This window comes from Pseudorca crassidens, chromosome X, assembly GCF_039906515.1.
Source record: "Pseudorca crassidens isolate mPseCra1 chromosome X, mPseCra1.hap1, whole genome shotgun sequence".
NCBI classification, from domain to species: Eukaryota; Metazoa; Chordata; class Mammalia; order Artiodactyla; family Delphinidae; genus Pseudorca; species Pseudorca crassidens.
Window position 1 is genome coordinate 96475676 of NC_090317.1, and position 576716 is coordinate 97052391.

General features: G+C 39.7%; 5 protein-coding genes, 1 long non-coding RNA gene, 1 other non-coding gene and 3 pseudogenes across 24 annotated transcripts in view; 3 read left to right on the forward strand and 7 right to left on the reverse strand.

Moving 5' to 3' along the window:
- Nucleotides 1-12157: 12157 nt before the first annotated feature.
- CASK (calcium/calmodulin dependent serine protein kinase) lies at nt 12158-400099 on the forward strand. 12 transcript variants are annotated; one of them, XM_067723825.1, is made up of 28 exons: nt 12158-12900; nt 86795-86907; nt 167329-167434; nt 210749-210826; nt 216587-216659; nt 262789-262891; nt 268731-268906; nt 273623-273745; nt 283341-283424; nt 294976-295075; nt 298513-298530; nt 307652-307773; nt 331206-331283; nt 334005-334085; nt 339757-339945; nt 348596-348674; nt 359011-359096; nt 360392-360460; nt 363304-363372; nt 364768-364803; nt 366450-366646; nt 374238-374353; nt 381316-381396; nt 381503-381583; nt 384203-384405; nt 394462-394545; nt 395065-395190; nt 398125-400099. In XM_067723825.1, the coding sequence occupies exons 1-28, from the start codon at nt 12842-12844 to the stop codon at nt 398299-398301; spliced, it is 2907 nt and encodes a 968-aa protein (XP_067579926.1). In that variant the 5' UTR covers nt 12158-12841; the 3' UTR covers nt 398302-400099. The 12 variants fall into 12 exon arrangements, with proteins under 12 accessions (XP_067579926.1, XP_067579927.1, XP_067579925.1 ...); XM_067723826.1 differs by lacking the exon at nt 395065-395190 and having other exon boundaries at nt 12159-12900; nt 86795-86925; XM_067723824.1 differs by lacking the exon at nt 298513-298530 and having other exon boundaries at nt 12159-12900; nt 86795-86925.
- Nucleotides 16330-16424, forward strand: LOC137217663 (U6 spliceosomal RNA; annotated as a pseudogene).
- Nucleotides 226383-231613, reverse strand: GPR82 (G protein-coupled receptor 82). Its single transcript, XM_067722997.1, has 2 exons — nt 231437-231613; nt 226383-228124 (listed from the first exon to the last, which is right to left on the reverse strand). Exon 2 carries the CDS (start codon nt 227883-227885, stop codon nt 226875-226877), a length of 1011 nt encoding a protein of 336 aa, XP_067579098.1. The 5' UTR covers nt 227886-228124; nt 231437-231613; the 3' UTR covers nt 226383-226874.
- On the reverse strand, nt 248823-255575 carry GPR34 (G protein-coupled receptor 34). Of its 2 annotated transcripts, XM_067722766.1 has the most exons (4): nt 255478-255575; nt 254743-254834; nt 251205-251310; nt 248823-250544 (listed from the first exon to the last, which is right to left on the reverse strand). In XM_067722766.1, the coding sequence occupies exon 4, from the start codon at nt 250463-250465 to the stop codon at nt 249329-249331; it is 1137 nt and encodes a 378-aa protein (XP_067578867.1). In that variant the 5' UTR covers nt 250466-250544; nt 251205-251310; nt 254743-254834; nt 255478-255575; the 3' UTR covers nt 248823-249328. The 2 variants fall into 2 exon arrangements, with proteins under 2 accessions (XP_067578867.1, XP_067578868.1); XM_067722767.1 differs by lacking the exon at nt 251205-251310.
- Nucleotides 387631-392783, reverse strand: LOC137217269 (adenosylhomocysteinase pseudogene; annotated as a pseudogene).
- Nucleotides 400100-486358: 86259 nt separating the features above from the next.
- Nucleotides 486359-494675, reverse strand: NYX (nyctalopin). The gene is made up of 3 exons (XM_067722741.1): nt 494643-494675; nt 489200-489247; nt 486359-487836 (listed from the first exon to the last, which is right to left on the reverse strand). The coding sequence occupies exons 1-3, from the start codon at nt 494673-494675 to the stop codon at nt 486424-486426; spliced, it is 1494 nt and encodes a 497-aa protein (XP_067578842.1). The 3' UTR covers nt 486359-486423.
- Nucleotides 494676-504302: 9627 nt separating this feature from the next.
- On the reverse strand, nt 504303-558737 carry LOC137217641 (uncharacterized). Its single transcript, XR_010940158.1, has 3 exons — nt 558421-558737; nt 510090-510556; nt 504303-504359 (listed from the first exon to the last, which is right to left on the reverse strand). It is a non-coding gene; the product is annotated as an uncharacterized lncRNA (long non-coding RNA).
- On the reverse strand, nt 526633-530400 carry LOC137216491 (BTB/POZ domain-containing protein KCTD2 pseudogene; annotated as a pseudogene).
- On the forward strand, nt 540819-540920 carry LOC137217737 (U6 spliceosomal RNA). Its single transcript, XR_010940237.1, has one exon. It is a non-coding gene; the product is annotated as a U6 spliceosomal RNA (small nuclear RNA).
- Nucleotides 558738-571452: 12715 nt separating the features above from the next.
- Nucleotides 571453-576716, reverse strand: part of DDX3X (DEAD-box helicase 3 X-linked) — a 15992-nt gene continuing 10728 nt past the window's right edge. For 4 of the 6 annotated variants that reach the window (XM_067723482.1, XM_067723478.1, XM_067723479.1 and 1 more), the window contains exons 10-17: nt 576449-576609; nt 575886-576030; nt 575660-575804; nt 575288-575469; nt 575078-575195; nt 574632-574785; nt 574232-574371; nt 571453-574028 (exon numbers count right to left, since the gene is read on the reverse strand). In XM_067723482.1, coding sequence (XP_067579583.1) covers nt 573949-574028; nt 574232-574371; nt 574632-574785; nt 575078-575195; nt 575288-575469; nt 575660-575804; nt 575886-576030; nt 576449-576609 — 1125 coding nt within the window. In that variant the 3' untranslated portion in view covers nt 571453-573948. The remainder of the gene's footprint in view (nt 574029-574231; nt 574372-574631; nt 574786-575077; nt 575196-575287; nt 575470-575659; nt 575805-575885; nt 576031-576448; nt 576610-576716) is intronic. The other 2 variants (XM_067723481.1, XM_067723477.1) reach the window with 1 other exon arrangement.

Consider the following 576716-nt stretch of genomic DNA (forward strand, 5'->3'; position numbering starts at 1 on the left):
CAAAGAGGAGAGAAAAAAATACCTAGAGTCAAATGACAACAAAAACACGATGATCCGAAATGTATGGGATGCAGCAAAAGCAGTTCTAAGAGGGAAGTTTGTAGCGTACAATCCTACCACAAGAAACAAGAAAAATCTCAAATAAACACTCTAACCTTACACCTAAAGGAACTAGAGAAAGAAGAACAAACAAAACCCAAAGTTAGTAGAAGGAAAGAAATCATAAACATCAGAGCAGAAATAAATGAGATAGAAACAAAGAAAACAATAGCAAAGATCAATAAAACTAAAAGCTGGTTCTTTGAGAAGATAAGCAAAACTGATCAGCCTTTAGCCAGACTCATCAAGAAAAACAGGGAGAGGACTCAAATCAATAAAATTAGAGATGAAAAAGGAGAAGTGACAACAGACACCACAGAAATACAGAGCATCCTAAGAGACTAGTACAAGCAACTCTATGCCAATAAAATGGACAACCTGGAAGAAATGGACAAATTCTTAGAAAGGTATAACCTTCCAAGACTGAATGAGGAAGAAATAGAAAATATGAACACACCAATCAGAAGTAATGAAATTGAAACTGTGATTAAAAATCTTCCAGCAAACAAAAGGCCAGGACCAGATGACTTCACAGGTGAATTCTATCAAACATTTAGAGACGAGCTAACACCATCCTTCTCAAACTCTTCCAAAAACTTGCAGAGGAATGAACACTCCCAACCTCATTCTATGAGGCCACCATCACCCTGATACCAAAACCAGGCAAAGATACTACAAAAAAAGAAAATTATAGACCAATATCACTGATGAATATAGATGCAGAAATCCTCAAGAAAATACTAGCAAACAGAATCCAACAGCACCTTAAAAGGATCATACACCACGATCAACTGGGATTTACCCCAGGGACGTAATGACTTTTTTTTTAAATAAATTTATTTATTTATTTATTTATTTATTTATGGCTGCATTGGGTCTTCATTGCTGTGCCCGGGCTTCTTATTGTGGTGGCTTCTCTTGTTGCGGAGCACAGGCTCTAGGTGCATGGGCTTCAGTAGCTGTGGCTCGAAGGCTCTAGAGTAGCTGCTCAGTAGTTGTGGCACCCGGGCTTATTTGCTCCGCAGCATGTGGGATCTTCCCGGACCAGGGCTCAGACCCATGTCTCCTGCATTGGCAGGCGGATTCTTAACCAGGGAAGCCTGTAATGACTTTTAATGGTGGGTTTCATGGCTTCAAACAACCCCAGGTTAAAAAAATGACCCCCTATGTCCTAGAATTCTCTGAATTCTAAGTGTACAACTTTAGTGGGTTTTCCCACAATCCCACTGATAATTTAGTTGCCTTAATTGAACTATTCGTAAGGGAATGGGAATCTCTCAGTGCAGCCTGAGAGCCTCAACTTACTATTCTAAGTGGCCTATGTGGTCTTTTATGGCATAAATTCACTCAAATGATATTCCTTGTCTCCATAAAACATTCATTCCAGACCATCCTGGACTCTAGTGTTCTTTTTAACATTTGTTATATTGCTCTCAGAGAAAGTAATTGTAAGGAAAGTAGCTCACAGGCTAAGGGGAGAGACAGTTTGCCCAGGTTTTTCTTCTTATTGAAAATCATCACGTTGGGTAGAAAAGCTGCATTATCAAAATGCCCAGAGTCCTTTTCCAGCCACTTTTATATTCTAAAGTTCATGGTCCAAAAGAATTTCTAGAGACTTTTAAACCTTTTGGGAATGAAGCTATTATTTGTTTGTGCAACTGTGAACTATGTCCACCCCCTCCACGTTATTTGGGAAATTTTGAACTTATGACAGGGCTACATTCCTTCACTTGACCAAAGTTCTGTCCCAGTTTGTTCCCACTTAAGCAGGTAGCACTCGGCCTACCCCCAAGTCCATTCTTGCTACCTGCTGACTGTATTTCTCCCTTGGCCTAGACCACAGTCTTCACAACGCTATCAGTGTTGGTCTGCTTAAGATATCAGCTGGAGCATTTTCTTTCATGTTACAGTAGCACCAATAGGCCGTAATCACCCCGAGCCTCGGCCCCCAGGATCATCCGGCCAGGGCATCTGTCACCCTTTTTTTTCCTTTCCCTTCAAAAAGTACTCTCTGGCTCACATCCACCAGTTACCTTCTTTAGGCTAAAGCAGTCTGTGATTTAACTGGTACTCGGGGATGTAACCAAGGGCTTTATCTTAGACACCCAGGCCCCATTCGCCATTCTGCCCTGCCAACAGGCTTTGAAGGCAGCTACTCCAGTAAAAATTTCTAGCCTCTATCTCCACTTGGGTTGTAGGTATTATCTTTGGTGTAGAAGGCAACACGTAGAAAGTTTATGGAATAGAAATATAGGAAACCAGACTGCTATCAAGATTCCACACTAGATGCAGTTCTCATTGGCTGCGAGGGGAGAGGGACTGGCATAATTATGAGAGACTAGCCTTCTTTCATCAGCACCCTTGATACCAACTGCTACCCACACTCCACTCTCTGTTGGGTGCTCTGGGATTTCTCCAACCTCAGTGACCAAACCCAGCGAGAGGTATTTGGTTGATTCATTTGAAGACCTGGCTAGCTTAGTCGGGTGACAGTTTAGAGCATGAACTTTAGGCTCAGGAAATGGGTTCAAATTCCATCTCTACCTATGACTAATTGTGTCTCCTTGGGCAAGTGACTTGGTGTCTCTTAAAACTGGGTTTGTTCTATAAAATGAGTACCACAGAAAGCTCTCTCATAGAGTTGTTAAAAAGATTTGAGATAAATATTTTAAATATACACTTGAATGATTTTTAAATTTGTAATTGTGATAAAATACATACAACACGAAATTTATCATCTTAATCATTTTTAAGTGTACAATGTTAAGCATATTCACATTGTTGTGCAATCCACCTCCAGAACTTTTTCATCTTGCAAAACTGGAACTTTATACCCATTAAACAATAGCTTCCCATTCCCTCTTCCCTACCAGCCCCTGGCAACCACCATTTTACTTTCTGTTTCTATGAGTTTAACTACACTTTATAACTCATATTTGTGAAATCATACAGTATTTGTCTTTTTTTTGGCCGCACTGTGAGGCATGCAGGATCCTAGTTCCCCGACCAGGGATCGAACCCGTGCCCCCTGCAGTGGAAGCTCAGAGTCCCAACCACTGGACTGCCAGGGAAGTCCCTATTTGTCTTTTTTGACTAGCTTATTTCACTTAGTATGACGTTCTCAGGGTTCACCCATGGTATAGCATGTAGCACAATCTCCTTCCTTTTTAAAGCTGAATAACATTTCATTGAATGGATAGACCACATTTTGTGTATCTGTTCATTCATGGATGGACATTTGGGTTGTTTCCACCTTTAGGCTATTGTGAATATTGCTGCTACAATCATGGGTGTATAAATCTCTCCGAGACCCTGGTTTCAATTTTTTTAGATGTATACCCAGAAGTGGAATTGCTGAATCATATGGTAGTTCTATTGATATTTTTAATATTTTGAGGAATTGCCATACTGTTTTCCACAGCAGCTACATAATTTTAAATTTGCACGAACAGTGCACAAGGGTTCTAATTTCTCCACTTCCTCAGTAACACTGATTATTTTCTGTGTCGTTTTTTTTTCCTATACTGTAGCAGCTATCCCAGTGAGTGTGAGATGCATCTCATTGTGGTTTTGATTTGTGTTTCCCTAGTGATTAATGAGATTGTGCACCTTTTCATATCCTTGTTGGTCATTTGTGTATCTTCTCTGGAGATAAGTCCATTCAAGTCCTTTGCCCATTTTTAAATTGGGTTATTTGGTTTTTTTATTGTTGAGTTGTAGGAGTTCTTCATATATTCTGGATATTAACCCCTTACCAGATATACGATTTGCAAATATTTTCTCCCATTCCATAGGGTGCTTTTGATTGTGTCCTTTGATGCACAAAATTTTTAAATTTTGATATTATTCAATTCATCTATTTTTACTTTTATTGCCTCTGCTTTTGGTGTCATACCCAAAAAAAGTATTGCCAAATCCAATGTCATGTAGCTTTTCCTCTATGTTTTCTTTTAAGAGTTTTATAGTTTTAGGTCTTACTCTTAGGTCTTTGATCCATTTTGAGTTAATTTTTTACATGGTATGTGGTAAGGTTCCAGCTTCATTCTTTTGCATGTGGATATCCAGTTTTCTCAGCACCACATGTTGAAAAGACTGTCCTTTCCCCAGTGAATAGTCTTGGCACCCTTGTGGAAATAATTATACATTTGTCTTTGTGGTTATTTGATTTATACCTATCTCTCTCACTAACTTATAAGCTCCAAGAGAACAAGAATCATGTTGATTTTGCTCACTATTATACACTCAGTGCCTACTATGTAATAAAGGGTCAGTAAAGTTTTATCGAATAAGGAAATAAATGCTTAAAAAACATTTAGCACATTGCCCGGCACTAAATAAAATTTCAGTAAGCAGGAATTATTATTACTATTGTTGTTTTTTATTCAACCCATTGTTCCCTTTGCCTGAGGCATACTTTGCTTAATCTGAAAAAAAAAGAAAATAAAACTTACTGCTTCAGAGAAACACAAGAAAGCCAATGTCAGGTGCACAATGATTCAGGTTTGGGGATCTGGCAGACTTGGTTCAAACATTGGTCCTTTTGCTTCTAGCTGTGTAATCCTTGGCACATTACTCAACCTCTCTCCAAGTCTCTCCAAGTCTCAGTTTCCTCATCTGTAAAATGAGGGCAAAAATATCTACCTCATGTGTATTAAATGAAATATGTGTAACGTCTTTGCATAGTATCTGGCATTTATAATAAGCCCTCAATGAATGGTCCTTCCATTATTTCTTTACAGACCATTAGAATCTCTATCTTTTCCCTTTAGTTTGATCTTGCTATTGTCTCCATTTACAAGACAATTTAAAATAGATAACAAAGGTAAATAAGCTTGAATGGGAAATATTTGATTAGAATACTTAAGGCAAAATGTCATTGAAGAGTTCCTATCAGATCTGGGAATTACCACAAACAGCCTGTGGAAAACCCAATAGTTATTTTTTTCTCTTGGCCAAAATGGAAAACATCTTATTAGTACAGATTCTGACATTATAGTTTATCTCTGTGAGAATAAAGATTTTTCAGGAAAAGGGTCTCCATTTTTTAAAAAAGTATCACTTATGAGAAGGTATGGGGAGAAGGAAGTATCTCCTTTAGAACTTTGCAGACTCATACTGCCAGAAAAGACCCCCAGAGGGGATCTGTTCCATCCGTGCCCAGGGAGGGTAAATGATTAAACCTACCAGTGTTTATAGGCTTGTATTTCATATTGGTGACCTATTAATCACTTGACCTTTTCCACAGTGCACTTAACATAGTAAATCATACTCCTTTCTGTTGAGGGTGACTTACTTGATTCTTTGCAAGTTAACCAGGGCTAGACTCAATATAAGTCACCCATTAGACACATTGCAGCTGATTGTGTACTTTTACCTTGTACAGTGGCAGTTTAGTGGCAGCCGGAAAGACAGTACCAGGAAGTACAGAAAAGGAAATTAAGGAGGAGATACCAGCTTAATTTCCCACTTTACCATTGAAATCTCTCATAGCTAAGAGAGAAGGAAAAATCCAAATGCTGTGTGAAGTTTTCATTTGTTTTCCTACACAAAAGATAGCTGCTAGACTTAGTGGAAGTAAATCCAATGACATTTTCTCTGTCCCTGCTCTCTTTGATACTTCTTCAGCTTTGATACTGTTGACTGTCCCCTCCTCTATGAAAATCTTCTGTTATACATTTTCTTCCCAAGAATCCAACCACTTTGTTTCTGTTGGCTCCTCAATCTCTTCCTAATTATGAGTGATTCTCTAACCCAATTCAAGAAACAAATAGCCATTTATTTAATAAACATATATGGAGTATTTACTATGTTCCAGACACTTTCTAGGTTCAAGGGTTGAAGGAGAAAGGCTATAAACAAAACAAATAAAAGAGAATTCCAGGAAGTGATAAGGGCTATGAGGCTATTCATTCATTCATTCATCATTCAACAAATACCTTTTGAATGCCTCCTGCACACCAGGCACTGTTATAGATGCTGAGAATTCTCTTTCATGGACCTGAATTGGGCCTCCCTGTGGTGAGCAGGATGGGACAAGCAGTTGGAATCAGGAGCCCAGTGAGTAAAGTGAAGCAACATTAAGTATGGGTTGATGGGGGAATGCATTGTGGTGAAGACTGAAGAAATGGAAGAGAAAGGGAGAAGCTAAAAGGAATTTTGAAAGAAAAATTGACAGGGTCCGGTGACTTGCTGAACATGGAGAAAGAAGTAGAGTGTTAAGACAAAGCCAGTTGCCAGTGTTTGGGTGACTAGAACAGGGAGCCTCCCGCCATTCGTTCTGCCCTTCTCCTACAAACAGTGTCCTGATGCTCCTTTGGGGCCCTTTCTTGTCCTTCCACTCTCGGCCAGGAAATTGATTCCACACTCAGCTCAAGGGTGAGCCCTGGTTGGTTAAATTATTCAGTGACTCTCATTCCCTGGCTACAGTGACTGGTTCAGGGATAGTCATGTGCCTTATACCAGGCCAATGAGGGAGTGAATCCTAGAACGGGGCAGGACCTACTGGATAAGATTCCTCCTCTCTTGTCCTGGATGCTGATATATACGGATGTAAAGTGTGAAACAGTGGCAGCTGTCTTGCCTCTTCAAGGGGAGAGCCTGGAGCTCTGGGGGCCACCTTGTGGACCCTAAGGATGAAGCCAGTACCACAGAATGCAAAAATGATATGACTGGGAGAAAGTGGATCTTCAGTGACAACATTTGAGTCCTGGATCATACCTCACGTGAAGCTACATACATCTTGACTTCTCAGTTATGTGAAGCAATAGATTCTCTGTATTGTTTAAGCTGGTTTGAGTGTTCTGTCACTTGCAACCAAAAGAATCCTGACTATTGCGATCCCCATTAGCATGTAGCACAGTGTTGTGTCCCCAGGAGGCCAGCGAGTACTTGTGATCTTAAGTGGCTCAATGGAGGGATATCTTTTGGTTAACTTTTGAGTTACAACATGTTCAGTGTATACCAACACTATGCTGTACCCAAAGGCAATCTTGTTTCCACTGAAAAACAAAAGGTTCCAGTTTCTCGTTCATTGATATTAAAGAAGGGTAAAATGAATCTTTAGACAGTGGTTTACAGAAGGAAACACATTTGTATTCAGATCCTCTTCTACTCCCTGAAGTGTTTTGCATTTCCTATGGTTTCTCCACCCTAGTGAAGAAGTCAGCCCTAGGTCCTTTTTTGTTTCCGTTTTTGTTTTTTCAGAGAGCATATTCAGCGGCCAGCATTAGGGCAATGGTTCTTAATTTTTAGATATTCAAGACTCACTTGGGGAATTTATAAAAATACCGATCCCTGTGACATGCTCCAGGAGACTGAGATTCAGGAGGCCTTGGGTAGGGCCCAGGAATCAAGATTTTTAACATTTTTCATAAGCTCCCAGATGATTCAGATGCAGTTGTCACTAGGAAAAACACTGTTGCTTTAGGTTGGGTTTTCCTCAAAGCAGATCCTGATAAGGGCATTTATGAGCAAATGATTTATTAAGAAAGTACTCCCAGGAGAAACCTGTTAGGGAATGAGAGGAGTAGGAAAGGGAAGGGGTGGGAAGCAGACAAAGTCCTGTGGACAGTAGCTGCAGCTTAACCCCACAGGGGAGCTCAGGCTATAAGTAACCCCTCAGAGTTGTCCCCCCACCCCCGACCCCTGTGAAGGTAGCTGGACTTTACATTCCTGAACTAACAGCCAGATGGGGGAGACCTAAACTCCCAGGCACTTCCATGGGGGAAGTCCTCTGAAGCCACAGGTGTGGGCTTTGGAAGCAAAAACATGCTGATGCTGGGGGAGGGGCACCCAGGAATGGTTAAAGCCATCAGTGAGGATTTGAGTGGTGCGCCTACAGTGTCGGCTCCGACAATTTAAGGAATTTTATATTTATACGGGGAGCATCTCCATTTTAAAAGTAACTAAGCAAGAGGACAGGGTGCAGCAAGTGGGAAAGGAAGAGTTACCTAAAAGTGCTACAGTTTTCTGTTCGTGCATAAGGCTTTGAGGGTCTTAGTTTACACATAAGACTCTAGTGCCACTGAAATATGCAGTCTTTTAATGGGTCAACTCTTAAAAATGGCATTCGATGCATTCTGCTCTCTGGTCGCTGCTTATTTCTCGAACCCCCCACCCCCACCCCGACCGCTTTCTTTCTACACTCTGTGATCCAGCCACGACCTACTTCTCCAAAAGATCATGTTCTTCTTCCAAAATAGCATATTCTTGCTCATTTCCAGGACTTCATAAATGCTGTCCTCTCTACCTAGAATCAACTGGCCCCCACTCCTTTCATCTGGTGAACTTCTATTCTTTCTTCAGTCTTCATTTAAACATTTCTTCAGTTGGGCCTTCAGTGACCCATAGGTCCCTTGGCTAGTTACTCCCCGTACTTCCCACACCCTAACGACCATCACTCTTAATTGTAATTACCTGTCTGTTACTTGTTTTCTTCTAGAACAAAACTTGGAGTGGGCAGAGACCATGTCTGCCTCATTTGTAGCTCTAGCCTCAGTGGTTACCACAGACATTCATTGAATGAATATAAAATAAATGATTTGCCACATGAATCGGAGTATAAGTTTAGTGTATGCAGCTTTTTCTGGAGAGACTGATGGTGGCTTTCATTTGAGCTTAGAGCATCATGCTTACACCACCAGGAAATAACTTTATTCCGGTTTAAGATCATGCCATTCTTAATTTTATTCATTAATTCAGTAATAATTTATATGCTTAAACAATCATAGCTACAGAATGAGGCTGCACCCTGAATTGTGTAAATTAACCCCGTGCCACGCCAACCTCTGTGTTGTACTCATGCTAATATTTCTGTAGAGCGTGTTTTCCCCTTGTCTATCGGTGTCATGTTGAAATTATGTGGGAGCCTAACAACCTGAGAATGTCTAATGCAACTGTGAAGTCCAATACCTCAAGGTCACTGAAGATTTTCACTGACATCTGAGAATCAAATTGGTTTAACAGCAACCCCATCCTTGTGGGTCTTTTAATGTTTCTGAATTTTTAAAAAGACTTACCAGTTATATACTCAGCGTATATCTACATCATAATGACGATAGAGAATTAATTCATTGATGATTTTCATAGTATGGGAAATACTGCTGATTGGCTGCCAGAGCCAATTCCCCACCTACTTCTCCCTTGCCCACCTTCAAAGAATAGGCAGGAAAAGTCAGATCCCCGCATCCCCAGCTTCTCTTGCAGGTGAAAGTTGCCATGTGACTGTTCTGGCCAGTGAGATGGGGAAAGGATATTTTCTTTCCCTAACAAGAGATGGGAGAGGGAGCAAAACGGCCTTGCCTACCCTTGCCGCCTTCCTGATTCCTGTCTTTGAACGCACTTTGATGTTGGAAATTGTGGCAGTCATCTTGTAATGATGAAGCAACATGCCTGAGAATGAGAAGCTAACATGTCAAGGATGGCAGAGTGGAAAGAAAGAACCTAGGTCACTGATGACACCGTAGAGTAACAATGTTAGTAACCACCCACCTCCAGACTCCTTGCTATAGGAGAAAGGTAAGTCCTCCCATTTGTTTATACCACTGTTATTGAGTATTCAATTATTAACATCTGAACACAATCTAACTGATGCGCCTAGTTAACACTTTCTTCATGGAAACTAAAATGGAACTAAATTATAGACACCTGATCATTTATACGTGTGCGTATTTGAAGAGTATTGGGTTTTTGGAAGAAACCCAGAGAAGAATTAACTTCATTTAAAAGCCTTGGTCATTTTAATTGTAGAAAACAGAGGGGCTACATCTAGCCACAAAGCATGGTACAAGTTCTGAGGGATTTCTATTACAGAGGACTTCACTATCACTAAATACCACACTGGAAGCTGGGAGATCTAGGTTCAGATTAGATGCTGAGCTAAGTACGTGACCATGGACATATATTTGTCTCTGAACTTTTTTTTTCATCTGTTGTACCATTAGTCAGATGCTTCCTTTGAAAGTAACAGAAAACCCAACTCAAAATGGCTTTAACAGTAAGGAAATTCATTGCCTTATAAGATGGGAAAGTGTAGAGAGTTGGCTAAACAAGAGATTGATAACGTCATTGAGGACATCTCCACCCTGCTGCCCCTCAGTTCCACCTTCATCTTAGGTCTGACTACCCTCATGGGCACAAGATGTCTGCTGGCAGCGAATGAGGGTGCATACTCTTTATTCAAGGCCAGCGTGATGGTTGGGGGATGGGGTGGAGAGAAACAGAGTGTTTCACATCCATAGTGAGGGGAAAGTCCTGAGCTTTGAGCTGACTGGAAGACCTTGCACCATTCAAGGCCAGAGACCAGGGAATGCCAAATTAGGCCAATCATGGTGGCATACCCCACATCTGTAAATGACAGAGTGGGACTGGCCGACCTCTAAGGCTCTTTCCAAATCGAAACCTGCTGTGATTCCATGAGCAGAATGCAAACCTATCTCTGTAGTCGTCTTTTTTATTCAACTTCACTTCTTTTGTTTTATTTTGTCATTGTCCTTTTCAACCTCTGAGCATAAGTTCCTGTGGAAGATAACAAACCCCAAAATGAAGTCGACAAGACTTGGCATAGCTCTGACTTAGACTGGGGAAAGGAAATGAAGCTGACAAGGTGAGGGTCGCTGTACACTTCAAGGCAGAATGGAGTAACACCTTATTCACTAGGTACCAGGTGGACATGCCAATTTGGAGTGAGTGACTTGGAGCTGTGGGACCCCTCAATGGAGGCAATGTTTCCCGGGCTCTAAAGCTCCCTTCTCTAGAGAATGCACAACCTCTTTGGAAAAGGAGGAAAACCTTCGCATACAATTACATTTTCCCTCTGATTTGCATTGTTTAAAAAAGGTCTAGTACTCAAATCTTTAACACTGGCAAATCTCTCAGCCTCTTAACGGAGTGGTCAAGGGTTTGCAGAAAACGTTTCTGAAGAGAAAATAGGCTGTCTCCACCCCCTCACACTCTTTGGTAAATACTATCTTTTTTCTTTCTTTCTTTCTCTTCTTCTTTTTGTTTTAACTACCGTACTGAGAATTTTACCAGATGATTTCTAGAAGCTGATTTATGAACTAATCGGGCACTTCTGCTGTGCAGAGGAACAAAGACTTTCTTTTTCTTTTTATTGGTCCTCAACTGAGGCATATACCTGTCTGATGGCGTTGGCTCATTCCGCACATGCTCAGTTGAACAGAAATCTTCATATTGAATACAACCTAACACAGCGGCAACACCCATAACCTCACTCCCTGGCTGACCCTGTACCATACACTCCCTCTAGTTGCATTTTTATCCTGACATGCCTAACATTCGTAGGGAGTAAAAGGAGCAGAGTAGGTAGTGGGAATTTGGGAGGGGGCAATATACAAAGGGGTTTAAAGTCTCTGTATGACCCTGCTTTCCTGACCTCTCTCTAGGCTGTCTCTAGTGGGTGTAGGCGCTGGATAGATATTTGAGTTTGGGGCAGAATGCGGGAGAAGCTGTCTCTGTAAATTGCCATTTGTTGTTGCACATCTTCCTGGACAGTTTTTGTTTGGTCCTTTTCTTGTAGGTGGACAACACTTCATCCACAGCCCTCGTTTTCATTAAAGAGTGACAGTGGCACTAAAAGCATCAGCCGCCTAGCGAGATCTGGAGTGACAACCTCGCCGCCTCTGTTCTTGCTTTCCCATTCATTAGGACCCTTTCCCAGCCTCCTCCCCAAGCAGAAACTGGGAAAGGCTTCTCTTGGTTACAAAAGGAGGGAGCGGCCGGGCTTCCGAGCCTCTCGCCTCAGAGAGCCAAGGAAGTGCGTTCGGTCGCAAGCCTTTTGTCCCCGACCCCTTCCGCTGCTTGGTCGCGGGGGTGACGACCCCGCCCCGCCCCCGCCTAAGCAGATGCCGCCCGCGTGCCTCAGCCCCCCGCCCCTTCTAGATTCCCGGCGCCCGCCGGTTTGCCGTGACGTGGCCCGCGGCGGGCGCATGCGCCGCTCTGCCCGGGCTCTTTCCCTGGGCCACCGCCTCCCGACGGGCTGGAGTGGGCGGGGCCTGTGGTTCTGGAAGCCGTGCGGCCGGAGTGGGAGGAGGGCTCGTGTGCGCGAGGAGGGTGCTCAGGGCTCGCGAGCTGGTCGGCGGCCGAGGCGGCGGAGGAGGAGCTGAAGGCGGCGGCCGCGGCTCCCGCCCGCACGGAGAGCCAGTCCCGCGAAGCCCCCTCCCACTCCCAGGCGGGCGGGCGGCGGCGGCAGAAGGAGGAGAAGGAGGAGGGAGCGTCTCTGCCGCCGCCTCCTGGTCCCCAGCGCCGATCTGCCGCCGCCACCTCCCTCCGCGGCGATCTTCCCTCCATGGTCCTGCCGCGGCCCCCCCTGTAGCCCGAGCTGCCCCGCGCCGCGCCGGAGCCTGCCTCGACCGAGGGAGCGGTCGCGGCCTCGCGGCCCGCGCGGGCTGACGAGAGGAGAGCGAGGCGCCGCGCGGTCCCCGAGGATCCGCACGCCGGGCAGCGCGGCCCGAGCAGCGCGAGGAGCAGCGGGCGGGCGGGCGGCGCCGGGCCCGGGCCGCCCTCGCTCCAGCGCCCCGGCCCTGCCGCCCGCGCCGGGGCGGTCGCCCGCAGAGGAAGGCGCCGCAGTCTCCGGGCCTCGCCGCCCCGCTCGAGTGTCCTCGGCACCGAGGGCTCGCGGGTCCTGAGGGGAGGAGGCGAGCCAGGGGCCGGGCACTGAGCTCTTTGGCGCCCCCACCCCCGTTTTCTGAGCCCTCCACGCTGCGGCCACTGTCCCCTCCGGACCATGGCCGACGACGACGTGCTGTTCGAGGATGTGTACGAGCTGTGCGAGGTGATCGGCAAGTAAGTCTCCACGCGAGGGAGCGGGAGTGTGGGAAAATGCATTTCAGTGATGCCTGGGTCCTCCCGCACCCGCACGCACCCGCCCGGGGCCTGCCCCCTGCCCTGCCCCCCTCCTCCCGCGTCCTCCTCACCCGGGAGTATTTATAGACGTGTACCTGGACCCCCCGCGGGGTGGTTGTCTGGGGGCTTCTCGGCGATCCGTGGAGGCCGACGAGCCGAAGTTGGCCACCCCATGAGGCGTGGGGCTGGCTGAAATCTCCTGTCGGCATTTTATCTGACGGTTGCACAGGGACGTGGCAGAGCCAATTTTATAGTTGCTTCCTGGGAACAGTTGGGCTTATTGTTACCTTGCGTGTACCACAGACCATTAACGAAAAGAGCAGCTTGCATTTCCTTTGCTTCCGTGGAGAGATAGAGAAAGAACGTCCAGGGTTTTAAATTGTGGGGTGTGTGTCTATTGTGCAGGGTATTAGATAGATGCCTTTGTGTTCACCCCATGCCCGGATTGGAGGGGGCCATTTAAGACGGGGTGCGTTCAGTTTCAGCAAATTTTTCACCTGGTGTAGACCAACGTGGAAAGAGTTGGGGGTTTCCGAATTTTTAATGCCTCGTTATGCAATGACTGTTAAATCAGTGTTCGAGGCTTCCCTCGACTGTTGTTGGGATGGTGCTTAGCGTGGTAGCGCCGTCTGCTTTGAGTCACCGGGCTGGTCCAGAATATAGAACTGACAGTCCAAATGCTCATCCTTTCATCTGTGTTGTATAATTACACTAGGGAAAAGCAGGGAATCAGATTAATCACAGTGCTGATTGAGAATTAAATCTGCAGTTCCTCATCTAATTGTCCATTCCTTAAATCTGTTTTGAATAGTTTCCTTTTCATTCTTGTCAAACAGTATTCCAAGTGCACAATCCTGCTAATTTGCTTGTGAGGGAAATGCTGGCGATCTGAAGTTGATTTCCTAGTTCAGCGTGTATTCTGTGGCTTTAGAAGTTGAGGAGATAAGATTTAAGAGAAATTTTTGCTTAGTTATTAAGGATTACTAGATAGCTACCGTTGAAATATTTTGCCTCTCTTTGGAAGCGGTGCTTTATCGTCTATTTTAAGGTCCGCAGTTGGGAAATGATAGCAAGACCTTAGAGCAGTTGGCTCTATCTCTTTTAAGTTGTCTGCAGTACTGGATTTCAATTTGTTTAAGTGCTGATAACTTATTATTTTCCTTTCATGCTGGGGTATTACAGTGTCTCCTCACATGGTGAAATTGTGGGTAGAGCTTGCTACACACTTTCCTCAGACCCAGTTGATACAAGGAGGTGTTACTCCTTGCCCCTATTGTTACATGACCAGCCTGTCTACTGGAAGAAGGATATCCAAATGCGCCCTGGTAAAGTGGTTGTGGAAGTGCTCTAAAGCAGAGTGGTCCAAAAAATATATAATGTGAGCCCCATATGTAATTTTATATATGTAAAATTTCTAATAGCCACATTAAAAAGATTAAAAGCAAGTGGGTGCAATTAATTTTAATAAAATATTTTCTTTTACCCAATAGATCCAGACTATTATCACTTCAACATGTAGTCAGTATAGAAATCATTAGTGAGCTATTTTACATCCTTTCTTTCATACTTACTCTTCAAAATCCAATGTGTATTTTACACTAACCACACATCTCAATTCTGACACTAAGCTAAATTGTCATCGTAAATACTTGTTCTGTATTTAAGTTTCATAAAATTTGCATTTGCAAAAGTAGATTCACATACCCAAGTTGTTCTAAACATACCTAAAAGTTTTCTAGTAACTGAATCAAGTATCTTTCTAAATTAAAATTAAAATTAAATAAAATGAAAAATTCAGTTCCTCATTTGGATTAGCCACATTTCAAGTGCTCAATAGCCATATGTGAATAGCACAGTTCTAGAGAGACAAATATGTCAAAAAAAATCTCCTTGGTTTCTTCATTCTTGGCACCCAGTGAAGGTAAATTAGATGTTTCCCCAAAGCCCCCAAATAATTATGTGTGTGTGTGTGTGCATGGGGGGAATGATGTTTGTTGTGTCTTAGTTATATTTGATTTAAATGAGCCAGCAGAGTCATAATCGGAAAATGTGAGATTAAAATGTTAATTCTGTTGTGATAACGGAAGATAGGCATCATTGAATCAATGTTAGTAACTAGTTCTGATTCCTTGAGGTCTGAAAGAGTGATGATGTGACTCTTTGGATATCGAAAAGAAGTGGTCAGCGTCACATTAGCTCAGTCAGTATTCTGCTGACTTATAATTGATAGAATATTTTCAGGAAACGCCTCTGGTAGGACTAGATTCATCTCCTCTGTTGCTTCAGAGCTGCATAAGGATGGGGAGCAAGCTAATTTTGGGGTGATAGTTCCTCTATGGCTATCTTAACTACTGCGAACGTGAACTCTCATTCGTATCCTACAAAATCTGACTTGGCCAGTGCCGCTTATAATATGTCATTCCGTGAAATAATGAATTCAAGGTAGCCTTTGTGGCAGAGAATGTAATGATAGTGTTCCTCACCCTGTGTAAAGGTTGAAGGTTTTCTCCGGTAAATTGTCTCAGCATATATTGATCTGGAAATTGAAATTCACTTGAGATTTTCTTACAGCGTCTCTGACAGCATGCATTTTAACTCAGAATTTGTTCAACTCTGGATTTAAACAGAAAGCCCTCACTTGTACTGAAAACCTGGTTGATTTCTATCCAGGTTCTCTGGAATTGTGATTTTTCTTTTATAACAAATTAGCATCACAAGTTGTTTTTGACCCCTAGGGCTTAACAGGTTTAAATTTTCACTGAAGTGCTTTAAAATGGATTTCACCTTTTTACCATCAGTTGACCACACACTCACCTGCCTCACTACTTATCTACTCACTCACTCATCCATTAACTTACAGGGAATCGGGTGCCTGATCCATTATGAATATTGGGAGGATGCCATATCTTTTTTAAAAAAATTTAAACTCTTTTCCCCTGTGCTTTTTATTTTTGAAAGTCTTACAAATGGTCCTTGAATGCCTATTGTTTCCATGACATTTTCCCATGTAACATCTTTCAAGAGACTGAGACAAATCTCCAATGCTGTCATTGTCCTAAAACTTCTTGTCTTAGCAAATGTAGCAATTACTGGAAAGGAAAGGTATTATGCAAATAGAGGTAATCAGCTAATTTTTATGGTCCTAAGCATTTACTGTATCTTTTGCAAATTGATGGTTTTATAGGCAAGTGCATAATCAGTAATATTACACGAAGGAAATTTTAGAATGATTCATCCAAATTAAACCACAGAAATGCCTACCTTCATGGTACAGCAGTTTCTGTGAGAGAGAGTAGCAAAATGCACACTTTTCGCCTTGTGTAGGCTGAATATTTGCCTCAGTATTTAGTAACCTGTAACTTCTGACTTTCCTGCTTTGGTAGGACATAAACTAAAATTGGAATGATGCAGCATGACCCCTGCTCAAGGATGACATGCAAGTTTGTGAGGCATGCTGTATTTGCTTACACCTCAAGAGCACTTATCATATTTAATTACAGTTACTTATTTATGGGTCTCTCTACCTAGCTAACAGGGAGCTTCTTGAGGGCAGGGAATATATCTTACACATCTTTCTCTTAACACAGTGCCTGCAATGTAACAGTTGCTCATTAGCTATGGAATGAATTGAGTAGTTTTAATAAAATCTCATTAAAAGGCAAAAAGCATGTTTATCAACCTCAGCAATTATTGTCCCAAAAGGCTGTATTAAAGTAGTGGTTCTCCACCTGGCTGCATATTAGAATCACCAGGGGAGCTTTTAAAAAGATCAATTCAAGGGCCTTGTGTCAGAGCAATGAAATCAGAATCTCTGGAAGTGGGTCCTGGTCATTGGTATTTTTTTTTTTTTAACGCTCTCGAAGTGATTCTCATGTGCAGCTATGATTGAGAGTCATTGGTTTAAAACTTAGGTTATGTATGTAATATTTTGGGACTGGCTTTTCAGAGGCTTACGGTTTTTAAAAACTAGAATAAATGTTTTGGGGGAAGTATTGAAGCCAAAAGACCAAGACGTGGATTTTTTTTTTTTCTCTACATTGTGTTCCTGAGTCTTATTGTATAAGAATTTTGTTTCAGCCTATGTTTGGCTTTGATTTTTTTGGGTCTTTTAAGATTCACATTGATTTATGACACTCATCTAATGCTAATATGGTGATTGTCTGATGACAATCAGAACAAGGATTGCTTCAATAACAGTTGATGATGGCTGTCTACTATAATGACTTAATTTAATATTAAGAAATCTATCAGTTTAGTATGGATTGTGGTTGGACATACACTCTATTAAAAGGGTATAGTTAAGTTGCTTATATACTTTAAATCTCATACTTGCAATTCCAGTAATGCTGTTTGCCAGAGAATTGAGTTAAATGCAGCCTTTATGTAAATACCAGATTAATAATATGTAAAATATATAATTTAGCATAGAGAAAAATTCAGCTTTGCTAATTTGTCCCAATTACTATGGCTTTCACATATATTGATTTGCCCAGTGATTTGGGTTTCTAGTACCACAGTGGGGAGTGTTACGTCATGTTGGAACACCTTCCCTGGGAATTTTAGCTAGACATGGTAGGTAAACGAGTTTTTTTTTTTTTTTGCGGTACGCGGGCCTCTCACTGCTGTGGCCGCTCCCGTTGCGGAGCACAGGCTCCGGATGCGCAGGCCCAGCGGCCATGGCTCATGGGCCCAGCCGCTCCGCGGCACGTGGGATCTTCCTGGACTGGGGCACGAACCCGTGTCCCCTGCATCGGCAGGCGGACTCTCAACCACTGCGCCACCAGGGAAAGCCCCAGGTAAACGAGTTTTTAATGTTAGGAAAAGGTCAAGTGTGAGCCTGAAGGAACCAAGATTTTTCCAGAAATGAGTATATGTTCCACGAAAGAAGTGCTTGATCAGAGTGACAGTCATGTAACAAGGGAAAAGAAACACAGTCACCAGCTAAAGTGCTGGTGCCCCAGGATGATCCAAGCTGTGGGGCAGGCCTTACTGGAAGGAGGTAAGCAGTGTTGATTCCTGATGATGGAGTTTGATTCCGGCACCACTTTGGAGGGAACTGAGCCACTCAGTTGCTTTTCTGCCCGTGCACAACCTTCTCAGCGTATCTTCACGTACGCTTTTTACAGATTGCGTTAGGACTTGGAGTTCCTGAAGTGTGGTTTGCACATTGTCTTCATAAATGCTTCCTGTGATTCCCTTACCTTCCATGACTGACGTGTTCTATGGCCTTGACACATGCAGTTCACCCCTTTCCATTTTCCCCTTGTATCTGCAACAGTTTCACCTGCCATACTACATCTCTCTAATGTCCCTTGTGTTTCTGGATATTTCCTTTAAATTGAAAATTCTTTCAGCCATCTCCAGTTACAGCTCTACTCAATAAATTAAAGAAGCAAGTGTACCTAACTTTTTGAGATTGTCGTTGAATTATTGCATTTTTGTAAATGTTTTCACATTTTAAATGTGGCAGAAGCAGTTTAAAGGAACTTTGACATAGATTGTCCACAAGTAAAAAAAAAAATCTTTTATAACTTAACATGCCTACTTCGTAAGGGGAGTTGCCATTTATGCCTTCTAATATGAGGCATTTTACATATGTTATCTCCTTTCATTGTTCCCATTTTACAGAAAACACTGAGATTCAGAGGGGGGTGAGTAACTTGCCCAAGATCACATGGGAATCCTACCAGTTCTAAGGTCCGTTCATTTCATGCTGCATTCTGCTGTTGATTCCAGTTGTGAAAATGCTGCAGTGAGTTTCCTTAAAATAAGGCATATGTCTTCATTTTCAGAGTTTATTTACTGCAAAAATTTTTTTCTTGGCCGTGCCACACGGCTTGTGGGATCTTAGTTCCCTGACCAGCAATTGAACTCGGGCACGCTGCAGTGGAAGCGTGGAGTGCTAACCACTGGACTGCCAGGGAATTCCCTATTTACTGCAAATTTTAATTGTTCAACTTTCTGGTTAAATTTCTTACCTCTTCAGTAGAGGTTCCATACTACGGTTCATTGTCTCATCTATTGTGTTCTTTTTGTCTTTCTCTCTAATGAAATACCAGTGTTTGCCACCAAACTTATAAGTTTATGCATGGAAACGTAGAATCTTGACCATCCATCCAAAATATAATTTGTTTTGGAACTTTCTCCACCCCTTTTACTCTCCAGATTTTTCCTTCCAATCTCCCTGCCCCAACAGACAGAATAGTTGATTGATTACTCCTAACTTGCCAAACCAGAAGTAATGAGGTTTCAGAGATAGGTGTTTGTTGGGAGTGGGGTGGAGTTGTTTCCACAGGGTAGTTATTCCTATATCCTGTGATAAAAATAGTGAAATTGTTTTCTCTGACTCTGAAAACTGTGTCCTGAACCACAGCTGCTGAGTGGTGAGCATCTCAGCTGCCTGCCAACACTGCACACCTAAGTAATCAAGTGACTGAGTTACTGCTGCAGAGCAGGTACCTAACTGCAGCCACAAGCTGATGGGGTGTACAGCTCTCACATTTTTGGTTTTATTTTTTAGTTGCATCTGAGAATGCAGATTCTAAACCATCATATATGGCATTGGATTTATACTGCAGGGTTCAAGGTGCTAAAGGACCTGCTCTCCTTTCTCTCTCAGAGTCACCCATTTATCTTGGTATCCCATCTTTCAACTGAGTAAAATGTAATTACCCTGATGGCCAGTCCCTTGGTATCTGTGAGGGGATTGGTTTTAGGATCCCTCTCCCCCACACACACTAATACCAAAATTCGTGGATGCTCAAGTCCCTTATATATAATGGCATAGTATTTGCATGTAACTAATGCACATCCTCTCTTATACTTTAAGTCATCTCTGGATTACTTATAATACCTAATACAATGTAAATTCTATGTAAGTAGATGCCGAGAGGCAAATTCAAGTTTTGCTTTTTGGAACTTTCTGGAATTTTTTTCGAATATTTTCAATCCACAGTTGGTTGAATATGCGAATACAGAACCCGGTGGAGGGCTGACTGTGTTACGCTATGATTGGTTATAGAGCCCAAGTCAGCATAGGAGAGCCTCTCTTTGACTTTCTATACTGGGGAGATTTCGCTTGTGAAGATAGTTTTGACTTAAAGTTCATATGTGTTTCCAATTTTGAGATTTAATAATATTTCATTACTTTTTTTTGCGGTACGCGGGCCTCTCACTGTTGTGGCCTTTCCCGTTGTGGAGCACAGGCTCCGGACGCGCAGGCTCAGCGGCCATGGCTCACGGGCCTAGCTGCTCCGCGGCATGTGGGATCTTCCCAGACCGGGGCACGAACCCGTGTCCCTTGCATCGGCAGGCGGACTCTCAACCACTGCGCCACCAGGGAAGCCCCCATTACTTTTTAAAATTAATTAACTAGTTTTTATAAAATTATAAAATGAATTTTAAAATATAGATGATGCAAAGGTAAATAGTGAATCTCTCTCCTTTCTCCCACCATCCATAGCTCTGTTCTCCAGAGGTAACCATTGTCCAGTTTTTGTACAACCTTTCTGGGAGTTTTTTGTTAAAAAAAACTGAAATATTCATTTTACATTGAAAATAGTGTATCTGATGGCCTTTCCATATCCATCTATATATCTGTCTAACTCTGTCTCCCCTTAGCCTGCTGCTCAGTATTCCATGATATGGATTGGTACTTTGTCTTTGAATTGAGTGCAGACCATTTCTAAGTGATCATTGCTGGAAATATACGGGTGGAGTTTGGGGGAGAGGTCTGGAATGATAGTGAATATTTGGGAATCAACTGTGTGGAAGTTAAACTATGAATGAATGAGTTCTTGGGGGTGATGGAGCTCGGTGGGGGGGAGGTGTTGTGGTTTGGAGTATAACTCACAGAGTTAGAAGAATCGGGATAGCTGGACATCACAGAAGTCTCGAGGTTGGGCAGATCAATAATGTAAAATGCCAGCACACTGACTGAGGACCAAGAAAAGGCTTATCTATAACAGAGGCAATTTAAAACATCTATCAAAATGAATATAATGTTTAATATTCCATCATGGTGTGACTAAAAAGTGAGATTCTCGCTTCATTTCTGTGGATGTTGGTAATATTATACTGTCTCTCCGTGATTCTATCTCAACACCAACATATTTAGGGTTAAAAAAAAAGGAGTACATTTTTTTTCACTAGAATTGTGTTTTGCAGATTCTGATGGCTGGCTTTTAGGGAAAACCATTTGGCTTTCCTAAAATTAGGTCTTTTTGATTCCCAAGCTTGGTGCATAACTTTCAATTAAATGGATACCTTTAATGAAATGACAGTAAATTTTAGATACTTTTAAGTTCTTGATATTTGTCAAACCATTGTTCTTTTATTAAATACCTCACCTATAGGGAACTGAATTCTTCCTTGCCTCAAGGTTTCTGGTCCCAGTTGGGACCAGAAATTGTAGAACTCTCCTGCCCTTTCACATCCCTCTTCCCTCCATCACCGCCCCCCACAGCTAAATTTGTTCATTGGCTTTTTTTAGTTGTCCACATCCACTCACAATAAGAAACAATTATTTTGTTGCACTTAAGCCAGTTTCTTTGTATCTAAGTGCATAGTATTTCATTTCAACTTCTTGTATTCTGTTACACATTCTCTTTTTTATTTCTTTTGATATAGGTTGTTTAACTTTGTTATCTTTGTTTTGAATATTTGAATCATTTACAGTTAAGAATGATGATTGTGTTCTCTCTCTCTCTCTCTGTAGTTTAATAATATCCAAAATATACTATGTTGAATCTGTATTCAGCTTGGTACCTACTTTCCCCCAAACATATGGATCCACAGTGCTTTGTAGCTTGTAAGGCAGCCCCCTAAGATCTGATCTGGTAACCTTTGGGTACATTGTCACCATTTTCTCCTTATTTATAGAAGGAATGAAGATGGCTGCTTCATGAGCCATTTGCATGGATTAGTGATTGTGAAGTGCAGCATAAGTATTTTTTATTTCTAGAATGTCTCTGAGATACTCAAATTACTTTTGGCAGCTATGTAGATAAGTTTCAACAATTTCCAAATGTGCACTTTCTCAGTGCTAAACACAGGCTCTATTACATAAATAATATGGTGAAATGAACATTCTTTTCTACCATGTGTGTAAAACTGTTAGTGGTGCTAATTAACATTCATTCATTTTTTTCATTTATGCATTCATTTCTAGCTGTGTGGGCCTGGGCAAGTTAGTTAACCTCTCTGAGCCTCAGTTTCTTTATATGTAAAATGGTTGTGATAGCATATACCTTGCAGGGGTGTTGTGCGGATTGAATAACATGGTATATGTAAAATGTCTAAAGGTTGTTATTTAAATTGCCATTATCATTATTATTCACCAAATACCCTAGTTCTCTGGCTTCAAGGACCTCTCGGTCCATGAGAGAATTTGACAAACAGTTAAAACCTAATCTAACTAGACTTAAGTCCTGTTAAGGTCAGGGTCGCATCTGACTTGTTCATCTAGTATCCTCAGCATAACTTGGCAACTGACACATAGTAAGTACTCAGTCAGGAGTTGAAGGAGAGTGTGTTAAGTGAGCAATCCAGAGACTGTGACCACCTAGTAGGAGAAGGAAATTGGGGAAATCTTTACAAAGGAGGTGGGGCTTGAATGATCTCAAGTTTCTTAGGTAACTTATTTAATCTTTTTAGGCCTGTCTCATTTAGAAAAGGGAGTAGAGGAATACAGGTAGGGAAAATAAAAGAAATCTTAAAGTTTTTGAAAATGTTCACCCTATTTTATTTTTTAAATTAATAATCCTTATTCTTTAGAGCAGTTTTAGGTTCACAGCTCCTATTTTAGTTTTGGTGACACAGGTAACATATAAAAAATTCAAACAATAAGTATAAAGCTAAAGTTTTCAGGGACAACTTTAGGAATTTGTTGTTGTTCTCAGATCCTGTGGTTTGAGTGCTCATTATGTGCTGGACATGGTGTTAAATTCTTTATATTTTTCTAATTTAACTTTGGCCACAGACCTTCCTTTTGAGGCAGTCGCCCCCCTCCCCATTTTACAGATGAGAAAACTGAGGAATAAAGAGATTAGTAACTTGCCCTGGGCAAAGTGGCAATAATAGGGGCAATGTGGGGATTTGCACCTGAGTATACGTGGTCTAAGTGCCTGCTCTTCAGTACTGTTACACTGCTTGTCATTTAGTATAAGCAGAGACTGGTTGTCTTTTAAGAGGTATTCCTACATATAACACTCTAATATTCTGATTTTAGATGTTTTAGCAGATTAATAGAACACCTTGTTTTGGGTAACACCTTTTTGAGATATAATTCACATACCATACAGTTCACCCGTTTAAAGTGTACAATTCAGTGGTTTTTAGTATAGTCACAGGGTTGTGCATGGTGACCATAGTAAATTTTTGAACATTCTCATCACCCCCCAAAAGAAACCCTGTATATTTTAACTCTTACTCCCCATCCTTCCCTACCCCAGGTAATGACTAATCTACTTTCTGTCTCCGCAGATGTACCTATTCTGGACATTTCATGCAAATGGAATCATACAACATGTCTTTTGTGACTGGCTTCTTTTTCTAAGCATAATATTTTCAAGGTTCATCCAGGTTGTAGATGTATCAGCACTTCATTCCTTTTTTAAGGCCCAATAATATCCTGTTGTGTGGCTAGACCACATTTGTTGATCCATTTGTCAATTGATGGGCCATTTGGGTGGTTTACATCTTTTGGCTATTATAATTAATCCTGCTATGGGCATTCACGTACAAGTTTTGTTTTTATTTCTCTTGGGTTTATACTTAGGAGTGGAACTGCTGGGTCAAATGGTAACTCTCTTTGACTTTTTGAGGAATGCCAAACTGTTTTCCAAAGTGTCTGTACCATTTTACATTCCCACCAGCAGTCTGTGAGGGTTAGAATGCTTTTTAAAAAAAATTAATTTATTTATTTGTTTTTATTTTTGGCTGTATTGGGTCTTCGTTGCTGCACGCGGGCTTTCTCCAGTTGTGGCAAGTGGGAGCTACTCTTTGTTGTGGTGCGCAGGCTTCCCATTGCGCTGGCTTGTCTTGTTGCGGAGCATGGGCTCTAGGTGCGAGGGCTTCAGTAGTTGTGGCTCGCGGGCCCTAGAGCGCAGGCTCAGCAGTTGTGGTGCACGGGCTAGCTGCTCTGCAGCACATGGGATCCTCCCGGACCAGGGCTCGAACCCGTGTCCCCTACATTGACAGGTGGATTCTTAACCACTGCACCACCAGGGAAGCCCAGTTAGATGCTTTTTAATCAGGGGAGTACTGTCACAGCTTGCCTACAGAGTCTGTTCTACACACTGTGACATAAAGCAAATTTTATGGGTTGTTGGTCAACCTTTTATCTCACGGACATATTTATACTGATTTTCAACAGTTTTAGATGTTGTAGAACAAGGGTTGGCAAACTATCTGTAAACTACCAGATAGTAAATATTTTAGGCTTGACGAGCCACAAGTCTGTCACAGCTACTCAACTCTGCCGTTGTAGTGTGAAGACAACCATGTGAAAACAAATGTGTGGCTGTGTTCCAATAAAACTTTATTTACAAAAATAAGTGGTGGGCTAGATTTGGCCCTTGGCCTGTAGTTTGCTGATCCTGTTGTAGATTAAAAATGAAACTGGAGCTGACTGTCCCGTTCCCATTCTTTTTTTTTTTTTTTTTTTTGGTGGTATGCGGGCCTCTCACTGTTGTGGCCTCTCCGGTTGCGGAGCACAGGCTCCGGACGCGCAGGCTCAGCGGCCATGGTTCACGGGACCAGCCGCTCCGCAGCATGTGGGATCTTCCTGGACCGGGGCACGAACCCGCGTCCCCTGCATCGGCAGGCGGACTCTCAACCACTGCGCCACCAGGGAAGCCCCAGTTCCCATTCTTGTTTACCCTCAAGGTTGGGTTGTTCTTTCAGTGGTCTCAGTAGCCCCATAGTAGGTAGATTGTTTCTACCAAAATATAAAGATATTAAGACTGGTCCACCGAACTGTTTTCACTGTTAAATGGGGAAGTACTGTACATTTAGGGTTTTTTGCTTGTTTTGTTTGTTTTTACTGCTTTTGGATTCTCTTTTTGATCCTTGGTTAAAGGGGAAGAAACCCATTAAAATTCTTCTAAGATTGTCTGACTGGAGGCAGTATAAATGTGGAGTGCCTGAAAATAACTGTTTCCTTCATTCTTGCTTATTGCCTGTAGAATGGATGAAAGCAGAGTTGAGAACATACTAGAAATTGTCAGAAATGGAAGATTTTTTTAAATATTAGCTTTAATAAAGTTAGGGGAAACATTAGCTAAATCTCCATCCCTAATTGGAAAGTTGTGATGTGCCATCTATGTATATTTTATGACTTCACCAAGAGCCCTTGCTAGAGTCATTATTTGGGATTAGGGTGTGTAGTGTAAATAAAACTTCAAATTCTATTTTGTATCTGAAATTCATTTCACTTGATACATTTTGTGGTAGTAAACATACACTATTTAGAGTGCTTTGTGGCTTAAAAAAACTGTCATTGCCTCTTATGTACATAGGAAAGATAGCATTCTTTGAGCTTATAGATTTACATAATTTGTTTGCAAGACTGTTCTAATTTTGCAGTGTTAAGAAAAGCTCCAAAGATTATGTTAAAAGAGGGAATTTTGTATCTGCTTTTGTCTTTGCATTTGGATATATGAAAGGTGAATTAACTGTTCATAATGTGAAATTTCAAAACTGAGACAAGGAGAATCCCAGAATATATATTTAGGAAACAGCCATATATAGGATTTATGGATATTATAGTGTTCTTTTATGTAACTTCTCAAAATTTTATTAAGGCAGCAGTGTCCACCTCTTAAACACAAGCAAAATGAGGTGGAAAGATTCTAAAGTTGTCGTCTCCGATACGATTGGGCACTGAATCTAAATTACCTACATTTACAGAACAGCATTTCATCTACTAGATCATGTTACATTGTCAAGTGGAAGAATGATCATGTTGGAATCTATTTAGACCGCTTACTTTGATGAAAATACTTCTTAGGTTGGCTTCAGAGGACAGTAAAAGGCATCTCTTCCTATGATAATCTGTGGACAGTATTACTTATATTACGTTATTTAGGTTAGAAGTTTTTGCTGAATTCCATCTGAGCCATTAGTTCAGAAGCAGAATGGTGAGTTTTTATTTATGTAGAATCTTTACTGGTCTTCTTAGGTTTAATATTGTCTTAACTGGATTTTTGTCCCAGCAGTAATATCTGGCATTGAATTTGAGATTATCTTTAATAATTTTTTCTTTAGTCACTTGTAAAATAGATACTTGTAAAACAAATAAGAAGGCGTTTTCACTAAGGACTTTCTTTAATTATATTTCATGTAAATTTAAAAAAATTGTTACGGGAGTATTCAGATCACAGGTTAAAGTGAGAATGTAATTATCTCACATTATAATCAACATATGTAATACTTTTAAAAGCATGCTAATAAGAATGGAAAAAACGTCTACTGACCATACGTATTGTAGATTATATTTATTTCCTTTTTTTTCTTTTTTAAAAACATTTCCCTCTTAAAATGGATGTAACATGATTTGTGTAAATATCTATTCAAATGAATACATTATCACTGTTGCAGAAAGAGCTTGGGAATCTGGAGAGGGAGATTCTAGGCTTGCTGCTCTACTTTTTGGATTATCTCCATTAATAGTATTTCTCCCATTGCTGAGTGTTTCTATTGTACTGCTGGGAAGGGATCACTACACTTCCATAATCTGTGACCCACTTGCACTAAAGGTAGAGCGTGCTTTAAATTGCCATCTGATTAAAGTTCAGGCTTCTTGGTTAGACTTGCCTGGATGGCTTCAGCATTAGCCCCATGAATGTGAATATGGACTTGAAGATCTTATTAGAATGATATTTTTCCCCATGAAGACACATTCATAGACATAGTCCTGGAAAGACATGTACAAGTTGGATTTGTTTAGTGCAGTTTAAAACTTACTAGGAAAAATAGTATTTTAAGGAAAAAATTTTAATTGTGACAAATCAGCATTTGGTTTGTTTTCCTCAGTTTCTTCATCTTGTAAAAGAAGGTTAGTAAAGGCTATATTATCTACCTCATTTGATCCTTATGAACATAAAATGACACAGTTCTTCAAAAATCTTAAACTACCTTACATGTATTATTTTGAAATGAGGCACTTCTAATTAGAAATGGGCTTTGTCAAATATTTTTTGATTTTGCAAGAGTCATTTACCGTTGTCTTTAAAACTGATTTTATTTTCTTGTTTGATTTCTAGAGCTTAATACTTCTCAAATCTTTATAGGACTTAGAACGTGTTGGGTGAAAAATGTTGAATAAAGAGATTTGAGGAAGAATTGTGTGTATTTTACCGATGGGGTAATGTTTACACTGAAGTCAAAGTGAAGAAAAAATCCTGACTAGTGTGTTTCCCCTTGCTTTTCTTTAAATTACTTAATTTTATTTGAGCTTTGAAGTTTGGAACTTACTACAAGTGACAAATTTTTGTGGCCAATCTGGTGTGAACTTCAGCAGCTACTTAAAATGTTGAACTCCCTGTTTAGTAGTGAGGTCTACAGCAGTGGTTCTCAAAGTGTGGTCCTCACCCTGACCAGCAAAAGCAGTATCACGTGGGAATTTGTTAGAAGTGCAGATTCTCGGGCCCCAGCCGTATAGATCAGAAGCTCTGGGGGTGGGGCCCAGCAATCTCCATTTTAACAGTTCTCCAAGGGATTCTGAGGCCCATTAAAGTTAGAGAACCATTGATTTAGAACTCTAGATCAGAGCTCAATAAACTATGGCCCGTGGGCCAAATCGGCCCACTGTCTGCTTTTGTAAATAAAGTTTTTCTGGAATACAGTCACACTCATTCATTTAAATAATGTCTGTGGCTGCTTTCACACTACAAGGGCAGAGTTGAGTAGTTGTAGCAGAGACCATATGGTCTGCAAAGCCTAAAATATTTACTTTCTGGCCTTTAACACAAAAAGTTTGCTGATCCCTGCCCAAGTTGAAGCCTTAGTCGTACTGTTTTCTTGCCCATAACACTGAACTACAAATATCTGAAATCAATAGGCAAACAGCTATTTTTTTTGCCTTTACACCTGACCCTATTATTTCTATAAACCCATTGCTCTCTGATATCAAATTATTACTCAGTGACTAGAGACTTGTGAATGAAAATAATATACTACTGTGCCCTTTCCTTCTATGTTTGGTATTAGTGGTAGCCTGTTTAACAATTCTGTGACATTTCCTCACTGATTTTGCACTGGTATGTCCTTGGTTTTGCTGTACTCTAGTGTAACCTAACCTAATTATCTACTATAGTCTTCATTTCTCCCAATTCTTGCTGCCTTTTTACTTCCCCAAGAGAAAACCCACTTTGTGAATGCTAAGTTTAGGTATTCATGGGAGCTGTTTGGTGTACTCTAAGCCACTGAAATAGCACCATCCCATCCGGAAAATTTTTATCCTTGGCCTGGAGTGCTTTAGTCACTTGTAACTCACAAGGATGTTTATGAGCACATAGATAATGAATATTGTGGGTAATCTTAGGATGTTTACTGGGTGAGTTTTCATTAGTCTTCCCATAACCAATGATGGCTATTTCTATCCTTAGTTGGACTATCATAATGCACCCTCAGTATTCTTTTGTACTTACTCTCAGGCTTTAAGGTAATTGGTGGTCAGTGTCATATAAAATACAAGAACTGAATTTCAGTGTTGTTCTTATTGATGCACTTGGAATCTTTCTCGCTACCCACACCACTGAAGGAAGTGAAAAAAAGGGGGAGGGGCTTTCTCCCAGTCTCCATTAGTTCTTTTAGTAAGAGCAGGCGAAAGTGTTGTTTTTGCAGCTGTGACTCCCTGGTTGTACGTGACTGATGTTTTAAGTCAGGAAACATGAGTTGGCTGAATGATTCTGAGCTATATTATTGGTGAGTTTCTTGGGTCCGTGATTTCTTTCAGTCAACTTGGGTTGACTACTTTGGTAGGGGATGCTGGGTAAGACATAGGAAATAGTGAGCTTGAGACTGGAAATGATTGAGTTAGACCTTTCATTTAGGCTTTCCCATTCAAGTTAATTCATACCTTTTGCCCTGCTTACTCATCGCAGAGGCAAGGTACAAGGAGGGAGGGTCAGGCAACGGCCAGCCCTCAGAGTGTGGCTACTTAGGTCTATTGTCAAAAGCAACCCATGTACAGGAGAACTTGAGCTTTACTGTTTTGTACAATGTAGTGTGGAAATGCAGTGTTTTAAAACCTAAATTGTTATTTATAGTGATGAATAAAATGTGAACTCTTTAAACGGGAGCAGTGTTCTGCAGCCTTATTGTCCCAGTCAGCACAATAGCCACCCACACGAATCATCTGAACAACCTCATCATTTCTGTTTTATCTACCTGAAATAGGGGTCGGGGTGGGTGGTGATGAAAGCTTGGGAAATCACACCACACTTTAGGCAAGAGAAGTGCTCTGGTGACTCTGGCTGTGTTGTTCTCCCTTGGTGTGCATAAGAGTCTCGGACAGCCCTGCGGAGCTGAAGGTAAGCTTTAATAATTCCTTTTGTTCCTTGGCAGCTGGCCGTGCTTGGGAGCTGGGTGCTACTTCCCTAGAAGCAACTGCCGTAGTTCTGCCAAATGTGTGGATTTTAAGGCATTTTAAAGGCTATAATGTTCAGACTCAGAATTTCTTAGTAGGCAGAGAGTGTCATTTAAGGGTACTTATGCTGCAGGGGTAAGGTTCATTATGAAATAGACACTGCAACAAGGCCTCCATGTGACATAAACTTATTGAAGCTTTTAAAACCATATATTTCTTTAATATATATTTCTTTAATATATCTTTTAAGCTTCATTAGGTCAGGATTCATGGCTGTCATAGCCAGTGCTGTATCTCTACACCTAGGACAGCGTCTGGCACATAGTCAATGTTCATTATATAGTTGTTGAACCAATTCAAAGAAGGGGAGGACGTAGCCGAACACATTAGAAAAGATAAAATCTGACCCATTAATGCACGAAATCAGGAGTTCAGATTTTCATTTAGTGCTAATATTTTGCTGCTTCAAAAACCATCTAATTCTCATAATGTCCCTTTGGGATAGGTTAGCAGATATAGAATTGTACAGTATATGCTGAACATAATGATGGAATCCTGAATAACACTTAGCTTCCCTATTGAGAGCTGTCAGATCGTTGTTATAATTAAACTAGATGAAGAAAAGACATTTCTAAGGTTGAAATGGAATGGAGAATTTTATGGTGAGTAAAATTACTAATGCTTGCTTACCTGATCTGTCTAAAACTGCTTCCTCATTTGTAAAATGGATACAGTAGAATCTACCTGATAGGATTGTTTTAACGACTAAATGAGACAGGGGGTATAAAGCACAGTTCCTGGCACCTTGCAAGTGCTCAATAAATATGAGTTGCTTTCATCATCAACAGTAAGTTTTGAGAGCCAGGCTCTGTGCCAAGTACGTCCTCCTTCCAGGTATTGCACCAATTTCCCTTTCCTCCCTCCTTGCTGCCTCACTCCTAGTTCCATCTGGGGCATCCAGATTGAGGTATGAAGCTGGGATTGACCTTCAGTCACCTAGGCAGTCCCACCTGACCTTGAGCAAAGGTAAGGGACCAGATGCTAAATTCTGCCATCTGCCTAATACTCTAGCCACTGGCCAGATGTGGCTATTTAAAGTTAAATAAAATTTAAAATTCATTGATTAGACATTTCTCCAAAGAAGATTTACAAATGGCCCATAAACATGAAAAGGTGCTCAACATCGTTAGTCATTAGGGAAGTGCAAATCAAAACCACAGTGAGACTTAATACAGTAAGACGACTTAATGAGACTTAACTTAAACCACAGTGAGACTAAACATGCACTAGGATGGCTAGAATCAGAAAAACAGACAATAACAAATGTTGGTGAGGATGTGGAGAAATTGGATCTCTCATACATTGCTGATGGAAATGTAAAATGGTGCAGCCACTGTGGAAAACACTCTTGCAGTTCCTCAGAAAGTTAAATATAGGTTCTACAACTCAGAATTCCACTCTTAGATATATACCAAGGAAAATTGAAAACATATATTCACACAAAAACTTGTACATCAATGTCCATAGCAGCATTATTCATAATAGCCAAAAGGTGGAAACAACCCAGATGTTCATTGACTGATGAATGGATAAATGTGGTAGTTGTACACAGTGGAATATTATTCAGCCATAAAAGAAATAAGAAATGAAGTGCTGATATGTGCTACCATAAGGCTGAACCTTGAAAACGTTATGCTAAGTGGAAGAAGCCAGACGGAAAAGACCACATATTGTATGATTTCATTTATATGAAATGTCCAGAATGGGCAAATCTGTGGAGACAGAAACTGGATTAGTGGTTGCCAGGGGCTGAGGGGGAGGGAGAGGATGGGGAGTGACTGCTAATGGGTGTGGAGTTTCTTTCTGAGATTATTAAAATGTTCTGTAATTAGATAGTGCTTACTGATCGAGACACATCTTTGTGAATATACTAAAAACTGAATTGTATGCTTTAAAAGGGTGAACTTTATGATATGTGAATTATATCTTCCTCATCTTGTCTGTTTTTTACTGAGTTTCTTTTCCCATTTCTTAGTCTTGGTATCTTTCATGTTAGAGGTATCCCTCAAGCTAGTAGAGGAGGTTGTTTCTGCTATGGAATAGTTGACTGGAAACTCAGTGTACATGAGTGGGGCTTGTTGACTGATGGCCTTCCCTGTGGTATGACTGGGGGAAACCTGGGTATTTATGAGGAACTAACTGTGAAGTTTTTTTTTTCCTTAAGCCAGTCAGTTTTTCTACTTAGGACTCCTTGAATCTCTTGTGGGAGGGGATTTGGGTGTAATAAGCTCGAATTTAGTATTCAGAAGCCCAGTCTGGAAAGGGCTGGATATTTCACCATTGGCTTGCAGATTTTTACTTCTTGTTTTCAGTAAAGCATCCCATTTCTGTTCTCAGTTATGGCCAGTGTTCCTGAGTTTGGGGCCTCTGGTTCATCCTCTCCAGAAAATCTTCTGTTGTGTGGAGAAAAGGCAGTTGCCTGATGCTCTGGTTGAGGTGAAAGAATCTGAGAATCTTACTGCTCTTTTAAAGGATTCCCCCCCTCCCTTTTTTAAAAAAATTAAATTCCTCTTTCCTTCAGATGTCCATGGAAGCGTCAATTCTTGAACTTTTACCTTCTGCTTTTCTAAGGCCCTCAGGAATGGACTAGCGTATTACTTGCTTCAGTTTAGATGGCCCCACTGGAGGTACTTGGTAGAAAGAAGAAAGATACAACCAAGTCAGTTACCTCTTTTTCAAAGGCTTTTCATCTTAAATTTTGTGGACCTCTCTCTTTTACTGTCAGATTCTCTCCCAATTTCTCGATCTTGTTGGTTTATATCTTTCCTAATTCTTCACTATCATGGCTTCTGAAGGGAGGTAGACAGATGCTTATATTCAGTTAGCCATGTTTAATCAAAAGCCCCTCCGTCCCTTGAAACCCTCTTTTTCTTAGATTTCTAATTACTTCTTGGACACCTGGTTCCATGATTAGAATATGAGCTTCTCAAAGGCAGGAACCAGAGACTTTATATCTCTAGCACTTATATAATGTCTGAAGTATAGTAGGGTTATTAGATGCATGGACTTTGAATGTGTGCCCCAGTCCACGCCTTCACAGTTCAGGCAGTGTACCAGTTTGCCTTGGCTTTTACTTTCTTCTTGTACAGAAATTCAAACTTAAACAGTGAAATCCTTCTGGTAGATAAGCTGGGAAGCTCTCCTCTTTCCTTGATCCTTGCTCATTCCTTGTCCACAGTGCATCTAATGCAAGGCCTCACATGCATCCAACCTTCCAGAACCCCAAGAATATGTCAGAGCTTTAAGCCCCATATGGTTGTCTCATTCTCCAGAACTCCGTTTTACGTATTTGGTTGAGGTCTCATTTGCCCCAACCAGTATTCTAGGCTTAGGCAGCTGTGATGTTTGTTTGCTAATGATCCCTATTGTTTTCGACAATGCTGCAGGCTTGGGGCTTTCTGTTGGAGCTCCAAATCAGGTCAGCTCCCTTTAATGGCAGTGTCAGTGTCCCCAGAGCTACAATGCCACAGGTTGTAGTGGGGGTAATGGAAGCAGCCCCAAGTTAAAACGCCACAGACCCCGCTTGTACCTAGGATTGCTAGTACCTGCCATCAGAAGTCCTGCTCCCCTTCTTAGATTTTCGATATATTTTTATACCCATTTATAATTTGATAGCTTTTCCTTTAGTATAAGTACTTCTTCATGTCCTTGATAATTCATTATAAATAATTTCTGATGGCTGTGTATCATCTCATCATTTGGATGTCTCGTAATTTACTTGATAATTCCCCTGTTGTTGGACTTGAGAGAATTACTTGTTTAATTTGTTTCCCTTTGCCAAAAGGCTCTAAACTCAAAGAGGGCTGGGACTGTTTTTTTTTTTTCCAGTTCATCTTTAGTGCCTGACACAGTAATTTTTGTTGAAAGGTTTTTTTCTCAAATTTTAAAATATTATAATAAATAACACTTTGAAGAGTATCTTATTGCCAAAGCTTTATTCAGATTTCAGATTATTTTCTAAGAATGGCATGTAGAAATATAATTGCCTGGTCAAAGGATAGAGACATTTTTTAAGCCTCTTGACATAGGTTGCCTGATTGATTTCTGGAAGGGTTCTACCAGAATGTCTTCTTTTAGCAGCAAATGGTATCCCTAACTGTTGCATTGTGCATTTGGCAACATTGAACATGCTAATTGCTTAAGTTTTATTGACCTGATGGGCAAAAATGTTAGCTCATTGAACTATTTTGTCTTTTTGATAACCAATGAAAGCATTCATTTTCCTCATGTTTAATTTTTTGTATTCCTTCTATAAATTGGCCATTTGGGTTTTTCCCCCATTTTCCTATTAGTTGCCCAGTGTTCTTCTTGCTAATTTATCTAAACTTTATATATCAAACATATTAACCTATATCATTTTCTTTCCTTTTTTTAACATCTTTATTGGAGTATAATTGCTTTACAATGGTGTGTTAGTTTCTGCTTTGTAACAAAGTGAATCAGCTATACATATACATATATCCCCATATCTCCTCCCTCTTGCATCTCCCTTCCACCCTCCCTATCCCACCCCTCTAGGTGGTCACAAAGCACCGAGCTGATCTCCCTGTGCTACGTGGCTGCTTCCCACTAGCTATCTGTTTTACATTTGATAGTGTATATATGTCCATTGTCTTTCAAATATTTTTCAAGTTTAGTTTTTCATTCTGCTTCTGATGAGTTTGGATGTGTGGAAACTGACGGTCATACACAAGAAGCCTCTTTATTTGGTGTGATTAGATCTCATAGCTGGTCTGCTTAATAGGAAGGGGTATCCTAAAAAAGTTTATGTGTCTTCAACATTAAAGCTTCAGAATATACATTAAGTAGCTAATTCTTTTATCTTGGGCTGCTTTTCTTTGGATATGAGTCTGATTAAAAATCTATATATTTCTTTTTTACATCTCATCCAAAATTCATCATCAGTGATTTCTAGTTTTAGATTCTTTAAAGTGGAGTGATGCCTTAATGAGCTGTAATCGATGCAGAATCCTTTCAGGTATTTTACAGATCCCCCCCACAGTCTTTTGCAGGTTTGTCACCCACATTTAATTCAGCATCACCTTTATCTGGTCTTTATAGCCGGTTCCTCTCTTTTTGCACTCACCTCCAATGGATGTGACATATAATTAAGAATTATAGTAACATGTACACAACTAGCATAAAGAGGAACACATAAATAACTCTTGGTAAGTAGGCAACTTAATTTGTAGAGCTCATAGGCAGGTGTGCCACACAGTAGCCTGTTAGCCTTGAGCAATCACCGTGCTGTGGGCATTCATTAGGTTTCTACACAGCGGCTGGGGAATGGGTCAGTCTGCGAAATTGGTTAAGTAGAGGTTGATTAGGAGAGCTTCTGCCATAGTCAAACTGTGTCAGTACTTTCCTTTGTTATTTCTGTAATTGTTTTGATGCTTAGAAAGTCCTTCTGTTCCTGGGAGTCATGTGGAAATTCACCTGCATCTGTCTCTTTGTTTTGATTCCTTATATTTAACTCTTTGATTTATCTGAAATTTATTTTGTTTTTTAGTATGAAGTTAAGATCTAAATAGATTTTTTTTAATCCTCAAATAATGTGCCAGTTTTTCTAGTATAACAAGTGTTTTCTTAAAAGTGACTGATCAGAAGTGCCATTTCTAGTTCTCAACAGTTAGTCTAATCTTGGGAGTGGAAGGTCAGTATCATTCTTGGGTTGGGGCAGGGCAGGTAGTGAATAGAGTGGGATGTTACATACACATACACACACACACACACATACACACACACACACACACACACACACACACAGAGAGAAAGAGAAAAAGAGAACTGGGAAATTGGTTAAGAACAGAGTTAGCAAGAAGTGGGTATTTGTCAAGAAACCCCTTTTAGAACCCTGGCCCTGCCCCAAATGGTGATTTGAAGGGGCAGCTGGTCTCTGTATTTGGATAATAGTGGGTTAAAGTAGTTTATTTATTTATTTATTTATTTAATTTTTGCGGTACGCAGGCCTCTCACTGTTGTGGCCTCTCCTGTTGCGGAGCACAGGCTCCGGACGCGCAGGCTCAGCGGCCATGGCTCACGGGCCCAGCCGCTCCGCGGCACGTGGGATCTTCCCAGACCAGGGCACGAACCCGTGTCCCCTGCATCGGCAGGCAGACTCTCAACCACTGCACCACCAGGGAAGCCGTAAAGTAGTTTATTAAGCAGCTTATAAACATAAACAGTTAATAACTAGTTTATTAATAAAAGGTATACCAACAAGGAAGGAATTAAGCAAAGTTCTACAGGTACTGTCAAACTTGAAAGTGTGATTTGCCCACATCTATTTTACCAGTTTCTGCTGGGAAATTCTTTCTGATAATTCCTCAGTCCTTTGAATTATGGTTGTTTCGTGTAAGCCTTTCTCTGGAATAAGTTGACCTCTCTTAGTGCAATTATTGTTTTTTCCTGGGCCATAGCATTAGGTCAGTTAGTGAAATACTGAGCCTAATACTGTTTGAGGCTGTGGAAGCACTAAGCTTCCAAGTATTATATGGAAAATATGGGATTAATATTAAACTGCTATGTAGCAAATGTTACTAATGGTAAGTTTTATTATACAGTGGTATTTATGCTGGTTTTACATTTTAAAATGTTTTCTCTTTAAAGGACCACTATATGAATTTTACTTTCGAAATATTATTGTTTGGTTTAATAGGCTCTGTTTAATCTTCCCAACATTTATTTGTATTATAAGTCACTTCAAAGTGACTCATCAGCATTGTATTAAAGCAAACAACCACCCAACAACCACCCAACAGGGGAGATTTGTTTCAGCTGGAGCCTTACTCTCTTAAAGCTGTTTTCTTCCCTTGCCCTGGGAAGTACCAACTGCAGGCTCTTTTCCCCTCTCCCAGTTTTAGCTTATTGGGAGTTTTCACTAGAAAGCATAGCAGAGCACATGCAGCAAGTGTCCCCAAGTTTTTCAGACCATCTGGAGTTACCTGTGGCTGCTGTGTAGTCTAAAACTTCAGATGGCTTTGTGATCTATTGGCAGATGGCTAAATTGGAATCCTTGTGTCAGAGTTTTATCATACTTTTCGTTCCAGGATAGAAGAGAAAAGTGAAATGGGAAATAAGACATTGAAGGTTGTGATGTTTTATGTGAATTTGAGAAGTATTGACATTTCTCAGATAGAAGAATATTACTAGAGATTGATGTTGTTACTGCTTTGGGTTTCTATCTTTTGAGTTACATTTCTTCACCTAGAATTAGCTGAGGAAAAGTGGTATTTGTAATGGATTGATGATTTCAGTAGATATGATTTTGTTTTTGATGCCTTCAGAGACATGGCTTAAACTAATTAGAAAGATATCACTGCTTTGTGAAAGTCTCAAAAAGACTTGTTAAGCTTTTAATTCAGTATTTGCTGAGCCTGCTGTGCCTGATGCATGAAAATAAATATCTTATGATTTACTGAAAAGGGTAAAATGACCCTGATCTCAACAACTCCCTTGTATCCACACACCCTGTGTTGCTTACTGCCCCCTTTTTTTATAGTGTTTATTTATTTTTACTTGTTGACAGTTTGCTTTATTTATTTATGGCTGTGTTGGGTCTTCGTTTCTGTGCGAGGGCTTTCTCTAGTTGTGGCAAGCGGGGGCCACTCTTCATCGCGGTGCGCGCGGGCCTCTCACTATCGTGGCCTCTCTTGTTGCGGAGCACAGGCTCCAGACGCGCAGGCTCAGTAATTGTGGCTCACGGGCCCAGTTGCTCCGTGGCATGTGGGATCTTCCCAGACCAGGGCTTGAACTCGTGTCCCGTGCATTGGCAGGCAGATTCTCAACCACTGCGCCACCAGGGAAGCCCCCTACTGCCCCTTTTGAATCCAAGGTGATTCCTCAACTTGGTACATTGTTTTGATATTTCGCTCTATGTCTGTTTAGGACATGTGTAGACTATTTAAATGCATTTATCTTGGAAATGTACAGATGTATCATACCCAGTTTTGTTTGCTTAGGTAGCACTAAGACTTCAGAAATATTAAATATTTGAGTATTTGGTTAGGAATTTGATATTTACACAAACACACACACACACACACACACACACACACACAAAACATGGACTCAGCTAGCCCAGAAGAAGATGAAGGCCTCCTGGGCAGAAGTTGGGGCCGGGTTGAGGGTGGGATTTATGGTATTTATTGGTATATACTTATGATGAAAAATTTGCCCTCTGCCATAGTCCGTTCAGGCTGCTATAACAAAAATACCATAAACTAGGTGGTTTAAGCAACAAACATTTATTTCTCATAGTTCTGGAGGCTGGGAAATCCAAGATCAAGGTGCTGGCAGATTCCGTGTCTGGCGAGGGCCTGCTTCCTGTGGCCATCTTCTCGCTATGTACTCACAAGACAGAAGGGGAGAGAGAGCTCTCTGAGGTTTCCTTTATAAGGGCACTAATTCCATTCATGAGGGTTCTACCCTCATGACCTAATCATCTCCCAAAAGCTCCACCTCCAAGTATCATCACATAGGGGATTAGGTTTCAACATATGAATTTTAGGGGAATGCAAACATTCAGTCTATAGCATTCTGATTTCCATGTAGCTGATCTTGAAGATCATGCAAAATTTCATTTTTATGTTGTGCTACAACTTTTATTTCTTCAACATTTTCCTCAGAAAATTATACTTCCACTTTGGAATAATCTAGTAGAGTGTATTAGGTAGCGGTACACAGATAACTTTGTATAACAGAATATTCAGTGTATTTTACATATTCTGTTTTTGCTTGTATGATTCTCTAAATCATCTCAGATGGTGCCCATTGTGTACAGTAATAGCAAGGGAGAAAGCTGTTAATATCACAGCTTCTAGCATACGTCTCCTGGTTGAGGGTGTATATGCCCAGTGTCAAAGGTATGCTATGGCTTACCCCTTGTGTAGAGTGGCTTTTAGAAAGTTACTGATGCTTTTCTATCCACATTAGCCAAGTAGGAGGATGGATTAGACAACAGGATATATCTAGTGCTTTTATCTTTGGCAGGTAGCTGTGTTTTTGAAAGAAGCTTTTATCTTCTCATCTAGCCAGAAGGTTTTGATTTATAACTTGAAATTTTCTAACTCTGCTTGCATATATTTTTTTTGTTCATTTTAAAACTAAGGTCCTTTAGCATTCAGACACATTAATTTATAGCACTTGTGGAACAATCACTTGTGCTATCCACGTATATACCCTTTATTTTCTGTAGTTAAGATCTGTGTTATATTTATACATTCAGTGTGTAAGATATTCCAAAGGTGACCTGAATAAACTTGACCTTAAAGATGTCTTTGTAACTTGTTCCACATTGTTACTGTTTCCTTTATAAAGTCTGCTCAGTTTCCAAGCTTCTATAAGTTACATTTCTAGACTTTCCATGTGGTTTTAAGTGGTTTCAAAACTTCAAAGGAAATAGATTTTGGAAAACTGTAATGAATTTCACCTGGGAATATGTAGCACCTGTTTTAAAGATCACTGATAGTGGGATGTTAATGAGTACATTTTTTATATTAGTAAAGCTTCTCTAAACATTGAAACTTCAATTACATTTATCCTGGGTACTAAGACTTGGATCTCAGGGGATACTTCACTGCTCTTATTGAGGTTGGGGTCGTAGGTTATTCACTGTGGTAATAGCGACAAGTCATTTTATTTGGTAGGCAATCAAATATTTGCTGATTTAATTAAACTTGCCTAGTTATTTTTACCTTATTATAAATTTTAGTCTATAGAGCTGAAGACATTTCTCTCCTTTGAGTTAAAAAAACAATACATATATGTGTGATAAACTTCCCCTCTCCCATAATGAAACTAGTTTTTCTTTTTTCTTCTAAGAAGGTTATCCAGTAGGGTAAAACTGAATTCTTCTGTGGATGCTAGTGTTATTTCTGCCTGGTGGAATTAAAGCTGTGAAAACGATTGGAATGTACTCTCAATCGTATGTGCTTCCCCCACCCTAGTCCATTATTTCTTTGGTGTAAAATCAGAAGAATGAACTCTTAGTTGAGTTCTCTGTACTGCTACACGAGACAATATAACCATGTTCTTGAAGTGAATTTAATTTTAGATGTTGAGTATTTTTAATAGGTAGCAAATTATGCTAGTTAAGAATAAATTGCGTATTATAGATTTATTACTAATTTATATGTTTATAGTAATTTAAAGTTCAAAATTTTTTCGTACTCATTTTGTATATGATTTTCATATCAACCCTATGAGGTTTAAGTAGGTTTTCCTATTTCTTCCATCTCACAAGTGAAGGAATAAGGTTTTTTTGGGGTTTTTTTTTTTTTTGAGAAAATGTGACTGGTCCAGAGTTGTAGAATTAGATTATATGATTTGATCTGAGTTACTTGATAGGTATATAAATCTTGATACATTTTCTCCATTGTAACATCTATGATTTTGTCTTAGAATTCTAGAACTGGGAGAAACTGAAGTTGCTACAAATGGAAAATAGGTTCTATATTGTGTGCCAGGCTGATGGATCAGTTGCAGCTCTTGAGACTTGGAGTTGAAACAGTTTTGTAGATGTACTTCCAACTTATTGGGATAAAGTGGCCCTGATTGATTAACTGTGCTTGAAATGGACATGGGAATAACTTATGGATGGCAAATATGCGGCCGTCAGGCTAAGTAAACCTAAGGTACTTGATATAGTTTTTTTTTTTTTTTCCCGGTACGCGGGCCTCTCGCTGTTGTGGCCTCTCCCGTTGCGGAGCACAGGCTCAGCGGCCATGGCTCACGGGCCCAGCCGCTCTGCGGCATGTGGTATCTTCCCGGACCGGGGCACGAACCCGTGTCCCCTGCATCGGCAGGTGGACTCTCAACCACTGCGCTGCCAGGGAAGCCCTTGATATAGTTTTTTACAGATTCTGTTTTGACATAAATTTAGAATAAATTTGGTTAATTCCTCAGTGATTTATAGGATTCTGTGTGTATCCGTTAAGGAGTTGAATTTCACTATGTAGAACAGAAAACCCCCCAAATAGTGGCCTAAACAAACCTGAGTTTATTTTTCACTCACTAAATGAGTGAAAGTTTAGCATTCCAGGGCTGGTAGGGTGTGTCCAAGATACCATTAGGGACTTAGGCACCGTCTACCCTTCTTCCCAGGCACCCTTATTGTATGCTTATGGTGACAAGGTAGCTTCCTGAGTCATCCCATCTGTGTTCTAGGCAGGGTGGAAGATGGGGAGGAATAAAATGGTGACTGCCAGGTAAGACCTCTTTAAAGAACTTTCTTGTAAACCATATCCAGTGAAGTCTGCTTTCATATCATTGGCCAAACTATATTACATGGCCACCTCATCCACCACAAAGCTGGGACATGTATTTTTACTTGAGCACATTGGAGCCCAGTAACTTTGAGCTTCTGATAGCAAGAAAGAAGGGAGAATGGATATTAGATAGATGATGAACAATCTTTGCTGCAGTATACTCCTTTAGCTATTCAATCCTCATTCAATCTTCTTTCCATACAAAGAGCATGCTCAGCTCCTCCTCAATGGAAATACCTCCAAAGTCTTATCTAGTTATTGTATCCAGTTTCTAAGTCCTCAGTTTCTTGGTGATGTGCAGTCCTCCCCAATAGGTCTAGGTACGGCTTCCTGTGGTCTGGTGTCCCACAAACTGCCTCCTTCCTTCATTGTTATATAGGTAGAAAAAGAATAGGATAACTCTAGTAAAAGTTCTCTCAGAAGGAGGAAGAATGGAAAAGATAGCAGTGATCAAATACTACTGGGAAGGAAGAACAAAAACTCCCTGCCCTGGCAGTGAAGTTCCTTTGATGGCCTATCTGGCAGCCCCTGGTTCTGCTTGCTAGGGGGATTTCCTTTGCCTGGGAAATAAATTTGTGAGGGGAGTCCTAAGATCCTTGAAGAGTTCTGTGATTGCTCTTCTCTATAGGTCAGAAATTGCAGTGAGAACTGCTGCCACTGAATTAGCAAACCTAAATACAGTGGAGGTAATTAGGATCCTTGGGTGGCAGAGGCGAAGTGGCACTCAAGTCACCAAAGGCAAGGTAGGTGTGGTTATCTAAATTGACAGCAGAATCAAAGCAGCAATTGAAATAGTCTGAATAATACACGGGGATTTCTGTTGCCCCAGAACAGGCCCCTGACTGATCTCTAGAGATTCTTTATTGTGCATTCTTCATGGCCCCATCTGAAGTACCCACTAGGGAATGTACTTTTCTTGGGGAATGCACAGCTTTCACAGCTAATGTTCTGTGGGTGAGGGTTGGGGGCCACAAATTACTTTAGAGATTTAATACTTGCTGGCTGCTGCAGAGCAGTCTTGGGGTTTCTATGATAATATTATTCCCTCGAAAACTTAAAAGAGTTTTGCTATTTTTGCTTTTAGTAAGCTTCATGGTGGGGGAAGCTACAACTAGACATAGTTTCTAAGCTTGAAAATTCTTCTGCTTACTGGCCTCTGTGCTCAGCCCTTTTCCTTTAGCTTTTTTTTTTCGGTACGCGGGCCTCTCACTGCTGTAGCCTCTCCCGTTGTGGAGCACAGGCTCTGGACGCACAGGCTCAGCGGCCATGGCTCACGGGCCTAGCCGCTCCACGGCATGTGGGATCTTCCTGGACCGGGGCACGAACCCGTGTCCCCTGCATCGGCAGGCGGACTCTCAACCACTGTGCCACCAGGGAAGCCCCTCCTTTAGCTTTTAAATTAATAGCCAGCTGCCTTGAGGTAGGCAGCATTCTTAATCTGATTTTTCCTGGCTGGTTTTCTTCCTTGTCCTGAAGAGAACTCTTAAAACAGCTTGGGGCTGTGGTCTTATCTCCTGCTAAGACAGCTAGTTCTCTGAGTTACTGCTTATAATCACTTCAATTTTTTTAAATAAACTTATTTATTTTTGGCTGCATTGTGTCTTCCTTGCTGCATGCAGGCTTTCTCTAGTTGTGGTGAGCAGGGGCTACTCTTTGTTACGGGGTGCGTGGGCTTCTCATTGAGGTGGCTTCTCATTGCAGAGCACAGGCTCTAGGTGTGCGGGCTTCAGTAGTTGTGGCACGCGGGCTCAGTAGATGTGGCTTGCAGCCTCAGTAGACGTGACTCACGGGCTCTAGAGCGCAGGCTTAGTAGTTGTGGTGCACGGGCTTAGTTGCTCCATGGCATATGGGATTTTCCCGGAGCAGGGCTTGAACCCGTGTCCCTTGCATTGGCAGGCGGATTCCCACCCACTTCGCCACCAGGGAAGCCCCCAGTCACCTCAGTTTGAGGTGCGGAGGCTGTTGATGTTTACAGCCCTGCGGAGCTTCAAATTATGTGACTCTCAGTCAATCTAGATTGAAGGCTGCAGGCAGAGAATGGCTAGCTCTAGTTTGATTGGGTCTCTTGTAGGACTGGGCTCAAAAGCTGTAAGAAAAAGCCATCATACACCCATATCCTGAAGTTTTCCTATATTTCCATGAACTATAGCCTCATTTGGCACATGGTGTTATCAAATATTTCACCACCACCTAACGAGTAACCAGCTTTAAGAGTCACTAACTTTGAGTTGGTTAGAGACTGATGACATTAGTTCTTATGACTAATTTTCTGTAAAGTCTTTCCTTTTCCTTGATATAGGTATATTCCAAGCATTGATGGCAGCTTGAGGTGCATTCACTTTTTAGACACACAAATTGGGAGAAATTAGATCTGGGGAGTGCTTTTTCCTAAGGACAGGAACATTTGGAAAAAGACAAGGAAAAAATTAGAGAAGAAATAAATGGACATAATTGCCAAGAAGGGAGTTAATCAGTGATGGGTAAATGGTCAGTGTGTTCTCTTTAATCTTATTAAAGCAAAACAGATGTTATGCCAGCCATTTTCTTATTTCAGCCACCAGATGATGCGATTTACCTAGGGTCTTGGTTCCTGTTCATAGCCGGAGAGAGGTGTATCATGGTTAAGTAGAAAGTGAACATATAACTAGTTGTTTATAAGTTCTCCAATGTTAGAACCTTTTGGGTGGGAGTCCCAGAAAGAGCAGAAAATGAGAAAGGGGCGGGAAACTTACTTAAAGAAAGAATGATAGAAAACTTCCCAAATCATAGGAAAGAAATGATCCATAATATTCCAAGTACTTCTAGTAGGCCAAACATCAAGAGGCCTTCACCAAGGCGTGTTATAATCAAATTGTCAAAAGTCAAAGACAGGATTTTGAAAGCAGCAGGAGAAAAGCCACTTGTGCTGCCACTGGCACCTCCCCCTCCTCCACCACTATTTCTCCCCGCCCCCCCCCCCACTCCCTTAGGCTATCAGCTTTCTTACCAGAAACTGTATAGGCCAGGAGAAAGTGGAATGATATATTCCAAGTGCTGAAAGGAAGAAAACTGCCAACCAAGAACACCATATCTAGCAAAGCTGTCCTTCAGAAATGAAGGAGGGATAGGCTTTCCCAGACAAACAAAAGCTGAGCAAGTTCATCACCTGTCTTACAAGAAATGTGAGAGGAACTTTTCAAGTTGAAATGAAAAGATACTAATTAGAAACAGGAAAACATGAAAGTATAAAACTTACTGGTAAAGGTAAATATATACTCTCATACTCTAATACTGTAACAGTGGTGCACAAACCACTTTTAATTCTAATATAAAAGTTAAAAGACAAAAGTATTAAAAATAACTAGCTATAATAATTTAATAGAGACACAATATAAAAAGATGTAAGTTGTGACACTAGTAACATAAAATGTGAGAGGGGAGTAAAAGTATAGAGTTTTTATATGTGTTCAGAGTTATCAACTTAAAGTAGACTGTTATAACTAAGATGTCTTATGTAAGCCTCATGGTAGTCACAAAGAACAAACTTGTAATAGGTGCACAGAAGATATAGAGAAAGGTATCAAAGAATACCACTACAAAAAATCATCAAATCACAAAGGAAGACAGCAAGAGAGGAAGAAAAGAAAAAAAACTACAAACACAGAAAACAATGAACAAAATGGCTTACTATTTTAAGTCTTTACCTATCAATAATAATTTAAATGTAATGAATTAAAAAGCAAAACCCCAACTGTATGCTGTCTATGAGAAACTCACTTTAGATTTAAGGACACACACAAGGTGAAAGTGAAGGAATGGGAAGATATATTCCATGCAAAATGATAAACTAAAGAGGCTAGGGGTGGCTCTACTTGTATCAAACAAAATAGACTTTAAGTCAAAAATTATCACAAAAGACAAAGGTAGACATTGTATTGGGTTGGCCAAAAAGTTTGTTTGGATTTTTCCATAACATCTTATGGAGAAACCCAAATGAACTTTTTGGCCAACCCAATATAATGATGGAAGGTTTAATCCACCAGGAAGATATAATAATTATAAATATATATACACTCAACATCAAAGCACCTAAATGTATAAAGAAATATAAAGCGAACATTTACAGAACTGAAGGGAGAAACAGCAACACAATAATGGCAGGATACTTCAGTACCCCACTTTCAATAACAGAAAATTCAGACAGAAGATCAATAATATAGGACTTGAATAACCCTGTAGACCAAATGGACCTAACAGACACATACAGAACATTCCATCCAACAGCAGTAAAATACATGTTCTTCTCAAGTACACATGGGACATTCTCCAGGGTAGATTTTATGCTAGGCTGCAAAACAAGTCTTAGCAAATTTAAGAAGTTTGAAATCATTATCTTTTCCAACCACAATGGTATAAAACTAGAAATCAGTAACGAGGAAATTTGGAAAATTCCCAAATGTGGACGTTTACACACTCCTAAACAATCAGTGGGTCAAAGAAGGAATCAAAAGTGAAATCAAAAAATGTCTTGAGGGGCTTCCCTGGTGGCGCAGTGGTTGAGAGTCCGCCTGCCGATGCAGGGGACACGGGTTCGTGCCCCGGTCCGGGAAGATCCCACATGCCGCGGAGCGGCTAGGCCCGTGAGCCATGGCTGCTGAGCCTGCGCGTCCGGAGCCTGTGCTCCGCAACGGGAGAGGCCACAGCGGTGAGAGGCCCGCGTACCACAAAAAAAAAAAAAAAAAAAATCTTGAGACAAATGAAAATGGAAACACAGCATACTAAAACTTATGGGATGCAGCAAAAGTGGCTCTAAGAGGGAAGTTCATAGCATCACTCAGCATAACTAATCATCAGGGAAATGCAAATCAAACCCACAATGAGATACCACCTAACACCTGTTAATATGGCTCTTATCAAGAATACCCCAAGTGTTGGCAAGGATGTGGAGAAAAGGGAATCCTGGTATATTTTTCGGGGGAATGTAAATTGGTACAGCCATTTTGGAAAACAGTATACAGGTTCCTCAAAAAATTAAAACTGGAGCTCCCATATAATCCAGCAATTCCACTTCTGGGTATATATCCAAAGGAAATGAAATCAATATTTTGAAGAGATATCTGTACTCCCATGTTCATTGCAACAATATTCACTATAGTCAAGATATGGAAACAATCTAAGTGGATGAGTGGATAAAGAAAATGTGGTGTGTGTGTGTACACACATATACATACACACAGTGTAATATTGTTCAGCCTTTAAAGAAAAAAGGACATTCTGCCACTTGTGACAATATAGATGAACCTGGAGGACATTATGCTATGTGAAGTAAGCCAGACACAGAAGGACAGATACTGAATGATCTCACTTAAATGTGGAATCTAAAATAGTCAAACCCATAGAAGCAGAGAGTATAATGGTAGTTGTCAGGGGATGGAGGGTGGGGGAAATGGAGTGATGTTGCTCAAAGGGTACAAAGTTTCAGTTGTGCAGAATGAGTAAGTTCTGGAGATCTAATGTACATCATGGTGACTATAGTTAATAACACTGTATTGTGTACTTGAAATTTGGTAAGAGAGTAGATCATAAATACTCTCACCATATAAAGAAAATGGTAACTGTGAGTTGATGGAAGTGTTAATTAACTTGGTAAGTCAGTAAGTCTTGTGACTTTCTAGTCATTCTTCTTTCTACTAGTATGCAACAGTCTTGTGATGTAAGGGGAGGGAGAGAGCTTAACTTGATCTGAGGGGAGTTAAAAACAATTCTTAGATACTTGAGGTAAGTCTTGAAGGATTGGTAGAGCGGGGTTAGACAAGGGGAAGGGTATTCTAAGCAGAGGAAACAGGTTGTACAAAGACATTGGGGGCAGATGAGAACCTAATCTTTTAAAGATAATTGTGGTTTGTATAGGTGGATGGTAGTGTGTGTCTAGATGGTGTTAGGAGATGAGATGGGAAAGATAAATAGATGTGAAATATTTACGTAACCAAATCTGGTTTCTGTAGAGTTGTTCTACTGACCTTTCCCTATCATTCTAGAGAATCTAAGAGATGTGGGGAATAGAGTAGGATTTTCTTTTCTCCCCCACATTTTAGTTGTTAGCAGTTTTAAGGAAAGTATAAAGATTGACTTAAACAGTTCAGATAATGAGATATATTATAGTTAAAAACATAATTGCACACAATGCAGTAATTATTTATAAGGGTTGCAGTCAGACTACCAAAGCATGGTTGTTGATTAATCAAGTGGATTTGGATCTCCTGGCCAGGATGAGGCTTGGGTGTTGTAGGAATATATATATTACTGCATGTGTGTAAGATTAAGTTGACATAAAGAGAAAGTTCTTTTTAAGCGTGGTGTTCCAGGCATATTCCAATGATGAGGCAGAATACTTTATTTGTTAATGTTCAAAGGAAAAATAAGAGATTGAGTGGAAGGAAATGATTAACATGGGCAGTTTGATGTAGAGCACTGAGGACTGCCTAGGAGTCACATGGCTTGCGTGTGAGCCAGCCTCTACCACTGACTGACGTTAGGTGAGTCACTGGATGTTTTGGAATCTCAATCTCCAGTTTTTTACTTTTTTGAGCTTTTTACTGAAGTATACCGTAACATACGTAGGAATATATAAATCATAAGTGTATGTAGCTTGATGAGCTGTTGCAAACTGAACACACCAGCACCCAAGTCAAGAAACTAGGACATTTCTGGAAGCCCTCTTTGTGCTTCCTGCACTTCCATTTTTATCTTTAAAATGGGGGTAATACTGTTTTCTTCATTTTTCAGGGGTGTTGGGAAATGACAAATTTAAAAAGTGCCTTGATCTCTCTCAGATAGTGTTGTGCAAGTGAAATGAGTTGGCTCTTGCATTATGAGTTAGACCCAAGGAAGTAGGACAGGTTTCCAAAGTTGTATAGTTCATAGAGCTTACTTATAGTATTATTAATAAAGCTATTAAATTGGGGGTGAATAAAGAAATAAGTCTGAAAACCACAAAGCAAAGGACAAAGCAGTTGTCTTAATTGTAAAGATGTGTACTTCTACGTGATGCCTTACAGTGTTAGTTCCTACAAGGTGTCATTCTTGGGATTCAGTAAAGCAACTTGCATATTTTTACGTGTTCAACAGATGTGAAACTACTCTCACTATTTGAGAATGTTCAAGGAGTGGTAAATAAACATTTATTTCCCTGCAATAAAAGCAAGTCGCATGTTGAAAATACCTACAAGTCTTGAATTCACCAAATATTTCTGTTTAGGTTTCCAAAGGTCTGATGTTGAATTTCTTTATATTAATCTGAGTGTTAATGAATGCTTTTAGGACAGAAAATCCTCCTTCGTGTTCTCAACATTCTTAACTGAGTAATTGATTTCTTGCTGAGTAATCGTAAATGAAATCACATATTCTTGTAGCACTGTCTGGAAAAAAATTTCAAATTTATTTAGTATGATAACAGACTGGTGCTTACCATTTCTAACAAATGACACTAGCCCTAGTCACAGTAATTCATGCATTTTTCTATTGCTTCCAAATTCTCCATCATCTCCCTGTACAGCATCTTATGGGATCTCCTTAAGGTCTGTTCTGAAATTTACCTATAAATGAAAGACAGTGAACTATGATTTTTAATTTCTGTAAGGTCAGGGCATTTTATTTGCATATTTTTCTTTCTGATATTTAAATATCTTTGCTGAGCTCAGAAGTTTAGTAATCTTTGAGTTATTTGGTGATTTACTTGGGAAGTCCTTAACATGGGCAGTATAGTTCTAAAGAATAAACAAATAGAGCAGCTATATTTATAATAAACATTTGAGTGTTGCCTAGGATTTCCAGATTTTATAATAGAATTTGAAAAAAAACCTGAAATTGGTAGAAAAATTAGACCCAAATATTATTTGAAACTTGAATTCTTCCCATTTGGCCCCTTGTAGTCAGCGATTTCAGTCTGTTCCATCTGGGATGGCCAGCTCTGGGTCTCAGGTTCAGTCTGAGACAGAGTGGAGGAAGGCCGAATTGGACAAGCACCTGTGATAATGCTGCCTGCAGTGCATACTTCAGGATACTGGTTTCCTTCATTTGTCATGTGACTCTCAGTTCCTTCAGAAAGCCTGCTGCTTCTACATCTTTGGGCAAAGTTTAATTAGCATCGATAGATGCTCTGGAAGAGGTATGTAGGTAGGTGTGTTTAAGAGTGAGAGTGTTGTGGGTTTTTTTTTTCATACCATGGAGAAAGTAAGAAGGTAGAATCTAGGTTTGTGATTACATTGGGTATCTTAAATGTGAATATAGCATAAGGTGATTTAAATTAAACCACATCCAGGAAAAGAAACTATCGTAATCCTTCTCAACTACTTAAATTTCTTGTACGTGTTTAGGCAGAATTAAAAGGCTACCAGCAATCACATGGCCCCTTGAGTAAAGGTAAACACCTCCTCATTGGAACAAGGACTTTCCCATATAGCATTAGAGCATGTCTTTCTCAGGCAACAGAGGCATATTATTAAGATAAATCTACTCAGTAGGATATGTAGGGTTTTAAAATTTTAATTGTTTCTGCCATCTAATGAACAACTGACAGAAGTTTGAAAACATTTGTAACTGACATCCCGTAGTTTGCCACTGTAGTTAGTACCAGTAGATAGAACATTTCAAATTACATAATGTGTATGTAATTACATTTTATATCATTCCCAAAATTCCATGCTTGGTAGAAGAGTTAACAAAATGCTCTCCTGATCGTTTACTGTAGGCTCACCAAACCCTGCAACCTTCAGTTTAGCAGAAAACCTATATAATCATTTCAGGTTGCCACCAAATTTATATAATCACTTCAACAGAAAGACTTCCCCAAAACTGTAGGGAGAATGTCAACCTAAAGAGTATTTGTTCTTTGGAGTAGGAGTAGCATGTGTCTAGTCTACCTATAGTATGACACAATCTTATTTGAAACTTCTTTGAGTCCAGGTAATGAACATGTTCCATATCAGAGCCTGTGTTTTGCCTTTTATATTTAAATGACCTTAAACTGTGTCAAATTTTGAATAAAAATAATTTTCAACGTATGGACACCAAGTGGGGAAAGTGGCGGGGGCGGGTGGTGGTGGTGGGATGGATTGGGATTGACATATACACACTAATGTATAAAATAGATAACTAAAAAGAACCTGCTGTATAAAAAATAAAACAAAATTCAGAAATTCAAAAAAAAATTTTCTGCAATTTACTCTTTTACTATGAAGGGTGTGTTATCTTTATATGTTATAATGCAGTTCACCCCCCACCCCCGACCCCCGGGAATTGAATGTAGCTGTGTTTTTTGTCAACATTTTACTTGATGTGTTCTTTTTTTTTTAAATGAAGCTGATGTTATTTTATTTATTTATTTTATTATTTATTTTTGGCTGTATCGGGTCTTACTTGCGGCATATGGGATCTTCTTGTGGTGCATGGGCTTCCTTCTAGTTGTGGCGTGCAGGTTTTCTCTTCTCTAGTTGTGGTGTGCGGGCTCCAGGGCGTTTGGGCTCAGTAATTTGCAGCACACAGGCTTTCTAGTTGAGGCGCACGAGCTCAGTAGCTGTGGCACGTGGGCTTAGTTGCCCCGCGGCATGTGGGATCTTAGTTCCCTGACCAGGGATTGAACCCGCGTCCCCTGCATTGTAAGGCAGATTCTTTACCACTGGACCACCAGGGAAGTCCCACTTGATGTGTTCTGAGTTGAAGTCAATTCCACAAATACATGAATACTCCAGGTCTTGAATGAGGCTATCAGATAGCATCTCCCAAAATATGCTTCAAAGAATATTGGTTCTTTTTTATTTTTATTTTTTAAGATTGTGTGCTCAGAAGTTTAGGAAAAGCTAGTTTTAACGAGATTTAACAATTTTCCATTAGACCTTTCAGGGCCTTAAGTTTGCTTATATTTGTTGATTTTTTTTAGGATACAGCTATTATAGAATGTTTCCTAAATTTACTTTACTCTTATGGAACTTTTGAGTAGTAGAGCATTTTGTAGGAATAGTGAGCCTCAGAACAGACCTTGGGAAATGTGATAAGGGATATAAAGATGATTAAAAACACGAGTAACCAAGGTTTCATATGAATTTTAAAATGTATTTGGCATTCTCCAGCCATTATGATTGTTTGGAAGGAAAAGAAATAGAGAACAATATGAAGTGAATGAAGACTGTTGTACTTTTAAGTTCCAAAATTCAGGTCCTAGCTCTGTCACCAGCACCTCTTGCATCCATGTGTTTTGAGATGTGTTGGAGATGGTGCTTGTCTCTTGCCTTTTGCAGACCTAGAGTCTTCATCTATAAAATGAGGGACTAGATCAAGTGACACCTGGAGTCATCTCTACATTTGACATTTTTAATTCTAGACGAGGCTTACTACCAAAACAATGTATAGAAACCAGAATTTTAGGTGATTTATTGGGCACTTGCTTTCTTTGCAAAAAAAATGTCCTTCACTGTAGAGAAATCACCTTTTTAAGCTGAGTGTTATCAGTTTTCCCCTCAAACTCATTTGTGTGTAGCTCACATGTAACTAAGTTTTCAGAAGTATAACATGTGTAAAGTTAAATCCACCTGTATCTGTAGGAATTTATTTTTTGATTCTTAGGTGTTTTTTTTGGCATTATGTGATTGATGTTGATTAGTGCTAGTAGTGAAAAAGTTGGTCCTTTAAAACTCAAGCATTATAACATACTTATTTCACTTAAAATACGTACTAGTTAATTTTTTAAAACATATACTCACGCCTCATGAAAATAAAATGTATTCTAGGATGTATTTTTTGTTCCTTCCCATTTAAAAATTTAAAAAAAAATTGTAAAATGTATATACATGGAATTTGCCACTTTCACGCTTTTTAAATGTACACTTTAGTGGCTTTAATTGCCTTCACAATGTTGTGCAACCATGTCTAAGATGTATTATAACCTTTTTGGTAAGTGAGGCTTTGTTGTGACTTAAGTTGGTGGTACAGTTGACTTTTGAACAGCTTGGGTCCACTGCACAGAGGGTCAGCACCCCCAGCCCCCATGTTGTTCAAGGGTCAGCTGTATTTTACAGCACTTTAAACCAGGATACCTTTCTGCTAAATTACAAAAATATCATTACCCTTCCTATTGTGGGAAGGGAGAGAAACTCGTGGTATAGAATGGTAAATGATTTCTTAAGACCCTGGTGTTCTAGATCTGGATTGACTAAATCCTTTGTTAGATGCTGTAGTTTGATCTGATTGGTGAGAATTGAAACTGGCAAGTACCTTACTGAATAGCTGCTTTTGTTAGGCAAAGGTATTCCACTGCCACAGCATCTTTCTAAGATAATGAGTATATCAAGCAAAAGAAGTGTGGAGATATGTCTAATGTTTATTGGCATACCCTCTTCCTCTGGGCTTTGGTCTTTGTGGTGGTCTCAGGTTACTACTATAGGTTTTGCCCTTGTACATAATATCTATTTGGCAGTGGGGCTGGACTCTGGTAACTTTGATGAGGAACAAACCTTTCCTCCACTCTGGAAATGCTGTGCCTCATGAGTATTCTCCTTCTTACTCCTGATTGTTAATCTTCAGTCTTTGGGAAAATAAAGTGACTTGTCCCTACCAAGAGAGATCGGGGACCAGTCTAATTCCCCTATTTGAGGGAAGCTACAAAGAGTTGGAACTAATAGTTAGTGATGAATTGCGAAGTAGAACACACATGTTCCAGTCTACAATCAGAGAAGATTGTCCTGTGGTAGTTGATGAAACAGAGAGGGGTGGGGTCAATAGAAAAACCTCTGAGGAAACCTCCAGTGCCTTATGTATTTTTCTGAAGTCAGAATTTAGAGCTTGGCAGAATGGAAGCATTTATCTGCCTCTAACACGCTCTATTAAGTGAGGAAGCAGTCACAGAGTGACCGTGACTCAAAAACCCATCACTTGCAAAGCCAGAACTGGATACCCATATTATCTTGACTCTTGATCCAGTGCCAGATATATGGTACTGTGACTCCATGTTTGCCTCTGGTAGTTTATTTGCCTACAAAATACTTGGTAGAATTGTCTCTGTCATGTATTTATAGAATTACTCCAGAAGAAATTTTTTTTTTTTTTTTTTTTGTGGTACACGGGCCTCTCACTGTTGTGGCCTCTCCCGTTGCGGAGCACAGGCTCCGGACGCGCAGGCCCAGCGGCCATGGCTCACGGGCCCAGCCGCTCCGCGGCATGTGGGATCTTCCCGGACTGGGGCACGAACCCGTGTCCCCTGCATCGGCAGGCGGACTCTCAACCACTGCGCCACCAGGGAAGCCCCCAGAAGAAATATTTTTGATATATTAATTCTGTAATACCTTCTAACCAACTAAGAACATGATGTTCTTAGTGACACTTAACAGTGTAATCATTCAGCAGAAAGGAAACTTAAGTCATTATACAGCATTAACTTCATTTTTGTAAGTTTGAAAATTGCTTTTAAACTAAACTTTGAATATGAGGAGGGATGCTTTCTATAAAATACAGTATTTTTCTCATATAAATGAATACTTACTATATAGTCGTTAAAAAGAAAATCCAAAGTACTATAGAACATAAATAAAGCACATAAGGCAACGGAAGTCTGCAAAATTTCCTGATAAATACAACAGATGGGGGCTTCCCTGGTGGCGCAGTGGTTGGGAGTCCGCCTGCCGATGCAGGGGACGCGGGTTCGTGCCCCGGTCCGGGAGGATCCCACGTGCCGCGGGGCGGCTGGGCCCGTGGGCCATGGCCACTGGGCCATGGCCACTGGGCCTGCGCCTCTGGAGCCTGTGCTCTGCGGCCGGAGAGGCCGCAGCGGTGAGAGGCCCGCGTACCGCAAAACAAACAAAAACAAAAACAACAGATGGGTTTTTGCTTCTGTAAAGGGGGTAAAGATTGAATAACTTCAGCAGGGGACCTTGGGCATAATTCTGATACAGGTGTGAGGAAGGGATAACATAGTGGTTAAAGTCATGGGCTCTGGATCTGGAATCTTCAGATATAAATTCTGATTGAACCAGTTAGTACTAGCACTGGGACTATGGCCAAGTTATTTAACTTCTCTGTACCTCAGTTTCCTCTTCTCTAAAATAGGGATAAAGACACTCTGTTTTATAGAGTAGTTACGAGGATTAAATGAGTTAATAATACCAGCACGTCTTAGAAAAGTGACTGGCATGTAGTGAATACTAAATACCCATGATACTAATAATATATCAATACTAATACTATTTCTAATATATACTAATAATACTAATACAATACCTGTTACTAATAATTTTGTCATTCTTATTGTTGCTCTCTTTGGAAAACTATGGTAAATGTGACATGTGAGTAGGTAATCCTTTTATGTGTCTTTGATAAGTGCAAAACTTTTGACCTGTGGAAGCTTTTGACTAGTTGGATGTAAATATAAATATTTTAATCAGAATTAAACCAATATTAATGAATTTTTTGTTGAGAAAGTATTTCTCAGCCCAGATGGTCCCACTAAGCCAACTTAATTCCTTGATCAGTTTTCTGTATCATAATACACTTAAACCATTTATAATTTTTTCTATTTTCATATTTATTTTCCTGAAAGTATTGTATTTTCATTGGGATTAATTTCTTTCTGTATAAATCCTAAAATCAGGCTTTTTAAAGTATCAAATGTTATCTATTATAGCTTCCACTATTGTAAGTTTTCTTTTGTACTGGAATCATACTACATTAATTTTTTAATCATTATACACTAATATACTAACCGATACAGTTTTTTTTTTTTTTTTTTTTTTTTTGCGGTACGCGGGCCTCTCACTGTTGTGGCCTCTCCCGTTGTGGAGCACAGGCTCCGGACGCACAGGCTCAGCGGCCACTGCTCACGGGCCCAGCCACTCCGCAGCATGTGGGATCTTCCCGGAGTGGGGCACGAACCCGTGTCCCCTGCATCGGTAGGCGGACTCCCAACCACTGCGCCACCAGGGAAGCCCGATATAGGTTTTTTTTAAGGAAGCATTATTATGCCTTCTTGATTATTATGCTTCATTTAACGTGCATTCTTGTTTCCTTGGCAGTCCTCCCACCAAGTTCCCCTCACCTTGATATTGTTGGTAATACTACTTTCTTCAAAATATCTCTATAACGCTAGAGTCAGAGGGCATAAGCAGAGGTTATTGTGGCTCATTAAGTGACTAGGAGTGAAGGTGTCCCCATAGTGATGTTTCTGATGGCTGTGGCTTGGAGAAAACCAAGATGTTGTGTATGAGGAGTTAAAGCTGGGGAAAGGAAGAAGCCTCTAAAATAGTTTTGCAAATGCTGTAAAGAATCTGAGTTCCTGAAGAGAGGGAATTTCAACAGGACAAGAAGGCCATAATGTTTAGTCAGGCCATAAAGAAGACTCATTGGAATCAAGGAAGAACCAAAAAGGATTATTATGATGGTTTTCAAATATTGTTTCTGATCAGTTCTACTCTAGGCAAATGTGTAAGCTGAGAATTTTACTTTTTAAAGAACATATTATTGAAACTGTTCTCTTGCTTAGCAGTGACTTCCTGGTTTTAGAGTAGGAATCTCTCCAAGATTTCAGATAAAGCACTAAAAACAGATTTGCTCTAATGGCTTTAGCATTATGTACTGTGGTTGATAGTTTAATTTATTTAATGTTTTATTAAGATTGAAAGGCATTAAGCATGGTATGTTTGAACAAGTACTAATCCAAACCAGTAGGCATCTGTTACTATTCATGCTTGTCTCTGTTCTGTGAAAAGCAGCATTATGGCAAAGCTGAGAGTGTCCTGAGCAGTGATTGAAATAGTAGCCTTTGATAATTCCACTGAACCACAACCATGTTTATTTTCTGATCACTATGATGTATTTTACCTACTAGAGTTAAGGTTTAAGATGAGTGATCTCTTTCAAAAAGAATTATTAGCCTTGATCAATAGTGTATTACCAGTAGATGAGATTTTCAGCCTAATATGGTTTCCTTAGCTGGTATTGAGATCCATTTTATCCAAGAAACAAAAGCAACAGATATGTAATACTTTGGATTGTTTGTGTTATGGATCAGCTAAGTGTTTGTGGTAAATCAGAGGCATAAAAAAGCTCAAAAATCCAGTCTGTTATATGGAAGTAACAGACTGCAGTCTCATTAAAGGACAGTAACTCTGCATTTGTGTACTATGGAAGTACCAGAATTTTTCCACAAATGGTATGGTAATGGCTTTTTTGGTGTGCTCCCTGGAAAGAATTTTGGCTCATCATTTTTTCAACTGATAATAAATTCTTTGTTATTCAGTACTTTCAGTATTATTTACTAATAGTGTTACAGCCAAAATAAAATAGTACTGTGCAGTGGAACTAATTTCTTCTCCTCTGTTATAATAAGCTGGATCTGTGAAAGATGTTTGAGGAAACCCTAATTGCCTACAGCCCTACGGTGAATTGCACACCAGGTGAACTGTTTTAAAGTCTTGGTTTGGTATGCATTTTTCACCTTTTACTTCAGTTTTTAGCCTTTTGTTTGAACCACTCGATGTTAAGTGGAATAAATGTGACTTTCTAGGCAACATAATTGGGTTCTCATTTTTTCCCAACCAAGAAAGCAAGGTCAGCATCAACTTTGCATTTTCTTCTTAGACTGTCTCTTAAGTGGGTCAGAGTTGGGTCAAGGTCAGAAATATTGATTTCTTTCTTCCTTTTGCTAAAATTTGTAGAATGACTAAATATTTGGGGTAAAAAGCTTTTATGAAAGTTTATATTTTAGATAATATTCAAATGGCATCATTGCAGTCTTTTTGTTTGTCATTACTTCTGACAGAAGCACTTTTCTGTAAGCTTTTCACTTATTTTATTCTTCAACCACAAAGTATTTGATCGTATGAGGATACAGGAAGAAATAAAAGAGTGAGCCCATGACCTCAGCAAATGTGTTAGATGTCTTATACAGGATTAGTTCTAGATGAGTTCCATGAAGTGGATTTGAACTTTCTCAGCTCTTGGGTAACATTTGTCATCATCAGCATATCTGCCCTCACCCTGAGTCCTATGAATTCTGATCTCCAGTCTGATTGGGCCCGTGAGTACCTGTCTTCTCTTGGCAGTGGGGAGGTAACTGTCCAGCAGAGCCCTCTATGCGCTTCTCCTAGAGCAGCTGCCACTAACAGCTTTCCTTCTGAAGTCTCTCTTTAAGGGACAGCCACCCTTGAAGGCTGCTTGTGTTGTCAGTGATAACTGGCAGCCAGCATAAGTCATTGGCCAGCACTAAGTGAAGAGAGGGGATCTGGAATGGGAAGAGAGTCAGTGCCAAATGCCACCTTTCTCCAGTGCCTCATTTCAGCCTAGGACCAGCTCAGGCTCTGGCTTGAAAAGGATTAGCAAAAGGCTCTTCCACTTACTAAGTTCACTTTGGTAATGATTGTGCTTTAGCAGCCAGGCCCATCAGTGACCTTGATGTCATTGTGTTCTGGCCTGATTATCATCACCCTGAGGAAGGGTGCCAACCAAGTCCAACATAACTCAACCAAGAAATCTTAGTTGTTTTCTTCACAGAATCTTATCTGAATTCATTATGCATTTCAGGGAGAGGGAAGGCTCTATTAGGTTATGAGATGGTTGATGGCTCATCTACTTGTACAAAATGGGATAAAAGTGGTAGGCAGGAAAAGTAGTCCAGAATCAGTCACATTTTGTTAGACTTTTCGCTTAAGGAATACTTACTTGTGGACATTTGGACTTATTTAATTTGGAAATTATAAGTTTTTTCCACACTATGACACGCCTTCAGAAACAATGAATCTTTGTAAGGATTGCCAGAGTACTGTGAATGAAAAAAAAGAGAGAGAGAGAGAGAGACTCTTCATAGTGTTAATTTAGTCCAAACATGTAAAGGCAGTTTGTGTGGCAGGTAGAAAATTTTAGCTATTAAATACTTATTTTTACTTTTACATGAATAGGGATTGAAGTGACTTTAATAACTAAGAAATGAACACTATATATGCATGAATGTAGTGACTTGCTTCCAAAGACTACAGTATGGAAAGGGAAAAGAAAAGAATAATTTTACAGTGGAGAAACCTGACAAACACTACCTCAACCAGGTGATCAAGGTCAACATCAACACTGATAAGTCATCTTGACAGTATGTACCTTTGATACGATATGATAAGAATGGCACATTACCTCTGTGGTCTTCCTTCCCAAAACATAACTCCAGTCTAATCATGAGGAAAATATCAGAAAAATCCCAGTCGAGGGAAATTCTACAAATTACCGGAATAGTACTCTTAAAACTGTCAAGGTCATCAAAAACAAGGTAAGTCTGAGAAATTGACACAGCCAAGAGGAGCCTAAGGAGATATGACTGAATGTCATGCAGTATCCTGGATGGATCCTGGAACAGAAAAAGGACATTTAGGGCTTCCTTGGTGGCACAGTGGTTGAGAGTCCGCCCGCCAATGCAGGGGACATGGGTTCGTGCCCTGGTCCGGGAAGATCCCACATGCCGCGGAGCAGCTGGGCCCGTGGGCCATGGCCGCTGGGCCTGCGCATCCGGAGCCTGTGCTCCGCAACGGGAGAGGCCACAACAGTGAGAGGCCCATGTACCGCAAAACAAAACAAAACAAAACAAAACAAAAAAAGTTCAAAAAATCCTAGGTTGCTATGTACATGTATGTGTATGGAAATGCATTTTATTTAAATCTTAGAGAAAAAGCATCCAAGATAACAGTGGTGATCTCTGGGAAAGGGCCTTGGATTGGAGGCCACCAAGAATAACAAAGGGGACTCTGGCTCTATCCATACAGCTTGAATAATTTACAATGGAAACGGACTCTTGTGTTAGTTAGGTAACTAAAAATAGAAAGAAAAAAAATGAGAAAGAGAGGGAAAGTGGGAGAGAAGGAAGAAAGAAAGATACAAAGGTTTCCAGTTGGTTTCCAGAGAACATTTAGGCTAAAGACTGAGGAAACCTGAATAAAGAATAGACTTTTGTTAATGCCGATGTATCAGTATTGGTTCATTAATTGTAACAAATGTACCATTCTAATGAAAAATGTTAAAAATGGGGAACTTGGTACAGGGTATATGGGAAGTCTATATATTATCTCTGTAATTTTTCTGAAAGTCCAAAACTATTCTAAAAATTAAAGTTTATTTTAAAAAAAAGAACGGTATCATAAGGTGTGATCTGACTCTATTTAGATGATCTCTTGTTGATGAGATGAATAAAATATTTAAGGAAGGCTAGGGAAGCATGGGTTGAGATGTTCCTTGAGATCTAGACACTGATTATGTAGTATCATAAACACTGTAGTATAACACTGGTTATGTAGTATCATTTCTTTGACAAGTACAATTACTTATTCTAAGTAGAACTGACACACCGATTTACCCATAAAAGAATTGAAGGGGTAAGAAACACAGTCATTTAGCATAAACTGAAACCTCCACACTGAACATGTCATGGGATTGAGATCAACACTTTTGGGGGACATCTATGTGAGGGTTGGGCAACCTATTTCTGTAAAGTGCCAGCAAGTAAATATTTTAGTTTTTGCAGGCCAGACAGTTTCTCTCACAACCACTCAACTTTGCTGTTGTAGCAAAAAAGCAGTCATAGACAGTAAGTAAAGAAGTGCACATGGCTATATTCCAGTAAGACTGTACTTACTGAGATAGGTGGCAGTCTGGATTTGGCCCATGGCCTGTAGTTTGCTGACCTGTAATCTAAGTGATCTTGTTGCCCATCTCTGTTAGGTGCACCATAATTTCTCCTTTAAGATTCATAAAGCAATACAGTCTGAGCAAGGTAGAATAATCTTGCTTTACATCTATTTTCAAGGAGAGTAGAAATGGCAGCAATGTAGGTATAGATGTCCATGGGTCATTGTGCCTTTGGAAGCTCCAAGGTATGTATATATATATTGGAATTCAGGGCATTTCATTAACCATGCTCTTTTTAGGTTTAGTCTGATTATGGTCTTTTTATTTGTTTTTAAACTTATTTTATTATGATACAGAATTCAAAATCCTTTAGGGAAACCCTATACCACTTTTCTTTCAGTCCAAATTTCTAACCAGGGCTTAAAATAATATTTCCTAAAGTGTGTGACAGGTACTGTGGTAGTCTGTATGATTTCAAATGCTTCCCCAATAAATCGTTAAGTAAACAGTAATAAACAGAAGGAATTCTCTATAGTCCTCTTTCAGTCTTTCTGATTACTCTAATACCTTTGAGAAAGTCCAGTGTTAATATAACATTAACAACCAACATAGCCTTTTTTTCCCCCAAGTGATAGTAGTCCTTAAGCTTACAGCATTTGGAAGAAAGGCAACAGTACCTACCTAGAATTTTTAGTGCTGTTGTTTTAGTTCTATTTATTTATTTATTTATTTTGCAGTACGCGGGCCTCTCACTGTTGTGGCCTCTCCCATGCGGAGCACAGGCTCCGGACGCGCAGGCTCAGCGGCCATGGCTCACGGGCCCAGCCGCTCCGCGGCCTGTGGGATCTTCCCGGACCGGGGCATGAACCCATGTCCCCTGCATCGGCAGTTGGACTCTCAACCACTGCGCCACCAGGGAAGCCCTGTTCTATTTATTTTTAAGGTCACCTTCTATTTATGGCAAGTGATAATTTTTTTTTTCTGTTAGTGGAAGTGGTATGGTTTCTAAAAAATAAATTTGAGTAAAGAGGATCGATTTAAAGGAGTTTTCCTAGAGAAAGACATGTGAAAGGGCTTTGATGGGAGAGACAGTCTCCATTGCTGGCTTGAAGATGGAAGGGACTGGCAAGGAATACAGGTGGGCTCTAGGAGCTCTGAGGCTGGCTAACAGCCAGCAAGGAAATGGACCTCTCTTTAGTCAGTTACAGCTGCAAAGAACTGAAGTCTGCCAACACCCTGAGTGAGCTTGGAAGTGGATTCTTCTCCAGAGCCTCTAGATAAGAGCACAGCCTGGCTGACACCTGGATTTGAGCCTGTGAGACCCTAAGCAGAGAACCTAGCTGAGCCGGCTGGACCCCTGACCTACAAAAACTGAGATCATGAAGGGGGCTGTTTTAAGCTGTTAAATGTCTGCTAACTTGTTATGCAACAATAAAAAACCCAATACAGCCTATAGGCTTCATTCTTACTTCTCTTCACACTATTAGAGAGAATGTCCCCCTTCCCCAACACCACTTCTCTACCTAAAACAAAAAGACTCATTTCATTAGTAGTCTGACTGTAGATTTTCAGGGTACTCCTGGTGACTGGGAGATCTCTTTTCTCTGAGTTTAGCATGGCTGGCTTGACAGAATGAGGCATTGCATAAGAATTTCTCAGAAAAGGGAGCCCTCCTACGTTGTTGGTGGGAATGTAAATTGGTTCAGCAACTATGGAAAACAGTTTGGTGGTTCCTTATAAAACTAAAAATAGAGTTGCCATATGATCCTGCAATCCCACTCCTGGGCATATATCTGGACAAAACTATAATTCTAAAAGATACATGCACCCCTAAATTCATAGCAGCACTATTACAATAACAAAGACATGGAAGCAGCCTAAATGCCCATTGACAGATGAATGGATAAAGAAAATGCGGTATGTGTACACATGCGCACGCGCGCGCACGCACACACACATACGCACGCACGCACTCACACACGCGCTCATGATGGAATAATACTCAGCCATAAAAAAGAATGAAATAATGCCATTTTCAGCAACATGGATGGACCTAAAGATTATCATACTAACTGAAGTGAGTCAGAGAAACACAAATATATGGTATCAGTTATATGTGCAATTTAAAATATGACACAAATGAACTTATTTACAAAACAGAAACAGACTCACAGACATAGAAAACAAACGTATGGTTACCAAAGGAGAAGGGGTGTGGGGGAGGATAAATTAAGAGCTCGGGATTAGCAGATAAAAGCTACTATACATAAAGTAGATAAACAACAAGGTTTACTGTACAGCACAGGGAACTATATTCAATATCCTGTAATAAACCATAATGGAAAAGGATATGAAAAAGAATGTGTATATAATTCTTATAACTGAATGCTGTACACTAACTAACACAACATGGTAACACAATGAAACTAACACAACATTGTAAATCACCTATACTTCAATTTAAAAAAAATTTCTCAAAAACACTATGCCTGAAGAAGTTCAACTTTCCTGTTTCTTAGACTTTAAATTTTTGTTGTTTGGGGAAAATCACCCAGCATAAAATACAAGAAGCAAAATCAAGACATTACAGCTTAGAGAAAGGAAATGAGTTTCGAAAACACAGAATATTGCCTACAGATTAAGAAAAACTAAGATTTCTTGGACATGCTCAGGCTGATAAGAAGAAAAGAACGATAACAAACCAAGGCAAGAGGAAGACCAGATAGGTGACAGGAGGAATAGCTGTTGAAAATGATTTAAACTGGCTTCCCATTCTGGCCTGTAAACCCAGTTCTCGGAGCATTTTTCTGTAGCTGATCCTTGACCATAAAACCTCCTCTGTGAATCCTCAGTCGAGTACTTGTTGAGTGTCTTCAATGTGTCTAATGGCACCTACTGACCATTTGTTGAGGCTTTATCCTTCTAAATGCACTTTTCGTTGTTCCTGGCAATAATGGGACAAGATACAGCATGGATAGCGGAAAGCCCTCAGACCTTATAGCCAGGCAGAATTTACATTAAAATCCTAGCTCTGCATTGTATTAACTGTGGGACCCTGGGTAAGATTTTAAAATTAATGTTCTTGGGCTTCCCTGGTGGCGCAGTGGTTGAGAATCCGGCTGCCATTGCAGGGGACACGGGTTCGAGCCCTGGTCCAGGAAGATCCCACATGCTGCGGAGCAACTAAGCCCATGCGCCACAACTACCGAGCCTGCGCTCTACTGCCCGTGAGCCACAACTACTGAGCCTGCGTGCCTAGAGCCCGTGCTCCGCAACAAGAGAAGCCACTGCAATGAGAAGCCCACACACCACAATGAAGAGTAGCTCCCGCTCGCCACAACTAGAGAAAGCCCGCGCGCAGCAACGAAGACCCAACGCAGCCAATAGATAAATTAAATTAAATTAATGTTCTTGTCTGTAAAATGGGAATAGTAGTGTGTTTCTTCTAGAGCTATTGAGAAAATTGCATGAGACCTTTTGCAAAGCACCTAGTAGAATGCTTGACAACTAATAGGTATTCAATAAATAGTAGCACTGCTGTTATTGTCATCATCAGGGCAAGTCCAGGAAGAAAGAACTCTTTCAGAAGCCCTTAGGGAAACAGAGGGATGACAAATGTGGGAGGAATACAATACATTGAAAATAATGGTCCCCTTAGTGGTAGCCCCAGCGCTGTGGCTGGAGTGGAGGTATGTGCCTTTAGGTTAGCTATGGAGAGGGAAGGAGTCTTTGCTCAGAGGCTACCTTCTTAACGAGGCCTACCTTGACTACTGTATTTAATACTGAAACCTGTCCTACACCTACTTTAGTTTATATATCCAGTTTCTCAACATTATTTTTTTCCTATAGACTTATCCCCTTTTAATATACTTTATAATTTATTATGTTTATTGTTTGTATATTTTTCCATACTCCCAGAACACACTAGTAATATGAGTGTAAATTTTTTGTTTTGTACTTTGCCTGTCCTGTCTGTTCTGTTTCATTTTTATTTTCTCTCTTACGTGATTGTTTTTTTATCACTCCATTCCCTATCCCTATTTAGTTTGGAACTTAGGCAATGTGCTTCAGTTATTTTAGGAGTTATCCTTAAAATAACAACATGTATTATGCACTTACAAGATGTAATATTGATAAGTCTTATTACCCTTATCTCAGCCATGCAAGGATCTTAGGACATTTTTACTTTACCCCTTCTTGATTTATATGTTAATATTTGTCAAATATTTTAATTCTCTGTAAACCCAGAAGATATTATTTGTTGTTGTTTTATACAGTCAGTATTTATTTATATTTACCCACATATTTATGTCTTATTTTGTTCTTCATTCTTTGCTGCATCTCTGACTTTGTATCTGGGGTAATTTTCCTCCTGCCTGAAAGTACCCTATAGAAACTCTTAGTGTGGGTCTGCTATGACATACTCTTTCAGTTTGTGTTTGTCTTTAGTTTGCTTTCATTATTGAAATCCCTGGGTATAGAGCTGTTTGGATGGCACTTCATTTCATATCATTGAATACATCATTTCATTGTCTTCTGGTTTCTGTTGTCAGCTGTCAAACTGTTACTTCTTTGAAGATAATCTTTTTAAAAACTTCTAGTTATTTTAAGATTTTTCTCTTTGTTTTCTGTGATTCGTCTTGGTATATAGATTTATTTTTATCTTGTGATTCACTGGGAATCTTGAATTTGTGGATAGACAAGTCTGATGAAAATTCTGTGAAATCATTCTATGAAAAATTCTCAGCCATTCCCTCAAATATTGCCTCTACCTCTTTCTCTCTTCTCTTCTGCTGGGGCCCCAATTAACGTACATTAAATCTCATCATTTCATCCAAGTCTCTTATCGTATCTTCTATGTTTTCTTTTTCTCTTTGATGTATTCTGGATAATTTCTTCTGACCTATATTCCTTTTAGCTAATTCTTTCTTCAGCTCTCAGCTGCTCTGAAATCTATCCATTGAGTTTAAAATTTGGGCTGTTATATCTTTCTGTTTTCGATATCTCATGCCTTGGTATTTTTCTTTTGTCTCTTATTCTGATTCTTGTTCACACTAAGATGACAGTGTCTTTCTCAAGAGAGGGTTTGCCTCTGTGCCAGGTTTTTAGGGGAGAGCTTATGACCAGGACTGCCTTAGTCCAGCTTTAAGATTTGAGACTACCAGATGAGAGGGAGCCAGGCTTCAAGTCCTTGCAAGGCTAGGTTTGTTTTTGGTTCACCTCCATCCTAGGTTTCTTTTCAGAAGAAACCAGAACAAAGTGGGGATTGGTCTGTCAGGTAGATGGCAAGTCTTCTCTTCACTCATCCATTCCTATGAGGCCCTTTGAGTCCTGGGAGGCAGCTGCTTCCTAAGGGTGGAGAATTGCCCTACAGGCAAAAGTAGTTGTATATGGCTGAGCTTACTGCTGTGGTTTCCCTTGTTCTCCTAGATCTTTAACTGGCAAAATTGAAGTACCTTATAAGATATTTATACTTTCAAGAAGATTGTGTGTGTGTGTGTGTGTGTGTCCAGGTTTTATTTTGTTTCTCTGTAGGAAGGTTAGTCCAGGTTACTTATTTCACTGTTACTGAAAACAGAATTCTCTGGTTCTTTGCTGATTCTTGGTTTTGATAGTGAAATTGTACCCTTGTAGTATGGGAGACATTTTATATTTTTTAGGGGAGAAGTAGTGAAGGAGGTACTTGTCTAATAACAGATCAACCCTGAAGAAGTCCCCTCTGTGCATATGTGCTAGGCACAGCCCTTTATACCTTCTGTTGTCTCTTCAGAACCCTTTGAAGTAGCTGTTATCTCCATTTCACAGTTTAAATAAAGTGGGCCCAGAGAGACTGAATAACTGCCCAAATGTCATCAGAGTGGGTAATGGGCAGATCCAGGATTCAGCCCCAAGTCTTTTGAACGCTCAAGCCCATGCTCTGTTTATGCTGTTTTGGCTTTGATTCAAAGAGGAAAAAGTTAGTCCATCAAGGGTTAAAGTGCCTTATCTTAAAGGGACTTTTTCATACTAAGCAATGTTAGCAGCTGGAGTGTTTGTACTTCCATGTTGCTTGGGCACACCAAAAGAAGTTGTAAGTTCATTATGAAATTTAAAAAAAAATTCATTTACTTATTTATTTATGGCTGTGTTGTGTCTTCGTTGCTGCGTGTGGGCTTTTCTCTAGTTGCGGCAAGTGGGGGCTACTCTTTGCTGCAGTGTGCGGACTTCTCATTGCAGTGGCTTCTCTTGTTGTGGAGCACGGGCTCTAGGCACACAGGCTTCAGTAGTTGTGGCACTCGGGCTCAGTAGTTGTGGTTCACGGGCTCTAGAGCACAGGCTCAGTAGTTGTGGCACACGGGCTTAGTTGCTCCACAGCATGTGGGATCTTCGCGGACCAGGGCTTGAACCCGTGTCCCCTGCATTGGCAAGTGGATTCTTAACCATTGTGCCACCAAGGAAGTCCCCATTATGAAATATTACTGTGCAAGGATTCTTGTATGGTAGAATAAACGTTTTTTCCTTTAAACATTTCAATGGTCACTCAGTGGAGCTGCCTAAAAAATTCATGGTTAAAAACATCTTGTTCTTTTATATGATCTCAACCCATCTGTTTTGTATCTATGCTAGATATTCTTCATGCTTTATTTCTTATTTTTTCATATTGGTTGCTATAAGATAAAGGATTTGATTAAAGTACAGGAAATAGTAATTGCATATGTATTGATTTTTAATGAATTAATAGTCATTGGTTAAAATGTTTCTGATTTTATGATCTCATGTCTATTTACTGATTTAAGCTTGTGCTTAAAATTGTCAGTCTTCAATTCACCATTAATTAAGAACCGTGAAGTTTCTTTGTCTTCTAAGTCTTAATTGAGTTTATTTGCTTGTAATTTCACCAAAAAAGGTAATCATGTGGCTAAAATAAGTAATTTATTTCCATTTAGTTATATCTTGTAGTGGTAAACTATTATAGTGATTGAGGCTTATATTTAATCTTGTCAGATTATACAAACTGAAATTTCTTTTAAGTAAACTGTTTAAAGAAACAAAAGATTGAATTAATTTTGAGCTAATCATTGTCACAGCTAATTTTGTAAACTTTTAGATTGAAAAGCTTTCTGAATTTTAGGAGCTATGTTTGGTTCTCTGCCATTACAGAATACTATTTTTGTAAAATGCCTCAAGTTTACAAGGCCTGTTTTAAAGCATTAAAACAAAGTATTTAAGAACAGATGTTAGTACATGTTAAAAGTAAAAAAGGCTGCTTTTTTGAGTTTTAACTATGATAATATTAGAAGGATTTTGAATTGGCAATCAACATCTCTAGTAAAAAAATCATTTTTGAAGAAGTATTTAAAAATTAACATGTTATATGATTTTACAGCTTTTACCTACCTTTTAGTAATTGACATTGACAAATAAAAATTTTTATTTCTACTAGATAAGTGAAAATCTCTCCCAAGAGATGAAAGAGGTATAAAAGCTATTAAAGAGCTGTAAGTTGAGGGCTTCCCTGGTGGCACAGTGGTTGAGAGTCCGCCTGCCGATGCAGGGGACACGGGTTCGTGCCCTGGTCCGGGAAGATCCCACATGCCGCGGAGCGGCTGGGCCCGTGAGCCATGGCCGCTGAGCCTGTGCATCCGGAGCCTGTGCTCCGCAACGGGAGAGGCCACAGCGGTGAGAGGCCCGCGTACCGCAAAAAAAAAAAAAAGCTGTAAGTTGAGGTTAACTGAAATATAATGCAAGTGTCTTAAAGATGACACCTATGTTTATGCATTCTAAAATGGCTTTATCTGTCTGTCTGTCTATCCAGAAAGCACTTACTGAGTCTTCACTATTCTACATGCTAGAGATACAGTGTCAGATAAGAGAAAATCCTTGCCCTCAAAGAACTAGCATAGTCAACCAGTAGGTCTTTTTTTAAAAGCTTACCTTCAGTTATGTATAACGTTATTTATGTAGATTATTATAACCCCTAACTTTCCTCACTTTCTATAATGTGTAAGACCAAATAATGAGATTGTTATTAAAAACACTATTTCCCAGCCAATGTGCCATGACTGAAATATGCTAAATAGACTTCGGTGTCTTAGCTCTCCTTTTAGACTCAGGAAGGCTGTGAGGCGGAGTGAGTGTGTGCATACATGTGCATGTGTGCATACGTGATGTGCGGAGACAACAGAAAGGCACCCCTATTCTTGTATACTTTGGCTGGTTTGATGTTTCTCAACCTTTTGGGATTTGAAGAATACCAACTATGTTACCAAATGCAAGTTTGTGTGCCCAAATGCATGGTGAGGTGAGACAACACCGAAACATAGGAGTTTGGAGCAGAGAAAGGTTTATTGTAGGACCAATCAAGGAGACGGGTGCCTCCTGCCCCCCAAACCCTGAACTCCCCGAATGGTTTCAGCAAAGCGTTTTTTTTTTTTTTTTTTTTTTGCGGTACGCGGGCCTCTCACTGTTGTGGCCTCTCCCGTTGCGGAGCACAGGCTCCGGACGCGCAGGCTCAGCGGCCATGGCTCACGGGCCCAGCCGCTCCGCGGCATGTGGGATCTTCCCGGACTGGGGCATGAACCCGTGCCCCCTGAGTCGGCAGGCGGACTCTTAATCGCTGTGTCACCAGGGAAGCCCTCAGCAAAGCAGTTTTAAAGGCCAGGTGAGGGAGGGGGGCCGTAGTGTATGTGATCAGCTCATTGGTTGATATTGAGGTAAAAGGGCGGTTAACTTTAATCAACCCCTAGGCGCCAGTAGGTCTGGGGCTATGTGCTCTTGATCATCAAGTAGTTAATTTCTTCCATTTGGTGGAGGTTTTTAGCATCTGAAAAAACTCAGGAAATATGCATGAGATACTATTTTCTGAGTACTTCAGAGAGGAGCTAAAGCAGAGGATATGGGGGAAGAGCATGACCCGGGAATGCCCCATAGGTTCCTGCTAAGTTACAGTTACTTATTTGAGACCCTAAAATTCTGAGCCGGGTGTCATGGAAAACTATATTATGGACCAGATGAGTTTAATGGCTACTATTTTTAACTGGATACATTGGACATAAAAGAACTGTCACTTCTCTCATAGTTTTGAATGGAACGGATTCTTAATGCTAGCCAATGAAAAAGGTTGAAAATGCACAGACTTCCATTTCTAGGACAGGGTGGTATAAGACTCACTTATTTTTTCTTAAGACTCACTTTTAACTATCCCTTCCCCCATTAAGTACAATGAAATGCCCTAGCAGTTATTCAACTGACAGCAGTAAAAGAACTCTGAAACTTGGAAAGAAGAAGGCAGACTAGCTAGGAACCTCAGCACTTGAGAAATGACAATATGGAGAGTTCACGAGGTTTTCTTTTTACCTTCCATTTACCCCTGGGCTGGCTCTTAGAGAGACCTACTACCCAGAACCACCAAAGGGCATAAAAAACAAAAACAAAAGCCTGCTTTCACTGACCAAAGGACTTGGAAAGGGGAAGCCCAACAGAGACCTAGTTGGGTCCACATCTGGGGCCTGGTGGGCAATCTGATCTGCCCATAGCCCCAGCAGGAGCAGCAAAGGCCCTAGCGATCCCAGCCCTTGCTCCATAGACAGGGCCTTGGCAGATAGTCTGATCTGCCAGCAGCAGCAGACATGGCCATTTCAGCCCCCATGCCACGATCCAGTCCTGTCATCTGGCCTGCTGACAACAGCAGCAAGAGCAAAGGCCAGGCTATACCAGCCTCTTCTCCCCAACTGGCACTAGTGGGCAGTCTGCCCAGGCCCGGTTGCTTCAGAACCCCTCTCCCTCAAGGTTGCCGTGGGGTAGCAACTGGCCCTGGAAAGCGCCTTTTTTTTCCTGCAGATGGCATCAGCAGGGATTGACTGGGAGCCCCCAACAGCACCAGAAGAATGAAGCAGATCAAAGTAGCATTGTAAGGGCTCAGAAAACTAAACTGTCATTGGAACTAAAGCCCACAAAATTAGTCTAGGACGTATACACTAAACCTAAACAGGGCAACTGCCTGTAAAAATAGATCTGTGATCAAGCATCTCCTAACAACAATGACCAGAATATCCAGGATACAGTTGAAAACCACTCGTCATACCTAAGTACCAGAAAAAACACAATTTGAATGAGAGAAGACATTCAACTGAGGCCAATAGTGAGTTGAATCAGATATTGGAATTATCTCATGATGGTTTTAATTCAGCTGTCATAAAATTGCTCTAGGAATTGGTTACACATTTTCTTGAAACAAATGGAAAGATAGAAGATCTCAGCAAAGTAGAACCAGGAGCATTTCCTAATGAATTGGATTTGGAATGTGAAAGAAATAAAGGGATCAAGATTGGCACCATAATTTTTGGCTAAGCAACTGGAAGGAAATATGGAGCTGGCCTTCAAATGTGATAGCAAGAGGGGAGATCAGGAGTTTAGTTTCAAACATGTTTCAGGATACGATGGCGCTTTCTCTTTTTATCCCCCATGCCCAGTATATTGTGTGCCTTATTGGTGAAAAGGAAGTCCTTTTATGAGCTCTGAAAGGTTGATCCATCCTTGGGAAACTGATTAACATTGAGCATTACTAACTTGCGTACTCTTTGTAACATGCAGGGACTTCGGTTCCTTACCTAACTTGAAAAATTCCTTAACTCTTTGGATATTTAATTTTACTGTCTTACACAAACAGTTATATCCACTTATTTTATACTCTTATTTCTTTCCCCCAAAGCAGTTGATTTCCAGGTCATCTACTTTACTTCTTTAGACCTAGAAACTGATTACTACAGTTACAATTCAAAACCTATTTTCTGCTGCCCTGCACTGAGCTGAGTAATTGGGTGTAAATGCTTATTCCCTTTGTATGCTTTGCCTTTTTGTTAACTTGTTTTTTGGTTAAAAGACCAGAGGTTGCATTATTGCCTGCTGAATATGCTTATATTAACATTTGTAAAAAGTAAATTACTTTTGGGGGTATTAATGAATAGACATTTAAATTGCATAGTTAAATGTTTTCCATCCTTTACTAAGCAAACAGTTGAATTACCCTCCTCTTTGTAAGAATTTAAACCACTTATATGCCATGTTTGAGGAAAAGAATATTTATTTCCGAAAAAAAAGTTGTTTAAAATCTGAGTGATTCATATTTACGTCATAATTTGTATTGTTTGTTATTATAAATATTAATATTTAGATCGTCATATCTAAAGTGTTGTTCAGGGAACACTAATGATTAATAGGTGCTACATGGATGATGTGGTTAGAGTATGGTAGAGGAGAGAGATGCTTGTTTCCTAACTGCAAGACTTGGCTGCTAATATGTAATGTGAATATGGGGTGGGGGTGGAGGGTAGGTATTGTATATGGTGTTTACCAAACTTACTTGACAGAGAAACTTATATTCTTTAAGGATTTCACAAGACTTCAATTTGGGAAACCCCAATTTAGAGTGTTAGTTACATTTTTGTTTCTATGCTACTATATAAATTTTGCATAATCCTGATGCAACTAAAATGAATAATAGAGAAAGGAGTATTGCCGGCTTTGCAATTTCTTTTACTAACTTTTTTTTTTTTTTTTGTGGTACGCGGGCCTCTCACTGTTGTGGCCTCTCCCGTTGCGGAGCACAGGCTCCAGACGTGCAGGCTCAGCGGCCATGGCTCACGGGCCCAGCCGCTCCGCGGCATGTGGGATCCTCCCGGACCGGGGCACGAACCCGTGTCCCCTGCATCGGCAGGCGGACTCTCAACCACTGCGCCACCAGGGAAGCCCCCTCTCATATACTTTAAATCATCTCTAGTTTACTTAAAATACCTAATACAATGTAAATGCTATGTAAATAGTTGCTGGTGTGCAGCAGATTTAAGTTTTGCTTTTTGGAACTTGCTGGAGGTTTTTTTTTTTCCACCAAATATTTTCGATCTGCAGTTGTTTGGATCTACAGATGCAGAACCTGTGGATAAAAATGACCACCTGTACGAATTATAAGTAATTAAGTTCATGAACGCTAGGAGAAAAGGTCAGGCGCATGTTTCCAAAAAGTTGTTTCTCTATTAAATATTTTCATTGGGCCATTTTTTGATATATAGTCCCACATTTAGAAAATAGCAAAATGTGAATGTATAGCTCTTAATTTAAAAGTGAAAATTACACTTTTCTTGTACCAGCCTTGAGAAGAATGGGAGAACTGTGTTCATGTCTGGGGCAGACCCTTCTAAGCATTTGGTCTTCATGGCTGTACTTCTGCAAGATAATATGTTCTAAGAACTTGCACTTCTTTTTTCTTTCTGGGCTTCTTGTAGTCTTTCTGTGGGGGTGTTTCCAGCAATTCCTTGGGGAGGAATTGGGGGATATGTCCATGTTTTCTGGGGTTCGGTCTTCTGTCCTTTTTGGTCTGTATTCTCATTTACATCCATGGCTCCTGTTCGCTCATGCTTCCTAGGGAGTATAGAGATGAGAACTTAGATTTTAGAGTTTGGTATGTCTAGGCTTCAGTCCTGACTTTACCATTCACTAACTGTTTGGCATAGACAACCTGGCTTAGCCTCAGTTTCCTAATCTATAAAATGGGGGCTAACAGTATATTCGCTATTATGATAAATAATGATAAATAAATTATAATAAGTGAGAGAATCTATATAAAGTTCTCAGCAGCATGCTTGGCACATGGTATGTTGCAAATGGTAGTTGATGTTACCTTCATCATCTACATGTTGACCCCTTCCTTGAACTTTATACTCCTATCTAATTGTGCTCTCTATATCTTTGCCTTGGTCCATGGAAATCACTATTTCTGAAATTGGTATTTTCAAAACACAGTCATGTGTCTCCTTTCTTTCTCAGCTTCTTTCTTCTTCTACCAGTTCTTTCTCTTATAGTAGTCACTTTCATTTGGTGGTATCATTATTTACCCTGTAACTTTTGCCAGAAATCTGTACGTCATTCTTTCAACCAACCCCCAACCATCCCCTAGCTAATCCTTCACTACGTTGTCTGGTCAATTTATTTTAAGTCTCTCTCAGTTGCCTCTACTGAGGCATTGGTTTAGGTCTTTATCTTGTTATGCTTAGGCTAATGTAATAACTTTCTGACTGGCCCACACTCACTCCTCAACCTATCTTCCATTCTTCTGTCACAGTGATCTCTGATGCCCTTCTCCTTTTCCAGCCACTTCTCACCCTCCAGTTTTTCATGCCAGCAATACCAAACAGCTTTTAGTATCCATCGCACGCCATGCTTTGACTTGGCTCCAGGCTGTTGCACATGCTACTACTTATTTCTAGAATTTTCCCTTTATCCTTGTTGGCCTGAAAAAAAGCTCTTTTTCACCTTTCTAAGCCCTCCTAAGTGTCCCTGTCTCAGAGGCCTTCTCTGACCACCTTCCTATCCACAGATAATAAATCTTTGTATTATACTGTTTCAATACTTTGTTCTGTAACATACTGAAATTATGCACATATACCCATAGCAATCTATTAGATTGGGAGTGTCTTGAGGGTAAGAATTGCTTTATTAATCTTTTTTTGTTTGTTCTTTGTATTTTTTGGGTCTTATTTCCATTAGGGAAAATGAGGTAAATTAATGAGATAAAATGTGCAAGTATCAATAGGAGTTTTTTAATGTTACTGCTTCAGTATCTATTTGTGAAAGTTCTTTACATATTGAGCTAAAAAGGCCGAAACATGTACAACCAAGTCAGAGTTCTTACTTTGGGATATGTTTATCTTACAGTCCTTTATGTGTTTTCTTTTTCATTTCCTTCTTCTTATGTCTATGTCCCTTTTCCCCTGTTTCTTATCTGTTACAAAAATATTTTTTTCTCCTCTCTCAGCAACTCTCCTTGATACATGCTCCATCATATACGAACTAACAAAGACCTAGAGTCCATATCCCTCTACCTTGGCTCTAACTAACCCCAGCCCTTCAAACACACCTACACACGCACATATACCAATCAGATTTCCCAGAACTTCTAGATCCGCAGAGACTGCTATGTATGCCCTGAAGTCCTTGCATAAAAGTAGTAAACGGTGAATGTAGCATACGTAGACTCAGACCAGAGGATGATGTGCTATATAAAATCTAAAGCAAGGCCTACTAAATTTGTCACTGAACTGTCAAGGTTTGACAGAAGTACTAATTATGCCAATATAGGTTCCAACTTAGTAAATGCTAGTCTTAACACTATGAATTACTCATCTTTGACAGTTGAGCCAAATTTGTTCTGTTAGCATTTTGGAGATCCATTGCCAACTTTTTCAAATAAGCCTGCCCTTTCTATTTTCAAGGAATGATCTGAACTGTACTGAGCTTAATTCCTTTGTCAGGTCTTTAATTGTTAACATTTAGGCAACAGTTCCTGAGACTTTGATTTTAATAATTTCCCACTCTATGTGTGTTTCTTTAGCAGTAGCTATGATTAGGCAGACTTTTTCCTTTGGTTTAGTCACTATACCTAAAGTAACTCAATTTGGTGTGTTTATGAAAGTGTATATGTTGGTGGTGAGAGTGGGTACCAGAAGTATTAAAGAGAAAAAAAGTTTCAGAACAACATTTCTGTTCCCCTTTCACTACCACAAAGAAACAGGAAGACAAGGAAAGGATTTATAGATGGAATGATAAGCTCTTCTTTAGTGGTAATGACTAAACCAACAGTGTTGAAATAAGAGGAAAAGGACCATAGTTATCTCTATTAGGTGTCATTCTTATATACATTTATGTGTCTATAGAGTGTCATTTTCAGTATTATGTTCTTACTGCTAATATTGTCATCATTACTATTATATTTTTGCTTTGTTTTCTTTTTGCCTACCCACCATCTACTTTCCTCAGTTTTTAACATCAGACTGTACAGACAGTAGTAGCAAGATGCAGATTTAGTAAATGAGTGGAAAAATACCTAGAAGTACCATGATTTCTCAAAATTGTATATGTTTATGTAAAATTCTGTGATATAAGTTTTTCAGTGGTTTGTTCATTCCTAGTTTGTTTTTGATATATCATTCACCAAATATTTCATGAGGGCCTAATATATACCGGACACTCATTGAGTTTATCTTCTAATATAAATATTGGGTTGGCCAAAAAGTTTGTTTGGGTTACGGAAAAACCTGAATGAACTTTTTGGCCAGCCAATGCATGTAACATAATATTGCATATATATTACATAAATGCACATACATATGTGTGTATTATGCACACACACAGTCGATGCTCATTATTTGTGGTAGTTATGTTCTAAAAAGTTGCCATGAACACTGAATGAGTAAATACTGAATCATTTCTCCTAGGTGAGATGCGGGGTTAGGTTCCTGTGAGCCTCTGGTCATGTTTTCTTCAACTAATCAATACATAACCTGTTTAAAGACACCTTATTTCATATGTATACTTGATTCATTAACATTGAACTCATGACCAATAGCCCTATAATTTATGCCTGAATGAAGCTTACCCAAAGTGTATTTTCTCCATAAGACATGCCACAGCCTTCTTGAACTTAGAAACACGAGAGTACTTCGGCAGTACACTTCGGGGCCATTATAAACAGTGAAATCACCAACAAAAAACACAAAATGCACTAATTAAATGGCAAAAAGGACACTTGCTTACAGTGAGAGCTGAAACAAGAAGGCAGAGCATCACCTTGTTCAACCTCAGCTGGTAACGTGTCAGGTGACTCGAAAGTTTCACTGCTATGCATGTGTCCGTGAATGACTGTGAAAGGGCTGTGAATATTGACTTTGGGTTACAAATAAATTTTAGTAAGTGACTTAACAAATACTTAATCTGCAAATAATGAGTATTTACTGTATGTCAACTATGTTGTATGTATGTATGTTTGTGTGTGTGTGTGTGTATGAATTTGTTTTTGGTCTTCATTTCCCCCACCCTTATCTTCCCTTTGGTTAATTGGTTGTTGTTCTTCACGGTGTCCTACATCTATTGTAGTACATTGTGCAATTCATTATAAATGTGATGAAGCTTCTAGGCCTGTGATATGGACAGGAAGTTCACCTCATTTATTGAAGGTTTCCTCATATACGATGTAAGTTTTTTTCTGTAAACCTCTCACAGGGTGAGAACTTTACATTATAGATGTCACTCCAAAATTTACATGTAACAACTTAATGTATATTAAATTTAGTTCAATTAGATGTAGAATTACAATGAACATAATCGATACTGACTTTATGTTTGAGAATGTAAACATAGTTTTTCTTCATTTATATATATCAAGTCACTTAAAATAATTTGTATTGTACAGATATTTTAAAAATTAAGACCTCTCTCTTCTTTTTTTTTTTTTTTTTTTTGGCGGTACGCGGGCCTCTCACTGTTGTGGCCTCTCCCGTTGCGGAGCACAGGCTCCGGACGCACAGGCTCAGCAGCCATGGCTCACGGGCCTAGCCGCTCCGCGGCATGTGGGATCTTCCAGGACCGGGGCACGAACCTGTGTCCCCTGCATCAGCAGGCGGATTCTCAACCACTGCACCACCAGGGAAGCCCAGGACCTCTTTTGATTAGCAAGATCTTAGGGATGTACCCTCAGCTGTTAAAAATGTTATTTTTACCTGGGAAATATATTTGTGGAGGAGTGCATAAAGTTTATGTGTGTGCACGCGAGTGTGTGTATTTTAAAGAATACTAATGAAGTGAATCCATCATCCAAGTTAAGAATAGAATATTACTAGTACTTTTAAAAGCCACTGTGTGCTCCTTCCCAGTCACAATCTCCTTCTCCCCATAACCACTATCCTGGCTTTTATACTAATGATTCCTTTTGGTTTTCTTTATAGCTTTACCATCTATGTATATATCCCTAAACAGTATATTGTTTATTCATTAAAAACTGAGTAGCAAGCACAAACTTAGCTGTGTAAGGAAAGGGCAATAATACCACTATTGTGTGAAGACTCAGATGAAGAGAAGCTGAACAGAACCTTTTGTTCACAGTCTGGCTTCAGATACCTGAGAGCATATAGGAGCCCTTGCTGGCAAGTCCGTTGGCAAAATCCCAAGTAAATCCCAGAACATGGAGCTCTTCACAGGCAGGACATCCGTGCTATAGTGCAGCGCTGGGTACTGAACATCCAGCAGGAGTGCGGTCAGGGGGCATGCACTGCTCTGCATTTCCTGCTTTTCAGCTCGCCGAGGCTGACTCCCGCTCAGTTATTCCTGAGAACACTGCTGTGGACTGAAATGAGAGTCCTCTGCTGATCGAGGCAGCAGAGAGGAGCAGGAATCTCATCAGCCCCTGGTCAGAAAAAGCAAAACAGAGGAACCTGGCCCCAGATTACGTGGTTCTTCTGTTTTCAAGTTAAAGAGCTGATCAGTGGCATTGGGAATCTTTGATGGCTCTCTAGTTAACCTCTGCTCAATGCTTAGCTGGCAGCCTGAGATCGCACTCTCTTGTATTCTTGCGTTGAATCTCCTGTTTGCTGTCCCTTGGCGTCCTTTTTTACTAGTATAGTCTCTTGTTCTAGCAAACACATCCTACAATAATTTCTTCAGGAAGTATGCATTGCAAGTAATGTATTGAGCTTTTTCATGTCTGAAAATGTTTTTTTATTATTGATTTTTCTGACTCAATGTAGACTTTAAAGGTTAGAAATATTTTTCCTTCATGATTCTGAAGGTGTCGCTCTAATGTCTCATTGCTTCTAGTGTTGCCATTGAGAGATCAGAAGCCATTGCAGTGCCTGATCCATTGTGTGTGAACTATATCATCCTCCCCTCCTTGAGCACCCTTACCCCTACTGCTGGAAATCTGAACGTTTTGTAGCCCATAGGGTTCTTAAATTTCACAGTGGCATGTGTGGACATGTGTCTTATCTATTTTGCTGAGTACTTCATGGGTGCTTTTCTTTAAAATTTTTATTTTATATTGGGGTATAGTTGATTAACAATGTTGTGTTAGTTTCAGGTGTACAGCAAAGTGATTCAGTTATAAATATACATGTATCTATTCTTTTTCAAATTCTTTTCCCATGTAGGTTGTTACAGAATATTGAGCAGAGTTCCCTATGCCATAGAGTAGGTCCTTGTTGGTTACCTATTATAAACACAGCACTGTTTACATGTAAATCCCAAACTCCCAGTCTGTCCCTACCCCCACTTCCCCCCGGTAACCATAAGTTCGTTCTCTATGTCTGTGAGTCCATTTCTGTTTTATAAATAAGTTCATTTGTATATATATTTTTAGATTCCGCATATAAGCAATATCATATGATATTTGTCTTTGTCTGACTTACTTCACTTAGTATGATAATCTCCAGGTCCATCCATGTTGCTGCAAATGGCATTATTTCATTCTTTTTTATGGCTGAGTAGTATTCCATCATATAAATATACCACATCTTCTTTATCCATTCATCTGTTGATGGATATTTAGGTTGCTTCCATGTCTTGGCTATTGTAAACAGTGCTGCAGTGAACACTGGGGTGCATGTATCCTTTCGAACCATGGTTTTCTCTGAGTATATGCCTGGGAGTGGGATTGCTGGATCATATGGTAGCTCTAATTTTAGTTTCTTAAGGAACCTCCATACTGTTCTCCATAGTGGCTGTACCAGTTTAGATTCCCACCAACAGTGCAAGAGGGTTCCCTTTTCTCCACACCCTCTCCAGAATTTATTGTTTGTAGATTTTTTAATGATGGCCATTTGGCCTGGTGTGAGGTGATACCTCATTGTAGTTTTGATTTGCATTTCTCTAATAATTAGCAATGTTCAGCATCTTTTCATGTGCCTCTTGGCCATCTGTATGTCTTCTTTGGAGAAATGCCTATTTAGGTCTTTTGCCCATGTTTTGATTGGGTTGTTTGTTTTTTTAATATTGAGCCGCAATAGCTGTTCGTAAATTTTGGAGACTAATCCTTTGTTGGTTGCATTGTTTGCAAATATTTTCTCCCATTCTGTGGGCTGTCTTTTCGTTTTGTTTATGGTTTCCTTTGCTGTGCAAAAGCTTTTGAGTTTAATTAGGTCCCATTTGTTTATTTTTGTTTTTATTTCCATTACTCTAGGACACTTCAGAAAAGATGTTGCTGTGATTTATGCCAGAGTGTTCTGCCTCTGTTTTCCTCGAAGAGTTTTATAGCATCTGGTCTTACATTTAGGCCTTTAATCCATTTTGAGTTTACTTTTGTGTATGGTGTTAAAGAATGATCTAATTTCATTTTTTTACATGTGGCTGTCCAGTTTTCCCAGCATCATTTATTGAAGAAACAGTCTTTCCTCCATTGTATAGTCTTGCTTCCTTTGTTGTAGATTAATTGACCATATGTACGTGGATTTATTTCTGGGCTTTCTATCCTGTTCCATTAATCTATATTTCTGTTTTTGTGCCAGTGCCATACTGTTTTGATGACTGTAGCTTTGTAGTATAGTCTGAAGTCAGGGAGCCTGATTCCTCCAGCTCTGCTTTTTGTCTGGTTTTCTTATCAATGCATTGATAGGAATTACATTGAATCTGTACATTGCCTTGGATAGTATAGTCATTTTGACAATATTGATTCTTCCAATCCACGAATGTGGTATATCTCTCCATCTGTTTGTGTCGTCTTTGATTTCTTTCATCACTGTCTTATAGTTCTCAGAGTACAGTTCTTTTTGTCTCCTTAGGTAGGTTTATTCCTAAGTATTTTATTCTTTTTGATGCGATGGTAAATGGGATTGTTTTCTTAATTTCTCTGTCTGATCTTTCATTGTTAGTGTATAGGAATGCAAGGGATTTCTGTGTATTAATTTTGTATCCTGCAAGTTTACCAGATTCGCTGATATGCTGTAGTAGTTTCCTGGTAGCGTCTTTAGGATTTTCTATGTATAGTGTCATGTCATCTGCAAACAGTGACAATTTTACTTCTTCTTTTCCAATTTGGATTCCTTTTATTTCATTGTCTTCTCTAGATTTCCGTAGCTAGGACTTCCAAAACTGTGTTGAATAGAAGTGGCAAGAGTGGACATCCTTGTCTTGTTCCTGGTCTTAGAGGAAATGCTTTCAGCTTTTTATCGTTGAGTATGATGTTAGCTGTAGGTTAGTCATACACAGTCTTTATTATGTTGAGGTATGTTCCCTCTATGCCCACTTTCTGGAGAGTTTTTATTGTAAATGGGTGCTGAATTTTGTCAAATGCTTTTTCTGCATCTGTTGAGATGATAATGTGGTTTTTATTCTTCAATTTGTTGATGTGGTGTATCCCATTGTTTGATTTGTGGATATTGAAAAATTCTTGTATCCCTCGGATAAATCCCACTTTATCATGGTGTATGATCCTTTTAACGTATTGTTGGATTTGGACTGCTAATATTTTGTTGAGGAATTTTGCATCTATGTTCATCAGTGATATTGGCCTGTAATTTTCTTTTTGTGTGTTATTTTTGTCTGGTTTTGGTATCAGGGTGATGGTGACCTCATAGAATGAGTTTGGGAGTATTCCTTCCTTTTTCAATTTTTTGGAATAGTTTCAGAGGGATAGGTGTTAACTCTATCCCTCTATCAAATGTTTGATAGAATTCACCTGTGAATTCATCTGGTCCCGGACTTTTGTTTGTTAGGAGTTTTTAAATCATGGTTTCAACTTCATTACTGGTGATTGGTCTGTTCATATTTTCTGTTTCTTCCTGGTTCAGTCTTGTGAGACTGTACCTTTCTAAGAATTTGTCCATTTCTTACAGGTTGTCCATTTTATTGGCATACAGTTGCTTGTAGTAGTCTCATGATCTTTTGTATTTCTGTGGTGTCAGTTGTAACTTCTCCTTTTTCATTTCTAATCTTATTGATTTGAGTCCTCTCCTTTTTTTTTTTTTGATGAGTCTGGCTAAAGGTTTATCAATTTTGTTTATCTTTTCAAAGAACCAACTTTTAGTTTCATTGACCTTTGCTGTTGTTTTCTTTGTCTCTATTTCATTTATTTCTGCTCTGATCTTTATGATTTCTTTCCTTCTACTAACTTTAGGTTTTACTTGTTCTTCTTTCTCTAGTTGCTTTAGGTGTAAGGTTAGGTTGTTTATTTGAGATTTTTCTTGTTTCCTGAGGTAAGATTGTATTGCTATAAAGTTCCCTCTTAGGACTGCTTTTGCTGCATCCCATAGGTTTTGGATCGTTGTGCTTTCATTTTCATTTGTCTCTAGGTATTTTTTGATTTCCTCTTTGATTTGTTCAGTGATCCATGGTTGTTTAGTAGCATATTGTTTAGCCTCCACTTGTTTGTGTTTTTTATAGTTTTGTTCTTATTGTTTATTTCTAATCTCATAGTGTTGTGATTGGAAAGGATGCTTCATATGGTTTCAGTTTTCTTAAATTTACTGGGGCTCGCCTTGTGGCCCAGCATGTGGTCAGTCCTGGGGAGTGTTCCCTGTGCACTTGAGAAGAATGTGTATTCTGCTGCTTTTGGATGGAATGCTCTATAAATATCAATTAAGTTCATCTGGTCTACTGTTTCATTTAAGGTCTGTGTTTCCTTGTTGATCTTCTGTCTGGATGATCTGTCCATTGATGAAAGTGGGGTGTTAAAGTCCCCCACTATTATTGTGTTACTGTCAATTTCTCCCTTTATGGCTGTTAGTATTTGCTTTGTATATTGGGGTGCTCCTCTGTTGGCTGCATATATATTTACAATTTTTATATCTTCTTCTTGGATTGATTCCTTGATCATTATGTAGTGTCCTTGTTTGTCTCTTGTAATAGTCTTTATTTTAAAGTCGATTTTGTCTGATATGAGTAGTGTTATTCCAGGTTTCTTGTGATTTCTATTTGTATGGAATACCTTTTTCCATCCCCTTACTTTCAGTCTGTATGTGTCCCTAGATCTGAAGTAGGTCTCTTGTAGACAGCATATATATGGGTTTTGTTTTTGTATCCATTCAGCCAGTCTGTGTCGTTTGGTTGGAGCATTTAATCCATTTACCTTTAAGGTACTTATTGATATGTATGTTCCTATTGCCATTTTCTTAATTGTTTTGGATTTGTTTTTGTAGGTCTTTTTTCTTCCCTTCCTCATTTGTTCTCTTGTCTTGTGATTTGATGACTAACATTAGTTTTGTGTTTGGATTCGTTTTTCTTTTTTCTGTGTGTCTATTGTAGATTTTTGGTTTGCAGTTACCATGAGTTTTGATATAGCAGTCTGTATATACACAAGATTGTTTTAAGTTGCTAGTCTTTTAATTTCAAATGCATTTCCAATATCCTGCATTTGTGTTCTCCTCTTCTTACAGTTGCTGGGTTTTATATCATATTTGTATGTAGATGATTTCCTACCTTTACTTTATGTTTGCCTTTACTGGGGAACTTTTCCATTTGTAATTTTCTTGTTTCTAGTAGTGGCCTTTTCTTTTCTGCTTGGAGAAGTTCCTTTAGCAATTTTTCCAAAGCTGGTTTGGTTGTGCTGAATTCTCTAAAGTTTTTGATGTATACATATAGCTGATTCACGTTGTTATACAGCAGAAACTAATACAACATTGTAAAGCAATTATACTCCAATAAAGATGTGAAAAAAAAATCTGAGAGATTTGCTGGGTGAAGTATTCTTGGTTGTAAGTTCTTCCCTTTTATCATTTTAAATATATGGTGTTGCTCCCTTCTGGCTTGCAGAGTTTATGCTGAGAAATCAGGTGATGACCTTACGGGAGTTCTCTTGTATGTTATTTTTTGCTTTTCCCCTTGGTGGCTCCTTTTAATTTGGACAATGTAGGATTTAAGGTCTGGGAAATGTTCTTGGATTGAGTTCCTCCCCTCCATTTTCTTTGTTCTTTTGGTTCTACTTTCTGGGAAATTTCCTCAACTTTATCTGCCAGGCCTTCTATTGAGTTTTAAATTTCTTCATATATTTAGTTTTCAAGAGCCCTCATTTTGTCTTCTGAAAGTTCTGGTTTTGTTTCATAGTTATAGTATCTTTCCAAGGACATTAATGGTAGTTGGAAGTTTTTTTCTTGTTTAGTATGTTTCCTCTAAGTTGCTCTTTCTGTTTCGATCTCTGTCTTCCAAATTAGACTCTTCTCCAGATGTTTTGGGAGGTTGGTTATCTACTTATGATTAGGAATAGAGCAGTGGTTCTTGAGGGACATTTGACAACGTTTAGAGACATTTTTGCTTGGCAAAACTGGCTGAGGGGGTGCTACTGTCATCTCCAGGTAGAGGCTGGAGACGCTGTTAGGCGCCCTACAATGCACAGGACTTCCTTGCACAGCAAAGAACTATTCAGCCCAAAATGCCAACAATGCCGAGCTTGGAAAGCTGATTGAAAACTCTGAACTTGTGGAAGAACTTGTTGACTTTGAATTTCAAGGAAGGTGATCTGGTTGAGTGGTTTGAACAATAAAACGTCATTATTTTTAGTCTTTCCTTCTGGGCTGGTCACATATTCAATAGAAAATCTTACCTTTCCTGCCTGAAGGGTAAAGATCTAGCTTCTAACATTCCCCTCTGTTAATGGGAAATGGGGATGGGCTGTCTACATTCAGTTTGTGTGTGATCACATAAACCCCTTGCTTTTCATGTAGTATCCACTTCTTCAACTGCCTTCTGTCCCCAGTTCTAAGACCCTGTGTTTTACCCTCTCCAGATAATGGACCTCTGTGAGGATGAGGCAGAGTAGTTACCTGGTGGCATGGAGTAGAGGAGGAGGATCTAAGACTCTTAACTGCTTCTCTAATAGATTTCACTCAAACCTTGTTAGTTTAGCCCCACCCTCTCTTTCTCAGAGTTATCTGGTGCTGCCAGTTCAGTTGCTTCCTGAGAATTTTGTAGTGTAAATGAGTTTGGTTCTGAACTTTTCTTATTTTCTCCTTGCAATTTGGCGTTTCTATGAATGCTAAGCCAGTTACCATTACTCCATCTGCTTTCTTGCTTTCAAAATTTGATTATTAATTACTATTGTATTCTCTCATTCTCCCAGTCCTTTAAGACATTTTCTTTAGCCCCTTTTCTCTCATTTTAATGGGTTCAGGGAGAAAAGTTAATTTAGATGCATTTGCTAAATCTATCCTATTATCCTGGAGACCAACATATTATACTGTATTCTAGCATAATTTTGTTCAATTCTAGTCACTTTTGACATGCAGTTGTCCCTCGGTATTTGCAGGGGATTGGTTATAGGATCCCCGCCAATACCAAAATCCATGGATGCTCAAGTTCCTTATATAAAATAGCATATTATTTGCATATAACCCACACATATGCCCCATATACTTCAAATCATCTCTAGATTACTTACAATACCTAATACATTGTAAATGCTTTGCAAATAGTTACCAGTGCAAATTCAAGTTTTGCTTTTTGGAACTTTCTAGAATTTTTTTATATATTTTCAATCCATGGTTGGCTGAATCAACAGATGTGGAACCTGCAGATACAGAGGGCCAACTGTATTTACTTTTGGTATCATAATGGTTCAATTCCTAGACATGACCTTTCTTCACATTAATGAAAGCTAGAGGAGATTATCGTGTGTCTGCATAGAGACACAGCTACATTCTTTTCAAAACCTTAGGGAAGTAATAGCAAATATTCAATTGTAACATATTCTAGTTTAATTGACCTTTTACTTTAAAACTTAGTATTCTGAAAGCAGCCAACTGCCTTGAGTAGAACCTTGTGCCACAATCCCAATCAATATTCAGTATTCTTAAAGAATTGGATAAAGAATATAGATTTTATCAAATCTGAAATGCCATCAATTATCTTATCATTCCAGTTTGATTAATACCCTGGCCAGAATTAGTGGAAATATGAGAAAGATAGTAGTTTATAATGATGGCTTACAACTACCTCTGTCAGTATTCCCCCCACCCCCCATAATTATTCAAGAATCGACTGTACTATAGACTAAAAATTTAAGGATGAAATTTTAAGATTCAAAAAGAGTTTAGGCCAGACTGAAACCTAGGCCTCCTGAATTTTTGCTGTTCCTTAAACTGTCATTCAAGTATAACTAATAAGTGTAATACAGAAGTTTTAACATACATTTTATTACACTCTCCTCCCCATTTTAAGATGGGAAAACAAGCCAGATTTTCTTATATCCTGTGTCTTTTTAGCGTTTTGATGAAATAAATATAATCAAGTCCTGCTAAAATTATAGACACTATATACTCATTCAAATTTTTTTCAGTTTCCACTGAGTTTCCAGTTGATGGATTAAATCCCAAAAAAAGTTAAAAGATTTTTCAGTGTCTTTTTAGTGTACTAAATGGTTCACCTTTTCTAACCCCCTGGATGTCACTGAGAGACAGATCTTTGAAACTCTTTACTCGTGACCTATCTTCATGTCATCAACAGTTCAGAGATAAACTCATTTTCTTTGCCTCACATTATAAAAGTAGCCTAAAGAACCAAGGATTTGGTTCCTTTTTTTCATTCACAGACTTAAACACGTTTTTGGTGTTTTTTTTTTTGTATCAGTATTCCCTTTTTTCTTGATTCTTCCTAGCTTTCTTCATTCTACTATTACTAAAAGGGTTGGGGGAGAAGCTATGTTTTCTTCCTCACCTTTGTTCAAACAGGAAGAACTAAAGAATTGACTCTTGACCAAAAATGATCCCACATACAGATCTTGGAAAGTATCCAAAAGGTGTAGTGAATTGAAGCATACTACACAAATGTATATATAAATAGAGTCCCAAGGGTTTAATGTGTGTACAAAAACCAATTACGCTAAACATTTCCTGAAATTACTTGCTATTGTCAGGATAAGTAATCACAAGTAAGACATCCAGATTGAGAATGAAAACATTTGTGGGAGTCCTGACTCACATTGTTATATGTCTTCTCACAGAGAAAAGTCTTTGAACAGTTTTGAGTGATTATCAAAAAGGTCCTTTTCCTATAGAGTTCTGAAAGGTACACTATTACCATTTCTTTTCCTTCCAGTTTAGCTTTGTTAGGTTGCTTGAAGAGAGAGACTTGAAACTGTAGTGTAACTGATGTCCTGATGATTGATAGTGGGATGAAATCAACTGATTCATATGATCTCAGAGAAATGTTTAAGTCTAGGTTAGATTATATTCGTTTGCCTGTCCTCTGAAAGAATAAAGACAAACTTACACTTTAAGGCAAAAGTATGATAAGTGTCCTACTGTAAATGAAGAACTTTTCTCTGTCTTCTGATTGACCACATGCATCCAGGTGTACTGTTTCTACCTGTAAAAACCAATGAGAGTGTTTTGATTCCTGAGGAGGGGGGAAATCCATACGTGTATACACGTACATGTGTGTGTATTTAATAACTTAAACCATACTAGCCTTCAAATAAAATACTACAGTATATTGCGATTGCATTCTACATTAATCAATAGTTGATTCAAGCATGTTGGATTATCTTTAGTTCAGATACTTATTTGATAACTATTAATCACAAGGAACAGAGTGTGTGTGTTTTTAATGCCTGGGACCAGGCATTGTTATTTTATCAGTCATTACAGTTGATTCAACTGTATGGTCAATATTGAGAGCCACCAATTTCAATTGAGGAGAGGACTGGGTAAGAAAGTGACTGGACCACTGGTTTTGCTAGTAGAAATTACTTCCTTTCCTATGGCAGTTGAGAGTAATGCTAATTTGAAGTTTGGGGAGGATGAAGGATTTCCCTGTGACTTCACGTGAGACTGTAGAGGTTGTTGGAAACTAAATCATGTAGGGCTTTCTCTTTGTGAAGTGTCTATTTAAGTCTTCTGCGCAGATTTCCTTGTAGTATATTTTCTTATTTAAGAATTAGTTATGTATTTTGGTTCTTGACTAAATACGTGTTGCAAATACCTTCTCTCTGGGATTTTAAGCAGAAACATAATATCAGATTTTCATCTTTAAAACATCACTTCAAGAATGAATGGGAGAAACAAGTTTTCAGTGGTCCTAGTAGAAACTGGTAGTGGTTTAGACTACGGAATGAGTCATGCAGAGAAGTGGACAGGATTAAGAGATATTTGAAATAAACTCAGTAGGACTTGTTAGTGAAGATTAGATAAGTGATGGCTAAGATGAGAGAATGATTTAAGTTTCTGGTTCAAAAGGTAAAAGTTGTATACACTACCACTGTGAACTATTATTTTGTTTAAGATGCTGATACTATGTAGAGAAAATTACAGAGATTATTTGCCTTGAATATAAGAACACTATCTCAGATTTTTAAAAGTGATTTTGAAAGTAAATTTGTTTCTTATTTTTCTGGGTTATCAACTTCAAATAAATAATTACCTCATGAATTATAGAAAAATGTGTTCAAAACTATATTAAATTCTATTTTGAAAGCTATGGCTATAGTAGACAATGAAATATGAATAAACTGTTGAAGAGAAATAGAAACTTAAAATCAACAAATTAAACTTGGATTTTTTTTTTTTAGGGGTCCCTTCAGTGTTGTACGACGATGCATCAACAGAGAAACTGGGCAACAATTTGCTGTAAAAATTGTTGATGTAGCCAAGTTCACATCAAGTCCAGGGTTAAGTACAGAAGGTAAGAGATGGATTTCAAGTAAGTTATTTGATGTCTGGCTTTATTTCATTTCCAATCCATCTATCAACTTAACCTTCATCTGGGGGTGGGGAAGCAGAGGGTGTAATGCAGTGGGAAGTGGGTGGAGACAGTTTAAATTCCATTCTAGTTTGTCAGATTTCTAGAACATAGTATTTGAAAGATAGCTAGATTTGATTTAACAGTGTTATGAAGTCATCTAGGATTGCTGTTGGCCTATGTTTTTTGAATAGAAAGGAAGTAAAATCTGAAAATATATTTTTTAGGATCTAACTTGTAGTCCTATAGTATAGAACATGGGATGGGAAGGGTGAGAAGGGAAATAATGGCACAAATATAATCATTGCAGATTCAAAAGAAACTAAGATGAGTTCCCTTCAAGTCCATAACTTACTACCCTTAGGATTGTGATCTAATAGAACTAAAAGACTAATATATCACATATTGCTTAAGTCACTTATGGTGTATATGTGTAAATGAAAGATCAGTACTGCTAGGACTTGCAGGACTCAAAATTTTGTTCCAAGACATTGATATGGCTAATCATATTTATGTATAAATATTTATAAACAGTACAGAAGCATTTTAAAAGTTTTTTTGTTTGTTTTTTGCTGTTTTAAGCCATAGTTCCATGTAGCCATGATTCACATATGGTCGCACTTCAGATGGCACAATTATTATTTTAACGTTTCTAATTAGCCTGTCTTCTGTCTTCAGACTTTTTCACAGTCCAGTAAAAGACATATCCTTCTTAAGTCCTTTCCTTCTTAATCCCAAGAGCAATGCAGTTAATAGTTTAAATTGGAAAAGCTAAGGCAGAGTAGCCTATTTATATTTTATCCAGTTATCTTACTTTAAGAAGTAGAAGCCCAGATACTGTGAGTTCCAAGTTAATCTATTCCTGCAGATCCTTTTTCAGGATCATTACTTTTAAATACTTTTTTGAAACCTTCTAAATTATTATTATCCATATACTGAATGTAGAAGATTCATAGAAGTTGTTACAAAGAATCAATAACTGATTTTTTTTTAGTGCTTTAATCTTTCAATTCTTAAGGTAAGATTTAGGGATTTTATATCTTACGGTTTCATATTTTGGAATTGGCTATTATTACTTTTGAATACAAATTATTTTATAAATTTAGCAGAATTTAAAATTCACTTCTAATCAGGTTTCACCACTATATTATGTTTGCTAAAACTTTTTAACTGCATTTAAGTTTAATATACTGTATTTGATTTTCTGTACCTCAGTTGTCAACTAATTTTAACAAAAAGCTTTCTGAGTACTTAGGTAATTTTGTATAAACCTAGTTCATTAAACATATAGATGTGTTGAATCTTTATTTCTCTTAAATGTTTTGATACTGTTGATGAATTTAGTAAGATTTCAGTTTAAAATCACAAGTCTAAATCAATTACTCAGTATACCTATATTATGTTGATTTTGTTTATCAGTATACCTAATTCTGAATCTACAGACTAAAGACATTTTTTATGGAGACAGTTAATTACTTTCTCAGTTATCTGAGGTTCTTTCTTTTTTTTTAAAAAAAGAAATTTATTTATTTATGGCTGAGTTGGGTCTTTGTTGCTGCGCGTGGACTTTCTCTAGTTGTGGCTACTAGAGTGGGGGCTACTCTTCGTTGCGGTGCGTGGACTTCTCATTGTGTTGGCTTCTCTTGTTGTGGAGCATGGGTTCTAGGCATGCGGGCTTCAGTAGTTGTGGCGCACAGGCATAGTTGCTCTGCGGCATGTGGGATCTTGCCGGACCAGGGCTCGAGCCCGTGTCCCCTGCATTGGCAGGAGGATTCTTAACCATTGCACCATCAGAGAAGCCCTTGGCTGAGGTTCTTTATTGACAGATTTCTTCAGCAAGGAATCTCTGTAGCTATAGACCCAGACTGCCAGGCTGGATCTCATTTATTGTCACGTAGCCAGGGAGTCAAACACCAAACTTAAAAAGATGGGGTTGGCGTACCATCCATGTCTCTGAGGTTAAGTCTTCTGAAGTTCACTCATTTGTCGCTTTGGCATTGCTTTGAGTATGTAAATGTCTTCAAGTCCTATTCTGAAGACAAGGCTAGGGCATTTCATTAATCTTATATGGTAGGGTCACAACCTATAGATATTAAATGATATCCAGTTGAATTCTGCATATTACTCATGACTTTATCTGGTTTTGATAAGGGTTTGATGTTATTCAAATGAAAATGTGCAATTGTTCCTTTATATTTATGGCACCAAAATGTAGTTTTCCCATCTTCTTTAGCACAATGATACTCGCAGTGGTTAAGAAACAGAATAAAAATTTCATCTCCACCCTACCACAACTATTTTTCCTTTTGAAGAAAAACTTGCAGTGGAGTTCCTATACACACTATTGCTTATTTTCACACTAGCTTACTTTAACTTGCACACATTTTATTATAAGATATATAATAAATAATGTTATTTTATATTATAAAACCTCTTTGAACAGTATCCTCCATCCCCAACTTCTTTCAACATTTTTCCAAAACATTTGCCCTTCCAGTGCATGTACAAATGGTTAGTGTCCAAAAATGACCTTATTCATGGCTAAGGGTAGGAGATGTCGTATTAAGAAGAAACATATTTTGAAGTGAAATTTGAAGTACAATAAAAAGGAATCTATAAGTTTAAACAGAAGTACCTAGAAATATCTATATTTACCATTATATTCTCTTCTTTTTTTAAAATTAATTTATTTGGTTGCGCTGGGTCTTAGTTGCGGCAGGTGGGCTCCTTAGTTGTGGCTTGAGGGCTCCTTAGTTGCAGCTCACTGTCTTCTTGGTTGCAGCACATGGGCTCCTTAGTTGCGGCACACGGGCTCCTTAGTTGTGGCTTGCCGGCTCCTTAGTTGCAGCATGGGGGCTCCTTTGTTGTGGCATGTGAACTCTTAGTTGCAGCATGCATGTGGGATCTAGTTCCCTGACCAGCAGTCGAACCTGGGCCCCCTGCATTGGGAGCACAGAGTTTTAATCACTGTACCACCAGGGAATTCCCTATATTCTCTTCTAATTAAGCCTGTCTCTCAAGCAACAGATAATTTAAAATCTATTTTATTCTTTATGTTTTCTTTTTTATTTTATTTTTGTCATTTTGATTTATTTAGTGTTTGTCATTGCGTCAGTATTTTTTCTTGTTAGTACATTTGTATTCAAATACATTATTGAATAAAATAGGTTTCGTGGAGTGTCATCTGGGAAACTAAAGTATGCTATTTATTTGGATAGGTCATTATGATACAAAGACAAGTAAAAAGAGCACCTATTTTTAAAAAATTTTTATTAGAGTATAGGTGATTTACACTGCTGCATTAGTTTCTGCAAAAAGCAAAGTGTATCAGTTATACCTATACATATTTTAGATTCTTTTCCCATATAGGTCATTACAGAGTATTGAGAAGAGTTCCCTGTGCTATACAGTAGGTCCTTATTAGTTATCTATTTTAAGAGCACCTATTCTTTTTTTTTTTTTTTTTTTTTTCGGTACGCGAGCCTCTCACTGCTGTGGCCTCTCCCGTCGCGGAGCACAGGCTCCGGATGCGCAGGCCCAGTGGCCGTGGCTCACGGGCCCAGCCGCTCCGCGGCATGTGGGATCCTCCCAGACCGGGGCGCGAACCCACGTCCCCTGCATCGGCAGGCGGACTCTCAACCACTGCGCCACCAGGGAAGCCCAAGAGCACCTATTCTTAAGAAACTTGCAGTTTAATAGTCCCAACCATTGTTTCTAATATTATTTTTATAAGAAAAAATATGTAATAAATTCTAAATATATAATTTAAAAATTAGCTTTTGAAATGAAAAATGTATAGTAGTTAAAGACCACTTATATATGTTTTAATATTTTACATTGTCATTGATTGCTCTATTGAAGGTCAGACGTTGTAATTATTTGAATATCTGTTCTCTGTTTTCTCATCAAAATCATATTTTTTTGTTCAATAGCGGTTCTTATAGGCTACAGAGTATCCAAGAAACCCTTAAATTGTGAGCAGAATTATGTATATATGTTCATTTTCCAGAAAAAGAGTCTACAGTTGTTATTAGATTCCTAAAAAGGCATATTATTCCTAAATGGTTAAGAATTTATCCTTTCACATATATGAAAAAGTGAAGTTGACTCTTATGAATGTGACGTGAATAAGAAGTTTCTATTAAATGAAAGCTAGGTGAATTTCTGTTAGGATTGGAGGATATTTTCATCCTTAAATACACAGCCTCCATTAATGAAATTCCTTGATTATTATCTTAAAACCTTTAATTAATGGACATTTTATCTCTTACTCTGCTGAGCCACTAATTTAAAGTTGACTTTTTCGTTTTAAAAATAAGTATCAAAATTAATTCAAGCAAATTGTTAATAGGGAAATTTAAGGAATGTAAGACGTACAGAATTGGAAACTGAATTGACAGGAGTTCTGATATCTTGAAAGGACTCAATTCTTTATGGCTTAATTTAAAAAGTTCAAAAATGGTGGTTTTTATTTTAGAATATTAAGTTGTCTTCTAGAAAGAATATAGATTGGGTTCCAGTTTGCATAGTCTCCAAGAATATCTCATTCAAAAAATCCCAGATAGCAGATGTTAGCAAAATTGGAGGAGTAAGGGCCTTTGATAATGCTCATCTCTATAAGAACAAAGGGGAAACTGGCAAACGTTGTCAAAATCAGCTTTTTCAAAACCCTGGAACAACACATACACAGAGCTTCTGAGCAAGGACTAAGCTAACCAAGCAGAGATAGTGGCCACATACAACAAAGGATACAGACTTTCCAGAATTAGTTCCGAAAAGTCAGTAAACAAATGAACGGGGAACAATGATAACAAGAATAAGAACAAGAACAAGAACAACAACAAAAACCCAGCAACGGTAACAACAAACCCTGGAGGAGGGGAGATTCTTATTTACAGAGTTGGCACATTACTTAAAACATCTAGTTTTCAACAAAAAATTATGAGTAATGCAAAGAAACGAAGTATGGCTCATTAACAGGTGAAAAAGCAAGCATATCAAGATATACATAACTGAAGTCTCAGAAAGAGAGAAGAGAAAGGGAAAGAAGGAATATCTGAAGAAATAATGGCCCCACATTTCCCGAATCTTATGAAAAACATAAACCAACACATCCAAGACGCTCAACAAATTCTAAGTACGATAAACTCAAAGATACATCATAATCTAACTGTCAAAAGCAACAGTGAGAGTATCTTGAAAAGAGCAAGAGAGAAGCAATTCATCATGTACAAGGTATCCTCAATAAGATTAACAGTGATTTCTCATCAGAAACCATCATGTCCAGGAAACATGAAATACCATATTCAAAATGATGAAAGAAAAAGATTGTCTACCAAGAATTCTATATCTGGCAAAACCATACCTCAAAAATGAAGGATACATTAAGACAGTTCCAGATAAACAAAACTGAGAAAATTCATCACTAGCAAACCTGCCCTACAAGAAATAGTAAATGTAGTTCTTAAGGCTAAAAAGAAAACACTAGATAGTAACTAAAACCGTGAGAAGTAAAAGAGCACAGTAAAGGTAACTACATATGTAAATATAAAAGGCAGTATAATTTTTTTTTTTTTCGGTACGTGGGCCTCTCACTGTTGTGGCCTCTCCCGTTGCGGAGCACAGGCTCTGGACGCACGGGCCCAGCTGCTCCGCGGCATGTGGGATCTTCCTGGACCCGGGCACGAACCCGTGTCCCCTGCATTGGCAGGTGGACTCTCAACCACTGCGCCACCAGGGAAGCCCTAAATATTTTTTGATTATAACTTTTTCCCTCCTGATTTAATCGAGAACTGCATGAAGTAATAATTATAAATCTATGTTGATGGACATAAATGAATAAAGGTGTAATTGGAATGAAAATAAGAGCACAAAGGAGGGAATGGAACTGTATAGGATGAAAGTGTCTGTATACTATTGAAATTAAGTTTATATTAATCTGAGCCATATTGTTACAAGTTAAGATCTTAATTTTTATACTCAAGTGAGGAAATAAGAAAATAACCCCCAAAATATAATTTAAAAGTTACAAAGGGATTAAAGGGGTACACTAGAAAATATCTATTTAATGCAAAAAAGTCAATAATGGAGAAACACAAAAACAAAAAAGACATATAGAAAACAAATAGCAAAATTATAAACATAAATTTTACAGTAAGTCCCATACATATGAACGAGTTCCATTCCGAGAGCATGTTCTTAAGTCCAATTTGTTCGTAAGTCCAACAAAGTTAGCCTAGGTACCCAACTAACACAGTAGACTATATAGTAGTGTACTAAGTTATGTGATTGGGCATGCGAACGTATGTTTGCATCTTTGAAAGCTCACAACTTTTTCTTTTTTTTTCCTTAGGATTTAAATTTCATTTTATTTATCTTTCTTACAAATTTATTGAGATAAAATTAATGTACAGCACTGTACACATTTAAGGTGCATAGCATGATTTGATTTACATACATCATGAAATGGTTATCACAGTAAGTTTAGTGAACATCCATCATCTAATATAGATACAAAATTACAGAAATAGAAAAAAATTATTTTTCAAGGTTTAAATTTTAAATAATGAGTTTAAATATAGAGAATGTGTACATGGTACAGTATTAGCTTTTCACACTTTAAATTTGGTGAAAATAAGATGAATATTTTTTGTGAATGCCTACCTTGTTAGTTATTTTGTTTATTTGTCAAATAAATCGATTACTTAATGTAAAATCTGAGTTCTTTTTTTCATTTTTTAAGCTTTTTATTTTATATTGGAGTATAGCCAATTAAAAATGTTGTCACAGTTTCAGGTGCACAGCAAAGTGACTCAGCCATAAATATACATGTATCCATTCTTCCCCAAACTCCCCTCCCATCCACGCTGCCACATAACATTAAGCAGAGTTTCCTGTGCTATACAGTAGGTTCTTGGTTATCCATTTTAAATATAGCAGTGTGTACATGTTGATCGCAAGCTCCCTAACTATCCCTTCCCCCCATCGTCCCCTGTGATACCCATAAGTTCGTTTTGTAAGTCTGTGAGTCTGTTTCTGGTTTGTTTTTTGTTTTTTTTGTTTTTTTTTTTTTGCGGTACACGGGCCTCTCACTGTTGTGGCCTCTCCCGTCGCGGAGCACAGGCTCTGGACGCGCAGGCCCAGCGGCCATGGCTCACGGGCCCAGGCCCTCCGTGGCATGTGGGATCCTCCCAGACCGGGGCACGGACCCGTGTCCCCTGCATCGGCAGGTGGACTCTCAATCACTGCGCCACCAGGGAAGCCCCTGTTTCTGTTTTGTAAATAAGTTCATTTGTATCATTTCTTTTTAGATTCCGCATAAAAGGGTTATCATATGATATTTATCTTTGTCTGACTTACTTCACTCAGTATGACAATCTCTAGGTCCATCCATGTTGCTGCAAATGGCATTATTTCATTCTTTTTAATGGCTGAGGATTATTACATTGTATATATGTACATCTTCTTTATCCATTCCTCTGTTGATGGACATTTAAGTTGCTTCCATGTCTTGGCTATTGTAAACAGTGCTGCAGTGAACATTGGGGTGCATGTATCTTTTCGAACCATGTTTTTTTTCTGGATATATGCTCAAGAGTGGGATTGCAGTGTCATATAGTAGCTCTGTTTTTAGTTTTTTAAGTCACCTCCATACTGTTCTCCATAATGGGTATACCACCTTACATTCCTACCAACAGTGTAGGAGGGTTCCCTTTTCTCCACACTCTCTCCAGCATTTATTGTTTATGGATTTTTTAATGGTAACAATTTTGACTGGTGTGAGGTGATATCTCATTATAGTTTTGATTGGCATTTCTCTAATGATTAGCGATGTTGAACATCTTTTCATGTATTTGTTGGTCATCAGTATGTGTTCTTTGGAGAAATGTCTATTTAGGTCTTCTGCCCATTCTTTGATTGGGTTGTTTGTTTTGATGATATTAAGCCTCATGAGCTGTTTGTAAATTTTGGAGACTAATCCCTTGTCAGTCACATCACTTGCAAATATTTTCTCCTAGTCTGTGGGTTGTCTTTTCTTTTTGTTTATGGTTTCTTTTGCTGTGCAAAAGCTTTTGAGTTTAATTAGGTCCCATTTGTTTATTTTTGTTTCTACTTCCGTTATTCTGGGAGACGGATCAAAAAAGATACTGCTGCAATTTATGTCAGAAAGTGTTCTGCCTATGTTTTCCTCTAGAAGTTTTATAAGGCCCAGTCTCACATTAGGTCTTTAATCCATTTTGAGCTTATTTTTGTGTATGGTGTTAAAGAATGATCTAATTTCATTTTTTTTTACATGTAGCTGTCCAGTTTTCCCAGCACCATTTGTTGAAGAGACTGTCTTTCCACCACTGTATCGTTTTGTCTCCTTTGTCTTAGGTTATTTGACCATAGGTGTGTGGATTTATTTCTGTGCTTTCTATCCTGCTCCATTGATCTGTATGTATATTTCTGTGCCAGTACCACACTGTTTCGATGACTATAGCTTTGTAGTATAGTCTGAAGTCAGGCAGCCTGATTCTTCCAGCTCCGTTTTTCTTTCTCAAGATTACTTTGGCAGTTCGGGGTCTTTTGTATCACCATACAAATTTTGAGATTTTTTGTTTTAGTTCTGAGAAAAATGCCATTGGTAATTTGATAGAAATTGCAGTGAATCTGTAGATTGCCTTGGACAGTATAGTCATTCTGACAATATTGATTATTTCAATCCACGAACATGATATATCTTTCCATCTGTTTGGGTCTTCTTCAATTTCATCAGCATCTTATAGTTTTTGGAGTACAAGTCTTTTGTCTCCTTAGGTAGGTTTAATCCTAGGTATTTTATTCTTTTTGATGCAATAGTAAATGGGATGTTTCTTGAATTTCTCTTTCTGATCTTCCGTTGCTAGTGTATAAGAATGCAACAGATTTCTGTGTATTAATTTTGTAACCTGCAAGTTTACTAAATTCATTGATGAATTCTAGTCGTTTTTTGGTAGCACCTTTAGGATTTTCTATGTATAGTATCATGTCATCTTTAAACAGTGACAGTTTTACTTCTTTCCCAATTTGGATTCCTTTTTATTTCTTTTTCTACTCTGATTGCCATAGCCAGGACTTCCAAAACTATGTTGCATACAAGTGGCAAGAGTGGACAACCTTGTCTTCTTCCTGGTCTTAGAGGAAATGCCTTCAGCTTTTCACCATTGAGTATGATGTTAGTGGTAGATTTGTCATATATGGTCTTTATTATGTTGAGGTATGTTCCTTCTTTGCCTACTTTCTGGAGAGTTTTTATTGTAAATGGGTGCTGAATTTTGTCAAAAGCTTTTGTTACATTTATTGAGATGATTATATGGGGTTTTCTTTTGTTTATTTTTTTAACATTTTTATTGGAAAATAATTGCTTTACAATTGTGTGTTGGTTTCTGCTTTATAACAAAGTGAATCAGTTATGCATATACATATGTCCCCATATCTCTTCCCTCTTGCATCTCCCTCCCTCCCACCCTCTCTATCCCACCCGTCTAGCTGGTCACAAAGCACCAAGCTGATCTCCCTGTGCTATGCAACTGCTTCCCACTAGCTATCTATTTTACATTTGGTAGTGTATATATGTCCATATATACACTACCACTCTCACACATTGTCCCAGCTTACCCTTCCCCTTCCCCTTGTCCTCAAGTCTATGATCTAGTAGGTCTGTGTCTTTATTCTCGTCTTGCCCCTAGGATCTTCATGACATGTTTTTTCCTTTTAGATTCCATATATATGTGTTAGCATACGGTATTTGTTTTTCTCTTTCTGGCTTACTTCACTCTGTATGACAGACTCTACATCCATCCACCTCACTACAAATAACTCAATTTCGTTTCTTTTTATGGCTGAGTAATATTTCATTGTATATATGTGCCACATCTTCTTATCCATTCATCTGTCGATGGACACTTAGGTTGCTTCCATGTCCTGGCTATTGTAGATAGAGCTGCACTGAACATTGTGGTACATGACTCGTTTTGAATTATGGTTTTCTCTGGGTATATGCCCAGTAGTGGGATTGCTGGATCATATGGTAATTCTATTTTTAGTTTTTTAAGGAACCTCCATACTGTTCTCCATAGTGGCTGTATCAATTTACATTCCCACCAACAGTGCAAGAGGGCTGCCTTTTCTCCACACCCTCTCCAACATTTGTTGTTTGTAGATTTTCTGATGATGCCCATTCTAACTGGTGTGAGGTGATATCTCATTGTAGTTTTGATTTGTATTTCTCTAATAATTAGTGATATTGAGCAGCTTTTCATGTGCTTCTTGGCCATCTGTGTGTCTTCTTTGGAGAAATGTCTGTTTAGGTCTTCTGCCCATTTTTGGATTATGTTGTTTGTTTTTTTAATATTGAGCTGCATGAGCTGTTTATATATTTTGAAGATTAATCCTTTGTCTGTTGATTCGTTTGCAAATATTCTCTCCCATTCTGAGGGTTGTCTTTTCTTCTTGTTTGTAGTTTCCTTTGCTTTGCAAAAGCTTTGAAGTTTCATTAAGTCCCATTTGTTTATTTTTGTTTTTATTTCCATTACATTAGGATGTGGATCAAAAAGATCTTGCTGTGATTTATGTCAAAGAGTGTTCTGCCTATGGTTTCCTGTAAGAGTTTGATAGTGTCCAGTCTTACATTTAGGTCTCTAATCCATTTTGAGTTTATTTTTGTGTACGGTGTTAGGGAGTGTTCTAATTTCATTCTTTTACATGTAGATGTCCACTTTTCCCAGCACCACTTATTGAAGAGGCTGTGTTTTCTACACTGTATATTCTTGCCTCCTTTATCAAAGATAAGGTGACCATATGTGCGTGGGTTTATTTCTGGGCTTTCTATCCTGTTCCATTGATGTATATTTCTGTTTTTGTGCCAGTACCATACTGTCTTGATTACTGTAGCTTTGTAGTATAGACTGAAGTCAGGGAGACCGATACCTCCAGCTCCGTTGTTCTTTCCTAAGATTGCTTTGGCTATTCGGGGTGTTTTGCGTTTCCATACAAATTGTGAAATTTTTTGTTCTAGTTCTGTGAAAAATGCCAGTGGTAGTTTGATAGGGATTGCATTGAATCTGTTGTTTGCTTTCGGTAGTATAGTCATTGTCACAGTGTTGATTCTTCCAGTCCAAGAACATGGTATATCTCTCCATCTATTATTTGTATCATCTTTAATTTCTTTCATCAGTGTCTTATAATTTTCTGCTTACGGGTCTTTTGTCTCCTTAGGTAGGTTTATTCCTAGATATTTTATTCTTTTTGTTGCAGTGGTAAATGGGAGTGTTTTCTTAATTTCACTTCCAGATTTTTCATCATTAGTGTATAGGAATGCCAGAGATTTCTGTACATTAATTTTGTATCCTGCTACTTTACCATGTTGATTGAGTATCTCTAGTAGTTCTCTGGTAGCATCTTTAGGATTCCCTATGTATAGTATCATGTTGTCTGCAAACAGTGACAGCTTTACTTCTTCTTTTCCGATTTGGATTCCTTTTATTTCTTTTTCTTCTCTGATTGCTGTGGCTAAAACTTCCAAAACTATGTTGAATAATAGTGGTGAGAGTGGGTAGTGTTGTCTTGTTACTGATCTTAGTGGAAATGGTTTCAGTTTGTCACCATTGAGGACGATGTTGGCTGTCGGTTTGTCATATATGGCCTTTATTGTGTTGTGGTAAGTTCCCTTTATGCCTACACTCTGGAGGGTTTTTTGTCATAAATTGGTGTTGAATTATGTCAAAAGCTTTCTCTGCATCTACTGAGATGATCATATGGTTTTTCTACTTCAGTTTGTTAATATGGTGTATCACATTGTTTGATTTGCATATATTGAAGAATCCTTGCATTCCTGGAGTAAACCCCACTTGATCATGGTGTATGATCCTTTTAATGTGCTGTTGGATTCTGTTTCAGAGTATTTTGTTGAGGATTTTTGCATCTACATTCATCAGTGATATTGACCTGTAATTTTCTTTCTTTGTGACATCCTTGTCTGGTTTTGGTATCAGGGTGATAGTGGCCTGGTAGAATGATTTTGGGAGTGTTCCTCCCTCTGCTATATTTTGGAAGAGTTTGAGAAGGATAGGTGTTAGCTCTTCTCTAAATGTTTGATAGAATGCGCCTGTGAAACCATCTGGTCCTGGGCTTTTGTTTGTTGGAAGGTTTTTAATCACAGTTTCAGTTTCAGTGCTTGTGATTGGTCTGTTCATATTTTTGATTTCTTCCTGGTTCAGTCTCGGAAGGTTGTGCATTTCTAAGAATTTGTCCATTTCTTCCAGGTTGTCCGTTTTAGTGGCCTAGAGTTGCTTGTAGTAGTCTCTCAAGATCCTTTGTATTTCAGCAGTGTCAGTTGTTACTTCTCCTTTTTCATTTCTAATTCTATTCATTTGCGTCTTCTCCCTTTTTTTCTTGATGCGTCTGGCTAATGGTTTATCAATTTTATCTTCTCAAAGAAAACAGCTTTTAGTTTTTTTTGATCTTTGCTCTCGTTTCCTTCATTTCGTTTTCTTTTATTTCTCATCTGATCTTTATGATTTCTTTACTTCTGCTAATTTTGGGTTTTTTTGTTCTTTCTCTAATTGCTTTAGGTGTATGGTTGGGTTATTTATTTGAGATGTTTCTTGTTTCTTAAGGTAGGATTTTATTGCTATAAATTTCCCTCTTAGAACTGCTTTTGCTGCATCCCATAGGTTTTGGGTCGTCATGTCTCCATTGTCATTTGTTTCTAGGTATTTTTTGATTTTCTCTTTGATTTTTTCAATGATCTCTTTGTTATTAAGTAGTGTATTGTTTAGCCTCCATTGTTTAGCCTCCATATTGTATTTTTTACAGATTTTTTCCTGCAATTGATATCTAGTCTCATAGCATTATGGTCAGAAAGGATACTTGATACGATTTCAATTTTCTTAAATTTACCAAGGCTTGATTTGTGACCCAAGATATGAGCTATCCTGGAGAATGTTCCATGAGCACTTGAGAAGAAAGCATATTCTGTTGTTTTTGGATGGAATGTCCTATAAATATCAATTAAGTCCATCTTGTTTATCATTTAAACCTTGTCTTTCCATATTTATTTTCATTTTGGATGATCTGTCCATTGGTGAAAGTGAGGTGTTAAAAGTCCCCTACTATGATCGTGTTACTGTCGGTTTCCCCTTTTATGGCTGTTAGTATCTGCCTTATGTATTGAGGTGCTCCTATGTTGGGTGCAGAAATATTTACAATTGCTATATCTTCTTCCTGGATTGATCTGTTGATCATTATGTAGTGTCTTTCTTTGTCTCTTGTAATAGTCTTTGTTTTAAAGTCTGTTTTGTCTGATATGAGAATTACTACTCCAGCTTTCTTTTGATTTCCATTTGCATGGAATATCTTTTTCCATCCCCTCAGTTTCAGTCTGTATGTGTCCCATGTCTGAAGTGTGTCTGTTGTAGACACCATGTATATGGGTCTTGTTTTTGTATCCATTCAGCAAGCCTGTGTCTTTTGGTTGTAGCATTTAGTCCTTTTACTTTTAAGGTAATTATCAATATGTATGTTCCTATTACCATTTTCTTAATTGTTTTGTGTTTGTTATTCTAGATCTTTTCCTTCTCTTGTGTTTCCTGTCTAGAGAAGTTCCTTTAGCATTTGTTGTAAAGCTGGTTTGGCTGTGCTGAATTCTCTTAGCTTTTGCTTGTCTGTAAAGTTGTTACTTTCTCTGTGAAATCTGAATGAGATCCTTGCTGGGTAGAGTAATCTTGGTTGTGGGTTTTTCCCTTTCATCACTTTAAATATGTCCTACCACTCCGTTCTGGCTTGCCGTATTTCTGCTGAAAGATCAGCTGCTAACCTTATGGGGATTCCCTTGTATTTTATTTGTTGTTCTTCTCTTGCTGCTTTTAAAATTTTTTCTTTGTATTTAATTTTTGATAGTTTCATTAATATGTGTCTCGGCATGTTTCTCCTTGGATTTATCCTGTATGGGACTTTCTTTGCTTCCTGGAGTTGATTAACTATTTCCTTTCCCATACTAGGGAAGTTTTCAACTATAATCTCTTCAAATATTTTCTCAGTCCCTTTGTTTTTCTCTTCTTCTTCTCGGACCCCTATAATTCGAATGCTGGCACGTTTAATATTGTCCCAGAGGTCTCTGAGACTGTCCTCAATTCTTTTCATTCTTTTTTCTTTATTCTGCTCTGCCATAGTTATTTCCACTCTTTTATCTTCCAGGTCGCTTATCTGTTCTCCTGCATCAGTTATTCTGCTATTGATCTCTTCTAGAGAATTTTTAATTTCATTTATTGTGTTGTTCATGATTTTTTCTTCTTTCTTTAGTTCTAAGTCCTTGTTAAACGTTCCTTGTATTTTCTCCATTCTATTTCCAAGATTTTGGATCATCTTTACTATCATTATTCTGAATTCTTTTTCAGGTAAACTGCCTATTTCCTCTTCATTTGTTAGGTCTGGTGGGTTTTTACCTTGCTCCTTCATCTCCTGTGTGTTTCTCTGTCTTCTCATTTTGCTTAACTTACTGTGTTTGGGGTCTCCTTTTCACAGGCTGCAGGTTTGTAGCTCCTGTTGTTTTTGGTGTGTGTCCCCAGTGGCTAAGGTTGGTTCAGTGGGTTGTGTAGGCTTCCTGGTGGAGGGGACTAGTGCCTGTGTTCTGGTGGATGAGGCTGGATCTTGTCTTTCTGGTGGGCAGGTCCACGTCTGGTGGTGTGTTTTGGGGTGTCTGTGACCTTATTATGATTTTATGCAGTCTGTCTGCTAATGGGTGGGGTTGTGTTCCTGTCTTGCTCGTTGTTTGGCATAGGGTGTCCAGCACTGTAGCTTGCTGGTCGTTGAGTGGAGCTGGGTCTTGGCGTTGAGATGGAGATCTCTGGGAGATTTTTGCCGTTTGATATTACGTGGAGCTGGGAGGTTTCTTGTGGACCAGTGTCCTGAACTTGGCTCTCCCACCTCAGAGGCACAGCCCTCACACCTGGCTGCAGCACCAATAGCCTGTCATCCACACGGCTCAGAATAAAAGGGAGAAAAAAGAGAAAAGGAAAAAAGAAAAAGGGAAAATAAAATAAAGTTAAATTAAATTAAAAAGTTATTAAAATAAAAAAATAATTAAAATTTTTTAAGTAATTAAAAAGAAAGAAAACAGCCAAACCAAAACAAAAATCCACCAGTGATAACAAGTGCTGAAAACTATACTAAAAAAACACATAAACAAACAAAAAAATGGACAGACAGAACTCTGGGACATATGGTGAAAGCAAAGCTATACAGACAAAACCACACACAGAAGCATATGCATATACACTCACAAAAAGAGAAAAAGGAAAAAAAAAATATATCCTTGCTCCCAAAGTCCACATCCTCAATTTGGGATGATTCGTTGTCTATTCAGGTATTCCACAGATGCAGGGTACATCAAGTTGACTGTGGAGATTTAATCCGGTGCTCCTGCGGCTTCTCGGAGAGATTTCCCTTTCTCTTCTTTGTTTGCACAGCTTCTTGGATTCACCTTTAGATTTGGCCCCACCTCTGCATGTAGGTTGCCTGAGGACGTCTGTTCTTCGGTAGGACAGGTCAGGGTAAAGGAGCCGCTGATTAGGGGGCTCTGGCTCACTCAGGCCGGGGGGTGGGGGGTGGGGAGGGGACGGAATGCAGGGCGAGCCTGCTGCGGCAGAGGCCGGTGTGACGTTGCACCAGCCTCAGTAGCGCTGTATGTTCTCCCGGGGAAGTTGTCCCTGGATCACGGGACCCTGGCAGTGGCGGGCTTCACAGGCTCCTGGGAGGGGAGGTGTTGTTAGTGACCTGTGCTTGCACACAGGCTTCTTGGTGGCTGCAGCAGCAGACTTAGCATTTCACATCCATCTCTGGTGCTCACCTTGTGGCCCAGCATGTGGTCAGTCCTGGGGAATGTTCCGTGTGCACTTGAGAAGAATGTGTATTCTGCTGCTTTTAATTTAATGCTCTCTAAATATCAATTAAGTCCACCTGTACTGTTTCATTTAAGATCTGTGTTTCCTTATTGATCTTCTGTCTGGATGATCTGTCCATTGATGAAAGTGGGGAGTTAAAGTCCCCCACCATTATTGTGTTACTGTCAATTTCTCCCTTTATGGCTGTTAGTATTTGCCTTGTATATTGGGGTGCTCCTATGTTGGGTGCATATATATTTACAAGTGTTATATTTTCTTCTTGGCTTGATCCCTTGATCATTATGTAGTGTTCTTCTTTGTCACTTATAACAGTCTTTATTTTATTTTATTTTATTTATTTATTCATTTACTTTTGGCCACACCTCGCGGCATTTGGGACCTTAATTCCCCGAATTCACACCCCCTGCACTGGAAGCACCGAGTCTTAACCACTGTACAGCCAGGAAGTCTCAACAGTCTTTATTTTAAAGTCTATTTTGTGTGATGTTAGTATTGCTACTCCACCTTTCTTTCGATTTCCATTTGCATGGAATATGTTCTTCCATCCCCTCACTTTCGGTTTGTATGTGTCCCTAGGCTGAGGTGGATCTCTTGTAGACAGCATATATATGGGTCTTGTTTTTTGTGTCCACTTAGCCAGTTTATGTCTTTTGGTTGGCGCATTTAAACCATTTGCCTTTAAGGTAATTTTTGATATGTGTATTCCTATTGCTGTTTTCTTAATTGTTTTGGGTTTGTTTTTGTAGGTCCTTTTTCTTCTTTTGTTCTCTTGTGGTTTGATAACCATTTTAGTGTTGTGTTTGGGTTGTTTTATCTTTTGTGTGTATATTGTAGCTTTTGGGTTTGCTTTTCCCATGAGGTTTTGATATGGCAGTCTGTATATGTACAAAGTTTTTTTTTTTTTTTAAGCTGCTAGTCTCTTTCCTTCCTAGAGGAGTTCCTTTAGCATTTTTTTGCAAAGCTGGTCTGGTGGTACTGAATTCTCTTTGCTTTTGTTTGTCTGTAAAGCTTTTGATTTCTCCATTAAATCTGAATGAGAGCCTTGCTGGGTGTTCTTGGTTATAGTTTCCTCCCTTTCATCACTTGAAATAAATCCTGCCACTCCCTTCTGACTTGCAGAGTTTCTGCTCAGATATCAGTTGATAACCTAATGGGAGTTCCCTTGTATTTTAATTTGTCATTTTCCCCTTGTTTCTTTTAATATTTTCTCTTTTTCTTTATTTTTTTCAATTTGATTACTATGTGTCTCAGCCTCCTACTTGGGACTCTCCACGCTTCCTGGACTTGGTTGACTGTTTCCTTTCCCATGTTAGGGAAGTTTCAACTCTTATCTCTTCAAATATTTTCTTGGGTCCTTTTTCTCTCTTTTCTCCTTTTGGGACCCCTATAATGCTAATGTTGCTGTGTTTCATGTTGTCCCAGAGTTCTCTTAGGCTGTCCTCATTTCTTTTCATTCTTTTTTCTTTATTCTGTTCTATGGCAGTGATTTCCATCATTTTGTCTTGCAGGTCACTTATCCGTTCTTCTGCCTCAGTTATCCTGATATTGATTCCTTCTAGTGTATTTTTCATTTCAGTTATTATATTGTTCATCTCTGTTCTTTAGTTCTTCTAGGAGTTTGTTAAACATTTCTTGCATCTTCTCAATCTTTGCCTCCCTTCTTTTTCCAAGATCCTGTATCATCTTCACTATCATTATTCTGAATTCTTTTTCGGAAGGTTGTCTGTCTCCACTTCATTTAGTTGTTTTTCTGGGGTTTTATTTTGTTCCTTCATCTGGGACATAATCCTTTGCCCTTTCATTTTTTCTAACTTTCTGTGGTTGTGGTTTTTGTTCTGTAGGCTGTAGCATTGTATTTCTTGCTTCTGCTGTCTGCTTTCTGGTAGATGAGGCTATCTAAGAGGCTTGGTAGAAGCTTCCTGATGGGAGGGACTGGTAGTGGGTAAAACTGGGTGTTGCTCTGGTTGGCAGGGCTCAGTAAGACTTCTGTCTGCTTGTCTGCTGATGGGTGGGTCTGTGTTCTCTTCCTGTTAGTTGTTTGGCCTGATGCGACCCAGCACTGGAGCCTACAGGCTGTACGGTAGGGGTAATGGCAGCGTATGGGAAGGCTTTGACTAGTGATTACTTCCCAGAACTGCTGCTGTCAGTGCCCTTGTCCCTGTGGTGATCCACAGCCACCCCCTGCCTCTGCAGGAGTCCCTCCAACACTAGGAGGTAGGTTTGGTTCAGTCTCCTCTGGGGTCACTGACCTTTTCCCCTGGGTACTGGTGCAAACAAGACTTTGTGTGTGCCCTCCACGAGTGGAGTCTCTCTTTCCCCCATTCTTGTGGAAGTCCTGCAATCAAATCCCTTTGGTCTTCAAAGTCAGATTCTCTGGGGATTCCTACTCCTGTTGCCAGACCTCCAGGCTGGGAAGTCTGTCGTGAAACTCAGAACTTTCACTCCAGTGGGAGAACTTCTGTGGTATAATTGTTCTCCAGTTTGTGGGTCACCCATCCTGGAGTCATGGGATTTGATTTTATTGTGATTGCCCCCCTCCTACTGTCTCATTGCAACTTGCCCTTTGTCTTTGGATGTGGGGTGTCTTCTGGTGCATTCCAGCATCTTCCTGTTGATGGTTGTTCAGCAGTTAGTTGTGATTTCAGTGCTCTCTCAAGAGGAGGTAAGTGCACGTCCTTCTACTCTGCCATCTTGAACTAGTCTGTAAGTTTGCAGCTTGAAGGTTCGTATGTAGTGGACTTACTTGTAGTGGATTTATGTGTACCTCATTAGTAATTAGTAATTACATTAAATGTAAATGAATTAGACACTCAGAAGGCAGAGATTAGCATAATTGGTGAAAAACATGACCCAACTATATGTGGTCTATAAGAGACAGTTTATTTTTTTAAATTTTATTGAAGTATAGTTGATTTACAATGTTGTGTTAATTTCTGCTGTACAGGAAAGTGATTCAGTTATACATGTATATATTGCTTTTCATATTCTTTTCCATTATGGTTTATCACAGTATTGTGAATATTATTCCGTGTTATACAGTAGGACCTTGTTGTTTATCCATCCTATATATAATAGTTTGTGCCTGCTAATCCCAAACTCCCAATCCTTCCCTCCTCCACACCCCCTCCCCCCTTGGCAATGACAAGTCTGTTCTGTATGTCTGTGAGGCTGTTTCTGTTTTGTAGATTTGTTCATTTGTGTCATAGTTTAGATTCCACATCTAAGTGATATCATATGGTATTTTTCTTTCTCTTTCTGACTTACTTCACTTAGTATGATAATCTCTCGGTCCATTCATGTTGCTGCAAATGGCATTATTTCATTCTTTTTATGGCTGAGTAATATTCCATTGTATATATTTACTATAGCTTCTTTATCCATTCATTTGTTGATGGACATTTAAGTGTCTTCCATGTTCTGGCTATTGTAGATAGTGCTGCTATGAACATAAGGGTGCATGTGTATTTTTGAATTATAGTTTTGTCTGTATATATGTCCAGGAGTGGGATTGCTGGATCATACGGTGACTCTTTCTTGAGGAACCTCCATGTTGTTTTCCATAGTGGCTACACCCCTTTACATTCTCACCAACAGTGTGAGAGTGTTCCCTTTTCTTCACACCCTCTCCAGAATTTATTATTTGTAGAATTTTCAATAATGGCCATTGTGGCTGGTGTGAGGTGGTACCTCATTGTAGTTTTGATTTGCATTTCTCTAATAATCAGCAACGATTTGCATCTTTTCATGTGTCTATTGGCCATCTGTTTGTCTTCTTTGGAGAAATGTCTATTTAGGTCTTCTGCCCATTTTTTGATTTGGTTGTTTATTTTTTTGTTATTGAATTGTATGAGCTGTTTTTATATTTTGGAAATTAAGCCCTTGTCTGTCGCAGTGTTTGCAGATATTTTCTCCTAGTCTGTAGGCTGTCTTTTCATTTTGTTTATGGTTTTCTTTGCTGTGCAAAAAGAGACGCACTTTACATACGAAGACACAAGTAGGTTGAGAGTAAATGGATAGAAAAAGATATATCATGCAAGTAGTAACCAAAAGAGAGCTGTTGTGGCTTTAGTAATAATCAAATAAAATAGACTTTAAATCAGAAATTGTTACTAGAGATAAAGGACATTTTATAATGATAAAATGATTCATTCAGCTAGAAGATACAATAATTATAAACACATATATGCCTAACAACAGAGATACGTGGAACAAAATGAGGCATAATTGAAGGGAGAAATAGACAATTCAAAAATAATATTTGTAGACTTCAGTGACTCACTTTCAATTATGGATACAACAACTAGGCAGAGGATCGAGAAAGAGAATACTTGAACAACAGTATAAATCAACTAGAGCTAATAGACACCTATAGAATACTCTATCCAACTACAGGAGAATATACATTCATCTTAAAGTACACATAGAAAATTATATAGCATAGGCTGTATGTTAATACATCAAATACATTTCAGTAAATTTTATAGGATTGAAATCATGCAAGGTATATTCCCTGACCACAAAGGAATGAAACTAGAAATCAGTAACAGAAAGAAATTTGGGGAAATCAAAAATATGTGGAAATTAAACCACACACTGCCAAATAGCCAATGAGTCAAAGAAGAAATTTTAAGGGAAATTAGAAAATACTTTGAGGTGAATGAAAACAGAAACACAACATACCAAAATTTGTGGGGAATTTTTATTGTGAATGCCTGTGTTGAAAAGATCAATAACCTAACCTTCCGCTTCAAGAAAGTAGAAGAGAAATCTAAACCCAAAGCAGCAAAAAGAAAGAAATAATAAAGATTTGCGGAGAAATAAATAAAAGAGAACAGAAAAATAATAGAGAAAAATCAATGCAACTAAAAGTTCTTCAAAATGTTTTCCCCAAATTGAGTAGCCTTTATCTAGACTGGCCAATAAAAAAGGAGAGATGATTCAAACTAATAAAATCAGTAATGACATTACAAAAGTAAGAAGCGTTATAAGAGACTGCTATGAACAAGTATATGCCAACAAATTAGATAACCTGGATGAAATGGACTAATTCCTAGAAAGAGGCAAGCTACCAAAACTGACTCAAGAGGAAATAGAGTATCTGAATGGCCCTTTAACAAGAAAAGAGATCGAAAATGTAATAGAATATTTCCCATATAAAGTTAGACCTAGGTGACTTTACTGGTGAACTTTACTACACACTAAAAGAATTAATACCATTCCTTCACAGACTCTTCTAAAAAGTTAGAGGAAAGAACACTTCTCAACTTATTCTGTGAGGCCTGCATTACCCCTGTAATAAAACTATACAAAGACACCACAAGAAAAGAAAACTGCAAAACAGTTATCACGCAAGAATATATATGCACAGCTATCCTCTAAAAAATACTAGCAGATAAGATCCAGCCGCACATAAATTGTTTTATAGTTCTTCAAAAAGGCAAAAACAGAGGTATCATACACCCCAGCAATTTCAGTCTTAGGCATATACCCAAAAGAAAACACATTTCCACATAAAACCTTGTATGAGAATATTAAAGCAGCCTTATTCATTATAGCAAAAAGGTGGAACCTAAATGTCTGTCAACTGATGAATGCTTAGACAAAATGTTGTATATACATCCAGTGGAATATTATTCAGCCATTAAAAGGAAAGACGTACTGATATAAGCTACAGTGTGGATGAACCTTGAATACATCATGCTATGTGAAAGAAGTTAATCACAAGAGATGACATGTTATATATTCTCTTGATATAAAATGTGTAGAAAAGGCAAACATATAGTGACAGAAGAAAGTAGATTACTGGCTGTCAGATCTGGAGAATGGTGGGAATAGAGAGTATCTTAATAGGTATGGGATTTGTTTCTGAGGTAATTAAATAATTAAAAATTGAATGTGGTGATTACATGACTGTGAATATGCTAAAATTTATTAAATTATACATTTTTTTGGTAAAATATGTCAATTACATCTCAATAAAGCTATATTTTAAAGCATTGTATACTATGAATAAGTGGGATTTATCCTAGAAATACAAGCTTGGTTGAGCATTTTAAATAATCAGTGTGCAATATACCTTATTAATATAATGGACAAAATCCACATGATCATCTCAATAGATATAGAAAAGCGCTTAACAAAATCCAACACCCTTTCATGATAAAAACACTCAACAAAGTAGGAGTAGAAAGGAACTTTTTCAACGTGATGAAAAGCTTCCAAGAAAAATAATGGTTAACTTCATATTTGATAATGTATGACTGAATGCTTTCCCGCAAGATTACGAATAAATCAAGAATGTCAGTGCTGGTTACTGTTAATTCAACATTGTACTGGAAATTTTAGTCAGAAAAATTATGCAGGATAAAGAAATAAAAGGCATCCAGGTTGGAAAGGAAGAAATAAAACTTCCTCTGTTTCCAGAGGACTTGATCATGTATGTAGCTCACTTTAAGGAATCCACCAAAAAAATGTATATTTGATATAATAAATGTGTTTAGGAAAGTTGAAGGATACAGGATCTATATACAGAAGTCTGTTGTATTTCTATATACTAGCAGTGAAGAATATGAAAATGAATTTAAGAAAAGAAATCTATTTAATATAGCACTGAAGAGAATAAAATAGCATATTTGTGTTTTAACATCTTTATTGGAGTATAGTTGCTTTATAATGTTGTGTTAGTTTCTGCTGTATAACAAAGTGAATGAGCTATATGTACAAATATATCCCCGTATCCCCTCCCTCTTTCATCTCTCTCCCACCCTCCCTATCCCACCCCTCTAGGTGGTCACAAAGCACAGAGCGGGTCTCCCTGTGCTATGTGACTGCTTCCCACTAGCTAGCTATTTTACATTTGGTAGTGTATATATGTCAATGCCATTCTCTCACTTCGCCCGAGTTTACCCTTCCCCTTCCCCATGTCCTCAAGTCTTAGGAGCATATTTAACCAAGGAAGTATAATACTTGTAAACTGAAAAGTATAAAATATTACTGAAAAAAATTGAGGGCATTCTAAGTAAGTGGAAAGACATCCCATGTTCATCATTCAAAAGACTTAATGTTATTAGATGAAAGTACTCCTAAATTGATCTACAGATTTGATGCAGTCCCTATCAAAATACGGGCCATGCTTTTTGTAGAAATTACAAAGCTGATTATAAAATTCACACAGAAAACCAAGGGACCCCCCAAGTAGCCATAATAATCTTGGGGGAAAAGGATGACATTGGAGGACTCACATTTCCCTACTTTAAAATTTTCTGCAAGGCTTCTTTAATACACATAGTGTGGTACTGCCATAAGGATTGACATATAGATTAATGGAAGTGAATTGGGAACCTAATAATAAACCATACATTTACAGTTAAATGATTTTCAACAATAGTGCCAATATGATTCAATGGAGAAAATAATCTCTCCAAAACAGTGGTACTAGGGCAGGTGGACAAAAGCATGAAGCTGGACCCCTACGACATACTATATACAAAAGTTAACTCAAAATAGATAAGAGACCTAAATGTAAGAGTTAGAATTATAAAACATTTAGGAGAAAACATGGGCATAAATTATAACCTTGAATTAAGTAATGGTTTTATAGATATGAAACCTGCAGCACAAGCAACGAAAAAAAATAGATAACTTGGACTTCAGTAAGATGAAAAACTTGTGCTTCAGAGGACACTATTAAAGTCAGAAGATGAGACACACAATGGGAGAAAATATTTGCAAATCATATATCTAATAAGGATATAATATCCCAAATATAAAAAGAATTCTGAAAAGTCAACAGGAAAGAGACAACTCAATTAAAATTAATAATGGTTTTGAACAGACATTTCTTCATAGAAGATGTACAGATTGTCAATAAACATGTCAAAACATGCTCAGCATCATTGGTCATTAGGGAAATGGAATTCCAAACCATAATGAGATTCTGCTTTACACCTACTAGTATGGCTATACTGAAAAACACTGTAACCTATGTTGGCAAGGATGTGGAAAAATTGGGACCCTCATACATTACTGGCAGATATATAAAATGGTGCAGCTACTGTGGAAAACATTTTGGCAGTTCCTCAAAAGTTAAACATAGAGTTATCCTATGACCTAGGAATTCCACTCCAAGGTATGTACCCGAGTATTGAAATTAATATGTTCATGCAAAAACTGGAACACAAATGTTTATAGCAGCAGTTTTCATTCACTGTAGCCTAAATGTGGAAATAAACCAGATCATCAACTGATGAGTGGGTAAACAAAATGGAACATTACTTGCAATGGAATAGTATTACAGTATAAAAAGAAATGAATGGTACACTAGGCTGGTTCATCATCCAAAAATCAATTACTGTAAGCCATCATGTCAACAGGCTGAAGAAGAAAATAGATGCAGAAAAAGTATTTGACAAAATCCAACACCTATTGATGAATAAAAACTTTTGGCAGCCTAGGAATAGAGGGGAACTTCTGCAACTTAATAAAGAAAATCTACCAAAAAACTCCCGTAGCTAACATCATACTTATTGGTAAGAAACTACATGCTTTCCCTCTAAAATTGGGAACAAAGCAAGGATGTCTCTGCTTTCCACTCCTATTCAACTTCCTATGTGGAAGTTCTAGCTAATGCAATAAGATAGGATAAGGAAATTAAATCTGTATAGATTGGGAAAGAAGAAATAAAACTTTGTTGTCAGATATGATTCTCTGTCCATGTAGAAAATCTCAAGGAATCAACAAGAAGAAACTCCTGAACTAATAAGTGATTATAGCAAGGTTTCAGGTCCCAAGGTTGATATACAAAAGTCAATTGTTTTCCTATATACCAGCAATGTGCAATTGGAATTTGAAATTTAAAATACAATACCATTATATTAACACTTAAAATATTGAAATAGTTATGTATAAATTTAATAAAACATACAATAAAACTCATGAAACAAATCAGAGAAGATGAAAAATAAATGAAAGATATTCATTTCCATGGATAGGAAGTCTCAAATTTTTTAAGAGTCCGTTCTTCCCAACTTCACCTACAGAGTCAACACAATCCCAATCGAAACAAGTTGCTTAATGGATATTGACATACTGATTCTAAAGTTCATATGGAAAGGCAAAAGACCCAGAATAACCAAGAACAAAGTTGGTGGACTGACACTACTCAATTCAGTGCTTACTTTAAAGCTACAATAATCAAGACAGTGTGGTATTTGTGAAAGAATCAGCAAATAGATCAATAGAAAAGAAAATAGAGCCCAGAAATAGATCCATATAGAGTCAGCTGATCTTTAACAAAGTAGCTAAGGCAATCCAATGGAGAAAGGATAGTCTTTTCAACAAATGGAGCTGGAACAGCTAGACATTCACATGCCAAGAAAAAGAATCTAGACATAGACCCTACATCTTTCAGAAAAATTTACTCAAAATGTTTTTCCCCTCAGAATGGGAACAAAGCAATGATGTCTACTCTGACCATTCTTATTCACCCTAGTGCTGGAAGCCATCTCAATTAGACAGGCAAAGGAAATATAAGCATATAGACTGGAAAGGAAGAAATGAAACTGCTCGTATTTGCAGGTGACGTGAAAGTCTATGTACAAAATCCCAAAGATCCACCAACAAACAAACAAACAAACCTCCCATAACTAATAAGTGAGTTCAACAATATGAGATGAACATAGCAAAATTATATTTCTGTATTCTATATACTAGCAAAGAACACCTGGAAACCACAGTTTAAAACAAAATACTATTTGCAGTTGCCCAAAGCAAAATGAAATTCTTAGGTATAAATCCCGCTAAACATGTAGAAGCCTTGTATATTAAAAACTACAGAACTCTGATGAAAGAAATCAAAGATCTAAATAAATGGAGAAATGTACTCTGTTCATGGATTGGAAGACTCAATATAGTAAAGATGTCATTTCTCCCCAAATTACTCTATAGATTTGCTCCAGTTCCAGTTAATTCCCCAGAAAGATTTGTTGTGGATGTAGAAAGCTTATCCTAAAATATATATGGAAAGGCAAAAGAATAAGAAATTTTGAAAAATGATTATAAAGTGGGAAGAATCATTCACCCCATTTTAAGACTTATATAGCTATAGGAATTAGTACAGTGTGGTACTGGCAGAGGGATAGCCACAGAGTTCAGTGCAACAGATTAGATTGTCCGGAAGTCCTCACACAAGTACAGCCAACTGATTTTTTTTATATTTTAAAATATATTTTACTTAAACTATATTGACATACATTTGCATCATGCCTGTTTTTTTCTACTCTCACATCCCTTTAACTTTTATTTTTTTAACATCTTTATTGGAGTATAATTGCTTTACAATGGTGTGTTAGCTTCTGCTTTATAACGAAGTGAATCAGCTATACATATACATATACCCCCATATCTCCTCCCTCTTGTGTCTCCCTCCCACCCCAGCCAACTGATTTTTGACAAAGGTTCAAACCCAACTCAATGAAGAAAGGATAGTGTTTTTTTTAACAAATGGTGGTAGAGCAATTAGATATCCATAGGCCAAAAATTGAAGCTCAACCTAAACCTCACATCTTATATAAAAATTAATTCAAACAATTATAGATTTACATGTAAAACATAAAACTACAGAACTTTTAAAAGAACACATACGAGAAAATCACTGGGACCTAGGAGACGGAAGTTTTAGACATGATACCAGATGCACAGTCTATAAATGGAAAAAAAAATCTCAACAGTAATAAAGGGAGAGAGATAAAGAGCCTGCCTAGGTGTGTGTGCCCAGGAGGGAGTGGGGGCCGAGGGAGAGAGGGAGAGAAATCATCCAATTAGGTGATGGGTAAAAGAAACATTTTCCCAAAAAGGATTGTACAGGTTCCTCCCAAGCACATGAAAATATGTTCAACATCATTATCTATTAGAGAAATACAAATTTAAACCACAGTGAGATATCACTACACAACTATTAGAACAGGTACCATTAAAAAAAAAAATGATAGTACCATATCTGGCAAGGGTATTGGGAAACTGGATCTTTCATATGTTGCTATTGGTAATTTTAAATGGTATAGTCACTATGGAAAAATAGTTTGCCGTACATCTAGCAATTGTACTCCATGGAAATGTACATCCTAGAGAAAGAAAAACCTATTTTCACACTAACACCTGTAATCAGGTTTTCATAGCAGTTCTATCTGAAGCAGGTAAAATTTAGAAAGAACTGAAATGTCCAACAGTGGGTTAATGATTAAACAAATTGTGGTACATCCATACCATGGAATACTACTCAGCAGAAAAAAAAAAGATGAAAAACCTATTGATGCATACCAGTACTTGGGAATTATTCTGTACTTTAAAAAAATATTTCTAAAGTTCATATACTGTATTATTTTCTTTATATAAGTTTCAAAGTGATAAAATTATAGAACTGGAAAACAGATTAGTGATTGACGGGTGCTGGGGACCACAAAGCTTGTGTGAACAGCATGAAATGGGGGTTAGGTGTGAATATAAAGGAAGGGATAGTATGTTAGGATCATTGTGGGGGATCTTTGTGGAATAATTCCATATTTCTGTTGTGGTGGCTGTGTGAATTTACACATGGTGATAAAATTGACTAGCTCTACCCATACACACCAGTGCATATAAAACTGGTGAAATCTGAATAAGGTCTGTTGTTTGTACCAATGTCAATTTTCCGGTTTTGATATTGTACTACAGTTAGTTACATAAGGAGAGACTTAGTTAAGCATACACAGAATCTTTCTGTACTATCTTTGTACTTTCTGTTAAGTACAATTATTTTAAAATAAATATTTTTTAAACTTTTCTCATAATCTATATGCTCACCCACAAAATGGATAATTAGCCCACAAAAATTTGAGCATATAAGGAAGGGGCCTATTTTAATAATAACTTTATGGATATATAATTCACACCCCATAAAATTCACCCCTTTAAATTGTACAATTCAGTTGCTTTTAGTATATTCACAGAGTTGTGTAATCATCACCACTGTCTATTTCCAGACCAGTTTCATCACCCCTGAAAGAAACCCCATATCCATTAGTAGGTGTGCACTATCTAACCCCTCGCTAACCTTTGGAAACCACTTATCTACTTTCTGTCTCTATGGATTTGCCTGTTCTGGACATTTAATTAAAATGGAATCGTACAATATGTGACCTTTGTGTCTGGCTTCTTTCACTTAACATGTCTTCAAGGTTCATCCATGTTGCAGCATATATCAGTGCTTCGTTCCTTTTTATGGCTGAATAACATTCCCTTGTGTGGATATACCACATTTTATATATTTATTTATTAGTTGATGACATTTGGGTTGTATCAACTTTTTAGTCATTATGTATAATGCTGCTATGAACATTCATGCATAGTCTATCTCCATTCACAGATTCTGTATTTGCAAACTTGCCTACTTTCTAAAATTTATTTGGAACCTCAAAACGAATATGTGTGGCACTTTCATAGTCATTCACAGACATGTGCAGAGCAGCAAAAAATTTGAATCACTCAATGCACACATTCCCAGCTGAGGTCAAACAAGCCACACTCTGCCTTCTTGTTCTGGTTCTCATGATATAAACAAGGGCTCTTTTTGCGATCTGTTTAGTGTTACGTTTTTTTATATTTCTGTGCTTTTTGCTTGTGAATTTGCTGCTTCAAGTCGTCCCCAAGAATAGTGCTGAAGTATTGTCTAGTGTTCCTAAGCACAAGAAGTTTGCATTGTGCCCTACAGAGAAAATACATGTGTTAGATAAGCTTATCCAGGCATGAGTTATAGCAGGGGTCTGCAGCCCCCCGGGGGCTGCGGACCTGTACCAGTCCGCGGCCTGTTGGGAACCGGGCCACACAGCAGGAGGTAAGCAGCAGGCAAGTGAGGGAAGCTTCATCTGCCATTCCCCATCACTCCCCATCGCTCCCATTACCTCCTGAACCATCCCCCTCATCGCTTGCATTACTGTCTGAACCATCCCCCTCCACCCCCCACCCCCACCCCCGCCATTCCCTGTCCATGGAAAAATTGTCTTCCACGAAACCGGTCCCTGGTGCCAAAAAGGTTGGGGACCGCTGAGTTACAGGACGCTCGGCCCTGAGTTCAATATTAACGAATCAACAATATATAGAGACATATCTTGTTTTATTTGCCCTTCGCTGTGAGCTTCGCAGATATTGCATATTTTACAAATTGAAGATTTGTGCCAACCCTGCATTGAGCAAGTCTATCAGCACCATTTTTCCAACAGCATTTGCCCACTTCATGTGTCTGTGTCACATTTTGGTAATTCTCCCAATATTTCAAACTTTTTCATTATTATATTTGTTATGGTGATATGTGATCAGGGCCTTCAAATCTAGGTCAGTCCTCATCAGTGGAGACTCTGGAATTGCTGGTTCCTATTATTAGGTTATCCTCTTTTTATTTATTTTTATTTACTTTATTTATTTATTTATTTTTCCGGTACGCAGGCCTCTCACTGTTGTAGCCTCTCCCGTTGCGGAGCACAGGCTCTGGACGTGCAGGCTCAGCGGCCATGGCTCACGGGCCCAGCCGCTCCACGGCATGTGGGATCTTCCCGGACCGGGGCACGAACCTGTGTCCCCTGCATCGGCAAGCGGACTCTCAACCACTGCGCCACTAGAGAAGCCCCAGGTTATCCTCTTTTTAGAAACCAGTTCCATCACTTACAAAACAACCCGGTAGAAATTATTTCTTAGGACAGTTTTTGGATCATACTGTACACTCAATTTGAGACCACATTTATTTTTGCTCTCATGTACAGAATGATAGGCACTTGGAGTTAGAAAGAGGATATACCCAAGGACTATATAAGCACAAAAATTTTTTTACAGTGGAACCTTTCGTTGACAAGCGTGGTATCAACTTCTGAGTCTTGAAAGATCTTGATAAGAAATAATTTGTTATTTGACTAAAGCCTAAATTTGATTTGCAGAAGATGAATGGCCAGGATCGGAGATTTACTTAGTTTGTTAGTAAATTTAGCCACTTGCTACTCATTGTGTGCCCCTAAGTTCTTGCCGAGTGGTAAAAAAAAGGTTTTTATTTGTTGTATGAACTGTTGCTTTGCAATATCTTAACTGTTCACCTCTCCAGTAGCATGAATAATTGACTATATAATTAAATGATTTTAGTAATAGTACATCAAAAAGAGCAGTATTTATAAACAGAAGCAGTTTTTTGTTTTTTTTGTTTTTTTTTTTTGCGGTACGCGGGCCTCTCACCGCTGTGGCCTCTCCCGTTGCGGAGCACAGGCTCCGGACGCTCAGGCTCAGCGGCCATGGCTCACGGGCGCAGCCGCTCCGCAGCATGTGGGATTCCTCCCAGACCGGGGCACGAACCTGTGTCCCCTGCATCGGCAGGCGGACTCTCAACTACTGCGCCACCAGGGAAGCCCCAGAAGCAGTTTTGTTTCTGTTTGAGGTGAAGATTTCATCTGTAACCAAATGAATAGGCATATTCCCCTTTTTCATTGCTGCCATTTGCCCATCATTCACTATTTAAAATCCCAGGCCTGTTTTTAGGTGTTGTTTATATATGTCATCTCATTTACTCTTCCAAGAAATCCTGCAGAATATATGTTACCTACATCTTGTGTTTGAGAATATTGAGGATTAGAGAAGTTAAAGAACTTTTCGATTGATAAACAGAAATGATAGAGCCAGTTGAACCCACGTTGATCTGTCTTTTGGACTCTAAAGCCCATATTTTCCACACATGTCGGACTGTTAGTCCTCAGGCTTTATATCCTAGAGCCCAACTACCCTTGGCTTCGTATGCCCCTCTGCCGCAAGCAAAATGGGGGGTGTGTGTGTGTAAATTGGAGGCAGAGATTATTTTTTTGTTTTCTTCACAGCTTTATGCTGAGCATCTAGAACTGTGTCTGACACAAAGTAGGTATTCAATAAATATTGAGTGAATGAAGGAATGTTACATAAGTTTTGTCTATTTATTGGGGATTCTAGGTATGATACCATAAAGGAACAGTGTGATAGTTGATGAACAAAAGAAAGTTTCTGCCTTTTTGCCAAGATTACACCTGTAAAAGGTAAATAGGCTGTGTTACACTTTGGTGGTTAGAACTCCAAAGTTGGAGTCCTAATTCTAATGCTGTGATTATCACATGATTCTAATGCTGTGTTTATCTATCCCTTCTTACCTGACTTAGCACTCTAGCATATCCAGACTACTTTGCTGTGTAAGCTTGCTTGGCAGCTTGCTATAATGAGGTCATATAATTAGTTATGGTAGTAGGTGGTGCCCATCTCCTATGAGAAATTCAAGTCTAGGTATCCTCAAACTAAATTCTGTAGAGAGCCCAGAGACAGATCAGGAAGTCTCAGGAATGGACAAAAGACTTGGAAGATATTTCAGAGAAGAAAATTTATCCAAATGATCAGTAAATGATACACAACTTCATTAGTCATCAGAGACATGCAAATTAAAACTACAGGCTGGTACCACTGTATTCCCAACAACATGACTAAAAAATGAAAATGACAGACAATTCTAAATGTTGATGAAGACATAAAACCACCAAAACTCTTTCTGCTAATAGGAGTGTAAATTAGTTCAACCACTCCGGTAAACTGTTTAGGGGTATATACCAAAGGTGACATGATACCTTATAACCTAGCATTTCCACTCCTAGGTATATACCCATCGGAAATTCCTTAACATATGTCCACCAAAAAACAGGTACAAGAATGCTTTTAGCAGAATTATAGTAGCCCTAAATTAGAAACAACTCAAATGTCCAACAGCAGTAGAATGTCATAAATAAATTGTAGTGTATTCATACAGTGGAGTACTACAAAGTAAAGAGGATGGATGTACCTTTGTTACACATAAAACATAGATGAATCTCATAAGCAAAATGATGAGTGAAGGAGGCCAGGTATGAAAGACTACCTACCCTGTGATTCCATTTATTTAAAGTACAAAAACAGCATAACTAATCTATGACATTTGAAATCAAAATAGTAGGTAATTCTTGGGGTGGTAGTGACTGGGAGGCAGCGTAATAGTGCCTTCTGACATGCTTGCTGGTCATGTTCTGTTTCTTGATTTGGGTGAGTTCACTGAAAATTCATCAAGCTGTACACTTAAAGTGGACTTATGTACAGGGAATAGGTATACATTGTCCTAAGGGAAAGAGAGTAGAGCCATTTTATTTTGTCAGCTTATGAGGTCAGAGATAAAGATCTGTCTACACTGTTTAGATATTTGCATTTTGCTTTGTGGGAGTCTTGTTTGTTAGTTCACAGAAGCATTCATCAGTCTTAGTGGGGGAAAGGCTCTTTAGATACCTATTCTATGCAGAATGCTAAGTCCCAGGGTAGGTATAGATAGGAATAAAACATGGACACCTTTAAATCTAGTAATCCAGACAGAAGATCCTCATCCTTGATAGTAAATAAGGAGGGAGAGCAGCTCAGGACACAGATGAATCTTGTTTTTTTTTCTTTACTGGATGCTTAGGAAGTAATGCCAAAAGGCATTTCGTTCAAAATGAACCTAAAGTTTCAACATAAGAAGTGCCATTTCTGAAATGCTTTGGAAAGAATTCCACTAGTCTGTTTGAATTGGCCTTGTATTGTCTATGGTATTTACCTTTATTTTGGCTTCCTTGTATTTCCTCCCCATTAACAGGGTAGAGCTTATCTATTTTGTTTACCCTTCAGAAATATCTGCCAGGGAATTTTGTTTTTAACATCTTTATTGCAGTATAATTGCTTTACAATGGTGTGTCAGTTTCTGCTTTATACCAAACTGAATCAGTTATACATATACATATGTCCCCATATCTCTTCCCTCTTGCATCTCCCTCCCTCCCACACTCCCTATCCCACCCCTCTAGGTGGTCACAAAGCACCGAGCTGATCTCCCTGTGCTATGCTCTGCCAGAGAATTTTCAGACTACTGTTTGGGAATGATTTCCAAATTACTCATTTTTTAGTGCAAGGTCAATAAGCAATACAGATTTTCTGAAAAGCTGTGCCAATTTGTCTCTATAATGTGTACTTTTTTTTTTAGCACTTCTAATATATGAATGAAAATGTTACCAAGTTTTTCTTGCATCCTGACCTTAATTATTTGTTTATCCAGTGTTTATTATTTTTTTTTTTTACTGACCTTTGGAAACTAACCTTTACCTTTTTAATTTTATCACCTGCCCTCATGTTATTTGAAAATGTCTTTGTTGGGGACTTCCCTGGTGATCCAGTGGCTAAGAATCTGCCTTCCTGTGCAGGGGACGCGGGTTCAATCCTTGGTCAGGGAACTAGGATCCCACATGCTGCAGGGCAACTAACCCTGTGCACCACAACTACTTAGGCCACACGCCACAACTAGAGAGCCCCTGTGCCACAACTACTGAGCCCGCGTGCTCTGGAGCCCACGCGCCACAATTAGAGAGAAGCCCGTGTGCCGTAACGAAGAGCCCGCATGCTGCAACTAAGACTGCAACGCAGCCAAAGCTAAATAATAAATATTTTAAAAAAAAGAAAACATCAGTGTCTTGCACAAGACTAAGAACAATACTACCCTGCTGAGTTCTTATTAGATCCAAGGAAAGTTTGAGGTTGTTAAATACTAAGTGGGTTATAGCTAACGGTTTTAAAGTTTTTCTTACAGATCCATTTTAGGAAAAGCATGGGAAGAGTTGGAGTCAGACATTCCAAATCTGTCCTGTGTGATGTGACCTTAAGTTCCATAAACCTCAGCTTTCTTAGGTGTCAAGTGAGGGTAGTAATACTGTCCTCAGAGAGCTGGTTCAAAGAGTAAGGATGGTGAAAACTGTGAAGCACCTCATCTCTTGCTTAGCACATAGTAGGTGGGCCATAATTTCTCTATCTTCCACTGCAATTCACCCTAGATTCATTCTGGAGTTATCTTCATCTTGCCCACCTCAGTCTTACTTATCTCTACCATTTCCATTTGTTTATTTTAATTATTTCATCTTTGTCTGTTTTTAAAAAATAAAGCTATAGTAAAGTTAGTTTTTCTAGGCTCTGACAAGACATGAAATTTTTTTTCTTTTAATACTGTTAGACAAAAACATTCCCCCAAATTTTTTAAAATAAAAAAAGTGAGTTTCCCTTTCCCATTTAGATTTTACATGGTGGCTACTTTCTGTTGGAGTTTTCTCTTAAGGTAATCAAAGCAAATGCATTACTAGTATCTTTTAAAACTTTTCTTTGCCTTAATATACTGTTAATGCTTCAGCAAAGAGGAATTAATAACAGTTTTTCGAATGTACATGAAAAAATTGGAAATTTATCAGGAGATCCTATTAAGTAATTAATAATTATTCAATTAAGCCAAGAATAATTAAAAGGATAAAATTACAGTAAAGTGATATTTATGTCTCTTTTAAATAGAATTTGACAACTATTAGGCTAGCCATGCACAAAATCTGATATTTTAAAACTAATATCAACCAAAGGCCAAAGTCGTGTGGTGACATGGACCTGGGTAATACATTAAGGAAAATGCTCCATCAGGCTCACAGGGAAACTGGCACAGTTTCATTTCCGCTGTATTTTACTGGTCAGAGAAGTTATGGAGCCCACCTAGAGACTAAAAGGGAGGGGACGTACATCCCACCTCTGAATCGGGGAGATGACGAAAAATTTCTGGCCATATTTAATCTGCCACACCGAGTAATTTTTTTTTTTTTTTTTTTTTGCGGTATGTGGGCCTCTCACTGTTGCGGCCTCTCCCGTTGGCGGAGCACAGGCTCTGGACGCACAGGCTCAGTGGCCATGGCTCACGGGCCCAGCCGCTCTGCGGCATGTGGGATCTTCCCGGACTGGGGCACGAACCCGTGTCTCCTGCATCGGCTGGCAGACTCCCAACCACTGCGCCACCAGGGAAGCCCCACACCAAGTAATTTTTAAACTTAGTTAATGTTTGAGTGAGGTTGTAGTAGCTGGTGCTGCTCCATTCTAAAGCAGTACTAAAATTCTACCATAGGATCAAATGTCCTCATCAAGTACCAATTCAGGATACATATGACAACAGTGAATAATTTGTCACTGTGAATAGGAGACCAAAATAAGGACATATTGTGTTATACAATTAGAAAGAGACTATTTAAAAATCTAGTCTGACACTGTTTATTAAAATTGAATTTTAATATTTTTGGTAATCAAAACATAGGGAAATTAGTTTAGGCAGGCTGTTTCTTATAATATGATTTTGGCAGTCTTCTCAGAAAAATATAAGGAAATAGGTAGTGATTACCTTTTAAACTGTAAATTTTAGTAAGAGTTTTAGGTCTGTAAAATAATTTGGAGGAACAGATCATCTGTCAACCAGTGGTGGAGTCCCCACCAGAAGGCTCAAGAGTCCTGAACACGTCATAAAATTCTCACGTAGGGACATCCTTAGAGGTGAGTGCAGAGCTAGTTTGATTTCATCAGAATAGGCAGGTATAGATTGATTAAGTAAAAAAAAAATCATGAAATGAAGCATACTTTCTGTTGTTGGTTTTATAATACATTTTTATAAATGTTCGATTCTAAAACAAAGAACATAAACCATGTTCTAAAACTAATGTCTCTCTTTCCTTTGATTCTGTATGTGACCAGTTTAATTTCTGTGATTCCAGACAATCATTTGTTCCAAACAATGAATTTTTTGGGTATCTACAGGGAATATTTTATCACTTTAGATAATCTGGTCATATCAAAGGCCTCTTAGAGCCCAGTGAGAATGTTGGGTTTTTTTTTCCTTCCTGGGTGGAGGTGGTGTATTGGTCAAGGTCCATTCAGGAGACAGAAACAAAACAGTAATTTGAACAGGCAAAGTTTAATTTGAAAAAATTAAACTGGAATAGTGGGAAATTGGCTAGTCAGAATTAGAGAACTCTGAAAAATACAGGAATAGCAGACAGGGAACAGCCACAAACCCAAGAGCTGAAATAGAACACTCCAAGATGGCTGGCCTCCCTCCCGGAATGGCTGAGATCCAAACCTTGTAGGAGAGGGCGTGGGCATGGCTCAACTGATACAAAGAAGTTCACTGAGACACCATGGTAGTGGGACTTCGAAATCTGCTCTCCAAAGTCCAGGGGAAGCCATCCTTAGTTGAGGATATGCCTCATCTTTGAACTTGCAGCAAGCTGACAGAGGGTGTGCTGGAGGAAGCTCTGCTGCAAAACTACCTGCTCATAGAAAGGTGCTGCATGCTTCTGGCCACTGGGCACTGCAGATAAACTACACACTGCAGGAGCCTGACCAGAATAACACACTGGAACCAGGAGGGCAAACCTCTTTCTCCTCCAGTGTCCCTCCAGTGCCCCTTACTGACAAAATTTAATTTTGTGCCGGCTTGAAAGATATTTAGAGTCCAGCTCCAGTAGTGCAGGGCAGGCAATGAAGGGTGGATTTGGAGCTGAGAGACAGTAGATTGATAACTGGCATGGGGATGGTGTGTATGACAGTGATGTGCTCTCATATCAAGCAACCCTATCTGTAATACTTGGCAGTGCTTTATTTTGCTTTTCTTTTTCTCCTATTCCTTATTCCCCTGAAATGATTAGTAACTAAAAATTATGAGTTATTTCAAAGTAGAATTTTTAGTATTGATTTTCATCACTTCAACAAAATTAAATTTTAAAAGACCTGTATGCAGAAAATTATAAGACACTGATGAAAAAAATTAAATATGATACAAATAGATGGAGAGATATACCATGTTCTTGGATTGGAAGAATCAACATTGTGAAAATGACTCTACTACCCAAAGCAATCTACAGATTCAATGCAATCCCTATCAAACTACCACTGGCATTTTTCACAGAACTAGAACAAAAAATTTTCACAATTTGTATGGACACATAAAAGACCCCGAATAGCCAAAGCAGTCTTGAGAACGAAAAACGGAGCTGGAGGGAACAGGCTCCCTGACTTCAGACTATACTACAAAGCTACAGTAATCAAGACAGTATGGTACTGGCACAAAAACAGAAATATAGGTCAATGGAACAGGATAGAAAGCCCAGAAATAAACCCACACACATATGGTCACCTTAACTTTGATAAAGGAGGCAGGAATGTACAGTGGAGAAAGGACAGCCTCTTCAATAAGTGGTGCTGGGAAAACTGGACAGGTACATGTAAAAGAATGAAATTAGAACACTCCCTAACACCATACACAAAAATAAGCTCAAAATCAATTAAAGACCTAAATGTAAGGCCAGACACTATCAAACTCTTAGAGAAAAACCTAGGCAGAACACTCTATGACATAAATCACAGCAAGATCCTTTTTGACCCACCTCCTAGAGAAATGGAAATAAAAATAAACAAATGGGACGTAATGAAACTTCAAAGCTTTTGCACAGCAAAGGTAACCATAAACAAGACCAAAAGACAACCCTCAGAATGGGAGAAAATATTTGCAAATGAAGCAACTGACAAAGGATTAATCTCCAGAATTTACAAGCAGCTCATGCAGCTGAATAACAAAAAAACAAACAACCCAATCCAAAAATGGGCAGAAGACCTAAATTGACATTTCTCCAGAGAAGATATACAGACTGCCAACAAACACATGAAAGAATGCTCAACATCATTAATCATGAGAGAAATGCAAATCAAACCTACAATGAGATATCATCTCACACCAGTCAGAATGGCCATCATCAAAAAATCTAGAAACAATAAATGCTGGAGAGGGTGTGGAGAAAAGGGAACACTCTTGCACTGCTGGTGGGAATGTGAATTGGTACAGCCACTATGGAGAACAGTATGGAGGTTCCTTAAAAAACTACAAATAGAACTACCATATGACCCAGCAATCCCACTACTGGGCATATACCCTGAGAAAACCATAATTCAAAACGAGTCATGTACCACAATGTTCACTGCAGCTCTATTTACAGTAGCCCAGAGATGGAAACAACCTAAATGTCCATCATCGGATGAATGGATAAAGAAGATGTGGCCCATATATACAATGGAATATTACTCAGCCGTAAAAAGAAACGAAATTGAGCTATTTGTAATGAGGTGGATGGACCTAGAGTCTGTCATACAGAGTGAAGTAAGTCAGAAAGAGAAAGACAAATACCGTATGCTAACACATATATATGGAATTTAAGAAAAAAAAATGTCATGAAGAACCTAGGGGTAAGACAGGAATAAAGTCACAGACCTACTAGAGAATGGACCTGAGTATATGGGGAGGGGGAAGGGTAAGCTGTGACAAAGCGAGAGAGTGGCATGGACATATATACACTACCAAACGTAAAATAGATAGCTAGTGGGAAGCAGCTGCATAGCACAGGGAGATCAGCTCGGTGCTTTGTGACCACCTAGGGGGGTGGGATAGGGAGGGTGGGAGGGAGGGAGACGCAAGAGGGAAGAGATATGGGAACATATGTATATGTATACCTGATTCACTTTGTTATAAAGCAGAAACTAACACACCATTGTAAGGCAATTATACTCCAATAAAGATGTAAAAAAAAATCAAATTGTACCTGAAAAATCTTCCATTTAAATATAATAGACCCATGGCTTGACTTAGAGTACTGCATTAGTCCATGTTGAGTATTTGTTCCTGTCATATTAGGGTTTCACGCATGTTACCTAAATAGATTCTGTAGAATAATATTGGATGCCCAAGTGGGTTTTGATGAAAGCGTTATTTCTCTGTATGTTAAAGTAAAAGCCAGAATGTTTCTCTAAAAATAAAGTTTAAAGTACAGTATGAGGAAGGAGGTGTGATCAGATGAATCTCTTCAGTACTGGGCATTATATAAATGCAAACAGGTATATTGTGGAGTAGTGACACCGATTGTCTCATTATTAAGGCTAATTTATCTTATCATTTTTAATAACATAAATCTTATACCTTTCTCTCTCTTTTCCATTCCTACTTACCAGTGCTTCAGTCAGGCCCTAATCTTCTCATTGCCCAACTACTGCAAGAATCTTCTTATTGGGTAGTCTCCAGTCCAACCCCATCTAATTTATTCTGCTAACTACTGCCATTTTTATCTTCCTTAATTACTACTTTCATCACTTTTCCAAATCTTGAGAACATATAATTATTAATGGTTCTCCCTGTTGTCCTATTGTTTTAGGACTGCATTAAAATTCTGATGTTTGGTATCTAGACCCACATTACCAGGCCAGTCTTATTTCAACCCGTACTTCCCAACATGAATCCTTTGATAGATTTATTTAACAGACCTTTATTAATTTCTTACTATATGTCAGATACTGAGAAGACAATAACAAACCTACCCTAAAGGAAGTCACAGTGCAGGCAGGGAGGCATGCATATAAAAATGATTATCGTTATGGTGTGTGGAAGGCAGACTAATGCTCCCCCATGGCCAAAAGATGTCCATATCTTAATCTAGAACTTGTGAATATGTTACCTTACATTCAGAAAGGGATCTTGTGGATGTGATTAAATTAAGGATTTTAGGATGAGGAGATTATCCTGGATTATACAGGTGGGCTCAATGTAATCCCAAGGGTGTTTATAAGAGGGAGGAAGACGGAAATTTGGCTATAGGAAAAGGCAGTGTGACAAAAGAACCAAGAGAATAGGGTGATGTGGCCACAAGCCAAGAAATGTCAGCAGCCTCTAGAAGCTGTCAGAGGCAAGGACCTGATTTTCCCCTTAAGCCTCCAGAAGGAACCAGCCCTGCTAACACCTTGACATTGGCCCTGTAAGACTCTTTGCAGACTTCTGACATCCAAAACTGTGAGAGAACAACTCTGTGTTGTTTTAAGCAACAAGGTTCAAAGTAATTTCTTAACACCCACAATAGGAAACTAATAACAGTGGAATAAATATTAAAATATAAGCATTCCCTGTTGTCGTACAGAGGGGAACTGACATTCTGTTGTGATAAGATGAGGAATTCACAAACGGACTTGGTGGGAGTAGGCCACTGAAAGTAAAGGAAAAGTATGTGCAAAGATGTGGAGCAGTGAATTATTAGCAAGGCATGTTTAGGAAGGTACAAGTAGTTTGGTTTTGTTGGAATTGAAGGGGAGGAGAGGGTGAGAGATACACCACTTAGGTTATGAATCCCTTGTGAGCAGTGCTGAGAAGTTTGAACTGTGTTCTCTAGACAGTGGGGTGCCACTGGTAGGTTTTAAGTAGGAGAGTCACACAGTCAGCTTTGTATTTTAGGAAGACCAGTAAAGTAGCATAGTGGAGGAGGCTGGATCAGTAGGAAGAACCTGCTAGGAAGTTGCAGTGGTCCACACAAAAGATAGGTGCCTGAATTAAGTTTGGCAGTAGTCCTGGCTGGAGAAGAGGGGCAAAATAAAAGAATATTAAGGAGATTCAATCAATAGAACTTGGTATTGGGTTTAAGTTCAAAGAAAATTCTAGGAAATACCCACATTTTTGGTTCATGTGACCAGTTGGATAGCAGTGCTATTTATTTTATAAAAACAGAGACACTATCAAGTGGCAGGTGGGTCAGGGAGAATGAATGAGTTTTGAATATGTTGAGTCTGAGGAACTTTTGAAATATAAATGTTGATGATCAGTAGGCAGTTAGATATTTTACTCTAAAACTTAGGACCAATGTCATAGCAAAAGAGAAAAAATTTGAGCATCATCATATAGGTAGCAGATGAAATCCTGGAAATACATATGATTGCTTAAAGACAAGATATTGAAGGACCACAGTGAAAATAAAACACAGTCAAGGTCAGGATCCTGAAGAACACTTACCTTTAAAGAAAGGATAGCTCAAGAAAGGGGAACCAGGGGCTTCCCTGGTGGCGCAGTGGTTGAGAGTCCGCCTCCCGATGCAGGGGACATGGGTTCCTGCCCCGGTCTGGGAGGATCCCACATGCCACGGAGCGGCTGGGCCCGTGAGCCATGGCCGCTGAGCCTGCGCGTCCGGAGCCTGTGCTCCATAACGGGAGAGGCCACAACAGTGAGAGGCCCGTGTACAGCAAAAAAAAAAAAAAGAAGAAAGGGGAACCAGGAAGGGGATAGAGAAGTAGGAAAATTATCATCTGTCACAGAAAATGAGGTCACAGAAGCTGAGAGAGATTTTCTGTGGTTTCAAATGCTGTAAAGAGACTAAATGAGAGAATTGCTGCAATGTCCATGGAATTTGGCAACACGGAAATCAGTGGGAACCTTGACCAAAGCAGTTTCAGTGTTGTGGTGGGGATAGAAGCCAGATTGTAGTAGGCTGAGGAAGGAATGGGTAGTGAGGATGTGGGGAAAGTAAATATAGAATAATTTTCAAGAGACTAGACTGGGAAGAAGAGAGAATGGTAGGTGGAGGGCCATGTGGAATAGGAGTAGAGTTTAAGAAGGGATTTCAGCATCTTTTTATGCTGGGGGAATGAGCTAATAGAAAGGAAAAGAATATACTGATGGAGTGAGGTCTTTGATAGGTAGCAGGTAGACAATGGGTCTAAAGCATAGATGGGAGTTGGGCACCTCTTCCACTGAGACAGAAAGAAGACTAGGCACAGACAGAGCTGGGTCTTTAGGCAGGAGGAAAAAGGAGAGGACGTTAAGTCACTCAGCTGATAACCTGTTTTTTTTTGGTGAAATAGGAAGCAGAGCCACCCGCTGAGAGTAGCAGTGGTAGTAGAGAGTAGAGAGATAAGAGAGTTTGTAACTGCACTTCAGAGGAATGGAAAGGAGATATGAGGAGAAATTGCTAGGCTGCCTCAGGGGCACAGCTGGGGCTGGATGCAAGGAGTTTGTAGCAGCACTTATCAACATACTGGTAGTCCCTCAGCAGCACTAATTAGCCTGCAGTTTAGGAGATGAGAACTGTGTGGGTGGATTGCACCAGAGTGGGAGGTATTACACACAACAAACATGATGGATGAAGGAACCAAGAGAGCTGAAAGTAATGGCAAGAAAAAAGACCATAGAGCTGGATGAGGAAGAAAGATTTTAGAGGTATAACAGAAATATTCTAGTGGGTCAGTCTGGTTACCAGTCACAATAGCTGTGGTGACTGCTGTAACAGGAACTATAGTGCCATGAAGAAGAACAAGGAAGACTTAGGTTCAAATTTGACCTTATGAAAGTTACTTGACTTTTAAGCAAGCTTGAATTTTTATACATAGTAAATGCTCAACAAATGTTTACAAATAAAGTGATACGTCAAGAAATGGAATGTACAGTATGACACATCATTAGTGATGCCATTCGAGCACAAAGAAACAAAATCAAGAATGCATTTTCATTTAGAACTAATAGTTCTGATCAGAACATTTTGCTTGACCTCAGTGGTGTTCTAGGTACTATGGCTGCATAACAAATTATCCCAAAATCTAGTGGGATAAAACACCATTTACTATGCTCACAGATTCTGAGGGTCATCAATTTGGACAGGGCACAGCAGGAATAGAGTTTTTATGTTCCACGGTGTCTGGGGCATGATCTTGGAAGATTCAAGGACTAGGGACTGGAGTCATCTGCAGGCTCACTCACTCGTATGTCTAGCCATTGATGCTGGCTGTTGACTTAGAGACCTTAGTTGGGACTCTTGGCCACACTTCACACGGCCTCTCCATGTTGAGAGGCTTTCTCACAGCATAGCAGCTGAGTTCCAAGGGTAAATGTTGAAAGCAACAGACATACAGAGAACTAAGTTGAAGTCCTTTCGTCTTTAAGGACCTAGACTCGGGAGAACGGGAAATACACCGTGTCTTGATGGGGAATGGCATGGTTCTAGAAGAGCATGTGCTATCAGAAATATTGCTGTTGGCTATTTTTAGAAAATACAATCTGTCAAACATTATTTCAAAATTAGATATGTACATTTTAAAATTAATTTCACTGAGGTGTAATTCAACATACAATATAATGCACCTATTTTAAGTTTACAGTTTAATGAGTTTTATCCAGTATATAATTCTGTGTAACAGCACTATAATTAAAGAACATTTTGATTATCCCAAAAAGTTCCATTGTGCTCCTTGGTGGTCATTCTACCCTATCCCTGCCCCAAACTGATCTATTGATACTTTCTGTTATACTCAATTAGTTTTGTGTTCTGGAAGTTCACATAAATGAAATTATATGTTTTGTATGACTTCTTTTGTTTAGCATAATGGTTTTGAGATTCATCCCCATGTCTGTTACACCAGTAGTTCTTTTTTCATTGCTGAGTAATATTCCATTACATGGATTATTGAGGAATATGTTTTGTTTTGTTGTTTTGGCCACACCGCATGGCTTGTTGGATCTTAGTTCCCCAACCAGGGATTGAACCCAGGCCCTCAGCAGTGAAAGTGCGGAGTCTTAACCATTGGACTGCCAGGGAATTCCCCTCCATTGCATGAATATACCACAGTTTTAAAAATCCATTTTCCTGTTGATAGAAATACAGATTATTTCCAGTTTGGGGCTTTGAATGGTTGTGTACAAATCTTTGAGTGGACATATATTTTCATTTTTCTTGCATAAATGCCTAGGAGTGCAGTTGCTGGGTTATTTAGAACTGCCAAGCTATTTTTCACAGTGATTTTCTATTTTACATTAATACCAATAATGTATGAGAATTCTAGTTGATCTGCATCCTCACCAATATTTGGTATTGTCATCTTTTTAAATTTGAGCCATTCCAGTAAGTATGTCATGGTATTTCTTATGGCTTTAATTTGCATTTATCTGATAACTAAAGATGTACTTATTGGCCATCATATATCTGATCACTAAAGATGTACTTATTGGCCATCATATATCTTCTTTGTTGAAATATCTTTTCAAATCTTTGTGTGTGTGTGTTTGTGTGTTTATTGAAGAGTGTATCTTCTTTTTATTGGCTGTAGGAGTTCTTTATATATTCTGGATAGACTTTCTTCATCAAATATATGTACTGCAAATATTTTCTCCCAATTTGTGACTTTCCATTTTATATACTTAACTGGAATCTTTTAAAGAGCAGAAGGTTTTAATTTTGATGACATCCAATTTACCGTTTTTTTTCTTTAATAGTTCATAGTTTTTGTGTCTTGAAATTTCACCTACATCAAATTTGTGAAGATTTTCCTCTGTATATTCTTCTAGTTTTAGCTATTACTCTAGACTTATGATCCATTTTGACATAAGAGTTACATATCATGTGAGGTAAGGGCTGAGATTCATGGATAGCCAGTTATGCCAGCACCACTTGTTGAAAAAACTACCCTTTCCCTTCCCTATTGGCACCTTTATCAAAAATAATGTGTTGGTTATCTCTGTACTTTCTATTCTAATCTATATGTTTATCTTTATATCAGACCCACACTGTCTAGATTAGTCTTCATTAAGTCTTAAAATCCAGTGGCCTAAATCCCACAATTATTTTCAAAAGTGTTGAGGCTATTCTAGGTCTTTTACATTTCCATAAAAAATGAATATGTCAATTTTTGCAGGAAAAAAAGCATGGAATTTGGATTGGCATTACTTTGAATCTATATATTAATTTGGGGAGAATGGAAATCTTAACAGTATTAAGTCTCCTAATCCATGAACATAGTATGTTTTACCATTTATATAGGTCTTATTTACTTTCAGCAATATTTTTGTAGTTTTAAGAATGGAGATCTTATGTATATTTCATTACATTTATTTTTAAGACCTCATGTATTTGATGCTATAGTAAATGGTATTATTTAAAAATTTTTTAGTTAGAATTGTTGATAGCGTATAGAAATACAATTGATTCTTGTACATTGACCTCATATTCAGTGTCTTGCTAAATTTACTTATTAGTTCTAGTAGCTTTTTTTTTTTTTTTTTTGGTGGTATGCGGGCCTCTCGCTGTTGTGGTCTCTGCCGTTGTGGAGCACAGGCTCTGGACGCGCAGGCTCAGTGGCCATGGCTCACGGGCCCAGCCGCTCCGCGGCATGTGGGATCTTCCCAGACTGGGGCACGAACCCGTGTCCCCTGCATCGGCAGGCAGACTCTCAACCACTGGGCCACCAGGGAAACCCTCTAGTAGCTTTTTAAAGATTCCTTAGGATTTTCTATTTGCATAGTGTGTCATCTGCAAATAAAGACACTTTTTATTCCTTTTCATTCTGTATGCCTTTTGTTTCTTTTTCTTAGCTTAATGCCCTGGCTAGAACATCCAGTTATATGATCTTGGGAGGAAAGCATTCAGTCTTTCATCATTAAGTATGATATTAGCTGTAGGATTTTCATAAATGCCCTTTATTAGGTTCAGGAATTTTTCTCTTCATAATTTGTAGAAATTTTTATCATGGACAAGCATTGAATTTCTTAAAATGCTTTATTTGTATATTGAGGTTTTTATATGGTCCTTCTTTATTCTGTTAGTTACATTGATTTTTGAATATTAAAACAATCTTTTATCCCTAGGATAAACCCCATTTGGTCATGGTGTATTAGACTTTTTATATATAGATAGAGTCAATATACTTATATTTTTAAAGGATTTTTGTATCAATGCTTATGAAGGATGTTGCTTTCCAGTTTTCTCTTTAAAGTTTTTACTGGCTTTGTTATCAGTAGAATCAAGTTATACTGGTCTCATATAGTGAGCTCCTTTCTCTGTTTTCTTGAACAGTTTGTGTTGAATTGGTTTTACTTTTTCTTAATGTATGGTGGAATTTACCAGTGAAGCCATCTGAGCCTGGGATTTTCTTTTATGGGGAGATTTTAACTTATATATTCAATTTCTGTAATAGAGACAACGCTATTCAGATTTTTCTATTTCTTGTGTCAATTTTGGTAATTTGAGTATTTTCAGGAATTTGTCAATTTCATTTTATTGGATTTATTGATATATCTTGATTATATCATTTCTTATAATTTTCTGTCTTACATCTCTGTAGTGATGGCTCCTCTTTCCTTCTCAGTGTTGATAATTTGTGTTTTCTCTCTTTTTCCTTGGTCAGTATAGCTAGGGGCTTATTATTTTTATTGATCTTTACAAAGAACAAGATTTTATATTGTTGACTTTATTTTTTGTTCATTTTCCAGGTCACTAACTGCTTTTTTCCCCCTATTTACTTTGTATTTAATTTTCTGTTTTTCTGTCTTCTTAGAATGAAAATTGATTTCAGGCTTTTAAATCTATTGTCATGTAAACATTTAAAGGTATAAGCTTCTGTTTTAAAAATTGTTTTAATTGCATCTCACAACTTTTTTTTATATTAAGATCAAAATACCTTCTAATTTCCCTTGTAATACCTTCTTTGTCCTGTGGGTTATTTTACAGTGTTTTTGAATTTCCAAATAATTGTTGCTCTTCTAGATATCTTTTTATTATTACTGTCTATTTCAGTTCCACTGTGGTCAGAAATTGTACTGTGTATAATTTCAGTCTTTCTAAATTTATTGAGAAAGAAATTATCTTTTAATTGAAGTATTTAGACCACTTAACATATTTTCCATAGCATAAGATGTTACGGACAAACCCAAACGAACTTTTTGGCCAAACCAATATAATGTAGTCATTGGTGTGTCTGGGTTTGATTGTGTCATGATTTTATTTATTTTCTATTCCTCCCATCTGTTTTTTCTTCTTTTTCCTCTTGTTTCCTGCCATCTTTAAATTTGTTGAGTATTTTTTAATGTGTGAGTTTATTTTCACTCTTTGCTTCTTAGCTGTACCCCTTTTTTTTTTAATGTGGTTGCTCTAGGGTTGAAAATGTACATGTTTAATTTATTGTGGTTTGCATTCAAATAACATTTTACCACTGCACATACAATATAAGCTCCTTACAACACTCTGTCTCCATATGGCCTCCCCCCATCCTTTACACTGTTCTTTTTGTATCTTTTGCTTCTTCATATGTTATCAGCCCTAGGTATATTGTTATTATTTTTACCTTAAAGAGTCAGTTGTCTTTCTTTGACAGTTTTATTTCAATATTATTGATATCCAAAAATCTGCACACATTTGAAGTGTACAATTTGATAAGCTTTAACATATGTATAAACCTGTTAAACCATCACTGCAATTAAGATAATGAAAATATTTGTTAGGACCAAAAGTTTCATCATGGCCATTTGTAATCCCATCTTCCTGCCTTTCCCTGCATCCCCTCCAACCCCAACCATTTTCCAGGCAACCACTGATTTGCTTTCTGTCACTGTAAATTAGTTTACATTTCCTGTAGAGTTTTATATAAATAGAATCGTATACTTTGGTTAGGCTGCTGTAGTGTGTATCAATAGTTCTTGTTTATTGCTGAGTAATATTTCATTGTATGAATATACCAGTTTGTTTATTCATTGAGCTCTTGGTAGACATATGGGTTGTTTTTAATTTGGGGCTACTGCAACTAAACTTGCTCTGAAATTCAATTATTTGTATATCCTTTTATTTCCCTTGGGTAAATAACTAAGAGTGTAATGGCTGAATCATATGATAGATGTATGTCTAACTTTTTAAGAAACTGTCTTAACTGTTTTCCAAAGTGACTGTATCATTTTATATTTCCACCAGCACTGTATGAGAGTTCTAGTTCCTCTACATCCTTGACACTTGGTATGATCAGTCTTTTTAATTTTAGCCAATCTACTAAGTATGTACTGGTATCCCCTTTGTTACTAATTCGTATTTCCCTGATGACTAATAATGTTGAACATTGTTTCATGGGCCAATTTGACATCCATATATCTTCTTTGTTGAGTTGTCTGTTCAAACATATTGCCCTTTTTATGTTGAGTAGTTTTCCTGTTGTTGAGTTGTGAGAATTCTTTACATATTCTGGATGTAAGTCCTTTATAAGATTTATGATTTGCAAATATTTTTAGCCAGGCAGCAACTTTTCTTTTTCTTAACAGTATCTTTTGAGGATGAAAAGTCATTAATTATGATGAAGTCCAGTTTGTCAATTTATTCTTTAACGGAGCATACTTTTGGTGCTGTTTCTAAGAAATCTTTGCCTAAACCAACGTCAGTCCAGAAAGGTTTTCCCCTGTTTTTGTTTTTTCTTTTTTTTTGTAGAAGTTAATAATTTTGGGTTTTACATTTAGGTCTGTGATCCATTTTGAGTAAATACTTGTATCTGATACCAAGTATAGATACAAGTTCTTTTTCTTTTTGCATACTGATATACAATTGTTGCAGCACTATTTATTGGAAAGACTGTCCTTTCTCCATTGAATTCCCCTTGTAACTTTGTTAAAAGTTGGTTGTACATGTAAGTGAGGGTCTATTTCAAAACTCTTTATTCTGTTCCATGGGCAATACCACACCGTCTTGAATACTGTAGTTTTATAAGTTTTGAGATCAGTATCAGTACTCCAACTTTGTTCTACTTTATCAAAACTGTTTATGCTTTTCTAGGTTCTTTGTATTTCCATATGAATTTTAAAATTAGTTTGTTAATTTCTACCAAAAAAAGTCTCCTTGGGTTTTGATTGGGATTATGTTGAATATAGGTGGTCCTTACCTTTGCATGGTACAGTGTTAACTGAAACATGTGCATATTGGAACCAAGGCCTCACCTTGCTTGGTTCTAATATGCACATTTTTCAGTTAACACAGTACTGTGCAAAGTAAGTACAGGCTGCGTATAGAATAATTTGGGGAGAACTGACTGCTATGGTCCAAATGTTTATGTTTCCCCCTCCAAATTCATATGTTAAAATCCTAATGCCCCATGTGATGGTATTAGGAGGTGAGACCTTTGGGAGGTGATTAGGTCATGAGGTTGGAGCCCTCATGAATGGGATCAATGTTCTTATAAAAGAGACAACATATTGCTTCCTAGCCTCCTTCCACCATGTGAGGACACAGCTAGAAGGCACTGGCTGTGAACAAGGTAACGGACTCTCACCAGAGTGTGACTATGCTGTTTCCATGATACTGAATGTCTTAGCCTCCAAAACTGTGAGAAATAAATTTCTGTTGTTTATAAACTACCCAGTATGTGGTATTTTGTTACAGCAGCCTGAACAGACTAAGACACTGACATATTAACAATATTGAGTCTTCCAACCCATAACCTAATATCTCTATTTTATTTGCGTTTTAAAAAATATCTCTCAGCAGCATTATGTAGGGTTTTTTGTTTGTTTGTTTTGTTTTTGTTTGTTTTTGGCTGCCTCGTGGCTTGGGGGATCTTAGTTCCTCTACCAGGTATTGAACCCAGGCCCTCCACAGTGAAAGCACTGAGTCCTAACCACTGGACTGCCAGGGAATTCCCACATTTTGTGGTTTTTAATGTAAATGTTTTCCACGTATTTTGTGAGATTTATCTCTATGTATTTCGTACATATGATGTTATTATAAATGGTATATTTTTAGTTTTAATTTCTTTTTTTCTCTCTTAGGATGTATATATACAATTGATTTTTATATATCAGTCTTGTATTCTACAATCTTGCTGAACTCTGTAGTTCTAGGGTTTTTTGTAGTTCCATCTTTTTCTATATGAACTGTTATGTCAATTATGTCATCTTTAATACAATCAGCATTTTTTCTTCCTTTCCAATCTAGATTCCTCTTGTTTGGTTTTCTTGCCTTTTTGCACTGGCTAGACCCTCCAGTATAATGTTGAATACAGATTGTAAGAGCAGATACTGTCTTATTCCTGATCTTGGAAAACATTTGATCTTTTACTGTTAAGTGTGATGTCAGAGATAACGTTTTTGTGGATGACCTTTTTCAGGTTGAAGAAGTTCGCCTCTATTCTGAGTTTGCCAAGAGTTTTTGTCAAGAATGGATGTTGGGTTTTGTCAAATTCTTTTGGTGCATTTATTGAGATGATCGTGTATTTTTTATTTTCAGTTTATTAACATGGTGAATTATATTTACAGATTGATTTTATAGTGCTACTCCAACCTTTATTCCTGGAAATTGGATGTTTATCTATAGTTTTCTTTTCTCGTAGTGTCTTTATCTGGTTTTAGTATTGAGGGAATGCTGACCTCATGGAATGAGTTGGGAAGTGTGCTTTCCTTTTCAGTTTTTGAGAGTGGTTTGTGTAGAATTGATACTATTTCTTGATTATTTGTTTGGTAGAATTCATCAGTGAAGCCATTTGGATCGAAGTTTTCTTTGAGGGATGGTTTTTAACTAAAAATTCTATTTTTAATATAGGACTATTCCTTTTATGTCTTCTTAAGCCAGATTTTTTTAAAGCAAGTTTGATAGTTTATATCTTTCCTAGAAATTGTCCATTTAATCTAATTTGGTGAAATTTATTGATGAAGTTGTTTATAACATTTATTATCCTTGTTGTATCTAAAATCTTCAGTGATATCATCTCTCTTTGTACTTAGTATTAACTCATCTCTTTTCTCTCTCTCTCTTTTATCTTGATCAGTCTGACCAGAGGTTTATCACTTTCATTGACCTATTTCAAGAACCAATGTTTATTTTCTTCCTGTTGTTTTTCTTGTGTTTTTTCCATTTCATTTATTTTCCCTTTGGGCTCTATTTTTTCCTTTCATGGTCTTATTTTGGTTTAATTTGCTCATCTTTTTTCTAGTTTCTGAAGTTGGAAGCTAACATCATTGAATGGAGACCTTTCTTTTCTTCTAATGTATGTGTTTATTGCTATAAATGTCCCCCTTAGTGCTGCTGTAGTGACATTCCATGTTTTTATTAGTTCGGAAAATTTTCTCTTTTCCCTTTTTGGTTGCCCATGGGTTATTTAGAAGTGTTTTATTTAATTTCCTAATATTTAAACTCAAATATTGAGTTCTAAATTAATTATGATCAGAGAACATACTTTGTATGCCATGAATCCTTTTAAATTTGAGACTTTTCTTTTAATGGCCCAGAATATGGCCTATTTTGGCAAATGTTCCATGTACAGTTAAGTAGAAGGCATAATCTGCCCTTGTGTGTAGTGTTCTATGAATATTAATTATTTCAAGCTAGCTAATAGTATTGCTCAACTCTTCTGTATTTTCATTGATTTTCTGCTTTCTTATCAATTATAATTGTGGATTTGTCTATTACCTCATGCATTTCTATCATTTTCGTCATTCACATATTTTTTAAATAAAATATTGGTTATATTCCCTGTGCTGTATAATATATCCTTGTAGCTTATTTATTTTATAGATAGTAGGTTGTGCCTCTTAATCCCCTATCCCTATCTTGCCCCTCCCCCTCTTTCATGTATTTTGAAGTTCTGTTATTAGGTCATATACATTTAGGATTGTTATGCCTTCTTGATGAATTGACCATATTATTATTATGAACTGATGTTTTATCTTTGTTTTTCCTTTATGCAGTGGTTTTCCTCTGACTGCTTTTAAAATTTTGTTTTTATCACTGATTTTACACAGTTTGTTTATAGTGTGCTTTGGTGACTTTCTTTTTTTGCATTTTAATCTCCTTGAGACTCTTTGAGCTTCTTTTATCTGTGGGTTTATAGTTTATATAACATTGGGGGAAATTTTGGACATTATTTCTTCAGGATTCTTTTCTGTCTCCACCTCTCCCATCTCTCCTTTGGGGGCTCCAATTACATGCACGTTAGACCCCTTAATATTGCCCTGCATGTCACTGAGCTTCAATATTTTAATTTAAGTCTTTTTCATCTCTTGAGAAATGTGCTTTACATTTGGGAAATTCCTGTTTCTGTGTCTTCAAGTTCATTGATTTTTTTACATACATTGTCTCATCTTCTGTTTAGTTCATCCAGTGAGCTTCTCATTTAAGATAATGTATTTTTTCAACTCTAGAAGCTCCTTTTTGTTCTTATTTCTTCTCTTTCTTACCTCATATGTTCAATCTTTCTTTTAAATCCTTGAATCCTTTAAATTCCTAAAAATTTTTGGATTTCCTGCCTTGCAATGCCTTCATAGCTGTCATTTATAGGTCTGTTTGTATTGATTAGCTTTCCTTTTCATTTTTACAATTTGCCTCTTCCTTTATTAGTCCAGACCTAAAGTAGCCTTTATTCTAGGGCTTAATTTAGCTCCATTACTTAGATGTAACCTTTCTGAGGTCTCTACTGATTGTCTTTAGTGTTCAGCAAGGTCTCTCTGCGGTGACTGGTTAGAACTCCAATGTCTCCCTGATCTCTTTGCCTAGCCTTATGGAGTTTCAACCTATACATGCACAAATTATTATTAAGATAAAGACCTATGGAGTTCTTTGTACAGATTTTTGGAGCTCTTTCTATACCTTAGCTCCCTTCTCTCTGATACTCTGCCCTGAACATTCTGTCTCCCTCATCCTCCCTGAACTGTGTTCTCTGTGTCCTCAACTCAGTGACACTGCCACGCTCAACTTTGTTTTCCTCCTTGTTCTGAGAAGTAGAAAATGATAGCCAGGCCTGTCATTAGGCATGCACTCCCTTCATTTCCCTTTTCATAGGAATCATAGTCCTTTACTGTCTGTTGTCCCAATGACTGAAAATCTTTGTTCAGTTTTCTAATTGAGTGGGAAAAGAGTTCTGTTCCAATTAAATTTTCATGGTTAGAAGCAGAAGTCATCATCATGGTTTTTAACATAACTGTAAAGAATCTTAGTTCTAATGAGTTTGCTTTCAGAAAGAGACAATATTATAGAATTTTGTCAAATATAATGGGTAGAACTTAGCTTGTTTCCACTGATGCTCTAGTTGGAAGACTATTGCTGTATTTCCAATATGGTTAAGAATAGAAGTTTGTGAGTTTGAAATAGAATAGAGTTGTACAATGACAAAAATTAATTACACAATAATACGCCAACAGTGGCTAACATTTATGTAGCATTTTAGTAGTGCAAGGTGCCTTGTGAAGAAATGTCTCAATAGTTCCTCATTACAATGTGATACACGTACTGTATTATGCCCATTTTACAGATGAAGGAATTGAAGCTTAAATGAGGTTAAGTGACTTGTTTAAATTCACATATCAATCAAGTAAATGGCGGAGCTCACATTCAAACTCAGTTCTGTCAAACTCCCAAGGCTCTGTTGTTCATCATCACCATTCCATGTTGCCTTCAAAACAAGTGGATGGCAGCTGTGACTCTTATGGGGTCAGCTTCAGAACTGGGAGTCTGGGATGCAATACTTTTGGGGCCCATTTCCAGGTTTTGTATAACAGTCTTTCTTGGGTCACACTTTCACTGCTTTTTGTTTCAAAAGGTCAAGTCAGGCATCTTTGAAGCAACACTTCTGGACAGGTCTGATGGCATCTTCCTTTTGTCTGAACATGACTGGAAATCTAAGGAGAGGCTGGGTGGTTGGAAACCTCATCATTGGCCATCATTTTTATTGTAATTGCATTAAAACCATTTTTTAAGAATGATAAAGCACCATGAGAGCAGAGATGACTGGAAAAATGGTGGCTAGGTTTATAGAAGCAAAACATTCAGTAATTTTCTATCTGAAATTATTTCAAAATGAAATGATTTAAAAATTTTCAAATTACTTAAAATCTTCTTTGTGGTTTAGCTTACCAACTTGCTATATTAATGGGTTATTTGTATCATTTTGAGTTTTATTTCTAGGTACTTTTTAAAATTTCATTTTGTTTTATAATTATGCAAAACAATCTACATGGTTCCAAAGACAAACTATAATAAAAAAAAAGAAGTGTATTTTCAATCCCTGTTACCTCCCTCCTCTATAAGTAATCATTTTCATTTGCTTTGGTTTATTTTTGATTGTCTTTTCTTAAAAATTATAAATGTGTGTTTGTAAACACATACACATGTGCATGTTTGTATACTTCCCTCTTTCTTACATATAAGGTGGCATATTCTACACCCTATTCTGCATCTTTTTTTTTTTTTTACTAAAGTATATTCTGGAGTTCACTCCATAACGATATACAGATTGTCCTTGTGGTTTTTTTGGGTTTTTTTTGTGTGTGTGTGGTACGCGGGCCTCTCACCGTTGTGGCCTCTCCCGTTGCAGAGCACAGGCTCCGGATGCGCAGGCTCAGCGGCCATGGCTCACGGGCCCAGCCGCTCTGCGGCATGTGGGATCTTCCCGGACCGGGGCACGAACCCGTGTCCTCTGCATTGGCAGGTGGACTCTCAACCACTGCGCCACCAGGGAAGCCCCATTTTTTAATATATATATTCCATTGGGTTCACATTCTTTCAAAATCTTATTTTGTAAATATTTATTGTCTGCTATATATATCATCTACCAAGGGTAGTGCATGACATTTTGCAATAAACAGAAGTATGCAATATATAGTCTTCACTCTCAAGAAACATCGAATTTTAAAATACTTTAAAAAAATATATACCTCACCCTGATATACAGTAGCTGATCCAGTAATACTTTTAATTTTTACCTATCTACTTTTTAGAAAACACTGAGTAGAAAGTTTTTTGGCATCTGCTGTTTCTTCATTTAATGTTATTTCAGTAGTGTTTGTTAGCATCCTAGTGAATGCATCCCAACATTTAAAATACTTAGATATCTGATCATAAGGTGTGTGGCAGAGGAGTATGCATCTCTGAATGCATGCTATTTCTAAATATTCCCCATTAATTTCAGTGCCTGTAAAGTCACAATGTACCATATAGTCTGGATTACTGTAACTATACTGTCCTTTTAAAAGCCCAACATCCCCCTTTTATTCTATAGTACTCTAACCGTTGTTTTTTTTTTTTTTTTTTTTTTGGGGTACGTGGGCCTCTCACTGTTGTGGCCTCTCCCATTGCGGAGCACAGGCTCCAGACGCGCAGGCTCAGCAGCCATGGCTCACGGGCCCAGCCACTCCGCGGCACGTGGGATCTTCCCGGACCGGGGCAGGAACCCGCGTCCCCTGCATCGGCAGGCGGACTCTCAACCACTGCACCACCAGGGAAGCTCTAACCATTTTTTAAATACCAGGTTCCTATTCTACACCTCACTTCTCTGCACTCTTCTCCAATATTCCTTTAATAGCCCCATGTCGTAATGATTTCTTTTGAAGACTTACGCAGTGCCGTGTGGGTACTCACCTGTGGTAGTTTGTCACAGCGGTGGCCGTATCTGTGTTAGGCTGTACCATTTTTACCTCTGTGTTGGCTCTTAGGGGAACTGACTTTATCTCAGGATCCTTAGTTGGACTTTGTGTCTTTGAATCTGGTGTCTTTCCTCAGAGTAATCTTGGTTACACCTTGGGTTTCCCCTCCTTGCCCCACCCATACTTTTTTTTTCTTTTTTCTTTTTTGCCTATTCTCCAGTAGTGGCCCCATGGTATCATAGTATTGTTTGGCACCTTCTGTCCTTGACCTAGTGGCTCCTAAACTCAGCATATGATGCTCTTTCCCCCTTCTCCCTCCCCTTTCCTCACCTGCCCTCTCTGTTTCCTAATCTCTTTTCACTCACTAGATATTGCTTCACTCAAGAGTAACCTTTGTCCCGAAATCCACAAATATGAAGCTAGGAAATGTCTGTGTAGTGTTCCTGGGGAAAGAAGCTTCTTAAAGTCCTTTTATGCTTCCTAGTGAGTTTGAGATTGCAGCAAGGTTAAATAGCTGAGAACAGTGAAGGGACGTGTTCCAAGAAATTTCATATGATTTCATTACATAAATGTGGATTTGGTAATCTGGCACCTATCACATTAATTAAAGCATTTCCTACAGTGAAAGCTTCTGAGAAAATAAATACTATGCAAGAAGTACCCTCACAAAAACCTTTTTAATTCAGAAAGTTGGTTCCATGCTCACAAAATCAGCATTTTCTCTCAGAAGGCATCACAACTAATGACATTAGTAAGACCCATGCCATATTTTTTTTTAAAGAGAGAATAAAAATGGACAAAACAGAGAATTTTAAAAGGAAGTTATTTCTAGTGGTCTGTTAGAACCTTGTAGTTAACCAAGAAATAAAACAGGGAAAAAAAAACAATTTTAACTGTGGTTTTTAGTACTCCATTACCAGTGGATCGAATGACATATAAGTTGGGAGAGTATAAAATGAATGCTTATGTTAAAGTGAGAGAGCCATCAGTCTACAGACAAAAAAAGCCTTATATTTAGTTCACAGTATCCAAGACCTGAATGAGTCTTACCACGGTTTAGGTAATGCTCTTTAAAATTTCTATTGTTTTACCAAAAGATTTTTTTCTTTTAATATTATAGTGGAGAACAAACACTAAATTGCCTAATAAATGAAGTTTAAACAAAAGACAAAACAGCTTGAAATTGTTTCCTTTTGTTGTTGGTGGTATGCTTTTGCAGCTTCAGCATATCACATCAGCTTTGTTATCCTGTACAAGGAACTTTATAAGTTGTAAATATAAAATAACAATTCCCTGAAAAAGAGGAGAGCCTTGACTGGTGTTCAGCTTCTTACAAAGCAAGCTTATTAGAGATCCCTGGTATCACCTTAGTAGTTTCATTTAGAAAAATGGACTTTCTAAGGACCCTAGTTCACAGTTGTACTCTCTCTCTTTTCTGTCTTGTATGTCTTAAGTATTTTGTTCTGTTGTACTTTATTTTATTTTAATTTTAAAAATTTATTTTTATTTATTTTTGGCCGTGTTGGGTCTTCGTTGCTGCATGGGGGCTTTCTCTAGTTGCGGTGAGCGGGGGCTGCTCTTCATTGCGGTGCACGGGCTTCTCATTGCAGTGGCTTCTCTTGTTGTGGAGCATGGGCTCTAGGCGCATGAGCTTCAGTAGTTGTGGCATGCAAGCTCAGTAGCTATGGCTCACAGGCTTAGTTGCTCTGCGGCATGTGGGATCTTCCTGGACCAGGGCTCGAACCCGTGTCCCTTGCATTGGCAGGCAGATTCTTAACCACTGTGCCACCAAGGAAGTCCCTGTTGTGTTGTATTTTAAATGTGTGGATATCTGTGTGTGTATATATAGATAAATATTCAGTGAATGGTGGATTGACAACTGTGTAAGAAAATGTTTGCACCCAGCCCCAACAGTTCTAAAGTTCAGTATGTCATAGGGAATTGGTGGGAGAATGCAACCAATTGAATATTTTTTTCCCAAATCACTTGAAACTCATTGTTACACTTTTTTCTTGAGATATGGATAATATATGCCCTATAAATTGAAATGCACCTTGAAGACCAAGAAGTGGGTTAGGCAACAATGAAAAAAGTACACTATATTATTTATTTTTAACTTCTTATGTTATATTGGAGTATAGCCGATTAACAATGTTGTGATAGTTTCAGGTGTACAGCAAAGGGACTCAGCCGTACATATACATGTATCCATTCTCCCCCAAAACTCCCCTCCCATCCAGTCTGCCACATAACATTGAGCAAGTTCCCTGTACTATTCAGTAGGTCCTTGTTGGTATATACTTTATAAATGAAAATTCTAAAAATGGATAACTATATATTTATTCCCCATCTTTAACAGATTTGTATATTTTTTCCTAGTGACTGTTATAGCAAACAGCACTTACTTTTTCCTTGTACTAGTTTTTGTTTTGTTTAGTTTTTTAATTTGTAAATATTCAAAATCTCACTGATCTTATCTCTACTTAATGTCTCCTCTTTCTTCAATAATCATAAACGTATGAGTTTTGATGGATTAAATATAAAGGTCTATTCTGGTTCTTTATATATTTGAGTTTTACTTTTATCTAAGTAATATAAGCATATAGGTTTTAGAAGTTAAATCATACTACTTTTAATAACAGCAAAAGGCAGTTTCTGTCTTAATTCATTCCAACACCACCAGTGTATTATCTAAGGCAACCACTGTAAGCAATTTTTGCTATTTCTTTAGTAACACTATATGCTTATATTTCTTTTTCTTGATTTTATAGTTTTTGGTATTATCAGTATTGACTTACTGTTATGAAAGATGTAGCTCTCTTATGCTGTTACCTTCTGTCCCTCCTCACTTGCCTTTCCCCATTTTTAAAACATTATTCATATTTGAGGCATTAATGTGATGTGATTATATTTCTTGTACAATTTGTTATACCTGAGGTAAACAGTTAACTTATTTCTTTCATTGCTTCATTACTATGTATTATAGCTAATTCATCCCCAGAGTACCCCACTGAACTATATATAACTTCTCTCAGTACATTTAACCCCATCAGATAATTTATCACATTTTTTTTCTTGGCAACAAAGAGCTCCCTCCCTGAGCCCTTCATCTGTTTCATTCTAAATTGGTTGCAGTCTTGGCCTTTTGGACTATCATCATGGCAGTTATCTTTGCCCTTTATCTGTTCTGGATTCCTTGTTTCCTATATTCTTTTTCAGCTTTCATCTTCATTTTGGTAGAGTATGTCCTTCAATAATTTCTGGAGGAAAGGTATATTTTTTGAGATATCTGAAAATGTCTTTATGCTACTCAACAGTCTGATAGTTTGGCTGGGTGTAGAATTCTAGATTGGAAGTAGCTTGCTCTTAGAATTTTGAGGAAGTATATCATATGGATAAAAGCTTATACTATACAATCAGATAGCTTGGGTTCATGTCTTACTTACCAGCTGTGTGGCTTGGGAATGTCACATAACCTCTCTGTGCCTGTTTCCTCATCTAAAAATGGGCATAATAATCTTACCTACCTCTAGAGTTATTGAGAAGAATAATTAACAAAAACAAAGCACTTAGAACAGTGCCTGGCCCTTTTTCTCTTTCTCTGAAACCTTTACTGATATTCTGTTTACTCTAGTATACCAAAATTTCACAATGCTGTGCTTTAGTGTGGGCCTTTTTAAAAGTCGTGCTAGGTTCTCGGAAATCTTTTTGAATCTGGAAGGTTGTTCTTCGGAGAAATTTTTTTGTATTATTTCTTAGACAAGTTCCTTCTCTCCAGTTTCTCTGTTCTTCCTTTCTGGAGTTACTGTTATTCAAATTAATATCAGGGTCAGGACTCACAGGATTGATCTTTATCTCTAACTTTTTCTTCTCTATTTCCATCTCTTTGTGTTTTTGTTCTACTTTGAGATATTTATGCAACCTGATCTTCTAACCCTTCTATTTGAGTCTCCTGTTTTGTTTCTCATTTTCTATATTTAAGGGCTTATTTTGTACCCCTGAATGTTTCTCTTTTAAATTATTAGTATTATATAGTTTCCTATTCTTGTTTCATAGGTTTCATATCATTCTTACCTATCTCAAAATAGTATAGTTTTTGAAATTTTATTTGCTTTGCTTATACTGGAAATGGTTTCCTCGGAAATGTTTTTTTCCTATTTGTTTGTTTTAGTCTCTTTCCTTTTAGAGGCTTTCCTCAAATGTCTGATGATCCTTGGCTGTTCTTTTATATTTAAGAAGGAAGTCTTAAACAGTTGCCTGGAAACTCTGTACATGAGTAATTTAATTACAGGTGATCTAACAAGGACTGGACCAGTTTTCAAGAGCCCCATGGATGTCAGTATCTGTAGGTGTTTTGTTCTTAAGCAGATCAGTTTGACAGAGAACAATCTTTCAATCTTATACCTTGGGCTAGGGGTGTGTGTATGGGGGGGAGGGGGGCGGGTATTCATGTCTAAGCCTGATTGCAATAGCTCCAGGAGCCAAGTCGGGGAAGGAGGTAAGGGTCTTTATTTTAACATGCTTACTTATTTAACACATGAACTTTACAGTTAATCCTCCTGTTTAAGTACAGCACTTCATTTTGATGTGAGCTATGAGTCTGGTGTCTAAAGTCTCCAAAGAGTAAGAGAGGGATAATTTGCTTGGTCAAGGATATCCAGGGTCAAACTGCTCCTGTAAAGGTTCAGCCAATCCTCCTGTTGTCTGCTCCACTGTATACCCCTGGTTTCGAAGATACATGTTGCTTTCATTTCCTGAACCTTTTTGGGAGCATTTTGGTAGACTTATCAGCTTGCTTCTTACTGCCTTGCCTTGTGCAAGCTTGGTGTGTTAGTTCAGGTTCTACAAAAATTATATGCCAGGAAAAGATTGGATATGCAAGAAATTTACTGGGAAACTACCTGTAAGCAAAAATGAAAGGAGAGGGAGCCAAAGGAGGCTGGGAGAGCCATCACAGGTTATGCAGGTCTAACTCCTTTGGAGGAGAAAGGGTAGGAAAAATCTTAGATTAAGGTGCTCTTCCAAGAAAGATTTGGTGAGGCCTATTGGGAGTCCTTGAGCCAATATGGGCCTTCAGAGTCCCATATCTCATAAAAATGAGATTGCCTTAGTAGTCCTGCTGCTTTTAGTCATGGCTGAGGGTAGCCTGTGGGAAGCATGGTATTGATGGAAACACAGTGATGGATTCATAGTCTGGGATTGTCAGTCAGTCGCAATCCCTGGAATAAGAGATTGAGGGTCACATCTTAATAGCTGTCACATTTGGATTTCAGCTTTCTCTGATCTGCTAACTTTGTCCATTTACTTTCTACCATCTGAGATTTTGTTTACTTACCTAGTGTGCTGTTGCCTCCTCTCTCATTCTTTTTTTAAAATTTATTCATTTATTTATTTTTGGCTGCATTGAGTGTTCGTTGCTGTGCGCCAGCTTTCTCTTTAAGACTTTATGAATATGTTTTTCTGTGTTCATCCCAATTGCCACTTGGAAGTCAGTTGCGGCGAGGGGGGGCTACTCTTCGTTGCAGTGCACGGGCTTCTCATTGTGGTGGCTTCTCTTGTTGTGGAGCATGGGCTCTAGGCACGCCGCCTTTAGAGCACAGGTTCAGTAGTTGTGGCACACAGGCTTAGTTGCTCCGCGGCATGTGGGATCTTCACGGACCAGGGTTTGAACCCGTGTCCCCTGCATTGGCAGGTGGATTCTTAACCACTGTGCCACCAGGGAAGTCCTCTCATTCTTTTTATCTTTGTGTGTCCATGTCTTTTTAATACATTTATTGAAATATTAGTTTGGCTTCAAGAGGTAGAAGAGAAATGCATGCACTTAGACCACCGTGTTTAAATGGAATTAATGGTTTATTTATTCACACAGTTGAATTATGATTCCCTAAATCATTATAAGCATTTATTTATTATAGTGTATGAATCTCTGGTTATCCTCTCCTACAATATAGCCCACTGTGGTCACATCATGATCACCATTTGAAACTTTATGGGAGCAACAAGAGCTAAGGATAAAGACATAAGCAGGGGCCTGTTCATTGTGGTTCTCATTCTTTATTGTACAGAAGAATTGTGGGGGAGGAGAGTGAGGGTGGTGCTTGTTAAAAGCACTACTTGGTCTTTGGCCTCTTTCCTCAGTGGGTCCAATCTAGTAGGTATGGGGTATGGGCCAGGGATCTCTTCTTAAAAATAAGTACTGTAGTGATTCTGAAAAGCTCCAAATGGACCAATAAGCCACATCTAAGGGGAATAGAGTTTGAGTGTAGGGTAGGAGACCTATAGTCAGATATGACTGAATTTTAGTTTTAGAAGAAACTTTGACCATAATATAAGGATGAGATTTGAGGGCTTTTGCAATAACCTGGACAAGATAAATGATGGCCTCAATTGACTTCCAAGTGGCAATTGGGATGAACATAGAGAAACATATTCATGAAGTCTTAAATAATAGAATCAGATAACCTGGTTAATATTTGAATATCTTCTACATGGGAGGTTTGTCTGTTTTCCCCAATTAATTTACTTATTTATTCAATCTTTTTATCGTTATATTTTTTCAGCTTTTTTTTCTCTCTCCTCTCCTTATGGTATTCCCATTATACATATGTTAGTGTGTTAATGGTGTCTCATATTTTCTCTGAGGCTCTGTTCATTTTTTCTTCATTCTTTTTTATTCTGTATTCTTCAGATTGTATAATCTCTATCAATCTATCTTCAAATTTGCTGATTCTTCTTCCAGCTCAAAATCTACTTTTGAGTGCCTCTAGTAAATATTTCATTTTGGTTATTGTACTTTTAACTGTAGAATATAAATTTTGTCCTTTTTTATAATTTCTCTTTATTGATATTCTCTATTTAATAAGACATTGTCATACCATCTTTCTTTAATTCTTTATCATTTACTTCTATGAATATATTTATAATAGCTCCTTTGAACTTTTTTGATAAGTCTAACATCTGGGCCCCCTCAAAGGCAGTTTCTGTTTTCTGCTGTGTTTTTTTTTTTAAACATGTACAAGGGTCACACTTTCCTGTCTTTTGTACATCTCAACTTTTTGTTACAGCAGCTCTGGATACTAACACCCCTCCCACACTCCAGGGCTTGTTGTTCTTGTTTGGTTGTTTATTTGTTTAGTGACTTGCCAGTTCAGTGCAACCTCTGATGTCTCTCTTCAGAGGGAGCAGCCTTGAGAATGTGCACAACCTTCCTGACCATTAGGAATGACTATGGCTTTAATTGGGCTCTCTTTGACACTCTCTTCCCCTAATCTCCCATTAAGATGGTCTACCTCTATTGGTATCACACTGTACTAATCGCTAGTGATTGCTCTATTGTTTTTGACAATGCCTTGTGGTATAACTTGCTCCATATTCCGATCCGATCCGTTAAAGTTGAGCCCCTTGTCAGGGGAAGGGTTTACTAGTCTGTGAGGCTTGCCATACACTCCCCTGAGCAGAATCTCTGCTATGGAGCAAGAGCTGGGTGGAAAGGGGAACTCCTCCTCACTGTCTGCTCTACCCAGATCCTCCCTATGGAGCAAGGCTGTACAGGATTTTTTTTTTTTTTTGGAGGAGGGGGGGTGAACTGGTGCTCCCTCCTGGCTGCTACTACCACTCAGTATGGATCTTCCACATCAAAGCCATTGTTCACCAGATGCTAAGTGTACTTGGACTAGTTCTTCAGCCTAGGAAGTTGAAGGAGATGGGAGTTACCACTGGGCTGCCGAGTCCACCTCTATGGCTCTCCTGCCTCACAGAGCAGTGCAGGAAAGGGGGACTGACTATACTCTTTACCAGCTGCCCCACCTGGATAATCTGTATTTAGCTGGAGTTGGGAGTGGGAAATAGGTGCTGCCATCCAGCTTCTACCACCCACTCAATATAGGCCTTACACAGCATGGAACTATGGAAAATGGGATTTGCCAATGTTTACCAGTTGTGAAATCCACCCCAAATAGCTCTTCTATCTCAAGGAGCTGATCTATACATAGCTGCTGAGCAGCTTGGAACAGTTCCTCCTCAGGCAGAGCTATGGGGCCACAGGTGCAGTCCCTATCCTGAATGCCACAGCCTCCCATTGTTCTTATGGAGTTTCTGTAGATTTTATTGAATAAGTGCTTCTCAATTTGTTGTAAGCCTTTTGATCAATCTCCAGAGACTTTAAATGATTGTTAGTTTTGACCAGCTTAATATATGTCTCTCCACGGGGGAGGTTTCCCTGCGCTCACACAGCTGTTCTGGAAGCCCTGCCTAGTCATTGTATTTTTAATGATTCTGCACCTTACAGCAAACTAGTTTTTCAAAGATGTAATCAGGTGACTTGAATTGAAAGGACTAAACTGAGAATTTTTTGAAAGGTATTAGGATTTTATTACTGAAATTTGCTCTGATTGAACTTTAAATTTCAGCGTTTAGAAATAATACAAATAGCTTATCTATAAATTTCATCTTCGGAATTGAGTACTTGTAGACCTAAGAAGCAGTACAGCAGAGTGTTTAGAGCATAGGTACTGGGACCAGACTGCCTGGGTTCAAATCCTTGCTTTGCAGTTCTTTAGTTCTGTGAATGAGTTACTTAACTGCTCTCTGCCTCAGATTCCCACATGTGTAAAATGAGTATCATCTACCTCTTAGGGTTGTTTTAGGGTTAAATGAGTCCACACATCTAAAATACATAGAGTCTGACTCAGAAAATGTTAGGTGATGGTTATTGCTGTTGTTAGACATGTCAAAGGCAAATAATCTTCTCATCTGTGTATTATATTATGAAGACTAATGATATTATTTTCTATAGCCAGAGATCTTGATGATATTATTTGTCTAACTAGCTATAATATGATCTTTAGTGTCCTCTAGTGGAAGAAAATCAGATGTGCTCTTTTCATAAACCTACTTCTTTTGGAATTATGTGATCATTTAACCTAGTAAAATTACTCCTAAATAAATAACCAAAGGCAAGATCCATGTATATAAATGGCCTTAAGAAATTGTTAAAATTTACATGGAACTTTAAATCTTAAGTATTCTTTCAAGAGAAGACTTTTTTGGCCATGTAATTTATAATATTAAATAATATAGTACATATACTCTACAGTGACATAGAAATGTTAGACATACATTACTTTTGTTTTGTTTTTTTTAAACATCTTTATTGGGGTATAATTGCTTTACAATGGTGTGTTAGTTTCTGCTTTATAACAAAGTGAATCAGCTATACATATACATATGTTCCCATATCTCTTCCCTCTTGCGTCTCCCTCCCTCCCACCCTCCCTATCCCACCCCTCCATGCGGTCACAAAGCACCGAGCTGATATCCCTGTGCCATGTGGCTACTTCCCACTAGCCATCTACCTTACGTTTGTTAGTGTGTATATGTCCATGAGTCTCTCTCGCCCTGTCACAGCTCACCCTTCCCCCTGCCCGTATCCTCAAGTTCGTTCTCCAGTAGGTCTGTGTCTTTATTCCTGTCTTACCCCTAAGTTCTTCATTACATTTTTTTCCTTAAATTCCATATATATGTGTTAGCATGCGGTATTTGTCTTTTTCTTTCTGACTTACTTCACTCTGTATGACAGACTCTAGGTCTATCCACCTCATTACAAATAGCCCAGTTTCGTTTCTTTTTATGGCTGAGTAATATTCCATTGTATATATGTGCCACATCTTCTTTATCCATTCATCCGATGATGGGCACTTAGGTTGTTTCCATCTCCGGGCAGTGTACTCAGTAGTGGGAGTACCTTGAAGTTTTTCATTTTAAGTTGTGGTAATACAATACACAGAATAACATTAGCACCCAGTTATCTGCACATAGATGACATTTTTTGGTCATCCTCTGAAAATGCTTTAGTCAGTGTGTATATGCTACCTGGAGTAGAGTGTCTCAAATTTTGCAGAGGAGCATGGGACGGCTCCTTTACTGTCCCATTTCTTAACACTCTCTGATTCAGTGATGTATATGTGTGTGTGTGCGTGTGTGTGTGTGTGTGTGTGTGTGTATATATATATATATATATATGAGACAGAAGATGTAATAGACGTTGGCTGAGTGAGTTCTGTGTGTTTGGTGCTACCTTCCATCAGGGTTGGCAAGAATATAAATCACTGACAGTAGTACAGTTTGGGAAATGCTGAAATACTGAGTTATGTATAGGGACTGTTGTAAGATCACAGCAGGATATGCCTACCTCAGCTGGGGAGACTGTTGAGGAGGACTTTGAGGCAAAGTGTGAGTAGAATTTTGATGAATGAGTTGGTGTTTTTCAGCAGAGAAGGAAGCATACAGAGTATCAAACATTGGGAGCAGCATTTTCAAGAGCACAGAGAGCATGGGGGAGGGGGAGGGTGGAGTGGGTGTTGTGGTAGCTGCAGGTAGTTCAGGATGGGGGTCAGGGAGGATTATGGGAGAAGTTAGAAAGGAATGTAATATGTGTGACAGCCTCCCCCCAAAAAAGAAAAAAGAAAACCTAAATTACTTGACTAAGAAGCAGGAGAACTAGGTTCCTTTCTCAATTATGTTGCTAAATAGCTCTGTGGACCCCAGTTAGGTTGTTTGACTTAAAATCATTTTTAGAAAGCTTTCCAAGCGGAGCTGAGGGATTATAACGTCTTGGTATATAGAATGGAGAGCAATGAAGTTTTTGGAGTAATATGGTAATACCTGTTTTATTTTATTTTTTAATAAATTTATTTTTAAAATTTATTTATTATTTTTGGCTGTGTTGGGTCTTTGTTGCTGCATGCAGGCTTTCTCTAGTTGTGGTGAGCGGGGACTAACTACTCTTCGTTGTGATGAGCAGGCTTCTCATTGCAGTGGCTTCTCTTGTTGCTGAGCAGGGACTCTAGGCACACGGGCTTCAGTAGTTATGGCACGCAGGCTCAGTAGTTGTGGCTCACGGGCTCTAGAGCTCAGGCTCAGTAGTTGTGGCACATGGGCTTAGTTGCTCCACAGCATGTGGGATCTTCCCGGACCAGGGCTCGAACCCGTGTCCCCTGCATTGGCAGGCAGATTCTTAACCACTGTGCCACTAGGAAGTCTGATAATGACTGTTTTAGAATAAAACTATGATGACAGTAGTGAGTAGAATGAAAAGAAAGAACTGGAGGTAAAGAAACCCATTAGAAGATCTTTGCTGTGATCCAGACAAGAATCCATGAGGGCTGAAGCTAGGCTAAGTGCAGGAAGGGGCAAATTGTTTTGACAGGTGTTGCAGAAATAGAACGGGCAGGTTTGGGCAGCTGCATATGGGAAGTGGGGGAGAAGTAGTAGCTGGTGTGAGGATGACTCCAGGAGTTGTCCAGAAGAATGATGATGCTGGTAGTCAGTAGGTCACACTCATGCAGCTATGTGGATTCTGTTTTACTTTTTATTTTAACCAGTGTCATTATTAGACACTTCAACTATACCTGCTTTTTACCTTTTTCCCCCCAAATAATTCTTTGGTCAACTTCAGATTCAGTTCCTTATGAGCTATATTACATGGTTTCCAAAAAAATTGTAGATGAAAAATTTCAAAGTAAAAGTAGGTTTAGAACTGTGCAGTAGTGTGGTTTAGTAATTGAATGTTCACGTTGCCAACTTCTTGCCATCAAACTTGGTTTGATTGGCATTTGGTAAAGGTAGGAAAGAATTATTTCCACCAAAAATGGTCAAAGGGAAAGGAAACAAAACTTACTGTGCACATGCTCTGTGTCATGCACCATGGCAAGCACTTTCACATACTTTATTAATCATCCAGGGCTAACTACAACCAGTATGGTAGCTATTCTCTTACTTTTTCCATTTTATAGATCAGGAAACTGATGTAGAGTTATAACAGCTACTAAGTGATGGAGATAAGGTTTAAAGACAGGCCTTTTGACTACAGATCTGTTGCTCTATTACATCAGAACTGCCTCTGGACAGAAGAGTGTTAGCATTTGAAAGGATAAGTGCTAGATCTGTGGAAATAGGTGACCAACCATCCCGGTTTGCCTGGGACTGAGGGCAGGTTCTTGGGACACAGAACTTTCAGTGCTACAACTGGAAAGTCCTGGACAAACTAGGATGTGTTGGTACTCTTTCTGGAAAAGTCACTTACATGAAATAAACCATTATCTAGAATGACCTGAATAAGGAATTGTTTGTATTTGTTTCCCAAAATATTGAGACATGAATTAGGCCTTTTGTTACTAAGTGACAAATGATTAAGTGACGAGGGATTAAGGCCCTACCTGACTTCCTTCTCTTGTTTTCACCGGCTCTGCCTTGCTGGGATTGCACTAAACTGTATGTGGATCAGATGCTAGAGGCCTCTGTTTCTATCTCATTTTTTAAGGAAACGTATGTTTTACCCATTCCAAGTCTGATGAAATGGCAAAAGAGCTTTTGCGAAAAACGTCAAGAAAAAGGTAGATTGATTGTAAATGTACATTCTTCTTCTTCTTCTTCTTTTTTTTTTTTGCGGTACGCGGGCCTCTCACTGTTGTGGCCTCTCCCGTTGCGGAGCACAGGCTCCAGACGCGCAGGCTCAGCGGCCATGGCTTACGGCCCCAACCGCTCCGCGGCACGTGGGACCCTCCCGGACTGGGGCACGAACCCATGTCCCTTGCATCGGCAGGCGGACGCTCAACCACTGCGCCACCAGGGAAGCCCCTCAGTCGTTCTTTTATTTATATATTAAACACTATAAATTGCTTTCTGGAGAGAATTTTGGTCCTGCTGGCAATATTTCCTCGGCAGGCCCCATTCTGCAGGAAGGAAGTGTGGGAGGAAGTGGGTAGTAAGGAAGCCTGTCCTACCACATATCCTTGTTGAACTCCTCAGCTGGAACTAAATAAAAATAGAAGGTAAATAAAGGTATCCCCTGCTTTGTTGAAAGTTCACATCACACCACTTTACTTTTACAAAAGACCTACATTAGTACCTGTTCTCACTAACTGAAAAAAATCTGAAGAGAATTTTTGCTTTTATGAAAAAAGGTAATTACTTCTTCACTTCATGTCATTTTGGCATATAGAAGGGTTCATAGAAGCTTTCTACTTTCGGATAGTGGGGGAAACCTGTGTAAATAACATATTTGGGAAAGTGTAAAATACAAGATATGTGAATAACATTGTTTTAGTTAGACATATTAGTTGAATTCCTATCTTACTGCAATAACTTTTTTCTTTTTTAAACTTTATTGAATAAAAATTTATTTAAGTGTACAGTCCAAAGACTTTTAATATATATACAATGAGGTTTTTTAATTAAAAAAATTTTTTTTATACAGCAGGTTCTTATTAGTTATACATTTTATACATATTAGTGTATATATGTCAATCCCAATCTCCCAATTCATCCCACCACCACCCCCACTACCCCGCCACTTACCCCCCTTGGTGTCCATACGTTTGTTCTCTACATCTGTGTCTCAGTTTCTGCCCTGCAAACCGGTTCATCTGTACCATTTTTCTAGGTGCTACATATATGCATTAATATGCAATATTTGCTTTTCTGACTTACTTGGCAGTCTCTAGATCCATCCATGTCTCAACAAATGACCCAATTTAGTTCCTTTTTATGGCTGAGTAATATTCCATTGTATATATACCACATCTTCTTTATCCATTCGTCTGTCGATGGGCATTTAGGTTGCTTCCATGACCTGGCTGTTGTAAAGAGTGCTGCACTGAACATTGGGGTGCATGTGTCTTTTGAATTATGGTTTTCTCTGGGTAAATGCCCAGTAGTGGGATTGCTGGGTCATATGGTAATTCTATTTTTAGTTTTTTAAGGAACCTCCATACTGTTCTCCATAGTGGCTGTATCCATTTACATTCCCACCAACAGTGCAAGAGGGTTCCCTTTTCTCCACACTTGTTGTTTGTAGATTTTCTGATGATGCCCATTCTAACTGGTGTGAGGTGATATCTCATTGTAGTTTTGATGTGCATTTCTCTAATAATTAGTGATGTTGAGCAGCTTTTCATGTGCTTCATGGCCACCTGTATGTCTTCTTTGGAGAAATGTCTGTTTAGGTCATCTGCCCATTTTTTGATTGTGTTGTTTGTTTTTTCAATATTGAGCTGCATGAGCTGTTTATATATTTTGAAGATTAATCCTTTGTCCGTTGATTCGTTTGCAAATATTCTGTCCCATTCTGAGGGTTTTCTTTTCGTCTTGTTTGTAGTTTCCTTTGCTTTGCAAAAGCTTTTAAGTTTCATTAGGTCCCATTTGTTTATTTTTGTTTTTATTTCCATTACTCTAGGAGGTGGATCAAAAAAGATCTTGCTGTGGTTTATGTCAAAGAGTGTTCTTCCTATGTTTTCCTCTAAGAGTTTGATAGTGTCCAGTCTTACATTTAGGTCTCTAATCCATTTTGAGTTTGTTTTTGTGTATGGTGTTAGGGAGTGTTCTAATTTCATTCTTTTATATGTAGCTGTCCAGGTTTCCCAGCACCACTTATTGAAGAGGCTGTCTTTTCTCCATTGTATATCCTTGCCTCCTTTGTCATAGATTAGTTGACCATAGGTGCGTGGGTTTATCTCTGGGCTTTCTATCCGGTTCCATTGATCTATATTTCTGTTTTTGTGCCAGTACCATACTGTCTTGATTACTGTAGCTTTGTAGTATAGTCTGAAGTCAGGAAGACTGATTCCTCCAGCTCCTTTTTTTTCCCTCAAGACTGCTTTGGCTATTCGGGGTCTTTTGTGTTTCCATACAAATTTTAAGATTTTTTGTTCTAGTTCCGTAAAAAATGCCATTGATAATTTGATAGGGATTGCATTGAATCTGTAGATTGCTTTGGGTAGTATAGTCATTTTCACGATGTTGATTCTTCCAATCCAAGAACACGGTATATCTCTTCATCTGTTTGGGTCATCTTTGATTTCTTTCATCCGTGTCTTATAGTTTTCTGCATACAGGTCTTTTGTCTCCCTAGGTAGGTTTATTCCTAGGTATTTTATTCTATTTGTTGCAATGGTAGATGGCAGTGTTTCCTTAACCTCTCTTTCAGATTTTTCATCCTTAGTGTATAGGAATGCAAGAGATTTCTGTGCATTAATTTTGTATCCTGCAACTTTACCAAATTCATTGATTAGCTTTAGTAGTTTTCTGGTGGCATCTTTAGGATTCTCTATATATAGTATCATGTCATCTGCAAACAGTGACAGTTTTACTTCTTCTTTTCCAATTTGTATTCCTTTTATTTCTTTTTCTTCTCTGATTGCCGTGGCTAGGACTTCCAAAACTATGTTGAATAATAGTGGTGAGAGTGGACATCCTTGTCTTGTTCCTGATCTTAGGGGAAATGCTTTCAGTTTTTCACCATTGAGAATGATGTTTGCTGTGGGTTTGCCGTATATGGTCTTTATTATGTTGAAGTAGGTTCCCTCTATGCCCACTTTCTGGAATGTTTCTATCATAACTGGGTGTTGAATTTTGTCAAAAGCTTTTTCTGCATCTATTGAGATGATCATTTGGTTTTTATTCTTCAATTTGTTAATATGGTGTATCACATTCATTGATTTGCGTATAGTGAAGAATCCTTGCATCCCTGGGATAAATCCCACTTGATCATGGTTTATGATCCTTTTAATGTGTTGTTGGATTCTGTTTGCTAGTATTTTGTTGAGGATTTTTGCATCTATATTCATCAGTGATATTGGTCTGTAATTTTCTCTTTTTGTAGTATTTTTGTCTGGTTTGGGTATCAGGGTGATGGTGGCCTCATAGAATGAGTTTGGGAGTATTCCTTCCTCTGCCATTTTTTGGAAGAGTTTGAGAATGATGGGTGTTAGCTCTTCTCTAAGTGTTTGGTAGAATTCACCTGTGAAGCCATCTGGTCCTGGTCTTTTGTTTGTTGGAAGATTTCAAATCACAGTTTCAATTTCATTACTTGTGATTGGTCTGTTCATATTTTCTATTTCTTCCTGGTTCAGTCTTGGAAGGTTATACCTTTCTAAGACTTTGTCCATTTCTTCCAGTTTGTCCATTTTATTGGCATAGAGTTGCTTGTAGTAGTCTCCTAGGATGCTTTGTATTTCTGTGTTGTGTGTTGTAACTTCTCCTTTTTCATTTCAATTTTACTGATTTGAGTCCTCTCACTCATTTTCTAGATGAGTCTGGCTAAAGGTTTATCAATTTTGTTTATCTTCTCAAAGAACCAGCTTTTAGTTTTATTAATCTTTGCTCTTGTTTTCTTTGTTTCTATTTCATTTATTTCTGTTCTGATCTTTATGATTTCTCTCCTTCTCCTCACATTGGGTTTTGTTTGTTCTTCTTTCTCTAGTTCCTTTAGGTGTAAGGTTAGATTGTTTGAGATTGTTCTTGTTTCCTGAGTTAGGCCTGTATGGCTATAAACTTCCCTCTTAGAACTGCTTTTGCTGTATCCCATATGTTTAGGATTGTCATGTTTTCATTGTCATTTGTCTCTAGGTATTTTTTGATATCCCCTTTGACTTCTTCAGTGATCTCTTGGTTATTTCGTAATGTATTGTGTAGCCTCCATGTGTTTCTCTTTTTTTTGGTTTTTTCCCTGTAATTCATTTCTAATCTCATACTGTTGTGGTCAGAAAAGATGCTTGATATGATTTCAGTTTTCTTAAATTTACTGAGGCTTGATTTGTGACCCAAGATGTGACCTATCCTGGAGAATATTCCCTGTGCACCTGAGAAGAAAGTGTAATCTGCTGTTTTTGGATGGAATGTCCTATAAGTATCAATTAAATCTCTCTGGTCTACTGTGTCATTTAAAGCTTGTGTTTCCTTTTAAATTTTCTGTTTGGATGATCTGTCCATTGGTGTACGTGAGGTGTTAAAGTCCCCCACTATTATTGTGTTACTGTCGTTTTCATCTTTTATAGCTGGTAGCAGTTGCCTTATGTATTGTGGTGCTCCTATGTTGGGTGCATATATATTTATAATTGTTATATCTTCTTCTTGGATTGATCCCTTGCTTATTACGTAGTGTCCTTCCTTGTCTCTTGTAACATTGTTTATTTTTAAGTCTATTTTATCTGATATGAGTGTTGCTACTCCAGCTTTCTTTTGATTTCCATTTGCATGGAATATCTTTTTCCATCCCCTCACTTTCAGTCTGTATGTGTCCCTGGGTCTGAAGTGGGTCTCCTGTAGACAGCATATATATGGGTCTTGTTTTTGTATCCATTCAGTGAGCCTGTTTCTTTTGGTTGGAGCATTTAATCCATTCACGTTTAAGGTAATTATCGATATGTACGTTCCTGTGACCATTTTCTTTATTGTAATGGGTTTGTTTTTATAGGTCCTTCTCTTCTCTTGTGTTTCCCACTTAGAGAGTTCCTTTAGCATTTGTTGTAGAGCTGGCTTGGTGGTGCTGAATTCTCTTAGCTTTTGCTTGTCTGTAAAGCTTTTGATTTCTCCATTGAATCTGAATGAGATCCTTGCCGGGTAGAGTAATCTTGGTTGTAGGTTCTTCCCTTTTATCACTTTAAATATGTCATGCCACTCCCTTCTGGCTTGTAGAGTTTCTGCTGAGAAATCAGCTGTTAACCTTATGGGAGTTCCCTTGTATGTTACTTGTCATTTTTCCCTTGCTGCTTTTAATAGTTTTTCTTTGTCTTTAATTTTTGTCCATTTGATTACTATGTGTCTCGGCATGTTTTTCCTTGGGTTTACCCTGCCTGGGATTCTCTGCGCTTCCTGGACTTGGGTGGCTGTTTCCTTTCCCATGTTAGGGAAGTTTTTCACCATAATCTCTTGAAGTATTTTCTCAGGTCCTTTCTCTCTCTCTTCTCCTTCTGGGACCCCTATAATGTGAATGTTGTTGTGTTTAATGTTGTCCCAGATGCCTCTTAGGCTGTCTTCATTTCTTTTCACTCTTTTTTCTTTATTCTGTTCCTCAGCAGTGAATTCCACCATTCTGTCTTCCAGGTCACTTATCCGTTCTTCTGACTCAGTTATTCTGCTACTGATTCCTTCTAGTGTCGTTTTCATTTCAGTTATTGTATTGTTCATCTCTGTTTGTTTGTTCTTTAATTCTTCTAGGTCTTTGTTAAACATTTCTTGCATCTTCTCTATCTTTGCCTCCATTCTTTTTCCGAGGTCCTGGATCATCTTCACTATCATTATTCTGAATTCTTTTTCTGGAAGGTTGCCTATCTCCACTTCATTTAGTTGTTTTTTGGGGGGGGTTATCTTGTTCCTTCATCTGATACATAGCCCTCTACCTTTTCATCTTGTCTTTCTTTCTGTGAATGTGTCACAATGAGTTTAAATATATACACTCTATCATCCCACAGAGTTCCTTCAGCTCCTAACATATACTTTTTTTTTATGACTTTTAATATTGAAAAGTAATTGAGGTATAAACTGATATATCTCCAATTTTCTTTTGTAAAGTTAGGCGTACCATTTTGAAATAGGTGTCTGGGTTTCATAAGAGTAAAATGCCCCCATCTTTCTCCCTTTTTGTAAAACTGTTTTGGTTTACATTTCTCAAAATGAACAGCAACCCAGGAATTGTACATTCTAGAGGTGTTTAGAACATTGTATTTCTACTTTTATCATGTGCAGAATATGATCTTAATAATGGTCCGTCATATATTTGAGAAAAACTCTAATGCTGGAACTTTATGTGGTTTGGATTTCAGTCATTTCTGCCTTTTTCCTTTATCCACGTAATTAACATCTTTCTATTTTTATTAGTTGAGTTCAGAACAGATTCTCACCAAATTCATGGTTGAGTAACTCCTTGAATTGATGACTCAGAGTTATATCTTGTAAGAGACAGATAATTTGGTTTCATTTTAACCTATTGTTGGCTCTTATGTAAGATAGTTTTGAAGCACATGTTCTTCTTTTAGGACATTTTAACACCTCAGAAGATAAATATTATAAAGATCATTGAATTGGTCACCTGTAATCTTTATTAATATCTAATTAATAAGCTAAATGAATTATAGTACTTCAATATTGATTAAGAATGACCTGGAGTTGTTTTAAATGTAAGTCCCTAGGAAATTAATGACACTTTAATTATTTACCAAACTCATCCTAATGAAGAGTGAGAAGGAAGACAAGTAGTTCTTACAGCAGTTGGCTTTATTATAATTTCCTGCTGATAGTTGTTGACAATACATCAAATATAGTGTTGAATTTAGTTTAAATTTGGTATTCAACTGGGCAGGCTGCCTTAATAAATTTATTACACTTATGAGAACTGTAAATTCTTTGGGAAATATATTACCAAAACCCCATTAATTTGTAAATGCTTAATGTAGTCAAGATTGATTTTTAACTAATATATTTGGCTATTTAAGAACAATTTACATCAGTCAAACATCCTCAGTTAATGGTATGCTCCTTATTTTCTTTATCCACCTGACAGATGAGATTTTAGGCCATAAGATTGTATTAAATTGGCAAGAATTCAAAGAAATTAGAAGCTGCTTGGATTTCTGTTTGTATGTGAAAAAAAGATAATAAAAATGTGCTAGTAAAATGTGTAAAAGATCAAGGAAATAATGACTTTCCCATTAACCCAGGTTGGTGTGGTGCCCTGTCTGGGCCTCTGGTCATCCACTAGTTGAGAAGGTCGACTTTCTTGATTTATAGGAAGATGGCCTCATTAAAGCCAACCTGACCTGTATTATTGCCAAAGGCAGCTGGTATCTTTAGTCTTCAAATTGGTTATTAGTTAAAGGTTGAGCCCAGCAGCAGAATTTGACTTGGCTGCTATAATCCTTCCAAGGTTCTGCTTAGATCCCTTTCTTAAAATATCCCATGGTTATTAATTTCAGCACACCAAGGAAAAAATGTTGAATCAATAATGACTTTCATTTAGCTGTTTTGTTATTAATGTTGATTCAGATGAACACATTAATACTTGTCCTAATTATTTTATGACTAGATTGGAACATTCTTTATGTGCATTTGGAGCCTGGGCCAGCTCTTAGTGCATTTTAACTATTGAGTTTCTAACAGAAACTGGAAATTCTTTGGAAACAAATTAGAATACTTATATATTTATTAGTAAAAATATCAGTGTCTAATTTCTGATTATCACTGGTGACAGTGCAGCTGAAATATGCTGGTTCTGTAGCAGTCTTGGTAGCTTCTCACCCAAGTCAGTGTTACCACATTAACACTGTTATATGATTGGATCTTAAGGGCACATATAAAAACTACATAGCCCCAGGAGCCATTGTGGTATCATGTAGAGAGCACTGGACCTCAGTTATTAGCTGTGCTTCCTCTACTTACTACTTGTGTGATCTCAACCGCTTATGTATCTCACTAAACCTGGGGCCTCAGTTTCCTCCTTTGTAAAGTGAAACTAGATGTACCTACAGGGTTATTATAATTATTAAATGAGGACTTACAGAGGGACACTTAAAATCCCAGATATTATGCTGCATAGTCTAAGGTCATTCAATAAATTTTGAAGGGTCCAAAGGGCTGCTATACAGTGGATGTTGACTACCCTTTTTGTGTTTGGTAGATTAAGCAAGATAAAACGATTAAAAACTACCAAACAAGTAAAGGATTTAGATTAACAATAGTGAAGAAATTCCAGATTTAGTTATTAAGTGATGGATTTGGGTTGTTAAAAGCTGTAGAGTTTACTTCTATGGAAGTGCTTTTTAATAACACATCTGTTTGGACATAGACTTACAGACATAGAAAACAAACTTATGGTTACCAGAGGGGGGGGGTAACAGGGGGTATGGGGGGAAGAGATAAATTAGGAGTTTGGGATTAACATGTACACACTACTATATATAAAATAGATAAATAACAAGGACCTACTGTTTAGCACAGGGAACTATATTCAGTATCTTCTAATAACCTATAATGGAAAAGAATCTGAAAGAGAGTATATATATGTATATATTTATAACTGAATCACTTTGCTGTACACTTGAGACTAACACAACACTGTAAATTAACTATACTTCACTTTTTAAAAAAATGGTTAAAAAAATCTGTTTAGATTCTTTTTGGAATGACTGAATGACTTTACAGATAGTTGTGTAAGAAACGCAGAAGAACTCACAATTAAGAGGATAATAATTAAAGCAAGTCAATTTATCCAGAGCTGCACCATTCTAATTTGGTAGCCAGTAGCTACATGTGGCTATTGAGCACTTGAATTACAACTGCTCCCAACTGAGATGTGCTATAAGTATAAAACACACTGGATCTCAAAGACTTAGTACAAAAAGAGAATGTAACATATTTCATTAATACTTTTTAATGTGACTATATGTTGAAATAATAATACTTTGGATATATTGGATTGCATAAAATATGTTAAAATAAATTTCACCTGTTTCTTTTTACTTTTTAATGTGGCTGCTGAAAACATTTTAATTGTATATGTGGTTTGCATTATATTTCTGTTGGATGATGCTGAACTAAATCCTTATTGAATGATTCTGTGAAAGCTGACTCTTAAATTTAACCTTTAAATCTCAGATATTAAGGATGAGATTGTTGCTCCAATGCTAAGAATGTCAGAAAGCATTCCTTTCCTTAGTCACATTTGTAAATACCCAACTTATTTTTGACCCCATGGTCAAATTAGCTTGCTACAGAGTCGTGGCACTCTGAAAGTGGCATCTGACTTTTAAAAGGTAGCATGAAAAATTCTCCTATTCCAAGAACAACTAATAGTAAAATGAATAATAAATACTTTTCAGGAAAATTCTTTTTAAAACAGACCGTCTGAAACGGCTTTCCTAACTCTCCCTCATTTGAGGGGCAGACTGGAAAGGTAGACCCTGGAGGACATAGTTGTTCTACTGTTGTTGGACAGCTCGAACTTCTTAGGAAACTGGTAGGAGTAGTAGTTCTCATGCCATATAGTGGGCTGATTCAATTGAAGTGTGTTTCTCAAATTTTGATCAGAAGATCTAATATTACTTTCCATATTACTAGTGCCCCTTTTAAAAGAAAATAAATTGATGAAATATAGGCACATAGTTAAATATAGGGGCACTAAACATAGAAGTAGATTATTTTTTAAATCTTTAAAAACTTCCCTGCAAAATTACAAAATGAAAAAGTACAAGGAAGAGTGGAGGAGTTACCACTCTTCCTTGTCACTATAGATAAAGTAGAACTTCAAAACAGCCATGGTAACTGTGGGTCAGGTGACTCAAAGGAATGTTCTGAGCTAGTATCTATAAGCATCCAGATAATCACAATTTCAAATCATATTATTATATTATCACCTACTTTCGAATTCCTTCCTGGTCTGCTTCATGAGCTGATTTGTAGGAAAATACTATTTTTAGTTTGCTATATCAGCAAGGAGTTAATAGCAGTTAATACATACATCTTTAATTCACATTCACACCTAAAACAAACATTTTGAGCTTAACATTCTTGGAATCTATAGTTTGAATGCATATATGGTGCATTCATGTTTTGTAAACTGTGATTTTCTATTTGGGCTGTTTAATACACCCATATAATTGATACTTGAATTATGGAAAATGGTGCCGCAGCTATCCTAGATGTAGGCCATCTTTTGCATCATTGCCCTTATAAATTCAAATACATTTTTATGTTGTTAGTTTTGTGCTATTCAGTCAGTGTTCGGATTTTAGTCCCTGAAATGTCAGATCTGGTGATATTTAAATTGTTTTAATCTTTGGACGCAGGATCCCCAGCAATCCTTCCTTCATTTTGAGGATGGGTAAAGTGATAAGAGACTAGACCAGGAGCATGTTCAGTTATATACCAAGCAGACATGTGCGTGTCAAAGAGAAGGGTCTTTAGAGCGTCCGTTTCTACTTATGATTTTTCAGTATAACAAATGTGGCACATGACAAATGGTGAATATGGGGATTGAAACACTGTAGTTACATGAAAGGGGCAAAATTTAAAATAAACTGAAAACAGGAGAAAAGACCAGTGTTCGTTGTGGCAAACACTAAATCTCTCTTTACTTCTTGACTCCAGTGTCAGAGCACTGAATTAAAATCAGACATTTAGCAGAATAGGAAGAAATGGAAAGAGAGAAACTAAGGTGAAAACAGAAGATATGAAAAGGGTGACTTCCAGTAAAACGAGAAGCTGGAGATAAACATTAAAATGAGTACTAAAACTCCTAAGCTTTTGATAGAATCAGAAGGCAGAACAATCTTAAAGGGAGAGAAAAAACTGCAGGCATCTGATTTATGTCGTCTGGCTTTTCAGCCTGGTCCTCCAGCGCACTTGTCAAAAGCCTTCCCCATAGTTATGACTTCCCAGTGCAAAAGCCACACCTATTCACACCTCTCGTCCCCTGGAGGTGGAGACCATGTTTCACGTGTCTCTCATTTCTTCCTTCACAATGAACACTGAAGCACCTTAACCCCCTCAGCCCCACAGTGCTGCACTCCACACAGTCCTTTCACATCCATTCTCTCATTTGAATCTTGCTGCTGCCCTCTGAAGTTGTAGACTGTGTAGGTCGTGCATGACCTATCACGTCCCCCATTTCATTTGCCATAAGGAAGGCATTTTGTAGAGGTTAGCAGTCAGCCGGCAAGTAGTAGTGACAGGGGCTGGACTGGCACCAAGTTTTCCGACTCCAGATCCTATGGGATTTTCATCACTGCCATTTACAAACACACAGTGTTCTCTTTAAAACAACTGCAAAAACAAACAAATCAAACCTTCTTTGACCCTGCTATTCCTTTCTTATTACCGGGATCATGTCTAAACACACCATGGCATTGTGGAAGGACTGACTTTGGAGTTAGACAGGCCAAGGCTCAAAACCTACCCCTTGTAATAGCTATGTGATCTTGAACAAGTTTCAAAGTCTCAGTTTCCTCATCTGTAAAATACCTACCTCACAGGCTTGTTGGGACATTAAGAGACAATGACCAGGGATTCCCTGGTGGCGCAGTGGTTGAGAGTCCGGCTGCCGATGCAGGGGACACGGGTTCGTGCCCCGGTCTGGAAAGATCCCACATGCCGCGGAGTGGCTGGACCCGTGAGCCATGGCCGCTGAGCCTGCGCATCCGGAGCCTGTGCTCCGCAACGGGAGAGGCCACAGCAGTGAGAGGCCCGCATACTGCAAAAAAAAAAAAAAAAAAAAAAAAAAAAGACAATGACCATATTAAGTACTTAGACCAGTGAGAGATAGGATAAATCTAAATTTATTATATAATTGTCTGCATCCTGACTTTGAACCTGACCTCTCCACAGAATTTGATCTTAGAACATTTATGGTCTTTTCTGGTTGAATCTTACAGCCTTTTCTCAGCCTTCTCCAACTACCTATGCCTTAATTCCCCTTATTTCCTTGACTTTCTTAATATTGTATTATTGATTCTTCCTTTTCTGGTGGCTTCTCTTTTGTCATATTTACTGACTTCTTTTCCTCACCTATACCTTGTGTAAATTTTCTAAGGTTCCTTCTGCAGCCATTGCTCTTGTTGACAAGACTAACTTGAATTAGCAAATCAGAGAGGAGATAATGTTATCTCTTCTGCTTTGTGCAGTATATCCTTAACCTTCGTTCTTTACCTGTCTCCCTTCTATTTCCAAATATAAAAAATGTCACATTGGATTTTATTCATTGGCAAGCAGGTAAAACTCCAGCACTGTTAACACAGGAAGGCTTTAATTATCTCGTTCCATGTAGACATGGCAAGTGATACTTATGCCTAAACTATTTTTGTGTGATGGTGATGATGATGATGATAATGATGATGAGCATGACAATGAGAATATTAACACTTTTATTTTCCAAATAGTATTGTGTAACTTACACAGTAGTCTTACCTACATTATCTGAATTTGTTCTTGAAAATAACACTGTGGGTAGTGTCCTGAATTATCCAACACATTTTATAGATGATGTAAAAAAAATTCTGACTTTGACGTTGGGAGTAGTGCCTTTTCTGTTTAACCATACTATTTTTTTGCCCCCTATTCCATGTAACTTCCCTGATGTGTGTCTATAAATGCTAGATTTTAGGCTAAAGAATAAACATCATATTCTTAGACAATTTAGGGAAAACTAAGAAAAAGAAGTAAAATTCAAGACAGCAAATTGAGTTACTTATTAGCTGATCAAGAAAGAGTTATAGGGCTTCCCTGGTGGCACAGTGGTTGAGAGTCTGCCTGCCGATGCAGGGGACGTGGGTTTGTGCCGCGGTCCGGGAGGATCCCACATGCCGCGGAGCGGCTGGGCCCGTGAGCCATGGCCGCTGAGCCTGCGCGTCCGGAGCCTGTGCTCCGCAACGGGAGAGGCCACAACAGTGAGAGGGCCGCGTACCGCAAAAAAAAAAAAAAAAGAAAGAAAAAAAAAGAAAAAAAAAGAAAGAGTTATAAATTTTGAAACCTGTTTACAAGAGTTTGAGGAAAGTATTTGTGCTATTTAGATTTCTTATTAATAAGAGCTGACTCTAATGTATATAGATTTAAGCTGGCAAGAAATATGAGCAAGTTATATTGTCAAAGATTTTAAAGGGCAAAAAGTTAAGCTTAGTTTGAATGGGGGATTTCATCTCTATAGTTAGAGGAGTCTTCATGTTACCATAGATCACATCCATTCATTCATCATTCACTCTGATTGTCTTTTGATCCTGCCTAACAAAATGTTATGTGTTTGTTTTGCAGATCTAAAGCGGGAAGCCAGTATCTGTCATATGCTGAAACATCCCCACATTGTAGAGTTATTGGAGACATATAGCTCAGATGGAATGCTTTACATGGTTTTTGAATTGTGAGTGTACATTCTCTTTTCCGAAGGGGCTGAAGTGGTTTTTTTTTGTTTGTTTTAGGGTTAAAGTTTTAAGCAATGTTGATCTTAGATAATGCTGACGCTTTTCTCTTAAAATTTAAAAATACTTGTGAACTCATCTGTTTAGAAAGACCTAAAGTAATAAGAATAAAAGGAATATCTCATCGTAAGGTTCACAATGGCTAAGGAAGCAAAAGTTGGGCATATTCAGTTACCCTCACAGTTTTAGCCTACTTCAGAGAAGAAGAAATAGAGTTCAGAGGAATAGGAGGTCCCAAAATATAAAGTTCTGAGTACAAGAGTCTTAGTGAAAAGGATCGGTATGGAAGTCGAGGCCTCCATGTAGCCAGCCTCTCTAGCAACTAAAAGCAAGTAATAACAGACATAACTTCCTCTTGATATAATCACCATATTGGCATATGAAGGAAATTCTGTAGACAACCATATATCTTGATTTTAGTAAGCCACTCGACATGTTTCTCACAAAATTTTTGTCAATAAGATGGAGGAATGTGAGCTAAGGATAGTATAATTGGGTAGTTTCATAGCTGGTTGGATGATTGTGTCCAAAGAGATTGTATAAAGCCTTATGGGATGGCATACTATTCTGTTCAAAATTGTAATCGGTGACTTTGATTAGGGTCTCTCACAAGGTGGTAATCAAGGCGTTGGCCAGGGCTGAAGTCATTTTAAGGCTCTGCTGGGGATGGATCTGCTTCCAAGCTCACTCACATGGTTGTTGGAAGCACACTCTCAGACTGAGGGCCTTAGTTCCTCATGTGCTGTTGGCCCAAGACCTCCCTAGGTTCCTTGTCACTGGGCTTCTCTGTAGAGCAGTTCCATGGCAGCTGGCTTCATCAGGGCCAGCAAGCAAGAGCACAAGAGTAGGAACAAGACAGACGGCAGTCTTGTAACCTAATCTCTGAAATCACACACCATCACTTCTGCCATATTCTATTAGTTAGAAATAAGTCACTAGATCCAGTCCACACACAAGGGGAAGGGATTACACAAGGATGTGAAGACCTGGAGGTGGTGATTACTGGGAGCCTTGTTAGAAGCTGCCCCCTACAGAGGGCTAGCTTAATACATTGAATATCTGACCAAATTTTAAAATATTTTACAAGTTTGTAGCAAAGGAGCTAAAACAAGGTGAAATTTAAGACCAGTTAATGTAAACTCATTCATTCACATATATAAGTGCAAGATCACTATGAACTTAATTGTAACTGCTTATATGAAAAAGATGTAAGCAATTTAGTTAGTTGTTGCAACAGCTTTAAAAGCCTTGAATGGAACCTGCAGATACCTTAATTAGAAGTGTATAGTATTCAGAACCAAGCCATAGGCCCAGTGTGCTGTGTATTGCTCATTCTCCCTGGAGTGTTCCTGGTAAGCAGGACACTGGCATGCTTCCAGAAGGGGATAGCCAGAGTGGGAAAGAGCCTAGAAATTCTGTCATAGAGTCACAGCCTTCAAAATCTTTGTCAGCAATCCTGCTAAAAGATGTTTGAAAACTGTGTACCTCCACACATATCTTTCAGTTGATATATACAAACTTTTATTATAAGGATGTAAGTTTTAGTGTTTTGTATATTTTTTAAAATATTTTTTCTTCAAAAATCTCGAGCTGTACCTTTATCTCATTCAATTTATGGAAAATGTCTGCTATGTGACCTAAATTGCAAAGCTAGTCATCATTGTCAAACTAGTCAGCCAAATCAGACTTGCTTTCTGTCAGAAAAAAATCTGACTTCATTTTTCAAATAAAATTAAAGTGTTAATAGACATCACTGTGACAGTCATCTTACTATTGATTTATAATTCTAAACTAGATAAGGTTTTGCCGTGAATATATTGTCTGCATGAAGTAAGGTGGCTCTTCCCTTCCTTTCCAAAGCTGTTTTGCTCTCACAGATGGCTCCCTCCCTCGGTAGCTTTGCATTCCCCCATTGTCTTTTTGAAATTAGGCAGGCTTTTCAGGATGGGTGAGCGGTTTGTCTTTTGAGATGGGTTCCTTTGAGTGGAGATACAGAAGAGAATTCAGCAGACCACAGACTTGTTTTCAGACAGACCAAATTATGGCAAATATAGATATGGCTTAAATGCCTTAAAAATATCCTAATACATGTATCCCCTGGAAGGGCTTTGAGTACTCCCAGAGATACCCAAGTCCCACTTTGAAGACCACTTGTCATGGAAGAGCTGTTGAAAAGGTGGGGAGACTTTAGTTACCCAAGAATCTATTGATTTTCTTTTACCTCTATAAGAGTCCCCAGATGAGAAGCCCATGGCAGGTCATGATGGATGTCTTTAGTTCTTTGAAATATCGTCAAATGTAAGAGGATTATGTATTTATTCAGTGTAGGGTGAGGAGCTGTAACTATAATCAACAGGTGGCAGGTATGAATGAAGTGGCTGTCCACGAATGTAGCGGCTGTCTTACAGAGTCTGCCGTTCCTCACTAGAAATGCTCAAGCTAAAGCTGGATCCATCCAAAGGTCCTGAAGAAAAGGTTTTAATTTTGGACTAGAGAGAGCCTCTAACGTCCCTTCCAATTTTAAGATAGTATAATTATTTTCATTTTATTCTTTATTCAAGAAATCTGTTTCTGTCCTTTTTTTTTTTTTTTTGCGGTACACGGGCCTCTCACTGTTGTGGCCTCTCCTGTTGCGGAGCACAGGCTCCGGACGCGCAGGCTCAGCGGCCATGGCTCATGGGCCCAGCCGCTCCGTGGCATGTGGGATCTTCCCGTACCGGGGCACGAACCCGTGTCCCCTGCATCGGCAGGCAGACTCTCAACCACTGCACCACCAGGGAAGCCCTGTCCATATTTTTATTCACTGAGAAAACTAAAAACCAGATTTTGCCATATACTATGAAGTAATGAGCACAGAAAGCCAAATTTTAAAATTTACCTAAATTTCACATTTGCTGTCTGTTTCAAAGGGGTCTAAGTGACAGTATAGTAGAGAGAAGATGATCCTTGGTGTCATAAAACTTGGATTAGTGTCCCACCTCTGTCACTTTTACTAATTATGTGACTTTGGCCATAATCTCTTAACTTTAAAATCTTCATAAGATGAAAACTAGATGAGATAACTGTGTGAATTCACCTTATAAAGTGGTGACTTGTTCTACAGTGATAAGGTATTGTTTCCAGTGGATTTAACAGCTTAGTTTTAGTTTCTTAATGTTGAATTATATGGGATTTTTTTATATAGCTAATTTTGTATGATTCAGTTGTGTTTGGAATAATTCATTGATGGCTATATATTGAGAATAAGACCTCATTAAAGTTGCATATTTACCGGCCCCCTAATCTCACTGTTAACCCAAATCAGTAGAACATGGCTTCCTAGTTTTTAACCTTTTATTTTGGAAATTTTCAAATAAAAGAAAATAGTATAATGAACTTCAGTGTACCTATCACTGAGCTTCAGTAGTTATCAATACTTTGCCATTCTTGTTCTATCTATCCTTTACTGTTGTCTTTTTTTCTTGGCAATTTCTAAAGCAATATCATTTCACCTATAAATACTCCAGTTTGTATTTATAAGGACTTGTGTGTGTGTGTGTGTGTGTGTGTGTGTGTGTGTGTGTATGTGTGTATAAAATACTGTTGTCGTATCTAGCAAAATCAACAATAACTCCTTAGTATCATGTCATAGTCAGTTAATGTTGCTTTCCCTGATTGAACATGAATTTTTAAAGGACCCATTTCTCAATTTAGAATTGTTATATTAGCTCTAGGAATCTGGAAGTAGATTATAAATTCACAGTTAAAATCGCTATTTCTCAAAAGGGCTAGAAACAATATAGAAATATAAAATTGTTCTTTTGTATTATCCTTTTTTGTAAATTTACCTTGACAGTTGTCCTTGCCCTGTTTTTTGCATTCCCTTTGATTTCCTCAGTTTAAAACAAATGAACAAACCCAAACCATACATTACTGTAAGATTTAAAGTCCTGTAGATCAAAGAGCAAAGCAGTAAGTTTGTGCATGTCTCCACCTACTGGCTAGGTAAGAGATTGCTTACATAGCTGCAATGTAGACAAGGCTACACCAGAATTTTTCTGGCAATAGATCTAATGACCCCTGGTATTCAGGGTCTCATTGCTCAGGTTATGGGTTATCTGGATCCTTTCCACAGTTTTCTGACATGACACCAATACAGAGTAGACAGGAAATGGAAAGCAAATGAGATAAGGTCAGTTGACTTCGCTGTTTGTTGGCTGCTTGGAAATAGCTCTGATAATTTTGATGGAGAAAAGGCTAGACCAAACAATATATTTGGGTTATCAGTGAGTTTCTTATTATGGTATCCATATCTTTCTTTGCCACAGACTATCTATAACCAACTCTCCCTTTTCTTCCCTAAACTGAAGTCATGAAATTATATGGCTCAATGTTGTTGCGTATCATGTTAGCAAATCCTTAGAACTAGTTGATATAAATGATTTATAAGTTTAAAGCATACTGAAATACAGAGACAGAACCAAAATTTTAGCACTGGATGAGATTAGAGCAGTAGATTTCAAAAGTTAGCATTGGAAAATCCTGAGTAGAGCTCGTTAAACCAGCATGTACCCAGGCCCCAACCCCTAGAGATTCAGTTTCAACAAATGTGGGTCCAGAAGTGAGAGGTCAAGAGATGATTGACCTTTAAAGTAGGGGTAATACTATTTCGAGACTATGTTGTCATTTTTCCCAACACACTCAGTAGTTTGTTACGAATCTGCATGTGTTTATACTATATCTATCGCTTTGGGATTATACTTAAATTAGGACTTGTCTGTAGCGGTTTGCTGTTATTTTTAAAAATAAACATTTAAAACGTAGGTTCAATTTTAAAGACAGGGCTGTGTCATGTCACACACACACACACACACACACACACACACCCTGCACCCCACCAAAAATTAAATGTTTATTTCTAAGTCACACATCAAAGCTTATGTTTAGTAATGTCTGATACTTGAAGTTAAGCTGCAAATCCTAAATTGGCTGGCCAAGAAATTTTAATTACCTTATTATAGAATGATTACATATACCACAGGGAGACCGTACAGTAATTAAATATGGTCTTAAAACATTTCTGACATGAAAACAATAGTTTGTATCTTTTAAAATAATATTAACAGTTTGTATTTTTGAAGCTCACAAAGGAGATAGACTGAAAGCTCTTTATTTATTTAAATTTTATTTTTAAAATTTTATTTTTAGTCTGGTGTTTATGCTCAGGGAAGGCAATGTTTGTGGAATTCATTTATACTGATAGAGTAGAACTGATTACTACTTACCAGCAAATTTGCCACTTAAGAGAAAATATATTTGTTTCATATCAAGCAAGAAAAATCTGGACTATAGCATTTTAATTTATATGAACATTTGTACATATTTTTATAGCTAATTTTATCTATTTTGATTTTTTGTTTTTATGGGTAATGATAGAAATTGCTATTCATTCATTCAGCACATATTTATTGAATGCCTACTTAAGTGCTGGGTAATAGGAAATGGTTGGGAAATACTGCTTGGTCCTAGTAAACATTAGAAACTTGATATGGTAATTCAGTAAGCTAAGATACAAGAAAGGACCTAGCTGAGTGACTGTGTAGGCCTTTGATAAATGCTAGTTGAAAGAAAACAACTTCTGTGTCATTAACTTTTTAAAATTAAACATTTCTTTTGACTTAGGTTTACCACTATACTAAATGTTTAGTTGCATTTTAGTTTTAAGAACTATGTGTCAGGGATACCCAAGACCATTCCCAGGTCTGATGATTCGTTACGAGGACTCACAGGACTCAGCATATAGGCATATTCACAGCTATGATTTATTAATAGCTAAAGGGTATAAAGCAAAATCAGCAAAAGGAGAAAGTGCATGAATTGAAGTCCAGGGGTAACAAGGCACAAGCTTCCAAGGGTCTTCTGCCAGCAAACATTTGTGACTACACATGTGAGATGTTGTCTATCAGGGAAGCTCATTAGAGACTCAGAGTGCAGGGTTTTTGTCGGGGGCTTGTCATGTAAGCACCCTCTGCCTGGTGCATACCAAATTCCAGACTCCCAGAAAGAAAGCGGGTGTTCAGGATAAATCATATTGTTTGCACAAGCAGTTTAGACACAGTGAGCCACTCTTTTCAGTTAGGAGGGGAGGAACCCCTCCAAGTTCCCAGATGCCAATCAAGAGCCAACCTTGTAGGCAGGCCTTGCAAGCCTTTTGAGAGATAATAGTTAGGCCTGGTTAAATACTTAAATAGTTAACTCTTTTCTGCACAAACTAAAGTAGAGATCAGCAGGAGAAGGGTTTGAGTTAATAAACTCCTGGATCTGCAAACAAAATATACTTACCTATAAAGATAATTGCAGAGTTTGGGGTTTTAAAAAAACTTTTAACTGTAATTACTGTATCATTTTGATATCTATTGGGAAAAAAATGTAGGTGTCCCAATTTTTGTATAAAACAAATCCTAGATTGAGATGTTACAGTGTAGAATAGATATTAAGCTTTGAATACTTTAGGAAGCAAACTGCATCCTGACTCCTACTATCTTAGAAATGTATTTGAAGTTGTCAGTCTCGTAATTTTTTTATATATGAAAGCTCATCTTCAACCACTAAAATAATTTTGAATAAACTTATGTACATATAAAATAGGAAGAAAAGTCAGTTAACTTTCTGTTATTTAAAAGAAGTAGTTCATTTAAAATGAAAATTATAAGTTATTTTTAGAGTAATATACATTCTTTGTACAAATTTAGAAATTATGGAAAATTATAATGACAAAAATAATACCATTTGCAAAAGGTAATCACAGCGAGCATTTCAGAACATTTCCTTCTATGTATAGTCATGATCACAGTTGCACTAAATAGAGATCATTTTATATATGCAATTTTGTATCCTGATTCGTTTAGCTTAATAATTTTAAGCATTTTATTATACCATTAAATACTTTTTAGATACAACATTTTAATGGCTGCATTAAGATGTCTGAACTATATGCATGTGCCATATTTAATATTTTCCCTAAAGTTGGACATTTACACTGTTTTCTGTTTTCTGTATTAGAAATAATGTTATGATTAATAATATTCTTGTACATAGTTACTTGTGCTCACCCCCTGATTGCCTATTTTCTCAAGATAAGTTTTTAGGAGTAGAATTACTGGATATTAGAATTAGTGTATGAATGCATACAAACATCTACATCACACATAGATTTAACCTTTTTTAATAGAATGTATTACATTTAGAAAAATGCATACACAGAACTATACAAACATAAAGAATTATTGTAAACAGCCACGTACAACCCAAGTCAAGAAATTTTAAAACTGCCAGCACCTCAACAGCCCTCGAATTCCCCTTTCTGATCATAACCCCCTGCCTCTCTCAGAATTAACTTTACTCTAGACTTCACTTCCATGTTTTTATATCTATACCATCTAAATAGGTATCCCTGAATAGTGTAATTCAGTGTTTTCTATCTTTTTAATCTTTACTTACATGCAGTCATAGAGTATACACGTTTTTTGGTCTGTGAGAATATCCAGGTTAGTTTGATCTCCTTCACTTTGTTGCTATATAGTGTTAGTGAACAAACATTCACAAGTTATTTATTCATGTAAATGTTAATATGTATTTGGGTTGTTTCCAGATTTGGCCATTTGAACATTACTGTTGTAAACAGTCTTGTACCTGTATCCTGGTGCACCTAAGTAAACGTTCATATAGGGTGTAGACCTAGGAGTGGAATTAATAGGTTTCAGAGTATGTACAGCTTCAGTTTTCCTAGATAATACCAAGTTATTTTCTAAAGTAGATGTATAAACTGACCCTTTACCAATGGTATATGCCTCTCTAAGGTGATCCAAGTCCTAGTTTTCCTGTCACTGCCCCTGTTTAAAATATTGTTGTTTGTCCTTATTCACAGTGCCTTCCTTTAATTCTCATGATTAATTACTACCTATGCTACACACCCTTGCTAACACTTGGCATTGTTGGAATTTTTGCCAGTTGGTGTGTAGTAGAATCTCCTTGTAGTTTTTCCCGATTATTCTTCCCTAATTGCCATTTAGTGACCTATCTCTTCATTCTTGTAATGGTATATTTTGATTAACAGAAGTTTGTGATTTTAATATAGTCTAATTTATCATTTTTTAATTTTATGGCCAGTGTTTTTGTATCTTGTTTAAGAAATACTTACTCCCCTGAGATTATGAAGATATTCTCCTATGTTTTATTATCCATCTGGAATTGATTTGGGGTATACTGTGAGGTAGCAGTCTAGTTTCATTTCTTCCCATATGGATATTCGATAGTCTCAGCACAATTACTGAAAACACTGCTCTGCAGTACCACTTTTGCCGTAAATCAGGCATCTGTATAGGTGTGATTGTTCTGGGCTCTATTCTGGTCCCTTGGCCTATTTGCCCGGCATTGTGCTGTTGTCTTATTTACTATGGCTTTACAGTAAGTCCTGGTAACTGATAGAGCAGGGCCTTCCACTTTGTTCTTCTTCAGACATGTCTTGAGAGCTGTACTTGTCTTTGCATTTTCCATATACATTTTAGAATCAAGTTGTCAATTTATACACACACACACATACACTTAAAAAACTGTTGGGATTTTGCCTTGAATTATTAAATCTTTATAAGCAACTTGAGAATAATTGACAGACTTATTATTGAGTCTTCCACTTTAGGAACATGGTGTCTGTCTTCCCATTTATTTAGGTCTTTGATGTCTTTCAATAAAGTTTTATACTTTTCTCCATAAAAGTTGTGTACATTTTTTGTTAGATTCTTAGGTATTTGCTTTTAAAAGTAGATCAGTCTGGGGCTTCCCTGGCCGTCCAGTGATTAAGACTCCACGCTTCCAATGCAGGGGGCACGGGTTTGATCCCTGGTCGGGAAACTTAAGATCCCATATGCTGCATGGCACAGCCAAAAAAAAAAGGTAGCTCAGTCTCTCTCTTTCTCTCTTTCCCTCCTTCCTTGTATTGACATATACTCCTATTCATCAAGCTTCATCAATTCCAATAATTTTTCTGTAGAACTGTTTGGATTTTCTGCATACCTGATCATATCATCTGTGTATGAAGAGGATTTTGTTTATTCCTTTCTAATTCTTTTACATTTTATTTCTTTCTCTAGACTTTACTGCAGTGGATAAAATATCCAGAGTAATGGTGATAGCAAATCTTTGTTTATTTCTGATCTTAGAGTTTGCTAAGCATAAATGGATGGTGAATTTTATCAAATGCTTTTTTTCTGTGTATATTGAAATGATCATATGATTTTCTTCTTTACTCTGTTAATGCAATGAATTTCATTGATTCTTTGGTTAACCACACTTGGTCATGACGTATAATCCTTATAATCCTTTTTATATATTGCTAGATTTGGTTTGCTTATATTTTGTTTAGACTTTTTACATCCATATTTGTGGGAAGATTACACTATAATTTTCTTGTACTATCTATATCACGTTTTTATGTCTAGATTATGCTAGACTCATAAAATGAATTGAGGAGTATTCTCTGTTTGTTGTTTTTCTTATGTGATTGGTAGAACTCACTTATAAACCCATCCAGGCCAGACTTCCTTATAAGAAGGGTTTTCATTTCCGATTCAGTTTCTTAAATATTTATAGGAATATTCAGGTTTTCCAGTTATTACTCTGTCACTTTTGGTGAATTGTATTTTTCTAGGAATGAGTGCATTTTATCTAAACTTTAAACAATTTTGTCATAAAGGGGTTCATACTATCTCTACAGGATCTTCTTCATTCTTGATACTAGCAATTTATGCCTTTTTTTTTCTGTCTCAGCCTTGCCAGATATTTACCAGTTTTATCAGTCTTTTAAACAGTGACTTTTAGCTTTGTAAATCCTTTTTATTGTGTATTTATTTTCTATTTCAGTAATTTCTGTTTGTTGTTATTTCCATCCTTCTACTTTGGGTTTAATTTTCCAGGATTTATTTCCTTTTTAAATTTCAATTTTCTTGTATCCTTGGGTTTTAGATGCGTCTCTTGTTAAAGGCATACAGTTGTTTTTTTATTCTAGACTCTCAATCTTTGTCTTTTAATTGAAGCATTTATTCCATTTACATTTAATTTTAGTATATTTTGATTGACATTGTGGTCTTATGTGCTTTCTGTTTATACCACCTATTACATGTTTCTTCACCTTCCCTGATTTATTTGGATCAGTTGAATATTTTTTAATCATTTCATTTTTGTTCTATTAATTTGGAAGTTTTAGCACCCTTTGCTGAGTGTGTACCCCAGAAATTACAGTATGCCTCCCTAATTCATCAAATCCTAATATTGATACCATTACTGTCTTCCTGAACAGTACAAGCACTGTAGAACACATTAATTCCATATAATGCAACCTTGACTTATAGGCTGTTGTTTTCATGTATTTAAATTATATTTGTGTGTATAAATGCATGTTACATGTATTTACATCACTCCAAGTTATTATTTTTATTCATTTAGATTTACCTACACATATCCTTTCTCTGTTATTTATTCTTTCAGCATCTCTAAGGTTTTATCTGGATTCATTTTCCTTGTGTCAGTCTGCTGGGTGTGAACTCCATTTGTTTCAGAATTTCCTTAGATTCCCTTTAGTGTTGAGGGATATTCACTGAGTAGAGAATTCTAGGCTGGCATTTTCTTTACATTAGATATCATTCTACTGTCTTCTGGCTTCCATTGATATTAACAATTCAGCTAGCAGTCTGTCACTTTTCTCTGAGGGTAGTCTATCTTTATTTTTCAGGTTATTGAAAAAATGTTTTATTCATCTTTTGTTTTCTGTAGTTTTCTCTGTGATGTGGGGTGTGTATGTGTGTGTGTGTTTTAATCCTGCCTTAGGTTTTTAGGTCTCTTGAATCAGTGTATTGATATTATTTTTGGTTAGGGAATATTCTCAGCCATTATCTCTTCAGATATTGCCGCTGCCTTTTTCTTTCTCTCATCACCTTTGTGACCCAATTAAGTATAGATATAGGCATACCTTATGGTATTCTCTATATTTTCTACCTTCTTTTCTGAATTTTGTGTTTTTCCTTTTTAAAATCTATATTTTTTCTCTTTTTTTGCAAAAAAAATTCAAGTTCAGCTTTTATGTTCTGGGACACAGTAAACTTCATTATTTAATAATCTATGTTGGATAATCTCAGTATATGAAATCCCTGTTTGTCTTTATTGTCTGTCATTTTTGCTGGTTCTTGGTCAAAATATCTTACCCTTTTATGTACTGATTCATTTTGACCGTGTGCTAGAAATTATTTTGACAATTATTGGCGTTGAACGATGCTTTCTTCCTCTAGAGAGAACTCTAATTTGCTTTTACTAGGCACCTTTAAGCAGTAGCAGTCTGGGACTATCTTAATCAAAGTTCAAGGCTTAGATTTTCAGGGCCATTCAGAGAGAAAGCCAGATTGCAAGTATGTGAAGGGGCTGATCACTTCCGGTTCACCGCTAGCCCTTTAGGGTCCTAGGTCAACATTGGAGAGTAGTTTATGATATTACCCTGAATTCTGACTTTTTTCCCCTTAGAGATCTGCTGTATAAGCAAATGTCCCCAGGACAAGAAGGACTCTGATCCTTGGCTTTACCTCTCTGAGTTCCCATTCTTTAGCCAATATTCCTGACAATTTGGTTAGTACGTTGATGCTTTAAGGAAGTTTTTTTATCCAACCTTTCTGTTGTCTTCACTGAGACACATCACCTATCAGAAGTCTAGCCAATAGAGTTAAAACTCCTTTTACATAGTGTCATGTTATTCTTCATAAAGATTGTACCAATTTATATTCAAACCAGTGGTAGATGAGAGCATTCATGTTTACGTTTTGATAGGTCAGAATGACATTTTGGTTTAATTTGCATTTATTTTGTTGCTAGTGTGGTCAAATATTTTAAATGTATGTTTACCCATTTCTTTTTCATCTGTTCACTTTCTTCAGTTTTTTGTCATTTTGTAAGAATTCTTTATTTACTAAGGATATTTACCTTTTTCATGTATTTGCAAATATTTTGCTGAAATTTGCCTTTTTAATTTTGTTTACATTATTGGACTTTTTTGTATATTGACTTTTTTAAATATGCAGAAGTTTAAAATTCTGTCAGAGAAAGAAGTTACAACTAAGCAAGAATGAAGGCTAGAATGAACCCTGTGGTGCTGGATTAGAGTTGGAGGTGGTGGAATGACAACATACTTAGTTTAATATGTGTACACGCACACATATGTATCGATATGTGTTTGCATGTATATATACATATGTACTTATATATACATATGTACATACAGGTAGATAGATACAGAAATAAATATAGATACATGTGAATGGGTTAGTACACATACATACGTTTCTGCCACTGAGAGGGCCTTAGAAGCAACTACACTGCAGTAGTAATGAGCAAGCCCACACCCACATATTCATTTATAAATACATTCTCTAATAGAAGGAACTGAGGCTCTTTAGAGAAATTATTATTCTAGGACTGGGGCAGAGAAAATACAAGTAAGCCTGGAGCATTTTACAGTGCCTGGAAGTTAGGAAGTGGTCAAAAAACAAAAAGATGGGGACATGTGAAAAGGTCACAGGAACCAACCTGAAAGAGCTCCCAGTGACCAAAACTGGAACAATTTGGGCAACAAAATAAATAGCATAGTACTAGACTATAACCCAAGGTATAAATTAAGTATATATGAGCCCATACCAATATAAAGAAATTATTGAACAAATAAATAAATGGGAAAGAAGAGACAAACCTTCCTTACAGAAGAATTCCAAATAATATATGTAGATAATCCCCTCCCACCTTAAGGGTAGACTGGACTTAGTGACCCCGCTTTTGAAGAACAGAGCGTAGAAAGGGGAACATAGTAAGTTTACAGTGCAGAAACCTGGCTAACCCCTCTTAACCAAAGAATCAAGTTAACATCACTGATGATAAGTCATGTGGATATCACGTGCCCCCTGAGGTGGTGTTCTGAGAAGGGCACTTCACCTCTGTGGTAGCCTTCCCCCAAAACCCACAACCGTCATCTAAAAATGAAAAAAACTTCAGAACAAAGAAAGTACATTAGTCAACAAACCGTGAAGTCCAAATACAATCTGGAGTTGAGTTAATAGTAATGTACCAGTATTACTCTCTTAGTTTTGACATGTTTACTGTAGTTGCCTAAGATGTTAACATTAGGGGAAGTTGAGTGAGGGGTATACAGGAACTCTCTGTACCATCTTTGCAATTTTTATGTAAATCTAAAGTTATTAGAAACTAAAAAGCTTTCTTCGATCATAATTAAACAAGCAAACAAACATGAAACTATGAGTTTACACCATTATTTCCAGTTTAAAGTAACAATTACGGATTTTTATTTAGTGAAACATTTATTAGATAATAAGGAATTGTTAAAGTCTTTAGTGTATGACTTTATAATTTTAGTTATTTTACAAAAATTTCTACATTTTGGAGGTAAGTACTGAAATATTTATGCATAAAGCCTGGGATTTGCTTCAGAATCAGGTGAGGGGTGAGCAGTGGGTACTGGGTTGAAGTATAGGTAAAATAGGATTAGCCCATGAGTTGTTAATTGTTGGAGCAGGGTAATGGATATATGAGCCTTCATTACTCTACACTTTCTACTTTTGAAATTTTCCATAATATAAAGTTTTTCAAAAGCAAGAAAGAAATTATACAGTTTTTACTTAGTTTTTTTAATTTTTAAATTATTTTTTAAATTGAGGTATAGTTGATATAAAATAATATGTATGTTACAGGTATACAGTATAGCGATTCAGAACTTTTAAAGGTTGTACTCCATTTCTAATTATTATAAAACATTGCCTGTATTCCCTGTGTTGTATGATATATCCTTGTAGCTTATTTATTTTATAACATAATAGTTTGTACCTCTTAATCCCCTACCCCTTGCCCCCACCCCTCCCCACTGGTAACCACAAGTTTGTTTCTCTATTTATATCTGTGAGTCTGTTTCTTTTTTGTTATATTCACTCCTTTGCTTTATTTTTTAGATTCCACATATAAGTCACATCATGTCTTTCTCTGACTTATTTCACTTAACATAATACCATAATATTTAGCATAATTTAGTAAAATTTTACTTAATTTTTAAAATTTTATATTTGTACATCTTTTCACTGAAAATCGGGGTTTCTTGCCACATTAACATACTTGTTTCCTCCTACTAGTTTAAATATATAATAAAAGTAAGACTACTGAATACAGATTAGGATTTCTTAGCCCTTCTTTTCATCCTTGAGTGTATCCCAGTAGGGATGCACAATCAAAACACTGGATTTTAAAGTCACTTAAATAACTGTTCTCTTTGTGGTTATGCCACAAGCTTGACATAGAGTTAGGTTTAGAGATCCTTGTATTGAATAGATGTTGCCCAGTTTCTCCCAGCATTAACATTTTGCAAAACTAGTATGATATCACAACCAGGGTATTGCACTGATATACTCTCCTGATCTTACTCAGATATCTGCATCAATTTAATTTTAGGGATTGCCTCTTATTTCTTCTTGACTTAATTTTGTTTTTAGATTATGAAAAACATATACCTGATTGGAAAGTCAAACTTATGAATAGGGTTCATTCAGAAAGGTCTGGCTTGCATCCCTGTCCCCATTCACTTCCCACCTTAGAGGAAATTATTTTGTAAAATTAATTTTAATTTTATTTTTCACTATTTCTGTTTGAAAATACAAGAAAATATGTATATATTTATGTTTTTATACCACCTCCTTCTTACACAGTCTTATATACTCTCTTCTAAACTTTGATAATTTTTAATTTAACAATATGAAAATACCAGCTATCTCTCCATAGCAATGTGTAGACATCTCCTTCATTGCTATTTATATCTGCTTAGTACTCCATTATGGATATAGAATTGTTTATTAAGCCAGTTCCCTATTGATGGACATTTGGATCATTTCCAGTCTTCTTCTTTTACATTAATAACCTTATGCATACATCATTTCATACTGTTGTTAATGCCAGATTCCTTCCATAAATGTTGTACCACTTTGCATTCCTACCAGCATTGTATGAGAATTGTAGACTTTAAATTGTAATCTAAAGAACTGAACTAATCTCTCAGTCATATTAATTAGTAAATATCTCATTTCATTCTAAAACTGACCTTACATGTATAAATCTAGACAGAGTTGTAGATAAATTCTGTTTTATTTTTATGGCCTTAGTCCATATCTGTGGACTTGACCAGAATGCTGTTAAGTAGAGTGGATTTCATATCATTGTGAGGTTACTGGCCCCAAGAGAAGTTTTTGGCACTTCTTGGTTCCATCCTTCACTAAACTCCCTTATTCCTCAATCAATATCCAGTGCTCATGCTATGCGTGAGCTCAGTTCTGAGATATGCTCCCTATATGCTCTCTTGGTATCTCTTTGCTCCCATTTGGTATCCCTGTCTGGTAGCTCATTTCCTTAGTGAGAGAGAGAGAGAGTGAAATATTAGAAGACTCAAAGTAGAGATAAGGTCATTTGTCCCTTTACTGGTTGTTGTCTTGAGTCAATAGCAGTGTCTTTGAATATTAGTATGGGGGTATGAAAAATATATTCTGTCTTTTTGCCAGACTCTAGAAAGTATTGTTTGTCTTAAAGATACTCTTCATAATTCTCATGCACACCATAGAGGGCTCAAGAGGTTCACAAGGAATAGGGGCAAAATCTTGATGAGCTTTTTAAGACATGGCAAGGATTTTGGATTTTATCTTAAAGATGCGGATGCCATCATAAGCAAAAATTATATGATCAGACTTCCATTTTTAAAGCATTCTTTGGCTACAGTATTGCTATAGGGTTGGATTTGGATGTGGGGAGAATTAGGAGGCCATTACAGTGATTTAGTATGCATGTTGACAGCTAGGATAGATCAGTGTCAGTGAGATGAAAGGAAGTGAGTAGAACCTGAAGATATTTAGGAATTAGAATGGACAGGATTTGATGATTGGATGAAGGAAGTAAGGAAGCAGGAGTCAAAAGTTGACTCTCTGGTCTGTGGCTCGAGCACCTAATAAGATGATGGTACCTGGAAATAGATGGTGAAATATGTTTTGGACATGTTGAGTTTGAAGTTTCTGTGAGACATCTGAGTGAAGTTGCTAAAGATGAAGCTGAATATGTAGATTAGGAGCACAGAGAGAGATCTTTGATAGATACAGAGATTTTGGGATGGTTGCTATTTAGATGGTTTAGAAGCGTGTATAGAGGGAGAGGAGAAGGCTTGAGGACTGAGGGTCTTCCAAATTTGAAAGGGTTGGGTGTAGAACAGGAGGAATAGCTAGCAAATGAGATAGCAAAGGAATAGCTCAAGAGCTGGAAAGAAAATCATGACAACAGGATGTCACAGAAGCCAGGTAAAGAGAGTATATCGAGAACAGTATTGCGGGGAAATGAAGCTTTTCGGCACTTCTTGGTTCCATCCTTCACTAAACTCCCTTAATCCTCAACCAATATCCATGTGATGCATGAGCTCAGTTCTGAGATATGCTCCCTATATGCTCTCTTGGTATCTCTTTGCTCCCATTTGGTATCCCTATCTGGTAGCTCATTTCCTTAGTGAGAGAGAGAGAGAGAGTGAAATATTAGAGGACAAATGGAGAGGCCTGTACTATTGTCCTAACTCTGTCACCAACTTTATCCATTTAGTAATTTTTGTTTCTTAATGCCTTCTAAGAGATATAGCTAGAAGCTCAGGACAGAGATGGATGGACATGGAAACAATTATAATGAGAAGGACGAAGAGAGGAAAGAAGAGAAAGACCCCTTATAGAGGAGACAATACTGAGGTTTGAAGGATGACCAGGAGTTTGCCAAGTGGTAATGGCAGGGACAGAACTAGAGAAAAGTTGTAAAGATATAGGAATCTCATGAAGTGTAAAGAAAGGAAACAGAATGAAGTCAGGCCTCATAAGAATGAGAAAGAAAAACCTCAGGAAACGGGTCACTACTCCCTTCATCCCTTGGGGTTTTGCATCTACTTTGCTCTGGAAAGACCAGCTTGCCCTGTTTACTGAAGGACTTGCACATAGCCCCAAACAGGCGCCCCAGTCCCCAAGTCTGCATGACCTGAAAGGCCAAGTATTTCCTTCTGCTTCTCTTACTTGACATTCCAGACAGAATAAGAGCATATGAATGAATGAGTGAATGAATTTATCTGATTATCTCAGCTTCCTCCTTCTCTTCTAAAACCCTGAGTATCCTAAGGTATTGACCTGACCCCCTATGGATAACCTCCTTTTGAATCTGGGATCTGTTCCATGTCCAGCCAGGGCAAATAAAAGCCCACTTCTGTTTCCATGCTTGGGCTAGGGTTCTCAGTGGAAGAGTTTAATAGTGTATGGGAGGCAAATTGACTGTATGAGTGGGAAAGGAGGTAAGCATTATAGGCAAGGCAAAGAGCATGTGGAATGGCCAGAAATCTGACTCAGCTTATATGGTTGGGGAACTATTAATAATAGTGGGCTGTTACTTTGGAACAAGGTACAAGATGAGAGAATGACTGGAGATGAGCTTGGACATGTAATAATAAAAACCTCTGGTGATGTGTGTGACTGCACTGCTACACTTTATACTTGTTTATTGTCTGTTAATTCCTCTCAACAACCCACTAAGGTTAATTACTAAACCCATTTTACAGATGAGAAAACTGCAGCTTAGGAGGTTGTGGCTTGCTCAAGGTCACAAAGTTGGTGTGCTGCAGCCAGGATTCCAACCTAGGCAGTTTGACTCTAGAGCCCTCACTCTTAATTGCTCTGATATGTCTAGGGCTTTTGCTGCCATGTTAAGGATTTAATACATCCATTCACAAGTGTTTATTGAATGCCTACAATGTTCCAGGCACTGTTCTAGGTGCTGAGGATTTAACAGTGAGTAATTCAAAGTCTATGCCGACATGAAACTTATATTCTAGTGGAAGAGACAAACTAACAGTAAATGTGTGGTATTAATAGCCAGTAATGATAAGTGCTATGAAGAACAGGGGCCACGTAAGAGATAGAGAGTGATGAGGATGCTACTTCAGATAGGGTGTTCACAGAAGCCCTTTCTGAGGAGGTGACATTTGATCAGACTTTAAAGTTTATTCTGTAGGTGGTAGAGCACATAGAAATAATTTTACCAAAGTAATAATATAATCGGATTTGTACACTATAGAGAGACCCCTAGACTCCATATGAAAAATGTAGTAGAGGGTCGAAATTAAAGTCAGTAAAGAATTCCAGTCAAGATGGGATTTTGGAGTTCAACTTCTTCATTGTAACAGAGACTGAGAGCCCCTAAAGGGAAGGGAACTGGAGTCTAGCTCACCACATGAAATTCAGGGATGAGACAGAGACGCTCAACCTTAAACAGTGGCTAAGAAAAGCTCTAGCCATCATATATAAAGAGATAGCTCAGGGGGACCGAAAAAGAAAAACAAAAACAAGAAATCCCCACTTAAGATTAGTGTTCAAATGAAATTTTCAAAGCACACAAGGAAAAAATAACATCCTGAAACAAACTCAACATAGGAAATTTGGTCTAAAGGAAATGGAAATAATAGGAAAATCTGAAAGGGACTTCAAAGTCCTCAAAAAGATAAAGAGAACAGGTAGCATTCATAGAACAAGAGGCTGTTCTATTTGGTAAATGTTGAAAAATCCTTCAGAGAGCGTGTGTATGTGTGTGTGTGCACTGTATGTCTGTGTTTGGAATCAATACGGCCAAGTCAAAAGACGGTATTGAAGAACCAACATAGAACAAATCACAGTTAAACAGAGACAGTAAGTATGAAAGAGAAGCTAAGAGTCATGGAAGCCACATTGAGAAGATCCAACATATACAAATTCATACAGAATTCCAGAAGTAGAATGTAGAGGGAATGATGGAAGAGGGGAGACCTTACTCAAAAAGATAATAGTCCAAAACTTTCCCAAATTGAAGAAAGACTATCCCCTTTAGAGAGAAATAAGGTTTGGGGAAGAAAATTACTAATTTACTTTTGGATCATCCGAGTCTGTGGTGACTGTGGGACACCTACCTGGTGATGTATGGTACACAGCTGCCCATATGAATCTGGCCCCCAGGAGAAGAATCTGGGCTTGAGGTGAAGTTGAGGAGTCATAACCATTAGAACGGGGCCCATTTCACCTCTTGGCACCTCAGTTTCTACCCTACCAACTTGTGAGAATGAAATGAAATGTGGGAGTATTCTGATAATCAAAACACTAGATAGTCTTACCATGACCTTCATTGTCATTGTCATTGTCATTGTCATAAATTCTGTTTATTACAGAGCCTCAGGATTAGAGGTTAAGAGCCAGGATTCTGGAGCCAGATTGCTTAGGTTCAAATCCCGACTCTGCTACTTTCTAACCGTGCGACCTTGGACAAGCTATATAATAACATTTGTCTTAAGCCTCAGTTTCCTCATCTGTACCTGTCTCTTTGTGTTGTTATGAGGGTTAAGTAAGTTATTACATGTAAAGCTCTTAAAATGGTACTTGGCGTGTAGTTAAATGCTCAGTAAATCTTTGTTGTTAGCTATTAACATATCTGCATTTAACAGGAACCTTCAGTATCTTATTCCAGAGGAGTGACTGATGTGAAAATCATAGTTTATGAGGATAATAAATTTAGATATCTGTGTCTTCCTGTAATACTCAAAGGATCTTTCTAGTTAACTGCTGACTTTTATTTGTCTACATACAGAGTTTTGTTGCTGTTTGCAAATTGGCCGTGATGTTATTTGAACAGTCAAAAATTCCATTTTCTTTCTTTGTCATGTTTGAAACTTGGAAATAATTCATGGGCATATGGAATCTTCTCGTGAGGGCATAGTAATTGTTCCATTTTTCTTGCTAAATTAGAACAGTTTAATCTTGGGCAGACACCTATGCCTCTGTTTTTGTTTATATCTCTAGTTTTATAAGTACCAACATTAACATTTTCATGTTAGCTAGGAACTTGCCTAGAAGTAAGAATTATACCAGCCAGTTTGATTTCAGAGTACAAATGGTGGTAAAATGAAAACAAAATCAATAATTAACTGTGTGATTTTTTAATCCCTGATGTGTTTGCTCAAGATGGGATCGTTTTCCAAATTAGCCCACCTTCCTCATCTGCAAAACCACATCAGAGTGTGGCATGATTATTTACAGTTCTTTAGATGTTCTGTGAGGCAGGTAAACAGAGGACATGCCAGAAGTAGAACTGTCAAAGAATGACCCCGAATCCTTGCATTCCACAAATGGCTAGAAGGAACATGTTGCGGTTTTCATATCTACGTCGTTTGAAGGTGTGCTCCCTCCTATAGGCCAGGAGCTTTACTGCTATTGGTTGCAGGGACTGCATTGAGGAACCTGCCTCCAAATGAAGAGAAGGCTTTAAGGAGCAAGAGGGAGAACTGTATTTCTAGAGAGAAGAGGTGGAAAGAAGAGCTAGAGAGACTTACAAAGAATCATAAATATATTCCCCCATACCAGAGTTATAGGAACTTATGCAGGATAGAAAGTCAACTGATGCAATGATTATGATTGATTTGGTTTTGAATGGCAGAGGTTCTATCTTGACTCTCACCTGTGAAAGTAAGTAGGACTAGATCAGAGGTCTAATTTTTTTTTTTTAGAATTAATGAAGTTAAAAGATCTGGGGAGGGCTTCCCTGGTGGCGCAGTGGTTGGGAATCCGCCTGCCAAGGCAGGGGACGCAGGTTCGAGCCCTGGTCTGGGAAGATCCCACATGCCGTGGAGCAACTGAGCCTCTGCGCCACAGCTACTGAGCCTCTGTTCTAGAGCCTGCACACCACAATGAAGAGTGGCCCCTGCTCGCTGTAACTAAAGAAAGCCCGCACGCAACAACGAAGACCCAATGCAGCCAAAAATAAATAAATTTTTAAAAAGATCTGGGGAGAGTAGGCAGGATAGAAAAGAGAGAAGTTCGAGTACCTGGGTCTTTGGATACTTTGCCCTGTGCAGACATAACGGGGGCCATATAGTAACCAGTGTCTTAGATGAACTCTGTAGACCTCATGCTGGGAGCAGAAACAAGGGTACTTTGGAAACTTAGTTCCTCCCTAGCACCATGAAACCCTGTCTGTCTCCTGGTCATACGGGAAAGAAAGCACAGATGAGATTCTCTTCACTTGTGAGGATTTGCAGTAATTTTTTAAAAGCCTCTTAAAGAAGTAGAATATCACAATCCTTTCAACAAACCACAAAAGTCTATGTTTAGAGCAAGGGAAAAGTATAACCTCCTCCTTCAAAAAGGTGAGCAGGAAGAATGGGGCTATACAGGGGGCTGAGAGTCAAGAAGCTGAGGTTCTAGTCCCAATTGCCATGAATTAGCTACTGACCTAAGGCAAGTCTTTCAATTAAACTTCCAGCTGTAAAATTCTGTGATATGACTCATCATGATTTCTGGCTGGAGGCCCTCCCCTTCTTTTGGTTTTTCCTTCAGAGCTTTAACTGAAAGAGGAAGAGAGTGTGTGTGTATGTGAATGTTGGAGGTTGGGGAGGTAGGTATTTAGTAGTGAGGATTAGTGAAAACACTGAGGGCTAACAGTAAAGTTCTTACCTAGTAAACAGAACAGAGTTTGTTGCTCACAACTGCCTTCCTTTCTTTTCTGGGAATTTCAGAAAACCACACAGAGGGGCATGCTGCTCCTGTCTTAGGATCATTTGCTATCACTTGTAGCTGGAGTTTCCTCATCCACTAGGAGGCACCATTGTCAAACAGCATTGATAAGGGGTCAAGAAAATGGTGACAAATCAACCTTTGATAGCTAGACAAGGCATTAGAACAATACTCAGTTTTTAAAACTTGATCAACAATATCTTATACTACATTTCAGTTTTAGAAGTGGCAAATTTTTTCAAGCCAGTCCTTTTTCAAAGAATCAGAATTCCGTGGGGGTATTAAGAGACTTCAGAAATTACTAAATTAAATCCCATCATTTTACTGAGGACTCATTGTCAACCCAGAACGGTTAAGTTGCATGAGCTAGGTCCCACAGGCAGTTAAAGGTGGACTTGAGAACATAACCCATATGTAGGGGTCATTTCTCATTGGTTTTGGCTGTCCAGTGTCTGAAACCTCTTCTGGTATTTGAAGAATCTCCCATCTTAAGAGTCTTGAGGGAGGACAAAGCCCACCTTCTACTACAGAAGCTAAAAATGCCAGGTATTTGCTCTCCTTGGCAGTTAGGATATGGGAATATGACATGGGTTTCATGAGTCAGACACATCCACTCATGATGTAATAGCTAGTGACAAAAAACAAAGACCATGTGGAACTCTCAGGTGATAGCAGGTACAATTACTGGGATAGTTGTAGTAGCACTCTGGAGGTTTCCAACGTCTAACATTAACAGAGACAGTGGTGGAAGCTTCTGCAGCTGTTGTAGAACAGCTGCAGTGGTACCCTTGTCAGATCAGTTCATGGTTTTATTTCTGACTGCATAGCACCAGTCTTGGTATTATAGGCCTCCCTACCACTCTGTGAGCAATCCAGTGTCCTATTAATAAACTCCTTGTCTGCTTAAATCAGCCAGAGTTGATTTCTGTTTCTTGTAACTAAGAGCCTTAATTGACCCGGCATTAAAGAATAAAAATGAGTAGAGGAGGGGGTGGCAGAAGACACCATTCTAAGAAGGGAAGTCAGTGGTCTTGTTACATAGTTGTAAAATCTGTGGTTGGACCGGCACCTCTTGTACCTTGGGATATCAGTCATGGCATAGGAAGGCTGTAAGATTAGGCATGGAGCTGGGGGGGGGGGGGGGGCGGGCCAAGGGCCAGATATCCCAAGATACCATGTTCTGATAAGGAAATCTGAGGAACCCAAGAATTCTTAATAGAACCTAACCTTCTAGGTCCTTATGAATCAAAGATTAGAACATATTTAGCAATTTGTAATTTTGATATATAACTTTTAAATATTTAGACATATGGTACCATGGGCTTCCATTGGTACACTTATCTCAGGCCCTACAAATGCTCCAGGTGGACCTAAACTAAGGGAGGTCACTGGTAGCATGTGAGCCAAAACAACTTTGAATCTGTACCCTGCTGGTCCCAGGCAGAGTTGTGATGTGCTCTGTCTTCCCTCTTGATGACCATGACCTTTCCCTTCCTTTGGTGCTCTGTCTCCTTGTGTCTTCTCATCCTCAGTTGAAGACCTTCTTGGTGCATTCATTCCTTCAAGCATCTGTGAGAAATTCCCTTCAGATGTTACCTAATCTGCAGCACCCACCAGTGGTAGTCTTCTTTTTAGACACTACTAAACATTCAGACCCACAAAATACCACAGGACACCCTTGGAATCCGATTCACTTAGAAGGATACAGGACAAGAAATACTGCTTGCCAGCCAGGCAGTGCCAGGCATTCCTCTTCAAAGGAGTCCTTTCAGCAGGGCATACGATCAAGTACAGTATATTTAATAGGGAAAAGAAGGATTTTTAAGTAGTGTTGAGAAAACTAATTAGCAATTCAGAAGTCAATTTAGATCTAACCAGTCCCCCCAAAACAGAAAACCACAGACAGAATAGAATTTATGTAAGCAAGTCAAATCATAGGAAAGCTAGCAAAAAAATAAAATTATTTAACAGATCTTTGGAGAGCTTTTATAACTTCAAAGGACTGAGATTCACAAAGGAAGACATCAATAGATTTAACTAAAATTGAAAAAACTAGAAAATTAATTTGCTTCAATATTGACATATAAAAGGGTTACATTTTATATGGGTTACTGAACACTGATAAAGAGAGTTCACACCAATGGAAGGGAAGGTATTAAGCTTCATATACAAATGGGCAAGGACAAGAATATACAGTTCCCACCAAAAGAAATACAACTGGTACATAGGCATACGGGGATATTCTCAGTCATTTTAATGTATTTGACAATAAATCAAAATTGCTTTATTAAGCAATTCCCGTTGCAGTGCACATCCCCCTTCTCCATTGAAAAGGTGACGGTTTCTGTCTACTTCCATATTACAGTTAACAAGGCTGTGTAAATACCTTCTCTGGTCCCTTTCTGTTCATACTGAAAGAATATGACTGTACCTCATTTTCAAAATAGGTGGGAGAGGAGAGCTTAGCTGAAATTATGACCCCTTGAATATTTCCACAGTTTACCCCAAACCCACCTAACATGTTGACTCATTTCCTAGTGCTCCAGGCCTTATTGTTTGCTTGTCAGAAGAAACGCCTTGAGATGCTGCTCTCCTCTAAACTACCTTGTAGTCTCCATCACGCCCCTGTTCTCTCGCTTTCTCTTATTCTCATGGCTCCTCTTCTCCCTTTCCCCTCTACTTTTCTTCAGGACCCATCTCAGAGGCTGCTTACTCCATGAAGACTGTCTGAATCCCTCCAAGATATGCCCTTTCCTTCCATCGGAACTCTTAATATACACTGTTCTAACTCCTCCGCAAAATGGCATAGTTTAGATGGGGGAAGGGTTAAAAAAAAAAAAAGTCGTGTGTCCATGACTTCTCTCTCTCTCTTTCAGAAATGAATTCACCACCAAGTATATTTAAATATTCATCAATATGTGGGATATTATGCTGAGATAAAAGGCCTGTTTATGCCCTCACGTTATTTATAGTCAAATTGTACAGACCAGTCAGGTCTGTACCTGACTGTATCCGTGATACAGGTCTGTATCCATGAAATAAATAATAATAACTGGTAGTATAGGTTTAAATGACCATAGAGAGGCACAGATTCTTAGGGCCCTAAGAGATCAGTGGAGGAAACATTTGGGAGCTGGAACAGGCAGGCTGGCTTGTATAAAGTTGATGAAGAGCATTAAAGTAAGTGTAGGAGAGAGGTGAAAAAGTGGAGAGAGAACATTCCTAGCAGGGCCATAAAGAGAGTAAAAGTATTGGCAAAAGATGATGGGACATTTGTGAAGCATGAAGACAGTACCACAAGCAAAGCCCTGAATTAGAAGAAAATAAAGCAGAATTAAAGTTGTGTTTTTTTCTAATCAATAGAGATTGATTTGTATATGCAAGGATTAAAGTATTTATCAGCAAACTTATTAAGTATAGAGAATTCATTTAAACCATATCAACAGTACAGTATTTACGTGTATCATCTGGGAAGATGGGGATGGAGGTGCTGCATTTCGAAGATTCCCCCTAGGTGGTTATGGAGCATGGGGCCCCCATAACACCATGAAAATGCATTTGTTATACAGAGCCCTCCCTTATCCTATGATTTTACCTTCTTAGCTGTAATCTCTTAGCTTGCATTAAGTGACTCAGAGCCTTGAACAGAAGTTAGAAGTTTCCCTCTTTGTGAACTGAACATTTGGTGCCGGGGGCGGGGGCAATGATTCATAGACTCTAAAGTCAGACTGCCTGAGTTTGAATCCTGGCTTTGCCATTTACTAGCTATGTGATGTCTTGAGCAAGTTACTTAACGTTTGCTGTTTCTCAGTTTTCTCATAAGTAAAATAGGGGTGGTAACAATAACTACCTCATAGACTTCTTATAACTATTAAATGAATTGAAGCATGTAAAGCACTTAGAAAATACCTCTCACATAGTAAGCACTCAATAAATGCTAGCTTTATTTATTGCAAAGTAAGATTATTTCTGTTTTTGAACTATATATAAATCATAGTATGTTGTGCTGTGTCTGCTTCTTTTACTCAGTATTTTATCTTTAGGATTTAGCCAAATTCCTTTGTGTACGCATAGTTAATTTCTTTTCATTGCTGTTTAGTAGTCTATTTTGTGAATGTACCAGTATTTTATCTATTCTACTACCAATGGACATTTGGGTTGTTGACACCTAGTGATTATTGTGAACAATGCTGCTGTGAACATTGAGGTACACATCTCCTGGTCCACATAAGCACACATTTATTTGAAGAGACTGTCTTTGCCCAGTACTCTGCAGTTACCTTTTTGTCATAAGTCAAGCATCCATATTTATATATGGATCTGTTTCTAGGCTTGCTGTTATGTTCTACTGTCCTGTTTGTCTGTCCTAGTGTCAATAGCATACAGCTTTAATTACTAAGCTTTATATTACAAAATTTTGAAGACAAGTAGAGCAAATCTTCCCACCTTATTATTCTCCCAAAATATCTTAGATCTTCTTTTCCTTTTGCAATTCCATATACAATTTAGATTCTGCTCAGCAGTTTCTATAGTATCTGTTGGGATTTTGATTGGAATTCCATTGAATTTATGCTTTAATTTGGGAAAGATGGGCCATTTACAATACTGAGTCTTCCAGTCTGTGAACAGGATAATTTTCTCTCCATTTATTTTATGTTTAATTTCTCCTAAAAAATATCATACTTTCCTCTCTAGAGGTCCTGTACATCTTTTTATTAGATTTGTTTCTACGCTCTTTAAAAAAAATTCTTTAAAATTTTCATTTGGTTTATGATAATGATTTTGCTAAATTCTGATTAATTTTAATTTTACCTTAGATTATTTTGAATGTTCTGTATATAGTTATACCATATGTAAATAATGACAGTTTGTTTCTTCCTTTTCAATTGTTATACATTTCATTTCTTTATGTTGCCCTTACTGCACTGCCTAGAGCCTCCACAATATTGTTGAATATAAATTGTTGGAGTGGACATTTTGTCTTCTTCTTTAAGAATTTCTTAAGCTTTAAATACAGTTTTATTAAATGTTTTTGGCATTCTTGAGATGATCATAATTTTTTCTTCTTTAATCTGTCTCAATGTTCAGAATCCTATTAATTGAATTCCAAATGTTAAAACAGTTTTGCATCCCTTTGGTAAACCCAGCTTGGTCCTGATGTAATTTTTATTTTTTTTATTATTTCTTAGAAAATATTTATTTATTTAATTTTTGGCTGTGTTGGGTCTTTGTTGCTGCACGTGGGCTTTCTTTAGTTGGGGCAAGCGGGGTCTATGTTGCGGCACGTGGGCTTCTCATTGTGGTGGCTTCTCTTGTTGCGGAGCACGGGCTCTAGGTGAGCAGGCTTCAGTAGTTGTGGCATGCAGGCTCAGTAGCTGTGGCTCGTGGGCTCTAGAGCGCAGGCTCAGTAGTTGTGGCACATGGGCTTGGTTGCTCTGCAGCATGTGGGATCTTCCCAGACCAGGGCTCGAACCTGTGTCCCCTGCCTTGGCAGGTGGATTCTTAACCACTGCGCCACCAGGGAAGCCCCTGATGTAATTCTTAAATATTGCTCGGTATGGTTTTATTTGGCTTATTTACATCTATGTTCATTAGTGAGATTGCCCTTTAATTTTCTCATGCTGTCCTTAACAGGTTTTAGTATCTAAGTTAAGCTAGCTTCATAAAATGAATTGGAAACTCTTCCTGCTTTTTATTCATTTTATTTCTCCTCAGTAGAACTTCTCTTCAGTAGAACTTGTCAGAAATGCCATCTAGGCCTAGAGTTTTCTATGCCAGAAGGTTTTAAATTACTGATTCAATTCCTTTAATCAGTAAAGAATTATTCAGGTTTTCTAATTCTTTTTGTGTTTTGATGAGTTTTATTTTTCTGGGAATTTATCCATTTTTATAAATTTTCAAATTTGTGGCATAAAGTTTTGATATCATCTTTTTAATATCTGCAGGATATGAAATGATATCTTTTTCATTCTTAATATTGGCTGCTGTATATGTTTTCTCTTTTTCTTTAAATCAACCTTGCCAAAAATTTATCATTTCGCAGGGAACAACTTTTAGCTTTGTTAATCCCTCCAATATCTTTTTGTTTTCCATTTCATTAATTTCTGTCCTTATTTACTTCTAATTTGTTTGAGTTTAATTTGATGATTTTATATAACTTATGGAGATGATTGCTTATCATAAATTTTGAGCCTTCTTTTCTAATATATGCATTTACAGCAGTAAATTTCCCTCTAAGTACTACTTTACCTACATTTTACAAGTTTTGATGTGTTTATTTTTGTTATTATTCAGTTTTAAATATTTCCTTATTTTCTAATGAGATCTGTGTAATAAAACTATATTGTTCAATTCTCAAATGTTGGGAATTTTCTAGTTCAGTTTTATTAATCTTTTTGAAGAACCTATTTTTTTGCTTTGCTTTTTGCTCTATTTGTTTATTTGTTTTTTCTTCATTAATTTCTGCTCATTATCATTTCCTTCTACCTTCATTGGGTTTAATTTGCTGTTCCTTAAAAAACTTCTCCTGATGGAACGTCACTGACTTCATCTTTTCTTATTTTCTAATATTTTACATCAGTATTTGTAATATTTATGTTAAATTTAAATAATTTTTAAAGTATTAAAACTGCCTTATAGATACTATTTTAGCTGCATTCTGAAGGAGTATTTTTGCATTTTATTTTTTTAACATTTAGAACTGTTTTTCATATGACAGAAATGGCAGTACCTGTTCGTTTTTTAAAAGTAAAAAGAAAACAAAAAATCTAAACACAGTCCTACCCACTTACTCTTCAACACCCTGTTGTAATATCCAAAAATTTCTCAGTGCATAGATATGCATATATATGTTTATATATTTTAATATACTGTGAACATCTTTCTATATCAATAAATATACTTCTATAGCATCATTTTAATGGCAGCATAATATTCTACTCTGTGGATTTACTACAATTTATTTGACCATTCTTCTATTGTTGGGCATTTAGGTTGTTTCCAACTTTTCCCTATTATAAATAGCCATGATAAACCCTTGCCATTAAAACTTGGCAAATATCTCTGATTATTTCCCTTAGAATGAAATTATTGGGTCAAAGGACATGCACATTTTTAAGACCTTTGTCAAGCATTATAAAATTGTCCATTGGAAAGGTTGTATTGATGTATTCTTTTCATCAACAGTGGATTACCTGATGCAAGAAAATTTCTCCAACACTGAGGAGTGTGTGTTGGGGGCGGGAGCTAGCTAGCTTCTCCTACTGAAAGGTTGGACCTATGCCCCAACTGCTTCTTTCAGCCATTTCTGTATTTCTGGGTCTAATAATGGCAACACCCAAATCTTGAAATGTAATGCCTCAGTCCTGCACAACTTTTGATATGTACTGTTTTTATTATCATTGTTAGAAATACTTTCTAATTTTCAATGCGATTTCTCCTCTGATTCATAGGTTATTTAGCATGTATTTCTCAATCTCCAGGTATTTGGGGATTTTCTAGTTATTTTGTTTATTTCTAACTTTACTGTGATTAAGAAAGATACTCTGAGTGCTTACAGTTCTTTAAATTTTGTTGGGTCTCAGAAATCCACTTGTGCAATATCTTGAGTTTAAGCTGAAATAGTATTTTGCATGAGTGTGTGTGTAACATCATTTTTACTTGAAAGAATGACTAATAGACGGACTAAACAGACTAACAGACTAAACCACAGTTACTCAAACTTGATTTTGCAGCAGATGTTCAATAAAAAATGAATGAAGTGAGCCTGCTGCTTCCAGGGAAATAACTCACAGTAGTTGTCACCAGTGAATGAAATTCAAATTTTCAAGTGAAACTTAGAATTTTGGAGAACTTGTATCTGCCACCATGAGCTTAACAGCTTCCCAGGATTTAAAGAATGTTTCTAATGTAATCAGCAGTGATATTAATAAATGTGATTTTTGATATCATGTAATCAAAATGTGTCAGTATTTCGAAACTGCGTAACTCAGTGGACCAGTGTTTTTCAAATGACTAATGTGGAACGTTACAAAGTCATGCACAGGTAAAAGGTCTATTCAAAGAACAAGAGAGAACAATGGATTATATTATAATAGAGTACAAATAGTTCATTGATACGGTTTCAGATTCTACATTGCAATTTGCCTTTAAGAAACTACCCATTCTTGAGTCTTGGTGTAGTATCAAAGAAGAGTATTCAAAAGTATCTACAAGGGCTAATAAAGCATACCTTTTTCTTCCAATTATGTATCTGTGTAAGGCCCTATCTTCTTCATTTACTTCAACCAAATAACACTGTAACAGATTGAATGTATAGAAGCAGATGTGAGAATCTAGCTGTCTTCTATTAAACCAGAAATGAAAGAGATTTGCAAAATGTAAAACAATACCACTCTTCTCACTAAATTTATTTTGTTTTAGAATACATAGTTATTTTTCATGAAAAATATTATTTTGGTTAACATGTAACGGGTTAATTATTATTATTTTAAAATAAATGTTTTTTTACATTACTGGATTTTATTTTTTTAATTAATTAATTTATTTTTGGCTGCATTGGGTCTTCATTGCTGCACACGGGCTTTCTCTAGTTGTGGCAAGCGGGGGTTACTCTTTGTTGCAGTGCGAGGGCATCTCATTGTGGTGGCTCCTCTTGTTGTGGAGCACAGGCTCTAGGTGCACGGGCTTCAGAAGTTGTGGCTCGCAGGCTCTAGAGTGCAGGCTCAGTAGTTGTGGCACACGGGCTGAGTAGTTGTGGCTTGCGGACTCTAGAGTGCAGGCTCAGGAGTTGTGGTGAACAGGCTTAGTTGCTCCACAGCATGTGGGATATTCCCGAACTAGGGCTTGAACCCATGTCCCCTGCATTGGCAGGTGGATTCTTAACCACTGTGCCACCAGGGAAGCCCACATTTCTGAATTTTAATTTTTAATATAGCAAATACTGATAGATAAAATCCCAAGAAATACAATCCCTTTGGGGTTCTCAATAATCCTTAGGAGTAGAAAATGGCCCTGACATCAAAAAGTTAGATAACTTAGTGGTTGCCCTAGAAATTACAGTATGCCTCCCAACTTAGAAGTTATTGTTGTCAAGTATTTGTATTTAAAATCAATCAATCCCCTCCTGTTCCCCCCACAAACCCCTTCCCCTCCCATCCCATACCTACCTCTCTCTCTGTCTCTGAATAGTAACTGTTTTATATGGTCTCTTTCTCCAGAGTGAGACTGAGAAAATAGTTGTTTTATATAATGATTGTTCATTTAGATTCACCTACATATTTACTACATTTTATGGAAACAAGCGTTGCTGAATCTCTGAATTTTCATTTGGCTTCATTTTTCTTCTACCTGAAGAATATTCTTTTGTATTTCCTTCAGGGATAGGTATGCTGGTAGCTGGTGTTTTGCTTATCTGAAAGAATTTTTTTTTCACCTTCATTCTCTACATTTATTTAGTGACAAGAGAAGTTTATTTTATTTGGTTTTTATACAGCAGGTACTTATTAGTCATCAATTTTATACACATCAGTGTATACATGTCAATCCCAATCGCCCAATTCATCACACCACCATCCCCAATCCCCGGTGGCTTTCCCCTCTTGGTGTCCATACGTTTGTTCTCTACATCTGTGTCTCAACTTCTGCCCTGCAAACTGGTTCGTCTGTACCATTTTTCTAGGTTCCACATACGTGCATTAATATACAATATTTGTTTTTCTCTTTCTGACTTACTTCACTCTGTATGACAGTCTCTAGATCCATCCACGTCTCAACAAATGACCCAATTTTGTTCCTTTTTATGGCTGAGTAATATTCCATTTTATATATGTACCATATCTTCTTGATGCATTCGTCTGTCGATGGGCATTTAGGTTGTTTCCATGACCTGGCTATTGTAAATAGTGCTGCAGTGAACATTGGGGTGCATGTGTCTTTTTGAATTATGGTTTTCTCTGGGTATATGCCCAGTAGTGGGATTGCTGGATCATATGGTAATTCTACTTTTAGTTTTTTAAGGAACCTCCATACTGTTCTCCATAGTGGCTGTATCCATTTACATTCCCACCGACAGTGCAAGAGGGTTGCCTTTTCTCCACATGCTCTCCAGCATTTGTTGTATGTAGATTTTCTGAAGATGCCCATTCTAAATGGTGTGAGGTGATACCTCATTGTAGTTTTGATTTGCATTTCTCTAATAATTAGTGACGTTGAGCAGCTTTTCATGTGCTTCTTGGCCATCTGTATGTCTTCTTTGGAGAAATGTCTATTTAGGTCTTCTGCCCTTTTTTTTTTTTTTTTTTTTTTTTGTGGTACATGGGCCTCTCACTGTTGTGGCCTCTCCTGTTGCGGAGCAGCAGGCTCCGGACGCGCAGGCTCAGCGGCCATGGCTCATGGGTGCAGCCGCTCCGCGGCATGTGGGATCTTCCCGGACTGGGGCACGAACCCATGTCCCCTGCATCGGCAGGCAGACTCTCAACCACTGCGCCACCAGGGAAGCCCCTGCCTATTTTTTGATTGGGTTGTTTGTTTCTATAATACTGAGCTGCATGAGCTGTTTATATATTTTGAAGGTTAAACCTTTGTCCTTTGATTCGTTTGCAAATATTTTCTCCCATTCTGAGGGTTGTCTTTTCGTCTTGTTTATGGTTTCCTTTGCTGTGCAAAAGCTTTTAAGTTTCATTAGGTCCCATTTGTTTCTTTTTGTTTTTATTTCCATTACTCTAGGAGGTGGATCAAAAAAGATCTTGCTGTGATTTATGTCAAAGAGTGTTATTCCTATGTTTTCCTCTAAGAGTTTTATAGTGTCCGGTCTTACATTTAGGTCTCTAATCAATTTTGAGTTTATTTTTGTGTATGGTGTTAGGGAGTGTTCTAATTTCATTCTTTTACATGTAGCTGTCCAGTTTTCCCAGCACCACTTATTGAAGAGAATGTCTTTTCTCCATTGTATATCCTTGCCTCCTTTGTCATAGATTAGTTGACCATAGGTGTGTGGGTTTATCTCTGGGCTTTCTATCTTTTTCCATTGATCTATGTTTCTGTTTTTTGTGCCAGTACCATATTGTCTTGATTACTGTAGCTTTGTAATATAGTCTGAAGTCAGGGAGTCCGATCCTCCCGCGCCGTTTTTTTGCCTCAAGACTGTTTTGGCTATTTGCGGTCTTTTGTGTCTCCATACAAATTTTAAGATTTTTTGTTCTAGTTCCATAAAAAATGCCATTGGTAATTTGATAGGGATTGCATTGAATCTATAATTTCTTTGGGTAGTATAGTTATTTTCACAATATCAATTCTTCAAATCCAAGAACATGGTATATCTCTCCCTCTGTTGGTATCATCTTTAATTTCTTTCATCCATGTCTTATAGTTTTCTGCATACAGGTCTTTTGTCTCCGTAGGTAGGTTTATTCCTAGGTATTTTATTCTTTTTGTTGCAGTGGTAAATGGGAGTGTTTCCTTAATTTCTCTTTCAGATTTTTCATCATTAGTGTATAGGAATGCAAGAGATTTCTGTGCATTAATTTTGTATCCTGCAACTTTACCAAATTCATTGATTAGCTCTAGTAGTTTTCTGGTGGCATTTTTAGGATTCTCTATGTGTAGTATCATATCATCTGCAAACAGTGACAGTTTTTCTTCTTCTTTTCCAATTTCTGTTCCTTTTTCTTCTCTGATTTCCATGGCTAGGACTTCCAAAACCATGTTGAATAGTAGTGGTGATCCTTGTCTTGTTCCTTATCTTAGAGGAAATGCTTTCAGTTTTTCACCATTGAGAATGATGTTTGCTGTGGGTTTGTTATATATGGCCTTTATTATGTTGAAGTAGGTTCCCTCTTTGCCCACTTTCCGGAGAGTTTTTATCATAAACGGGTGTTGAATTTTGTCAAAAGCTTTTTCTGCATCTATTGAGATGATCATTTGGTTTTTATTCTTCAGTTTGTTAACATGGTGTATCACATTGATTGATTTGCATATATTGAAGAATCCTTGCATCCCTGGGATAAATCCCACTTGATCATGGTGTATGATCCTTTTCATGTGTTGTTGGATTCTGTTTGCTAGTATTTTGTTGAGGATTTTTGCATCTATATTCATCAGTGATATTGGTCTGTAATTTTCTTTTTTTGTAGTATCTTTGTCTGGTTTGGGTATGAGGTTGATGGTGGACTCATAGAATGAGTTTGGGAGTGTTCCTTCCTCCGCAGTTTTTTGGAAGAGTTTGAGAAGGATGGGTGTTAGCTCTTCTCTAAATGATTGACAGAATTCCCCTGTGAAGCCATCTGGTCCTGGGCTTTTGTTTGTTGCAAGATTTTAAATCACAGTTTCAATTTCATTGCTTGTGATTGGCCTGTTCATGTTTTCTGTCTCTTCCTCGTTCAGTTTGTAAGGCTATACCTTTCTAAGACTTTGTCCATTTCTTCCAGGTTGTCCATTTTATTGGCATAGAGTTGCTTGTAGTAGTCTCTTAAGATGCTTCGTATTTCTGCAGTATCTGTTGTAACTTCTCCTTTTTCATTTCTAATTTTTTTGATTTGAGTCCTCTCACTCTTTTTCATGATGTGTCTGGCTAATGGTTTATCTATTTTGTTTATCTTCTCAAAGAACCACCTTTTAGTTTTATTGATCTTTGCTCTTGTTTTCTTTGTTTCTATTTCATTTATTTCTGCTCTGATCTTTATGATTTCTTTCCTTTTGCTCACATTGCATTTTGTTTGTTCTTCTTTCTCTAGTTCCTTTAGGTGTAAGGTTAGATTGTTTATTTGAGATTTTTCTTGTTTCTTGAGATAGGCTTGTATAGCTATAAACTTCCCTCTTAGAACTGCTTTTGCTGCATCCCATAGGTTTTGGATCATTGTGTTTTCATTGTCATTTGTCTCTAGGTATTTTTTGATTTCCTCTTTGATTTCTTCAGTGATCTCATGGTTGTTTAGTAACGTATTGTTTAGCCTCCATGTGTTTGTGTTTTTTACGTTTTTTTCCCCTGTAATTCATTTCTATTCTCATAGCGTTGTGGTCAGAAAAGATGTTTGATATGATGTCACTTTTCCTAAATTTACTGAGGCTTGATTTGTGACCCAAGATGTGGTCTATCCTGGAGAATGTTCCATGCGCACTTGGGAAGAAATTGTATTCTGCTGTTTTTGGATGGAATGTCCTATAAATATCAATTAAATCTGTCTGGTCTATTGTGTCATTTAAAGCTTGTGTTTCCTTATTAATTTTCTGTTTGGATGATCTGTCCATTGGTGTACGTGAGGTGTTAAAGTCTCCCACTGTTATTGTGTTACTGTCTATTTCCTCTTTTATAGCTGTTAGCAGTTGCCTTATATATTGAGGTGCTCCTATGTTGGGTGCATATATATTTTTAATTGTTATATCTTCTTCTTGGATTGATCCCTTGATCATTATGTAGTGTCCTTCCTTGTCTCTTGTAACATTCTTTATTTTAAAGTCTATTTTATCAGATATGAGTATTGCTACTCCAGCTTTCTTTTGATTTTCATTTGCACATACAGACTGAAAGTGTTGGAAAAAGATATTCATTGCATGGAATATCTTTTTCCATCCCCTCACTTTCAGTCTGTATGTGTCCCTAGGTTTGAAGTGGGTCTCTTGTAGACGGCATATAGTTGGGTCTTGTTTTTGTATCCATTCAGCAAGCCTGTGTCTTTTGGTTGGAGCGTTTAATCCATTCATGTTTAAGGTAATTATCGATATGTACGTTCCTGTGACCATTTTCTTAATTGTTTTGGGTTTGTTTTTGTAGGTCCTTTACTTCTCTTGTGTTTCCCACTTAGAGAAGTTCCTTTAGCATTTGTTGTAGAGCTGGTTTGGTGGTGCTGAATTCTGTTAGCTTTTGCTTGTCTGTAAAGCTTTTGATTTCTCCATCGAATCTGAATGAGATCCTTGCTGGGGAGAGTAATCTTGGTTGTAGGTTCTTCCCTTTCGTCACTTTATCATGCCACTCCCTTCTGGCTTGTAGAGTTTTTCCTGCGAAATCAGCTGTTAACCTTATGGGAGTTCCCTTGTATGTTATTTGTCATTTTTCCCTTGCTGCTTTCAGTAATTTTTCTTTATCTTTAATTTTTGCCAATTTGATTACTAGGTGTCTTGGCATGTTTCTCCTTAGCTTTTTCCTGTATGGGACTTGCTGTGCTTCCTGGACTTGGGTGACTAGTTCCTTTCCCATGTTAGGGAAGTTTTTGACTATAATCTCTTCAGATATTTTCTCTGGTCCTTTTTCTCTCTCGTCTCCTTCTGGGACCCCTATAATGCGAACGTTGTTGTGTTTAATGTTGTCCCAGAGGTTTCTTAGGCTGTCTTCATTTCTTTTCATTCTTTCTTCTTTATTCTGTTCTGCAGCAGTGAATTCCACCATTCTGTCTTCCAGGTCACTTATCCGTTCTTATGCCTCAGTTATTCTGCTATTGATTCTTTCTACTGTAGTTTTCATTTCAGTTATTGTATTGTTCATCTCTGTTTGTTTGTTCTTTAATTCTTCTAGGTCTTTGTTAAACATTTCTTGCATCTTCTTGATCTTTGCCTCCATTGTTTTTCTTCACTATCATTATTCTGAATTCTTTTTCTGGAAGGTTGCCTCTCTCCACTTCATTTAGTTGTTTTTCTGGGGTTTTATCTTGTTCCTTCATCTGGTACATAGTCCTCTGCCTTTTCATCTTGTCTGTCTTTCTGTGAATTTGGTTTTCGTTCCACAGGCTGCAGGATTGTAGTTATTCTTGCTTCTGCTGTCTTTTCTCTGGTGGATGAGGCTATCTAAGAGTCTTGTGCAAGTTTCCTGATGGGAGGGACTCGTGGTGGGTAGAGCTGACTGTTGCTCTCGTGGGCAGAGCTCAGTAAAACTTCAGTCCGCTTGACTGCTGATGGGTGGGGCTAGGTTCCCTCCCTGTTGATTGTTTGGCCTGAGGCAACCCAACAGTGGAGCCTACCTGGGCTCTTTGGTGGGGCTAATGACAGACTCTGGGAGGGCTCACGCCAAGGAGTACTTCCCAGAACTTCTGCTTCCAGTGTCCTTGTCCCCAAGGTGAGCCACAGCCACCCCTCACCTCTGCAGGAGACCCTCCAACACTAGCAGGTAGGTCTGGTTCAGTCTCCCCTGGGGTCAGTGCTCCTTCCCCTGGGTCCCGATGTGCACACTACTTTGTATGTACCCTCCAAGAGTAGAGTCTCTGTTTCCCTGAGTCCTGTCGAAATCCTGCGATCAAATCCCACTAGGCTTCAAAGTCTGATTCTCTAGGAATTCTTCCTCCCTTTGCTGGACCCCCAGGTTGGGAAGCCTGACATGGGGCTGAGAACCTTCACTCCAGTGGGTGGACTTCTGTGGTATAAGTGTTCTCCAGTCTGTGAGTCACCCACCCAGCAGTTATGGGATTTGAGTTTATTGTGATTGCGCCCCTCCTACCGTCTCATTGTGGCTTCTCCTTTGTCTTTGGATGTGGGGTATCTTTTTTGGTGAGTTCCAGTGTCTTCCTGTCAATGATTGTCCAGCAGCTAGTTGTGATTCTTGTGTTCTCACAAGAGGGAGTGAGAGCACATCCTTCTACTCTGCCATCTTGATTCCTCCAGCAGAAGAGAAGTTTAGATTGGCAGTTATTTCGATTTAAGATACCTTTCCACTGTATTCTGGCTTCCAGTGTTGCTACTAAAAATTGGCTATCAGTCTAAGAGTCCATTGTTTTCACTGTTTGTGAGATTTTCTATTTTCCTTTGGTTTCCTGCAGTTTTCATTGATATGTATCTAACTATAGATATCTTGCTTGATGTTTAGTGGGCTTTTCAAATCAGTGGATTGGTATCTTTAATCATTTCTGGGTAATTATCAGCCGTTGTATTTTCAGTATTGCTTCTGCTTCATTTTCTTTTCACTTTTTAAATTAAACGTAAATAAAATACATGGTGACTTTCTCACTGTAATCTTTTATGTTTCTTATCCTCACTTTTATATTTTCCATGTTTTATCTCTCCTTGCTTCAATCTGATTATCTTCTGGTTCACTAATTTTCTCTTTGACTATCTAATCTGCTCAAATTCTTAATTTTGATTTTATGTTTTTCCATTCTGAAATTTCTTCTTGCTACTTTTTCAAATCTGTAGTGTCACTTTTGATGATTTCTTGTTTCTTACTGAAGTTTTTAAATTCAGCTTTTATCTCCATGGTAAGCATTGGGGTTTTCCTATGATACCAGTAAGACATACCAGAATATATTCTATACCCCACTTTTCAAAACACAGCTCTTTATGATTCCAGCCTGGGGTATAAGGTATTTTATCAGAGCCTTAGCCTTTGATGGGCTCTTCTGAGGTGTGCCAAAGGAATAGCTCTGTCTCTTCTCTTGGATCACTCTGCTGCAAAAGAAGTTGGACCCTGTAAATCTCCATCTGACTGCCCCCTTCCACTTCTCTCGAGCTCCCCAAAAGTGAAGCCTCCTGCCTCCACAGCTGCCTTCTTTCCAGAGCCCCTCCCTATCCCCAGGGCAGAAGCAGCTCTTGCTCACTTCTTTGAGCTCTAATCCTTTCTCTGTTCTCACTAGGTAGTTTTTCACTCTTTATGCTGGTGATTCTTTAATGCTTAAAATTTTTTTTTTTATTTCATGCAGTCTTTGTAGTTGTTTCTGTCACCTTCAGGGGAAATGCTGGTCAGAGAAATCCAGATTTGATCTGTCCTTTACAGTGTTTCTCAAAGAATAGTTTGCAGACACATTCCAATCTACCAGCCATTTACCCCTCTATAATGAGATAAGAACAGAAATTGAGACTAAACGTCTAGAAACTGTTAGAGTAATTTGACATTGCTGTGAAATCGTAGCACATGATTTTGTATGTTGTAAAAAGTATTAGTTGTTAAAATACCTGAGGGGGGAAAAAGCTAGTCCTTCACCACAGTTAATTTGAGAAACACTTCTTCGTACAATCAGGTACAAGTCTCCTACAAACCTCCTCTTTCTCTGCTTTTGCAGAATACATTGTAGAGGAGGGAAAAAAACCTTTCCTCTATACTTTTTGGTTATATGACTGAGGCCTGCAAATTAAACTGGCAAATGACAGATAAGCAGGAGAAAAGATTTTCATTCGCACATGGGGGGTGGGGGACATGCTCACAGAAAAAAGTGAAAGCCACAGAGACCCAGAGGCTTATATACCATTTTAACAGTGAAAGTAAAGAGACTAGACAAGGGAAGGGGGGAGTTTGGGCATCTGGGGTTGGGGGTAAATTGTGGGAAGGTGATCGGAAAATATATGGTAAATAAGAGTTATTTAGTAAGGTTTATTACACAGGTAAGAGTAGTTTTCTTCTTCCTGGTACATGAGAGGGGAACACCTTTACAAAAGGAAATTTCTGTCACCTTTACAAAGGGAAATTTATGTCCTGTTTTTAGGCAGAATGGAGGAGAGTACAGCATTCTTCCTGTATCTGCTGATTTTCGATTGCCTTCAGTTCAAAATAATCCTGTACTAAAGTGGCATATTTTGGGTGGTATATTCTGATTCCCTTCAACATACAGCCAGCCATACCTTGTGCCTCTAGACCTGTGATCTGTTTTGTTTGTTTGGAGCATTTGTTTATGAAAAGTTTTTAAAAATTTTATAAGTAATGCATGTTTATTACAAAATTTTTAAAATTCAGATAGATGAAGTGGGGGAGGTAAGATCATTCATAATCCCATCACTTTTCACAATTCAGAGTAAACCTCCCATAGTTTTTCTCTGTGTATAGTATAGAAGCATTCCCCATACTCTTCCTTAGCAGGGTTTCTTCTCTGTCTCATTTACTCCCTCAGAATGGAACCAACTGGGGAAATTCAGAACATGCTTCTTGAAGCTTCTTGGCAGATCCAGAAACACACTAAGATGGGAAGCCAAAGCGAAAAACAATAGAAGAAGCCTTATAATTGGTTTTTTAAAGTTTGTTTATTTATTCATTATTTATTTTGGCTGTGTTGAGTCTTCATTGCTGTGTGCGGGCTTTCTCTAGTTGCAGTGAGTGAGGGCTGCTCTTCGTTGTGGTGCGCAGTCTTCTCATTGTGGTGGCTTCTCTTGCTGTGGAGCACGGGCTCTAGGCATGCAGGCTTCAGTAGTTGTGGCACGCGGGCTCAGTAGCTGTGGCGCACAGGCTTAGTTGCTCCATGGCATGTGGGATCTTCCCGGACCAGGGCTTGAACCCCTGTCCCCTGCATTGGCAGACGGATTCTTAACCACTGTGCCACCAGGGAAGTCCCATAATTGTTTTTAAAATCATATTATCAGATAAAGTTTATCAAAGAATTAAGACATTGAACTTTTTGTTCAAGGTTATTATATTAGGATTGTATGCATTATGAATATGTATATTTTAAGTTTCTGTGATGAATAAAATTTGCATGAATAGCAGTATTTTTAGTTATTTCTGTATCTCATAAAATTTAAAATTAATGGATTGCCGTTTTTACTTTAATATCAATTAGTGTTGCAATTAGCTAATCAACTAGCTTTAATAATAGAAAATTACTTTCACAGTAATGACTTACTTTCAGACTAAACCCTCATAGAGCATGCCGGCATGTTTCAGAAGTTCCATAGGTTTTTTTTTTTTTTTTGGTACCCCTGGTTATGAACCATTGTATTAAAAAAGTGTATAATAGCCAAAAGATCCCATTTATAATAGCAACTAAAAATATAAAATGCCTTGGGGGGGAACCCAATAATCAATATTTGGAACTAATGTGAAGAAAACCTTAAAACTATAACTTAGAGACATGAAAGGAAATGGCGAGGCGTATCATGTTCAAGGATGAGAATATTAAGAAAATGTTAATTTCTGCTGGTTAATCTATAAATATAATATTATTTCAGCCAAAATATAAAAAATGTTTAGCGTTTGAGAAACTGATTTTAAAGTTCAGCTGGGAGAAAAAACTCATAAGAAAATGTTTACAAAGAATAATAATGAAATGAGACTTATTTTGCCAAATATTAAAATATACTATTGCAGAATTAAAAATGGTATGGGACTAGATACAAAAATAGTGGAAAAGAGTAGAAACCTAAAAATACCTTGGTGTGTGTATATGTAAATGTAGAAATTGTCACTTCAAGTACTAGTGTTTCAGATATGTCCATGAAAAATGAGTCGATTCATGCTGGTGATTGTAGAACAGGGCAGTAAGCAATTTCCAGTTATTTCCCACTGACTGGTTCCCTCCTTAAGTGTTGTCCTCTCACCACCTTAGTACTTTCTCCTACCCTTAAGATTTTTTTCCCCCTTCCAGATCCCTCCAAAAAAGCCTTCCCTCTAGCTCTAAGGATTCTTATTGCTTTATGATGCAATCAATTTAGCTCTCTCCTTTGCCTAACTCTTCTCTCTTCTAAGTTGAATAGTGCTTATCCTCACATTTCGCAATTAAAAAGGAAAATGCCTAAACAAAACTGTAATTCCCTCACTGTGTGTTTTTAGTCTTCACAGATCAACCAACCAGCTTAAACTGCAGCCAGCTTTAAAAATAGTGCTTTTTTTCTCCCCACAACACAAAGAAATGAGAAATATTCAGCCTCTTTAGTAGGCAAGGAAATGTAAATGAAAGCAATCATGAGTGACTTTTTTTCCTCCTATCTGATTGGCAAAGATTAAAAAGAATAGTCATCCTAATAGAGGCAAGGTAGAGGAAAGAACACTTTCACACCCAGTAGTGGCAGTATAAATTGTTAAAATATTTCCAGTAGTGTATGTATCAAAAGTATTATTGTCTGTGCCCCTTGACCTAGCAACTCTGCTGGTAGGACTTATACTGCAGCAAATGATCAGGGTTGTTCACAAAGATACATGATCGTGTTCATCCGGGCTTTATTTCTGATTGTGCAAAATGGGTACTGCCATACTTCAGAGTAGACTGAGCCATCATAAAAATTATTTTGGAGAAAAATCCTATTTGACGTTGGAAAAAGTTCGTTGGCTGTGAAATGAAAACTAGGTAAAATTTGTAAAGCCTTGTAAAAATGTGAAAGTATTTTCATTTACGTAAAACCACACCAAGATTTAAATAAACTATTCATTAAATATTTACTGTGTGCATAGTATTCTGCCAGGTTTTGGGTGGGAGTATGTTGAAAATATAAAATATACTTGTTCTTTAGGACTTCACCCTATTTTTGAACTGTTGAGCTTGAATGTGTACATTTGTTCCTTGCACACCTAGTAGGTGTAGCTGTAGATAATGGAAAGAACATTAAATATAGATAGGGATTTGAATTCTGTCCCTGTAACATACTTGTCTACTCACTTAGACAACTTGTTTGAGAACGAGAAGGATGCTGACCTCATGGGATGATGGTAAGAAGGAAGGGAGATATAACAAGGAATGCTTTCCATGATACTTGATGAATAGTAATATTAGTTAGTAATGTTTATTAATTATTATTAATGGATTAGTTATTAATTATAGGTAATAGTAATGAATAGTTAGTTCCTTTGCTTTCCCTTCTGGAAGTCTATTTCCTCAGTATAAAACCTGCAACAGGTATTTTGGTTCCTGAGCTACTAAATAAACGAATGAATGAGATACTGGATTTGAAAACACTTTATAAGACTTAAAGCATTATGAAAATGTTAGCTAACTATTCATTGATATATGTAATAATCTGGCAAAAGTTTCATGTATACACATAAATATGTTTCTGTGTAAGTGCTAAATGTTATAATATGGGCTATATAGAGTTGTTATAGAATTTAAGCAAAAGAAGGCCTTAATGTGACTGGTAATCGTTGAGAGGCCTTCCTGGAGAAGGTGAGATTGGAATGGAACCTTGAATTAAGGTAGGTTTTGAGTGTGAGAAACAATATATACAGAAATGTGGCAGAAAAAGAAACAAAATGGTATATTCAGGGAGTAGTGTAAGACTAATCTGCGTAGAGAGTGAGTTATTCTTGAAAAGTCATTAGACAGGGTAGGTAGAAGAAGCAAGGTATGGCTGAGACAACAAGAAACCTTACTGATCTGGTGAGAAATAGAGAACCATTTTAAGTTTGGAGGCAAGATAGTAGCCCTGCGTCACCAGCACATCAGTGTGTTAGAGTATGTTTGTAGCAGTTAACTTTGGTAATGGAAGTATAAACAAAAATTAATTATGGATTAGCTAATTATTTTTTTCCTTTCACAGTATATAGCTTGAATTCCCTTTTAGTGGCGATAACTATAGCTAAATGTTTTAGAATCGTTGTTGTATTCTTAAAATATTACATGATGTGACTAGATACAATTTTGGAATTTGATTCAAAAATATGCCACAACCCCCAACATTGCCCTTTTCTGAGACTTTTTGTTGTGATAACCTAAAGAAAATTTATAGGCAGTTTCCCACACTTTATGTTATTTGATGCTACCATTTGCTTGTTCTTCCTGTTTTTTCCCCCTGTAGATTTTCAGTGTTAAGATGGTTATAATGTCCTTTATAATTTGTCTATTTTTCATCAAAAGGAGATTTAAATAATTTATTATAATCTTTAGCTGTAAGTCAACTAAAAACTTAGTTACAATGTATTCACTTTCAATGTTTACTTCCTGAAATTTTCTCTTTCCTTATATTCTTTTTCACATTTCTCTACAGTATGGATGGAGCGGATCTGTGTTTTGAAATCGTAAAACGAGCTGATGCTGGTTTTGTATACAGTGAAGCCGTGGCCAGGTACGTAATTTGTATGAACTCCCCAGAAGTAAAGGTAGAAGTAAAAGAAAGAAATGACAAGGAAATCACATGAAGTGGCCTGCTCTTTGAACTGATGACGAGCATACTGCCACTCTTTCTTACAAGGAGCATCTCTCTTTTAATGTGCATTAGTGGAACCAAACAGTGACTGGAAATGCAAAATATTGAACAATGAATTGATCTATTTATATGGATTTACAGTTTAACTTCACTACTGCTATCTTTTCCATTTCTGATGACTTTTATACAAGGAGGAATTTGATAGCTCAGGAACCGTGTAGAACTAAACTTGGGTCTTTTTGTGTGTTTGATTTTTGCTTTTTAGCAGATGTGTCTCATTAGTTCTTCAGTTTGCCTTTTAGTGATAGCAAATTGTTAGGTGACCAGTTAATCTGAGAAAAAGCATAGAACAGTAGAAGGAACAGAAATAAAAGCACAGTTTTTCTGCTGAATATATTTGCTTCAGGCCAGTGTTTGATCTCCCAATCAAGTAGCCACCATTGTTCCAAGTGTAGGAGTTCTTGTAAAGAACTAATGAATCAAAATAAGGATTTAATATGAAAAATCACAAGAGCCATGCACTGGGCCACTTGCTTGTAGATTTGAAGCAGTACAACTTTCTGTTTTGGTGACAACCATATCATAAATACCCACTCCAATAAATTGCCTTTTTAATACCTGGGGTACAGCATCCCTCCTCAGTCACTAACCATAGTATGTTGAAGGGTTCAAACCCACAAACCCATTAGGATTTATTAAAACTTTCTACCATTTGAGAAATAGTTACCATTAAATGATTATAACTTTCTCCCTCCTATCATTCTTTTTATAATTATGGCACAATGGACAGATATGACTGAAAATAGCTTAGAGACTACTTCATGCGACTTTAAGCTTAGAATGGCTTGACTTTCTTCAAATTCTTTGCCCTGCCTTCTCCTCACTGAGAAGCAAGGTCTCCAGTCTCAGGAGATGGAGCAGCCATAGCTATAACACAAGATAAAGAATATACTCAATTGTAGGTAGCTGCTGTTTTGTACTCCTGGAGCTAGGGAGAACAAGCAAATGAAAGTTTATATATACTAACTTTAATTCCTTCTTTTAACTCCTGATGTATTCATGGTAGAACTGAGGCTAAATATCCTTTTTCTTTTGTGCCATGTTCACTGAAGCATATTCTAGGGTTTTCTTTTTTTTTTAATCCCATTTTACTCTTGTTTTGAATTCTTATCACAGTTTAAAATTTTTATTTTGTATTGTGTTTCAGAATTAAAAAGCGTTCTTTAATACCAAAAGTAGTCAATGCTGTCTTGATTTTTCTTATGACACAGTGGTAAACCACTTTCTTCTACTAAATGAAACTCTCAGACTTTTGCATATCATTGTTCATATTTATTTCTTTAAGAATTTGAGTTTGGGGCTTCCCTGGTGGCGCAGTGGTTGGGAGTCCGCCTGCCGATGCGGGGGTCGTGGGTTCATGCCCCGGTCCGGGAGGATCCCGCGTGCCGCGGAGCAGCTGGGCCTGTGAGCCGTGGCCGCTGGGCCTGCGCGTCTGGAGCCTGTGCTCCCCTTCAGGAGAGGCCACGGCAGTGAGAGGCCCGCGTACCGCAAAAAAAAAAAAAAGAATTTGAGTTTTGTATTTTCCCATATTGATATCTTTCAACAGCAGCATCAAATAGGAAAAACTAAAAATGCTAGATGTTGATTTTATAAAATAGTGAAGCTTGATGGAGGAAGATGACGTTTTCCTTTTGGAACCACAAAAACACTGGGGTACCTGGCATATAGGCTGTCAGAGTTGATGTTAAACCAGTAACACTTTTACTCTGTTCCCTACTCATCCCTATCACTTTTCCTTAACTTTGAGCCTGTCTCTGCCACTGGACTAGATGTCAGGATAGGGAGAATAGTAGTGTTGTAGAGGTGATGTCATACAGTGAAATGACTTGAGTTCTCTCCCAATCTTGAGATTTATAGAAAAGTTAGATGTTTATATATATCAAGATGATTGTATATCAATCAAGCCTGTTGATTTTAAGATCTACCTATATTGCTGTTAAAATGGTGATTTTATGAAAGGAACTTTCCAGAATGGACCAGAAAAGAGTAGTATTGGGATCAGTAAGTGACACTGCATAGAGAGTGGTTTGGCACAATTGATTAAAAACCCTTCCTAAAAATGACAAAAGGGAGTGGCCTCAAAAAGTATGATTATGTATGTCCCCTACTGCAGAGTACCAATGACCATGTAACAAGGGCACGTAAATCCTTCCTTTGGTTTAGAGCGTTCAACCAGGTGACTTCTACCTTCCTTCTCTCTGATTCTGTGATTTTTTGTTGGAAAATTCAGCTTGCATTAGTTATTCTAGTGAGACCAATTGCAAGAAGACTCTGAGACACCAAGTAATCATATTGATAATGTTGTTTTTCTCCAACTGGCTGAGCGTCAAGAGGAGCAGCAAAGCATGACATGAAAGAAAACTGCGTTCAGTCCTTACAACCCAATTAGTGATTACCTCTGTTCTTTCAGAGGTGGTGAGTTGTGGAGCAGGCTAACATATAGGATCAGATTATCAAATCAAACTCTCACAAATCAGAGAGATATTCTTCCCTAGCACCAGGCTTTACTAAACAGTTATAAGGATACGAGCAATCAAAAGGCTCAGCTGAAGCAAACAGAGCTCTGGGCCTTTTAAGGGCAGCTCCTCACTTCATTCCTTCCTGCATCAGAAATGCACCTCTGGCCCAGAATAGATGAGGTCTCTACGTGAGGTTTGTGAGATTCCACACACAGAGGGGAGCATTTAAATTATGAAACATCTCCATTGTGTATCCTGGAGAGTTGTATAGCTTACATGACATCTTCCAGGAAGCCATTCATGCCTCAGAGATCCTGGGTTCTGTTTATCATAGGTAGTCCTTAGCCAGGAACATTCTGTAAAGGGAATTCCAGAGATAAGCTTTCTTCAGCTTAGCAAAGAGCTTTTTTAAGTGTAGTCTTTTTTTGCCCAGAGTTGCCAAAGAGAGTAGGCTGAGTCACCTCCCTTCTTTTCTTCCACCTCCAAAATACCTCCTTCCAAAGGAAGTGAGGATTGCTGGCCAGCTCTTTTCTTTCCACAGAGTTATCATCATTCCTGATCCTTAGGGATGGAGACAAACATAGATATTGATGAGTTTCTCTGAAAGTATAGGCCACCATGATGCTTCATGAAATGAAGCTTTTTGATTAAAGTTTAGTCAGCAACTCTCTAGAATGTATATGGGTGGATTTTGGTTCTGTAGTCTGCTTGCACACTATTCACATGCACAGCCTCCCAAGGGTCATGACTGGGAGGGTGGAGAAAGATCAGTTTAAATATGTTATATTTGGGGGAAAAAAATTCTACCCTGCCCCCACAGAAATTCTAATATGTATGTATATTTGGGTTAAATAATTGAGTATTCGGATTTAAAAATGCTCATTCATTGAGGTTTTTTCTTTTTGAGATAAGAATTTTTTTTTTAGAATTTTCTTCAGGCTAAGGATAGAAGTGGCTGTCCTAGTGCTAAGTATCCAGAGTAGTCGTGCTGTTAGGTATAAGCTAGGTCCATATTACCTAACTTAAACTTACCTACTATTCCAGTGTTCACACCTAGATGCACAAATAGGCTGTTCCTAAATCTTGACTAAATTTGATAATAATAGACTTAACCTTTGTAGCATGCTTTAGAGTTTTTAGAAACTAGAGTTTTTCACACTTGTTATCTCTGCCATTTCGGGGGGTCACAGATCCTCCAAAGCATGATTTGAACCAGGAAAGGGCCACAACACCAAGTTAAGAACCCCTAACTTAAACAGAAAGTTAATTTCAACTGCACTGGCCCAGGCAAAGAGTATGTGACCGTGACCCGCCATGTGTACATTTGCAAAGTAAGAAAAATTGGACATCACAACTGCAGGAGCCTGGCTCCTTCTGCTTAGAGCCCAGTTGTGAGGAGACAATGATAAGTACAGGAACAAAGCCTGGGGTTTTTTTTCCCCTGCCTTTCATTTTTAAACTAGAACCTTCTGATCAATTCTAATACATGAAATAATGCATATGCTAATTAGAGGGACATTGATGTGAGTTTGGCTAGATAGTAGTATACCAAAGAGGGAACTCAATGGAAATGTCTTAATTTTAAAGCAGGAGTGGAGAAAATTTTTTTTGGTCTTGAGTCACAAGCACACACACAAGGTCATTTGTAAGTACCATTAAATTATTTAGTTTTTATTTTAAAGTGTGGGGAATAAAAGATCTGGATAGAAAAAAACAAAATGCAATAAATACTAAGCAATAATTAATGTTAAGTATATTGCATTTCTGTGTCATGGCTAGTTGGGAAGGAAAAGGGGAAAGTGAGAAAGGAAGAGGGATAGTAGGGAGAAAATGACAGATATGAAGGGAATAAAATTCAGAGGAAGAGAAGATGAAAAAGACCCTCAAAGAAGAAACAGTGGGATTACAGAAGAATTTCAGAATGGAGGGAAGGAAATCGAAGTAAGTTCTGAAGTAATGCTGAATGAACTGCTCTTGTCACACCCTGTGGCTAGTTGACTCTGTTACCTTTTTTTTTTTTTTTTTTTTTTGGCGGTACGCGGGCCTCTCACTGTTGTGGCCTCTCCCGTTGCGGAGCACAGGCTCTGGACGCGCAGGCTCAGCGGCCATGGCTCACAGGCCCAGCCGCTCCACGGCATGGGGGATTCTGCCGGACCGGGGCACGAACCCGCGTCCCCTGCATCGGCAGGCGAACTCTCAGCCACTGCACCACCAGGGAAGCCCATTTTTAAGGACTGTTCTTTAAAATGCTCGCTCCTCCTCTGTTCTTCTCCCGGACCGGGGCACGAACCCGTGTCCCCTGCATCGGCAGGCGAACTCTCAGCCACTGCGCCACCAGGGAAGCCCATTTTTAAGGACTGTTCTTTAAAATGCTCGCTCCTCCTCTGTTCTTCTCCCGGACCGGGGCACGAACCCGTGTCCCCTGCATCGGCAGGCGAACTCTCAGCCACTGCGCCACCAGGGAAGCCCATTTTTAAGGACTGTTCTTTAAAATGCTCGCTCCTCCTCTGTTCTTCACCTGGACCCAGTGCGGAGCCTCTGTGGACCCTGCTGACCTGGTGAGGAGTTTGACTTCCTAGGACTTAGGCCCAGAAGGAACTCTGCTTTGTTCAAGGATGCCCCAACTAAAACTTGATTATGTTGCAAAAAGAAATTGTAGAGGCATAAGAGGGTTCTTCTTTCTTGTTTGTCCTTAAAGCTAAATGGAAATAAGACAGAGAGCCAGCCTCTGCTGGCAGATAAAAGGTTCCCACCCCTTTAGTCAGAATCCTTGGTGTACCTCTGAGCACTGGTCACTTAATAGCAATCCAGTGTAACTAAGTAGAATTAACTGAGTGTCAGAAAACTTTTTCATGTTTTAAGCTTGAATTTTTAGTTTGCAGAGCTATTTTAGTTATGAACTGTGTGAAATTCCTTTGACTTAGATATCTCAGAAAATACAGAACGCATTAATTCTTTATAAAGCTCATAAACTTATGCATCTGCCAACTTTTTCATTACTAAGGTGCACATTCCACCAATCTTGTCTACTCAAATGAAAAGTGTCTGTGGGCAGTGAGTATGAAGGTGGGAGTTATAAACTAGGGACACTGTACATTAAGTTTTAAAAATATAAGGGTTTTTTTTTTTACAGTTTTAGATTTCTTTTGTTTTTCTACAGTCATTACATGAGACAGATACTGGAAGCTCTACGCTATTGTCATGATAACAACATAATTCACAGGGATGTGAAGGTAAGTCATTTTTATCACTAACTTTAATATTTGTGAATAGAAACTAACTTATAGCAATGATAAGAATTAGAAATTTTTCTTTAGTGTTCTTATAAAGAGTATCTTAAAGTTAATTTTACTTACAAATAAAAATTTGTTTAACTGGTTTATATGTGGAGAGTTGTACTAGTTCTTAATAGGAACACTTTTTTATCATTTCAATTTCCTTATTTTTATTAAAATGTACACACATTCTAAAATTCTGTTATTCCTCCTTCGCCATTATGTGTGTAAGAGAGAAGTGTGAAAATCCAACAAATAGGAAGAACCAAACAATATCCTATACTAAGTTAATTGGGGGGAAATTAGAATTTGGTTTATATAGTAAAAGTTCATCACACACTTATATTTTCTTAATGTTGCAATGTAGAATAGTCAGCATTTTATTTTCTTTGCAGAGTTTTTAAAAATAGTCTGAAATAGTAATTATAAATGCAATATAGTTTGTACCCTTAGGAATATGAATATTACCATTATTCAATCTTTATGCCTGTTTAATCCCAGTATCAAGTTTATGAGAACTGTCAGTCCCTGGCTTATAAGGTGTCAGGTAGGACATGGAGGCATGCAAGAAAGGAAGCCATGGGCCTTCCTCCTGATGCCTACCCCCTTTCAAGGCCTCGAGTCACTAAGAGCCCCTGTGGTCTCTCTGGCCCTGTTGTCTACTTTCACGTGCTCCTGTTTTGTCACTGGCCTCTCTCTAACCCGCAACATCCACAGATATGGCGCTCTCCTTCCCTCAAGATGTATTATCAAAGGCCTGGCTCCTTTAATGTATTTTAATGGTTAAGAAAATTAAGTAGAATTTAGTTAAATTTTCTATAACGTTTGGGAAATTTTAACTGAAATTCTTGTGGTTAAAAGCTGAGGGAAAGCATGAGCAATTCCAGATCAATCTGGTAGAATGTTATAATAGCAATGAAAAATAATTGGAGAAATGCACAGAATACACATTAGTGTAAATTAGTTGTAAAATGTCTTATTCTTTTCAAATGTGGTGATAGGAAAATGATATTATTATTGCCACTCAACATTAACAGCCCAATGGATACATAGCACTTTTATAAGGAAATATTCTTCAGTTATGCAAACAAAGAGAATAAGAAGTGTAGAAAGATAAAGGGGGGAGGGAATGGTCAATGATAGCAACGTGCTGTGTCATTCTTTTGCGCTTAATTAATGTAAGAAAATGCATGTATACAGAGTGAAGTATATCTCCTTATATATAATGACAAAAATGACAATTTGAGGGACTTCCCTCGTGGTCCAGTGTTTGAGACTCCGTGCTTCCACTGCAGAGGGCGTGGGTTTGATCCCTGGTTGGGAAACTGGGATCCCACATGTCATCCGGCATGGCCAAAAAAAAAAAAGACAATTTGAAAACTTAAAATGTGTAAAACAGATTCTTAGTTCATAGAGTAGCATTGTGTTAAAAACACTTCTGCTCAAGAGGCAAATTTTTAAAATTGAGATATAATTAACGTTTAACATTATATTAGTTTCAGGTATACAGCATAATGACTTGATATATGTGTACACTGTGAAATGATCACCACAGTAAGTCTAGTTACTCTCTGTCACCATACAAAGTTACAAAATGTGCAATATAATATTATTGACTAGTCACCAGGCTGTACATTACATCCCCCTGACTTGTTTATTTTATGGCTGGAAGTTTGTACCTCTTACCTGCTTCACCCATTTTGTCCACCCAACCCCCTTCACCTCTGGCAGCCACCATTCTGGTTTCTCTGTCTCTGAGTTTTGTTTTGTTTGTTCATTTGTTCTGATTTTTAGATTCGGCGTGTAAGTGAAATCATAGGGTATTTATCTGTATCTGACTAATTCACTTAACATAATACCCTCAAGGTCCATCCACATTGTCATAAGGGCAAGAGTTTGTTCTTTTTTATGACTGAGTAGTATTCCACTGTGTATGTATGTGTATATGTGTGTGTGTGTGTGTGTGTGTGTGTGTGTGTGTGTACACACTACATCTTCTTTGTTCATTCATCCATCAATGGACACTTAGGTTGTTTCCATATCTTGGCTATTGTAAATAATGCTGCAGTGATGTGGGAGGTACACATAGTGTTTTTTCTTTTAGCGTTTTCAAATTAGTGTTTTTGTTTTCTTCAGATAAATACTCAGAAGTAGAACTGCTCGATCATATGGTAGTTCTGCTTTTAGTTTTTTTGAGGAAACTCCATACTGTTTTCCAGAGTGGCCACACCAATTTACATTTCCACCAATGGTATATGAGGGTTCCCTTTTTTCCTACATCCTCACCAACACTTATTATTTCTTATCTTTTTGATGATAGCCATTCTAACAGGTGTGAGGTGACATCTCATTGTGGTTTTGATTTGAATTTCCCTGATGATTAGTAATGTTGAACATCTTTTCATGTACATGTACTATCTGTCTGTCTTTGGAAAAATGTCTATTCAGATCCTCTGCCCATTTTTTAATCAGATTGGGTTTTTGTTATTAAGTTGTAAGAAGCAATTTTATTTTGAATTCTGTTCTTGAAAGGTAATTATATCAATATCATATGATAAATGATTGACAGCGTACTCTACTGTAATACTTTCAATAATATAGTCAGCTTTTTGATTAGCCATGGTATTTGATATAATGACAATCCAAAACCAAATAAAATCCCAAAGTAGTTATGTTTGAATGCTGTGCTTCACCTTCTAACTTACCTTCGATTGATTTATTCAACAAATATCCGAGTGCCTACTTCATGCAGTATACTGTGCTTAGAGCCCTAAAGGCATTATTATGGTCTCAGTAGAGAGATGAGATAGTGTATCTGTTACCAGCAACTACGGAATAACACACAGTGACTTGCAACAACAAGCGCCATTTATTTGCTCTCAGTTCTGCAGTTGAGCAGAGCTTGATGGGGACTGCCTGATTCTGTTTCACAGGCTGTTGGCTAAGGCGGCATGGTTAGTATCCACAAAGGCTTCACTCACTTTTCTGGCATCTCAGCAGAAGTGAACAGAACAGCTGGAAGCTGGCTAGGCCCTCTTCATAGTCTCTCATTCAGAACATTTCTCTCTTTGTCTTTCTCCCCCCTTCATGGCCCATTTTTCTAGCAGGACAGTGTCTCATGGCACCAAAGGAGCAAAAATGGAAGTTACCAGGCCTCTTGAAGCCTCGACCTGGAATTGGCACTGTGTCCTGTCCTCTGCATTCTGTTAGTCAAAATGTCACAAGAGTAGCCTGGATTCAAGAGGAGGAAAAATAAGTTGCACCTTTTAGTTGGAGGAGCAACCTATGTGCACAAGAATAGGAGAACTTGTTTGTGGCCATCTTCACAGATAGACAAAACAAATAATTATCGTCCAAGGTACGGGATGGTAAATATAATTAAAAGACAGAGTCAGAGAAACGTCATGGAGGAAGTTACATTTGAGCCTAGTCTTGAGTCATGGCGGAGTTACACTGGGATGAGAGGATGTTTCAAGCAACAGGATAGTGTGTGCAAAGGCTCAAAGTTAGTTTTGTATTGGATTTTAATAAATTTGTTTATTGTGTCTAAAGCACATGCCAGATAATTTTGAGGAAGCATCCAGAAACATTCTAAGGAAGGGAAGAGAGAAGTGATTCTGAAACTGCAAGTTAATAAGAAGAAACCACCAGAAAAGGCACCATTGTTGAGTTGGGAAGCAGACTTTCAACACAGAGCACACATTATTGTTGATATTCTTTATATTTCAGTACCTGAAATCTATACATTTCGCATGGGTAAATGTAATACTCACATTTAGCTAATTGGTAAATTTGAACTCGGGTGTATTTTTCTTAAGACGTGCATCCAAAAATTTGTATCGAGTGCCTACTATGTGTCAGGCACTATTCTAGGAACCGGAGCTACATCAATGAACAAAACAGACAAAATCACTGCCCCAGTGGAGCTGACTTTCTAGTTCAGGAAGACAGACACTGATCACTGAGCATAAGGAAGTCAACTGTGTAGTAGGTTAGAAGGTGAAAAGAACTACAGAAAAAAAGAGAGCAGCCAAAGGGGTAGGTAGGGACTGCTGGAGAAGGGGTTGCAATTCTAAATAGGGTGATCAAGCAGACCACATTGAGAACCTGACCTCTGGCAAGGACTCGAAGGAGAGAGAGAGAGTGCACTAACTGACATCGAAGGAGGAGGGTTCTGGGTAAAAGAACAGCCAGTGTAAAGGCACTAAGGCAGGAGCATAAGTGCCCTTTTGAGCAAGAGCAAGGAGGCCAGTATGGCTGAGGCGCAGTGAGCAAAGGGGAGAGTGGATAGTAGATGAGGTTAGAGAGGAAAGGAGAGGAGGGACTTTGACTTATACTCTGACAGAAATGAGGATTCACCAGAGAGTTCTGAACAAAGATGGACTATGATCTGACTTTCCACGGTAACAGGACTACGTTGCTTTGTTGGTAATACATTGAATAGGGGCTCAAGGGTGGAACTTGGGAAACAGGAGATGCTCCTGCCTGGCAGGACCAGAGTGGTAGCAAGGAGGTGGTAAAAAAAGTAGATTTCCAGATATATTTGAAGGTTGTGTCAACAGGATTTACTAATATAATTTCAGTAATTTAGGTAACCCAAAGTAGTTTCATTCAGGGCCTTATTATAGGGGTTTTCCAATGTAGTGATCTTTAATAACAATACATTTCACATGGCTAATAATTTAAAATTTCACTTGATGTGTTGTTACTGTTTTTGCTAAAACAACTAATTTTGCAGCCTAGTAGCTTTTCTTCACATTCAGATATTGTATATTCAGTGACTTGTCTGAATAGATTTCTTCTGTATGTAGATTTTGGTTTCTGTAGTTTTTGTCAAAATTTTCTTCCCTTATACTTAGTAAAGAAAATAGAAGACCATTGGAGCGTTCCATTCCTTTGAGAAATATTTAGATTATTTAATCATCTGTTTCAGCTAGCCAAGAATATTCTCATTTTCTCCCTGGTTCTGGTTCTCTCTCTCTCTCCTTCCCTCCCTCCTTCACCTCCCCCCCACCCCAAGTTCTTGATATTGATCCAAAAGCATTGGGTTTCCCAAAGGTCCTAACATTATATTAATAATACTTTTTTCTTTACTTGGTATGCATTTCTTTTTGAAATCATAATACCTGAGTCTAAAAATGTTTGGTTATATCAGGTTAGATTTGAGTATATGGTGCCATGTGACCTGTAGTGGAAACTGCTCGCTTTCGAGAAGCAGTTTCACATGAAATTGTGTAAAAAATAACTATATAATCCTTTGACATTTGAGAAGGTGTGTCATCATAGTACAGCATCTCCCAACAACCATGCACATTTGGGGCCAGGCACTTTGTTGTGGGAGGCTGTCCTGTGTTGTTGTTGCCTCTACCCAGCCTCTACCCACTACATGCCAGTAGCATTTCCCCCCAATTGTGACACTCAAAAATGCCTCCAGACATTGTCAAATGTCCCCTGGGGCACAAAAATCACCCCCAGTTGAGACCCACTGTCATAATGGCATATTTCTCATGTTTTGACTCCCTACAGGCATTAATTAAGGCATGTATTTTATTCCTTTTTTTCTTATGAAAGGATGTGGTAACTTTCATTATGTTTCAGTGTTTTCTTCCTCTCACCCCTAAATTAGAAGTACTTTAGAAAGAAATAGAACAGTTTTCAAGGTAAATGCAACTCCTGGCTCCTTGCCTGCCTTCACTTGCTCTGTTAAGCAGTGAAAGTTGAAATTTTCTTGTCTCTCCTGACTCCCAGAGACAGCCTCACAAAGCATCACCTGGGCGTGGAGAGACAAGCAAGCCGTAGACCTTTCTGTGGCTCTGACCTACTGATGTACTGTTTTAATAAACGAAGTTGAAGTTAAGCAGCTTCTTTGAGAGCAAACTGCTGTACACACAGTCACTTTCTATTCTGAATAGGGCCTGTGCCCAGGAGGTTTGGGGGCTCCGTTTTTAGTTCTCAGAACTGCAAAACCCCAGTCTCACAGCCGCTCAGCCAGGAGCCTCCGCCCAAGCATTTCTGTGTGTGCTTCCTTTAAATGGTTTTCCTTGCTAACCCGTGAACACGCCTGGCTGCTCTCTGGTCCCCTTATGGTATCAGTTCTCCTTTCACCAGCTTAGGGCCAGACTTCATTATAAATGGGTGTTCATCAGATCACGCTAGCTGCCATAGCATTGTGGATTTCTTACGGTATTTCTTCCTCTATTGCTCTTGACATTTCTTTTACATCTCTTACCACAACTCCCAAGAGTCCCTCATGTTTATATAAAATATTGAAATTCTCCTTAAAATGAAAACTTACTTATTCTGTTCTTTATTATAATAAGCACACAGGCTTACCTTCTGCGTTACTTTCGTAAGGTTGTTGTGAGCATAATGTACATGTTCAGCTTGAAAGTGGGGTTTTAATGCTTAGAAATACAAGATAAATTTAAGATGATTTTGCTTCTCTTTTTCCACCCACCCCCGTTCAAAAAAAATCAACTCCTTGATTTGAAAAGAAAAGAATGACTGTTTCTTTTGCTTAACAGATGTGAATCCTTTCACTGCTCCTTTCCTTTTTAGCCAACGGTAGCAAGCATGTATGATACAGCCAGAGCATTTGTGCTGTCAGGTATAAAACCTTTCTAGCTGTAGTAACTCTTGACACTGATATCAACTCACTTTGAATTTGGGGGCAGTCAGAGAAGGTTCATGGCATTGGGCTGCAGGATTGAAATGCTTAGCAAATTACCAGTGTCCCTCTGTGCTCCCTTTGTGGTTTGCCAAGCAAGATTTCCTTTCAACCTGTCTTCACACATTTGTTCATAACAACTTTCCACCCTGCAGACTGCAAAGCCAGGGGTGGGCTGCAGTCATCCTTACCAAATCAGAACAGGGTTGACATTGTAGGGGAACAAAACTGGCCACCCCCAAAATGTATCTCTTTGGCTTGAAGACTATTTGGCGCTGGTTGTTTTTAAGAAACGAAAGATTCAGGAAATTTTTCTTTTTACCTCCTCCTTAAGCGCCTGAAGGAATTTAAAGGGCCTGGTCTAGGAAGAGTACTGTCACCAGAGATGTCTGCAAAGAATATGAGCTGGTATGGTGGGGGAGCTGAGCAGGCTGGGGACACCAAAGTCCTCTCTGTGTTCCATTGTCTTTGCATGGAGTAGCAAGCACTTGTTTACCAAACATTTGTTTTTCTATCTCCATGTGAGTTGCCTTCCTCCCCTTTGAAGTCCCAAACCCCTACCTCCTTCTCCTCTCTCAGATGGCATATAAGTTCCAATTGCCCAGATTGTCCTTGGGCCTCATATTCCTATGGAACCCCCATAGGTACATAATTTAATTTGTTTTTTCTCCTGTTAATCTGTCTCATGTCAATTTAACTCTTAGACCAGCCAGGAGAACCTACAGGGGTAGAGGAAAATTTTTTCCTTCTTCAACATCTTCCTCTTCTACTCACAGAATAGAAACTCACTTTCAGGTTGAGTAGTACATCCTTAATTTTGCTGGTCTAGTCTTAATGGTACATATTCCTGATTAATAGTTTGCAAGTTGCCTTGATGGGAGTGTATATATGAAAGGATAAAGGGGGAAAGAAACATTTATCATGCCTGTTAAGATATAATCTTGTTGATCTTTAAGTCAAAATTTGAGGTTTCTGAAATTGTGTTTGACTATAACTCACGGACACATTAAAAACATTGTTTTTCTGAAACTCACACTTTAAAGTTAGGGTAAATTTAGAAAGGGATACCTTATGTAAAGTATTTGCCATGACATTAAATAGGCAGTACTTCAATTACACAAAAAAATTCAACATAATTTACAATCACCTATTCACGAAAGCATCTATGGTATAAAGATAAACGTGGTGATTAATACGCTCAGTACAGAGAATTAAAACAGAAGTTGTCTATCAGAATGAGTAACTTGAGAAATTGCATATCTTTTTTCCTGCCTTTTTTAAATGTAGGAAGCTCTACTTTGGTGTAATATCTTTTATCTTTTATTTAAATAGTGGTGATATAAAGTGGTTTTTTTAGTAATGCTTTTTACAAGTTACATATATCTTTAGAACTCCCAAGTACAGTGAGATTTAATACAGTACTGCTTATGTTAAATGAAAACTATTGATCATCTTCTCAATTCCTCTTAGTCTAATGAGTTCTGGTTTTAAAATTTATGTAAGAATAAAAGTATTGCTCTAACTGTGGAGAAAGCTGGATGTCTTGGGAAGTCTCCTGGTCGACGTTGAGTTATTATGTGATTCTCATGTCTATGAAATTACTAGATTGGACACCCCTGTTTACAGCCAGCACTTAGGGAGTCACCTGGAGTTCCCAGGTCTTCGTTCATCTCTGCAAATTAAAAATAATAGGACAGAAATAAGATTGCTACTATAAAAGAATAGTTGTATACTGTAAATATTTGAAGCCAGCATGTGTTTTTTCTGATGTTTCTCTGAACATTTTCTTCTCTCAGTTAAACATTGAAGTAAAAAAGGAGAAAAAATATTTACTGTTTTCTATTCTTTTTTAATGAAAATTGCACAGATTTGTTGGGAAAACCTCTAGTGATTTTGAGCACATGGCTCTTGGGGAATCTGTATAGTGAATTGTTTCTATATTTTAAATTCTAGAACGAAACATGCTATGAGGTTAAAGGCTTAGAAGTGCCATGTGAACTTGAAACTTTTTGAGCACTGAAGAAATTACCATGTAGAGAATAAATGAGTCTTTAAGCAGTCTCTAACGAAGTAGCAGGTTACAGTTAAGGTTTATTCAACTTCAGTTTTATTCAGCTGTTTATGTTTGGTTCTTATCTGAGCAGAGAGAATGCAAGTACCATAGGAGTAGAAATAGAAAAGAGACTAAAGCTCCAAAGGTGCTTATGATCTCTTTAGGAAGATAAAGCACACATTCTTTTTTATTTTAAATTATAATATATATAATACAGAATATACCCATCATCATTTGTCTTACTGTGACAAGATTGCATGGAAGAAAGAAATGACCATTCAGAAAGGCTTACCCTTTAAATATTTACTTAGATATTGGAGAAAATTTGGGTGACTTATTTAACTATGCACTTCAGTTTTTTCATCAGTAAATTGGCATACATTAGGGTTGTGATGATTCAAATAATACATGTAAGCAGAGTGCCTGGAACAATAGCAAGTACTTAGTAAAGGATAGCTACTCATAATAGTAAAATCATCTGGTTTAATCATAGTACTTATGAATTACATAGTATTTTTTCATTCTACAAATGAAGAACTTAACACTTAAAGTGGGTGATTTGCCTAAGATTGTCCAGCTAAATAAGAGGTGGAACTAGTATTGAATCTAGGGACTCTAACTCCAGAGACCAGTCTTGCAGCGACGATACTATTATACTGCCTATCATTCATTCATTTATTTCACAGAAATTAATTAAACATATTTACATGCTAGGTACTGTTTGTCATTAATAACATTATTTATATTGAAAACAGAGGAAAATATACAAAACGTGATGAAGATCAGCATGTAATGACATTATATTCATTTTTATTTTGACAAAGTCTAATCCAAATATTTAAGCATATTTATAAATAACATCTACTTAATAAATACTGGAATCAATGAATGTTGCTTCTCCCAGGATCATGAACCAGATAACACCAAATAAATAATGTGTTCATGAAATAAAACCTTGGATTTTTGTAGTACATTATTCATACATTCAGATAGGACTTAAATGAGGAAATTCCTTATTCACTTTTTTCTTTTACTCATTTTTAAAGCTACCAACAAGACATTACCCATAGATGGACCCTTGTATTCTAACTCCCAAAAAGTAGAAAAGTCATAAACCATTTGCTTCTTTATCCTATAGTTGTGACGTATTGTGTTTTGAATAGAAGCATCCATGGTTGAGTTTAAACAGAAAATGGTCTGTTGGTTTTATATGCAGTGGGATCCTTTCAATATGTTTGACTTTTGCCTCTTAACTCTCTGCCATCTCAACTTTCACTATAAGTAGAACCGTAAAGTGAGTTTTATATTTGCTTGTTTGTTTATTTTTAAAAACCAAAGAGATTTTCTTGGTGCCTATTATCAACCAAGCTATGACCTGTTAATCATGTAATTTAGGGTCCCTAATAGACTCATATGAACACTTTTCTGTTTGGTGGTGTTTTCCATTCAGAAATCAACCAGAGGATTGTATATGTGGTGACTCAGATTTTGTAAAGAGATCATATAGTGTCTTCTTGAATGTTTTATCTAAAAAAAGAAATATAATGGGGTCTGTGCTACTTCTGGCTGATGCAAGACAGGTGAGGATGTTTTTTATCTCAATTAAATAATTCAATTGCTGACAGTCCGCTCCTTGGTGTAGAACAAAAAAAATGGGTTTAAAAATGCTATATGGAAGGAAGCAAACTATTAGTAGAATCTGGATGACCAAAAGGTGCCTTTTCACAGAGCTATAAGTCAAATCTTTCTCTGTAATGGATGTACAGGTCCTTATTTTTCTCAGATGATTGACAAAAGAGTAATATGATGTTAGTACGACTAAAAATGAAAATCCAATAAATGTGGTTCCAATGAGGCCTGCAGTCTGAGAGATCATGGCTCCTAGTTCCATCTGCGGATTGTAGCACAGCGTCTCTTCTCCTTCTGTGGCCTCCACAACTGAGTAGTATATGATAATTGGAATAATTATGCCTAGAGCAACTACCCATATGTAAACACATAGTTTTCTAGCAAAGTTGGGCTGGCGAAATTTTTTCAGTAACTGGCCATAAAATATTTTCTCGTACCACGAAGTGGTCTCTTGTGTGGAATCCTTTTTCATTAAGGTAGCATAGCGGCTTATGGCAATCCAACTTAAAATTAAGAGGCTGACAAACATACTTACATGCATGGATAGAGTTCCCAAAAAATTGACCACCCTGCATTTCGCAGATTGATATTCCCATTGAAAACCTTTCAGGAAATAGACACCCATGAAAGGCATGGCACTGCACACAAGCAAGTTTGCAGTCACAAGATGTGCTAGGTAGATGTGCGTTGGTGTTTTCTTAGCTATTTTTGTTAAAAATACCCACTGAGAGAGAGAATTTCCAAAGAGACCAATGATACAAAGGAAGGTATAAATGATCGGTAAAGCCATGGAAGAGATCATGGATGGTTGAATACATGTTGAGTTGTTACTCATTTATATCAGATTTCCTTGAATTTTGCCACAGGAACTAGAACAGAATTGCAGATATTTAGTATTAAAATTATAGATGGTATTTCAGCTAAATAGTTTTTTTTATAAAGCATTGGATAAATAAAATAGTAACATAAATATATTGGATGAAAAGGGAAAGTATAGATGCCGTCTCACCTTTTCTAATCACGATTGTCCAATTGAAATAAAAGAAAGTTGATTATTGTGGATGGTGCCTTTGTCTAAAAAACAAAATTTGATAGAAATAGTTAAGTGCCTGAGATTTATTATTTTATACTAGAGAAATTTATAATTCTTATATTAGATTTTAAGGCAATTTGTAAATGACAACTTATTTTTAGCCTAGAAAGGTAATTTAAACAATTTTAAGGCACATACTAGCCAAAGGAAAGTGTTGCAAAAGTATTTTGTGGCCATGTTAATAGAAGACCGATTTTTAATTACCACGTTAATTGTACATAAATACTTTTCAAAATGGTGTCTTTTCACGGCTAAAGAACTTCTCTATAATCTAATACTATTAGAAAAGTCACTTTTCATATTTCAGAAGTAAACTTAATTCTACATAAACACTCAGGCAAGATCCTGAATTGAACAGAAGGAAAGTGTAGTGACCAAGGATGGACACCAGAATCCCAGGGTCTTTACCAAATGGCATCAGTAATTTCTTGTTTCAAATATTTAATGATAATCTATCATACTTCAATAAAAATCTAGTTTAAGATTCTGTGTCAGAACTGTAGTTGCTACTGCTTGTTGGTTAGAGCACCCTCATGTGTCTTTGTGTGTAATTTAGTATCTTGGTTTTTCAGAGAAGTTTTTTTTAGAAGATATTTTAATCACAGTATAAATGCAGGTGTGATTTTGCTTTTTTAATGTCTTATTTTTAAATATTTCTTGCTTCAAAAGGTACAAATATAGACTCCTTTTCATTCTTATTTTTCTCATGCCTTTACTTCTTTCAGGTGGAAGTAAGAAAACTTTTTTGATTCTGGTCAAATAAAAATCATGAGCTCTATTCAGAATGTGCTTCATTTCTCTGTATTTTTCACCATACCTTTCTAAGTACCACATTCTCCACTCTTTTATAATCTAGAATAGGGATTCTCAATCTTTTTCTTCTCATTCTCTCTTTTGATAAACACAAAACTTTTTACTACCCACCGCCTTCTGAGATTCTTATATGCCCCCAGCCCCTCAGGAATATTTTACTCTCTACCCCTCTTCAGAATCATGATTATATTTTCTGCATCTTAGATTATAGAAATAGGGATTTTCCCCAAAATATACCATTATAATTTTGAAATAACTTTTTAAACCAATCTTCACCCAAAGGCTTGAAAGCTTGAGTATCCCTAGGTTCAAGTACTAAGACCCTTAATGTCTACCAGTGTCTTTATCATTTTATTCTGTTGCTTTGCAATTTTTATTTAGAAAACGGTCCATATGCTTCAGAGTGAGTTTGTATCTGAATCCAGTACAACCTGGCAAATTGGAATTGATTTAAAAATCAGTCAGATTAAAAAAAATGGTTCTGAAGAACCTAGGGGCAGGACAGGAATAAAGACGCAGAGGTAGAGAATGGACTTGAGGACACGGGGAGGGGGAGGGTTAAGCTGGGACGAAGTGAGGGAGTAGCATTGACATATATATACTACCAAATGTAAAAATAGATAGCTAGTGGGAAGTAGCTGCATCGCATGGGGAGATCAGCTCCGTGCTTTGTGACCACCTAGAGGGGTGGGATAGGGAGGGTGGGAGGGAGACGCAAGAGGGAGGGGATATGGGGATATATGTATACATATAGCTGATTCATTTTGTTATACAGAAGAAACTAACACAACATTATAAAGCAATTATACTCCAATAAAGATGTTAAAAAAAAAGATTGAGGCTGAAATGAAATATTTACAGATAAACACCACCTGAGGGAACTTATCAACAAGAGACTATCACTAAAGGAACTTTAAAGGATGTAGTTTAGGAAGAAAGAAAAATGCTCCCCAAAGGATGGTCTGCAATGCAAAAAGGAATGATGAGCAAATAAAATCGTAAACATTTATGTAAATCCAAACCAAAATAGTCATGTATTTTAAGAGTAATTTCAAATTTGTGGATTTAAAACAGGACAGAACGAAAGTGCTGGACAAGAATAATACGCAAGTCAAGAGTGGGATCTAACTTGATGTTCCAGTGCCTTTGTATTCTTTGGGAGTGGGATTAACATACTGTTTCACTTTAGTATATGTCGAGTTAAACATGCATGACAAAATTTCAAGGTAACCACCTAAAAATTAGAAATAGAGTGCTGAAATTCTAATTTACTGGGGGGTGGGGGGATGGAACAAAAATGAAGAAAAAAATCAATTAAAATATGGAATAAATATTTTTAAAAAGCAAGATTATAGAAATCATCAAAATAAATATTAATGGACTAACCTTGCCCATGAAAAGAGCAATCAGGGATGCAGTGAGAGAGTGGCATGGACATATATACACTACCAAATGTAAAATAGATAGCTAGTGGGAAGCAGCCGAATAGCACAGGGAGATCAGCTCAGTGCTTTGTGTCCACCTAGTGGGGGGGATAGGGAGGATGGGAGGGAGATGCAAGAGGGAGGAGGTATGGGGATATATGTGTACATATAGCTGATTCACTTTGTTATACAGCAGAAACTAACACAGCAATGTAAAGCAATTATACTCCAATAAAGATGTTTAAAAAAAATCAGTCAGAGAGTGAAATTAGCCAGTTTATTTCTTAAGAAAAAATTATATGATCAAAGTAAATTTTTATATTACATAAGGAATGGAGCTTCCTTTTATGATGATGTTAAAAACACTAGCCGCTGCCTTGTGTAGATAATGCATTATGTACTAAAATCTATAAAGGTGGTGCTTCTGTATTAATGGATAGTATTCCTTTTTTTTTTTTAAAACTAGACCACCACATAGAGCATCTGTTATCTCATATTATTCATTACCATTGCCTTGCTTTTCTACTAGCAAATGCTTCAGAACAGAAGAGGGGTAAAAAGACTTTCACAGAGGCTAGCTTTATCAGACAGATGACATCGAAACTCTATAGGAACCTTCACTATAACAAATGACAACTAGTTGACCATCTTTAGCTTCCCAAACATCAAATTTGTATCTACTGTGTACCTCTCCTTTAAAAGTAAAGTTTGATTATAAAACTGCTAGATAATTATTTTCTAAAATTTAGAAAATACTCTAAAGCTTAAAAGCTCAAATAACAATCACATTATATATACAGGATTGCTCTCTAGAAAATGTGTACAAGACTGCATTCCTCTCAGCAGATTGTCTTGTCTTGAATCACTCCTGTAACACATTGTGCCTCTGCTAATTTGACAAATGAAAGAAGTCTACAATTCTAACTTCAATTACTAACGATTATCTACATAATTAATATGCTGACCTTTCTTAATGATCAGCTTTCAAAACTTAAAGTTTAGTCCTGTTAGAGTTTTTATAGAGTTAACTTTTAAATTAAAAGTGATCAGTCTTACCTGTATGAGTAGTTTATGCCAACCAAGGCTCTGTTGTTCAGGGTGGTGATGCTAAATTTCAGATTTTAAATTCTCTGATCATCACTCTTCCATTATCTTTCAGTTTTAGTCAGCGTGAATAGATTCTTGCATGACACGAACTGCAGTGGGAAGAAAAGGAAATTAAACAGAGTATTGAAGAAATTCAGTAGTTAACGGTAAATGTAGCAACTACCTTCTCAAAAAAAAAACCAAACTCATTTCTCTATTTCTATAGTGGGAGGAAATTAGTGGACAGTATATATACTGTGCTTCCTTTTGATTATTTCATGAACCGGTACACCTCATTTAACTTCATTAGCATGCTTGGCAGAAGTTAAGTTCAAAGGTTTAATCCCCACGACTAGTTAGTTTTGTACAATACAGTGGTAGAGGGAACCACTCCATAGTAACCCAGTAAAATATTGGTACAAACCTGTCTGTAAAATCGTTGTGGATGGCTTATTTGCAATTCAACTTTATCACAAATAAAGAGAAACTAAATGCAAAGTTTTCTTACTTTAGCAGGTTACTGGAATCAAATATCATAGAGCTGGGGGATAAAGAAGTGAGGCCCAGAGCAGTGCATTCAGGGGTTTGGGTCTCATCTTGGTTAACTAATGAACTAACTTATTCTACTTCAAATTGTCCTGTGCTGCCTCGATTCAGATTCAAAGTAGTACATTGTTTGGAGTATTTCATAATGAATTTGGGGAATCCTGGAAAGCGCCAGAATCCGAAGACCAAATATGCCTCAAATAAAATCAATAGTTACATTACAATATAAAGAATTGTGAAACCAATTTTATGTATAGTATTGTTTAATCAGTCTATGAACTATTAACTAAATGAAAGCTAAGTGTGTACAGCTGAGGAGCCAGACCTGCATCACACATTACCCTTCCTTGGGTAGTTAAACCAGTGGGAGTCTGAGAGTGGGAACAGAAATCTAATTTCATCAAGCTCAAGCACTTTAGTTATCAGTACATCTTCATTTAAAATTAAGAAACGTACCTTGCCAATTCTCATAACCCCTGATGCTTATCTTATTTCTTGTTGATTGCATATATCCTTCCTAATGTTTGCTAATACTTCTCTGTAAAACAAAAGTGAGGACTACCTGAGTGTCTGGATTTTGTTCTGCTGTTATTCATCTTTGCATTTGCAGTGCTTGCCATCATTTAATTAAGAACAGTGGTTCATCCAGGGGTACATGGCCATTGACTGCAGAGTAATTTGACCTCTGGAATTCCTATCATTTTTACTTCAACAATTTTTCATGTTCCAGGAAGGAATTATTTAGAACAAAAAAACACTTCAAAATAATTTAGAGAAGGAAGAATGGAAAAGGAATCCTGTTTATAAGTGATTGAAAGATAATTTTAGTATTACCTGTTTGAGGCTTAATAAGTACCTTGGGTCCAAGAAAAAAGAATGTCCTTACTCTCCACAACTTATCTTCTATTGTCCCCGAAGTCAGTAGATGACACCATCACTTCTTCAGTTATTCAAGCCAAAAACCTAGGAATCATCCTTGATTCCTCTCTTTCCTTCACATCTCACAGCCAATCAGTTGCTGCTACTGCAGTTTCTACCACCACCACTCCACCACCACACCAGTATTAGCCACATTTAATGAAAGCCTATTATGTGCCAGGCATCCTGTTACGTGCTTTATATGCATGTCTTATTCAGTCTTCACAATACCCTGTTAAATACTATGAAATAAATATCTTCATTTTAAAGGTGAGGAAAAGTGAACCTCAGAAAAGTTGCATAAGTTGCCCAAGGTCATGCAGCCATCTGTCCTCACAGAGCAAGTAATTAAAGAGAACAAGGCCATAGTTGCAATGCCTGTTTTTGATCTAGCCTCTAAAGTCAACACTGTCACTTCTGCAGTATTCTGTTGGTCACCCAAAGCCATCAGTGATTCAGTGTGGGAGGGATAAATATCAGGAGGTGATGGTCTTTGGGAGCCATCTTGGAAGCTGGCTACCACAGATGTCACTCAACCATTGAACCAAAGAAGAGTCAGAAGTACTGCTTAAAACGATGGTCAGATGACTGATAATTTATCGGGCAAGAATGCCTGGATAGGTGTAATGTTCGCCATTTCTTCCTCTATTTTGATTTGTTTTTAGTGCTCTGTAGTTTTCTTTTCTTTTTTTTTTTTTTTTTTGTGGTACACGGGCCTCTCACTATTGTGGCCTCTCCCGTTGCGGAGCACAGGCTCCGGACGCGCAGGCTTGGTGGCCATGGCTCACGGGCCCAGCTGCTGTGCAGCATGTGGGATCTTCCCAGACCGGGGCACGAACCCGTGTCCCCTGCATCGGCAGGCGGACTCTCAACCACTGCGCCACCAGGGAAGCCCTGTATTTTTCTTAAACAGTGCAATTCACAAATATTTATTGGAGTTCCTACTGTGTTTCTAGTGGCATGTGGAAGTCACAGAAGGATATCAACCACAAGCTAATTTAGGGTCTCTGGAAATTCAAGAGTGGTTCCAGAAGCAAGCCAAGATTCAGATTAATATGTGATGTGTGGTACAGACTTTAAGTGCTCTATGAGTTAGAAAGGGAGAAAACTAAATCAGAGTGGATCTTAGAGTCCAAAGGAACCGAAAGGAAAGAGAAGAGAATGCATGGTGAGCAACAATCCTGTGCCAGTACCAGGCAGAACATTTTACATATAATAAGAGCCCTAGCGATGGGTGGTGGTAGCCCCGTTTTACACATGAGGAAATTGAGTCTCAAAGATGTTAAATAGCATGCCCAAGGTGACACAACTAGTAAATTAACTTCAAGGCACATGTTTGGTTTTTTTTCAACCTCACCCTCTACCTTAGCAGAAATTACTGGTTTTTCTCTAGAGTCGATAAGGGTACCTTATGGTAAGTAAACTGGAATCAAGTTTTGAATACTTTTAATTTCAGACAGGGTTTCTAGACTCTAAGTAGCAGAATTGACTGGAAGAAATCAAGCCCAATTTTTTTCTTTCTTTGAAAACTTTGGATTTCAGTAAGCTAATTTTTATCCCATCAATATCAGTATAAATTCTTTATGATTTAAGTGATTTTGAGTTCCCTAATTGAAATATAAGGAAATTTTTATTTATATTTTCCTAACATACTGGGAAGTATTATTGCAATTGGTAAAAGGTGTAAATGTCAGAGAATACAAAATTAACAGAAATACAACTTGTCAGGCAGAAATTTCAAGAATTGCAAGTTCTGTGTAAAAGTGGCCCCTTGGACATTTCTCATTTAGGTCACCTACAGTTTTCTTTGGTTCTCATTCATCTTTCCCATGCTTCTCCTCTTCAAAGTTCTGCTTCTGTTTCCGGGTCTAAATGCTCTTGCCTAACCATTCTAATTACTTCCTATATCATTGCCAAATACTGGCTTCCTAAGTGTTCTGCTCAGACCCTTATGATTTACTCCTTGAGGTGTTAGAGTAGTTCCCCAGAGTGTAAGTCCTGCCTTGTACGAAGTTTCCTGCTTTTGAGATGTTTGAGGTTCAAAGGGTGGGCATGCTATAATTTACTTTGACAATCCATGGTGAGCTGTATTCAGCAGGGGTGCATGAGAGCTTTCCTGACGGATTACTGGGGTTAGGATAGGGTCCCTTTTCAACTTGCCTCAGAGCCAGAACCCAGAAGACACAGGACAGCTCAGTCATACCTGAATCATTGTGCTTCAACTAGACAGTTATTTGGGGCTACCCAAGCTAGTGTCTTCTAAAATGGAGACAGTTGGCCTTTTAAGCACTCTATCTGACCCATCAGAAGTTCAGAGCGTTGGGAGGCTGGTGTGCAGGAAGAGAAGACGTGCCTTATGTAGTTCACATTAGAACTTCACATTCAAAAGATAATTATTTCTTCAAGGGGGAGTTGGGGTTGGGGTGCAGTGGAAGCCTTTATCCAGTTCATTACCCACCTGAGCCAGTAGTTACCTTTAGGAGGAGTGAAGCAGAGACCTGTTACTCAAAGCTGTGGTTTGTTCAAGGTTCTCTGAGCACCCCCGCTCTCTTCAGGATGTGGTGTCTGGCCACAGCCCTGTCTCTGTCTCCAGTTGCACTGTGCTCAGGCCCTCGCAGTCTACCACGAGCAGCTATAATCATGGCTGTCCCACCCTTAATCAGGGTGTGAAGATCCTCTACTTGCTGCTACGAGCTGGTTTCTCAGCAAACCATGGGAGTATTTTCCTCAAGAACTATTAAAAAACAGCAGAAATTAAAGTCCAAAGTTTGTAAATTTATAATAGCACAGAAAAGTGATTAGCTTTGTAAGAAAGCTCTAATGACTAAATGGACCTGCCAATCAGAGTTTCACTATACTTCACCTTTGGCTTTTGTCTTTCCCTATCGGCTTGAATGCACTGGATAGACATTTTCTTCTAGAAATGCACACCATAGAAACATGGTGACAGTCATTAGAACTGGAATGACCTCAGAAGTGGCAATTGGAAAACAGATGGGAAATTAGTAGGTTTAGGGAAAGGGAAACTTTAGCATTGGATTAGATGAGGCAAAGATATTTTTGAGGACAGTCAGATTTTGAATTTCAGCATCTTTGAGTCAGTCAAGTTTGGTTCATATCATGCTTCAGAACCTACCTTTTTTTTTTTCAGGTTCTTTGAAAAGCCAAAAGTAGATTAAAATTTCTGAAAATGAAGCATTTGATTATAGAATTCTAAAAATAATTTAGGCCATTGTATTGCCACAGGTACAAAACACATACATGCACCTTGGATTATGACTTGCAATGAGATTTAAGGAGTTAAAAAGACGACATATATCAGTGCCCAGAAACCTCACCACTGCCCCTTTCTTCTCAAGACCATTTCCTGGACATTTTATTACCAATCACTTCTTTGGGATTTCTAGATAAAATTGTCTTGAGGTTAAATCTCCTGCTCCATGTCACTATCTTTATTCAAGGGGAAAAAAAGAGATGTCAAAGGAAGATGAGGAAGAGTTGGGTATCTGAGGTCTTACATCCTGTACCTATTAGTGTCTATATTTACTTTCTTTTATTAAGAACCCCAAGTATTGAAGTAACAAGCTTTCCTGAGAACCACTTTTAGAAAATTTATAATAATAATAAATGACAACCACTGAAGTGCTTTTATATATATTCACTTAATTGTTAAGATATTTAGTTAAGATATCTCTCAGATGGATACCATTATTACTATCATTTTCTAGATGAGAAGGTTTAGGTCCATAGAGGATAAATGACTTGTTGATGGTAATGTAACTGGTGTATTGTAGGGCCTATATTTGAACCCAGGTAGTGTGACTTCAGATCCCATATTCTTAGCTACTACCAGAATCTGGATTATTGTTTTAGATAAAGGTGACCAGTGTCCCTGGTGACCAAAAATGTATCACTTTTCAATCTGGAAATTTATTAATTGCTGCCAACTCTCCATTGTACTAGTACTTTTCCCCTCTGTAATTGATAAGTAATCTGATGGTCATATTTTGAGACTCTCTGAATATATTTTTTCCCCTTTCAACCCAGTGGATTTTAGCATTCATTGATGGTCCTTGCCTGAATCATTGCTTATATTGGTGGTTGCGTCTTTATAATGTTTTGACAGAGATATATTAGACTTGAAGTAGTCATTTTAAGGTATCACTCTAAACAAGTGTTGGTGTCTTATTAGATAGTTCTCAAATTGTATATATGGTATAGTTTCTAATATTACCATGTGCTCTCTTCTTCCTCCTCCATCAAAAAGCCAGCCTAAAGTGTATTGTTTTAATAAACTTACAAATTAAATATTGAAGCCAGGAAATATAAGTTCTCTGGAGTTCCATATCGCCAGAAGTATCTGGTAGAGAAAATTGGAAAGAAGAAACCACAGTACATTTTAACACAGAAAATGTCTGTAGAGAATCATTTCTTTGGCGACGCTTTGACCAGCAGAGGGCAATCTATTACCAGCCCTAGTTAAACCTCTTTTGCTGTTAAAGGCTGAAGCATAAGCTGCCCGCCTTGCACTATTTTCCAGCTAGAAACTTAGAACAATTTAAAAGTTTAGTTTTTTTAAGCTCTAACAAAGTGATTCTTTGTCTTAGTAGCTGAAAAAAACTTTAAACTTGATAGAATAAAAATAATTGTATGGACAATGGATTTCTGTCCTTAAGCTGAAAACCCATTGACACTCATCTGCCTTTAATAGGCTATGTCCTTTGGAGATTTCGTTTTGTTTTGTACTAGTGATTATCACAAGAGTCACCTTTGTAAAATCATTCACAATTACAGTTATCCTAGTGGTAAAAAGAAAGTCTGACATTTTAGTATGCGAAAGTTTTTCTCATATCTTTAGTTTTTCTTAACTTTTTTTTTAATCATAGCAATTCATGGACATAGTTTTTAATAGTCAAATAATACTAAAAGGCTTGTAATGAAAACGACATGTCATGTCTATCAACAAGTGTAATTTAAAGTGTATTTTACCTAATGAAGAAAGCATAGGAGAAGTCACCTTTATCCTCCACTGTAGTAACTTCTTTCTGTCAACTTAAACTACACAGATCCCCTCCTGTTAAGATACCACCTAACCAGTTGCCTCATCATGCAGCATATGCTTGTTATCTCTGACAACTCATGGTTCGTTACTAAATCTTCAATAACCCTGCCACTCTCCACTCTGCAGTGGTTTGGAAAATAAATCTCTCTCCCTCTCTCTTTCACACCCAGATACACACATACACACACACACACACACACACACACACACACACACACACACACACACAGAGCTTTAAGCAAAACATAGGCATTGTCTTTTTTGTTAATGAAATTACTTACTATATTTGTTGTCACCTTTTTAGAAATGAATGGTATGCATATTTTTAATTCAATCTTATATGCATCATTTATCTATTGCTGTATGCCAAACCACCGCCAGACTTGGTGGCTTATGACAACTGTTTGTTCGTTCTCAATCCTGCAGTTTGTTCTGGGCTCAGCCAGGCAGTTCTACTGTCAGTCTCTCCTGGGGTCATTCATTCATGCAGCTTCTTAGTTATCTGGCAGCTCATCTGAGGCTGGATGGTCCATGATGGTCTCTCTCATGTCTGGAGCCTCAGCTGAGATGGTTGTGCGGGCTGAGTATCTCCATGTGATTTTTCATCCTGGGTTTATTTACACCGTGATGGTCTTGGGGTGCCAGGAGCACAAAACTGGAAGCTGCAAGGCCTCTTAAGGCCTTGCTTAGATGCCATATAGTGTTCACCACGATTTATTGGTCAAAGCAAGTCACAATACCTACTCAGATTCAAGAGGTGGGCAAAGACTCCACTTCTGGATGGGAAGAGCTGCAGAGAATTTTTTTTTTTAATTAATTTATTTATTTTATTTATTTATTTTTGGCTGAGTTGGGTCTTCTTTGCTGTGCATGGGCTTTCTCTAGTTGCAGCGAGCGGGGGCTACTCTTCGTTGTGGTGCGCAGGCTTCCCGTCGCGGTGGCGTCTCATTGCTCTCTTGTTGCGGAGCACGGTCTTTAGGTGCACGGGCTCTAGAGCGCAGGCTCAGTAGTTGTGGCGCAGGGGCTTAGTTGCTCTGCAGCATGTGGGATCTTCCTGGATCAGGGCTCGAACCCGTGTCCCCTGCATTGGCAGGTGGATTCTTAACCACTGCACCATCAGGGAAGTCCCGCTGCAGAGAATTTTAATCTACCACATTTTCTTTACTGTGCTTGCAATAGCAGTGTTCTAACTAGATTTTTATATTTTTTTCCTCAAAGTACAGTACATTGGCTCTTCCTTTGGGATTAATATAGTATGTGTACCTCAGAGTCCATTGCTTCTTGGACAACATCCAAAAAGAAAAGTTAACTTTGCAAAGGGATACCCACTGTGCCTCAGTTCAGTCTTGGAGCTGTATTTTCTTTTGATTATTTCTTGTATTAAAAGATGTACTGAAAGTATCAGGAATCCATGCTGTTTCCTTTGTACTTTCTATCCTCTGTTAATAGCCCTTTTCTATTTTCAGAACTAATCTAGCTTTTCAGTAAAACTAGAAGAAAAGTCTGTTTCTGCTTATCTGATCCTAAGAACGGGATAATTAATTGAGATCTCCAATACTAGAGCCTAAAAGGATACAGAGGGATGCTTAGTCTAGCTTGCCCCTTTAGTAGTTTTTTCTCCCACCATGCTAGGTTGTACTTATTACTGGAGGTTTAGTTATTTGCAGGATCACAAATGCCAACTATCAGAGCATGAGACCCTCAGTTACTTACTTAGCTGACACCTCTCACTACTTGCCACATATATTTGGAACTCTATAATCAGTCCGCACAAGAGCTGACCCTGTGTGTTCCAGTGTTTTTCAAGTCTCACTGGCCACAAAGGGGAACTGAATATGAACATGCATGCAAACCTCATCAGTTCCCTTTGCAACCAGCTGAAAGTTGTTTTTAATATAGCGGAAACTCTTTTTCTTTTGAGTACAAACGAAATTTCCACCCAAATAATGAAGCATTTCTGCTTCTGACAAATCAGGGAACACATAAGAGGACACTAAATTGTGAGAAAGGCAATTAAAAGAGAAAGTCAGAAAATAAAACTGAACTGGGGAAGAGATAGAGGTGCTGCTGAGTACAGGAAAGGAAAAAAAATAGAGGGGGAAGTATTGGGGGTACTAGAAGATCTTGGTAGGTGATAGAACATGAGAAGAGGCAGGAAACATAGAAAGGAAATGTGTATAACAGGAAAGGGCCTGTAACAGTATTGCCAGCAGTGTTAAAGGAAGGCATTAATATTTTTTAGTCTAGAGGTTTGCCATTGGATAAAATTTAAAAATATCACACATCAGAGGGAGTACCATTCCCACCTGAGTTTATACTATTGAGCCAGTTTTACAGTGAAGGTACCTTGACCCCGCTTCAGGATGCAGTGCAATAACCTGTTTGACCACTCTGATTATGCATAACAAAGCGAAGTATCAGTAAGAAAGCAAAGAAATGAGCACCTAACATAACAAATGTCACAAAACTCCCAGAATCCATCAACTTATTTTAGATAGAGTTTAAACAGTCTCTCTAGCAGTAAATATATATATATATATATATTTTTTTTTTTTTTTTTTTTTTTTTTTTTTTTTTTTTTGCGGTACGCGGGCCTCTCACCGTTGTGGCCTCTCCCGTTGCGGAGCATAGGCTCCGGACGCGCAGGCTCAGCGGCCATGGCTTACGGGCCCAGCCGCCCCGCGGCACGTGGGATCTTCCTGGACCGGGGCACAAACCCACGTCCGCTTCATCGGCAGGCAGACTCTTAACCACTGCGCCACCAGGGAAGCCCTCTAGCAGTAAATATTAATGAACGCCTGTGATGTGCTGAGCAAGGGACATGGGACAAATCTGCTACAAAAGAAGATTCTGGGGAACTGCTTGGGGACCATTGACCATACAGCAAGCAGCCTCCTTCCTCTGCCCCCCAGCCACACACATCTGAATAGCCCTGAGGGCATGACTGTATGGGCACAACATGATGGAGCAACAAGATCACAGGTGGCCCCTGGTTGCCACTCATTATTAAGGTATTGAATGTTCTGTAAAACCCAAAACTTCTGTTAAAGGGATCTAAGGAACATCTAATCCAAACTTTATTAAATGCTTGAAATGCTTTGCTGCCTTCCCAGCTTGCTGAGGATCCATACTATATTGAAATAGTTCTACTAGCAAATAACTCACTGGCTTTCTATTGCATTTGAGATCTACAATTGTTAGAAAAGCCTCTTCTACAGTCTGGTGAAACATGCTGCTTGCAACTCCCATCCTTCACTGGTCTTCTTTCTGCTTGCTCTCTGAGGCTACACACACACACACACACACACACACACACATGCATATTTTTGCTCTAATGCCTTTCTTTTAGTCTTCTGCTTTAAGGCTAAGTAATCCCATTCTTTGAAACTGTCCCTCTCCTGGCATCCTCTCCTCTTCTACTTGCTCGAGTTTCAGAGTGTGGTTCTGACAGCATGGGTCTGCTGCAGCTCCTGTCCTGGACGTTGCTGTTATTAGTGAAAGCTAAAGTTAAATTACCCTTTATGAGTGCTTTCCCCACCTCATTTGGTCCAGGTCAGCTTCCCCTGTGTATCTTCCTAGTTCTGATGTGTATCTTCAGCTTCTGACCATTCCATTTTATATATTTCCCCTGTCTTTCCTTTGGCATTTGAGTATTTCAGTAAGTAACATATATTGAATATTTCCTAATGGCCAAGAACATTTATTCACTCGTTTAGTCTCCATAACACTAGAAGTTAGGTGTTCCTGTTATTTTTGTTTTCTCAGTAGAGGAAAGAGAGCTTGTACAAGGTTACACAGTAAGTGGTGGAGCCAGAAATTGAACTCAGGCAGTCGTTGCAGCAGCTGCCCTATTAACCTGTCCATTATGCTGCCTCTCAGTTCATTATTTAATGTTTAATGTCAGTAGGCTAAGAAGACCTATTGGATGCAGCGCCACCATAATCCTCCCCATGGCTTTACCAGTGGGATGGTAATACTCTTGGTCCATTGGTTAAGACTATTCCCCTGGACTCTGTCTGGGTGGGCAATACCAACATCTTCCTAGTCTCCACCCCCCTTTTTCTTCCAAGTTTCCCTCACTTACCTGCTGGTGAATGGCCAATTCTTTCTTTAAATATATTGATACACTTAACAGGTCAGCTCCTGGTCTAGGAGACTTTCTATCCCTTTAAAATCATTTGCATATCTGTAATACTGAGATGTTTGAATTTTGTAGATTAAGTCTCAAAACATTTTTGTTTTCAGGGGGCACCTCGTTTGCACTCCTATGTACTATACTATTTCTGACTGAAATGCCAAGCTGTCTAATTGTAAGATAATTTCATCTGCAAATTCTTTAGCTTGGTCCTTGAGGGGTGTATATATTTCAGAAGGCCAGGGTTCATCTAGATTCATTGATTAGAAAACGTCTTCCTTTCCTTATGGTGTCTGGCAAAAGAAACCATAAGCAAAGTAAAAGACAAGTCCACACTGGTAGAAGTTATTTGCAACCCATATAAAGAACAAAAGATTAGTATACATAATATATAAAGAATTATTTCAACAATTTGAAAGAAAAAAAGGAATAAAAGCAACTCATTAAAGGGAAAAGGGGAAATGGTGTAGATATGAATAGATGATTCACCCAAGAAGAAACATGAATGGGCAAAAAAGAAACATGAGGTGATGCTGCTCCACTTCACCGGCAGTCAGGGAGGCACAAATTAAAACCACAGGGAGATGCCATTTCACACCTCCCAGATTGGCAAAAGTTAGTAAATCTGATAAAACCAAGTATTGGTGAGGATGTGGGTAGAGAAACTCTTATCTTACTAGTGGTGGGATAGGTGTATAAATTGGTAAAATCACTTTGGAGAGCAATTTGTCACAACTGAAATAAACTGAAGATGTTTATACCCTTTACAACCAAGCATTTCTACTTCTAGGTGTCAGCCATAGAAAAATTCCACACATGCACACAGAAGACTTCGCTTGAGCGTGGTTTCTAATAGTGAAAAAGTGGAAACCACCTAAAGGCCCATTGTTAGGAGAAATGGAGAATTGAACTGTTGTTTATTCTCACAGTAAAACACTATGCATCTGTTAAAACGAATGAATCTATCAACACAAACATAATTTGAGTGAAAAAAGTTACAAAAGGATGTATTAGTGAGATACTATTTGTTAAATTTTAAAAACAAAAACTAATGCACATTGTTATTCATGCCACTTACGAATGTTATAATAGTATAAACATGTACATCAAAATGATATACACTAACTTTAGGCAAGAGGCTACCTCCGGATGAGCTTTAGTATATCTTCTTGGATTATGTATAGGTACAAGAGAACAGTTAAGCAAATAGGGCCAAAACATTAACATCTGCACAATTTGGGTGATGGGTGCTTAGCTACCTGTTATGTTGTATTTTTACTTTTTTGTATGTTTGAAATATTTTATACCTAAAAAATTATTATATGTGGAATTACCAAACCAGAGTATAACTGTAACAGTTAACTGTTGCTCCTGGAATAACTTGCATGGCTTACTAACACAAAAAGAGATTCTATGCATCATCAATACCTGTATCCAAACCAGAATTAGAAACCGTTTCCAAAGCTCATCTTATGATGGTTCTTTATGCATTTCCTGGGCTAGAAGCAAAATTAATAAGGGTGAGATGCTCTAATTTGATTTCTTTTTTTTTCTCTGTCTATTCAACCTGTATGCTTTTGTACTGCTTTATTGTCCATGTTTCAGGCAGAGCTTTCACAGAGTGTACAAATGTGTGATAGCTAGAAAACTAGTTCTTTAAGATTTTGGTCTTTTGACATCACACAGTTTTGATGAGTAATAAGCAGAATTTTTTGCCCTAAATACATATTAATACCCATTTATGTTTTTTTAAAAAAACAAAAGACATCTCAGTAATTATCATTGTGCTTGGGCAGAATGAAATGAAAACGAAAAGCAGTGTCTTAGCAGAGACAATGCCTGTGGAATAAAAGTCTACCAACTTGCATCCCCTCATATGTAAAATACAGAAAATACTTCAATCACGATGCAATGAGGAGTAAATGATAATAATGCATTGCGAGCACCCAGCACAGTAAAAGGTACATAAATATATATTTACTTTGCTTCCAGTTCCGTTGCATGTAAACTTGAAGGGGGGAAATAAGAGGCAAAATAGAAGTTTACGACAAACCTAGCACTTCCATTTTAGCTCTGAGTCTATTGTTACCACCACGCAAGCAGTCCTCCACGCCTTAATTTGAAAACCAGACTGAACTGAGGCACTATAGCAGCCACTTATAGGAATGTGTTCTCAATTGGGCCATGTAGCTACGAAAAAGGACACTGCATCGTCCATTTTGAGAGTTTCTATCTCATTCGAGTTGTCATAGTTCAGATTATATTCTGAGATTCAAATGCTTTCTTCTGATCAAAAATACAAGTTTCTTTGGAAGTTTATGGTGTCCGTTGGTGCCTGACATTAAAAACTCTCCAGTAAATGTCATATCTGTTGTGAATATTTTTCTCACTTTATGCTTTTGCTTTTATTTTTGTTTATGGTTTTTGACAAAAAAATAGTCTACTTTTAAAAGTCAAATCTATGCATCTTTTCCTGTGGTTATTTCTATTTTATTAATAGGAAGTCTTTTCCCTTCCACAGATGAGTTAGTCACATATTTTTAAGTCTTTTAATGCATTCATTATTTACATTTAACTCTTTGATCCAGTTATAATTTTTTTGGTGTGATATGAGGCAAGGCTATAAATTGGCTTTTATTTTAAATAAGCACAGCACTATTTATTAATTCATTTCTTTCTTCCCCTATGCTCTTTGTGATGTCTCCTTTATTTGCAGTAATTCTCTTTGAAGGAGGAAAGTGTATCAGAGTCACTCAAACTTTTTAAAAATTCATTTAACAGCAGAAACTAACACACCATTGTAAAGCAATTATACTCCAATAAAGATGTTAAAAAAAAATTCACTGAACCCCACTTTGCAAGCTTCTAGCACATCTTGACTAACAGACTCCTAGGTTGCCCTCTGATTTGTTCCTGCTCCTACCCTGTTGAGAGTGATTAATTTGTCATATAATTTTCTCATGTATCACTGAGGGTCTGCGTAGAGCTGTGCATTCTGTTCCATTGATAAGTTTATCCTTGCATGTGCTCCACGGTGTTATCCTTAATGAAGGATAAGAATATATTTTAATATCTGGTAAAAATAAGTTTCCATTCATACTTCAAAAGGCTAAAAAATAATTAGCCTGTTAACATGTTTCTGCACAATCCAGGCTGCCTGTTGAGAGAACTCTATTTCATGCTGTTTTTCTCTTATGGATAACTTTTCAGTAAGGCTTTGCTTCACAGAGCTGTAATTATATTAGTTCTACTTTCATATCAGCAGGACTGAAGAATCCATTTTAAAAAGAAGTTGAAAACAAAACCTTCTGTACTAGAACAGAATTTTCTTTTTCTATTGACCTGATCTTAGAAATTCAACTGCTATCAAACCCAGCTCTGCACAGAATACTTTTCCAAAACTAACAGCAAAACTCAGCATTTAGGTCTTACTCTCGCAACCAGGCAGTTAATTATGCCCTTGTTTGGTTTTGCATATGTGAGATGTTATTTAGAAACTTGTTCTCAAGATCTTTTGCAAGGTGAGAATATGTATATACTTCTGAATTTCCCTTTTCTGTATGCTTCTAGAACTAAATCTTGGCTTGGGGGAGGTAGGGACAGTGTTTCCTACTTGTGTACACCAATGCTTAATAAGAAATAAAAGATTATATGTAATAAATAGCCTTAAATTTGTTTAGTTTAGCAAATTTTTCTAAAAATTTAGTAACATTCTCAGGAGTCAGGTTACTCTAAGGTATGTTATTAGTGAAACTTCTGTCGGTAAAGAAAATCTGTTAGGAGCTTATAGATAGGTTGACTTTCAATAAAATTTATTTTATCACAAATATTATAGCAAGAATTGACTCAGTGTACTTTTTTAAGAATGCCATTGTGCAGGGCTTTATAGGGATCATCTCATTTAATATAAATAATGAGAAAGCTTCTAGAATTATGAGTGTATATGTGTTTCTTTTAATGTTCCATAAAACTACTACTAGTAATAATAATAGATAATGTAATTTAACCATTCAAACTGTATGTTTACAATAGACACATGTAGGGATATAAAATGTTTACCAATAATGTAAAAAAGATTTTAATTTTGAAAACATGAGAGAAAATCAGTATTGTCATATTTTTAAATTATACAAACAGAAATACTGAATTTCAGTTTGGCATTTGTTAACGATTGTCAGAGCACAGTAATTAATATAAAATTTATTACTTTTTTCTGAGCCTCTGATTTTTCTGCAAATTTTTTTTTTTTTTTTTTTTTTTTGCGGTATGTGGGCCTCTCACTGTTGTGGCCTCTCCCATTGCGGAGCACAGGCTCCGGACGCACAGGCTCGGCAGCCATGGCTCACGGGCCCAGCCGCTCCGCGGCATGTGGGATCTTCCCGGACCGGGGCACGAACCCGTGTCCCCTGCATCAGCAGGCAGACTCTCAACCACTGCGCCACCAGTGAAGCCCCAAATTTCTATTTTTATTCTCAAATGTTTCTTGTTTTTTAAATATAATTCTGCTTTGACCTATTGTTTGTTCAACCATTTGTGTACACTTACTGAAATACAACTAACTGAACACTAACTGTATACAATCCAAATCTCATTAAAATAAATTCAGCCCTAACGAAATTCTTCATACTCTTTAATACTGATTTCCCAGTCAGTGGCCTACCTGAAGTTTGAAGAAGTATTCTGAGTATAAAAAAAAAAATTCTCATACTCTGTGACAGAAACTTATGAATGGATCCTTGCAGTTTGTCATAACAGGCTTTTACATATTAAGTCAACAGCATTCTGATTCTGTGTGTAATCAAAAAACTGTTATAAAGCAAAAACTAACACACCATTGTAAAGCAATAATACTCCAATAAAGATGTTAAAAAAAAAAGAACAATGCTGGCCAAACTTGAGAATGGTTGCCTTAATGACATCTCCTGATTACAATTGTATGACGTTTTCTGCAGCTATATCTAGATACGTTGACTAGGAAAATAACCTACTTTTTCAGCTCTGTTAAGCACCCCTTCCCTCCCTCCTTCCCTTCTTGTTCATCCATCCATTCACTCACTTGTTCATTCAGTTATTCAACAAATATGTATTGATCTTCTTTGTGCTAGGCAATGCAACTATGCTCTGGTAGTCAGTGATGAATGAGGGCCCTTTTGAAACCCTCTTACACTGTTGGTGGGAATGTAAATTGCGGCAGCCACTATGGAAAACAGTATGGAGATTCCTCAAAAAACTAAAAATAGAGTTGCCATATGATCCAGCAATGCCACTCCTGGGCATATATCCAGAGAAAACTATAATTCAAAAAGATACATGCACCCCTATGTTCATAGCACAGTAGCCAAGACATGGAAACAACCTAAATGTCCATCGACAGATGAATGGATAAAGAAGATGTGGTATACACACACACACACACACACACACACACACACACAATGGAATACTACTCAGCCATAAAAAAAGAATAAAATAATGCCATTTGCAGCAACATGGATGGACCTATAGATTATCATACTAAAGGAAGTAAGTCAGAAACGGAAAGACAGATGCCATATAATATCACTTGCATGTGGAATCTAAAATATGACACAAATGAATTTACCTACAATACAGAAACAGACTGACAGATATAGAGAACAGACTTGTGGTTGCCAAGGGGGTTGCCCTTGGGATGAGAGAGGGCTGGATTGGGGGTTTGGGATTAGCAGATACAAAGTAGTATATATAGAATAGATAAACAACAAGGTCCTACTGTATAGCACAGGGAACTACATTCAATATCCTGTGATAAACCATAATGGAAAAGAATATGAAAAAGAATGTATATATATATATATGTGTATAACTGAATCACTTTGCTGTACAGCAGAAATTAACACAACATTGTAAATCAACTATACTTCAATAAGATAAATTTTTTTAAAAAATACAAAGGGCCCTTTCTCTTAGAGCTTACTCTCTAGTTATTTTTGAACATACATGAAAATTTCAGAATTTGCTCCTTTTAATTCTAACCTACAGGTTTTCTTTATTGTTATGAAATATTTCAAACACTCAGATATATACCAAAAATTACATAACAAATACCCATGTATTACCACACAGGTTTAACAGACATTATTAATATTTTGCCATGTTTGCTTCAAATCTCTCCAGATGTAACCATTAACCTTAAGTTGGTATATATGCTTGTGTATATTATGACGTATGTTTTATATTTTTATTGCATATGTATAGATCTGTAAAGAATACGGTATTGTTTTATGTGGTTTTGTATTTTACATAAGTGATTTCATAGGGTACATACCCCTTTGCAGTTTTTGGGTTTTATTCAACATTATTTTTGCCAATTCTCCACGTTGATGCATGCAGATGAAGTTTTTTTCTCCATTCCTTTGCTGATGCATACTCAGGGTGTTTACATTTGTTTAGTATTGTGAGCAGTAGGTCACTGAGCATCTTTACACGTTTTCTTGTATACATGTTTGAGTGGTTCTGTAAGATGTATACCTCGTAGTGGACTTGCTGGATCACAGGGTGTACACATCTTCAATTTCGCTTTATCAAAGTGTATGGTCCAAGATGGCCGAATTGTTTATAAATCTGTTTTAAGTAAGGTGCAGTCTTAAGTACTGTCGCTAGGCTATTGAATTTTAGCTCACCTATTGTACTAAGCAGTGATAGATAGTGGGTGATTTCATTTTTTATTAGAATTTTATTATTTCATCTGTTAATAGAGGTTTAGACATAAATGAATACAGTGGCAAATTATACAAGCTTTTTAAATGACAATGAACATATTTTCTGACATTTTAAGTCGGTCCTCAAATCGGTTAACTTTTAAGCACACTTTAAATTAGTATTAGGTACTTAATTTTGAATAGCTACTTTAGTGACTTGAGAAACTATAACATTTTCTTTAATTATTCTGTGGTTAAAACCATAAATTTCATTTAATTTTATAATCTATGTTAACAGTGTTAGCCTAAAAGATTTTATATACAGATTTAAAATCTAGTGGTGAGTGTAAGCTTGCACTTAAAATATTTTGTAATTAAGCAAATGAAATATCACAAATAAGCAAAGAACTTTGGGAGGATCTAAGCTTTGTAAATGCTAGAGCTTTGTTTCATAATTTTTTGTTCTTCAAGGAATTAGGCTGTATTTTATCATTCTTTTTAATATGTTTACCGTAAGTGCTTTAAGAAGTAGACTGAATTTTAGCTGTAGCGAATGTATCATGCAGGGAGTATCCTGGTTTAAATTCTGAAGTGCTTTCACTCCTGCTTGCTTCCCCTTGAAACCGTCTAGAAAGAAGTTGGCACATTATTTTGCGAATGTTACTGGACATCAGGAAATACATGACTGGATCTAAACAGCTATTAAAAGATGAGAAAACCAGCATGATCTCATTGGTTTTGTGAACGATTTCCTTCCAATAGCAAGACGACATATTTAGCTGTGAAGAAATATAGACAAATCGGAAGCCATGATAGGGAACAAAACATACAGTAAAAATGATAAGCACAATAAAGGAATTCCGGGCTGTAGTGGCATATTTACCAGAATTAGGAAATTTTGATCTCCTTTTAGAAATCCTCAATAGATTCTTGCCAATCTTAATATAGGAAAGGATTATTAGTAGGAAAATTAGCCAGAACATTACCACAAGAATGTAGTTAAAAATTGCTTCTCCTTTTGCATTATGCTTATCTCTATAATGGAAACACATTGTGGAATTATGACCTCCTTTCTTAAGGGTTAAAATAATCATAGTTAAAAATCCAGCAAGGGCAATTATCCATACTATACAGCAAACATAAATACTCTGTTTGGTTGTTATCGCCTTCCGTTGTTGTATAGACCGATTAATTTTTATGTAGCGATCCAAACTGATGAATCCAAGCAAAATAATGCTAATGTACATGTTCATATAAAATAGTGTTCCCACAACCTTGCAAAGAATCACACCTAGTGTCCACTTGTTTTGGTTAATGTGATACATTATTCGGAAAGGGAGGCAGAAGATAAGTAAGAGGTCTGCAATGGCTACATTGAGTAGGTAAATCTGAATGGAATTCCTTTTGCGGTGGATACCCAGAAATACATAGAGGGCAATTATGTTTCCAATGAGGCCCACGATGAAAATAACAGAGTAGAATGTTGTTAACACATTAGAGAGTAATTTTTCATCCATGGAACAGGCAGTAAAATTTGAGGCTCCTGAGAAGTTGTGTGGCCATTGGACGCTGTGATTAGTTACAAAGTGCACTCCCTGGGAGGAGCAAGGCCAGCTGCTGACTGAAGTTGTCGTCATTGTTACCATCTGACTTCTCATTGTCTTCTGTAGGGATCAAAAAGTGAAGGTGCTAAATGACATGTTCCTTGACTGTAGCTTTTATGTCTTCAGATTTCTCCTACAACAGAATGCCAAACATTGAGTCACTTGTTATTTTAATAACAATTACTTCAGCTCAAAGCACAAATAGTAAATGATTTATTTTCAGACATTGTGAGAAGCTTTCCTTTTATCCTACTTTGGACCATTTGGATATCTACACAATATATGTAGCAGCATTATGGTATCACAAAACAAGCAGCACATATAGTAGAATCTTGTGGAATGTCCTGCTCTGACCTTTTCTATGCTATGATAAATGTTCAAGGTTTGTTTCATTTATTATATTAAAGTAAATATATGAACTATGGAATCATCTTTTAGGGAAGTTTTTATGGGAATAGAGATGGAGGTGAAATGACAGCTCATATTTTTCGAAGATGAGTGTCAGTTTCCCTAAAGGTAGTTACAGACATGAGTGAGCTGGGCCCACTGCTGGCCCTTGTCCAGCTTCCTGCCTTGACTCTTTCCCTCATAGCTGGCATTCATTCATTTTGACACGTGTTGCCACATGGTATGTGACAGATAAACTGTGGCAGTCTCTCATTCCATGGTGGGAATAGGGGAAATAGTCCTAAATTTCTTCCTTTTCAACCTAACACCAAGTTGAGGGTATTAAAATCACTTGCCTACGGGGGCATGCAATTACCGTAACAGACCAATAGAGCACAGCACTTGCCTCATTAGGCAGGCTCGTAACACTGCACAGGAGAGCAAAGTAGCCAAACAAAACCAAGTCAGGTGGTGACAGCCGCCAGTTAGGCACCTTGGAGAGTCTCCTTGACCTAGAAGCATAGAACATAGAGTGATAATGTAGATGGGAAAGAGGATGTGTAAACCAAGATTTTGGAAGGAAGTAACTGCAGCTGAAATATTCCGTGGGCTAGGTCATGTGAGACTGTTTGTAAAATAGTGTGTGAATTACACTTGTGTGTGGCAGCAGAGAATGTTAGCAGTGCTATTTGTTACTGGCTCTTTGCTGGGCATTGGCTGCTGTGAAGAGTTCAGTCTGAGAGGCCATCATAAAGAGGAGATGTGAGGAGAGGATTCCAGAGGGTCTTGTCACATTCCTTTCTTAGAGTGACTTCCCAAATTCTTTACAGAAGCTTCTTAGGAGGTGTCATAAAGACATTCAGGGCAAGGTTATCAAAATCAGACCTAACTAACTCTGTGACCTTCAGCCAACAACTTAATCTTTTCTAAGCCTTAGTTTTTTTGTTTGTAGAAATGGAAAAATGCATTCTACAAACAACAAAACTGTAACATAACAAGTGTTATGTTTACCCTGGAACATAATAAGTGTTCAGTGACAGTTAGCTTTAAAAAAAAACACCTTTTGATTAATTTTGTTTTAGTGAATATCTCACACTTGGCTAAGTACTGCTTGGAAAACGAAGGTGAAAATGACAGAGACCCTGCTCTCGGTAAATATTTTTTCAGGAGTGTGCATTTAAACTTTGAATGCTGTACAGTGGATTTGAATTACCATAATTAATTTCCTGATTTGACCTTATACACAGAGAAAAGCATTTGGAAGAAGTTAGCCTTTCTTAAAACTACCTATAATTTGATCAAGAAGAAACCATTTTATTAGAGTGTGAAATTCCTGTTTAAAATTTTGTCAAGGGGGGAAATCGAATCCTTGGTAGAGGAACTGACTGGTGAAGAGGAAGTTATGTAATCCCTGGTAAGAGCCTGTCGCCAGAGCCGAGGACAACGGAGGGAGGGAGGCAAGAGGACTGAGCCTGGTCTGTCGTGTGTCTCAACTGCACGGAGACAGATTTCACAAAGCTTATAGAAACTTACACGCGTGTTTCTGGTGATCTGAAATTCTAAACAGGAAAGGGCAATCCGGGAAGAATGGCAGGCTGCCACAAATGGAGCTGATAATGCAATGTAGATTACCAGGAAGAGGAGAAGGGCCCCTGTAGGGGATCTGTGTTGTGTGGTCACATAGGGAATTGGCTGAGGCTCAGGTAGAAACATCTCATAGCCACTGATGAAAGTGAGCTGAGGCATGACAGGTGACACGATTTTGAGAGCTCAGACAGCTGAAATGACTTTAAAGGTTATAGAGTTTTTGTTTTGTTTTTTTTTTCTTCTCCATTGCTATATTTTAAAACTCCATTAGGGTTAGGAAACAAGTCTGTTTTGTTTGCCTCTGTGTACCAAGTGTTTAGCACAATAAATGCTGTTGAATGAAAAAGGGAATTTAGTAGAAAAGTATGTAAAGTCCTACATGTGGATATTAAAATAAACTATTCAAGTACAGGAAGGCCTTTAGCTACATGAACAAAAACACAATTGCAATTGAGTGCAGTTGCTGTGTCCGCAGTGTGACGTGGCTGCAGCAAAAACTAACCTGTCTTTGGTTGACTTCATACCTATGGAGTGTCTTAAAGGAAGATTGTCACTACTAATCGGTACTGTCCTAAGCTGGTAGGGTTCCACCTGGAATACAGTGTTTCATCCTCAGCAGCACACTTAAAAAAGGCCACAGAGCCAATGCGGGGGGAAGAGCCCAAATCATGTCAGAGGAGCAAGTGGAAGGAAACAGGCACCTGGAGATGTGAACACTTTCAAGGCCATGGAGAAAAGCATTTCACCTCCTAATGTATGTCTTCAGAAAGCAGAAGAAGGACCAGTGAGTAAAAATGCAGAGACAGATGTTGCCTGCTTTTAAGGAAATGCTTTTTTAGAATGAAACAATCTATTTGGGGAGGCAATAAGGTTTTACCACGGAAGATTTTTTGAGACTGCCACAGTTGGATACTTTGTAGAAGAGACTCTCAGTGGCTCTCAATCCCGGCTGCATATTAGAATCCTCTTGAGGGCTTTTTAAAGATACCAATGCCTGGCTCCATCCCCAGATCTTCTGATTTAATTGGTCTGGAATGGGCTCCAGGCAATGGTTTCCTTTAAAAGCTCCTCAGGGGATTCTAATGTGAAGTCAGAATTGAACCCTTGAGCTAGATGACTAAACCAGTAACTAATATTTATTTAGCATATGCTGTGTACCAGACAGTGTGTTAAGCACATTTATATTATTTCATTTACATAATCCTTATAATAACTTTGTGAGGTAGGTATTAATGAAAGATAAAGATGTTTTGATCGTTACCCATGACCACAGAGCTCTTAAATGTCTGTACCCAAGTTGAGACTCAGATCCGTCTAGCTTTTAGAGCCCATGATCCTTTTCACCAAACCTCACTCCTCCTAATCACATATGATCAGCCTTTTCTTTATTAATGATGAGTTCTGTCAGCGGCATTTTGACATGATTCCTTTAGCATTATCCACATTAGCGATTTTAAGAAAAGATTGTCATCTAGCTTTTACCTCTTTGGAAAAGGTACTAACCTTTTTATTTGCTATGTCCATTATAGTAAGTAAGTAAGTCCAGAGTTTACAGAATCACAAATCATTCATCAGAATGTTCAGCATATTCCCCAGAGCATATCTTTTCAAACTTATTTCTAGGCCTGATTGTCATTATCAAGATGTTTCTAGAAAGCCATTAGCGCAAAGCACGTAGCCTGAAACCATTTGCCTCAGCTCTAATCTGCAAATGAAATAAATAAATAATAGTTGTACAAGATCACCAATAAACCTTTCTGGTTTTGCTTTATTTTCAAGCTTAAAGAGAAGAATGTATTTGTTTAAATAGTAGTAGTAGCTGTCATTTAGAACCCTGTATTGAATGGCTAGTGTTCAGTCATTTATTAACAAATTAACAGATTAGATTCTGTTTGGAACTTAATGGCTGATTTCTGCCTCCTTTACAATGTGTCAATCACTCGCTGTTCCTAAGGCCATTTACTGATGTTTTAAAAACTACTTACTTGATTTGTTAAGAATGGCCAGTGAAGATAGGAAACAAACCACTGCATTCACATAGGAACCAGTTTCCTAGTGGACATTAGTTGTGACTGGTGTGAAGTGGTCACAGTGGTTTTCTGATAGTAGATGGTTAATGGTTTTTAATGTTGTGACTTGACAAATCCTGAAGTTCGCAACCCTGTATTAGTGCTGCATTGTACCCACCAGCACCACCCTCCCCTTGCCTGTAATTTTTCAGCTGGCTCCTACAGGAGCTTCTGTATTAGAGGGCAGGACCCGACAGATTCCACTGTGGCCTCCAATGAGCAAAAGCTTTTTAAATGCAGTTTGGGTATGTTTGTGAAAACATCACATTGCTATGTTAAAATACATACCTAGTTGGCAGTGGTAGCAGCCGTTTACGTTTGTAGTTTGACTTGATAATCACTGAATCATTCAGGCCATGCTTTAAAAATTGCACTAATTTCTGCATACAAAGTGAAAATTGAAAGCATGTTACTTTAGAAAGAATATTAGTAGTACATTAGCTTTTGTTATCAATTTAACTGTAGCTAAAACATTTTTTAATTTTAGGTGAATTCACTAAAGGGTATTTTGCTTTTTCTTTTCTCTAATATTCACTATATTAACTTCTGAAACACGAAACTTAAAATTTAATTGGTCTGGTAAATTACCATAAAATAGAAATCATATAATAAAGAAAATACTATTATTGAAAATAGGGAGTCAGCATAACTTAATAAAGTTAATAAGTTACAGATCACTTATAATACACTGGAAATAAAATTTGTTGCATATGAAAATAACTTTTAATTGATTCAAGTAGATCTGCAAGTCTTTGTGGCAGTACACAAAATACAGTATAAACAATGTGACAGTATTGATAGTATGAGCGTAAATATCTCATGTCCTAAAGTACTTCAAGTAACTAAGAAGACAGCCTCATTTTAAGTCAAGTCACGGCAGAGGTATCATTCAGTTTACTCAGGTTTCTAGAAACAAAGTGTTGCTAGTCACCATAAAGCAGGTTTCATTTATATTACTCAGATAATCAGAATGTAACTTAAAAAAAATGGATCATTATGCAGTTGAAATCAAGGCATACTCACAGTTCAGGCTCTCTTGCAGTAAAAGGAGCTGAACCCCAAGATTCCCTAGACACAGAGACTCGTCTTGGTGTGTCAGCTGGGTTCCTCCATCCGGTTGTGGTGCAATTGGTTGGGGTTGTCTTTTTATTTTTTATATTTGCATGTGGTGGTAGGTGTGTTTTTTCTCTTTTCTTTCTTTTTTCAATATGACAACCCTTAGACTCCTTGTGAAAATATTAAAAAAAAAAACCCTACCACTATGCAACAACTTTATCTTTAAGCTTAATCGACACTTAACTTTGAGAAATTATTTATATCTTTTCTATGAATACCTTCCACTTGGACAATTGTGAAAAGTTTTCCCTCCTTCCCCCCTCATAAAGGTTATAAATTCTAAGCAGAAATATGCATTTTTCTGTTTCTCCTAACTAATGATACATAATATGCTACATGTACTTTTAAAGCACAAGCATTTAATTTCTCTTTCTTTCTGGATTCATTTTAGAAACTAACAATCACATAAAGTGGCATTCCTGTGTCAACAAAAAATTGGCATTTTCCATTGGCACTTGCCATCTACCTCTACAAGGATTAAATCATGTGCTGCTGCAGCTGCTGACTTTCAACACGCCCTGAAAGGAGTTCAGGGTGGAGAGCTGAAATGAGGCCCTCTGTGCTCTGGGAAAAACTGGCAGAACAGGGCTTCAGATAGTTAGATATTTTCAGGAGACAATTGTATGAGCCCAATTCTTGTATCTCATATCTAGAGAAACACTAAAATCCTTCATGGTGACGTCTGCTCCTCGTGACTAGCAGTAACCTGCACGAGACTAGCAGAAACCTTTTGTAAAAAATATGTGCTTGATTGTATGTATTCCCCCTTCACCAAAATCACTGACCTTCCCCCCTGTCTCTTTGGAGCAGTTTCTCAGAGCTATCTGGGATGCTGTCTCCCAGGCTGCAGTCCTCATTTTGCCCCCAATAAAACGTAACTCGCAACTCTCACGTTGTGCTTTTTTTTTTTTTTTTTTTTTTTTCCCCCCCCGGTACGCGGGCCTCTCACTGCTGTGGCCTCTCCTGTTGCAGAGCACAGGCTCCGGACGCGCAGGCTCAGCGGCCATGGCTCATGGGCCCAGCCGCTCCGCAGCATGTGGGATCTTCCCGGACCGGGGCACGAACCCGTGTCCCCTGCATCGGCAGGCGGACTCTCAACCACTGCGCCACCAGGGAAGCCCGTGCTTTTTTTTTAAGTCGACACCTGTATTGCATTATAGTAACATGAGTAATGAATTATTTTATTATTTTTTAAAAGGTTTATTTGATCTGTGTGTTATTTTAGTATATTTTCATGTATTCCCTTAAGGCCTTGGATTTATTTTCTAAAACAATCTTATAATTTTAGGGTTAGATGAAATTTGTGATAGTATTCTCTCCTTTTTAGCACCATGATGAACTCTCCCAAGTAAATTAAAATATCTCCTATATTTTAAAGAAAATAATGAAGTAATTCTGCAGGGGTTTTTTGTGGTCCTAGTCCAATATTTAACCACTATCTGTCCCTCTATGTAACTGTTGGCCCTGCAGTTTAACGTCATTTCTTCTTTTTTGTTGTCATCTGAAATGAAGAAGTTAGTTAATATCCTCCTCATAATTGTTACCCTGTAGCTTTGTTTACTTTACACTAAATATTTAACTCATTGGGCTTTATCTAACATTCTAATTATTTCTGTGTACATACACTCTTCTAAACATCATATTCTCCAGAGCTTTTAGTTTGTTATAAATATGACACATGGGACAGAATATTTTTAAATTGCCAGAATAAAAATATTTTGTAGCTCTTACTTCACTCTAGAACTTCTGAGAAGGAAGATGATTACTGTATTGGTCTAGGAGGAATTTGTGTGTGTGTGTGTGTGTGTGTGTGTGTGTGTGTGTGTTGTTAAAAAAATATAACATTAAATTAACTATCTTAACTATTTTAAAAAGTACAGTTCAGTAGTGTTAAGTATATTTATACTGTGCAAAAGTATACTTATATTGTTATACTTTATAAGGTATATTTGTTCAGTAGTGTTAAATATACTTATTGTTGTGTTTATATATAGAAATTTTTCATCTTGCCAAACTGAAAGTCTGTGTCCACTAAACATTAGCCCCCTCTCCCTCTTCCCCTACCCTTGGCAACTACCTTTCTACTTTCTATGATTTTTGACTACTCTAGGTAATTCATTTGAGTCAGATCGTACAGTATTTGTCCTTTTATGACGGGCTTATTTCGTTTAGCATAATATCCTTGAGGTTCACCCATGTTGTACCATGTGACAGGATTTCCTGCTTTTTCAAGCTACGTAATATTCCATTGTATGTACATACCATATTTTCTTTATCCATTCATCTGTCAGTGGACATTTGGGTTGCTTCCACCTCTTGACTATTGTGAATAATGCTGCAATAAACATAGGTGTACAAATATCTTTTTGGGATCCTGGCAGGATTTATTTAAATGACTAAATAGTGTTTATCTATTATATGTTCTATTTCATAAAATCTAATATAAAATTTTTATCATGCTAGCTATTTTTCCACACCTAAGCCATCCTTTTTCAAAACACTAATTCTGTTTTAATCTTCAGTTCCCTGATGACCCTACTGTGACCAGGTTTGAATGTAAGCTTTTCTTAGTTCTTCCTTTATATGAGCTTTTTCCTGTTCATTCTGAACTTTCTGCTTTTTGTTTTGGTGTTCTCAGCTTATTCCCATACATGCTCTTCTGCTCACCCTTCCTCTTCCTTGAACTCTGTTGATATCTTAGCTTTTTATTTATACAAAAGATAGAAGTAGAAAAGAAGAAATAAATGGATATGCTTGTTTGGTGCCATCCATTTATGATATTACCGGCCTTTCTTATCTAGATCCCAACCCTTGTTAAATTCAGCTCACCACCCACTCCAGGCCTGAACCTCACCAGCTAACATGAGGACTGCTGGGTACAAACACAGAAGAGTGCTGATTGGTCTTGTTTCAAACTCATGACCACAAACCTCGAGTGGGCCCCTATGCTGCCAACAGTCCTGCTATATTTCCTTAGTCTGGTGGTTCTCAAAAAGTATGGCTCCTAGACCAGTAGCATCAACATCACTCAGGACAAGACAAACAAACAAAAAAACCATCACTCAGGACCTTATTAGAGATGCACATCCTTAAGCTCATCCCAGACCTTATGAGTCAGAGACTCTGGGGATGTAGGCCAGCAGATCTGTGTGATGATGATACTAAAGTTTACCAACCACTGTCTTAGTTCATTTTCATGTTCTTTGAAAACCCTTTTCACACCTTCACTCTTCTGCCAACAACCCCCTCTCCTTCCTCACTTCTACCTGCTGATCACTTTTTATTTCAAGTAAATGGAAAATAGAAGTGCTCAGAAGAGAACTTCCTCATCTTCTTACATCCACATCTGCCTGCATCTACAGGTGCCCCTGTATCCTGCCTTCTTCGCTGTCACTAGGGCCAACCCCCTTCCCACTTGCATGTTATATCCCATCCCCTTTCTCTTCTGGGGTTGTTTTTTCCTTTCTACAGGATCTTTCCCATCAGCGCGCAAATGTTTCTCTTTAAAAAAACAAAACAAAAAAACAAACCTCCCTGAAGATGTCTAGGTAATGCTATGGAGTCATCTAATGCACGTGTTGTTATGTGAAAATTTTGAGTATTTGTATGTATTGTCTCATTTTCAAAACAAAACCAAACAATGGAAGGATAAACCAAAAACTAATGCCAATGAGGTGAGAGAAATGAGGAGAGGGGACAAAAGCTAGGCCTCTCTGAAAGGTATTTGTTTATGGTTTTGCCTTTGGAACTTTGTGTACATGTTTTATATAATTAAAACACCAAATTAAGTCAAAATCTAATTAAAACAAATTGGCCTCACTATGTAACAAATTGAAAGTATAACCACAAGGAGAATTCTTTTAAGTGACTTTAAAATAGGGTGGGTTGTTTTGTTTTGTTTTCATTTTACATAATTTTAGATTTACAGAAAAGTTATTGTACAAGAAAAGTACAAGGAATTTCAGACACCTTTCGCTCAGATTCCCCATATGTTAACATTTTACCTTTTGTAGTTAGTAAGTATCCTGTGGGGAGCTACTGTGAGATTATACAAACATCCTGTCACTCTTCAAGCTTTCACCCACTAGTTAGAACCCTTTGCTGGTTCTTATCTGACTCAGTTATTACGATGATAACTGGCCAATGGTGATTTTCTAATGCCAGAATTTATTCTACATTTATGAATTGATTTTCTACTTAAAGGAAAGCTTTTCCTTCTCCCCATTCATTTACTTATTTACATCAGCATAGACTCATGAATTCTTACTTTGTTGAATAGTAAAACAGTATTTTGATACATCTGACAAAAAGAATCACGAAGAAATCCTAAACAGCATACAGTGGTTTTGTTGTTACTGGTAATGGAAATGTTGTTATTTTGAAACTTTTATACACACACATTAAAGGAAAAAGCAAATGAATGATTATGTTAATGTCATTAGGTACCAACATTGTCTGACAAAATCGAAGAAGTAAAATTAAAAACTATAATTGAGTAGGAAGAAGCATCGGTATGAATTGGTGATTTATGTTTTTCCTTCTAAAAAATAAGTAATTTTTAGCTATGTCCGCTTGAAGAGTCGAAGCGGCGATAACCTAATAGCAGTACTATACCTAATATCCATATTGTGGATTTAAGTACCTTTACCCACTAAACAGAAATGGGACTGTTTGGAGAAATGGCCAGCTCCAATTCTGGGGCAAGAAATGAACAAGACAAGCCTTGAACACCTTGTGCCTGAAAGCAAGGAAGTTATCAGACTCCTAGAGTCTTACAAAAGGACATAAAAGCTGACTTAAGTAGGGGCTCTCACTGGCCAAAAACAGGACAATTCGAGCATGAAAATGAATAATGACTGCAATTGATTAAAACACATCAAAAATATTAAAAATCTATAAATCATTATAGACAACCGCAGAAGCCTCCTACCTGGTCTCCTTTCTTCCACACTTGTGCCCTTGCAATCTCTTCTCCACGCAGCAGCTCAAGTGATCCTTTCAAAACCTAAAACTCATCTTAATGCTCTCCTGCTCAAAACTTTCCAGTGGTTTTCTATCTTGCTCAGCCTAAAACCCAGAGTTCTGGCCTTGACTTCAAAACCCTAGACCACAGGGTCTTTGATCATCTGAATCGCATTTTCCACCACTCTTCCCTTTGTTCATTCCTTTCCCAACACACTGGCTTCTTTACTCTTCTCCAAACTTACCAACCCCCTTCGTGCCTCTGGGCCTTTGTACTTATTATCCTCCACACCAAGATCTTGCTTCCATGTGGTTTGCTCTGCGACTTCATTCTGGTCTGTGTTCACATATTACCCTATTAGAGAGGCCTTCTCTGACACCCCTTCTCTTATTAAATAGCAGCTCCCTAGTCTTCAAACCTGTCACACCTACTTCCCTACCAGCCTAATTTTACTTCATAGCACTTAACACTACCTAGTCTTGTATTCATTTACGTATGTTGGTTTCTTTGTTTATTCTCTATCTTAAATTCCAATTTTATGACTTATCTCACTTAAGCGTTTGTTGAGAGTGACTGAATCCATGCGCTGCTGGATACATAGATCTCAGTGTAACATTAACTTAAGCATAAATATAGTCAACAAACTATATAAAGTATATACTCTGGGATTCTGATTTAAGCTTCTACTACTCCTTCCTAAGAAGGTGTTGAAGACACTGGCCAGGAAACCCTGTCTGGGTCTAGTTTGTATTTTCTTCTTCTGCATCATGGCCACCCTTTTCTAGGCTGGTTCATTTGCTGTGCCCCACACTACAATCATGCCAGGGCTATTGCTTTTTTCTTCAGGTCTGTTGTCATTGATCTCTATTTGAACCAGCTGAAAGTTCTCATTGAGGGAGAGCACTCTTTATCAATTGGTTTCTATAGAGGTTTGCTTGTTCTTCCATAGACCCTTCTGGCTACTTTGTGTCTTCCTGCAGTTTGCTCACCATTCCAGTACACTTGCTTTTTCTCTCCTCTCTTTCTCTAACTCATACACAGTCATACATACATTTATGTTCAAGGGCTCATCTTTCTTTGTGCTAGACTCTATAGTAAAGGTCTTTAAACAGCCTTGGACAAAAAGTAACTTCCAAAGTGGAACCCTGATGCTTTCATTGGGCAGAGTAAGGATCCCTCCCACTTTTGCGTATCCATCATCAAACATCTCTCCGGGTGTACCAGCTCAGAGTTTTATTGCACAGGTCTCTTCATGCCCATTCTCATGTAGGCTAAACCTGAACTAAAACTGTGTCATTTTATGTATGAGCAAGTATAGGACAGAATAAAAAATACTTTTATCTTCCAAGCCTGAAGAGGCTTACCTTTTTCACTAACTGGTATTTTAAGAACAGGTCATAGCATATGTAATGTTAGTCATGTTGGGGAGCATAGTATTTGAGCAGAGACCAAAGTTCCCTACAATTAAATGCTTTCCTGACACCAGCCCCAACAAGGTCCCAGAAAGAGGCAGATGCAGAGGACAAGCTCCTCCAAAGAAACTCTCATTGTGACCACAAAGCATATGATTCTTAGCCCTGGTCAAGCAGCTACTCCTCAGGGAGTTTGTCTTTACCCTGGACTAGAGGCCAGCCAAGTAGTCTCCTTTCCCCCTTCTCCTTTCTCACCTCCCATTCCCACAGAGAGGAAGGGCAGGTCCAGAGAAAAGACCCCAGGAAGAGCATTGAATTCCCCAGGAGCCAGTCTCAGTTAAAGTCATTAAATCTGACTCTTCTTACTTGGGGGTGGAATGAATAAAGAAAAGAAATAGGATGGTGGGAGAGTGGACAAAGAAAGGGCCGTCAACATCCCCTAAGGGCCAAGATACAGTGGCTCTGTAGGTCAAGTCAGAGGTTACAAGAAACACAGGTATAAAATATATTTTTCTTTAAATGTAGAGTGTCACTCAAAGGAAGAAAATATTGCATGAAAAGGCAGAAAACATGTCTGTCTTGAACATCCATGCTTCCTAAGTAATTCCTAGCACCACACCCTAGTCTTGGAAACAAATAATTCCTGAAAAATATTGGATAAAACAGGTAAGTCTTTGGAGAAATCAGCCAGAAGTGAGAATAGAGAAATAATTCAAGCATCCAAAGTAATTCCAGTTTTTAAAGTATTACAATATGGTCATGTTATTCGGTTTTGTGTAAATTGAATTGTTCGTCTTCAGTTAATCCTTAACTTTGGTTTGTTTGTTTGTTTTTTCTTTTCAGCCCCACTGTGTTCTCCTTGCCTCAAAGGAAAACTCGGCACCTGTTAAACTTGGGGGCTTTGGGGTAGCTATTCAATTAGGGGAGTCTGGACTTGTAGCTGGAGGTAAGAACACTATTTTTAAAATTTCCTTCAAAACCTCGTCACTTTCAGGCTGGTGTAAAACTTTCAGACTAAATATTAGTCCATCCTCAGTGTTTCATACCGCATTCTACCTCACCCTAACCCACCCACAAAAGTGCCATAATGTAGTTCTGAATTTAATAATTCTGTAGTCATAATTAGAATTTTAGTCCCTTAAGATAATAGACTCTGTCTTTTTACTCTTTGTATCCCTAACACTTAACAGGGAAGAGACCCAACATACAAAGATTAAAACAGTATTGGAAGAAGATGATATTTGAGGCAAAGTGACTTTTAAAGTTGAACTGGCCAAACGAAGTCAAATCTAAAATGTGTGGATTAACTACTTTCAGGTTACATCTATGGCTAATTTTTAATTTCACACTGTTTTCCTCTTTCCACTTGTGAAAGAGTCCCACTCAAGCCATCAATCTGTGTATTTGGGAAGAGCAAGCAGATGTGAGTACAGACTGATTTTATTATTAGCCAAAACAAACATAATTAGAAAATTCCCATGCCAGAAACAAAAGAAGAAAAGTTCAAATGGAAACTTTCTTCACCAGTGTACAGAGGTGGATGCTAATTACAGATTCAAGTATTTGGTTTTATTTATTCCTTGCAGTAGATTCCAGCTCAGAATGCTGCCCTGTTTTTAGTTTTGTTCTTTAGTTTTGCAAATTACTTAATTCTCCCTTCTGCAGACTACCAATCTTCTAGTCATTGCTTTATATTTTCCATCTCGAAGTACTGCCAGCCTTCACAAAGAGGAACAATATCAACAGTATTAAATTCAAATACCTAACAAATGATAAATATCAAAATAATAATCTTTTACACAGGATATTTCATTTAATTCACTGTTACTAAAACATTGAAGCAGTATTAACATAGACCATTTTCTGAAAAATGAGCCATGAGTCATAGTTGTATTCTTTAAATCATTATTTTACCACATTGCCCTCTAAAATTAAATTGTGTTCAGATTTTCTTCTTTTTTTTTTTTTTTTTTTTTTTTTGTGGTACGCGGGCCTCTCACTGTTGTGGCCCCTCCTGTTGCAGAGCACAGGCTCTGGACGCGCAGGCTCAGCGACCATGGCTCACGGGCCCAGCCGCTCCGCGGCATGTGGGATCCTCCCGGACCGGGGCACGAACCCGTGTCCCCTGCATCGGCAGGTGGACTCTCAACCACTCCACCACCAGGGAAGCCCTCTAGTTTTGCATTTTCTTCTAATCATTTCCAAGAATCTGAGAAACTGCAAGTTGAGTATAGTTTTGAAAACTGATTTTTTTCCTTCTAATTCTAATGAACTAGTAAATTCAAAACTAATGAAAAGTTTTGAAATTTTTCATCTGTGATTAGAGGACTGACCATAAGGTCAGGTAACAAAGAACAGTTTAATCACAGAATCATTGAATCTCAGAATTCGAAGGGGCCTTAACTTCTCCAGTCTTGTAACTAATGATTGAATTCTCTCATAAAATTCCCAGCAAAGGGCTGAGCTCTAGTTTAATTCCTCACGTGGCAAAGAATTCACTGTGTCCCAGGACAGTTCATTCCATTTTTGGAAAGCTCCTAAGTATTGAAACGTTCATCCTTGCGTTGAATGGAAGTCTGTCGTCCTGTAACTTCCACCCGGTGGTCCTAATTCTGACTTTTGGAGCCACAGTAAACAATTTTAATTCTTCCATATGATAGTCATTCAGATGCTTGAAAACAGCTATAATGTTCCCCTAAGTCCTATCCAAGTTAATTTGCCTAGGTTAATTTAGCCATTCCTCACATAAAGTGGTTAAGAGTCTCCTGACTGTGCACCAAGTACAGAGCCAAAACTGAGCACAAATACAGGTACTTCCAAGCGCACAGAAGCTTGAGGTTATCACTTCTTTTGCCGTGGATCTACATTTCTGTCAGGCTGCCCAAATTGCATGAGCTTTTTGGACAACGCTGTAACACTGCTGGCTCATATTAATCGTGCAATCAACTACAAATCTTAAATTGTTGTTTTTAAACAAACGTTGCTGTTGAACTAACTCTCTCAAATCCGGTATTTGTACAACTCACCCCCATGTTAAGACTACACAATTAAATAACACATGATTTCTGACGATTACATCCTCACGGTTGATGGGATGATATGAAATAAAACGAATTCCTTTTATATGCTATATACTATATGCTATATAATATATGCTATATTCCTTTTATATGCTATATATATTATAGTGTCTTTGTTTCTCTTGGTCTGGATCTTCATCCTGTTAGTATTTAAAATGGTATGAGCTTCATATTTTACTGTGCATCTCAACTGAAGGGGAAAAACGGATTCATTTGATTTACCCAGACATTTTTTACATGTTAATCTATTTTCCTAAAGTCCATGAATCTTTCCCCTAAATTGTATATTTTTAAAGCTGATTTTTAACCCACAGTGTGTCAGTTATGCAAAATTTATTTTTCTCAATTCTTCTAGAATTAAAATGCTTTGTGATGGTCAAAATATTGTCGTTTCTTAAACATACCTTTCCTTGCAGTCTTGAAATAACTACTTCAAGCATTGCAATGTCTTTTAAAATACAGTCTACAGATGTAGATAAGGGATAAATGATTTCTCTTATAAAAAGCTTTCATGTTGTTTAAGGTATCAATACTTTTAAAAATTTTACTATTTATCAGCTCATTTGCTAATATTTAACAGAAAGCTATTTTCCTGTCAGATTAGAATCTTTGATCACTCAGTTCTCCAAATAGAAAAGAATTCTCTCCTTTATATGTTCCATATAGTAAAAACCATTTACGTATATTTACACTTCCCCTATCTGAAACTCAGCTGTTTGGAAAACTCACTTATCCAGAATATATCTAGGAACCTAGGAAATAATTATAATAGCAGCAAGGCATTTCCTGCCCTTAATACCTGTTCATGGTTCTCTCAAGTGAGCATCTAAAGACACACTCTGAGGCTGACGTGCTTCCATTTTTCAGAAACTTTTGTGGATTCGTGTTCCTTCATACCTTGCACCTGCTCTTCCCTCTGGTTAGAACGCCTTTTGTCATTTTATGTATCTAGTTAACTAAGTATTCTTGAAGGCTGAGCTAACAATCATCTCTTAAAAGCAGGCTGATCTTCACCATCCCAAGTGAGGTAACCCTATTCCTTCTCTCCCATATTACCATAGCTATCTGGGCTACATACCTCCATGTAGCATTTGATGCAGGGAATTGTAATTATATCAAAGACTGAGGTTTGTGAGGGCAAGTGGGGGGACCATGGCTTATCTCTTGTATGCCCACAGTGGTCCTAGATTGTGTCTGGGACCTAGCAGGCACTTAGGAAATTTTTACTAAATGAAAGAATCTGGTTTCTAATGAGATTACAGTTTATAGCAGATTTTATGCAAAAATTAGGAGAAGACAAGGCTAGAGTAAGCATAGTGAAAGAAAAGAAATGAAAGCCTGACAGAAAGAAATACATTGAGCAGACACCAAAAGTTGGAAAGCACAGCAGCCTTTTGGTACTGAAGAAATGAACCCTTGCATACCTCTGAAGTTCCCAAGGGCAATTTTGGTTCCATACCAGAGTTCTTTCATTGGTATCCACAATGATAGTTCTGAGTCATCAGGAAGAGGTTAAATTATGTACAGCATCTTGTGTAAGAGAAGTCAGGAAATTGTACAAAGAGAGCCATCCCAAATTATTAAAGTAAAAAGGTTTCGGTGCGTAAAGATCCAGGTCCTAAAGTATTGAATGCGTACCTATTCAGAACAGCTCTCCCCACCCTGAGGTTCTAGGTAATAAGCTTTTATTATATTATCAAAAAAGGTAACATTTAAATGTACATCGGAAGTGTCTCATATACAGTGACATTTAATTTGGCTTGGTAATTGGCCTCCCATTCTTAGAATTCTGTGGTCAAAGTCATAAAAATCAAGTGACCACAAAGAAGGAAAAGTCAAGTGATCACAGACCAGGAAATTGAGGAGGTTGGTGTATGTTAAAGGTTGACTCCAGTCCTTTCACACCTCCCGATCTTCATGCAATAAAAAAAATCATTCCTGTGTATTCTTTCTACCATGGTCTTTTCCCCTTTCATCTATGAGCAGATTCTTGAACCAAAAGACATGTATATTCCTCAAGGATGAACCCTAATTCTCCAGAACCAGGGTAGTCTTCAATATGGATAAATGGAAAGAACCTCCCCTGGATGTCTGGGGCTGGCTGTGGTGGCTCTGACTAGTCCCAGATTGAGGCCTACATTTTGAGATGCTTGGTCCTGCCTTGTAAGGGAAATAGTAGGAGTCAAGTTGAGTTTCAAAGCAGTATCCCAACTGTCAGCAGGTACCTGGCTGGTGCCCTGGTACCAGTACTCTGATCTCTTACCCTGCTTTTCCCTACTCTTACCAGCTCCTGTCCATCAGACCAAGGCAAATTCTCCAAGGGCACTGCCCTATCCAGGCTATTAATGAAGTAGAAGGCTTAGTTCTCATCATTTGAACTTCTTTTTGTTACTTGAGGAAACCAAATGGGGCAATATGGAAATAAAAATCTTTCCTTCTAACCAGTAGAGTTTTCACTGATCTACTATACATTTTAAATAAAAATATTTTCACTCCCTGAACCCTGAACTTAATCTCTTCTATTATGGGGGAAGGAGAGGAACCATTATGATCTGCAGCAAAGGAATATTCCCAGGACACAAGCTAAGAGCTGCTTTATCCTTCTCATCCCAACCAGGTTTGACAATCACCAACAAGACTTTTATGATATATTCTCTCTAGCTGGATTAGAAGATCTCTGAGGTCTGTGTTTAAACTCTGATCACAGTTCTGAGCTCTACATAAAGTTTTGTGCAAGCTTCAAAATAAAAATTATCTTGGACTCGTGATGATGAGGGTGGGGCTGTAGAGGGAAAGGGAGGAGAGGAGGAGCCTGCATAGAGCTAGAAGAGCTGCCAAGTCTGGTGGGCAGTTCCCCTCCCACAGTAATTTCCCTACAGGGTACAAGCCTTTCGTTCTCCAGTAGAAGAAAAGACTTCTTTTGGGATGGTGAGTTAAAGATGGTTACTAGTGTAGAAACAACTGCTTTCAGATTCCTTCCTGAAACCTAACTTTGATAGGAAAAAAAGAAAAAAGCATTTCAAAGAAGATAGAAGTCAAAGAAGATTGAATGGGAGGAGCTTCATGATTTTACTTTGGTTTATGTCATATATTTGCTCTCATTCTGTTCAAATGTTAACATTTGGAGGAAGCTAAAAAATCTTATTATAACAAAATCTTACTAACCATTGGTAATTGCTGCAATTAATTCCTAAAATCAACCGAACAGGATTTCAGATTCATATTCCAAATAAAAGTTCTAAGCATTAGGTTTAATTTGAGAATTTCTATTTGACAGTCAAAAGTAATCTTTTCCTCTACAGATATTTTCTCACTTGCCCCCCCCGCCGCCCCTGCCTCTGCTCTGTATTTTTAGTAATTTTCAAACTTGTGAAAATTAGAAAATTTAAACAACTTCTTCATGAAGCAACAAATAGGTAAATACTTACCATGCATCCTATGGAATTCAGTAGGAAGTAACAGTGTTAGAAGACAAAGTACCTCTCCTGGGCTCAATACTTTCAAGACGTGATTAGATAAAAATTTTTTTCTTTCTGCCTTTTTTCCTTGATTTTATAGAGGAGGGGAGAGGTGGTAAGAGAATATTTGCATTGTTAACCTTGTCATTCACACTGTTATTGTTCTCGTATTTTCAGTTTTCAAATGGGAAACAAAAAGCCCATTTTATGTAAACATTTTTCCTTGATGTTGTCATTTTAAATGTAGGACGAGTTGGAACACCTCATTTTATGGCCCCAGAAGTTGTCAAAAGAGAGCCTTACGGAAAACCTGTAGATGTCTGGGGTTGTGGCGTGATCCTTTTTATCCTGCTAAGCGGTTGTTTGCCTTTTTATGGAACCAAGGAAAGATTGTTTGAAGGCATTATTAAAGGAAAATATAAGGTAACATATTGTGAACGTTTTATTTTTCCATTGAGATTAAATTATTCTGAAAAATGTGTTTTGAAGTTGCTGTCTGTCTTTGGATTACTTTCTGGTTGTCACATAGTCACCCAGTCAGAGATGCTTGCATCATTGATCCACCAGCCTTGTTAGGCAACAAAGGCCTCAAATAAATTTGACCCTATGGGCCGAACTGTCATCCAGGTGACTGGCTTTAAAACAACTATTGCCTCACCCCTCCCTTCTCATTCCCTCTGTGCTGCCTCTAAAGTCTATCCCATGTATTTGGATTCCAACTCTGTGTTCAGTCCAGAAAACAGGGTCCCCACTCGTCTTTGATACAGTGTAAGAACCAGAGATCAGATGGATGTTCCCCTTTTCCTCCATGTGCTAAATCAACAGTGTAAGAGTCCTGGGCTCTCAGAGTCATAAAGCCACACTAAAATCAAATTTTTTTACCACAAGTACATTCTAGCAAAACTGCCTCTTTAGCTAAGTCAAAGAAATTGGTTAGTGCCCTACTTATTTCAAATAAAATTCTAGCTCAGGGAAAGAATTTGGACTGCTCCTTGGAATTTATTGTGAGCAAATTTGACCTTTTATTTTACCCTGGGTAAGGTGTTTGTGACAAACCTGTGCCCAGATTTTATAGTTTCCATTAGCTGTCTGGTGACCGAACCCACTTATTCAGGCTAAGCTGGAAAATAAACTTCTTTGGCCCTTCTTTGTGTAATTTGAGAAAAGGGCTTTATTTTTATTACTTTTTGCTTGATTTGTAAAGTTAAAATGGAAATTTCATCCAGGTAATTAGTCACTCTTTATCTTAATTTTAGATTTAGTGTCTATTAGCCTTTATTTGATTTTGCTTTATCATACATGTTATTTTATTGCATTTTATGTAGTCAGCCAGCACAGCTGAAAAATTTGCCATTTACCTTCCAGGATAAACTGAAATGCCAATATCACAATGGCATTTCATAATATAATTTAGAGCCATTTTGGTGTGATTTAAATATTTATATTCATCTTTGGCTACTGTGAATTGGAAACTGCATGTACTATTCACAGACTCCTGATTAGTACATTATTACTTTCATTACCAAGTAATTTAAGACGTCATTACTGACATTATGAGTGGCTATACCAAAAAGACCTAGGGGGTTCTTAGAAATACGCTTAAGGTTGGTTTCACTACCCGAGCTCTTATACTTTACTGCCCTGTACTACCTTGTATGGCTGACAGAATAGGATGCTCTGTATGGGAAGCACAGAGGAGTATGTGTCTGGATATCAAATCAGGGCAGCTTATTTTGAGGAAGTTCTTTTTCCTCCCGTTATTATTAACACATGTACTTTCTGTTCAACAGAATCACTGTTTCATTTTCAGCCATGCCTGGCAACATAAAACGATACACACAGGTTTATATAACACTACACTCCAAAACTGTGAGGCCCCTAAAGTTTTTTTTTTTTCCAATTCCTCAGTTATGTTAGAATTTTACATGGGACTTGAAACAAATAAAGAAAAAGAAAAAAAAAGAAATGAAAGGTAAAGTAGTTTCAGAGTTGTAGCCTTATCCTTTAAGCCATAACTGAAGCTTGTGGAAGTGAGAAGGTGAGAATGGTCTGTACTTTTTTTCCCTTGGGCTTTATGTACCATCAACTTATAAAGGCATACAGGTTTGTCTTTTATTTTATTTGGATTATGATATATGCCAAAACTCTGTTAACAGAGAAAGATGTTTTAAGTATAGGTTTTTCTGCTTCTCTTAGAGTCAGTTGACCACTGGGGAATAAAATCAATCCTTTCAAGGTAACTAAAAGTCTCAGGAAACTGCTTGTAAGTAATCATCCCCCTCCAATCCCTTGAAATTGTAAGTGGCTATCAGGAATGCACGGTTATGGCTTTCTGGTTGAAGTTTGCCAAGTGAAATCACAGATACTAGCATATGAAAATAAACACAATAATGCATCAGCATAATAATAATACTAGCAATAATGATAGCTAACTCATACATAGCACTTACTATGTTCCAGGAACTATTCTAAGCACTTTACTTATATTAACTCTTTTCATCCTCACAGCGGCTTATGACGTAGGTACCATATATTAAAATCTCCCACCTGCCTTTTTGAGTTATAAGCATTCGCTAATAATAGAATTCTTCTTTTGTGTTTGTTCTGTTGCTAACTTCCTGGTTTCCAAGGCAATGTGCTTCATTCCAACAGCTTCTGGTATTTGATTTTGTCTATTTTTAAAGCATTGAATAGTTATCTTTGTTTCTTTGTTTAAAAAAAAAACTTGGACTGTTCACATATGTCCAAAAATTTGTTTGAAAATTTCCTATTCTTAGCATTATAGTATAATATAGTCAGATGGATGGTGGCAGCTATACCATAATTTCTGTACCTGGGGGTTTGAAGCTTTGAGGTTAATTCGTATTTACTATTACTTGGCTAACCTCACCTCTCACTTATATTCATGGCTTTCCTTACAAAAGCCTCAGGTTTTCAGCATCTTAGTTTGAAGTATAGATCCATCTCTACCATCAGTGATGAACCTATTGGGCCTTTAAAAAAAATACTGTGCTGTGATTGTGTCTGCATTTATTTTTACATTTTTTATTACTGAAAATTTCTAACAAACAAAATAGTAGAGATAATAGTATAATGAACCCCCAGCTTTAACACTTATCAACGTACAGCCAGCCTTGTTTTATCTATATTCCACATGCTACTAGATTATTTTGAAGCAGATCTCAAAAATATCATTTTATCACCCTGGTCGCCCTTAACAAAATAAATATTAAAATCCTTGATCTCTATGAGTATTTTCAAGAAAATTTTGATGACATATTTTAAATGTAGTACATTTAAATTGTCATAGTTTATAAACTACTACTGGTCTTAAATGATTTTAATTTAACTTTTTATTCTTGTTTACTAGCTTACTTGATCTTTTAAGGTCAATATGGGAGAATACTATTTAGCTAAAATATATGCTAACATTTAATTTCAATTAATTTTTTTATAAAGGACAGAAATATATTTCACAAAGTCTCTAAAAGATACAGTGTCATCTTATATCACTTATTTCTGGATAGCCAGTTGGTATCTACACAGCAGGAGTCCTTAGCTGCCTGGCTTTAGTATTCAAATAAGTGAGACTGTTTTATAGCCCTGTTTTGTTCCCCCTTATGTACTCAACCTCCCAAATTAATTTCAACTAGTCTTCTCTGCCAAAGGAAGAGAAAACCCTGGATTGGGCTTCCTCATAAAAAGGACTGCGGAGTATACTTCTCAACCTCTATTCACTTCAGAAGTCTTACCACCACTTTCAGATGATTTCTCAACCCCTTTCCTGAGGACAGATCATTCAGACTTTAAAGACTACATCAGCTCCAAGATGGGGAAGAGGAAACAAGGCTATCTAAGCCCCATCTAATCACATACTTCCTTATTTCAAACTCGTCAACTGATCACAATTTCAGTAGGATGACAATATTTCAACAGTCTCATGGTATTCATTTAATTAAGGAATCTGACAAGAGAAGTGACTATCGTTTGGAATTCTGCCTGTTAGAAAAAGAAAATGGAACATTTTCCACTCCACGTCTACTAGAACAAAGCCTTACGTTAGCCAGAGCGAAATGTCTAATACTAACCCTTGGCGAGATCATAATGATTCATGTGTACTGTGATGCAAGTTGTGATTTCATTTGCCTTTAACCTGTTGTGGACTTTATTCTGCATCTTTCTCCCTTAGGAGGTGACAAAGGTCTCTGCCACTTAAAGCCATGGCATTGCGTAAAGCTCCTGGCACCAGGCAGCTCCCATGAGCTCACCCAATCAGTCAGTTTCCTCATATTAAATAGGGAGTGAGACCCTACTCCATCTCTACCCTCCTGTCCCCACTTACCTTCCCAACTCCAAGCCCTAAGCATTGCTTTCCATTTTTTTCCTGGTTCCTGGTCTCAGACATACCTCTTTTCCCAGGAGCCTTCCAACTCTTTTCCTCATAGATCCACAGCCTTCCTCACAAGCTGTGTGTCTTAGGAACAACTCATAATTTTTTTGTTTGACTTTAGTTAATTTACCTTGTGGCTTAGTTGTCTCATCTCTAAAAGAGAAAGAAAAGTAACTTCTTTAAGAACAGTATACAAGTGAATTGGGTTTTTTGTAAGGCCTTTAGTAATGGTATATTTTTTCCTAAATACTGAAAATGACATACAGTGACCAAAGTCTCCTATTAATAAAAGCTACTTTGCATAGCTTCACAATTACTGCCAATTCCAAGTTTTAAAAGCAAAATATTTAAAATATTTCTTCAAATTTTTAAATTTTATTTTAGTCCTTTCTGGATCAAAGTATTCTAACCTTTTTAGAGTCTACATTCTAGACTCTTTATTTTAGCTGAGGTAGAACCTGGAATCATGAATGTTCTATTCTTCAATTATTAAAAATATTATTACATATATAGCAAGAAGAACATGTATAACAAATAGTTACTCCTGCAAATTCTCATGTATTGGACAACAACAGAAAAAGAATTGCATCTGTCCTCTTCTTCCTTAGAAAGCAAGCCTTTAGAATCAGATTTCTCCACCCTGCTCCAAGAATTTTATTCATGTTGAAACAGCATAGGAATATTAAATAACAGAGAATGTTAACTTCTCACTGGACATAACTGTAATTTTCCTTTTTCCTCCTCTTCAGATGAATCCAAGGCAGTGGAGCCATATCTCTGAAAGTGCCAAAGACCTAGTACGCCGCATGCTGATGCTGGATCCTGCTGAAAGGATCACTGTTTATGAAGCGCTGAATCACCCATGGCTTAAGGTACATGAGCTCATAGGTGGCCATCTACACTTTGTTTAAACAGTTCCAGTGACAGGAATGCATTGCTCTGTAAGGTGCCCCTTTCCACCCTTTTTTTTTTCCTGAGCATTTTTTCGTTACAGTTTTGTTCGTCTTATTTGCTGTTTCTGTACATCCTCTGTAAACATCTAAGAAGATGTACCATTCGAGTGACATTCAGCTCTCATCACAAGAGGGTACAAAAGCGGATTAAGGCAGAATCCATCAGGGAGGAAGGCCTATTTGTTCTCTACCAACACATGTTCCAAAGATGTGCAACATGAACAACGGAAATAGCACTCAACTGTGTGATAATTAAAAAGTGATTATCATTATTTTGGGTGTGAATGTGTACTTCATAGCATTATTTTTATTTCAGTAGATACTAGATATGGGTTTATCATCTTAGGAAAAAGGCAGATTTTAAAAGTTCTTTTTATATCCCATCCTGCTGATGAAGTATTAAAGGTATAACTTGGGACTTCAATGAGACAGTACTATTTGATGAAGACATTACACTGCTCAACAGTTCCAGGAAATTCTCACTTTACATGTGAGAAAACTAAGCCTCAGAGAGGTTAAGAATCTTGCCCCAAGTCACAGAAGTTGTCAGTGGTGGAGCCAGGATTTTAATTCAGCCTGCCACACCCCCTTCCTTTGTACTCAAGATCCTATCCAGTTCACTTACTCAAGGTCACTGCTCTCACATGTGTCCGCTTACTGGCATCATCAACTTCCTACCTCTGTTGGATCTAACAAGCTACAGTTTATTTTTATTACACACACACACATCTTCTCCTGACCTTACCACCCCCTCCAGCTTCTACCCCTATTCTCTGCTCTCCTTGACAGCAAAACTCCTAGAAAGATTTATCTCTACTCACTTTCTCCAGTTTCTCCCATCTCTTTGTCTTGAACCCACCCTAGCCAGGTTTGCAATCCTACCAACTCCACTAAAATAGCTCTTGTCAAGTCACTGCTGACCTTCACATTGCTGAGTCTAGTGGCGAAATATCAGGTTTCTCCCTCTTGGCATATCAGCAACATTTGACATCCATCCTTCCAAAACACTGTCCTCCCTTGGCTTCAGGACACCTTGCTCTCCTGGTTTCCCTTCTACCTCTCTGGCTGCTCCTTTTCAGATGGTGCTGATTCTTTCTCATCTCCCCCAGCCAGGTCTTCACAGTGGGGTGCCACAGCCCCTCCTCCTTCTGTCTACACTCAGACCCTTGGAAACCTCATCTAGTTTTAATGGCTTTAAATGCTATCTGTACACCCTGAATTTATACCTTTAGGCTAGGCCCTGTCCCCTGAGGTATTCTTAATTTAGTTTACAGTTTTGCTCCCCAATACCTGTCTCATTTCACCCCTTACTACTCTCCTCTTCTCACTTTGTTCCCTCACGTTGGCCTCCTTGCTGTTCCTCAGCAGGCCCATACTTGCCTCATTGCCTCTGTGTTAGTCGTGCCCTTTCCCTAGAATACTCTTCCCCAAGGTATCCTCATGACTTATTCCCTCACCATCTTCAGGTCTTTGCTTATACATCAGCTTCTTAGTAAGATCTTCCCTGACCACCCAATTTAAAATTTGAGAGAAGGAATGTTCCCTGCCACCAGTATTCCCTATCCCCCTTCCCTGCCTTAGTTTTTTCCATAGTGTTGGTCACCATGAGACATACTTATATTTTACTTATTTGTTTATCTGTCTACTCCCATAAAATATAAGCTGCATAAGAGTGGGAATTTTTCGCAGTTGGTTCACTTCTGTATAGAACCTTTGAAAGTGTCTGACATGTAGTAGGTGCTCATAAATATTAGTTAATGATTTAATGAGTGAATGAATAAATGTTCATACTACTATACCATGCTACCTCCCCAGAAATTATGCAAAATAATAATGTATATTTAAACATAGATTAATAATGTATCTTAACAGTGATGACAAGGAATAATAATATTATCAAACAATGTTGAGATTCCAGTGGATCTTGATTCTCCTTAAGAATATTACTTCTCACATCTGCATTCAACCCTCTGATACTTGGTTCTAGTTATTCCTGACTTGAATTTCCCCAGTTGTAGCTATTCCTGAAAAGAGTAAACAGTTCTGAGATACTTTCTTGTACTTATTTTCTCCCAGAAATAAACCATTTGGGGGGACTCCTATTTTTCCTTTGCCTCAGTTTCTCATAATGGGGATCTTTTGTTTGTTTGAAGCTAGTTTAAATGCCAAATAACAGTGAAAATGGCAGCCATATTAGTCATTTTTAAGATCCTTTGGAAAATTTGGCTTTCATTATCTTGCATATCTTGACTAATAACATTTATTTTTGGAAACCCTTATCCCTGCAATGATTATAGTTCTTTTTCCAAATAATCTGAGCTTAATACACAATAGATTTCTGGCACCAGAAAGACAAAAGACAAAAAGTGTCCGTAACTTAAATGAAAAAATTCCAGGAGGCTGTTTGAGCTTAGTGTCACGTGCCATGTCTGAACTACAGTTTACCTTCGCTGCAGTGTGTAATCTGAAGATGGAAGAATTCAATGAGAATATTATCTAGCTGATGAGAACAGGCTTATATTTCAGTACTTTTCCATGTATACTTTTAAATCATTTCTGTGCATATAAGTGGTGGTAATTTTGCAATGGCTAAAATTTAAGCTATGGGGCTTCCGTGGTGGCGCAGTGGTTGAGAGTCCACCTGCCGATGCAGGGGACACGGGTTCGTGCCGCGGTCTGGGAGGATCCCACATGCCGCGGAGCGGCTGGACCCGTGAGCCATGGCCGCTGAGCCTGCGCGTCCGGAGCCTGTGCTCCGCAACAGGAGAGGCCACAACAGTGAGAGGCCCGCGTAGCGCAAAAAAAAAAAAAAAAAAATTAAGCTATGGTTTAAATATGAAAAACTCCTGAATAATTGCAATGTAGAGAAATAAAATGATGAAAATCCTTGTAATGAAGAGTACCCAAAGTCATGATACCGTTGTTTTATGTCCAAAACAATTATTATTTCTTTGGCAAACCACAAAAAAAAGTCCTGTTCAATCATACCATCTCAAAAGGGAATTTGAGTAAATAGACCAATTAATATGTGAGTGTCTTGTGGTTGTTAAATTATATGTATTTAACACTTTTATCTAAATTAGTGCTGTTTGCTGTAAATATTCATTCCAACAAAAGTAAGGCCAAATAAGATTGTAATTTTCTTATAAACGACTGAGCTCTTTTCACACCCTTTGTAGCCTTAATATATATAGACTCCAAGTATATTGACTATAATAAAGACAAAAAGGGTATTTATATTAGGCTAATCAATTTGAATTTTGGAAAAATCAATCAACACACCAATTAAATGTATATTCAGCATCTAGTGTGCACAAGGGACGGTGAATCAAGTACTTCATTAAAGTGTAAGACACGTTGCTATAGACATTTTTCTGAATTCATATTACATTACTTTTAGTTTCAGGTAGGACTGTTTAATACAGAAAAATATTATTTTTTTTCTTTTGTCTCATTTTTATAATGCTTTGAGGTTGTTATTATTTACTTGTTTTCTGGTATGAGGTACCTTAACAGACTTTTTTTCAATCTTGTGATTTCATCTGCTTATGCTTAGAAAATATCAGGAATCATAATTTAAGCAGAATTTTATTAAAAAAATTTTTTTGGCTATGTCCGTATCTCTCTCTCCACTTCACCTTAGTGAATGGTGAGCAGAAGAGGTGTTCACTAGAAATAGAGTTCACAGTCTGCTATGCATTAAACTTCCCAACCTATTAGAGAGAAAGGCATAGTCAGCCCGTGAAATGAATTTTCAAATGCTGTTAATATAACATAAAGAAACAGAAGGATAACTTCAAAGAAGTCACACGTGAGAAGCACCTCACAAGAATACAGAAGTATGAGCCCAGGAAGACTAATGCGGGGCATGAGAGGTCACTGTAGGCCAGCGCTCCAGAGAGGGCTGCACGTAACATGTTAGTAGGACTGAAGGGGGCCCATGTGGGAGGTACAGAGGAGCACAGGCAAAACATTATAAGTGTTCAGGGCATTCAGGGATGGGGTCAGGGTACACTGGCATAATACAAAAGTCAGCTATTTGAAGGGTTGCAGTAGTAGTAGCCTGAAAATTTGGTTTGAGGGAAGAATATATCTAGAATGCCAAACTAGGTACTTTAGATATTAGGGTATAGAGAGTTAAAAGCTACTGCAAGCTTTTGAGCAATGATACAGGGCAAGCAGTATGCTCATATAATTCCTGTGGACACTGTGCACAGGTGGGTTGCCTGTCGGGATGCAAGCAGTAGAAGCAAAGAGATCCTATAGAAGCTGGGCTGTCCAGTTACGAAGCGACAGGGGCCTGGAGCAGGGAGTAAAAGTGGGAGTGGGAAAGAAATACCCAGACCAAGAGCGATTAAGGAAGGAAAATTGATGAAGCTCAGTTGAGTGATTCAAGATATTCAGAATTAGGAAGCCTGTAGAAGGGTTAAACATGTAGAGTGGAAGTGATGTATTTTAAACTTTCAAAATTTAAATTTAATTTAGTTGAGATTTTCTTGGTTCTTAGTATGAAGAGTACTTCTGGATACTCTGCTGCACATTTTTAGTATTATTATGTTATGAGACTATGATTCTTATTTAAATCTTCTATTTTGGTAGGCAGTTAACCCAATTAGGTTCAGAACACATGTCCTAGTCCACTTCTATGGGCTGTGATTCAAATGCCAATTTCATTTTCAATGCCTTTGCAATACTCATCTAGTCTGTCCCACTTGTATGCTACCCAGAGGCTCATTTGGAACCTGGGAGGTACTTCATAAACCATAGTTTAGTCTCAAAGTTCTTGCTCTGTTGGTTGTCATTGGTTTTACACATGGGTATACTAGGGATGTGCCAAAGCCCCTCCTTCCCCAGCTGCCTCTTCTTTGTAATCCTGCCCCTGTTCTCTAGGGGTGGGGTGCCACCTCTTTGCTCTTCTTTGCTTCAGGCAGGGCTGGTTTGGTAGAAAGTGTTCTGAGGGGGAGGAACTTGGCTTCTTTCATGGTGATCCCCTGGAATGGAGTGGGTGAAGTCAAAAGGCTTCTGTCCTGCAGAGCCAACCTCTTCTCAGTCCTTTGGCTAAAGAGAGGAGGCTTTTCTTGGGGGTCATTTTGTCTGCGCTCCCCTGGGAGTTTCCAGGTTGTGGGCTGCTCTCACACCCAGGTGAGGATATGTTAGCAGGCCAAAAAAACACCCAGATATATCACCACAGGATCACACCTCTGAGTCCTAGGGTCCCTCCGCTGTCGGACTTCTTTTCTCTAGCTTTCAATCTTCTGTTAGCTGCTTTCACTTTTGAGTCATTAATTTCCTTGTTATCAAGAACTCTTAACTAAAAAAAGTAGACTTTGGAAAAAGAAGAGTTTATTCTGTGGATTGGGGAGTGCTTTAAAAATCAGCTGCAATGCCTGTTTCTGGCTCTAGAATCCAGACATGACATGTATCTTTCAAGCCGCTTTCCCCAGGCCCTCTCTCTCTCTCTCTGTCTCTCTCTCTCTGTCTCTCTCTTCTCTTTCTCTCTCTCTCTCTCTCTCTCTCTCTCTCACTCACACACACACACTAGGCGTCAGCCAGAGACTTGATCACAGTTGTACTATCTGCAAAGACTACAAAGGGCTTGAGAAAGGGAATGAAACCCCCCTTTTTCTTAAAAAGCAGTGGAAATTTTTTCTGTTACATATGCCTAAAATGTTGAACAATTTCATTTTAAGTGAAATTTAGTTAGATTTTAGCCTCAGTTCAGTAGTAGTAATAAGGAAAGACCCCCTACTAGCTCTGTCCAATAAGAATTTTCTGCCGTGAGGGCAGTGTTTATATCTGCACTGTCCAATGTGATAGACACTAGCCACATGTTGGCTGTTTAGTGCTTGAAATGTGGCTAGTACAACTGAATATTTAATTATATTTAAGTATTTATCATATTATTATATCTAAAATATGTAAATATATCTTACCTAGTGGCTACTATACTGGACATAGCAGCCTTAGACTCTATTCAAAAACATACTGTAACTAGGTTCACCTTTTTTGGAAATGAATAAAGTGAGTAAGTTTTAAAAATTAAAAATGTGTTACAGATTTGTTCCTCTGTAATTCTCACTGTTCTATTTTTACCTTTTTTCTTATGTAATAGGAACATGTTTTCAGTTAGAAAATAGCCAAGATTATTTAGTAAACTATTTGTTCTCACACACACACTTTTAAAAGCTCCTAAACTTTTTTATGTCGGAGATTTCCATGTCTTGACTAATAAAAGTGATTATTAAAACTCAGGGAAACCAAACATGTACCTATACAGCATCTCATTTAATCTTCATAACAATCCTATAAGATTAGTTTGCAAAAAGGCACAACTGATACTGAGAGAATGTAAGGTCATACAGCTAGACCTAAATGACCCAGAATTTGAACAAAAGTCTTTCAACTCCAGGACCGTTGTCTTCCTACTATACCATGCGGTACCTTTTTGTTTGTTTGTTTTCTTCTTGTTGTTTATAAAACCTTCCCTGGGGTTTTTTTTCCCCTGTATTCTATCACGATACAAAATAATTTTTATTCAAAAAATAATGTAAAACCCATTTTGATGTTTGTTCTTCAGTGTACGTTAATTAAATATCACCAGACCTAACATAATTAAAATTTGTAATCTACAAGCAATAACAAATCCATGAAAAGATTCCATTGCTTGTTCTAAAATAGTAATTTTATCCTTCTCTCTGCTAGTTAATTATTTGATAAATTCTTATGTCTTCTGTATTGGTGAACCTATTTTGGCTCAGTGCAGGAAAAGGATGTTAAGCCCCTAAAGATAATGAAATTATTTCTAAGATGTTTAGCACATGGAAACTAGCAGAAATAAAACTTGGAGTCATTTTGACATTTGAGTGTTGTATGTGTACTCAAGATTATCATTTTGCTCTCCAGGGAACTCTTGTTACTCTTAGTCATTAATACAGAAAATAAATTTTCAAGTGTTTGTATTCATTCCTTAGGAATTTTCACTGGTAATAAGGTGAAGCGTTGACAGGACTGACTGTAAAATCCTACTTAAATTCAAAAGTAAATTTGTAAGTACATGATACCAAAAACATTTGATTTTAGAAGTAGTTCACATACAAAGAGAACTTTTAGTTACAAAATAATAATAATGTGATCTTGGACTTAATTTGAAAATATTATATGGTATCCAGGTGGCAAATAAACACATGCAAAGATGGTCAACATCATTAGTCATTAGAGAAATACAAATTAACACCACAACGAAATACCTATACACACATATATCAGAATGGCTAAAATCAAAAAGACTAAACACACCAAGTGTAGGTGCAGATGTTGAACAACTGGAACTTATACAATCCTATGGGAATGTAAAATGGTACAACCACTTTGGGAAACTATTGGCAGTTTCTTAAAAAGTTAAACATACTCTTATAAAATGACCCAGCCATTCTACTCCTAAGTATTTACCTAAGAGAAATGAAACATATATCCATACAGAGACTTGTACATTAATGTCCACAGCATCCTTATACATAATAGGCAAAAATTGGAAACAACCCAGGGTCCATCAACAGGTGACTGAATAAACAAGTTTATGGTACATCTATACAATGGAATACCCCTCAGCAATAAAAAGGAATGAACTATTGGTACATGCAACAACATGGGTGAAGTTAAAATATTTAGGCTGAGTGAATGAAGTTGGACAATAATTAACATGTACTGTATTATTCCATCTATATAAAATTATAGAAAATGCAAACTAATCTCAGGTAACGGGAGAGTAGATCAGTGATTGCCTGGGGATGGGGAAGGGGATGACAGAGACACAAGGAAGCTTTTGAGAGTGATGGATATGTTCATTATGATTGTGGTGATGGTTTTATGTTTATATACATATGTCAAAACTTATCCCATCGTACATGTGCAGTTAATTGTATGCTAATTATACCTCAGTAAAACTTTTTCGGGAAAACAAAACAAATTACATTCAGAGTCTATCTCCCTTTCACCCTTTTTATTGTTTCCATCTGGTTTCATCTACCATCATCTCTCCCCTGGATTACTACAATAACCTCCTAACTGGTCTCCCTGCCTTTTTTTTTAAACCCTCGCCCCCTTCCAATCTATTCTCAACACAACAACCAGAGTGTTCCTCTAAACTTGTCAGATCACGTCACTCCAGCTCAAAAACCCCCCAGTTGCTCCATCTCCCACTCAGAATAAAAGCCAAAGGCCCTTTATGCCCTCCACCAGCCTTGCCACTTCTCTAATCTGACCTACTATTTACTCCACACACGGGTCTCCTTGCTATTTATTGAAAATTTCGGATACCTCTCTCCTTTGAAAGGCCTTTGCATTAGTTGTTCTATCTGCCTAGACCCACTCTCTCACCTCTTTTGGATATCACTTTCTCAGTTGAGCCTACTTTGACCATCCTATTTTAAATTGCAATGTACCTTTATCCTGCCTTACTTTTTGCTTTATTCCATAGCACTCTTAACATACTCTATAATTTACCTTTTTTTTTGTATTTTCTTATCTTCTCCCACTGAAATATGAGCTACATGAGGGCCAGAATCTTTGCTGGGTTTGTTTACTTGTTAATCCCAAGATTATAGAACAATGCCTGGCATATAGTAGGCACTCAAGAAATATTTCTAAAATAAATACTTGTAGCATAAAATCTTCCAGATACACTGACAAATTAGACTAGAATCAAAGAGGGAGACAAGGAGAATGAAATGCAGATTGAAATATACACGAGAAGTTGGGGCAACTGGAGATGTTATCACAGAGAGGAATAGATTTAGTGGAAGCATGATCCCCCTCTTAACTACTAAAGGGGTGTTATATGGAAGAGGTAGTATGTTTGCTCTATGATCCCCAAGAAGAAGAGCTAGTCCATACAAGCCAGATGTGGGACTAGGCTGAGTAAGAATTTTTTCACTTTCTTAAAATTGTAGTGGGCTGCCATAAAGTAATCTGTTGTATGAGGTCAAACAGAATGATCATCCATCAGGGATTGCAGGGGATCCCACATTGGGAAGCGGTTGAATTAGATGGCCTTGAAAAGTTTGTCCTAGTTTGAAGATACTGTGACTTTGCAGCATGTGGGATCTTCCCGGACCCGGGGCACGAACCCGTGTCCCCTACATCGGCAGGCGGACTCTCAACCACTGCACCACCAGGGAAGCCCACTGTGACTTTTTTTTAAATCCAGTTATTCCTGACAACTCAGAATGCTGAGTTAGTTGTGGAGTTAATTTTTTAAAGGCTCATTTTACCTGACAAGATTGTATCAAAGGTAACTTCATACCTTCCTAGTAATTATGATTGTTTTAGCCACATAGCCATATATCTGAAAATTACATGGACCATTATTTTAGCCCTTTGTTATTGCTGAAAATGAAATAATATTTTACTATCAGTTTTGACCTTCATATCCAGTTTGGGCTTACTGTTTATTTAGATTAAGCTCCTTCACTCTTTTAAACAGTTACGTGTGTTCATTATCTTTCATCTTTTATAGGAGCGGGATCGTTATGCCTACAAGATTCATCTTCCAGAAACAGTAGAACAACTGAGGAAATTTAATGCAAGGAGGAAACTAAAGGTAAATTAAAGAAATCATCAAAAAGCCAGATAGAGGCAGTTGATGATAATGTTTTTATTCTGTTTCAGTGCCCATAAATATTATCCTGGTATTGGCTGTTGCTTTCTTACAGCTAAATTCTTACTTCCAAAAGTTACCATTATTTCAATAAGATTTTGGTTTTTTAAGTCATTTAAGGTAATATCTAAGTACAAATCCAAACAATGAGTTATAATAAATGGAAGATTAATCACATTTTAGATTTATGTTATCTCTAAAATTCATAGCAGAGATATAATTACTTTAAAAATAGTAATTTGCTATTATTATCCATTATTGTTGAATTTTAATCTAGGCCATGCTTTCTCAAACTTAAATATTTTGTCAGAAAATGTGAGTTTAGTTCAATGGGAATAATAGCAAATTAGAATTGGAACTAGGGTTGAACAGCCATCACAAAGCAGTCAAAATCCCCACTACCGTGGTCTACCAGAAAATATTTTCAAATCACTTTTCTCACTTTTTCTTTATTCTTCCTAGAGTACCTTTCTCCCATTTACCATGCTCCCTATCCTCCACCCCACCAAAAACAAACAAGCAAACAAACAAAACACAGTATTTACTTCATATGGAGGGCCCATTTGACTTTAAAAGGTTTTTGAGGTTTTTGAAAAAGACCCAGAATAAAATAATGGAATCTTTCAGCACTGGGCAAAAATCTTATGGGACAGCATTTCCCTCCTCCCCCCAACAGAGGAAACTATTATATTATGGTCTTAAAATTAACTTATATTTGACTTACTTTAATTACTATTAAAAAACTTAGCTCTGTCCTCTAAGTGGTTGATTAGATGAATCCTCCTTAGCCATGTGACTCCTGCCAACTATAAAACTTCTCTTCATAAGTATTTTCAGATATGTCATAAGTTGCAATAATATTATTAATTCATTGTTATTTGACTTCTGAAATATGTGAATGATTGTATTCAACTCTAGATTTATAAGAACATTTATATGAATTTTCAGGAAACTATGTAGGCTACAGTATTATCATATGGAGCTGAACTGGCCAACATATTAGCCACTAGCCACATGCAGCGTTTTAAATCTAAATTAACTAAAATTAAAAGGTCAGTTCCGGGACTTCCCTGGTGGTGCAGTGGTTGAGAATCTGCCTGCCAACACAGGGGACACGGGTTTGAGCCCTGGTCCGGGAAGATCCCACATGCTACAGAGCAGCTAAGCCTGTGTCACCACAACTACTGAACCTGCGCTCTAGGGCCCACGAGCCACAACTGCTGAGCCCACGAGCCACAGCTTCTGAGCCTGCAAGCCACAACTGCTTAGCCTGCAAGCCACAACTGCTTAGCCTGCATGCCACAACTACTGAAGCCCACGTGCCTAGAGCCCATGCTCCACAACGAGAAGCCACCGCAAGCAGAAGCCTGTGCACCGCAACGAAGAGTAGCCCCTGCTCACCGCAACTGGAGAAAGCCCCCACACAGCAACAAAGACCCAACATAGCCAAAATTAATTAATTAATTAATTAATTAATTATTTTTAAAAAGGTCAGTTCCTCAGTCACATTAGCACATTCCAAGTGTTCAGCAACCATATGTGGCTAGTGGCTGCCATATTGGACAGAGCAGATATAGGACATTTCCATCATTGCAAAAAGTTCTATTGGAGAGTGCAACTGTAGAGTAAGGGAAATTCTAACATGTCACTGTTGGTGATGATTATTCCCAGTTAAGCCTTTTTCCTAGTTGTTTTTGCAGTCAGGGGTACAAACTGGCTCTTCTCTATTTAAAAATCCTCGGCAAAACAATAATTATTAATGACATGCCATTATTGAGAAGGTGCCCAAAGAAGTTTCCCAAGACTTTTGGTTTTTTGCTTTGCTATACACCTGAACCAGTATGGCCTACAAAAGAAAAAAAAATCTTATCCAAAGTGAATGGTTAGCCGTTTTTGAAGTTAATTTCTTTCCCAAAGAAGCTATTAATTATACTTCTTTCTCAATTCTTCCCTAAAGTCTTTTTAACTCTATTGTTGCTTTGGCCAGTGTGACATGACCCTGTCTGGGATTGAACCCTTCATTGCCCAAATAAAAGCCATTTACTCTAGGGCTCAGGCTTGCCCCCTCACAAGAAACACATGCTGTATTTCTCCCAGAGCCACTGAATCAGACTTGGGCCTAAAATAGCCAAAGTGGTGACTAAGATTCATTCGGACAGGAGCAAGCTGTCACAGCAGAGAGGGGTCATGTGAATTTACCACATCCCTTTGCAAGCCTCTTTAAAATTTAAGACCCGCCAAACAACCTAGAATTAGGAGCATCAGCAGGGTCATCATTGTTTTTTTTCAGCTTCTGGTAAGGCTGTATTCCTTTGTGTATTCAGCCACCCTGGTTAAAGCTTGTTATACCTACTCTCCTCAAGAAACTAATTCTCATTCTGCCATTTCTGTGAGCTTCTAGAACAGAGATTGCAACTTCCCTGACTTTCAGAGCCCACCACACAATTTATTTTCACAGATGAACAGCTAGGTACCCATCCTTCTACCTAGACACTGTTTTTAATTCCATCAAATGGTGGGAAACACCCTAATTATTATGATTCCCTTTGAAGTTCACACAGAGCAGTAGAAAATTGATTTTATTACTAAGTCAGAGGTAGGAAATTTTTATTGTCAGTGGCAAGAAGAAAGTGAATGAGTATAGTGTTATGGGAAAGAATGACCTCTAGAGCTACATCGCCTTAGATGAATTCTGACTCTGGCTGTGTAACCTTGAATGAGTTATTTAAATTTTGTGTGCCTCAATTTCCTTGTCTATAAAATGGGGATAATAATAATAGCTAAGTCATAGGGTTGTAAGGATTTAATGAATTAATATAGCAGTTAGAATAGTACCTAGCAGTCATACGTGCTCCATAGATATTATTTTCTATTAACATTTTATTGTTATTGTTTTATTGTTATTTTAATATTTAATACCTTTAATTTGGTCTCTATTTATTAACAACTGTAATTCCTAAATGTACGCTCCATACCATTTTAGCTTTTCCCCAGTAACATCATTTACATTTTTGAGATTTTTAAAGACTTTCAAAAAATTACAGAACACCAAAAATGTCACTGAATAATCTCTATTTATGTGTTTCTTCCAAAGTAATGATGCTTAGACTTTTCTGACCATTTTGATCATCATTTTCCTTCACAGTATCGAGAAAGAAAGGATCTTATACCTGTGATATATTGTAATAGTCACTCCCCTTCTAGTGACTCTAGTATCTTTCCTCTAGTGTCATATCCATCCTGTGATATACATTCTTTAGAGCAGTGGCTCTCAAGTGTGATCCCCAGACCATCAGCATCACCTGGGAACTTATTAAAAATACAGATTCTGAGGCTCTAGTAGTCAGGCCAAAAAAAATTTTAAAAAGGCATCCAGATTGGAAAGAAAGTAAAGTTGTCTTTGTTTACAGATGACATGATCTTGTATATAGAAAATCCTTAGGAATCTGCAGATATCTATTAGAAATAATAAGTTCAGCAAGGTTGCAAGATACAAGATCAGTATATAAAATTGAGTTGTATTTCTATATATGAGCAATGAACAATCTTAAAATGAAATTAAACAGTTCCATTCACAATAGCATCAAAAAGAATGAAACACTTAAGAATAAATTTAACAAAAGAATTTTAAGACTTGTAAACTAATATTGCTGAGAGAAATTAAAGAAGATCTAAATAAATGGAGAGAGATTTAATATTCGTGGATTGGAAGACTCAATATTGTTAAGATGGCAATTCTTCCCAAATTGGTCTGTAGGTTGAACACAATCCCTATCAAAGTTTTAGCAGAAATTGACAAACTGATCCTAAATTTACATGGAAATGCAGAGAACCAAGAATAGTCAAAACAATCTGTTGAAAAAGAACAAAGTTGGAGGACTTATATTTTCCAACACTTACTATAAAGCTATAGTATCTGTGGTACTGGTATGGTATAGGATTAGACGTGTAGATTGGTGAAGAGAATCAAGAGTTCAGGAATAAACTCTTATATTTATGGTCAGTTGATTTTCAACCAAAACGCCAAAGCAATTCTATGGGGAAGGAATAGTGTTTTCAACAAATGGTGCTGGGACAATTGGATATTGACATGCAGTAAAAGACATAAACGGCCACATATTGGATGGTTCCATTTATTTGCGATATCTCGAATAGGTATTTATGTGTGTAAGTCCATAGAGACATAAAGCAAACTGGTGATTGCCAGGCACTGGGTAGTGACTGCTTAATGGGTATAGGGACTTTTTGGGTTGTGATGAGGATGTTTTGGATCTAGACAGAAGTGGTGGCCGCATAACATTGTGAATGTACTAATTAGCACTGAATTGTACACTTTAAAATGGTTAGTTTTGGGCTTCCCTGGTGGTGCAGTGGTTGAGAGTCCTCCTGCCGATGCAGGGGACGCGGGTTCGTGCCCCGGTCCGGGAAGATCCCACGTGCCGCGCAGCGGCTGGGCCCATGAGCCATGGCCGCTGGGCCTGCGCGTCCGGAGCCTGTACTCCACAACGGGAGAGGCCGCAGCAGTGAGAGGCCCGCGTACCGCAAAACAAAAAAAAACAAAAAAAAAGGTTAGTTTTATGTTATGTGAATTCCACATAACCTACTTTTTTAATATACCATATGACAAAAGAGTCTTCTTAAATACTGGCTTTCACTTTGGCACACTTGAAGGGCATAACACATTCCCATAGTAACAGTAGCTCACCACACCAGTCAGCTCAGCCAGGACACTACCCATCCCTCCCCGCCTCAGCCCCAGGCATGCAGGAGGTTGGAGGGGCATGCGTTTATTGAAAAAGCCCCATGGGTGATTCTGATAAGTTTACCTTATTGAGAGTCATTACTCTAAAGGACAAACTTGTAATTGGTCTACAAAATTCCATCATAATGTACATATCATAATTTAATTAACCAGCTGTTGGACTTGGACATTGCTTCCAGTTTTCCACAACCATAAATACTATTGCATTGACTCTATTTTCACTAATCTTTGTACACCTCTGATTGTATCCTTAGGGTAAGTTCTTTGCTACTGGAATTGTTGGCATCAGAGTGTATACATGTATTTAAGATTTTTGATCTCTATGAGTAACTTACCTTCCAAAAGGCTTATACCTGTTTATAAATTTTAATGTATTTTTGGTAGTGAGCTTATTATTTTTGCAGTTGAACCTTTTTCTCATTCTGAAAGTTTTGTGAAACTATTTTATGCCAGAACATAAAACATTATTCATTTTACTCTACTGAAATTTCAAGACTGTTACTCATTATTGGTTATAATACTGTCAGTACTCAGCAATCAGAAATTGTTCCTTTCCATATTCATGCATTCATTTTGGCATTTAACCTATTCAGCAAGCTACAGGACACAACAAATCCCTAATGAGAAAATTATTTGGACAAGTATAAAGCATTGACATCATTTTTCAGACTATCTTTCGAACTGTAGGTTTTAAAAGTTTATAGAACCCTACATGTGATTTGAATTATCACACATTTCTTTTTATTTTCCTTTCTTTCTTTCATTATTTTATTTTACACGTGTGAATGATGATGGAAAATTTCTTTTCACCATTTTGGTTATCAGATATTTCATATGTTGAATTTTTCCCCTCCTTTTATTTCATACCGAGCTCTAGAATTTTAATACTTCAGTTTGTTTACATCCTCTAGAAATAATACTTCTTATATAAACTACATAGTCCTGAGTACAGGACTAGATATGAGGATTGTATTTTCTCAGACTGAATATTAGGATGCATGGGACAGACTGTGTGATCCAGACTGTCTGGAAAATCTGTGCTCTGTGGGTATGTGTCTCTTAAGGAGGCATACCTGTACTCTAACTCTGGGTGCCATTTATATGAAGGAGTTACTGTGCAAGGGGGCGAGGTGTGGAAAGGGGCTGTGGGTGTCTGAGCTTGTCTATCTAGGGAAGAGGCTCAGCAGGAAATCTGTTCTAGAAATCATTCCCTTTGCTTCATGAATTAGAAAGCAAATTTCCCTATAGTGAAGTATGTCAAAGATATTCTGTACAAATAGAAGCAATATTCTGTATTTGGGTAAGTTTATTGCAATCACTTCAGGAAAGGGTGAGTTGAATCTGTGTAATTCGATTTAGAGGATAAAACTATTTATTCCTTGTATATACAGAAAGTGAGGGAGATTTCTGATAACTTCTATAATTTTCCTTTATTGATTTTGCAAATTGCAAAAATATAGCCTGCATTACTTCTCTGACTTACCAGTCGGTCTCTTGGGTTCCTACAGTTTGTAGAACTAGAAAAAATTTGTTTAGGAATTCCATTTTCCAGTACTCTATCCAATACAATAGCCAGTAGGCATATGTGGCTACTTAATTTTTAATTTTAATTAATATTAAATAAAATTTTAAATTTGATTTCTCGGTTGCACTAGCCACATTTCAAGTGCTCAGTACCACATGTGGCCGGTGGCTACAGTATTGGGCAGTACAGGTATAGAACATTGCTGTCATCACGGAAAGTTCTGTTGTACGGCACTGCTATCTGCAAGAGTGAGGCTACACCTAAGCAGCACCTTTTGAGAGGTCAACCAGGAAGCTTTAATTAGCTGCCTTTTGTCAGTCTTCCCCCTTCTATCAATTCATCAAGAGCTACCTTAAAGATTTATCGAGGACCTTTGTGCCCTAATGAAAACCAGCACTTACGCAGAGTCCTCTAATTACAGGAGAGAACAGTAAATTAGCAGAGAGGTTGCAGGCTCCAGCTCCTCAGAGCAGTAAATCTGGTATCCAAAAGGCACCTTTGATTCTAAACCTGAAAACGGTTATTCTGGTATGAACAGTTACATAAATAATAATTGACGTGAGTTTGACCTTATATTTTATAAAGCAATTCTATTAGTTGCTGATTCTGAAATATAGAGTTTATTACTCCCAAAGTTAGACAGTGTAGCTTTTGAAAGTTATTATATACATTAAAAGACCATCTTTATGAAATACTTTTACACAGACCGAAAAGGATTCCTAAGATATCTGTTCCATGCAATTGCTCTGAAATATAGCCATATCTACTACACTAACAAGTCTCATTTTTAATCTTCTTCAGAGAAGATAGCACAGCCTCCTTTAATCATATGCCCTGACTTAATTTTGAAACTCTAGCTTTTCGACTTTTGTTTAGATTATGCTTAAGTATCAAATACACATAGGCTATGCTGACTAAACTGAATGATAACTTTGGTTGTGACTATATGGAGAGAGATGGGAAGTTCTGATTTAATTAATGGTCTTACCTCATTATCATCTAGGACCTAATTCTTACATGTAGTCAACCTAAATCCTTTAACATTTCTGCCTCGAAATGATTTTCTAGCCTTTTGGTCAGCCTCAACCACTCCAAATTCTCCACCCTTTTTACGGTTTTGAGTTGTGTTCTGAATCTTAGTAAGATGATCCTCTCTCAAATTCTTAAGTCACACTTGAATTTGTATGTCCCTGTGATGCGTTTTGCCCCCTCAGTATATCACAAAATGATTGTGTGACCTTGCCACTTGGGTGCAAAGCCAGTTTTCTATATCTCATACTTGTGTGTTTTGTATTTAGACTTTTAAAAATATACCTCCCTGCCCTTGGGCCTATCAGATTTCATGGTACTTGTTTCTGAGCTCAGTTAGGGGGCACCAGAAAGGGGGTATTGGCTTTTGACTCTGTCTTCAAGTCAGTAATTCATCTGTGTTCAACTCTCCTGTTCCTTACTTAATAACTTTGTTGCTTCCCTAAGTGCATGAACAGTAGCTTAACTTAGCAGAAGTCTGAGCTGACCATTTTCTTTGTTTGTTTTCCACTTCCTTAAATGAGACACAGAATCATCTAGTGGGGAGTGTTCCATTTTGATGTTTGACGTATTAGCTACAATTATGATTGAGCTTAATTACTTGTAGTTCGCTTTTTCTTTGAATTTAAAATCTGCCTTCTCCTTTCTAGGTTAATTTGCTTAGTAGAAAATTGTATCATTGGGCTTCCCTGGTGGCGCAGTGGTTGAGAGTCCACCTGCCGATGCAGGGGACACGGGTTCGTGCCCCAGTCCGGGAAGATCCCACATGCCACGGAGCGGCTGGGCCCGTGAGCCATGGCCAGTGAGCCTGCGCGTCCAGAGCCTGTGCTCTGCAACGGGAGAGGCCACAACAGTGAGAGGCCCACGTACCGCAAAAAAAAAAAAAAAAAAAAATTGCATCATTAATATTAGTAATCAGATTGTGAATTACTGTCTTTTTTTTTTTAATATATTTATTTATTTGTTTGTTTTTATCTTTGGCTGTGTTGGTTCTTCGGTGCTGCACATGGGCTTTCTCTAGTTGAGGCAAGCAGGGGCTACTCTTCGTTGCGATGCGCAGGCTTCTCATTGTCATGGCTTCTCTTGTTGCAGAGCACGGGCTCTAGAGTGCAGGCTCAGTAGTTGTGGCGCACGGGCTTAGCTGCCCCGTGGCAAGTGGGATCTTTCCAGGCCAGGGGACCAAACCTGTGTCCCCTCCATTGGCAGGCGGATTCTTAACCACTGTGCCACCAGGGAAGCCCGTGAATGGTCTTCTTAACTCAAAATTGTTATGTTTTACTCTCAAAACTTACTGAAGTATAAGTAAGATATACTGAAGTATATCTTCTAAACTAAAGTAGATAGAAAACTTCTTTACGAAGGATTTAATAAACTGGAAAGTTTGAAGAACTACTTGTATAAGATCTGGTTTTATGTTGTTATATCCACAGGCTCTTCAATAGCAACAGTGTAGTAGAGGGGTTGACAAACTACAATCTGGGGACCAAGCACTCACATAAGAGCTTTACGATTTCACAAATTAATACATCTATATTTCTATTTATATATATAAAGTTTTATTGGAATACAGTGATGGAAATTCATGTACATATAGTCTATAGCTGCTTTCATGCTAAATGGCGGAGTTGAATAGTTACAACAGAGACTATATGCCCTGCAAGCCTAAAATATTCACTGTCTGGCCTTTTACAGGAAAATATTTTTGACCCCAGTATAGTAAAAACCCTTGAACTGGGGAGAGTAGTCAGAAGACCTCCATTCTGTCTACTCTCGATTCTGTCTCTAAGTTGGCAGCAACCTTAATAGGTTACTAAGCCTCTCTAGACCTCAGTTTCTTCATCTGCAAAATGAGTCTCCTAGAATGAATCATCTTGAAGGTTGACTCTCCAACTCCAATAAAATTCTATAAATCCATAAACTGTTCTGGAACCATTTTGCTGTTTTACATAATAGCTTTGCATTGAATTTTTGAACCACATGCAGTCACTGAGTTTAGAGAGCTAAATAAACAAAACTGCTAACCATAAGACAGATAAATTAGGAACTTGCTACTATTGTTTCAAAAGAATTTACCTCTCAGGGCTCTTTTAAATAGTGCTTTCCCAGTATAAGTATTTCTAGATCTTTGACTATAGTGGTAACTAGAACAGGCCTTGAAACATAAAACTAACATATTAAGAAACTCAGCTGAACTTCATTTGGAAATAAAAATAAAGCATCTCTAAAATTTTAGTTTCAGTGTATGGGAAACATGTACTTTGATCTATAAAAATTCCATTTTCACCCAGCTTTTAGGGAACATGTGTAATATGTAAAGTGAAATAAGCTTCTACTACAGAAAGAAGAACTCAACATTCAGTACTATTTTTTTCATCATGGTAGCTGACCATAAAATTCTGCGTAAGAACCTCTCATGCATTAACCCTGGACTATTGGAAATCTAAAAAAGTTGCCTGGAATGGTATCATCAAGATCACTTCTCTACTTTTTGCTCTTCCCTTTCTGTTTATATTTGCTCTTTTTCAGTTTATATTTGTAGAAAGAAACCCTAACATAACCACCCCCCCAAAAAATGAACCTTGTAGAAATGTGTTTCCATTAATAATGTTATTAGAATTATTAGTAATTATTAACTTTATTATTATTGTGATTATTAATGATATTTAATAAATACCTATATACACAAAAGTTTGATCTTTCTTTTCAGAAAAATCCAAGAGTTCAATATTTAAAATTTAGACTTAAGCTGCTTTACACTTAGACTACTAGGGTGATATGATACTTAGACTACCTAAGTGAGCAATTCTCCCTAAAGCAGCAAAGGCTCTACTCAGGTTCTAGCTACATATTAGTAGGGTTAGGAATAATTTGCACTTACAAAATGCTTTATGATTTGCAAAGCACTTTCATAAACATTACGACTTTTGACAATCACGTAAGGTAAGCTATGTCAGTTTTAATATCCTCAGTTTACAAATGAGAAAACCTCAAGAGGTTAAATGATTAAATCAAGTAAGGTCATGCAGATGGAAAGTGGCAGAGCCCAGGAACACACCTGGATATTCTGACCTACACCTAACACTCACGTGATTCAACACATACAAAATAACTTTTATTGTTCTTATTGTTACTGAAACAATAATTCCCAACATTTTTCTACCCAATAGTCTTAAGGGATATCATGGACTCAATATGACAGTGGTTCTCAACTAGGAATCAAGGGAGGCTATGCATGAAGTTTAGAAGAGTCAACATGTAGTTGATTCTGCTGGGTGGCCTGAGTGAGAATACTGTACAAGAGTAACACATAGTCATTATTAATATCAAAAAGAAAGGAAAAAAAGATTTAAAAAAAGAAAAATGACTCACATTCCTACTACCCAGGGATAATTAATACTATTAACATTTTGGTATATATTCGGTCTTTTATATCTTTATTAACTTTTTTTTCAAAAATAAGATCACACTACTACAGATTTTTTAAAACCTTTTTTTGTGTAATTCATCACAAACACCTTATCATTTCAGTAAACACTCTTCTGCAGCATCATTTTATAGTGACTGCAGAATATTTCATTGTCTAGTATATGTTTAAGTTCAAGATGTAAATGGTTTCATATACTTTTACAATCCTCAACAGTGTTAGTCTGGTATGTGCGTGTGTGATTTATCTAAAGGAATCCAAAATTATTTAAAACCACCTCTTTTCTAGCTATCATCTCCTATATATTTGACCTTCTGAATAATTCTTAAATAAATATTTGGTAATTAACTTTTTTGTATTTATGTATTTCTTTTTATCAATATTTTTTATTGAAGTATAGGTGATTTACAATGTGTTAATTTCTACTGTACAGCAAAGTGATTCAGTTATACATATATACATTCTCTTTTTTTATATTCTTTTCCATTATGGTTTATCTTAGGATATTGAATATAGTTCCCTGTGCTATACAGTAGGACCTTGTTGTTTATTGTATTTCTTTTAATAATATCAATATATATTTTTCAGGACTTCCCTGGCGGTCCATTGGTTAGGACTCCACACTTTTCACTGCCAAGGGCCTGGGTTCAATACCTGGTCAGGGAACTAAGATCCCACAAGCCACGCAGCATGGCCAAAAACAAAAACAAAATTTTAAAATATATATATATATTTTTTCATCTCTTTGCTTTAGGGTGCAGTACTAGCAGCTGTTTCAAGTCACAAATTCAACTCATTCTATGGGGATCCCCCTGAAGAGTTGCCAGACTTCTCCGAAGACCCTACCTCCTCAGGTAATTGAATCATTCATTCATTCACCAGCGTGAATCATTTAGTGTCTACATACTTTCTCTTCCATTATGAATAAACTTTTTCTGTGAATCTAGTCAGATCCTCCATGGGATTCTAAGGAAGTTTGTCAGCAGCCAAATTCCATCCACATGTGTCTGATTCCTTTTCATTTTAATACCGAAATTGCTTTCCCCTACTGCTCCAAACTGACATTTCACTTTTTTTAATCTCGGAAATACTTCTTCCCCTTTCTCCCCTCCAGACCCAACACTGTACTTCATCCAATCCAACATTTGTAGTCAGTCTTTTTGAATCTTTGTGATTACCTTCTACCTCAACAAAAATTTCCGATGTAAGATTTCCCCATGTCAACTGTAGCAGATCAGACTTTGGAACAGCACTGCTTTTAATTGAATCTTTCAATGTAAAGCTGTCTTGTGAATTATCTCTAGAAACAATTTACAGGTTCATCTCTTTTTATAAAGTCTATAGCAAGTCTACACAAGCATTCAAGGGAGAGGAGCATAGAAGAAGAATTGCCTATTTTGATGAAATGTATATAGATACTCCTGAAAAAACCCACTAATGTTCACAAAATTATTTTATAAAATGCTTAGATTTCCATCTTACCAGTGAGGTATTCTCAAGGATTATTTACTAAAAATACATAGGACTCATTTATATGTATATGTAAATGCATGTATATGTGTTACAGTTTTTAATTTTTATTTGTGTATTTATTTACTTAACTCCTATATCATATGTCCTCTGGCCTCAACTTTTCTTTCTTTCATTAGAATTACTCGGTATTTGTCATGTGGTTGACTTTGCGCTAGTGATTTGATTTTTGTACTCTCGGACTGGCTCATTCAATATTCGTGCATCAGCATTGGAATCAAGGCCCAGGGCCCTTCCTAAAGCATGAGTTGTTTGTCCTTCACTGGTAGCCATATAGGAAGAATGGATCTGCTAAGCTTCTTACATGTTGGAACCATGAGCAATTTGTCAGTATTTATGCTTCTTCCTTCCTCTGTTATACACGTATGTGCACATACCTGCTCACATACGCATATACACACAGAGAGTTTCTTACCAATTGGTATGTGCTTATACCTTGTGCAAAATAACAGGATCAAATTTCCCATTCCAGCAGCTATATAGTTCCTTATTTTGACCTTTACCAGTTGGGATGTGAATCTTCCTCTTTTGAGTGAAGGTGATTTCCAAAAGCATTCATAAATGGGAATCTTCGAGAAGAGACTCTGAGGAGGACTTGCTCTTTTCCTCTTGTGCTGACTTGGTAATTATCCAGAGTCCTTCCCACAGGAAAGGCAAGGCATAGTTGTGTTATAGGTATATTCCCCACCACTCCCTATTGTTTCACATCTGTCTTTTTTTCTTCCAGTCCATTTTGTAGCTTTCTGTTGTTGTTAGCTCAGACCTCTTTCTTCCTTCCTCAAACTCAGATTACAGTTAACCCTTTCTAGGGGGAGTGAATCTAGTAACAGTTTTATGTTGTACTGTGGCTACATGATATAGTCACATACTTGGAATATATTTAGAGATTTTGGGTCAAGATCTCTAATACCATTTTCATCTTTAGAAATGGGAAGAGAGCAGGATGGGCCTTGCAACAGCTTCAAAGACCTAATCTTTAATGTTGCCCCTTAATATTTACCTCTGCTTAGCAAGACTTTAATGAGCTCTTAAGTATTCCTTTCTGTGAAGAGCTGGATTTTTCTTTTAGGAAAAGGAATTGTCTATAGTTATGCTTATTTTCTATTAAATACATTTTTATTGCCCAATTTTTTTCTGTTTTTTTTTAGTACAATCTCTAAACGATATGGTTGAAATAGTTTCTGATTACAGTATTTAATTTTTTTTTTACAGTATTTACTTTTTAAAAAAGGAAATTTCTCACACTGTCTTGTGGGTAGCCTGCAAGCCCTCAAATTAGTTGTTCACAATTTTGCATATATTGCTTCCCTTTCCTGTAGTCTCACCCTATGCCTTTTTTTTTTTTTAAGTTTCTGGAGCTTAACGATCTTGCAAGCAGTCTGTATCTTCATTCGATGTGCTAAATGTCTCTAAAATATTTTTGAGGGCACTGTCCAGCTGCTATCAATAAAAGATAAAATTGTTATGCAGTGTAAGTGTCTGATTACCTACCCTAAATGAAGAGGAAATTTTTATATAGTCAGATGTCAAAGACAAAGGAAATTTTTGAAGAAAATTTTAATGTTTTCCTAAATTTCACATGGCTATCAGGAATTATCATATGTTCCTAAAATTAACTTTTAATACTAGGCCATTTAAAGGAAGGCATTATCTATTATTGTCAGCATTATTTATCAAATATCTGTCTTTGCAAATTTCCTTTACTGCAACTAACAGCAATGGTTGTATGGTTAGTTGCAGAAAGCCTATGATGTTTTATCTAGACTCATATAAAGGCTTTATACTTACATAAGTTAACACATCAGTATTTTCATTTTTCAATGCATTTTTATTTTTAATATTTTCATTAATTTTAAGCCTAAATTCTTCTCTGTTTAATCCTAGCCCTTTAATTCTCCATCATTTATTTTAAGTTCCCAATGTTATCCTTTCCACTGCCTTTCTGTTCAAATTTGCATGGGTTTGTTTTACAGTACAAAACATAAAGCACTTTTCATCTTTAGCTGAATGTTCTTCCAGAAAGCCCATGTCAAAAAGAAAAAAGTGATCATAAAGCATGTGCTTGTAGGGCAGGGGTGAGGGGGTGGGGAAGGAGGAGTTAGAGAGAGAACAGTATAAGGTCGCCAACTGTCCTTTCTTGAGATGGACTGTTTTTCATCTTTAGATAATGCCTTTTCTATTCTTTCTGTGAAATGATAGTAAATGGTAGTTTGTTAAATTTTTTTTCTTAATGACCTTGCTTGACAAAATTAAAAGCTGGCAATCCTATTTTCCTCCCCGCAAATTCTATTCAAAATCATAATTTTAATTTTTAAAAAATAATTTAACAGAGCCTTTCATTAACAGTGGAAAAAATAATTTAAAATGAATCAGTTTGCCATCTAAAGAAGAGTTTAACATGTTTAGGTATGCTGTTTACATTGTAAAATAATGTTTATGTAATATATTTTTTCCTATTTTGATTATTGAAATTAGTCCATTATACATTCTCTAGAATTTGTTAGGTTTAATCTTAAGATAAACAGTGTATTGTTGCTTTGTTACTTAACAAAGTGGAAATATTCTGTTCTTGTCTTTCAAACCAAAGAAGTCAGAATCAGAACCCAGGGGATGTTCTCATGGAACACAAGGGCTCACTTTGGGCTCAGCTAAGAGACCATGCTTCTTGTGGCTCATCTACTGGGCCCAACTGTGGCTTGATAACCCGCTTGCTCTAAAATCATACTGTTTGTTGTTTGTCCATATGCTGCCTTCCTCCTAGGACTTCTAGCAGCAGAAAGTAGGTATCCCTTTGCTTTCCTCTAAGGTTTATCTTTTATGCAAAAGTGTTTGGCTTTGCATGGTTCATAATCAGCTTGACTTTTTCCTTGGCTGTTTCTGCTTAGATGTTTATTTATGAATTTTAACACTGCTTGACCATACAATGAAAACTTGGATATATTGATTTCCTGAAGCATTGTTATACAAATAATACTAACTTCTTACTTCTTTCATAAGAGGAAAAAGAGGCAGTGTTAAAATTTTAAGTGCACTTAATATTATTTCACATCTGAATTTCAAGCACAAATACATTAATTCCAGGGAAAGGCTAACAATTTATTTTATAGTTTGCTTTCAAGAAAACTTTCAGGGTAAGTGAACGTTCCTTTAATCTATAAGCAGTTTTTTTTTTAATCTGTTACTGACTCTATTTTTAGCTTATTGACATGGAGCTGTGAAATAAACTCCTGGATTCATGTCTCTTAACTTCTACCATCAGAAAGAACATTTATAAAGAATAATGTAATAGCTAGATTTTCATTACAAAGGGATATAATTTGAGTATGTGAGAATAGTAAAGTAAAAAGTATGTAAGAAATTACATACACACAAATGAGTATTAGTAAAACTAAGGCAATCTAAATGAGATGGGTGGATTGTATCAATGTCAGTATTCTGGTTGTGATATTACACTATGTTTTGTAAAAAGTTACCAGTGAGGAAAATAATACAGGGATCTCTGTATTATTTCTTACAACTGCATATAAATCTCCAATTATCTCAATAATAATTTCAGTTAAAATAATAGAATAAATCTTTACCTCAACATTGTGCTTACTGGGGGGAAAGTATATAAGAGACAAAGATAAATAGAAAATCTGGGTGCTACTAGTTAAATTCATTGCCACACTTTCTTGCATTAATTACTTGTAGCTCAAATTGCAGCCAATTTAATATAAAAATCTCACAGTATGTTACTTATCTGTTGCTCTCTAATGAGTAAGCTCAAAACAGCATTTATCATCTAGCAGTTTCTATTGGTCAGGAATCTGAGCATGGCTTAGCTGAGTACCTCTGGCTCAAGATCTCTCATGACATTGCAGTCAAGATGTCATCCAGAGCTGTGATCTCATTTGAAGGCCCAACTGTAGGGGGAATCCTCTTCCATGCTCACTCACATGGGGGTTGACAGGCTTCAGTTCCTCACGGACTGTTGGGCCTCTCCATAGGGCTGCTCACAGCCTAGAAGCTTGCTTACCCTGGCACAGATGATCAAAGAGAGAGGGCAAAAGTAAGAGAGAGCACCCAAGACAGAAGCCACAGTCCTTATAACCTGATCTCAGAAGTGACATCCTATCACTTCTGCCCTCTTGTGCTTGTTACAAGTGAGTTAATAAGTCCAGCCTACACTCCAGGGAAAGAATTGATTATATAAGGGTGTGAATACCAGGAGTCAGGGATCTTGGGGGCCATCTCAGAGGCTGCCCACTATGTACAAGTTAATAACCATTGGAATGTAAGACACTTCCCATTTGTAACTGTTTTTGTTTCTCCAGATTTAGTACCCCTCTCCTTTTTTTTTTTTTTTTTTTTTTCAATCAGCAGACCTATTGTGTCATTTGGGAATGAAAACATCTTGGAGGTATCAAGTAGTGCTTTTCCTTAGTTGTAAGGCCTTATTATGAATGGGCACTTAACAACCAGCAGAATGTTATTTAAAGTACTTTGACAAATTTGTGCCCAGTGATGTTGCTATTTGGAAATACAGATTGTTTTAACAAGTAAAATGGCATTAGAATTATGGTATCTGTACTCTGACAGAATACATTTGCAGAGTTTTTACTTCTTTTAACTAATAAATTTTAAGGCATCTGCACTAGAATCTATACATAAAGAATCTAAAGCATTTATCACCATGTGTAAGTTTTCATAACTTGAATTGGATATAGCACAGATGCTTAAGTCCAAAATACAATTTTCATTACAGGATTCACTATTACTTATAACTTGACTGATAACCAGGATTTGCTTTGTACAGTGGGAATAAAACCTGTTGTCCAGGGGTAGGGGTGGGGGGAGAGATTGACTGCAAAGGGACAAAAAGGAACTTTTGTGGAGTGATGAAAATGTACACCTAAATTGATGAATTTTAACTTAATTCTACCTTAGTAAGCAGATTTTTTTTAATGCTACTGTGCTTGCAAGGAAGGGCTTTAATTGAGTGAGTGATATGAATGTATGTGTACTGATTCAGTGTTATATAAATAGGACTGCTAATGTAATAGGAAATAGAGGTTATTGATAACTCTTCAGGAGAAGCTAGACTAGATTGAGATGCTGAATTTGCTCAGTGATATTAAGTTTTATAGCTATACATATAATTTTTAAAATATACACATACAAATCTTTGTTGCTGAAATAACTGCATACATGGGTATATATGCGGTTTATCAGATGTATGCAGTGTATACATTTATCAAAACTCATTGAATGGTACACTTAAGATTTGTGTATTTCACTCTATGTAAATTTTACCTGAGAGAGAGAAGTATTAAAATCTATACTGATGTACTTAGAGGTGAAGTGTACTGATGTTGACCATCTGCCACTTATTTTGAGATGAATGAAAAATAAGATGAATTGATGTGTGGATAGATATGTGATAAAGCAAATATCGCAAAAATTAAATTGTAGAATCTAGGTGGTGAGTACAGTTCTTTCAACTTTCCATACGTTTGAAACTTTTTATAGTAAAGCTAGGGGGAAATAGTTTTAAGACAGACTCAACCTACTTTGACACTGAGAACGTTTTTAACATTCAACTATTTATTTTTCTGTCCTCCTTTCAGGTTATTTTTACTCAGTCAACTTTTTTATGAGACTTTTCCACTCTTGTAATGAAACTGTTCTAGACTCAAAGTTTTATTGACCTTTAAAGCATATTTCTCTAAAGAAATAGACTCAGAAAACATTTTTAAAACAGGTGATGTATTTATGCTTCTTTTGATTATTACTTCATAACAGTAGTAGAAAACTTTTTAGAAAGTATCAGTGAGATTCTTGGAAAAAGTAGAAATGTTCAAAGTTAAAATGTATAATTATCAACCTAATTTTTAGATACAAACTTGATTACCAAATGAATTATGCAAAAGTTAAAGCAAAATACTATTCTGAAGACAGGGCTTGATTACTTTCTAATAAATTTATCATTGTGAAAGTTTGGACCAAAGCGTAAGAAAATAAACCTTATATGGTAAACAAAATTCAGGTCAAAAAGAAAATAGAAATTGGATATCATCTCATTACCAAATGCAGATTATTCAGGTGTGTTGCTGAGGGTAAAACATGGTTTCAGGAGGGACCAGTCTGTAGTGGAAGGACTAGGTGTTAGAGACCTGGGTTCTAAGACTCACTCTCGTACTCACTGATGTGGCTCCACAGTCATTTAACCCCAATGAGCGTCCGATTTTTCAAATATAAATACACTTGTCTACAGGACAGGGTTATTATGGAATCACATAAGATAATAAGTGTGAAAAGCACTTTGGAAATTATAAACTGTTACACAAATAGAAGTATTAAAATAATTTTCATTGTGACTTTGAGGAAACTGCTATAAAATAAACTGTTTTCAGTGGTTACATATTTCTCATTATAATATTTTATTTGCAATTCTTTAGAATTTGCTCAGAAAACAATCATTTTAATCGAACCTATTTTATTGTGTCTCTTTGTACAAAGCACACTGCAAAATGCAGCCTGGAATACAAAAGTGAATAGAATACCTACAGTCCTGCCATTAGATAAATTGCCCTCTGAGGTGAACTTATGTACTATTGTTTGTTTCTTAAGATAGTTACAAGTTTATTCAGCGGTTTTATAGAGAAAAACATCCTTTTCAGTTTTTGAGGAAAGTCAATAGCTCTTTCAGATATGACAGTATTGATCAGCAAAATAAATACTAGTAACAGCTTAAGAGCTTGTGTGTGTTGTGTTGTTGTGTTGTGTTGTATTAATTATTACTACTGCCTCTGTGTTTAAAACAATAGCAATGGAAAAGCCCCAGAAATGTCTTTGTGTACATTTATATTTTATAATGAACTGAAAAATTATGAGATTTTTACATGGGCTGGGTGTTGAACTGCGGATATCAATCGTACGCATCTGTGAGATATATGGTTCTGCTGGTCATACTCAAAGAAATAACGAAACTTAGAAGAGGTGTCAGTAGGAAGTGTTAAAATGATCAAGGGTAAAGAAAGATTTTGAGGTTAGACCAAATATATATGTTTATTCAATATGAAAAGACAAAGGAGAAATTGAATAAAAACTATAATTTTCCTAGCTAATTCCAGAAACTTTAAATTAGGGGCACTTTTCAGAGCCTGAAATAGGCAACTTGAGTACACCTGTGCAAATGCTTCCTTTCACGATTGAAAACCTACAAAGTTAATCACATTTGGGTACAAGGTAAGACTATAAATCAGTTCAAAAAAGGTGACAGATCCAAGGAAATTAAATAGACCTGTTGACCTGGTGGGTCTTGCCTACTAGAGACACAGGCAATAGATGCCTTCGTGCTTTCCAGCAAAGCATCCACTGGGTCTGCCAGAGCACATTGGAAACCTAGGTGGAGGTGTTGAGTTCCTGCTCATCCACCTCTTCTCTGAGACTGTCCCAGCTCCTCCCTGGGCAGCCCTATTTCTGTACCACTTTATTTTTTATCTCTTCTCTATGGTTTGCTTCAGGGTATAGTATGCCTACTTCCCACACCAGCCTGAGAGCCCCTTCCTTGAGACCAGGGATCATACCTGTTTTCCCTGAACCCCCTGCCTCACACCTGGCAAAAAGCAGGAACATTTGGTGAAAGTTTTTTGGATATTGTCTGACCCAGTAGGGTTCAGGTTCTTTTCTAACCTCCATATCCATGCATAAACCACACGTCACTTCTTGTTGAAGGCTCCCCCTATGTTTCCTAGTACGGCCAGTTACTGTAGTTAAGTCAAGAAGAGCATACACTTTGGATCCAGACACACTGGGGTTGAGTCCTGGCTGTACCACTTCTAGCTGTGACCTTCCTTGACCTCTCTGAACCTCAGTTCCCCATCTGGAAAGGTCAGGTACTATATTTACCTTACTGTGTTGTCCTGGGGATGTGCCTGACACATAACAAACACTTACTAATTGGGAGCTGCTATTATTGTTTCTTTGGTACTTAATTAATTCAAGGCATAGTTTGTGGATGTAATAAAATGGATCAAATATACACCTGCCTTAAGGACCTCACAGCACAGAAACAAAGAGTGAGCAAACGCAAATGTAGGGTAGTGCTGGTAGGACAGGAATTGCACAGAGCTTTGGGAGTTCACAGACCAACAAATGATACGTCCCTGATCGGGTACAGCCAAAATTCCTTCCCAGTGGTTAGACTTTCCATCTTAGTATTCGCTAGATACAAGGTTGTTTTATTTTAATCTTATAGTATTAATAAACTACTACCTAGATTATATATCAGCATAAGCAGTGCTGGATAGAGACAATAAAAACTAGATAAGATTACTGAGTGAAAATGATCATTAGCTTTCTGTGCTATCTGTTGAATTTTTTTAATATACAAAAAACCACCATATTTCATTAGTATTTTTGTTGTTGCAGTTAATCCAGAAACTTAGAACTAGCTTTACTAACTTTATAAACCTGGCATCATTTAATTCTCCTGTTGATAATGTACTGGGGTCAGGGGCTCAGTGGGATATTTGGGACTAATATCTTTACATCATCTCTTGCTTTCCAAGGCTTTCAATAAGGGACGAGAGAGCTGACTTTTAACTAATTTCCAGATTTTTTTTTTCCTATTCAGAACAAAGTAAAAGTCCTGAGAAGAGCAGGTAGAAGGAAGTGGATTAGGTTAATACATTTTCAGGAATAGCAGGGGAGATGAGGACTGGTTTCTGCCTTGTACCTTTTTTATTCTGCTTAGTATCCACTTAATATTTTCAATGAAAGAATACCAATAGCCTGGTATGTGTAATTATTCAAAATTTAAAAGTATCCACAGTCCCATCAACAGATGAATGATCAAATTGTGGTACATCCCCACAGTGTTCATTGCAGCTCTATTTACAATAGCCAGGACATGGAAGCAACCTAAGTGTCCATCAACAGATGAATGGATAAAGAAGATGTGGCACATATATACAATGGAATATTACTCAGCCATAAAAAGAAATGAAATTGAGTTACTTGTAGTGAGGTGGATGGACCTAGAGACTGTCATACAGAGTGAAGTAAGTCAGAGAAAAACAAATACTGTATGCTAACACATATATATGGAATCAGAAAAAAAAAAGGTTCTGAAGAACCTAGGGGCAGGACAGAAATAAAGACGCAAACGTAGAGAATGGACTTGAGGACACCGGGAGGGGGAAGGGTAAGCTGGGATGAAGTGAGAGAGTGGCATGGACATATATACACTATCGAATGTAAAATAGATAGCTAGTGGGAAGCAGCCACATAGCGCAGGGAGATCAGCTCAGTGCTTTGTGACCACCTAGAGGGGTGGGTTGGGGAGGGTGGGAGGGAGACGCAAGAGGGAGGGGATATGGGGATATATGTATACGTATAGCTGATTCACTTTGTTATACAGCAGAAACTAACACACCATTGTAAAGCAATTATACTCCAATAAAGATCTTAAAAAAATAAATAAAATAAAATACCCTTTTCCAAAGGGTGGGTGACTATGGGGGGGGAAAGTTGTGGTACCTCCCTGCCATGGAATACTACCCAAGAATACAAAGGATTAAACTATTGATACATGCAACAACCTGGATGAATCTCCAGAGAATTAATGCTGAGTCAAAAAAGCCAGTCCCCAAAGGTTACATACTGTATCGTTTCATTTATATAGCATCCTTGAAATGACAAATTTATAGAAATGGAGAACAGGTTAGTAGTTGCCAGGGGTTAGGAGGGGGAAGGGCAGGGGGGAAATTACTGCAGTTATAAAAGGGCAACATGAAGGATCCTTGTGGTGATGGAAATACTCTGTAGCTTGACTATATCAATGTCAATATCCTGGTTATGATATATGACAGTTTTACAAGATGTTACCATTGGGGGGAAGTGGGTGAGGGGTACATGAGCTCTTTCTGTACTATTTCTTACAACTGCATGTTAATCTACAATTATCTCAAAATAAAAGTCAAATTTTTAAAAAATTAGCTACAGTAATTTCCATGTGGATAACCACTTGATGTGGTTAACCACTTAACCACTTAATGTGGTTAAGCCCCAGATTTTTAACATAATTAAATACTGCAAAAAGCAGTTGCTTATATAGCAGCTTTTTTTTTCCATTGTAGAAACCTTGGAACATATGGACAAAAACAGAATGAAGTATAAATAGGAAAATAAACATAACTACTATTACCTTTTTGGTATTTTTCATTCTGTTGGGGTTTTTTTCTGAATTTGTAAATATATTTTTTCACTTATAATTGGGGATATATAGTTTATGAGGTTTTGCAGTCTGCTTTCTTGAATTTTCCATCATGCAGATTTCTCTGTCTTTAAAATTCTTCAAAAACAATTTTCATGTGGCTATATATTCCCTTATATGGATGTTCTATAATTTATGTAATCATTCCCTAATTATTAGATATTTGTCCATTTTATATGATCGATATCCTTACACATAAAGCTTTTTCTACATTTCCTATTTTTTCCTTAATGTAGGTTTTTGTAAATGGAATTACTGAATCAAAGTGCATGAGCATTTTTAAGGCTCTTTGATTTAAATTACCAGATTGCTTTCTGGAAAAGTGGTACTAATTTACATGGTCACCAGTAAGTGCATGTGAATGGATGAGGTCCAAGACCAAAAGTAGCTAGAAACAGCATAGAGTTCCAGAACAGAAAGATTCAAGATTTTTATCTTTATGTAAAGCAAAGTTTCTCTACTTCAGCACCACTGACATTTTGGGCTACATAATTCATTCTTGTTGGGGAGCCATCTTGGGCATTGGAGGATGTTTAATAGCATCCCAGGCCTCTACCCACTAGATGACAGTAGCACAACCTATCTCCTCACTCCAACCACCACCACAGTTGTGACAACCAAAAGTGTCTCCAGACATTGCCAAATGTCCCCCTGAGGGGCAATATTGCTTCTGGTTGAAAACTATGAATCTAAGAGTTACATGTGCAGTGAGGCACTTATCGTTAGAATGTCTCTGACACTGTGTACACTAACGTTCTGAAGCGTAGCCTCTCAGGGTGCTTTTCTTTCTCTGAAGTGTGTATGTGCATGTTGTCTGCAAAGTAAAATTGGCTAATCACTTCTTTAAGGCTAAGTGACTTTGTTACTGCTCGGTGTGTATTTCTCCCTGCTGCTACCTCTCTGGATTCCTGGTTATTAGAGGAAATTTAAAGAAAGTGACCACACTGCCCTGCAAAAATGATTTCCCCTAGTACCTAATATGGTATTTGAAAGTGTCAGTCAGTATACCTACCCTTTGTCTTTGTCCTTTGAATAAAAAGGGCCCCAGTAGACTAAGAACAACTTGGTTCCCTTGACTTTGTATGTAAAGGAAGGAGAAAGAGTGGAGTGGGATTTTTGCTAACTTAAGTTTGAGCCTTAAAAATCATAAGAAGCCTATTTTACACAGCAGGAGCTCCTAGTTGAAGGTTTGTCCCTCAGATCTACAGCCGACCTTACCTTCCATTCTTGCTGGAATGCACCTGTGTGAAATGGCCACCTATGTTACTTCTGTAATATTTCAAAACATCATGGGGTCATTGGAACCCACACTCTGTTTCTGATGTATTGATATAACGTTCTGCACCCAGATCTTCTAGTAGCTCAGTTATAGTTGATGAATTTCCTTAATTCAAGTAAGACAAGATTCAATTTACTTTGAAAAATGAGGAACACACAAACACGTCGTTAAGAAAATAAACTCACTGCAAATATTCTATCCTTAAGTGATATGAAATGCATTTAAGTCTGTTTTTCAGTAAAGACCTGAACCTTTGAAGTTCTGTCTGTTAGCCCGCAGTTCTGAGGTGTGACATTTAGCTTATGAAGGTTAGTTTGACATTGACTTTCTCTACTGGCTGTTTCTGTTTGTTTCCCTTAGGAGCAGTCTCACAGGTGCTGGACAGCCTGGAAGAAATTCATGCACTTACAGACTGCAGTGAAAAGGACTTAGATTTCCTACACAGTGTTTTCCAGGATCAGCATCTTCACACACTACTAGATGTAAGTTTTTCTTTTTATTAATTTTTTTGGGTAAATTGAACATTTACCATACCGTTTTACTTTACATGAATATCCAAATGTCCATCATAACAGTCCTTTTTCAGTTGCCTTCAGTCTGTGAGAAATGTGGGAAGTCATCCATCATAGATTCATAACTGAAATATAGTATCTTATATATGGTACAAATGCAGTATAGCCTAACAAGTCACAGTGGAAAAAGTTATATATTTTATATATGTGTTTCTATTAGAAGAATCCATTGATCTTAGCTGTGATTACCTTTTATTGCTTTTAAACATTGTTTTCAAACATTGCACCTCAAACATGAATATAGGAGAGAGAAAAGTAAGATATTGTGCAATGGACTGTATTCACATACACATTTCATACTTAACGTTGCTGGTTTTCATAAACTCAGTGTCTTCTCCTTAAAACGTAAGAATATATTCCATCATTAAATATGACAGGCTCCACTGACAGGTAAAAGGAAAAGTCAGAAGCTGACAGTTCACATCTGCCTTCATTTCAGTCACATTTTAAGTAAAATACCTTTCTTATAGAACTTGGTTAACTTCAGCAGTGAAAACTTTCTTAGTGTACATATTAGTCTACTAGTACATATAAGTCTTTTTACAAGAAAAATCTTCCCTTAATAAGAGAATTATTTTGCTTTGGGATGTCTAGAACTTTTTGGTGCTCACTCTGATTAATCAACCATGTGACATGGATTAAACTAAAGCAAAATTTCCCAGAATGTGTTCTACAGAGCATTGCTCTGGGAGATAGTGGTGGGTCTTGCCATTCGAGAGGGGGGAGTAGATCTTAAATTTATTGGTTAAATTATTTATTGACTATATAAGTTTGGAAAATGCTGCATTCTTTATTCCCTTTATACGGATTCACAATGGGTGTTAGTATATAGCAGCTCTAAGATGTCCTATAGCAAAGAAACCTTATTAACTCTAATAGCATTTCTCAAACTAATTTGGGCAGAGAACTTTTATTCACAATCCTGTCGAATTGGTAAGGACCAGTTTGGGAAAAGCTAAGCTAAGAGTGTCATAGTATGTTTCAACTTCACACTAAGTGCAGTCATAGGTATCTCACAGTTGCTTCTATCCATAGATTTGGTCAAATCAAATTAATTATTATTTTTTGATTAGTTAGGCTTTTTAAATAGTATATGTATTAATTCAGGACTAACTGCTACAGCATGCAATCCTAAAATTTGAGTGGCTTACCGGAATAGAAGTTTATTTCTTGCTCACATCACAGTCCAATGCAGGTAGATGAGGAGGGGAGGAGCAGGAAGAGTCTCTTCCACAGAGGCATTCAGGGATCCAGGCTTCTTCCACTTTGTGATTCTGCCATCTCTCAAGGTTTTGGAATCTTCCACTGCATCCTTTGCATCCAGCCAGCAGATGAGAGAAAATGGAGAATTTTGCAGGGTCAAGGTTGGAAGTGGCCTGTATCACAGTTGTCCATATTCCATTGACAAGTACTAGTTACATGCTTACCTAGATGCAAGAGAACTGGGAAATAGTTTTTAAATGTACTAAATGAAATAAGCCAGATAGAGAAAGACAAATACTGCATGGTATCAATTATGTGTGTAATCTTAAAAAAAAGTCAAACTCATAGAAACAAAGTGGAATGATGGTTGCCCAGGCTGGGAGGTGGGGGAAATGGGGAGAAGTTGGTATTTATCTTATTTATAAGATAAATAAGGTCAGAGGATCTAATGTATAGCGTGGTGACTATAGTTAACACTGCATTTTATAATTGAAATTTGCTAAGAGAATAGAACTTAAGTATTCTCATCAAAAAAAAGATAAATACGTGAAGTGATGGATGTGTTAATTAACTTGATTGTGAGAATCCTTTCACAATGTATACATTTATCAAATCATCATGTTGTACACTTTAAATATATTACAATTGTACTTGTCAATTATACTTCAGTAAAGATAAAAAATGTGCTCAGGAAGATAAGGAAATGGGTTTTCTCTTTAGTGTAATTTATCCTAAGTAATTTGAGGACATTTCAGATTAAGTTTATTTCAAGTAACTTGTTACTTTCCTTGGACACGAAAAAGCCCTTGAAATTCGTTCTGGTTTGTGGATAGCTCCTAACATTCCATTTTCTCCTCCTTCGTTGTCATCATTGTTATTGTTAATGTGCTATTTGAATTAGAGTTTGACCTCTTTTCATTGGCTATTTAAATATCTATTCTTCTTTATCATTGTTTCATATGATGCAGAAAGGTTTTTTTTGTTTTTGTTTGGTTTTTTGGCCGTGCCACAACACGGCATGCGGGAGTTCCCCAACCAGGGTTCGAACCCGCGCCCTCTGCAGTGGAAGTGCGGCGTCTTAACCACTGGACTACCAGGGAAGTCCCAGATGCAGAAAGTTTTGACAATTGTGAATTTTCTGCAGAAGTCACAGCCTTTACTAGAACTAGTAAGTGGGATATTTGAAAGAAGCTGCAGCAGAGCATGGAGATTTGGTTTATTTCAGTGCAGTCAGTGGTTGTCACTGCTAAGATTTACTGGCCTTTAGATCAAGGACTTTTTGTCATTTAAAGGCTAAGAGTAGCCCAAATTAGTTTTCAAAGTTGGGTTTTTCTTACTGAATGTAACAAGGTATCTGAGCATACCAAGCTTGAGACTACAGGGGAAATGCAAGAACATTGCTAGTTTCTACAGGGAGGGGCAGATATTCAGACACAGACTGGACTTTGGAACTGAGCCAGGCTGCCAGACCTCACTGAAAATAATTATTTTGAATAACTGCTGCATTCTTGGGTAGACATTGTTACAACTTCAGAAGAGATTCATAGATTTTAGTGAGGAAAAACATGTTTAAAGTTCCTTTGGATTTTTATTAATTATATTTATATTCCTTTGTAATTTTTATTAATTACACTTAAAGAAGTGTCTGTAGTATCAGTATGTGCCCTGTCAATGCATCTCGTTTTGAAAAGGAGTTGGTGGGCTGAAAATGAGTTGTGCCCAATAAAAAGACACCGTGTCTACAGAATTTTGCAGACAAGCACTACATGTGAAGCCCAGAACTCTCCTGAAATGACTGACTATGAGGCCGACCCTGGGCAGTGTTGGGATGCATTTGGTTCTGAAGATCCAAACTGAGCCATCCTTCAATGAAAGCTTAATTGTCATGAATGAAATAATGCCCTCATGATCTACAGCCCTTAAATATGTCTCATTAAGCTCTTGTTTCAGAGTTAACAGGCTACATTTCAATAATGTGATCAGTGAAGTGTTCAAATGGCTGCCATGTAGAGAAATCTAACTATTAAAAAATGTTTCAATACTTCAGTACTTATGGTATGCATAAAAAAAAGGATCATGGTATGACCAACACTTGAGGAGAAACTTTTCAAACTTTGGCCATTCATTCTTCTTTCTTCTAGTGTTCCACATCCCATGCTTGGATTTGGATTGTATTGTTTTGCAGAATCATTGTTATCCTTTTCAAGAATTCCAAGTAGTGACACCTAGTGGCCTAGTTTTGTGGACCATGGCTTGACTGTTACTTAATCCCACTGAGCCATTTCATGAAATATCTTTATTATATTTAAATAATTCCTATTAATTCAATAACACTAAAAATCGTTAAGTTTGCAGCCGTCATTTTTCAGCTGACAAAAAGAAACAAGATTAAGTTCCTGAGGAAGATAAAAGATTATGTAGTGGGCTTCCCTGGTGGCGCAGTGGTTGAGGGTCTGCCTGCTGGTGCGGGGGGCACGGGTTCGTGCCCCGGTCTGGGAGGATCTCACATGCCGCGGAGCAGCTGGGCCCGTGAGCCATGGCCACTGAGCCTGCGCGTCCGGAGCCTGTGCTCTGCAGCGGGAGAGGCCACGGCAGTGAGGGGCCCGCGTACCGCAAAAAAAAAAAAAAAAAAAAAAGATTATGTAGTACTTTATTTTTTCTAGTCATGCCTTTAAAATAGTAAGAAGCTCAAAATTCAAAGAAACGTTATTAGAATTGGTTTGGAGGAAACAAAACATCTGTCATATTTAAAGAATTTACATTAAAACAAAAGAAATACTGTGGTTCCACTGAGGGAGGAAATGCTTTCTGATTTGAATTCTAGTAAAACGCATCTAGTATAATCTGTAGTTAGAAATAGTTCTAGAACGTCTAAATATTTGCTATTCAACCAGTTCTACCTGGCACACATATGCTGCTTCTCATTTTGTGGGGAGAAATAAAGAGGCTTGAGGAAGAAGTGTGCTTGGTCCAGCTTGTTCCAATATGTCTACTTTCAAAAATTAAAAGCAGTGGTACGGTGATGGTCTGTGTCTGAAATATATAGATCAATTTTAATAAAATACAATTTGGAGTGTGTTTACTGAAGCTGCCAGAAACGGGTTGGCTTAAGATAAGAAATTATTCTCTTACAGTTCTGGAGGCTAGAAGTCTTAAATCAGGTGTCAGCAGAGCCATGCTCCCTCCAAGTCTCCAGGGAAGAATCCTTCCTTGCCTCTTCCAGCTCTGGTAGTTGCCTGCAGTCCTTGGTGTTCTTTGGCCTCATTACTCCAGTTTCTGACTCCATCTTCACATGGCATTCTCCTCTGTATGTGTGTGATTCTATTCAGTATGTCTTCACATGGCCTTCTTATAAGGACATTAGTCATTGGATTTAGGACCCGCTCTAATCCAGTATGACCTCATCTTAATTAATTACATCTGCAAAGACCTGATTTCCAAATAAGGTCACATTCTGAGATTCCGGATCAACATGAATTTTGAGGGGACAATATTCAGCCCAGTACAGCATGGAAAACTAATTTTGCCCAGAATTGATTTTTCAAGTATTAGTGCAGATTACAAAAATCAAATCTAAAATAATGAAATGTTACTCTGTCGTTCATTAATTAGGCTTTCTTGGGAATTGGTGTTAAAGTGTAATTATGTCTTTTACTAATATTTTGAATTAGTTTTGGAACTTCCGTGTGATAACGTTGGATGGTGAGATGATAGAGGTGTTTTTGATGGGCTGAAAAATCAAGAGTTTTTTTCCAGATAAAAAGTATTTTGCAAATGTTATTTGGTGGTGATTCTCAGTCTTATTAAGTTTTTGTAGAAATTTTCCTATTACAGAATTAATGTTTATTTTGTAAGTCAACAATGTTACAAAACATTGTTAAATTACACGTGTTTCTCTCTGCCAAACTTTGACAGCTAAGTTTTAAACATTCACCCACCATCTGTCATACCTCTGAGCAGCTGTTAGCATTTGTTACAGACTGCTGTTTCCATGGTAGATGTGATGCCCCACTTAATTAAGATCATTTTTCTGAGAAGTCCTAAAAAATAATCGGTGATTAGATTAATAAAGCAAAAACTAACTGCAGTAGCAACTTAATTTAGCAGTTTTATATTAATTTATAAGCAATTTTATAATAGAATATTTTAAAATATTCCATTAGAAATAATTGATGTCCTTAATCCTCAATATTTTATATTATTGACATCTTTATTATGACTTTTCTGCTTTTTAGGGTGAATTAGAGAGTTTTTCTATCTGACCTGGAGTTAACACTGGAAAACTACAACTCTTGATTTACTATTTTGCTTTTTTTAAGATGATATTAAATTAGTAGTCATATTTGGGAATAGCTTATTTTTAGAACTCAGAAGCTTCCTAAAAGGGAAAAAAATGAAACTTCTGCAATAATTTGATGTTTTTGAGCAATTTGGGGTCTGAGAAGTAAGCTGATACAGTGTTAAGTTTGGATGTTTAAATAGGTTACCAGTCAGGAAATGCCAAAGCTAAGTTATCCATGAATTTGTAGTCTGGTCGATTTGCACTTATATGTCTGGAATAATAAGGCCTATTTGAGGACCTTCAGAGGCTGAGCTACTCGTACCTTCTCAGGGTCCCATGTAGTCTTTTTTTTTGTGAAGCTGGAAAAGATAGGAGTATTTTAATAGCCTTTTCCATTAATAGTGGGTATTCTTTTTTGTCACTATACCAAACCTTGTAGCATGGTAGTTTCTTAAAGGTTATTTCCAATGTGGATTCTGAAACCATATCAATAAGCCTTTTGTACTCTGGTACATTAACATCCAGTATCTTGAATGGTGTATAACATTGTATTTATGTTTTCCAAATATTTGACAATGAGCATATATTACTTTTATGGGGGATGGTGCTGATTACATTTTTAAATTTATATACAGTACAGTTCACTCTCTGGTGTAGAGTTCTATGAGTGTTTACAAATGCATAAGAGTCATGTTACTGTTACCCCAATCAAGATACAAAACACATCTATCACAAACACCCTCTTTCCACAGTTCCCTTGTGCTGCTTCTTTCAGTTGCACTTTTTAAAACAATATTTATTTATTTGTTTATGGCTGCATTGGGTCTTCATTGCTGTGTGCAGGCTTCCTCTAGTTACGGTGAGCAGGGGCTACTCTTTCTTGCAGTGCGCGGGATTCTCACTGCGGTGGCTTCTCTTGCCGTGGAGCAAAGGCTCTAGGCACGCAGGCTCAGTAGTTGTGGAGTGCAGGCTTAGTTGCTCCACGACATGTGGAATCTTCTCAGACCAGGGCTTGAACCCGTGTCCCCTGCATTGGCAGGCGGATTCTTAACCACTGGGCCACCAGGGAAGTCCTCAGTTGCACTTTTAAAATAAGTTCATTCAAAAGGCTAACCTCACATCATATGCTGACTCCTACCAGTTTTGCTTATGAAGTGTCATGTGTTCCATCCATGGCATTATCTTCCATCTGGGACCCACCCCTCACCTCCTTATGGAATATGCTGCCATTCTCAGAGATGTGCAGAATGAAACTTTGTAATATATGTGTTTCATTGCTTAGCTAGGAGTGGGTAGGTACTTGATCTGTGAATATAAAATTAAATTCTAAGAACAACTCCCCCACAAACAACTCTGAAGAAAAATTCTAACATATCCGTTGGTACTTCATCAGAAGAGAAATTTTAGATCTGAGGATTTGAGAAAGAAAATTAAGTCGTATCTTCAACTCAGTTACTTTTTATTTTGACATCTTTATTGGAGTATAATTGCTTTACAATGGTGTGTTAGTTTCTGCTTTATAACAAAGTGAATCAGTTATACATATACATATGTTCCCATATCTCTTCCCTCTTGCATCTCGCTCCCTCCCACCCTCCCTATCCCACCCCTCTAGGTGGTCACAAAGCACCGAGCTGATCTCCCTGTGCTATGCGGCTGCTTCCCACTAGCTATCTGTTTTACGTTTGATAGTGTGTATATGTCCATGCCACTCTCTCACTTTGTCACAGCTTACCCTTCCCCCTCCCCATATCCTCAAGTCCATTCTCTAGTAGGTCTGTGTCTTTATTCCCATCTTGCCCCTAGGTTCTTCATGACCATTTTTTCCCCTTAGATTCCATATATATGTGTTAGCATACGGTATTTGTTTTTCTTTTTCTGACTTACTTCACTCTGTATGACAGACTCTAGGTCCATCCACCTCACTACAAATAACTCAATTTTGTTTCTTTTTATGGCTGAGTAATATTCCATTGTATATATGTGCCACATCTTCTTTATCCATTCATCTGTCGATGGACACCTAGGTTGCTTCCATGTCCTGGCTATTGTAAATAGACCTGCAATGAACATTTTGCTAAATGACTCTTTTTGAATTATGGTTTTCTCAGGGTATATGCCCAGTAGTGGGATTTCTGGGTCGTATGGTAGCTCTATTTTTAGTTTTTTAAGGAACGTCCATACTGTTCTCCATAGTGGCTGTATCAATTTACATTACCACCAACAGTGCAAGCGGGTTCCCTTTTCTCCACACTCTCTCCAGCATTTATTGTTTGTAGATTTTTTTATCATGGCCATTCTGACCTGTGTGAGATGATATCTCATTGTAGTTTTGATTTGCATTTCTCTAATGATTAATGTTGAGCCTCCTTTCATGTGCCTCTTGGCCATCTGTATGTCTTCTTTGGTGAGATGTCTATTTAGGTCTTCTGCCCATTTTGGGATTGAGTTGTTTGTTTTTTTGATGTTGAGCTGCATGAGCTGCCTGTAAATTTTGGAGATTAATCCTTTGTCAGTTGCTTCATTTGCAAATATTTTCTCCCATTCTGAGGGTTGTCTTTTGGTCTTGTTTCCTTTGCTGTGCAAAAGCTTTGAAGTTTCATTAGGTCCCATTTGTTTATTTTTGTTTTTATTTCCATTTCTCTAGGAGGTGGGTCAAAAAGGATCTTGCTGTGATTTATGTCATAGAGTGTTCTGCCTATGTTTTCCTCCAAGAGTTTGATAGTGTTTGGCCTTACGTTTAGGTCTTTAATCCATTTTGAGCTTATTTTTGTGTATGGTGTTAGGGAGTGTTCTAATTTCATTCTTTTACATGTAGATGTCCAGTTTTCCCAGCACCACTTATTGAAGAGGCTGTCTTTTCTCCACTGTATATTCTTGCCTCCTTTATCAAAGATAAGGTGACCATAGGTGCGTGGGTTTATCTCTGGGCTTTCTATCCTGTTCCATTGACCTATATTTCTATTTTTGTGCCAGTACCATACTGTCTTGATTACTGTAGCCTTGTAGTATAGTCTGAAGTCAGGGAGCCTGGTTCCTCCAGCTCCATTTTTCATTCTCAAGATTGTTTTGGCTATTCGGGGTGTTTTGTGTTTCCATAGAAATTGTGAAATTTTTTGTTCTAGTTCTGTGAAAAATGCCAGTGGTAGTTTGATAGGGATTGCATTGAATCTGTAGATTGCTTTGGGTAGTAGAGTCATTTTCACAATGTTGATTCTTCCAATCCAAGAACATGGCATATCTCTCCATCTTTTTTTTTTTTTTTTTTTTTTTTTTGCGGTACGCGAGCCTCTCACTGTTGTGGCCTCTCCCATTGCAGAGCACAGGCTCCGAACGTGCAGGTTCAGCGGCCATGGCTCATGGGCCCAGCCGCTCTGCAGCATGTGGGATCTTCCCGGACCGGGGCACGAACCCGTGTCCCCTGCATCGGCAGGCGGACTCTCAACCACTGCGCCACCAGGGAAGCCCTTTCCATCTATTTTTATCATCTTTAATTTCTTTCATCAGTGTCTTATAATTTTCTCCATACAGGTCTTTTGTCTCCTTAGATAGGTTTATTCCTAGATATTTTATTCTTTTTGTTGCAATGGTAAATGAGAGTGTTTTCTTAATTTCACTTTCAGATGTTTCATCATTAGTGTATAGGAATGCAAGAGATTTCCGTACATTAATTTTGTATCCTGCTACTTTACCGAATTCATTGATTAGCTCTAGTAGTTTTCTGGTAGCATCTTTAGGATTCTCTATGTATAGGATCATGTCATCTGCAAACAGTGACAGCTTTACTTCTTTTCCGGTTTGGATTCCTTTTATTTCTTTTTCTTCTCTGATTGCTGTGGCCAAAACTTCCACAACTATGTTGAATAAGAGTGGTGAGAGTGGGCAACCTTGTCTTGTTCCTGATCTTAGTGGAAATGGTTTCAGTTTTTCACCATTGAGGATGATGTTGGCTGTGGGTTTGTCATATATGGCCTTTATTATATTGAGGAAAGTTCCCTCTATGCCTACTTTCTGGAGGGTTTTTATCATAAATGGGTGTTGAATTTTGTCGTAAGCTTTCTCTGCATCTATTGACCATGTAGTCTTAAAGAGTGAACTTCAGCAAATATGAAACCATCTGGGTAGTAGGGCAGTGGTGGTCGCCCTTGTGCTACCTGCCTCCTGGGGCTGGAGATTGAAGTACCCTGAAGCTTGCTGTGGATATGGGGGTCTCTCATTCCACTGTTTCTAATTGGATGGGCAAAAACTCCCATGTCTGTTTCCATCAGAGTATCGAAATATTAGTGTCAATAGGAAAGTATCACATGAAACAAAATTCCTGAAATAAAGAGAGCTAGAAATATTATATGTCCTAAATATCTTCAAAGTAGTTTTTCTTCATTCTTAATGTAATTATCAATAAACTTAAAGGAAAAAAATAAGCTACTAAGAATATGGTCATTTGTTACACAGCAATAGAAAAGTAATATAACTAGAAACAAAGCAAGGATTGTCCACTATTACCACTTCTATTCAACATTGTTATGGAGGTTCTGGCCAGTGCAGTAAAGCAAGAAAAAGAAATTCAAGGCATGCAGATTGGAAAAGAAGAAGTAAAACCATATTCTCACAGAGATATAGTCTTGCATGTAAAAAATCCTAAGGACACTACAAAAAAATCTACTAGAACTAATAGGCAAGTTTAGCAAGATTGCAGGATACCAGATCAACATACAAAAATTAACTGTACTTTTATATATAAGCAATGAATAATGTGAAAATAAAATTTTTAAAATATTCACAATACCATTGAAACAGGATAAAATACTTAGTTAATTAAACAAAAGAAGTATAGGACTCATACATTGAAAACTACAACTGTTGCTGAAAGAAAGTAAGGAAGATCTAAATAAATGGAGAGAGATAAAATGTTGGATTGGAGGATTCAATATTGTTAAGATGGAAGTTTTCTTCATATTGAGCTATAGATTCAATGCAGTCCTTATCAGCATCCCAGCAGAATTTTTTTAGTAGAAGTTGACAGTCTGATCCTACAATTTATATGGAAATGCCATAAACAATTTTGTAAAAAGAACAAAACTAGAGAACTGACTTCAAAGCTTGTTATAAAGCTACATTAATGAAAATAGTATGGTATTGGTGTAAGGATAGACATAAGGACCATAGCATTCAGAAATAAACCCTCATTCATGGCCAGCTGATTTTCAACAAAGGTGCCAGGGCAATTCAATGGGGAGGGGATAGTGCTTTTTTTAAACGTGGTGCAGGAACAATTGGTTATCCATATGCAAAGAAATAAACTTAGACCCTTACTTCACACCATTACACAAAGATTTCCACAAGATGGAAATTGTAAGCTTAAAACTATAAAATTTTTAGAAGAAAATATAAGGAGTAAATCTTCATTACCTTGGGTTAAGCAAAGCGTTCTAAGATACAACACAAGAGAAGGCTTGAGGATGAAGAAGATATTCTAAAACTGGATTGAGGAGATGGTTGTACAGCTGTTATGAATTTACTGAAAGTCATCAAATTGTACACTTACAATGTGCAGACTGTACAGTTTATAAATGATACTCAGTAAAGCTTTTAAAAGTTAAAAAATGAGGGCTTCCCTGGTGGCACAGTGGTTGAGAGTCTGCCTGCCGATGCAGGGGACATGGGTTCGTGCCCCGGTCCGGGAAGATCCCACATGCCGCGGAGCAGCTAGGCCCATGAGCCATGGCCGCTGAGCCTGCGCGTCCGGAGCCTGTGCTCTGCAATGGGAGAGGCCACAAGAGTGAGAGGCCCGCGTATCGGGGGGAAAAAAAAAAAAAAAAGTTAAAAAATGAGAAGTAATGTATTTTTATTTTAAAAAATTTATTTTACCCTTTTTGCATTATTTTAAGGTAAAGCACTGTTGGAAGTTCCTTCCATGTGCTATGGGTTATAGTATACTGTGGATCATCCCAAAATATCATTTGTATGACACTATGACAGCAGTTTCCAGTGTCTCCTGGCATTGTCCCCGTGTCCTAACACCAATCTGGCAAAGCCAAGCTGCCTACTCTCTGCAGTGCCCAAAGCCCACTGAAGGGATCATCCCAGTAGATTTCACAGCATCATTACACTGATTTCCCCATCTCAACATTTAGCTTTATTGCTAAGAATTTACCTTTAAAATATAGCATTTTAAAGTTCATTGACTTTAAAATGCTAAATTTGTTTTTCTCTCCCAAGAACTGTTTTATTAACCAATGTGTGGTTGTGACTTGTGAAAGAAGTCCAAATTGTCTTTTTTTTTAAAAAAACATTATGAATTACATAATTGTACGTATTTTTCAGTAAGGGAGGGGGCATCTTCTCAAAGCAACATGTTTTAGTTTATTCTTTTAGTTCATTTCTTCTATATTCAAATGCATAGTCACTTCCCCAAATTCACACCTTCGTGGCAGATTTTATGTGACATAATTTCCACTTTTTTGGTCTCTTTACTGTGGTAAAATATACATAACATAAAATATACCACTTTAAGCATTTTTAAGTGTACCATTTGGTGGAATTAAGTACATTCACGTTGTTGTGCTACCATCACCACTATCCATCTCCAGAACTTTTTTCAGCTTCCCCAACTGAAACTGCACCCACTAAACAGCAACTCACCATTTCCTCCTCTCCTTAGCCCCTGGCAGCCACCATTCTACTTTCTGTCTCAAGGAATTTGACAACTGTAGGTTCCTCGTATAAGTGGGATCATACCTTATTTGTTCTTTTGTGACTAGCTTATTTCACCTAACGTAATGTCCTCAGAGGTTCATCCATGTTGTAGTATGTATCAGGATTTCCTTCCTTTTAAAGACTGAAAAATAATCCATCTTATTTATGTACCACATTTTGTTTATCCATTCATCCAATATCAGTGTTTTATGGTAGACAGTTATATACTAGGAAAAGCCAAATTCTCCAAATAAAACTATCCAGTAGTAGGGAATTCAGCCTTAGTTTCATCCCCAGGCAGTTGCTCTATCTGGTCTCCTATGATATACATCTTTGTGAAAGGAATGTGTGATTTTCACTGAAACTATTATTAACTACAGCAGTCCCTCTCATTCCCTTATTTGTTCAGGTGAATTACTTCTTAAAACAGTGATTGGAGTTTCCTCTAAAATACCAAGAATCAGCTTGTTCCCAGTACCAGTGTTTCCCACTGAGTGCCCTTCTCTTTTTATAGCACCATAGTCAACTTTACCGGAAGGCAGAGGAATGTTCGAAAAGCCTTCCAAGTGCAGCAAGCTCTGATTCTTCTTCATGCTATTCTCAAGGAAAGGGGGGGTTCCCCCCAGAAAGGAATGTGATATGCTCAGTTGAAGAGTGTTCGATGGGGTTGGCTTGCAGCATTCACATCCAAGAACATAGTTGCTTTCTTCTCTTTGTGGTCCTTCAAACATTATTTCATAAAACCACTTCTGCCAAACTGTCTTTTGTTCTCTTTTAACTTTCCACAACAGAAATTCATTTTTGCTACTTGTACAGATGCTTGTAGCTTTGCTACAGCTACTTGTACAAATGCTTGCTGTTTGTTTATACAAAATAATTCATACCCTAAGTCAAAACTTATTGAATTGCCTCAGTAACTGCATATCATATGACACACCTAATGTAAATGTTTTCTTTTAAAGTGGCAAATTAATAATAGGATATTCATTTACTGTAAATATTATTTAACTATTAATGTAGATGCTTCAGAAGATCACCTTAGGAAATGAGGTTTTAACACTTTAAAATTTTTAGTGGTTTTTTTTAAATGGAAAAGAAATTTATATCACAATGAAATTTCTCACACTTGGGAAAACTCTTAGATCTAGTATTCAAATGTGCCCTATTTCATAAGATTTAATTTAAAGCAAAATAAAGCCTGCCTGTATCATCTAACTGGTTGTTTTTCCTCATGCTTTCTTTTGCTTGCTCAAGAATAGGCATTATGATTTGTTTCTTACAAGGCTTCATTTTAGAGTTATTTGCCAACTGAAAAAGGCCTAGAGAACAGTCAAGCCAGGTCATCTGAGGCCAGTGTTTAAGTTTCTCAGAAAGAGCTGCCAACTGACCAGAAATCCAGCACAGTGGCCTATGTTGTTAGGCCACCGACAGTCTTCTTAGATTGAACTGGGAGGTCAAGCAGGTCTTAATTTCTTGGATTCAAAAATAAATCCCTGTAAGAGCTATGTTCTAATGGGATTGAAACAAAAGCAGCTCTGTACACAGAGAAGTAAAACCTAAACCAAACAAGGGCCTCCTTAGGGTTACTTTTGCTGTCAAGATCCAACATATTTTGCAACCCTTTCAGGAAATCTTAAAATGGCCCAGATATACTGATTTTTAATTTCCTATTCCGTCAGAAGAAAACTTTTGTAATGGATTTAGGTAGAGTAGTATATTACTAGGCCAGCTGAGCCCCTTCTTAAGACTTGAAAGGATATATACCCCATCATGATTTTCTAAAACTTGATCTAAGCTAGCATTTCACTGCTATACTCTTAGGTTAATGCTTTCCTGGGACGTCTAACCGAACGGCTTCCAGAAACATTCTTATTGGCCACTAAGTACAGTATACAGTCCATCGGATATCCATTTCTAACTCGCGTTACCCAGTATGAACTGGGCCATAGTATTGGTAGCAGCCCTGAACCTTTCTCTAGGAAAAATCTAAATTCCAAGTTGAGACTCCTGCTACTTTATTATCATCACTAGATTTGTGAATTTGATATACTTCTTTTTTAGGTGAGAAACAAATTTAGTTTAAGATTTATAAAATTTAGCTATTTCCATGTTTTCTGAACTTTTAGAGGGAAAGTTAGCACATAGTACAAATTGTAAAGGATAATGTACAAATAATGAAAGTACACTCTTCAAATGAATGGAGTACATTATCTCCATTCAGATGGAGAGTCATCTGCGTGACTAATGTTTGAGTGCTTTCTTCAATTATTTTAATTGAATTGATTTTTAGAAATTTTACAGAATATAAATTTTTAGGCAAAACAATTTTTAGCGCTGATAGAATAGGCATTTTTTATCCTGTAAGAGAATGATGCCCTAGGTGATTTAATTTCTTTTTCTAAATCATAATATCCCAGTGGTGCATAATAGTTCTTAGATTTGTAAGATTGGACAGGTTATATAAGTTCTTCTCAAAGTTTAATTATAGTTCCTTAAATATTTAAAAATGCCATTTTAAATTTTGTAGTGTGTTTTTTTCACACTTAATGTTTCCCATCACACAGTCTTTAAACCACTGTTAAATATACTGCTCTTTTCCAAGTTTGGAGTATGTCATTTTTTTTAATTGAAGTATAGTTGCCATATAATATTATATGTTATAGGTATACAATTAGTGATTCACAATTCTTAAAGGTTATACTCCATAGTTATTATAAAGTACTGCCTATATTCCCTGTGTTGTACAATATGTCCTTATAGCTTATTTGTACCTCTTAATCATCTTCCCCTATATTGCCCCTCTCCCCCTTCCCTCTCCCCACTGGTAATCACCAGTTTCTCCTCTATCTCTGTGTGTCTATTTCTTTTTTGTTATATTCACTAGTTTGTTTTACTTTTTATTTTATTTTTATTTATTTATTTATTTATTTATTTATGTTTGGCTGCGTCGGGTCTTTGTTGCTGCCTGCGGGCTTTCTCTAGTTGCGGCGAGTGGGGTCTACTTTTCATTGCGGTGCGTGGACTTCTCACTGCTGTGGCTTCTCTCGTTGCGGAGCACGGGCTCTAGAGCGCAGGCTCAGTAGTTGTGGCACACGGGCTTAGTTGCTCCGCATCATGTGGGATCTTCCCAGACCAGGGCTTGAACCCGTGTCCCCTGCATTTGCAGGTGGATTCATAACCACTGCGCCACCTGGGAAGCCCCTGTTTTATTTTTTAGATTCCACCTATAAGTGATATCATACAGTATTTGTCTTTCTCTGACTTATTTCACTTAGCATAATGCCCTCCATTTCCATCCATGTTGCTGCTATGAATATTGGGGTGCATGTAGCTTTTCCAATGAGTGTTTTTGTTTCTTTTAGATATATACCCAGGAATGGAATTGTTGGGTCATGTCATATGGTAGTTGTTATTTTTAGTTTTTTGAGAAACCTCCATACTGTTTTCCACAGTGGCTGCACCAATTTACATCCCCACCAACGGTATATGAGGGTTCCCTTTTCTCCACATCCTCGCCAACACTTGTTATTTCTTATCTTTTTGATGACAGCCATTCTGACAGGTGTGAGGTGATACCTCATTGTGGTTCTTATTTGCATTTCCCTGATGATTAGTGATTCTGAGTATCTTTTCGTGTGCCGTTGGTCGTCTGCATTCCCTCTTTGGAAAAATGAAATGTCTATTCAGTTCTTCTGCCCATTTTTTAATTGAGTTGTGTTTTTGTTTGTTTGTTTGCTTGCTTTTGCTGTTGAATTGTGTGAGCTATTTATAAATGTTGGATATTAGCCCCTTATCAGTCATATCATTTGCAAATATTTTATCCCATTCAGTAGGTTGTCTTTTCATTTTGTGACTATGTCATGTTTAATGACACTAAAGATTGTTGAAAGGGCATTTCTATATTTTTACCCTAAAGACAGTAAGTTTATATATAAGCTTGAGCAGGAAAGATAGATTTTTAGATCTCAAAAGATTTTCTCTGATCTGTGGCTTCAGAAAACTGGCTCCAGTGCAGTAGTTGAATATCAGTTCCTTATATTTTAGTATTAAATCACCTTTCCCTAACATTTTTCCAGATTTCAAATGTATTTTTTAAAATACTGTTGGACATCAATAGCTGATCTGCTGGGTTCACTGAAAAGATGTGATACTGGAACTTTGTTCCTAATCACCCAGCTTCTTCACAGCAACTGTAAGGAAATTCTTAATACGATAGTCTGTGTTTACAGAGCAAGTCATTTCAATTCCCATTATTGTTGTGCAATATAAACTTGTGAACACTGTTATTATCTTTTACTAGGATCACAGACACATTTCATTACATACTTTGCAGCTAAATTTTTATGTAATGAGCACCTAACATTACAAATGTCACAAAACTCCCAGAATCCATCAACTTATTTTAGATAGAGTTTAAGCAGTCTCTCTAGCAGTAAATATATATATATTTTTTTTTTTTTTGCGGTACGTGGGCCTCTCACCGTTGTGGTCTCTCCCATTGCGGAGCACAGGCTCCGGACGCGCAGGCCCAGCGGCCATGGCTCACGGGCCCAGCCGCCCCGCGGCACGTGGGATCTTCCTGGACCGGGGCACGAACCCGCGTCCCCTGCATCGGCAGGCGGACTCTGCGCCACCAATGGAAGCCCGCAGCTAAATATTTGACTCTTGAAAACTTTAATTCTTTTCCAGCAGGGAGCTTCTTTGGTATCTTTGATTTAGGTGGTAAGATGATGGTTGTTAATATACTTCTGTGTTCCCAGCAACTGTACAAACCCATTCATTATTTGGCTCATGTCTGTAGCCTAGTTGCAAAAGTTATAATCTTTCTCAACTAAGTACATTCTGGTCCTTAGATTTGGTTTTCTCTGTGCTAGGAAGTTAGTGGGACACATAACCCAGTGATAGTAATTTTATAGGTTCTCCACCAACTACTCCGTTTTAAATGTTGATATTGCTAAGTGCTGCATATAAACTATGAGCAAAACAAAGATTTCTATTTGAGGATAAAAATCAGAAGAAAGTGAGGTACGATGGAGTATGGTAAAAAAAAAAAAAGAAACTTGATTTAGTGTTTTGAATGTAAATAAAAAATGACATTAACTTGTTAACTTATGTTTAAAAGTACAATCTCAGGAGAGTTCAGTTTAATATTACCACCAACTTTATTCTGCTTTATTTAAAACAACCCATCCCAAATATAGAATGTGGCCTTTTAACAGAACTGTGCTTTTCTACTCCTTAAGACAGAAAGATTAAGCATGTCCATGTAGCCGTGTGGAGTCATATCTGACCCAGCGCCAGAGACTGGCAGTGAGCAGGCCTGTCTGTGAGTGAGACAGCGTGAAAGAGTCTGTTCCCCTTGCAGCTGTTCACATTTCCTCGTTTTGCCTTGGGCTCGTGTGTGTGTGTGTGTGTGTGTGTGTGTGTGTGTGTGTGTGTGTGTTTTAATAAAAAGTGCTGAACTTGGGTAACTATAATTTCATTAGAAAGAGAAAACAAACAGTAATACAGTCATTCTTGTTTTCTCTCCAGGAATGATTTATTAACAGTCTTCCCTCCCTCTACCTCACCCTCTACACCTCAGCTTTACAAATACACTTGAAATCTTCAGATGGCAGGAAAGCAAACAACAAGCGGAAATATATTTTGTCATTTCAGTTCGCCTTGAATTTGAGCTTCTAGAGCAAGTGTTGGCAACTACAGCTGTCAGGTCAAATCCAGCCAGCTACTTGCTTTTGTAAATAAAGTTTTATTGGAACCCAGCCATGCCCATTCATTTATGGACTATTAATGGCTGCCTTCACATACATAGCAAGGTTGAGTGGCTGTGACAGAGTCCATATGGCCCACAAAGCCTGAAATGTTTATCATCTAGCCAGGCAAGGATTAGGATTCTAACATTCTTTAATAGGGCAAGGCTTGTAGTTGATTGCCTAATGTCTTTCAAATCACATTTAAGGACTTCCCTGGTGGCACAGTGGTTTAGAATCTGCCTGCCAATGCAGGGGACACGGGTTCGAGCCCTGGTCCGGGAAGATCCCACATGCCACGGAGCAACTAAGCCCACGTGCCACAACTACTGAGCCTGCACTCTAGAGCCCACGAGCCACAATCACTGAGCCCACGAGCCACAGCTACTGCAGCCCGCGTGCCTAGAGCCCATGCTCCGCAACCAGAGAAGCCACTGCAGTGAGAAGCCCGCACACCGCAACGGAGTAGCCCCTGCTTGCCACAACTAGAGAAAAGCCCATGCACAGCAATGGAGGCCCAACGCAGCCAAAAATAAATAAATTCATTTATTTTTTTTTTAAATCACATTTAGTTAGTTTTTTTCCCTACAGCCTATAAATGGCATTTTCTACAGTTCTTTTCCCGAATATTTGCTGAAGGTGTATCCCTGGCATGAGACCATGTTACTGAATTCTAATACAAGCCAAGGTACTCTGGTATGAGAGAAAGGACAGCACGTATCAGGAAGCCAGTCTAGTCCCTCCTACTCTGGCTGCAGGACCCCGAGTGCATCCCTTCATGTCACTGGTCATCAGCTCTCTCCTTCTTAAAGTGGAGGAATTGAATCATGTTGATATCTAAGATCTCTTTTACCTTGAAAATTTTTTGAAGTCAGACTTGAAACATAGGGGAAAAAAGAATTAAATGTGGTCAAACTGTATTTATTAATTTTGAGGGAAAGTTTTTAACTGTGCAAGCAGGACAGAAGATACTGTGAAACCTGGTTCCTAAAGAAACAAGGTAAAATAAGTATTCCTACTCTGTTTATTTTTATATTACTCTGATTTTTAAAAAATATATCTATTTACAGTTCCTGTGCACCATTTAAATACTCATTTTTTTTAAGAAACATTTATTAAACATCTACTATGTACTCAGCCTCATGCTACGTGCCGTTACTGAATGTCAAAGGACTCAAGAGTCTGATCATGGAAAAGAGAAAGAACCACTTAAACAGCATGTTCTGTACTCGTGTCCCTCAGGCAGCCAGTGCCCAGTGCTGTTAATGCCCGGGGTGTGGCAGGTATCCAGATGTTGTCTCTGTCCTGGGTTGCTCCTGCATCATCATGTACTCTGCAGCTGGCCTCAGCAGCACTCTCAGCTCCTGCCTTCAGCTGTGACCCCACGGCCACTCCTGGGTCCCCTTGCTCTGTGCAGACAACCCTCTTGGTCAGGGTTCCGCCAAGATGGCTCCAGCCAGCTTACATTCTGAGGCAGCTCCTTGACTCATGGAAAACACACAGTCTTGCCATAAAATACACTCCAAGTGTGGGCTGCCCTGCTGTTGGCCTCCCACCCTGCCATCAACCAGGAAAGAGGCTCTTTTCACTTGAGACCCCAAATGCCACATGTCAAGCCACTCCGAAGACTCTCACACAGCGCTCTTCTGGGTGCACCAAGATGGACCTTGTAAATTGCTGCAACTCAGCAAGCATCCCTGCAGAGCATGAGACAGTGAGCTCTCCTTGCTGGCACCTCTGCTTTGTGTACATGGGTCTTTTGGAGCATCTACCATCCTTCACTTTGCATGAGGGAAGAAGCAACTCCCTTTCCTTTCCTCCCCAACAGGAAGGAGAAGGGAAAATCAAATGCTTCCTTGCCTCAGTCCTTTAGCTTCTACAGATTCCAAGCATCTGTCACTATAGGCAGAATGGGGTGCTAGGGTGAGCATGGAAGGACCATTTTAGCTACCTTTCAGCAAGCCCTGGAAGGATGGTCTGGCAGCTTCCTAGCAGACCACTTACTTCCTATTGGCCTTAGCTCTGGGCTTTAGCTGAAAGTCCAAGACAGCAGGCCAAGTCCCAAAGTCACATCATTCTAATAATTCTTTGTATATGATAGAAGGGGGACGGGCAATAAACGGTGGTAAAGGAGGAGAAACTGCAGCCTTCCTTTGTTCTCAAAACTCAACCACCTCTCACTTGCCTCCAGACCTTGGGAAAACTCCACCTGAATTTGAACTTTGAGTCCTGAATAGCATCTCCTAGGCAGCATAGAATATGAAGATGACCCATAAGAATGAGAAGTTGAAAAGCTGCATACTCCTGACGACTGTTTTAAAACAATTAAACGTTACATTGCATTCAAAATTTCCTCTGTTGATGACTTTTTATTTACATACTTTGCCATATCTCTCAAACAGTTTGTATTTGTTATGGGTATCCCTAAAATATTTTGAATCCCTAAGGCAAAGATAGAGTCACAGAAATAGGGGGCAGGGGAATGAAGGTTGGCATGTCATGCATACACATCCAGATAGTCCCCAACTTGGGACTGCTCACTGAGATATTTCCTAGTTGATATTGCTGGGGACCAAAGTACTCTCAGGTCCTCAGGGGGATCAAGCTGGCATATGTTCCTGGGCCTTTGGTTATACATGTCTTTGGAATTTGTGACTTCTTTGAGCATAGCAACTATCATCTTTTTCCTCTCCATAACCCCAGTGAATAGAACCCACTGCCTAGTACATGGTAGGACCTCAGTAAATATTAGATGGATATATGGGTCAACAAGGGGTCACTTCTTCCCACTGATGGTGAAAGTAAGCCCCTTCCCTGTCCCTTCCTGCCTCAGTTCTTAATTACTCTTTTGGTTAATGAGCAGGCAGTTGAAATTCACCATCTATTCTTAACCACATGGACACCATCCACTCCATCCAATGCCTGCCTTGACCGCTCCAGTCCTGCACTTTCCTAGGAGTTGGAGGGGCAGAGCCCAGTGTCCCCACCTCAAGTAGAAGGTCCCTTCATTTAATTCCTTCCTACTGTATCTGCCTTTCATATTAAGCATCTCACCTCCCCCTCATCCCACCACTAGTTCCACTGAACTTTGGGTGAATGTGTGATTAGTTGGATCGGGGCAAAACCAAAGGAGCAGAGGGAAATTTGGTCTGAGCACTTGCCTTGGATCAGGGCCTTATCTGCATGCCACCTGTGAAGTTGTTGTAAAGCTAGAACGTTAGTTCTCACTTTGCTACTCCCTGCCTTAGTTTCCTCATCTGTAAAGTGGGAGTAGTAGGGATATCAACATTACAAGGTTGTCTGAGGTTAAATGAGGGAATATATATTAAGAACTCTGACTAGTAACTAGCATCCACTAAGTGCTCAATAAAAGTAACAATTATCATTGTTGTTAGTATTTGTACTACTACAACTATTCTCAAAAGTTGGTACTGGGCATAAGATTTACAAATATCTAAGGAGTTTATTAAAGCACAGATTTCTGGATCCCCATTTCAAATTCTGATTCAGTAGATCTGCAGTGGGGCCCAGAAATCTGTACATTTAAGTAACTACTCCAGCTGATTCTGCTACAAGTCCTCAAGAAACCACACTGATATAAGACCTAGGGAACCGTACTTGGCATCATAAGACCAAGCCAAAAATAAAAGGTCTCTAGTAATAGAGTGAGAGCAATTCTGGGAGCTTGGAATTTTTGTTGCTTTGTGAGTTAAAACTAATGTGCATTTATTAAATGTTTAAATAGAAGCTAATCCTAATCATGGTTGAAAATTTTGAAAGTAGCATTAGTAATAGTCCTTGTTCAAGAAAAAGGCAAAACTTTTTGTGGTGAAATTAGGCATTATAAAGACATTATAAATGATAGTGCCGTCAACTTGTAAAGCCTCAAATTAAATTTGCTTTCTTTTTCCCAAACAGCATTTCAGAGTTTTAAAAATCTTTTTAATTATCCATGTAGGTTTTTTATTTTGTTTGATTATTAATATTATGACATGTCAGGTGATGGCTATATCTATTTTTTAAGTGTTAGGTATTTTAATTGTGTTTTTTTAACTTATGATTCCTTACTTTTGGGGGGTTGGGTTTTTCCCCCTCCTACTTTTTATTGCATGTGTACAGTATTTCATTTATCTCTATAGACTAGTCTGGGAACCTACACTGCATATACCATTATTTCTATGGAAAAATATATTCGGTGGTTCCAAATGTCAAAATTTACAATCTTTAGAGATGGAAGTCATTCAGAGGATGGAGACTGCCCATGTGTATTCTACAGGGATTCGAGCAAACTTTTATAAACAAGCCACATATCACTAGTTCCCTAAGTGTTAATATAATATTTTAAATAGAGCGAATTTTACTAGCCTACTTATACTATTTATTTAACCTCTAATTTAGTAGTACTTTCTTAATGCTGCCATTTTAAAATGGTCACTGCTCTATCTTCACATTGCTATCATTAGGCTTTATTTATTTATTTGTCTGCCTATTAATCACTAGGAATTTTTATGTATGGTGTGGCCCAAACATTTACAAGTCGTAAAGCTTTATTCTGCATCAGTATAAACAAGTGTAACTGTAATCTGAAGGATATTATGGTATGTGACCTCTCCACTAGCACTGCTGTGCATAGTAGGGAAGGAAAAAAGAACAGAACCAAAACCAACCCCCAAAACCCCCCACCTATTTTAGAGAAGTTAGGAAATAGAAGTGGCTGGCTAGCCAAGACCATTTTAAACTTTTCACTTTTCAAAGCAGACTGCTGAATGAGATGTTTTGTCTGAAGTAGAAATTAATACTTTAATTGCACTTCTACACTACAGAGATTTTTCTCTAAAGAATTTTCTTCAGAAAGTTAAATTTTGGATCATTTAGATTTGTGGAGTTTTTAAAGTATAGACTCTTTTCAGCTTCTCGTACTCTGTGAATTTACAAATTAAAAAGGAAAAAGGTTTATGTCCTTGATTTCTTGCTGAAGGATGCCAGCACTGATACTATTAATGAACAGCCCTAGTAAAACAAGTATAAACCTTTCGTGAGAGCATTCCTTCCTAGAAGGAATTGGGTTTACCCTCTCCCAAGATTTAGATTGCTGTGAAAATTCCTTCAGATGTGTCTTGGCCAGAAAGCATTCTTTCATTTTACTCTGTATTCATCTTATTAAATGTTGCTTCTATCAGAGGGAAAAAATTCTGTGATTACTGAAATATTGATGATTTTTAAAAAGATACGCATAGCACTCATCCCAACAAGTTTCATTTGAATGAATAAGACATTAACAAGAAGATCCCACTAAAATCATCAGCCTGCCTCTTTAAGGGGAAAATATTGTTTAGTGAAATAATAAATATGAAGCTCTGAATTTATCAAAGAATTATGAATGTTGATTGGATTTTCTCCTTTGCATTTAGCTATATGACAAAATTAACACAAAATCTTCACCGCAAATCAGGAATCCTCCGAGTGATGCAGTACAGAGAGCCAAAGAGGTAAGCGATATATATTTTGTCAATGTATTTGGGTGTCATATTTGGTATGAAAACGTTTCTGCTGCACAGTAAGAGGCAGCTTCCCTGAAGTCACAGTTAGACCATTATACTCAGATTTAGTATTTCTAAGTTTATCACTGAGCATTTACATACAGAAAAGAAAAAAAAATCTCGGCAGCAACATTGCCTAGATTTCTAGTTCTGGTATGTAAACTTGAACAATTTTACTTCTCTTTTTTAAAAAAAAGAAAAAGTTATTTTACCACTCTTGGTGGAAATCGACATGCTATGAAAGTTTGAGTTGCTTTTTTAAGGTGGTAATTTTTGAAAGTTAATTGAATGTTTATAACAACTAAGTTCAGAGAGAAGTCATTTTTATAAATTACTGGTTAGTGTACATCTTTCACAAAATTTTAACTTTTTTATTATAGAAACATCACACTGCAGAAAGTTTGGAAAGTAAAAAGTCATCTATAATCCCATCACCCTAACACAGTAATTTTCATTTTTGCATATCCTTTTCTAATCACTATCCATTTACATATAAATTTTTATGTGTTACAATCAAAATACATCTTTCTTTTAACCTAACCTAATATAATAAGCATTTTTCCATGTTTCTGCTAGGTCTTCGTAAATAAGTTCTCATGATGGCATAATTTTTCTCTGCTGTTACTAAATTATAATGAATTATAAATGCCTCCACTGTTAGATACCTAGTGGGTTTTTTTTATCACTTTTTGATATCATAAAAGTCTTTATACAAATAAATATTTTCCTTTGAAAAGATATTTTATTTTTATTTATTTATTTATTTATTCATTTATTTATTTTTGGCTGTGTTGGGTCTTCGTTGCTGTGCGGGCTTTCTCTAGTTGCGGTGAGCGGGGGCTACTCTTCGTTGCAGTGCGCGGGCTTCTCATTGCAGTGGCTTCTCTTGTTGCGGAGCATGGGCTGTAGGCAGATGAGCTTCAGTAGTTGTGGCTTGTGGGCTTCAGTAGTTGTGGCTCGCAGGCTTCAGTAGTTGTGGCTCGCAGGCTCTAGAGTGCAGGCTCAGTAGTTGTAGCGCACGAGCTTAGTTGCTTCACGGCATGTGGTGTCTTCCTGGCCCAGGGCTCGAACCTGTGTTCCCTGCATTGGCAGATGGATTCTTAACCACTGAGCCACCAGCGAAGCCCAGAAAAATATTTTATAAAGTAAAATTACTAAGTGAAAGAATATGAAAGACATAATTCCTTCCCTATCAGATTTTAAACACAAGACCTGTACTGGAAAATATATATTCACTGGGAACCAAGTCCAAGGTTGTGGAAGCCGCTAGGCCTGCCCACCTGGTCAGGGCAGCAGTCAGGAGAGGTTCTGTCTGCATTAGAGACCACACCTCAGTGTTTAAAATCATAGGCTGTGAGAGTAGCAGGGGACCAGAGAGAGTATATTGTTTCATCTTTTGTTTCACTGGTTTAGAAACTCAAAGCAGAAAATACACCAAAGGAGAATTGGCTTATCATCATTAAACAATATGAATTAACAGCATAACCAGCACTTGTTAAGAGTACATTTTTCTAATTGGGGTATAGTTATTTTACAGGAGTACATTTAGATAAGAAGGAAACCTTATAGTTTTTGTTTGTTTGTTTGTTCTTCTCTGAGGAGGTGGTTGAGTAGCACTGGCTGAGATCTAAGCCTTAGGCTAAGTGACCTCAAAACATTCCTTCCTGGCCAGAATTAAGATTCTCAAAGGCAAGTCAAGAGATTCCTACTCGGTACATGACTTGCGTACCCCTGACATCCAATCCTGCTGAAGCAATCCTCGATTGGCTCAATTTTTAGGATTGAGAGCAATGTGTATAACCACTCTGAGTCCAACTATGTACACTTGGAACTGTAGTAGTATGTTTACTCTGAAAAGGAACAGAAGCCTTCCCCTGGGCTCATGTCACATAATCAAATTTTAAATGGGTAAACTCCATCCTAGTGGTAAGGGATAACTTTTGAAGAACAATTTCATTTGAAAACAACCGTTTAAACCTATATAGAGAAAATGTTAACAACTAATTCGTGAAGAAAATGTGAGTGAAAAGAGAAAAGTTTTTGATTGTGTGTCTTATTTTTAAATTATTCTCTTGGGTTCCCTGGCAATTAATTCTAGGAACCATTGCCGAGATGTGGTGAATGTGAGGAGATGAGTGTGGAGAATCACATTGATTCTCTCAGGCTACAAGGAAAAGTACTCAAGTGTTTTCTCTTCTTTAAATTGTTTTTATTTGAGCCTTTGTCATTTTAATCTTTCTGAAAGGAATTGACAGTCTTGTTAATATGAAAGAAAGCTGTTACCAACTTTTATTACAGATTCATCTTGATGGTGAGTTTGGAAAAAGATTTGCAGAGATTATTTTCCCATTAAGTTTAATTAAGTTACTTATACCTGTAATAAATATGTACTACAGACTTGTCATTTTGTTTTGTATTTTTCAATAATCTTTTGAGTTATAGTTGGGTAATGAAGGCAGAGACTATTACAGCAATTTGTTTTATTTTTTATTACCACAAATGTAGCTGTTTTATATATTAATAACCTTTGAATAAAATGATGAATTTTTTCCCAAAATAATTATTTTGCCTGCCATACAAATCCATTCATAATTTTTAATTTAAAAGAATTCTATATTTTCTAAATCTAGCATCCTCATTATACTATTGAATATCTTGCTTATTTTTTAGGTATTGGAAGAAATTTCATGTTACCCTGAGAATAACGATGCAAAGGAACTAAAGCGTATTTTAACACAACCTCATTTCATGGTAAGTAACAATTAAACTTCCATAGAAATAAAACCTCACTTTCAAAAGAAGTTTTTACTAATCCTTATGAAATACAGCTATCTTCATCAAATGTGCTTTTAGCCGTATAATATCAGATGGTTAAGATTACAATGCCAGATAATACCAGATGCACTAAAACTTTTTGTTGTTGTTTACTTTGTGTCATAGTTGTAAAGATGCTGTTTGCCAGCCTCATGGAGTTGGAATAAGAATTAAGTAGATGATAGGGAGGGTGGAAGGGAGGGAGACGCAAGAGGGAAGACATATGGGAACATATGTATATGTATAACTGATTCACTTTGTTATAAAGCAGAAACTAACACACCATTGTAAAGCAATTATACCCCAATAAAGATGTTAAAAAAAAAAAGAATTAAGTAGATGATACATCTGCTGTGCTTAGCACAGTGCCTGATATATGCTTGATGCCTAATAAATGTTAGCTAATGAATATTATTAGTTACTCCATAGTATCTGTCATGTGTAGGGCACATAGTAAGTTCTCAGTAAAACACTGAGTAGATTAGGAACTTGCCCGTTTGCAGGTAGGTTAGCCCCACCTCAACTGACTGTTCTGTGCAGTGTGTTTTCCGTAGATAGAAGCCTGTATGTTTTGGACAGACATGTCTGTCTATAAACTGATAAGTAACCTCAGCTCAATTCTGAGAATGATGTAGGACCATTTGATACCAATAGATCTTTCAGATTTGAAGTAAGCTAAATAAATTAATATACACCCAAATAAAATCCTTTTTTTAAGGTTAAGGTTTTTTTCAAAACCATTAAAGCTCAGACAGCCCCATCTCTCACAACTTACCTACCTTCAAAGCCTTGGTTTATTTTGCTTTTCTGACATCAGAGAGAAATTAATATGTGCACTGCTATTAGTAAACATTTTCAGAAATAATAAATAGTTCTTGTAATTTCTGAACACCCAGCTAGGTACTTAAAAGACATTTTCATTTACTCATCAAATATGTAAATGCCTACTATATGCCAGGCACTGTGCTGGGCACTAAGGATAGTGGTGAATAGGACAAACGAACTTCCATTCTAGGTGGGACGTGGATAGGTGAGCTAGAGACAGACAGTGAGCAAGTAAAACAAACAGTATAACTTCATATAGTGATAATAACTATGAAAAACAAAAGGATAATGGGGCAGAGATGATAGTAAAGTGGAAGCTACTTCAGATAGTCAGGGGAAAGCCCCTCTGAGGAGCCAACATGTGGGCTGAGACTTGTTATATGAAAGAACAAACTTTCTGAATGTCCAAGCATGGGGAAGAGCAAATGCAAAGGCCCAGAGGCAGGAAAGAGTTTTGTAGGGTCAAAGTACAGAAGTAAGGCCATTGTGGCTGGGATACAGTAAACAAGGGAGAGGGTGGTACAAGAAGAGCTGGAGAGGGTGGCAGAGGCCAGACCACATAGGGCCTTCCAGACCATGGTAAGGAGTCTGGATTTTCTCCTGATTGCAGTAGGATGACACTGAGTGATTGCAAGCAGGAAAATATTGTTAGAACTGTGCTTTAGAGATTGCTGGGGTTGTTGTGTAGAGAATGGACTATAGTGGGGTTAAGAGTTTAAAAAGGGAGACCAATTAGGAGGCTGTTGTGAGGTGGTAGAGGCTTGAAGAAGGACGGGGCTGGTGGAAAATGAGCAAATTGGGATTCTACTTTAGAGATGGTTAGACATGACAGGACTTGCTGATGGCTGGGATGTGAAGTGATGTGATTAACTCCATTTTACAGTTCAGAGAGGAAACCACACCTTAGAAAGGCAAAGAGGCTTGCTTTAGGTCACCCACCTAGTAAGTGGCCTCATTGAGGTTCAAAACCCAGATCTTACTGGCTCCAAAGCCTGTGCTCTTAAATGTGGGTTGACTTGTAATGAGTATCAATTTTCCTACAAACTTAATTTGAACTCATTGGTCATTCCCAAATAAGCATATGTTTGGATAATGTCCCATGTGGCAAATATAATTCCAAGCTATATATACTGTGTTAAACTTTTAAATGCTGGAGGTTTCTATCTTATAAGCATTTTAAGATCATGTGGACACAGTGGGGGAAGGAGAGGGTGAGATGAATTGGGAGATTAGGATTGACATATATACACTACCATGCGTAAAATAGATAGCTAGTGGGAACATGCTATAAAGCCCAGGAAGTTCAGCTCCATGCTCTGTGACGACCTAGATGGGTGGGATTGGTGGGGAGGGAGGTCCAAGAGGGAGGGGATATATGTATACATATAGCTGATTCACTTCACTGTACAGCAGAAACTAATACAACATTGGAAAGCAATTATACTCCAGTAAAAAAAAAAAAAAAATTTTTAAAGAAAGATCATGGTTTCAAAATCTGGTATTTTTAAAGAAATATTAATAGCTAAAGGAAAATATTTTAATGCTTATAATTTTTATTATACCAAGGTTTGGGAGTTATTCTTAGCATATTTATAATTTTATACTTATTTCTTCAATTATCTTTTTCTTTGCTTTCTGATCATTAAAATGAGGATTTAATATTGGATTACCTTATACTTAAAAATACAGATACTTATAAATATTTACAGTAATTAAGAGTAAAACAGTGTAGATTTAATTTTTTTAATGTGTACTCTAGAGGTCATGATAAAAAATATTATTACACTATCCTTCAGTTACTCCATTTGAAAGACTTATTTTTAAAAAAAGAACAGATCCTTTGCTTATTGCAGTTGTAAAATATAAAACATTAAGGGTAAAGACAATATAAACAGAATAGAATGTCAGTGCTTTAACTTTTTCCTTTAAAATTTTCTGTTCTAGATCCTATTTTTAAAAGCAAATTTGTATCCTACTTTCCCAAATAACAAGATGGTTAAAAATCGCCTTAGGTTGATATGAAAGCTTCATTATTAAGTGATTAATTTTATGACTTGTAATTGTAATTCAGAAGCCAGAGGAACCACTTTCAAACCTAAAATTCGTATTTTTTCCTATAAATTTTATTTTTTGGTTTTTGTTTTTTTGGCTGCATTGTGTCTTCGTTGCTGCGCACGGGCTTTCTCTAGTTGCGGCAAGCGGGGGCTACTCTTCGTTGCGGTGCAAGGGCTTCTCACTGCAGTGGCTTCTCTTGTTGCAAAGCACGGGCTCTAGGCACATGGGCTTCAGTAGCTGTAGCACGCAGGCTCAGTAGTTGTGGGGTGCAGGCTCTAGAGCTCAGGCTCAGTAGTTGTGGCGCACGGGCTTAGTTGCTCCGTGGCATGTGGGATCCTCCCGGACCAGGAATCGAACCCTTGTCCCCGACCTTGGCAGGTGGATTCTCAACCACTACACCACCAGGGAAGTCCCTTTCCTATAAATTTTAAATGAATTTTTCCCACTTTGGTCTGAAGTTCTTAGTTGTCTTGTCCACGTCCTTTTTACATACATATGGAAGTATTTCCTATTACTTCCATATGTAATATGTAATGATTCTTCTTATATAATTAAAAATAATAGCTGTTTCAGCTTAGTAACAATTGCTGAATCATACCTCATGACATACTTGAAGAAAAATATTCAAACTCTGATTTCCTTATTTTTTATTTGGCATACTCTTTTAATGGCCTTTTTTTTAACAATCTGTAAGTGACCCCTTTTTTTCTGTTTGCATATGCATTGGATTAAGTTTCATTTTGTGGTAGCAGTCTTTTCCAGTGGCAAATAGCGGTTAATATCAAGTATGACCTCATTTGGTGATAAAATTTAAGGATTTTTCTCTTAAAGTTCAATTTTGGTATTATTTTTGTGATTGTGGGCTTATCCTTCCTTATAAATAATACATTAAATACAAGTGTTTGCTTATATAATTTAAAAGGATGGATAGAAATCATTTGCAAAAAGCAGTACAAACACTTTCTCCACCCCATGTAACTGGCATTATCCTAATGAAGCTTGGTTCTCTGTTTACCTGGGTATATATCCTCCAGTCATACAAAGCATGTTTTTTTTAAAATTGTTTTAAAATTCACTGTTTATAGAAGACACATCTATAATTAATACAATGAACCTAATTTTAACAGATGAAGTTTTTCAGTTTGTCTATTATTGATTTTTACTTTCTGCCCTAAATCTTAGTCTCTTAAGTGGCTACAGTTAAACAGGAAAAAGAGGGATTTCCCCACATACCATAACCACCACCACTTTGGCCTGGGGTACTAGTGCAGGGTGTAGTCAGGGCACTGGTCAGGAAGCCAAGGTCCCCAGGACCATTGTGGAGCCCTGCTTTCAAGCTGTGCTGCTTAGTGCCCTTCAGTGCCCCTCATCTAGACCCCAGTTTAGACCAGCCCTCTGAGATCTTGGAAACATCTGGCATTTCCATTACAAATTCAAAACATTGTAAAGCAACTATACTCCAATAAAGATGCTTTTAAAAAAAACGGGTATATTACTCCAAGCATATGCTCTGATATGTCTGATCAACATCACTTCTTTATGATTTTACCACATTGTTACCTTATTTTTGCGTCGTATGCGTACCTTTAAAGTACCTAAAATAGCTAAGTCATGACTTTGGTAAATCTTTTAATTAAATAACTTAATTTGAGATGCTACAAGCTATACTTTTAAGGTGATTTTAATTATGTTTCATTATCTCTAGATATTTCATTACCAGACAGATCACAGATTAAAATAAAACTGAATTTATAGTTAGTACTGTAACTATAAGAAAATATAATGCATAAAGCACCAAACATACTGATACTGATACTGATACTGATACTGATACTAAAATTCTCTTTGAAGTAGAAATGTTCAAATATTCATGCTTATTAAAAACTTTCTTATGATGGCAGAAAATATACAGTAAATGGAAGAATAGCCTCTTTTAGGGAAACAAGGGATATTTATTACCCAGTTTCACCAAGATGACATATGGAGATCTCAATACAAAGAAATCACTTTTTCTTTGTTAATGGGCTTTGCAAAAAGAAGTCATAATAATAACTGTCAACTTACTTTTTATTTATTCAAGTGCTCCAAAAAGTAGAAATGAACAAAAACATTAAATAGGTTTAGATTTTAAGCTCCATATCATGTGATATTTTGGGAAATTACATTTCTTCAGGTACATTTGTGTGTGTTTTTATTTCTTTTACTGAGATGTATGTTATAAATTACCCTTTGCGTTATATAGCAGAGTTATTGTTAATACCATTGATGAAAGACGTTTGTTTGCTCAATGCACCAATTATTGCACTGTTTCTTTTTAAATTTGTTTCCATTTTAAGCCCCAGCACAAATTTGCCAGCTCTATGTACAAATGATTCTTTCTGCTAAATTATTTGAAATTGCATTATGTCAGACTTTAATTGAACAAGCTAGTTGGGCACTTTTTCATAGCATCAAACACCTCTTACCCAGATAGTCAACAAACACATCCATTCATTGATTAGCTCACTCATTCTTTCATTTGTTCCTTCATTTTTAAAAATCCATCTATCATGATCATTTATCACAAAGAAATTATGGCATGGCTATATCTAGGTGTAATGTGCTTTGAGTTCTCTTTAGATGAGAGATACCTTTGAGAGGCAAAGAATAATTTTATATATGTTTATATAATAGACTTCTGCTGGAATAGTTCTATTATTAATATTTTATTTCCTTTGTAAAATATCAGGCCTTACTTCAGACTCACGACGTAGTGGCACATGAAGTTTACAGTGATGAAGCATTGAGGGTTACACCTCCTCCCACTTCTCCCTATTTAAATGGTGATTCTCCAGAAAGCGCAAATGGAGACATGGATATGGAGAACGTGACCAGAGTTCGCCTGGTCCAGTTCCAAAAGAACACAGATGAACCAATGGTAAGTAGGAAAAGAAAGTTTTCTGTGTTCTCATAAAATCCCAGCATGAGTTATAGCAGCTACCTTCCACCTATACTACTAGGAGGTGGGGAGGAAAGGAGGGCATGGATAGTTTTAAAGAAACCAGTTTCCAGATCCTAAATAAGCCACCACCATACCCCTCCACCCCCACCTAAAATTATTCTGCCTGACACCATGCCTAAGGTATGTTGGCTTTCCTTCCCACCTCTCCTTTCACAGTTGCTCTTCAACAACAACAAAAAAGGACAGACCTGATATATTAGTCTAGAGTGTAAAAACCTCTGGGGCAGCAAAGAAAGGTACAGTTTGAAATATTGGAATTGGTGTTGAAAAAGTGAACGTCTAAAATTCCTTTTACAAGTCTAGTGGTTTCCAGATCTTTTGCCTTCAACAAAATTAGAGGAAGACTAATTCGGAAGACATTCAAAGAATTGAGTGCCATTGCTAAAATAAAATTCCTTCCATTCATGTCTACCTATTTGATGTGAATTTGTTTTCTCAGTACTTAGGTGTAGCATTGGAATAGAATGATGCTGAACCCTGCCTCATTCTCATAGAATCTTCATAGGTTGGGAAGATCAAGGAGAGGCTCCTTGATGTTAACTGAACAGAGGGGGCAGGGAGAGTAGAGACCATCCAGGCAAACCAAGTAGCATATGCAGAAACCTGCTAGTGAAAAGGCTCTTAGCATAGTTTTTAAAATGGAAGGAAGGCACCACAGCTGGACTGTAGAAAACAAGGTGTACGGCAGGAACAGGACCTCACAAGTGTTGATTCTGTTTTTTGTCTTAAAAACAGTGGGAGGCTATTGAAGAGTTTCAAGCAGGGAGATAAGATCAGATTTTCATTTTAGAAATAATTACTCTGGAGAATGGATTAGAGGGGGGGACAAGAGTGGATATAGGGAGACCAGTTAAGAGACTGTTATTACAGTAATACGGGGAGAGATGATGGAACTCAACTAGAGGGATGGATGTCAAATGGAAAGAAGTGAACAGATTTAACAAAAGACCTTGATAATGGATTGACATTGGGGACTGAGGGAGAAGCAAGTATTGAGGATGACCCTAAGCTTTAGGCTTTTCACAGCCAGATGGACAATGATGCTGCCTACTGAGACAGGGGATATTGGGAAAGTCCCAAGTTTTAGGAGAAATCATTTCTTTAGGGAAAAGGAAAACATTCAAACGTATGCATTCATATGTTTTCCTCAGAGCATAGAAAAGGGATATTGGGATATAGGAAAACAAATTACTTAAGGAAGTTGCCCAGTTGCTTTCCAAGTTATAGGAAGAGTTACAGAGCAGTGATCCTATGATTGCAATTTCCAGAAAGCCCTCAACTCTAGACATTCGGGTTGTAATTCTCATTTACTGTTCTTTGCCAGTTATACTATATTATCTCAGGACTTACAGCAGACAGGGGACATGCAAATCACCTCACCAATCTGGTGCTCTCCAAGCAACTCTTTGACTTAAAGGAGTGCGGGCAGTAGCAACTTTTGGGTACCTCGGGCAAATCACTTCATGTCAGTGGGCCTCGTTTTGATCATACTTTGCTTAGCAAGTATTACCAAAAGTGTGCTTGACTACACGATCTCCAAAATCCCACCCAGCTCTGAAAGTCTAATATTCCCCTCATTCATTTTATATATATATATTTTTGGCGTTACGCGGGCCCCTCACTGCCGTGGCCCCTCCCGTTGCGGAGCACAGACTCCGGACGCACAGGCTCAGCGGCCATGGCCCACGAGACCAGCCGCTCCGCGGCATGTGGGATCCTCCTGGACCGGGGCACGAACCCGTGTGCCCTGCATCGGCAGGCGGACTCCCAACCACTGCGCCACCAGGGAAGCCCCATTTTATATATTCATTCACTCATTTAGCAAATTTTTTTAAGTGCCTATACTATGTGCAGATCACTGTACGCCAATGATGTAGTGGCAGATAAGACATGGCCCCTTCCTGGAACTCAGTTTCCACAAGGCTACCTACTTTTTTTTTTTTTGGAGTGGGGGCCACGCTGTGGGGCATGCGGGATCTTAGTTCCCCGACCAGCGATCGAACGTGTGCCCCCTGCACTGGAGGTGTGGAGTCTTAACCATTGGACCACCAGGGAATACCTACATTAAACAAGTAAATATGCACTTTAGCACAGTTTGTTTAATGGGTGCAGTTATGACAGAGCTATAGCGGAGAGAAGGCTGCATCAGAGAAGCAGGAGGAGGGGTGATGTTCAGCCAATCAGAGCAGACAGGAAAGTGGAAGTGACCACAAGAAGGAGGCCCAGAAATGTCTTGTGATAGTCATATTCTAAAGCAATCCAATGACAGTTGCTTGATCTTCTGTATGGTTAACTACATAGAAACATAGACTGAGTAAAAGCGTAAAACTGCACCCCTGAGTTACATTTTTCAGAAAGCACAAAATGGCCTTGACTCTTCCCTAAAAGTCTCCTTAAAGAAGCCCTCCTGTCCTCCATCTTCTGTGATCCTAGTGAAGGTGTGTATTTCTTCTTTTAATTGGTTGCCATAAAAACAGAAATTATTTTTATGTGAAATATATTTTCAATAATATAGTTTTCTATTACATTTAATACAGCTTCATTTGCTTGCTTATTTGTCCTGTTAAAAACATTATATTACCGTGCAGGATATACCTGTATGATCTCTTTTGCTTTTTGGACCTTCTACAATGTATCCAACTATGTATGCTGGGTCCATCTCCCAAGGGTGTTATACTCCCATTACACCCTTGTTTTCCCATTTTTAACATCTCACTTACAATTATTTCTCTTGATTGGTACTCCCATAGTTGCAGGTGTTAAAGACCAAACTTAAAATAGCTTAGACAACAGGGGAGAGGCTTATGTAAACAAGGAAAGCCAGGAGTTTACCCCAAGCTGGGGTAGGTTCAGCAGTAACTGGGCCAAATCCTTTCCCTGGAATTTGGGAACTTATGAACAGAGAAAACATGAATCAATTCCTCTCTGCAGAGAAATGTTTGAAGTAGACAAAATAATAAATATTAACTCCAGTTGGTTTGAGGTGAACTTTCCCTAGCCATGAGAGACCCTGTCTATCTCATTCACTACTGTGTCTAGCAGAGTGTCTGCCATATAACAGGTTCACAGTAATATTGGTTGAATGAATACATTAATTTATTAATTTCAAGGATGGAACCCCCATCATACTATCATTTCCCTTCTGAAATTAGATTTGACTTACACATTAATTTACAACATTTTTCCAGGAACACCTTCTCTTGGTAACCATAGATGCTGATTGAATGTACAAGTTGGAAATGATACTTGAACAATACAGTTGAATGTGGGACTAGAAACATTTGATAAACCAGTTTTTTAAATTGCTTGCCTACCACATCTAAGAACCACAAAATAGGAACCATGCAAAGTTATATTTTATAGAACTGTACAAATTCAGATAGGGTCTAGATTATAACGTCTCAAATATTTTCATGGAACTTTCTAACAGAATGTTATTTCCCAATGAAGAAGATAAGACAGAGTCCCCCTACTCCTAATCATCTCAAATTTAAGACCATTTTTCAGCAAGGGAGCTTGTTAAAAATACAGATCTGGGCTCTATTCCACACTTCCTGAATCTAAATCCAAAGAGTGAGTTTAAAACTCAATATTGGACTTCCCTTGTGGCACAGTGGGAAGAATCTGCCTGCCACTGCAGGGGACATGGGTTCAAGCCCTGGTCTGGGAAGAGCCCACATGCCACGGAGCAACTAAGCCCATGTGCCGCAACTACTGAGCCTGTGCTCTAGAGCCTGTGAGCCACAACCACTGAGCCCGCATGCCACAACTGCTGAAGCCCGTGTGCCTAGAGCCCATGCTCCTAGAGCCCATGCTCCACAACAAGAGAAGCCACCTCAATGAGAAGCACGTGCACCACAACGAAGAGTAGCCCCCGCTTGCAGCAACTAGAGAAAGCCCACGTGCAGCAACAAAGATCCAATGTAGCCAAAAATAAATAAATAAAATATAAAATAAATAAATAAAGTTAATATTATTTAAAAGGTCCCCATGTGACTCTTAGAATCAACCAAGTCTAGTACAAAAATATGTTTATGAAAGCTTCTCATATAATGGTGAATAATTGGAAAGTAAAAGTAATCTATTCCATAGAATAGTATTCTGGCATTAAGTATATAGAGCTTCCACTTCCAACCAAGGTGGAGTAACAGGAACAGATTTACCCTCTCACCTGAAACAACCAAAACAAATTTTAAACACACAAAATGAAGTAACAGTTTTCAAGACATTGGACATCAGGCAGCAAAGGACAGTGATTCCTAAGAAACAGTAAGCAAATAAGGTGAGCACTGTGATTGCCCCACCTTACTGACATGCGAGAGTTTCCAAGTCACAACACAGTGAGGGGGAACTGAGGCAGAGCAGGCAGACTCCCTGAAGAGACAGAGCTGAGGGCCTGGGAAGACCAAAGAACTAAAGTTCATAGGACAGAGTACTGAAGAGGAGAGAGCTGCACAAAGAGAGAACCCTAGAGATCTATAGAGGGTCCCCCTCAGGTATTCATCTGAATAATGATCAGCACATTTATGAAAGGAACCTACCCGGAGCCAAGGAAAGACCATCCAAAAGGATGAGAGGGAACAGTGCCCAACACTCACTGCCTGTTCCCACCACCCAGACTAGAAAAACCAATTCAAGGGGCATTGAGTAGAGTGCTTAGGAAGGTCTTGCCTCAGTAATGAGGAATAAGTAGCCCTAGATAGAGAATTGCCCCAGACCTGCCTTAACAAATCATGAAAGCAAGACCCAAAGGATCAAACTATTTCCAAGTAACTGAACTACATCCCAGGACAAAGCTTAAGAATATTTACAAGAAAAAAATCTAGGGATTCGCCGGTGGCACAGTGGTTGAGAGTCCGCCTGCCGATGCAGGGGCCACGGGTTTGTGCCCCGGTCCAGGAAGATCCCACATGCCATGGAGCAGCTGGACCCGTGAGCCATGGCCACTGAGCCTGCATGTCCAGAGCCTGTGCTCCGCAACAGGAGAGGCCACAGCAGTGAGAGGCCCACGTACTGCAAAAAAAAAAAAAAAAAAAAAAAAATCTAGCATGCAATAAGATAAAATTCACAATGTCTGCAATCTAATCAAACATTGCTAAGCATGTAAAGAGGCAGGAAAATGTGACCTATAATGTGGAGAATAATCAATCAAAACGGACATGCAACTGACAAAGATATTAGAATTAGCAGAAAAATTGCACTATGGGATAAATGGCAGATTAAACATTTCAGAAGAATAGATTAGTGAACTCAAAGGACATAGCAATAGAAACTATCCAAAACAAAACACAGAAAGAAAAAGAATTTTAAGAAATGAAAAGAATATTACTGAGCTATGGGACAACTTCAAGCAGCCTAATATTTGGTTACTTGGAGTCTATGAAGGAGAAGACAGTGAAGAAGAAACAGGAAATATATTTGAAGAAATAATGACTGAAAACATTCCAAACTTGATGAAAACTATAAATCCACAGATGCAAGAATCACAATGAACCCCAAGCACAAGAAACATGAGGAAAACAATACCAAGGTACCTCATAATCAAACTGCTTAGAACCTATGATAAATAGGTCTTAAAAACAGAGATAAAAAAGAAATGTTGCATACAGGGGAACAAGGATAAGAATGATATCAGATTTCTTATGAGAAACAGTACAATTAAGAAGAACAATGGGGGCTTCCCTGGTGGCGCAGTGGTTGAGAGTCCGCCTGCTGATGCAGGGGACGTGGATTTGTGCCCCAGTCCGGGAAGATCCCACATGCCACGGAGCGGCTGGGCCCATGAGCCATGGCCACTGAGCCTGCGCATCTGGAGCCTGTGCTCCGCAACGGGAGAGGCCATAACAGTAAGAGGCCCACATACCGCAAAAAAAAAAAAAAGAAGAAGAAGAAGAACAATGACTTAAAGTACTGAAAGGGAAAAAAAAACCTCTCAGGTTAGAATTCTAAACCCAGCAAAGGTATCTATCAAAAAATAAAGGTAAAATAAAAACATTTTCAGACATATCAAAACTGAAATAATTCAGTAGACTTACAGTATATGAAATGTTAAAGGACATCCTTATCATTTAAATCTCTCTCAAAGATAAATGGAAGTCTAAACAAAAATAATAGCAATGTGTTTGGGTTTTTTGTTTGTTTGTTTGTTTTGTGGTACGCGGGCCTCTCACTGTTGTGGCCTCTCCCGCTGCAGAGCACAGGCTCCGGATACGCAGGCTCAGCGTCCATGGCTCATGGGTCCAGCCGCTCCGTGGCATCTTCCCGGACCGGGGCACGAACCCGTGGCCCCTGCATCGGCAGGCGGACTCTCAACCACTGTGCCACCAGGGAAGCCCTGTTTGGGGTTTTTTAACATGTAAAAGTAAAATGTATGACAGCACAAAGGTCAGGAGGAAGGAAGTGGAAGTATAATGTTATAAGGTTCTCATACTGTACATGACATGGTATAATATCACTTGAAGGTAGACTGATAAGTTAAAGATGTATGCTATAAACCCTAAAGCAACCACTAAAACAACAAAACAATTATAGCTAATAAGAAAACAGGAGAGAAAAATAGTATGAAAATAAATCCAAAAGAAGGCAGGAAAAGGGGAACATAGGACAGATGGGACAAGTAGAAATCAAATAGCAAGAAGATATATTTATACCTGACTGTATCAGTAATCACATTAAATGTAAATAGTCTAAATTCCCCAAATTAAAAAGCAGAGGTTGTCAGGTTGGTGTGTGGGGAGGAAGCAAAACTGAATTATATACTGCCTGCAAGAAATGCTTTATACATGAAGACAAATCTTTTCAAAGGAAAAGGATGGAAAAAGGTATACTATGATGATGACATTAATCAAAAGGAAGCTGGAGTGACTCTATTAATATCAAAGTATATTCTCAGACCACAATGGAATTAAATTAGAAATGAATAACAGAAAGATGTCTGGGAAAATCCCCAAGCACTTGAAAACTAAATTATCCAATTCTAAATAACCCATGGATGAAAGAAGAAATCAAAAGGGAAATTTTTAAGTATTTTGAAGTGAATGAAAATGAAACCACAACATACCAGAACTTGTGGGATACTGCTAAAGCAGTACTTAGGGAGAAATGTGTAGCACTAAACACCAATGTTAAAAAGAAGAAATAAAACAATGACCTCAGCTTCTACCTTAAGAAAGTAGAACAAAAAGAGCAAATTAAACCCAAAGTGGGTAAAAGGAAAGAAATAATAAAGATCAAAGAGGAAATAAATGAAATAGAAAATAAAAACAATAGAAAAATCAATAAAACTTTTCCTTTGACAAGATCAGATCAGTCAAGGAAAAATAAGACACTAATTACCTGTATCATTCATAAGAGAAGTGACATTACTACAGATTCTACAGATACAAAAAGAATAATAAGGAAATATGGTAAACAACTTTATGTCAATAAATTCAACAACCTAAATGAAATAGACAAATTCACTGGGAGACAGAAACTACCGAAGCTCACTTAAAAAGGAATAAACTGAATTGCCCTATACTATTTAAAAATTGAATTTAGGTTAAAAAAAAATCCCTCAAAGAAAACTCCAGGCCAAGATGGCTTTAGTGGTAAATTCTACCAAACATGTAATAAACAGTACTAATTTGTATACAAACTCTTCCCAAAACATTGAAAAGGAAGGAATTCTTCCCAACTTACTATTTTTGATGAGAAGGAGAAGGAGGAAGAGGCAGCTAGCATTACCCTGATACCCAAAACAGATATTTTGCAAGAAAAGAAAACTGCAGACCAGTAACCCTTGTGAGTATAGATGCAAAAATTCTAAACAAATGCATATCTTAGAAAAGGAAAAATACATCAAGGCCAAGTGGAGACTAATCCATTAATACAGCTTTATTTATAAGAGACAAAAGCTAGAAGCAATTCAGTGGATGAATGGATAAACAAAATGGTATATCCATACAGTGGAATATTCAGCAAGAACAAAGAATGAACTATTGATACATGCAATGATGTAGTTGAATTTCACGTTGTGAGTGTAAAAAAAGCAACATAAAAGAGTTCATACTGTATGAGTTCATTTATAGAAAGTGAAAACTAATCTATAGCCAGTGAAAACATATCAATGGTTGCTTAGGGATGTTGAGGTGGGGGAGCAGGGCATGGAGGGGTGTAAGTAGATTACCAGTGGGCATGAGAAAACTTTTGGGAGTGATGGATATATTCATTATCCTGATTGTGGTGATGGTTTCACACATGTATACATATATCAAACTTGTCAAATTGTACACTTTACATAAGCATATGTCAATTATACATCGATAAAAAAGTTTTAAATTATTAGCAACATGGAAAATAATTATAGGATTAAAAAGCATTATACAAAATGTATGTGTACTATTATTACACTAATCAAAATATCAAAATTAATATTTCTGTCGTGGCATAATAGAGTTTTCTCCTTCATTTTCCGTATTTTCTTTAATGTTTTCCTAACTTTTGTAATTAAGGTTATCTACAGCAAAATCACAAATATAAAAAGTGCCCTCTTATAGTAATTCTGTTTTTCTTTAACTTTTTACAGGGAATCACTTTAAAAATGAATGAGCTAAATCACTGTATTGTTGCAAGAATCATGCATGGGGGCATGATTCATAGGCAAGGTAAGTTCCATATATAATTCTTTCTTTCCTTCCTTAATTTTTTTCCTGTAGCCTAGTGTTTTATGATCCATATAAATGATCAGTTTCATTTATGTTTTATATAAATGATTTATTTAAGTTATCTGTCTTTGGTTTTAATCACTGTTGGCCTCCATTCACTTTTATTCATCTCCACATGCTCCAATCTGTAGATACTCAAGGGAGGGTATATTATAGTTTTGTTGCAGGAGCATCTCTGAGTCACTCTTTAGATCCTGACTTATTAGAGGCCATTGGAGATAAAGTATTATCATATCAGGCCTCAGGATATGTGGAAGACATCTGTACTGGGATACAAGATAGATAGATATTTGCAAAGTTAAATGACAGTTGAAGAATTGCTCTCTCATTCATTCAGGAATGAGATATACTATTTATAAATTAGGAAATTAGAATTTGATAAATAACAATATAAAATTTAAATGGTAAAATAAGAGATATCAAATCTGTGATTAACTTCTTAATACCTGCTACAATAAGTGCAGTCATTCTGAGAAGGGACCAAAGTAGACAAAGAATGATTTTTTTGAGAAAGTGGAACTATTGTTAACCCTCAGGTGGATGGGATTTAGACATGTAGGTTTAGGCTCCTCTTTGAAAGGACTGTTATATGCATTAGTATTTAGAGCCTGATCCAAAAATGATTCTCCCGTCCAAAAATTAGACTTCCTTTCTTTGAGATCGTGTTATTTTTGTACTTAACACCTCTTTCCTTAACCCTGGAGAGCAAGAGGTAACACCATAAGCCTTTTAGTGCCTTCTTGTCCTCTTTAGAGATGACTGCTCTGTCTGGCATTACTGCTGCCTTCAGAGGAATCTGTAGGTTTCATGAGTGGATAGCACTCACACAGGAGAACGTTTGGTTTTAAATTCCTGTATGAATTTTTTGTTTATTATTTTTAATAACTTGCTATAAATTCAGTAAAGTCACAACACCATTATTTCTTTAATCTCTTTTTCTTATATTACCGTACTGGCAAAAACTTGCTGTCTTTAATAGAAGTGGTATAGTGAACATCCTTGTCCTATTCTTGTTTTTAAAAGGTAGCTTTCCAATGTTTCCCCATGAAGAAGAATATTTACTATAGATTTTTAGTAGATACCTTTTATTAGGGCTGAAGAAGTTTTCTTATATTTAGTTGCTGGACATTTTAATCATGATTGGGTTTTGAATTTTATCAAATGCTTCTTCTGCATCTGCTGAGATGATTTATTTTCTTTTTACCTATTAATGTGGTGAATGACTTTTAAAGACATCCTAATGATAACCACCCCCCTTCTGGCATTTTTCAGATAAACCCAACTTAGTCATTGTGTATTATCTTTTGGTATGTACTGCTTGATTCTATGTGCTATTATTTTGTTTAAGATTTTTGTGGTTGCAATTAGGAATGAGACTGGCCTGTAGTTAATTTTCCTTCCTGTGTCTCTCTGTCTGATGTTAGTTTCAAAGTTACATTGGCCTCATAAAATGACTTGGAGAACCTCTCTTCATGAGTTCTCTGAATATTGTATAATACTGGAATGATTTGTAGCCTGTAAGTTTAGTAGAACTTGCCTATAAAACTATCAGGGGCTGATGTTTTGTGTTTGGTTTCTTTCAAGGAAGATTTTTTTTTTTACCACTGTTTGTTTCAATTTCTTTAACATTCATAAGGCTATTCAGCCTTTCTATATCTTGAGTGAGTTCTGGTAAATTACATTTTTCTGAAAAAATCTTAAGTTTTTAAAATTATTCTAGTAAGCTTCTTCTTAGTGTCCACTTACCTTTTTATTTTCTGCTGTCTCTGTAATTATGTACCCTTTATTCCTAATATTTATTTGTGCCTTGTCTTTTTTCTCTTGATCAACTTACCAGAGGTTTGTTCAAAAACCCACTTTGGGTTCTGTTAATTCTCTCCATTGTATATTTATTTTCTATTTTATTGTTTTATGACCTAATTTTTATTTTCTCCTTCCTTCTACTTTCTATTGGTTTTATCTAACTTTTAAAATTCAACACTTAGTTCATTTATTCCAGTCTTTCTTCATCTCTAATATATGCTTTTAAGGTTAAACTCTACCTCTCTAAGTACTGTTTTATCAGTATCCCACCAGTTATGATATGAAGCATTTTTATTGTGATTCAGTTCTAAGTATTTTTGAATTTCTAGTGTTATATTTTTCATTGACCCACAAGTTATTCAGAAATGTTTTTATGTACCACATTTAAGAGGATTTCCTGTATATCTTTTTATGTTTTACTTCTAACTTAATTGCATTGGGGTCAGAGAATGTGGTCTGTATGACACCATTTCTTTGAGGTTTGTTGAGACTTGCTTTATGGCATAGCACTTTAATCATTTTTGTAAATGGTCCATGTGTACATAAGAAGACTGTTTATTCTTTAATTGTTGCATGCAGAATTCTCTATATGATTGCTTGAGGTTAATTTTTTTGTTCAAATATTCTATATATTGACTAATTTCTTGTCTGTTTGACCTATCAGTAATTGTCAAAATATTCCAATTATCATGGTAGAGTTTTTCTATTTCTACTTATAGGTCTCTCACTTTTGGTTTTATATATTCAAAGCTGTTTTATTAGGAGCATAGAAGTGCCTGGTAACCATGTCTATCCTTAATATACTTTCTACTTAAAACCTATTTTATATTAATATAGTTATTCCAACTTAACTTTAGTATTTCCTAGCATGTCTTCTTCCCTCATTTCTAACCATTCTGTGCCTGTATGCTGTACAGTGTGTCTTACAAACATTTCCAAATTTGGGTTTTTCATTTTGTAATGCACTCTGATGATTGCTATCTTTTAATGGGCAAGGTTAGTCCATTAATATTTATTTTGATGATTTCTATCATCTTGCTTTTTTAAATATTTATTCCATATTTTAATTGATATTTTTCCTTCATTTTTGTTCCATCCCCCCACCCCCCAGTAAATTAGAATTTCAGCACTCTATTTCTAATTTTTAGGTGGTTACCTTGAAATTTTGTCATGCATATTTAACTCGACATATACTAAAGTGAAACAGTATGTTAATCCCACTCCCAAAGAATACAAAGACATTGGAACATCAAGTTAGATCCCAGTCTTGACTTGCATATTATTCTTGCCCAGCACTTTCATTCTGTCCTGTTTTAAATCCACAAATTTGAAATTACTCTTAAAATACATGACCATTTTTGTTTTGATTTACATAAATGTTTACAATTTTATTTGCTCATCATTCCTTTTTGCATTGCAGACCATCCTTTGGGGAGCGTTTTTCTTTCTTCCTAAACTACATCCTTTAAAGTTCCTTTAGTGATAGTCTCTTGTTGGTAAACTACCTCAGGTGGTGTTTGTCTGTAAATATTTCATTTTAGCCTCAATCTTTTTTTTTTGAACATCTTTCTAGGAGTATAATTGCTTTACAATGTTGTGTTAGTTTGTGCTGTATAACAAAGTGAATCAGCTATATGTATACATATATCCCAATATCCCCTCCCTCTTGCATCTCCCTTCCACGTTCCCTATCCCACCCCTCTAGTTGGTCACAAAGCAACAAGCTGATCTCCCCATGCAGTGCGACGCAGCTGCTTCCCACTAGCTATTTTACATTTGGTACTGTATATATGTCAATGCTACTCTCTCACTTCACACCAGCTTACCCTTCCTCCTCCCCGTGTCCTCAAGTCCATTCTCTACGTCTGCGTCTTTATTCCTGTCCTGCCCCTAGGTTCTTCAGAACCTCTTTTTTTTTTTTTTTTTTTTAGATTCCATATATATGTGTTAGCCTACGGTATTCGTTTTTCTCTTTCTGACTTACTTCACTTGGTATGACAGACTCTATGTCCACCTACTTCATTACAAATAACTCAATTTCGTTTCTTTTTATGGCTGAGTAATATTCCATTGTATATATGTGCCACACCTTCTATATCCATTCATCCGTCAGTGGACACTTAGGTTGCTTCCATGTCCTGGCTATTGTAAATACAGCTGCAATGAGCATTGTGGTACATGACCCTTTTTGAATTATGGTTTTCTCGGGGTGTATGCTCAGTAGTGAGATTGCTGGGTCATATGGTAGTTCTATTTTTAGTTTTCTAAGGAACCACCATGCTGTTCTCCACAGTGGCTGTATCAATTTATATTCCCACCAACAGTGCAACAGGGTTCCCTTTTCACCACACCCTCTCCAGCATTTATTGTTTGTAGATATTTTGATGATGGCCATTCTGACTGGTGTGAGATGATATCTCATTGTAGTTTTGATTTGCATTTCTCTCATGATTAGTGATGTTGAGCAACCTTTCATGTGTTTGTTGGCAATCTGTATATCTTCTTTGGAGAAATGTCTGTTTAGGTCTTCTGCCCATTTTGGGATTGGGTTGTTTGTTTTTTTGATACTGAGCTGCATGTGCTGCCTGTAAATTTTGGAGATTAATCCTTTGTCAGTTGCTTCATTTGCAAATATTTTCTCCCATTCTGAGGGTTGTCTTTTGGTCTTGTTTATGGTTTCCTTTGCTGTGCAAAAGTTTTGAAGTTTCATTAGGTCCCATTTGTTTATTTTTGTTTTTATTTCCATTTCTCTATGATATGGGTCAAAAAGGATATTGCTGTGATTTACGTCATAGAGTGTTCTTCCTATGTTTTCCTTTAAGAGTTTTATAGTCTCTGGCTTTACATTTAGGTCTTTAATCCATTTTGAGTTTATTTTTGTGTATGGTGTTAGGAAGTGGTCTAATTTCATTCTTTTTCATGTAGCTGTCCAGTTTTCCCAGCATCACTTATTGAAGAGGCTGTCTTTTCTCCATTGTATATTCTTGCCTCCTTTATCAAAGATAAGGTGACCATATGTGTGTGGGTTTATCTCTGGGCTTTCTATCCTGTTCCATTGATCTGTATTTCTGTTTTAATGCCAGTACCATACTGTCTTGATTAACTGTAGCTTTGTAGTATAGTCTGAAGTCAGGGAGCCTGATTCCTCCAGCTCCATTTTTCTTTATCAAGATTGCTTTGGGTCTTTTGTGTTTCCATACAAATTGTGAAATTTTTTGTTCTAGTTCTGTGAAAAATGCCATTGGTAGTTTGATAGGGATGCATTGAATCTGTAGATTGCTTTCGGTAGTATAGTCATCTTCACAATGTTGATTCTTCCAATCCAGGAACATGGTATATCTCTCCATCTGTTTGTATCATCTTTAATTTCTTTCATCAGTGTATTATAGTTTTCTGCATACAGGTCTTTTGTCTCCCTAGGTACGTTTATTCCTAGGTATATTTTATTCTTTTTGTTGCCGTGGTTAATGGGAGTGTTTCCTTAATTTCTCTTTCAGATTTTTCATCATTAGTGTATAGGAATGCAAGAGATTTCTGTGCATCAATTTTGTATCCTGCAACTTTACCAAATTCATTGATTAGCTCTAGTAGTTTTCTGGTAGCATCTTTAGGATTCTCTATGTATAGTATCACGTCATCTGCAAACAGTGACAGCTTTACTTCTTTTCCTATTTGGATTCCTTTTATTTCTTTTTCTTCTCTGATTGCTGTGGCTAAAACTTCCGAAACTATGTTGAATAAGAGTGGAGAGAGTGGGCATCCTTATCTTGTTCCTAATTTTAGAGGAAATGGTTTCAGTTTTTCACCATTGAGGATGATGTTGACTGTGGGTTTGTCATATATGACCTTTATTATGTTGAAGTAAGTTCCCTCTATGCCTACTTTTTGGAGAGTTTTTATCATAAATGGGTGTTGAATTTTGTCAGAAGCTTTTTCTGAATCTATTGAGCTTATCATATGGTTTTTCTCCTTCAATTTGTTAATATGGTGTATCACATTGATTGATTTGCATATATTGAAGGATCCCTGCATTCCTGGGATAAACCCCACTTGATCATGGTGTATGATCCTTTTAATGTGTTGTTGGAATCTGTTTGCTAGTATTTTGTTGAGGATTTTTGCATCTCTGTTCATCAGTGATATTGGTCTGTAGTTTTCTTTTTTTGTGACATCTTTGTCTGGTTTTGATATCAGGGTGATGGTGGCCTCGTAGAATGAGTTTGGGAGTGTTCCTCCCTCCGCTATATTTTGGAAGAGTTTGAGAAGGATAGATGTTAGCTCTTCTCCAAATGTTTGATAGAATTCACCCGTGAAGCCATCTGGTCCTGGGCTTTTGTTTGTTGGAAGATTTTTAATCACAGTCTCAATTTCACTGCTTGTGATTCGTCTTTTTATATTTTCTATTTCTTCCTGGTTCAGTCTCGGAAAGTTGTGCTTTTCTAAGAATTTGTCCATTTCTTCCAGGTTGTCCGTTTTATTGGCATAAGTTCCTTGTAGTAATCCCTCATGATTCTTTGTATTTTTGGAGTGTCAGTTGTTACTTCTCCTTTTTTAATTCCTAATACTGTTGATTTGAGTCTTCTCCCTTTTTTTCTTGATGAGTCTGTCAACTGGTTTATCACTCTTGTTTATCTTCTCAAAGAACCAGCTTTTAGTTTTATTGATCTTTGCTGGTGTTTCCTTCATTTCTTTTTCATTTGTTTCTGATCTGATCTTTATGATTTCTTTCCTTCTTCTATCTTTGGGGAGTTTTTGGTTCTTCTTTTTCTAATTGCTTTAGGTGTAAAGTTAGGTTGTTTGTTTCAGATGTTTCTTGTTTCTTGAGGTAGGATTGTATTTCTATAAACTTCCCTCTTAGAACTGCTTTTGCTGCATCCCGTAGGTTTTGGATCGTCATGTTTTCATTGTCATTTGTTTCTAGGTATTTTTTGACTTCCTCTTTGATTTCTTCAGTGATCTCTTGGTTATTTAGTAGCGTATTGTTTAGCCTCCATGTGTTTGTATTTTTTACAGTTTTTTTCCTGTAATTGATATCTAGTCTCATAGCGTTGTGGTCGTAAAAGATACTTGATACCATTTCAGTTTTCTTAAATTTACCAAGGCTTGATTTGTGACCCAAGATATGATCTATCCTGGAGAATGTTCCATGAGCACTTGAGAAGAAAGTGTATTCTTTTGTTTTTGGATGGAATGTCCTATAAATATCAATTAAGCCCATCTTGTTCAATGTTGCATTTAAAGCTTGTGTTTCCTTATTTATTTTCATTTTGGATGATCTGTCCACTGGTGAAAGTGGGGTGTTAAAGTCCCCTACTATTATTGTGTTACTGTCAATTTCCCCTTTTATGTCAGCTTCAATCTTGATTACTTTTGCTGAGAGCACAGTTTTAAATTAATGGTTACCATTCTCTTTTCTTTTGGCATCTGTTGTTTGATATTGAGAAGTCTGGTGTCACTATAATTGTCCTTGCTTTGTAGGTGATCTCTGCTTTCTCCCTGGACTTTTTAAGGTCTTTGTCTTTGATGTTCTGTAGTTTTACTACCTCCCAGCATGGATTTCTTTTTATTTATCCTACTTGGGATACATTATTCTTTCTGGAGCTGTGTAATCATGTTTTCATCAGTTCAAGAAAATTTGCAACCATGTTTCTTCAAATATTGCCTCTTCTCCATTCTCTCTATTCTCTCCTTCTGAACTCTAGGTAGATGTATGTTAGACATTCCCTCCATACCTCTTAATATCTTTTTCATATTTTCTTTATTTCTTGTTTCCTATTTTCCTTATCTCCTTACTTCTCTGAACTGCATTCTAGACAATTTATTTGGTTATGTCTTCCAGTTCACTGAAACTCTCTTAAGCCATATCTGAACTCCTGTTCAGCTCATCCGTTCATTGGTTTATGCTACCAATTATATTTTTCCTTTCTAGAGGTACTAGTTACTTGTTCTTCTTTTTATTTTCAGATCTGTCTGTTCACACCTGATAATCTCTTGTTGCATGTTCATCCTTGTAAATAGGTCCCTTTCTTTCCCCTAATATTTAACATATAGCTATTTTACACAGGCATACCTTGGAGATATTACAGGTTTGGTTTCAGACCACCACAATAAAGTGAGTCACCTGAATTTTTTTGTTTCCCAGTGCATATAAAAGTTATGTTTGCACTATGCTTTCATCTGTTAAGCGTGCAATAGCATTATGTCTAAAAAATATACATACTTTAATTAAAAATTACTTTATTGCTAAAAAGTGCTAACCATCATCTAAGCCTTCAGCAAATCGTAATCTTTGCTCCTGGTGGAGGGTACTGTCTAGATGTTGATGGCTGCTGACCGATCAGGGTGGTGGTTGCTGAAGCTTGAGGTGGCTCTGGCAATTTCTTAAAAGAAGACAACAATGAAGTTTGCCTCATTGATTGACTCTTCCTTTCACAAATGATTTCTCTGTAGCATGCAGTGCTGTTTGATAGCATTTTACCCATGGTAAAACTTGTTTCAAAATTGTAGTCAGTTCTCTCAAACCCTGCCACTGCTTTATCAACTAAGTTTATGTAATATTCTAAATCCTTTGTTGTCATTTCAACAATCAGGTAAGTTTGCCATCTTATATGAGCACAGTTCATGACACCCCCAAAACAATTACAATAGTAACAGCAAAGATCACTCATCACAGATCACCATAACAAATATAATAATGATGGAAAAGTTTGAAGTATTGCGAGAATTACCAAAACATGATGCAGAGACATGAAGTGAGCAAACGCTGTTGGAAAAATGGCGCAGATAGACGTGCTCAACACAGGGTTGCCACAAACCTTCAATTTATAAAAAATGCAGAATCTTTGAGGCACAGTAAAGCAAGGCACAAGAAAACAAGGTATTCTTGTATTCTGTATCTGACCATTCCAATATCTATCCTCCTTGAGGATCTAAATCTGTTTTTTCTCTTTCTGATGACTCGCATAGTAGTTTGCCTTATTGTATGTATGTTTGGTGATCTTTGATTGTAAGCCTATTGCTTGTTCAAGTCAATGGAAGTCTTGGGGGCCTAAACTGGAAACGCTTTCCTCCAGGAAGGGTTTGTTCCTTGTTCTACCAGCTGCCATGGAGTACCACTGATCGGGGTCTTGGCTCCCTACAGAATCCTAGGCTCAGCTTCTGTAACTTGCTATTGGCCCAAGGCTCAGAATCCGGCCGTCAGGCATTACAGCAATGGCATTTACCCCTCCCACTATTTCATTCCGTCCTTACTTTGCCACCACTCTGGATGCAGCTCACAGGGTCCTTTTGTGTGGAGGGGAGAGTGTGGATGGAAGTGGGAAGTGTTCTTGGGAATTTGCATTCCTTTTGTGAGACCAGTAACACTTCAAGAGGTGTGCCCTAGACGGGATATGTAGTTGTAAGAAAGTCTGTGAGTGCCTAATCAACCATATTTGAAACAAAAGTCCCCAAATTTTTATGTTTTATTATGTTAACTTTCAAACATGAGTAGAGAAAACAGTGCAGTCAGTTGAAGTAGAGAAAAGTGGAAAGAATAGTGAAGTGATCGCCCACATACGCATAAGCCAGGTAGAATTATTGTTAATTCATGGCCACACTGGTTTCATCTGTATTTGCCCTACTGCCCACCCCCCTGGATTACTTTGAAGCAAATACCAGGTGCCTTATTTTCTTTATATGCATTTTAGTGCGTACCTCTTAAAGATACAATGAGCTTTTCATGATGGAGTCAGGTCAATAAGTAAACGTGCACAATTCATAAATAAGAAAGCAAAATTTTTCATAACACTATTTAAGCATTGGTTCTCGGTCACTTTTTCTAGTTGAAGTATTACAGGACCCTGAAATGCCTACCACGTTATTATTAAAAGTTTGCAGTATGTCTAATATAAACTTGTTGTTACACAGATATTATATCACAATTCTTTGAAAATCAACAGCCTTTGTATCATATTTGGTAGATAATAATGACAATAACAGCAAATACTTAAATGGTACTGACTATGTGCCAAGAACAGTTCTAAGCCCTCTACATGTATTAAACTCTTCTAATCCTCATAACAATCCTATGAGATAGATAGTTTTCATCTCCATTTTACAAATGTGAAAACCAAGACATGGAAAGTTTCAGTAAGTTACCCAAGATCTTAAAGCTAGTATAAGTGATGAAGCAGAGGTATGAACCCAGACAGGCTGCATCTAGAAGTTGTAGTTTTAAACCACTATATACACACTGCCTCTCTCAGAAAAATAAGCAGATTTCTACAGCCATCTTTCAAAACTGTGTCTTCCATAAGTTATGTGTATCTGTTTTGGTGAGTTTACCATGTGAGCCTAACTTGTACCTGGTTCTGAAATATTGGCCTTCAGTATTTAGCTTAATTTTTTAAAATTACTTACGTTGCTGCCTTTGGATTTTATTATTATAAAAGTATATATCATTTCATGTTTATAATTTTGTGTAATTTCTTAGGTACACTTCATGTCGGAGATGAAATTCGAGAGATCAATGGCATCAGTGTGGCTAACCAAACAGTGGAACAGCTGCAAAAAATGCTTGTGAGTAAATGAAAGTCTCTTTTTCTAAGATTGACTTTCAGTTCATTAACTTATTTATTAATGCACAAATAAAGGATATTCTTTTATAATCAGAGTATCTCTGGTACCATCATTTGTGTGGACTTGAACTTATACAACATTCATAAAAACTGAGAGCTAGGAAAATGTTCACATGCAGCAGAGCTTAGAAACATTTTGCCCATCTTTAGCAGTGTGGGCTTGAACATTCTCCTTTCAATCCTTTGTCTCCTATTTCTTATTGAACAGATGTTTAAAGAAAACCTTTGCAGTTGTGCATGCTTGTGAACTAGTTTCTCACTGACCTCAACTCTGCTGACATCAGCAGTGTCAGAAGCCTCTTTCCTGTGTAGCTGAGTCATAGCCAGCTGTATTGGATTTCTCTGCAGCACAGGGGAAAGGAAAGTCATAGTAGACCAGGCCATTTTTTACCATGCATATTCAAAATCTGTGTTCAAATTAGGCTTTGGATTGGGGCGGGGTAGGGAGTGCAGAGTGACAGGCCCTGGCGAGCAGAGGGAGATGTTTCGGACCTCTTGTCCTGGACCTTCTTCCCACCACAATGTAGCAGCCTGCCATGTTACTTATATCTATTGAAGGTGAAATAAGCACCACAGACTCACTACAGTCAAAACTAATGCCAAAATTATGAAATAAAGAGCAGATTTTTTTTTTTTTTTTTTTTGCTGTACGTGGGCCTCTCACTGTTGTGGCCTCTCCCGTTGAGGAGCACAGGCTCCAGACACGCAGGCCCAGCTGCCATGGCTCACGGGCCCAGCTGCTCCGCAGCATGTGGGATCCCCCCGGACCGGGGCACGAACCCGTGTCCCCTGCATCAGCAGGCGGACTCTCAACCACTGCGCCACCAGGGAAGCCCTAAAGAGCAGATTTTTATGGAGTACACCATCATAATGTAGCCTACCAAATATAATTCTTATGTAATTACTTGTTCTATTGTACAGTTCAACTTACATTCACTCTTGAAAGGCATGTCACTTAGAGTTGTATTCGTGTCTATGAAAAGGTAACCATCAGAGGTTTGTTATACCTTTGCTGTAAGACCAGGACAGTCAGCCTTGACTTTGCAGGGCTTTTCCCAGGAATAACCTCCACTGTTAGTGTGAGCAGTTCCTGCTTTTATAACTAGGTTTCATTGTAGGCCCATGCACTCTCAGCTGACTTGCATTAAATACGCCCCCACATTTTCAGTGGTTTCTTGCGCGTTTTTGTGTGCAACATTTGTTTGTTAAAAGAGCTCTCCTTTTTTTTTCCTCCAGCGGGAAATGCGGGGGAGTATCACCTTCAAGATCGTGCCAAGTTACCGCACTCAGTCGTCGTCCTGTGAGGTAATAGCTCTAACGAAACACCCCGTCTCCTCTGGGTTCTTAACTAACTGTCTGCTGATGGCTGAATGTTTTGGCTTTCTGGGAAATTGTTTCTGCCTGTGCTGTTGATCACTGCACACCAATTTTACAACAAAGATAACGGAACAGAGTAGGTCCCATCCACCTACTCAGCCCTGCTTCCATGGAGATGTCCTCAGCACTTTAACTTTCTGCAGGCTGGAATCAAAACAAAATACATATAGAGAAGCTCCAAATAATGACAAAGACTTAATAAAGAACAAATAGAGTCTCTGGGGAAAAAAAAGATCGTAACTGCAATAATATTTCCAGGAAGTACATTCACTTCCCTTGTTAAGAAATCACATAGATACTTCTTCTTTCCAAGAATCTGAGAAGTGGTCTATTTCTGTTAAGATAGAGTAGTTCAGATAATGGTGACAGGTCTCTAGATGGATGTTAAGTCTATGAGAAATTGATAACTGATGTTATTAGAGGAATATAGGCTTTTGCAACCTTCTGTGAAATTGTTTAAATTGGAATGTTATCTGATTCGTAAACAAGTTTTCTAGAGTAATACAAACCCAAAGTTCCTTTCTTACAATAGGCTTATCCTTTAGAAATTGTAGCTTTCCCAACCTATATTATTCAGTTTGCTATTGGTTAGTAAATGAGATTCAAAAACCTATTCTTTTTATCTTTGGAAATATGAGCCGGCCTAAATGGTGTCATCCTTTGGTCATTGCGCATTCAGTTTGAATATTTTTTTCTGAAGCTTGTTCTTTCTTGTGCATCTTCCAAGTATGTGTACATCAATATGAAGTACACATTTCCTCCAGTTAATATTTAAGACTGGCAGACAACTTATTTCATCTAGAAGATTGAATTTGTACTTAGGAGAAATAGATGGAGAAATTATAATGTTTCTTCCAGTCTCTAGTAGTGATGTAAATTTCACAAGAAAAATCAGAGGCTTCATGTTTTTTTGTAAACCTATTGAAGATATGTATAACAATTTGTAGTTCTGTCAAGTATATTTTTAGTGAGCCATGACAATTGGGGTTTCTGTTATATCAGGTCTTGAGCTCCTCTCGGTGGCTTTTTATGGAACTTCAATTAGTACTATATTTCAAGACAAAATATAGAAGTACTTCTGCTCCAGGATTTATAGTTTTGAAATTTGTTACCTAGTACACAAACCTTACTGGAAAAGAGAGACTGTCACATGCATTTTTTAATTTTTTTTTTGCGGTACGCGGGCCTCTCACTGTTGTGGCCTCTCCCGTTGCGGAGCACAGGCTCCAGATGCGCAGGCTCAGTGGCCATGGCTCACGGGCCCAGCCGCTCGGCGGCATGTGGGATCCTCCCGGCTCGGGGCACGAACCCGTGTCCCCTGCATCGGCAGGCGGACTCCCAACCACTGCGCCACCAGGGAAGCCCCACATGCATTTTTATGTAAAGCATTTTGATAGTCTAAAAATCACAGGTGGTCCTCATACCATTTCTCATCTTGGAAGAAATTTAGTAAATACGATTGATTTTTGTCTTTTTGGCTCACTAACCAGAAAATAGTGTTAGTTATTGAAAATTTTCTCTTGTGTTTTTGAGTGGTTGAAGTAGTTTTGGGGTGGGACCAGAATTACACATATAAATGCTATGCTCTCGAGTAAGAAGAGCCCTCTCTTACCTTCTTTACCTCTGAAGAATAGGAAAAAATGTACTCCCCTCCTAGCCCTACCCCCAATCTGTCTGACTCTCCTGTGCTCTGGCAGAATTCAAGCCTGTGGTTGGACTCTTCCCAGTTACAGCAGTACTTCCCAAAGAAAAGCTCTCTGGCCACCTTCATCAGCATCCCCCTGGCCGTTGGTAAAAGAGGGGACCCCTGCCCCACACCCTGGCCCTACTGACATGAGTCTCTGGGGGTGGCGCCTAGACATCATTCTGCTCACTAACATCTGACAATACTCATCTAAGGGATCCCATTATTTAAAGGCTAACAGGTTCCGGAGGTTTTCTTTAAGTCTTCTAGAAAAAGCAAATGTCTTTTGAGCAGACATGCACATTTCAAAGGTTTCAAAGAACTCTACTAAACCAAAAATTTTTAAATACTTATTTTCATCCCCTCCTTTTTCTAACATTAAAGTTTATTTGGACAATAAGGGAGTGGAGCCTGGAAAGGATTTTGAGCATGTCACATAGTATAGTGGTTGTGGCTGCTGGGATCTTTGCCAGAATCGTTAGAGGCTCAAGATTATTGTTTTAATTAATCCGCTAAAATAATCTAAAAGAATAAAGGTTTCTTCTCTGGTGTATATCTTTTACCCTTATTAGTAATATCTATCCTAGAAAGATTCTAAGGTGATTACAACATGAGAAGTCTTTGAGATTCACTTCACTTCAAATTGCATCATTCAGTAATTTTTGATACCAAGGTACCTAAGGATTACTAAATACTTTTCAAACCTAATTTTCAATAAAAATTAGGCAGTTGGGATCTTCAGCACAATAATTTTATAGTAATATTTGTCATTTTACAGTACTTGATAGGATTTTAATATCAAGTCACCCTTCAGGGTCTTATTTAAAGAAAGCAAAGGTTATAGAATGTTAGAGACAGGAAAGAAATGGTTAATGAATGACATGGTCATCACTTACAATATGTGAATCTTCAAACTGTAAAATTTTTTTCCATACTTCTGTGAAATCATGCAAGTAAGTCAGTATGGCACCTTTATAGCTAAAACCTCAAAGGAAATGGTTGTCAGACTGTGGTTGTAACTGTTGATGTGAATATCTCTGTTTCTGTGCTGGTGTTCTGTGTTAATGAACCTTGTGTCTTATTTCAGAGAGATTCCCCCTCCACTTCCAGACAGTCCCCAGCTAATGGTCATAGCAGCACTAACAATTCTGTTTCGGTAAGAACTCTAGCTCCACACAGCAAAGTGTGACAATTTTGTTGGTGCCACCTGCCATGAGTGTTCTAGTTACATGTGTTCAGTGGAAATATTGTCTTCTGCCGATATACAAGGCTACTACAGCTACAATGCAGTTTACTCCTGGAAAATCTTTTTCAACATTTTCTTCTCATTAAAAATGCCTTTCATTAGTTAAATTTGAAGAAATGTACTTCAAGACTGCTTTGGTCATTCTCAAAATATTTCTCTGTCACCCACCTACTATTTATGACTTTGCTCAAAGTTATGCAAAGGATGTAAATGGAAGTTTCTTGAAATTTCTCAACATTTTTTTTTAATTTGAGAAAGATAAAGAAATGTAAGGATTTTGCAGAGTAGGCATTTGGGTATTCTCGGGCTTTGTAGTTGTCTATTCTGAGTGATATCAGCAACATGTTTTAGTTTCCGCTATCTAAGTTTACGAATTGGTGTGCCCTCTGTTATTGTGGTACGTGCACATACTTTTGTGAACTATAAGCCTTGCCTGGATATAAACAGCAAAAGGAACTGGCTTCAAACTGCACTTAAGCCACGCTATTATCACATCTTTAACACAAAGTACTTTATATTTTGACTTGAACTTGGAATTTTACTTTTTTTTTTCAGAACTATCCATTTTGGAAAGTAAAAAGAATTGTTTTTAATTTAAACAAATGGGAGCACTTAATACGTGCAGGTGTGCAATATTTGGGGTAACAAAATCTCTAAGTTGCTGATATTGCTGTTAAAAATATTGAGAGTTCTAATAATACAGCAGTATCACTTTTTTCCTATTAACTTGCCCTTTAAAAATATACCAACATTTTTATCAGATAAATTTTTAAATAATTTAGAGATCACCTCAAATGGAATGATATAAGAGAAATTATGGAAGAAAATTTCCTAAGACTTTTATTTGCAGCTTCAAAACAGGCTACCAAAGGAATTCATTTATAACATTTAATAACTTTAAGATGGTGAAAATCCGTACAACCATTGAAGTTTTCGAAATCTAAATGGTTGCAGGGACTAAGTTGAAAAGGGCAACAGCTCTTTTGAGTTTTGGGGGGTTTTTTAAATAGGCTATTTCACTTGCAGTGGCTTTTGTGTTGAAGATGCTGAGTTGTTTCTTAAGAACACATTTTCTCTCTGCTTAAACTTACCTGCTTTCTTCAGCTTGCTGCTAAATGGCCTGGGTTTGATTTTTTTTTTTTTTTGATAACTCAACATTTCTGAGAAATGGAATAATGTATATTATCTCTTTACAACTTAAATCTAGCTCATTTTTTAACCATATTGTAACAGAACACACAAATTACCTTGTACTCTTTGAAAAGTAAATGAAAATTTTTCTCCTGGGTTGGCTTTATTCTACAGGACTTGCCATCAACTACCCAACCAAAAGGACGACAGGTGAATAGATACCCTCTATAGAAACTTCTCTAAACTGAGCTGCTAATAGCCAATCCTTTATTAACCCTTTTCATCCCATAATGTCTGCATTTTGGACCATAACATTTGAGCATTGAGAGCTTGTACCATTTCATTTTAACACATTACACATGACTAATTCTCTATAAAGATTTTTTTCCTAACATCTTTGTAGCTGTGATGGTTATTGTAATTTCAACCTGATCATTTTGTGTTGATGGTTGAGAATTCAGCCTTTGGGGATCTCATGGGCCTGCCTCTGGGGTGGAAAAAAATTTTTAAAGGTTACAAAATTCTTAGAATTCTAAGAATAACTACAACGTACATGCCAGTGAACATTTTTAAGCAATAATTATCTGAAGTTTGAAGGCTTTTTCATAATTTGTATCTGCATGTGTATTTCTAAAAGCCATATACAATGAAAAAAAAAAGAACAGAAAATTCCTGGCTTTACAGCCTAATCAAACATGAAAAGTTAAGTGCTGCCTAACACAAGCAAGTAACTTTCAATTTGCTGGCACTTTGAGTATGAATTTTAGGTGCAAATGCAGAGACTTGTTAATTTTATAGGCTGGATTTCTGAAAAGAAACTTAAACAGAATAATCACACAATAGTTCCAAAGCCTTCAGGTTGGTTTTACAGTGACTTAAACATTAATATTCAAATTTAATTTCAAGAGATAGAATTTTTATGGTACTTTTTGTGAAATGTGCTATTAAAAAATATCAAATTGTGAGTTAAGGTTTGCATAAACTAGCACCTAATAGAACTCACCCATAGTGATGCAACATTCAATATCTAGCACCTTATTTTAAATCATTTAGAAATCCAGTGATTCATAAAATGGTACCATATAACCCCTTGTATGCTAATCTGTTTCCTTTTATAATATTTACCAGTTATATTCACATATCATAAAACTCAGAGCCTTAAACCATACATATCTTGAAGCTCTGTGCAGATTTCAAGTGTTACACTGGCAAAGCCAGGATTCAAACTCATTTTTCTTCTCTAAAAAGAGTAAAATACAAAGTCTAAATCCTGTTTAAAAAATAAAACTGTTTTTAAATGCTTTAAAAAATTGTTTGAATTACATTTAAGCTTATCAGCAGTGTGTAGACACACTGCCAGTTGTCATGTAAGCATTTTACAGCAAGATACCAACACGGAGTTCTTGCTAGTTTTGTATCATGTACTGCTTTAGGGTTAAAACCTGTCCTGAATGCTTGTGGTCATGGTTTAAAGGCTGCCATGTGATCATGACAACTTATGCATAATAGCAACTAAATATATTCAGATTTTAAAATGGTAAGCATACTTCTCTATAATTTTAAGCCTATCCTATTATAGTAAAAGCAGAAATTAAGTCTATTTTTACTAAGGAAGTATCTTAAGTGTTCCCTCCAAATAAAAAGAGCAAAGACTTGAACCTGTACACACCAAAAGTAGTACATTGTTTCTAGTGGTAGCTGTTTTTTGTGTTGTATTTCCATGCATCATATTTGCTTTCACCATCTAATGTCCTGTTTGTATTGTAGTAAGTGTTGGTATGTGGTTATTAAGTTAGAGCTGACTGTTTTCTTTCACATCACCATGGCATTTTTTCTTACAAACTCCTGTTTTATAGATCTATGTAAGAGCACAATTTGAATATGATCCAGCCAAGGATGACCTCATCCCCTGCAAAGAAGCTGGCATTCGATTCAGAGTTGGTGACATTATCCAGATTATCAGTAAGGATGATCACAACTGGTGGCAGGGTAAACTGGAAAACTCCAAAAATGGAACTGCGGGTCTCATTCCTTCTCCAGAACTTCAGGAATGGTACATTTTTGTTGTTTTCTTTTAGTTTCCAATAAAAATGAAGCCTGGCCATCCATTTTTCAACTTTATATTTTATTCTTTTATAGGGTAAAACCTGTTTAATATATTCCTTGCTCTGTTAGCCAAACACAGTTCAAATTAGTCATCCAAGAATTCTAAATTGTCAGCACCAAGTAAGCTCCTGCTTAGAGAGTCAGGTCTTTGTTTCACACATGAGGAGAGGAAGGTCTGTAGAGAGGCTGAGCGACTAGCCTCAGATCATGGTCACATCGTGGTCTCTTAGCAGAGCCCTCTATTCCTATATGCTGTTTCCATCCTTTTAGAATTGCATTTTTTTAAATGTACCCACTCCTTGCCCCTCCACATGCTCTCACCACCCCCATTCCACTCCACCACCAGCGAAAAACTCAAATGCCAGGATTCACGGTCATTCCAGGTATTTAAAGAAGATGTTTCACTATTAGAAGGGTAAGACAGTCAGAAGCTTCATTCTTTACCTTTCCAGGTCTTTTTTTTAAAATAAATTTATCCATTTATTTATTTTTGGCTGCGTTGGGTCTTCGTTGCTGCGTGCAGGCTTTCTCTAGTTGGCAGCGAGCGGGGGCAGCTCTTCGTTGCAGTGCGCGGGCTTCTCATTGCTGTGGCTTCTCTTGTTGCAGAGCACGGGCTCTAGGTGTGCGGGCTTCAGTAGTTGTGGCACATGGGCTCAGTAGTAGTGGCTCGCGGGCTCTAGAGCACAGGCTCAGTAGTTGTGGCGCACGGGCCCAGTTGCTCCGAGTCATGTGGGATCTTCCCGGACCAGGGTTCGAACCCATGTCCCCTGCATTGGCAGGCGGATTCATAACCACTGCACCACCGGGGAAGTCCCCCTTGCCAGGTCTTTAAAAATGTGTGTCTGTTAAACAGTTTAGGCTTTGAACGCAGGTTAAAGTCAAACAGTTTTTAGACATGTTTTTAACTGAGAGGAGTCACGGATTACTGTGTATTTTGGTAAAATCTATTTCTGTTACTAATGTTACAATTTGCTGTTTTTTGAAAAATGTCAGTAGTTTTACCTTTGTCAGTACTTTGGCAATATATATCAGAAACCTAGTGCGAAAAAGATAACTTCATGTCCAAAATACTTCCAAAATACTTGAACCTAGCTGAAAGAACCTAGCTGAAAGAGACCAAAGGCATAGAGTTCATAGACACATACAACTTTTCATCCTTTTTTTTTTCACTAATTAAAGGGATTTCTCAGCTAATCTCTTTTGCTTGATCAGTTCTTTCAGCTATACTCTTAAATTTAGAATGTCAGAGCTGGTAAGAACTTCAGATGCCATCATTTTACACAAGGAAACATAGGCCTAGTTAGAGGAAGTAGCAGCCTTCCATCTGATGCTGTCTTTCAAGTCTCATCTTCAGAAAACAGTTTAAGCATTAGTGAGAGGAAAGTGATTTCTAAGTCATTTTGATGGTGATGTTACTATGTTATCACTGATACTTATGTTTTACAAACTGTGTTCTTGAATGTTGCCATATATTAATGAGCATTTGTTGAAAGTAATTATGTAGAATCCAGACCTCTTCTCCCTAGTCAGCTCATTTGTATAAATCATGTCTCACCAGTACCTAGAACTCTGAGTCCTCTGGAGGAAGCCTGAGAAATGGCAGGGGGAAAAGCAGATTTGCTTCCTGTTTCCTGTAATGGTAGACTAGGTTATTTGGATCAATCCTCCCACTGGAAAAGAAAAATGAAAAGTGCTACAGAAAATATGTTTTTGAAAATGACCTTAAAAGTACTGAGTAGCTGAAAAGGTATTGGGGAACTCAGTGACCAATTTTTATATGAAAGCCATTAATCAGAGCAGTAAAAATTAGAGTACCAAATTGGTCCATTTTGCCAGGAGGGCATTTCTATTACTAAAAACTTCTCTGCCAGAGGACCAAGGTTAAGACCTAATAAGGCCTGTACAAGTAGGAGAATCTTTTAGGAGACTCATCCCGCATTGTCAGGATCTGCAAAAGGCTATACCCCCAGGTTAAGAGCAAACAGATAAGCATCCCCTCACTGCCCTTCCACACCAGGGGACTGTAGAGAAGGCTGCCTTGTCGGTGAGCAGAGCAAAAGGAAAGCAAAGTTCCCCTGAAAAAATTGTGGCCACTGGTCCACCTTGAATGGATTTGCACCCAGGTACACATAGCCCGGGACAGCCAGGGAAACTCCAGCTATGTGCTTGATGTGAGGTTTCCCCTTTACTAACAGTTCCAAATATCTGTTATAAACAAATGAAACTCTCTGAAGGAGAACACTTTTATCCTAGGCCTCATCCTAGAGCTCCTCCTGACCCCCCACGTAAACTTTCTTGAGGGCAGTTACCAGCAAGTCAGAATAAGCAGGCGCACATGGAAACCAGTGAGACCTGACAGAAATGAAAGACGCCAGGAACAAACTCAAACCTACTTCATATATTGGAATTAGGAGACAAAGGTTTTTAAACAACTGTGCTTATTAGCAAGCTTTTAAAAATCAGTAAAAGCTTAAAAAAAAATCTTCAGAGAAGAGGGGGAAAAAATTTAATGGCATAGCAGATTTGAAAAAGAACCAAAATGAATTTCCAAGGACAAAAAATGCACTAACAAAAACTCAGTGGCCACATGCCTATTAGAATGGCTAAAATTTTTAAAAGTTTTCATCAGCAGGTAAATGGATAAACAAATGATGGCATATGCATACAATAGGATGCTCTTAAGCAATAAAAAGAAATGAACTATTGATAACACACAACAATATGGGTGAAACTCAAAATCATTAGGCTGGGTTTCCAGGCAAAAAAGAGAACATACTGTATAATTCCATTATATAAAATTCCAGAAAATGCAAAACTAATCTACAGTGACTGACAGTGGTTTCCTGGGGATCTGGAGGAGGGAGGGGGGGATTACAGAGGGGCATAAGAAAATTCCTGGGGTGATGAAAATGTTTGTTATCTTGATTGTAGTGATGGTTTCATGGGATGTATTAATGTTTCAAAACTGATGAAATGTTACACTTTATGTTATGTTCAGTTTATTGCAGAAAAACTGAACTCAATAAAGTTGCAGTGACTGTAGAGGGAGACAGGGATTCTAACTAGGATGAAGAGGAAGAGGCCCACTGGGCAGTATGTTCCTTGAGACCACAGTAGGACTCTGGAGGTATAGGAAGGCATTCCCAACTGAGGGGGAAAAGCAGAGTCCCTTGTTGGAAAAGTGAATTGGTCTCTAGAATGTCGATGGACGTGTAATACTAATGAGAAAGATTTGAAACAATACTATCAGCCAGACCCAGAAGCTTTGTTCAGATGTGTTGCTACCAAGTCATATTTTTCACATCCTGTAGATGAGAAATCAATTTTTTTGGACCCAAATACCTTACCTTATTTATCCTTGCTAAATCTCATCTTGCTTGACAAGGCCCATCAGTCTAATCCTCTGATACGATTTAAGTCCCTGAATCTGTCATCCCTTCCCTTGCCTACTAGATCCTCATCCAAGTCAGCAATAAAATGTTAAACATGTGTTTGAAATTTCCTTCCAGGTTGACCTAAATTCTAACACAGTTTCCTTGCACATACTGAGCTAAAAGAAATAACATTCATTTCCTGAGTGCCTAGTAAAAATCAGTATCATTCCTCTGTCATTACACCACATGTGGCCACACCACAAATTTTTACTGGGAACTTCTTTTTCTTAAAGTTTTTAAGCTGAAAAACATTTATTATAAGATACTCTGTACACTATAACGTAAGCTTCATGAGGTCAGGATTTCATCTCTTTTAACCTGTCAAAAATTCCTCAGTTCTGTTTATGTTTCCAAAGATCCTGTGCCTCACAGAAGCTGTATTTATGACTGACAGCACATATTGGCTTGAACTGGAAGAATTCCCAAAGCAAAGGTTTCATCAGCCTCCTCTCTATGCCACTTAGGTAATATATGGAGATTGACTTTGTTGCTGTTACTGAGAGTTCACAGTATTTCCCAATAAATGTCTTTCTCCTAACCAAAAATAAAGAAATAAATATAAATAAAGCCCTCAAAGATCAAGAGAGAGAAAGAGACATGGAGGAAAGACTCTTTAAGAAAGTAGAAGAGAACATGTCCCAACTCATTTCATGATGCCAGCATTACCCTAATACCAAAGGTCCATAAAGGCAAAAGAAAACTACAGACCCATATCCCTCATGAGCACAGATGTAAAAATCCTCAGCAAAATATTAGCAAATTGAATCTAACAATATATAAAAAGGATATACATCTTGACCCAGTGGAGTTTGTACTGGGAATGAACAGCTGGTTCAACATTGGAAAACCAATCAACCTGATTCACCATATTAACAGACTAAAGAAGAGAAATCCACATGGTCATAGCCATAGGTGCGGATTTTAAAATTCAACATCCATTCATGATTAAAACTCTCACAAACTGTGAATTGAAGGGAACTTCCTTAAACCTGATTGAGAGTATCTACAATAAACCTACAGCAAACATTATTGGAAGGGAAAAAAAATATAACAGGTGATATGATTCTGTGTAGAAATTCAAAGGAATCTATAGATAAACAATTAGAATTAATGAGAGTTTAGCAAGATGGCTGATGTAAAATCAGTGTACAAAAATCAATATTTCTATTTACAGTAAAAAACGGAAAATAATTTTTAAATACCCTACATAACACCACCTGCAACACCATAATACTATAAAGTACTCTTGCAAAAAAAATAGAACTTAAGTTTGATTAGGCCTCTAGATCTAATTAGCTATTTGCAGGAAATGCAAAAGACAAAGAGACTTACTGAAGACACCACAGGGGTGAGATCAGAAACTATAGGACAAACAACCAGTTTCTGCAACAAATAATTTGCAAGAAGAAAAGGGAGAGAGGGAAGGAGGGGGAACCTATAGGTTTAAAGGGAATTTAAGAATATTTAAGGAAGAAATGATACAAACTTGGATTTTTTTCAAAGTAATCTTAGGGTGGGTAGGTTGTAAATAAAACAAAATAAGCCATGAGTTAATAAATGTTGAAGCTGGGTTGTAGATATTTGGGGTTCATTACACTATTCTCTACTCTTGTATATGTTTGAATTTTTCAGTATTACAAATTTTTTAAATACCATTTATAAGTTTTTTAATCAACAACCTAGGAACAAACCTAATAAAGTTGTTCAAGACATTTAGAGGATAAATTATAAAACTTACTGAGACATTAAAGAAGACCTAAATAAATGGAAAGACATACTGTATTCAGGGACTAGAAGACTCAATATTGTAAATATTGTAAATATTGTAAAGATGTCTATTCCTCCCAGATTGATTCATAGATTCAATTCAATCCCAACCGTTTTGAAATTGACAAGCTAATTTTAAAGTTTTCAAGGAAATGCACAGAATCAGGAATAGTCAAGATGCTCTTCTAGAAGCATAAGGAGGGAGGCCTTGCCCCACTGATGCCAAGATTTATTATAAAGCTGTAGTAATTAAGACAATAAGGTATGGGCTTAGAGATGCTCAAATAGACCAATTGAAGAGAACCCCTGAACACTCTCATACATAAATAGTCACTAGTGAGGAATGAATAGACTTTTCCATAAGTTGTGCTGGGGCAATTGGTTATCTATTAGGGAAAAAATGAGAGAAATTGGACCCCTGACTTCACACCACATACAAAAATCAGTTCCAGTGTATTAAAAACCAAAACAGGAAAGACAAAACTATAAACCCTTGAGAAGATAATATTGGAGAATATCTTTAGGGACAAGGAAGGATTTCCTAAAAAAGATATCAAAAATATTTCCCATAAAAGAAAACATTGCTAGATTTGACTAAATTAAAACTAATAAGTTACATTCATCAAATACCATGAAAAGATTAAAAAGGCAAGCCACAGAGTGGAAGAAGATACCTCCAACACATATAACTAACAAAAGTGTAATATTCACACCATATAAAGAATTCCTACAAATCAATGAGAAGAAGACAACTGGATAGGAAAGTGGTCAAAAGATTTGAACAGGCACTTTACAAAAGAGGAAATCCAATAGCCAATAGCATATAAAAGGTGCTCAATCTCATTAATAATCAGTGAAATGCAAACTCAAAACACAGTGTTATTTCATTACTCGTCCACCATGATGGCTAAAATTATAGACTGATAATAACAAGTGTTCACATGGAAGTGGAACAACAAGAACTATACTGCTGGTGGGAATGCAAATCAGTACAATCTCATTGTAAAACAACTCGTCATTTTCAATAGCATTGTATGGCATTCTGATAGTCATTTTGGATTCTCCTTATATGTGGCTCACTCGGGCACCCCACATTGGCCCACAAGCAAAGTCATTAAGTAAGCAAAACCTTCTGTGGTAATATCTTGAAAGGCAAGTACTTGCTTAGCCTAAACCTAAGAGGGCAACTTTTTTTATTATTATTATTTTAAATTTTTGGCTGCGTTGGGTCTTTGTTGCTGCGCACGGGCTTTCTCTAGTTGTGGCGAGTGGGGGCTACCCTTCGTTGTGGTGCACGGGCTTCTCATTGCAGTGGGTTCTAGGCATGTGGGCTTCAGTAGTTGTGGCACATGGGCTCAGTAGTTGTGGCTCACGGGCTCTAGAATGCAGGCTCAGTAGTTGTGGCACAGGGGCTTAGTTGCTCTGCAGCATGTGGGATCTTACCGGACCAGGGCTCGAACCCATGTCCCCTGCATTGGCAGGCAGATTCTTAACCACTGTGCCACCAGGGAAGTCCTAAGAGAGCAACTTTTTAACAACATTTATGTATATGTTACTAATGCTGAATACTGTAATTATGTAGAACAAAATTATGATTTTTCTGAATGTAATTCTAACTTTGGATTTAATCATAGCTTTTTTTTTCCTACCTAGAATCTTCAAGTAGTAGTAGTACCATTTATTAGGCATCTACTGTGCCTGCCACTGTGCTAGGGATATTATTTACATTTTTTGTTATAATTCTTTACAACAGCCATCCAAGAGGCTCCAAGAGATTAAGGAACTTGCCAATAGAATGCACCGCCTAAGAGCATGGGCTCTGGTGCCAGACTGTCCTCACCCTCCCACTTTATTAGCTGTGTGATTGGGACAAATTAATTAACCTCTCAGTCCTTTGATCCCCTCATCTGTAAAACGGTGACATGATTTCACGTGTTGTTAGAAAGATTAAATGAGTTAATATATGTAAACTTCCTAGAAAAGCACCTAACACTAAATTGATAAAAGCTAGTAAGTGATAGAGCCAGGATTCAAATCAGACCTGTCTCAACTCAAAATCCCACACTCATTCCACTGTATTTCATGACTATATGTTTAGACTTTTCATCTGTGTTATCAGTTAGTATATATTCAAGTGATACAATGTTATTTTCGTATAAGCCTGCATTTTTAAAACCTTTCTAGGAAATTGTCAAGGAGCAGCCTTTATCTGAATGATTTGAAAAGTTTGTGAGGAGTTTGTTCACGCAGGTTCATGTAAACTCTTCAAATGACTGGTTTTCCTCTTTTATCAGCATAAAACTATACATTAGTTTTTTTCTTTTCTTTGTGTGCTAGGCGAGTCGCTTGCATTGCCATGGAGAAGACCAAACAGGAGCAGCAAGCCAGCTGTACTTGGTTTGGCAAGAAAAAGAAGCAGTACAAAGATAAATATTTGGCAAAGCACAATGCAGGTAGGGAAAAGTACGACTTACTGAGACCGGTTAAACATCTCAAAGACTGAAGTAGATGTAACATCTCAATTCCGTCTTCAGAGTTCTCTATCAAAAAAAATTTCACCATATGAGATCATCAGCTTGCAAAAACTTTAAGAATCCCTTGCCTTCAATTATTATGTTGGTTATTTGCCAAATATTTTACAGAGCTATACTTTATAGGAAGAAAATGCTATTTGGAAACAGTACTCTCTGGAACTCAAAGAACCCAGTACATTAAGTCCTCCCCTGAGAAATGAGAGACTGAGAGTTTGCTGAATTGCCAGGATTCTTGCCTCCTTGCTGAGATTGGCCTTGAGCAAATACCCTCACTCCTGGCTCCTCTCTGGCCCTTGGACATGGCCCTGTGCCACATTTCTAAGGGCAAAGGTGCGCTCTTAACAGAGAGCTGTGCTGCAAATGGTTCAGTGATTGATCTGAAAGAGTGCAAATGACATTAGATAGATACTAACTTAATTTGGTCAGTTCCTGTCACTAGTCTTCTTCCTTCATGGTATTTCTTAGCCCCTAAAAGACCAAGAACATTATCTTGGCCTACCTTTCATGGTATGTTTGTCTATATGGAAGCTTGCATTCAACTTAAGTCAAAATATTCACTCATTTGCTAAGAACTGAAATGAATACCAAAAAAAGCATGCTCTGTCATTGCAGTAGAATTCCCAGAAGACTCACAGGATGTAACTTAACGAAAAGGCATGATGATGTAGGGTGGGATTTACTTATTTTCAATAACTTCTTAATATGACTCCTTTTATAAGGAACTTTTCTGAGGAAGTGCAAGCCCCAACATTGGCATTAGATTAGTTCCCAAGGTTTCAGAAATAACTCCAAACTTCAAACATATGGCAAAGAAAATCAAGTGAATGCAATCATGCACACCCAGTTTGACAGTATAATATTTCTGACAGATATGAAATGCATTTCCCTCTGTAGAACGTTATATTTTATTAGTATTCACTAGGAAAAATTATTTTGAAACTCTGAATGATTCATTTCTTGATCAGAGAGTAAAAGTAAACATTTTGAAGTATTGTATAATGTGGAATGAATGTGAGTGACCACATGGCTTAATTTTAAATGGTTCAGTTAAATGCGGAAATCTTTCCCATCATGATAGCTACAGTGTGCCACATTTTTATTTCCAATAAAAGGTATCATTTCTGGTTATATACCACTATAGAGCACTAGTCTGATAATGGCTATTTTTGTTTTATAAAGAGAAGAAATATTCAAAGTAGATTAGTTAAATATAATTAGTTAAAACTAATTGTAAATGCTCCAGTAGTACTATTTGAAGAAATTCACTGTAGTAGCAGCAGAATGTTGTTTAACATAAAATGTCAGTGGTTATTGCCAGGTCTCCATAATCACCTTTATTTCCATCAGCTTCTAACAGGCTCAGAAGGTCTGTTGACATTACATATATATGTATAACCTTGTAATTTTTACAGTGATTTTAAATGATATATAGATGGCATTAAAATTAATTTAAACATAGAAAAGCAAAGAAATGGCCGATAAGGCTGTCAATTCATCCTTAGCTTTTTATATTCTACTGATGGAAGGCATGTAGACATGAGTATTCAATTTGCCAACACTCTTTAATTTAGCTCTGAGGAAAAATAAGAAGCCAGTTAATTGAAAAACTAGACTCTCTAAATTCTGACAAAGAGTCTGTTGAATCATTCACTTGAGAATTTTGCCAGAGAATCAGCATCCTATCTGGTGGCCAGTGTTTTCCAGAGTTAACTTTTTCCATTCTTTGACCACTGGAGCACCACTGATCTTCCATTGTTCCTGTTCTCTCTGATTCATCACAAGTGGTGCTTGGTAGTCCTGCAAACGCACCTGTAAGCTTAACAGCCAGCCCAAGCTAGGACCAGAAGCTAGCACACCTGTGTATCCATGCACCTTTGGCAAATCACTTGGCTCCTGTGGGCCTCAAAACGAGGGAACTGGGTTAGTCAATAAAGGATATCTTTTCTAATTCTAAAGTTCAGTGGATCTCAGGTTATTTCATCACTGGGCCTGATAAATGGATATCATTTAATGAAGCCAAGTACTCATTTGCTGTCCCTTATCTTAAGCTTTAGCTCTGGTAAACATTGCCCATTATGTTTGAAGGCTATATCACCCTTGCTAGAGAAGGCAGGAACCTCATAGAAATGGAATAGAATTGCTTTTTCTCTGTCGTCTTTAAACACAACACCTCCTATCCAAAACCATGGATCTATCTAAGTTCTTGTAAACTTAAAACTAAGAGGAGACCCACCACTTCTTTGTTATCCACAACATCTTCCTAAGCAGTGGTCTTCCGGGCCTCAGAGCCTTCCCCATGCTCACAGTTCCTTCTACATGTCAGTATTTGTCACTGCCTGAGAGCCTCCTTTGATAGAAAATCTGAGCTTTTTATAAGGTCCTTGCAGGGCCACTCAAGTTTCTGTACAGAACTTGTGTTTAGGCTCATTTGTGACTGTCTAGTCAGAATGTCATTGTTAGGATTCCCACCCGCACAAAATCATCACTCATGAGCTCTCCTACTAGTTTTTCTGGTCTGGAGAAGATGGCTGGCTTTTTCCCTGGACTTTCTAGAATATGCTGCCTGGCATGTCCTTTCTGCCACCATCTCTTCAGCATTCTTCCCCATCACCAGCCAACTCTTACATATTGTTAATTATAAAGACCAGAAGAACCATTTACTTACTGATTACCTTGCCTTTACGAGAGATGAAATTGTCAGGAAGGAAAGTCAAGTATTTTATCAGCTGTTCTGCTTTTAGCTATGATGAAAGTTTATCCTAATATGTGGCATTGCCTACATAAAGAATTGCTCTAAAAGAGAGAAACACATACTGTTGACCTCCATTGGGAAGGCAAATGCTTTGAGAACTTTGAAATACCATATTCTTTAATACCAAGAACTAGCCAAATGGGTTCATAGGCCACAAATCCAACTATGTTTCTGAAAGGTGTCTTCTGACTTATTCAAAAGTCGATTGTAAAATACAGTGGGGGAATCATCCCGTAGTCCTCAGTAAATTAAAATAAGGGCCATTGGGATTAACATATACACACTACTATATATAAAATAGATAACCAACAAGGACCTACTGTGGAGCACAGGGAACTACACTCAATATTTTGTAATAACCTATAAGGGAAAAGAATCTGAAAAAGAATCTGAGTCACTTTGCTGTACACCTACCTGAAACTAACACAACATTGTAAATCAACTGTACTTCAGTTTTTTAAAAATGCAACTGATTTTTATACATTGAAAAATAAGTAATTTTTAAAAAATAAAATAAGGGCATATGTTTTGTTTCCTGCTTCAAATCTTTGAGAATTCAGCAGCTATTGTTGACAAGATCCAAACCTTATCATTAAATTCTGAAGTTGTTTACATTTGTAGTAAAAATAAAGGATGAGAACTTTATCAATATCTAGAACTGATGGAAATGATAAAATACTAGAATTAATTATTTCCATTTATGTCACCAGGAAATTCTACATGTCTAGTTAAAGCAGAATTCTGTTCAAATTGTTGCCTACCTCTCACATTATATAGTGGCAGTCTATTAGCTGAATGTGACCCATAAATAAATTTTATTTTTCCCATATACACACGGTGTTTAAAATAATCTTAATTAGTTATCACATTTGAAAATCAAATATTTAACATAAAATCTGGGTTTCTGCCTTTCCTTGAAAGAACAGAGGATGTGGTAACATTAGGCCCACTTTACTCGGCCCAGTGTTACCGTGTACAATGGCTTATCTAAGTGGAGGTTTGTACAGTATTTGAAGATACTAGTATACTTCAAAGCTACTTTGAAGATAGCTTTTCCAACTGAGATATGGAATCAATGTCAAAGGCTTATTTATGGAAAAGATTCTACTGGAGAACAGGTATCTAAATACTCAAAAGTGTCATGAACATTGAGTAGCTTACCAGGAAGTCAGGACAATATGCCAGACAGTATTTCTGAAGCCTTGGGAATAGATCTGATTATGGTGTGTGTAGCGTTTACAGCAAATGCATTTTCTGCAACGCATGGAAGACTTTTAGCCACATAAATTTGATGCAAAAAGTATTGTCGTGCTTCTAGAAGAACTATACTCTTTGAGGCACTGAGATTCCTCAGCCCTAGGACTTCCAAAATCAATTTAAGATCAAGTTATTAATGTAAACCTTTTTTAAAACTCTTCATTGATTCATTTTCTTTTAATGTTCGAGCCCTGAGCAGTGGTATTTAAATATCCTGAGAAACTCCATTTACATACACACATACAAACATAGAGGATTTCTACAATACCATTCATAGGTGTGTTTAAATTATGTTTAATACCACAAATTAGTACTGTTGACTTTAAAAAGCTATTATTTTTGTTTTCTTTAATACAGAGAACTCTAAAGACGACAAAAAGTGGCCCATAATCTCACTGCCCTGTTGACATTTTTTTAATAGTAAAAGTAATAGGCACATGTGATTAGAAAAGATACAGAATGAAAAGCAAAAGGCTTCCACACCTACACTCCCTGAAGAAGGTTTCTTGTAACTATTCCCAGACAAAATTTGTATGCATATGCTAGTATATAAAACCCACTGGCTTTTATATAAGGATATTGTTGAATTTTTATTAAAATGAGTTTGTTTCTTAATGTGATTTATTTGCCTCATGTTTAGAATATTGCATGGTAAAGTTTCTTTTGTGCATATTATACTTTTATTTTACTAATATATTAAAAGCCATATTTCAATGACCCCTGTACATTTTTCATGCTGTCTTACTCCCAATGGCCTCTGTGCATGTAAGTAACCTGTTGAGTGACTGTGCCTCTTTGTTTTTGACGGTTTCCTTTCATTAAGTCCCTTTTTTTAAATCAGCAAACAACTTAAAACCTTTAAAAGTTCAGTCTCTAAGTGTTCTCCTTACATTCTTTGTATGTCATATTTTAAAATATCCTTTTTTATTGTTTCTCCACCCTATGACTACGTGATGATTTCATTTAGACCGGAGTACCCTCTTCATGCTACTCATATATGGTTAAGATACTGATGTGTAACATATCTGTTCATTTGTCATGTTGATTGTTGATATCTAACTCATTCTTATGTGTTTGAAAAAAATGACTTAATTCAGTAGGATTGGAGTCAGGGCTCTGTAGAGGGAAAGAGATGTGTATACCATTCAGAAAACTTGTGTCATCATCTTGCTCTTTTGTGAGATGCTTGATTATTTCTATATAATAAAATATATCAGCTTGTTGATGGACCTCTTTCATAAGCATACTTTTCTTGACGAAAATATCACTCAGAGGGCAATAGGTATAAAAAGCAATGCCGTAAGCTCTCCTGCTTTTATTTTTGCAACTCTTCGTCGCTCCATTACCACTGCAGCATGACTAGCTAGCTCCGCCACGCAGACAGCCTCATGTTCATTTTGATTTTCTGAATCTGCCATTAAAGCATTTTGTGGTTTTTAGCTGTTGCTAGAGAATATGCTTTTAAGTCTTTTAGTCAACGTTTATGCAATCAAGTTATCAAAAAAAATGCACAAATACCCATTAACATGCACTAACCCTTATTTTAACATATTGTATTTCTTTTTTTTTTAGTATTTTGGGAATGATACTTTTGTTCGTTTGTTTCTGATCTGTTGCATTCCAGAGTATCCTATTTTGCATTTTAAGGTTCTTTGCTACTGGGAAGAACACAAATGTTAAGGACTGAGCTGATATTCAAAGCATTTGGCCATATTGTTTCAGGGAGTAGAAGCTTCTCTTAATGATTGACTGAAGCATCTCAGATTCCTCTATTACACCATGGAATCAATTTCATGGAATTTATTTCAACCCCTCTAAAATCCAGAGCTTATTCAATATTCTTTTAAAAAAGAAATTTCAGTGTGTGCCTGACAACATATGGGTAGTACCACACAGAAAAATATTCTGGGAAACATAGACACGTGATTTTAGCCTTCTTGTGAGAATTTTCAAATGTGTTGTGAGAATTGGACTACCTTAAACTTCGACAGGAACGGTCATCCTCTTGGGAAAGTTTTTGTAATAGTTTTGTGAAGAGGCAGGTTTCCAAAAAACATTTTTTAAAGCGTTTCTTCTCAGTCTGTAATGATTAGAGAACTCCCCTTTTGCAAAAGTTTCCAAGCTCAGACTCTGCTTCATGCTTCTTCCCATTCTGTCCATCCTAACTTACTTATTACCACACACAAGCTGACAAAGTTTGGGGCCCAGGGAAGCATGTTCCCCTACTTACATACCCAAGACTTTCCATTGAATGGATAGCTGGGTTGCAATAAAACTTGTGAGATGCTCATTTCCAAAGCGTGTGGAATCATAGTTGCAAAACTTGACTTTGAAGGAAATCTAGCATGCTACCTTCAGCAACTCTGTTGAAAGAAAGAACCATCAAGTTAAAGACCAGCTGTCCATGCATCTCTCATCCATCCCTAGAAATAATCTAGCTGGCCTCTTTCTTGGTTAACTTTAGTTGCATTCATGTTGGTCACTGTCTGCAGACTTTTTCTTTTTAGTATTGCTGATTTCTTAGAATTGCAAAAATATGAACAGCATGTTGTTTTGAATGAATTCATATGATTTGTTGGATACTGCATGAAAAGATATGCAGTATCTTTTACAACTGGACTTTTATGCATGTGCTCAACATATCTTTGGATGACCCTGGTTCTAAAGTGCATTTTCATGGGCTTAAAAATGAAATTTTCTCCCAAAAGGTTATATGACTTAAATTACATGTAAGCTATATATTGTAAGTTGGATCCATATTTTTTAAGACATGGCTTTACTGTAATTTTGGTTTTGCCAGTAAAATTATAATTTACATACATGAAATATTCCTTCTGTAAATTTATATTCTTTCTAAATCTTTGCATTTTAGTGTTTGATCAATTAGATCTTGTTACATATGAAGAAGTAGTAAAACTGACAGCATTCAAAAGGAAAACACTAGTCTTGTTAGGTAAGTTTAACTGCATAAGTGGCTTTCTTATTTTCATCTTCAAAACAGTTTATGAATATTATTAACAATTATCAATTTTTAACTTCCTTTTTAAAAAATGACATAGGTGCGCATGGTGTTGGGAGAAGACACATAAAAAACACCCTCATCACAAAGCACCCAGACCGGTTTGCGTACCCTATTCCACGTAAGCAATGTTTCACTCTCCTTTAAGTATATTTTTCCTAGTACTTTTCTAATCTTGTAATTTACATATTTTTTCTGATTACATAAGTAATAACTGTTCATTATAGGAAATTTGGAAAGTCCAGAAAAAGAACAAAGAAGAAAATGAGTTAACAGTTAATCCCAACCTCACTCTCAATATTTTATTGTATACCCTTCCAGGCTTCTCTTGGTGCAAACACGTCGTGTGTGTGTGTGTGTGTGTGTGTGTGTGTGTGTGTGTGTGTGTGTGTGTGTGTGTGTGTGTGTGTGTGTGTGTGTGTGTGTGTGTGTGTGTGTTGTTATCATTGTTGTCGTTTAACAAGACTGAGCTCGTTCAGTCTATTTGTAATCTAATTTTTCCAACAATATGCCATAAATGTTACCCAGATGAATTATTCTTCAGAAAAATAGGTTTTAATGATAGTATAATTTTCTTTGATATAACAATATTTTCCTTAATCTGTACCTAAATTCTTGACTTTTATCACTTTTAAAACCCAATGTGCTATCCATTGTTTATTGTAAAGAATTTTAACTCTGTAATATTTTTATTCCCCTTATTTTCTATATCTTATCCTTAACCTCTTGTCTTCTTTGTTTCCTCAACTACAAAATGAAGTAATTCCAGGAAAATAAAGAGGATTTGAGATCATATGAACACTTAGCAGATACTGGATAGATAATAGCCATCTTGCTACCATCATTTTATTTTATTTTTTATTATTATTATTATTCCAAAGTTTAAAATTTGAATCCCAAAAGCTTTTTAGCAGTTAGAGCTTTGTTCGGGGTGGGAAGAGCTAAAGGAGAATGATTTTTAAGAGCAACAGGAGAGTGAATTCCCTGGCGGTCCAGTGGTTAGGACTCTGCGCTTTCAACTGCCGAGGGCCCGGGTTTAATCACTGGTCGGGAAAAAGAGCAATAGGAAAAAATGGGAAGATTGGCTCCATCCTGTAGGGCCCTCCAATGCCATGTCAGCACCATTTACTGTTTTCTCTACATCCCAGAGAGCTGTGAGGCTTCATAAGACCACTCTCATCCCAGAACCCTGTCTCATTTACTCAAAAAAGAAATTCATCAAATATTCTTTCAGTTGGTACCACTGGAGTTTTCTAGTAAAACGCTTTAAAATGTTCTTTTAATTCTCTTTATGTCTAGATCATGAATACAGCAAGCTTCACTAACATTTAGTTTCTTCTTGATCACATAAGCAATTGAACTTATTATTAAATGGCCAATTAACTAGCTTGGTTTTAAAGTGTGTTACTGCTGACCCCAATCATGTCTACTTGCTGTAATATTTGACCCTGGGTGTATACATAGCGTATGTTTACCTACCGAAATGACCGAAGATAGGACAGCATCAACATAGTATGCTGTTTCTTCAGCTTTTCATGTGCCTGGAGAAAGGGTTCTTCTTTAAAACATCCACATTTTGATGTCCATGAGCACTTGGCAGTTCTACAGTCTAGTTGGGGCAGGAGAGGGGAAACTCTCCCTGGGTTTGGACTCATGTACAACAAAGAATAGCATGAATTTGTTCTTGCTCAAAAAAGGAAAGAAGCAAAGGGAGAAAGAAAACTAAAACTGCTGTTCCTGGCTTGTCTAGAAAAACATTTCCTAAAGTGTGTTTTGCAGAATCCTGGTCCTATTAGTATCCCACAGAACTAGGACTTATTGGCAGATATTTTAGTATACACTCGCTTAGGTCAGGGGTCAGCAAACCTTTTCTGTAAAGGACTAAACAGCAAATATTTGAGGATTTGAAGGCCATATGGTCTCTGACACAACTGCTCAACTCTGCCATTGTGAAAGCAGCCACAGACAATATGTAAACAAATGAGCATGGCTCTTTTCCAATAAAACTTTATTTACAAGAACAGACAGTGGGCCGTATTTGGCCTACAGGCCCTAGTTTGCCAATTCCTGCTTTAGGTCTTTCCTAACCATTATGGCCATATCTGGCTATGGTCATTATATTTTCAATATGGTATCCCTTTTGCTGTATCCTGACATTCTCCTTTTGCATGATGCTGTATACCAGCACTGTTCAATAGAACGTTCTCTCATAATGACAGCATTAGACATCTGCACTGTCCAGTACAGTAGCCATTAACCACATGTGGGTATTGAACCCCTGAAATGTGGCTAGTGAGACTGATGAACTGAATTTTTAATTTTATTTAATTTTAATTTACTTAAATTTAAATAACCATATGTAGTTTTCCATTTTTTTAAATTCTTCTTGTTTCCTTCTCTTAAGACCTAACTGCATTAAGGCATAGAGTGAGTTATGTTAACCCTGGGTCATTTAGTGTCTTTCCCCTGTGGTGACCCATGAAGGGATGAAATAGATCTCACCTAAAGACAGAAAGATTCACCAAACCAAACAACTAACCAACTACTGTGGTCCGATGTCACATAAACAAATATGACTTCTAGAATTTAGTTCTACAAAGCTACTGGGGGTGGGAACAGGGCATGAGACATACTACAGAATCCATAGCTTTTAAGAGGAGATTGAGTCTGGGTAGGTCCATTGGGAGCATCAGCTCATAAGCTCAGCCTTTTAAACCTCTCTTGACATGTAACTTTGCAGACACCACCAGACCTCCAAAGAAAGATGAAGAAAATGGAAAGAACTATTACTTTGTATCTCATGACCAAATGATGCAAGACATCTCTAATAACGAGTACCTGGAGTATGGCAGCCACGAGGATGCAATGTACGGGACAAAACTGGAGACCATCCGGAAGATCCATGAGCAAGGGCTGATCGCAATACTGGACGTGGAGCCTCAGGTAATGCCTAGCCAACCCTGGAGCCCTGTCGTCCTGCCTGCATGCTAAGCTCAGGTTCTGAAATGAAAAATGGCATCAGAACATCACAGGTCACATAATAATTGAATAGTAAGCTACAGGAAAGTATCGGCAATGAAGGCACCATGAGCTAACTACGTCTAGAATGCAAGCTGACTAATCGTTGCACTCAGGGCACACACAGTGTATTTAAGAAGTAGAGACTGTTCTCTTATGAGATTCGGTATACTCAGAAGCTCAATAAAGTGCCCAGTCGGGTCTGTGCCTGCCAGAAATCCTACAGGAGTCTGACTCAGGATGAGACTCTGGCGCTTTAACACAGCAGCCACCTTTCCTCTCTTGGTACAGCTCACACTAGACCATCAGAGTCTTTGCCAGCATCTTACGTTAATCGCCAGCAAGAAATTTTGATCCTGGGGCCTGGGTCCGAAATACAGCACCAGCTTTATGAATGCAAGCATGAGCGAGCCCCAGGGGATGCCAGGCAGAGCAGGGATAGAGACCCGTGGTGGTTCTTAGCCTCTGCCATCTCTTTACTGAGGGACAATGCCTGACCCTGAGCTAAAACTAGGAGGCATATGGAGAACTTGGAGAGGACTCAGAGCTAGACGCAGAGACGATTAGATGATCTGCAGATACGTCCTACACTAGAAGCAATAGAAATTGTTAAACTTGAAAAGGAGAAAGCCAAAGGCCTTACATCAAAAATGCTAACAAGCTATTTTTCATCTCTGAGGACAACCTAAGAAGAAGTGGGACTCAAAGCCCAGTAGGAAGGATTTGGGAGTTGTAGACATCAGGGCAGGTTACCAGAGAGGCTTGTGGATGCCCGTGTGACTCCCAGGCCTCCCATTTCTAAGACCAACCTGTACCAAAAATCCCTTATCACTTACAAATAGAATCAGTATACCACCTGCTGAAATGGTAGACCAGCTCCCCTCAAGCAGGCTCCATTTCATCAGAGGGCCTACCTGGCTACCCCAGGCAGGGAAGATCCCTGTTCAAGGGCCACTGTATGAAACTTGGTCTCCTAGCCATCCCCGAAGGGAGGACGGAACCGGCTTAGCCAGGGTCTGTGTGACTTGGGGCCTGATGGCTCAGTTACTTGGCTCCAAGATCCTAACATCAGGGCCAGTGGCTTCACCCATTTCCATGTCACAGCACCTGATGGGGTTCTTGAACTTGGAATCTGGTTAAGGGGCTGGGGAGGAAAGCAACATTAGGGTGAACACTATACAGTTTACTTAACAATGAACTTGGATCTTTATAGAACTAAATATATGATGTGTAATGCAGACTGATTTTTGTTTAACTACTAATCCCTCCTTACTAGGGATTGGAAAAATCTTCTGGCCAGGGGTGGCTAGAGGAAAAGTCTCAACCCTGGTCCTGGTCTTCGACATCCTCTCCTTGGGTTCCACACTGGTCTTCACCTGAACGTCGTTTTCTGCTGGTAGCAATGTCTCTAGCAGTATGCTGGCTGCGGGGCTCCTCAGACCCCCTCTGCATTACCTCAGTCCACTTTCCAGGGCTTTCTGCCTCACCTGCTGCCGCCACCACCGCCGCTATTGCTGCTGCTGCCCCACTCCTGGCGTCCAGCTCTCCCCATGCCCAGCCCAGCCCAGCCATGCACTGCTGAGCGGGAGATACTTCTCTCGGCCTTATCAGGCTGCCCACAGCAGTCACTTTCACGTGTGGCACTGGGCACCAGAACACCCCTCGGCCCGGCCTGGGCATTTTCCCTGCTCCCTGTCTGCTGGAGGGCTCACTGCATTCTTCTCTCCTGCTTCCTCTGTCCCCTCCTCAGAACCGTGATCTCTCGGGAGAGATAGGGATCCTGTTCTCTGCCTGAGCCTCTTAGGGCCCGTGGCCCTGGGGTCAGGTATCACCCGGATCCTGCTCCTCTAGTTGGTCTGCTTGACCACTCTGGTCCCAGGCTCTCCTGCCCAGTGCTCCCAGGCCTAGTCCTGCTCTCACACCGGCCACTGCATCCAGCGGTCCAGCTACAGGTGCCCACAGGCTCTGCACCGCTTGGGCTTCTCTGCCTTCGGCCCACTCTCTCCCCAGGCTGGACAAGGCCCGCACCCTGCCTTCAGGATGCCCGTGGCCATGACCAACTTGCTGTCAGGCAGGTCCTCGTTGCTCCAGGGAGGCTCTCCTCCTTAGGACCTTTTCCCACCCCGGCCCATTTGATTACCTGCTGTACTGTACCTCAGACAGTTTGCCTCAATCAGCGTGTATTAAGTACTTGATATATTCTAAGCATTGTGGCATGAGCTAAGAATACAAATAAGGCAAGCTGGTAAGGGTGAAATTCCTTCCTCAGTGTTCATCAAAAACTCTATGACAGAAGTGCCATGTGGCTTTTTTGTTTGTTTGTTTTTGGCTGTGTTGGGTCTTCGTTTCTGTGCGAGGGCTTTCTCTAGCTGTGGCGAGCGGGGGCCACTCTTCATCGCGGTGCGCAGGCCTCTCACTGTCGCGGCCTCTCTTGTTGCGGGGCACAGGCTCCAGACGCACAGGCTCAGTAGTTGTGGCTCACGGGCCCAGTTGCTCCGTGGCATGTGGGATCTTCCCAGGCCAGGGCTTGAACCCATGTCCCCTGCATTGGCAGGCGGATTCTCAACCACTGTGCCAGCGGGGGAGCCCCCCATGTGGCATTTTTAAAAACCCTCTCATTGCTGACACCACTCCCACTCTGTGTGGACCATAGAAAGCCCCACCTAACACTGGGGTTCAGCTCATTTTTTTTTTTTTAGGCACCAAAATTTTTATTAACCCACCTTCTTGCTCTCTTTTGACATTATAAACCAAATTAATCTCTTTTTGACCCAGAGTTGTGATGGGAACCATCAAGTTACAATGTGCTTTTGCGTTTCTTTGGCCCCTCTCAACCTCTGGCTATCACTTCTCTCGTGCTTTCTTGGCTATCCCTTAACAATATATTCCAACCCCTGTGAAATAGGGACTAAAAGTACCAACCTCATGGTTCTGAGGTTTAAGAGAATGCCAAGCACTAAGCCGGGCTCTCAGGAGCATTCAATCGCCAGCAGTTCCTCCACACCCTTTGACATAGCTCCTTCTCATCTGTCATGGGCTGAGGAACCGACGAGCCTGTAAACCAAGAACATGGGTATAAAGTCCATAGGCCAAGTGAGGGCCTGGATGGTAAAGTGCGTGGGCTTCGTGAACACCACTGCCAACTTCCAGCCTAAGGAAGGACTGAGTGAGCGGTTCCAAAACCCCTGAGCTCATGGTTCCCTGTGGGTAACTCCCATGTATCTCTATCATGACCAGGGCTTGAGGAGGGACTTCTCAATTCCCCCTGCCACACTTGGAACAGTATGAGGGATGCAGCAGAGGCCAAAGACTGACTAGCCCCAGGGAGTTGATGGGGAACATTATCAAACCAATCTCAAAGGTGGTGCCATTTGCTCTTGGGGAGGAGAGGTGGGACCCAGGCAAGGACAGCAGCTGGAAGGCAAAGGGCGGGCCTGGTTCTCAATAGCGGTAGTGATCAGGTTTGAAGGGGCCATCACGGGACATGCCCAGGTACTGGGCCTGCTTCTCAGTCAGCTTCACATTCAGCTTGCCCAGGTGGGCTTCAGCCACTGCTTCATCCAACTTCTTGGGCAGAAAGTGGACCCCGACAGGGTACTTGTCTGTTAGAGCTCAATCTGCGCCAGCACCTGGTTGGTGAAGGAGTTGCTCATCACGAAGCTGGGGTGGCCCATGGCGCAGCCCAGGTTGACCAGCCGGCCCTCGGCCAGAAGGATGATGCAGTGCCTGTTCTTCAACAAGTAGCGGTCCACCTGGGGCTTGATGTTCACCTTCTCCACAGCGTTCTCATTCAGCCACTTGACATCACTCTCCACGTTAAAGTGTCCGATGTTCCACACAATGGCGTCATCTTTCATCTGTTCAAAGTGCCGGCCGAGGATGATGTCGATACAGCCCGTGGTGGTGACAAAGATGTTGCCCTCCTGACAGGCCTCATCCATGATGGTAACGTCATAGCCCTCCATGGCAGCCTAAAGCGCGTTGATGGGGTCAATCTCTGTGATGATGACGCGGGCCCATCTTATACAGGTTGTAGACCCCCGTTGTGGTCTCTCCGGAGATGCCTCAGATGCCTGACAAGGAGCTGTGGGTACTTGGTGTGGATGAGGTTGATGAGGTCACCACCATCGTCCAGAATCATGTTGAGGGGCCCATCCTTGAAGTACAGTATCTGCTCAGTGCACCACAGATACTCCTCGTCCGTTTCACCCTTCCAGGCGTACACTGGAATGCCAGCCTTGACAATGGCAGCTGCTGCATGGTCCTGGGTGGAGAAGATATTGCAGCTGGACCACCGCACCTCAGCACCCAGGGCAACGAGGGTCCCAATGAGGACAGCTGTCTCCACGGTCATGTGCAGGCAGCCGGCAGTGAGGGCGCCCTTCAGTGGTTTGGAGGCCGAGTACATCTCCCACATGCACGTCAGGCCCGGCATCTCATTCTCTGCAAGGTCCAGGGCCTTGCATCCCCAGGCGGCCAGGCTGATGTCAGCGACTTTGTAAGGCAGCTTGTCTGACGTGCTGGCGGCATTTCCGCACAGAGTGATGGACACGGGCGAAGGGGGCCGAGCCTCAGGCTGGGGATAGGCGCGGGGCGGGTGGCGCCGGGCAGGGCCAGCTCATTTAGTTTGTGCCATCTTAATTAATTTTAGATAGTTGAGTCCAAACCAAACACATGTCTAATTATACTGTATAAGATGTTGTGGTTCAACTTTAAACCTAAGGGACTATCCTAAAGACTTTAAACCAGAAGAAAATGAGTAACCTGGCTTCTTTTAAAATAATGAGAATAGATTGTGTTCCTCTATATTTTGCCAAGCATTAGTACTCCTTACCTAATCCTTGTAACACCGAGCTAGAGACATCAGTATCTACTTTTGAGGATGAAGAAACCAAGGCTTAACGTAATTTTCACTTGAACAGTCTTGGTTTGGATTTGGGGGTTTTTGTTTTGTTTTGTTTTTACAGTAAATCTTAGACTCCTTTCACTGTACCATCCTAGAAGAGTTAACCCTGTTTAATCCTTAAGCTGGTGTGCCTTGTATGTATGTAGTAGTACAATTTAAATCTTTATTTTAACATTTAGAAAAATCTGTAAGGCGGTCAAACCTGAGGAAAGCTATAGAGCTGACTTCTCATAAAGCCATGGCTCAGAAAATAATCTATGTCCCTAAAGCTGGAACTATAATAGCTCCAGTGTGTAATCAAAACAATTTTAGATTTTAATTTTATTCTGATTTGTCCATTTGCAGCATTAAAGAGTTGACAGTAGCAGAATATTTGTGGCTTTGCTTCTGCCCCCAGAGGGAAAGGTTGTCATCAAGGGGTAGGTACAGTCTTGTTAGGAATCTGTGCTTGGAAACAACAGCCATGTTTTAAACTAGAGGCTGTTTTGTGAAGTCAGTTGGCTCTCTTAAGATTGTTTCTGGGGTCACTGTGTTCTTCCTTAAGCCCTTAGACCTTGGTGCAAAATGACTCAGATGCTTGCCCTTTTTAATTTTGCAAAAAAACAGATAAGTCTTAAAGATGTCTGCTTCTTAGATACTTGGTCAAATGAGTTTTTATTCCTTGAGGGTAGTAACCTGACAATTATTGGCCATAGATGAGCCATTAAATCCATTTATCTCCAAAAGAGAACTTTAAATGTTAAATTAATGCTTCTTTGGCTGTTTGAACCCAGTGTATTTTCAGTGATCTTTCTAGACTCTCTCTCCCCTCTCTGGGATTCAGAAAGAGATATTTGCCTGTAAATATTAACAAATTTGTGTCTCATCTTAAAAGTCAAAAAGGAAGTGGTTTTAGAGATCATCTTAAAGCCACCTATTAGTGGCCTGAGGGAGGGGAATCCTTGTGAAGCAATTCCATTTCCTGTTCCTAAACTTCAGGCAAGCTGAGTCTGCACAGGCACGCACGCACACACACACACACAAAAAAAACTGGCCCCCACTTGAGACCCATAAGTAGAGCAGAGTATGGGGACAGAGGCCTTCGAGAAAAAAATGAGGACATGTGTGGTGACTCTGCTGAAGATAAGAGGGAGACTAGACAAGAACATCTCAGTCAGGATTCTAGGCATCGTATAATCTTTGAAAGTACAATAATATAGGAGAGAAACTCAAAGCCATGAAAAGGAGGAGGAAGCAAATATATTCAGTACTAACCACAGAGACTACTGTAGTTAGTTACTGTGATAGACATGAAATTTGGCTCTGAACTTCCTGGCAACCAGGACAAAGAGGAGAATGTCACGGATCACATAATTCTCATCTAATAGAAGTATGTCAGTTCTTTCCTTGGAGTTAATTACTAAAGGAATATAACCTGATTCTTAGACATAAGAGGCATTTGGTGGTGTGGTGAGTACAGTCTTCCTGGACAGTCTCATGCAGTAGGTGCAGAATGACCTTCGTGTTTTCGTGGATAAAAACTAAGGGTGTGAATGCCGTGCAGAGAAGGGTAATCCGCAGGGAGCTAACGGTTGCCGAGTCGTGTGTTTTCTGGTGTAGAATAGAATAGCAGGCTAGAACTGAAAATACTCAGAGAATTGGGTGGCTATCAGGCTGCAGTCATTGAGTGGAGAAAAGACCATTTCACGACTGGGGTGGCATTCTCGACTTCATCCGTGGGTTGTGGCTGTGTGGACTTCCATCTGGCACTCAGAGTAGCTTCAGCGATGGAAGCAAGGGTAGGGACTGTGCCTTAGGATTTTTTTTTCCCCATCTAAGTTGCCCAGAAGGTGGCTCTGGGTGGATGTGGGATGATGAGGAAACCTTATGTGTCAACTGACCCTGGAGTCACCTGAATTATGAGCACAGGAAGGATAGAAAAAGGCCCAAAATAATATTCACAAAAAGGACAGTTCTAAGTGAAGATCACTGTTAAGCTTGACTGAGCTATATACAGAGTTTTTCATGATGGTTGTTCCTTGCTAAAATCTTCAGTCACAAAAGGATTTGCAAGGAAATGCCAATTGCCTCTTTCAAAAATGAACATATAGAAGCTTGAAGAGCTCTCCCATGGGGAATCTGAGCCTGTGACTTTCACAATTAAAGCAGTTTGAGGGCAGGTAAAACAATGTGCCAGGCTCCCTTACCCCACAAGGAGAAACTGTAACTAAACAAGAGGAAAAGACAACCCTCAGAATGGGAGAAAATATTTGCAAACGAAGCAACGGACAAAGGATTAATCTCCAGAATTTACAAGCAGCTCATGCAGCTCAATATCAAAAAAATCAAACAACCCAATCCAAAAATGGGCAGAAGACCTAAATAGACATTTCTCCAAAGAAGACATACAGATTGCCAACAAACACATGAAAGGATGCTCAACATCACTAATCATTAGAGAAATGCAAATCAAAACTACAATGAGGTATCACCTCACACCAGTCAGAATGGCCATCATCAAAAGGTCTACAAACAAATGCTGGAGAGGGTATGGAGAAAAGGGAACCCTCTTGCACTGTTGGTGGGAATGTAAATGGATACAGCCACTATGGAGAACAGCATGGAGGTTCCTTAAAAAGCTAAAAATAGAACTACCATACGACCCAGCAATCCCCCTACTGGTCATATACCCTGAGAAAACCATAATTCAAAGAGTCATGTACCACAATGTTCGTTGCAGCTCTATTTACAATAGCCAGGACATGGAAGCAACCTAAGTGTCCATCAACAGATGAATGGATAAAGAAAGATGTGGCACATATATACAATGGAATATTACTCAGCCATAAAAAGAAACGAAATTGGGTCATTCGTAGAGATGTGGAGGGACCTAGAGTCTGTCATACAGAGTGAAGTAAGTCAGAAAGAGAAAAACAAATATCGTATATTAATGCATATATGTGGAATCTAGAAAAATGTTACAGATGAACCTATTTGCAGGGCAGGAATAGAAAGGCAGACATAGAGAACAGATGTGTGGACATGGTGGCGGGGGAGGGTGGGATGAACTGGGCGATTAGGTTTGACATAAATACACTACCATGTGTAAAACAGATAGCTAGTGGGAACCTGCGGCTCAGCTCGGTGCTCTGTGATGGCCTAGTTGGGTGGGATGTGGGAGAGGGGAGGCGATGTGTGTATACATATAGCTGATTCACTTCACTGTGTGGCAGAAACTGACAACATTGTAAAGCGAGTGTAGTCCAATAAAAATAAATAAGTAAAAAAATAAAATTCAGAAACATAATCCTAGGAAAAGTGAATCTTGCACTAAACAGGAAAGTCAAAACCTTTACCAACCAATTTGCCTCTTACATGCGTTTATATTCATAGAGGCCAAGAGATTCTCTTCAGCCATGAAGGCACAGTGCCCTCTAGTCAAACCTGCCTCGAAAGGCAAAATAGACTTTGTGTGAATTATATGTACTGCTTTTACATTTTTGTTTGGTCAAAAGACTATTTCTGCCAGGTGCCATCTGGGGCATGAGGAGGACAACTGAACAAGACGCAGCCCCTGCCCTCAGGAAGCTTAGCCGCCAGCATTCAGGCACTTGCATTTCCAGGGTGGCGGGCACTACAGGTGCCTAAGTGTGGGTGTGTCAGGAGCATAGCGGCAGGGCGCCTGACTCGGCTCGGAGCTCATAAAGGACCTTCCAGAAGAAAGAACACTCAGCCAAGCAATAGGGCAAGTGGGGAGGGGGACGAGGGGATGGAACGTCCAGGCGGAGGGAGTAGGAAGACAAAGGCTGGCCCTTTCTGGAACTGAAAGTACTTCGGCGGGGCCAGTCCATGGAAGGGAAGAGACAGAAAGGTAAGCGTGGGCCAGCTCATGAGGCAGGGATCTGACATTTATGCTCAGGAGCGTACATTTTATCCCAAGGCCAAGAAGGAGCTCCTGAAGGGCTTGGAGTGGAGGAGTGATGGAATGGGATTTGCATTTCCAAAAGACTGTTCTAGTGGCAGGGTTTAGTAGGATTGGAAAGCAGCAAAACTGGAGGCAGGGCACCCAAATTGCTACTACAGCAAACCAGACACAAGAGGGAGGAATAGGGCAAAGCAAACAATTGAAAGGCTGTTTACAAAGCAAACTATGTGGCTAACAGAATAGACATGTTAAATTCTTATATAAAGGGCCGCAAGATATTTACCCCTGACGCATACGAATTAATTACATGTCAGTCATTTGTGAACTGTGTGCCTATGTTGGGTTTTGTTGCGGGCTTGGGGGTGTCCTGTCCTAGGGGAGCAGCAGAAGCAGCAACCCCTTATCAGAATCAACTCCCACAGCATCAGATGCTGGCTTTGCAGTATGTCTGTGCAAACTAGTAGCTTGCAGTTAGAGGTTTCTGATACCTTGAAATGGAACTGAAAGGGGCCTCAGAGGTCCCTGTCCCTTGAATGCGGCATCTTCTCATGGGCCTACAAATTGCCCACAGCCATACGGCTTCTATAGTGGCTCCAGGCTCTATCCCTGGACAGAGTGTTGCCATCCCTATGAGTCCCACAGAGGAGAGGGCTTTCCTCAGGACAACTCAGAAGGCCTATGTCAGTGTGAACACAGCCCTCGCGGTCACAGTGGCCATGATTTGCTCTCCTCATGAGCAAACTGCAATTTGAAATGTGGTGTAGTGCACTCTGGATAAGCGCTGAAGCCACCCTGCTGGTCGGAGTCTACCCCAAAATGCATTTCCTAGGAATTAAAATTCAGGCTACAACTAATAACCAGGTTTAAATGAACATTAACCAACATAATCAGTGTTCACTTTTCTGAAGAAAAATAAGTCGGATTGATTCATGAGATTCATAAGAAAAACGTCCAGTTTGTCAGCTTTTATTTGCCAGTGGCTATTTTCCATCCTTTGGATGAACAGAAGTAATATAAGTTATTTACAAAGTTGGTAAATTTAATAATATCTTGCCAAAAATTTGAATCAAGGGCTTTTCCAGTTGTATAATTTTCTATGAACTCATTTGAATGTTGCATTAGTTATTTCTCCTTTTAAGTCTCAGTTTTCTTTTTTTTTTTTTTTACACAGGCACTGAAGGTCCTGAGAACTGCGGAGTTCGCTCCTTTTGTTGTTTTTATTGCCGCACCAACTATCACTCCAGGTTTGAATGAGGTAAGAATTAATCAGTTTTTCCTCTAATCAGCATTCCCCCCGAGTAAGGATGCATTTGTGTTGTGCATTCCAGAGCAGAGCCCCATCTCATTAAGACAACTAAATGAAGCTCTGCTTTGTTTTCCATGCTGGCCAGTAAGATTTCCAGAGCTTGAGGTCCTCTTTCAGGAGTAGGAATTACACACCACAGCGAGGTGTGATTCTTCTGAGATCAGAATCATTAGGCAAATGTAAGCTTTAGTCTCCAGTGCAGTCCCCGCCCCGGGGGCCTTATCCATGGCCTTGTCCATGGGTCTGCTCCTGCCCTGCGGGGCTGCCAGCCCCTCCTCTCCTGATAGCGACTGTGCTGAGAGCTCTGGGCCGAGAATTGCCTTGCCTGGGGAGAACTATAAGGCATCCACCTCCTTGGCTGGGCTGCCCAGACTCCCCTAGGCAGCCTCCGGAGTGGAGCCCGTGCAGAATCTCTACCCAGGCCCCTGGAGACTACCAAACCTGGAAATGAGCTCTGTCCCCTCTCAGGCCTACTCAAGTCAGCAGCCGCCACGGAGATGGTGCCCGCGAGGGTCGGCAGCACCATCTAGAACCAGGCTGGCTTACACAGCCTTCTATTGCTGGGCAGATAAGAAGGTAGTTATGGAGTGTCTGGTGAGTATATTGCTGCTTATCTGCTGTAGGGTCATTCTTAAGAGGAAACTCTACACAAAGTTTTCCTGAAGGCCATCACTTCTGCAGGGTCTAGAAATCACCAGGACGCTCTTGGCACTGTTCAGTTAAGGTGGCCTAGACTCACCCCAGCTTATGACAGTAAAATCAAGGCTTGGAGATTTTCACTTTAAGGAAAATTAAATATCTAGATTTAAGGAAGATATTTAAAATATCTAGATTTAAGGGATTAAATATCTAGATTTAAGAAAATTAAATATCTAGATTTAAGGAAGATATTTCTAGACAGAAATATCTAGATTTAAAGTGATTAATTTTCACTTTAAGGAAAATTAAATATCTAGATTTAAGGAAGATTAAAGAACTAGATTTCTATGTCACTCATATTTTTCAGTCATTTTTTGTCATTTCATTTGCAAAAGATGTATTCCTTGGTAAATTCTACTTCTCCGTCTTATTTAATACACAAACATGTTTGAAACGCCACATTGTGGTTAGCTCTTATCCTTTGGTTACCATGTATTTTTCTTGAATTATCATCTTTGTTTTTGTTTTTGCCTATTTTCCTGCCCTTTTACTAATTTTCCATAGCTGCCAAAATGGTGCAGAAAATTGCCTGTAAGTACCAGCTAGGAGGTGATGAAACACAGCCTCGTCTCCTTTCATAGATTTAGAATGTAGACATTTTGTTCCCACAAATCCTTGCTTTTGCTGTTAGAATAAAGGCATTTTGTTTTCACTGAGTTAAACCCTGCTCACGTGTAAGTCAAGCCTGCAGACAAGCTGTTGTAGAGGAAGAAACTGACAAACATGGCTTCATCTTATAAGATCCTTAAGAGGGAGCTTTATTTTTTTGTGTGTGACGAGAACTGCATTAAAAATTTGATGCTCTCAGCCATAAATTTTCTTGAATGTTTTCATCAGCCCAGCTTTCTGAGCAAATTATAAGCTCTGCTAGTGGTTCTTGAAGCCCACCCAGGACTGTATATTCCAATAGAATCCCCTAGCCCGGAGAGTGACGTGGTAGGAATTGCTCCTTCTCATACTGGTAGGAAGCACTCCTGTCTTTGGGTGAATGCATGTTTCCTAAAATGGGGCTTTTGCTTTGTGTTTATTGTAAAGCCACAGTGAAAATACTATGCTTTTTAAGTGCAAGCAGAAAGTGTGTTGATATGACCTTAGAAGGTGATGATTAACTGAGGTCTTATCTACACTGAAGTAGTTAACACCTAACATTCAAAGCATGCCACGTCCTGCTTTGAAATTCCGGTAGATGACAAAGCAGGTTAGGACACTCTCATTTCAGAGTGTCCTGATAGAAAAGATTGAGTCCCTAACTTTTCTGGTGTCTGTCATCCCCACTGTGGTGCTGTGATGGAATCGAGTGTTATTATTTCACCTCGAATCCCCTTGCCAGAGGGCTGCACCCACAGGCCGAGGTTCATCAGGAAGAGTCTCTTACGAACAGATGGGCCTCCGAGAAGAGGAGGGCTCCTAAGCCAGCAGTGGGTGCCAACAGCTCCCAAGTCCCTGAAGGCACCGCACCTTTTAGTTTCTCTGGAGATCTGTCTCTGTCATCATGGGCCCCCATTTCCTAGTAGACTTTCTCTGTCTCTTGACTATAGATTTAACACTCATCAAATCGTATAATGGCCAGTATTAGCCAAGTGCTTGTTCTTTCGGTAACATTTATTAAGCACTTACTATGTATAAGCCACAATGCCAAGTGCTGGGCACAGCAAGGCAAGTTTGAGCTCTAGTTGGGGAGAGAGATACTAATCAAATAAACAGGTATTTAATTGTATGTGTGTATATATGTGTGTGTGTATATATATATATATATATATATTTCAGACTCCACCCAACAGCTCAGCTATCTAGTCGGTTACTTTGACTTAATTTGAACTTGCCCATTAAAAGTTCAGCATAACAAGATCTGACCCGTGAAGATGCAGAGGCAGACTTTCTGGTGGCCCTTAAGAGATCCCCATCTTGAAAGAACTGCCATCCTGAGGCTCTTTGTAGTGCGCTGCAGGAGTTGAGGGAAAGCCTTTACTGCCGCGAAGAGTTCAGTAGCTGCTTTTCCTTCAGAGTTGTTTCCATGAGAGATGTAAGTACTTACGAACAGTGATATTTGGCCATTTCCAGTGCAGACCAATGTGAGGGGATTCATCAGATGCCAGCTGCTGTTGTATCTGGGAAATGGCCTTATTTCATCCATTATTTGTAACATCCAAAAAGCTTTGCCTCTGGCATCCACTGCTGTTGAGTGAGGGCCATTATATGTAACTGAATTCCTGGAACATATTGAACCTCTAAGTAGAATAGAGAAAAATACAACTTAATTTGTTGTCCGGAGGCAGGGGCTTCTTGGCGCAAACACAGCTGGGCTCTGGGGCCTGGCGCAAGCAAGTGCAGAGGACCAAGGGAAGGGGATGCAGGGCTCTGACCTCGTCCGTCCTCTGAAGCCCCCCCCACCCCCCACCAAACAGGAGAGTGGCTTGAGGTGAGGCGGGCCTGGGTCAGAGGAATGAGGACAGAGCGGCTCGACTCTGATAGTCTGTCTCCACTGACCCCGGGGCAGACACTGCTTGGCCGGGCTGGGGTGATGTGTTTGCTGAAGAGTGTCTGTTTCCTCTGGTCCGTCCGGTTTGGCGTGGAGTCCCCTGTTGCATGGTGAGCAGTCGTGGTTGCAAGCCGTAGTTCTGTGACCCTGCCATCCCGGGGACCGTCATCTCCTCTGTCACGAAGCGGGCTTGGCCTCACGCCCAGATGTGGCACATAAAGGTCTGGCCTTGACTGTTTCTGACATTGGGACGGACAGAAATGTGACATGAGAAAAAAATCCGGCTGACTTTTCTCTTTGCTTTTCCCTCCTCCCACACCCATCCCTACCTCCATCCCATCACCATTTAGGATGAATCTCTTCAGCGTCTGCAGAAGGAGTCTGACATCTTACAGAGAACATATGCACACTACTTCGATCTCACAATTATCAACAATGAAATCGATGAGACAATCAGACATCTGGAGGAAGCCGTGGAGCTCGTGTGCACAGCCCCGCAGTGGGTCCCGGTCTCCTGGGTCTATTAGGCCTCTCCCCAGATATCTGCCGCATAACTGGGAGCCACCTCATACATGGAAAAGCCTCTGTTATCGGCCTTGTGTCAGCAGGTCGTGGTCCCTAGAGACTACCTAGTTGTAGTGTGACCTACATTTATAATTATTGTCATGTCCGAATAGATAGGAGGAGAAAAACAATTACACACTAATTTAAAGAGACAGTATCTTTTTTAATCAGTTCTCCTAAACTTTAATAAAATGTATCTTTAAATGTATGTATTATTCAATCCTTTGGAATGTTATATTTTTGGAAATCATAGCTTTTTATTTCCAAGGCCCCTAAAAACTGCACAAAATAGATGCTGCTTTCTATAATCTATTTTAATAATAAAAAACAATGATTCTGTTACCTTGACTGGGGTTGGAACACTACATTCTTTTTAGAGTCTGATTTTATGGATTGGAATATCTTTCTTTCCTTTATTTATTTGAAATAATCAGTCTAGTGATTACAAAACTCATAAATTTTTAAAGGCCTTTTTTTTCCTTTTTTTTTTTTAGAACAGTATTTTTTTTAAGTCCTTTATGTAACATCCAGATAATGTGATACTGTCTCTTTGAAGCACCCTGTAAACCTTTTAGAGATTTGAAGTTGGGTCTTGACTCTTAATGCATGTGGACAGTCGCAAGCGTTTATGCTGTCGGTGTGTCTGTGTTGGACAAAACAATCTGTAATCTACAGCAAAGTACATTCCGTTCACGGGGCACACCCAGGGGAATAAGAATAAAATGCTATTATGACTAAGTTGTAAACCTATGCACATCCCTTGCATTTCGGGCAACTTTATAAAAAACAAACAAAAAGAAACTGATTTTTATTAATAATAATCAATCATGTAGTGAAATGTGTTTGTAATTTTGTCTCAATTTAATTTGTTGTAAGGTGGGAGGGGGAATTGCTGGTTTCACCATTTCAGATCTGTGTTGTCTGAGAGTATTAACGTTTTAATTAAGCAAAGAAATGAGGATTTTTAATATGTATGTAATTGTTTTAAAGCACCCATTTTAAGAGAATATACTGTGCAATGAAGAAACCAGTTTAGGCATTTGCTATAAACTGAATTATTCCAAAAGAATAATCTATAACAGCCCTGTAAATTCCTTTAAAATGATAACTAACAGGACAGTTTGACCAATTTTTTTTAAAATATACTTCCTTTTATGTGTTCAATAATTAAATGCCTTTGGGTCCTTCATTTCATTATAGATTTGTTCAGGTTTACAAGGTGATGATCTTTTAGATTTTATAATCCATTAGATGCTCACTGAAACATCAAAGGCCCAGGAATGACTATCAGTTAGCAGGACAACAAAATACTCCGCACCCAAGGGCCACTAATGTGCACCTGTGCTTTCTCCTTCCTCTTGCTATATCCCTTGGCACAGGAGAATCATGTCCTTGTTGCTTTAGAGACATTAACCATCTCATCACCCTTCCGTGAGGTCACATTCTTCCAATACAGGAGATTCAGGCTGCGGGGGTGGGTCTTCTGACTCTTTGCCAGAGGTCACTGGAAGGTTTTTCATGAGAGTGTCTGTCAGGGTGTGAAGTGGTTCTATTAACCTGAGATCCTTGAAAAAAATACCATCAAGTTTGCTTCTTGTCGGTTAGATGGCCTCATTGCTTTGTGCCCTGGCAGGATGTGCAGGATGTGTTCTGAGCAGAACAGCTCCTCTATGAAGGACCACACCGAGAAGGCATTTGTATACTCTTTTTAGGGTGTCCCCCTCCCCTCCCACCTACTCTTATTAAACAATGCTGATTTTTCCTCTGATGTTGTCCTTTGTGGGTAACCAGATGAGTATACAACTTACAAAGTGCTGAGTAAACTGCTTCTGTTGGGACCCACAGCAGGGTGACCACACCACCAAACCAGAGACACCGTGGATGGAGGGAGAAACCCCAAGAGCTGATTAGGGCTGTGTTAGGACTGATTTAAATCTACCTGATGCCAAGGCCAGGCAGTCATTCCCGTGATGGTACTGGTCACAATCCGGGCTCTTCTCAGTGTGAAACTGCCCGCTCTACCTCTTTTCCAGTGAAGCACAAAGAAGAATACAACTAACACCTGAGAACAGAAGCTCCCTCCCTCTGGTAGAAACCCCACTTGTCCTCTGAGACCAAATCTCCAGAGATGCTCGACGATGCCTGTCTTAAGCCACCCACCATGCTGATGAAGGTGGGTCATGCAGAGGAAGAGAAAAGCAATGCCAGTGTAAATGTCTGGCCCCAGGATTGAGAAGCACTGTAGCGCTCATCCTCTCTCCTCCAACACTTTATGCGTCCTCAGAGAAGCACACAGACAGGCGGCATTCTCACCGTTGTGCGGGTGGCAAAATTCCTGCACCCAGAACTCATTCTGTCTAACTTCTCAGAGGTCGTCTGTTCCCTTCCACTAATACACGTCTTCTCTCAAGCAGTGTCTTTTTGACCTAGCAGAAAATACTTAAATTTCTGAATCCAGAGTAATTTCGGTACATTGCTGCTGCACCTCCATTACAGTTGTCCACTAAGCAATCAGAAAATTGCTAAAAAGCTGCTTTACTGTTTCCATTCCATCAACAAAATCATTTTTTTTCCTTTAAAAGAACAGAGCGAATGATTAGATTATTAAATCTTAGCACTGATCAACTGAGCCATGTTCTAAAGGCTCTCTTTCCAACCCCATTGCCCGCAGCAAGAAATGGGGTGTTTTTCATATGTCAAATTATCTGTTAAAAAGAATGTCCTGATTTTCTAATCATAAAACGGTTAATTACTTTGCACACGCAGCATGTTCCATTCTAACACCAAAAAGGAAAATGTCAATTTAATTCAGGAAGCTTCCCAGTGTCAAGATAATATGGTAGCTTTTTTAAATGCAATTAAGTGTAACTCCTGTCAAGTGAGATGGTTTAAAATATTTGCTCAGAGAGGAAAAGAAATGGGTGACCTACTTCTTGCAATTTGCATTCAGAAGGCATCTTCTGAGCCCGTCCCATTGGTGGTGGGATGTCAGAAGATGCTGCAAAGCCCTCACCGCACAAAGGGTCAGCACATGCTCCCTTCCCCGGGGCCCATTCCATCTCCCACCGCTGGGGCCAGCCCGCCAGGCCTGGACTCCATGCTACAGTTATTTTTTTAAAGCCTTTGATCTCATTATTGCAGGTGAGGTTTTTTGGTTTGTTTTTAAATCACTTGTAGTTAATCTGTTCGTTAAGGCTTTGAGTTCATTCCTTGAAAAAGTGTAGTCAGTTGAGCCACCCTTGGGGAAACAGAGGTGGAGATGCCCAGCGTGGACACTGCCCCTTAAGGACAGGCAGCCCAAAACAAACGCTCTTGTCTCCCACTGATATCCTTTTCTTCATTTCAGGTCAATCTCTTGGGGCAAAGAGAACATGCCACTAAAGCTAGCAAGAACATTTCTTGATTAATAAATTCTTAATTTTAACATCTCCCACGCTGTCTCCTTGGAAAGAGAAGGCAACTTGCAATCAGCATTCCAAACAAGCCCCTTCTCATCCTCACCCCTCCTGCTTATTTCCTATCATCAAACTGGTGTGTGTGCCTGCGTGCGCGTGTGTGTGTGTTGGGGGGGAGGGGCTTGTTTTTCCAGAACTGGACACAGCCTCCTAATTCCATCCTCTTTACAAGGGGTTATGATACCAAGGTCCCCGAGCATTCTTTCTCTTGTTCTGTGCCTCTGATTAATTCTCCTCTTAGAAAGCTCTTTTGCTTCTCACTGCAGCTTGCAGAGGGACTACAAGCTTGACTCATGAATCGTTTCATTTGGTAGAAATTTCCCACTTTTTCCCCCTTTAGAAGTAAGGTCTTCCTCTACATTTGGTGTCTTCAGTTACAGGACATTGCCTGTAAGGCTCAAGGCTTGGTTGGCTTTGCCCACACCCAGTTATCAGTTTGCCTTAAACTTGGAGCTATTGGGAGTCTCAGGTCTTCCAGCTTAGTGAGTGAAGTTTAGGTGTGACATGCGTCCAGGAAGTGGGAGAAAGGGAGAAAAAGAGTACGTTCACCAGTCCACATCCCTTTATCTGGTCTTTTCTCTTCTACTCTTGGGCTGCAGAAGGTAGGCAGACCTGGCCCATAGAAGGAGGAAGGCCGCACCATCTCTAGGCCAGGCATTGCCAAGTCTTATCTCTTCATGGGGGAGGACAGAAAATCCAGAGCTCCCACCACCCCTCACTAACCATCAGCTCTCTTTGACCCTGTGCAAATGGACCGAGCAAAAGAAATTGGGAAGAGGTGTTTGGCACAGGAGACCTCGTTTCTGGCCCCAAGCACAATTCGCTATCTATGTATGCGCAGAAACTTGGAGCTTCGCTGCCATTTCTGTGTTCCTTCCCTTCTCTCCCGCACGTGACCAAAGGAACGTGCCAGTGGTCTCGCCAATAGAGCCCTGGGGGTGACCATCTTGGGACCCAGAGGCCATGCAGTCTCTTCAAAGGAGTTCTGCTTGGGGGTAGAAATAGGTGTTCCTCCACAGTGCGTGGCCCCAGCTGTTATTTTCATTTTCAAGAGACCAAGAATTGGAGAAATCGATTTTCGGTCTCTGCTGTGTCCCTGGATGGCGCCCGTGCAGGCGGTGGGAGGCTATGGGGGCAGCAGGCCCCGGGGCTGATGCGAAGGCCACACGATCCTCACGTGTGGAGGCCACAGCATCATGTTTAATTGCCAGGCAGATGCGTCGCCGTTCAAGCTCAGTTCTGGGGTTGTTTTGCATAAAGTTTTGCCAATGTGTTTTTGTTTGTTTTTTTCTGTATGTATAATTGCCTTTTTATAAAAGGTTTTGAAGTATTGTCTCAGTGATAAAAAGAGAGCAATGTTAACGGTTGTTGTATATTTCACCGTATCCAATTGTAAGTATTTGAAGGGTACAGCGAAGCCTTAGCGTGCAAGAGCGCTTGTGCAGGAGGTGTCCTCTGACACCCAGGAGGTGAGGGGATCGGAAAGTTTCGGATTCTTTGTAAATGCCCCGCTTTTCTTTCTCTCTGTGTGTATCTATTTACATGCCTTAGCACACGCCCTCCCACCCTGATCCCTTTGCCCTGTCGCCAGATCAACCAGAACGCTGGTGCACTGCCGGTACAGGACAAGTCGACAGAACCCTAATCAGTTATCTCTCGTGTGCCAGGGGAGGAAGAGAAACTCCATAGTATTCTTTGTAGAATATACATACCTGTAGGATGCTGTGTAATGGGAAACCATAGAATTGGGCTTTTGTCATTTCAAAGTTGGAGAAATGTATGAATAAAATGTATAAAACACGAAAAGGTAGTTGTCTCCTCAGATTGCAGGCCAAACAGCTTGGGGACAAACCACCGGAGGATCGCTTCCCGGCCCCAGTGTCCACCCCGGCAGCCCGGGTCGTCAGCCTGGCTGTCCAGATTGCATTCTGAAAGCAGTTCAAGCTCAACTACTTGCATTTGGATGCAGATTTTAAATAGCTTCAGTTTTTAAAAAAAAAAAATCCAAGTTTGACAGCTCCTGGGAACAGACATCCAAATTGATTTGAGTGGTGTAGGCACCCAGCATGGAAAGGCTGTCCCTTGCTTGACATTTGCATAGAAAGCCTCAGGAGGAAGGCTGCCGCCCTTAGTGTTGGGTGATTGGCTTTGGCCTCTGGTCTGTGGTCTGAGATGTCGCCCCTCGCATGCCTCAGTGACCTGGTTTCCACACTTCCTTCCCGGCCCTGGGCCCAGGCTCTGCCCAAATACAGAACCATGGTGGCTTCAGAAACCCACAGTTGCATGTGTCCAGTGCCGACACACCCAGAAATACCCCAGCCTGAATGTGCTCGCACGGCTCACCCCATTTTTTTTTTCTCTAACTGCTCACTTTAAGAAGACGCATATTAAGGAAACATAAACAGGAGCGATTATTTACTTTAGTCAAGTAAACCTCACCCTATCAAAAATATACAGAAGAGTTTGGGTCACATTCAGACACAAGAAATTGAGCCTCTGGCCTTCTGATTCAGGGAATCCCAAGGCATCTTTCTGCAGGCTTCTTACCCTAGATGTACAGACAACCGAAAGCATAATGCTACCATTAAGCTTATTTTCTGCACTTCAGGGCATTGAAGACACATCCAACATGTCATTGGAAATGACTAGAAACATGTATTTCTATATTTTTCACACTTTACAGTAATATTATAAGCTGAATAAATAACACTTGGTATCATTCCGTGACCTGCTGCAGCAGAGCCTGGGAATCTGCGACAAGAACGCAGTGATATTGGTACAGGGTAGTAGACAGTGACCATGAGTTCAAGGTCACCGAGAGTAGTGACCTTGAGTACCCTGAGAGTACCAAGCCCCCTTAAAGGACACTGCAGTAGTGCAGCTAGTAACCCAAGGTAGCGTCTGACTTTCTCCAGGAATGAACACACAGGCCACAGGGCCTGCTGTGAAACCCCATGGTCAAGGCGGTGCCGAGCATCCTGCACCCGCTGGCCTGCTCTCTATGCTCCTCCCCTGTCCTCACATTTCAGTGCGTGGTGCCCAGAAACGGTCTGGCCAGAGACTCATTCTTAGGCTAGATCATTAAACGCTTCAAGCGTCTGCTGTTCCCTCTTCACGTCTCAGGAGAGGAGGAGACAAAGCTCCAGGCCCTCGAGATGTTAAACTGAGGCTGGAGATGGGGAAATAGAGCCCACTCACAGGCTGGTCCCACACAAATCAACAGCTTACCACAGGAATTCCCCTAGAACTTTCTAGGGTGGTGGAAATGTTCTATTTCTTACTTGGGGTGGTGGTTACATGGGTATGTGCCAGACACATCAAACCTAGGATCTGTGCATTCTACTGTATGTAAAATATACCTCAGTTTCAAAAAAGAAAAGAGAAAAATCATACGATCGCCTTCACAGCTGCCAAAAAAACATTTCACAAAATTCAGCCCCCACTTCTAGTTTAAAAACAAACTCTTACAAATAAGATAGAAAATATCCTCAGCAGATAAGCAGCAATTTCAACCCACAGCCAACATAATCCACCCAAAGGTGACACAACAAAGGTATTACAATTGCCATTATCTTTTAAATTATCTAAATAACACATGATCTTCGTAGAATGATTAGAAAATATGGATAAAACAAAAAGGCGACATTCAAGCAGATTCTGCCACTTGGAGACAACTGCTATAAACACTTCTGTGTATCTCTGCCAGGCTCGTATTTTTCCAGGGAAACATACCTCTATATATCTGTATTTTTAATGCAGTGAGGGGGCGTATACGAAACACATACTAAACACACATACTAAAATATTCTCCTCCTGCCATGATTATTTAATATTGTCTTTAAAGCACCACCCAGGAACAGAGCAAAGAAGTATCAGCGTTGGAAAAGATGAGACAAAACTGTGCATATTTGCTAACCATATCGTCATATATCTTGAAGTACCAAAGAGAACAACTGGCGATCCATTCAAGTTAATAAGAAGCAGGTACAAAATCACTCAATGCTATTCTTATATATTAGCAATAAAGTTAGAAAAATTTAATGGTAAAAGTAGATGCCATTCTCCATTGCAAAAAGTTTTTAAAAACCAACAAAATCCATGGGATTTATATGAAAAGACCTCAAAGATGCACTGAGAATGTAAAAGACTTGGATAAACAGAGAAATGTTTCTGGGTGGAAAAACTAAGTATTTTAATGGCATCATTTTTTTCCAAATTAAGGTGGAAATTTAATACAGCACCAAATCAAAATCCAAACAAAAATGTTGGACCTTTACAAAATGACTATTCATCTAGAAGAATAAACAGTGGGGGTTCTTTTTCCTAATTTTAATTTTAATTAAAGGAAATACTAGGGAAAAGAGTCAAGGAGGGATGAGTAGCTCTTCCAGATTTTAATCTGTTCCAAAGCTAAGACAATTAAGACACCATACACCAAAACGAGTTTTAGACAAAGAACTCTTTGATGAAATGATAGAAAATGAAAAGAATACAGAATTAACTAGTCAGTAAAACTCTGGAAGACAGTAACTTTTTAAGTTTATACAGAAGAAGTCACAAAGCAACTGAAAGATTTGATCCCTTAAAAACATAAACTTTTGGAAGATGGAGGAAGAGTAAGACACGGAGATCACCTTCCTCCCCACAGATACATCAGAAATACATCTACACGTGGAACAACTCCTACAGAACACCTACTGAACGATGGCAGAAGACCTCAGACCTCCCAAAAGGCAAGAAAGTCCCCACGTACCTGGGTAGGGCAAAAGAAAAAATAAACAGAGACAAAAGGATAGGGACGGGACCTGCACCAGTGGGAGGGAGCCGTGAAGGAGGAAAGGTTTCCACACACTAGGAAGCCCCTTCGCGGGCGGAGACTGGGGGTGGCGGAGGGGGGAAGCTTCGGAGCCGCGGAGGAGAGCGCAGCCACAGGGGTGCAGAGGGCAAAGCGGAGAGATTCCCGCACAGAGGATCGGTGCCAACCAGCACTCACCAGCCCAAGAACGTCGTCTGCTCACCCGCCGGGGCAGGTGTGGCTGGGAGCTGAGGCTCCGGCTTCGGAGGTGAGATCCCAGGGAGAGGACTGGTGGCGTGAACAAAGTCTGAAGGGATACCGCAAAAAAAAAAAAAAAAGAAAAAAAGTCTGAAGGGGTTAGTGTGCCACGGCTAGCCGGGAGGGAGTCTGGTGAAAAGTTTGGACCTGCCGAAGAGGCAAGAGACTTTTTCTTCCCTCTTTGTTTCCTGGTGCGCGAGGAGAGGGGATTAAGAGCGCTGCTTAAAGAAGCTCCAGAGACAGGCGCGAGCCGTGGCTATCAGCACGGACCCCAGAGATGGGCATGAGACGCTAAGGCTGCTGCTGCCACCAAGAAGAAGCCTGTGTGTGAGCACAGGTCACTATCCACACCGCCCCTCCCGGGAGCCTGTGCAACGCGCCACTGCCAGGGTCCCAGGATCCAGGGACAACTTTCCCGGGAGAACGCACAGCGTGCCTCACGCTGGTGCAACGTCACGCCGGCCTCTGCCGCCGCAGGCTCACCCCGCACTGCGTGCCCCTCCCTCCCTTGGGCCTGAGTGAGCCAGAGCCCCCAGATCAGCGGCTCCTTTAACCCTGTCCTGTCTGAGCAAACAACACACACCCTCTGGTGACCTACATGCAGAGGCGGGGCCAAATCCAAAGCTGAACTCCGGGAGCTGTGTGAACAAACAAGAGAAAGGAAAATCTCTCCCAGCAGCCTCAGAAGCAGCGGATTAAAGCTCCACAATCAACTTGATGTACCCTGCATCTGTGGAATACCGGAATAGACAACGAATCATCCCAAACTGAGGAGGTGGACTTTGAGAGCAAGATTTATTATTTTTTCCCCTTTTGCGCTTTTTGTGAGTGTGTATGTGTATGCTTCTGTGTGAGACTTTGTCTGTATAGCTTTGCTTTCACCATTTGTCCTAGGATTCTGTCCATCCGGGTTTTTTTGTTTGTTTTTTAAAAAAATTTTTTTTCTTAATAATTATTTTTTATTTTAATAACCTTATTTTATTTTATCTTAATTCATTTTATTTTATTTTGTCCTCTTTCTTTCTTTCTACTTTTTCTCCCTCTTACTCTGAGCCGAGTGGATTACAGGCTCTTGGTGCTGCAGCCCGGAGTCAGTGCTGTGCCTCTGAGGTGGGAGAGCCAACTTCAGGACACTGGTCCACAAGAGAACTCCCAGATCCACGTAATATCAAATGGTGAAAATCTCCCAGAGATCTCCATCTCAAAACCAACACCCAGCTTCACTCAATGACCAGCAAGCTACACTGCTGGACATCCTATGCCAAACAACTAGCAAGACAGGAACATAACCCCACCCATTAGCAGAGAGACTGCCTAAAATCATAATAAGGCTGCAGACACCCCAAAACACACCACCAGACGTGGAACTGCCCACCAGAAAGACAAGATCCAGCCTCATCCAACAGAACACAGGAACTAGTCCCTTCCACCAGGAAGCCTACACAACCCACTGAACCAACCATACCACCAGGGACAGACACCAAAAACAACGGGAACTACGAACCTGCAGCCTGCAAAAAGGAGACCCCAAACACAGTAAGATAAGCAAAATGAGAAGACAGAAAAACACATAGCAGATGAAGGAGCAAGATAAAAACCCACCAGACCTAACAAATGAAGAGGAAATAGGCAGTCTGCCTGAAAAAGAATTCAAACTAATGATAGTAAAGATGATGCAAAATCGTGGAAATAGAATAGACAAAATGCAAGAAACATTTAACAAGTACCTAGAAGAACTAAAGAGGAAACAAGCAACGATAACCAACACAATAATTGAAATTAAAAATACTCAAGAAGGGATCAATGGCAGAATAACTGAGGCAGAAGAACGGATAAGTGACCTGGATGATAAAAGAGAGAAAATAACTACTGCAGAGCAGAATAAAGAAAAAAGAATGAAAAGAACTCAGGACAGTCTCAGAGACCTCTGGGACAACATTAAACGCACCAACAATCGAATTATAGGGGTTCCGGAAGAAGAAGAGAAAAAGAAAGGGACTGAAAAAATATTTGAAGAGGTTATAGTTGAAAACTTCCCTAATATGGGAAAGGAAATAGTCAGGTCCAGGAAGCACAGAGAGTACCTTACAGGATAAATCCAAGGGGAAACACACCAAGACACATATTAATCAAACTATCAAAAATTAATTACAAAAAATACCTAGAAACAAATGACAATGGAGACACGATGACCCAAAACCTATGGGATGCAGCAAAAGCAGTTCTAAGGGGAAGTTTATAGCAATACAAGCCCACCTTAAGAACCAGGAAACATCTTGAATAAACAACCTAACCTTGCACCTAAAGCAATTGGAGAAAGAAGAACAAAAAATCACAAAAGTTAGCAGAAGGAAAGAAATCATAAAGATCAGATCAGAAATAAATGAAAACGAAATGAAGAAAATGATAGCAAAGATCAATAAAACTAAAAGCTAGTTCTTTGAGAAGATAAACAAAATTGATAAACCATTACCCAGACTCATCAAGAAAAAAAGGGAGAAGACTCAAATCAATAGAATTAGAAATGAAAAAGGAGAAGTAACAACTGACACTGCAGAAATACAAAAGATCATGAGAGACGTCTACAAGCAACTATACGCCAAACAAATGGACAACCTGGAAGAAACGGACAAATTATTAGAAATGGACAACCTGTCAAGACTCAATCAGGAAGAAATAGAAAATATGAACAGACCAATCACAAGCACTGAAATAGAAACTGTGATTAAAAACCTTCCAACAGGGCTTCCCTGGTGGCACAGTGGTTGAGAGTACGCGTGCTGATGTAGGGTACACAGGTTCGTGCCCCGGTCCAGGAAGATCCCTCATACCACAGAGCGGCTGGGCCCGTGAGCCATGACGGCTGAACCTGCGCATCCGGAGCATGGGTTCCGCAACGGGAGAGGCCACAACAATGAGAGGCATGCGTACCACAAAAAAAAAAAAAAAAAAACTTCCAACAAACAAAACCACAGGACCAGATGGCTTCACAGGCGAATTCTATCAAACATTTAGAGAAGAGCTAACACCTATCCTTCTCAAACTCTTCCAAAATATAGCAGAGGGAGGAACACTCCCAAAATCATTCTACGAGGCCACCATCACCCTGACACCAAAACTAGACAAAGATGTCACAAAGAAAGAAAACTACAGGCCAATATCACTGATGAACATAGATGCTAAAATCCTCAACAAAATCCTAGCAAACAGAATCCAACAGCACATTAAAAGGATCATACACCAAGATCAAGTGGGGTTTATTTCAGGAATGCAAGGATTTTTCAATATACGCAAATCAATCAACGTGACACACCATAATAACAAATTGAAGGAGAAAAACCATATGATCATCTCAATAGATGCAGAGAAGGCTTTCGACAAAATTCAACACCCATTTATGATAAAAACCCTGCAGAAAGTAGGCATAGAAGGAAATTTACTCAACATAATAAAGAACATAGATAACAAACCCACAGCGAACATCATCCTCAATGGTGAAAAACTGAAACCATTTCCACTAAGATCAGGAGCAACACAAGGCTGCCCACTCTCACCACTCTTATTCGACATAGTTTTGGAAGTTTTAGGCACAGCAATCAGAGAAGAAAAGGAAATAAAAGGAATCCAAATCGGAAAAGAAGAAGGAAAGCTGTCACTGTTTGCAGATGACATGATACTATACATAGAGAATCCTAAAGATGCTACCAGAAAACTATTACAGCTAATCAATGAATTTGGTAAAGTAGCAGGATACAAAATTAATGCACAGAAATCTCTGGCATTCCTATACATTAATGATGAAAAATCTGACAGTGAAATCAAGAAAACACTCCCATTTACCACTGCAACAGAAAGAATAAAGTATCTAGGAATAAACCTACCTAGGGAGACAAAAGACCTGTATGCAGAAAATTATAAGACTCTGATGAAAGAAATTAAGTATGATACAAATAGATGGAGAGATATACCATGTTCTTGGATTGGAAGAATCAACATTGTGAAAATGACTCTACTACCCAAAGCAATCTACAGATTCAATGCAATCCCTATCAAACTACCACTGGCATTTTTCACAGAACTAGAACAAAAAATTTCACAATTTCTATGGAAACACAAAACACCCCGAATAGCCAAAGCAATCTTGAGAACAAAAAACGAAGCTGGAGGAATCAGGCTCCCTGACTTCAGACTATACTACAAAGCTACAGTAATCAAGACAATAAGGTACTGGTACAAAAACAGAAAGATAGATCAATGGAACAGGATAGAAAGCCCAGAGATAAACCCACGCACATATGGTCACCTTATCTTTGATAAAGTAGGCAGGAATGTACAGTGGAGAAAGGACAGCCTCTTCAATAAGTGGTGCTGGGAAAACTGGACAGGTACATGTAAAAGTATGAGATTAGATCACTCCCTAACACCATACACAAAAATAAGCTCAAAATGGATTAAAGACCTAAATGTAAGGCCAGAAACTATCAAACTCTTAGAGGAAAACATAGGCAGAACACTCTATGACATAAATCACAGCAAGGTCCTTTTTGACCCACTTCCTAGAGAAATGGAAATAAAAATAAACAAATGGGACCTAATGAAACTTCAAAGCTTTTGCACAGCAAAGGAAACCATAAACAAGACCAAAAGACAACCCTCAGAATGGGAGAAAATATTTGCAAATGAAGCAACTGACAAAGGATTAATCTCCAAAATTTACAGGCAGCTCATGCAGCTCAATAACAAAAAAACAAACAACCCAGTCCAAAAATGGGCAGAAGACCTAAATAGACATTTCTCCAAAGAACATATACAGACTGCCAACAAACACATGAAAGAATGCTCAACATCATTAATCATTAGAGAAATGCAAATCAAAACTACAATGAGATATCATCTCACACCAGTCAGAATGGCCATCATCAAAAAATCTAGAAACAATAAATACAGGAGAGGGTGTGGAAAAACGGGAACACTCTTGCACTGCTGGTGGGAATGTGAATTGGTACAGCCACTATGGAGAACAGTATGGAAGTTCCTTAAAAAACTACAAATAGAACTACCATATAACCCAGCAATCCAACTACTGGGCATATACCCTGAGAAAACCATAATTCAAAAAGAGTCATGTACCAAAATATTCATTGCAGCTCTATTTACAATAGCCCAGAGACGGAAACAACCTAAGTGTCCATCATCAGATGAATGGATAAAGAAGATGTGGCACATATATACAATGGACTATTACTCAGCCATAAAAAGAAATGAAATTGAGCTATTTGTAATGAGGTGGATAGACCTAGAGTTAGTCATGCAGAGTGAAGTAAGTCAGAAAGAGAAAGACAAATACTGTATGCTGACACATATATACGGAATTTAAGGAAAAATATGTCATGAAAAACCTAGCGGTAAGACAGGAATAAAGACACAGACCTACTAGAGAATGGACTTGAGGATATAGGGAGGGGGAAGGGTAAGCTGTGACAAAGTGAGAGAGAGGCATGGACTTATACACACTACCAAACGTAAGGTAGATAGCTAGTGGGAAGCAGCCGCATAGCACAGGGAGATCAGCTCAGTGCTTTGTGACCGCCTGGAGGGGTGGGATAGGGAGGGAGGGAGACGCAAGAGGGAAGAGATATGGGAACATACGTATATGTATAAATGATTCACTTTGTTATAAAGCAGAAACTAACACACCACTGTAAAGCAATTATACTCCAATAAAGATGTAAAAAAAAATTAAATACAAAGAAAACATATTAAAAGCAGCAAGGGAAAAACAACAAATAACACACAAGGGAGTCCCCATAAGGTTAACAGCTGATCTTTCAGCAGAAACTCTGCAAGGCACAAGGGACTGGCAGGACATATTTAAAGTGATGAAGGAGAAAAAACTACAACCAAGATTACTCTACCCAGCAAGGATCTCATTCAGATTTGATGGAGAATTTAAAACATTTACAGACAAGCAAAAGCAGAGAGAGTTCAGCAATACCAAACCAGCTTTACAACAAATGCTAAAGGAACTTCTCTAGGCAAGAAACACGAGAGAAGGAAAAGACCTACAATAACAAACCCAAAACAATTAAGAAAATGGGAATACGAACGTACATATCGATAATTACCTTAAATGTAAATGGATTAAATGCTCCCAACAAAAGACACAGACTGGCCGAATGGTTACAAAAACAAGACCCTTATATATATGCTGTCTACAAGAGACTCACTTCAGACCTAGGGACACATACAGACTAAAAGTAAGGGGATGGAAAAAGATATTCCATGCAAATGGAAATCAAAAGAAAGCTGGAGTAGCAATTCTCATATCAGAAAAAATAGACTTTAAATAAAGACTATTGCAAGAGACACAAAAGGACACTACATAATGTTCAAGGGAGCAATCCAAGAAGAACGTATAACAATTGTAAATATTTATGCACCCAACATAGGAGTACCTCAATACATAAGGCCAATACTAACAGCCATAAAAGGGGAAATTGACAGTAACACATTCACAGTAGGGGACTTTAACACCCCACGTTCACCAATGGACAGATCATCCAAAATAAAAATACATAAGGAAACTCAAGCTTTAAATGATACATTAAACAAGATGGACTTAATTGATGTTTACAGGACATTCCATCCAAAAACAACAGAATACACATTTTTCTCAAGTGCTCATGGAACATTCTCCAGGATAGATCATATTTTGGGTCACAAATCAAGCCTTGGTAAATTTAAGAAAATTGAAATTCTATCAAGTATCTTTTCGGACCACAACGCTAGGAGACTAGATATCAATTACAGGAAAAGATCTGTAAACAGTACAAACACATGGAGGATAACAATACACTCCTTAATAACGAAGTGATCACTGACGAAATCAAAGAGGAAATCAAAAAATACCTAGAAACAAATGACAATGGAGACACGACGACCCAAAACCTATGGGATGCAGCAAAAGCAGTTCTAAGAGGGAAGTTTATAGCAATACAAGCCCACCTTAAGAAACAGGAAACATCTCGAATAAACAACTTAACCTTGCACCTAAACCAATTACAGAAAGAAGAAGAAAAAAACCCAAAAGTTAGCAGAAGGAAAGAAATCATAAAGATCAGATCAGAAATAAATGAAAAAGAAATGAAGGAAACGATAGCAAAGATCAATAAAACTAAAAGCTAGTTCTTTGAGAAGATAAACAAAATTGATAAACCATTAGCCAGACTCATCAAGAAAAAAAGGGAGAAGACTCAAATCAATAGAATTAGAAATGAAAAAGGAGAAGTAACAACTGACACTGCAGAAATACTAAAGATCATGAGAGATTGCTACAAGCAACTCTAGGCCACTAAAACGGACAACCTGGAAGAAATGGACAAATTATTAGAAATGGACAACCTGTCAAGACTCAATCAGGAAGAAATAGAAAATATGAACAGACCAATCACAAGCACTGAAATTGAAACTGTGATTAAAAATCTTCCAACACACAAAAGCCCAGGACCAGACAGCTTCACAGGCAAATTCTATCAGAATTAACACCTATCCTTCTCAAACTCTTCCAAAGTATAGGAGAGGGAGGAACACTCCCAAAATCATTCTACGAGGCCACCATCACCTTGATACCCAAACCAGACAACAATGTCACAAGGAAAGAAAACTACAGGCCAATATCAATAATGAACATAGATGTAAAAATCCTCAACAAAATCCTAGCAAACAGAATCCAACAGCACATTAAAAGGATCATACACCAAGATCAAGTGGGGTTTATTCCAGGAATGCAAAGATTCTTCAATATACGCAAATCAATCAACGTGATACACCATATTAACAAATTGAAGGAGAAAAACCATATGATCATCTCAATAGATGCAGAGAAAGCTTTTGACAAAATTCAACACCCATTTATGATAAAAACCCTGCAGAAAGTAGGCACAGAAGGAACTTTCCTCAACATATTAAAGGCCATATATGACAAACCCACAGCCAACATCATCCTCAATGGTGAAAAACTGAAACCATTTCCACTAAGATCAGGAACAATACAAGGTTGCCCACTCTCACCACTCTTATTCGACATAGTTTTGGAAGTTTTAGGCACAGCAATCAGAGAAGAAAAGGAAATAAAAGGAATCCAAATCGGAAAAGAAGAAGGAAAGCTGTCACTGTTTGCAGATGACATGATACTATACATAGAGAATCCTAAAGATGCTACCAGAAAACTATTACAGCTAATCAATGAATTTGGTAAAGTAGCAGGATACAAAATTAATGCACAGAAATCTCTGGCATTCCTATACACTAATGATGAAAAATCTGAAAGTGAAATCAAGAAAACACTCCCATTTACCATTGCAACAAAAAGAATAAAATATCTAGGAATAAACCTACATAGGGAGACAAAAGACCTGTATGCAGAAAATTATAAGACACTGATGAAAGAAATTAAGTATGATACAAATAGATGGAGAGATATACCATGTTCTTGGATTGGCAGAATCAACATTGTGAAAATGACTGTACTACCCAAAGCAATCTACAGATTCAATGCAATCCCTATCAAACTACCACTGGCATTTTTCACAGAACTAGAACAAAAAATTTCACAATTTCTATGGAAACACAAAACACCCCGAATAGCCAAAGCAATCTTGAGAACGAAAAACGGAGCTGGAGGAATCAGGCTCCCTGACTTCAGACTATACTACAAAGCTACAGTAATCAAGACAATAAGGTACTGGAACAAAAACAGAAAGATAGATCAATGGAACAGGATAGAAAGCCCAGAGATAAACCCACGCACATATGGTCACCTTATCTTTGATAAAGTAGGCAGGAATGTACAGTGGAGAAAGGACAGCCTCTTCAATAAATGGTGCTGGGAAAACTGGACAGGTACATGTAAAAGTATGAGATTAGAACACTCCCTAACACCGTACACAAAAATAAGCTCAAAATGGATTAAAGACCTAAATGTAAGGCCAGAAACTGTCAAACTCTTAGAGGAAAACATAGGCAGAACACTCTATGACATAAATCAGAGCAAGATCCTTTCTGACCCATCTCCTAGAGTAATAGAAATAAAAACATAAATAAACAAATGGGACCTAATGAAACTTCAAAGCTTTTGCACAGCAAAGGAAACCATAAACAAGACCAAAGGACAACCCTCAGAATGGGAGAAAATATTTGCAAATGAAGCTACTGACAAAGGATTAATCTCCAAAACTTACAAGCAGCTCATGCAGCTCAATAACAAAAAAACAAACAACCCAATCCAAAAATGGGCAGAAGACCTAAATAGACATTTCTCCAAAGAAGATATACAGACTGCCAACAAACACATGAAAGAATGCTCAACATCATTAATCATTAGAGGAATGCAAATCAAAACTACAATGAGATATCATCTCACACCAGTCAGAATGGCCATCATCAAAAAATCTAGAAACAATAAATGGTGGAGAGGGTGTGGAGAAAAGGGAACACTCTTGCACTGCTGGTGGGAATGTGAATTGGTTCAGCCACTATGGAGAACAGTATGGAGGTTCCTTAAAAAACTACAAATAGAACTACCATATGACCCAGCAATCCCACTACTGGGCATATACCCTGAGAAAACCAAAATTCAAAAAGAGTCATGTACCAAAATGTTCATTGCAGCTCTATTTACAATAGCCCGGAGACGGAAACAACCTAAGTGCCCATCATCGGATGAATGGATAAAGAAGATGTGGCACATATATACAATGGAATATTACTCACCATAAAAAGAAACGAAATTGAGCTATTTGTAATGAGGTGGATAGACCTAGAGTCTGTCATACAGAGTGAAGTAAGTCAGAAAGAAAAAGACAAATACCGTATGCTAACACATATATATGGAATTTAAGAAAAAAAAATGTCATGAAGAACCTAGGGGTAAGGCAGGAATAAAGACGCAGACCTCCTAGAGAACGGACTTGAGGTTATGGGGAGGGGGAAGGGTGAGCTGTGACAGGGCGAGAGAGAGTCATGGACATATACACACTAACAAACGTAAGGTAGTTATCTAGTGGGAAGCAGCCGCATGGCACAGGGAGATCAGCTCGGTACTTTGTGACAGCCTGGAGGGGTGGGATAGGGAGGGTGGGAGGGAGGGAGACGCAAGAGGGAAGACATATGGGAACATATGTATAACTGATTCACTTTGTTATAAAGCAGAAACTAACACATCACTGTAAAGCAATTTTACCCCAATAAAGATGTTAAAAAAAAAAATAACAAAAAAACAAACAACCCAATCCAAAAATGGGCAGAAGACCTAAACAGACATTTCTCCAAAGAACATATACAGACTGCCAACAAACACATGAAAGAATGCTCAACATCATTAATCATTAGAGGAATGCAAATCAAAACTACAATGAGATATCATCTCACACCAGTCAGAACGCCCATCATCAAAAAATCTAGAAAAAATAAATGCAGGAGAGGGTGTGGAGAAAAGGGAACACTCTTGCACTGCTGCTGGGAATGTGAATTGGTACAGCCACTATGGAGAACAGTATGGAGGTCCCTTAAAAAACTGCAAATAGAACTACCATATGACCCAGCAATCCCACTAGTGAGCATATACCCTGAGAAAACCATAATTGAAAAAGAGTCATGAACCAAAATATTCATTGCAGCTCTACTTACAATAGCCCGGACATGGAAGCAACCTAAGTGTCCATCATCGGATGAATGGATAAAGAAGATATGGCCCATATATACAATAGACTATTACTCAGCCATAAAAGGAAACGAAATTGAGTTATTTGTAGTGAGGTGGATGGACCCAGAGTCTGTCATACAGAGTGAAGTAATTCAGAAGGAGAAAGACAAATTCCGTTTATTAACGCATATATGTGGAATCTAGAAAAATGGTACAGATGAACCTATTTGCAGGGCAGGAATAGAAAGGCAGATGTAGAGAACAGACGTGTCGACCTGTGTATAAACCATGAAAGGAAAGGACTGATAAAGTTGAATTAAATTAAAAACTAAAAAGTTCTGTTTACAGAAGACACCATAAACATACCAAAAAGATAAGCCACGAACCTGGAGATGATGCTAGTGGCACACCTAAATGACAAAGAATTATCATCAGTAATTTGTAAAGAACTTCAAGAAATCACTTTTTTAAAAAAAATTTATTTATTTTATTTTTGACTGCATTGGGTCTTTGTTGCTGCGTGTTGGCCTTCTCTTGTTGCGGCGAGCAGGGGCTACTCTTCACTGTGGTGCGTGGGCTTCTCATTGTGGTGGCTTCTCTTGTGGAGCACGGGCTCTAGGCACACGGGCTTCAGTAGTTGTAGCACACAGGCTCAGCAGTTGTGGGTCGTGGGCTCTAGAGCACAGGCTCAGTAGTTGTGGCACGTAGGCTCAGTAGTTGTGGCTCAGGGGCTCTAGAACGCAGGCTCAGTAGTTGTGGCACACAGGCTTAGTTGCTCCATGGCATGTGGGATCTTCCCAGACCAGGGATTGAACCTGTGTCCCCTGCATTGGCAGGCGGATTGTTAAGCACTGTGCCACGAGGGAAGCCCAAAAAAATCACTTTAAAAAGAGAAAAATATGGACTTCCCTGGTGGTGCAGTGGTTAAGAATCTGCTTAGGGTTCGAGCCCTAGTCCGGGAAGATGCCACATGCCGCGGAGCAAGTAAGCCCGTGCACCACATCTACTGAACCTGCGCTCTAGAGCCTGCGTGCCACAACTACTGAGACCACATGCTGCAACTACTGAAGCCCATGCGCCTAGAGCCCGTGCTCCACAACAAGAGAAGCCACTGCAATGAGAAGCCTGCACACTGCAACAAAGAATAGCCCCGCTCACCGCAACTAGAGAAAGCCTGCATGCAGCAGCGAAGACCCAACACAGCCAAAAATAAAATAAAATAAATTTTTTTAAAGAGAAAAAAATGAGCAAATATATAAACAGGCAACTCGCAGAAGATAAAATTTAAATGGCCTTTCTTGAAACTCACAAATAATCAGGAAAATTAGAAATTAAAGTCTTAATAATGGATTTCACATTCCACTAACAGCAGACTATGTGATTTGGACCAACCCTCATACTTAAGACAACTGAAAGAGTTGACTGAAATATTTAAAACATCTGTTTAGAGATGTTAGTAAACTAACAAGATAGTGAAGAATTACAGGGCCAGAATTGGGAGGAAACTGATGCCCAAGGGAGGGAGCATTTAGGGCCACTTTCCTCTGGGGATATTTGCCCACTCCACAGGAGGCGGCCAAGAGACCCAGTAGCACCTGGGACAGCTTCCCAGGGGTGGGGGGAAGGGATGAAAGCCAGGGCATATTGCGGGGGGTGTTTGAGGAGGGACTAGTGAACTTCCCTCACTTTCAGTGGGGACCCTGAAAGTCTGCCTCCTAGGAGTAATGGTGACCCATCAGTAGACAGACCCTCTCAGTGATGCTCAGCTTCAAACCTTCTCAAGCCCTGACATTCAGTGGAAGTAATCCCAGATTGCTTGTGCCAGGTGCCTCGCAGAAGAAAATGTCATTCCTCTCTGGAGGAAGAGATCATCATCCTAGCCCTCAATTATTTTCCACAAATATTTAGCAAATACAATGTCTGACGAACAACATGAGGAGAAAATAGGCAAACAGATGGATACATCTGTATAAATAAATAACACTAATGTTTGGTCGGATTTTAAATATACACAGAATTAAAATACATGCTAATTCTGACATATAAGTTGGGAAGGAAGAAAAGAAATCAATATGTCTTAAGGGCTTTACATTGTCAAGGGAGAGGGTATGAGCATTAATTGTTAAATTTTTGTGAGTCAAGGATGCAAGTTTACAGTAACCACTAAAAGAAAAATAAAAGAGGGACCTCCCTGGTGGTCCAGTGGTAAAGAATCTGCCTTCCAATGCAGTGGATGAAGGTTTGAACCCTGGTTGGACAACTAAGATCCCACATGCCGTGGGGTAACTAAGCCTGCACGCCACAACTACTGAGCCCGCATGCCTCAATGAGAGAGCCCGTGTGCCGCAAACTACAGAGCCCACGCACTCTAGAGCCTGCACGCCACAACTAAAGAGCCCACGTGCCCTAGAGCCTCTTCACCACAATTAGAGAAGAGAAAACCCACACGCCACAACTAGAGAGAAGCCCATGCACCACAACTAGAGAAGACCGTGCGCCACAACAGAAGATCCCACATGCCTCAATGAAGATCCTGCATGCTGCAACTAAGACCCGAAGCAGCCATAAATGAATGAATGAATGAATGAGTGTGTAACTTCCAAGCTAATAAAATGATCAATCCAAAAGAAGGCAAGAAAGAAGAGAAACAATAATAATAGTATAGAAGGGACAAATTGAAGGCCCTTAGTAAGAAAGTAAATGTAAACCCGAATATATTTTAAATTCTTCATTAAATGGAAATACACTAAATGCTCCAATTGAAAGAAAAAGATGGTCAGACTGTACTTTTAAAAATTTTAGTCTCTAGACTTACGAGACACATCTTAAGCATTAGGTAAAGGTTTACAATAAAAAGGACAGAAAAGGTATATTGTTAAAACACTAGCCAAAAGAAGCCAGTAAGCTATATTAATTTTAAAGAAAATAGACTTTTAAGGCAAAAAGCATTACCAGAGATCATTTCATCATGATAAAAAAGTTCAATCCACTAGGAAAAATAACAGTTCTATACTGGTAATTACCTAATAACCCAGCCTCAAAGTAAAGGGAAAAAATGACAGAACTTCAAGGAGTAATAGACAAATCACTGTAATAGTGGGCTATTTTAACATACCTCTCTCGGTAATGATATGCAAGCAGACAAAAAATTAGTAGGAATATAGAAGATTTGAACTACAGGGACTTCCCTGGCAGTCCAGTGGTTAAGACTCCGTGCTTCCATTGCAGGGGGCATGGGTTCAATCCTTGGTCAGGGAACTATGATCCCACATGCTGCATGGCGCGGCCAAAAAAAAGATTTGAACAACATCAAACACCTAGGAATAAGTCTAACAAAAGACGTGCAAGACTCCTATGTAGGTTATAGTTTATAAAACGTTATTGGAAAACTTGAAAGAGGACCTAAATAAAGGGAGAAATACACAATAGTCATGGCTGGGAATATGCAACATCATAAAGATGTTAATTTTCCTCAAAATGGTCTACAGATTCAATGCAATCAAATTTAAAATGTCGAGGGCTGTGGTGTTTTGTTTTGTTTTTTGGTTTTTTATTTGTGGAACTTGACAAACTGATCATAAAATTTGAATGAAAATTCCAAGGGTCTAGAATAGTAAAAGCAATATTGAAGGAGAAGAACAAGGTATGAGAACTTCCTCTAAAGACTTTTTTTTCATTGAAATATAGTTGATTTATAATATTGAGTTAGTTTCAGGTGTACAGTATAGTGATTCAGGGTTTTTTTGGCAAATTATGTTCCATTATAGGTTATTACAAGATATTGGGTATAATTCCCTATGCTATACAGTAAACACTTGTTGCTTCTTTATTTTATGTGTAGTAATTTGTATCTGTTAATCCCATACTCATAATTTGTCCCTCCCTGCCTCTCTCTTCCCTTTGGTAACCATAAGTTTGTTTTCTATGTCTGTGACTCTGAAGACTTTTAAGATTTACCATAAAGCTATAGTAAGTAAACAAGTGTGATATTAGCACAAGGACAGATATATAAACCAATGGAATTGAATAGCTCAGAAAGAGTCCCAGCATATCTGGACATTGGCAGAGTGGTGAGCAGTGGGAGAAGGACAGTCTTTTCAATAAATAATGTGAGGACGATTGGATAAACATGTGAAAAAAAATAATTCTTGATCCCCACTTTACATCAGACACACAAATCAACTCTGGACAGAATACAGATCTAAATGTGAAAGGCAAAACAATAAAGCTTCTACAAAGTAGTATTCTAGAATATCCTTATAATGTAGGATAGGAAAAGATGATTTAAACAAGACACAAAAAGCATAAACCATAAAGAAAGAGACTGGTTAATTAGACTATTAAATTTAGGATCTTAAGAATGAACTAAGACTATCAAAAGACAGGATTAAGAAGTTGAAAAGGCAAGCCATAGAATGGGAGAAAAATATTACAAAATATATATGGCAACGGGTGATTTCCTACAAATCAATAAGACAGACAACCAACCAAACAAACAAAAATGTATGAGACTTCAACACATACCTCACAAGAGTGGATATCCAACTAACCAATAAATATATTCTCAACATCAGTAGAAATCAGGGGAGTGTACAGTAAAACATCACTATACACTCCACTCATCACTATACACTCAACACATCAAGGTATCACTATACACTCAACACACTGGTGGTGTCAAATAGTAGCAAGTACTGGTAATGATGTGGAGGAATGGGGACTTCATACACTATGGAAGGGAATGTAAACCAGCAAACAGTTTGGTGTTATCAACTAAAGTTGAAGATATGAATAACCCATGACCCAGTTATTCCAATCCTTGGTATATATACAATGGAAATGCACATACTTGTATAGAATATTAATATGTACAAGAATATTAATTGTAGCATTATTCTTAAGACCCCCAAAGTGGAAATAATCCAGATATCTAGCAGCAGTAGAATAAATAAGTATATAAATTGTAGTATATTCATGCAATGAGATACTACATAGCAAGGAAGATGGGCAAACAATAGCCACACAAAACAACATGGATAAAACTCACAAATATAATGTCAAATAAAAAGAAGCTACACACAAAGGAATACGTAGAGTATGATTCCATTTACCTAAACATTGAAAACAAGCAAAACTGTAGTGTTCAAAGATACTTGCTATACAGATGGCCAACAGGCACATGAAAAGATGCTCAACATCGCTAATTATTAGAGAAATGCAAATCAAAACTACAGTGAGATATCACCTCATACCAGTCAAAATGGCCATCATCAAAAAATCTACAAATAATAAATGCTGGAGAGGGTGTGGAGAAAAGGGAACCCTCCTACACTGTTGGTGGGAATGTAAATTGGTACAGCCACTATGGAGAACAGTATGGTGTTTCCTTAAAAAAACAAAAAAGAATTACCATATGACCCAGCAATCCCACTCCTGGGCTTATATCCAGAAAAGACAAAAACTCTAATTTGGGGCTTCCCTGGTGGTGCAGTGGTTGAGAGTCCGCCTGCCAATGCAGGGGACGTGCACCAGCTCCCTCACTTACATCGGTTAATCCATCCACCTGCCTACTTCATCCCTCCACTTGGATGTCGAATAGGCATCTTAAACTCACCAAGGCCCAACCATACGCAAAATGAAAAGACAACCTACACAATGGGAGAAAATATTTTTCTCCCAGCAAATGCTGTGGCCAATAAGGGATTAATTTCCAAATATACAAACCATTCATACAGCTCAATATGAAAAAAACAAACCGAATCAAAAAATGGGCAGAAGACCTAAACAGATGTTAATCCAAAGAAGACATCAGATGGCCAATAAGCACATGAAAAGATGCTCAACATCACTAAATATTAGAGGAATGCCAATCAAAACTACAATGAGGTATAACATCACACCAGTCAGAATGGCCTCCATCAAAATTTTCACAAATAATAAATGCTAGAGAGGATGTGGAGAAATGTGAACCCTCCTACACTGTTGGTGGGAAGGTAAATTGGTACAGCCACTATGGAGAACAGTAGGGAGGTTCCTTAAAACGTAAAAATAGAGTTACCATATGCTCCAATAATCCCACTCACGGGCATATATCCAGAGAAAACTCTAATTCAAAAAGATACATCCAGGGCTTCCCTGGTGGCGCAGTGGTTGAGAGTCCACCTGCCGATGCAGGGGACGTGAGTTCGTGCCCCAGTCCAGGAAGATCCCACATGCCGCGGAGCGGCTGGGCCCATGAGCCATGGCCGCTGAGCCTGCATGTCTGGAGCCTGTGCTCCGCAACGGGAGAGGCCACAACAGTGAGAGGCCCGCGTACCGCAAAAAAAAAAAAAAAAAAATAGATACATCCACCCCAACATTCAAAGGAGCACTATTTACAATAGCCAAGACATGGAAGCAACCTAAATGTCTATCAACAGATGAATGGATAAAGAAGATGTGGCACATATATACAATGGAATATTAGTCACCCATAAAAATGAATGAAATAATGCCGTTTGCAGCAACATGGATGGACCTACAGATTATAACACTAAGTGAAGTCAGACAGTGAAAGACAAATGTCATATGATATCACTTATATGTGGAATCTAAAAACAAATGATACATGTGAACTTATTTACGAAACAGAAACAGACTGGTTCAAGATGATGGAGTAGAAGGACGTGCACTCACCTCTTCTTGCAAGAGCACCGAAATCACAACTAATTGTTGAACAACCATCGACAAGAAGACACTGGAACCCACCAAAAAAGATACCCCAGATCCAAAGACAAAGGGGAAGTCACAATGAGATGGTAGGAAGGGTGAAATCATGATAAAATCAAATCCCATAACTGCCCAGTGGGCGACCCACAAACTGGAAAACAATTATACCACAGAAGTTCTCCCATTGGAGTAAAGGTACTGAGCCCCACATCAGGCTTCCCAGCCTGTGGTCCAGCAACGGAGGTAGGAATCCCCAGAGCATCTGACTTTGAACGCCAGAGGGATCTGATTGCAGGACTTCCACAGGACTGGGGGAAACAGAGGCTCCATTCGTGGAGGGCACGCACAAAGACTTGTGTGCACCAGGACCCAGGGGAAAGGAGCAGTGACCCCATAGGAGACTGAACCAAATCTAACTCCTAGGGTTGAAGGGTCTCCTGCAGAGGTGGGGTAGGGGGTGGCTGTGGCCCACCACGGGGACAAGGACACTGGCAGCAGCAGTTCTGGGAAGTACTCTTCAGCATGAGCCCTCTGGGAGGCCACCAGTAGCCCCACCATACAGCCTGTAGGCGCCAGTGCTGGGTCGCCTCAGGCCAAAAAACTAACAGGGAGGGAACACAGCCCCACCCATCAGCAGACAAGCAGATTAAAGTTTACTGAGCACTGACCCTGCCCACCAGAGCAAGACTAAGCTCTACCCACCACCAGTCCCTCCCATCAGGAAGCTTGCACAAGCCTCTTAGATAGCCTCATCTACCAGATGGCAGAAGCAAGAAAAACTAAAATCCTGCAGCCTGCAGAACGAAAACCACAATCACAGAAACTTGGACAAAATGAAAAGGCAAAGGATTATGTCCCAGATGAAGGAACAAGATAAAACCCCAGAAAAACAACCAAATGAAGTAGAGATAGGTAACCTTCCAGAAAAAGAATTCAGAATAATGATAGTGAAGATGATCCAGGATCTCAGGAAAAGAATGGAGGCAAAGATTGAGAAGATGTAAGAAATGTTTAACAAAGACCTAGAAGAACTAAAGAACAAACAAACAGAGATGAACAATACAATAACTAAAATGAAAAATACACTAGAAGAAATCAATAGTAGAATAACTGAGGCAGAAGAACGGATAAGTGACCTGGAAGACAGAATGGTGGAAATCACTGCCGCAGAACAGAAGAAAAAAGAATGAAAAGAAATGAAGACAGTCTAAGAGACTTCTGGGACAACATGAAACACACCAACATTCACATTATAGGGGTCCCAAAAGGAGAAGAGAGAGAGAAAGGACCTGAGAAAATATTTGAAGACATAATAGCTGAAAACTTCTCTAACATGGGAAAGGAAACACTCAACCACGTCCAGGAAGCGCAGAGAGTCCCAGGCAGGATAAACGAAAGGAGGAACATGCCGAGACACACAGTAATCAGACTGACAAAAATTAAAGACAAAAAAAATATATGAAAAACAACAAGGGAAAAATGACAAATAACATACAAGGGAATTCCCATAAGGTTATCAGCTGATTTCTTAGCAGAAACTCTGCAAGTCAAAAGGAAGTGGCATGATATATTTAAAGTGATGAAAGGGAAGAACCTACAACCAAAAATACTCTACCCAGCAAGGCCCTCATTCAGATTTGAGGGAGAAATCAAAAGCTTTACAGAAAAGCAAAAGCTAAGAGAATTCAGCACCACCAGAACAGCTTTGCAACCAATGCTAAAGGAACTCCTCTAGGCGGGAAAGAGACTAGCAACTTAAAAAAAAATGGGGGGCTTCCCTGGTGGTGCAGTGGTTGGGAGTCCACTTGCCGATGCAGAGGACACGGGTTCGTGCCCCGGTCTGGGAGGATCCCACATGCCGCGGAGCAGCTGGGCCCATGGGCCATGGCCGCTGAGCCTCGGCGTCCGGAGGCTGTGCTCCGCAACGGGAGAGGCCACAATAGTGAGAGGCCTGCGTACAGAAAAGAAAAAAAAAAAAACCACAAGAGAATAAAAGAGAAAGGGAAGAAAAAAGACCTACAAGAACAAACCCAAAACAATTAAGAAAATGGCAATAGGAATATTGATAATCACCTTAAATGTAAACAGATTAAATGTGCCAACCAAAAGACACAGACTGGCTGAGTAGATACGAAAACAAGACTGTATATATGCTGTCTACAAGAGACCCACCTGAGACCTAGGGACACATACAGACTGAAAGTGATGGGATGGAAGAAGCTATTCCACACAAATGGAAATCAAAAGAAAGCTGCAGTAGCAATACTCACATCAGACAAAATAGACCTTAAAATAAAGACTGTTATAAGAGACAATGAAAGACACTACATAATGATCAAGGGATCGATCCAAGAAGAAGATATATGGGTGCACCCAACATAGGAGCACCTCAATGTATAAGGCAAATACTAACAGCCATAAAGGGAAAAATAGACAGTAACATAATAATAGTGGGGGACTTTAAAACCCCACTTTCATCAATGGACAGATCATCCAGACAGAAAATCAATAAGGTAACACGTCTTAAATGACACATTAGACCAGATGAACTTAACTGACACTTATAAAGCATTCCATCCAAAAGTAGCAGAATACACATTCTTCTCAAGTGCACAGGGCACATTCTCCAGAATTGACCACATCCTGGGCCACAAGGCGAGCCTTGGTAAATGTAAGAAAATTGAAATCATATCAAGCATCTTTTCTGATCACAACACTATGAGATTAGAAATAAACTACACAAGGGACTTCCCTGGTGGTGCACTGGTTAAGAATCTGCCTGCCAATGCAGGGGACATGGGTTCAACCCCTGGTCCAGGAAGATCTCACATATCATGGAGCAACTAAGCCCTTGTGCCACAACTACTGAGCCTGCGCTCTAGAGCCCATGAGCCACAACTACTGAGCCTACGAGCCACAACTACTAAAGCCCATGTGCCAAGAGCCCAGGCTCTGCAACAAGAGAAGCCACCACAATGAGAAGACCGCACACCACCATGAAGAGCAGTCCCCACTTGCCACAACTAGAGAAAGTCTGCGCGCAGCAACGAAGACCCAATGCAGCTAAAAATAAATAAATAATAACTTTTTTAAAAAAAGAAATAAACTACAAGAAAAAACTATAAAAAAATGAATACGTGAAGGATAAACAATATGCTATTAAACAACCAATGGATCACTGAAGAAATCAAAGAGGAAATCAGAAAAATACCTAGAGACAAATGAAAATGAAAGCACAATGATCCAAAACCTATGGGATGCAGCAAAAGCAGTTCTAAGAGGCAAGTTTATAGCAATAAAATCTTACCTCAGGAAACAAGAAAAGTCTCAAATAAACAACCTAACCTTACACCTAAAGCCACTAGAGAAAGAAGAACAAACAAAACTCAAAGTTAGTAGAAGGAAAGAAATCATAAAGATCAGAACAGAAATAAATAGAGACAAAGAAAACAATAACAAAGATCAATGAAACTAGAAGCTGGTTCTTTGAAAAGATAAACAAAACTGATAAACCTTAAGCCATGGACTTCCCTGGTGGCACAGTGATTAAGAATCTGCCTGCCGGGCTTCCCTGGTGGTGCAGTGGTTGAGAGTCTGCCTGCTGATGCAGGGGACACGGGTTCGTGCCCTGGTCTGGGAAGATCCCACATGCCGCAGAGCAGCTAGGCCCGTGAGCCATGGCCACTGAGCCTGCGCATCCAGAGCCTGTGCTCTGCAACGGGAGAGGCCCGCATATCACAAAAAAAAAAAAAAAAAAAAGAATCCGCCTGCTAATGCAGGGGACACAGGTTCGAGCCCTGGTCTGGGAAGATCCCACATGCCATGGAGCATCTAAGCCCATGCACCACAACTACTGAGCTAGAGCTCTAGAGCCCACAAGCCACAACTACTGAAGCCCTGTGCGCCTAGAGCCTGTGCTCCGCAATACGAGAAGCCACCGCAACGAGAAGCCCATGCACTGCAACGAAGAGTAGCCCCCACTCACCACAACTAGAGAAAGCCCGCACACAGCAATGAGGAACCAATTCAGCCAAAAGAAAACCTTTATCCAGACTCATCAAGAAAGGGAAAGGACTCAAATTAATAAAATTAGAAATGAAAAAGGAGAAGTTACAACTGACACTGCAGAAATACAAAAGATCATAAGAGACTACTACAAGCAACTATATGCCAATAAAATGGACACCTTGGAAGAAATGGACAAATTCTTAGAAAGGTACAGTCTCCAAAGACTGAACCAGGACGAAATAGAATATATAAACAGACCAATCACAAGCACTGAAATTGAAACTGTGATTAAAAATCTTCCAACAAACAAAAGCCCAGGACCTGATGGTTTCATAGGCAAATTCTATCAAACATTTAGAGAAGAGCTAACACCTATCCTTCTGAAACTGTTCCAAAAAATTGCAGAGGAAGGAAAACTCCCAAACCCATTCTATGAGGCCACCATAACCCTGATACCAAACCCAGACAAAAACACCACAAACAAACGAAAACTACAGGCCAATATCACTGATGAACTTAGATGCAAAAATTCTCAACAAAATACTAGCAATCCAAACCCAACAATACATTAAAAGGATCATACACCATGATCAAGTGGAATTTATCCCAGGGATGCAATGATTTTTCAGTATCAGCAAGTCAATCAGTGTGATACACCACATCAACAAACTGAAGAATAAAAACCATATGATCATCTCAATAGATGCAGAAAAAGCTCGTCCGCACCCATTTATGATAAAAACTCTCCAGAAAGTGGGCATAGAGGAAACATACCTCAACATAATAAAGGCTATATACAACAAACCTACAGCTAACAGCATACTCAATGGTGAAAACTGAAAACGTTTCCTCTAAGATCAGGAACAAGACAAGATGTTCACCCACTCTCGCCACTTTCAACGTAGTTCTAAAGTCCTAGCTGCAGCAATCAGAGAAGAAAAAGAAATAAAAGGAATCCCAATTGGAAAAGAAGACGTTAAACTGTCACTGTTTGCAGATGACATGATACTATACATAGAAAATCCTACAGACGCTACCAGAAAACTACTAGAGCTCATCAATGAATTTGGTAAAGTTGCAGGTTACAAAATTAATACAAAGAAATCTGTTGCATTTCTATACACTAACAATGAAAGATCAGAAGGAGAAATTAAGGAAACAATCCCATTTACCATTGCAACAAAAAGAATAAAATGCCTAAGAATAAACCTATCTAAGGAGACAAAACCTGTACTTTAAAAAACTATAAGATGCTGATGAAAGAAATCAAAGAAGACACAAACAAATGGAAAGATATACCATGTTCGTGGATTGGAAGAATCAATATTGTCAAAATGACTATACTACCCAAGGCAATCTACAGATTCAATGCAATCCCTATCAAACTACCAATGGCATTTTTCACAGAACTGGTACAAAAAGTCTTAAAATTTGTATGGAGGCACAAAAGACCCTGAGTAACCAAAGCAATCTTGAGAAAGAAAAAAGGAGCTGGAGGAATCAGGGTCCCTGACTTCAGACTATACTACAAAGCTATAGTCATCAAAACAGTATGGTACTGGCACAAAAATAGAAATATAGATCAATGGAATAGGATAGAAAGCCCAGAAATAAACCCATGCACCTATGGTCAATTAATCTATGACAAAGGAGGCAAGACTACACAATGGAGGAAAGAGTCTCTTCAACAAATGGTGCTGGGAAAACTGGACAGCTACATGTAAAAAAATGAAATTAGATCATTCTTTAACACCATATATAAAAATAAGCTCAAAAGGGATTAAAGACCTAAATGTGAGACTGGACACTATAAAACTCCTAGAGGAAAACATAGGCAGAACACTCTCTGACATAAACCGCAGCAATATCTTTTTCAATCCACCTCCCAGAATAATGGAAATGAAAACAAAAATAAACAAATGGGACCTAATTAAACTCAAAAGTTTTTGCACAGCAAAGGAAACCATAAGGGCTTATGCTGACGGAGCAGAGCCAGCAGTGCCAGCATGGTGCTGCTGGAGAGTGAGCAGTTCCTGAAGGAGCTGACCAGGTTCCTCCAGAAGTGCTGGTTGTCAGGCAGCATGTTCATCACCCTGAAGAAGTATGATGGTCGAACTAAACCCATTCCAAGGAAGGGTTCTGTGGAGGGTTTTGAGCCCTCAGATAACAAGTGTCTGTTAAGAGCTACTGATGGGGAAAAGAAGATCAGCACTGTGGTGAGCTCCAAAGAAGTAAGTTTCAGATGGCTTATTCAAACCTACTGAGAGCTAACATGGATGGGCTGAAGAAGAGGGACAAAAAGAGCAAGAGTAAGAAGAGCAAAGCAGCGCAGTGAAGGGTACCAGATTTCCCGCTTTCACCAGCTAACCACTGAATTGCTACTTTTCCTTTGGTTTTTACTTTTGGCCACAAAGCTGGGTTTCTGATTCCCCTACAATAACTGTTTTCATGTGAGATTAGGGTCATTTTTGGATGGAAGAAGGGCTGTAGTGTTTACAGGGTAGCTACAAGAAGCCAGTTTATTTTAGATCTGGCTAAGTGGTCTGTGTTGTATGTTTATATGTTTCTGGATAATAGTTTACAGTCTCTGTAGCCGTCTGTGAAGAGCACTGTATCATTAAACCTGTATTTATCAGCACTGACCATCTTTTATTCCTTTTCCCACCCCATAAAAAGATTCTGGCAATAGCTCCTCATTCTGGAATGATGTGATTATGAATAGGCTTTAGGCCCTGTCTTATGGGTTACTGGAATTGAAACCTGACAACTTTATAAAAAAGTTGTGTTATTTCATGGGTATTTTTCCCAACTTGCTGTATAATTTTATCATCATAGTTCCTTTAGCAAATTTGAATGAGTTCTCATAGCCAAATGAGAGTTTGCTTAATCAAACTAAGGATAAGCCTATTACAAAATCAAGAATAAAGATTCCAAGTTAAAAAAAAGAAGGAAACCATAAACAAAACGAAAAGACAACCTACAGATTGGGAGAAAATATTTGCAAATGATGTGACCAACAAAGGATTAGTCTCCAAAATTTACAAACAGTTCATGAGGCTTAATATCATCAAAAGAAACAACCTAATCAAAAAATGGGCAGAAGACCTAAATAGACATTTCTCCAAAGAAGATATACAGATGGCCAAGAGGCACATGAAAAGATGTTTAACATCGCTAATTATTAGAGAAATGAAAATCAAAACTACAAGGAGATATCACCTCACACCAGTCAAAATGGCTATCATCAAAAAATCCACAAACAATAAATGCTGGATAGGGTGTGGAGAGAAGGGAACCCTCCTACACTGTTAGAAATGTAAATTGGTATAGCCACTATGGAGATCAGTATGGAGGTTCCTTAAAAAACTAAAAATAGAGCTACCATATGACCCTGCAATCCCACTCCTGGGCATATATCCAGAAAAAAACATGGTCCGAAAGGATACATGCGCCATAATGTTCATTGCAGCACTGTTTACAATAGCCAAGACATGGAAGCAACCTAAATGTCCACAGACAGATGAATGGATAATGAAGATGTGGTACATATAAACAAAGGAATATTACTCAGGCATTAAAAAGAATGAAATAATGCCATTTGCAGCAACATGAATGGACCTAGAGATTGTCATACTGAGTGAAGTAAGTCAGACAGAGAAAGAGAAATATCATGTGACATCCCTTATATATGGAATCTAAAAAGAAACGATACAAATGAACTTACTTACAAAACAGAAACAGACTCACAGACTTAGAGAACGAACTTATGGTTACTCGAGGGAAGGCTGGGGGGAAGGGATAGTTAGGGAGTTTGGGATCAACATGTACACACTGCTATATTTAAAATGGATAACCAACAAGGATCTGCTGTATAACACAGGGAACTCTGCTCAATGTTATGTGGCAGGCTGGATGGGAAGGGAGTTTGGGGGAGAATGGATACATGTATATGTATGGCTAAGTCGCTTTGCTGTGCACCTGAAACTATCATAATATTGTTAAGCGGCTATACTCCAATATAAAATAAAAAGTTAAAAAGAAACAGACTCACAGACATGGAAAACAAACTTATGGATACCAAATGGGAAGGCCAGGGTGGCGGGGTGGATAAATTAGGAGTTTGGGATTAGCAGACACACACTACTATATATAAAATAGATAAACAACAAGGTCCTACTGTATAGCACAGGGAACTATATTCAATATCCTGTAATAAACTATAATGGAAAAGAATCTGAAAAAGAATATATATGTGTGTGCATGTGTGTAACTGAATCACTTTGCTGTATACCCGAAACATTGTAAATGAACTATACTTCAATAAGTCACTTACCCACTCTTAGCCTCAGTGAGTTTGCAAAAGTATTTTGCTTGTGGCCTCAGTAGTTAAGTCAGGTTGGAAAAAAAGGGCCAAGCACCGGTTTCTGTCCGGAACGCCAGCACAGAGTTGTGCCACTATTACTCCAAATACTTAACAAGTTAAGGATAACTCCAGGGAATTAAACGTAGGAGAAAAACTTGAAAACTTATGGTATGACTCAATTTACTTAATGCACAGAACAAGGGAAACTAATCTATAGTGTTAGAATTCAAAACAATAGCTATCCTTATGGGGAGCAGTAGCCTGAAGGAGGACTGTGGGGAGTGCTGGTCCCATTCTTTTTTTTTTTTGCCACACTGTGCAGCATGTGGGATCTTAGTTCCCCAACCAGGCATCAAACCCATGCCCCCTGCAATGGAAGTAGAGTCTTAACCACTGGACCACCAGGGAAGTCCCCCGTATTGTTTCTTGATCTGGATACAAAATACACAGATAGGTTCACTTTGTAAAATTTCAGTGAGCTGTACACTTAGGATTTGTGCCCTCTTTTGAATGTGTGTCACACTTTTCTTTTTAATAAATTTATTTATTTATTCTTGGCTGCTTTGGGTTTTCATTGCTGCGCGCGGGCTTTCTCTAGTTGCAGCAACCAGGGGCTACTCTTCACTGCAGTGCGCGGGCTTCTCATTGCAGTGGCTTCTCTTGTTGTGGAGCACAGGCTCTAGGCACGCAGGCTTCAGCAGTTATGGCATGTGGGCTCAGTAGTTGTGGCTCATGGGCTCTAGAGCGCTGGCTCAGTAGTTGTGGCGCACAGGTTTAGTTGCTCCGTGGCATGTGGGATCTTCCCAGACCAGGGACCATGTCCCCTGCATTGGCAGGTGGATTCTTAACCACTGCACCACCAAGGAAGTCCCTGTCATACTTTAACTTACAGAAAATTTTAAAGATTTTGCACAGCAAAGGAAACCATCAACAAAACGAAAAGACAGCCTACTGAATGGGAGAAAATATTTGCAAATGACATGACTGATAAGGGCTTTATATTCAAAATATATAATCCGGGACTTCCCTGGTGGTCCAGTGGTTAAGACTCCATGCTCCCAATGCAGGGGGCCTGGGTTCAATCCCTGGTCAGGGAACTAGATCCTGCATGCCACAACTAAGAGCCCACATGCCATGACTAAAGATTCTGCATGCTGCAACAAAAATCTTGCACGTGGAAACAAAGATCCCACGTGCAGCAACTAAGACCCAGCACAGCCAAATAAATAAATAAATAAATAAATAAATAAATAAATAAATCAGCTCATACAACTCAACATCAAAAAATAAACAACCTGATTAAAAAATGGGCAGAAGACCTGAAGAGACATTTTTCCAAAGAGGACATTCAGATGGCCAAGAGAGACATGAAGAGGTGCTTAAATAAATAAAGGAACCAAAAAAAAAAGGTGCTCAACATGGTTAATCATCAGAGAAATGCAAATTAAAACCACAATGAGATATCACCTCACACCTGTCAGAATGGATATCATCAAAAAGACCACAAATAACAAATGGTGGCAAGGATGTGGAAAAAAGGGCGCCCTCCTACACTGTTTGTGGGAATGTAAATTGGTGCAGCCACTGAGGAAAACAGTATGGAGGTTCCTTAAAAAACTAAAAATAGAGCTACTGTATGACCCAGCAACTCCACTCCTGGGTATATGTCCAAAAAAAAAAAAAACCAACAACAAAAGCCCCCACTAATTCAAAAAGACACATGCACATCAATGTTCATAGCAGCATTATTTACAATTGCCAAGATATGGAAGCAAACTAAGTGTCCATCAACAGAAGAATGGATAAAGATAAGGAGAGAACGAGGTGGGGGCGGGTGGGAATGGAATACTACTCAGCCATAACAAAGAATGAATTTTTGCCATTTGCAACAACATGGATGGACTTGGAGGGCATTATGCTGAGTGAAATAAGACAGACAGAGAAAGACAAATACTCTATGATATCAGTTATATGTGGAATCTAAAAAATACAACAAACTACTGAATATAACAGAAAAAGAAACAGACTCACAGATACAGAGAACAAACTAGTGGTTACCAGTTGGGAGAGGGAAGGGTGAAGGGACAAGATAGGGGTAGGGAACTAAGAGGTACAAACTACTATGTACAAAAAAAGCTACAAGGATGTATTGTACAAAACAGGGAATATAGCCAGTATTTTGTAGTAACTATAAATGGAATATAACCTTTAAAAATTGTGAATAACTATGCTGTACACCATCAACTGGCATCATATGGTATATCAACTATACTTCAACTAAAAAAATGAAAAAAATTTAAACCTCAGAATCAGTGCAAAGCTAACATCACATGGAGCACAACTCTCAATATGAGTCCAGTCAATTTACAGAAACATGAGTGGTAATAAGATGATGGTTGTTTAAGCCAGTGACTTTTGGAATGGTTTATCATGAAGCAACAGATAATGAAAACAGATGATGAATAAGAATGTTACTGATTTCAGGGCTTCCCTGGTGGTGCAGTGGTTGAGAATCCTCTCGCCAATGCAGGAGACATGGGTTCAATCCCTGGTCCGAGAAGATCCCACATGCCATGGAGCAACTAAGCCCATGTGCCACAACTACTGAGCCTGTGCTCTAGAGCCCCTGAGCCACAACTACTGAGCCTGCGTGCCACAACTACTGAAGCCCACACGTCTAGAGCCCGTGCTCTGCAACAAGAGAAGCCACCACCATGAGAAGCCCAAGCACCGCAACGAAGAGTAGCCCCCACTCGCCGCAACTAGAGAAAGCCTGCGCACAGCAACGAAGACCCAACAGGCAAAAATCAATAAATAAAATCAATAATTTAAAAAAAAAGAATGCTACTGATTTCTATAAGCTGATTATTTTATCTGCCCACCTTGCTGAACTTTATTACTTTCAGTAATTTATCAGCTTATTTGCTCAAATTTTTCTGTATTGTCTTCAAATAATAACAAATTTGCCTCATCCTTTCCAGGATTTAATATGTCTCATTTATTTTTCTTGTCTTGTTGTATTGGCAAAGGACCACCAGCCTAATATGTATCACCAATGATAGTAGTCACTCTTACCTTTTCCTGACTTTAATGAGAAATACTTTTTTTAAAGATTCTTTTTGATGTGGTCCATTTTTTAAAGTCTTTATTGAATTTATTACGATATTGTTTCTGTTTTATGTTTTGGTATTTTGGCTGCAAGGCATGTGGGATCTTAGCTCCCCAACCAGGGATCACATCCACACCCCCTGTATTGGAAGGAAAAGTCTTAACCACTGGACTACCAGGGAAGTCTCTCTTTTTTAAAAAAAATATTTATTTATTTTTGGCTGCATTGGGTCTTTGTTGGTGCATGCGGGCTTTCCCTAGTTATGGCAAGCAGGGACTACTCTTTGTTGTGGTGCACAGGCTTCTCATTGCAGTGGCTTCTCTTGTTGCAGAGCACGGGCTCTAGTCACACGGGCTTCAGTAGTTGCAGCATGTGGGCCCTAGAGCCTGTGGGCTTCAGTAGTTGTGGCGTGTGGGCTCAGTAATTGCAGCGCGTGGGCTCTAGGGCACGCGGGCTTCAGTAGTTTTGGCACGCAGGCTCAGTAGTCGTGGTGCACAAGCTTAGCTGCTCCTCAGCACGTGAGATCTTCCTGGACCAGGGATTGAACCCGTGTCCCCTGCATTGACAGGCGAATTCTTAACCACTGTGCCACCAAGGAAGTCCTGATGACAAATATTCTTAATGTTTCACTATTAGCATGACATTTGCTGTGGGTGTCTAGTAGAAATCCTGTATGAAGCTTCTAGTTTCCTTCAGTAGAAGTTTATCATACTTTCACCTTCTAAGCCTCTGTCCAATGTGCCTCCTCATCTCCACTGCCAGTCTTTGGTCCTCTGATCTTCAGGGGATTCTTTTTTTTTTTTTTTTAACATCTTTATCGGGGTATAATTGCTTTACAATGGCGTGTTAGTTTCTACTTTATAACAAAGTGAATCAGTTATACATATACATGTGTTCCCATATCTCTTCCCTCTTGCGTCTCCCTCCCTCCCACCCTCCCTATCCCACCCCTCCAGGTGGTCACAAAGCACCGAGCTGATCTCCCTGTGCTATGCGGCTGCTTCCCACTAGCTATCTACCTTACGTTTGGTAGTGTATATATGTCCATGCCTCTCTCTCGCTGTGTCACAGCTCACCCTTCCCCCTCCCCATATCCTCAAGTTCGTTCTCTAGTAGGTCTGTGTCTTTATTCCTGTCTTACCAGGGGATTCTTTTGAATGGAGGACAATGTATTTCTTAACTGCACTACAGTGGTCATTTAGTATTTTCTCACTCCCCTTCCTATGTGGGGGCATTCCAAGATGGGAGAGAAGCCAAACCCTGATTCTCACTTGGGATGCCTTCATCCTTTCTTACAGAGCCCACTGAAATGGCACCCTGGGGACTTCCCTGGTGGTCCAGTGGTAAAGAATCCGCCTTACAATGCAGGGGATGTGGGTTCGATCCCTGGTCAGGGAACTAAGATCCCACATGCCGCGGGGCAAGTAAGCCCGCGCACCACAACTACTGAGCTTGCGCGCCACAACTACTGAGTTTGCGCGCCTCAACTAGAGCCCACATGCCGCAAACTACAGAGTCCACGTGCCGCAAACTACAGAGCCCACATACTCTAGAACCTGTGCACAACTACAGAGCCTGCATGCCACAACTAGAGAAGAGAAAACCCACACACCACAACTAGAGAGAAGCCCGTGCACCACAACGAAAGATCCCACATGCCTCAACAAAGCTCCCACATGCCACAACTAAGACCCAACGCAGCCAAAAATAAATTAAATAATAAATCTTAAAAAAAAAAAGAAAAGAAAAGAAATGGCACCCTGTTTCCCTGCCTCTAGCCTCACCTCATCTCACTTCCTGACTCATCAAAATAATGTTTCTAAATCACAACACTCCCTGCTTCTCTTTGGCTTAAAAGCCTGTAAGTGCCATCAACTGATGAATTGATAAAGAAAATAGGGTTGGGGGCTTCCCTGGTGGCGCAGTGGTTGAGAGTCCGCCTGCCGACGCAGGGGATGTGGGTTCGTGCCCCAGTCCAGGAAGATCCCACATGCCGCGGAGCGGCTGGGCCCGTGAGCCATGACCGCTGAGGCTGCGCGTCCGGAGCCTGTGCTCCGCAACGGGAGAGGCCACAACAGTGAGAGGCCCGCGTACCGCAAAAAAAAAAAAAAAGAAAATAGGGTTGATCCATACAATGGCATATGATTCAACCATAAAAAGGAACAAAGTTCTGACACCTGCTACAACATGGATGAACCTTGAAAGCATTATGCTAAGTGAAAGAAGCCAGACAGAAAAGGCCACATCCAGAACAGGCAAATCTATAGAGACAGAAAAATACATTAGTGGTTTCCAAGGGCCAGGGGGAAATGGGGAGTGACTGCTAATGGATATAGGGTTTCTTTTGGAGGTGATAAAAATGTTCTAAATTGATCATGGTGATGGTTATACAACCCTGTGAATATACTAAAAAACCACTGAATGGTTAAATGGAAGAATTGTATGTCATATGAATTATATCTCATTGAAGCCATAGATAGATAGATAGATAAGAGCAAGCTGCTGGGGCATCCTCTAACACTGCCAGAAAAAGTCTTATTGTTTGAGAGAATAGGCCCTGGGATCAAACAGATTTAATTCAAATCTCAGCCCTACTGAGTCCTTGTGTAGTCTTTGTCAATATGCCTAAACTCTCTAAGTCTCAGTTTACTCATCTGTAAAATGGAGATATAATATCTACACCTACCTCACAACATGGTTGCAAAAATTCAACCAATGTCCATAAAGTACTTAGCACAGTACCACGGGCATAGTAGGTGCTTGCTAAATGTTTCCAATCTTCTTTTGCCTCCTCCCCAGCCTTATTTCCCAACATTCCCCCACCACACACCAGTAGCCCCAGCCATTTTGCCATTACCTGCACTGGGCCATGTTCTTCCAAGTTTCTGTGGCTTTGCTGGTGCTGTGCCCTCAGCTGGGAACACCCTTCCCCTTCTCCAGCTGGGGAGCCCTGCTCACTTCAGAACCTAGCTCAAGAACCATTTCCTCTGTACAGCCTTCTCCGACATCTGCCCTGTGTTGAATTCATGAAGTCAGTCTCCCTGAACTGCCACGCTTGGTGTACACATCCACCTCCTATACTAGGCCACTGCGCCTTACTTTTCACCCTCAGCAGCAACCTAGCTCAGTGCTCAGCACAGAATAAGCACTTCGTAAATGGGAACTGGTTAAAGAGTGAACGAAGGTATCTGACATTGACAGGAGCCATTTCCTTCCCTCCACGGCCCTGGATTTGGCCATGGCTTTGAGCTTGACCTTTCCTTTGAAAAGCACTGTACAGTGGGCAGCTAATTTCTGAACTGGAATTTGGAAATGTTTCAAAGAGGTTGAGGACAGGGCCATCCCAAGGCCCTGAGGCAACACCCCCAGGCCTCCTGCTCCCCCAGACCTCTCTGACCTTCACTTCTGGCCCCAGCTGCAGGCTCTCCTGCCCTCCTTTGGGGGGACCCTGGGCTAGGTTTGCCCTCCCCTCCCCAGCCCCTTGCCTACTGCTGCCACGTGCCCCTGCTGCCCCTCAACACCTCAGCCCAGGCTAGGCACCCTCTAGATGTCCAAGGTAACAGTTGCCTGGATATAAACGGATGTTTGGGACTGGCCTGAAATGCTGAAACATTGCAAACCACCTACTGGAATGTGTTCACACAGGTGTGAACTACCCCAGGGAACGTCAAGCCTTTAAAAATGTTGTTGTTTAGTTTCTTTCTTTTTTTAAATTAAGTTTATTTTGAAAAAATTTCAAACCCACGAGAAAATTATGAGAATACTACAATGAGTCTTATATAAACCCTTCTCCTAGATTCACTTACTTGTAACATTTTGCCATATTTTCTCTATGTACACACACACATAGATAGATAGACAGAGATATATAAAACATATGCACTATTATTCTCAGTGTGATTTGTTTTTGCTGAACCAGTTGGTAATAAACTACCCACATCCTGATATTTCATTCCTAAACACCTCTGCATATGTGTCCTAAGAACAAGGACATTCTCTCACACAACCTCCATGCGATGATCAAATTCAGAAAATTTAACTTAACATGACCCTCTTATCCATAGTCCATTTTCAAATTTCACCACCTGCCTCAGTACTGTCTCATATAGCAAGGCTCCTGCCAATCCAGTATCAGACATTCCTCAGACCCCTTTAATCTGGAACAGCCCCTCACCCTTTCACTGATACTGTATAAGGATCAGTCTTATTAGGTCTTTTTTGCACGTTCCCTTGGGCAAAGGGAGAATCAGCTATGACCTGCGACCCCACTGAAGAGCCCTCCTGTCATTATAGAAATTTGCCAGGTCGGCCTTAAGAAAACTTGCCCAGCTTTTGTGCCACATGTGGGTGGCGACAGGAGCAGGCAGGAGGGAAAGCCACATTTGTCGTGCAGCACCTAATGTGTGCCAGGCCTGCTTTTGGCGTGTAGTCCACAAAACCACCCTGGAGGTAGGTATCATTATGCCCACCTTATAGATGCAGAAACTGAGGCCTGAAGAGATTAAGTCGTTTCTTTCAAGGTCACTTGATTTCTCATATGTGGATCCTTCACCCAGATGTCGAGCCACCGAGTTCTAGAGAGAAGAAAGGCCAACTCCCATCCCCTGTGTGCTTGCAGAAACTGCTTGGTGGCCTCTAGATGGGACTGGAGGGGGCAGGAGGAATGGGAGAAGTTGTGGCCAAGAGAGCAGTCCTTCCCTGCAGGGGGCAGAGAGACTGAGGGGTGGCCCCACTCTTGTCCAGCCCAGGCAAGCCCCTTAGGGCCTGGGACCTGGCTGGATGGAGTCAGCATAGCCCAAAACCCAGCCAGAGTTTGCTAAGGTTCTTTCACTAAAATTCTTCCTCAATAGTTTTTGGGCTGCACCCCACAGGTCTACAATCCCTGTACTTGCCCATCCTTGAGACCGAAGCAAGAGCCCGAAGTCAGCAACAGAGACATCAATGGTTTTGAGATAGGAGGGAAAGGGGCAGGACACAACCACTAGATAAATGAAGAAGGGGTGCAGCTCTTGGGATGCGATAACGACCTGCTGGAACCAGCTGAAACCAGGGTGGCTTTGAGAAGAGTCCGGTCACTGACCTCTAGCTCATTATGCCTTCATTGTAATACTCAAAATCACTCCCCTCACATCATGACAGTTCCAAGGTGGGCCATACAAGGCCAAAAAGTGGGCAGTGGCCCAATTCCTGGGAAGTCCCCACTCTTCCTCGAAATAGCAAGAATATTCTTCCCACTTGTTAACAGGTGAAATCACTCAGCCCATAAAAACCAACAGCCCCATGCCCTGGGGCCACTCTTTCTTATTTTTTTATTTTTATTATTGAAGTACAGTTGGTATACAATGTTGTGTTAGTCTCAGGTGTACAGCAAAGTGATTAGTTATACATATATATATATTTATATATTCTTTTTCATATTCTTTTCCATTATGGTTTATTATAGGACACTGAATATAGTTCTCTGTGTTATACAGTGGGACTTCGTTGTTTATCTAGTTTGCATCTGCTAATCCCAAACTCCTAATTTATCCCTTCCCACCCTTTCCCCTTTGGTCACCATAAGTTTGTTTTCTATGACTGCTTCTGTTTTATAAATAAGTTCATTTGTGTCATATTTTAGGTTCCACATATAAGTGATATCATATATTTGTCTTTCTCTTTGACTTACTTCACTTAGTATGATAATCTCTAGGTCCATCCATGTTTCTGTCAATGGCATTATTCCATTCTTTTTTATGGCTGAGTAATATTCCTTTGTATATATTATATATTCCACATCTTCTTTATCCATTCATCTGTCAGTGGACATTTAGGTTGCTTCCATGTCTTGGCTATTGTAAATAGTGCTGCTATGAACATTGGGGTGCATGTATCTCTTTGAATTACAGTTTTGTCTGGATATATACCCAGGAGTGGGATTGCTGAATCCTATGGCAACTCTATTTTTAGCATTTTAAGGAACCTCCATATTGTTTTCCATAGCAGCTGTACCAATTCACATTCCCACTATCGTTATAGGAGGGTTCCCTTTTCTCCACATCCTCTCCAGTGTTTATTATTTGTAGACTTTTTGACAATGGCCATTCTGACTGATGTGAGATAACACCTCATCGTAGTTTTGATTTGCATTTCTCTAATAATTAGCAACGTTGAGCATCTTTTCATGTGCCTGTTGGCCACCTGTATGTCTTCTTTGGAGAAATGTCTATTTAGGTCTTCTGCCCGTTTTTTGATTGGGTTGTTTTTTCATTATTGAGTTGTATGAGCTGTTTGCATATTTTGGAAATTAAGCCCCTGTCAGTTGCCTCATTTGCAAATATTTTCTCCCATTCCATAGGTTGTCTTTTCATTTTGTTGATGGTTTCCTTTGCCATGCAAAAGCTTATGTTTGATTAGGTCCCGTTTGTTTATTTTTGCTTTCATTTCTATTGCCTTGGGAGACTGACCTAAGAAAACATTGGTATGATTTATGGCAGAGAATGTTTTGCCTATGTTCTCTTCTAGGAGTTTTATGGTGTCATGTCTTATATTTAAGTCTTTAAGCCATTTTGAGTTTATTTTTGTATATGGTGTGAGGGAGTGTTCTAACTTCATTGAGTTACATGTAGCTGTCCAGCTTTCCCAGTACCACTTGCTGAAGAGACTGTCTTTTCTCCATTGTATATTCTTGCCTCCTTTGTCGAAGATTAATTGACCATAGGTGTGTGGGTTTATTTCTGAGCTCTCTATTCTGCCTATTGATCCATATATCACACTGTTTTGATTACTGTAGCTTTGTACTATTGTCTGAAGTCTGGGAGGGTTATGCCTCCAGCTTTTTCCTTTTTCCTCAAGATTGCTTTGGCAATTCTGGGTCTTTTATGGTTCCATATAAATTTTAGGATTATTTATTCTAGGTCTGTGAAAAATGTCACAGGTAATTTGATACAGATCACATTAAATCTGTAGATTGCTTTGGGTAGTATGGCCATTTTAACAATATTAATTCTTCCAATCCAAGAGCAGGGGATACCTTTCCATTTCTTTGAATCATCTTCAGTTTCCTTTATCAATGTTTTACACTTCTCAGTGTATAAGTCTTTCACTTCCTTGGTCAGGTTTATTCCTAAAGATTTTATTTTTTGATGCAATTTTTAAATGATTTTTTTTTTACTTTCCCTGAGATTTCATTTTTAGTGTATAGAAATGCAACAGATTTCTGTATGTTAATCTTATATCCTGTTACCCAGCTGAATTTATCAGTTCTAGTAGTTTGTGTGTAGAGTCTTTAGAGTTTTCTATAAATAGTATCATGTCATCTGCATGTAATGACAATTTTACCTCTTCCCTCCCAATTTGGATACCTTTTATTTCTTTTTCTTGTCTGATTTCTATGTCTAGGACTTCCAATACTATGTTGAATAGAAGTGGTGATAGTAGGCATCCTTGTCTTGCTCCAGATTTTAGTGGGAAGGCTCTCAGCTTTTCACCACTGAGTATTATGTTGGCTGTAGGTTTGTCATAAATAGCTTTTATTATGTTGAGGTATGTTCCCTCTGCACCCACTTTTGTAAGGGTTTTTATCATGAATAGATGTTTAATTTTATTAAAAGCTTTTTCTGCATCTATTGAAATGATCACATGGCTTTTGTCTTTCCTTTTGTTGATATGGTATATCACATCGATTGATTTGCATATGTTGAACATCCTTGTGACCCTGGGGTGAATACAACTTGATCGTGGTGTATGATCTTTTTTATGTGTTGTTGTGTTCAGCTTGCTAATATTTTGTTGAGAATTTTTGCATCTACATTCATCATTCTTCCTGTGGAGTATGTATTTCTCTAAATAAACTCACTTTCACTTTTTCTTTGGCTTGCTCTTGAATTCTTTCCTGCACGAAGCCCAGGACCCTCACTTGGGCATAATCTTGATCTGCCTATGAGGCTACAGCTCCCTTCCTCCACTGAAGGTGGCTGGGGCTCATCCTGAGCCATGCAAACCAAGTAGCTCCTTAGGTAGTGGCTGACGCTACCCACAGGATCCGGCAGAGACTAGCTCTCTGGCCGTGAAGGAGCCCACCGAGCTTGAGGCTTTTTTCTCCTAGCTCTCTCTCCTCCTTTCCCACCTTCTGGTTATATCACTCTATCTCTTTGGACCTGAGAAGATCCACAAGGCAACCACCCGGACTTCCAAATTAAGACCACAGCAAATAACTGGTGACTTGATTGGGTGAGTTTCCCCCTCCATGGCTCCTTGAGCCCAATTCCCCCTCCCTACTCATTCCCAGTCTCAGTCCAATTCTGGGACCCAGAACTACATCAGGGGCCCAAATAGGAGTACTATAAGAATCCTCTGCTACCTTTGTGGCCTGGCCCTCCCTGAGTGCTTCTTGGGGCTCAGGGCCTCATTGCACCCCTGAGCAGAGGTCACTGGCAGGCACTTCTCATGTGGGAATTGCAGACTTAGATTCCCTAGCCTGGTTTGGATTTGAAAAATTTGTCACCCTGGACTTTCCCCTCCTCCTACTCCTCTCAACCCCTCTTAACTTCTTAGACTGTCTACTGGTCCTTGAGCGCCCTTGATGATTTTGCCAACAGCTCAGGTGTTGCCTCTGTTCCATGGGAGTACAGAGGTATCCCTCTTTAGCCTCCCCTCAGGTCAAGACCTACTATTACCCTGAGTCCCCAGCTGATTTTCGCCTGTTGGATGTTTGATCCGATATTGTTATGCTAGTCATCATAAGGGTCACATCCTGAAGAGAACTTTTTCCTTGTATTACTATCATCATATCACCTTGTGGTGCCCCAGCCCTACCCTTCAACTCTATCTGCTTCTTTTCTTCTAGGGAATTCCCTGGTGGTCCAATGGTTAAGACTTGGGTTTTCACTGCCATGGACCCGGTTTTGATCCCTGGTTGGGGAACTAAGATCCCACAAGCTATGCGGCCAAGAAATTAAAATAAAATTAAAAATAAAAGTATGCTTCTTTCACAGGATGATAAAGATTATTCATTTAACAGAATCAGGGCCTAGGTCTCCCTCCCTCTCTGAAGGGTTTAGGCCTTAGCACTCAGGTTGCTTTTCCTCCTGCTGGCTCTTATTCCTCTCCTTAACTAACCTGGGGGGCCTCCTCAGGCTCACCAAACAGGAAGACTTTGGGTGCTTACAGGGATCTCACTACTGCCTTTGCCAAACAAACTCTTTCTTAAGGCTGGATGGCCACCAACCCAGTTCTCCTTGCTTAAACACTATTTCTGCTAAATTCCTTACCCTGGAGTCAGGGGCCATCATGGATCCGGCCAATTATACTACCTCTTTATCTGCCATCAGAACTTGATTCTACAACACCCACTTGAGAGGGTCCATCCACTGAAGTCCTTAGCTGTGCACTTCCTTCTTACATGTTTGGGATATCAGGGACACTGGGAAAGCACCAGGACAGATAACTACCATTTGGCTAGGATTCGTCAGATCCCTGTCTTGTCATGACATCCTAACCAAAAATGGGGGCAACTACAAACACCCCCAAATAACTCCCCATCAGGATGCATATTAACGAATTGGGGTAAATTTAGACAGTATAGCTTAAGAAAAAAGAAATTAATTTTCTTTTCCAATACTGCATGACCCCAATACAAACCAGGGGACCAACAGATCTGGCCAGAAAATGGGTCATTGAATTACAATACCGTCTTGCACCTGGACCTATTTTGTAAAAGGGAAGGTAAATGGGGGGAAATCCCATATGTCCAAATGTTCATGACCCTATTCCAAGATCCAGATCTAAAAAACTCCTGCTGGGAACTTCACTGGTAGTGCAGTGGCTGAGACCCCACGCTCCCATAGCAGGGGGCCTGGGTTCAATCCCTGGTCCGGCAACTAGATCCCATATGCATGCCACAGCTAGGAGTTCACATGCCACAACTAAGGAGCCGGCGAGCCACAACTAAGGAGCCCACGTGCCACAACTAAGAGGCCCACGTGCCACAACTGAGGAGCCCTCCTGCCACAACTAAGACCCAACACAACCAAATAAATAAATAAAAATAAACTGCTGCGTGTGCCTGGCTCACACCCCTTCAAAGTGCCTTCTTCCCTCACAGGAGCCTCATGTTTTTGATAATCCCCTTATGAGTCCACCTCCTTGAGGTCCACAACCAGGAACTCCTACCCCCTCCCCCAATTCTGAGGGAGGACAGGGACTGTCTACCCCTAGCACCCCACCTAGGCTGCTGGAAATCCTACCACCTTATCCCTCCAGCCCTGTCCTGTATCCTTTGTTACCAGAGGCAAGTCCTGCCAATACTACATGAAGCAGGGCTCCCTGCCAACCTCCCAATACCAAACTCTGTCTCTTAAGGGAAGTGCTGGCTGGTGAGAGAGGAACAATCAGAGTCCACATCCCTTCTCCTATGGCTGACCTAGCTACTTTCAAAGAGAAATGTGGACATTTTCCCAAGGACTCTAGTCGGTTCATAGAGGAATTCACCAAGCTGACAATGTGCTCTGAACTTACTTGGAGCAACCTACAGCCCTCCTTTCTACCTGCTGCACCTTTGAAGGTAAAAGCTGAATCTTGGCGTAGCCCAGGCATATGCTGATGAACTGGCAGCCCAAAATCAAGGACAAATAATCTACCTTACTGGAGGGGATGCAATCCCCCACCAGGATCCCCACTGGGACTAACAACAGGGAGGTAGAGGGCTTGAACACAAGAACCACATGACAACTTGCCTCATAGAAGGGATGAAAACATGTGCTGTTAATCCTGTTAGTTAGGACAAAGTCAGAGAAGTAACACAGGGAAAAGATGAGAATCAGGCCCTCTTCCAGGGCTGCCTGGTGCAAGCCTTTAGAAAGTATACCAATATTAATCCCAACACCCCCAAAGGGCAAGTCCTAGTAAATACCCGTTTTATCACTCAATCTGCCCCAGACATTAGGAGAAAATTACAGAAGGCAGCTACGGGACCCCAAGCCCTCATGAGTCAGCTCATGGACTTGGCCTTTGGAGTATTTAACAATAGAGATAGGGTTGAGGAAGGAAAAAGGATTCAGGGACAACAAGGAAAGGCACAACTATTGACGGCAGCCCTAGCCCCTGCACCACCTCAGGCTTACCCTCCCTTGTGAAAGCCCATAACGAAGGCAGAATCTGCCCCACCGAGAAGGGACCTGTTTTGAATGCAGCCAGGAGGACAAATGCCCGCTGTGTGGGAAAAGCCCATGAGGACCCTGCCCGATATACAAACAAGAGGGCCAGTGGAAAAGGGACTGCCCCCAGCCCGAAGGGGACCTGGGGCTCCCAGACCGATGGTGGCCAAGAGGACAGATGGGACCCAGGACACCCCTTGGCTCCCAAAGGACACCTGGTCATTTCCCTGGAGGAGCCTCAGGTAACCCTTGATGAGGCAGGTAGGAAAGTTATTTTTTTATTAGATACGGGGGCCACCTACTCTGTGCTGACTGATTTCCCTGGACCCTTGTTCTCCCAATCCTGTATAATAACGGGGATCGATGGACGGCCCAAAGCCGAACGATTCACTACCACCCCCGGTTGCTTACTAGGAAGTTTTACCTTTGCACACCAGTTCCTACTCATGCCTGAGTGCCCAGTCCCCTTGTTGGGAAGGGATTTGCTCACTAAATTCCAGACATTAGTTCAATTCAGAGACCCCCTCAGAGAAGGCACCCACCAGGAGAAACGACGGCTCTTGGCCATGGGAGCCTGCCTCAGTCACACATCAGAGGAGATCTCCCTTCCACCCCATATTGTTTCTCAAGTAAACCCCTCTTTCTGGGACACTGAGGTTCCTGGCAGGGCTACTAATGTGCCCTCAGTTCAGATTTCATTAAAACCCGATGCTGATTACCTGTGGAATAAACAGTATCCCTTGAGGTCCAAGGCCCAACGAGGTATCCAGCCTTTAATAACCAAGTTCTTAAAATATGGGCTGTTACGACCCTGCCAATCTCCATGTAATAATCCCATTCTGCCCATAAAAAAAAGCAAAGTGAAGAATACAAGTTTGTTCAGAACCTGAGGTCAGTTAATGAGGCAGTGGTCCCAGTTCACCCTATAGTCCCTAATCCATACACCACAGTGACACAAGTTCCAGAAAATTCGAACTGGTTCACAGCGCTAGACCTAAAGGATGCCTTCTTTGGCATTCCCCTGCACTCAGACTCTTAATATCTCTTTGCCTTTGAGTGGACAGATCCAGACACTCATAACACTTCCCAGCTAACCTGGACGGTGCTGCCCCAAGGATCCAGGGATAGCCCCTACCTGTTTGGGAACACGTTAGCAAAGGAATTCAGAGAATTACAGTTGGTTAATGGGTCTCTCTTACAGTATGTGAACAACCTCCTAATTTCCAGTCCCAGTAGGGAGGACACAGATAAAAACACCATTCAGCTCCTCAACTTCCTAGGGGAACGAGGATATCAAGTCTCTCCTCACAAGGCCCAGATTTCCACCCAACACGTTAAGCATCTGGGATATGTACTCACCCATGGGACGAGGACTCTAGCTCAGAACCTAAAAGAAGCCATTATAACCCTTCAACTCCTCCAGACTAAGAGGCAACTGAGGGCCTTTCTGGGGATGGCAGCATTCTGCAGGATCTGGATACCTGGATTCGGACTCACATCAAAGCCTCGCTATGAGGCCCTAAAAGGAGATGACCACAAACCCCTCAACAGGGATGAAGGTTGCCAGCAGGCATTCCTAGCTCTAAAACAGAAATGAGGGACCAGCCCTGCATTAGGTCTTCCTAACTTAGAAAAACCCTTTACCCTCTATATGGCTGAGAGACAAGGGGTAGCCCTGGGTGTCCTCACCCAAAAACTCGGGGACCTCCCTGGACCAAGAGCTTATTTCTCAAAACAACTTGATCAGGTGTCCACTGGATGGCCAGGATGGCTTAGGGCAGTGGCTGCCACTGCTCTGCTAGTAGAAAAGGCCAAGAAGTTCACCCTGGGACAATCACTGGAAGCCCTAGCTCCTCACCAGGTACAAGGAGTCCTAGAAGCAAAGGGACACAAATGTCTGATGGGTGGATGATGACTTAAATACCAAGCCCTCCTACCTGACACACCAGATGTAACTCTTAAGGTTTGCCAAGTCCTGAACCCAGCTACTCTGATGCTGGACTGCCACCTCAGGGGTCCCTCGTTCACTCCTGTGTGGAGGCTATTGAACAACTTTACTCCAGTAGACCTGACCTCAGGGATGAGCCCCTGACCAATCCTGGTGTGGAATGACTTACTGAGGAAAGCAGTTTCACACGTGAAGGGGTAAGAAATGCCAGCTATGCCATAGTCAGCCTGCAGATAACTGCTGAGTCTAGAACTCGACGCTCTCACACTTCTGCCCAAAAGGCCGAGTCGACTGTCTTAATCAGAGCGCTCCAGCTAGGAAAGAGATTAAGAGTCAATACATATACTTCTTCCACGTATGGATTCCTAGTGCTACATGCTCATGCCACCTTGTAGAAAGAAAGGGGACTACTAACAGCCAAAGGGTCCCCTATGAAACACCAGGCAGAAATTCTAGAACTCCTAGAAGCAGTTCAGCTTCCAAAGGAGATTACTGTCATTGCAGGGGTCACCAAAGGGGCAACACCTCCCTTACAAGGGGAAAGGCCCTGACCGACAAGGTCACTAAGACTGCAGCCAAAGAACAGCCGGTCCTACAAGCTGCAGTTCTCATACCTAAAACTCCACCCTTCCCAATGGTGCCGTCTTATACACCTGAAGAAACAGAGTGGGCTAAATATAGGGGACTGGAAAGAGACCTCTCAGGGTCGCTGGCCGAAGATAACAAGCTTCTCATTCCTGGGGCCAAGCAATGGAAAAGAATAAAGCAATTCCACGAATTCTCCCACTTGGTGCGGGACTCTCTATTCAGACTGGTTACTCAGGTGTTCCTGGGTAAAGCAAGGTGTAAAGGTGTTCCTGTCCAAAACTGTTAAAAAAATGTCACCAAGGCTTGCGAGCTTTGTGGCTGCAATGACCCAGGAAGATACCCCATACCTCCACCCTTAACTCAGCCCATGCAAAACCAAGGAACATATCCAGGGGAAGACTGGCAAATGGACTTCACCCATATGACCCCATATAGGGGATGGAAATACCTATTGATATTCATAGACAGCATTACAGGGTGGATAAGAGCTTTCCCTACTAGGACTGAAAAGGCAATAGAAGTATCCACATTTCTGCTTTTTTTTTGAAGTATATTCTTTTTTTTCTTTTCTTTTCTTTAAATTGAAGTATAGTTGATTTACAATATGATAGTTTCAGGTGTACAGCAAAGTGATTCAGTTATACATACATATGTATCTATTTTTTTCAGGTTCTTTTCCCTTAGAGATTATTACAAAATATTGAGTATAGTTCCTTATGCTATACAGCAGGTCCTGTTTTACATACAGTAGTGTGTATATGTTAATCCCAAACTCCTAATTAATCCCTCCCCCCCCTTTCCCCTTTGGTAACCATAAGTTTCTTTTCTATGACTGTGGGTCTATTTCTGTTTTGTATATAAGTTCATTTGTAGCATTTTCTTTTAGATTCTACTTATAAGAAACAGCATATGATATTTGTCTTTCTCTGTCTGGCTTACTTAGTATGATAATCTCTAGGTCCATCCATTTTGCTGCAAATGGCATTAGTTTATTTTTTATGGCTGAGTAATACTCCACTGTATAAACATATCACACCTTCTTTATCCATTCATCTGTTGATGACTACTTAGGTTGCTTCCATGCCTTGGCTATTGTAAATAGTGCTGCAATGACCACTTGGGTGCATGTATCTTTTCGAATTATGGTTTTCTCCAGATTTGTGCCCAGGAGTGTGATTGCAGGATCACATGGTAGCTCTATTTTTAGTTTAAGGAAGCTCAATACTGTTCTCCATAGTGGTTGTACCAATTTACATTACCACCAGAAGTGTAGAAGGCTTCCCTTTTCTCCACACCCTCTCCAGTATTTATTATTTGTAGACTTTCTGATGATAGCCATTCTGACCAGTGTGAGGTGATACCTCATTTTAACACCACACTTACATCAATGGACAGATCATCCGGACAGAAAATCAATAAGGAAACACAGGCCTTAAATGACACATTAGACCAGATCGACTTAATTGATATCTATAGAGCATTCCATCCAAAAGCAGCAGAATACACATTCTTTTCAAGTGCACATGGAACATTCTCCAGGACAGATAATATGCTGGGCCATCAAGCAAGCCTCAGTAAATTTAAGAAAACTGAAATCATATAAAGCATCTTTTCTGACCACAATGCTATGAGATTAGAAATCAACTACAAGGAAAAAACTGCAAAAAACACAAACACATGGAGGCTAAACAATATGCTACTAAACAACCAATGGATCACTGAAGAAATCAAAAAATACCTAGAGACAAATGAAAACACAATGATCCAAAACCTATGGGACACAGCAAAAGCAGTTCTAAGAGGGAAGTTTGGGACTTCCCTGATGATCCAGTGGTTAAGACTCCATGCTCCCAATGCAGGGGGCCCAGGTTTGATCCCTGGTCAGGGAACTAGATCCCACGTGCCACAACTAAGAGTCCGCATGCCGCAACTAAAAGATCCTGCAACTAAAAGATCCCGCATACTGCAACTAAGACCCTGGTGCAGCCAAATAAATAATTTTTTAAAAAAGAAGGAAGTTTAGAGTGATACAAGCTAACCTCAGGAAACAAGAAAAATCTCAAACAAACAACCTAACCTTACAACTAAAGCAACTGGAGAAAGAACAAACAAAACCCAAAGTTAGTAGAAGGAAAGAAATCATAAAGATCAGAGCAGAAGGAAATGAAATAGAGACTAATAAAACAATAGAAAAGATCAATGAAACTAAAAGCTGGTTCTTCTAAAAGATAAACAAAACTGATAGACCTTTAGCCAGCCTCATCACATAAAAAAGGGAGAGGGGGCACTGCCCTGGTGGCACAGTGGTTAATATGCCTGCCAATGCAGGGGACATGGGTTCAAGCCCTGGTCTGGGAAGATCCCACGTGCCACAGAACAACTAAGCCTGTGCTCCACAACTACTGAGCCTGCGCTCTAGAGCCTGTGAGCCACAACTACTGAGTCCACGCACCACAACTACTGAAGCCCAGGTGCCTAGAGCCCGTGCTCTGCAACAAGAGAAGCCACCACAATGAGAAGCCTGTACATCACAGCAAAGAGTAACCCCTACTCACCACAACTAGAGAAAGCCCATGTGCAGCAGTGAAGACCCAATGCAGCCAAAAATAAATAAATAAATTTATTTTAAAAAAGGGGGAGAAGGCCCAAATCAATAAAATTAGATATGAAAAATTTACAACCAACACCACAGAAATACAAAGGATCATGAGAGATTACTACAAGCAACTACATGCCAATAAAATGGACAACCTAGAAGAAATGGGCAAATTCTTAGAAAGGTACAATCTCCCAAGACTGAACCAGGAAGAAATAGAAAATGTGAACAGACCAATTACAAGTACTGAAATTTGAATCTGTGATTTAAAAACTCCCAACAAACAAAAGTCCAGGACCAGATGGCTTCACAGGTGAATTCTATCAAACATTTAGAGAAGAGTTAATACCTATTCTGAAACTATTCCATAAAATTGCAGAGGAAGGAACACTTCCAAACTCATTCTACAAGGCCACCATCACCCTGATACCAAAACCAGACAAAGATACCACAACAAAAGAAAATTACAGGCCAATATCACTGATGAACATAGATGAAGAAATCCTCAACAAAGTACTAGCAAACTGAATCCAACAACACATTAAAAGGATCATACACCATGATCAAGTGGGATTTATCCCAGGGATGCAAGGATTTTTCAGTATCTGCAACTCAATCAGTGTGATACACCACATTAACAAATTGAAGAATAAAAACCGTATGATCATCTCAATAGATGCAGAAAAAGTTTTTGATAAAATTCAACATCCACTTATGATAAAAAAGAAAACTCCAGAAAATGGGCATAGAGAGAACATACCTCAACATAATAAAAGCCATTATGACAAACACACAGCTAACATCATACTCAATGGTGAAAAGCTGAAAGCATTTCCTCTAAGATCAGGAACAAGACAAAGATGTGTATTCTCGCCACTTTTATTCAACACAGTTTTGGAAGTCCTAGCCGTGGCAATCAAAGAAGAAAAAGAAATAAAATAAAAGGAATCCAAATTGGAAAAGAAGAAGTTAAACTGTCATTGTTGGCAGATGACATACTATACATAGAAAATCCTAAAGACACTACCAGAAAACTACTAGAGCTCATCAATGAATTCAGTAAAGTCACAGGATACAAAATTAATACACAGAAATCTGTTGCATTTCTATACACTAACAACAAAAGATCGGAAAGAGAAATTCAAGAAACAATCCCATTTACCATCTCACAAAAAGCATAAAATACCCAGGAAAAAACCTACCTAAGGAGAGAAAAACCTGTACTTTAAAAACTATAAGACACTGATGAAAGAAATCAAAGATGACACAAACAGATGGAAAGATACACTACACTGTGTTCTTGGATTGGAAGAATCAATATTGTCAAAATGACTATACTACCCAAGGTAATCTACAGATTCAATGCAATCCCTATCAAATTACCAATGGCATTTTTCACAGAACTAGAACAAAAAATTTTTAGATTTGTATGGAAACACAAAAGACCTCAAATAGCCAAAGCAATCCTGAGAAAGAAAAACAGAGCTGGAGGAATCAGGCTCCTGGTCTTCAGACTATACTACAAAGCCACAGTAATCAAGAGAGTATGGTACTGGCACAAAAACAGACATACAGATCAATGGAATAGGATAGAAAGCCCCAAAATAAATCCAAGCACCTATGGTCAATTAATCTATGATAAAAGAGGCAAGAATATACAATGGAGAAATGACAGTCTCTTCAATAAGTGGTGCTGGGAAAACTAGACAATGTAAAAGCTACATGTAAAAAAATGAAATTAGAACATTCTCTAACACCACACACAAAAATAAACTAAAAATGGGTTAAAGACCTAAATGTAAGACAAGATACTATAAAACTCCTAGAGGAAAACATAGGAAAAACACTCTTTGACATAAACCACAGCAATATCTTTTTTGACCCACATCCTAGAGTAATGAAAATAAAAACAAAAATAAACAAATGGGACCTAATGAAACTTAAAAGCTTTTTCACAGCAAAGGAAACCGTAAACAAAACAAAGAGGCAACCTACAGATGGGAGAAAATATTTGCAAACAATGCAACCAATAAGGGATTAATCTCCAAAATATGCAAACAGCTCATACAGCTCGAAATGAAAAAAACAAACAACCCAATCCAAAAATGGGCAGAAGATCTAAATGGACATTTCTCCAAAGAAGACATACAGATGGCCAACAGACACATGAAAAGATGCTCAACATTGCTAGTTATTAGAGAAATGCAAATCAAAACTACAATAAGGTGTCACCAAATTTCTGCTTAAAGAGATAATTCCGAGATTTGGGTTGCCAAAAGGCCTACAGAGTGATGATGGACCTTCCTTCACCACCAAGGTGACCCAGCAGGCTTCCCCAGCTCTGGGTATTATCACTCTTCCTGGAGGCCCCAATCCTCAGGCAAGGTAGAAAAAGCAAATCATGTCCTAAAAAGAACGCTTGCTAAGCTGTGCCAAGAGACTTCAGAAACCCGGGTTTCCCTCCTGACGGTAGCCCTTCTATAGACCAGGATGATCCTAAAGGGAATTTTAAAACTTAGCCCATTTGAAATGATCTATGGGAGGCCCTTTTTGACTTCAGATATCTTATCAATGAGGGAACCCACAAATTGGTTTCCCCAATTGATAGCTTGAGCCAAATTCAAAGGACCCTCCAAGAATACGGAAACAAAGTGATGCTCATCCCCACAAAAGAAAAGGTGGCGGTCTAGTCAAGTCAGGGCACTTTGTCCTACTAAAAACTTGAAGGAAGAGTCCCCTGAGGACCAGCTACAACCAAAATGGAAGGGACCATATCAAGTGTTATTAAGTACCCCAACTGCTGTCAAGCTACTAGTTGGGTACATCTGCCTAGAATAAGTCCCAACCGGAACCAGAGGGGACCTAGTCCTGAGAGCCAGTGGAAGAGCTCAGATACCTGTTCAAGAGAACAGATCAGTGGCTTCACGTTTCTGTGGTGGGTTGGCCTAGTAATCCTTGTGTTTCTATCACGCTCTTATTCTGCCACTTTTCAGAACCCCCTCCCCCTGGTAAACATCTTTAGCCCTGCTGGGTCTCAGATAAAAATATAGTAATATGATGTCAAAAGCTATGATACTCCTAGTAGGACTTCTGACGATGGTCACGGCTCAGGGGGAATGGGAAAATAATGCTTTAGTGAACATCTAAAATAGTCGCCCGACATATACCCTGAGAAAACCATAATTCAAAAAGAGTCATGTACCAAAATGTTCATTGCAGCTCTATTTACAATAGCCCGGAGATGGAAACAACCTGAGTGCCCATCGTCGGATGAATGGATAAAGAAGATGTGGCACATATATACAATGGAATATTACTCAGCCATAAAAAGAAACGAAATTGAGCTATTTGTAATGAGGTGGATAGACCTAGAGTCTGTCATACAGAGTGAAGTAAGTCAGAAAGAGAAAGACAAATACCGTATGCTAACACATATATATGGAATTTAAGAAGAAAAAAAAATGTCATGAAGAACCTAGGGGTAAGACAGGAATAAAGACACAGACCTACTGGAGAACGGACTTGAGGCTATGGGGAGGGGGAAGGGTGAGCTGTGACAGGGCGAGAGAGAGTCATGGACATGTACACACTAACAAATGTAAGGTAGTTATCTAGTGGGAAGCAGCCGCATAGCACAGGGAGTGATATCAGCTCGGTGCTTTGTGACCGCCTGCAGGGGTGGGATAGGGAGGGTGGGAGGGAGGGAGACGCAAGAGGGAAGAGAAATGGGAACATATGTATATGTATAACTGATTGACTTTGTTATAAAGCAGAAACTAACACACCATTGTAAAGCAATTATACCCCAATAAAGATGTAAAAAAAACAAAAAATAGTCGCCCGAGGAGAAAAACTAGTTAAATGTTGGGTCTGCCATAAATACCCTGGCTTACAACAATCGTTACAGGTACAAATAGGTACATACAACAAGAGTATTATCAATTTAAACACATGGAAACCCACCGCCCACCCCAAGATATGAGTGTAATGGACAATACCCGCTTCAGGCTCGATACTTTGCCTCAGTTTAGCTCTTTTTTAAAAGGTGACATCACTTTTCCGTTAATCATGGCTAGTTTTGTTATCCAGAAAACCAGTCATGCTTCTGATGCCACTACACCTCTAATGGTTCTCTTGGCTATGGTGAGCCTCTTTGGAAAACTCCCTGGCCACCGGATGGTAATATCACCACAGTGTTTTGGAACCCGAACCCAAACTGCATTCCCACGAACGCCTCCACTCTGTGTGCTTATAATGAAGCCCACGTGCCTACAGGATAGGGATGGAATGGACTAAAAATTGTTGGGCTCTGTGGAAGCAGTGGGTAAAACCCTCTTACTTCACCATCTCATCTAAGCCGAGGGCATGGAATACTCCCAGACTTAACTATTTTGAATATACTAACGGGCCCGTGTCCCCGCATTGTGTCCATAACTTGCCCCTTCCATGGAGCCGGATAGCTGCTTCCTTGTTAAATTCTTCTGTTCCCAGATCTCTTATTGCACCTTCAGAATATGTCTGGATATGTAGCACTCCCCATAATGAGGGCCCAAAGACAAGTGCACCCCAGGGAAAATTTGGCCCCTATGTAAATGCTTATCCTTATGTTGATAAAGTGTGGCACAAGGGAGCCTGTACATTAGGACCCTGGGTCCCATTCACAGTAACAATACATAATAACACTCAAAACCATCCCAGGAGGGCCATTAGATTAATATCGGCAGGAATAGGACTGGCAGCGGGATTGGCGGCTCCATGGGGAGGCTTTGCCTACCATGAGATAACCCTAGAAAATCTAACCAACAGTTTAGAGAGCCTAGCCCTGACCACTGGAAATGTCCTGAATAGAATTTCAACTTCTTTAGACTCACTGGCCAATGTGGTTACGGGCAATCGATAGGCCTTGGATTACCTGCTGCCCGAGCAGGGTGGTGTTTGTGCAGTCATAAACAAAACCTGCTGTACCTATGTCAACAGTTCTGGCCAGATCAAGATGGACATCAAAAGATTTATGGGGCTTCCCTGGTGGCGCAGTGGTTGGGAGTTCACCTGCCGGTGCAGGGGGCGCGAGTTCGTGCCGCGGAGCGGCTGGGCCGGTGGGCCGTGGCCGCTGGGCCTGCGCGTCCGGAGCCTGTGCTCTGCAGCGGGAGAGGCCGCAACAGTGGGACGCCCACATACCGCAAAAAAAATAAAATAAAATAAAACCCTGATTCATATCATATTATGGGTAATACTAGACCAATAACATACATACTTAAAATATTGAGATGCATTTGTTATAATTGATCCCTTTAAAAAAAAAGATTTATGAACTAGCATCATGGTTACACCCTACAACCAGAGGTCAGACCCTAATACCATCTGGTCCTCCATTAAGAGCACCCTCCCTAGCCTTACTCGGTTCCTGCCCCTCCTGGGCCCAGTCATGGCCATACTTCTCCTCCTCTTTGGACCCTGCCTCTTTAACCACTTGGTAGAGTTCGTGTTTTCCAGGTTACAACAGTTCCACATCAAAATGATGGCTATGCGAGGATTCCTGCCCATACTGCCTTCCGACTTAAAACAAGCTGTCCTGCCCCTGAGATCCCTAGACCAGGCATCCAGAGATTTCTACTCCCTGACAGGCAGGGTTGATGCCCCTACCCAGCCCTGAAGCAGCTCCAGAAGAAGGACCATCACCCTTCTGCTTCCCATAAAACTATGGGAGTAAAATCTGAGGAGGAATGAGATAGGAGGGAAACGGACAAGACACAACCGCTAGATAAATGAAGAAGGGGCGCAGCTGTTGGGATTCGATAACGACCAGCGAGAACCAGCTGAAACCAAGGAGACTTTGAGAAGAGTCCGGTGATTGACCTTTTAGCTCATTATGCCTTCATTGTAATACTCAAAATCACTCCCCCTTACACCATAACAGTTCCAAGACAACGGTAAAAGACCAAAAAGTGGGCAGTGGCCCAATTCCTGCGAAGTCCCCACTCTTCCCTGAAACAGCAAGAATATTCCTCCTGCTCGTTAGCATACGAAATTATTCAGCCCATAAAAACCAACGACCCCCCATACCCCAGGGCCGCTCTCACTTTCTGAGGCGGTCTGCATTCTGCCTATGAAGTGTGTATCCCTCTAAATAAACTCACATTTTCTTTTCTTTGGCTTGCTCTTGAATTCTTTCCTGCGCGGAGCGAAGCACCCTCACTTGGGGGGTCCCAGGACACGACATTTCCTCTCAGGCAACAGTTTAACGGATGGGGAATCTTACAGGTCTGAAGCAAGGACCTGGAGCAACCTCCCACCAGCAGAACATGGCGGCAGTCTTCAATCCGGGGGCGGGGGGAGGTTGCTAGTTATATAGGGGGAATTGATGTCAGGTGGGCTCATCGGTTACCACGGAAACCAGCAGAGGGGCACGCCCCTCACCACCCCTCTGATAAGCTATCCTGGTGAAGATGTTCTGATCTAAAGGCTAGAACAAACAAACCACTAGCTGGAGCCTGGGGCCAATATGTAGGAAGGTCAGTCATGTGAGTAGGTGTAGGTGAAGCAAGCACTGGTTGCCATGGGGATATACAGAGAGCAAGACAACAGCCATCTTGGGTGGCCTGATCGTACAATAGTTTACAAAGTTGGAAAGTCGGGTGAGTTCTCTCAGGGGTGGGGATGGGGGGAGGGGGCTCTGACTTTCAGTCCAGATGTGACCCTGGAGAAGTTTGGATGTGAAAGTACCCTTGTGTATATTTTGGTTGCCTTGGTCAAAAGTCTGTTGACATCCTTCCCACAGGTGACTGGGGAAAGTTACATAACAGGCCTCTAGTTTCCTAGGGTGCCAACCAAGTTGTGGCAATCTCCCTTTTTATATAATTTCCCTTTTTCTGTAGTAATAGAACCCTCATTGTTTAGCTGGGTACATAACCAAGTGGGAGAAAAATGACATTTCCCAGCCTCCTTCCCAACATTTTGGTTTGGTCATGGGACTAAGGTTTGGCCAATGGGATGGGAGCAGAGGGGTTTGTGCAACCGCCAGAGAACATTCTTCATAGAAGATGTGTTTTCCCTCACCCTCTTCCTCCCTCCCTGCTTCTGGCTAGAATGTGGATTTGCTGGCATGATACTGTGATTTATAATAACGTACTTGGTCTTCGTCTTGTTTCTAGCATGGAGCTCCTACAGCCTTGGGATTTCCTAAGTGATAAAAGCCATGAAAGTGACTTTCGTCACTCTTTTTTTTTTTTACATCTTTATTGGAGTATAATTGCTTTACAATGGTGTGTTCGTTTCTGCTTTATAACAAAGTGAATCAGTTATACATATACATATGTTCCCATATCTCTTCCCTCTTGCGTCTCCCTCCCTCCCACCCTCCCTATCCCACCCCTCTAGGTGGTCACAAAGCACTGAGCTGATCTCCCTGTGCCATGCGGCTGCTTCCCACTAGCTATCTACTTTACGTTTGGTAGTGTATATATGTCCATGCCACTCTCTCACTTTGTCACTGCTTACCCTTCCCCCGCCCCATATCCTCAAGTCCATTCTCTAGTAGGTCTGTGTCGTTATTCCCGTCTTACTCCTAGGTTCTTCATGTCATTATTTTTTCCTTAGATTCCATATATATGTGTTAGCATACGGTATTTGTCTTTCTCTTTCTGACTTACTTCACTCTGTATGACAGACTCTAGGTCCATCCACCTCAATACAAATAACTCAATTTCGTTTCTTTTTATAGCTGAGTAATATTCCACTGTATATATGTACCATACCTTCTTTTTTTTTTTAAACATCTAAACAAGCTAATCTCCCTGTGCTATGCGGCTGCTTCCCACTAGCTATCTATTTTACGTTTGGTAGTGTATATATGTCCATGCCACTCTCTCACTTTGTCACAGCTTACCCTTCCCCCTCCGTGTGTCCTGAAGTCCATTCTCTAGTAGGTCTGTGTCTTTATTCCCGTCTTGCCCCTAGGTTCTTCATGACCATTTTTTTTTTTTAAGATTCCATATATATGTGTTAGCATACGGTATTTGTTTTTCTCTTTCTGACTTACTTCACTCTGTATGACAGACTCTAGGTCCATCTACCTCACTACAAATAACTCAATTTCATTTCTTTTTATGGCTGAGTAATATTCCATTGTATATATGTGCCACATCTTCTTTATCCATTCTTTTTTTTTTTACATCTTTATTGGAGTATAATTGCTTTACAATGGTGTGTTAGTTTCTGCTTTATAACAAAGTGAATCAGTTATACATATACATATGTTCCCATATCTCTTCCCTCTTGCATCTCCCTCCCTCCCACCCTCCCTATCCCACCCCTCTAGGTGGTCACAACACACCGAGCTGATCTCCCTGTGCCATGTGGCTGCTTCCCACTAGCTATCTATTTTACGTTTGGTAACGTATATATGTCCATGCCACTCTCTCACTTTGTCACAGCTTACCATTCCCCCTCCCCATATACTCAAGTCCATTCTGTAGTAGGTCTGTGTCTTTATTCCTGTCTCACCCCTAGGTTCTTCATGACCATTTTTTTTCTTAGATTCCATATATATGTGTAAGCATACGGTATTTGTTTTTCTGTTTCTGACCTCACTCTGTATGACAGACTCTAGGTCCATCCACCTCACTACAAATAACTCAATTTCATTTCTTTTTATGGCTGAGTAATATTCCATTGTATATATGTGCCACATCTTCTTTATCCATTCATCCAATGATGGACACTTAGGTTGTTTCCATCTCATGGCTATTGTAAATAGAGCTGCAATGAACATTTTGGTACATGACTCTTTTTGAATTATGGTTTTCTCAGGGTATATGCCCAGTAGTGGGATTGCTGGGTCATATGGTAGTTCTATTTGTAGCTTTTTAAGGAACCTCCATACTGTTCTCCATAGTGGCTGTACCAATTCACATTCCCACCAGCAGTGCAAGAGTGTTCCCTTTTCTCCACACCCTCCCCAGTGTTTATTGTTTCTAGATTTTTTGATGATGGCCATTCTGACTGGTGTGAGATGATATCTCATTGTACTTTTGATGTGCATTTCTCTGATGATTAATGATGTTGAGCATTCTTTCATGTGTTTGTTGGCAATCTGTGTATCTTCTTTGGAGAAATGTCTATTTAGGTCTTCTGCCCATTTTTGGATTGGGTTGTTTGTTTTTTTGTTATTGAGCTGCATGAGCTGCCTGTAAATTTTGGAGATTAATCCTTTGTCAGTTGCTTCATTTGCAAATATTTTCTCCCATTCTGAGGGTTGTCTTTTGGTCTTGTTTATGGTTTCCTTTGCTGTGCAAAAACTTTGAAGTTTCATTAGGTCCCATTTGTTTATTTTTGTTTTTATTTCCATTTCTCTAGGAAGTGGGTCAAAAAGGATCTTGCTCTGATTTATGTCATAGAGTGTTCTGCCTATGTTTTCCTCTAAGAGTTTGATAGTTTCTGGCCTTACATTTAGGTCTTTAATCCATTTTGAGCTTATTTTTGTGTATGGTGTTAGGGAGTGTTCTAATGTCATACTTTTACATGTACCTGTCCAGTTTTCCCCTTATTGAAGAGGTTGCCCCTTCTCCACCGTACATTCCTGCCTCCTTTATCAAAGATAAGGTGACCATATGTGCATGGGTTTATCTCTGGGCTTTCTATCCTGTTCCATTGATCTATCTTTCTGTTTTTGTGCCAGTACCTTACTGTCTTGATTACTGTAGCTTTGTAGTATAGTCTGAAGTCAGGGAGCCTGATTCCTCCAGCTCCGTTTTTCGTTCTCAAGATTGCTTTGGCTATTCGGGGTCTTTTGTGTTTCCATAGAAATTGTGAATTTTTTTATTCTAGTTCTGTGAAAAGTGGTAGTTTGATAGGGATTGCATTGAATCTGTAGATTGCTTTGGGTAGTAGAGTCATTTTCATGCTTTGGGTAGTAGAGTCATTTTCACAATGTTGATTCTTCCAATCCAAGAACATGGTATATCTCCTCATCTATTTGTATCATCTTTAATTTCTTTCATCAGTGTCTTATAATTTTCTGCATACAGGTCTTTTGTCTTCTTAGGTAGGTTTATTCCTAGATATTTTATTCTTTTTGTTGCAATGGTAAATGGGAGTGTTTTCTTGATTTCACTTTCAGATTTTTCAGCATTAGTGTATAGGAATGCCAGAGAATTCTGTGCATTAATTTTGTATCCTGCTACTTTACCAAATTCATTGATTAGCTCTAGTAGTTTTCTGGTAGCATCTTTAGGATTCTCTATGTATAGTATCATGTCATCTGCAAACAGTGACAGCTTTCCTTCTTCTTTTCTGATTTGGATTCCTTTTATTTCCTTTTCTTCTCTGATTGCCGTGGCTAAAACTTCCAAAACTATGTTGAATAAGAGTGGTGAGAGTTGGCAACCTTGTCTTCCTCCTGATCTTAGTGGAAATGCTTTCAGTTTTTCACCATTGAGGACAATATTGGCTGTGGGTTTGTCATATATGGCCTTTATTATGTTGAGCTAGGGTATCAGTGAGTCCAACTCCTTCACTGACTGCTAGCTTTCAGTAATTAAAGATTCTTGCCAGCTAATATTTCAGTGCATAGAGAGTAGTTTCAGAAAAGTCTCAGTTATTACATTTAGAGACTTTAAACTCAGGATCTTTATACCACTCAGAAGAGGCAGTGCTGTAGAATGATTGACCAGTCATGAGTGGACTCCACGAGTTGTAGGTTCCCACTCCAACTCTCCTGCTTCCTATTTTCTTGAACAAGTTAGGTAGTCAAAAACCTATTTTCTTATTTGCAGCACAGAGACAATGTTACTAGCTCCCCTAAGTATTGCTCTGAGGATCATGTACATAGTTTTAGCCCAGTGCCTATAGGAATTTCTCCAAATGTGAATTGCAGATATTTGTTATTTGGCTTGAGAAATAGGACAGGCATCACTAGAATTCTAGTTATTCTTTACATATATACACAAGTATTTCATTCAGAACTCAATTACTTTTATGGCTTTTGTTAATGAGCACACTGTGTGCTTTCAAAGCTGAGTGTTTCTTGTCACAGTGAGTGCAATGATTTGTCCTTGTGTTCAGATATACCTCAACCTCTGGAAAACTGCCTGGCATGTGGTAGGTCCTCAGAAAGTTTATTAAATGAATTTCTGGCTCAGAATTCCTGAGTAATAGTTATAAGCACACTATTAAAAGTATGATTATTAGTCAGTGATGGTGATTTAACCTTTATACTAATATTTAAATTATAAAGTTTACTTATGTAGCTATTTTTCAATAAGAACAGTCTCTGCCACAAATTTAAGATTCTTGAGTTGATACAAAGTTCAAATAGCAATGGGCAAGATTAATGATTGGTAGTTTATTTGCCACAGAAGTAGCTCTACATATAAATTACTAAAATATAATCTCAATATGGTAACCTCAAGGCTACCCCAGAATTTATTCCATTCATAAATGTTAAAACTCATCACTAAATTCCTATAGAGCTTAAAAAAACATGCAAAACTGGTATAGCACAAACAGATTTATTTACTATATCCATTCTTAACAAGCCCCTTTCAAGCACCCGTGGGTATGTTAATTAGGTGTTTGGGGCAAGGTCCTGGATTAGCCTTGGGATGGGGACTGGTTGCCAGGGGAACCAACCTTCTGAGCCGAGGGTTAGACATTTCAGCCCCACGCCACCCCCCAACCTCCTGGGAGCAGCTGGAAATTGAATTAATCACCAGTTGTCAAGGATTTAATCAATCATGACTCCACAAAAACCCAAAAGGACAGTGTTTGCAGAGCTTCCTGGTTGATGAACAAAAATGTATCCACATCCACACTCCAAACTACATGTGGACAGAAACTTCTGTGCTCAGGACCCTTCCGGACCTCACCCTATGTATCTGTTCATCTGTATTCTTTAATATCCTTTCTAGTACACCGGTGATCTATAATAAGTAAACTGTTTTCCTGAGTTCTGTGAGCCACTCTAGCAAATTAATCAAACCCAAGGAGAGGGTCATTGGAACCTCCAATCTATAGCCTGTCAGTCAGAAGCACAGGTGACAGCCTGGGTTTGTGAATGGCATCTGAAGTGGGGGCAGGAGGAAGGGCAGTCTCGTGGGACTGAGCCCTTAACTTGTGGGATTCTATCTCCAGGTAGATAGTGTCAGAATTGAGTTAAATTGTAGGACACCCAGCTGGTGTCACGGGATTGTTTGGTGTGGGAAACATCACCACTCATTTGGTAACCAGAAGTGCCAGGAGTGAAGTATTAAGTAGAGGAGATGCACAAAGGAGTGTATTTCCCCTCAGAGTTGGATGGTGCTCCGGCAGCCCTCTTGGATCAAGAGATGACTGTGAGAAGAGAAACCACACCCAGAGGACCAATAACATAGGCAGAATCTGGGTCCTTAAGAGCTCTGTGGAGCAGAGCTGCCACACATGCTCCAGACTTTGGAGGGTAGCAGAATATGCCACCCCAAAATACGCCTCTTTGCCATGTTAAAAAAACAAAATTCAACTAAGTGAATTGTAAAGATCTTTTTTTTGTTGTTTGGGTTTTTTTTTTGGCCGTGCTGCACAGCTTGCAGGATCTTAGTTCCCCAACCAGGGATCAAACCTGGGTCCCCAGCAGTGGAAGTGCAGAGTCCTAACCACTAGACCACCAGGGAATTCCCAATTGTAGAGATCTTATTGGCTTTATTCAATGATTCATGAATTGGGTAATATCCCATCTAGCACATAAAAAGGAGCTCTGAGGAGCTGTACAAAATGAAAGAGTTTTATAGGCAGAAGAGGGTAGGACAAGGAAGTTACTGGCAAAGAGTGGATTGTTTGTGACAAGGTCACATTCCTTTGCGCGATGACAGATTACCTCACTACTGCTGACCTTCCAAACTGATTGGTTTAAGAGTCTACTCCTGGGAGAGGTTGAAACTGTATTTTTTTTTTTTGCTCATTTAATTTTTATTGGAGTATAGTTGCTTTGCAATGTTGTGTCAGTTTCTACTGTACAGCAAAGTGAATCAGCTATACATATACATATATCCCCTCTTTTTTGGATTTCCTTCCCATTTAGGTCACCACAGAGCACTGAGTAGAGCTCCCTGTGCCTTACAGTAGGTTCTCATTTATTATCTACTTTATACATTGTATCAATAGTGTATATATGTCAATCCCAATCTCCCAATTCATCCCACTCCCCCCTTTCCCCCTTGGTATCCATACATTTGTTCTCTACGTCTGTGTCTCTAGTTCTGCTTTGTAAATAACATCATCTAGACCAATTTTTTCAGATTCCACATATGTGTTAATATACGATATTTGTTTTTTCTCTTTTTGACTTACTTCACTCTGTATGACAGTCTCTATGTCCATCCACTTCTCTACAAATGACCCAATTCCTTTTCTTTTTATGGAGAGTAATATTCCATTGTATATATGTACCACATCTTCTTTATCCATTCCTCTGTGGATGGACATTTAGGTTGTTTCCATGTCCTGGCTATTGTAAATACAGCTGCAATGAATATTGGGGTGCATGTGTCTTTTTGAATTATGGTTTTCTCTGGGTATATGCCCAGTAGTGGGATTGCTGGGTCACATGGTAGTTCTATTTTTAGTTTTTTAAGCAATCTGCATACTGTTCTCCATAGTGGCTGAATCAATTTACATTCCCACCAACAGTGCAAGAGGGTTCCCTTTTCTCCACACTCTCCCCAGTGTTTATTGTTTCTAGATTTTGTGATGATGGCCATTCTGACCAGTGTGAGGTGATACCTCATTGTGGTTCTGATTAGCCTTTCTCTAATGATTAGTGATGCTGAGCATTCTTTCATGTGTTTGTTGGCCATCTGTATATCTTCTTTGGAGAAATGTCTATTTAGGTCTTCTGCCCATTTTTTGATTGGCTTGTTTTTTTGATATTGAACTGCATGAGCTGTTTGTATATTTTGGAGATTAATCCTTTGTCAGTTGCTTCATTCGCAAATATTTTCTCCCACTCTGAGGGTTGTCTTTTCGTCTTGTTTATGGTTTCCTTTGCTGTGCAAAAGCTTTTAAATTTAATTAGGTCCCAGTTTTTTTGTTTTTATTCTCATTACTCTATGAGGCAGGTCAAAAAATATCTTGCTGCGATTTAGAAACTGTATTTAAATTAGGTATTCAGTCTCGGTTTGGTGACGTGGGTTTAGCACAAGTGACTCCATTTTGGGCCCATTGTCTTTTTTTTAACAAACAAAAGGATTATTTTGAGCTGATTATTTTGAGAAGTGAGACATAAAAGAAGCTCTGAAAACAGAAGCTACTCTTTTGTAAGAGACATTTACATTTACAAGGAAAATCTCCATTTGTGTGGGTTCCTCTCTATACCAGGAAGAGAAGAAGGACTAAATCACAAGAAACTCTTATCAGTGAAGAAGGTGCCAACTTAAATGTAACAACCTTACCCTTGTTTACCATGCTTTTCCTGGTCACCCCCCCAACACACACACCCTTCTTTCTTTTGTCTTTAGCTGAAGATGGTATTGAAACTTGTTAGGCCACCTCAGGGAGTTACTAAGTTTCCCTGGGTCTCTCCCAGGTATACAGGAGATACATATGTTAATAAACTTCTAGTTTTCTTTTTCCTCTGTGTTTTTTGTTGTGTGTGTGTGTTTCTTTGTTTGTTTGACTGCACCTTACTGGCATGTGGAACTTCCCTGACCCGGGATCAAACCCACGCCCCCTGCAGTGGAAGCACAGAGTCTTAACCACTGGACAACCAGGGAAGTCCCTTTTCTCTGTTAATCTTTTATTACAGTGGTCTCTGCTAAGAACTCAGAAGGGTACAAGGAAAAAATTATTTTTCCTCCCCCACAACTTCTCTGAGACTTGATCATGAGAGAGGAATAAATTTCTACCTTGTTTAAGCCACGGGTATTTGGAGGTTTCTGTTACTCACAGCTGAACCCAATCCTATTTGAGACTCAAATGGTGACTCACATTTCCTTGGCTGGCACAAATGCTTCACAGCTATTTCTACTCTCCAATCCTCACAATAGCTCTTTGAGGTAAAAAGCCTTTTCCTAATGAGGAAATGGAAACTTAGGCACTTGGTGGTGAAGTGAGACAAGTGATGCTGGCTTTGTCTTTCCAGGAGACTGTGCCTGCAGTCACTGTATTAATCACAATGAGTCAGCCCTGTGATGTCAGCCATGTACCAGGGAAACCAGAAAGCACAAGTCGTTCTTGGTCGGCCCTAACCTGAAATTAGTGAAGGTCTGTGGTGGGTTCATCCATCTGGAAACCAGCTCTGGACCAGAGGATGCTAGTAGTTTACAAGACCAAAACTCGTGCCAGGGAAACACGCAATGCCACTTCTCAGCTTCACAGAGAGACATTTCAAAGCCCCGGTGGGGGGGAGTTTTTGATGATGTTCCGCATAGTGGACAGTGTTCTGTTTTGCTGATGAACGTATTTTAAACTAGAGAAAGCAACAAAAGTCAGCAAAGAAAATTACTAGTGGGAGCCAAGGCAGGCCAAAAAATGCAACCATGTTGTGGCAGACCAAATACATCACTCTAACACCTCACACCAGTCAGAATGGGCATCCTCAAAAACTCTACAAATAATAAATGCTGTAGAGGGTGTGGAGAAAAGGGAACCCTCTTGCACAGTTGGTAGGAATGTAAATTGATACAGCCACTATGAAGAACAGTATGGAGGTTCCTTAAAAAACTAAAAATAGAACTAACATACAACCCAGCAATCTCACTACTGGGCATATACCCTGAGAAAACCATAATTAAAAAAGTCATGTACCACAATGTTCACTGCAGCTCTACTTACAATAGCCAGGACATGGAAGCAACCTAAGTGTCCATCGACAGATGAATGGATAAAGATGATGTGGCACATATACACAATGGAATCTTACTCAGCCATAAAAAGAAATGAAATTGAGTTATTTGTAGTGAGGTGGATGGACCTAGAGTCTGTCATACCGAGTGAAGTAAGTCAGAAAGAGAAAAATAAATAACATATGCTAACACATACATATGGAATCTAAAAAAAAAAAAAAGGTTCTGAAGAACCTAGGCAGGACAGGAATAAAGACACAGATGTAGAGAATGGACTTGAGGACACAAGGAGGGGGAAGGGTAAGCTGGGATGAAGTGAGAGAGTGGCAGGGACATATATACACTACCAAATGTAAAACAGACAGATAGGAGGAACCAAGATGGCAGAGTAGAAGGACATGCTTACACTCCCTCCTGTGAGAACACCAAAATCACAACTAGCTGCTGGACAATCATTGACAGGAAGACACTGGAACTCACCAAAAAAGATACCCCATGTCCAAAGACAAAGGAGAAGCCACAGTGAGAAGGTAGGAGAGGCGCAATCTCAGTAAAATCAAATCCCATAACCGCTGGGTGGGTGACTCACAGACTGGAGAACACTTATACCACAGAAGCCCACCCACTGGAGTGAAGGTTCTCAGCCCCACCCCAGGCTTCCCAACCTGGGGGTCTGGCAACAGGAGGAGGAATTCCTAGAGAATCAGACTTTGAAAGCTAGTGGGATTTGATTGCAGGACTTCAACAGGACTGTGGGAAACACAGACACCACTCTTGGAGGGCACACACAAAATGTGCGCATTGGGACCCAGGGAAGGAGCAATGACCCCAGGGGAGACTGAACCAGACCTACCTGCTAGTGTTGGAGGATCTCCTGCAGAGGCGGGGGGTGGCTGTGGCTCACCGTGGGGACAAGGACACTGGAAGCAGAAGTTCTGGAGAGTAATCCTTGGCGTGAGCCCTCCCAGAGTCTGTCATTAACCCCACCGAAGAGCCCAGGTAGGCTCCAGTGTTGGGTTTGCCTCAGGCCAAACAAGGAACCCAGCCCCACCCATCAGCAGTCAAGCGGATTGAAGTTTTACTGAGCTCTGCCCACCACAGCAACAGTCAGCTCTACCTACCACCAGTCCCTCCCATCAGGAAACTTACACAAGCCTCTTAGATAGCCTCACCCACCAGAGGGCAGACAGCAGAAGCAAGAAGAACTACAATCCTGCAGCCTGTGAACAAAAACCACATTCACAGCAAGATAGACAAGATGAAAAGGCAGAGGGCTATGTACCAGATGAAGGAACAAGATAAAATCCCAGAAAAACAACTAAATGAAGTGGAGACAGGCAACCTTCCAGAAAAAGAATTCAGAATAATGATAGTGAAGATGATCCAGGACCTCGGAAAAAGAATGGAGGCAAAGATGGAGAAGATGCAAGAAATGTTTAACAAAGACCTAGAAGAATTAATGAACAAACGAACAGAGATGAACAATACAATAACTGAAATGAAAACTACACTAGAAGGAATCAATAGCAGAATAACTGAGGCAGAAGAACGGATAAGTGACCTGGAATACAGAATGGTGGAATTCACTGCTGAGGAACAGAATAAAGAAAAAAGAATGAAAAGAAATGAGGAAAGCCTAAGAAACCTCTGGGACAACATTAAATGCACCAACATTCACATTATAGGGGTCCCAGAAGGAGAAGAGAGAGAGAAAGGACCAGAGAAAATATTTGAAGAGATTAGAGTCAAAAACTTCCCTAACATGGGAAAGGAAATAGCCACCCAAGTCCAGGAAGCACAGAGAGTCCCATACAGGATAAACCCAAGGAGAAACACGCCGAGACACATAGTAATCAAATTGACAAAAATTGAAGACAAAGAAAAATTATTGAAAGCAGCAAGGGACAAATGAGAAATAACATACAAGGGAACTCCCATAAGGTTAACAGCTGATTTCTCAGCAGAAACTCTACAAGCCAGAAGGGAGTGGCATGATATATTTACAGTGATGAAAAGGAAGAACGTACAACCAAGATTACTCTACCCAGCAAGGATCTCATTCAGATTCGATGGAGAAATCAAAAGCTTTGCAGACAAGCAAAAGCTAACAGAATTCAGCACCACCAAACCAGCTCTACAACAAATGCTAAAGGAACTTCTCTAAGTGGGAAACACAAGAGAAGAAAAGAACCTACAAAAACAAACCCAAAACAATTAAGAAAACGGTCATAGGAACGTACATATGGATAATTACCTTAGACGTGAATGGATTAAATGGTCCAACCAAAAGACAAAGGCTGGCTGAATGGATATAAAAACAAGACCCATATATATGCTGTCTACAAGAGACCCACTTCAGATCTACGGACACATACAGACTGAAAGTGAGGGGATGGAAAAAGATATTCCATGCAAATGGAAATCAAAAGAAAGCTGGAGTAGCAATACTCATATCAGATAAAATAGACTTTAAAATAAAGAATGTTATAAGAGACAAAGGACACTACATAATGATCAAGGGATCAATCTAAGAAGAAGATATAATTATAAATATATATGTACCCAACATAGGAGCACCTCAATACATAAGGCAACTGCTAACAGCTATAAAAGAGGAAATCAACAGTAACACAATAGTAGTGGGGGACTTTAACACCTCACTTACACCAACGGACAGATCATCCAAAATGAAAATAAGTAAGGAAACAGAAGCTTTAAATGACACAATAGACCAGATAGATTTAATTGATATTTATAGGACATTCCATCCAAAAGCAGCAGATTACACTTTCTTCTCAAGTGCGCACGGAACGTTCTCCAGGATAGATCACATCTTGGGTCACAAATCAAGCCTCAGTAAATTTAAGAAAAGTGAAATCATATCAAGCGTCTTTTCTGACCACAACGCTATGAGATTAGAAATGAATTACAGGGAAAAAAATGTAAAAAACACAAACACATGGAGGCTAAACAATACGTTACTAAATAACCAAGAGATCACTGAAGAAATCAAAGAGGAAATAAAAAAAATACCTAGAGACAAATGACCATGAAAACACGATGATCCAAAACCTATGGGATGCAGCAAAAGCAGTTCTAAGAGGGAAGTTTATAGCTATAGAAGCCTACCTCAAGAAACAAGAAAAATCTCAAGTAAACAATCTAACCTTACACCTAAAGGAACTAGAGAAAGAAGAAAAACAAAACCCAAAGTTAGAAGAAGGAAAGAAATCATAAAGATCAGAGCAGAAATAAATGAAATAGAAACAAAGAAATCAATAGCAAAGATCAATAAAACTAAAAGCTGGTTATTTGAGAAGAGAAACAAAATGGATAAACCATTAGCCAGACTCATCAAGAAAAACAGGGAGGGGCTTCCCTGGTGGCGCAGTGGTTGAGAGTCCGCCTGCCGATGCAGGGGACGTGGGTTCGTGCCCCAGTCCGGGAAGATCCCACATGCCGCGGAGCAGCTGGGCCCGTGAGCCATGGCAGCTGAGCCTGCGCGTCCGGAGCCTGTGCTCCGCGGCAGGAGAGGCCACAACAGTGAGAGGCCCACGTACAGCAAAAAAAAAAAAAAAAAAAAAAAAAAACAGGGAGAGGACTCAAATCAATAAAATTAGAAATGAAAAAGGAGAAGTTACAACAGACACCGCAGAAATACAAAGCATCCTAAGAGACTACTACAAGCAACTCTATGCCAATAAAATGGACAACATAGAAGAAATGGACAAATTCTTAGAAAGGTATAACCTTCCAAGACTGAAGCAGGAAGAAACAGAAAATATGAACGACCAATCACAAGTAATGAAATTGAAACTGTGATTAAAAATCTTCCAACAAACAAAAGTCCAGGACCAGATGGCTTCACAGGTGAATTCTAGCAAACATTTAGAGAAGAGCTAACACCCATCCTTCTCCAACTCTTCCAAAAAATTGCAGAGGAAGGAACACTCCCGAACTCATTCTATGAGGCCACAATCACCCTAATACCAAAACCAGACTACAAAACCATACTACAAAAAAAGAAAATTACAGACCAATATCACTGATGAATATAGATGCAAAAATCCTCAACAAAATACTACCAAACAGAATCCAACAACATATTAAAAGGATCATACACCATGATCAAGTGGGATTTATCCCAGGGATGCAAGGATTCCTCAATATATGCAAATCAATTAATGTGATACACCATATTAACAAATTGAAGAAGAAAAACCATATGATGATCTCAATAGATGCAGAAAAAGCTTTTGACAAAATTCAACACCCATTTATGATAAAAACTCTCCAGAAAGTGGTCATAGAGGGAACCTACCTCAACGTAATAAAGGCCATATATGACAAACCCACAGCAAACATCATTCTCAATGGTGAAAAACTGAAAGCATTTCTTCTAAGATCAGAAACAAGACAAGGATGTCCACTCGCACCACTATTATTTAACATGGTTTTGGAAGTCCTAGCCACGGCAATCAGAGAAGAAAAAGAAATAAAAGGAATACAAATTAGAAAAGAAGAAGTAAAACTGTCACTGTTTGCAGATGACATGATACTATGCACAGAGAATCCTGAAAATGCCACCAGAAAACTACTAGAGCTAATCAATGAATTTGGTAAAGTTGCAGGATACAAAATTAATGCACAGAAATCTCTGGCATTCCTATATACTAATGATGAAAAATCTGAAAGAGAAATTATGGAAACACTCCCATTTACCATTGCAACAAAAAGAATAAAACACCTAGGAATAAACCTACCTAGGGAGACAAAAGACCTTTATGCAGAAAACTATAAGACACTGATGAAAGAAATTAAAGATGATACCAACAGATGGAGAGATATACCATGTTCTTGGATTGGAAGAATCAATATTGTGAAAATGACTATACTACCCAAAGCAATGCAGGTTCTTCTACAGATTCAATGCAATCCCTATCAAATTACCAATGGCATTTTTTATGGAACTAGAACAAAAAATCTTAAAATATGTATGGAGACACAAAAGACCCCAAATAGCCAAAGCAGTCTTGAGGGAAAAAAACAAAAGCGGGAGGAATCAGACTCCCTGACTTCAGACTATACTACAAAGCTACAGTAATCAAGACAATATGGTACTGGCACAAAAACAGAAACATGGATCAATGGAACAAGATAGAAAGCCAAGAGATAAACCCACGCACCTATGGTCAACTAATCTATGACAAAGGAGGCAAGGATATACAATGGAGAAAAGACAGTCTCTTCAATAAGTGGTGCTGGGAAAACTGGACAGCTACATGTAAAAGAATGAAATTAGAACACTCCCTAACACCATACACAAAGCTAAACTCAAAATGGATTCGAGACCTAAATGTAAGACTGGACACTATCAAACTCTTAGAGGAAAACATAGGAAGAACACTCTTTGACATAAATCACAGCAAGATCTTTTTTGATCCACCTCCTAGAGTAATGGAAATAAAAACAAAAATAAACAAAAGGGACCTAATGAAACTTCAAAGCTTTTGCACAGCAAAGGAAACCATAAACAAGACCAAAAGACAACCCTCAGAATGGGAGAAAATATTTGCAAACAAATCAACGGACAAAGGATTCATCTCCAAAATATATAAATAGCTCATGCAGCTCAATATTAAAGAAACAAACAACCCAATCCAAAAATGGGCAGAAGACCTAAATAGACATTTCTCCAAAGACATACAGATGGCCAAGAAGCACATGAAAAGCTGCTCAACATCACTAATTATTAGAGAAATGCAAATCAAAACTACCATGAGGTATCACCTCACACCAGTTAGAATGGGCATCATCAGAAAATCTACAAACAACAAATGCTGGAGAGGGTGTGGAGATAAGGCAACCCTCTTGCACTGTTGGTGGGAATGTAAATGGATACAGCCACTATGGAGAACAGTATGGAGGTTCCTTAAAAAACTAAAAATAAAATTACCATATGATCCAGCAATCCCACTACTGGGCATATACCCAGAGAAAACCATAAATCAAAAAGACGCTTGCACTCCAATGTTCATTGCAGCACTATTTACAATAGCCAGGTCATGGAAGCAATCTAAATACCTATCGACAGATGAATGGATAAAGAAGTTGTGGTCCATATATACAATAGAATATTACTCAGCCATAAAAAGGAATGAAATTGGGTCATTTGTTGAGACGTGGATGGATCTAGAGACTGTCATACAGAGTGAAGTCAGAAAGAGAAAAACAAATATCGTATATTAACGCATGTATATGGAACCTAGAAAAATGGTACAGACGAACCAGTTTGCAGGGCAGAATCTGAGACATAGATGTAGAGAACAAACGTATGGGCACCAAGGAGGGAAAGCTGTGGCGGGGTGGGGATGGTGGTGTGATGAATTGGGCTATTGGGATTGACACGTATACACTGATGTGTATAAAATTGATGACTAATAAGAACCTGCTGTATAAAAAAATAAATAAAATTAAATTTAAAAAAACAAAAATAAAACTAATACTAAACTTTCTTTGGGTTATTTGTATGGAAATATGTTAATATAAATGTTTCAGACATTACATGAAATTCCTAAAAATCTTATATGTTCTGGTATAATGTTATAAGTCATAATTCTAGTTATTATTTTAAAATGTATATCTCAGAAATAACTAAAGTTCCCTGTCAATTGCATTATTATGAACTTTGAAATCTTTAACCGTGGTCATTTTTAAGTCTTTTGTTATTTACAGACAGTTCTGGGTGTACTCTGTTGGTTTTGCAAAAATGTTCCTGTAAAAGGGTTTCATCTTCAAGGAATTCATGGAAAAAACTCTGACAAGCACAGGTTTCTGATAACTGACTATACTGCTGGACTGAATGAATAAGCATTTTCAGAACTCTAATGGAAAACTGATGAATTCATAAAAGTGCTAAAAAAAGATCAAGATAAAAATAGTTAATGGGACTGAGTGAACTGATGAGGATGATTATAATTTTTGTGACTTTCTGTTTGAATTAAAAAAATATGACTTCTGTTAACAAATGAATTACTTCTGTACTTCAACAAAATTCTTTTAGAATCTTTATGTTTGGCATGATATAAATTTTGATTTTGTGTTCTATGTTGTGTTCTATCTTTATATATGGGATACAAATAATTTGTAAGCATTATTTCATTCCCATTTTTGGATAATTTACTATTCCTTAAAAGAAATAATATAAATTTATGCTGTTCTCAACCAGTCATTACCTGTAGTATTTAAGAGGGCAGAAGAAAAGACAGCCCTACAGACTTGGAAGGAGATTTTTAACAAAAGTTAGCTTATGGCTATCCTGTAAATATTTGTTGGAAATTCAAATTTTAAACACTTGTTGAATATTATCATTAATTACAGCAAAATAATATAACATATATTCATTATATACACTATAACATATATAACATTATACTATATAATATGTATATAACATGTAATTATATATACAATGAAATCAATACCAGTAACAATTTCAATTATAGAATTCAGGCATTTCTAGGAAAACAAAGGAACTCAACCTTGACACTCTTTCTGTTGTTGTTATTGTTATTTCCCTTTCTACAAGTCCTGATAGAACAAAACCCATTATGAAAAAAGCATCATTTGCAGAACTATTCTATAATATTACAATTTGGACCATTATGACTCATTAATATTCTCTTAATTGACTTGAAAATTAAGCAAGGTAAAATATTTCCAAAGAACAAAATGCAAACAAACGAAAAAAATCAAGGCTCATATTTATTTCCCTAAAAATGAGTAAATGGAAGATTGATTGATCATCTGGAATAAAATAATTTAGAATGAAAAAAAAAAGATAGCTAGTGGGAAGCAGCTGCATAGCACAGGGAGATCAGCTCGGTGCTTTGTGACCACCTAGAGGGGTGGGATAGGGAGGGTGGGAGGGAGGCGCAAGAGGGAGGAGATATGGGGATATATGTATATCTATAGCTGATTCACTTTGTTATAAAGCAGAAACTAACACACCATTGTAAAGCAATTATACTCCAATAAAGATGTTAAAAAAAAATACAGCACCCTGAATTGTGTCTCTTTGGCATGAGGATTGATGTAGGCTGATTATTTAAGGCCCCCAAAGACTCAGGAAGAAACTTTGACCATCCCCCTAACTGCCTAAAAAGATTTAGATAGAGGACCTGTTCCAGGAAGGGAGCTATCACCATAGATAACTACAGTATGAACTAGGTGAGAAGACAGGGGGAATCTAGCAAAGTCTGTTAAAATTCCTGTGTCCCACGGTCTGCATAGCCCAGCAAACATTTATTTACCAAACAGTGCTTTTCCATCTCCTGTGAATTGCCTGCCCCCCTCCACTGCCCTTGAAGTCCCAAACCACTATCCCCAATATCCTCTTTTGACTTTCTTCCTCCCTGACAATGTCAAGTCTAAGAACTTAACCTAGTCGTAAATCCCAAGGACTTTTTTCCTAAAAGTTTTATAATTTTATATTTTACATTTCATTCCAAGATTCATTTTGAGTTAATTTTTATATAAGGTGTGGGCTTTAAGTCTAGGTTCATTTTTTTGCGTGTGGGTGTTCAATTGCTCCAGCACCATTTGTTAAGGCTATCCTTCCTCCATTGAAATGCTTTTGCATTTTTGTCAAAAATGAGCTGAGCCTAATTGTGTGGGTATATTTCTGGGTTCTCTGTCCTGTTCATTGATCTATGTTTCTATGCTCTTGTCTCTGACAATACCACACTCTCTTGATTACTGTAGCTACAGAGTAAGACTTAAGTCTTCACATCGAGTGATTCCTCCCACTTTACCCTTCTTTGTCAAGATTGGCTTAACTATTCTATGGCCTCTGCCTTTCTGTATAAATTTTTTTTTTTTTTTTTTTTTTTTTTTTTTTGCGGTACTAGGGCCTCTCACTGCTGTGGCCTCTCCCGTTGCGGAGCACAGGCTTCGGACGCGCAGGCTCAGCGGCCATGGTTCACGGGCCCAGCCGCTCCGCGGCATGGGGGATTCTCCCGGACCGGGGCACGAACCCGTGTCCCCTGCATCGGCAGGCGGACTCCCAACCACTGTGCCACCAGGGAAGCCCCCTTTCTGTATAAATTTTAAAGATGCTTGTCTTATGTCTACAAAGGACTTTGCTGAGCCTGTGATAGAGATCACATTACTCTGTAGGAGGGCAAAATGTGCCGCCCCAAAATGTGTCTCTTTGACATAAAGATTATTTTAGATTGGTTATTTTTTACGAAACAGCAGACATGGGAGGCACCCTGAAATCCAAGTCGAAGTTACCTTTCTGTAAGAGACATTTACATGTATAAGGGAAATCTCTTTTATAAGGGTGTCTCCACACAGTACCAGGAAGAGGGGGATGACCTTACCTCTAGAAACTCTTATCAGTGGAGAAGGTAAGGACTTTAATCGGCATAACAACATTACCTTTGTTTACTCTGCTTTTCCTGCTTTCCTCCCATACCTGATACCCCCCCACCTCAGCCTCAACATCCTCTTTTGTCTTTAGCTGAAGATGGTATTTAAGGTGAGGGCTTTGGCCATTTTGGTGAGTTATTCAGTTCTCCTGGGTCTCTCCCACGTGTACATGTTTGTCAAACGTTTGTTTGATTTTCTCCTATCAATCTGTCTCATGTCAATTTAATTCTTAGACCAGCCAGAAGAACCTTGTAGGGTAGAGGGAAACTTTTCCTCCCCAGCAACTCCCGTAGATCAATTTGGGAAGAACTGACATCTTTAAATGTTGTCTTCCAATCCATGAACACAGTGAGTCTTGTTTAGGTCTTTGGTTTCTTTCATCAGCATTTCACACAGATGCTGTACATGTTTTGTTAAATGTATACGTAAGCATTTTTCTTTGGAGTGATTGTAAATGGCATTGTTTTTTAAATTTCTATTTCCACGTGTTCATTGTTAATATATAGAAATATGGGGACTTCCCTGGCGGTCCGTGCTTCCAGTGCAGCGGGCACAGGTTCAATCCCTGGTTGGGGAACTAAGAACCCACAAGTCGTGCGACGCAGCCAGAAAAAAAAAAAAAAAAAAGTAATATGATTGATTTTTGTGTATTGATCTTGTTTCCTGTGATCTTGCTGAATATGCTTATTAGTTCTAGGAATTTGGGGTATATTATTTGGAATTTCCTATGTAGAAAATCATGTCATTTGCAAATAAGGGCAATTTTATTTCTTCCTCTCAAATATGTATGTCTTTTATTTCTTTTTCTTAACTTATTGTTCTAGCTAGAATTTCCAGTACTACGTTGAATAGAAGTGGTGAGAGTGGATATCCTCACCTTATTGCTGCTTTTATGGGAAAGCACTGTCCTTCACCAGTAAGCATGATATTAGCTGTAGATTTCTTTTAAACGCTTCTTTATCAAGTTCGGATCATTCCCCTCTGTTTCTAACGTGCTGAGTGTTTTGATCATGAATGGGCATTAGATTTTGCCAAATGCTTTTTCTGTACCAACTAGCATGATTATATGATTTTTTTTTCTTTAGTTCGTTGATATGTTAGATTACACTGATTTTCAAATGTTCAACCAGCCTTACATACCTGTTAAGGCTATCCTTCCTCCATTGAAATGCTTTTGCACTTTTGTCAAAAACGAGCTGAGCCTAATTGTGTGGGTATATTTCTGGGTCCCACTTGGTCATGGTGTACAATTCTCTTGGTATCTTTTTTTCAAGTCATTTCCTCTGAACTTCAACTATTATCTCCAGAAGAGAAAAGTTTCCAGAGGTGAAAAATGTCACATCACGATCTAGAGGCAGGGAAGTTTACTCTGGGTCTGGAGCTTAGCGATCTGGACTCAAATCCCAGTTTTGCCATTTACTAGCTCTGGAACTTTGGCAAGTCACTTAATTATCCAAACCTCAGTTTCTACATCTGTAAAATGGAGATAACAATGCCTGAATGGGAGAATTAGACGATTAGGTACTGACTCTGACACGTAATATTCAATAATGGTACCCATTTGAATTCCACAGCAACAAGCATTTTGGAGTAGAATTAGAAACATCTTATAAACGCAGTTATATAGAATATTAGGAACAGGGCATTGAGGTGACATAGCAGGATTTTCCTAAATGTTCACAATCTCAATCATTTACCCTGGAGGATTTTTTTTTTCATCTTACTAGATGCTTTAATAATAGATACCACTGCGAGACACCAAGAGGGTCCTTCAAAGACATTCTCATCACTAGTTATTAATTTATTAAATGAACAGCCATTAGTGCTCTGCAGGCCTCTACAGAACCTCACTGCAGGAGCCCCACACCCATTAGCCACCTGGTTTGCACGTACCACTTCACCCTGACTCTTCAGGTCCATCAAAGAGCACCTCGATTCTAACTCCTAATTGCCCAGGTGCTCTTCCAAATGCTCAGTCTTGCTTCTTTTGATCTAACGAGGTCTTTAAACAGGGAATAAATAAGGCTAGTCCACTTTTTAGTGGTGATGCAAGAAAATAAATTGGCTGGGAGAAAATTAATCAACAAAACAGAGTCCTGCACTTTACTTTCAACCCCATGCTCTTTGAAAACAACTAAGGAATCAAAGTGATCTATGATACTGGCTTTCAAATATTTACGACTGTGACCCCCAATGAGAGATACATTTTTATACTGGGTTCCAGTATACACATACACACATATAACTGAAGCAAAGTTTAATGAAATAATACTTTTCTTACTATCTGTGATGCATGCTGAAGTTTCCCCATCTACTTTATCACTATTATTTTTTAATGCTGGTTGCCACTACCAATGCCATGACCCACTAATGGGTCATGAGTGAGCCACAAGTGGGCCTCAGCCATGGGTCAGGTAGGGCAGACAGAACTCCTGCTAGGCCACTGGGAACCACAGCAGTGTGCCCTCCACGGGCCTCCCTGTAAGCTGGCGTTTCACTCAGTCTGGCTGTGAACAAAAACTCTTTCTCCTCTCAGGAGCACAGTAGCAAAAGTCAGCCACATTTCAAGGGAACTCCCTTAAAATGTGCAAATGTCTGTCTAAGTGCTTCTGAATTTTCTGTGCCTGGAACACAAATAGAAGGAATATAAGCAACATTGATTCAGCAACTGAAGTTGGCCAGGCTCACCATGCAGGGGCCATGTTTCACTCCAGCTTTGCACCCCAGGCCACAGATAGACAGATGCCAAAGAGCTCTAAGACGAGGGGTTGCTCATGACTCCTCCAATGAGCTCAGCCCCTGTGAGTGCATGTGTGTGTAGAGGGCAGGGAGCGGAGATCTAGTTGTTCCTGATGTTTAAAACATGAAAATACCACCTCCCCTGGCCTGACTCCTGTCCCCTTTGGCCTTTCTTGACCACACTGGCCGCAAAAGCCCCACATACATCACCCAGGAGAACCAGTAGGTGCAGAGACACATCCCAGCCAACACAATGAACAGGATGGAGATGAGACTCTCAGACCTCTGGAACCCAGAACACTTACTTACTGTCACAAGCAGTTTCTGCTCCCTGGGGTGGAGACTTGGGTGGGCCTCTAGGAAAGAGTCCTCTACTCTGTGAAGACATGGGGCCCAGTGCAAACAGAAAGGCAGGACCTACTCCTCGTTCTTGGGGGAAACCTGAACACAGTCTCAGAGGGGGAAGTGAAGAGTCCTGTTTGATAACAGAAAAAGGGAGTATCTTACAAGGTTAAAGAAACTTTGGTCATACATGTAACACTTTTTTTAAAAAAATATTTATTTGGCTGTGTCGGGTCTTAGTTGCAGCACGCGGGATCTTCATTGAGGCACGTGGGATCTTTCGTTGCGGCGTGCGGGCTTCTCTCTAGTTGTGGAGTGCGGGTTTTTCTCTCTCTAGTTGAGGCGCGTGAGCTCAGTACTGGTGATGCGCGGGCTTAGTTGCCCCACAGCACGTGGGATCTTAGTTCCCCGACCAGGGATTGAACCCACGTCCCCTGCATTGGAAGGCGGATTCTTTCCCACTGGACCACCAGGGAAGTCCCCATACATGTAACACTTTAAAAGGAGGGAGATTGCTGTATTTTTTTCTGAGCTGTGTCTCCCAGTCTCCCAGATGCTGGTGCTCTTTGGAGAGAAATGTTACTTTACTTTGTGCAACTTGAGGCTAACTGGTGTGTCCAGAACTATTTGTTCATTCGGAGCTCTGAGCAGCAGTTTTCTGACCCCATGGAGCTGGGGGGAGGAAGGGACCGGCCAGCAAGCAGGCACACAGGCTGAGGATCGGACTTGACTGGCCCCTTCAGTTCTGATGGACCCCACCCTGGGAGACAAGAAAAAAGCTCCCCGGGAGTTTGGTCTCAGAAACAGGGAGGCCTGGGCATTTCCAGCGTGCGGGTCGGGGAGGGAGTTAAGACGCAGGGGCCCTTGAGGGCACAGTCACATCAGGTATCCTTCACTTCTCAGCTGCTGCGATCTTCTGTGCTGTGAGGGACTTAGCGGGAGGGCATAAGCTGTCCTAGGGCCAGAGGATCAGAGAAGAGAGTAGGGTCCCCTCCCTTGAGATTGAGGTAAAGATGGCAGAGTGAAGCAACAGCCCGGGACAGCTGGGCCCAGCAGACGGTGTCCTCCAGAATGTAACACTGTGGTGGCCTGACAAAGGTGGGTGGACCGGAGGGCTGTTGACCATCCTTGTGAAACCACCACAGGGAGACCTCTTCAAAACAGCCAGGGAGCTTTCTGAGAGGGAATTTTCCAAAGATCAAGCTTCCGGGGATTTTAATACTGCAAGTTGAGTCTTTGCATGGAAAACAAAGGGGAAAATATGAACCTTTTGTCTCTACATTTTCTCTCCCCTTTCCTGAAAGAACCAATACAGTGAGGCCACAGCATTCCTATTGGCTAAAGCAAATACTGTCTTCAAAGCCTAGTTGGGGTGCTGGGAGGAGAGAAAGGCTGGGGCTAGTGGCTCGCTCACCAGATTGCCCCCGCAAGCCTCTATGTCTTCTTACAGTTCTGAGCAGTCCAGGCTTTGTTCTATCCGGTGACCCGCCTGGAGCCTCTAGTGCTTTGGAACATTGCCAGTGTTCCCCAATATTCCCAGTTCTCCCCCTCCTCCTGGGCACATGGGGAGACCATACTTCCCTGCCTTGGTGAAGTGTGGCCATGTGACTTTTTTTTAAATATTTACTTATATATTTGGCTGCACCGGGTCTTAGTTGAGGTGTGCAGGATCTTCGTTGCATGCGGGACCTTTAGTTGCGGCATGCGAACTCTTAGTCGCAGCATGTGGGATCTAGTTCCCTGACCAGGGATTGAACCTGGGCCCCCTGTATTGGGAACATGGAGTCCTAGCCACTGGACCACCAGGGGAGTCCCTGTGTGACATTTTTGGCCAGTAAAATATGAGAAGCAACATGTGTCACATCTGGGTGGAAGCATTTAAGAGTGATGATTCTCCCAAGCTTTCTTTCTCTGTTGCAGCAAACCCTAGAGCCCATGTTTGGATAACAATGTCCTCAGATCCTTCTTCAGCCTTGGTCCCTGAGTGGCTACAATGCACAGGGCCCCCCTAATAAGTCCATGTTGGACATGTAGCCTGAGCAAGAAATAACCCTCCGTCAGCCACTGAAGTTCGGCGGTTGTTTGTTACCACAGCATAATGTGGTCCATCCTGACGGGTACAAAGATTTGCTTAGCAGAATTCATAGTACCTTAACATTTCCCAAGGTACTAAACAGCCAATGATGGGGTGAGAAACTTAGTGAACTCAAAACTGGGAACTCTCCACTCCCCTTTCTCTCATGAGAGCTCATAATGGCCACAATTGACTGGGAACTCATTCCAGGCAACTCCGGATCTGTTTGGAAAGTAACTCTCACGTTCCCAGAATTCTACTGGGCTGGGTAGCTCTATAAAAATCTGTCTCCCCGGAGGCTACTTCAGCGTTGATACTTGTTCAGAAACTTTAAGCCAAACAAATGTTCGGTAAAAAGCTCACCATCTAACTACCCAGGCAGACCTGGAGCAGCATTTTGCAGCTGACTCTCAGGAACCCACTCCAAATGAAAGGAAGGACATTCCTCCCAAGGTGGCACCTTGTTCCTCAGTAACACAGGCTGCAGGTCTGCTGTGGACTCTCATGGTTACCCAATGCAGAGATCTCGCCTCCAGGGTTCTCACGAGCCTCACTCAGTTACCATGGCCACAACGTACAGTTTGAGCAAACAACATTTCTGACCTCATCTTGTTCTCACATTTGAAAAGTAAGACATTCAGAGAACGAATTCATTTTGAAACATTAAAATCAACCAACGAATTAAGAATTTTGATTACTGCGATCAAATGAGTACAAGCCACGAACTAGGAACCTCATTTTCCACCCATAGGAAAAACAAGGACTGCCTAAAAAATCATTTTGACAACTGTTGAAATTTCAGTATAGAGTATATTTTAAATAATAGTATTCTACTGATGATAAAGATCCTGATTGTAATAATGGCATCATGGATAAGAGAAAGTCCTTGCTCTTAGGAAATACACACTTAGGTATGTAGGGGTAAAGGGTCATGATGTTTACAACTAACTCAAACTGTTCGTGAGAAATGATAACAATATGGAGAGAGAGAGAAAGCAAATATAGTACATATGAAAAGGTGCTCAGGGGCTTCCCTGGTGGCGCAGTGGTTGAGAGTCCGCCTGCCGATGCAGGGGACGTGGGTTCGTGCCCCGGTCCGGGAAGATCCCACATGCCACGGAGCGGCTGGGCCCGTGAGCCATGGCCGCTGAGCCTGCGCGTCCGGAGCCTGTGCTCCGCAGAGGGAGAGGCCACAGCAGTAAGAGGCCCGCGTACCGCAAAAAAAAAAAAAGAACCATGCATGTTCCAGATTAGTGACTTTCAAACTTTTTTAACGATAAGCCACAATAAAGTATAAATATGCAGCAATCCAGACACACACACACACACATATAATCTGAACAAACGCATACAGATTAAAAGTTCCACAAAACAATACGTACAATATTACATGTGATGCTCTGTGACTTTTCTATCCTGTTTTTTTTTTTTTTGATTGGTAAATTCCTTTAATATTTCCATGACTCAGGAGTTAAGATTTTTTTTACGGCTAAAGTGTTTCTTGATATATTTCCCATCCCCTGCCTGAGCTCCCGCCCCACCTCCCAATCTCAGACAACTAATTACCGGTTTAGAAGATATTGGCTGATGCCAAACATTTCTTCTCTGCTCTTTCTGTTCCTTTCCTTCTGCTCAGAGACTCCTGTTCTTCCTTAATCCTTCTCTAAACTGTTGCTAATATTTGAGAAGTTTGTTTGCTGCAGGCTTGCTATACACAGTTGTGAAATTTGAACAAAATGTGGTAACATGCACATTACTTACTTGATTTTTTTTGGCTGCGTTGGGTCTTCATTGCTGCGCACAGGCTTTCTCTAGCTGCGGTGAGCAGGGGCTACTCTTCATTGCGGAGCGTGGGCTTCTCATCGCGGTGGCTTCTCTTGTTGCAGAGCACAGGCTCCAGGCGCGCGGGCTTCAGTAGTTGTGGCTCACGGGCTTAGTTGCTCCACGGCATGTGGGATCTTCCTGGACCAGGGATTGAACCCGTGTCCCCTGCATTGGCAGGCAGATTCTTAACCACTGCGCCACCAGGGAAGTCCCCACCTTACTTATTATTGTGATATGCTCTGCTCTGGGCAACACCAAATAAAGGATATTACCACTCAGATCATATCTACATCAGCCAAATATTTTCCCAATACTGATACCAGAGTGTGTTATGTTGAAGATAAAAATAGCAGCTTGTGTGCTGCAGAAGACAGGAGATTAACTTCCTTCTATACACAGCAATCTACCTCTTGGATCTGGGCATCAGAGTCTATCCTGTTTTTTAAAATGCTGGTTGTGACCCATTAAATTGAGTTGATGACCACTAATGGTCACAATCCATTTGAACACTCCTGCACTCAGTGGTGCTTTCTGCAACATTTCTAATAGTTTGTATTACCTAGAGACACAGAAGAAGCACTATGGCCTTGAAGAACTGACAGCTCAGCACACCCTGAATCCATGTGGTCTTTGAAAACACACCCCTTCAAATACAGAGAGAGGACATTAAGATTAGGAATTGCCAGGATGTTGACAAAGGCAGTCATTGTTACATGCGTGTGGAGGTCGGCTTGAGCATGTTATGTAGCAGACACACAGCCTCTACTCTGGCATTCAGGCTTGGGGGCTTACAGTTGGCCACCTCCCATCCTGAGAAATCGCTCAGCCCCCCTTCCCAGCTACTGGCTGCCTCCTTTCCTCTTGGCCCGTTAGTCAGCCCCAAAGTGTGTGGCCCATAATAATTCCCACACCTAATGGGATCATCCAAGCTGGAGACTCCCCGCCCCACTAACAGCATCTCTGTGTCTTTTGGACACTCTTCCCACAAAACAGGAAAGAGGATTTTGTGGCCTCCTCGGGAGAGTCACAATGCATGTCTGCATATGAAAGACTCTTGAAAAGTCCTGCAGAAGAGAAACCTTTTTAATCTTTTTTTGTTTTTAACCGTAGTATTTTTAGAAATGTATTTATCCACAGACAATGCCCCCTCCTCTTTTTTTCCCTACCCTGCCCTAAAGTTCCTTTGCGGCTAAGGCCACCCCTGGGAACAACTGTGGAGTAAATGATTCTTTGTTTTAAACACCCCCTAACACATCTCAGACCGCACGAATCACTGCCACCACCTTAGGTCTAAGTCCCTTTCCCATCACCCTTCTCTCCTGTCCTACCCATCTTCCTGGACCCTAGTGTCCCCAGGCTCCTGGGGGAGGGGGAGGAGGGTTGTAGTAGAAAACAAAGGGATTGGACTTTTTTTAAATTTATTTTTGCCTGCATTGGGTCTTCGTTGCAGCATGCGGGCTTTCTCTAGTTGCAGCGAGCGGGGGCTACTCTTAGTTGCGGTGCGTGGGCTTCTCATTGCGGTGGGTGGCTTCTCTGGTTGCCGAGCACGGGCTCTAGGCACACGGGCTTCAGTAGTTGTGGCACGCGGGCTCAGCAGTTGTGGCTCACGGGCTCTAGAGCACAGGCTCAGTAGTTGTGGCACACAGGCTTAGTTGCTCCACAGCATGTGGGATCTTCCCGGACCAGGGCTCGAACCCATGTCCCCTGCATTGGCAGGCAGATTCATAACCACTGCACCACCAGGGAAGCTCCAGGGATTGGGCTTAATGGTTGCCCCACCAGGAGAATTGGCACGGTTTTTAGTACTTAGCCAATGGATTAACTCTAATTCAGGCATGCAGGCCCAGTTTCCTGGAAGATGGGGGGAAGGGATGGGAGTGGAGCCCTGTAGCCCTAGAAACTTCCAATTCCTAGTCTTCTCACCAGAAGGCACATGTTCCTTCTTGCTTCTTTTCCAATTATGCCCATGTGACAGGAGCAGAAATCCATAATCTCCCCCCTCCCACACATGGCATTTCCCAGGGTCCTCCTCTTCCCAGGGCCATCTCTGGAGGCAAACTGTTCCTTCCACCCTCCGCTGTAATTTTCACCCCCGCCCCCATCCTGTTCCCCTCTCCCCACACCAACCACCATCAAGCCCAGTTAACTAAACTCCCTTGCCTGGCAAGGCAATCTGGGCCACCCCAGGGTGGCACAGTCAGTCCATCTGGAGGACAAACACCACGTGCTGGGCCATGCTGAGCAGAAGACCAGAGCCCAGGAGAAACGGTGTCTTGTGGCCCGAGCTGCCCACCCCCCGGGAGAGAAGGCTGTCAGACAGCGAGGCGTTGACCGGTCCCTCAGTGGTATTGGCCGCCTCCGCCACCGGGGCCCTCGGGGCCAGCAGCTTGGAGAGGAGGCTGCTGAACCTGCTCACTGTGGTGGCTGCTGGCTCTGGAGACGGACCTGGACTGGACGCGGTGAAGTTCAGCTCCTCGGGGTCCACACAGAGGCCGTCGGCGGAACGCCCAAAGGCCACCTGGCGGAGGTCCAGGCCGGCCACGGAGCCCGGGGAGGCGCACGGCACGTCGGCGGCGCGCCCAAAGCTCTCCATCCAGTCCCGCAGCCACTCCAGGCGACAGTCGCAGCGCCATGGGTTGCGGAAGAGGAAGAGGCGGCCCAGGAAGAAGCCGGGCTGGAAGGCTGCCCAGGCGAGCACGGTGAGATGGTTGCCGTTGAGATGCAGGGCCAGGAGGCCCGAGAGGTTCTGGAAGGCGCCCTCTTCCACGAAGGCGATGCGGTTGCGGTCCAAGTAGAGCAGCTCGAGCTCAGCCAGCTCGGCGAACCAGGCGTGCGCCACGCGGCCCAGCGCGTTGCCGCCCAGGTTGAGCGTGCGCAGGCGGCGGAGGCCGAGGAAGGCGTCGGCCGGCAGCGCGGCCAGCAGGTTGTCGTTGAGCAGCAGATGCTCCAGGGCGCTGCAGTCGCGGAAGGCGCCGCCGTGCACGGCGCGGACGCGGTTGGCCTGCAGGCTGAGCGACCGCAGGCGGCGCAGACCCAGCAGCGAGCTGGAGGCCACGGCCTCGATGCGGCTGCGCTCCAGGTACGCATGCGTCAAGTTGGCTAGGCCGCGCAGAGCGCCGGGCACGCGGCGGAACAGGTTGTCGAAGGCGGCGAACTCGCGCAGGGCGGGCAGCTCGGCCAGGAGGCGCTCGGGCACGCTGAAGAGGCGGCAGGCGGCCAGGTCAAGGCGCCGCAGGCGGCCGAGTGCGGCGAAGGTGCGCGCATGCAGGTAGCGCAGATCGCCGTTGTGCGCCAGGCGCAGCTCGGCCAGACGCGGCAGGCCCTTGAAGGCGCCAGGCGTGATGAAGGACAGGTTGTTGTGGCGCAGCGACAGGCGGCGCAGCGACGGCAGCGTGCCGAAGGCCCGCTCGCCCAGGAAGCGCAGGCCATTGCGGTCCAGGTCGATGGAGGCCGCCTCGCACGGGAACTCGGCCGGCACCCGCAAGAGGCCCGCGCGGTCGCAGCGCACCGAGCAGCCGCGCTCCACGCTGCTGCAGACGCAGGCGGCCGGGCAGGCGCTCGCGCAGGCGTCCTCGGCGGCCCGGGCGCTGGGCAGGCCGAGGACCACCGCTGGCGGGGGCGGGGACGGGGGAGAGGGGAGGGAGGAGAAAAGACAAAAAAGGAACAACTGTCAGCCACAGGATCGCCCCAGGTCCAATCCTACCCGTAAGCGTGGCAGGATGCGGCCATCCACCAAGTTCTCAAACGTCCCGCAGAGCCCTGTCCTCCAAAGGGCCTCGTTCCGCCTCCCAGACCTTACTCAGGTTTCCCCACCCATCACGCCCTTCGCCTTTGCTCTCAAGTTCTGTTCATCAGCAAAACTCAGCTGGAATCCAGGCACCTGACCCAATCCTAAATCCCCACCACCTGTATCATGGCTTGTGCTCTCCTAGACCGCGACCTAGAGGGCCTGTTGTCTGCATGCATAGAGGGACCTGGAGGGCATCACTGTGGCCTACGCTCTAGCCTTGTGCTGCCTAGTACCTAGCCCCCATGCACATGGGGCTGTTGAGCATTTGAAATGTGAGTAGCTTGAACTGAGGTGTGCTCGCAGTGTAAAATACACACCAGATCCCAAGGACTTAGTACCAAAAAAAGGTAAACTATCTCATCAATAATTTTTATATTGCTTACATGTTGAAACGATATTTTAGATATATTGGGTTAGCGAAAATATTAAAATCAACGTCGATAGTTTCTTTTCACCTTTTTTATTGGGCTGCTTAGAGAATTTAAACATGTGTGGCTTGCATTATATTTCTATTGGTGCTGCTCTATTCCCTCCCACCGTAAGAATTCAATTTTTGAGGGCTTCCCTGGTGGTGCAGTGGTTAAGAATCCACCTGCCAATGCAAGAGACACGGGTACGAGCCCTGGTCCGGGAAGATCCCACATGCTGTGCAGCAACTAAGCCTGTGCGCCACAACTACTGAGCCTGTGTGCCACAACTGCTGAAGCCTGCGCACCCTAGACCCCGTGGTCTGCAACAAGAGAAGCCACCGCAATGAGAAGCCTGCGCATCGCAACAAAGAGTAGCCCCGGCTCATCACAACTAGAGAAAGCCCGCGCGCAGCAACGAAGGCCCAGCACAGCCAAAAATAAATTAATTAAATAAATTTTTTAAAAAAATAATAATTCAGTTTTTGAAAACCCCCACTGAGCAAATTAAGCCTCATTAAGAAGGGAGAATTAGGAAACAGGTTGGGAATGAAAGTAAAGCCTATCAATCTTTTTTTTTCTTTAACAGTCACTATAATTAAGCCATAAGGACAGCATACTAAATAAACTATCGATGACCTTCTTACACATCTCAGAAATTACTTGTGGACACTGTGTGGTTAATTCCATTCACCAGTCTTCACTCTCTAGAGCCTTTTTTCCATCCTCAGGGGAAGGACTGGTGCTTATAAATTAATTTTGTTCTCAGCATTTGAATGGAGGATCAGATAAAGCCTTCCAAAGCCCTCCAGGTGGCTTGCCACCTGCAGGAAAGCAGAATGGCATGGCCTGCTTCTGTATGGTAGCCAGAAGTCCCAAGCCCCATCTTCAGTTCCATTGGAAAAGGCAGGATGGAAGAGGTACAAGTTTTATTTTCTGGCCAGGAGCAGCTGGCAGGTGGAATGTGCTCCATCTGAAATTCCTGCAGAGGAGCAAAGGTACCCAGATGTAAAACCTGACCACTGCTATTTATAATTTCTACCTGTCCTCGACAGTACTCCCAAATTCCGGCAAACACCCTGGCTACCGTGCAGTCCCTCCCACTGTGTACACGTTATGCTGCCTTGCCTATCCAAGCCCTGGTGGGAACCTGAAGGTGTGGCCACACAAGGAGTGTGTATCAATAGACGTGCTCGCTGCTGCCTCTGTAGGTTTGCTCAGCTTCCGATGTCTTTTCAGTACATCTGTTATGGACACTCATGTTTTTCTCAGTTTCTAGGAAGGGGATTCAGCCCTTTCAGACTTGGCTGGAGAACACTCAGCCCTTTGAGGAACCCTTCAGTTGTAAACTGTAGCTAGTTCAAAATTCTGATATTCCAGAGACTTAGCTTTTCCCTCTCCCTAAGAACTGTGAACTAGATACCAAGCTTCCAGCAAGGTTCTTGGACCCTGTGCTGGGCGTGGCTGTAAACGGGGCAGCTGCTGGGCGGGACAGACAGACACCCTGTTAGAGCGACAGGGCCAAGAATGTAACCTTAACTCCAGGCATCAGCTGGACAGAGGCAGAACCTTATTCTATTAACTCTTCCAACTGGGTCAAGCAGAGGCATCAGATTTCCTTACAAATAGTCCTTCATTCTACTCTCTTCTCCTTTCTAATTAAGGGAAGTGCACTCTCAACCATATGACTCATGTTTCTGCTCCACAATAGCTAATATTGTTCCAGGCACACTGTATGGCTCAGTAAGTATTTGCAGAATTAAATAGAATTGACGCCTTCCTCTGTAACAATCCCTGCTGGGGGATGTCATTTATTTTTAAAATTTTGTTAAGGAATTCGTGGGATTATGACAGACAGCATACAACCAATTTGCTTGCATAACGCAAGAGATCAAAGTTTGGGCTCTTCGGCTGCCAGTTTTTTTTTTTTTTTAATACATGCAAGAGGGGTGGGGGTGAAGCTTTTTATTGTATATCTTTTTACCTTGTACATTTTGAGCCATGTGAATGTATTGCCTATTTCACAAAATAGATTAAAGTGGGGTTTTTTTTTAACTTTAAACACTCAAGATGTCACTATTAGAGACCTATTTTCAGCCTCTGAAACTTTGAGAGCCATTAGGAACAATAACTAATTTACTGGACTATTCAGTGAAATTTAAATTAAATCAAGTGAATTCTCAGAACAGACAACCAAACTCCAGTATTGGTTTACCCAATATGAAGACTAAGTATATGCCTAGTGAGCCAGAAAAACAGGGCACCAAAGCAAAATTTTTATTTATTTATTTATGCCTGTGTTGGGTCTTTGTTGCTGTGCACGGGCTTCTCATTGCGGTGGCTTCTCGTTGCGGAGCACGGGCTCTAGGCGCGCGGGCTTCAGTAGTTGTGGCACGCAGGCTCTAGAGCAGAGGCTCAGTAGTTATGGCACACCGGCTTAGTTGCTCCGCAGCACGTGGGATCTTCCCGGACCAGGGCTCGAACCCGTGACCCCTGCATTGGCAGGCGGATTCTTAACCACTGCGCCACCAGGAAAGTCCCCAAAACAAAATTTTAAAAAATAATAACATAGGGACTTCCCTGACGGTCCAGTGATTAAGACTCTGTACTTCCACTGCATGGGGCGCGAGTTCAATCCCTGGTCGGTGAACTAAGATCCCCCATGCTATGAGGCGCCGCCAATTAATTAATTAATTTAATTAAAGAATAATAACATATTTGGGTGAGTTCTGCTTGCAATAATGGCAGAGTAGCTTGATCAGACTAACATTTCTGCTGATTGCTAGTGTCAACTCTGGAAAGATATTTTTAAAAAATCATTTGAACACAACACTGTAAATCAACTGTACTTAAATTTTAAAAAAAAATCACTTGAAGGCACTGGAGAGAAACCTAAACAGGCCACCAGAGTAGATACGACCCTTAAATGAAAAGAAGCAAACTAAGTGAGAGGCACATTTAACTGGCTTTTCCTCTCAGGGCATTTTCAAGTCCACACTGCACATGGGCAGTAGAGCTCAAGCAGAAAGCAAGAGTCTTACTGGGCTGAGAAATTAGAGGTCAGAGTGTATAGCAGCAACAGTGGCTGGAAATTGAGGAGGGAAACCATAGGAAAGAGGGAGCCACAAAATTTGCACACAAGCTCTGCTTAGATCCTTGTTTGAGTCCTAAAGTGCATGTATATGGAGTGAGTCCAAGAAGCCAAGAACAGAACTCCAAAAGAACTAAACAGAGATTTCAGCAATTTCCCAGTAATGGAAAGCAGATTAAGAGTTCGAAGTCCACCTAGTTAGAAGCTCTTATAAAATACCTCGACCTTTCCACTGAAACCCCAGAGGGCCACACCTCAGGAATAAAGACCATTTCCCAGGGCAAAGGGTAAAACGGAACTAGGCCTTCCCTAACAAAGACTGAAACCAAGCTTCCCCTGTATCAAGGGGATCTGCCAGTAGTTTAGCTGAAGGCCAGAAGGAAATTCAACACTCTTCAAAGGAAGATGAGAGGATCTAGAGTTTCTATAGCCACAATATCTGCTATACAATCAAATAATAGTAGATATGTGAAGAAGAAGCAAAACACGACATTGCTCAAGAGGAAAACAAATAGTTAACAGGAGTAGACACAGTGACAGCCCAGATGTTAGAATTACAAAACAAGGATTTATTATAATTATGTTTAGGAATTTATAGGAAAAGATGGATATAATGCATGAGGACATGGGGAATGTGAATTTTAGAAGTATGGGTCAATTAAAAAAGAAGGTATGGAAACTGTGAATATGAACCAAGTAGAAATCTTAGTACTGAAATAATACCATATCTGAAATTTTTTTTAAAAATCATTGAATAAGAAAAACAGCAGACTAGACACAACGGAATAAATATTCACGAATTTGAAAGAAGTCAATAGAAATTACCCAAAATGAAGCTCAGGGAGAAAAAAGATTGGAAAAAATATGATCAGAGCTTCAATAACCTATGGGACAATATCAACCAATTAGACTAACATGCATGTATTTGGAGCCCCAGAGGAGAAAAGAGAATATGGCAAAAAAATAATTGAAGACAATTTCCAAAATTTGATTAAAAACACAAAGCTCAGCAAACCCCAACTAATATCACACATGCGCGCGCACACACGTATTATCTAGGCACATCACAGTCAAACTGCTGAAAACTAAAGTAGAAAGAAAATTCTTTAAGGCATCCAAAGAAAAAAGACACATTACATAGAGTAAACGTCAATTAAAAAGTGATGACTGGGGCTTCCCTGGTGGCGCAGTGGTTGAGAGTCCGCCTGCCGATGCAGGGGACACGGGTTCGTGCCCCGGTCCGGGAAGATCCCACATGCCGCGGAGCGGCTGGGCCCGCGAGCCATGGCCGCTGAGCCAGCGCGTCCGGAGCCTGTGCTCCGCAACGGGAGAGGCCACAACAGTGAGAGGCCCGCGTACCGCAAAAAAAAAAAAAAAAAAGTGATGACTGATTGCGTATCAGAAACAGTGGAGGGCATAAGACAATAGAATTGTCTTATAAGCTGCTGAAACAAAAGCAAAATCTGGCAACCCAGAATTCTATATCCAATGGAAATATCTTCAGAAATGAAGTACAATAGAGATGCTTTCAGGTTAACAAAATCTGAGAAAATGCATCTCCATCAGATCTTCTGCACAACAAAAGATGAAGACATTGTTTAGCTTGAAGGAGAATGACACTAGATGAAAGTCAGATCTACAGGAAGGAATGAAGAGCAATGGAAATGGCAAATATGCCACTAAATATAAAAGACCTTAATTACTTAACAGACAAGTGACTGTTGAAAGCAAAAATAACAATGTGTTGTGGAATTTATAACATATGTAAATGAAAAATATGACAATAGCATAAAGAATGAGAAGAAGGGTAAACTAAATTGTACTCATAAGGATCTCGTGTTACACATGAAACTGTATAAGACTAATGCAAAGTAGACCACGATACAGACTTGATGTAAGGGATATGCACCACCAGCATAACTGCGTGGGCCACAGAAACCATGCCGCAAGCCCATCTGGGTGCTGACTGCCTCTTGATGCTTTTAAGAATGGGCATTGCAGCGGTGGTGTGGATCTTGTCAATTAAGTGGAGAATGGGGAAGCAAAGGCTTTTCCCCAAACCTTTAAGGTGGGTTTTTGTTTGGGGTGGGTTCCCCCCACCCCGGATTTTTACTTTTAAATCTTAAATGATATACTGCAGGCCTCAGGCATGACAGACAATGAGCAGGTGAAGAACCAATGGGAAAGTGTTCAAAAACTCCTGTGTTAGCTAACAAGCTTCTGAATGTATGGCTGTAGTCCACAGAGAAGGCTGGGAAAGGTAGCAAGGAGATGCTGCATCAGCTACTGCAGCCTTCAAACAAAGTTGGTGTCTCTTTGGACTTTAAAATTGTTCCTATGTAGCTTATTTTATTTTTGTTTAATCAAATACACAAGAGGGTTTTTCCATGGGGGAAAAAAAGTAGACCATGATAAATTAAAGATGCATATTGCAATCCCTAGAAAATAAAAAAGAATCTCAACCCCTACCTCACAGCATACACAAAAACTCATTTTAGATGGACCAAAGACCTAAATGTAAAAGCTAAAACTATAAAGCTTCTTGAAGATAACACAGGAGAATATCTTTGTGACCTAGCAGTAGGCAAAGATTTCTTAGGGAAAAAAAAAAGCATTACCATAAAGGAAAAAAGTAATAAATTAGATTCATCAAAATTTAAAAGTTCTCATCTTTGAAAGACACTTGAGAGAATGAAAAAACAAGCCACAGACTGTGAGAAAATATCTGTATATTTTCTCTGTATATATCTCATAAATGACTTGTATTCAAAATGTATAAAGAACTCTCAAAACTCAATAATAAGAAAACAGGCAACAAATTATAAATAATTTATTAAATAATAATATTCAAATAAATATAATTTTATAAATAAACTTATTTGATAATATTATTAAATAATAAACTATAAATAAATAAATCACCCAATTAATAAATGGGCAAAATATTAGAAGAAACACTTTACCAAAAAAGATATACAGGAGACAAATAAACACATGAAAAGATGGTCAACATTATTAGTTGTTAGGGAAATGCAAATTAAAATAGTCACCTATTAGAATGACTAAAATTAGAAAGACTGACCACACCAAGTGTTGGAGAGCATATAGAATAACTGGAACTCTCTTACACTGCTGGTAGGAATGTCAAATGGTGCAACCATGTTGGAAACAATGTGGCAGTTTCTTGAAAAGTTAATCATACACCTGCCTTATGATTGACCCATTCTACTTGTAGGGAAATAAAAGCACACGTCCATACAAAAGGCTTGGGCATGAATGTTCACAGCAGCTTTATTCATAATAACCCAAAACTGGAAATAACACCGACACCCATCAAGAGTTCAATGGGGGGACTTCCCTGGTGGCACAGTGGTTAACAATCTGCCTGCCAATGCAGGAGACACAGGTTCGATCCGTGGTCCGGGAAGATCCCACATGCCGTGGAGCAACTAAGCCCATGAGCCACAACTACTGAGCCTGCACTCTATAGCCCGTGAGCCACAACTACTGAAACCCGAACGCCTAGAGCCCGTGCTCCACAACAAGAGAAGCCACCGCAATGAGAAGCCCGCGCACCGCAACGAAGAGTAGCCCCCGCTCGCTGCAACTAGAGAAAGCCCGCGCACACCAACGAAGACCCAACGCAGCCAAAAATAAATAAATAAATAAATGTATAAATAAATAAATAAAAAGGAGATGGATCTATTTGTATAACATGGAAAGACTTCTAAGATATATTTTTTTAAAAAAAGTTGAATGGGTAAACAAATTATGATATATGCATACAATGGAATACTACTCAGTGATAAAAAGGAATGGATTATTGATACTTATAACATGGATGACTCTCAAGATAATTCTGCTGAGTGAAAGAAGCCAGACAAAAAAGAGCACATACTGTATGATTCCATTTACAAAAAATTCTAGAAACTGCAAATTAGTCTATAGTAACAGAAAGATCAGTGGTTGCCTGGGGATGGATGGGGGGGGCAGGGAGGGGCAGAAGGGAAGCATTATAAAGGGGCATGAACTTTGGGGGTGATGGATGTGGGATATGTTCATTACCTCAATTGTGCTGATGGTTTCATGAGGGAACACTTTAAATATGTTTAATTTGTTATATGCCAATTATATCTCAATAAAGCTATTTTTTAAAAAAGATACCATTTGTGTGTGTGCCTGTATGTGTGTATGACTTGTATACAGAATATAAAAACTATTCCTACAAATGAAGAATAATGAAAAGACAAACTAAATAAAAATGAGTAGAAGACCTGAACACTTTACAAAAGAATATATTAAGTAGCCATTAAGCACAAGAGAAGGTGCTTTACATAATTAGCCATTTGGGAAGTGCAAATTAAAACTACAGTGAGATTTCCCTACACACTCACTAGAATGGCTGACAACCCTACATACTGGTGAGGATATAGAACAACGGGATTCTCTTACATTGTTGATGTGAGTGGAAAATAGTTCAGTAACTTTGGGAAACTTTGACAGTATCTATTAAAGCTAAACATATGACTATGATTCAGCAATTCCATTCCTAGGTATTTACCCAAGAGAAATGAAAAAAAAATGTCCACATGAAGACTGTACAAGAAAGTTCACTGTGGCTTATTCAGAATAGACCAAAACAGGAAATTACTCAACAGCAGAGAAATAAATTACAATATAGCCATACAGTAGAATACCACTCAGCAATAAAAAGGAACAAACTATTGACACAACAGAAACATTACAGTGAGCAAAAGAGAGCTGACACATGAGTACATACTATACGATTACATGTACATGCAGTCCCAGAACAGAGCTGCTGGAAGTGGCTCTGGGAGCTCAACAGAACATGGCCTGCAGACGTATTCCACCCCCAAAGACAGCAAATATGCACAGGGCAGAGTTTGGGAAGTATGGTACCATATGTTGTCCAGGTGATATAAGCATGTCTAATGCTATTCAAATTAACCACAGTTTATGGGTTTCTTTTGCTCTTATAACAACCAACTTTTAATAAGTATTTGCTCGGGCCAAAGCTTGCTCTATATATTATTCCGTTTAATGACAACCCTGCAATGTAAGTATTCTTCTCTTCTACTCACAAAAAGAGGAAACTCAGGTTCAGGGTGGTTAAACACCATCAACCTTTGATTTCTGTCTTTCCACTGTACTGTACTATCCCCCACCCCCCAACCCTAGCCTTTCTGAGCTTCTGTTTCTTTAACTGTGAACTGAAGAGCCTGCACTTCCTGACCTTGGAGGGCCCTTCTGGCTCTCATTTTCCACAGTTGGACAGCAGCTGTTGCCAAGCACCACGTCTAAGAAAAAATACCCCACTCAAAACCCCATATTTCTCTGCAGCCTCCTCCAAGCCACAGCTGTTTGGACTGCAGGTGAACATTTTTGGGGTTTTTTTGCGGTACGCGGGCCTCTCACTGTTGTGGCCTCTCCCGTTGCGGAGCGCAGGCTCCGGACGCGCAGGCCCAGCGGCCATAGCTCACGGGCCCAGCCGCTCCGCGGCATGTGGGATCTTCCCGGACCGGGGCACGAACCCGTGTCCCCTGCATCGGCAGGCAGACTCTCAACCACTGCGCCACCAGAGAAGCCCAGGTGAACCTTTGACCTAAGCAGAGCCAATCAGATTCATTCCTTCCCTGTGAACATGGAACAGGCAGCGAGATCATGTGAGCACCAACTGCTATATAGCATTGGGGCTGGGGTTTGTACCAAAGCCATGTACAGGTCAAAGTCATCAGGGAGTGGGAGCCAAAGGCAAGGTAAGGAAACTGGTGTGCAGAGAGAGGAGTAGATTGGCCATGAGAATCACAGAAAAGGAGATAAGGGACAGTGGAAAGCTCCCTTTAGTTCCCATAAGGCCCTGCTATAGCTATTTCTGTGACATTTCCCTGCTTCCATTTCAGAAACCCACTCAAAACATCTGGGCAGACCAGTGGATTTCTGTTCCTTGCAACCGAACCACCTCTGCTTGTAGTGGACATTTGATGCCTTTTCCGGCTACCCAGCTCCTTTTAAGTAGTGTTCATACATTTAGGGAATTTCCTACATTGTAAGTCCTGCCTCCTCAACACAGAAGCCAGAAACTCTCTTTTCTCAACTTCCCTTGCAGTTAGGGCCCAGGCATGTGACCTAGCTTTGCCTGTCAGAAGTAGGCGTCAGGCAGAAACCATTTTCTGGCCAGGATGGTGGCAGAGGGCATCTGGCTTCCAGGCTCCCATGGTGGAATTTCAGGCACCCAGCACCCAGCAGGATGCCTGTGAACGGTCAGGTGTGTCCGCCAGTGGTGGTGGCCATGGGGTCTTTGCTGGAACTGCTCCACTACCTGATTTAGGCATTGCTCCAGGCAGTGGACCTCCAACCAGGAAGCCTGGGAACACCTAGCACCCCTGAATAAACCCTTTCTCGTCTTCAGTGACCTGGAGCGGGTTCTATGGCTTTGCAGTGAGATTCCTGAGCAACGTCCTAAGTAAGACAGGTTCCCGTAATCCCTTGGGTACCATCTCCTCCTTCTGGCCCCTCCCCCTTTCCCTGAGAACCTCATGAACTCCTCACCTTGAAAGAGAAAACGACTCAAATTCGAGACCAGGCAGCACCCCCTCAACCAAAAGGAAGCTCTTTGCCATTCATTGGCAGGAAATATAGAAAATGGAATCAAAAATTGTTTAGGCCATCCCCAATTTTTCCAAATTCAAATGAAAAGCGGCCTCTCCTGGAATCAGAAGGGATCATTCCAAAGACAAATCTCCTTGGCTGTCCAGAGCTGAGTTCCGTGGGAATCCCTTGGCCAAAAAAACATTTACCAATTAAAATAAAGATCCCAGGTTGTGAGAAGAGGAAGTCAAACTCATTGGCAGTTCCTTAGCAATTTATTTTCTCCCATCAGAATTTTTGGGAAGGCTCCATGTGGAAATCTGAAAAGGCTTCAGTGCTTTTATTCCCAGCCTGAGGTAGGGAGGGGAAGATGAGAAATTCAGCAGGATGGGCCTCAGCTCAGCCTGCCTCTGTCATAGCTCCAGGATTCACATGTGGGGCATTCCAGAGCATTTGGTCTGGAAACACTCCTCCTGAGGGTGCGGCCTCTCACATATCTCTCGTAAACTCTGATGACACTGCCTTTTCCCCCCTGCTCTCTCATACTGCTTTTTTTTTTGTTTTTTTTTTCTTTTGTTTCTCAGTTTCCTCATCTGTAATAGGTGGACAATTATGAGGAACAAATGACTTGTAATACTTGAAACAGCTGTGAAAGCATTGGGCCAAGCTAACAGCAGATTCCATGAGCCACTGTTGTCACAAGATTAAATCTCACCAAGGGACCAGTACTTCAAGGACCATGTGAATATCTGCCCCAGAGTGGAAAGCAAAATACCAAGTGTCAGAATACTGAAGTTATTACTACAAGTAAACTACAAAGGAAGAATCTAGAATGGTTCTCTACCTGGGCTGCACATTAGAATCACCTAAGGAGCTTTTAACCAACTCACAACTCACCAGACAGATTACATCAGAATCTTCAGGTGTGGAAGCAGGCATCGGTACTCTAAAAAGTTCCACAGGGAATTCCAATATATAGCCCAAGTCAGAAACCAAGGGTCGGGCTTCCCTGGTGGTGCAGTGGTTAAGAATCCGCCTGCCAACGCAGGGGACACAGGTTCAAGCCCTGCTCCCGGAAGATCCCACATGATTCAGAGCAACTAAGCCCATGAGCCACAACTACTGAGCCTGAACTCTAGAGCCCATGAGCCACAGCTACTGAGCCCCTGTGCCACAACTACTGAGGCCCACGTGCCTAGAGCCCGTGCTCCACAACAAGAGAAGCCACTGCAATGAGAAGCCTGTGCCCCAAAACAAAGAGTAGCCCCCGCTCACCGCAACTAGAGAAAGCCTGTGCACAGCAATGAAGACCCAACACAGCCAAAAATAAAAGAAATAAAAAAAGAAAATCCAATCCCCCCAGAAAAAACAGGGGTCTAGGTGGACCAACTTTACAAAGATGGGATTCGTCTGTGTGGTATCAAACACTACAGGGTGTAACGTAGTTATTGCATGCCCCAGCAATTCCACTTCTAGGTGAAAGTGGGTGTTCTAACAAATACTTGTACGCAAGCGTCCATAAGGCACTATTCACAATAGCCCAAAGATGGAAGCAACAGATGTTCAACAACAGGTAAATGGATAAACAAAACATGGTCTAGCTACATGGTGGAATATTAATCTGCCGTAAAAAGGAATGAAGTACTGACACATGCTACAACGTGGCTGAACCTCAAAAACATTATGCTAGGGGAAAGCAGCCAGACACACAAGGCCACATATGATTCCACTTATATGATGTATCCAGAACAGGCAAATCATGGAGAAAGAAAGTGGATTAGTGGTTGCCTGGGGCTGATGGAAAGAATAGAGTAGTGACTGCTTAATAGGTACCGGGTTTCCTTTTGGGATGTGAAAATGTCTTGGAACGAGATAGAGGGGATCTATGCACAACATTGTGAATATACTAAATGCCACCGAATTGTACGCTTTAAACTGGTTAATGGTTAATCTTTTGTTATGTGAATTTTACTTCAAACAACAACAAAAAAGGTACAAGGTGTCCCTGAATTGGGGCAAATACCAGAAATGGGTCCCTGCCTTTGTATTCTGGTCCAGTATACTGGCCAGCCCCCGAGCTGCAGGGAGGCAGGCGGCGATGGCCGGGCTCGGATGCCCGCACAATGATGTCTTTTTTTTAATTATATTTTTTTTGGAATGATGTCTTAATGCAGACCAGCTGAGGGATTTCTCCGTAGGTCCACAGCGTTTCCAGTATATGCTTTTGCCCCTTGAGGTTTGCTAGGAAAAGAGTTACTCATGGAGTTTCCAACCACAGGCTGAGTTTGAAGTGTTTCTTCATCCTCATTGTTTTCAAAGAACTTGTGCCTCACGAAGCCAAAAGAGCAAGGGAAAATGTGGTCCATTTTCTGATTTCAGCAAAATCTCTTCAGCCACTTTGGCTCTACAAGTCATTCCCCTCCCACCCTCGGTAAATGCTATCCCAATTACTCCTCAGACCAAGCCCCAGTGCTGGATTTTCAGAACCAAATGGGCTAAGGGAAGCAGAAATGCAGTGAGGGAGACCATTCCATGGCCTCTCATCTCACAGTGATCCCAGAACTTGCTTCTCACATCATGCGGGTATCTTCTGTGACAGAAAAGAAAGGCTCATGGACTCACACTGCAGCGTTGCTGGCCAATGTGAATCATGGTGGCGGGGGTGGAGAAATCAGTTGGTCTTCAGAGGGGTGGTCTGCTGACGGCCTCGCAGGCCCTGTGGATCTCGAGGTGGAGGGCTGTCCCATCTGAGGAGGAGAACACTAGGCCCCAGAAAGTCCTCCAGGTCTAAATACAACTGCTCCAAACTGGAAACAACTTAAGTGCTCAACGATAGAGTAATGGATAAACAAACCAGTACACCCAGGCAAGGGAAAACTACTTGGCAATCAAAAGGAAGGAGCGACTTATCTATGTAATGACGTTGATGAAACTCACCCACATACTGCCCAGCTCTCCACAGTGCCTGGCTCTCAATAACGAGGGATTTGTTCTCTTTGGGGTGCAGCTGCTCTCTCCCTACAACCTTCCTTTTTTTCTTTAAAGTCAAGTTGATTCAGGTATAATTTACTTACGATAAAACATATCCATTTTAAGTGTACGTAGTTCAGAAAGTATAACAAACATATACACCCACATAACCCCCACCCCAATCACAATTTAGAATATTCCTACTACCCAGAAAGTTTCCTCAGGCACCTTTTTTTTTTTTTTTGCGGTACGTGGGCCTCTCACTGTTGTGGCCTCTCCCGTTGCGCAGCACAGGCTCCGGACGCGCAGGCTCAGCGGCCATGGCTCACGGGCCCAGCCGCTCCGCGGCATGTGGGATCTTCCCGGACCGGGGCACGAACCCACGTCCCCTGAATCAGCAGGCGGACTCTCAACCACTGCGCCACCAGGGAGGCCCTCTCAGGCCCCTTTGACAGCAGTCCCCTCCCCATCCTCTGCTCCAGGATACAGTTTCCGAAGTATAGTCTTGCCTGTTCTAGAACTTCATGTAAATGAAATAAAATGGTTTTTTCAGTCAACATTGTGTTTGTGAGATTCATCAGTGTTGCTCCGAAGATCAGCTGATTCCTTATTACTGCTGAGCAGTGTTCCGTCGTATGGCTGTACGCCATTTGCGTATTCAGTCACCTGCTGATGGACATTTGGATTGCTTCCAGTTTTCACCTATTGTGACTAAAGCTGACTAAAGTGACTAAAGTCACCTATAGTGACTAAGGACTTGGGTGCAAGTCTTTTTGTGGACATGTGTTTTCATTTCCCATTTATCTAGGAGTGGGACTGCTGGCTCATATGGTAAATATATGTTGAACGACCCAAGAAACTGCTAAACAGTTCTCCACGGGGGCCGTGCCGTTTTGCATTCCCACCAGCTGGGGAGTCCCAGTCGCTTCACATCCTCACCAACAACTGCTATGGTCTTTTTGACTAGCCATCCTAGTGGGTGTGAGGTGGCATCTCATTGTGCTTTGGATTTGCATTCCTCCAATGACTACTGATGTGGAGCATCTTTTCATATGCTTATTAGCATTTTGCATATCTTCCTTGATGAAACAGCTATTCAAAAATGTTTGCCAATTTTTAAAAATTGGGTTGTCTTATGATTGGATTTGAAGAGTTTTATATATATATATATATATTTTTTTTTTAATGCAAGACCTTTATCAGGTATTGTCATGGTTCTAATCTGGACAGCTTCACCCATTCAACAAGCAAACCCTTATTAAGAACTGACAGTAAAAAAAAAAAAGAACTTACAGTAAGACTCTAGAGACAGGAGGCAAATAAGCCCCAAACCCTGGCCCTCATTAAAGACTCATGGTTTAGAGCAAGCCGAGGGTGAAGACCCCTGTAAAGCAAGACAAGGAAGTGGGATATTGTGGACAGCAGGAAGACCCTGAAGGGGTTGCCATGGGGGAGGGGGGAGAGGAGAGGCATTTCCAGGAGACTCTCCTGTGGAGAATTTCTGTTTCAGTTTTGCCCTAGATTTACCCTGCTACGAGCCACCTCTGATTCCACCATGATCTTGTTTTGTCAGGCTGATTCAGTCATTTTTCTCTAGCTGGGGTGGTAGAGTCCTATCCCTGCCTGCTTCTCGGGAACACGTTGTCTGCAATCCTTGTGACTTGTAGTCAGAGTAATATTGTCTGTGCTGCTGAGTGCATTTTAAATGAAAGCGCCAGGGGATGTGGAGATGGTCATTAATTTTAAGTGCATCTATTGTTAGCAAATGATGTCACCGCTCAGCTCTCCAATTTGTCACAAGAAGCCTGTCTGTATTTCGGGTCTCTGCAGCAGGGACAGTTCCTGTTTGGCAGCATGCAGGCTATGAATACTGTCTGCTTTCTGTGAGGAACGGGAGAGCTTTGGGTATAGAATTAAAATAATGTTGGCTCTTCGAAGCAAACATTCTGTCCCAATGAGTCAATCAAACTTCATATCCTTTCTAGGTAGGAGAAATGGCAAGGAGCTGACTGTTTGTAATTATATAAATGTCAACCTCTATCCTTTGGAGACTCCTGCAGCTAGGAAGTCATGTCCTATTTATCCATACTGTTCCCTGAGCCTTGTTCCAATTTTTTTTTTTCTCATTTACTTATTGAGTCGGCCATTAAAGAATGTAAGTTTCTCAAGGACAAAGGATATGCAATTATCTCTCTCATGATATCCCTAGAGTGTACTGAAGGTACAGTGTGTACCTGTTGATTCCTTGAATACAGCAAGTTCTACTTTTTGAAAAGGTGGAATTAAAGAATAAGAAAATTCTATTACTACCGTTCTTAGACTTATCTGGTAACATTTTCTCTGCCAGCATGGCATAGAGAGGTCTATTATGTGGGTCGTTATAACCTCAAATAATTATACATTCACCTGAGGGTCAGAAGAACAGAGTCTGTGTAAATTGCTTACTGCAGAACTTAACAAGGGATTTTTCCTTGGGCTATCTCTGTTGGGTTGGAACACCTGGAGCTGTAGAGGTGTGGAAAAAAATTGGGGATGAGTCTTCTTGTTATATGAAAACCCATATAACAATAGGACCAAAAAACTTGGAAAAAATTCCTAAACGTCCATAGTTACATAATTCCAACATGATATTTTTCATGTCGTCTTCCTCCTTTAGGAAGATGATTTCTTTAAGGGATTTTTTTTTTATATCTTTATTGGAGTATAATTGCTTTACAATGGTGTGTTAGTTTCTGCTTTATAACAAAGTGAATCAGTTATACATATACATATGTTCCCGTATCTCTTGAGCTTAAAATAATGTGATTAGAAAACCACTATAGTTTTTGGTAATTACATCAATGAATTCATATCTGAAATTAGAATAAGAAAACCACCAAGAGTTTATTTCATATATTTGGCTCGGGAGTTTTGTTTTTAAAACAAACAAAAACACCACCCCGCCGCCCCGACCTGCTGTTTTCTTTAACTCTCTGTACCCTCCCCCATGATCGCACATTCAGTGAAACCTAATCAGAAGTATTGGTGTCCAGGTACAGCTTTCATGGAAGCCACCTGAAGCCCACACTTCTTGGGTAGAAGCCCTGTGGTTTCCACGCATGTTCTAGCATCTTCTACTGACTTCCCAACCCCCACACCCACTGGCAGGTGTCTGCTAGGGGACGGAAGGAGGGGGCCTTGGAACTCACCATGCAGCAGCAGGAACAGCATCCCGCAGCTTTTCACGCACCTGGTGGCTTAAAACCACCCAGCTGTGGAATCCCTACCTAAGGGGAGAGAGCACAGGTCACCGGGTGCCCAGGAGGGGTCCCTTGACAACCAGGTCACTCAGGCCCCTCTCTATACCTCCACTTCCTCCTGAATGCCCTGCCTTTCCCCCTTCTTCTCTGCACGCATTTCTCCCCATCACCTTGGTGCTGGGTTAAGAAAAACCAGTGACAACAGCCAATCAGATGCTCCCCCCAAACTGACAGCTTGGATGTGTTTGGAAACCCTTCGTCAGCAGCAACTCACACGGACTCACTGACAACCCAGCAAGGAAATGGACAGAGAGGAAACCTCTGCAGAGAAGCATTAGTGAATAGTCCCCAAATGTTGCTTACCATCCTGGGGCTCTGCCTGATAGCGCTCCTCCTCCAAGGTGCCCTTCGGCTCCCCCAGCCCATCCATCTCCCAAGTCAAGCAGCCACAGATGCTAAAAATGATTCGACAGAGAAGGAAAGTGGGGGCAGGGAGGATGGTGAGCCGGGGCAGAGGAGAAATAGTTGCTTATGCAGGTTTGAGTGTGCCTATTTTTCTTTCTCCAGATTTAATGGCAGGAAAATCCTGTATCAGATGAGGATTAACAGAGATGAGAGAACGTGTCTGCCTTTCGAATCACCAAAGCCAGTGACAGATTTTGCTAACACACCAATCAGCTTTATCCCCAGGCCTCAGCTTCTCCATCTGCCTGGCCCCTTTCTCTCCTTAAACCTTCCGCAGACCCCGCCTCCTGCCCTGACCCCAGCCCCAAGCAATTTGCAGCCAGAAATTGGCTTCCTGCCAAATAGCATTATCTGCATTTTCAACAAGGACATGTCATATCACTCGGAGAGGTGGGGAAGGGACAGAACAGCTTAAAATGATGATGTTTTCCCGAAATGCAGGCTGCTGCTTTCCTTTCTCTGTGGAGTGGTTGAAGGCGGATGATCCAAAAACAGACTGGAGATGGCTTTTCACTATCGCGAAGCTCAGAGTCCCGGCTTTGGGGTCAAGGCCATGCTTGCCACCCCGTAAGGCAGCAGGTCCGTGGGCCATTTTCAGAAGCTGGCTGAGATTTCTCAAACGCATCAGGACTCAGAGTGTGGCCTCAGACCAGCAGCAGCATCTGGGAGCTGGTTAGGAATGGGGATGTCTCAGCACATCTACCCCAACCCGAGACCCCTGGAATCAGCGTCTGCATTTTAACAAGACTCCTATGCTCCCTAAAGCGGAAAGCCCTGGTTTAGGGGAGTGATGAAGGGGGTCTGCTCAAGGTGGTGGCAGCAGTTCGGCTGCCCTCACATTCTTCTGGGCCCAGCAGATCCACCGGGCCTGGCTGTAGGGTCTGGCCCTCAGCTCTGCTTGAGCAAGCTCCCAGGTATCCATGGCAACCAGCTACATCCTGGCTGTCACGGCCTCGGTGTGCCGGTGCTGATGGGCCAGGAGTCCCATCCCACAAAGAGGTCTCGGGGTGTGAAGCTAAGCATCTGAGGCTGCTGTGCCCTGGGGAATTTTTGTTTTCTTCCATTTGGGTCTTGAAAGCCAAAATACGGCTGAACTTGTCATAACCTCTGCTGGGAAGGAAGCCATACTGGGGATGGGGTACGGATGTGGGCGAAGGGAGCCCCCCAAATGAAGTCCCTGTCCCCAGGGGTGGGCTCGCCCTGCCCAGGTGAGAGCGGTAGGCAGCTCTCCCCTTGTGACCGCTCATGTTGGGGGCAGCCTTGCAGCCTTCATTCCAAACCTTGGCCCCTTGAAGCCTCTGCAGCAGGCCACAGACTGAAACGTGGCTGTGAGAGCAGCCTGTCGGCACCTACAACCCTGGGCTGTGCTTACTGGGTCCACCTTGCCTTCAGTCTTCTGCAGGCTAGTGGGCCTGGGGCTCTAAACCAAGGCTCTCCCTCAGGAAGACCGCCTCTGCCTGTGAAATCAGACATTTCTCCCGAGTGGGAAGTAAGGAGCAATGAGAAGCCTGTCGGGGGAGAGACGAAGGGCCCATTCACTGGGCCAGCTAGTCACACTGACAGCAACTGGGGAACAAGCAGCCTCGTCATCAAAACCTAGTTCCCAAGGGGAAGAAAAGCAAGGAGGGAGGGGTTGTCACAGGAAGTGCAATTGACTGTCATGCCCCCAAGGAGAAACTTCAGACTGGACCCTGTTATCCAGAGAGCAAGACAGCAGGCCCCCAGCCACTCGGGGGCTGCCGGGGCAGTTAGCACCAGTGCTGGCTCTCTGTCTCCATGTAGCTGGTGGCTGATTAGACGGGCAGGAAAAGGGAGGAGGGGTAAGCTAAGTGAGCCCGTGATATAGAGGCAGCCCAGGACGCCAGGCTTTGCCTTTGCAGGTGGCCATCTAGAAAAGCTTCCATCAGCAGTGTGGGGGGCGGGGAGGGAGGGACCCCTAGTGTTTCTTTGTAATTCCTGCTGCACTGGTTTGGAGGCAGCAAGCAGGGACTCAGCACGGGGCCTCTAATGATAGGAAAAGACAAAATTCCTTCTCGGGTTCAGGGGTTCAGACTTCGGCGGCCTCCGATGGGCACCCTCAGGAAGGATTTGGATACTAAACCAGATTCTTTGCATTCCTCTGCTCCCGACTCCTGCTGGCACACATGTACACACACACCACAGGGAAACACGACCATTCCGCAGGGCCAGCGCTCGAGGGCATGTTCAGCCTGGCACCGAGTTAAACAAAGCAAAGTGCCCTGTTTCCATTTGATACGAGGCAGGAGGATGAGGTAAACTCCAGCAGAGCCTGGGAAGGAAGTCAGCGATCGCGTCATTCCACTCTTTTATTTACTGGTGACGAAGCCCCGGCCCAACTGCAACATGAAATGTACTTATGCTTAGTTCAGATTCCCCCAGAGGCAGGTCCTGGGACAATGATACGAATGGAAGTACTTGATTTGTGAAGCAATTGCGGAAGCACCGGCAGGAGAGCGAGGAAGGTAGAAATCAATGGTGTTATCAAACAAGTTGGTGCTGTGACCAAGCGGAGCCTAATCCCTTGGCAAGCTCTTCGAGACAGAGCACACGTCTCAGAATTCTCTCTCCTGCAGGGCAGGGAGCTGGGGCACTTATCCACCAACTCCCGCCCTTGGTAGAGGCTGCTCTAGAGGAGATGAGGGGTCGTTCCTTCTCCAGCAGCCTCTGGCTGGCAGGCAAAATGAGGCCGACGCACCAATTCCTAAAGAAAACTTCTTTCCAGGCTCATCTCTTACAGCAAATCAGGGCGGCTGGGGGAGTAGCTAAGCTTCCCCAACTTGGAATTGGTAAGGAAATGCTGATTACCAAGGAGGCATGGTGCGGGGAGGGGTGTCGGGACTCTTGCCCCATGCAGAGTTGCCCTGGGATGGGCTGCAGGGTCTCATCCTGCTCTGATGGGTGAGGCTGCCCCTCGAGGGCTGCACAGCTGGCGGCTGCACCCTACGTGGTACGGCGATATTCCGAGGACACAGATTTGCCTCCAGCCTTTCTACACCATGGTCACAATTCACAGACATTCCGACTCTGGATGGCTGATCCTCAAGGCCTTTGCTCCTTTCTTTCCCCACTTTTCCACCTGCTGAAACCCCAACCTTCCCGCAGGCTTAGCCCAAGTACTACCTCCTCTAAGAAATAAGCCCCTCTTGGCATCCTCCCTCCTCGCCCACAGGCATCAGCCCTGCCCTTTGGAGTGTCTAGATGGTCCAGGGCTGTGCTTGGTCCAAGTCTGCACCCCCATAACGCCTGGCAGGTACCACCCTCAGACTGGGCAAGATGGAGGACGAGCAGTCAAAGTGCCAAGGAGATGTCCACCGGATTCTGGGTACCTGGGACTGTTCCTGGCGAATTCGAGATTCTTTCTTTGTCACCGAAAGAATTCGGAGACGAAGTGATAGGTAAAAAGTGGATTTATTTAGACAGTAACACGCTCCACAGATAGAGCGTGGGCCATCTCAGAAGGTGAGAGAGCCTTGAAATATGGGGTGGTTCGTTTTAATAGGCTGGGTAATTTCATAGGCCAATAAGTGGGAGGATTATTCCAACTATTTGGGGGAAGGGGCGGGGATTTCCAGGAATTGGGCCACCGCACCTCAGGACTCCCTGCCCAACAGATTCTGAACCCGCTTTTCTTAGTCCATCCTCCAAGGGTAGACTGTACCACCACTGTGCACACTGGAGAAGTGGCCCCTTAAAGGGCATCTGTTTGCACTTGAGGACGTGTGTGGGAAAAGGCCCTTGTGGTGTGGGATGGACGCAGGCAGGGAAGAGGGGAAGCCACGCCACAGCCCTTGAGCTGGGGCCACTCTCTGTGCCACCACATTCCTGCTCAGAACGCTGGGGAATACAAGAATTCCAAACTTGAACCTGGCCTTCCAGATTGTTATTCATGGAGGTATATGTGTCAAGGTAGAAGGGTAGAACACATTTTACTTAAGAGTTTGTTGGCTTGATTTATAACTTTTAAATATTTAGACATATGGTACGTGGTCCTCTGTGTGTACTCTTGTCCCAGGTCCCACAAACATCAGGGCTGAGCCTATGTTTGGCATTCAGGCAGTGGTGCACAAATGTTTGCTAACGAAGCCCACGTGAGAATTGGTGGGCAGAGGTTGGGGGGGGGCTATGGAAGGAGGACTGGGGCACATGACAGCCTTGGCCCCCAGCGCCACCTTCTTCTCTGACTTACTCGGTGGTCTCAGGACAGATACCCTCACTTCCCATGCCTTACAGTACTTGAAACTATTCCATAATCTAGTCCAGACCATCATTCTTCAAGTCGGGAAACTGAGGCCCACAAAGGTTAAGTGACCAGCTCCCCAGGCTGACAGTTGAGTGGAAGTGAAGCTAGGACCCAGTCCTCCTGTCTCCCAGTCCCTGGGTTATTCCGAGACCCTAGTAAGACAGGGACACAATCTCTCCGCATCCCCGTGGCCACTCCCGCTGCCGGCAGTAGGAGAAGGGGAAAGGGGGAAGGGGAGGGGAGTCACTCCCCTTCTTGCCAGGCACCCCTAAACTACCTTGGCTGAACCCATTCTGTGGCTACAGCATCTAACTCCTTTGTTCTCTATGAGCAAACCATCCTACTTCCTTTCACGTCCAACCTTCCAATAGAAAACCAGCTCCGACGGTCTAGTTAGATCTGCTCAGGGGCCTCATTTCTGGAATTGGGGGGAGGGGAAGGGAGGGGCAGAGAAAACTGTGCCTTCATTCCGCGGACTCCCCGTGAAGTGACGTCGCCCCAACTGCAGGCCCAGACACAGTCGGGGTGCGGGCTCGCACCCCCTTGCATCCTCCCCGGGGCGCAGGACGCACCACAGCGCTAATGGAGGGGCGAGTAGGCAGCGAGTCAGCGGTCTGGACATTTCGGCCCAGCCCCTCCTTCCATCCCTCCCTCCCCGGGCTTCGGAGAACTAGTTCAGCTCGCTAACCCCGGTTAGCAACTACTCGTGACACAGTGGTTTCTTTCCCCTTGAGGTCACGTCCTTGTGAAGCCTCTACAGCTCCTGCCCGCATCCGCCGGCCCAGCCCCAACCCCTCCGGGGGCGAAGAGGCGGAGCCGCTGGGCGCTAAGCCCCACCCCCGCCAAGCCCCACCCCACCAGGCGCGGCCGCCAGAGGGCGCTGAGGCTCCGGAGCCGGGCCAGGGCGGCTCCCAGCCCTCAACCCCCGCCCGTCCCCTCCTTCGCGGGCCACTCTCACCAGCTCGGCGGGGCGGGACGGAGGCCCGGGAAAGTCCCAGGGTGCATCTGTGCCTGAAACGTTAGTCACGTACCTGGAGCCGCAGAATATCCGGCTGGAAGGGATGCCAGGGCGAGGGCCTGACTTGTCAAAGGTCACACCCTGGGGAAGGTGTCCCAGAGCCTTGCCCTCCTGACCCGGCCACGTAGCTCCGATTGTGGCTGATAACTCTGTTTGCTCATCTGTAAATGAAGAGCTGGCTCAGGGTCCCTTCCTGGCGTACCACTCAACAAACGCTGCCCATTGCCCAAAGGTACACCTCCTTGGAGTCTCTTTTGAAATCATCGCTCTTTACATTGCGTCAAAAGTAGGTGTCTTCATTTCCAAGTAAAAGGAACCAGAGCTCCTTGAAAAAAAGTCTGTTTCCAGGTCTGGGGCAGGCAAAGTACAACGTGATCCTGGAACGTCTTATTATTTCAGAAGATAAGCCATCAAAGATATTTGAGTAGAAGGAACGTTGAGTGGTTCCACTGGCCAAAGATGGACCAATAAGAATATTGACTGTAAAATGAAATAAATATATTTGTTAAATCCATGAGTTTATAATGATATTTGAAAAACTCCTCAGTAGACTTTTGAGGTTACTAGGGTGTTATTCTGAAAGGTGATAACTAAAGGGAAAGAATCAAGCATTTATCTTGCCTTTCCTTTATGGGTTGTATTTCAGGGTAACCAAATACACTAGTTGATAAGGGAAAGTTTTTCTTTATAAAAGAATCACACATAATAAATGCAGAAGTGATAGAATGAGGAAATCACTGTATTGCAATGAAATCATGCATCCTACGGATCGTTCTTAAACATACCCCCCAGGTGGCACAACCAGACATTAGGTACCTCTTGATCTGACAATAATAGAAAGCACAGAGCACTACCATTGAAGTGTTTGGGGCAGGGAAAAAAAAAAAAGAACCTGAAGCTAATCAAGCCTCCAGATCTAGCTACCATTTAAAGGAATGTGAAGGATGGAGAAATATGTTAAAAGACTCCAAAGATACAATAAGCTAAATACACACTGTGGAAAGTTCTACAGGGCAAATGATCCAGTTTTCCCAACAAATGAATGGAATGGGGGACGAAGGGGAAGAAGGAAGACCTGTTAAGTAAAAGAGACTAAAGAGGGAGTCACTGGGAGTTCCCTGGTGGCTTAATGGTTAGGATTCGGTCTTTCACTGCCTTGGCCTGGGTTCAATCCCTGGTGGGGGAACTGAGATCCTGCTAAGCCACGTGGCACGGCCAAAAACAAAAAAAGAGATAGTATTCAATGCAATTTTCAGACAATTTTGAAACCATCAGTAGAAACTAAATACAGATTGATTATTAGATAATATTAAAGAATTGGTTTTCTGTTGGGTGTGATAATGGTATTATGGTTCTATTTTTTAAATTCTATGCATTAGGAAAAATACAGAAGTAATTATGGTGAAATATGGTATCTGGGATTTGCTTTGAAATACTCCCACAAAACAAGGGGCAGGGAGAATTGAAACAAAAATAGCAGAAAGTTGATAAATGTGGAAACTGGGTGATGAATACATGGGGGTGCCTCTACTTTTGTGTGTGTTTGAAAGTTTTTCATAATAGCTTTTTAAAAGTATGCTCCTCATTTGGCCCCTTTCAGATACATAGCTAAATATATTTGGTGGGAAGAAAATTTTATGTTTTTCTCTGCATTTCCTTCCATGCATTCCTATCAACTTTCCTATATTTCCTTCATTGAAAATGAAAACAACCTATAAAAAGTGGAATAATTGGCAATCGTGCTTTCCTTTTCTGATCTAGAACATTTTCATACATAACCCAGAACTCAAAATGGTTAAACTACAGAGGAAACTGAGAATCAGAACTTCTCAGCTGTATAGTCCCTTTGATTTGTTTTGGTTTTCTTGTTTTTTGTTTGTTTAGATAACTTTAGCAAGTGGCTTATAATAAGTAATGATCTCTCATGAACCCTAAAATGTTCTGTTTTGGCTCAGGTGTCTAGCGTATCAAGATGGGAACCAATTTGTGCTTCTCATTTAAAGCTTGTGATGTCAGTTCTTGGTCAAGCAGAGGAGAAAGATTGAGCTCAGTGCCGAGCTGTGAGGAGGCAGCTTTATTCTACCTCCAAACAGGACCCTTCTTTGTGTTTCACTTTCCTCTTTTGTAAAATGGAGCTGTTTTACTTCTTCCTAGTAGAGTTATAAGGGCTAATTAAAGCCTGTGGAAGCACTTTTAAAGAATATCCTAAGATGTAGGGTGCTTGAGAAGTGAAAACTATCATTAATATATTTTAATCATCACGTTAAATACCCACATAGACACACCCACCTCTTCTCCATTCAGGCAGATTTTTGCAAAGGGGTAATTAACAGATGATGTCATAACCACAGATGGCTGCTTTCATCCTGAAAGCTGCAAAGTTTCCAAATGCTCACTAACTCCTCATTAGACTTTTAAAACATATTAAATAAGTACAGAGTCCCCAAATCTGAGCGAAAGCATGCTGGCAAGAGAAACCTTTTTCTTTGTAAACAGAGTAAATGAACATTTAAAAGTAGCCAACTTTTAGGTAAGCCTGCCAAAACCCAGAGGGCAGCAGTAATAAAATCAAACGGTGAGATTGCATGTTTGGAAAAATCAACTTGACTACATCCAAAAAGATCTCCAGAGACCTGTACCTGCTTTTTAAGTCTTCACCAGGAGGGGAGGAGTTACAAGAGTCCTGTCTCCCGGCACCTAGAAAGGGATGAGGGCAGCTTTTCAGCTGTTAAATGCCAAACCCTCTGGGAAACAGCTGACAAGCGCTTCGCTAATGCAGACACCAGCTACAGTGATGCAGCTCTTTGAAATTCTAATATACTGTTCTCAAATTCCCCTGTGATGGGAAACCCTGTGTCCTTTTCCAATATCTACAGGGAATCATGGGATAGTGGGGTGGTGAAGGGTACATTTTACCTAGTGACTTCCGGTTCTGATTTCCGGGGTTTGCTCAGAATTCTATCACCCACACTTCACCTCGTTTTCTCTCCACTCCCTGTCAACCCTAACATGTAATAAAGCCCCTTGTCCTTGATCTCCCCCAAACGCCACTCACCAAGGCTGTCGTGAATGTGTAGCAGACAGAGGACTTGGAGAGTTTAAGACATAATGTAGGTAGCCTCAGCCATTCATCTACCCCTCGCTCCACCTCCCTTTCCCCACCGAGGACCCTTTCCCTCTCCTTTGTTCCTCTCCGGAGCAAACTCACCCCAGATTCTCATTCTTTTCTTATGCTGAGCAGTCTGGCTTCCTCTCTGTCTCATTCCCAGGTGGCCCCAGCCCTGCTATCTTTCTAAAACCACAATGGCCCATTAGTTTGCTTTTCTAAACAAAGACAGTTCTCACCCAAGAAGAATTCTGTTCCAAGTCATTCAGGAATGCTTTTCAGAAATGTACAATTTCTGCAGCAGTTAACAGAAAAATCCACCTAATAACGCCTTTGGTCAGAAGCTCTCAAACTTTTTTGGCTTTCAGGACTCCTTTCCACTCTTCATTCAAAATTATTGAGGCTCTCCAAAAGCCTTTGTTTATATGAGTTATATCTATCAATATTTACTGTATTAGAAGTTAATACTGTATTTCCCAGTTAACCGAGAAACTTTTAAAATTTGTATTCATTTGGACTTCCCTGGCGGTCCAGTGGTTAAGACTCCCACGCTCCCAATGCAGGGGACAGCCCTGGTCAGAGAACTAAGATCCCACATGGTGTGGCCAAAAAAAATAAAGTTGTATTCATTTAAAAATAACAGTAATAAGCCCATTGCATGTCAACATAAATAATACATTTTTATGAAAAATAACTATTCTCCAAAACAAAACAAAAAAATGAGTGAGAATGACACTGTGTTACATTTTTGCAAATCTTTCATGTCTGACTTAATAGAAGACAGCTGGATTTTCTAGCAGCTTCTGCCTTCAATCTGTTGTGATATTAAACAACATGGAGCCTCTGGAAAACCCCACTGTATGCTCATGAGAGAATGAGGGTGAAAAGGGCTAATAACATCTTAATACTGTTGTTACTGAACCAAACTTGGGTCCGGCTCGCCTCACCGGCGCAGTAAAGCCAATCTACTCACACTGAGTCGTGGTGAAGGGAAGTGCAGCGTGTATTGCAGGGCCCCAAGCAAGGAGTCCAGGCACCTAATGCTCAAAAGGCCCGAACTCCTGATGGCTTTCAGGGGAAGGTTTTTAAAGACAGGGTGAGAGAGAGGGTTGCTGGGTATGTGATCAGCTGGTGGACATTCTTCTGATTGGTTGGGGGTGAGGTCATCAGGAGTCAACATCAACCTTCTGGTTCCAGCTGGTCTGGGGGCTGCGTGCCTGTGGGCAGCAGACAGTTAACTTCTTCCACCTGGTGGGGGCTTCAGTGTCTGCAAAACAGCTCAAAGGATTTGGCTCCGAAGATTATCTATAGCCCTTGAGGAGGAACTAAAGGTCCTGACTTTGTTTAATGGCCAAACTACTATTTTGTCTTGTTTGACTGTTTTCCTTTGTTTCTGCATTTTCTCACTTCTCTGATTAAATATATTAAATATATTCTTTGGAACTCAGGGAAGGCCTAGGAGGCTAAAGGTTTTCTACAAACAAGAGACAGGTGGAGGACATGGGGGAGGGGTGGTCCTGTCCCAGGAAGGCCTTATAGGGTCCTGCTCAGTTACACTATTATAAATTTTGTTCTCGTGGGACCTCTTAAAGGGTCTCAGGGATCCCCAGAATACACTTTGAGAACCACCATCTTAAAACCTAAAGACATTTATTGTTTACTTAATTAGAGATCTGAGGTAGGTGGGCTCAGGGTTGGTTCGGCAGGTAACACCACCGAAGACCTGGTGCTTTCCTACCTTCCATTCCCCCCACCATTGCATGTTGGCTTCTCACCTTCAGGCTTGTTGCAAGATGGCAGCCACAGCTCCAGACATTAACTTCACGCACATTCAAAGGAAGCAAGCAGGGAAGTGTACCTAGGGAAACCACCACCTTCTCCCCATCTCTCTGTTTCTAATCAAGAGTAAGTTTTTTCCAGAAAGCCCCCAGCAGACTTCTCCTCCAACCTTATTGGTCTTGATGGGTCACATGGCTACTCTTAACTGCAGAGGAAGACAGGAAAGGAAGTCTCTTGAGATGGGGAACAAGAGGGCTATGATAAGCTAAACTCAAGACTCCTTGTCCCCTGAAGCTAAGCACATGGTTGCCCAAACAAAATCAGGCTTCTGTTAGCAATGTAGATGGTGGATTGGCTACATGATAAGCAACAAACAGTGCTACCCCCCACTCTTAAACTAATAAATATTTCTCCTACTACATCTTTATCCATAACAAGGAAGCAAAATGCGTAATTGACCCAATACTATTGGCAGAGACTCAACTACAAGGATTGGATTGCTAGTAAAGATGGTCTCATGGGAATCTCTAGTTAACTTGAGCCACCAAAGTGGGTGAAAGTGCAGAAAGGCATTGTTATTTTTCAAACATTAAGTTGAATGTTAAATTGGACATGAAAATCCTTCATCATATAAATCCCCAAGGCCATCTCTAAGGTCATTTTGTGAATATCATATCAGAAATGAGATCTCTTGTGGTTTCCTTGGATGTAAGATCTTTGTGGAGACAACAGAACTCCACGCTAAAGATTATCATAAAGATTGAAGAGTATTCTTCACTTAAGTGGATTATCAAGCAAAGCCACGGCCTCACATAATTCTAATGGGTGTGTGTCCACAGTTGATGAGCCACAAATTTGGAGGTGCTCAGCCAATCTTTTGGGAAATATCCATTGAGCAGACTTGGAACATACAAATAAGAATATTATTATTTGTTTTTCTTTGAAACTTATCTCATTCCAAAAGGGATTCTAGTAGCATACAACACAAAATATAAAATAAAATAAATTGTCTCTATAATAAGAATTTTTCTCCCCCAATTTTTTCTAACCAAAGTGAAGAAATTGGACAGGAAGGAAAAAATAAGATGAAGCTAAGGTTAATGCCTAAAATTCATGATATAAGGTTACATACTGTTTTTAGAGCTGACTTTCAAATTTAACACAACTGCCAACAGCCCCATCACAGATAGAATACGATGAATTTACACAATGCCACTGTTACTAAGGAAAATATTCTCCTCAGGCTCACATATATACATAGGTACACACACACATATAGGCATTGAGATATCTAAACAAACAAACAAACAAAACAAGCTTTCAAAACCATCTCCACAATAAATAGTTAAATAGGGCTACTTCTCATTACAGTCTTCAACATATGTCAAAGCACATTTCCATAAACATCATGCTACAAATGCCTACAAGATGGGGCAGAGGTACATAGCTCTTTGAGGATCTGGTTTAACACAAAAATAAAATTTAGAGATGATGGAGGTCTGCAATCAGCAAGAAGCAAATGAGAGATTAGTACATTTTCTTTAACTGCTACAAATTATTTTTTAATTGAAGTATAGTTGATTTACAATGTTGTGTTAGTTTCAGGTGTACAGCAAAGTACACATACACACACACACACATATATATATAGAGAGAGAGGTGTACAGTGATTCAGTTATATATGTATATACATATATATGTGTGTGTGTATATATATATATATATATATAAATTAGTACATTCTAATATCACCAAAGGACAAGTTTGACGAGAAAAAGTAAAATAAATCTTACATTTTTTTCTTTTTTTTCCTCTTTTTTTGCCACACTGTGCATACGGGATCTTAGTTCCCTGACCAGGGATCAAACCCGTGCCCTCTGCAAGTGGAAGTGCAGACTCTTAACCACTGGACCACCAGGGAAGTCCCAAATCTGTAAATATTTTGGGAAATAATTGGTACAGAGTGATTTCTTTTCTTTTTTTTTTTTTTTTGCCACGACACTCGGCTTGCGGGATCTTAGTTCCCCAACCAGGTATTGAACCCGAGTCCTCGGCAGTGAAAGCACAGAGTCCTCACCACTGGACCGCCAAGGAATTCCCTGAATTTTAATAAGAATATCTCACAACCATAGATGGTTGAGGGTAGGAGGGCAGAGAATAAAGGTTTCTAAAATTTATTTATTTATATTTATTTTTTTGCTGCTTTAGGTCTTCGTTGCTGCACGCACGCTTTCTCTAGTTGCGGGCGAGCGGGGGCTACTCTTCATTGCGGTGCGCGGGCTTCTCATTGCGGTGGCTTCTCTTGTTGCAGAGCACAGGCTCTAGAGCGCAGGCTCAGTAGTTGTGGCGCACAGGCCTAGTTGCTCCGTGGCATGTGGGATCTTCCCAGATCAGGGCTCGAACCCCGTGCCCCCTGCATTAGCAGGCACATTCTTAACCACTGAGCCAACAGGGAAGCCTGAGAATAAAGTTTTTAAGACTAGACTTTTAACATTCCTACATGAGAATTCAAAGCATCCCAGGTTAATAATAGAAGTAAATACTGGAAGTAAACAGTTGTGTAAAAGCCTGATAAATCAAAAACTTTAGAAAAACAGATTAGTTAAGGTTACCTTCTAATAGAATTCAAAAGGAAACAAAAAGTTGAAAGAACCTCACATAAAATCCATAAATCGAAAGGGAGAGAACGAATGAAAATTTAAATAAATTTAAAAGGAAATGGGATATGGTAAAATTTCACCAATGAAAGCATTAAATGTAAAGAGGCTGAACTCTGCTCTTAAAAAAGGCAGTTAGGGCTTCCCTGGTGGCGCAGTGGTTGAGAGTCTGCCTGCCGATGCAGGGGACACGGGTTCGTGCCCCGGTCCGGGAAGATCCCACATGCCGCAGAGCGGCTGGGCCCGTGAGCCATGGCCGCTGAGCCTGCGCGTCCGGAGCCTGTGCTCTGCAACGGGAGAGGCCACAACAGTGAGAGGCCCGCGTACCACTAAGAAAGAAAAAAAAAAAAAAAAGGCAGTTAAAAAAAAAAAGGCAGTTCATTGACTGTTAAAAGAGCAAAATCTAACAATTTGTTGCTTACAGGAGACACACAAACCAAAAAAAATCAACAGAGCCCCGGTGTAAGAGGATATTCTTATGTGAACAGAAGAAAAGCTGGGATTACTGTTTTGGTAGCAGATAAAGCAGATGTAATAGCAAAAGGCAGTACAATAAGTAAGGTCATTACATAATGGCCAAATGTACATTAAATTATGAAAATTGAAAAATACCGAAGGTATGTGTTACAGAAACCATTGCAACAAAGTCAGGGAAAGAAAATGGACAAAAAAGGACAAAAAGGCAAGAAGAAATAAAAAACAAATATTATTTTAATTGGAACCCTCAACATTCCATTTCAGGAAGTAATAGACAAAGAATATATTGGAAAATACTATATCATTGAATAATTCATTCAGTAAAAATCTTGGTGGGGTGTTCACTACGTTCCAGGGCCTCTGTAATCCATGCTAGAAGACAATTCCATAAACAATATGAGTTTAACAGACATGTGGGGAAACTAAAGATGGGACAGGTTCATATGGTCTTTTCTCAAATGTACTTAAATCATACCATTCGCAAACAAACATACGAAAAACTATGATTCTATATTGGACCACAAAGACTCATTCTTTCATTGATTTAGCGCACATTAACGAGTTTATTCAACTTACTAGGTTTGGTATTTGCAGAAAGGCAGAAATACGGTCCACCAAATAGTCAAACCACAAGGCATTAAAATTTTTAAAAATAACAAAAACAAAATGCCGATCACATAGGAATGCTATGTGACACATTTAAATGCTCTCTTTGGAAGTGCTTGAGTTACACAGGAAATCCAGAACATATGTAGGGGACATCTGTTGTTTTTGTCCTGCCCCAATTCTCCCTTCTGCTAACAGAGGTCGTCTCTTTCTCTGGGGAGCTTCCCCTCCCCAACTCTGCATGACTTTGGTGGAACTGTCAACCCCTGATTCTGTGATGAGGAGGTGACCCAAGTGGCCAGAGTAACTCATTCTTCTGAAGATAGTGATTGTCCTAATGGGCATGTGATCCACACGGGTGAATCAAGAGCCCTTTTCAAAGTCTGATATGAACATTGGGGGAGAGAGAGTCATGGTAAATTCTCCAAGATTCTGAGGGTTAAGGAGAACATAAACCTTGTGACGCTCGTGACCATCTCAGTTGCCTTGTGGAGAGAGTCTACCTGAGACTGAAACCTACACAAAGAAAAGAATGAAGATATGGGAGTGAGAGGGCCAGAATCCTAATGATATTACTTTGATCCCTGGATCCAGCCGTGCCAGAAGCACGCCCAGTTGCTCCCCCTCTTTTTAAAAAAAATTGTGGTAAAATATATAGAACATAAAATTTAACATTTTAAACCTTTTTAAGAGGAGTGGCGTTAAGTATACTCACATTGTTGTGCAACCAACAGCACTATCCTTCTCCAGAACTTTTCCATCATCCCAAGCTGAAATTCTGTACCCATTAAATAACAACTCCCCTTTCCCCCTCCTCCCAAGAAATTCCCTATGAGGCTTAAACTGTTTCTAGTTCAATTTCTGTACCTTTTAATTAAGAGTCGATTAATGCAACTCTGTAAGAGAATATTTTTAAGCAATGAAAACATAATACAAAATATACAATTATTACATATAACAAGAACTATAAAATTATTCAAACTCTTGACACAGTAATCTTATTCTGGGAAGTATAATCCAAAGAACCCTCTGCCACACACACACGCACAAAACCTATATTGAACAAAAAGCATTCAGGCTATTGATAATAGTGAATTATGAAAACAACACGATATACAGCAGTATGGGTGACAACTATGCAAAATTTTAATGACATATGTGGACCATGTAAAAACATGAAAATGTTCATATAAAATAATCTGAAGTGGAAAAAGCAATTAAAATAGCAAGCATGCATTGATGGTAAGTGTAAAGGAATGAAAGACTTGAACACACACTTCCCAAAAGCCCATGTAAAGTTGCTCAACTTCATTAATTACCAGGAAATTACAAATGAAAACCATAATGTGATACCACTTCACATCTACCAGAATGGCTCAAAAGACAATACCAAGTGTTGGTAAGGATACAGAATAAGTGAACTCTCATACACTGTTGCTGGGAGTGTAAATTGGTACCATCAAATTGGAAAACCATTAGGCGGTATCTATTCCGCTCCTGGGTGTATACCCAAGAGAAATTCATGTACTAGAATGTTCAGAGCAGCACCATTCCTAATAGCCCCAAACGAAAAACTACTAGAACACACCTCAGCAATAGAACGGATCCGTAAATTGTGGATATTCACACAATGGGATACTATATATAGTGGCCTGCAACCTATAACCTGCAGGCCAAATCCAGCTTGCTGCCTGTTTTTGAAAGTTTTACTGGGACACAGTCGCGCTCATTTGTTTATATTCTGTCTAAGGCTCTTTTCACCAGCATCAGAAACTATAGTAGTTGCAACAGAAACTATATGGCTCACAAACTTAAAATCTTTACTCTCTGGTCCAGCACAGAAAAAGTTGGCTCTATAGCAACAGGAATGAACCGCCAGTACACGTGACAAATGAATGAATCTCACAAACAGACTGTTGAGCAAAAACAACACCAGACCCAAAGAGCACACGTTGTATGATTCCATTTACATAAAGTACAAAACCAGGCAAAACTCTTCTACACTGTTAGCAATCAGGATGGTGGTTATCTTTGGGGAGGTAGTGTCTGAAATAGGGCATGAAAGGGGGTTCTGAAGCTATGGTCACATTCTGTTTCTCGTTCTGGATGCTGTTTGTGAATATTCATCCAGCTCTGCACTTATGATTTATGAGCTTTTCATAACCTATTGTAAGTACAGAGCCGGGTGTATATTATGCATTCACCATAATGCATACATTTTAAAAGTATAAAAAGACCATTACTGAAATTTTAAAAATTAGGAAAAACTACATGCACTAAATGTACTATCTCAGATTGGATCCTGGAACAACAAAATAACATTAGTGGAAAAACTGGGGAGATCCAAGCAAAGTCTGTAGTTTAGTTAATAGTAATGTACCAGTGTTGGTTCCTTCATTCTGGCTAACGTACCATGTACATTATGTAAGATGCTAACATTAGGGCAAGCTTGGTGAGGGGTGCATAGGAACTCGGTACCAGCTTTACAACTTTTCTGTAAATCTAAAGTTATTTCAAAAGAAGCACAGGGAGATCAGCTCGGTGCTTTGTGACCACCTAGAGGGGTGGGATAGGGAGGGTGGAAGGGAGGGAGACGCAAAAGGGAAGAAATATGGGGATATATGTGTATGTATAGCTGATTCACTTTGTTATAAAGCAGAAACTAACACACCCTTGTAAAGCAATTATAGTCCAATAAAGATGTTAAAAAAAAAAAGGAAAAAGTAGTTTTTGAAAAAACTATAGAGCTAGCAGCAGTTCACAAATGTTTTGGTCTCAGGACCCCTCTACACTCTTAAAATTTACTGAAGACCTCAAAGAGTTGTTGTTTGTGTGGGTTACATCTATCGATATTTACTGTATTAGGAATTAAAACAGAAAATTTAAAAATATGTATTCATTAATTAATTTAAAATAAGAATAAGAAACCCATTACATATGAACATAAATCATATTCTTTTATGAAAAATAACTATATTTGCCAAAACAAAAAAAAATTAGCCAGAAGAGTGGCATTGTTTTACATGTTTGCAAATCTCTCAGCTTTTATGCTTAAAGAAGACAGCTGGATTCTCCAAGTGCTTCTCCCCTCAATCTTTTGTGTTAGCAAACATAAAACACTACAGTACATTAGGGAGAGAATGACAGTGACAAATGCAAACACTGCCTTAGTATTATTATGAAAGTAGTTTTAAATAGGCAGGACCCCTGTACTACACTATATAGGAATGGATTAAACAATAAGATTGTTTTTCATTTGATTCCTTGTTCAGTAAAATTGCTTCAACTAGATAATTTTTTTGATGCTAAAAACAAAGTCTCCTGCAGGAAGCTAATTAAGCATCGCTGCCAAGAGGCCAGCAGCTCCTGTCTGAGCCTGTGTTTCTGCATCTTTCCTGCAACAGAATGAGGCTCCTGCCCGGGTTGCCAAGGACGCACTGTCCCCGCTGGAAAGCCCTGCTCACCACGGAGGCTCCAGCAGATGTCCATAGAGGGTTTTTTAATGCCGTGCTAAGCGGCTGGTACCGAGGTCACGCATGAGAGGGGAGGTGCAGCCTGCTCGGGATTTATTCGGGGGCTCACACCAGGGACCTAGCCTCTCAGGGCTGCAGTGCATGAACGTGCCCGGCCTTGCACACCACCTGGAACGGCTACCAACAGGGCACCGCTGGCCAGCACCGTCCTGGCCCAGCGCTGCCTTCTTTCTGTTTGTTTATTCTTTATATCAAGTAGATGTGATTTTGCACTTTTTAATTGAAGTACAGCCTGGATATGGAAAAGTGCGCCTATGATAAGATAGAGTTTCATGAATTTCCACAAACAGCACAGCCGTGCAGCCCTTACCCCAGAAGCCCGCCCCTCCCCCAGCCCATCCCCAGACAAAACTCAAGCACCTTGCTGGATAGCCACTCTCCTAACTTCCACCACCATAAATTCGTTTTGCCAGTTTCTATACATAAATGGAATCAACTGTACCTGTTCTTCTGTGTGTAGCTTCTTTTGCTCAAGGTCTTATCTGTATGAGTATCTGTCTTATGACCTTAAGTGTAGTTCATTCATTTCCACTACAGGATAGTAAGTATTCCATTGCATGACTATACTGCAATTGTTTATCCATCCTCCGTGGACATCTGGGCCATTTCAAGTTTGGGGCTACTATGAATAAGGCAGCCATGAACATTCTTGTAGGAATCTTTTTGTGGAAACATTAGCTAGTTTTAAATTTAAACTTACCATGTTTTTATTTTTTTAAACACAACAGTACAGGTTATAATGTGAAAAGCAGAAATTGCCTTTCTCATTTCTGCCTCTTTTTTGTAAGCCCTATTAAATTTCTCCTTTCAGAAATTTCTTAAGCATCTAAACACTCACGAATATAAATGAATGAGATCACTCTTTTGGCACTTGGGTTTTTTTTCACTTAATTATCATGGAGATTGTATTAGTCATGATGGGCTGGAATATGCTGAAGTAATGAAAAGTATTCACTGTCTCAGTGGTTGAAATGTTTATTTCCCCCTCCTACTACCTGTCTAAGCTGGGTAGATAAGATATTCATGTTCATCATAGTCGCTCAGAGACCCAGGTCCCATCCCAACATGTGTGTCCAGTCATTGGGGCAGGGAGAAGGGGATATCACACACCAACACTCGAGGTGTTGGCCCAGAAGGGACATATGTCATTTTTGCTTGGTTATCATTGGCCACACCTATCTTCAAAGAGGGTGGGAAAATGCAATCCTACCCTGTGTGGGGAGAGAGAACAGAGGCAGAACATTTGGGGACATCTTTAGTGACTACCATGGAGATCTTTCCACATCAGGACCCACAGATCTACCTCGTTCAACCACAGTAAAGATGTACTGCAAATGACTTAACCAACGCCACTCCTCGGACAATACAAGCCATGTAACAATGAATGTTCTCTCACATTTATCTTTACTCACTTGTTTCAGTATATCTGTAGGATAAATTCCTTGAAGTAGAATTGCTGGCTCAAAGAGTTTGTGCATTTTTATTTTATCTTTGCTGTGTTGGGTCTTCTTTTCTGTGCGAGGGCTTTCTCCAGTTGCAGCAAGCGGGGGCCACTCTTCATCACGGTGCGCGGGCCTCCCACTATCGCGGCCTCTCTTGTTGCAGAGCACAGGCTCCAGACGCGCAAGCTCAGTAGTTGTGGCTCATAGGCCTAGTTGCTCCGCGGCATGTTGGGATCCTCCCAGACCAGGGCTTAACCCGTGGACCCTGCACTAGCAGGCAGATCCTCAACCACTGTGCCACCAGGGAAGCCCTGTGCATTTTTAAACTGTACTAAATATTGCCAAATTGCTAGGTCTTGCTAAATTATCTCCTGAAGGAATTGCCAATTTGCACTCAGACCAAGAGAGAATGAGAATTTCTGTTTCCACCAAGTCCTGGTTCTATCTAACTTTTAAATCGTTGACCATTAGATAGGCTAATATTGTCATTTTAATTTGTGTTTATTTAATTAGGAATTACATTGAGCATCTTATCATATGTCTATTAGTCACTTATATTTCTCTTTCTGTAAATTACCCATTCCTGACCTTTGCCCATTTTCTGTTGGGTTACTAGTCTTTGTTCTCATTGATTAGTAAGAGCTCTTTGTATATTCAGGAAATTAGCCTATAGTCTGCCATGTGTATTTCAAAGTTTTTTTTTTTTTTTGGTATGTATTTATCTTTTGTCATTATGGTATTTTTGTTTACACAGACATTTAAAATTTCATATTGATCAAAACTACCAGTTTTGGGACTTCCCTGGTGGCGCAGTGGTTAAGAATCCACCTGCCAGTGTAGGGGACACGGGTTCGAGCCCTGGTCCGAGAAGATCCCACATGCCACGGAGCAACTAAGCCCGTGCGCCACAACTATTGAGCCTGCACTCTAGAGCCCGCGAGCCACAACTACTGAGCCTGTGCGCCTAGAGCCCGCGCTCTACAACAAGAGAAGCCACCGCAATGAGAAGCCCACGCACCGCAATGAAGAATAGCCCCTGCTCGCCGCAACTAGAGAAAGCCCACGTGCAGCAACGGAGAACCAACGTAGCCAAAAACAAATAAATAAATAAATAAAAATTTTTTAAAACTACCAGTTTTTTTGTTTTGTGAATTCTGGGTTTAGGAACTTGTTTTAAATGGCTTTTCCCAATGAAAATATTTTTTTAAATCACCCATGTTTCTTTCTAAAACTTTTATATTCCTTCACTCTTAGAGGATCTTCCTCTCTTCAAAGGACAGGATTCGTGTTACTAAAAATCTGTTTCTTGCAGAAAGTGGGTGGATAAATATTGAACTGAACTCTTATTTTGCACTTCAACTGCCCCTGCCCTCCCCCCCCACACACACACACACACATGCATGTTGGGCTCTGAAACCCTTTTCCTAAATTCACTCAATTCTTTCTCCAGGAAAATATCATTACTGGCCTAATTACAGATATTCACTCAGAAGAAATCGATCTGGGTCAGCAGGAGCTGTTTCTGCCTCCTTTCCAAATCTTGTTTCCTGCACACAGATACCATAATTATAGGACTGAGTTGAGCTGATGGAACCACCACAAAACTGGCAAGATAAAAGGAAGATCAAAAAAATTGAGTGGCTACTTTGCATTCCCTTTTTCCTAGGATTGAGAACTTCAGAAATCCACAAACTAAACACCTATGATACCTACATTTAAAGTAAAAGAAGCAAGAGTGAGTGGAACTGTATATTCTCATATGTACATAAAAACGACATAGCTTTCTGGCTTAAACCTGAACAACAGTTTGCTCATTGAATTAGGTAAGATTCTTCATTTCTGTTTTCATTCATTTGTCTCTTAAGCACAGACTTCCAATACATACAATGAATCCTATCTGGATGTTCATTTCATCTCCATATTTTGGGAATCTAAAACCTAGAGTATTCCTAGGAAAATCCTTGTATATATGCACGAGGATATGTGAGTAAAAATAGTCTTGGTAGCATTGTTTATAAGTGCTCCAAACTGGAAACACCCCAAGTGTTCACCAACAGCAGAAATAATATGTAAGTTGTGTAATATTCATACCATGGAATACTATACAGCAGTGGGAGTGAACAAATAGAGCCACATGCCACAAGAGAGTGTTTGGAGCCCTCACAAAATATATACAGTATAACTGATTTCTCTAAATTCAAGCACAGGCAAAGCTAAACCACATTGTTTTAAAATGCATACATGAGAGGTCAAAATATAAGAAAAAGCATGGAAGTGATTACTAAAAAATCAGGAGAGGGATTATTTCTTGAGGACAGAAGACAATGATCAGGAGGGAGGGATACCTGGGGATTTCGAAGATGGGGGTGATGTCCTATTCCTTGATCTGGGTGTTTTTGACGTGTGTTCCCTTTAGAAACATTTGTTAAATTGCACGTGTAGGTTTTAGGCACTTCTCTGTTTTTTTACTTCAACGTGAAAAAAGTTTATTAAAGTTTTTTTTAAAACCCTAGCCCGGCTTTTGTATTTTTATTTGCTAAATCTGGCCACAGTATACTGTCCAGGACAATAGTACAAAAGGAGGCCCCTACAACATATGCCTGAAGACTAAGTTATACACCCAACTAGCAAACTGTTCAATAAAACATGTTCTAGGGCTTCCCTGGTGGTGCGGTGGTTGAGAGTCCGCCTGCCGATGCAGGGGACGCAGGTTTGTGCCCCGGTCCAAGCCGTGGCCGCTGAGCCTGCGCGTCCGGAGCCTGTGCTCCGCAACGGGAGAGGCCACAACAGTGAGAGGCCCGCGTACCGCAAAAAAAAAAAAAAAAACATGTTCTATTCTCCTATCTTGACAAATACACCCTCACAATGACAAAGTTGATAAATATATATATGTAAAGCTATGATATTTTCTTTTCTGTTTCATGTCTTTATTGACCAGAGAGGGAAAAAAAAAGGGTCACAGCATTTCAGACTTTATTCAAACACACAAATGGTAACAAAGGGCACCCACAAGTGACAGGCATGGTCCCTAAGGCCTGGCTCAAAGGCCATGCTGGAGGTGTGGATGACTTCTCAGCCCTACTCCCTCAGCATCTCTGTCCCTTCCTCCTCTGCACCTCACGGACACCCCTGAGATCAGTTAAAATTGTGCAGAAACTAAGTTACTCTAGAGGAGGTTGGGCCCTGCCTCACTGCCAAGAAAGCGCAGGTTCTGAGGAGAAGATGGAAGCGGGCTTCGGGGTCGTCGCTCAGGAGACGCCAGGCTGCTCCCTGGGTCTGGCCTGCATCACCCACGGCCTCGGACCTGGGCAGGGAAGGAAGCAGGGAGACACTCCCCACGTGGCAGCCCTGGGCAGCTGGAGAGCGTGGGTCACTGGTCATGTGATACCCCCCAGCCCATGGCCAGACCTCTGCCTGAAGTTACTCCCCCGGAGGGAGAAGGCTTTCAAGAAAAAAACACCAACTAGGTTCAAAATACTTTTCCAGAAACCTTAAGAAATGAATCACTCTCAGATTCCTGGAGCATTGGAACAACTGAAATTGTCATGGGGTTGCTGGGAGGAGGGAAACTTGGTGAAAGGCAGCCCTCTAGTTCCTCAGATCACTTAGCAAGGGGCTCAGCAGTCTTTTCGCCGGCTCCACCGTGGACCTCTGAGAAGCATGATGAAAGAAACAATGCATCCTGAGGAGCTGGCCCACACCTCCTTCTTGCTGGCTTGGGACCAGAGGCTGACCACCAGGTGAGCCCCAGAGAGCAAATCTGATTGGGCACGAGGCCCCACATGCAGCTGCTTTCCCTCCTTTCAGTCCGACGGTTCTTATTCAGATCGGCCAAAGAGCACCTCGCCCACAGTTCTGTCCTACTTAGGGCAGCTTTTCCTTGACTCACTCAAAATCTTTTTTTTTTCCCTGAAAGATGACAGGATGGACATCTGTCACCTTTCTGAAGGCGTGACTGTTTTTATCGTAGGTAGAAGTTCCTCTAACATTTTACAACTGTAAAAATCCTGGGCTCGGGCCAGACTTCCGAGGTGCTGACGTGCACGTTCACGTTTGTGCGCAGACATGGCGTGTCAGCAGACGCCCTGGATACACACTTCTACCCTACTCTACACAGACACATGAGGGCAACGTGCGAATCCTGGAGAAGGGTTAGGCCACCTGGGCAGGGGCAGGTCACAGGCTCAGACGACATCTGGCTTAGTCGATAGTCATTTCCAAAACACCATGACCCCAGACCCACGCAGTAAGCAGCTGAGCTGTGGAGCGGAGAGAACCTCAGCTTTGAAGGCGCCCAGGAGCCATGGGCTTGAGGGGGCTTTTATGGATGGAGCATTCCCCACGGGCACCTCCCCCTCCTCCAGACCATCTGCCACCCTAAGAAAGTCACCCGGGGCAAAGTCAGGACTCTCTGGCCCCTTTGCGTTCCATGACTGCTCATGGAGACTAAAAAGCTTAGAGAGTCCAGTTACGAGCTCCGAGGGCACAGCCCAAAGGAGGGCTTTCCTCCTCTGGGTCCAACAGCGTTGGATCCTCGACGTCTTGGCACTCCTCAGAAAGAAGTGGTGGTGAGGGCTAGGTCAGAGATGGGGGAGTCCTCAGACTGCCCAGCAAACCCACACACACTATGGGGGATGGTGCGGGGCTCACTGACACCGCCCAGGTCGGAAACCAAGAAGAGACACAAATATCGCACTTTCGGTCAAGGCATTTCCAAGAGACGATCACAAAAATGATACCACTTTTGGATACTACAACATAACACATTTGGCAACTTTCAAAGAAAAGAGCCGTCCCCACCCCAAGCCATCGAGGGTCTAAAGTCCCTTTACCCTCAGCCCCATTTTAAAAAGTCAGGGAAGGAAGATGGGCCAATGCAGGGCAAGAAAAGGCTGCAGAAGCAGTTAATCAACTACCTAAAGCGCCTAATAGTCTGTCTGTCTCATTCAGCGCAGGATGCCGCCTGCCTCAAACCTCTTCTTGGGGAGAAAGCAAGCTATCTGGGGGGTCCAGGCTGCTGGAGACAAACGACGCAAAGCTGAACATGGTAGCAGCTGGGTGCCCCGAATCCAGAGCTGCGATCCCCAGTCTCCAACCACAACCAAGGACACCCTATCCTCCCCCTCCTCCAAGAGGCTTTGTTCATAGGAATGTGAGGTACTCTGGCAACTCTATCCAAACCTCAGTTCAACAACCTGAAGCTAGAACCCTCTGCATCTGCTGCATTATTTTGGGGTGCATGGGCTGGGAAAGATGGTGTTACAGGGCTTCCCTGGTGGCGCAGTGGTTGAGAGTCTGCCTGCCGATGCAGGGGACACGGGTTCGTGCCCCGGTCCGGGAAGATCCCACGTGCCGCGGAGCGGCTGGGCCCGTGAGCCATGGCCGCTGAGCCTGTGCGTCCGGAGCCTGTGCTCCGCAACGGGAGAGGCCACAACAGTGAGAGGCCCGCGTACCACAAAAAAAAAAAAAAAAAAAAAAGATGGTGTTACAAAGCGGCTGCCAACGTCCGACATGGCCCACTCAGGTGGAAACATGGCACAGCGCAAGGAAAAACCTCTTCGTTTGCTCCAGCTTCCTTGAAGCACAGCGTATGTGCAAAGACCTAGGCCTTCCTCTTCCCCTCCCCCTAGCCCTAGATCAGCTCCAGCTGGGAACCCGGCCCAGCTGCTCTTGTAAAGATTTGTTATAACACTGGCTAAGAAAACAGAAGCAGGTTCTGAAAAGGTATTCTGCAGCCGGAAGCGACCTCTGTCTTCCGGTTCCTGTGGGGGGGGGGGGCTGGGGTTCCTTTGGTTTTGACCAGAACACTTCTCCACCGGGGGGGGCCAGGCTCAGCTTTGCTTTGCAGTAGTTCGGTTACTGTACAGGAGCAAGATTTAACTTCACAGAGGTGCTCTGCTGGGTTGCTCTCTCGTCGGTTAGGACTCCGGACTTTACATCCGATATCCTCTCTCCTGAAGAATCTTTGCCTTCTCGCTCGGCTCAATGACAATGCCATTGGTAGAATTATTTAATTCTCTGGAGACAACACAGAGGAATTCTGCCTGATCCTCATTTCCATAGTTATAGGAAGATCCGATGCTGATTAGCTGTTCGAATTTCCAACCGTCAGACATAGTGGACACCATCTGCGTGAGCGCCTCGTCTTGGCACTGCAGGACTCTGTACACGTGCTTCACGGGGCCCTGTGAAGTTCTGTTCTCGTTGTCCCGTATCCTTTCCTTAACAAGTCGCACGAGAGACGCAACGTTGTAAAACTCCGCTTCCTCCAGCCACACCTTCTTCTTCCAACTCCTTCGTAATGATGAGCTTCCCAGGGCGAAGGTAGTTCAGGGTAGGACCAAAGTAGGTAGTGTCCCTGTCAATCAGATAGGCCCCTGTCTCGTCCTTGTCTGAGTCCAGCTCCGGGTCCTCCTGGCAGCAGAGGCGGCAGAGAAAAGACTTGGGCTCCCGGCCTAGGGTCGGCCTGGTGGTCACGAAGTAGGTGCCGCCCACGTTCAGCCGGACCCAGCGGGCGGCTCCACCGGCCCCTGCCCGCGCGGGCGGTCCGGGACCCGGCTCCAGCGACTGCGCGGCGGCGGTGGGCTGGCGGCCGTGCCCGCGGGGCGTCGGGCCAGCGGGGCGAGGGCTGGGGGGCTCGCGACCTGGGCCGCCCCCGTCGCCCAGCCCACTCCCGCCACCCCCTCCCAGCCCCGCCATCGCCGGGTCCAGTTACAGCTCCGCCATCTTGGGCCGCCGCCGCCGCCGCCGCCGCCGCCGCCGCCGCCGCCGCCGCCGCCGCCGCCGCCGCCGCCGCCGCCGCCGCCGCCGCCGCCGCCGCCGCCGCCGCCGCCGCCGCCGCCGCCGCCGCCGCCGCCGCCGCCGCCGCCGCCGCCGCCGCCGCCGCCGCCGCCGCCGCCGCCGCCCGCGCGCCTATGATATTTTTTGTATGACTGAAATTCAGTAAAACATCAAAGACTACTGAAGTCAGTTATGTTTGTGTGTGTCTGTATTTTGTGAGTTTGGAGGATTAATAAAATAAAGACATACATAATTCATACATTAGCATATATATATTGCTTAAATTTTATTTTATTGCCTGAGTTTACAAAGTCACAAATTATGCTACTATAATTAAAAATTTCACGTAACTTGTGTTCTGTTGATAGTAATTATCTAAAGAATTTTAAACAGAAGATGTGTGTTCGAAGAAATTCAGTCTCCCTCCTATGTATCTCTGACACCCACACTATGACCACACTCACAACACTTCTGACACCAGATATGTGTGGGTTTCCCCACAAAGCAATTCTCTGCAACACCAGCTGGGTGTCCTACAATTCAACTCAATTCTGACACTATCTACCTGGAGACAGAATTAGATTCCACAAGTTAAAGACTCAGTCCCACAAGACTGCCCCACCCTCACTTCAGACGCCAATTGCAAGCCCAGACTATTACCTGTACTTCTGACCATCCAGCTGTAAATCGGAAGTTCCCGTGACCCCCTCCTCGCGTTTGATTAACTTGCTAGGGTGACTCACAGAACTCAGAGAAACAGTTTACATACTGTTTACCAATTTATTATAAAAGGATATGATAAAAGATACAGATGAACTGGCAGATGGAAGAGATGTGTAGAGCAAAGTATGTGGGAAGAGGGTTGGAGCTTCCAGCCCTCCCTGGGTGAGTCACTCTCCCCAAATCTCCACATGTTCACCAACCCGGAAGCTCTCCAAACCTGGTACTTGCGGTACTTTTATGGAGGTTTCCTCACATAGGCATGGTTGATCATTAACTCCATTTCCAACCCCTCTCCCCTCTTTGGAGAATGGGGGATGAGACTGAAAATTCCAAGCTTCTAATCATGGCTTGGTCTTACTGGTGATCCAGCCCCCATTCAGGACCCCACCAAGAGCCACCTCAAAAGACACTGCTGTCACCCAGGAAATTCTAAGGGACTTAAGAGCTCTGTGTCAGGAACTGGGGCCAAAGATCAAATATTAGAACAAAAGATGCTCCTAGTGCTCTTATCAGTTAGGAAATTGCAAGGGTTTGGGGAGCTTGTGCCAGAAACCAGGGACAGAGACCAATATATGTTTTCTATTATCTCACAAGATGTAACTGCATTAAAATTGTATACATTTTTAATATATTTACATCAAATTTTAAAATTAAGGTAGATAGCAAAAATCAAAATATTAAAACATTTTCATATGTTTCAAAAACATTTTTCTTATAAAATATTAAAAATTGTGTATTAAAGTTAAATGGCAGGACTTCCCTGGTGGTGCAGTGGTTAAGAATCCGCCTGCCAATGCAGGGGACACGGGTTCGAGCCCTGGTCCAGGAAGATCCCACATGCCACGGAGCAGCTAAGCCCGCGAGCCACAACTACTGAGCCCACGTGCCACAACTACTGAAGCCCACGCACCTAGAGCCCTTGCTCCACAACAAGAGAAGCCACCGCAATGAGAAGCCCGTGAACCGCAACGAAGAGTAGCCCCCGCTCGCTGCAACTAGAGAAGGCCCACGCGCAGCAACGAAGACCTAACGCAGCCAAAAATAAATAAAATGGGGAAAAAAAAAAAGTTAAAAGGCAGTGGTTGCCAAGGGCTGGGGGGTCGGGGGATGGGGAGTTAGTGTTTAATGGGTACAGAGTTTCAATTTTGCAAGATGAAAGGAATTCTGGAGAGGGATAGCGATGATGATTGCAAAACAATATAAATATATTTAATACTGCTCAACTGTACACTTAAAAATAGTTAAGGTGGTAAATTTTATGTTATGTGCATTTTACCATAATAAAAACATTTTTAATTAAATGGGAAATATAATCAACAGACATCAAATTTTTATCTGAATTATTTAAATAAAGATGACATTTTAAGTTTTTGAAAATTTAATTCTTATTAAATATTTTATAACAGTAAAACAATATAAAAAATCTGGTATCACATTTCACACATTAGGTTGAGACCTACATATATACCAAATTAAGAGTAATATAAATTTTTTATATTATGTTTTAAAATATTGTTTATATTATTTATATGTTTTAAAATATTGTTCAATATTTGGCCAATGTTCCTGAGTTGCGATGTTGTGAAAATCACCTTAATTCTGTGAGTACCTCCAGAACCATGAATTGGGATTCTAAGAGAAGCAAGAAAATGGACACTTGGAACCACTGGGGCAATCGCTTATATTTGTGTGATATTCAGTGATGATGTCTTTTCTCTTACCAAGCACTTCAGTCCCTCTAGCCACTCTGAAATGCTCTCCACCTCTGGCGTCCTCAGCAGCCCAACCCACAAGTCTCCACAGCATGTGGCTCTGGTCACCTTTGGTTTGAAGGACACAAGATGCCTGAACACCAGTCAGTAATGGGAGTGGATGTTCAAGGTCACAGGCCAGACTGTGCCAATGCCGACTAGCTGATCCTAAGCTAAGAGGTGCCCATGTGCTTGTTAATAAGTGTGTTTTTATGACCTGTATGGCTCTCTGAAATGTGGAGCACATTTCAGAGGCAGGGGTCCCTCTAGCCCAGATCTAAGCATGGTACTGGCTCTGGGAACCTGATCAGATCAAAATGAATTCAAGAAGGAAGTAATCATCCAGACCCTTGGCAAGAGTAAGTTTGACAGGCTTTCCTCCAGTTCTACTAACATAAGGAAACAACCATGCTTTTGTAGGAAGTTCCATCACAGCTAAGTGAAATGTCAACCAGGCAACAGCTAGCCTGAAGCTAGGTAATAAGAAAGCCCCTCACTGAGGCCTTCCCTGTTTCCTTCCCTCCACCAGGTAGTGACAGAGGAGAAGCTGCTCCTTCTACAGTCCCTAACACCAGGGATGCCATTTCCCCCCCCTCCAATGGAAGTAAACTTCTCTCTTCAATTTGGGGTCAGTTTACAAAATATTCAAGTTTCAAATGCTGAGGCTAGAGGCTTGGCAGCTGGCCAGGAAGAGGCATGAGGCCAGAACTGAACTTTGCCCTTCCAGCGGACTGCCCTTCCACTCTGCCTGCCTTTTTCAGCAGTTGTCAAGTTCCCGGCGTCATCATGGTGTGCCCCATCACCCCAGGGCCCCCGCCCCCATGCTGGGGGCATTATAGAACCCTCCCTGCTATTCCAGTGTGGAGAAAAGGGAAGTTCCCTACACTTGGTGGGAATGTAAATTGGTGCAGCCATTATAGAAAACAGTCTGGTGGTTCCTTAAAAACTAAAAACCAGCAATTCCACTCCTGGGCATATATCCAGAGAAAGCTCTAATGCAAAAAGATACATTCACCCCAATGTCCATAGCAGCACTATTTACAATAGCCAAGACATGGAAGCAACCTAAATGTCCATCAACAGATGAACAAATAAAGAAGATGTGGTACATATATACGATGGAATACTACTCAGCCATAAAAAAGAATGAAATAATGCCATTTGCAGCAACGTGAATGGACCTAGAAGTTATCATCCTAAGTGAAGCAAGTCAGACAAAGACAAATATCATATGATATTACTTACATGTGGAATCTAAAAAATGCTACAAATGAACTTATTTACAAAACAGAAATAGACTCACAGACGTAGAAACAAAACTTATGGTTACCAAAGGGGAAAGGGGAGGGGAGGGATAAATTAAGAGCCTGGGATTAGCGTATACACACGACTCTATATAAAATAGATAGAAAATAAAGTATAAGTATAGTATAGCACAGGGAACTACATTCAATATCTTGTAATAAACCATAATGGAAAAGAATCTGAAAAAAGAATATATATATATATCTGAATCACTTTGCTGTACACTAGAAACTAACACAACATTGTAAATCAACTATACTTCAATTTAAAAAAAAGACTATATTCAATGTCCTGTGATAAGCCATAATGGAAAGAAATATGAAAAAGAATATATATATGTATAACAGAATCACTTTGCTGTACAGCAGAAATTAACACAACATTCTAAATCAACTATACTTCAATAAAAATAAAAACAAACACACAAAAAAGAACTGTCCCTGCTATTTCTTTGAGCAAGAAGCTGAGATCTTCGACCAATGCAAAATCTGCAGTAGACTTCTCACCTGGGGAGGCAGCTACTGGTCTTCTACCCGATGACTCCATGAAAGAGGTTGATTTTCATTATTATGCATTCTCACTAAGGCTTTTTTCCATGAATTTTTAAACATAAGCATTCGTACGTCACAAAAAAAATCTCAAAAATGATTCCATTTTAGAGCTCGCTAGGTTAGTTAGATGGAGTTGCCATCAGTTAAGAGAACACAGGAGGAAAAACATAACGTAGATGGGAAAGTGATGAGGCCAGTTTGAGACATGTGAGGCGGCACAGCCCTTGGAAGTCAGTGAAATGGCTAATGGGCGATTGGAGATTTAAGCTGAAACTCCAAGGAGAAGTCTGGGATACAAATACATCTATCATTCATGTCTACCGGTCAGATAAAATTTGGGGCCGAAGCATACTCATACCTTTATATTCCCACAGACAGCACAGCCCTTCAGTGACTGGGAAGGACAACTCCTAGGACTTATGTGATGTCACAAGGAGAAAAGCAGAGTTGCTGAGAAGAGTAGTTAGCTGAGGGAGCCGAAAATAGAGCTTTGTGGCAGAATCAGACCTCAGGTTTGCAGACTGCAGGTTTAACCCCAGGGAAGTGAGGGGCTTAAGATAAGGCGGAACACTAAAGACAACTTAGCAGAATCTCCTCAAAAGGTTAGAGGAATTGTCCCAGGTCACTCAGCAGAGCACCTTAGTTAATCAGTGATTCAATTCTGTCTCCCCAAATTCTGGTCCCAGCTTTCCTGTGAATCCCCTGGGTGGCTGTCTACGTCTTTGTCTTATCTTTCAAAGGAGTGAGTGGGCAACTGCTCTACCCTAGAGAATTAAGAAACGTGTAAATGAATATATTTAACCTATAAAATTTATTCCATTTCATTGGAATAATAACTAATTATCCTTTTTTTTTTTTTTTTTTTTTTTCGGTACGCGGGCCTCGCACTGTTGTGGCCTCTCCCGTTGCGGAGCACAGGCTCCGGACGCGCAGGCTCAGCGGCCATGGCTCACGGGCCCAGCCGCTCCGCGGCATGTGGGATCTTCCCGGACCGGGGCACGAACCCGCGTCCCCTGCATTTGCAGGCGGACTCTCAACCACTGCGCCACCAGGGAAGCCCTAATTATCCATTTTAAAAGCGTTTATTAATAGATGAGTCACAGGTATGAAATGTACAGCATGGGGAATGTAGTCAACAGCTATGTAATATCTTTGCATAGTGACAGATGGTAAAAGTAGACTTATCATGAAGATCATTCTGTAATGCGTAGAAATATCGAATCACTGTGTTGTGTACCAGGAACTAACATAGTGTTGTAGGTCAATTACATTTCAAAACCAAACAAACTCATAGAAAAAATGATCAGATTTCTGGTTACCAGAGGTGGAGTTGGGGGGAGGGAGAACTGGATGATGGTGGTCAAAAGGTGCACACTTCCAGTTATAAGTAAGTACTAGGGATGTAATGTACAACATGATTAATATAATTAACATTATATTATATATAATGTGTTATATATATGTTATATATTATGTATCATATATAATATATGTTATATATGAAAGTTATTAAGAGGAAATCCGAAGAGTTCTCATCACAAGGAAAAAATATTTTTTTCTTTTTCTTTTAATTTGTATCTATATGAGATGATAGATGTTCACTAAACTTATCGTGGTAATCATTTCATGAAGTATATAAGTCAAATCATCATGTTGTACACCTTAAACTTATCCAGTGCTGTATGTCAACATATCTCAATAAAACTAGAAGAAAATAAAATACAATACAATAAAATAGGGTTTGTTGCATAACTTGTGTACAGAATATTGAAATCATTTCATAGGTCGGAAGACTTAGTTGGAGGACAAAATAAACTAATCCCAAAACAATTCAGAGTTGTCACCTGTTCCTGACTTTCCTCATTCTCAACCATCATCCATTTGGCTTCATCCTGTGGTTTTGTTTTGTTTTTTTTCCCCAAAGAATAAAGCTTTGCTCTTCTCTCCCCAGCTTCCAGAATGGTGCCTGGCACATAGTAGACACTCAGCCAATAGTCACTGAATGACTGAATCAATCCTCTGAAAGTCTATTGGAATCAGATTCCTGATCAAAAAGAGTTACATCCTTCTCAACAACGGAAGTGTGTCTTTTCTCTTTTCTTTATAATTTTTTTTCAGATGACAAACGTCATTTGGAAAACTTGAAAATTTAGAAAAGTGGAGAATTTGGAAGCAGCAGAAAAGTTTTGAAGAGAAGAAATCCTGACATCTTACTACTCTGGGCTACCACAAAACAGTTGAAGGGTTTTAGGATTATAATTAATCAACTAATCTGTGGTCATAATTGAAATGTTAGAGATAGAGGCAAAAAGGGGAAAGGGAGGAAACTGTAGCATCCTCAGAGGAGAATGGGTGGTCCAGTGGTTAAGAATGCACCTTCCAATGCAGGGTACATGGTGGTCCAGTGGTTAAGAATGCACCTTCCAGGGCTTCCCTGGTGGCGCAGTGGTTGAGAGTCCGCCTGCCGATGCAGGGGACGCGGGTTCGTGCCCCGGTCCGGGAAGATCCCACATGCCGCGGAGCGGCTGGGCCCGTGAGCCATGGCCGCTGAGGCTGCGCGTCCGGAGCCTGTGCTCCGCAACGGGAGAGGCCACAGCGGTGAGAGGCCCACGTACCGCAAAAAAAAAAAAAAAAAAAAAGAATGCACCTTCCAATGCACGGTACGTGGGTGGTCCAGTGGTTAAGAATCCCTGGTGGTCCAGTGGTTAAGAATCCACCTTCCAATGCAGGGTACGTGGGTGGTCCAGTGGTTAAGAATCCCTGGTGGTCCAGTGGTTAAGAATCCACCTTCCAATGCAGGGTACGTGGGTTCAATCCCTGGTCGGGGAACTAGGATCCCACGTGCCATGGGACAACTAAGCCCGCATGCCGCAACTAGAGAAGATCTCGCGTGCCGCAACTAAGACCCAACACAGCCAAATAAATTTAAAATAAATAAATAAATAAATTTTCTTTTTTTTTTTTTTTTCAAAAAAGGAGAATGGCTCAGGTCTTGAGCTTTAAAGAAAGCAGTTTGCAGTTAGCAGTGCTTCTGGGACATTACTCTGAGCTGCCTGGGAGCCTGGGGCCAGGACAAGGTCTGGCCCTGAGGTAAGAAGATAGTTGGGACTTCCCTGGTGGTCCAGTGGGTAAGACTCTGTGCTCCCAATGCAGGGGGCCCAGGTTCAATCACAACTAAGACCCGGCGCAGCCAAAAAAATAAATAAGTATTTAAAAAAAAAAAGAAGACAGCCACAGGCCCCCATAGCACATGTCTATTTAAAATGTATACATCAGAATTTAAAGTCAAAATTATTTAAATCATACTGAAATTTTATTAATTTGAAAGTTTAATTAAATCTTGGTAACTGTTTTTATAAATACATAGCTTTTTGCATTATTAGTGTTCAATGCCCATTTTGGGCTCCATAGTAGAGAGCTGACATCAGGTTTCCTGCACATTACAAGTGTGTGTGTGTAGGTACCATGCATATTATAGATTTAAGAGTAATACGGGGCTTCCCTGGTGGTGCAGTGGTTACGAATCCGCTTGCCAATGCAGGGGACACGGGTTCGAGCCCTGGTCCGGGAAGATCCCACATGCCGCGGAGCAACTAAGCCCGTGCACAACTACTGAGCCTGCGCTCTAGAGCCTGCGAGCCACTACTGAGCCCGCGAGCCACAACTACTGAAGCCTAGAGCCTATGCTCTGCAACAGAGGGAAGCTACTGCAATGAGAAGCCCACGCACCGCAACGAAGAGTAGCCCCTGCTCGCCACAACTAGAGAAAGCCCACACGCAGCAACGAAGACCCAATGCAGCCAAAAATAAATAAATAAATTTATTTTTTAACAAAAAAGAGTAATACGAATTTTTTAATGTCTCATGGTGCTCCTAGCCACCATGTGGTACCTCTGGAACCACAAAGGCAAACAAGAATGCGGACGTGCAGCGTCAATGGGAAATTATACTTGATTATGTGTGAATCTCCTGCATTCATGCTCTCCGGAAGGAAGGGTTTGACAAATCAATTTGTCTTTTCTTTCACCTCAACTTTCTGCAGCTCAAATTCTCCCAGCCCTCTGAAGCAGTGGCCTCTCCAAGATCAGGGGAGGCACAGCCCACAGACCTTCACAGCATCCAGAAATAGTCGCCTTTTATTTTGAAAACACAGTGTAAGCCGCTGCGCAGAAGTATTTCCCTGGGGCCCGAACAGTTGTGAGTCACACCAGCTCCGGGCTCAGGGCTCTGCCAGCACTGACCACTGGATTCCAAGGCGGAGATGCCCACGCACTCTCTACCGTATGTATTCTGTATGTTCTTGTGGTATGTGGCACCCTCCAAAGAATGGAGCCCAGGGCCGGGCCCTCTCACCCAGGTTGCAGGGCAATATTGGATTAGGACCTCCCATTGCCTCCTGGGGCAGCCCAGCCCATGTTGTAGGCCTACACAGGACAGAACAGTAAAAGACTGTGACAAAAAAACACTTCCAGGCTCACCTGTGCTTCACAGGATACACTTTCATTTTTTGTGTTGATTCAATATTTTTATAGATTATACTCCATTTAAAGTTATTACAAAATAATGGTCAAATTTCCCTGTGCTGTACTATATATCCTCATTGCTTATTTATTTTATACATAGTAGTTTGCATCTCTTAATCTCCTACCCCTATCTTGCCCCCTGTCCCCCCCACAGGCTCCCTTTTGAAGCCACTTGCCAGATGCATTACCACGGGCAGAGATTGCCTGACCCACTGCAAGGCCGTTTTATGGGAAGACAAGCCCCGTCCCAGGCAGGCTCTACAGCAGCTTTTGTGGAGAGGGCTGGGTGCTTCCTGCACAACCTCACTGGAGCCAGCCAGAGCTGGGAATGAAGCCCAGGCACTGTGGCTGTGTGTGAGGTCCCCTGGCCCTGGGATGGGGTGGGGGGCACCAGGAGGGAGTTTCATGAGGACAGCTGGGCTTGCTCAGAGCCCAGTAGACCAGGCTGAGGAAACAGGAGTCACCACAGCCACGGAGAGCTAAGTATGCACCAGTCCCCCTCACAAGATCTCTGGGAAAAGACCATGGATGATCCGGTAAGGTGGTCATGTTTGCCATTTCTCCTTTTCACAGACCAAGTCTCCTCTGATAGAGGGCAGAGGAATGGGCCATGAATATGAATGGGCAACTTCCAGAAAAATGGAAACCCTACAGGACAAAATGGTTCAGGCCCTTCAACAGATAAACTGTAAAGAAAAGAAAGGGATGGGGGACTTCCCTGGTGGCGCAGTGGTTAAGAATCCACCTGCCAATGCAGGGGACCCAGGTTCCAGCCCTGGTCCGGGAAGATCCCACATGCCGCGGAGCAACTAAGCCCACGAGCCATAACTACTGAGCCCGCGTGCCGCAACTACTGAAGCCCGTGCACCTAGAGCCTGTGCTCCACAACAAGAGAAGCCACCACATTGAGAAGCCCGTGCACTGCAATGAAGAGTAGCCGCTGCTCACCGCAACTAGAGAAAGCCCGCGTGCAGCAACGAAGACCCAACACAGCCAAAAATAAATAAATTAAAACAAACAAACAAGTTATTTAAAAAAAGAAAAGAAAGGGATGGAAGGGGGGAAATAAGTTAAAAGTGACTTAGAAGACATTTAAATAAAAGTTTTTAAAAGGCAAGCTAGTGCTCACTTCGGCAACACATACACTAAAATTGGAACGTGGGCTTCCCTGGTGGCGCAGTGGTTAAGAATCCGCCTGCCAATGCAGGGGACCCGGGTCCGAGCCCTGGTCCGGGTAGATCCCACATGACGCGGAGCAACTAAGCCCGTGTGCCACAACTACTGAGCCTGAGCTCTAGAGCCCGCGAACCACGGCTACTGAAGCCCGTGCACCTAGAGCCCGTTGTCTGCAACAAGAGAAGCCACCGCAATGAGAAGCCCGCGCACCACAACAAAGAGTAGCCCCCTCTCGCTGCAACTAGAGAAAACCAGCACGCAGCAACGAAGACTCAACACAGCCTAAATAAATAAATAAGTAAATTTATTAAAACATAAATAAAAAAATAAGAAATAAAAAAACATAAATAAAATAAAATTGGAACGATACCGAGAAGATTAGCATGGCCCCTACACAAGGATGACGCACAAATTCATGAAGCATTCCATATTTTTGTGGGAATGTAAACTGGTACAACCACTATGGAGAACAGCATGGAAGTTCCTTAAAAAACTAAAAATAGAACTACCATATGACACAGCAATCCCACTCCTGGGCATATATCTGGAGCAAACCATAATTCAAAAAGCTGTATGCACCCCAATGTTCATTGCAGCACTATTTACAATAGCCAAGACATGGAAGCAACCTAAACATCCATCAACAAATGAATGGATAAAGAAGATGTGGTACATATATACAATGGAATATTACTCAGCCATTAAAAAGAATGAAATAATGCCATTTGCAGCAACGTGGATGGACCTAGAGATTATCATACTAAGTGAAGTAAGTCAGAGAAAGACAAATATCATGTGATATCACTTATATGTGGAATCTAAAAAATGCCACATGAACTTATTTACAAAACAGAAACAGACTCACAGACTTTGAAAGCAAACTTATGGTTACCAAAGGGGAAACATGGGGGGAGGGATAAATTAGGAACTTGAGATTAACATATATACGCTCCTATATATAAGATAGATAACCAACAAGGACTACTGTATGGCACAGAGAACTCTACTCAATATTCTGTAATAACCTATATATGTAAAGAATCTGAAAAAGAATGATTATGTGTATAACTGAATCACTTTGCGGTACACCTGAAACTAACACAAGATTGTAAATCAACTATACTCCAATAAAAAATGTTTTTTAAAAGACAAGCTAAACTTACTGTAGGGATGCAAAATTGGTTGATAAAACACTTGTTTTTTTGTGACTAACATAAAAGTCAGGATCATGGTTACTTCTGGGCAAGGGAGGGGGCTATGATTGGGATGGGAAACATGAAGTGGTTTCTAGGGTACCTGGCAAAGCTCTATTTCTTGACCTAGGTGGTAGTTAAAAGGATGCTCGGCTTAAAATAATTCATTGTCATACATTTGCTTTGCTTGTGTCTGTGTTTTATTTTATAATAAAGAGGGTGTGAAAAATAAAAAGTTTGCTATATAATCTACAAGGACTTCATTTTGCTGTTCTTAGGACCCAGAAACCCTCAGTATAGTTCTTAAAATTCCCAATTCTCTGGTATCTGTTGCGGTCACACCATTCATACGGTTGTTTTCCAGATGTTGAGCATATGTCCTGGCTATTCTGGGACAACCGTGATTTTAAATAGTCTATCTGCATGTCACTGCAAATCATCATTTCCCCCTAAATTCCAAGATCTTGATGAATTATAGCTACATGAACCGAATCATTAAGCATTGTTTGAGATCGTGGGGCTGAAAAAAAGAAAAAAAAAAAAACGCCACCTCACAATTATTTACAAAGTTGAGCTCACAGTGACCCATGTTCTGTTGAGGGAAGATTGTGTGTGCAGCACATTCTGGTCAGAATGCCTGTGGGCGAGGGGAACAGTTCCCTGAGCAATGTCCTCCTCCTTGAGGTACAGTGATTGGCATTCAGGGGACCAAGGATGGTAGACACATTTCTTCTGAAGTAGGAAGAGCCAGAGGGTGGGCCTGGTTCAACAACCATTGGGGCCAAGGATGGGAAAGTAAGGTGAGCAGGCAAGTCTCTAGGTTAGAAGCAGAGATAGAACAGGGGCAAGACCAGGGGGCAGGACATGGACAGGGCAAGAGTAGGTATGTGTGTGGAAGTGGTGGCTTTCCTTTCTGGCCATCCATCTTATGGGGTGTGCTAAGATGACCTGGTTTATGGGCGGCCCCATCCCTCTGCCATCTCCCCACTAGGCAGCTGGGTAGGGCAAGGAAGAATTGAGCTTCTCCAAATTTGTCTAAGGAAAGATCTTTGCCTTTTCCTGAGAAGAAAATCAGGTTTCCTCTGGTGCTTCTGATCCACCTCCTCTTCCCACAGTACATATCAACTAGAGCTAGCCAAGGTCTCTGCCACAACCCAGTACTTCCTCCCCCGTGTCCTCCTGCTTCCCATCTCTAGTGGGCAGGCTGTTGTGGTGGGAGGTATGGTAATCCCCAGAACCTGTGACTATGTCACCTTATGTGGCAAAAAGGACTTTACACATGTGACCAAGTTCAGGATCTCGCGATGGGGAAATCAGTCAGGATTATCCAGCTGGACCCAGTGTGATCACAAGGGTCCTTCTAAGAGGGAGGCAAGAGGGTCAGAGCTAGAGAAGGTGATGTGATGATGGAAGCAGAAGTGAGAAAGAGAGAGAGAGACATTGAGAGAAAGATTGGAAGATGCTACGCTGAAGGCTTTGAAGATGGAGGGAGGGGCCGTGAGCTAAAGAATGCAGGCAGCCTGTAGCCGGAAAAGGCAAGGAAATGTATTCTCCCCTAGAGGCTCCTGAAGGAACGCAGCCAACACCTTGATGTCTGGACTTCTAACCTTCCAAACTTTAAGATGATAAATGGGTATTGTTTTAAGTCACTAAGTTTGCGGTCATTTGTTACAGCAGCGATAGGAAACTCATAGGGGGAGGAAACGGGGCAGGCTCTCGATGAGCCAGCTGAGGCAGGGAGTGGTAGAAGATGCTGTGGGGTGCCTAGAGAGGGGCCACCGACAGTGGAATTCCACGGGGCTGAGGAAACCTGTGAGCCTGCATGGGTGGAGAAAGTGGGCTTTAGCTTTTCAACAGGGACAGCTGAAGCAGTGGGAGGGAGGAGAGTCTTGGGTTGTTTTCTCTGATTGTCCGCATGGAGCCCAATGTCTGTTGGCCCATGCCATATTTCCCTTTTGCCCTCATTGTAGGGTATCCCTTTGGCCTCCCTTAAAGCTGACAGGCACTGTGTCCTACCAGGGCAAGGAGAAGCCTTGCTAGATATTAACGGGCAGCTGGCATTATGAGTTAGTTTCAGAGGCAGTAGGGATGAAAGCTCTAGTGATCAAGGAATGGAATGTTCTGGATAGAGGGAGGTGAATTGACAGGTTACCTGTTAGCTGGATGATGAGTTAGCATAGGGCCACATGAGTCATTCAGTTCGGCTGCCAGGAATGAATCGGAAAGCTGCGGTGACTCTTGCCCAGTGACAGGAACTCTGGAAGCTTCAGTTCCCTCAGCTGTGAAATGGGCTGAACATACTATCTACCTCACAGGGCTGTAACTAGGCTTAAGGAGCTAATCCATGGGAAATAGTGCAGTGTCAGCACACAGAAAGCACTCAAGGAAGTTTATAATTATGTAACACTGTAGCCTCAATTGGAAATCAGGGAGAGGGTGGCCTGTGGAGGTGGAAAGGCCCTTTGGTAAACAGGGCAAAGGGAGGTCTGTTGACTGCAGGTAGTGAGGTGTATCAGATCACGCCGTAACATGGATGGATGGGGCACAACCATCAGGAAGTCCAACAGGATGCTCGGTAATCAGGAAGTGGATGTCAAAGCCTGTCCTCGGCAGGGACGCATGCATGGTGGGGGGTTGGGGGGTAACATGACACACCCTGAAAAGCAGGCCTCGGGACCTGACAGTCACCTCATCCCTACCCCTGTAACATGGGGCATGACTCTACCGTGGTGAGGAGTGGCCAGGAAGTCCAGGGGTCCATCCTGGGGCCAGGCCAGAGCAGGACCCCTGCAGGATGCAGCTAGAACAGAAAGAGCTGGTGGCAAGGCCAAGTTTGGTGAGCCCGGTGAGCGCCAGGCCTGAGGTAGCTGAGATCATTCAAGGAGACCAAAGGGTAAGAGGAGGACTGGACCTGAGAGGGAAAATGCAGCACCAGGAGCTGGAGTGCCAAGGGGCAAAGTCCAGTGGGAGGCTGGGAAGCACTGGGCAACTCCTCACCAGCTGAAGGCCTGGGCCCCCAGGGGAATGCTCCATGGCTGTCCGTGGCGGGCTGTGCCTGAATCAGTTGGCCTAACTTTGTCAACCGTTCCAGGCTGTTTGAAGAGTCTGGGGAAACCTTCAAGGAAATATTTAAATGCAGTTTTTTGTTTCAGTGTCAAAATGAGTGCAAAAGACATGAGAAGAAGACGTAGTTTTAAAAATGTTGACCTTGTACCATCTATACTCAGTGGAAAAGTGGCATGAATGTTTTTTACAGTGGGAAATCTGACTTCACAAACACAGCCAAAGAACCATCAGTTCCCTACCCGTTCTGCAGCTTCTATTATGTCTGTGAAGAAAATTTTCATGAAATTATTCTATTAAAATGGAAGAGTATTTTTATAGTCAAATAAACAGTTGTCATTTAAGTGGAGCACCCCATTACCTAACAGAGCCATGATTTCAGATTGTACTAAACATCAATTTTCACATATTTAAAACCAATATTTTATCAGCACTAACAAAAAGTGGAACAATTGTAGAAGAGTTTTCTTCCAAAGCCTCAATTTTTTTTTTCTTCTTTTTTTGGCCACACCTCGAGGTATGCAGAACTTCCCTGGGGTTGAACCCACGCCCCCTGCAGTGGAAGCGGGGAATCTTAACCACTGGACCACCAGTGAAGTCCCCCAAAGACTCTTAAGAATTAGCCAGTGGGAGACTTCCCTGGTGGTCCAGCGGTTAAGAATCCGCCTTGCAATGCAGCGGATGCAGGTTTGGTCCCTGGTTGGGGAACTAGGATCCCACATGCCGCAGGGCAACTAAGCCTGCGCGCCACAACTAGAGAGAAGCCCACGCGCTGCAATGAAAGATCCCGTGTGCTGCAACTAAGACCCGATGCAGCCAAAAAATAAATAATTAATTAGGGAAAAAAGAAAAGAATTAGCCAGTGGTATTGAGTGAAACGTTATCTCTTAGAAAGATTTCTCTAAATTCAAACAAAAAGTTGTTCCTATCATTACTAAAATTTTTTATGAAAACACTATAGTTAATGTGAAAGCCCCTGAACTTTACATTCTACTGTGGTAGTTAACTGAGTGATTACATAAATACTGTCATTGTTATGAGCCATAAAGAACATGCTACTGAGATTGCTGGCACATCTGCTCAAAGTATAAATACTGACTTTGGAGAAGCAAAACTTACAAAGTTACAGTAGGGTTTAGAAGAAAGAAAAACTTCTGAAATTTTGTAGTTCCTAGAAATGAAATTTCAGGAGACAATTGCTAAGGACAGTAGAGGCAAATCTTGAGACCATCTATTGTTTATTCTAATTCAATAGGGGGGAAAGCGCCCTGAATAGGATTATCTGAAAAAAGCATGAAGTCTTTTAAAAATCCCTCTTCCTTCTATATCATAGTGTGTCTCATCTTTCTTTATTTCTCAATGAGAACAGTAGTTAAACATTATCAGGAATGGTTGGATGGTCCTAAAAGTATTCATCACAAGAAAACACAAATATTGGTCCTTTCACTTCTAGGGAAGTGAGATTGTTTTGTTGATTATCCATTTTGAGGGATCTGAAAAGTAATTGACCATTGAAACTGTAAAACCTCTCCTAAGAATTCAAATTAATTATTCAGAGTCAGGTCAAGAAATGTTTGAAAGTTTAAAGAAGAATAAATAATGGTTGAGCAGACTGAGTTCCTCAAACAAGTACATGCAGACATGAAAATTGCGGGAGATAATTATTAATAACAGCTTAGACAACTACCCACTAATCAATGTTCCTAACCTGTATGATCCTGTTGTAAAGTCCATAGAACCAAGTACTAAGTTTTTCTTGTTTAAGAGGAATACCCAATACCTAGAAGAGTGCTTAGAACTTAGTAGAGCCTCAATAAATATTCATGGAATTTTAAAAAATAGGTGAATAAAAAATCAAGGCAATTATAAACTCCAGGAAAAAATGGTGTGGCAGAAATTATCCGCAGTAGCCATCCCTCCTTCTTTGTTAATAGAACTCTGACTTCGTTTAAGTATAGGTCAGTTTCATCTACTTCAGGAGTGTTGGGACTCCTCCTGTCCCCCAGAAGGAGAATACTGATTAGTCAAGGCCAATCATGGTCATTTATCCCCTTTGATGGTGACTGGTTTACAAATAAACACGTGACACAACACTGGTCAATGAGACCCAAGAAGAAGTCTGCTGTGAAGTTTCCAAGAAAGTTCTCACACTTAAGAAAAAGACAAGGAGACAGGACATCCTCTCTTCAATCCAATTGACGCTCTGTGATCCTTGCAGCTGCTGCAGCCCCCCTGTGACCATGACGAGACCAGCCAGAGGACCAAAGCCAACAATTAGCAGAAAGATGGAAAAGGCTTGGAACTTTGCTGCCACTGTTGAGTCAGTGGCTAAATTAGGCAACCCTGGAATTCCCTAGCTCTGGACTTCTTTTACAAGATGACAAACCTCACTATTGTTTAAGCCACGTTAAGTTGAGTCTTCTGCCACTTGTGGAAAAAAACAGCCCAACAGGCTTATGCTATTGGTTGGCTACTCATTCCTCATCTCCTTTTTCATTATAGAAAGTGAAAATGCTTTCCCAGCTTCCCTTGCAGCTGGGAGCTCATGCGACCTCGTTTTGACCCATGAGATATAAAGGGAAGTCCACTTGGAGTTCTGGGAAAGGAATTACCTCCCCTCCAAACAAAATAAAAGACAGAGGCATGGGAGGGGAATTTTCTTTCTCTTCCTGAATGACGCAGTTAGAGCTGTGTCAACCACCTTGTGGCTATTATGAGCAAAACTGAATATGAAAACCAGGACACAGGATTGCAGAATGGAAAGAGGGAAGGGACTGGGTTCTGATGACACTGCCAAGCCTCTGAACCAACCTTTGGCCTTCCTGCTTTACACACATTAAGAAAGTAAGAAAGAGACTTATGGTTTAAACCACTGTTTTGTTTTGTTTGTTTGTTTGTTTGGTTGGGTTTTTTTGGCCGTGTGGCGTGGCTTGTGGGATCTTAGTTCCCCGGCCAGCGATGGAACCCATGTCCCCTACAGTGGAAGCGTGGAGTCTTAACCACTGGACCACCAGGGAAGTCTCTAGCCACTGTTGGTGAGATGGGTTTTCTGTTACTTGCAGCTTAGAGCATCCTTACTGATATAGCCACATTTATAGAGCTGTTGAGTCAGAAAGAAAGTGTGGCTGTGGAGCTCAATCTAGCTCAGCAGTGAATGTTTGCCTGGCCATAATAACAGAAATGCTGACTTGTTTTAACCAAAAAATGTAATATAGCCCTGTTGGGGGGAGCAGAGGGAGGGGGAAAATGGGATCAGGGTATCTGAAAAGGTCCAGTTTTCATCACCATGATGGGAAGTCCACAGATAATGTCTAAACTTAGAAAATAAAACATAGTGGTTTAAGTGTATTAACTAGTAATATGGAGAGATATATCACGAGGAAGAGAGAAAAGGGCTGAAAATATCTGCTTTGGAAGAAAAGTGAAGGAAGTAGGGAAGGCTGGGGCAGGGTGATTGCCCTGATTTATTATGAGCCTTTCAGTTCTACTTGACTCTTTAAGAAATGAACACATATTCTCTGATAAAATCTTAATTTCAAATCAAATAATATCCAAAAATGTTAGATTTGGAGACAAATTTTACTACTTAAACCATGCCAAAGAGAAATAAACTAACAAAATGAGTGACTACATGAGAGGTTACTCATGTAGTATCATTTAATAATCACAAAAATGGATGGAAGTCACAAAGACAAGGCTGTTAGGGATGTATGGTGATGCGTATTTGTAATGAACATAGGAAATGTGAAGACAAAGCCTACACTTTTGACTTCCAGTTCAAGGCATCAATTTATCGGTTTACAGATACTAGTTTTATGCATATCACATGCTCAGTCTTATATTTGAATCTCTTTGAATCCCTGCAATGAAAACACTCAACATCACAGCTGGGGAGCCAAGAGTAACCAACATAGAACAGCATAAGAAAAGAGTCAAGAGGAGTTGATAAATGAGCATTGGTATGGTCAGGCATGGCCCTCTGGGCAATGTGGGTTTGACCTGGGCTGTAAAGAATGAATGGTGCTTCTGGAGGCAGCAAGGAGGAGGGTGGGGTTCCAGGTAAAATAGATAAGACAAACAAAGTCATTAAGGTAGCAAAGATCCTTAACGTATAAAGAGCTCTTCTAATTTAAGGAAAAGAAAAAGACCAGAAACCCAGGAGTAAAAGGGGCACAGGATATAAGCAGATATCATTCACCAAAAAAAACAAAGAAATGTAAATGGATCTTAAATATGTGAAAAGATTTCCAGACATAGAAAGAGAAAAATCCAATAAATTCCATTTTCATCTCTCACATTTTACAAAGATGAAGAAGTTTGATAATTCAGTGTGTGGCAGGCAGAATTCTAAGGTGGTCACCCAAATCCCCACCCCATGGTATACCATCACCTTCTCCCAGTTCTTCACTCATGTACTAATCTAGGTGTTGCTGTGAAGGAATTTTGCAGATGTGATAATGTTCCCAAATCAGGTGACTTTAGGATAATCTGGGTGGCATGATTTAATCACATGAGTCCTTTAAATCTAGGTATAGAGGTCAGAGACAGGGAAGGCAGAGATCCAAAGCACAAGAAGGATTTGATTAGCTGTTGTTCACTTGAAGATGGAGGGGGCCATGTGGCAAGGACTGTGGGCAGTCTTTAGGAGCTGAGAGTGGCCCCCAGCTGACAGCCAGCAGAGGCAGACCTCAGTCCTACAACCATAAGGAACTGAATTCCGCCAACAACAAAAACAAGCTTGGAAGCAGATATTTCACCAGAGCCTCCGGACAAGAACTCAGCCCTGCTAACACCTTATTTTTAACCTTGTGAGACCCTGAGCAGAGAACCCAGCCATGCCATGCCAGACTTCTGAACTACAGAACTGTGAGCTAATAAATGGGTGGGGTTTTAAGCCACTGAGTTTGTGGTAATTTATTACACAGCCATAGAAAACTAATATGCTGTGTTTAAAAGGGCGTGGAGAAACTGGCTTATTCATTTATTGCTGGCCAGCATGTAAATAAGCATAACCTCTATGCAGGGCAAGTTGACAATATCTATGAAAATTAAAGTTGCTCGGGGCTTCCCTGGTGGCGCAGTGGTTGACAGTCCGCCTGCCGATGCAGGGGACACGGGTTCGTGCCCCAGTCCGGGAAGATCCCACATGCCGTGGAGCGGCTGGGTCGGTGAGCCATGGCCGCTGAGCCTGCGGGTCCGGAGCCTGTGCTCCGCAATGGGAGAGGCCACAACAGGGAGAGACCCGCGTACCGCAAAAAAAAAGTTAAAGTTGCTCATCCGTTTGACCCAGTAACTCCACCTTTAAAGACTCATCCTACGGGTATATCCACACGTGTACAAGATGATCGACAAACAACAACATCAAACAACAACATACACTGCAGTGTTGTTTGTAACAGCAAAAGACCATCTGCCGCCTAAATATCTAATCGATGGCAGGCTAGCCAAATACATGATGGTATGGCCTCCAAAATGAGACCACTCCAGATACACTGATGTAGAAACATCTCCAGGAATTATTGTTAGGTAAAAATGTAAGGTTTAGGTGGTGTATAGAATCCTACTATATATATGGGGCCCCCAAAATAGATACAATCAGATATGTTGGTAAATGCACAGGATATTTATGGAAGATACACAAGAAACCTGTCCCAAGAACACTTTGGGGAGTGGACCAAGTGACAAGAGGACAGAGGAGGAAGATCGTTCCCAGGTTACCTCTGTTCTCTTGTGTGTATTACCTGTTCAGAAAAATAAATACAAACAAAAGAACAAGGTTAGCTCTGCCCTTGTGGGTACTTGAAGAGAAGGAAACTATATTTCATTTGTTTCTCCTTCCTCCTTCAAAGGGAGGAAGAAGGAAAGAAGGGCAGGAGACAGGGGGAGGGAGGAAGTGAGGAAAGGAAAAGTAGCAGGAGAAACGGAAGGAGAAACTTCCCCTCTGTTCAACTGGCTACTTTTACTTGGTATGAGCGTTATGGTTCATCTTCAGGTACAGGTCCACTTGCAATTGGGCACAGAGACGTCCCCTGTGAGAACAGCGCCTGCCATTTCTTTGTGCTGGCTGTGCACCCTCCTGGCTCCCAGTAGCTGCGCCATAAATATTTCCTGCAGGACGAAGCGATTGACTAATGGCTGCTTTATCCACATTCTTTCCCTCGAAACAGTAGGGTGGAAATGTGCTTTTGTTCTTACGTTTGTGAAAGATTTCTAAACTTTTGCTAAAAAGTTGGCATTTCAATATGAGCTGTTGTCTCTTTTTGCCAGCGGGCGCCAGTTGGGAGGAGAAGACTGGGTTGGGGGGCTTGCTTATGGTGACCCAATTTTGAAATTGAGAAAGGACTTGATGGCAAATGGAATAGGGCAGAGAGGGACCCCGCAGACTCAGAGCCCACCCCAGCCCTGGCTGCAAGGACGATCACTGGACAGCTCTCACATGTGCGTACCCTGCATCCTGGTCCTTCTGAACTATTTCCAGTTCTCCACGATTTCCTACACACCTATCCCTTTCCACTTGTTGGCCCCTCTGCCTGGAAAACAACCCTTTCTCCTTCTTTGCCTGACCAACTCAGGCTTCTCACCAGACTTGGTTCAAGGCTTTCTGTTTGATGAAACTGTCATGACCCACCCCATCTGGATTAGGGGCCCCTCCTCTGTGTTCCCATAACCCCCCGACACTGTTCACATCCCTGTCTTAGTTTGTGCTCCCCCCAAAGCAAGCCAAGAGACATTGAGACAAGGATTTTGGGTGCAGGTTGTTATTTGAGAGGTGACCCCAGGAATCACCAGTGAAAGAGTGGGGAAAGTGAGACAGAGGGAAGCCAACAAAGGATAAGTTTATGAGTTGATTATCACTGAGAGCAACCAGGCTGAATTCCGCTGGGGATCGTCTGATTTGGGGGAGGGGGCGGGAAACATGCCTCAAATCTGTCCCAGTGGAGGATAAGGCTGGGGCATTTCTTCACCAACTCCCATTCCCCTTTGGTAAACACTCTCTCCCTACAATTCCCAGTTGCCCCTCCAGGTTCTCAAACTGAGAAGCTGAGAGAGGCAGGCCCTGAGGTAGAAAGCAGTTACCTGCCTAGCACAGCTGCCGGTGAGCTCAGGAGGCCCCCAGGAGACAGCATCTGTACCACCTAGCATAACACTTTCACATGGAATGGAAGGGTACATTTGTTGTTGTTGTTGTTTAATATTTATTTATTTGGCTGCATCGGCTCTTAGTTGTGGCATGCGGGCTCTTTCGTTGCGGCACATGGGCTCTAGAGTGCATGGGCTCAGTAGTTGCCATGCCGAGGGCTCTCTAGTTGTGGTGTGCGGGCTCTAGAGCGCGCAGGCTTAGTTGCCCCACAGCATGTGGGATCTTAATTCCCCGACCAGGGATCGGACCTGTGCCCCCTGCAGTGGAAGCGCAGAATCTTAACCACTGGACCACCAGGGAAGCCCAGGATACATTTGTTTTTATTTGCTCCCTCCCTGCTCCCATAGACTATATGTTTCATCTCTGCATCCTCAGCTTCAAGCAGTATATTGGCACACATTTTGTGCTCAAAAACTATTTACTGAATGAATGAATGAACAAGCTTGGAGTTTATGTTACTGACTACTGAGTGAGAAGACTGATTTTTAAAAATATTTTTTAACTAGTTTATTTATTTAGGCTGCGCCAGGTCTTAGTTGCAGCATGCGGGATCTTCGCTGCGGCATGTTTAGTTGAGGCATGTTTAGTTGTGGCCTGCGGGCTTCTTAGTTGCGGCATGCATGCGGGATCTAGCTCCCAGACAAAGGATCGAACCCGAGCCCCCTGCATTGAGAGCATGGATTCTTACCCACTGGACCACGAGGGAAGTCTGAGAAGACTGATTTTTGAGGTTCCAGGATCAAACTACAGTGGTGAATGCCAGAATGAATTGTCTACTTTAATAATTCGAGAGAACAGCTTTCACATATAAAAGTTGGCAGAAAACACAGGAGTTTCAAATCATAAAAATCTCAAAACCACTTGGCAAACAGGGCTATGCTGTATCCATGTTGTGCCATGAGGATGAATTATCGCATAAACGGTTGTCATTTCTATAATTTCTCAAAGCATCCAAGAGCCTCAGAAAATGAATCCCCACTCTTCCCTTCTCAACCAGGGCTTTGAAAAGCCATCCCCAAACTTCCCTCTGAGTCCAAATAGAGGCTCTCTTTCTTTTTAGTTTCCTTTTCCAGTTCAAGTGCTATGGAAAGTAACCACGGCACAGCTAAAATGACCCCGGGCAGGAAGAACAAGAAGGGGCAAGTCATGTGGAAATCGGGGGTTGTGTGTACAGCCACTGCCGTCCTCAGAGAGTTGCCCAACACACCCTCCTGGCCCAGTTCGGGGATCTGGACCAGGCAGGCCTGGCCACAGAAGTGACCTACCCACCTGCCCTTGGGCACTCCCACAGCCTCTGCCATGCTGGCACTGGGATGGGGCCATCCTGCCCAGGTTGCCATGGAAGTAGACGGGGACTGAGTTGATCCCATGACCTCTGGCCTGGAGCCAGGACCCAGGCTCCCCGCTGACAGGGAGTACTCCCCTGGGCTGTCAAAGGCCCTGACTCATCTGTCCTGGCTCCAGTAGGTGTGGCCTCAGCAGGGCCTCTACCAGTAGGGGCCTGGGTGGCCTCCAGGATGCTTTCCTGTCAGCCTGGGATCCAACAAGAGCGCTCTGGTTCCCCAGGAAAGGATCCCTCAAGGCCTGGACAATTCAGCCCGCCCACACTAAAATGTAAGGCAAGCGTGACTATGAGAAGGATGCAGGGAATGCAACTCTTTCCACAGAGATTAGCCTCACTTGGTCGCCCAGTGCAGTGGGGGGGCCCTGAGCACTCATGGAACTGAAGCCCTGGCCGTCTCTGGCCTCTTTGACACAGTACTTTTCCAGCTTTCCTGCTACACTGCTGGCCTTTTCGGTGACTGTCTTTCGTCCTCCCCTTAGCTGGGGGTGCTTCCAGCCTTCTGTCCTCATCTTCCCTAATTTATGCGTCTCCCCACCCTGTTCGTCAGTGAGCTCACCAAGCTTGTTTGCAAGGATCACTTTCTGAGAGCTCAAACTGTAACTGACCTTTGCACCACTCTCTATTTCCCAGGGCAGAACTTTCTAGGGGCTCAATGGATGTGGACTCCTAAATTTCTACCTATAGCCTGACTCCCTCTTCTTAGCCTGAATCCAGCCAGAACAGAAATTTCTGTCCAGGCCATGCAGCACCATGGGACACTCCTGGATGGCTACGGCCCTGCCCTTCTATCTCACCATGCTGCACCTCCAAGACTTCCCCATGTGACCTCCAGTCTCCTCTTAAGGTACCAAAGGTGAATCTGGTCAAAGGCCTCCTGCTTCTGGCTTCCCTTTCAATTTCTCCAACTTCCCACCCTTTCCTGGCCAGAAGCCCAGAAAAGTGACCTCGGGACCCACTGCCACACCTCTCCTGGCCCTGCCTCTATGTTTCTTCCCACAATTCCTGGTGACCAGAAGGGACAAAGGCTGGGTTTTCACTTCCTCTAAATCATATCCTCCTCCTCAAAGACAAGTCCCGTGGCCCCATCGATGGTAGAAGGGGTACTGTCTGTCCATCCCAGAAGAAATACTGTGATCTAAGTTCTCCAAGAAATTCTCTCCGATTCTCGCAAGAAACTTAGGAAAACGTTCCTCACTCCCAAGCAAATGGCTCCTCAGGCTGCCCAGGGAGAAGGTGGCCTGTAGAAATGCAAGACAGAAAAGCCCATTTCGAATTCCCCAGTGTTCCCTGTTTCAAGTGGATTTTCCCAGTTACACCTCATGACAACCTATGTGGCAGTTACTATTATTTGAATTTTACTGTTGGAAATATTAAAGCACAGAGAGGTCATGTGAGTTGCCCAAGTCACACAGCCAATAGTGGCAGAGCTGAGATTGAAACCAGGTCCTGGTCTCACTCGGGAAACAGCTGTGGGTCCATGATTGTATAGCGTTCCCTCTGATTCTTTTTCTTCATTCTCCATTAGCCAACCTCATTCTAATTTCCCCTTTAAACTCTGACTTTGCTCTTTCCTCTGCAGTCCCCCATCAAGCCCCAGGCCTAGAACCCCACCATTTCATTTCTTGATTCCTGCCCCAGCTTCTCAGTTGGCCTTTTACTGCCACTCCTTGCTTACAGTACATTTTTACACAAAAGCCAGGCTATTCCTCCTAAAACCCTGCTTTCTTCACATCATTATAATCATCTCTGGGTCCACATCTTCAGCTACAATGCATCCTGGCATTCAGGGAGGACCTCAGCCCACTCCTGCAAAACTGCCTTCCCCAACTTCCCCAATTTGACCATCCGGTCAGTCTGCGCAGACCCCCAATCACTCCCAGCACATGCCATGCACATTCCCAGGCCCAGTCTCCCACCTAGAATGCATCCTTCTGTCTGCATAATCCTGTCTCTCCTCTAAGGCTCTGCTCAGTTCTCCCACCCCTCCCAGGCCACCCTGACCCACAACGGTCCTCTCTCTCCACAACTGTACTCTTCTCTAAGACCACACAGTTTGACCCTGAATTGTCCCCTAAGAGACCCCTATGTTTCCCCAGTGTGACTGTGAGCTCCTCAGGGATGTGAGTGATGTTGAAACAGGAGGGAAGGGGGCAGGGCATAACCTTTAAAACAATGACATAGCCATAGGACATGACAAAAACTGATTAGAACCAACTAGAACCAAGATGGCAGAAGATTCAACTTCCAGCGGACCTTGAGCCTCATTATACGCTCATTGTAATGCATTAGCATATGCTAAATGACACACAGGCGCCATGACAGTTCCGAGGCCGACCATAAAAGGCCAAAAACTGGGCAGTAGCCCAATTCCTGGAAATCCCCGCCCCTTCCTCCAAATAGTTGGAATAATCCCCCCACTCATTAGCCTGTGAAATTACCCAGCCCATAAAAACTAACCACCCCATATTTCAGGGCCTCTCGCCTTCTGAGATGGCCCACACTCGGTGTGTGGGGTGTGTTTATCCCAAGGCCGTTCTTGCCTTTTGAGAGGGACTGCATTCTGTCTATGGAATGTGTATATCTCTAAATAAATCCACTTCTTACCTATCACTTTGTCTCTCACTGAATTCTTTCTGTAACGAGACATCAAGAACCTGAGTTTCATTAAGTCCTGAGACCAGGTGTGTGATCTCAATTAAAAGATAGCAGGGAGTGAGGGGGAACTTCCCTGGTGGAGCAGTGGTTAACAATCTGCCTGCCAATGCAGGGGACACGGGTTCAAGCCCTGGTCCGGGAAGATCCCACATGCCGCGGAGCAACTAAGCCCGTGTGCCACAACTACTGAGGCAGCACTCTAGAGCCTACGAGCCACAACTACTGAAGCCCCGCGCACCTAGAGCCCATGCTCCGCAACAAGAGAAGCCACCGCAGTGAGAAGCCCTTGCACCACAACGAAGAGTAGCCCCTACTCGCCGCAACTAGAGAAAGCCCGCGTGCAGCAACGAAGACCCAACGCAGCCAAAAAAAAAAAAAGATAGTGGGGGGAATTCCCTGGTGGTCCAGTGGTTAGGACACCTTGCTGTCACTGCCAAGGGCCTGGGTTCAATCCCTGGTCAGGGAACTAAGAGCCCACAAGCCGTGCAGCATGGCCAAAAAAAGGCAGTGGGTTCAAGTCCCAATCTGGGTTTTGGCTGGGTTCAAGTCCCAGTCTGAATTGTGCGGTTTCAGTGTCATACATTTCCTCGTAAACCACTCTCTCCCCAACGTTTAGGGTACTTTACTAAAAAGGCAGCTGGCCAGCTCCCACCTCAGACTTGCTAAAGCAGAATCTCTGAAGGTAGGCCCAGGTGTATGTATTTTTTTGGTAATAGCTTAACTGGGATCTAGTTTACATACCATAAAATTCACCCTTTTTTCTCTTCCAGCTTTAGTGAGATACGGTTGACATACAGCACTGTATAAGTTTAAGGTCTATAGCATAAGTTTATGGCTTACATAAGTTTAGTGAATAAGTTTAAGTGAACTTAAAGTGAACAATAAATTTAGTGAACATCCATCATCTCATAAAGATACAAAGAAAAAGAAAAAATTTTTTTCCTTGTGATGAGAAAATTCACCCTTTTAAAGTCAGTGGTTTTCAGTATATTCACAGTTTTGCAAGTATCACCACTAGCTAATTTTAGAACATTTTCATCACCCACAAAGGAAATTCCATACCCATTAGTAGTCACTGCCATCCTCCACCTTCCTCCAGCCCCTGGCAACCACTAAGCCACTTTCTGTCTCTATGGATTTGCTTAATCTGGAAATTTCCTTTAAATAAAATCATATGATATGTGGTCCTCTGTGACTGGCTTCTGCACTCAGCATAATGTTTTTAAGGCGCATCTATGTTGTAGCAGGTGTTAGTACTTCATGCCTTTAAATTGCTGGATGATAGTCCACTGTAGGGATAGACCACGTTTTGTTTCCATTTGTCTTTTGCTGGATATTTCGGCTGTTTCCACTTTCTTTTTTTTTTTTTTTTTTTTTGCGGTACGCGGGCCTCTCACTGTTGTGGCCTCTCCCGTTGCAGAGCACAGGCTCCGGACGCGCAGGCTCAGCGGCCATGGCTCACGGGCCCAGCCACTCCGCGGCATGTGGGATCTTCCCAGGGAAGCCCTGTTTCCACTTTTTGACTACAGTATTATGAATAATGCTGCAGTGAACATTCGTGTACAAATTTTTGTGTGTACATAAGTTTTCACTTCTTGTGGGTAGATACCTAGTAGTAGAATTGCTGGGTCGTGGGATAACTCTCTGTTTAACCTTTTGAGGAACCACCAAAGTGTTTTCCCCAGCAACTGCACCATAGAACAATCCCACCAGCAATGAATGAGGGTTCCAGTTTCTCCACATCCTTGCCGTATGTATTTTTAACATGCTCCACAGGTATGACACAGTTTGAGCATCCCTGTGCTAAATTCTGGAAGCCCTTGCTTGTGTACGTCCTGAGAATTAGCTGGGACTACTCTGAGGTGTTGGGTGACCCTGGGTTGGATGACCTTCTGAGACAGGGGGGAATAGGGCAGGACACAACCTTTAAGAGAATGACATAACCGTTTAGGATACGACATAAACTGGTTAGAACCGGCTAGGTCCAAAATGGTGGAAGATTCAACTTCCAGTGGACTTTGAGCCCCATTAAACCCTCATTGTAATACATTAGCATATGCTGAATGACACACCCACAGGCGCCGTGACAGTTCCGAGGCTGATCATAAAAGGCCAAAAAGTGGGTGGTGGCCAAATCCTGGAAATCCCCACCACTTCCCCCAAATAGTTGGAATAATCCACTCATTAGCCTATGAAATTACACAGCCCATAAAAACTAACCACCTCGAGCTTCCCCGGTGGCGCAGTGGTTGAGAGTCCGCCTGCCGATGCAGGGGACACAGGTTCGTGCCCCGGTCTGGGAGGATCCCACATGCCGCAGAGCGGCTGGGCCCGTGAGCCATGGCCGCTGAGCCTGTGCGTCCGGAGCCTGTGCTCCGCAACGGGAGAGGCCACAACAGTGAGAGGCCCGCGTACCGCAAAAACAAACAAACAAACAAAAACTAACCACCTCCACAACCCCCAGGCCTCTCCCTTTCCAAGATGGCCCACACGCTGTCTATGGAGTGAGTACGTATCTCTCTCAATAAATCTACTTACCTATCACTTTGCCTCTCGCTGAATTCCTCCTGTGCGGAGACCTAAAGAATCTGAACTTCATTAAGTCCTGAGATGAGGTGTGCGGTTTCAGCTGGGAGACTGTGGGTTCGAGTCCCCCACTAAGCCAGAGACTGTGGGTTCGAATCCCAATCTGGGGTGTGCGGTTTCACTTCCAAGTGCGGATGGTGGAAATGGCGAGACTATGAGCGTGAGCATTGCAGCCCAGGTGCTAAAACTAAAGGCCCAAGAAACTGAGTGCTTAGAGATATTTAGGAGGAAGTAGCTGGGCTAGGGGGAGGGCCTGAGACCAAGCCAGTTCCCGACTCAGCCTTTGAGTTGCTGTTTGTGTGTGATTGGGTCACTTAGCCTCCTGGGAGGCCTCTATTATGTAAAAAAAAAAAAAAAGAGGATGGTATCTGCTCCCCATCCCCACCCCCACCCCAAGAAGGACGCTGTAAGGTTAAATTAGGTTAATCGAAAGCATACGGGGGACTTCCCTGGTGGCCCAGTGGTTAAGAATCCACCTGCCAATACTAGAGGACACGGGTTCGAGCCCTGGTCCGGGAAGATCCCACATGCCACGGAGCAACTAAGCCCGTGTGCCACAGCTACTGAGTCTGTGCTCCAGAGCCCACGAGCCACAACTACTGAAGCCCATGCGCGCCTAGAGCCCGTGCTCCGCAACAAGGGAAGCCACAGCAATAAGAAGCCCGCGCACCGCAACGAAGAGTAGCCCCCGCTCGCCGCAGCTAGAGAAAGCCCGCGCGCAGCAACGAAGACCCAACGCAGCCAAGAATTTTTAAAATATATAAATTTTTTTTAAAAAATGAAAAAAGAAAGCATATGGTGCAAGTTCTGGGTCACTCCTTTGCGTGATTATGCTATTATCTCCGTTTTGTCCTCAGGTGGGAACGCGAGGGCGTGGTCGATGAGCCAGGCAACGCCACAATTTTCTGGACTGATCTAGCTGTTCTGATTCCTTCCCAGTGCCACAGCCATGGTTTAAATCCCCGCCCCCGGGGCTTTAAAGGACTAAAATAAACAGGAAGTTTCCATTTCACCTCGACCTCTCTGAGGCTTGGGCTGCGTGTGACTTTTGCTGTCCAGTTCCTTATCTCTCTGGAAGGACCCGTCAGACTGAGCTGTGGCTCCTTTGTACTCACAGCAAAGCGTCATCTTTTTTGTTTGTTTTGGGGTTGTTTTGTTTTGCTTGTTTTTTTGCCTGTATAACTTCCTGTCCAGAAGTGATTCTAGTCACACACACACACACACACACACACACACACACACACGCTTTTACAACATCGAGAGGACATGTGCTGAAATCACAGGGTTAGAATTCATAGCAAAGCCCCCCAGCCCAGATCTTGCTGCAAATCCAGACGAAGCTATTTGTGTGGGACGTGGACAGTTGCTACTCAGAAGCTCAGTTCCTGGCAACAGGAAGAGTGAAACCTTAGTCCCTGGAACAACTGAAGGCTGTTTCCTTGCCTTGCGGGGACAGACTCCCTGCGAGGTAGGTCAGAGTCCGTTGAGACCCAGCTTTTCTTTGCCCCTGGGCTTGTCATCGAGTCCCAGGCAGGACTGAGTGAGGGTCACCGCGTGTCAAAGGGCGGAGGAAGGGGTGGGTTTTGTTTCGTCTCTGCCGTGTAAAGGACAGCAGATCCCTGCAATGGGTCTACGTGGAAATAGTCATTGAGAATAAACAGCTGTTCACAGCTGACAGCCATCACTGATCAGCCTCCCTTCTCCTGCTTCCTGGAATTGTATTCCTTGGCTGGGAGATGAGCAGATGGTGTAAGTTCCTTTGCGGCTATGGAATGAAGGCTTTCCCCCACCCCTTTTTAAATAGAAAAACAAATGGATTCCACATGGGCTGCTGCCCAAGTCTTTGCTAAATTTTATGGAGCCTTTGTATGTTTCTCATGTCGCCTCATCATCTGGATCTCAGTCATAAATAAATAAGCCCATCGGAACGTCTCTCGCAGAAGCCAGTGAGAGTGGAGCTAAAGGGGACTCTGCCCTGAGGGAAAAGCAGCTGAGCCCTTTGCCCCCTGCCTACTCGGCAATCTTCTAGCTTTTGGAAAACAGAGTTCCAGTCCCAGGAGGGGGTGGGGGAACTCTGTTCATGACTGGAAGAGTCAAGACAGCTTCTCCTGAGTAGGCTGAGAAAATTCCCAGAGCTCTGAGGAAGAGCGAGCAAGGTCACCCCTGAGGAACAGAGGCCACGCAGGTGCTCGGGCTATGTCCCCAGGGCCATGTCCTAGGGATAGAGGCTGTTTGAGATAAGGCTTTGAACTGTAGGGAGACATCCACGGGAGAGCTCGTGAGGTACCTTCTACTCGCTCTAGCCTGCTTAAGGTCAGCCCTCCAATCTCATCCAGCCCCAGGCCAGGATTGGGGGACGTTGAGAATTTGAACTCTGAATGCACCCACACTGACCTTCCAGAAGCTTCAGCTGGAGTCACGTTCCAGACCTCGCTCCTTTGCAGCATCAGTGGATTGGAGCTGCCTTGTTCCTCACCAGGCACCCTGCCCACCCAGTTTGACGGGTTGGGGGCCACTGCGTCCCTGGGGGGCAGTTTCTAGCCTGGCACTAGCACCCCCACACCTGGCACTGACAACCCTCAGACTCCAGGGCATCGTCCAGAATGTTGATGGTTGGGAGATGGCTCTGGAAAATGACCAAAGTTTAAAAATAACTAAACAGTGCCTCCCAACCCACCACTCTGACTCCCTGCCTGGCTGTGTGGAAAGGGGGACAGAGCCTCCTTTTCCAGGTACTCAATTCATTGGCTAATGATGCAAGGTCAAGATGGAGGGCCTCTCAGCCATCCCTCCGCCATGAGATTGATGAAATAAACTACACAGAAGGGCTTCCCTGGCGGCGCAGTGGTTGAGAGTCCGCCTGCCGATGTAGGGGACGCGGGTTCGTGCCCTGGTCCGGGAAGATCCCACATGCCGTGGAGCGGCTGGGCCCGTGAGCCATGGCTGCTGAGCCTGCGCGTCCAGAGCCTGCGCTCCGCAACGGGAGAGGCCACAGCAGTGAGAGGCCCGCGTACCGCAAATTAAAAAAAAAAAAAAAACTAAACAGGAAAAAAAAGCTCTCTGCATAGCTGAGAAACAAAACCATGATGTGAAAGTGAAAGTGAAAATACAAATGACAAAGTGTTTAAAAAAAAATTGGCTACTCTTATAACAAAGAACTAATCTTCCTAATATAGAGAGCTTCTACAAATCCATAAGAAATAGACCACTAACACAAAAGAAAAATAAGCAAGAGATATTTGTAGATAATTCACAGAAGAAGAAATGCAAATAGCCCTTAAACATACGGGAAGGTGTTTAAGGTCACTCAGAAGAGAACTATTCATTAAAACCATACAGGTAAAAAATAGAATCGGTCACACTGGCCAAAATACAAGTTTGTCACTGTGTTCACAGACAAAGCTATGGGAAAAGAAGCTCTCTGATGCATTGCTGGTGGAAGTGCAAATTGATTCAACTCCTGTGGGGAACAACTTGTTCACATGTACCCAAATTTCCATAGACATACTTACGTGTACAAAGTTAATCACTGGTAATAGCAAATGATGGAAAACTACCTATGTGGTCATCAATAGGAGGATAGTTGGATAATTATGGTATAGCCACGCAATAGAATATTCTGATTATACAAATGTAAAGAAGAATGGACTCTTTCTGTGTACTGATATGTAAAAATCTCCAGTATATATTGTATAGTAGGAAAAAGGTATGGAACAATGTTTATAGTGTTCTTTCATGTAAACTGAGGAGAAAGTATATTCATACATTGCTACTTTTGTATATGGACACTCTGTAAGGATATACAAGTAACTAATATGTGGTTACGAGTTGGGATGGGGCAGGTGGAAATAAAACTTCACTATAACTTCATATATCACATGAAATAAGTGAATGTATTATCTACATAAAACATTAAATAATTAAAAGAGATGATAGCCGAGGCCATAAAGATGGATGAAAGCACTTAGGGAGAGACTGGAGACAGAGAGGCTGATTAATGACTGCACCCTGGGGCCCTCCCCAGGTAAGTGTGAGCTTGTGGGAACCTTAGGACAAAAGGGTCAACGAGACAGCGCTCAGTGTCAGCGCTGGCTGCTGAAAGGCCTAGTAAGATGAGGAAGAATAGGCGACTGTGACTTCAATAAGAGCCACTTCAGTGGAATGATGGAGAAGAAAAGCTGATTAGAGTAAAAGAAAAATACAAGAGGTAAGGAAGCAGTTGCAGTGAATTTGAGGTTTTGTGGAGACAGGCTGGGGTGGGGGGGAGAAAAATGGAGTAGCAAGCAGGAGAGGGACATGAGATCAAGAGAGGGCTTTGAGATGGGAGATAATAAAGGAATGATCTGGGAGAGAGGGCAATATGGATGATGCACTAATAGATGAGAGAGTACCACAGCACTAGGTTCTTGGGAAAGGCACGAATAGAAGATTGGGCCTTAAACAGGAACCCTCCATGCTTCCTCACTAGGAAGTAATGGAAAACATGTGAGAGGAGAAAAAGCATGATAGGGCCAGGGGTGATGATGCTAGTTCCTTTCTTAAGCTTTTTTTTTTTTTTTTTTTTTTGCTGTACGGGGGCCTCTCACTGTTGTGGCCTCTCCCGTTGCGGAGCACAGGCTCCAGACGCGCAGGCTCAGCGGCCATGGCTCACGGGCCCAGCCGCTCCGCGGCATGTGGGATCTTCCCGGACTGGGGCACGAACCCGTGTCCCCTGCATCGGCAGGCGGACTCTCAACCACTGCACCACCAGGGAAGCCCTCTTAAGCTTTCTAAACGGGGCTGTTACCCAAACATAACCTTATCTTCTGGTACTACACACCTTTAAAAACACCTTTATTTTGGCTGCTTGATCATTAAAACATAGTAAGCCTGTAGCTATGTCCACCTTATTGACGCTACCATTCAAAACAAATCACATCAGTTGTTTGATCTCCCCTAGTATATAACACATTCATAGGAACCATCCAGGACTGAGCCTCTGGAAAGCCACAAGACAGGAAGATAAACCCAACTTCCCGCTAGAGATAAAATCTGAAGAGTTGTATCCCACCCAATTCCTAAGCAGGAAATGAATAAGATTACTTGAGTTGCTGTGCTGACAAATTTTAGGAAAAATTTTTTTAATTCTTAAAAAGTAATTTTTATTATCATCATTAAATCTAAATTCCTGTCCTCAAGATATTCCTTCTTGTTTGGTAAGAAACCAAAACAATACACTAAAAAAAAAAATAGTGCTAAGTTTCATTTTATATATTTATACCTTATCTCTAAAATTTGGAGGCAACTTATAAATTTCCATGCAAGAAAATGAAAAAAATTTGGAAAAGAAAAAATGAGTAGGTGAAGATTCAACCAGGGATATCGTCAGTAAATGCCATAGACCTGGGGCTCGGTGGGGTCGGGGGGAGGTGGCAAGTGAAATCATGTACAGCTTCCACAGTGTTCAGAAGAGAAAAACATGTTTCTTAGAAGCAAAGCCTATTTGTTTTACACTAATACCAAGATAAATTTATCCCACAGGTCCTCTTACAAGATAAACTGTTAACACTGTAGATCTCTTTGAAATCTACAGAATGAACAAGAGTGTGAATTGCACATGGCAGCTTCTGTGCCCCTTGTGAAAGAGAAGGCTCTGCCTGAGTGTATGCCAGCAAAAGAACTCCTACGGGAAGTCTCCACAGTACATTGCAAGGACACAGTTCCTTGATGAAAACTGCCATTAAAATTTTGTGTTATTAAAATTCTGGAACACTATGGTAATTAAGTTCGAAGCATGCTGAGAATTAATATTCAAGGAAGACTCCAAAGTACTCTCAAAATAATGAGTTTTAAGAAGATGAAACTGAAAAGGTGTAAGGTTTCTTCCAAGTTTGGGATTAGCTGAATGTTGCAATTTCTGCACAGGCAGTTACTAACTTACTTAATTGGCTATTGGGAGACCTCTGTCTCTCTGCCGACCCTTCCAGGAGGTGCTTACTGGCTCAGAAAAGGAATGACTGCATGAAATTTACACTTGCATTTTTATGGTAATCTTCAACAGGAGGGTTGGTCTGAAATACCCAGGCTGCCATGACTAGCAGCTGGACTCCTTAATAGTCCTGCATGAACCTTCTCCACAAAATGTGGCATTTCATGGAGACACTTGCACCATGGACATGCTCCAAAAGAGAAGCATGATCCTAGGATGAATTAATGGGAGTGTTCCATGTGAAAAGTACCAGATAATCTCCCTGTTGGCTGGATATAAGTTTTAGCACTAATTCAAAAAGATACATGCACCCGGATGTTCATAGCAGCATTATTTACAACTGCCAAGATAAGGAAGCAACCTAAGTGTCCATTAAGATGAATGGACAAAGAAGATGTGGTACATATATACAATGGAATACTACTCAGCCATAAAAAAGAATGAAATTTTGCCATTTGCAACAACATGGATGGACTTGGAGGGCACTATGCTAAGTGAAATTAGAGAGAGAAAGACAAATAGTGTATGATATCACTAATAGGTAGAATCTAAAAAATAAAACAAACTAGTGAATATAACAAAAAAGAAACAGACTCACAGATATAGAAAACAAACTAGTGGTTACCAGTGGGGAGAGGGAGGAGGGGGCAAGATAGGGGTAGGGGATTAAGAGGAACAAACTACCCTGTATAAAATAAATAAGCTACAAGGATATATTGTACAACACAGCCAATATTTTATAATAACTATAAATGGAATAGAACCTTTAAAAAGTGTGAATCACTGTTGTACACCTAAAACATATAATACTGTACATCAATTATACCTCAATTCAAAATACATATATATATATATATATGTTTTCAACATAGTAAAGATGTCAGTTCTCTCCCAAATTGATCTATAAGTTCAGGACAATAACCATCAAAATCCCAGCAAAAATTTTTTGTAGATGTAGAAAAGCTTATTCTAAAATTAATATGGAAAGGCAAAAACTAGAATAGCTAAAACAGTTCTGAAAAAGAGCAAAATGGGAGAAGTCACTCTAGCCAATTTTAAGACTTACTATATAGCTAGAAACATAATTGAAACTCTGGTATTTGTGGAAGGATAGACACATAGATCAATGAAACAGAACAGAGAGCCCAGAAATAGACCCACACAGGGATAAACAACTGATTTTTGACAAAGTTGCAAAAGCAATTCAATGGAGGAAGGATAGTCTTTTCAACAAATAGAGAAAGAACAATTGGACATCCATAGATAAAAAAGTAAATCTCAATCTAAACCTCACACAGTAAAAACTGAGTCAAAATAGATCATCAATTTAAATGTAAAACAATAAAATTATCAGAAAAAATAGGAGAAAATCTTTAGGACCTAGGACTAAGTGAAGAGTTCTTAGACATGACACCAAAAACAAGACCCACAAAAGGAAATATTGATAAATTGGGCTGCATCAAAATTTTAAACGTTTTAAAAAAAAATTAAAAGTGTTCTACAAAAGACCCTGTTAAGAAGATAAAGGGGGGCTTCCCTGGTGGCGCAGTGGTTGAGAGTCCGCCTGCCGATGCAGGGGACACGGGTTCGTGCCCCGGTCTGGGAGGATCCCACATGCCGCGGAGCGGCTGGGCCCGTGAGCCATGGCCGCTGAGCCTGCGCGTCCGGAGCCTGTGCTCCGCAACGGGAGAGGCCACAACAGTGAGAGGCCCGCGTACTGCAAAAAAAAAAAAAAAAAAGATAAAGGGACTTCCCTGGTGGCACAGTGGTTAAGAATCCGCCTGCCAATGTAGGGGACACGGGTTCGAGCCCTGGTCCGGGAAGATCCCACGTGCCACGGAGCCACTAAGCCCGTGCGCCACAACTGCTGAGCCTGCGCTCTAGAGCCCGCAAGGCACAACTACTGAGCCCGCGTGCCACAACTACTGAAGCCCGTGCACCTAGAGCCCGTGCTCCGCAACAAGAGAAGCCACCTTAATGAGAAGCCCGCGCATCACAAGGAAGAGTAGCCCCTGCTCGCGGCAACTAGAGAAAGCTAGGTGCAGCAACGAAGACCCAACGCAGCCGAAGGGAAAAAAAAGACAACGAAAAGACGCGCTATAGACTGGGAGAAAATCTTTGCAAATCCAATATCTGACAAAGGACTTGTATCTATGATATATAAAAACTCAACAGTGAAAAACAATAATTAAAAAATGGGCAAAAGACACGAACATGTATTTTACCAAAGAGAATATAAGGATGGTAAATAAGCACATGAAAAGATGTTCAACATCACTAGCCATTAGGGAAACGCAGATTAAGACCACAATGAGGTATCACTTCACACCAATTAGAACAGCCAAAATGTGAAAATACCAAATGTTGGTGAGGACACAGAGAAACTGGATCTCTCATATGCATTGCTGGTGGGAATGTAAAATGGTACAGCCACTCTGGAAAATGGTTTGATGGGTTGTTAAACTAAACATAACTTACCATACAATCTAGCAATTGCATTCCTGGGCATTTATGCCAGAAAAGTGAAAACTTATGTCCACACAAAAACCAGTACACAAATGCTCACAGCAGCTTTAATTTGTAACAGTCAAAAATGGGAAACAAGCCAAATGTCTTTCAATGGCTGAGTGGATAAACAAACCACGGAACATCCATACTGCTCAGCAATAAAAAGGAACAAATTATTTGCAAAAACCTGGATGGCTCTCAAGGGCCTTATGCCGAGTGACAAAAAACCCCAGTCTCAAAAGGTCACATACTGAGCAATTCCATTTACGCAACAATTTTGAAATGACGTTTTAGAGATGGAAAACAGGTGAGTAGTTGTCAGGGGTTGGTGACAGGGTGGGGAGGCAGGAAGGGGACAGGTGTGACTACAAAGAGGTAGCATGAGGGAGATCTTGGTGATGATGGAACACAAATCAACACATGATAAAACTGCATAGAATTATATAAATCCATGTAAAACTGGTGACATCTGAATAAGGTCTGTGGCTTGTACCACCATCAATTTCCTAGTTTTGATGTTGTATTACAGTTATGCCAGATGTAACCACTGGGGAAACTTGGGGAAGGGTACTCAGGACTTCTCTGTACTATTTTTGAAACTTCCTGTGAATCTGTAATCATTTCAAACTAAAAAAATTTTAAAAACCTAAGTTTTGGGAGTTCCCTGGCAGTCCAGTGGTTTGGACTCAGCACTTTCACTGCCATGGCCCCCGGTTCAATTCCTGGTCAGGAAATTAAGATCCTGCAAGCCATGCAGTGTGGTGAAAAAAGAAAAAAGAAAAAACAAAAACCTAAGTTTTATTAGAATATATATTCTAGGGCTTCCCTGGTGGCGCAGCGGTTAAGAATCCGCCTGCCAATGCAGGGGACACGGGTTCGAGCCCCGGTCCAGGAAGATCCCACATGCCAAGGAGCAACTAAGTCCATGCGCCACAACTACTGAGCCTGCGCTCTACAGCCCGTGCTCCGCAACAAGAGAAGCCACTGCAATGAGAAGCCCGCGCACCGCAACAGAGTATCCCCCGCTCGCCACAACTAGAGAAAGCCCACGCACAGCAACGAAGACCCAACGCAGCCAAAAATAAATTTTAAAAATAATTTTTAAAAAAGAATATATTCTAATTATATAAAATTTGTTCAATAAGAAGCAACAGAAAAGCTTTTAGTCAGAAGCAAGTATTGTCATTATTTTAGCAGATTCCCTTCTATGTATTTTCAAAATAGTTGAGATCATTCTACACTAACTGTAACCTACACTTTCTTCCACCCATTAGAGAAATTATTTTCTCCACATCCGTTATAATTGCAAATGGCAGCTTAATATTCTGAGTACAATACATAAAATTATTTTAAACATTAATATAGCGCCAATTCCAGCTAGAAGGAACAGGGTGAACAAAAACTAAGTCAGAGGCAGAGTGTGGGACGCATCTGGACAACAGCATACTCGGCTACTGTTTAAGGCCTGAGAAATAAAAGCTGCAAAGGTAGACTAGTACCACACCATAGGGGCCACTTAATAGACTGCCATTAATTTGGTTGTATTATAATTTGGAATATAGTGATGCTTCTGCCATGAACTACCTGAAGCATGATAATGGTATTTGGAACAAATGATAAAGGGTAGAGAATACTGGACTCCATTCTAATTTTGCTGCATCAGCATTAACTAGGGAGCTTTAGGAACAAAAACAAAAGCAAAAGCAAAACACAAGATCCCTGAGGGAACCCCAGAAATTTTATTAGGACAGTTGCCCCAGAATCACTTCCCAGGTACTTCTGTTGCAACCCAGCGGGGAAACCACAAAAGAAAAACTAGGTTCCAAGAAGACAAGGACTACACCTGAGTTCACTGTTACATTCCCCAATGCCCAATACTCAGCAGACCCCAAATCAGTTTTTGAATGAAACTTAAATCAACCTTTGCCTTGCAAATGTCTACTAAATAACCCACTAGAGTCTATCAGGTGACTGGGTCAGAAGTTGAGGCTCCGAGACCTTTTGGCATACCATTAATCAACTGGTATTAGGTAAATGAGATGGACTGTTGAAACCCTAGGTGTGGAGTGCACCCACACTAGGATGAGTGGAAAATGAAGAATGAGAATTTCCAGCCCAAGATGGAAGAGGTATTTTTTATTCTACTTTTCTCTTTTAAAAATGTCATCTTCAGTGTTACAAGAGTGGCAACCCCAATTATAAACCATGACTGTATCTGCAAAATACAATAAAATCAGAACTGAAACAGGGCATTCATCCACAGAAAACCTAAGTGTCACAGTGCTATCAGACCCACCTAGTGATCCTTTGAAGAGTAAGGAAATTAGGGATGTGGTTGGGTGCCCAGATAGAGATAACATCAGTACTCTATTCTTCATCCATCCACCAGTTCATTAGCATTTGGGTTGTTTTCACTTTTGGGTTGTGAATAATGCTATGAACATTCACATGCAAGCCTAAATTGTGGATTCTGTCTCCTGGGTAGAATTCTCCTAGGAGCAGAACTGCTGAATCATATATAATTCTGATTAAAAAAAAAAAAAACCAACCTCCATGTTTAACTTGTTTTGAGACACCGCCTCTTAAATGTGTTGACCTGTTGTTTCCTCCCGAAATAAACGTTTCCATGTCATGAAATTTTCTTCCACAATACAACTAAACATAGTGCTGTGTCAAAATAATCTTACTTCTGGAATTACTCTAAACACAACCCAGTCAGATCTAGGTAGGGAAAATGGAGATAGAAAAGAATCAAAAAGAAATGGAGGGCTTCCCTGGTAGCGCAGTCGTTGAGAGTCCACCTGCCGATGCAGGCGACACGGGTTCGTGCCCCGGTCCGGGAAGATCCCACATGCAGCGGAGCGGCTGGGCCCGTGAGCCATGGGCGCTGAGCCTGCGCTCCCCAACGGGAGAGGCCACAACAGTGAGAGGCCCGCGTACCGCAAAAAAAAAAAAGAAATGGAAAAGTCACTAGAGGAGAGCCGCATTAGAATCAGACTAAACATGCTAAAAAGTAGACTATAAACTGACATGAGAACAAGCAGCAAAGCAGTTTAAAACATACCCAGAATCGTGTTCAATGAGAACAGAAATGTTGGGAAAAAAAAAATCCCAAACTGAACCCCGTAACCACAGTGAATGAAATCTCTGCAATCTGGTGGAGAGGGGGATTAAGAACAGTCAACACCCAGATATCTTAAATTACTGAACTTCAGAATGCATCTGTGACCACTTCAACCAGGTCACTTAAAAAGGGCAAGAAAAAAAGCCATCGGAACAAGTTTATGTCTAAGCATCAAGACATTGGATATTTTCAAACATAAGCCCTGCAAATCGTTTTTGGAAAAATATTATCTGATGTTGAAATTCATCTAAGAGATGGGAGGAACGAACCCAGGAACACTTTAAAAGTGGGGAAATTATGAATTTATGTATTTAAATATCTACAGAAATGTTAATAAACTTGGGTTCATCTGCTAGAGTAGAAATAATCTCAAGAATTTAGGCAGTTCTTCCAGAGCAGTTTTCTTAAGTGTTCACTCCTCATAATTTACATAAAAGGGCCAGTGAACCACACTTAGAATCCAATTTCACTCTATTTGAACCACCTTCAGCCATTTGACTTTTTTCCGTCTAGCCATTCTAAGTCAACCTCTTTCCATGCTCTCGATTAAGTTGACTCAACTACCTTCCTATCTCCAAAATCAGTATAGCATATTATGCTCCAAAATTCTGCCCTACAAATTTAGGCTTGCTGCTCTGAAATTACAACTGATAAGCTCTGAAAATCTAACTATCCAGAACCAAGTATATCTTTACAATGCAAAAAAGTTCTTAATCATACTGTAAAATTAGAACTCAAAACTGCAACGAAAGGTGAATACATGTACTTTCACTAGGTGAAGACATACCAAATTGCCAACATTTGACCATTTTTGACCCCCCAAACCAGAATAACCGTTTCATTTGGTTCATCACAACTTGTTAGAAGTCATCCAGTTATGGCGCTTGTATCATCTCCTGTTAGCTGGCAGCAGCTGCCTGCAGCAATGTGTGTTAAAACAGGATGTCAGCAAATAAAACTAAAGGTAGAGGGCACACCCAGGCCATCTCTATCAACCTGACCCCAAATACATTATCACTAAGTACTTACCACACTTGTCAGATTACTAATACATTTGATTTTTACCCAATTCATTTTTCCACTGTTCAACCATCCTTTGGATCAAGTGCTTCCAAGAACAGAGATTCCCCCCCCCATAAATTTCAACCTATAATCAGTGAGGACCTTTTGGATTTCTATTACAAAAATCCTTTTTTCACTGTACTCCAAACACACACCATCTTCATCATTTATTAAAATTGCACCAGAGTAATTCTGTATCCAAGAGGCACTTCAAAATCAGCACTGGATGGCAACCCAAAAAAATTACATCTTACAACTATTCAGGCAAGAGCACAACTTTATTTTCACCTAATAATAAACCACAATTGACAACAACAAAGGAGACTGTGCAGTTCAACTTTTTATTTTAATAAAATCAGAATATGCACAGCACATGCAGTGCTAGCATCTAAACTAATACAATAAGCAATTACTAAAGCTACAGTGACTTGAGGTTCAATCTTCACATTCAGCAAGTTTAAATCCACTCATGTGATTTTTGAAACCTTATTTATTAACTGAAAATATTGCTTGCTGATAAAACTTGCTCAAATGCTAACGCTGAATGTACAAGTCACTGATTATGCCAATACAACAAAGATAACCACATGTTTGAGGATTGCAATGAGCCAGACATTCACTGAAAAAAAAAAATACACACAACGAAACAAAACTCACACAATATCTGAGAATCTGGACACTTCGTATCAGTGTTTTGAAGTGTTTCATTAATATCTTAAGACAAGTGTATCAAAACCTTGGCATGATTTAATTTAAAGTCACCAATTTTATTTTTACTAACATCAGAAAGTTATGGCTACACTGCCAATGCCGGGTCTGCTTAATTTGACTTAAGAGTTTATTATGACTTAACATTAAAAGCTCACACTACCCCGAAATATATAATTTCACGCATACGGTGACATTCAACATTCAAGTGCCAGTGTTTTTGTACTGTCTTTTGGTCAAGTTTCTTTAAACTTTCAAAGAATCACTTTTAGGCTTACAAAAATAAATATTTGTCAAAATGTTCAATAAATATTACATAAAACTAGCAGCAAAAAGTATCTAGAAATCTGTCGTGTGCAAATAGTTTTCTTCCCAACTATCATTCCCATGGTCCCAAATAAATTTTAGAATCTAGTCCCATCCCCTTCCTAGACAAGCTGCGTTCAACAATCTCCAAGAGACAAAATAAGATTGGAAGTTTAAGGACACGCACACAAGACATATATATAAAATTCTCTGAATGTGCAATAAAAGAAGTACTTTGTAAAAAGTTATGGGCAAAATGTACAAGGGCCTAAACCTAGACTAATTGAAATAGCACCATAACAAATGACCTCAATACTGTCAAGTGCACCTACTTAATAAAAGTTTTAGAACAAGGCACAATACACTTGAAAATCTATTGCACTTTAGGAAATTTTTGCCATCTTCCTATGCCACTGTAAAAAGATTGAGCGTTTTGATCACCGCATTCTGGCCACAAAATTAGCACAGAATTCAAAGTGGCAGAGGCATTTTAGTGGTGGACAATGCTCATCTTTGGCCAGATTTAGCATAAACAGACTATAAATACAATGGAAACCTATGCAACTAAAACTGACTAAAACTGCACTGTATAGCAGAATTGACACCTTGTGCAGTTATGTACATATTTCCAACCTGTGTGATCTCAAAAGATTTCAGTTTGTTACTCTTCTGGAGCCATTTTTACAAAGTCTATAGTAAGCCAGTTTAACATCTCAACGCAGCTTGAACAGAGTAATGTAAATCGGCATTTAAAATAAAGCCTGCTGCATTAATTCTTCCTGTTCATACCCTCTTGACCAAAAAACATCAACACTAGCATGCGTTATTAGACCAAAAATCATCCAGGGCCCTAAATGAGGGCTGGTCATTGCTGTGGTCAGCCATTCTACCATTTCAATTTCACTTATGGCAGGCATTTATAAAGTCTAAGTAGATGAATTCTCCTAAAAACCTATCTCAAGTTATCAGACCTTTATACTTTCCCTGTAATAGTATGCCCACATCTGGCTAGCTCATAATTAATGATCTGCCTAAACATTGAAAGAGGAATTGCTGTATTTACTTGCATTAACTTTGAAAACAGTGCTTTGAATGTATGCATGTATTCATACATCACCTCATCATGACTGGAATGGCTTGTTTAAAGACTATCAGGTTCTAAATACCTATCCAGGATAGAGTGAGCAAATCAGAACTTTAACTTAATACAGTTTGCCACATTAGAAACTAATTCCATTAATATGCTTCAAGACGTTTGTTGTTTGTTTTCCCCCAATCTGCAAGTATCAAAAAGCCCTAATGCAGGCTACCGCATAAGTTTTTTCCTTATAATATTTATGGATGAATCGATGATTCCTGTTAAGTTGTATCACACCTGTGTGCCAAGGTTTGATTTTAGCCCAAGTTCAGTAAATTTATTTTGTCAAAACAATTGGTATCTTGAGCATTACTGAGCCAACAGGACATCAAAATAAAAAGTTGTCTAAAGTTAAAGGCACAGTACATTAACAAACAAATGATCCTCAGTCACAAAATTATAAATGCAGTTTGGGATGGGGGTTGGGAGGGGAGTTAATCCAAACTACAGCAATGAAGTCTTCAAACCACCTTCTGAACAGGGCTGCTGATTGTTCCTTTCAACTCTTCATGTGACCTTGAGCTCCCTTAAAAAAAAAATTTCAGTGGAGAATCACAGCTGGTAATGTACTGCGAGTTCTTGAAGCTACACAAGGTATAGTCTGGCTAAGTTACATGTGGTTTCCATATTAGCTTGTTTGGCAGGGTGACCTACTGCAAAGCAGGTTCAGTTACCCCACCAGTCAACCCCCTGGGAGTTATAATTTCCTCCATATCCATCACTGTTGTAAAAGCCTCCATAGCCACCTAATGAAAGATTTAAAAAAGAGAAAAATTAATTAAGTCATCCACTGTTTAATACAATCTTTCCCTTCTTTAAGTATTTTGATGTAAAATTATAGAAAGCAAACTACAGGGCCGAACTTCCCAATATTTTTAATTATGCTTTGAAAAGGATGGAAAAGAAAAAAAACCCTTCCCAAAGATATGAGGTTAAAAATAAACATTACCTCCACCAAACCCTCTGCTGCTGCCATGGCCGCCTCCACCACTGCGGCTGCTGCTGGCGCGGCTGCTGCTGAAGCTGGAACTGCTGGCACCACTACTCTGTCGATAGTCTCTGGCACCAAATCCTCCACTGAATCTACTACTACAAGGACAAAATGTGTTAGTTCACATAAAGATGAAATTTCGACCACATAACCCAAATCTTGTTAAAACTTCCCAATGACCAATTTCTGATTTTCTAATTCAAACAATTCCATCCAGCCCTATCTTCCCTAATAGTGATTTTTAAAGGGCCTTAGCTATGAAAAGGCTCACATCAACTTAATGTCACTTAAATAACCTTGAAAAGTTAACCTTGGACATAGCACCCATCCCCATCATTATACACCATCTGTAACTCACCTTTTGGATCGTCCACGACTGCTACCCTTGTAGTGATGTTCATAAGCCATGTTTTCTAACCAAGATGGCACTTCTTGTTTAGCTTCAACAAGAAGATCCAACAAATCCTTGGTAATATTTACGTTCCTCTCATTAAAGAATGAGGTGGCAAGGCCTAAAACAGTTCCAAAAAGTACATAAATTAAGGTCTTCCATAAAGTAGCACAGTATTACTTTCATACTAGAGTGTTAAGTAGAATACTAAAAAAAGAGGTAACTATTTGCTATTTAACCAACTCAAAGTTCTTTGAACAAACCCTGACGTCTCCTGCCACTTCTGCTAAGATATATCTTAATCGCATTCCTTGAAAATAGGAGTTCTTCTAATAAGATCCTGAAAGTTCTTTGCTGCAAGAATCACACTGAAAACCAGAAACCACCACACCATCAAGTAATCACACACTTACCAAGGTTTCCTACACGTCCTGTACGGCCAATGCGATGTACATATTCTTCAATATCACTGGGCAAATCAAAATTGATAACATGTTTCACATTTGAAATGTCCAGTCCTCTTGCTGCTACCTAGAAAATAACTTCTGTTATATATGGTCCATTTAAAAGAAAGCAAATAGTTGAACATAGCGACCTTGAAAATAAGATTATATTATACATACTGCTGTAGCCACTAGAATTGGGCTTTTTCCTGAGCGGAACTGGTGAAGAGCCTCTTCTCTATCTCTCTGAGATCGGTCTCCATGGATACTCGTACAGGCATATCCTTCATGGTACAAGAAATCCTCTAGAGAATCTGCACCCTTTTTGGTCTCCACAAACACTAAGGTCAGTGAATCTTTGCCTAAAGTAAAATATTACAAGGTTTCTGTCACTAAGAGTGGCTTGGTTCTCTTTGCACTTAGTAAACTTGCAAATAGAGGCAATTAAAATAGACCGTTTTCAAGAGAATGTTTTGGATGAGGAGGAAAAGCAATAAAGGTGATCCAAATGGATTTATTACCTAAGCCACCAGAGTGATGCTAAAATTATACCTGTTGCATTTAGAAGGTCAAGCAGAAATGACCGTTTGTCTGACTCTTCCACCCAGACTACTTTCTGTGTGATGTTCTCAGAGGTAGAGCCAACTCTTCCTACGGCCAGAAAGATATACTCATCCAAGAAATCACGAGCAAGCATCTGAAAGAAAAAAAAGTATTTTATTATCTATTGAGATAAACAAATTCCTAAGTACATAAGATTTGCAGCATCAAACAATACCTGTATTTCCTTCGGGAAGGTAGCACTAAACATCATAGTGTGGCGAACTCCCTTTGGTGGCATAGTATCTTGTTCAACGATTCTACGTATTTGAGGCTCAAACCCCATATCCAACATCCGATCAGCTTCATCTAACACCAAGTATCTGCCATGAAAAAAAAAATCCAGTTTAGAATTAGAGGAGAAAAGATAGTTTTAATATAGCTGTTTCTATAAGCACAATTAATTACTCATTCAGGTAGTTAAATTCCTCACACCACACAATTTGACCCATGTACGTGAGACAGAGCATAGGATCTTTGCCACCAAATAAATGGTCCAAGATAGTACACACCCAAATTAGCTCTTATACTTGACTCTGGTCCCAAAGTCTGGTCATTCTCAGACTACTAAAATGTCACTGATTTTTCAACATTAAAATTACAAAGAGCAAACTTTTTGGAAAAGCTGGAAGACTAAAATAAATCTCCTCTCCATCTTAAAATTTATGGACAAGTTCCAGAAAACTAATGGCCAGTAATTTTTTAAATTAATGCATTCCACACATTTAAAAATTAACATACTTGCAGAAGTCTAATCCAATCTTCCCTCTTTCCATCATATCCACTAGACGTCCTGGAGTGGCTACTAACAAGTGACATCCACGTTCTAAGTCTCGAATTTGCTGACCAATATCAGCACCACCATAAACCACGCAAGGACGAACTCTAGATCGGTATGAAAACTGTAAGCAAAGAAATTTTATCAACTTTAAGGCCAAGATTTTTACGTGGTCATAAAACACTGCATCAGAATCAATGAGAAAGCCGATAATCTCTGAAATGCATACTT

Coding starts and splice junctions, on each gene's coding strand:
- CASK (XM_067723825.1), top strand. CDS start 12,842: ATGGCCGACGACGACGTGCTGTTCGAGGATGTGTACGAGCTGTGCGAG. Junction 262,892..268,730: donor GTCTGGACTTGTAGCTGGAG/GTAAGAACACTA, acceptor TTTTAAATGTAG/GACGAGTTGGAACACCTCAT. Junction 359,097..360,391: donor AACAGCTGCAAAAAATGCTT/GTGAGTAAATGA, acceptor TTTTTCCTCCAG/CGGGAAATGCGGGGGAGTAT.
- NYX (XM_067722741.1), bottom strand. CDS start 494,675: ATGGTTGCACCATTTGACATTCCTACCAGCAGT. Junction 489,248..494,642: donor TTGACATTCCTACCAGCAGT/GTAAGAGAGTTC, acceptor GCTTTCCTGCAG/GTGGCAAGCCACCTGGAGGG. Junction 487,837..489,199: donor GGCTTTATCTGATCCTCCAT/TCAAATGCTGAG, acceptor CCGCCCCCGCCA/GCGGTGGTCCTCGGCCTGCC.
- GPR34 (XM_067722767.1), bottom strand. CDS start 250,465: ATGAGAAGTCAGATGGTAACAATGACGACAACTTCAGTCAGCAGCTGG.
- GPR82 (XM_067722997.1), bottom strand. CDS start 227,885: ATGAGTAACAACTCAACATGTATTCAACCATCCATGATCTCTTCCATG.